General features: G+C 35.4%; 17 protein-coding genes and 4 long non-coding RNA genes across 48 annotated transcripts; 7 read left to right on the top strand and 14 right to left on the bottom strand.

The window, feature by feature from the left end:
- Positions 1-789: 789 nt before the first annotated feature.
- Positions 790-2,501, bottom strand: LOC105322033 (uncharacterized). Of its 2 annotated transcripts, none has more exons than XM_066074719.1 (5): positions 2,348-2,501; positions 1,745-1,950; positions 1,359-1,637; positions 1,053-1,200; positions 790-899 (listed from the first exon to the last, which is right to left on the bottom strand). In XM_066074719.1, the coding sequence occupies exons 2-4, from the start codon at positions 1,941-1,943 to the stop codon at positions 1,100-1,102; spliced, it is 579 nt and encodes a 192-aa protein (XP_065930791.1). In that variant the 5' UTR covers positions 1,944-1,950; positions 2,348-2,501; the 3' UTR covers positions 790-899; positions 1,053-1,099. The 2 variants fall into 2 exon arrangements, with proteins under 2 accessions (XP_065930791.1, XP_011418857.3); XM_011420555.4 differs by having other exon boundaries at positions 1,081-1,200.
- A 2,095-nt stretch (positions 2,502-4,596) lies between these two features.
- LOC105322034 (uncharacterized) lies at positions 4,597-6,073 on the top strand. Its single transcript, XM_011420556.4, has 4 exons — positions 4,597-4,734; positions 5,123-5,549; positions 5,661-5,750; positions 5,979-6,073. The coding sequence occupies exons 2-3, from the start codon at positions 5,123-5,125 to the stop codon at positions 5,720-5,722; spliced, it is 489 nt and encodes a 162-aa protein (XP_011418858.3). The 5' UTR covers positions 4,597-4,734; the 3' UTR covers positions 5,723-5,750; positions 5,979-6,073.
- A 10,645-nt stretch (positions 6,074-16,718) lies between these two features.
- Positions 16,719-17,969, top strand: LOC105342758 (hypothetical protein). Its single transcript, XM_011449785.4, has 2 exons — positions 16,719-17,472; positions 17,725-17,969. Exons 1-2 carry the CDS (start codon positions 16,800-16,802, stop codon positions 17,775-17,777), a joined length of 726 nt encoding a protein of 241 aa, XP_011448087.3. The 5' UTR covers positions 16,719-16,799; the 3' UTR covers positions 17,778-17,969.
- A 3,670-nt stretch (positions 17,970-21,639) lies between these two features.
- Positions 21,640-23,741, bottom strand: LOC105342759 (acetylcholine receptor subunit beta-type unc-29-like). Its single transcript, XM_034447223.2, has one exon. It carries the CDS (start codon positions 23,571-23,573, stop codon positions 22,365-22,367), a length of 1,209 nt encoding a protein of 402 aa, XP_034303114.2. The 5' UTR covers positions 23,574-23,741; the 3' UTR covers positions 21,640-22,364.
- A 6,432-nt stretch (positions 23,742-30,173) lies between these two features.
- On the bottom strand, positions 30,174-31,995 carry LOC136272679 (acetylcholine receptor subunit beta-type unc-29-like). Its single transcript, XM_066074717.1, has one exon. The coding sequence runs from the start codon at positions 31,525-31,527 to the stop codon at positions 30,328-30,330; it is 1,200 nt and encodes a 399-aa protein (XP_065930789.1). The 5' UTR covers positions 31,528-31,995; the 3' UTR covers positions 30,174-30,327.
- A 4,112-nt stretch (positions 31,996-36,107) lies between these two features.
- LOC105342760 (WD repeat-containing protein 38) lies at positions 36,108-42,980 on the top strand. The gene is made up of 8 exons (XM_011449788.4): positions 36,108-36,341; positions 38,602-38,722; positions 39,690-39,806; positions 40,482-40,579; positions 40,974-41,054; positions 41,661-41,792; positions 42,205-42,402; positions 42,682-42,980. Exons 1-8 carry the CDS (start codon positions 36,276-36,278, stop codon positions 42,772-42,774), a joined length of 906 nt encoding a protein of 301 aa, XP_011448090.2. The 5' UTR covers positions 36,108-36,275; the 3' UTR covers positions 42,775-42,980.
- Positions 42,981-45,879: 2,899 nt separating this feature from the next.
- Positions 45,880-52,575, top strand: LOC105342771 (PR domain zinc finger protein 12). Its single transcript, XM_066074716.1, has 5 exons — positions 45,880-46,412; positions 46,933-47,091; positions 47,187-47,280; positions 51,446-51,661; positions 51,761-52,575. Exons 1-5 carry the CDS (start codon positions 46,347-46,349, stop codon positions 51,883-51,885), a joined length of 660 nt encoding a protein of 219 aa, XP_065930788.1. The 5' UTR covers positions 45,880-46,346; the 3' UTR covers positions 51,886-52,575.
- A 7,366-nt stretch (positions 52,576-59,941) lies between these two features.
- On the bottom strand, positions 59,942-61,832 carry LOC105342761 (uncharacterized). Its single transcript, XR_002201209.3, has 5 exons — positions 61,663-61,832; positions 61,476-61,563; positions 61,281-61,395; positions 60,109-60,154; positions 59,942-60,020 (listed from the first exon to the last, which is right to left on the bottom strand). It is a non-coding gene; the product is annotated as an uncharacterized lncRNA (long non-coding RNA).
- Positions 61,833-74,238: 12,406 nt separating this feature from the next.
- On the bottom strand, positions 74,239-317,565 carry LOC105342773 (titin). Its single transcript, XM_066074713.1, has 276 exons — positions 317,427-317,565; positions 311,631-312,613; positions 310,305-310,367; positions 309,831-309,945; positions 308,270-308,360; positions 307,920-308,033; positions 307,378-307,491; positions 306,668-306,848; positions 306,223-306,258; positions 304,921-305,132; positions 304,422-304,544; positions 304,135-304,326; positions 303,837-303,951; positions 303,447-303,688; positions 303,017-303,139; positions 302,606-302,797; positions 302,182-302,369; positions 301,432-301,912; positions 294,917-295,039; positions 292,119-292,310; positions 291,711-291,819; positions 291,117-291,361; positions 290,744-290,863; positions 290,170-290,559; positions 289,929-290,042; positions 289,581-289,703; positions 289,269-289,460; positions 289,005-289,175; positions 288,719-288,898; positions 288,245-288,370; positions 287,705-287,893; positions 287,301-287,477; positions 286,719-286,868; positions 286,388-286,510; positions 286,069-286,260; positions 285,798-285,981; positions 285,531-285,649; positions 285,295-285,419; positions 284,962-285,182; positions 284,369-284,665; positions 283,301-283,455; positions 283,035-283,183; positions 282,534-282,853; positions 282,243-282,430; positions 281,775-282,104; positions 281,329-281,549; positions 280,883-281,211; positions 280,568-280,765; positions 279,159-279,766; positions 278,669-278,930; positions 278,286-278,532; positions 278,028-278,173; positions 277,643-277,932; positions 277,306-277,545; positions 276,853-277,100; positions 276,534-276,735; positions 276,290-276,422; positions 276,036-276,198; positions 275,658-275,912; positions 275,441-275,542; positions 274,481-274,603; positions 273,741-274,226; positions 273,478-273,582; positions 273,312-273,365; positions 272,298-272,924; positions 271,693-271,803; positions 271,497-271,565; positions 270,985-271,188; positions 268,959-270,773; positions 268,356-268,412; positions 267,683-267,918; positions 267,372-267,597; positions 267,101-267,281; positions 266,696-266,999; positions 266,294-266,585; positions 266,021-266,108; positions 265,832-265,864; positions 264,426-264,695; positions 264,129-264,294; positions 263,755-263,895; positions 263,445-263,636; positions 263,156-263,352; positions 262,902-263,031; positions 261,696-262,031; positions 261,292-261,466; positions 260,950-261,167; positions 260,342-260,838; positions 259,503-260,250; positions 259,217-259,412; positions 258,811-259,028; positions 258,299-258,721; positions 254,153-257,734; positions 253,111-253,283; positions 250,934-252,872; positions 239,906-249,889; positions 239,368-239,622; positions 239,089-239,264; positions 238,792-238,957; positions 233,785-234,425; positions 230,638-230,770; positions 228,836-228,904; positions 206,262-206,333; positions 206,096-206,152; positions 205,694-205,999; positions 205,197-205,517; positions 205,056-205,107; positions 204,509-204,589; positions 204,069-204,156; positions 203,656-203,947; positions 203,370-203,499; positions 202,796-202,864; positions 202,613-202,684; positions 202,117-202,188; positions 201,766-201,837; positions 201,602-201,670; positions 201,104-201,492; positions 200,879-200,994; positions 200,639-200,791; positions 198,035-199,699; positions 197,334-197,479; positions 196,969-197,147; positions 196,714-196,861; positions 196,204-196,619; positions 192,448-192,726; positions 189,812-189,903; positions 189,280-189,520; positions 188,827-189,144; positions 188,612-188,731; positions 188,299-188,478; positions 187,919-187,951; positions 187,512-187,609; positions 187,018-187,261; positions 186,465-186,500; positions 186,207-186,239; positions 185,188-185,302; positions 184,658-184,842; positions 184,451-184,565; positions 184,187-184,359; positions 183,938-184,052; positions 183,555-183,784; positions 183,142-183,427; positions 182,854-183,019; positions 182,274-182,733; positions 181,895-182,161; positions 181,503-181,769; positions 181,033-181,299; positions 179,264-179,530; positions 178,806-179,075; positions 178,449-178,718; positions 177,961-178,227; positions 173,807-177,727; positions 173,309-173,575; positions 172,882-173,145; positions 172,477-172,743; positions 171,854-172,120; positions 171,314-171,580; positions 170,944-171,210; positions 170,567-170,836; positions 170,168-170,455; positions 169,762-170,058; positions 169,367-169,669; positions 168,971-169,273; positions 168,573-168,860; positions 168,155-168,442; positions 167,718-168,020; positions 167,304-167,606; positions 166,902-167,204; positions 166,688-166,799; positions 166,410-166,582; positions 165,891-166,178; positions 165,489-165,794; positions 163,002-163,307; positions 162,482-162,778; positions 162,047-162,352; positions 161,634-161,939; positions 161,234-161,536; positions 160,821-161,123; positions 160,368-160,673; positions 159,974-160,276; positions 159,554-159,856; positions 158,532-159,440; positions 158,071-158,376; positions 157,660-157,959; positions 157,243-157,548; positions 156,520-156,825; positions 155,934-156,233; positions 155,536-155,841; positions 155,039-155,344; positions 154,637-154,939; positions 154,222-154,521; positions 153,822-154,127; positions 153,413-153,715; positions 153,001-153,306; positions 152,607-152,912; positions 152,212-152,514; positions 151,793-152,092; positions 151,394-151,699; positions 150,904-151,206; positions 150,501-150,806; positions 150,090-150,395; positions 149,625-149,927; positions 149,060-149,365; positions 148,634-148,936; positions 148,221-148,520; positions 147,813-148,118; positions 147,399-147,704; positions 146,908-147,210; positions 146,514-146,819; positions 146,127-146,429; positions 145,730-146,032; positions 145,287-145,592; positions 144,896-145,201; positions 144,479-144,778; positions 143,966-144,271; positions 143,752-143,863; positions 143,493-143,668; positions 143,080-143,373; positions 142,649-142,972; positions 142,440-142,530; positions 142,139-142,339; positions 141,771-141,912; positions 141,430-141,629; positions 141,158-141,310; positions 140,998-141,043; positions 140,458-140,493; positions 139,696-139,879; positions 139,392-139,509; positions 137,632-137,804; positions 137,483-137,543; positions 137,272-137,390; positions 136,951-137,154; positions 136,714-136,840; positions 136,420-136,592; positions 136,057-136,325; positions 135,572-135,834; positions 135,313-135,488; positions 134,985-135,206; positions 132,117-132,318; positions 131,962-131,999; positions 131,798-131,818; positions 130,733-131,128; positions 130,248-130,388; positions 129,865-129,909; positions 126,886-126,958; positions 126,356-126,485; positions 126,065-126,221; positions 125,916-125,943; positions 125,653-125,800; positions 125,402-125,540; positions 125,190-125,210; positions 124,438-124,494; positions 95,282-95,320; positions 94,209-94,236; positions 93,416-93,632; positions 92,701-92,830; positions 92,411-92,527; positions 92,035-92,232; positions 90,610-90,708; positions 90,183-90,380; positions 89,641-89,751; positions 88,662-88,862; positions 87,780-88,057; positions 87,426-87,601; positions 85,169-87,305; positions 83,359-83,509; positions 82,947-83,192; positions 81,281-81,424; positions 80,653-80,825; positions 79,732-79,891; positions 79,017-79,079; positions 78,148-78,238; positions 77,812-78,015; positions 77,256-77,597; positions 76,936-77,088; positions 76,722-76,848; positions 74,239-75,416 (listed from the first exon to the last, which is right to left on the bottom strand). Exons 2-276 carry the CDS (start codon positions 312,607-312,609, stop codon positions 74,820-74,822), a joined length of 83,466 nt encoding a protein of 27,821 aa, XP_065930785.1. The 5' UTR covers positions 312,610-312,613; positions 317,427-317,565; the 3' UTR covers positions 74,239-74,819.
- On the bottom strand, positions 110,203-114,081 carry LOC105342762 (uncharacterized). The gene is made up of 2 exons (XM_011449789.4): positions 112,812-114,081; positions 110,203-111,780 (listed from the first exon to the last, which is right to left on the bottom strand). The coding sequence occupies exons 1-2, from the start codon at positions 112,933-112,935 to the stop codon at positions 110,642-110,644; spliced, it is 1,263 nt and encodes a 420-aa protein (XP_011448091.3). The 5' UTR covers positions 112,936-114,081; the 3' UTR covers positions 110,203-110,641.
- LOC136272678 (uncharacterized) lies at positions 114,110-125,746 on the top strand. Of its 4 annotated transcripts, XR_010710674.1 has the most exons (5): positions 114,110-114,238; positions 114,635-114,728; positions 124,419-124,519; positions 125,388-125,499; positions 125,606-125,746. It is a non-coding gene; the product is annotated as an uncharacterized lncRNA (long non-coding RNA). The 4 variants fall into 4 exon arrangements; XR_010710675.1 differs by lacking the exon at positions 114,635-114,728 and having other exon boundaries at positions 114,192-114,310; XR_010710673.1 differs by lacking the exons at positions 114,110-114,238; positions 114,635-114,728 and adding an exon at positions 118,005-118,177.
- On the top strand, positions 213,425-215,198 carry LOC136272575 (streptococcal hemagglutinin-like; the record flags this gene model as incomplete). The annotated part of the gene is made up of 2 exons (XM_066074316.1): positions 213,425-215,117; positions 215,182-215,198. Coding segments are annotated over 2 exons (1,710 nt in total), but the record flags the coding sequence as incomplete, so codon positions are not given.
- LOC105342765 (uncharacterized) lies at positions 298,290-321,265 on the top strand. Of its 2 annotated transcripts, none has more exons than XM_066074714.1 (3): positions 298,290-298,342; positions 320,495-320,733; positions 321,074-321,265. In XM_066074714.1, the coding sequence occupies exons 2-3, from the start codon at positions 320,505-320,507 to the stop codon at positions 321,166-321,168; spliced, it is 324 nt and encodes a 107-aa protein (XP_065930786.1). In that variant the 5' UTR covers positions 298,290-298,342; positions 320,495-320,504; the 3' UTR covers positions 321,169-321,265. The 2 variants fall into 2 exon arrangements, with proteins under 2 accessions (XP_065930786.1, XP_019928685.3); XM_020073126.3 differs by lacking the exon at positions 298,290-298,342 and adding an exon at positions 319,995-320,369.
- Positions 321,266-324,776: 3,511 nt separating this feature from the next.
- Positions 324,777-355,563, bottom strand: LOC105331269 (collagen alpha-3(VI) chain). The gene is made up of 21 exons (XM_034447198.2): positions 354,695-355,563; positions 347,588-347,830; positions 345,624-345,773; positions 339,034-339,477; positions 338,779-338,952; positions 338,260-338,688; positions 337,924-338,088; positions 337,288-337,689; positions 337,044-337,205; positions 333,167-333,604; positions 332,718-332,885; positions 332,184-332,603; positions 331,697-331,879; positions 329,997-330,068; positions 329,697-329,861; positions 329,340-329,412; positions 328,830-328,999; positions 328,240-328,425; positions 328,031-328,158; positions 326,849-327,191; positions 324,777-326,302 (listed from the first exon to the last, which is right to left on the bottom strand). The coding sequence occupies exons 1-21, from the start codon at positions 354,762-354,764 to the stop codon at positions 326,187-326,189; spliced, it is 4,701 nt and encodes a 1,566-aa protein (XP_034303089.2). The 5' UTR covers positions 354,765-355,563; the 3' UTR covers positions 324,777-326,186.
- Positions 355,564-355,665: 102 nt separating this feature from the next.
- On the bottom strand, positions 355,666-380,346 carry LOC105342774 (collagen alpha-6(VI) chain). 2 transcript variants are annotated; one of them, XM_034447201.2, is made up of 21 exons: positions 380,118-380,341; positions 377,345-377,581; positions 376,621-376,767; positions 368,843-369,286; positions 368,569-368,742; positions 368,052-368,480; positions 367,728-367,892; positions 367,075-367,476; positions 366,834-366,995; positions 365,938-366,375; positions 365,511-365,678; positions 364,977-365,396; positions 364,646-364,828; positions 364,257-364,328; positions 363,980-364,144; positions 363,822-363,894; positions 363,570-363,739; positions 360,974-361,159; positions 359,180-359,307; positions 358,730-359,072; positions 355,666-357,071 (listed from the first exon to the last, which is right to left on the bottom strand). In XM_034447201.2, exons 1-21 carry the CDS (start codon positions 380,185-380,187, stop codon positions 356,956-356,958), a joined length of 4,692 nt encoding a protein of 1,563 aa, XP_034303092.2. In that variant the 5' UTR covers positions 380,188-380,341; the 3' UTR covers positions 355,666-356,955. The 2 variants fall into 2 exon arrangements, with proteins under 2 accessions (XP_034303092.2, XP_034303093.2); XM_034447202.2 differs by lacking the exon at positions 355,666-357,071 and having other exon boundaries at positions 358,902-359,072; positions 359,180-359,240; positions 380,118-380,346.
- Positions 380,347-383,849: 3,503 nt separating this feature from the next.
- LOC117681677 (collagen alpha-3(VI) chain) lies at positions 383,850-400,097 on the bottom strand. The gene is made up of 21 exons (XM_034447203.2): positions 399,937-400,097; positions 399,114-399,350; positions 398,463-398,609; positions 396,394-396,837; positions 396,001-396,174; positions 395,470-395,898; positions 394,757-394,921; positions 393,915-394,316; positions 393,670-393,831; positions 392,887-393,324; positions 392,483-392,650; positions 391,919-392,338; positions 391,289-391,471; positions 387,110-387,181; positions 386,689-386,853; positions 385,654-385,726; positions 385,391-385,560; positions 384,958-385,143; positions 384,752-384,879; positions 384,324-384,666; positions 383,850-384,200 (listed from the first exon to the last, which is right to left on the bottom strand). Exons 1-21 carry the CDS (start codon positions 400,004-400,006, stop codon positions 384,100-384,102), a joined length of 4,677 nt encoding a protein of 1,558 aa, XP_034303094.2. The 5' UTR covers positions 400,007-400,097; the 3' UTR covers positions 383,850-384,099.
- An 11,481-nt stretch (positions 400,098-411,578) lies between these two features.
- LOC117681679 (collagen alpha-6(VI) chain-like) lies at positions 411,579-466,916 on the bottom strand. Of its 14 annotated transcripts, none has more exons than XM_066074692.1 (14): positions 466,762-466,916; positions 462,110-462,352; positions 461,251-461,400; positions 433,187-433,630; positions 432,932-433,105; positions 432,413-432,841; positions 432,081-432,245; positions 431,446-431,847; positions 431,202-431,363; positions 418,833-418,868; positions 416,742-416,777; positions 414,649-414,684; positions 412,905-412,989; positions 411,579-412,558 (listed from the first exon to the last, which is right to left on the bottom strand). In XM_066074692.1, the coding sequence occupies exons 4-14, from the start codon at positions 433,275-433,277 to the stop codon at positions 412,237-412,239; spliced, it is 1,938 nt and encodes a 645-aa protein (XP_065930764.1). In that variant the 5' UTR covers positions 433,278-433,630; positions 461,251-461,400; positions 462,110-462,352; positions 466,762-466,916; the 3' UTR covers positions 411,579-412,236. The 14 variants fall into 14 exon arrangements, with proteins under 14 accessions (XP_065930764.1, XP_065930767.1, XP_065930768.1 ...); XM_066074695.1 differs by having other exon boundaries at positions 416,742-416,774; XM_066074696.1 differs by having other exon boundaries at positions 418,833-418,865.
- Positions 421,826-428,366, bottom strand: LOC136272677 (uncharacterized). Its single transcript, XR_010710672.1, has 2 exons — positions 427,085-428,366; positions 421,826-422,980 (listed from the first exon to the last, which is right to left on the bottom strand). It is a non-coding gene; the product is annotated as an uncharacterized lncRNA (long non-coding RNA).
- Positions 446,513-456,381, bottom strand: LOC117684789 (uncharacterized). 2 transcript variants are annotated; one of them, XR_010710670.1, is made up of 3 exons: positions 455,983-456,381; positions 451,237-451,406; positions 446,513-447,670 (listed from the first exon to the last, which is right to left on the bottom strand). It is a non-coding gene; the product is annotated as an uncharacterized lncRNA (long non-coding RNA). The 2 variants fall into 2 exon arrangements; XR_010710669.1 differs by lacking the exon at positions 455,983-456,381 and adding an exon at positions 453,991-454,415.
- A 29,465-nt stretch (positions 466,917-496,381) lies between the features above and the next one.
- Positions 496,382-514,049, bottom strand: LOC136272676 (uncharacterized). Of its 5 annotated transcripts, none has more exons than XM_066074709.1 (5): positions 511,716-511,870; positions 511,089-511,236; positions 510,855-511,007; positions 510,447-510,482; positions 496,382-496,605 (listed from the first exon to the last, which is right to left on the bottom strand). In XM_066074709.1, the coding sequence occupies exons 1-5, from the start codon at positions 511,752-511,754 to the stop codon at positions 496,448-496,450; spliced, it is 534 nt and encodes a 177-aa protein (XP_065930781.1). In that variant the 5' UTR covers positions 511,755-511,870; the 3' UTR covers positions 496,382-496,447. The 5 variants fall into 5 exon arrangements, 4 of the variants coding, with proteins under 4 accessions (XP_065930781.1, XP_065930780.1, XP_065930783.1 ...); XM_066074708.1 differs by lacking the exon at positions 496,382-496,605 and adding an exon at positions 509,053-509,522 and having other exon boundaries at positions 511,716-511,857; XM_066074711.1 differs by lacking the exons at positions 496,382-496,605; positions 511,716-511,870 and adding exons at positions 509,074-509,522; positions 513,908-514,049.
- A 4,989-nt stretch (positions 514,050-519,038) lies between these two features.
- On the bottom strand, positions 519,039-535,126 carry LOC105321052 (uncharacterized). 4 transcript variants are annotated; one of them, XM_066074687.1, is made up of 6 exons: positions 534,989-535,126; positions 526,451-526,693; positions 520,728-520,875; positions 520,494-520,646; positions 520,086-520,121; positions 519,039-519,238 (listed from the first exon to the last, which is right to left on the bottom strand). In XM_066074687.1, the coding sequence occupies exons 2-6, from the start codon at positions 526,541-526,543 to the stop codon at positions 519,081-519,083; spliced, it is 588 nt and encodes a 195-aa protein (XP_065930759.1). In that variant the 5' UTR covers positions 526,544-526,693; positions 534,989-535,126; the 3' UTR covers positions 519,039-519,080. The 4 variants fall into 4 exon arrangements, with proteins under 4 accessions (XP_065930759.1, XP_065930760.1, XP_034303106.2 ...); XM_066074688.1 differs by having other exon boundaries at positions 520,494-520,631; positions 534,989-535,100; XM_034447215.2 differs by lacking the exons at positions 526,451-526,693; positions 534,989-535,126 and adding an exon at positions 523,672-523,823.
- Positions 535,127-535,366: the final 240 nt, after the last annotated feature.

Here is a 535,366-nt window from a genome sequence, read left to right as displayed (position 1 = left end):
CAGTACACGCACGAACATTTCTTTGCATTATCATGTGTAATTGTATAGTTTATCGTCAATGGTATCTGTCTAAATAATACCTGTGAGAATGTAAGTAATATTTTATTTTTAGGTTAAGAATCGTGCTCTTGTGATAATTAATCTTGGTTGTTTTGGTTTTGTATAAAATTTTGGCAATAGCAACGTATCGGGCCTTTCCAATTCAAAGTATCTGACGTTTATCAAAAACGTTCAAAAAGCCGGGTTTTTTTTTTTGTTTTTTTTTTTGCCTGATACGTTCGATGATGCTGGGTATATATTTCGGTAGAATACTGATCTACATCTTACCGGGAAAACCACAACTTTACGATAAAAACTTCATGCTTAAAATTCAATAGTGAAACTCTATAGCGCTGCAAAATGAAAAATTTTAACGCATGTATTCCCAACAACATGAAAACAAGTTTGCCAACTGTTTTCCAGTACTTTCAGTACTTTGATTTTTTTTTTTTACATTTTAATGACAACTGTCACAAATGATATGATACATGCAACGAATATTTGATTATTGGTAGTTAGTTTCAAAACGTGTTACGAAATTAGTCTGATGTTTTCGGTTCGAAATCTATATGTATTGTAAAAGTATTTTCAAAGCCTTTGAAGGCAAAAAGAACGAGAAAAATGTGAACTGAACACTTTTCCGACATTTTTGTGAACGTGAATTCTCTCATAACAATTCATGAATGCTGGTATATATAACTCACGTGTTAATAAAAACTGATCAGCCCTCAAAACTCGGCTCGTAACAAATAAAAGGACACTATGGTTTATTGCATCAGTAGTATGTATACAAATAGAAACAAATTTGGGCGGTGACAGAACTTCGATACCTCTCTTTTGCGATGCGCGAAGCAGAAAATCTGGAAACAAAGCAAACGAGATTGTATAAGCAACAGTTTATTGGAACAAAATCATCCTGCAGTATAATTTTACAACTTTACAGATATTATATTTATCATTCGCGTAAATGTATAATAATTAAACACTCTGCAATGAAAGTTGAACGGACTTGCCCCTTAAAAAGTATTTGTGGATTCTAACCCAGACTGAAATTCGACGATCAACCGAGGGCTCCGATGAGACCGAGGCCGGGGAATCCTGACCCCGCGGTAATGAGACCCCCCAGAAGGGGGTTACTGGCAGTGAGCGCTAGTCCGAAGGCTGAAAAAGTAGGGAAAACAGTGATAATTGAATATAGTAATAATGTGGTTAATTTTTCATGTTCGGTTTCTGTAAATTCTAAAAACTGTATACTATATCAGAAACATTAAAGTGGACATTGATGTTAGATAGTGTATTCAACATAGAATGAGCAATACCTCCACCGAGAGTGCTTTGACCACCGGCACCACCGAAGAGTCCCATCTGGTTTTGGTTTTGGACCGAGTTTAACGCAAGCCCAAGACCACCATAGGGAAGTCCACCCCCAAAACCGCCTCCGAATCCACCACCGAATCCGCCCCCGTATCCACCGAACCCGCCCCCGAATCCACCTCCGTATCCCCCTCCAAATCCGCCGAAAGCGTCTACAGGGACAGGGACGGGATAGTCCTGGGCCACGGGATAATAGATAACGGTGGAATAGCCGTTACCTTTACCTGAGAAAGAAAGAAAACAATCTTAATTCCATTTCAATTCTGTACAAATTATTCGTAAGCAAATACGTTAAATGGTTCGCAGATACAGCGAAAACATTGGCAAACACCTTTTCCGTATCCCTTTCCGCCGCTTCCACCATATCCGCTGTATCCGCCACCATATCCGCTGTATCCGCCACCATATCCTCCGTATCCCCCGTATCCGCCGTATCCACCATATCCGCCTCCACCTCCGCTGCCGTATCCACCGGCCAGACTGGCGCCAACGCAGAGCGATACCAACAGAGTTGTCAAAACAGCCTTCATTTTGTTTCTGTGGAAAGACCAAGAATTTCTTATATATATATATATATATATATATATATGCGATAATACGGAAGCTTATTTCAAATCTTTGTGGAAAAGGCACTCCCGTCTTTAAAATAACGCAAGATCCGAAATATCTTAATTAAAAGAGGAACCTAATGTCTAAAAATAATATCTTTTAATTTTTTCTTTACACAAGGCATTTCAAATGTCAGAAAACTCTAATTTTTTATAAAGTATTGAAAATAAAAACGTTTTTCAATAGACAACTAGAACAATTTTCAAATCACTTCAGATTTTAAAAATTTAAAGTTATCATATTTTTTCATGTCAAAAACCGATAATCCGAAGCATAATAATGGACGTCCAATTTATCCAGGGGGAGCAAAATGAAATAAACTCACTACTCTGGGGACTTCTGATGTTCCCGGCTACCTGTGTCCAGAGTGGAGCCCGAACCTCGAAACCCAGAATTTATTTTATACCAGCTGACCAATATTACAAGTGAAGGGGACCACAAAGGGTTGCCTGTAATCAATAAGAATGCATTCAGTTTGTATTATAAGATGACGATGCGGATTTTAAATAAAACATTAAGGACTTTCAAAATAGTAAGGAAGTATTTTTTTAAAATAAATAACAAAAATTATTATAACTTTTTAAAATTTCCCCCTGGTCTCCTTTGTTGTCAGTCTTCGCAATTTGATTGGCTGCGGTAGCTTTTCCCTCCTGACCATGGGTACGCTGTTACCGCATCACATGATGGATTGTCCGTGTAATCACGCTGTATCTCGCAAGCGCAAGAAGTCAGTATACCCATTTCACCTTAGCAAGGTGAATGGATGTACCTCCAAGGTATATTTTGTTACATAGGTAAATCACGTGTAACACCACCATCAAATGCGACCGACTACGCTACTGACCCATCTGGTGTTGCATGTGCACACTGCTCTTTTTGTACATATAATCGATATTGTCTTTTGTTTTATCATTAAACAACCTATAAACTTGTTGAATATATACGTTCCTGAACGTTTATTTTTTCATTAGCATAACAAGACATTTTTGATAGCGTGTTTAAGAGAATTTTCTGCGATGTCCCAATAGTGTTGATGCTTAGTTAGAGTTACTATGGTTGTATAAAATTGCCAGTTACAACAGAAGCAAACAAATATTTACTTTTATCGTAAGAAATGTGAATTGTTTAGACTTTGCCTCTATTTTGGTAAATCTTGAACTCTAGATGTGCATGCATTTTACAAAAGTTGCATAAGGGTCAGATAGAAATTTTTTCTGCCCCCCCCCCTTTAGCCCCTAATGCCAATTAAAGAAAATTTTTAAAAATTATCGGTAAAACAACCTTTTGAACTCCGTATGATTTAAAGATGTATTGCAATATGCCTTGAATGCGGTGGTATCAATAATTTCCTATGAAATATATCATTGAAACCTATAGACGAAACATACTTTAAAAATTCAAAGAAAAAGGTAAGACTATGTTCATCAACCTGAGTTAGGGCGCTTTTAATTTGAGCTCCTTGCATTAAAAATGCACGTTTTGCTATAACGATTTTACAGCAAAGTCATACTTATAATAGAAAAAAGTCGTAAGCGTTTAAAATTGGGGCAGAATGGTTTTGCTATAGTTTTGTTTTTAATTATGTATTTATGTACAATCATCATAAAGCAATTGTCTTTTACAAATTGAAAATTTTTCTTGTAATATTTTGTTTGAAAAAAAAACAAAACAAAAATCATTTTTTTTATCATAACAAATAAAAAACGACACTTCGCTATTTGAATTTTATAATGCACTTTAAAGAAACACAATGTTTCAGACTTTACTTTGATAAGTTACAAGTTTGGTATATTCAATTTAGATTAAAAATTTTCCTACATGAATCTTCTGTTTTAGAATGCATGACTTTAGTGTAGTCATAAACTTTTTGCTTTTTAATTAAATGAAATGCAATGTAGAAAGAAATAGATAAGAGCCCAGAAGGCGAATCAAATACAGCTATTTTGTATAGGTCTACCATACACATTGCTATCAATTTTAACACAATTTTGTACAAAAAATATCGATTCTACCCTTAAACAGATTTTTTCTCATGGTTTCTAAGAGGATATTGGGGAGCTGCATATGTGAAGAAAATGTCGGAATTTATCAAAATAGTGTACAAAAAATGTTTTCGTTGTGAATGAAAAAAGGTATTCGAAGAATAAAAGATTTAATGTCCAGATGTGAACCAACACTTATGGGGTTTTTTTTTTAAGACTGTCAATTTTCATGACTCCCTCTTCTCAATTAGCATCGAATATCCAGGCCGATGGTCGCACTAGATTTTGAAGGACTACACTGATATCATTGTATCATGAGCTGTACAGAGAATAAATACTGAATCACTTATATGATAAGGCATGTTAATCAGCATTATGAAATTATGTGATAGATAAGTACATGTTCTATTTTTTACGTTACGGAAATAAAACTTTTTTTACATTCATGAATACGAGAAAAGCTCCAATCGTGCCGATACGATTCCACAGTCCGCTTCCGAGCGGAACTATGTCTTTGCGCAATTGCATCAGGATCCATCCATCATCTTGCGTTTACAAAGTCAGGTTCGATCACGATATCCGCTACACAAATCTATCACGGGAGTCGTGAATTTGGGCGCTTTACGGGGCATCTTCTGTCTTGTGTAAGGTTAGGTGAGGGCCTGGTATTTAAGCTCTTGGTGGAATTATCGGTACATCCATTTGGGGCGCCGTGGATCAAAACAGCAAGGTATAGCACACAGGTTTTGTGTTCTGGATATATCAGCATTGGGATACTTTCTTTCTGTCTTTGTCCGTTCTGATGTGTAGTTTTGAACAGTTTTATCTCATTTTCATAGTCTATATAAAATATTGTCTAAAGAAATTTTTATTCTTCTCAAATTTAGCTTTTGGATAACTTTAGATACAAATTGAATTAACAGTGTGTTAAAATGGAGTCAAAAATAAACATTTCAAATTTTCCGTTTTTCCCTTTTAATATTGTTCACTTAAATGATTGTGAGAAAATAAAGTTCTCTCTCTCTCTCTCTCTCTCTCTCTCTCTCTCTCTCTCTCTCTCTCTCTCTCTCTCTCTCTCTCTCTCTCTGACATGTACCCGTTGCCTCTCCCTCTAATAGATGCGGATCCTGGTAGCGATCGCCGTTGTGACATTCTTTTCCTGTGCAACTGCCGACAGCTACGGCGGTGGATATAGTGGTGGATATGGAGGCGGATATGGTGGATACTCGGGTGGATCCGGTGGATATGCTGGCATGTATCCCGCTATGAGTGGATACAGCGGATATGGTGGATACAGTGGTTACGGTAGCAGTAGTGGATATGGTACTAGCGGTGGATACGGAAAGGGCAAAGGTCAAGGTGGCGGAGCGCTGTACATTCCTTACAATTACCCTAACCCTGTTCCATACCCAATGCCAGTCGGCGGAGGAGGTGGAGCGGCCGCAGCCACCCTCCCCTCCCTGCCTAGCCCCCTCCCACTCACTCTAGGTCAGGGTATTGGTAGGCAGAGGCAACAAACTCAAAACGGATGGTTAGCTGCTTTGTGTAAGTAAAAAATCATTATTGGGGTTTGATGCGTGAAGTCAGTGCCACACTAGGATATGTTCCTAACATAACTGATTGCTTCTTTTGTAATTGTATTTTCGAATATTTCAGTGGGAGGTCTTCTTTTATACTGGCTTTGGAACAGCAACAACAACAACAGCAACAGCGGATAAATTTGGAAAAACTTTGTCCTTTTTCGCTGTGAGCATAAAATGTGTAGAAATAACAAACCTGATGAATTTGGATAAAGTATCTATAAAATAAAAATAAATATAAAAGTTGTCGATATGTTGAAACAGAATCACAGTCATAATATCAAATTGTAGCAACAAGTAATCTGCGAATTCAATTATCAATGCTTTAAAATGACAGTTATGTTGGATTATGACATTTGTATGACTTTACAGAGCTGTTATTCCTTTTTTGTAGATTGTTCATCACGCAAGCTTGAATTGGTCGCCCAGTGTGTATGTTTCTTTATTGTATCGTTTTTGCATTTGCTATTAAAAGCACCTGTACCCAGACTCGGTCCGTGTTATAGATTTGTTGGATTAATTGCAGTTACTGCTATTACAGACATTCAGTCATTTTGTTCAGGATTTAGTCTCGTTAAATTAAATTCAAGGCATTTGAACAATTCAAATGCATTCAAATTCTAGGGGTTTTTTTAAATTAAAAACATACCAGAACCATCTATTACGGAAGCCCATTTAGGACCTATCAAAAAATATTTTTGAATTTGATATAACGAATTCTTGAATTTGTTAAAACGAATTTAAATCGCTATAACGAATTTTTTAATCCGTTATAACGAATTAAATTTGTAATAACAAATTTTAGGAATTCGTTATAACGAATTTAATCTGTTATAACAAATTCGCTGAATTCGTTATTCACAAATTTTGAAATTTGTTTTAACAAATTAAATTTGAAATAACGAATTCATGAATTCGTTATTTCAAAGTTTTAATTCGTAATTTCGGTTTTTTAAAATCGGTTATAACCTATTTCATCCAATATGTGGTAACAAATTTCATGTTTTGGGGAAGATTAAACGGGGTGGACTTCATTTGTTCCATATCGGCGTACGACAAAATGCGCCGATCAATTTAACAGCGTTAAACAGCGAAATGGTAAATAAAGTAAACTGGCGTAAAAACAAAAGTGGAGGAACATATTGTCACGGCTACTGCTGTAACCATGGTAACAGTTGTAAAAATACCAAAAATTGTTTAGTCAATGCTATTAATCAATGAGCATGCAGATTATTAAATAGTACTTGCAGCCAAGCCAATGTCGAACTTATGTCATAGAATTTATTTATCAGAATTTAATGCAAAACCGCACTGAAATAGATGCAAAAATAATGGCATTACGACTCTTCACAGTGCCTATTTATAAAATTTGTTATTCTAGTCGCCTTTTACCGATGAATACGATATCTTTAAACGCTTGCATGGGCATTATTCATATTTATTTTGGTCGGTGCGTGTTCAAATCCAATAAAGCTTGAAGGGCTTTGATAATATTCAAAGAATGATGCCTTTTTGCTTATATTTATATTATTTCCAATTTCTACACTTCAAACCAACATTTTAAAACCACTGATTTTTTTCATGCATAGAACATGTTATGTATTATTGCGGCAAATACATGTATCGTTTCTCGGTTATGCTGTAGGACACACCCATTTTGTGTCGCTCATTTTTTATGAAATTATTGGGCTATAGGTTTCAAAATTTATTTGTAATGTTATCACAGTAAAGGACACTTGAAAAATATGATATAATGAAATATGATATTTTATATGACAAAGCCAGGCATAATAACCAGGATGTGCGCATGAACCAACTTTCCATCGGGATTGGTAAACGTTTGGGAGGAAATTCGATATCTTCTTGGAGAAACTTCGAACTGATGATAGGTGCTAAAAAAAAACAACAACAAAAAACAATAAAAACAAACCAACAAACAAACAAAAAACCGCGACTTTTATATCATATAGTCATTAAAAATAATAGGAATGTTATGTAACTTTGGTTTACACTTTAAAAAAAATTTAATATTTGCGAAGACAATAAAGGCAATGTTACAGGAAAATGATATACACTTAGCTTCAAACGGTGGGTGGGGGTGGCAGGGAGGGGCCTGTCCCCATGCAGTTGTCCCCCCCCCCTTTCCTAGCATTTTTGGAGCAAGTAAAAAATTGAAAGTGACTGGGAGGAAATAAACAGTGGAATTTAAATTTGTGGTAAACTTAGCATTTCTAAAGCTAACCCAAGGGTCTACGATTTTCGATAAATTGCGCAAATATCAGTTCGAAGTTCCTCCAAACAGCTTTCAAATTTCCTCCCAAACGTGAGGTATAGTACGTCATTTTAAATATTATAACTATATTTTTAAGTGTCCTTTACTGTGATAACCCAGCCCAAAAAATATAAAATATGAGCGACACAAAATGGGCGTGTCCTACAGCATAATCGAAAAGCAGTATTTGCTGCGCTGCGTAATAATACATAGCATGCATATGTGTTATGCATTAAACAACAGAGGTTTTAGAATGTTGTTTTAAAGTGTAGAAATTGGGAATGATATAAATATAAGTATTAAAGTATTAAGGAATCATTCTTTGAATGTTATGAGTTGATTATTTCGGTCACAGCGTGGTAAAATCTATCATAACGCCCTTCGAGCTTTAGTTGATTTGAACACGTCCCGGCCAAAATCATATGAGACTAGTAATACTCAAAGAATGATTCCTTATTCTTAAATCAACTATATTCCAGACCGGTATTTTAATATGACGTAATCTCACGGTTTGGTGATGGAATGAGATGAAAAATGCAGATATATGTTGATGAATCAACATGTCCATTGATTGATAGCATTAATTAAGCAAATTTTTAGAATTATCCGTCGAAACAAACCTGTATATATTGTATTTTTGGTGAAAATGCGTCGGCACATATATAGCAGTTCTTGATTTTTTTGTTTCTATCCATGTAGGAATTCTAGCAAAGCCGATAAAGTAAGGTGTCTTTTGGAATTGTTACATCTGTTACCATGGTTACAGCAGCAGCCGTGACAATACGTCCGTCCACTTTTGTTTTTACGCCAGTTTACTTCGTTTACCATTTCGCTCTGATCAATTGATCGGCGCATTTCGTCGTACGCCGATATATATGGAACAAATGAAGTTCGCCCCGTTTAATCTTTTCCCCAAAACATGAAATTTGTTACCATAAATTGGATTAAATAGATTATAACCGATTTAAAAAAACCGAAATTACGAATTAAAGCTTTGAAATAACGAATTCAAGAATGCGTTATTTCAAATTTAATTTGTTAAAACAGATTTCAAAATTTGAAATAACGAATTCAGCGAATTTGTTATAACAGATTAAATTCGTTATAACGAATTCCTAAAATTTGTTATTACAAATTTAATTCGTTATAACGGATTAAAAAATTCGTTATAACGATTTAAATTCGTTTTAACAAATCCAAGAATTCGTTATATCAAATTCAAAAATATTTTTGATAGGTCCTAAATGGGCTTCCGTAATCTATGAAGTATAGCGTACAATATACAATATATGAATTATTCAATTTAACAAATGCATGTAAAGTTAAATAAGAAAAGCAAAACTAAAACAATAGTCCGGAAAATGCAAGTATTGTCATGTATTTTTTTTATACCCGCACTTTCTAAAGAAAGTTCGGGTATATTGTTGTTACCCTGTTCCGTCCGTCCGTCCGTCCGTCCGTCTGTCACGTTTTACTTTCTCAAACTGCTCTTACATCTTATAAACAGCAAACTCAACTCTTGGAGTTTGATTTGGGGTATCATGTTGTTTTGTTAAAAGGTTTTAAAAATTCTCTGTAAGTCCTGGGGGTCAAATAATTGGTAAAAAATGACGTTTTTTCACAAAAAACCTTCTTCCTCGAACTCCTCCTACATTTTAACAGTAGACAAATCATCTCTTGGAATATGTTTTAGGGTATCCTATAGATGCGCAATAAGGTTTCGGAATTTTCAATTTTGTCCTAGGGGTCATTTAATGGCTGAAAAATGACGGGTTTTTTTTACAAAAAAAACTGGTTTCAAAAACGTAATTATTTTTGGCAGTAGCCAAATGATCTTCTAGAATATGATTGGGGGTGTCATATTGAAGTGTGATCAGGTTCCAGAATTTTTTTTTTATTAAGGGGATCAGTGGGCAACAAAAAATGACGTTTTTTTGCAAAAAAAGTATGGTTCCCAGAACTCCTCTTACAACTTTTGGAGTAGCTACGTCATCTCTTAGGATATAATTTGGGCTGTCCTATACATGTAGATGTGCAATAAGGTTTTAAAAAGTTAAATTTCATCCAGGGAGTCAAATAGTAGCAGAAAATTGACATTTATCACTATAAAAAAAACATAGATCCAAGAGCTCCTCTTATGATTTAATGGATAGACACATCATACCTTGGGATATGATAGGAACTGTACCATAGATGTGCATTACAGTTTTGAAAAATTAAATTTAACCCTGAGGCCCATTGCCTACATACCTTTTGATGCCCTTTAAGGATCAAGAATATATTTGGTTAAGGGGTGGGGATCTCAACCGTTTTCGAGATATTCGTGCACTTCCTGTTCGAGGGGGGGGGGGGGTCATGACCACCCCCGGGGCCCTTGACCTACATACCGTTTGATGCCCCTTGACACAAGAAACAAGAATATATATGGTTTAAGGGTGGGGATTTCAACTGTTTTGAAGATATTAAGGGACTTGCTGTTTGAGGGGGTCAGGACCACCCACAGGGCCCATGACCTACATAACATTTGATGCCCCTTGACATCAGAAACATGAATATATATGGTTTAGGGGTCATGATTATACAGTTTCTTAGATATATGGTAATTTCAAATTCCTGGGGGGTGGGGATGACCTAGATATTGCCGGTAACAGTCAATATATGATTATGAAAACCATATGTTATTATCTTTGTCCGTTTTCAAGTTACCATTCACAATAGAGTCTACGATTCTTCCTACAAGGTTCAATGTTAGACCCCCCCCCCCCTTTTTAAATGATTCAAATTATAAATGTTTATACTCCACATTCAACACAAAGAGCAAGAAAAAATTATATGGTTTAGGGATGAGGATCTCAGATCTCAGAAGTTAACAACATATACAGTGTATCATCATTTCCTATTTCATAAAGGCGGGGGGGGGGGGTGTTAAAGACAACACCTGGGGGTCATTAATGTACTTTACACCATATGATGCATCATAATGACGTTAGAAGATATTTTGTATTTTCCTGTTTCGTGGGGTCAGAACAGTCCCATAAGGTCATGACCTACATTGTATTTGATGCATTATAATACATTAAGAAAGAAATACTCCTTCTTTCCTATTATAACTCATATAAAAATGATAAGTGTCTACACTTCCTTACATGTAATACACAAATTTAATACGAAATTATTTATACAGGGTCAATATGGGGTCAACTCAATAGTGCAAGTCTTACAAATGAAAAAAATAACTTTTGCAATTAAAATGACAGAAACTTTACAAATGCGATAGGATAGGTAACGATGATAAGTTTATTTAAATATTAAAAGAGGATGATACAGTATGCTGTCAAAGGGAGATCACATTTAGAAAGTGAAAGTAGAACTTATGTATGCTGGCATCTCATTATATTGTGCTACTGCTACTACATGTACTATGCTTATCCTATATTGGTCAACATCATAATGATAATCCAATTAAAACACAATATATAATGAATTCCTTTAGCTAATCTTAACTAATCCTTTTCTGCATATGGAAAACATATACATGTACGAGGGTTGTTCGGAAATTATTAAGACATTTTCTCGTATTCTTTTAGTAAAAAAGATAAACTCTTGAAATTTCACCAACACGTAAATTAGGATAGAGATTACCAATGTGAAAAGTTTCTTGTCTATGGCATGAATAGATCATTCCTGGTAAGCTGACCAACGTGCCTTCGTCCAGTGACCCGGCGCAACCGCAAACTTTTCGCAACGTCATTTTAACGCTTCTTATTGCTCCTGTGTTTTAAACACCTTACAAACGAACGGAAATAAGAATTATTCTTTATTTCTCATCTTTTGTTTTTATTTCAAGATGTCATCATTTTTATTTTCTATAATTCTCTTGTTTTTTTAGGGTAAAAATCGAGTCATTTTTACCCGAAAGTCTAATTACTGTGAATGTCTCATGCAGTCATTTTTTTATATATTTTAGAACTGTTGACAACAGTTGGTGTGTTAAAAGTACTTGATAATTAATCATTTTGGCCTAATTCTAGTTTAACAATCAGTGAAAAAAAATGATGAGCTGAGGCTACATTGTCTTGTCATCGTATAGTTTTTAAGAATTGCGTGGCCTTAAAAGGTCTTCTTCTGAGATTTCCACCAGTTTGACGGTTTTAAATGCGCCGCCTTGACGTCAAAATTCAATGTAAAGTCGTTGTCAGATTTCTATTGTATGGTAAATATATGTGTACCATATCAGTATTTCAACTCGAACATCAGTGAAATTTAATTAAAAGTTAGTCGCAAAGAATAGCAAAATGAATAAATTTAAATTGATTTCTTTTATCATTAACTGTAATTCTACGGACACTTATAAAGTAGATGTTTAAGTTGTTAAATCTCCGAGTTTATGGCTGCGCCGGGTACCCCGACCACCGACTTGTTTATCTACCGTCGTAAACAAAATATTAAATATTCTTTTAATATTACTTTGTTTTATTATTTATTGGCGTTTCTTCCGTGTCAATGCCAATTTTCACCAAAATTCGTCAATTAGAAAAGAAGATATTCGAGTTGTCTCAATAATTTCCGAACAACCCTCGTATGTATACACGTGAACCGGCCATCTAATCGAAGAGCTGGGAAAATCTAGTACAACTGTACCCGCTAATGAGACCTGCAGACCTGTGTTGTGTACGTAACTTCAGACAAAGATCAGTTATTTATAACATGCATGTATTTTTATGACCTATTCTTCAAATCCACTTGCACTATTTTATTAGGTAAATAACAGCTTTAAGGTGGTGCAGGACACCTGCATATTGTGATGTATACTTCCTATTGAGATAAACAATAAAGTATATTAAATATTAATTAAATATTTACCCCCCAAATAATGTTACCTAACATTGAAGCGCAGTGGGTTAGAGCGTTTACATGTCTGTAAGAGCATTGGGGTCCAAGGTGTATTTTTAGTAATTTTACTATTGATATAAATGAATTTTCATTAGGGGAGGGGGGGGGGGGGGGGTTGGACCCCTCACTCCCACCCCTTCTCTAAATCTGTGCACACGATGATGTACATGTAGGCACACAGAAGCAAATCTAAAACCGGCAACCGCCACGGGGAGAGGGCATAATTTAATTTCTAATTTTGTTTGTAATAATTATGTAGACCATTATACTTTCTATGACATGAAATGTTAAGATTATTGATTAACTAAAAATTCACTGCAAACAGTTCAACCCCAAATTGCACATAAAGTGCTGCTCATATTATCATATGGGAAAGGATCTCATCCTTCAGTTATGAAAATTATATAATTTTTAAATGTATTACCAGAGCTTGCATGTGGCCTTCATTTTTAATTAAACTGTTACAAAACAGTGCTGTTTAGGGGCAAACAATTGGTGCGGGTATTACTATATAAATAGTGCCTGTTTGGGAGGGTAACAGTTGAAATTGACACCCCGAGAAAACCATTGTCAACCGACGCGAAGCTATTGGTATATTAAGAAAATTTTACTGCTTTTATATAGGAAAAACGTGAATTCTACAGCGAACCGTACGCGCATAATTTTCGCGCATGTAACATTTTTTAATGTTACCCGTTGCCAAGTGCGTTGCTAACGCTGAGGGTAATAGTAAATATTATTAACTGCGTCTTAACCAATCAGATTTCAGTATTTAACATGAAAGTATAACAATGTCTAATGACAGCATCTAGTTTTATTTACTGCCACCCGGTAAATTTAAAATTTACAACATGACAGTATGAGTTTTTCTAAATCAACAATCAGATTTTTTTAGCGATAGTTGGCATGTTTTCAAGAAATAATACAGAATTTAACACTCAACATTTCAAATTATAAGTAAATTCATAAACTAGAGAGAACCTTTCACTTTTGAAAATAATTCTCTATAAACCTCATAAGTGTCACAAAATCATCAGAAGCATTTTTAAAGGACAGAATATCTCTTATCAGAGTATATATGTGTTACATTAAAAGTTTAGACTTTATCAAGTTAAACTTACCTATAACAGTCTAGATAAATTTAACTTGATAAAGTCTAAACTTTTAATGTAACATATGAACCTTATTTATAGGACATATGTACAAATGTAATTGAAAAATAACCATTAAAGTAGAGTTTCAAGCTATGTTTATCTAAAAAAAACTCGGTTTATTTAACAATAAAATGCTTTCTTGGTGATTCATTCGGGATATGAAGGTAGCGACATTGCAGAAAAACAAATACATAACCCCCGGCCCGTTAGCGGGTTATGTAAATTTTTTCTGCAATGATCGCTACCTTCCTAACCCGCATGAATCATCAAAGAAAGCATTTTATTGTTTATATTAACATCTTTTTTAACTAGTTAAATAAATTGATTAGAAAAAGTAAGTAAAATTCATTTAATTACTAATAATATACATAAGTACGTTAGCTAAAAGAAACAGCAAAATCTTCTCATGTGAGACTTTGAGTCTGACATCATCATGATTATTTCGAGCAGTCCGTGATTTTTCTTAGGTCACTGTAGGTTTCGTCCAATCGATAAACAGGGCGTGTAGATTTCAGTCTGGTTGTTTCTATTTAGCTATGAATATAGAGGTAGTACATGTAATACTTGGGAGATGTAAATATAGCATTTTGAACATTACATACATAATGCACAGACAATGCACATGATTCACTTGATGAATGAAAAATGTTGCAGCTGTTCATAGAGTTGCCAGTTCGTAAAACACAGAATCATTTTAAAGCAAACATTTACTACTGAAAGTTCCTTTGAATCAGTATTCTCAGTATAAGTGTGACAAGAATTGAAATCTGATACTTTGATAACCTTCGTTTCAAACAATGTCATTTCCGAAAATATAGCCCAAAAAAAAATCATCATCTTTTTTTTCATATTTTAGAAATTGCACTCAGCCGAATCGGCAAAGATAGTATGCATCTTTTTATATGATGGAAAACTCATTATATCTGCTCTTTGTTTTCCGAGAAAAGTAACTCTGTTGCAAAATGAACGTGAATTTCTGAGATAGAATTTTTGAGAAATTTATTGTGACAGAAGAGGCCCCGCTTCCCTACATGTTACCCATTGTTTATTATTCTCTTGATACACTCTTTGTCTGAGAACACACGAGGCATTCAAATAAATCGTTGTATATCACAAGGTATGTTCCTTTATGAAAATGTACAATAGAACATTATTTTTTAAAAAACGTATTGTGTAGCAGAGGGTTTATGAACCTTGATATTGTAAAAAAACAAAACAAAAAAAAACACCAAAAAAAAAAGAAAAAAAAAAGAAAATGTACTGAGAAAAAGAACGACCTCGACAAATAAGAGCTCAACAAAAAGAAACTGACGTATCATATCAAAGAAAAGAAAAATAGCAATGCAAAAAAGAATAATACTTGAAAATGTTTCCTAGATATTAATTTGCGTTCACAAAATTGCAACCTCAAAGATCTAATGTGTGATAGATGTTTGTGAATCGTTATGTCATGTTAAACCGATAGTACATCGATTGGAACGGAACAGTTCTAAAAACTTAATAACCAAGACAATTGGAACCTTCAAAACACAAAGTGCTAACCGAGTTCAGGTAAAGCCATGATTTTTTTTCATGGTTCACTACCTAAATTCTGTGTACACAAATCATTGTCTTTAAAGACTTGGTACGTCGGCCACTGCATGTGAACTAGATGACATGTTCCGAATAATACAGCATTTGTATTGGTGTGATTATTAAAAAAAATAATAGAAGGTCGGACAAAAGCTAGAAATTAATGAGCATTACGATATCGTGTTCTATGAGTAAACCTTTTACAAATTTAACATTTCTGTGAGGTCTAATGCAATTTTGCATTAAAAGCTGTCAATATTGTTTAATTGATGTCCATTAGAGAACAATTACCTACTCTTTTGCGTTCCTCGGCATAATAAAAATCAAGGTACAAATAATTACTTCATCAATAAAAGTATTTTAAATACAGACAGTTTGCCAAGTGCTGGAACTAATACTACACTATCAGTATTACTGACTTTAATATCATTTACCAATGAGGACGTTTGGCTAAAAGTTTTAGGCGAATTGACTTTAACATACCACGAGAAGGTCTACGCTCTAACTTAATTATAATTCATTCTTTTATTTGATGATGTTGTCTGTGATAGATCTTTACATGTACCCAGAAAACGAAAAAAATACTTGTGCTCTTCATGCAATCATAGTTTACTTGGTAACTCGTGTATAACAGATATTAGTTACTTCTCAAAGGCATTGTAAAAAATAGGCGATTTAAAAAGTTCTATTTCTTAAAAAAATATGCCATTCTTCATATCACTTCTTTCAAAATTATTTTGATTTCCTTTATCTTTTATTTCCGTTATTTTCACTTCTGTAACGTTTAACTATCCTACTTCGCTGTATTGTACCTTTATGTACGAGAGATGTATTCAAGGTTTGAAGTTCTGTCAAAGGCCAAAAAAAATAATTAACCTTTTGGTTGCTATTCATATGTATACCCATTAGTCATCTGACGGTATAGGAAATGACGTAACAACTTCTGCACTCTCATAGAACAACTTCCTGGTTGCGAAACAGCGAGTGGTAACGCGTTCTCTCGCTTACGGTGAGAGTTATAAGTTCGGGTAACGACGCGAGCGTGGATTGCTTACGAAGGTCATCGCTGGCTAATAGAAAGACTCCAGGCCGCTGACGACACTTTGCCGTGGTGAGTCCGACCATCAAGCTGTTTTGTATTGGTCGATGAAGGTGTAAACATGATGACTTTCAGCACTCCATATTTCCCCTTTTCCGCAAATGATTCAGCCATCTTTGTTACATATTCCAGTACAATATAAACCGAAAAGCAACCAAAACTAGAAGTTAAAGACACAACTTTATACTCCGAGTAACTAGTAAATTAGATAGAGAACCAAACAAGATGAAATCCCGTAAATTATATGTTATTCTAGGCCTTACTTTTGCGTATTTTTCTGTTGTACAAACAAATGATTACCAATGGAGTCGAGGCACTAAACAGTACGTGAACCAGAATCAGTACGGAGGTGTCCCCACCGGTCAGGCATACTCACCCCCTGGTGCTTCCTACGGGACAACCTACCCCGGATCCTATTCTAACGGTTATTCGGGAAATGGATACGGATCTACACAGCTGTCCTCCTCAAAAATAGGGGTCGTGTTACCCCAGACATTTGGCTACGGATTTATGGGATATGATATTTATTCACTTCTCGGTAATGGGTTTTACAACATGATGGGGTATGCTCTCCCTCAGATTTACGGACTACAGAGTATTCCTTATCTTCATCCGCACGCGTTGCTGCAAATGCAGTACAGTAACTTGTACGGGTACCAAATACACCAATTCCAGCAGCTGAATGGACACCTGGATGTCTATCAGAGGTACGGTTACCAAAGCCCGTTCGGGGGGTACACCCATCCCTTTGGGGGATACACAAATGGTCTGTGGGGATTCTCCCCGATAGGCGTCCCCATGCCCGGACTTCTAGGCCCTAGAGGAAATCCCATGTTTGGATACAAAGAACCAGGATTTCTTGAGCGTTTAGGATTCCATGGAGTTTCCAAAGACATAGGTAAGTTTTCATTTGACAGATATTGAATTTATTTGTATTTGTTTCAGATCCAGCGAACTGGTATCTTTTCCGTACACTATTTTTAGCTTCTGTATTGTGCTTAATTCCTTGTAAAGAAAAACAGTTTATCAATCTGCGTGTAATCTTCGTTATCTTGCACCATTATGTGTTCATAATAACTATGAATTTATAGGCTACTTATTATGTATAATTAGGTAACTTATTCCTCTTATTTCTTGGTACTTTTTTCAGTGACTGTGTTAGGTGGCGCTGTTCTGTTTGCTGGCCTGTTAAAACTTGGATAAAGTGGAACTTAAATAAGACCTTCCCGCCTATCCGTCTGTCTGTTACCCGTAAGAGAAATCAACAGTGTGTTGGATAATCGACTTTTATGATTGCTTTAATTTTGTAATTATAACAAAAATATTGTACATATGTATATGTATTTTTTTACACTTATGATAGACATTTTATATATCTATAAACATTTATACGAATTGTACCTTTTCACATTCCTTCTTTATTCTAAATGGATTTCAATCTACTTTATTGCGTGGTATTCAATTTGTCTGCACCGCTTGGTGTGTCATAGGACCGACGACATCCAAAAAAAGCATTCACTGCTTAAATGGTTGCATAAAATAACTATAAATGATATACCAAATCACCTTTGGATAAGCCTTAATTAATTGGCATAACCTTATCGTTTAAATAAATGAATAAGGAATTTCTGGCCCTCCATCACTTTTTTGTAAGTAACCCCTGACTGGATTTTATTTCTACCTTGGCCTGAAAAAAAACGGAAATACTACTTGTTATATTCATTCCATGTCTTCCAATTCAACCCCACTACCCTCACTGGGTTCGACAAAGCACACAAGCTTGCTATAGGTGACGAGGTTCGTCGTACTTGAAAAAGTTGATGTGATTAATTTTTGTATAATCATTTAATCACAGAATGATGTAATAAAACATCTTTGATCCATGTAATAATTCGCTAATCTCTAAGTTTAATATTTACCCCGCCTCTCGGGCTAGCTAAATTCTGGTGCTTGACTGAGATTATAATATTTACACCGCCTCTCGGGTTAGCTAAATTCTGGTGCTTGGCTGAGATTAAAATATTTACCCCGCCTCTGGGGCTAGCTAAATTCTGGTGCTTGGCTGAGATTATGATATTTACCCCGCCTCTCGGGCTACCTAAATTCTGGTGCTTGACTGAGATTATAATATTTACCCCGCCTCTCGGGCTAGCTAAATTCTGGTGCTTGGCTGAGATTATAATATTTACCCCGCCTCTCGGGCTACCTTAATTCTGGTGCTTGACTGAGATTATAATATTTACCCCGCCTCTCGGGCTAGCTAAATTCTGGTGCTTGACTGAGATTATAATATTTACCCCGCCTCTCGGGCTACCTAAATTCTGGTGCTTGACTGAGATTATAATATTTACCCCGCCTCTCGGGCTACCTAAATTCTGGTGCTTGGCTGAGATTATAATATTTACCCCGCCTCTCGGGCTAGCTAAATTCTGGTGCTTGACTGAGATTATAATATTTACCCCGCCTCTCGGGCTACCTAAATTCTGGTGCTTGGCTGAGATTATAATATTTACCCCGCCTCTCGGGCTAGCTAAATTCTGGTGCTTGACTGAGATTATAATATTTACCCCGCCTCTCGGGCTACCTAAATTCTGGTGCTTGACTGAGATTATAATATTTACCCCGCCTCTCGGGCTACCTAAATTCTGGTGCTTGGCTGAGATTATAATATTTACCCCGCCTCTCGGGCTAGCTAAATTCTGGTGCTTGACTGAGGCTCTATTGTCAACAAATTAGACATAAGATTTTTTTAATCTTAAGATACGAACTATTTAGATGTAAACTATTATTTAGTAAAGAAAATATCCATATATCTAATCTTATAAATTTGGGTATTTTCCTTAATTCTCAATAGAGCTCTCCTGTTAAAGGAGAGATATACAGTCTTAAAATTTTCATGACATTCGAGCCCTCTTAAAAAAACAAAAAAATGACAAAAACAATTAATGGTATACGTAACAATAGAAATACATAATTTATTATCATTTATTAGGTGGTTTAAAGATCACACAGCATATTTTACTTCTGTACAAAACTACATGTATTATACAACATCACTTTATCATTCTCCCGTGCGCATCTAGTGAAAAAATCTTCATTGTTGACCCGGAAATTCTTCTAATGAATTCAGATGTAAGCAGATCTGGTTATAATGGTTTATGTTTTCCAAACAAATATCATATGAAGTCAATATTGTTGTTAAATTGTTAAAGGACTAAACACATGGAGTGTGATATGACAATTATTCGAGATCGGCACATTTATGGCTGAAATGGTAAAAACGACGTTAAAGGGGAATGGTCACGATTTTGGTCGTTTTTTTTTTATCAGTTATAAATGTTTACAATGCTTCAGCTAGTAAGGCATTTCTATTGGTAAACGAAAATTTGACTTTCACTGTTAGAAGCAAGATACAGAGCTCAGAATTCTTTGTCATGTAAACAAAGCTCTGTTTCCGTATTGAATGTTGAAGTGAAAATTCTAGTTTTAGACCCAAAATTAATGTGATAAACGCTAGGAACTTTTTATATATGCTTAACGAATCAGCTTGAAAAAAAAATGTACTAGAATATTTAACCAGTGTAAACAATAACAGGACAAGAGCCTTGTTTACGTGACAAAGAAATGTGAGCTCTCTATCTTGTTTATATTTCAAGAACTGACACCGAAATTTTACTTAATTATTAGAAATTCATTTCTAAAGCATTATAAACACTAAATATAGAAAATGAAATTTGACTAAAACCGTGACTATCCCCCTTTACTGTAAAACGAACTATATGCTAAAATACGAAACAGACCGATGCAAAACCAACCGTCATTCATTTGTCATGTTGTAAATTTTGAATTTACCGGGTGGCAGTAAATACAAAATTTACAACATGACACACTGAATAAACGCTTTAGATGGCGTGCGAAAAGGTATCAGGAGAATTAGTATCCTGGAGAAAACGTAACACGGAGAAAATGTACCTACGAATTAGGGTGCGTAGGGTAGAAAAAAAACGTACCTTGGAGAAATCTTAACAAGAAATAAAATAGTTAAAAACTGTTCTAATGCAATAAAATAACTTACGCAATAAACAATAAACATATGTATCATTTTTGCTGGTGCATATAATTGTTTGAATAACCACGTACATGAAATAATTGCACAGTACATGGTCATCGGGGGAGGGGGAGATCTATCCTTAAAATCTTGACAAGCCTAAAAAAAAGTTTAATTCGCAAATCATAAAAATCCTGATCCGTTAGGGGAGGGGGAGGAGGAGAATGTGTTACTTATTATCACTGTTGTAATATTTGCGGCGAGTAATGTTCCATATATTTTGCGATTGGTTTGAATGATTGTTAATTACACAGAATATTGAATCTTAATCTTTAAAAAAATCTTTTTGTTTACCCCCCCCCCCCCCCATTCCCCTGGAATCAAATTTCATAAATTTGCTTAGTAAAATTACCGAAAATATGCCTCAGAACCTCCACCCCCACCCCAGCTCTGGCAAACCTAAATATCCGTCGGACCCCTCCATTTAAAAAAATCTGGATCAGCGCATGAAAATGTTCCCTAGCCATAAGTCAAGGGTAAGTTTTCTCTTGGGTACGATTTCTCCTCATACCTCAAAATTTTTGCGAATGTTATTGTCACATAAATTAAAACCACGTGACCCTTTCAGTTTCGCAGTAAAAATCGTGCCTCGTGTTTATAGTCAATTTCCTAGAATCTATAGGTATTTGTAGTCAAATAAAACATTTTGACGTTTATAAATTTTATCCTTTATCTTTATTAATTAGTGGATAAAATGAGTGTTGGGAATAAATGTAACAATAGAAATTATAGGTTTTTCCTGCTAATGCATCCACTTCACATACTTAGTAGCGAACCCCCCCCCCCCCCCCCCCCACACACACACACATAAGAATTTATTTTCGATCCGCGCCTGACCTAGTAATAGTGAAACAGACTATTTTATGCAGAATGTCCCTTGAGAATAACTCAATATACCAAGTTTTTATACAAAACAGACTTCCATTCTTTTTCAAAAAATATCGTATTGCGCACCAAAAGCAACCCAATGTTTATATTTTTAACCACGTGTAGAGTGTTTGAACACGAACGCTAACTCCGTTCTGAATATAATCGTTTAGTTTAAATAACCACTAAATGATGAAATAAGAAATACTTATATCTTATTTGATTTCATGTTTTAACATAAATCAAAGTAGGATATGAAAAGATATGAAATAATCTAGGGGAAGTCTCGTGAACTTTCATTCGAGCACCTCTGAACTTATTAAATACTTAGCAACAATAAAGAAAACATTCCGAACATTCGCAGGGGTGTTAATTCAGTGAATGACTGTTGGTATTGCATCGATGATCGTTTGTTTTGCATCCGTGCCTGTTGATTTTGCAAAATGATATGGATTAAAGCTGGTCTATTTAGTATTTGAGTTCGTTTTTAAAATTTTTGTTCGTTTCGCAATAACTTTCTTTTTTTTTACCCTTTTCGCCGCTCATAGATATTGCAAATATTCAATTCTTTAACGTTAATCGTACTGCAATCATAAAATACCACTCTTGAAGCAAATTATGATTTAAGATCAGTGAAAAAAGGCAATAATTTAGACATATTCTCAAAGTATGTTTGTGTCTTTACATAACACATTCAAACATCCAGTATGAGAGAGAGAGAGAGAAAGAGTTTAGCAGAGGATAACACAATACTCCATTTCTCTCTCTCTTTCTCTCTCTCTCTCTGTCTCTCTCTCTCTATATATATATCATCATCATATGTAAACCATAGCAATGTAAATGCTTATTTGAATAGCAAATACGATCAAAGACAATATAAAGCATACTCGATCGAATGATCTACTTATCTTCCTCCAACACACTTCGTATTTCTCTTTCAAAGAATCATCATCGAGCTCTTTAACTGAATTTTCTTCACTCTTTTTCCTCGGAGGTTTATCTTCTACTTTGGTCAGCTCTTGACATGATATTATTTTCAACCACTTTGGGACAGGTTTGGTTTGTATGAAAAAGTTAGAACTGAGTATAACGGCTAGAGTTTGTATACCCCCGAGAGTAATGTATCCTAGCAACAGGTAACCCAGTATGGAGACGCTGGGCTCGGATGATTCCGGAAGTTTCTCCTGAATAAGAGTCAGAAACACGACGCTCGCCAGTAACATTGTCACGGAAAATCCTATCCTCTCTCCCGACTCGTTCGGAAGTAGGAAAACGAATGACTGTAAAACAGCTACAAACGTCATAGGGACTAACAAACTTGCTACGTAGTAAGTAGATCGACGTTTCATGTAGAGTTCAAAGACTACTTCCACCGGTCCATGGTCGGCGGTACAGTATGCCGCTGTGTTCTCAATCTCCCATAAGCCATTTTCCTCATAATGAATCATACCAATTTTAGAAGTTGGAAAGGTTATATTCAGCCAATTTCTGTCAAACCCGTATGTGCCGAATCTTAGAGAACAAAACTGCTTATCAAAAGGATAATATTTCACGTTGGCATCACATATAACTTCGAAAGACTGCATGATGATCCAAACACACGAACCATCACTAAAAAGGTAGATCTTAACCAAATCACTCCCAAGTCCGTGAGCTTCTTTAAACGGGTTTGAGATTATCATGGTTGGCAACCAGATCTTATTTTGAGAAACCATTGTCTTCTGAATATTTTGGTACATCGCTGGGTTCCAAGATAATCGTTCGTCTCGCCACGTTATCGAAAATACGCCATTTACAGAGAATTTACTCGTGGCCTCCACGAATTCTTTGATGGCCATCAAATAGAATGTCATGGATACGTTGAGTGGAAAGTCCCGGTCATTTCCAGCACGGAGTTCGTTGTTGTAGTTTGTGAACAGATCTTTGTGGAGCTGGTCCTCGTCGGTAATATTGTATGCACAGACAAAATACACTACGTACAAACATAATGCAGTTTTAAAAGAGAAATAAACAGTCCCCATCATGCGGTTTTGATTGCATTTATTCTTTTTCTCTCCAGCATATGTACGTCTCTCCGCTCTGAATGTTAGTTGTCAACAAATATTGAGCGGTCTGTGCACAGGTAATCATCATAAGTGATCGACAATATTAACTTCTACCCTCATTAAGTGTTATCAATAGAATGAAAAGAAATGTGTTAGGTCCGTAGAGATTATAAATAATACAGGGTTGAACTCATATGCACTTTGTATGAATACTTTGTAACATAATCAAGCTGGATTAAAGCACTATTTAAATATTTTCTGCACGGTTCAAATGAAATTCATTCCTAATTAGAACTAATGGAAATCACAAACAATCGGAATTAAGTACACATCAGCGCTTCACTTTTACAATTCAACATTAAAGAACGATAGACGAAAAGACATACCCACAAAATGATTCAGGTGGGAAAAGAGGGGTTACAGTCCATTACAAAGACTGGGGTTCGTCCTAACCTAAATTGTTTTTAGTTAAATTGCTAGTTTTATGTGTATCAGAGGATATTTTAATGTATACGGATGAGAATTTGAAGGCTAGGACATTTTGCTTCGCTCACTGTTTCAGTATTAACTGCATGCTCTCAGCTGATAGACTAGTTCAAATCTCTCTTTAACATATACTTAAATATTGAGTTATTTACATTTAGGGTAACACAAGAAATTAATAATTCAAAATAAAGTCAATCAATTAAAATTATTACATGTATAATTATTCCGAAATTTTTGAATGGCCTTTTTCTGAAATCTTTCATCAAGATTAAGGTGAACTGCATTATCTAAGTTGTATTCAATGGATCGTAAAATGATATGTACATGTATCCCTTCTGATTTATTATACCTGAATTATTTTATTTTGCAAATCTGCAGCTCAGGAATTCATATTGGCAACCCAAACAATTTTTAATTTAAAAAAAATAACGATTCATATAATAGTAAAATGTGAAATTATATTTCAAAAGAGATATTCCATAAATCTATCATGTGTGATGTAACCTTGATTGTTTTTAACCTCTGCATAATAAAAATATTTGGGAGGGGGGGTTCTTTCGATTTTAGATATTTGGATTAATGTAAATCATTTCACTGAAGTTGAAAATGATGTCGGATGAAATCTGAGTTTACCTTCTCAGCATTATTACCAACAGAAAACGATGAGAAAAAAATATGGAATGACTAGATCGATATGTTAAATAAAAGGCCTAAATGGAATGAGAGTACTAATGCACCGGGTGTTGACATCAGCGAAGTGTTAATACCGAGATTGAGCCGAGCAGAAAAACGTAGGGCTTGTGTGATTGGCTGAATTAATTACCGATATATTTACATCTACCAAGTATTATTTCCTCTTTTTCTTACCGAGACTAATAGTTAATTCATTTAAGCATTGAATGCTTATTTTTGGATGTCGTCGGTCCTATGACACACCAAGTGGTGCAGACAAATTGAATACCGTGCGTTAGCGCGGGATGGTAAATTGTTTGCACCGATTGGTGCGGTAAAGGACCGACGACATCCAAAAAAAAGCATCCAATGCTTTTATCTATATTTTCATACTGATGTCTATTTGTATGATATATTTCTTATCGCCGCTATAAAGCCATTATTTACACTCTTAGTCAGGGATATGAAACATACATGGAACAGCTACATCAACATGTTATTCTGTTAGCTTCCAAGACAAAAAATTTAGTGCCAGAATCTTAGTGGAGAAAAATCTTTTTTATTAAGGAGTAGATTTATGATATTGATTGTTTTTCAAAAGTACATATCAAATTGGTCATGTAAGATTGAAAGTTTCATTTAATCTTACAAAAAAAAATATGCTCAAAACACGTGAAGACGTTTATATTTGTGCTCATGGCGCATGAATTAGCAAAGTGCATTCAAAGAAAATTGAACGTCGCAGATTTCCAATGCAAACAAAAGGGGAAATTTACACTGAATGTAAATATAGGTCTACAGAAACAGCCAGACTGAGATCTACACGCCCCGTTTATCGATTGGTCGAAATCGGCTGAAACTGTCAAGAAACTGACAGAACTGAAATTGACACGCCCGCTCTATCGATTGGTCGAAACCTTCAGCTACCTAAGAAAAATCACGGACTGCACGAAATGGTCATGATGATGTCAGACTCAAATAAAAGTCTCACAGGAGACGATTTGGCTGTTTCTTTTAGCTATAATGTACATTAACAGTAATTTAGTGAATTATTAACTTTTCACAATCAATTTATCAATTAGTTACAAGGAAGAGTGTTAATCTAAACAATAAAATGCTTTCTTTGATAATTCATGCGGGTTATGAAGGTAGCGATCATTGCAGAAAAACTTTACATAACCCGGTTGTGCATTTTTTCATATTAAATAATGATTACATTGTATTTTAGAGTAAAATTATCAATGTTTAAATTTGATGATGGAATGAGGAAGTACTGCAGAAAGTAAAGAAATGAGAGGGGTAAGAATAACGGGTGGGTAATATTTTAGAGAATAGGAAGAATTTGCTGCGGATCGCTGTAAATTGTGAACAAGTACAATTTTGAGCTATAAACGCAGCGGGAACATATATATTTCAAGTGATTTTCTGTTAGCGCTTGGAATGAACTTTCAGACATTACCAAGAAAAAAAACTAGCCAGAGGTGTTAAGGATAGCATTGAGTTCTGTGGGAAATGAATTGATACTCTTTTCCCCAATGTTCGTGGCCATTTTTTGAAAGTATTGATCTCCTCTAGAGGAGCTCTATAAGGAGAGAACCAACTGACGAGGAGAGATCCACATTGAAGTCATTGAACTCTACATGGAGAGAACCAACTGACGAGGAGAGATCCACATTGTAGTCATTGAACTCTACATGGAGAGAACCAACTGACGAGGAGAGATCCACATTGTAGTCATTGAACTCTACATGGAGTGAACCAACTGACGAGGGGGAGATCTACATTGTAGTCATTGAACTCTATATGGAGAGAACCAACTGACGAGGGAGGAGATCCACATTGTAGTCATTGAACTCTATATGGAGAGAACCAACTGACGAGGGAGGAGATCCACACTGTAGTCATTGAACTCTACATGGAGAGAACCAACTGACGAGGGGGAGATCCACATTGTAGTCATTGAACTCTTTATGGAGAGAACCAACTGACGAGGGAGGAGATCCACATTGTAGTCATTGAACTCTACATGGAGAGAACCAACTGACGAGGGAGAGATCCACATTGTAGTCATAGAACTCTACATGGAGAGAACCAACTGACGAGGAGAGATCCACATTGTAGTCATTGAACTCTATATGGAGAGAACCAACTGACGAGGGAGAGATCCACATTGTAGTCATAGAACTCTACATGGAGAGAACCAACTGACGAGGGAGAGATCCACATTGTAGTCATTGAACTTTACATGGAGAGAACCAACTGACGAGGGGGAGATCCACATTGTAGTCATTGAACTCTATATGGAGAGAACCAACTGACGAGGGAGGAGATCCACATTGTAGTCATTGAACTCTACATAGAGAGAACCAACTGACGAGGAGAGATCCACATTGTAGTCATTGAACTCTATATGGAGAGAACCAACTGACGAGGGGGAGATCCACATTGTAGTCATTGAACTCTACATGGAGAGAACCAACTGACGAGGGGGAGATCCACATTGTAGTCATTGATCTCTTTATGGAGAGAACCAACTGACGAGGGAGGAGATCCACATTGTAGTCATTGATCTCTTTATGGAGAGAACCAACTGACGAGGGAGGAGATCCACATTGTAGTCATTGAACTCTACATGGAGAGAACCAATTGACGAGGGAGGAGATCCACATTGTAGTCATTATACTCTACATCGTATTTACTCGTCGCCTTCATGACTTCTTTGATGGCCATCAAATATAATGCCATGGATACATTGAATGGAAAGTCCCGGTTGTCCATCGTCAGTTGGAATCAGACTCTCTCGGTGCCGATACATTACAATCTCATGTAAAAGTATACTCCATACAAAGTCCAGATAAAAGTCTAGAAAATTTCAAGCGTGTTGGCTTGTTTGAGGTTTAACGAATCTGGGTTCAACAACAAGAGATAACCTCATGTTTGACCCTGTTAAATGGGCATGGACACAATTTTGGTCAATTCTTATTTTCTGGGGTTTTTTTAGGTTTAGGTCTCACACAGGGAATTTATTTCACTATATGTTACTATATAGCTTTAATTAAGTTAGTTGATTAACTATACTCTCGGCATATACCAGTTATCCATGAAAGAGAATTCATAGATAAATGCTTCAAGAAAAATTTTAGATCAGAAAAATTACGCCTTGTGCGGCTTCTAAGAGAGATAATTGAGAGTAAACATACCTACCCCCAATACACGTGGGTTTCACATGTTGACAAACTGACTCAGCACCATCCAGGAAGTTGCATTATGCGCATCTAAAAAAAATAGTTCCATTGAAATCAGTGTGACAATTCCACTAAAGTAATATTTCTCCTAGTCACTGAGTCCAAAATCAATACTGTAGACCTAAAATAAGGTGCCAAAAAAGGAAGAAAGAAAAGAAATTGTCTCTATATACATGTAAATGGAACTACTATTTTTCTTAACTATGGAACTACAGTTTATTGGATATTTCCTTGCGCAAGACCTTTAGGGATGCATCTCTTATGATCAAATAAAATTGGAGAGTCAGTCGTTCAATTATAAGCAAGATACACGGCTCTTTGTCGTATAAACAAGGCTCGTGTCCTGTTTTTGTTGACAAAGTTTCAATGTAGCGTAAAAAATCTTTCTCAAGCTAATTTGTCCATCTTCATTATACGCATAAATAAGCAGTTCCTAACGTTTTACACATTCATTTTATTTAGGTCTAAAACTGGTATTGCTCCAACAACATTCAAAATGTAAACTAAAGCTTTGTTTACATAGCAAAGTAACTGAAAGAATGACACTCAAAATAAAAATGCTTTACTGAAGCAAATTAACCATTAAAATAGGAAAACTAATTTTGACCAACATCGATCCATTTGTTTGCTTCCATTATGAAACATTCTAATATACATATTGTATAAAGTATAAATTTTCCTTTTTTATCTTTCATGGTAATTCTCTATGAGGCAATTGATAAGAGTATCCCAATGACCCTTTTGTTTCTAACGCCCACCTCTACCCCTACCCCGAATCAACAGCTGTTGATAAACGCAATGGATCAATGACTGGACAGATTTAACAGTTTGTTTTATAAAAAAAGACTAGAGTAACATTGTCAAAATAAGGCTCAATTTTATTCGTATTTTAATCACATTAACATTTAATCAAGCTAACATACTCAGTTTAATTGAATCTTGTTAACTCCTTTAATTAATACATGAAGGTTGGGACCAATCTCCCAAGTGGGATAAAATAGTCTGTATTAGATATACTGGTACTGTACCAGTTATCGGCTAAGACCAGTTATCGGCTAAACTGAGAGTTCGGGTTGATAGCACGCGACAATCCAAGATTTTTTAATTCAGTCGTCTTTTTCGAATAAAGAAAAGTAAGTTTGCTTGAAAACTTTCCTGAATATGTTTTATACATGAACTTAAACGATCATTGTTTACCGCTGATTTTACATCTTTGCACTTTCAGCAGTGGGGGAAGTGACGTAATAAGTTAAAAATAGAATATTACTTCTTTGTGGTACGTTATTATATCCCTTCTTTGATTTGACATATATATTCAATACATTTAACATGTATAAACAAAAGGAATTCACGAATTTCCGAGAGATTCGTAGCGCAATTGAACGCCTGATTGCACAATTATGTATTGAATAGTATACGATTTGGTGTATTACCGTATGATAATAAACGAATTATTTTATGAGTTTTGTTTACAATGTATCATGACCCCGAATACTTTAGTCTGACCTCACAAGGGGCATAATTCAAACTACATTTAGCAGAGTATAAAATCAACATGAACACGGATTTTTTCTATGTTATTATCACGAAGCCGATAACTGGTACAGTAAATCGTAAAAACTCGGCAAATTCGGGGCGTGCTTAAAAGCACAAAACAAGATGTTTTGGGTTCTAAATAATGATATAAACTAACAGATTGATAAATAAGGAGTTCACTTTTTAAAGTATGTCAAGTTTTATAAAAAAAATATCAAGATATAAGGAATTACGAAAAGAAAACGTTAAATTTTAGCCGATAACTGGTACAGTGCCAGTAATATCCCAAATGGGATATAAATTTGAAGTGCAAAAAAAGAGAAATTTTTTATTTTGCAAAATATGAGTCAAATCCGCAGTAGACTGAATGATATGTAACAACCATTGGCCAATTTTATTTTGTAACCCCACTGTTTCAGATACTGATCCCTCAGTACATCCATAACTTCTTGGGGGTCAATCTTACAAACAAAAGTTGCTAACCAAAAGTTGTTGCATTGGTTATGAATTTATGCGGATTGATTATAAATTTCTAAATCAGACATTTAAAATTTGCTCTTCAAATTTTTATCCCATTTAGGGCATTATATCCAATTTCGTAGATTGTTTCTGACCTGTTTAAAGTTATCATGATCCAAAATTTGACTTGCAATGAAACTTTATTTTGATAACAATCAAGACAAAAAAATATCTTTTAACTTAAAACTCAAAAAACGTATACAATGTACATATATGAATAAAGGCTCTGATGCTGTATAAACTCATTCGACTTTGGCGACATCTCCAAAGCCTTGTCAATCACGTACGATAGCAATGAAAATGATAACTTGTACAACATACAAAATTATAGACATTACAAAACAGAATCGGTCAAACTTCATGCCAATTTTCTTCCAACACAACTCGCATTGTTCTTTAAAACCATCTTCCTGTTGCGCAGGGGGGACATCTTTAATACTGTATAATTCAGAACCATCCGTGTCAGTTTGTCTTTCACAACAGAGATGCTGCAGCCATTTTGGGACAGGTTTGGTTTCAATATACAGATTAGAACTAATAATGACTACGAGAGTAACTACACCTCCAAGGGAAATGTATCCTAGTAACAGGTAACCCAGTATGGAGACGCTGGGCTCGGATGATTCCGGAAGTTTCTCCTGAATAAGAGTCAGAAACACGACGCTCGCCAGTAACATTGTCACGGAAAATCCTATCCTCTCTCCCGACTCGTTCGGAAGTAGGAAAACGAATGACTGTAAAACAGCTACAAACGTCATAGGGACTAACAGACTGGCTATGTAATAAGTAGATCGACGTTTCAAGTATATTCCAAATATGATTTCCGCGGCGCCGCGATCGACAGTACTAAATGCCAAGGTGTCCTCGATCTCCCATAAGCCATTTTCCTCATAGTAAATCAAATTGATGTCTGAATTTGGAAACGTTATATTAAGCCAATTCGAGTCAAAAGAGTATGTACCAAATCTGATCGAACAAAACTGCTTATCGAATGGATAGTATTTCACATTGGCGTCACATATAACTTCGAAAGACTGCATGATGACCCAAACACACGAACCATCACTGTACAGAAAAACTTTTACCAAATCACTTCCAAGTCCCTGGGCTTCCTCAAAAGGGTTTGAGGTAACCATGGTTGGCAACCAGATCTTATTTTGAGAAACCATTGTCTTCTGAATATTTTGGTACATCGCTGGGTTCCATGATAATCGTTCGTCTCGCCACGTTATTATAAACACACTATTCACCGAGAATTTACTCGTGGCCTCCACGAATTCTTTGATGGCCATCAAATAGAATGTCATGGATACGTTGAGTGGAAAGTCCCGGTCATTTCCAGCACGGAGTTCGTTATTGTAGTTAGTGAACAGATCTTTGTGGAGCTGGTCCTCGTCGGTAATATTGTATGTATATACATTGTATACCACACACAACAGTAAAAGCGTCCTCAAGGTCAGGTGCAATCTCTCCATGGTTATAAGTGCACGGATTTCAGTCTCGATTCTTTGCTTGAATTTATAAGCACGGGGTGAATAGTAAGCACATCTGATGGCAGTTTACATTATAATAGCCATAATTGAATAATGGTGCCTATATCCGGTGGTTCTCACAGGAGTTCGGCTGATACAGTGCATTTGACCTCAATTTACGAGTTACAGTTCTGACAGAAATCAGTGTTGACAATTTTCTCGGCCCATTATCCTTGGTCAGTGAACCGACCGCTTTTATAAGACATACAATAAATACGTGGAATTTAACAGACAAAGCGGCACATTGTGTCTTCAACTTACAAGACATTCAATACTTTTTAAATGAACATGGTGTATAATATGGCGTTGATTTATCATTAAACGGTATTCAACCGATTTGTCTTGTCTTAAAATGCTTTGCACCCAAAGCCACGTTTCTACGACGACTACATTTATGAATGTAAATTTTCTGCTGGCACTTATTGTTTCTGCTATATTGTAACGGTAACAAATCTACCTAACATTGAATTTTGTGTAGTTCACTCCTTTCACTTTCAACCGGTCAAGTGTTTAGTAACATTAGCTTCAGACATGCCAGCTTGACATATATATTTTTTCTTAAACCTGCAATGTTAAAACAACGTCCAAACTGACAGTAAAAGTCCGTTCTCACAACAAAATTTCTGTGGTAAAACCTCCGACTAAATGTAGAAATTAAAATCAAACTATGCGTGAAATGATTATATCGATGTTAAAATATATATTAAGATTATCGTCAACCGAAATGGACAACTATTAGATGAAAGCTTTTACCCCCTACACCCTCTAACCAGGTTTTCCAAAACCCGTACGTAATGCACAATCATATACCATTTCGAGTGTGAAGCAACAAGCATTATTCGGACAATGATCACATTTACTGAGACAGTCTTGTCTTATTGAATTTTGTAGATTAATTTTCGTAGAGGAGAATTGCACTTGAATTTAACAAGCGTAGGTTTCCACAGATTTCCCACTGAAAGCGAATCAATAGCAATTAACGAAAGATAGTCACACCATATAATCTGTATAATTAGTTCCCTTGTGGTATTAGTTTACTATGGGGTAAACTTCATTACATACAACTGTTGCCCACAACTCCCTACGCCACATCCCCACACGTTACATGTACTTAATACCGTTCAGCCCCTGTACAGCTTATAGAATAGATGTGGCAATTTTCCTATTCCTATAAAACTGGTCGTTAGGAAATGAGGACGTGTGTTTTCTGTTCAAACACCTCTGTCGACAATGAAAAACGCTTCTTATTAGACGGTCAAATTTATGATAATAGAGGGAAAATATTCTGAAAGAGTTAATATCAATCACCCAATATGTAATGATACGGGCCATTTGTTTAAAGTGTTAAATCAAGATTACCACATGGATTTAGCCAAATTTTTACATACAGCCCATAACCTCTGCGTGTGTAAATTTACAGTGTATATAATTTAATGAAAAAAGTGACTTGTGGGTCCAAGGGACCGGGTGCAGTTTAGTTCAATGTTTATTTTGTTTACAGTATTTATAAATTACAATGTTTAGAACGTACGACGTCGTTATAACAAACGATTACTTACTTACTATAGATTAAGGCAGTCATGGTGTCAATCAGATGGTCTTCAGTCAGAAAGACATAGCACTTCATATGATAAAATTGAATACAATGTACATGTACCATTATTATACTTCTGGATGTCAATATGCTTCCTATATATGAGGTTCAAAAAGGTGAAACAGACAGTTGTGTGGTTATTAAGGTAGTACAAAACAGATAAGCTAAAATTTTCCTACTGTTCAATTTTCTGAAATTTTGATATTTTGCTATTTGGAATGAAATCTATTTATGTGTAAGGAGAGTTTTAAATAGATTGAGATTTATGTATATATGACGGAGGTAAAAATTGAAAAAAATCCTAAATGACGTCTTCATGGTTGACCTTTTACTATGATCTTGAAATGTTGGACACTGGTGATGGTTGTGTCCATGGTTATTACACAAGCACACATTTTCAAATAATAGAAGGCAAAATTGTCCAAAAATCAAATAAACATCATTCAAATTAAGGTTTCAAAATTATCAAAATACGCTGTACTGTACAGCAATTTTTTTCTGCCTTGAGTAATATATGGGTATATGATTTATATATTTTTTTAAAGATAATCGTTTAAAGATAACTTCCACATGAAATAAAGCCAATATGTTGCCTATCTGACAAAATGTTTCAAATAATTCATTTCATGGGTGTTACGTATACTACCTTAACTTATTGCAATATAGCAATACCATATCCAGAGTATATAGAAGTTTGCCATCTACCCCTTGGAATGGTACTGTTTGATTCTTTAAAACATTTTTTTCTTCTTTTGAGAGAGTGCCCATTCATATCAAATATAGATGTGTGTTTGTAAATGTCTTCAACTTCTGCAAATACATACTAGTATTAAAACATGGACATATACCAAACACGTAACATCGGGGAAGGGGAAGGGGGTGAAAGACATCGCCCCATTTTCTTTTTGCAGCAAACATTTTTCTTAAATTTACATATAAAAAATTGAATTAACATGGAGTGGGCCATACCCCTTCCATTTTTTTTTCGGAAGCGTGTAAAACATTTGCTCATATGGATTTTAGTTTGAACCCCCCCCCCCCTTCAAAAGAGATGATTCCAAAGAATTAATGGTATTTAATATTGATACACATCCTAGAAACTGTCAAGTGGACTCGAGTTTTCCACTTTAATTTATTTTCCCTTTTTTTAATTTAATTTTTTTTTGGTTAAGATAGAGGTTGGCAGATATTGAAACCCTATTATTCCAAGGGGTGGAAGTTATTGTGTTAACTGTCATACGGTTGCTGAGGATGAACATCATTTTTTTATAAGTACATTAGTAGTGACACGTCTGTTTTTCGCTTCTATTTGATTAACGTGTACTACACTTATAATCGGGAGTATAGTTCTGGAATAACACTCGCTTGATGTGACTATGTCTGCTCTTTCAGCTCTACTGACGTAGATCAGTGACCTATCTGTCGTGGCTGTAATCCAAAATAGAATACTTTAAAATAATTTATACAAGTTTATTCGAAGAAGCGTCGCATGGAAGTGACCGAGGGAGGTCAAATTTCCAGCGAGGACTCTACGCCTTTGGATTACAGTTTATTGACCAATCAAAATTTAGTATTAAAGTTACGGAAATATCAAATGTGAGAAAATTGACCATTTTAGGACTAAGCCTTTCGATGACAAAACACGTGACTTTCAAAGCTAGCCCATCTAATTGCTAAAGTTCAACACAGCTGTACACTGCCGTGGGCTATCCAAAATTTACCTCAAAAAGTAGAAAATACAATAAAATTACATAATTGATTAAGCCTCTATCGGACCAGGCCGGGTATCAAAGGCTGATAAGTAAACAATTTACACACAATACAAAAGAACATCTATTAAGTGGACATGCCAGGGATTACTCAATTTACACCTTTTTACACTTTGTAAAAAAAACTATTTACCAAATAAACAACATCATGTCCAACAGAATTTCTGTCATTTGTTTAACATTTGACATTTGAATGAGTCAAAGAAAACTCAAAGATAAATTAGAAAAAGACAGTAAATAGTTTAACTACTTATATAAATTATATCTTTGCACATTTATTAAATATTTCTGTTGAAAAAAAATAATTAGTTGTATAATATTCATTTCTTAGATATATCTGTCTTTCCACAAATTTAATTTTTAAATAAATTTGTGGAAAGACAGTAGTGTCCTCACTATAAACAAGTACGAAGTGATTATTGTGCTCTTCTTTTTCTTTTTTTTTTATAAAACATGTATATCTTATAAAATTCTTAATCCATCAGGATGCAGGCACATAGCATCGGGGGGGGGGGGGGGGGGGTAGGGGAGGCCTGCCACACCCCCACACTTTTTTTGCGCAAGAAAGATTTTTCTTAAATTTACATACAAAAAATTGAATTAAGATGGAGTTAATTTGCAATCCCCCCCCCCCCTTTACTTTTATCCCCACCACCCACCCCCACGGTTTAGGATTTTCGGGATTTTAGAAAGTAACCCTTTTCCCTTTTTTTTTTTGGCTTGTCAAAATTTTTTGGGTGAGTCTGCCCCCTCCCCCCCCCCCCCCCCCTTTAAAAAAACGATGCTTCGTGCCTGGGATGTAAAGTCAACAAGAATTGTTTGTAATTCATATGTGATGCATTTAACAAAAGAAAATCTACGTTTTGATTTTATAAATATATTTTTTTATACTGTATGTATGACTTGCACCGAATGTGTTTTTTGTCATTAAATTGTATTGAATTTTTTTTTAATCATGCATTACTGAGAGTTTCGTTGCAATAATTTTCTTATTTTGCTACACTTTTTTCTCCAACGAGTACATGCTCTTCATCATATCATTTCGCGATTTACCGGAACTCATTTCTCGTGTGTAAACCATCATAAATCTTATAATAAAATCAATTAAATCACACGGTGAATATTGATCCTTCATATTCAAAGTTCGTTCGGGATCGGTGTACGTTAAATACCGCCACGTTTCCAGCGTAAACATGAATTGGATTTTCAGCGATGTCGATTATCTTTATTGACTTTTATCATGTGTTCCCGTCGTTCTGGTAAATTGTAGTCTCTTAATTCGTGAGAGAGAAAACGGAATGTCGATATAAAGATGAAATTGGGTAAAGATGTTTAAAGGACCTCGAGAATTGAGCCAGGTTGACCTGACGAAATTTGCGGGACACAAAGATGAGGTAAGACTATATAGCAATAGGCTACACTACGAAGAAATGTACTGTACATTAGTAATCCCAGGTGAAAGCGTTGTGGACTGCCCCTCCCCTATAGCATATTCAGCCCTCGAAATAGTCCAGGGAGTGCTTTCTTTTTTGCGCATTAAATTGTTCGCTGTTGTTATAGATAAATCTATATATATATATACATGTATATGTACAAGTATACACTCCAGGTGTCAATGAATTGTTTTTTGTTTTATTTTGTATTCTTTTCTTTAAATGGTGCATAGAATGAGTTGTCACATCAAGATGAAAATGTAATGAATAGCTTCAACTTGTCTGATAATATTCATGTAAAGTTCTATCGTTATTGCCTGGCTTTTTGCCCATAAATCTAACACATCATGTTACCAATGTCTCTGCAAAGTAGGAACTTTCAAATGTCTGTAGAAATTATTTATGTCATAGTAATGGGGAAATAGGTGAAAGTGAAATTATTTTAATTCTAGAGGAAGAAAATTTGTAATATAGAGATCAAATTATATAGACACGTACAAGCTTTCAACACCAGTCACTTCAATTCATATTAAGAAATATTACACGTCATCAGTGATATACATCAGTGTTCAGTTGACTGGTTTTGTTCATATCATGAAACAACACCACAGAGAATAATGCCAGGCATTTTACATTACAGGTCTTATAAGTTAATATTCTCATCTTATCAAGATCCACATAGCATTTAAAGTATCCACCTTATTGCAGCACCTTTCTACCTGCTGTCCTTGGCTTACATTTATCTATTCTCTGTGTACTTTGGTATATCTGATTGAGTATGCATATAGTACATTACCAAAGAAAGCCAAAAGTATGTACACAATGTTCTTGTCCGTCTGGCTTCACAAAGTATCTGCTTTAAATACCACTTCCCCATCCCAACACACGCACACATATGCACCCATGCATGCATGCACACACACATACCGTATGAAAACCTGACAAAATCTACAAACTGATTTTTACGAAAGCTTGAATTCTCATATACCGGTAATTGCATTGTAAATGCAATATATACATTGAAGCAGAGGTTAATAACATTTATACATTATTCACATTCATCAGACAAATTGTTTCTTTGGTTGAAAATGGTTCTTCTGTTTTGGAAATTATTGCCACAAGTCATGCAGTTTAGCTTAATTAATTATTGATCAAGTGTTTGTTTGCTTTAGTAGGGGGATTTGACTTTTGTGTAAATTGATATAACTTGAATTATAGCTAACTACCACTGAAAGGTAGAGATTTGAAGATTTAGTTTCATGAAGATAACTTAAATTGAACTGATTAACAAAAGCTTCATCTTCATGAACTATTTTATTGGCTCTGTAGAACAAAAAAAAAAACATTATGAATTTGATATGAAGGTAAATCATTTCAGCTAGAGTAATGTATGAACATGCAAATATGAAACCACCCCCAGCTCACTGATGATCATTGACCTTTTGACCTATTAAAAAGTTTACCCTAAATTTAATGTTTTTGCTCTTCTGAGGTTCTTGTAAAGAAATATAATTGCAAATCAAAATTATTGAGCATTATTTCATGTTAAAATTGTCATTGAATTTACCATACGATATTCAAAAAATGAGTAAATTTAGAGTTTGCCCTTCAAATTAATTTCAATATTAAGATAAATTCATAAAGCCACTTTATTGTACTGTTTTTGAAAGTCTAGCTCAACAATGTGAAATGTGTGCTTCAATGACATGATCGATTCATCAAATTTTTTTGAAGTGATTAATTATTTTACCTCATATGAATCCTCTTTTGTTTTCCTGCAAAGTGTTTTTAAAAAATTCCAAAATATGAGCAGATGGTGTAGACTTGTAAACAAAAATGATTTTTGTTATTAAATGACCAATTTCAATTCAACTATGTGTTTTAGTCCATCATATTAAAATCAAACAAAGCAGAAACGTTCAGAGAGAAGAGTTGACAAAAATGATTTTATTTTAAATATCTAAATAGAAAATGTTTAATAATTTTTACATTTGAAAGTTCGATTTTAAAAGGAAATCTCACAAGAAGGTATATTTGAACTTTATTAATGTAAAGTACTGGTAAGCAAAATGTTAGTACACGGAACACATCTGAACTAAACATGTTGTTTTGTTATGACCAACAAACTTATCACTAGTTTAACATGTGCCCTTATAACTGAGCTTATAGAAGCAAAATTAATGTACATTTGATGATGAATAACTTTTGCTTTGTTTTACAGGTAAATTGTGTAGCCTTTTCGGTGGATTTTGAGTTTGTGGTGACAGGCAGTGATGACCAACGTGTTCGAGTGTTTAACTGTAAGACAGGGGAGCTGGTGTGTAAGCTTAAAGGACATACAGGTAATTACATGTACAGGTAACATAGCTTAACAAGTAACTGTAAGACAGGGGAGCTGGTGTGTAAGCTTAAAGGACATACAGGTAATTATATGTACAGGTAACATAGCTTAACAAGTAACTGTAAAACAGGGCAGCTGGTGTGTAAGCTTGAAGGATTTTTCAGGTAATTACATGTACAGGTAACATAGCTTAACAAGTAACTGTAAAACAAGGGAGCTGGTGTGTAAGCTTGAAGGATTATTCAGGTAATTACATGCACATGTAACATGATAGCTTAACAAGTAACTGTTAGACAGGGGAACTAGTGGATAAGTTTAAAGGATATACAGGTAATTAAATACACAGTTAACATACAGTACATGTAGCTTAACAAGTGACTGAAAGAAAGGGGTGCTGGTGTGTTAGCTTAAAGGACATACAGGTAATTACATAAACAGGTAACATAGGTTGACAGGTAACTGTATGGCAGGAGAGCTGAGAGCTTAAAGCATCATAGACATACAAGTATCTATAAAAAGATCATGGACATTTTGTGTACATATAAGTTTTAGAATGAATAGCTAACTAAGTACCATAGAGACACAGGTATCAATGCAAGCAATTGGCTAAGTATGATAAACATACCCTATACTATGTATGTTTAGTAATGTAAAGTTAAGTCTCAAGAACACACAGAAATCTAAAAAAAAATGTAAAGCAAAGTATCATAAAGAAAAAGGCATCTATAGAAGTATCACACTTAGACACACAATGTAGATATATGCAGAAATGTATTGATACAGCCCATATTTTCAGAGTGTAATGCATTATAAAGTTGTCTGGTGTTCATCGTCGGATACCCACGGGTGATCGCGTCTTTTAGTGATAAGTAAAAGACGCGATCCCCCGTGGGTATCCGACGATGTCTGGTGTTATACTTAGGGTATGTTCACAGTTTATATGAATTGTTTTTCTTTGGATCCTGAAGGTGCGATAAAGAGTGTGGCAGTCAGTCCAGACAGTAAATACTTTGCCAGTGGCTCCTATGACAAAACTGTGCGGGTATGGAGAACCAGAGATGCAGCCCTAATGCATGAGCTCTCAGGTATTGCTATCTGTAGTTAGGTGTCATAATCTGCTCCAGTTGGTGATCATCAAAGCTGTCATAATCTATTAAGACTTTTAAGGTTTACATGATTAATATAATTAATATTATTGAACAGGGGGATCATATTTTTTTTATTTCTTCTGTTTACCATTTTTATTATATACTTCTGTTGCTAATGGTACTATATTAAAGGGAAAGTGAATCTAAAATGTTGATTGTGCAAGACAACTTCCATGCTTAACTTACTTATGGTTGTATGAACTCAATTGAAATATTTTTACATTGCATATTTTTTTTATTTTATCGATGATTTACTTGATTGGGTGTATCGTACAAGTGATTACATTGCATGATTTGATTATCATCACCTGCGACTTTCATAATTATGTTTACATTACCTGTGATTTCCATTGTTTAGTTTACGTTACCTGTGATTTCCATTGTTAAGTTTACATTACCTGTGATTTTCATTGTTATGTTTACATTACCTGTGATTTCCATTGCTATATTTACTTTACTTGTGATTTAATACATCATTGTTTTTATCATACATGAATTTTGCGATATCATTTATATTTATACCTGTGATATAATTATCATGATACCTGTAAATTTTACAATAATATTTATATCATACCTGTGATTTTCATTGTTATATTTGCGTTGTTGTAGGTCACTCTAAGAGTGTTGAAGTGGTCGTCTTCTCCCCTGATGGCCAGTACTTGGCCTCTGGATCCTGGGACAGGACCGCCATTCTGTGGGACAGGGAGGTAAGTCACAGGGGCAGGGATATCCACAACTGTACAATATTTTGAAACTTAAATCTATATCTCTATAAATTCAAATCAATATCAATTTTAATTGTCCGTAACTTTGATAATTTTTACAGATATAACTTTCTGCACTTCCATAATTATTTATCTGACCAAAAAATTGTGTAGTTGAGATAATATGATTCTCTCTCTCTCTCTCTCTCTCTCTCTCTCTCTCTCTCTCTCTCTCTCTCTCTCTCTCTCTCTCTCTCTCTCTCTCTCTCTCTTAGTTTGGCTTGCATTAGAGGAAAAAATATAATGATAGAAGAGTGAATTAATAAGCTAATTTGGGATGCCAGGATCTACTAGTGTATTGTTTTACATATTTCAATATGTCTCAATTCTTTTGTAGAGAGGCGTACCAGTGAGAATATTTGTGGGGCATGAAGGTCTAGTCCAGTCTATAGCTTTCTCACAGGATGGCCGATGGCTTGTGAGTCAGATTTAGCTTAATTATTCTCATTTAAATCATTTGTTAATTACCGGTATGTTATTCCATAAAATGCTGGTTTTAAACCAGAAATTTTTGTACGTCAGCCTGTGAGACAAGACTCAAAGTCAAGTTTTATTAAATAAGGTAGCAATTCTTACGTATGGTTCTGACATTGTCCATTCTATTGAAATTGTCAAATCTCACATTTAACAGTGAGAGTTATTTCCCTTAGATTTATTGAAGATAGAAAAAATTATCGTCTCAAGTTAATAGTATACAGATAAAAACATGAAGAAGTTCATCTTTTGTTTTTAAAATATTTTATTCGATTGATTTCCCCAGAATTAAAAGATGTAACAAATTTCATTCAGATATCAATGATGTTGGTGCAATTTAAAACCCATTGGCAAGTTATTTATAGATTAATATCACGCACATTGGTATGAAGATTAATCATTCAATTAAAAACAATTACGAGTTTATATTTTAAAAGCCGTATCACCATATCAGATCACATAATGTAATTATTAATACATACAAGAGAATTTCAAATATACCTAGTATATACATTGTATAGCTGTATAACGTTATCACGTTCTCACACAGGCCACTGGGTCCTGGGATTTCACAGTGCGACTCTGGACACTGAACAGTCCGGATGGGGTGGACAAAGTGACCGTGCTGGCGGGACACAGGGGCAATATCCGGTCCGTGGTCTTCTCCAAGGACGGCATGCTGGTACGTCTACTTCCGGGAAGTTGATGGACTCCATAGATCATTGATATCGCAATAAATGCAATTAACATTTAATGGCAAAATACAGAATCTTGCATGAATGGAAAAGTCCTGATAGAACTATTCCTTCCCATTATATCTACTGGCTCCGTCGTCACCAACTTTCCTCAAGTCAATACTCAGCCTCAAGTCTGAGTTTTTACCTCAAGTTTATGCACTTTTCTTTTAAGGATTTGAGTTGAGGATTGAGTTGAGTGATTTGAAAAGTTTGGTGGTGGTGGGGCCTGATGTTCTTAGGGTGAGAACCTAAATCTAGAAAATTGGTAGAACTTGTGTTGAAACCCACTGTAAATTATATATATACAGTCAGTCAGTTTTGTACTAATATATCAAGTCTATTAATGCTCCGTTCCAGGCCTCGGGGTCCTGGGATAAGACTGTCCGTCTTTGGAATCCCCGCAATGGTCAGCCCCTCCACGTGTTGGAGGGCCACGAGGGCTGGGTGCAGGCCCTTGCCTTCTCCCCGGACGGCATCTATGTGGCCAGTGCAGGCGACGACGAGTCTGTCCGGATCTGGGACGTAGCTGAGGGAACCTGCATCAATGTGTTAGAGGTGAGGGGTCGCTTAGTAAGGGTCATAGGGGCTTTATATTTTATCTTATTAAAGAAAGAATTCAATAGATAAGGTATACTGATATGAACTAAATAGGGACAGTTTACAGTGAATAATTCATAAAGAGAGTCATACCGTATAATTAATTATCTATGTTTTTTTCTAAATATGTAACATTACATAGTAAGCCTGTAAAACATTCAATCTTATGATTTTTACATTACAACTGTAGACGTAAATTAGTGAATGTATCACAGTGTTTGACCTATCTTTGTTTAGGGGAGGACTGATGTAGCGCAGCACTGTGCATTCACGGCAGGGGGCGCTCTGATTGCATCGGGAGCCTGGGGAACCTCCATGACTCTGACATGAATATTGTTTATTAATACCCGACATAAACTTGCTGACTTATTGTGCATTTATATACGGCTTTGTTGATCACACGTTTCCTGTTATAATTATTCAGTGTTATGGTGCATGTATCTTCCAGCGCGCTTTTAATTTATTCTAATTTCTTGGCAAATGCTTTATGAATATATATATTTATAATTAAAGAAATAAAGAATGTTCACAAAATACTGATTTGTCTATCGCTCAAAGCTTGTTATTTGCTCTAAATACCTTAGATATGACAAATGAACACTGGGCTAAATGGGTTCTTTTTAAAATTAAAGGAAATATAGATACACGGTCGAGACGGGGGAGAAATTCACGAGTAATTTATACTATCTCCAGGGAGGTGTAAATAAATCCAGAGTGATTCGAAGGCATGTGAAGCAATTTGAAAGTGTAAAGAGGTTTAAAAAGGATTTGAAGTTAAATTATATTTGATGCCTTTCTGTATTACAGAGCTGCCATTTTTTGTTGAAAATTATCATTTAACGACTTTTAGAAATTATCAACAAAATTATCTTTTAAATCTTTGTGGAAATGACTATTTAGAAGCTTTGATTAGAACTTAACATTATTGTCGTCCTGTATATAAATTGGTTTTCTATATTCCATCTTTATTATCGTAAAATTTTACGATTCATTTTCGCCTTGTTTAATAAAAAACAGAGTAAGCATAAAGGCATGTTTGTAAAGCAAATAAAAAAATCTCAAACACAGCTCATTTTGCCTTAAGAAGAAGTATACATAATGAATTTGTTAGAAATCGCAGATTACTAAATATGTATTGTCATTTTTATTGTTGCACAGATTTATTTGCGGGAAAAATGAAATTTTCCCTTTATGATACCGATCGCGTTAATTAAAATAACAAATTGTCCATGTTCGGTAAAGACATAAAGATAACGACGATAAGTTTTCCGTTGTGTTATTTTTAATGACCTCACCACGAGCAGATTTCGTAACCTCTCTGTCTTTATGTATCGGCGACATTGTCCTTTTGGCATCGTCAGACTGGGATATCAATACGCCTTTATTGGTTACGTTATCAGCCGATTGTGGAACAAGATACATACGGGCAATTTGTGTTCCTCGCCGGGACCAGTCGCTCCTTGACAAATCGCTGCGACTGAGATCCGATCTTATCGTTATTCATGCGATTTTCATTCGTTTTTGGCGCATATGGAGATTGGATAATCCCGCATAACGGAATCTGGGGAAGTTCCACTTTGGGGATTCTCTGCTTTCTTTTGAAGTGACTGAATCTGAGAACGGACAATTTAAATAGCGCGAAAACGTATAGTCCTTAATATATGTAGTGTGACAATGATTTTAACAAAAAATATCAAGCCTGGAAATAAAACAACCATTTATTTGGGACTAATTAATAAACGGCAACGGTTTTATTTTCATAATGTGCCCGCATCTTCAAGAAAACTAAACGACCCGCATGGCTGGGCGAAATCTCTCCAACTCGCCTTTTTAGGACATAGAGAGTCGTAATTCTATAGTTTTTGTAAACAATCTATAATTAAAGTTGGGTCTTTTTCTTTTCGGAATTACATCCCGCACCAAGACAAAGAGACATCAATGTGACAGAATAAAACTTTTAATGGAAACTTATTTTCCCTCTTCTGAATCATCGGAACCCATCGGATCTGTTTGATACACTACAATATAGTTTTGTTTACAATATTTGCTCTACTTTACTTCTAGATATCCTTTTTTTTTTAAATTCAATAAAACTATTTTTATGCCACAGAAAATAATATCACAATAAATATTTACGATAAATATTACCTTCAGCTTTATATGATTTTTTTTAAAAATTCAATAAAAAGCCGAGAAGTTGAATTAACTAAGCTCTCCTTCCCTTTCCAGGTCGCAAAGACAATGGATATAAAAATCTATATATTTAACTGACCATATTTTTTTTGGGATGTATTGAAGGCAAGTCATTTAATACTAGTGATTGATGACTTAAAGTATTGAATTTGATGTCAGGCAAAAAGAAACGCATGTTCTTAAATCAAGAACACATGAATTATAAATTTGCAAACATATACATGTAATATAAATATTGAAGGGATGTGAGGCAGTGATTGGAATTTATGAGAAAAAAACTTAAGAAATAAGAACTTCCTGTAGGATACTTTAGTTGTAATGGCGTAATATTGAATAAAATACGTATGATGTTACACGTTTCCAAATAACGATCTGAGTTTCAACAATTTAGAATTCTAAAAGTAAGAACTTTTTATTTTTTTATCTTAAGGACACATAAGACGTTCCTCAATTTTATATAATTTTCCTTGATATATATTATTCCTTATCTATTGACATTTAAACCTGTTACTTTCCAAAAATTCAGTGTACATTACCAGGCTATTTTCGGAGCTAGAATAGTTAGAATTTTCCATAAAATACCATACAAAATGCATTTTAATGCTTATAGATAAAGTCCTATTATATATTTTCAATTGAGCACTTTATATCTTAATTAAAAAAGAACCATATAACATGAAATCATAATTATAGAATTCCGTAGTGGAAATCTTAAAATTGTGGAGATAGGAAAAATCGAAAAAATGGAAGATAGGTCGCGTCTGACCTTAAAAAAAAAGGGAGGGGGGGGGTGTCATGCATATGTGACAACAGATCTTAGCAACTTTAAATTGATCTCCATATACGGGTAGCAGACACCCTCACTGTATAAGATTAATTCTAATCATAGAAACGGGCCCTATAATCCTAAGGAGGGGCGTTTCCCTTACCCTCATTTACATATATTATCACGCGATCGTGGCCAATAAAAAATTAACATTCTACAACTAATTGAAGAAGGAATACTATTTTTTTCCAATAGAGGGGTCTTCATTTGATAGAAGATTTTTTGCAAGTCGCAGAGTTTTGTTTAATACCTGTTTAAAATGACGGAAATATTATTCACAGAAGAAGATTTAAAATTTTATCTGTATGGAAAACAACACAGTGATTATAACTCCAATTGTTCAGCCTTTCGGTCTCCATTAGGTAAGACTTTTTTTTTAGATTAAATGTACATGTAATTTCAAAAAGCTAAGGGAGCGAAAATAATGCTTGCCTTATTTTAGTAAGTTATATTTGTTTGCTTCAGGGGCTAAAACCTTGAAAGGGGTTTCCTTTAAAATCTTAAGTATTTTACAGAAGAAAGTCCATGTACGATTAGTAGTTCATTTTGGACCTGTCACTGTATTTTTGAAATCTCACCAAACGGTAAACAATATGAAAAATTTAGCCACCACATCGATGTCAACCAGAAAACAGATTTAAGAGTCTTCAATTCCAGTTTAGAAAACTTTACTGCGTGCACACGCGATATTCTAACAATTACAGAACTTATGTTTCCTATACCAAGTCTGTCTTAGGTAGGTTGTCGTCAGTTGAGACAAATACTCTGATATTTAGTTTTCATTCTCCTATTAGTTCCGCGCCAGGTCTGTATCCGGAGATCCACTATTCCTGGAGCGTCCCATGGAGTGTTCTCCAAGGTTTGGATCCGCCGTGGGACGGAGATGGGGCCGTATTCCGGGAGAATGTGTGGGGCAAAGGACGTAAAGGAACACAGTAACACTTGGGAGGTAAGGGGTCAGCCTTGTAATGGTAACAAGAGTATGCCTTTTTATCGTCCTTCAAAATTGACAAAAATGAATTACTAATACTAGTATAGCGTTTATAGCTGTAACAAAATATGTATATGCCTATAATTTGATTTGTTCATGTACATGAAGTATAGTATTATTTTGAAAATGCCCTATATTCATATATAATAAGCGATTCATTAAGAAAATAAGATACTAATTCTATACTTTCAATAGAATTTTGACAGTTTCAGACTTCTGTATTAAGTAACTTTTTGTTGATTAGTAATGTAATTTACTTTCAAACCCTTACACGAATATCAAACACTGGTAATTTTTTTTGGCCGCAACTAGTCTACCAAACAAAATATAAGTAAGGCGATCAGATTATCTGTTATACGGTTCACATACCCCCCCCCCCTCCCCAGCACAGAGCACACGTAACTACACCTTCTGAGTTTTGAGTCCTCAACATTAGCTTTCCGAAATCTTCAAATTGTCTGTGCGTTTTTTATCTCAGGTGTTTGACGACCGGGGTGAGGTGATTTACTTTGTGGACGGGGGATCGGACTCCCACCCTACCAGCTGGCTCTCCTGTGTCCAGTGTGCAAGGACTGACAGAGAACAGAATCTAGAGATCACACAGACAAACACACACATATTCTACCGCGCTATTAAGGTACTTTGTGAAGTTCTATTTCATAATTTTTAGTGTATATTTCTCTATTTTTGAAATTGAAAAACTGGATAAATTTTAAAGTATTTCTGTGGCAGGATATTCCTCCCGAGGAAGAGCTGCTGGTATGGTATGGACAGAACAGTGTGTATCACATGGGTCTTCCTCTGACGTCACATAACACAGGTGAAGGTATGCGATTTCTTTACTTTATTCCAAGGGCTGCTCGGAAATTATTGAGACATTCATTCTTATTCCTTTGGAAAAATAAATAAACACTTGAAAATTCACAAGAATGTAAATCAGGATAAAATTTATTAGTGTGAAAATTTTCTGTATAGTCCAAGAAACTATTTTATGATCATTTTATCAAACTTGCCTTCGCCTAGTTTTCGCAACGTCATTTTAACACATTCCTTTTATAGTCCTATATTTTGAAAAAAGTTCCTTACAAGCCAATATAAAACATATAATATTCTTTGTTTTCATTGCTTTTTCTTAATTTTAAATCAAGAAAAAAAGCCTTGAATATTTTTTTTCCATTCTTGATATTTTGTGAAGAAAACTTGAGTTATTGGTACCCGAAAGTAAAATTACTGTGAAACGTCTCTTACAGTCGATCTGTACATATTTAATAACCGGTGACATAAGCTAGTGTATTCTAAGTACTTGTTATCAAGTTTGTATGTTTTAATTGTACATGTAGTTAAATAATCCGTCAAATAACCTTATTAACAAAAGCTTTTGACCCTTTCCATCATAAAGTTTTTGTAAGCAGATAATTGTTATGACTGTAAAGGTGTTCTTCCGATATTCTAACCAATTTGATGTATATAAAATAATACATACCCTTTTCCATATCACAGCCAGCATCAGCCCGAGACTCCAATATCAGCCCGAGGGCCAAAGGTCGAAGTCACGATAAAAAAGCAAACTGGGCATATGTAATTTGATTTCTTTCATTTTCGAATTTAGGTCTTTTATAAGTAATATTATTAGATATTACTTTGTTTAATTATTTGTTGGGGTAATTTTCACTAATGTTCGTCACTTAGAAAAGGAAAAAATACTGGTAGTCTCAAGAATTTCCGAACAACCCTCGTAGCTAATTAGAAACCAATAAATGATAATCGTTACTAAATATATTACTAATGTATAACCTATACACCCCTGCGAATGTTATTGTCATTCAAATTTTAGACCACGTGGTTTTATTTGACCCTTTCAGTTTCGCAGTAAAAATCGTACCTCGTGTATAAAGTCTATTTCACAGTTCATGTATCTAGGTTCTTAATATAGTAGTCAAATATAAAATCTAGAGGTTTATTGATTTTAAACTTTATCTTCATTAATTTGGTGAATAAAATGTGTTCTAGAAAGAAATGTGACTATACAAAAATTAGTTTTTGTCTGCTGTTGCAACAACTAACATGCTTAAAAGAGATCCCTCCTGAGGATTAATTTTCGATCCGCGCCTGACCTAGTAATAACATCAATAGTGAAACAGACTATACCATTTTATGCAGAATGTTCCTTGAAAATGGCTCGGTATTCTAAGTTTTAATGCAAAACAGACTCCCATTATTTTTTTTTAAAACATGGTATTGCACACCACAAGCATCAAACATGGCTATGATTTTATTAAGCAACCCAATGGTTATATTTTCAACCACTCTACACATGTTTGAACACGAACGATAACTCTGTTCTGAATATTATCGTTTAATATAAATAACTGCTAGATGGTAAAATAAGACATAGATCTTGAAAGCTTTTCCCGTTTTAACATAAATCACAGTAGGATATGATATGAAAAACGACCAGTACGTACGTAATTTGAGAATATTATCCGAACACTTATACTTCCGCTCGAAATTTCACAGGAAGTGAACAAATATCGGTGAAGTCTCGTGAACTTTCATTCGAGCACCTCTGGATTTATTACTTACTTAGCAACGATAAAGAAAACATTCCGAACACATTCGCAGGGGTGTATAGTAGTATTGTTTTTGACAAAAGATTATGCATACGTTTTAAAGTATATTACTCTTCATTTTTTGATTTTATTGCGCACATGCTCAATAAATTTAAAATGAGTATGATTAATTTTGATTAGTCCCTTAATGTCCCTTTACTAAATCACCACAGAAAGATTGTTATTTCATTACTAGACTTTGACCTGTGCGTGCACATGTTGACATTGCATATGATATCGGACATTTACGAAATAGACACATCGACACACCGTATTGTTGACATTTACAAAACCAAGCTTTAAGCCTACAATAATCCTATTGATTTCACTACACTCTGCTTAGTTAGAATAATCTAATTGTGTATCGGGACAAGTCTTCACCACAGTTAAAATGCCACCCATATATACCCCCAATGGAACAAAAAATTGCAGAAGAGTCAAATTATTTATAACAAACTATTTTGAGGCTGTAAATACCTATCATCTACGTATTCATCTTAAAATTTAATTCATATTAATGAAGAATACAATACTTTTTAGCAAAATTTTTACTCGCTTCAAATCTACACACCATGTTAACATTCGGAACTCTCGTGATTTTTCATATTAAACGCACTGAGTTAAAGTTATCTCCTGTATTTTCTTTGATGAACAGAATATATAGCAAATTTTCAATGAATCTGAGTTTATCCATGCAAATGTGATATTGTGGAAACATGAACTAAAGAGCATCCCGTGATTTAGCGTGAATGTAATGCGCAAGCGCAAGATTGTAAACTTTTTTAAAAAACCAGATTATTTTCGGATTTTTGAAAGAAATTTTCGTTGATTATTAATTAGCGAAGCTTGATTCAGAAAAAATGAAAACAAATTGGTAATCTTCAAGTACCAATGATGTTTAAACTATATAACACAAAAGACAATTTTTTTCCGATTTCTTGGTATCAAATCCCAATAATTCGAGTCTATTGTTTTAATATAGTAGTATGAATTACACAACATTCACGAAGAAAACCTATTTGAATTCATTGAACAAAAAAATTTTGGGGGGAGTTATTTTTTGCGGAAGGTTTTTGGACAAAAATGAAAGAAATAAATCAATTTTATGAAAATTCAATATATTTATCTTTTGATTATTCATTATATTGTAACGTGTGTCAATCCGAACAGTTATCATTTGTATGTGAACACGTGCCACGTACACTCGGGATTCTGCAAAACACTTTATTTTATAAAATGACCTGTTGTTGTTCAGGCAAAAACAAACTGAATCAAAATATTTATGCTGATTGCTTTAATAAATTTACTTAATCAAGATATTTATTACAATGAGTACACTTAAATCAAATATTAAAATATTAATTTCAAAGTGATTTATCAAAGCCCTTAACTAAGTAATGCTCCCCCTCCCCTTGTTTATCTGAGACCAATGCCCCTTACCACTGGTCTCAGCCGATCTATTCTCTTACCAGTGCTTCCGGACACTAGGCTTTACAAAGGATCCAGGCTACTTTAGTTGTGGTTGTTTTTTCAGTTGATATTCCAAGCTATCTCTGACACTAGTGTACAGGCTTATTCAGTTTTTAGCTATGGTGGTTATTTACTGTAACCAGGCTATAAGGCTTACCCAGCCCAAAGTAGCCTTTCCTTTCCTACGTTATAAGGCTTATTAGGCCTTATTGTCTCAAAAAATCGGCTTATTCAGCTCTTCTACAGACTTCTCTAAACGGCTGCAGAGATCACATCCACTGCTTTTGCCGATTACTACTGCTTTCATAGCATCGGCATAGTCCATCTTTTATTCCAAGGGGAACAGGATTTCACCATGGCAAATCCCTGTACAACCCTATTTTGTTAATTAATTCTGTAAAATATTTGATATTTAAATAGTTGTTTTTTTTAATCAAATTATAACTATTCAAGAACTTGTCTTTTATAAGTCCAAAGGGGTCACGAAAAAAATCATGCTGATTCATATTCAGAATTTTTCGTAGTCTCTCTATTCAGTTCGATCATTGTGCATAATTGAAAACAATATTTGATTAAATAGTTTTGCTTAATTAAATAAACAAGCAAAAAATACCAAACAGACTAATTTTTTTTTATTTTAGGTATTATGTCAAATTAGATGCGTCATAACTCATAGTGATGAATACTGACGCCCTTTTTATTTGTGTTTTTTAAGTATGTCTTGTCTAGATTTCAATGCTATTCTTCTCAAGAAATTTTTGATACAGCAACGTTGAATAGTGAGATACATCAACACACAATATTTTGGACACATATTTTAATATATTGTTCTCTTTTATTTCATTATTAATCAATCATTAATAAGATTTGTGTTTTCTATAAATTATTTATAAAGTGGTTTATTTTTTACAGTCGACAGAAACAAAGTCCCTCTACCTTGTCAACCGAGCGCTGCTGATCACGTGGACAAACTTCGGTGTGTTCTTTGTAGACGTGCTTTTAACTCTCGGAGCAACCTGCGTTCGCACATGCGCATACACACTATGGAAAAACCATTCTCTTGCAAATTTTGCAACAAATGTTTTAGCCAATCATCAACCTTAAGAAATCATGTCCGATTACACACAGGTAGTGACTTGGTGCCTCTTTTTTCATCTTTCTTTTTAATTCATATTTTAGGGGGTTTTTTTATACATTTATCATCACAAAGTATATTTTTTCTACTAGGGGAGCGTCCATACAAGTGTTTTGTTTGCAGAAGTAGTTATTCACAGTTGGCGGGTCTGAGAGCTCATCAGAGGAGTGCGCGACACAAACCAATGGTGACATCCAAACAGACTGGCCACCAGTAGTAATGATAGTGATAGACCTTATAGTTTTGTCTTGTGAACTAAAGGTTGCAGTGTCGTCAATTCGAAGAAAGCTACAACAGCCAACAGTCCAATGTTTTGTTAACCATGTGGATATTAATTAAAAACATTTCTGTTCCATAATACATTGCTCTAGATGTGTACAAGTTATTGTTTTGACTTTTGTTCAAATTATGTGAAATACCACTGGGTGTATCATATGTGGCAAGTCAAGTGATTATTACTGAAAATGGTTGGGGAAAGAATTGGTGTTGTTATTTCTGAATTCGGAATCCTTTGTTGACCTTTATTCATTATTCATTCTTCACCGAGGTCAACATGTTGTTCTGTTGTCTTGGAAGGAAACGATGGTATCTTACAACTAAACTGGCTTATGGAGTGTCAATATACAACATAATCCACAATCTGCATGATCATGCACACTGCTTGACACGGGTTGCAAAATGGTTTTCTAATTTTATTTATGTTGCAGGTCCAAATCTCAGATCGAAACCGAGTCTTGTCAACTTATATTTAGTGTTATCATTGCAGCTTTATACTACCGTTAAAGGGACGTGGACACGATTTATGATAAAAAAAAATGTTTTTATGTTTTATGTATAATATGGTTTACTGGTGCATTTTAAAAGATTGACTAAAATATTGAATGTTAAAGTCAAGTTATAAGTGAGATACCGAGGTGAAAGATGATTGTTATGTAAACAAAGCTCGAGTCTTATAGCTGTTTACAAAAAATATAATGTAGAGAATTACCATTTCCTAGACAAAATGACAAGTAAAAAACAATATAAACTAATTCAATATTTTCATTGATACTATTATCAACAAATTTTAAAGAAAGATACATTTGATTGAAACATACACCAATACCAATACATACACCAATACACTTGTATATATGTAAAAAAAAATGACAATATTCGAGCTTTGCAATTGTTAACAAAACAAAGAATTATGAACTCTGTATTTGCATATAACATGATATTTGACTTTCAAATTTTGACATAGCATTATAAACTGCTATATTTTTCATTAAAAACATTTAAAATTGAAAAATAAAATTGAAAATTTTAAAACAAATCTTGTCTAAGTCCCTTTAATCAAACAATTTTGCGGCCTTGTTCCATGGATTTGACGCCAATAATGATCAGGAATAGGAATTTCATGCAGTTAATGCGCTAAAATGTTCAGTTTAATACATTGGACAATCACATCAAAAATAAAACTCATTTTGAAAAACTATTTTATTTTTTCAAATAAAAACATTCCTTCGCTTGCAGTTGCATCAAAAATGTTTCGGACAGATGCTTAAAAAAATTCAATATTTTTAAAAAATAACACTTTAATGTAAGCATTTAATCAACAAAAACTGAACGTACATGTATATTTTGATCTTGGAAATGATCAATATATATTTTCAGATCGCTTACCTTGGAAGCTGGAAAAGACTGTCAAGCAGTCTTTACCCATCTGTTTATAACTTTGCATACACCCTCTAAACAGTAGATAACAAAACTCGAAAAACTATTTTTTTCATTTTATTTGGAATGGAAAAAATGACAAGGTGTCAAGAACATTATAAGTTCAGAAATATACTGATGGGGGACTCCAAATGGTACACTTAAAATCATATATCAAATCACTCAAATGGTTCAGAAGAATTTTACAATCTACAGATGATCTACTGAATACCCTTTTTGGTGTAATCACAAAAAGTACAGTCTCAAAATTTTTGCAGATGGGATCCGATTACTCAAGAAATCTTTCAAAAAATATTCATAATTTTTATTGGAAAGAATCATTACTGGCATTCAGTGAATACATTGCCATAGTACAAAAATTATCAAATATACAACAGACCCCAGTGTGGTTTAACCCCCAGATAAGAATCAATAGAAAATCAATATTTTTTGAAATACTGAATAAAAAGGGGTTTATTTACATGTGTATATACGTATCTGACTTTTTTAAGATGGAGAGTTCATCCAGGTCAATGATTTCAATGTAAATTTACCATTCACCATTATATTTGGACTTAAAAGAGTCCTTTGTTTATTTTTGAACAATGTTAATGAATGGGATAAAACGTTGCCTATTTTACCAAGATACATTTCTAATCTTATCAAAAGCAACAAAGATGTATATAATGTGTTTATAAGTAACTATAATACATGTACTATTGTCAAACATGAAGAAAAATGGAAAACTTTATTGAAATGTTGGAAAGCAATATAAAATGCACTTTTTAAATTCACAAAACATAATAAGTGCTATGGCTGGAACATAGAATATTTCACCTGATTCTAGGAACAAATATGTATTTATTGTAAAATAACTGACAACAACAAATGTAATTTATGCACAACTGAGTCTGAGTCAATTGAACATTTATTTTTTACTGTAATAAGAGTAAACAACTGTGGATGCAGTTGGAATACTTAATATCAGTCTATTGTCACTTCAATGTCCATTTTTTATTGTGTTAAATCATGTTTGGTTATACAAAAGAACAAAAAATGATATTTTTAATTCATTGATTATGTTAACAAAGAAATACATATTTTACAAATCAAGAAAAAGCTCAAGCCTTTTTATCAGTGAGCTAAAAAAATTTCAATATACAGTAAAACACGGTTATAACGAACACGCTTATAATGAATTGACGCTTACAGCGAAGTGATTTTTATTCCCCGTGACTTTATAACAAGTTGTACACTTGACGTATATAACGAATAACCCTTATAACGAAGTAATATTGCCCATCCCTGGGACTTCGTTATAACCGTGGTTTACTGTATTCATATTAATTGATAGAGAAAAAAGTATATGCTACCTAAATGATGTTAGATAAATTCACTATAAGATAGAGTATGCTTGATAACTTTATTACATCACTTGAATAATTATTGGTTTTTACTTAGTGTCCTTTTTTGTTCAATTTTTCTCCTTAATTTATCATCCGCTGCCGAACACAATGAAAATAATTTCAAACTTATGACTACTAGTGTATGATTTTCTAGACTTTGTACATTTTGAATGTGTGTGTATGTGTGTGTGAGTGAATGAGTGTATATATGTTTGTCTTTGTCTCTTCATGTTTTGTTCAATTATTGATAAAATGTGGAGGGAAAAAAACTTCCTATCTTGAAAACTAAGGGAGGAGTTATTCGTGTATCCCTGTAGTCTTGTGAACTAAAGGTTGCAGTGTCGTCAATTCGAAGAAAGCTACAACAGTCAACAGTTCAATGTTTTGTTAATCACGTGGATATTAACTAAAATATTAATTATACACAATTGTAATAGATGATAAATAACAATGAAATATATTAACAGAAACATGTCAGTTCCATAATACAGTGCTCTAACTGTGTATAAATCATTGTTTTGACTTTTGTTCAAATTATGTGAATAACCTTATTGCAATTCAAGTGATTATTACCGAGAATGGTTGGGGCAAGAATTGGTGTTGTTATTTCTGAATTCGGAGTTCCTTTGTTTACCTTTATTCATTCTTCACCGTGGTCGACAGGTTGTTCTGTTGTCTTGGAAGGAAACGATGATATCTTACTTACAACTAAGGTGGCTTATGGAGAGTCAATATACAACATAATTCACAATTATTTAACAAAATGGAAAATAATTTATATTTCCTGAAGTTAGAAATATTCCTTATGATTATATAATAAACCCAGATAGCAACACATTTTTGCCCAATCTCATAATATGGTTGTATTGTCGCCGTTGGGTTACCTTTGGGCAAACGGCGTTACAACACCAAATATTGATAGTTGGTGATGTATTATGGGACCAATGTCGGGCTAACTGTTGGAATATTATCATAAAAATCTTGTAGTTAGAGTATTTATTGCGGGATTGAAATTGACCCTGAGTTGGCCCAATCTCATGAATCTGGCTAAGCATCATGGGTTAACAACATCCGGGCTACTTTTCGTAATATCGTACCTGCGCCATTTTCCATTTGACAGGAGAGCAATGAGACCGATACCTTGCATATCTCCATCCAGTTTGTAAGTATTTATATATGTTCACTTTGACAAAGCTTAATTACCGTTATAAGGTTAAACGATGTCGTGTACAAATCTGTATAAAGCAGATAATGGGGAATGCAGAAGCCAATTATGTATAGTAAACACTGTCGAGCACATGGTCAACCCAGAAACATAAGTAACATGAATGTTATTTATGTCTCTGGTCAAACATACATGTTTTGAAAACATTGAACTAAAATAAATTTAATTCAATATTCAAACATTTAGGTGCCTTCATTTAAAATTTGTTCAATGTATCGACAAACTATACACAAGCCAGTAGAACGCAAGGAGGGGGGTTTCTGTTACTACAGTAAATTTTCCTTTAGATGCTGCCCCCTACACCTTTTCATATTGTAAGGTCCAACATTTTTTTGGTTTGTCTTTTATTTTTAATTTACTTTTGAAACCGTTGCTACGGGCCTGTATACAGTACAAGATTGTTACTTTGAGTAGAAGTATTAAATTAATATTAAAAAGGGCTTTACAATTCTTTTTTTAAATTAATTCTACATCAGGAGCTATATGTAGATTTGTGTTATTTTTTATGTTTACTACTCATTAGAATATGTATTAGATAATGATAATGCTTATTTTTTCTGTAAAAAAATACTTGAGATTTTAAATTGGTACTAATTTTTACTGGACTATAGGTTCTACATGTGGCTACCACTGGTGGAGATGATACTGCGTGTCAGAAAAATTCTAAAACAACCCATGACAAATTCTTTTGATAAGGATTATATTTAAGGACAGTCACTGAAAGTAAGTTTTATTCAAAAATTAAGGTTATTTACAAATTATTCTAGTATAAACATGTTAAGCAAGAATGATGTAAACTCAATGACTTGTTATTTTATTCTTATTTGAAAGCTTAAACATATATGAGATACTTATGAATTTAATCGTAATGTATGTTTACTCTTTACTGAGGAAAGTAACAAATTATTTAAATACCAAATACTACAATTTTAGAGAGTGTTCGAAGAAACAGAGCAGTTGAGGTTTTTTTCAGTTTTTTTAATGGTAAAGAAAAATAAAAACAAGAAAAACTGTTCTCGGACAATTAAAGGTCTTTTCACGATAATTTTTTCAAATTAGAATATTTCTGTTTTGATGTAATGCTTTACACGCGTTACTTAAGAGAAAATAATGTCAAAACATTTCGTATGCTTTTTTTTACCTTTGTCATTTTAATTGACTAAAGTTAACTTTTCATTTTTAAAGTGTGATGTCTGTACGAAGTTAAAATGTTGTAAGCCTTTTGACGAAATTAAGAGACTTTTTGCAGATGGAATAACTACTTAAAGTCGGATCATTTAGTATTTTAAGGTGGGGGCCGAATGGCTATATTTTGAAATGTCTTAGGAAGTAGGAAGTCCTACTTAATCCTTGAAAAAGTTTTATACCAATCTAAACAATAGAGATATGAAGAATAAAAAAGTTTCAGATTTTTTAATTTCCTAATCTTTGACCTTTATACCATTTTGATATGCCAAGGCAGACGCTTCCATCCCAGATAATCAGGTATATCTGTGATGAATGATTCAAACTTTATTCGTGTTTTTATTGAAATTTAGGAAGTTTCAGGGGCAATTACTGCTAGAAGATGACAGTGGATCCTTTCGATAGGAATATATTTTTGAAGACTCTGAGTGAGCTAAAAACATCGGTAAAAATTTCAAGCATCAATCTCTTATGGTCTTAGAGGAGTAGCGATAACAAGCATTTCAAAACATAAAGAGCAATACCGGTAACTTTGTAAAATTTGGTGTTGTCAAGCAAATTGTCATTTGGTGCCATAACATTTAAATGTCCATTACAAAAATGTTTCAAAATACATTATCTTATGATAAAAACGTTTTTCTCGAGAGAAGAACAGTAACAAAAACTAGAGAAAAGCTCGTTGCAAAGCAACGAATGGGTCTTCCGTCAATGTCGAAAGTAAAGCTAGATGTTCCTGTAAGAAGCAGAGTTCTTAAACCAAGAACAAGTGTTACTTAAAGAAAAAAATTAAAAAAATCGAATAATTCTTGGTACGACTTAACAAAATCCGAATGATTCTGAATACGAATTAACAAAAACCTTCACAATTTCAAGAACGACTTAACAAAAAAAATCCGAACATGTCAAAGTAAGACTTTACAAAAATCGAATTATTTTTGGTACGAGTTAATTTCATTTTGAACTTTACGCTATTTTTTGAAACCAAGAATGCGGAATCAAAATTTCCGGAAAATCGATTTTTAATCCCCAATATCTCTGCAATGCATCGTCCGATTTTAAAACAGATTTCAGATTTGAATTAACCAAGGCAAGTTCTATAAGACTGTTGTATTGGCTCATTTTGTTTAAAAAAATGAAAATTTCCAAAAATTGAAACAACTTCCGGTTTTGAGCAAAATTGATGAATAAAATTTTAACAACCCCCCCCCCCCAGTACACCATAGAATTGATACATCTATCATCAGTAAAGATTTCGAAGCGATATCTTTAAAGTTTATGGAGAAATTCTCCGGACAAAATCACTTTTTTAAAAATTAAAAATGGCCGTCAAATTTGACGTAAATACTGAAACTTTTACATCATTGAGGCACGGTAATCTTACAAAAGCTCTGAAAATTTCATGGAAATCGAATGAAAATTTTTTGAGATATAAAGCCGAGAAGGAGTCAGAAAAAAAATAAAATAATAATTAAAAAAACCCGAAGAAAAACAAGAGGGTCTTCCGTTGGAAACGGAAGACCCTAACTAAAAAACATAGGAGTTCGAAGTTCTAGAGGTCCTTACTAAAGGACTTTCACCTGAAATGATTAATTTGGACCACTAGCTATATTGACTGAGTACTCTTGTGTATGACTGAAAATGCAGAATAGGAAGACTAGAAATTTGTTTGAATTTCAAGTTACTTTTCACAATTTATTAATAAGATATGCGTTGTGCCAGAGACTATATGGCTTTATAACTTCCCTCAATGGAAAGAAGAAAACTTAATTTCAAAATATCTTCGGTTAATAATTCATTTTATTTCACATTTTAATTAAAAGAAAGTTTATGCATTTATTTGCCACTAGGTTTGTTTGAATTTCAAGTTACTTTTCACAATTTTTAAATAAAGTATGCGTTGTCCACGGACTTTGATGTAAAATTCAAGGTGCAATCAATGTGGCAATAATCAAAATTTTGAAAACATTTGGTGAAGTATTTTGAGCTTCTCAAAAATATCTAAATTTATTTGATATAATAGTACGGGAGCAGACTGTTTATTCATGAATATTTTTCTGTATTCATATATAACGTTATTATTGGCAATATTATTAAGATTTCATTATTAGGAGAAGACTACCTTAGTTATTTAGAACTTGTGTCTAATTCATTTGATTTAATCAATAAAATATGTTCAGTTCAATTCAATTCAATTCAAGTATTTTGATTTGATCGCAACTTCAAAATGATATCATGGTTAAGAATATCGGACCATTCATTCCCTCGATACAAACTGTGGTCTTTGTACATTGAATACCTTTATATCATATCCTTATATTTTTAACTATGTATACTTGTATACCAAGTACTTTAGTTCCTGCTGGCTTTGACAGTCTAAATTCCTTAATTTACAAGGAGCTTATTTGTCTTTAATGACGATAGAAAAAGCCTTAATGATATGATCAAGTTTACTTGAAACATGGAAGAAAGTGCAATATCTTCAGGGTCCTTTTTATTTTTCTGTAGCGGTGTAGCAAAACGGACAGCTTCCTTTTTATGCCGCAGGTCGTAATTGATGCTTCAAAACCTTTGTCATTGCACTTGTTTTTGCTGACTTTACCATACCGGTAATCAAACCATTTTGCCTTTTACCTTTACCATGCATTGGACGCCAAAAATGATAATAAAATATAAATATCTATTGTTTTTCAGTTAATTTTAGAGCTAGAATTTTAAATTTTAGAAGTTTTCATTAACTTCATCACAAATAAAGTAAAACACCCTTTGAAGAACTTTTTTATTTTCTCAAATAAAAACATCCTTTTTTCTGGACATTTGCATCAAACCTGTATCTAACAGACGCTAAAAGAAAAGAAAATTTGGATATTAACTACATTAATGAAAGCTTTTATTTAAGAATGAAATCAAAAAGTACATTTCAAATACTTACACATATCGCAACAGATGTTATGGCCTTTCATTTTCAGCAGGTTTGCCTGTTATTAAAACATATATATTGCCATATATATACTGCACATACTTCAAAAAGAATCTCCACCGAATAACACATCTAAACTACTATATTAAAATAATAGACTCGAAATTTTGGGCTTTAATACTGAGAAATCAGAAGAGTACTGTCTATTGTTTTATATACTTTCAACATCATTGGTACTTGAAGATTACCAATTTGCTTTTATTTTATCTCAATCAAGCTTGACTGATTAATAATTGAAGAAAATTCCTTTAACAACTCCGAAAATCATCTGGATTTGTTGGATTTTACAACCTTGCGCATGCGCATTAAATTCATGCTAAATCACGGGACGCTCTTAATTTTATGTTTCCACAATATCACATTTGCATGGATAAACTCAAAAACGATAATAAAATACGTGTAAATTTTCATTGAAAATGCTATATATTCTGTTCATCAAAGGAAATACGGGAGATAACGCTAACTCGGTGCATTTAATATATACAAAAAAATCCCAAGAGTTCCAAAAGTCAATACGGTGTGGTATTTGAAGCGAGGAAAAAACGTTGGTGAAAAAGTGTTGAATTCTTCATTAATATGAATTAATTTTTAAGAAAAAAGGTATTTACAGCCTCAAAATGGTTTGTTATGAATAATTTGACTGTTATTTTCAATGCATCTTAATTAATTTTCTCCAAAATCGTTTCGGAGGCATTTTAACTGTGGTGAAGGCCTGTCCCGAGACACAGTTAGTTTATTCTTACTTATCAGAGTGTAGTAAAATTAATAGCATTATTGTAGGCTTAAAGTTTGGTTATGTAAATGTCAACAATACGATGTGTCGATGTACATGTATCTATTTTGTAAATATCCGATATCATATGCAATGTCATCCCGTGCACACACATATTCATTGTTCTTATTTAAAATAAATTTACTAAATTGTACGGAAAAAGCAATAAGGTAACGCAATTAAAAAAAAATCAAATAATTGCAGAATTATGAAATATTTGCAATGGAACAACTTCCCTTTACAATCACACCCCAGGGCCTTAACTTTCTCTAATTTACCTCGATGAGATATCTATGTCTCGTAAATTACTAGTACATTGTACATGAGTGTTATGTAAGAGGATAAATCTTACCAATAACTCTACAGCAAATGTTTCCTATGCACTCTTCGTTTTTACCACATGATAAGAACATATGACACCGACCATAACCCTCGGGTTTCCCATATAAACACGGCGTCTCGGGCCGCTGTGAAAATAAGAGCGCGTCTTCATTATCCAAACAATTTAAAGAAAAATCAGAGTGAAAAGAAATGTAAGCATACAAACCTGAGCAGCAGCAATCACCAACAGGCTTAAAAAGATGATAAATGTCTTCATGTTTGTTGTTTCCAGTTGCTCGAAAAGAAACGGTGTGCTGTTCAAAAAGAAAATTGGTGAATTTATAGGGTTTTATTTTTTGTTCCAATTGATGCTAGATATAAGATAACAAAAACATAATACTATTGAAATGTACCATAGCTTGTCTTGTGGTATTACGCATGCGCAGATTGAAAAGGGGGTTGGGTCCGCCTCCTGATGATTAACATTTCAGAATAATGAAATTCATATACAGTAGTATGTAACTGAAAATTGTCCCTGCCTCCGGAGAAGAATACTGTCGCCTCATTAGATAAACGCTGCACGTAGCTGCTTCAAATGGCCTAAAATATGAGATAACAAAGATTCGTAAAAAGTTGTGCATGTGATTTGCTCCTAATTCAGTGAACATTTCTATCGTTCAAATTGTGTTCTTTTCTCCCAATATTTCTTTTTTTATTTTTCATCGAAGGAGTTATAGTGATCCTAACAGTTGACATTTCTCAAATATCATTTATATCACTAAACCTTCGTATAACATTACTTTGTGGTTGAACAAGTTTTCATGCATATTCTGATTTCTGAACTTCCCTAAACGGATCTTTCTGGTCTTTACTAATAACTTATTAGTTCATCTCTCTGTAGAATCAGCTATTAGAAAACTATGATTATCTAGGTTTTCTTGTATTTCTTTCCAAATGTAATAGATATATACACGCTAAGACACAGTAAAACTTTTCTTCTTTTAAATGTGCTGTACTTGTGTCAAGTACTTCGTATAATAACGCACTATTTCTTTGGAACGAGAGATTCAATGTGGTCTTCATCGTTTTACTTCATCCGCACAATATATCAAAAATCTTTTTTGATCCCCAAAATTTACTTTATTTGTATTTATCAAAGCACAGGCATTTTTAGCTATTTGTCTCACAATCAATAATTTCTTGGCAAAACATAAAGTATTTTCCGTTACCATTTAACGATGCTGTACCGGAATTTTCCCAAGAACAAAGACCTATTTACATGTACTTGGATTGATCCTTTAAAATATTGAATATTTATGCCTTAATCTTTTCGAAACTTATTTAACACGTGAAATGACATCCCTCAGTAAATTAACGGGTTGGGTACATGTATTGCCTGTGGACTACTCCCACAATGTTTGTTCACAATTAGATCATAGATATAATTTTTTTGCACATTACTAAATTACATAATCACGCTTCATCCTCTAGACAAAGTTCCACGCACGGCAGGAAATTACAAATGCATATCTTAGCGGTTTTTTCAATAACGAATTCAGTTCTCGTTTCTTATATGGTTGGTAAAAAAAAACACCTTATCCTAGCAACAAGAGTTAGTCCAAAATCCCTTTGCGCTTCATACGGGCCATGTATTATATCAAATAATGTTTGGAAAATTGTATAAAATTTTGTAGAATATGTACAATAGAATAATACAGTGCCCGAAACATTACCTTTTATCTTTTTGCATTGACATTTTCACTTATAAATTCTCAAAATCAATATCAAACTAGCAAGCTTGTATCCATTATTATAATAATTTTGTCTTGTGTTTTTTATTTAAATAATAACGCACATTTTCTTAATTAATCAGATGAAATCAATTTACAAGTTTAATACATAAAAACAAAGAAATAAATTAAAACAAAATTAATAAGTATGCTTTCATTAAGTCTTTTAGTCATGTGCATAAAGATTACATTTTCTACAATGATCTTAGCGTGAAAATCAAACTTGTTAGGTTAATGAAATACATTCTTTATCATGTATATTTATCAATAATTTCCACAAATAAATATTGATGTTTATATACATAGATGCGATCAAAAGAGAGAGAGTGTACATTTTTATGGCATTAAGGAGATGGTCGGACTGCTTCAAATACACAAACATTCCAGATACATAATAAGATTGGAACTAAAACGGTGAAGTAAAACTTGATATGATCTCTGTGCATGTTACTCGAGGTAGCTGATATATTATTTTGCATTAATGAAAAAGATCTCCTTTTGTACGAGGGAACAAACATCAGGTAAGGTATCTTTAAATAATAAACGAAGAGACACATTATGTTAGTAAATCATAATATGGTAGGTCAAGGAAGTTTCGTCGAACTACAAGAATTATTCCTTGCGCGAAAAATTCCTTGTTTGACTTCTTTCTTTCTCCCTGATATGTTTACATCCACTGATTTTTCCCCTTTGTTTCTTAAATCAAAGTACTGAGAGTACTGAAAGACGGGGTCTTGAAAGTTTGAATTTGTAATTGTCCTGGATTTCCTCGAATATCCTTCCAAAATTTATGAGTTTGAATTATTTGTTACAATCTATGTTCATTCGGCTTTTTTGCAATTGTCTGATACTTTGTCTAAATTTTACTCTTCATAATTGTAGAAAATTGACACAACGAAATATTATGTAAATTAAGACCCCAAGGAAAATTTTTAACCGGGAAAATCAAACAACTACACCTGTATATCAAAGTAGATAATTTTAATCATTAGATTTATTCAATTTTGTGATCCAAGGGAAAATCCACAAGTCGGACGGTATCCGTAATAAAAGTTTTATGAAAACCCCGAAAACTCTAAAACTGCTGAATTAACAAACAAAATGAACATTTGCATACCGAAAACAAACAGAGGCACCTGACGTTAGAAATATTTTTTTACAATAGGATTCCAAGAACTTTGACAATAAAAAGATTTGTCACGGTCGCCATTTTGATTTTTAAGACCGACTTATCTGACACGATTTTCTTCATTTGCGATTCATGCAAAATTAATAGGTAAAAATAAATCCGTTCGCCACTTACTACTTTTTTGTGTAAACTCGTGCATCACCTACACGAATTACGATACAACCGTTCCTTTCATTAAAAATCATACTCCGAAAATCAGAGACATAAATAACATAGATTGTCAACTCCGCCATTAGCGTGTAATTGTTACGGGACCAACCTTACTTTGAGAACTACAAGTGCAACAGCAATCTTGTATAAGTCATTAAATTTGAACCTGATAGTAAACATGAACATGAACCTGAAAATATTTTAAGCATGTTTTATTTATGAAATATTTACAAAAACTCTTCATTTAGTTTTTAAATCACTTTTTTAAAACTTATTGACTTTTCACATAGTAATGGTAATGCATTACTTTACTCATGTAATGGTAATGTAATGCATTACTTCAAGAAAATTAAGTAATGGTAATGGTAATTTAATGCCCTAATTCATGAAGTAATGGTAAAGTAATGCATTATTTTACAATGTAATTCACCCCAAGCCTGATTCCAATGCATTATTTTACAGTGCAATTCACCCCAAGCCTGATTCCAACTAAGCCGGAAAACATGAACATTAACAGTTAACTTGGTTCTTCAATCGATAAGATTGTATATATTATATGATGTATAAGTCTTCTTAAATGTATAATCTATACAATGCATTGTTTAAAATTTAAATTCAGTTTAATCAACTAAAGAGCCAACGAACGAGAAGGCAAATTCAGACTTGTTTTTATTTTCTTTGTACAAAATTCCTTTAGAGACGAACAGCAGTCATACCGCAAGTAGACTGAAAGCCAATGAAACACCTATTTAATTTGTAAAACATCTGTGTATAACCCGTCCCGATTTTAACTTCGGCTTGCGCATGAAGTTTGGTAGTATTAAGGTGAAAGATTGTCAAAATTAAATTCACAACTTTTAAAAAATTGCACATTGCGTTTGGGAACTTTAATTTCGATTCCACCATCAACCTCTTCTATTAATTAATGAGCTCGTACACCAACTGAATCGTCAACGGCGCTGTGCATTCAGGTACGTAACTCATTCCACATTTGAACTCGAGCAAGAATATTTTGATCAATAAAACTATTTGTTTATTTTCTAAATAGAATTTTGTTTATACACAGAGGACTTAAAAAGATTTAATGCGTGCTTCTATAATACATATTTACTGAACTGCATGAAAACTTTCTGCACCTTTTCTTACGCGTAGACTCAATTCATGTGTTCTACGCGTGCCTTCCGGTATGAGACTTCGGTTGACAGTAAACCAATAGACGGGGTCACGTGAACCCGTCTAAAAATCGATTGTGATTTATATCTTCATAGAAACTTGCAGGGCTGAAATCTACATGATCCAGTACTTACCAGTTTATAGATTGGTCGAAACCCTCAGCAACCAAAACAAAATTACGGACAGCACGAAACTAAGTCACACTCAAATTCCCATACATAGAAGAATAGCAATTTCTTCTAACGTATACTGATGAACCTTACAATAATTTACAAAGTTATTTTACCTACCCTTTTACGATTAATTCATTAGTAAGTTAAAAGACAAGTGTAAATATTAAAATTAAAATGATTTTTTGATGATTTATGCGGGCTATGAAGGTAGCAATCATTGCAGAAAAATTGCGTTACTTGCATTATTTTTTTTTTCTACAATGTTGCTACCTTCATACCCACATGACTCATTAAAGGAAGCATTGTTGCAACCACTATTGAAATAAAACCTCTATTGGAATGAATTATAGTGGTTCGGAATGTATTTCATTAGAAGAAATCCTCTGTAGCCATTATTGAAATAAAACCTGTGGTTGGGGATCCATTCATTATAAGAATTAATTTACAAACACTATTGAAGTACAACTACTGTAAAATTATTTTTCCAATCGTAGTAACTGTTGGGAATAAATTTCTTTATAAATATTACTTTGTAATCATCATTGAAACATATTCGGAAAGAAAGAAATCGTATATATCGTTTCGGCAAAGTATTTTCAAGTGCAAGAAAAACTTAATCAAACGAAGACTTTCAAATAAACAATTTAGGTATTACAGACTAGGATATTATACAGTAATAACCGAGACTATAAATTAATGTACTAATGTCAGGGTTTTAACTGCTATGCAGAAATAAAGTAAAAGAATCTCTCAGATTAACATACATATAGTATTGTTTTTATGTATTTTCTTTACGGAGGAGTATACACTTCAAAATAAGAATAATAACACCAAGGATCAATGCAAATGTCATTAAGAAAGCAATAACCAAAGGGCTGCTCATAAGGAAAATTCCTTTTCTTGCAATTATTATCTACATAATACTTTATGTAAAGTTATATTTTAATTTTTAGAACATTAATCCCCATCTGTTGTGTCGTAAATATCTCTCTCTCTCTATTTTTTGTCATTTTATGTATTTCACTCTGTCATAAAAGCACTTTAAAGAATATCACCAGTTTTTCTTTTTTGTAAAATTACAACATATGCTTTATCGGGAGTAATATGTACATCTTAAAGTGGCACGGATGTTTGTTCCCTCGTACGAAAGGAGATTTTTTTCATTTATGGAAAATAATATATCAGCTACATAGAGTAACATGCATAGAGATCACATCATGTCTTACTTCACTGTTTTAGTTCGAATCTTATTGCTGTATGCATCTGGCATGTTTTTGCATTTGATGCAGTTCCACTATCTCCTTAATGCCCAACAAAATGTACATTCTCCATCTTTTGATCGCATACAGTAGAATTCAATGTATATAAACGTCAATTTTTATTTGCGGTTATTATTCATAAACATACATGATAAAGATTGTATCTCGTAAACCTTAGAAATTTGTCTTTTCACGCTTAGCTCATTATAGAAGATGTATAATCTTTACGCAAATGACTAAAAGACTAAATAAAAGCATACTTCTTAATCTACACAAAATTCTGCAATGACAAATTAATTCTCAGTTTCAGTTTAAATTGATTTCATCTGATTTATTAAGCTTGTTAGTTTAATATTGAATTTAAGAATTCATAAGTGAAAATGTCAATGCAAAACGATAAAAGGTAATGTTTCGGGCACTGAGTTATTCTATTGTATTTATTCACCAAAATTTGATACAATTTTCCAAACATTATTTTATATAATACAGCGCCCGTGTGAAGCACGAAGCGTTTTTGGACCAACCTTTGGTAGGATAAGGGCTGTTTTTTAACCAACTATATAAGAAACGAAAATGAATTCGTTATTGATAAAACCGCTAAGATGTGCATTTGTAATTTCCTGCCGTTGGTGGAATTTTGTCTAGAGATTGAAGTGTGATTATGTAATTTAGTAATGTGCAAAAAATATATATATATCTATGCTCTAATTGTGAACAAACATTGTAAGAGTAGTCCACAGCCAATACATGTACCCAACCATTTAATTTACTGAGAGATGTCATTTCACATGCTAAATAGGTTTCGAAAGATTAAGGTATAAATATTCAATATTTTAAAGGATCAATGTTTTTTATGCAAGTACATGTAAATAGGTCTTTGTTCCTGGGAACAAAATTCTTGTACAGCATCGTTCAATTATAATGGAAGATACTTGATGTTTGCCCAGATGTTTTTGATTGTGAGAAAAATAGCACCAGATGCCTGTGTTGTGTTCAATAAATAGAAATTAAAGTTCATATTTGGAAATCAAACGGGATTTCGGGTTACATTGTGCAGATGAAGTAAAAACGATGAAGACCACATTAAATCTCTCGTTTCAAAGAAATAGTGTGTTATTATACGAAGTTCTTGACACAAGTACAGCACATTTAAAAAAAGAACATTTCTTACCGTGTCTTTATTTTTTACATTTGGAGAGAAATGCAAGAAACCTACATAATTATAGTTTTCTAGAAGCTGATTCAGAGAGATGAACTAATAAGTTATTAATAGTTATTAATAATGACCAGAAAGTTCCGTTAAGGGAAGTTCAGAAATTAGAATATGCATGCTAAGAAAACTTGTTTCAACCACAAAGTAATGTTATACGAATGATTAGTGATATTAATGATATTTGAGAAATGTCAACTGTTAGGATCGCTTTTTAGCTCCTTCGATGAAAAAATAAAACAGACATTTTGGGAGTAAAATGAGATAGGCGGGGTTAAAAAACAACATTTGAACGATAGAATTGCTCACTGAATTAGGAGCAAATCACATGCACACCTTTTTACTAATCTCATATTTTAGCCCATTTGAAGCAGTTACGTTAACGTTTTATTTTAGGAATGGCAATTTACAACCGGTTAACAGGTCACTCTATCGGAACGATCGTGCCCGGATACAAAACATGCAAAGTTGTATATTTAATTGCAATTTCACTGCAAATTGAATTTTTTACAGTGTACTAGGAATTTACAAGACATTGATACCTAATCGAGGTAAATTAGAGACAGTTTTGGTGTGATCATGAAGGGAAGTTGTTCCATTGCTAAGATTTGTAATTCTGCATGTATTGGATTTTTCATGAATTGCGTTATCTTATTGCTACTTCCGTACAAGTTAGTAAAAAAAACTATGAATGTTCATAGAATATCTCTTTTACGAATTTTTTAACATTATGGTTTATGTGTTATTCGGTTGAGAGTCATTTTGAAGTATGTGCAGTATATATAGTAATATTTATGTGTATGTTTTTTAATAACAGGCAAACATTATAAACCTTACAGGAGATGACATATGTTGCGACATGTGTAAGTATTTAGAATGTACTTTTTGATTTCATTCTTGATTAAAAGCTTTTATTAATGTAGTTTATTTCCAAGTTTAATTTTTTTCTTTGAGCGGCTGTCAGATACAGGTTTGATGCAAATGTCCAGAAAAAAAATGTTTTTATTTGAGAAAATAAAATAGTTCTTCAAAGGGTGTTTTACTTTATTTCCGATAAATTAATGAAAACTTCTAAAATTTAAAATTCTAGCGCTTAAACTGAAAGAATTAGATATGTATATTTCTTTATCATTATTGGCGTCCAATGCATGGGAAAGGTCCGCAAAATGGTTTGATTACCGGTATGGTAAAGCTAGCATAAACAAGTGTAATGATAAAGATTTTGAAGCATCAATTACGACCTGCGGCATAAAAAGGACGCTTTAAAGATTTCCTTTTTGCTACACCGCTACAGAAAAATAAAAGGACCCTGAAGATATTACACTGTCTTTGATTTATCAAGTAATCTTAATCGTGTCATAAAGGTTTTCTCTATCGTCATTAAAGACAAAATAGGTCCTTGTAAATTAAGGAATTTAGACTGTTAGAGTTAGCCGGGACTTAAGTACTTGGTATACAAGTATACATAGTTAAAAATAATAAGGATATGATATAAAGGTATTCAATGTACAAAGACCATAGTTTGCATCGAGGGAATGAATGGTCCGATATTCTAAACCACGAATTATTTTGAAGCTGCGATCAAATCAAAATACTTGAATTGAACATATTTTATTGAATAAATTAAATGCATTAGACACATGTTCTGAAAAAACTTAGGTAGTCTTCTCCTAATAATGAACTTTTAAAAATATTGCCAATAATAACGTTATATATGATGGCATGTAAATATAAATGAATGAACAGTTTGTTACAGTACATATATAATACTAATATCACATAATAAATTTAGACATTTTTTTTGAGAAGCTCAAAATACTTCACCAAAAGTTTTCAAAAATGTGATTATTGCCACATTGATTGCAACTTGAATTTTACATCAAAGTCTGTGGACAACGCATATTTTATAGAGAAATTCTGATAGGTAACTTGAAAAACAAACATACCTTGTGGTAAATATTTGCATAAACTTTCTTTTAATTTAATCTATTGTGAAATGAAATGAAGTATTAACAGAAGATATCTTGTCAAAATTAAGTTTTCTTCTTTCCATTGAGGGAAGATTTAAAGCCATATAGTCTATGGCATTTCAGTTATAATCACGTGACTTGGCACAAGATAGCTGATGGAATCAAGGTCCCGGTCTGAAAAATAAATGATTTCAAAAGTGTTTTAATTTCAATAGTGGTTGCAACAAAGCATTTTATTGTTTAATAACCCGTTGCCCGGACGTCGTGTTCGCCTATATTTTGCTTACAGCTGACTCTATTAAGCCGATTTACAACAAGTTAATAAGTTACCTTTCTAGCAGTGCATAGATACACTGAATAACGAAGCCAAGTTGTTATCCAAAGATTTATCATTGAGAAGGATAAGTATGGTACTATGATTGAAAGTTTTACAAGACTGATAAACTTTCCATTTTTCCACTTCGTAATTCCTTTCTGAGCGTAGTGTAATCGGAGATATCTAAAGATACAATTTTACTTAAATTTAAAGATTTTTTGCCACGAAATTTTGAAGTCGATCGAATTTCAATCTCGAAAGGTTGCATATATTTTAGGAATCGTTGTCTTGATTTTCGTTGTTTTCATCGGTAATTCTCATCGTCAAGATTAGGAAAGAGTCTTTATTATGTATAGCTACAAATAATTTCCCCAAAATATTAGAGAAAAAATGACATTTATGTTAAATTCTACAGTATGCGATCAAAAGATGGGGAATTCACATTATAGTGGCATTAATAAGATGGTGTTAGTGATCTGTGAGATACTTACTAAGATTGGAACTAAAACAGTAAGTAAGACATAATACGATCTCTGTGCATGACACTCTATGTAGCTGATGATTATTTTTGCATTAATGAAGAAAGCCTCACGTGTGGTCTCTAAGTTAACGTTGTCTGAAATATTTCATATTAATTTTAACTTGCTAAATAAATCAATTGATAGTTTTCTCGTAAAAACATTTAGGATCTGAACATACTCCTAAAATGCAAAAATCAAACAATATCCACTACATATAGTAATAAATATATAATTCCATTGTATTCGTCTGTCAATTTCGCTCATTTGTTAAAATGCTTTCATATTTAGTAGTGATGTCCGGTCAACTCATTTGATAACCTCTAATCAGCAACAAAATGGGACAATGATCGTGAAGTTTTTAAAACATAATACGAGGTGATCTGATGAACCTTTTAATATGTTATTCTATCGCTGACCATTTCCACTGCTATACACCATTTATATTGTCCTAATTATTGATCTCTAATGTAACCACTACAAAGATACTAAAATCGAATCCTCCCCTTCCCCCACGGATTAGGAAGTCGAGGTTTGTTTATAACAGATATCTTTTTTGAGTCTTGGCAAATGTCAGGGTAGGTCAGCACCATCAGCCCCCCCCCCCCCCCCCACACACACACACACACTTAATCTTGTAATATGTAAAATATGCATGTAATATATGTTTTCGCTGTTTGTGTTATAATGAATATCTATTGAAATATGTTGGTAAAGGCCCGAGTTACTTGTTATTCACACTGTTAGTTGTATATCCTGAAGTTGCTCTGGAAATAAGTACGTCTTCAAGGTGGGTTTTTTTTTATTACAATGTATATATTACCGAAAGTCTTCAACAAGTTAAATTAACATTTGTTTCAATTTACTTTTGAATGTAAGAACTGTATTTAAAATGAACTGTACATGAATTTTGTTATAATCCTTGCCTATCATGTTTGTCTTCATTATCCTCTGACTAAATAAACCAGATACATTCTCCAAAGAGATGTGGTTAAGATTAATTGAATCGAATATTTAAAAAATCACGTTTGGAAATTCATTTTAGCAAAATCGCTGTATATGTTTAATATTGGTAAATATAATGAAGTTAGAACTCTGTGTTTCCATCATAGAAACTTGATATTTGTTTACATATACAATTAAAGTTATTTTTTAAAACGACAGGACATGATGACTTCAGTGAAAAAATTAATAAAGGTAAAAAAGCACCAATAAGTTTGGCTATCGGAGACGATTAATAAGATCATCAAATTCAAAAACGCACCCACTGGTTATTAACATAATTTGAACGAAAGTGAAAACAATACTCTGCAAGCAATATTTTCTTAAATCTATTTTATACTGAAGATTTTGCCACATATTTTCTATATACGATGGTACATCATTGTGTTAAATAATGGTAAATCTACTTAAAATGTGTCATTTTGCCACCAACATATGTATTCGTTGATTGTATTATAATGAATATTTATTGTAATTTGAGGCCCAAATTTTAGTAAAGGCCAAACTTGAGACCTGAGTTGCTTGTTATTCACACTGAGAGTTGTATAACCTGAAGTTGCTCACGAAATAAGTGCGTTTTTCAGTGTTTCTTTTAATTACCATGTATATACTACCGATATTCATACCTGTTTAATTAACGGTCGTTTTATTCGACTTTTGATGATAATAATTAATATAGAAGATACTTAACAAAGTAAAACAAAGTCCATTATTTGATCTGATTGGAGGTTTGACTATGAGAATTGCAAACTGTGTTGCACGAGAACTCTTTAATCCATACTCCAACATATGGTTAGGTGATGCTGAGGAGTCCTGCCTCCTTTGATAAAAATGTTGCTTTATATTATTATTTGTCCCCAGAATCCCGAGTATACAGCAGACGACACAATATACATGTCTAATAGCCACTGTTTCATTTTGCCAGTCATGTTTGTCTTCAGCATCCTCTTTGACTAAATAAACCAAATACACTCTCAAGATGAATTGTTAACAAAGTGGTTGTCTAGATTCATTAAAGGGTATATTTCAATGCCATGAATGAAACAGCAGAATTAAAGATATATCTCTGCAGATGTTTCAACATTGGTAAATATTCAAGAGGTTCAAAGGTGACATTAGAAGTGAAGCACCTCGTAAGAACCAAACGACTTTCCTCACATAAACCTACTGACCGTGGGCCAACTCGCAGAATTGTCCTCGTTTTGATGAATAATTCATGCCTTGTTGCCATTGGCTTCTTTCATGATGAAATATCACCAATCACCTCAGTGTGTATTAGAACTGTTTTCATACAAACATGATGTTCGTTTTCATAGTTAATAAACTTAAAAGAGTCTTGCTGTCTTATTAGTGGATTGTTCATTAAAACAAGAGAAAATTTGATGAGTTGGACAACGTATGTTTTGGTTTCCCCACAATGGGTGTAGCATAGGAAACAACTATTTGGCTCTAAAAACTTCTAATGAATTCCTTTCATCCACCATTAAATTTACAAAAGAACAAGTGAAAAGCTGTCAATGTGACAGCAAACCGGGTTTTCTTTTACCGGTTCATGTATGTGAACTGTATCCATAATCCATGTCAAACCCTATCCAGTGAAATGGAGTACCCTATATGCAATATTTTGGCAAAAAATGACTAAGTTCAAAAGCTGGTATTTTTTCATAAATTATCAGAAATCAAAATCCTAGCAATATGCACACCTCTAATATATGTACAATTGATCTGCAAAAGAACAACTTCCTATCTTGAAAACTGTAGGAGGAGTTATCCGTACAATGAGGGTACCCTATATGCAATATTTTGCCAAAAAATGACTAAGTTCAAAAGCTGGTATTTTTTTCAAAAATTATCAGAAATCAAAATCCTAGCAATATGCACACCTCTGATATATGTACAATTGATCTGCAAAAGAACAACTTCCTATCTTGAGAACTGTAGGAGGAGTTATCCGTACAATGAGGGTACCCTATATGCAATATTTTGCCAAAAAATGACTAAGTTCATAAGCTGGTATTTTTTTCATAAATTATCGGAAATCAAAATCCTAGCAATATGCACACCTCTGATATATGTACAATTGATCTGCATAAGAACAACTTCCTATCTTGAAAACTGTAGGAGGAGTTATCCGTACAATGAGGGTACCCTTTTGGCAGCCGCCCGCCCGCCATTTTCAACATTTTAATAACCGGATTTTTCCGTTGGAAAACCCGGTTGAAAACAACAAAAACACAGGTTTTTTTCTAAAATTTTATTTTAATTTAAAATGTTCAGTACAGTGCATGAACATAAAATAAACATAGTAGTTTTGTACATAAAAAGAGACCCAAATCAGGTTCAGGGAATTTGGACCTTCTCTTTAAGTAGAAAAGAATTATACAGATGTAGAACCACTACCTTGTCAAAATAAATAAACACTGCAATATACAATGCCCTCTCTAACTTCTAAGTCACTTGTCAGGATGGTCTATGCCATGTGTTTGTCCTTAAAGGTTGAGGGTCCGAAAATCGAAAGAATTAGGATTCAAGAGTGACCATCAGCTTGTTACAATGAAGAAAGCTTGCTGGTGGAACATCAGGGTCAAATAATGGCAAGTCTCAAACCCCAAAAGTCATAGATACAGAACAGACACAGGGCACAGAGCCCTTCCCTCATACACTGAGCTAAACATTGTAAATGTAGAATCTAACAGGTTAAGTTAAGCTAGGGATGATTGGCAGTTATGATTAAGTCCTTCCATTGACTGACAGGTCCAATAAGTAAAAAACTTATCAAAGACCTTATTGCACATAGATAAAATTTATTGGTGCTGTCATTTACATTGCACCTGCATCATTAAGAATTAAATCGGCACTACAGGTGATCTCGTGACCACCTGAGGTGGCTTTGCAGGTGTATTCACCTTCATTGCTGCCATCCACGTTCTTAATGATCAGTGAGTATTCACCATTGTCTGATAAAGCATCCATCACAGAATATTTCCCTTCACTTTGAATTGTCTCCTCTTCGTGATACCACTGAACACTAGGTGGCATTGTTTTATTTCCATTGATTCGAACATCAAATCTTGCATTATCACCAACAAAGGCCTCACAGTCAACCATTTCTTTCAGAAAGGCCAGCTGTGGGTCCCTGCCTTCTTTTGGTAGGCCCTCTGTTTGATCAGGGTTCGTTATGTGGGATGGGTTGGCACATGGATTCGGTGGATTAAGCACCAAATTGTTGGATGGCTTGATCTGTCGGAGATCTGATTTGCCCTCGGATCCTATGGACGACGGGCGAGAGGAGGAAAAAGTACTATTGTCAGTTTGTGAGGAAACATCAGAGTCACTCTGTACCGAGCTCTCACTTCCACTGCGGCTTTTCTGAAGCATCGAAATGCGTCCCACTGCTCGAATGGCGTTTCCCATTTTCTATTCACAAAACAAGAATGGAGAAATGCTTTTAATAATTTATATATAAAAATTGCTTTTTATTATATATTTGATATTGGAATTACTTTCTACCATTGATGATAAATGCTGAGTTAAATATAGATTGTACATATTTTTTTCAGAATAAATGAGCTGGTAACCCCTTTTACAGGAGTACCAGTATATAGATCCTGGACCAGAAACATGCAGCATTAACCCATTCACTACAACCAGTGGTGCTTTATCAATACCTTGCATCAGAAATGAACTACGTTAATCAGAAAATTAATCTTAAAATATACATGTACTTGTTTCAAACAAAGAAAATCTTTACGTAAAGTTTACTGGAAAAAATATCACTTTAATAGACTACCAAAACATTTCTTTTAATAACAGTTTGATATAAAGTATGTGATGCAAGGTATAATACAATATGTGCAGTGGCATTCACTAGTGCCTGTATTCCATGTGTAATCTTGTTTCAGATTAATCAACATGCAAGATAAGTAGTAGTAAGAGAGCCAAGTTCAGTTATTGGATAAGTGGACTTGGGACCTGATTATTTTCAAACCACCTTATCTAAATAAAAAAAATAGATCTCAAAATTTAATATGAAGATTGTTTAATATCAAAGTCAAAATATTAAACCTGCAAAAATATGAAAGAAGATTTGATTGATTCTTTATATAAAAAAAAAATTTATTAAATTGCCAATGCCATGCAACAAAGTTGTCTGATCATAAAATATGCTTCTAGCTAGCAAGCTGTGAGGGCACCTGCTGTCAGAGTTATGTCCCTTGTGTTTGAGGACAATCACACAAACATCTACAGCAAACAGAAAGCTACAAAGCTCAATAGGAACTTACACAATGTTTCAATCGTCATATTTAAAACTTCAAATAAAATAAAATGGCAATCCTTAGTTAGAAATACATCATGCCTCAAAGAAATACAACAGAAGATGCATTATTATCAGTTTTACACTTTAAAAGTATCTATTCAGACATTTCATTCTACTATAATTTACAGTAATCAAATGATACAGATGCCAAATGAAACAGAAAATAAACATATAAAAGAATATGTATTGACACACATGACATTTAATTAAAATAAAACAGAAAAAAAAATAAGTTACTAACTGAATGATTGTTTTAACACACTAGCTTTATTGTGTAGAATACAACACCACAGGCGATGCAGAGATAACGGTGCATCACATGTCTGACCAAACACTGAAGCCACTACAACACACAGACAGACAACACCAACAGACAGACACACACACACACACACAGCGCCTACCTGCCATTTACGACGTGCCATGAACTGCTTCAGATTTCTTAGACTTTGTCTTAGTTTCTTGGAACTGTTTCTTTCTGATCTCGCTAACCATGGATGTTCCAAACACTGGTCTATGGTCAATCTTTTCCTACAAGGAAAGTAGAATATCATTAATATTGTAGGATAATTTCTGTGTAAGAATGATAACTCCCATATTTCTGCATGAAGAACTTACTTTTTGTTTAGTTTTATTGTCTTGTTGATAAAATCCTTAGCCAAGTCTGATATCTCGTCAAACGCCTCATCATCAAAATCATAATCACCCCTCGTAACGTTAGACAGTGTTTCAACGTCCGAATCCCCCATAAAGGGAGATAACCCAGACAGCCTACAACACAAAAATCACTTCAGTTCTCTTTTGCTTATTTTTAAATGCTTTAATTTTTTGCTTACATCAAACATTGAATATAAATTTTTACTTTTATCTTAGAAAAAATAATAATGGAAAACTTAGCAGCTGAGAATTCACTATAGCTATTTAAACAAGACACTTACAAGACATAACAAATGACCCCAACACTCCATATATCAGTCGGGAATCCAATCTCCTCGTAGTTCACAACTTCTGGAGCAATAAACTCCGGTGTTCCGAACATCACTCGTAGACTGTCGCCTTCCAAATGACGCCGAGCGAGGCCAAAGTCAATAATTTTGATTAGATTATTGTCTTTGTTGATACATAGAATATTCTCAGGCTTCAGATCCAGGTGTAAAATAGACCTTAAGTGCATGTACTGCAAACCCTGACAAATTTGTCGCATGAAATGTACGCAATCGCTCTCTGTCAACTCTAGGTCCTCGTCAGCCACGCGATCAAAAAGTTCTCCTCCAGCGACACTGAAATAAAATTGGCAACTGTTATTTATCCTTCTCTATAACAATAAATTGAAATTCATAGATTCTGTCAAAGATGAAGAAAATGTCTTTACTGTACTAAGATTAATTTCAGCCTGGTATGACTGACTTGAAACACTGACATTTTGTCAAATTAAGATTTTACCGTTAAATTATTCTGACATTTCTCTGGTGTGTTCTCCGTTGTATTACTTACTATTCCATCACGAGGACAACATTTCTTGCTGTCTCGAAAGCATCCCACAACATCAGAAGTTTGGGGTGTGATAGTAAATTCATTATCTCAACCTCCTGTTTCAAATTTTCCTTCTCTTTTTGAGTGCGGCATTTGACAATCTTGGCTGCAAATGTTTTGCCTGATGTTTTTTCAAAACATTTGTGAACTTTTCCAAATTTTCCCCTGTAAATGAAATTTTTTTAATGTATTATCTTTATATCATTGATCTTACAGTGAAAAGACAAACAATCTGTAGATTTTCCAACTTTTTCACCCCCAATCTTAATTTATCCTTATTAATTATAATCAGCTTACTTTCCAATTGCTTCTTGCAAGTCATAATTCTCCTCAAATTTCCTGTCCTGTTGAAGTGCCACCATTTTAGGTTCAAAGGGCAAATCTTCTTCTATAATAAAATTTCATAACTGTATCATTTTAAGCTCTTATGCACATACTTAAGAAACCCCCAATGCTTAATTACATGCAAAACCTTTTGACAAATTTAATAAAATGAAAGTTAATCTATACTAGTATATAACTGAGGATTAACCAAGTTTCCACACCGATAGGATCCAAGAGTAAATTTACAGTTCTATGAATGCCCATACACCCAATGGAATCAGAAACTGAGCTTTTTGTCAATGTTTGCCCATAAACCCATCTAGGTACATGATCTCTATATAGGATAAAGAATGAGGTTGACCAGAGATATTGTGGAGTATCACAAGTATGGGGTATGTATATATATATGCTGTGTATTGATGTATGTAGATTTATTACATAAGGCAATGTACTAATTATACTGCATAAGTCAAGTTCAAACCAAAAATGCTTAGGTGCTTATAAAGTGTACAACAAAATCATAGATAATGGTCAATTGCGATGATATCAATAAAAAGTAGCCTGTATGTATTTGTGAAAAGAAAGCTTGCATGAATTTACAAAAAGCAGAAAATATTCAATACTATAAATATTGTTTATCCAAAATATTGTTGAACAAAATATTAATGATTATAGTTCTGAACACTGATACAAGTATATACTTTTCTGGCAAAAATAGAATAACATCTACAAGAGAAAAGCACTTAATAGGATGCAGTTAGTATAAAAGAGGAATGGTCATCCAAGATAGACTGTCGTTACACACAGGAGAAAATTGAGCATGCCTGGTTAGAAGCAATTACCTGTGGGGGAGAAAATGGACATACTAGACCCCGTGGGTGAGGTCGGTGACATCACAAAAACATCTGGAAAAAGGTGAGGAGCATGTGCATCATATCAGTCCTCAAATATCTACGTTACAATGATTATTGGAGGACATGAGGTACCCACGGTGGCTAAAACTACACTACAGGAGTAATATAGACCGGGGTACCTCATGATGGGGGAAGTGCAACAGTAATTACGCTTAAATAAAGTCATTAACAGTATATTGTAATAGGAGACTATTGCAAATATCATTAGTCTATATAAAAAAAAAAATCAAAATATTGTACTACATAAAATATATATAAATGTAGAGAGTGGTTGTAATATTTTGGAAATTGAGATTTCTTTTAATAAACTGAGACGAGGGAAAGACAGCTAATCTATCGCATGCATAAAGCTACCTCTGTCTTTTTTTCCTGGCAAAGAATTTTGTTTTGAAACATTTAAGAATTTTATTTACATTTGCAAAAAAAATCATGCTGCTAACTCAGCCAGCTTATCTATTGCTAAAGTTGATCAAAAGGGAGATAACCATGCCAAGCAAACATGATGTGAACATTCAATCAAGCTCACATTGCAGTTTAACTGTACCAAAATCATCATTAAAAATTCTGTAGAAGTTGATAATGTACACAAAAAAAGTGCAATAGATTATACAGTGAAGGGGTGCTCTTTTGTGTAAAAACTCACCATCAGAATCGACAGACAAACGCAGGGATGACCTGCGGTCTTTGGTGACAATGACAGATGATGTTTCGCTTGGATTTCCAAATCCATGCTTGTTTTTGGCAGTCACACGGAAAAAGTACGGTGTGTGTGGAAGTAGGTCAGCTACATGGTACGATGTACTCTGGAAAAAAAAGAAAATAGGTTTTTACAAGCCTTCAGTGATACTCAATATTAGCAGATAAGTGGAAATATGTAACATCTACATAAGAATCAAAGAATTATTAATTCTAAATCATTTGATGCTGTTCACTGACTTTATGTACTTGAACTTAACATACAACAATGCTTTATGACAATTCATAAATCTCCTCTAATTCATCAATAAAACCTGTTACAGGACTTTCAGATTCATGACAGTGGTGTGTACACCATCACAGAATCACAGATGTACGAGCTTCTGAAACAATGAGTGAAAAGTTCCCCGAGAAGACAGAGAGATTAATCTATAGATCTATAACATCTGATGAATCACACCATTTACATAGCCATGCATGCCTATTGTTAATTATTTGCGCTAGAAATTCTCCTTGGATTCTAATCTGTGTCTTTACTGAATTTACAAACAGGTCAGTAGAGATCAGAGTTATTTCCCTTGCAGTGTGACATCTTTACCACATGGCACTTTTCTGTGCAAGCCAACTCTCTCTCTCTCTCTCTCTCTCCCCCCCCCCCCCCCCCCAGGATGAATAAGAATACTTACATGGCACTGTTCAGTGAGGGTCCCCCCCCCATCCCCAGGGGGTGAATATGAATACTTATATGGCACTGTTCAGTGAGGGTCTTCCCCTATCCCCAGGGTGAATACAAATACTTACATGGCACTGTTCAGTGAGGGTCTCCCCCCCCCCCCCCCCCCCCCCACCATCCGGGGTGAATACTTACATGGCACTGTTCGGTGAGGGTCTGCCACACCTCTGTCTCTGCCTCACACATCTCCACCCTGTACCCGGTCACTGGACTCCCCCCATCTGAGGAAGGGCACCCCCAGGACAGGATCACTGAGCGCAGGCTGGTGTCCGAGGCGTAGGGTCGCCCAGGCACCTGTCCGGGCACATCTGTATTCAGAAACATTCAATAGTAAATATCTATACATCACATTTACAATTTCCAAAAAAAAATTATTCACCCTATATTTCATAAATCTGCTGTGTATCTCAATCAATGTTTAAAGTAAATGGGAATTTGCAATTCCTTACTAAAAAAAAAATTCTAAAACTTTTTCAATCAAGCAAATAAAAACTATTAAGAGAAGGACCAAAGCCAATTGATTACTGTAAACGTACAATATTTAGCTTTTTCAATATTTAGCGGATTCCGAATATGAATTTGATTTAGTGCATTTCTGAATGTACCTATTTATCTACTTATATATTTTACATTTGGTGATGAACTTGATTTAGCAGACCCCATTTTCTGCCAGAAACCCTAAATAGAATACACAGCCAAATGTAATACGTTTACAGTACCTCTTCTATGGACAATGATATTTATAGATTTTTTCGACTATTACCGTGTACATTGACGGTGGACATTGCTGTTGCCTGGCCGATGCTGTTCTTCACACTGATCTCGTAGTTCCCGGCATCAGTGACCTTGACCTGAGGGACTGTCAGACGACTGAAATGTTCCGTCGTGCTTATTGATACTGTGTCATCTGGAAAGAATATAAATTACCTTCAAGTTTTAAAACACTGAAGATTCCTAAGATCCAATTTGACTTAGATATAACAGTCCTTGGTCCAATAATAGCAGGAGAGTTCCAATGTTACATAGAGTAATCACAGCCTTTGTGACTTATCTAGTGCTAATAGACTATGGAATTATTCCAACACAGCAAATACACACTTCAACAGCAGTCACACACTAGGATAAAAAAACCCAGGAATATTGGCAGATTTGATAGATCTGTTTTTGTGCTGATGTCCAACAATGGCTGACACCGTTTTAAATATGGGGAAATATTTTAAATATGGGGAAATAGTTTTTGTAACTAGAGTTGCCTACACTGCTTCTGATACACCCATGTAAAATCTTTTGTTACTAAGTGAAAAGTTTATTCTTCTCTCTACAACGTAATTACTTCCCTCCGTTGCAGTGCACTACAGTAACTTTCACAAGTATACTTATTATCCTGTTGCTTTAGAATTCTGTTTTATCTTCAATAAACAAAATCTTGCATCAGAGAAACATTTGTTTTCTAATTGAACAGATGAACAACATCTCCTCTTAATTAAAACTACGTCTTTGAAGGCTGGATTTCTGTAACAACAAAGAGCTCTGTGATGATTTAAAGAATTATCAAGCACTTGCTACATCTTTATGAGTTCTTCACCACACCTATGTGGGGCTTAATTTATTACTAACTGGTCAAAACTCTTAAACATTATTTAAAAATTTTGTTGAACATTTCTGGTAAAGACCCCTAAATTTTAATTACCTGGCTTACGATCGGTTGTCCTTCTCCCGTTTTAACGTGACTTTTATTTTTTTCCCCCTGACTTTCTCAATGTCCCTGTGATTTCTACCACCCAGGTGAGCACACCAATATCAATTAATCACTTGATTTAATAAGCCACGACACAGAACAGCCATCAATAATTCACTCCATACACAATGTGTCAGAATTATCCCAAGGAAAGTGCTGCCATTACTCAAGCCTACATCTTAAGAGTATCTATATTCCCAACTTTCTCAGAGAGTGGAGTGAAATAATCAAAAGAAATTCTTTTTTTCCTTTCTGTGCTGATAACAGTGTATATTTTCCCCTCCACAGCTAGTTCTGCAGATATCACAGTGTCCTTGTGCAGAATCTCTATCTGTTCCCACAGTCTCACCAACCCTCCTCTCCTCGATAACTCTCTCACAGTTTAATAAAACATTAATACTTAGTAAATTCCTCTCAATTACACAGATAACAACCTCAATTACACAGCTCAGATTCCATAAATTGCTCTTCCTCAGAAAAGTCTATTGTTATTGCATCTACAGGTAAATACTTACACATAAACTGCTGAGTGAGGAGGGAAGTCACCCACTGGGTTGTGTTATAAAATGAATACATTCTGCAATGAATGCTCATTGCCTTGATATTTAATTTTGAATTGCCAGTCATATTCTTAAACTTTGAACTAATAGGGCCGGAGTATTTTACCCCTTTGTATTACTCTGCTCCTCACCTGTTTTCAGCAACAAGCCTCCTTTACGCCATTCTATGCTGGGTTTTTCGTCGGATGTGAAGGAGACCTGGATGGTGATTTTCTGCCCAGGGGTGGTGCTGATCTGGGCGGGGTTGATTTCGTGGATGACCGGGGCTTCCAGGGTGTCAGCAAACTCGTCCTCCGTACAAGTACTGTCGTCTTCCGTTGTTTCTTCCTTTTTCATTCCTCCCTCTTCTTCTGACTGGTCTGTCGTGCTCACTAATTCTATCCACACAAAAAATAATAAAAATATGTAGTTTCATTTATGAAAACAGTTTATAAACCATTATCACATTTGTAGCCCCAATGCACACACTATCTGAACCATTCACCACCCCCAGTTACCACTTATGATGTAGTTTTATTATGTGATAATTTTCACCCAATTTACCTTTGACAAACAGATGACAACTAGAGGTCTCGGAGCCTGAACTGTTGCTGGCAGTACACACATACACTCCGTCATCTTCGGGGTAAGCTCCTGCAATGACCAGTCGGGCAATGTGGTCGTCATCGTAGGTCATACGAAAGAACTTGGACGGCTGTAAAACACAATTCCACTTGATGACAGCAGGTCTCAATATAATCCCAGGTTAAGTGTCCGTAAAGGAACGCTGGCTATATTCGCTAATTCAACAATCCAAGTATTTAAAAAATGTCAAAACGTCTACTTCTGTAACTTACTGCCCACAAAAGGGTTCCCTTATTGATTGATTAGACTGAGGAATTGTGAAACACATTAAATTTGAATGCTGTAGCTTATCATTTAACTCTTTAAAACCTAAAACTTTAAAGTGTCAATATATTGTTCACCTAGTTGCGGCATCTAAGAACATATCTATTCCAAAGTCAGTTAATGAGATAACTCCCATCTATTGTTGCAATCCGTCCTGAACTTCACAAGACAGGTCAAAACATCAATATATCCACAAACAAAAACTACACAAAACCTTATCTAAGTCTTGCCACCAAATAAAGACCCTGCAAACAACAGGACTAAAACAGCACCAATAGCCGCAGTCACAGCTTGATTCCAAATGCTCTATTGGTTGTTCTTCTATAATGTTTTCTGTGCACGTTTACTGAAACTAAAGCCCTGGATTTTTTTTATGATTGTACCCTTAAATGCATATGTCACTAGACAAACCAGTAATTTAATAATTTATCCTTCCTGTCGCTTCAGGGGGAAACATAACAGATTAAGAAATTCAATACATGTCTTTGCTTTATAAGGTACATTTAGCAAATACCCATCATGTCAATCTGATATCACAGAACATTAGAAGAAAATTACCAAATCTAAAATTTGAAATGAATTAAACCTCTCTCTCTCTATATATATATATCTTGGGCCACCATTAAAAAATTCTTTGTTCACCCAGAATTTAATTGATCTTTTTTTTTTTTATTTGAAAATTACAAGTTGAAACCATTTTCATTATTCATGTATTACGAAATGATCTGTGAGCAAATAAAAGATGATACCTAGGATGTTAAAAATATCTGAACTGGTCCTTCGGGGAGGGCAATCGAACAGTTTTTAAAGGTGGCCTCGCCAACCCTCAATTTTAATATAAACCAATTTGGATTTCTATTTACTGAATGTTTGTCAGATTTCTCGTTTAATGACATTTACTTGGAATCCAATTACTTAAAGTATATTTGATGATTTAAAAATCCAACAGTGCTTTTTCTGTACAATTGAAGATTCCATTTAATAATTATATCAAGAGCTGACATTACCCATTCAAAATATATTAAGACTTTTTTCACCTCCTTTGTTGAGTTAAATAAGACTTGACAATCTACAAAACTATCTGGTAATTGCCCGGATCAAACGATCAAACCGTTTCATTTTATTCCACCACAGAAACACCATGCAAAACACTTCATGATCATTCAAAACTACACTGCTGGTTTTGTGTTTCGTTTAAATTTCATTTGTCAGTTGCCTGGGAATTGCACAAGAGACTGTTTAACACAACAAGTTCTTCCCTAATATACCCACTTTGACCCAACGTAACGAGGTGACCACTTAAATCACATAAACTGACCTCAGGCAGACATACTTAACATTTAATGGACAAAATTTACAATCCTGTACCTCCATAAATTACATTTATAACGAGAAAATTTATTGTTACATTAAAACAATCTTGCAATCACTCTTATAAAATTCTTTGCAAAATAGCTTGACCTACCTTGATTTGATTGTTGTTCATCATCCACATGATTTCTGGACGAGGCACCCCAGTGACATGGCACTCCATGGTAACAGACTCCCCCTCCTTGACCGATTTGTCCCGCAGCAGACTTGTGAACTGGGGGGCCTGGCGGTGCCTATTTTCCACGTAGCTGACATGCCGTGTAAGAACGTGTCTAAAATCTGTTGTCTTTGGGCTGGACGGAACTCTATTGTCCTTTGTGTCGTACTTACTAAAACTGCTGCTTGATCTTTTCTTCCTTGACAGAATACTTCGAAAATCATCTGAATTATTTTCAGGTGTCTTTACACTGCCATTTTGAGATGAATTTTCACTGTGTTTTACGGTTAAATTTAGGTTAAGTTTACTCAGCGGTGGTCTTGTTTTCTCTTTAGGTTTCGTTGATTCTTGAGCTACATTTTCGACTGTTGATTCGGAGTCTCCATTCAACCCTTCTTTGTCCTGACTGCGCTGTTGCCGCCTTGTTCTCCAGTCACTTAGAATGTCACTACTTTCATTTCCAGTTTTATCCTCGGGAGAATCTTTCAGACCATTGGTATTTCTGTTTTTTCTGTTTGCAAGAACAGTCCTAAAGTCTTCCTCCTGACTGTTCACCACTGCTGGAGAGATGTCTGAACTGGTTTTAAGTTTTTCATGAGATATTATTTTGTCTGCTACCACAGATCTTCCACTGTCAGTCTTGAGACTGTGTGAAGTCTCTTCCTCTTTGTTATCAGCTCTGGTTCTCCCTCCATTGTCCTCCATGACTCTTGTTGTCTCTGGTTCCAATGATATATTATTCTGACCCTCAGGTCTCGCATTACCTGTTTTCACTGGCTCAAATACTGGAATGTTCACAATAATTGTCGAATCTGGTGGAATATAGTCCTTATGAGCTGGCGACTGTCGCCGTTTCTGTCTTCGTTTAGCCAGCAGGTGCTCGATGGTGCCCTCATCAATGACATCACTGAGAACTGAAGGAGGATTGGGTTGTGTATCTACATGTTCTGTTGGGGTACCCCTTTGGACATTTTCTGTGGGTTGGTGGGGCTGTTTATCAACTTTCTCTGTTAGTGTACCCCTTTGGATATTTTCTGTGGGTTGGTGGGGCTGTTTATCTACTTTCTCTGTTAGTGTACCATTTTGGATATTTTCTGTGGGTAGGTGGGACTGTTTATCTTCTCTTTGAGTTGGTATACCCAGTTGGACATTTTCTGTGAGTAGTTGAGGTTGTGGTATATCTACATTCTGTGAAGGCAGAGCGCTGTGGACATTGGCTGTGGGTTGAAGATCTTGGTTGGAGACTTGTTTCATGGTTGGCGAGGTTCTTCGCCTCCGTTGACTAGGGGATATTAGTTGATCTTTTTCCCCTTTATAAGGAGTCCTATCACAATATTTCTGATGAATTAAATTATCGTTTGTTTCCATTTTGGGAGCGTCATATTTGAGTTTTGTTTCACTAGCACTATTTATGGGTGTGTCATTATGCACAGATGGAGACTTGCGGTCAACAAGTCGAGATCTGGTTGGTGTCCTGTTGTGTGTTAAGTTCTCCTGACCACCTTTAGCTATTACAGGCGATTTCTCTCTGATCACTGAATAAGAGTTCTCCTTGTTCATCACAGGTGATGCTTCTTTTGGCAAAGAGTTCCTTTTTCTGTGTAACACAGACCTATAATCAATAGAACTGCTAGAGTTGTCTTTCTTGGCTGGCGGTCCTGAGAAGGAGTTTGACTTTCTCTCGTTCTGTGTTTTCACTTGTTCCTCTCGCGACTTCTTTCTCTGAGACAAAACCTCTCTGAAGTCCGTTCCCAACTCGGGGCCAGCCGAGAGCTTTTTTTCTCCGATTTTGCTGAGATCTGTGTTAGATTTGTGTTTTAACACACTTTTATAGTCAATCTTCTCAGAAGATGCTACTTTAGATTTTAACACTCCACGGAAATCATGAATTTCATGACTTTTTTGTGGTTTTTGTTCAAGTTCTCTTAACTTTTGTAGTCTTTTAAGCTCAGAATCTCCATGGAAACTTGAATTTTGAACTTGTTTTTCTTTATGTTGGGAAACTACAGGAGAACTTGTATTCATTGAAGACCTTTTTTGTTCTTGTTTTTCCACAGCAATCCTTTGCACAGTTCTGAAATTCAGTAGTTAATAAACTATCATTCATTTGTAATCATTCATACTAAGAATGTCAACTCTTCCTCATTAGATCTAACGCTTCACAAATTATTAGATCAACAAATGTATGACGTACTTGTGTTGTGTTGGTAACCTAATTGGGGGATTGCTGGGTAAGTCCGAGTCATTGACAACAAGTCTGGTATCCATGGATATGACCCCTGCTGGGTTGGTCAGCGTACAGGTGTATAATCCACTGTCCTCAGGGGTCACGTTTCGTATTTCCAGGACACACTCTTCTCCATATGTGATCTAAAGGGAGACAAATATATGACTGTACAACATTCTGTATTACAAACCAATATGCAGAAATATGATAAAATGATAAACATACCAAGGAATTTAAGATTCTAAAGTGCATTGTAAAATTGAGAAATGTGAATGATCTATCAGAATAAAATGTTTCAAAGAAAAATAGGATACACTTTACCTTGTGTCTTTCATCATTGTTGATTGTTTTTCCGTTGGTTTCCCACTTAATACTTGGGCTGGGGGACCCAGTTATCCTGCACAGAAATATAGCAGTCCCTCCCGCTTTAACCTCCACTGTGTGTGGCTTCAGTATAAAGTCTGGTTTCTGCTGAGCTTTCTCCGTTACGTATCCAGAGTCAGATCTTAAACTTCTCTCAGACTCGGATTCACAGTTAGCTGGTGGAAAGCTTGATTCGGAGGATGTGTTATATTTCATGCAGGGTTGTGTAAAAATTTCTGTACAAAATTGTCAAAATATGTCTCTATCACAGTTTGTGTATGGTTTTATACCACATAAATTAGAACATAAAATTATAAACAAATCACTCAAACAGAAGAAAAGAAAAAGGAGAGATAAGATAAACATGCATGGAATGTTGTTATTGATAGTTCAAAGAAAAATAAGAAAGAAAGAGAAAAAACAAAAAGAAAGAAAAGAAGGATAAATAGAGTTTAAGTTTAGAATTTTCTGGCTGAGCGGCGTCGGTCAGATTCTGAAAGATATAAGTAAGAAAGACAGAATTAGACCTGCGATCAGGCTGTCAAAGAAATTTAATGTTTTAGATGGCATGTCAAAAGCATTGCATTATGTTAAATTACATCTCATTTTTATAAAATTGCTACATTTTAAAGAAATTTTTCTGTTTAGAAATGTATATCATTAAGTCTAAATCATATTCAGAAATGCTGCTTTTATTGCATGCTCACAAAAAAAAAGAACAAAATTTCAGTAGCAATCAAGCGATCACAAAATGAATAGTTCATGCAATGCTGTGAACATGCGGCACCCCAAGGACATTTCTGTGACAGTGACCTCCATTGCTGGCCTGGGGGTCCCTACCTCGGACATTGAGGAAACAGAACGTATCTGTGTCCCCGCAGTCATTGTACGCCTCACAAACAAACTCCCCCGTGTCCTCTGGTAAGACCTCAGGGATGATCAGGCGATGAGTGTTACCTTCTGACTTCATCTTAAACACTGGGTCTTCAAAACTGATCTCCCTGTCCTTGTGAACCCAGACTATTTCTATAGGAGGGGTGCCTGGAAGGAATATGCTACATGCTCATGCAATTAAGACATTTAATGCTATGCAAAAGACTATACAGGCGGAAAATCATGACAATTAATCAGAACAATTCCACAAACGTCACTCAAAAAATGAGTCAGCATTGCATTACAAACAGAACCAAGCCAAAAATGACTAATTAATTACATTCAATGATAATTAAACCTTAATTACACCCAAAATTTTTAGATGAATCCTTAAATTTTACACAAATGTGCTTACAACAAATAATAAAAATTCGATATTTTCTCATTCAAACCTTGCGTTTGTCTGATGTCCCTTTGTTATATTTATCTCCAGTTAATTCCTATAGTCTTGTAAACAATTAGAAAACACCCAGACCAGGACATTTTAGTTGTATGTCTGAAGAAACTGCAATTAACACCTTCAATTGGTAATTGCACCCCAAGGGCTTTGTCCTCAGGGTTTATAATATGAACCCTATTGTTTTGATATTGGTGTTTTTTACTCAATTTTGTGACAGAACTATTATAAACAGGTTTTTTTTACTTGGCAAGGATAACAATTAGACAGAAGTATTTAACAAGAAATTTAAGCACATGCTTTATAAAAATCATGCTATTAGACTGTTTCAAAGAAATTAATGTACATTTAGGAAAAAAATAAAACTGCAAATAATTTATACTCTTTAACTCCCCCCTTAAAAAACTAACTAAAAACAACTCAACACTTATCAAACACAGCAGGCATTTTCTGCAGACCTTCTGAGGCCTTGTTGCTATGGATACTGACCTTCGACCTTCACCACTAGCTCCACCCGGTCGCCATCATTGGCCTCCATGTCGACCAGTTCCTTGACAAACACGGGGGGTTCCTTGAAATCATCAGTAGCTGAGGAGGGAGCTGTAATAGGGATTAAGAATTGCTTTTAATAACATTTCTAGGTACCCATGTTTTAGAATGGACCATAGAGTGTTCAGGAAGCATAAGGAAAGCACGATTGCTCTATAACTTTCTGAATACCCATGTTTTAATCTGGACCACACAAGCCGATTCAATAATGTAACAACCTGGTTTGGCATTTTCAATCTTATTAAGATTTCGAAGTTTAATATAACAGAATTTAAATTTAAAGAGAGTTCACAACACAGGTATCAATACAAATAGTGTAAGATTGAGTGAACCAAGAACATCCATTTTTTGTACAAGCTAGACCATGAACATCCATTTCTTTAACAAGACCATGAACATCCATATTTTGTACATGACCATGAACATTCATTTTTTGCACATGACCATCGGCTACATTGAGTGAATAGCAAAGTTCTCCTCACCTATCACAGACACATTAGCTTTGATTTGATCTTGGCCTGCCTCATTTTCAGCTACACACTTGTAAGAGTCCGAATCACTTGTCTGCACATTGGGTATTGTCAGTTTCACTTTTGATCCATCGAATTCCATTTTGGTTGTTCGACTTGAGTGAATTTCCACGTTGTTTCTGTACCATTTAATGCTTGGTTTAGGATATCCTGAAAGACAGCAATCAAGTTCTCTTTTTACTTTAAAATTTAAACTCACAAGGATGTTATTATATCTAAATATATTCATTAATCTTTAATCATTTTTTGAAGATACCACAATTTAATCGTCAGTACGCATTTATTAGCTCACATAGGAATTGGAACGTCATATGTGCCACATATTAATTAAAAAGTGAATTTTAAAGCAAACATTGATTTTTTTCTGGGCCTTACTTACCGGTGACAGAGGATTCAAGTGTCAGTTGATCCCCGGGCGCTAGTGTCTGATTGGTCAAAGGAAGAGCAAACTTTGGTGGAATAGATCTAGAGCCAGCCACTGTAAAAGAAAGTAATCATATCACCTATGTGACACAACAAATGACAGAGTATCAAGCTCTTCTCTGTCCCCCTAACAAATCCATGGTGATCTGTACTTTCTTACAGTCTTACAGGTATCTCTAACAGGTGAACACCCAGGTGTACACACCACATGATCAAAATTCTTCACTCAAAGTAAACATCAAATCAATCATTTGAATGCACTTGCAGTGCACATATACATAATAAAAGTGAATTTAGGCACAATGAGTCAAACAAAGCACCTCATTCTGATGCACTGGGTTGTGAATTCCAATTTTCATCCCACAAAATTTTCACAAAACTTGATAACATCACTCATTAATGAAATCAATGATTTCTCCTACCTGTCCTGAACAGTGAGTATTCCAGACAACAAGTTAACAATCAATCATTGATAGGTGATCCTCTATCAGAATCATCTGTACCCTCCACAACTAACACTAACAAACCGTCTATACACCGTGTACAGTGTTCCTAGGATGCTAAAACACTGACACTTACTTGTCCTCAATCCCTGAAGTGTCCTTTTCTCTGTTTAACAGCTACTAAGTTATAATTACAATGCTATTAAAGACCACTTCACCATCAAAGAATATCTTTAGATGACCCAATAAGGACACAGAATATGGTATCCTTCCAACATTGACACAAAAACTACAGGCACAACATAGACCGATTTAAATCCTTCAGCCCGCGTGGATCAATTCTTCTTAATGAATCATAGTTTTTTTTAAAAATGAACATGCAGACGATTCAATATTGACAGTGACACCAACACATCAATAATACATGGATACCTCAAGCTTGTCGGTCTTATGTAGTAGGCCCCAAATTATTACCCTAGATTTAAAGAGCACTTGAGTTGAATGAAATTGCCAACTTATATCCGTCATGAAAACATCCTCCAGTTTTTTCATAGTAAACCAACCAAAGACATAACTATTTTAAAATCTAACATTCGTAAGATAATCAAACCCATTTTGAAGATTTTCTTATAGTATACTTGTTCAACACCAGTCACAATGCCCTATTGTTTAAAACAAGTGAAGTCTTGAAAAGAAAACCTAAAAGTGCATTGCCTGCAAACCTTTCACAACTGTTTTCTTTATCTAATGCATATTCAAATAAACTTTCTAGCTAAATCGCAAGAGCAAATATTGCATTAAATCATAGAAAATATCAGGTATGATGTCATTAAATAAGGATGATCTACATTCATAATAAAAAAAAACCCACATACATGTTGAAGTGCACTAATCTACAAAGCACTCTACTGTGCATATACCCCACTCCTCTCCCTTACCCCTGAAGGACAGCTGAGCCTGGGTCTTGACTTCCCCTCCAGTGTTGGACACTGTGCATTCGTATGTCCCCATTTCTCTCTCTGTGACCTTGTTCAAGGTCAGACGAGCCAAACGACCATCAAATGTTTGCTTGGCAAAGTACCCAGAATTCAGTTTGCGACCATCTTTGTACCATGTTGCATTGGCATCAATTGCATCTATAAGAAAGAGATAGTGTTTTGCTCTACACTTATATAGACATCTTACAGCTTAGCCAAGCATGCTTCAATCTCTCAAGAACAAAAAAATCCACTCTCTAACACTCGAAGATGGTACTGTCGAGAGGTAAAATCTCACTTTTTAATGTCTTAAGTGGCAATATTTTATGACACTTACTGGAGAATTTGCACTCAAGGACCACCGACTTCTGGTCGGGGGTCAGGATCTGGTCAGTGAGAGGGATGGCTATCTCTGGGGCCACAAAGCCCTTCTTAAGCACAGGTTTGGGTTTCACTGTAATACACAGAATAAAACCAATTCAATACAACATGTAGAAAAAAGGCATGATTGTGTTCATAATTTCATTAATATAAAGTTTTCAAGTTTGCTAATCCATGGTAAATGCATTTTATTCTGATGGTTTAATTTGTGCATTGATAGAATTTGTGGAGATGGACATGAATTACCATGGACGTCAAGCTCTGCGGAGGCCTGGGAACTTCCAGTGGCGTTCTGTATGGTACAAGTATACTGGCCTGCATCCTCCGACGTCACATCACAAACCTCCAACCAGTGGATATCTTTATCCTGGTAAATCTGTGTAAAACCACATGTAAAACTGTAATCTTAATGAATCCGAGGCTAGTTGTGGGCTGAAAATCATGCATCTCAAAGAGTCGTGACAAGTGTGTGAAGTATATTGCACTAATGGTTTGATAGAATCAGCATGTACTCTAAATATTGTCGTGTAAGTTTATTCATTCTACTTGTCAACAGGTCATACCGAGCTCTCAAAAAGCTTTGATTTGAATTTCCTGTTCTCTGAAGCTTATATAGGGAATATTTTTGTTGCTACTGATTTTATTACTAAACATAGTTTGAGGAAATCCTCAATTTCTGACACTTGAAAAACTTGGCACACCCATTAAATTCAACACATAAATTGTTAAAATTTAATACCAAAATACCTGTTTAAGATTTCTACTTTTTCAATCCTTAATATTATTCTGCTAGAATTTATTCATGTATTTTACAACACAGATCTCTCTAAATATGGCCTGTATCAGACTCTGGCCGAGTCAAGTGTCTGTGTGTGTATACATTGTGTCTGCTGTCATTGGACAGTACCTTGTGTCTGCTGTCATTGGACAGTGCCTTGTGTCTGCTGTCATTAGACAGTACCTTGTGTTTGCTGTCATTGGACAGCACCATGCCGTTGAAGGTCCAAAGAAGCTTGGTACTGTGTGGACCATCATACGAGGCCTTGAATTTCGCCGTCTGCCCTTCGTCAACAAACTGTCGTCGGGGCTTGGTGATAAACTCTGGGGCTTTGTCGGGTTTTCCAGCCTTACGGTCCAGAGATTTCCTGTCAGCTGACTTTCGATCTCTGACCAGCCTCCTGTTAAACCAAACATATGTCAAATATAAAATCACATCCACAATATTGTTAACTGAGCAGCTCTCTCATATCATAAAATTTTACTGCCATGTAAAATGACACTTTTATCAATAATTTATGAGTTTAAAATGAAGTCCCCCAATTTCTAAATTCATGATAGATTTTAAGAGTCCCTTTAGGGACCCCCTTTCAATCAGACAGGAAAAAGACAGCTTTGATCACGGATGTCACTGATTATTTTCGCTGTACAAAAAATGAGTTACATGGTGATTTCCTCCTTAGGTTTATATACATTTAAAAGTCTTCAAAATATTGACTTTAAAGACCCCTGTATTACTAAACACAGCCACAAGAACAGTTTCTTATATTGTTGACTGACTTTAACGATGACGGAGCAAAGCTTCTATTACACAGAACAATAGAAAACCGACGCACTGTTCTTTGTTATCTTTATAACTAAGGCGTCAATTACATTTTGTTGGATCATAACACCATTTATTTTTTGACCTAACAAAATATTAGTACTAGTATTAGAGCCCCTTCTCCTTTATTTGCATAACGTGACATCATACTTACTTTGAGACTGGATCCACGTGGAACTCATCTGAAAATACACACAGAATGCTTATTTAATTCACCCAAACATAGCAACAGACAAGGATATTTATTGAAATATATTATTTCTTAATGTATGTTATTTGTGTGTTGCTGTTTGAAAAAGACCAAAATGTTTGTGGTCTGTATCTGCTTAAAGGGACTTGGACACGATTTGAGATCAAAAATTTTATTTTTATTTTTTATGCATAAAATGGCTTACTGGTACATTTTAAATGATTGACCAATATATGGAATGTTAAAGTCAAGTTACAAGCGAGATACAGAGGTAAGAATTGAGTGTTATGTAAACAAAGCTCGAGTCTTATAGTTGTTTACAAAAATGTAATGTAGAGAATTACCATTTTTTAGAAAAAATGACATGTCAAAAACAATTTAAACTAATTAAATATCTTCATACATACTATTATCAACAAAAGAAAGATACATTTGATTGAAACTTACACCAATACAACACATATGTAAAAATGACAATATTCGAGCTTTGTTTACAAAACAAAGAAATATGAACTCTGTATCTTGCTTATAACTTAATATTTGACTTTAAAATTTTGACATAGCATTAAAAACTTCTATATTTATCAGTATAAACATTGAAAATGGAAAAATAAAATTTGAAAATTTTAAGTCAAATCGTGTCCAAGTCCCTTTAAGCGCTTAATTTCTAACGAACAAGTTCTGCAAGTTATTTACTGATCATATTGTCAATACATGTATTGACTTCACAACACTTAATGTACTGCATCTGCTAAGGGCGTGCGCTAAAAAAACTGTAACAATAACCCTGTCAAATCTTTACATGTAACGTTGAAATCTGTGATACAGTAAATTATGTTTTGGATACATCATATATTATATACTGACAGAACATTTATAACAAAATGTTCTACAGAGATGTATCATTCTCTGTGGTAACTTATAGGAGAGTTAGATACTAATGAATGTCCTAACAATTGATCAAATGTTACAGAATTATAGGATCTATTTTTGGGATCCGATTACTGGGATCTGGTTCAATAGAAATCTAAACTTACATGTGTGGTCAGCATCAACACTTCGGGCCTGACTTCCACCTGTAAAAGAACAGAAAATACATAAATCAAACAAATATTGAACCAGTTACAAACTCAAAGAAAACATTGACAGTCAAAGTACAAACAACAAAACACACTCAAATCTGACAAAACTTTCTTCAAAGCATAGTTCTTTGGATTGTCCTTTTGATGGAATTGTCGTGGCTGGGAAACACTTCCCATAGAGCACTAAGGAATGCCAAATTACCAGACAAATCAGTGATCAAACATAAACTTTCAATTTTATCACAAAAGTCATCAAGCACTTCATCAAGTACTTAAAATAATGAATGGTAAAAATTAAGTGATACCAATTCATAATCTCCACGGCTTAAACTTAAAATTATTACAATGTCATTATCTGATAAATTTGAGGATCATTTCTTTCATCTCTTTGTTAATATCTTGGCGCTACAACAAAAGTTGACTTTTAAACAATCTCTGCAAAATATTAACCATTCATTGAACCCAAATTGTTAAAAAAAAATCTTGTAGTCAACAGCTGACTAACAGTCCACCTTTACACCCAAATTTTTTATTGATTCAAACCTTAGCTATGTGAACAATCTTTGAGCATAAAGGCCACTAAGAAAAAAGGTTTATATGGGGGTGGAAGGTGTTCTCTTTGTTTGACACTACTCAGACAAATGAACCATTTTTGGTGTTTATTACCCATAATGTTTAACACCTTTTGCTTTGTTTTCACCTGATTTAATCTTTCACACTTTAAATATTCAATAACCTTAATTTCATTACAAGCAGAAACAAGAACAAGCAAGGCTAAAATTATATATAGATTTCTTACCCTTTATATAATTCATTTGTGTATACTATATGTGAATCCAAAAGTTTTTTAATCCTAATATATTATAGATGCATTTCTACATCCCAAACACAACACATATAACTGAGGTCTTTGATAGGTGAAGAGAAGTCTTGACTGCCTCATTAAAGTCATATTTATATAGATTGAAAGAAGAAAATGGGACACTAACAAAAAACGTCTGTCAAATGATGGACTAGGTAATTTATAGGACATTTCTTCCATCTACAAATCTGACTTCTGAGATATTGGACCCAACTTCTAAATTTCAAGGACCAATAACAAGGCTACCGTGTACGAGACAGTAGGGCTTTTCTGAGCATTCATTCCCTACTACCCAAGTCTGTACCCAACACCTGGGGGCTTAGTCTACACTCATCCAAGGACACCAAGTTCAGTGACTCTGAGAGAGGAATTTTAATTTCATTTGGCATTATGTGACATAATACTTTAATTACAGCTCTGCCATTGATGAAGCTACAGAATACAATAAGCCAAACAAGATGGATATGGATGGTAAGGGAAAATCAGCCAAGAGGATACTTAAAATTTTAATAAAATCTCATGGCCAATACAAAATAAAGAAATCATCCAATGAATGCTTATCAAAATTGTAAGTACACTGTGTTTATAGAAACTTGATTTCGCATTGCTACAAACTTTTAGTGTACATAGTATTCTAAAGGAATCCTTGTCATTCTGAAAGTATGGCTGACAAAGTGACAGCTTTATGAATGTGTTTGTTTCAAGTCCGTTCCCTGACTGTTAATTTTCTCATTAAGAACACATTTCACATATGTCCCATGTATTTTCTTTTGTTTTAGAGGCACCCAAATACAATTGAAAATAAAATTAATGTATCATATAATTCTAAATTCTGTCCCTTGGGGTTCACAGAAAGTGTGTGTGAATTAAGATGATAGGAACCATTCCTCGCCTTATTTGACTGTATTACATAAAACTACATCATTAATGCATGACGATTGGAATGTGGCCCGGCGTTGAGAGATGTTATTTCTGTTGATTAGATGATTACATTTCCTTTTGAAATAAATGTGTGGACATAAAAGAAATTTGTGTGATATATAATCTAAAATGTATCTACATTATTTTGATATCTTTAAAAATCTGTGCAATTCAGTCAATTTTATTAATATATTTTTGAGAATATTAGTAAAATAGATCTTCCAAACAGAGGCAAAAAATTAGGTTGGTGATTCACAAGAAACTGTCATGAAATCATCTGTTTACAAACCAGGAGCCCGCCATGGAATTCCCCAGCCTACGAAGAGATTGCACAACTGCCGACAGCACATACTACAGGACACCAGACAAAGAGGGACTACGGCCCTTTACACCCAATTCTACGGCGTTTCAATGAAAGAAACCAGTGATCTCTCAATTATTTTTCACGCCAAATCACAATCACTTTACATATTTCTTACACTTTAATCATTGCTAAACATACAAATCTTTAAATAAACAGGTTAATATTCTGAAGGTTTAAATCGCTTTTGTGTATGAAACATTTCACCAGCACTTGTCCTTTGAAACAATTGGCATTATAACCCAACGGCCAGAAGGACAACCCATTGGGTCTATGTTGAAGTCTCTGGTTTGTTTTGAAGGATTAGTGGCTATTACAAGTCCTTGAGCACACAGGTATTAATGGGGACAGCAATTGACACCCGCTGTCTACCCAAACACTACAGCCATGAGAGTCCATCGTTGACTGTATCTGAGTCGCATGTAAATGACTACCTCTTCTGCGAACTGATCAATCATCCTCAAATGGTTGGTCAAAAACTTCAAATAGGCTTAACTCAAATTGGTGCAGGAATATCTAACTGTATATACTGATATCAATATCTAACTTTGTACATTTTGATATCAATACTGATATATCAGAATAAACTATATGAATCAATTCCTTCTACTGTCAATCAACTTCTAGAGGGAGAACTTATTTATGACTATGTGAATATAATAATTAGTGTATACATCCCTGATTTGAAAGTTCAATTCTCATAATATGTTTATCAGGAAAAGGTTTCTAAGAATGAACTATGCCTAATAATTAAAAAAAAAAATCCTCACACACCCAGTTTGTGCTGGGAAGACTTGAAATAACTAGAGTACAGATGTCAAGATGTCATATAAAGAATATGTGGCATCCTTAAGTACTTCAAGGTGACCCATTTAAAAATGAAATATCATGACATTCCTCTGAAAAAATTCATCACCATACTAGAATATAAACACACCATCAACCACATCATATACTATCATATCAGTCATTTACAGTCACGTTATTAAGAACGAAAAATTCAAATTGGTTTCATAGTCATGCATATGGTCTTAAACATGTACCAGTAAATTAATTTATATAGACCCCCCTCCCCCCTAAACCTACCTGACATAGCCGTATCATCACATGTAACAGACGGTAATGCACACACTTATCAGTGGCGAGTGAGTTATTTTACCTATCCCTCCCCAAACAATGCATGCCATGGAGTGTATAGTCGCTAGGACCTATCGGCCTGCAGCCAAAGGAAGTACCCGTGACATAGAGAGGAATCTGGTGTCCCAGTACATGTATCGTATTGTGTATCGTATTATATATCACTGTCATACTTAACACCCTGCACATAATACTCATTGAAAACAGGTCAACCAGAGACACCTGTCTATGTAACTAGGTATTCAGTTTCAAAATTACCACTTAAGAGATGATGTTTTCTTTGATCCAATAGAAAACAGAGATAGGATTTTGCTAATGACACTGTGTAGAAGGTCAGAATTTAGCATAGAGAGAAAGACTTAACTACATGTATATAGCTGCTTCAGGCAACCTAGAGAAAAGCTCAGGACTATTATAAAACCAACAAGGGATTCTACGCACATCAAAAATATAAGAAGGAAATGATGAGAGTTTATGGCTAGAAAATTGATAACTTGCCTCCATAAAAAAATCATCACACAAGGGGCTTAGACGTGATTTTATGTGCCAGACATAGCCTCTCTCTGATAGGTGACCATATCAGTAACACCTGCTGAGACTATGTCCACTACCTGTAGTTCATACCTTGTCAGACCACAGTACATACATGTTCCATTTTCTTGTCATATTGGCCAATATTAGGTGAACATGCATGCATGTTACCTTGAATTGGAATTTTCTCCTAGAAACATGGACCTTGTTTAAGCATTTCAAGAGAGATAATGGAATGTATTGATATTGACTACTAGGTATTTTAAATTTAAAACATATTGAATAGATCTAATTAGGCAGAATTTGTTTATTTTATGTTTACTTGTTGAAACATCTATTGACCATTTAGCTTACTAAAATTAAGGTTTATTCACTTATATAAATTAACAATATGAAATTTTCTTTCATAACTGACCAACGGTAGGTAATCTTGTGTCAATAATAAATATCGAAAGTCATAAGGTCGTATTTGTTCAGCATCAAGAAATCTGATAAGATATGACCCTACTTCATATCACCCCATGTGTACCTAATGTGTACTGCATGTACCCTAACATTTCTTCTACATAAATCCATCTCCCTATCCGTCAATCCCCAAATTAAAATGCATGTACTCCATGCACACTGTAAACCTGCCATGATCTAGCAATAAATACATGTTTACTTTGTAAATTTGTGTGATATTAATCATGTTTTGAATAACTAATCATTTTTATAAAATTTACAACCATGCAACTCGACAGCAAAATGTATTCAGCAACTGAAACATAATTCCACAGAGAAATATACAATTACTTCCGTAAACTTGATCTATTAGGTGTTAGTTAGATGAACTGCTGCAGTAGTGTGTTTCAGATATTAAGGAAGTGACACCAAAAACCACAGAAATGTGTACTGGTTGTAGATGATCCAATAGGTCACGAAAAGTCCAGGCTGACACCACACCTAGAACCCTACCCCCAGACGTGGATCCAGCCTGACCCCACAGTACTAGTACAGGTCATTCCAGGACAGATCGTCAAGGGTCAGTCAGGACATCACCTCCCCCCCCCCCCCCCCCCCCCCACCAATTTGTTTTCTGACAAGAACAGGGAGACTGGTTTTACATGATAGTGTCAGGAACTGCTGATGATATTTGGGGATCTGAGTACCCTGCTAAACCTACAGAAATGTTCTCATTTCTCTTTAATATGTTTGATTAATGGTCCTACATTAGCCTTTTTGGTGATCTATGATAACAAAGCTTGTATATCTCAGAAACTAATGGTCCACACCAGAGAGAATGTCTCCTTGTACCATTAGGATACATGTCTTTTGTCCCTTACAGCAATTTTTTATCTGCACTATATGTCAATTTAAGTGCCTGGATAAATTTGTAGTCAATTTAAGCTCACAGGAAAATTAAAAAAATATTCCTTATAATAAAGCGAGCATTAGAGCCCATTAATATTTATGCATGCTTAACTCCATGTTGTGAATGTGCATGTCAATTTTCTAAAATTGAAGTTTCTGCTCACGAACTATTTGTGTCCAGGTATGTAAGGACTGCATTGTCTCATGTACCGTCATCATATAGAGGACGGTGATTCACAGAGTCACTTCCTACAGGTCTGTGTCTCAGCCTCTGTCAGTTTGCACCTGATGATACACCTGGTCATGTTACCTGTATTACTATTTGTCAATAAACAAACAACTCTGGTCACAATGCCTCCGACCCCAGTAATCTAGTTCATCAAACTACACCCCCACATCTTTTATAATGTATGGTACTAATTGAAAATCAGATTGTCAATCATCAGATATTAACATATCATTTCATTGTAATATATCTTTAAAACTGTTTTTTTTTTTATCCATTAGAGGATCTTATTTTTTAATAAGATAACAGTCGGGGAATTTAGTGGCAAGTGATTTATTGCAATATGGAGTTTACAATCGCTGGTTAAAAACTTTCTCCTAGTTCAGATCACCTTCAGTTGTTAAATAATGTACACAGTATAAGTATTAAAGACTTACCGTCTAAGTTCACATATATGGAGGAAGTATAGATCCTTTGGGGCTTCATTTTGATTTCATTTTAAATCCATAATCCATAGAAAATAACGGTTTCTGACATATATCACATGCCTTTCTGTGGTAGAAAACCCATTCTATGACATGTTTATTCCAGGACACAGTTTCTTAAAATGAAAAAACTTTTAAAAACACAATCTGGCTGAAGAACAAAAGCCATTGGAATATTACACAGGTTTATTTGGGGCCAGATCAACCGATACACTACAGACCCACAAATCACATTGTGGTAAAATTACTACTGCTCTTCCAAAGAATGACTATACTATCACCATTACACTTAAGAGGGGGCCCACTGAGGGGCATCCACTAAATCATCACGCATTATGCTAATATGTTTTGAGCCAAAGAGAAAAAAATATATTTTTTTGACAAGTGTCTGTCTTGATTCGACGGAGTCCATTAAAAAAAAATTGTTTTGTTTGCTTTATTAAATTAGAGTTTTTTTTCTTTTAGTAAAATAGAATACAACGGAACAAGTTTTGTTTGATATGCATAACTCCTTGGGCTGCACCACTTACAAGGCTTTCTGTGATTTCAATAAGTGCTGCGGGGGAAATGGTTATACACACACCTTGACAGGTGAAGCCATTCTCAGTACCACAGAGTGACAAGAAATCAATCACCTACTGCAAGAAGATATATGGTATCACCAACAAAGGCAGATCTATAATAAATATTTATAGACAAAATATCCGTATCAATCACCATTGATAAAATCAGGTCACTGAGATCGCAGTTGATTTTTATCTAAATCACCTCGTTACTTATATACATTTGCCAGAACTTGTTTACTCATACCATACTTTAAACTCTGAGCTACCTCAATCTTTTTGTGCACCACTTAACAAAAAGGTCTCTTTTACAACTTGATCAAATACACCTCTCATTTATTTTTGCCGAGTGTGAAAATATGCAAAATATTTCACCTGCATTCTTTCCTTCCTTATCTGAAGGCACCTTAAGTTTACTGTACACAGCAAATAACTTTTGCTTACAGGTCAAATATAAAGGTTCCTATTAAGTGACAAAATTACTGCTTTAAAAATGTTTTCTCTAAATATAGTTGAAAAAGGATTTTTTTTTTAAAATGGAGTTGGCTATATTTGAAATTCTCTTAAGGCTTCCAGAGTTGTCTACCCTTAAGATAGAAAGTCTTGGTCGGCTGTTAATTTACAAGGTATACAAGGGTGTTTGAACAGGAGTGGCAGAGGCAGCAGTTGTCACCACAATCATTTAACCAAAAATGATTGAAAAAAATGAATAAAAAAAAATTTGTTTAAAGGAGGAAAATTTTTGGACTGATTAACCTTATTTACACACAAATCATGTGGAAAAAAATAATACCATTAAATTCTTCAGGTAATTTACAGCTGATATCATCTCTTTACTTGCCTCAGACGTACTCTCAAACATGCTACAGTATAACTCGTTTAGTACGAACATGGATATTGCGAATTTACGGATATAGCGAAGTCATCTTGGATCCCCAGCTATGTAAATTTAATGAATTTCTTAGGTCCCAGTGACTTTGTTATAACCGAGTTTTGCTGTATCTGACCTCTGAAAACGAAGCATGTTAAATTCACGTTGAGATCAAGAGTAGCCATATTTCAATGAAAAATCGACTTTGATAAATTTATGTATGTCAATAGATTGACAATTTTACTTATCTAAGTGCTCCAATACAATTTTTCTGTACATAATACTATCAGTCTTTCTTTCTGAACTTTCTCCCCTATAACTTTCACTAATTGTATATTCATATGCATATATATTGCTATATATATATATAAGACACTAGCTAATGATAATTTTTTTTTTTTGAAACTGTAATTTCACTTGCTATTATACATGACATGTTTATATGCAATTGTGAATTAAAAATGTCAACAACAAAAAAATTTAAAAAAAAAAAAAGAGTAGCCATTTTTACAAAAGAATTTCAAAGGAAGGTAAAACGAGGATATCTGTAGTAATATGTCAGAGGATATATTGGGAATCAAATTTTTGTACAGAATGCATTCAGGTATAATATTAATCAGTCCAAAACTAGTGCCATTAAATTGCCGTTTTTTACAATGGAGGCACTGTAGCTCCCAGGTCGTCAATCTGAATTTTTTCCGACCTGGAGCTACAGACCCTGACCTACAGCTATACCTGAACTCAGTGTTGGTTGTACACAGATACTCCAAAACAAGGCAAAGTAGTGGACCATTTATAGTTTCTGGACATGCCAGTTTTATGTTTGCGATTATTGGATATTGACGGAGAGAGAGATGTATACATGTATGACGTGTGGTCCAGGTAGCTTTCATGAAGTCATGTACAGACAAATGCTGTGAGGGTCTCCAAGTATTAATATATAGAACAGATTACTGCAAATCTAGCATAAGTGTACATGCTGCGATATTAGGTGTGCCCTTAATTATGAATAGTTTAGCTGCTTACAGATCAAAAGTATATAAAAGCCAAATGTTAACAATTCAATTTGCACAGAGAGAAAGACAGGCCAAAAGCAAATTCTGCCCTGGATCGTTATCTTCATTAGAGGCATAAACACATCAGCCTACTGTTTTGCTTTCTCTTTAGATTAAGTTAATGGTAAATTAAACCAAATTTACTTAAACACATTTTGAATACATGTGCTATTAATACTACCAAAACACTTTTAATTACAGCTATTGTGAAAGCCATTGACCAAATGCTTAATTAATTAAGGATGTTAGCTAGGTTCTAGTCAGTTCAAGAGATGCCTGGTTGTTAGCATTGGTTGTCATCATTTTATTATATTTTGTAATATAAAAATCAGGTCCTTTTCTTCTAATATTCTAAGAAAAGTTAAAAAGTTGAACTGTAAAGTACCACAAGGCCCCTATTTAGTAGGGTGTGAAGAGGTAATTGTTAAACCACACAATTTTGCGAACTCAAATTAAATTGCCTTTTGCAAGCTTGTGGTTTTACTGAATTCATTGTCCCATATTTTCCCTGAAATACTTATAGACTTTTTAATTCTTTGAAATGACCACTATTGTTTTACATATCATAAATTTTGAGTTACTGGCATTTCGTACATGAAATTTTTGTACAAAGGAATCAAAGGCAACAAATATCGAAATCAGTGTCCTTGGGTGGAATAAAAGAGATGAGTTATCTTTCTTGTTCTGTTTGGCATTTTTTCGGTTGGAGTTGTCTTTCTTGGTACCAGTATTTCATCCTACATATCAATATCAGTAAATCACAGTTAATCCTCCTCTTATATACTTTTTCTCTTTGAACAGGGACATTGAGTCTGGTTCAATAATTATTGATTGCATCATAATCCAATCACCGCATTAAACCCCCATTGTCAAGAACTCCTACATTATGTACCAAAAAAAGAAAACCACAAAATAGTTTCCCAGAACAGATTACCACATTAACACTCCTTATTGCTCATAAGTAATTTCTAGCTTCATTTCATTCAGCCCTGAATTAAATCCCATGTGAAAAAGAGAACCTACAATTCATACTCCATGAATCACCACCGCCTTATAGAGTTCCCCAGAGAAATTCCATCGTCTTACCAGTCCATATTCCTTAATTTGCAAATTGTACAGAACTGTATAATTTTGGAAGATAAATGCTTGGTTTGCATGAGGGAGTAAGAGTACATCTCCCTCCTCCTTTGATTTGTAAGTCTATCACCTGTAAACACAGCTGCTTTACCTGTCAGGGGGGGTCACAAAACATCTGGGGGTCACCACATTTTTTTGTGCAATGAATGAATTCAGCTAGTCCTCGGTGAAAAAGATCCCCATCTCCTATCATGCAGTAGCATTCATGTCCATTCAGGGAGCTTTTCAACTAAAATATCTGTTTCACATTTATGCACATAGGAAGTCTTATTACATTCAATAGGATCAAAAAGGAAAGTAAAGACTTCACTATATCCCATTAGACGATCTTGTTCTGTGAGTTTAGTGAATGCATGACTTCAAGTTGTCCTCATTCATAGTATCAGATTTATAAGGAGGTATGGGGAACTCCATTTTGAGACACACTTTCTTTGGCAATTAAACAAAAATAATTAAAAAATGGATAACTTTATTTTTATTTTTAATACTAGTAACTTCAAATCAAACAGAGGAGAGCATTATTCATATTAATCATATACTGATCTGCAAGTCATAAGTTTGAAAACTGCTGGTGCTTTTCCTTTTCTTACCTTTCAGAGTTTTTAAAATGCATTTTATTGTCGTAAATTAAACAATGTGAAATTTTTACAACACGGATCCACACGGATATGTTAAGATTTTTCTAACCACCTTATATATAATGCCTGAACTTGATTTACTTAGGTAAGCATTTAAGTGCTCATGTACACCAAGCTTAAGAATGTATATAAATAACAACTTAAATGAGTCATTAACCTAATTTAACAATTAACAAACCGTCCATTTGTATAACATATCTACCAAGCTGTGTAATTTCCATTGATCTAAACAGATAGGATGACAGCAGGGTAAGAAAGAAGTCACAGCAAAAGAAAAAGAAAGCTCTGCAGAGGCCAACTTAGGTGAATTAATGAATAAGCAACGATTTGACCACTGATTGGTTCCTCAATAACTGAAAGAAAGACATTTCCAAAAGGTTGATCATAAATTGGAGATCTCTTTACGGCTCATTACGAATTAAAGCAGTCAGCTTGAAAAATACTTTTGCTATTACTCTTCGTTTTATATAGCACTTGTGAAACCTTTAAAACACATGAATTTAAATGGAAAGACATTTTTTCCTAATGAGACACAACCAGGATCAGATATCTGACTTTCCTCTGCCTTCAGTGTATCAGTCTGTGTGTCAGTCTTCCAAGAACTACATTTATTTATACTGATATAAGTAGTAACTAGAACATATATTTACTGGTAAATGCATACTTCAAGGTTAAAAGCCACATGCCATATGAGAGGTCTCCTGTCATTTAGAAAGTATCCCAATATCCAACCCTGCTTAAGCTGGGTAACTGGGACATGCTGTATTTTATCATAAATCTCTGCATTCTGGATAAAGCCACAACATTCTGTTGACTCAAGTGAAGTAAATAAATAGGTTTATCCTTGTTGCATAATCTCAATTTGCGTTCAATAAATAGTAAACTAGACAAATTCAATGATTTGTAATTGCGTTCAATGAACAGTAAACTAGACAAATTCAACAGACAGAGTCATCACAATTCATTTCTGATGGATTAATTTCAATATATCAATCATTTTTATATACATGTTTGTTACGAAATAAGTTTTGACTTTAGAAAAAGATATATCAAGCAATCTAACCATTATGTTCAAAACTCGATCAATGATAACAAATAAGCCATAGGGCTCAAAATGAAATGAATTCAAACAGAAAAGTTAATTGTTTTGTTTTAAAACAATTACGATTGTATATAACTGTAGCTGGAACTCTGTAGCTCTATTGAAATTCACTTCTTCCTTCCTGTATGATTAATCTATGTCTTAATTACAAGAATTAAGGATCCTTGAAAAACAAAAGTAAGATTACAAGGAAATAAAAAATCAAGTAACCTCCTATCATCAAGAATAATTAATGAAATAACAAAATGCATATTTAAAATGCACCAACAAATGACATTAATATATTAAGAATGACAAATTACGGTATTGTGTTCTGACTACTTAGAGATTAGGGAAGCATTAGAACATTCTGACTTCAACGGGTCAACATTGTGAAATTATTTACACCTCAACGAGTTCTCAACGATTCATTCACAACAGGTGAACATGATCACGATGGAAAATTAAGTCAGAATAACGAAGGAAGCATTTATCTTCAGGGGTCTCCGACCCCATACAATAGTGGTCATAAATACACTCTACTCAACAAAGTGACCTTCAAATATTCATGTAATACTTGAAATTTTAATAAATCTTTAGGAAAAAAATTTACAGCTTGTTTTGTATCAGGATGAAGGTTAAACTATCGTGCATGTTTAATACCCAACCTTTAAACGGTAAACGCCATCAAATTGTAACCTTTTTTCTACCCGAAAATAACGGAGTCGTCAACAACAAGTCCCGTTTATCTGTTAATATAGGGGTATGTTTGTTACAGTCAGTGGATTATCTGGGTACCCCCCTGTGGTGAGGACATGTGTTGTGTTTACATGAGGGGAGGGGTGGACAAAAAAGCACACTAATCAATCTGATTCTCCCTAACCGTAGTGTAAAGCGGTCATCCTATGACATGGACACGTGCACCGAGCCACTGACTAGATCAGAGAAGGAAAAGTCTTCAAAATGTGTACTGGTATACATACATTATCAAAAAGGAAGAGGGAAAAAAAACATTACTTAGTTAACAATTGTCAACCCAGTATCACCTGTCAAAAAGTAATTTCACAGTTTATGGTTCATATACTACTAGACACTAATCTACCAGGTGGACCCACAGTCCATAGCATCACCGAATCAAACGTGAGGTTTCTGACCAGTCGCAAACACCTGACCCTGGTTTTATTTCTGGAGCATGTCCCCCTTTAACCTCTTAGAACTGGAAAGTAATCTTTAGCTGTTTTTTCTCCTTTTCTATGCTATTCTGTAGACGCTTCCCCCCTTTTTCTGTGCTATCTGTTTATCTTAAAAACAAATGAAGAGACTACAAGTCTAAGAAGACAATTGTCCCCACTGATTGAATACATATGATTGGTTATAGTAAACACCCTGCAACATTAGCTAGTCTGGCCTATCTATATTCAATAAGATCCCAAGAATCAAGACACAAAAGAGTAACAAATTAATATTAGCATAACAAAATGTGTATATTGGATAATCAATAGTTTTTATGTGATAATGCGCTGGTTATAGCATCCCTGCCTTTTAGCTTCCTGAATACATTTGCATTTCGATTTTGTCATCCCAAAACACTGCACACATTTATAATCAGAGACGCTCATGTCGACATTTTTTCTCACTCTTGTTTTTTTTGTGATCTGTAATTGACATGGATTATGTTTTACGAAGCTGGCGCCTTTTGCCGGTGTTTGGGGTTAAATCCCTCCATTTTTCACACCATCAACATGACAGCCCAATAGCTCAAGTACAGTAACGAGAAAAATTTGGTCTTTACCACCAAAGGCTCTGTATAAACATCCATTCTGTTATAAAACAGCACAATGATATTAATGGTGTAACTTTAAGACATTCAATAGTTCCTACAGGGTGCATTTAACAGTATGCATAACTAATTAATGAAGCATGAATAAAACTTTTATTGCTATCTAATGTAACTCGATTAATTCTATACCAATGGAACATTGTTATTTCTGTTAAACTCAAAATTTATATTGGCAGTCTAGGAATTTTATCAATAGCTTAAACAAAAACATTTGCAGATGGTCCAAGTCCCAGTAAATCCTCTAGTGTATTGTGTATGTTTTTGTTTACACAGACTATTTTCTGCCTTTTCATGCATGTTGGCACACACTATTCATTTGTAGTCATTTTCTCCAGGAATAAACCTGAACCACCTTGCATAAAGAAATGCCAAGGCTTGCTGGCTTTGAACCAATCTTGTGGTTCTTTGAATCAGATTTACGGAATTATTATGATCTTTCTTTGTTTTTATTCTTCTATTAATGACGATGACCTACACCTCCTGCATGGTATGATCACATGAACTGGTAGTTATATTAACCTTTGCTTTGTGCGATTCTCTACATCAGCAGTTTCTGAGAGCATTATACTTTCACTTGTTACTTTTTTTAAAGCATTTTCCTTTTCTAATGGTGCACATTTACCAAACAAATATGCTGCATTATTGAGCAAACAATGTATAGGCATGTTTGAAGACTCATTGTTAATTTATGACGCACTTGCATGATGTAAAACAAATTCCTAAAACTTCACAACACATTTGGTGCACAGCTGTAAAATTCCTGTTTAACTAACAAGTTGTTGATTTTACAATATAAAATTCACAATATAATTTGTCAAGGCTAAAAAAGGTACAAACGCTACAAGGGTATCTTTGTTAATTAGAAGAGTTACCAAATTTCCTTTAATTAAAAATCTGACTGAATTCAGAAACTCATTTTCTGCAAGGTCATATTACATTTAAAATTGTCCAAGTGTACATTAGCCATTAGATCTAATGATTTTCTTTAAAACTGATTAAATCCCCAAACCACAAGAGAGCACCGTAGGCTTTCTATATTTGCTTTGGAGGATGAGTTAGTGAACAGCAGCTGTCCAAATGAGAAATCTGACCCCTCCCCTCCCCCTTGTATTATCAGCCATCTCGGGACCCCTTGTCACAATCTCCAACCTACTGGATTAAACTTTGATAAAGCATTTCCTGTCTCCCTGAGTATAGACCTGTCTGTTGAGACAGAACTGAGATTCTCTCCGTAAATATTGACAGGGGATGTTGATCTTTTGTTGTACTAAACAGAGAAAGGAAATAAATTATCATACCATTATTTCTGTAATGGAAAATGTGATACTTATAGCTTCAGAAATTTACACAACAAACAAAATATTTCCTTTTTATTCAACTACCATGCACAGAGAGAGAGAGAGAGAGAGAGAGAGAGAGAGAGAGAGAGAGAGAGAGAGAGAGAGATTGCAGTCTGTAACACCTGGGAATTTCTGGCCTATTATCTCTAAATATCAGCACAAACAATCCACTGAAATGTGATCTTGTGTGGATTATTATTTTTAGTCATTATCTGATGAAAGTAAAAAGTCTTCCATCATGTTTTAAAAAACAACAGCCAATGGGGACTAACACAGTGCTAAGCAAAGCTTGGCCAAGAAAAAACAACTTATCAAATCCCAAACAGAAATTGCCTGAAGAAAAAACACTTCTGCCCAAACATCCTCAATGCTTTTGTTGAGCAGGTTTATAGAAGCCTAAATATTGAATTGTATTATACTGAAAGGACCCATCTCCAATTTTGCCCAAGGCTTATAGAAAACTAAAGTCATTTTTTCAGTGTTTCACAAGTTTTATAACAATAAATAATTGAACATGTATTAAATAGTCTTTGGTGAGAACATCCAAGCTGTGGTATATTGAACTAAATAAATTGCTTCTCCTTTCTGATTATCAAGACACCTGTATATGTAATATGCAGATTGAAATATGAATGCATCAAAATATGCAGCTATTGTCTTCAATAACATTTTTGAGGATTAAAGTACATGATAAAAACTATGAAGTATAAAATAGATCTGCTGTGATTAAGCCTTGGATTATAAGCACAATGGTTGGAGTCATTTGGCGGAACAAAAGACTAGATAAAATGCTGTCCGAATCTGTCTCTGTCTTTTGTAGTGAACATAGAGCAAAGGATCCTTCTGACACAGTTACCTAAAATTATGCTCGATATACCCGTAAAATATGGGTCAAGAATAGCTGTCTTGATCTACTATACATATGACACAATATCCATTGAAATATTGTGCTCATCTTCTTCTTTAATCGCCTTTTCATAAAGCTTGCCTTTGGAATTGAGAGTGGAGTAATTTCCATTATTATCGGCATTAAGAGTTTTCACTAAGAGATCATTAGAATTCAAGGCATTTCTAAGTGATCGGAAGTCTGGGAGGTTTTTGTTATTTTCAGGTCTGTCTCTCCACACTGGTGATGTGTTTTCTGAGTTTTGATGATTGGGTAGTGGAGATTTCTGATCCGTTACCCAGGCGAGCTTGGTGTCATCTGAGTAAGGGGCAGAGAGAATATCATGAGACTGAGAGTTGTACCTCCAGGTGGGGGGAGGGGTTTTCACTATGAAGAAGTCCGAGTCTTTCTCTCCTTTAGAGTCATTCAGCTCCTCTGGAATTGATGTCATCGAAGCTGCAGAAGATGAGCATTTACAAGAATCATCCTCTGTAGATGCGAGTGAGAATCTCTTCAGTTTTAGAGATGACACTTCATCAGTATCATCAGTGAACACAGAAGATTCTTCAATGGATTTCCTGGACTCCCTATCTTTCAGACTACACACGCTCTCCCGCCGGGATCCTGGCAGTATGCTGGAGGGTAGAGGGGAAGTCCGGCGGACACACTGCACAGGAAGGGAGTGCCGGATGCTACTGTTTCTTTTGAAGGGAATGGTGCCCACTTCACTCATTTCTTCCTCTTTATCAGTCTTCTGTAGAAGATTGGACACACTGTTTTCCACTTTGATGTAATGGCTGTGTCTTCTGGTCAGTCTCACTCCTCTGTCGTCTGCTTCTTTGTCCTCCCTTGCAGTCATCCATCGGTTTTCACTGAGCGTCCTAATCACCTCCGATGGAGCACTCGGTTTACTTTTTCCGTACACATTTTCTGTCCGGACTCTGAACATGTAGTCCGTACCTGGTGCCAGATTTTTCACATCATAAGTGTTCCCCTGACATGAGTTTGTCACCATCTTCCATCGTTTGTCCTGTACACGGCAAACTTCGACCTGATATGCGAGAATGGTACTGGTGGGACACCCGTAGGGAGGTGTCCATTTCAGTGTTACAGAGGACTGGGTTATGTTTTGAGCCGTGGGGCTGCCCTCTGGTGGGTCTGGCCTGCCTAGAAAATAGAAAACAACATTAGCTTCAATGTTAAACAGTAAAGCAAAAATTAGGCTCACAAAAATTAATTATCTTAGAACAGATTAGCTTCATCGTTAAACAGTGTAGCAAAAATTAAGCTCACAAAAAATAATTAGCTACGAACTTCTTTAAAATAGTTCTTCATAAAATTATGGGGTCTTTGTTTATGTATTTGGACTATATTTAAAATGTACATTTTAATTAAGCAACTGAATTAAGAAACCATTAACAACTGAATATTCCAATGTACTTCATTTTCTCTATCATATATATACTTCATTTTCTCTATCATATATATACTGTCTTGGAACTCTTTGTCAATGTAATAGATCAGATTTAAACTCATCTACTCTCATTTTACCTTTGTGATTATGATAAAATTAAAACTGTTTTCTGAGTAATTAGCACCTGAATAATTTTGTAGATTGGACAACATAAGCATGATAAATGTCTAAATTATTTTTACATTAAACTTGTGTAAAATAAAACTGTCATATGGACTACTTAAAATGATGTTACAGATACCAAAATAACGAACAAAACTCATTTCAACTGTTGAAGTGTAGAATACATACAGAATGATTATTGGTGAAGCCATTAATATCTCCTTTTCTTTTAATTAAAAATTAGCAGAAAATGTTTCACACTAAATATTTTAACTAGAATAGACAAGTGTTGCCATTGGTGATAAAGTGGAAAATCACATAAAATAGCAAATAATAAACATTGATTAATTGCTCTTATCCTTTAGGGTAAAGGGGCAGGGGTGGTATCAAACAGGAAAACATTAATTTTACAGATTATTAAACTGTCCAATATGTATATAGGCCTACAGCAAAAACGTAAAAAAATAATAAAAGTCATCAAAGTTAAGCTTTGTACTAATGGCCATTATAAAAAATAACATGTTTGTAAGTATGTCCCTACAGGCTCAATGACTGCGGTGTTAATCTTAGCAATTACTGATAATCTAGTACATATATCACTACACACAGATTATCATCTTACCTTTAGGGTACCGGACTCCATGGTATTGCAGTCTTTGAAAATTAGTACTGCAGTGTTTGGAATTCTTCTCAATATTGTACCGGGGATCCGAGTCCGAATCTATCTGCGAATTGCTAGCACCCATGATCTTGATTTAATTGATTTAACTTTCATAAAGTCACAAGTCTTATTTAAAGTATATCCCTCAAGAGATTTTTCAACGAATATGACAATGTAAATTTTTTTCTCCTGGTATGTTTCCCAATATGTTTGTTAAGTCCATGTTTTCAAGTAGAAAGTTACGAGTTTGGTGACAAGTTTCCTTCCTGCGCGTCAGTGAGCGTTTGTCGTGACAGTAGCAGTAGACACGTGTAGGACCCTCTTTCCTTTCAGCTGTAGCCGCCTCGCGACTCTACGCTCAGCGTTTGATTGACACTATACTACCTCTTTAATGCGGTCCACGGAGGAATTTTAAAGTCCACAACTCACTTCAAAGGAGCGACACACTGCGTTAAACTGTCTCAGTCAATGAACAATTCTATAAGAAATTCCTCTGCCGTGTACACAGAAAATATCAATTAAATGGCCTCAAATCAATGAAAACCGTAACATGAAAACTTTTTACACTCTTATACCATTATTATGGACTTCCGCATGTAAACATTTTTAGTTGTTTCCGTCAAACACTCGGCTCAAACCGAAAGTGTGGGCAAGTCCATGTGCGATTTAAATAGTATATCAATGATTGCACATCAGAGTTTCATATATATACGTAGGTGTGACTATAGATGAGTCAGACATCTAGTGTTAACTAAGTATAACAAATCAGCAGTGGCCTGAAATGTCCTTCTAACTGTAAACAAATCCATCCACATTCTCCACTGGCTAGCCACTTAGGAAATTAATCACTTCTTTTCACAAACTGAAAGTGCTGTTAAAACACAAATCCTCTTTTCCCCGTAGACTTACTCCACACAGCCTAAACTGCAAGTAATCTGATTGTTGGTGCCTCTCACTAATATAACTACTCAGTGCCAAAAAGATAAGGAGAGAGCAGGGGTTCCTTGGAGTCGACCAATGAGAGTTCAGTGTGAGAGAAAGCACCCCAATTCAAACTAACCAGAACACTCACAAACAAATAGCTGCCTATTGACTGCTCGTTTTCACAGCACTGTCCACTATTGTCCTCTATTTGTGAAGACAGCCCAGTACACAGTGGAGGTCAAACCCTGTATTGTTGTCAAATAAAAACACAGGGACTTCAACACTGCCCAAATACCATGTTTACACCTAACTGAAATCCTATAGCCTGAAGATAAATCCAGGCTGTGAATGGACAGGACATGTGCTACCTATCAGCTGGCCCCTCACACTGCGCCACTAGATGCAGGGTCACAGTTACTGCACCCTCTGACCACTAGCTGACCAATGGAAAGCCATCAACATTTGTTAGAGTTTAATTAGGTATTTTTGCACTTTGCCACCAACTACTCACTGATGATATCTTTAACAAATTTTAAGTAAGAAGCCTCGACTTATTAATCAATTTATATTTAATTGCAAACTATCATAGTCTTAAATTGCTCCAAAATAGCTTGTGTAAATCTTAATAGATACTTGAAAGTGTCAGATAGAATTTAGTTAAATAAAGACAACTGAGGATAATTACAACATTAGGAGCCAGTCTTAATTTACTGTATATAAATCTTTAATACCTTAAACCCCTGTGTCATGACAAAAGTTTAAACACTGCTAGAATCTTGTTTTGACTTGACTGATAATGGAAAACACTGTTTTAAAATTGTTGTAATGCCTGAGTGACATCAACAGCAATAACTGTCTAGTTTCAGTGTATGCTAATGGTCAGACAGGAATTCAAAGCAACAAATACACCAAATACCACTCTCTACAGGGACAGGCTGTGCAGAAACATTCAAGGTGTTGTTTTTTTTTTTATTCAAAACATTGACTTGGATCTTTCAAAAATTCAAAAAAAATAATTAATAAAATATTTAACAATGATTTAAAAATAGTTTCACTTTTCTGATCTTCAAGTACATTCCCAGCTTTAAGTAATTATAGGAATTATTTTTTTTTATTTTTTGGGAGTTTCTATTGATTAAACTGCTGGGGTGGGTTTCCTCTTATTCCCCTGGTGTAATTATGAAGGATTTCTTCTGGGGTTGGGGGTATTATCTTGTTTGTTATCTCAGTGAATCCCAGGGAGGATCTAATTAATGCTGGGACATGTCCAGAGAAGCAGCATCAGTGGATGACCAGACAGCCTGCTCTCATTATTGCCTTATCGTTAGCTGAGTATCACCAACTCTGCCAGCTCAGGGGGTGGGTGTGAGGTCTGCAAACCACCTACAAGTTCTGTCCAGACACCTAATTAACATGTTACCTGTTTATTACCTGTACTTCAGCAGTGCAGCTGATTACTTATGTAACGTACGCTGGCTGTTGACTATCAGTAGGACACAGATCTAAATATTATTGCACACTGTATTACATAAGGTGGTGTTTATCTTATCTCAGGTATTTATAACAGGTACTGTCGGTCCACACTTAACTCAGGTCACCTCACCAACAGTTCTGGGAAAACTAACAAAACTATCAAAGTATCAACAGTCTAGTACAAACTAATCCGGGCATCGAAAGCCAACACACTATCTGTAATTGCTATTAAACAATCCCTATCAATCATTATTTGTTATTGGCAATACAGAAATCAGGGAAACATCCATTTCAGCTTTTATATAAAAAAAAAAGTTTGAAAAATACTTTCTGTTGATTTAACAGTTTGACAACTACAAAGTAGCATATACTAAATGATTCCTCTGCTGGTAACAACAAACATTCTCCTATATTCTAATACCAGACATCTTTTAGCCATTTGTAAAAGGAAACAATGTCAAAATTGCTTTTCTCCTAATAATTAAAGGTCAAAAATCTCAATCTATAGTCTAACTATCCCCCCAAGGAATTCTGTAACTCAGAAGCAGTTATTTAATACCACTTATCCCCAGATGTCCCCAGTTTAGGGCCATTACTGCCTCAGTGGATCCACAAATACAGCCACTGATCTAGTGACCACATAGTTAACTAACCCTGCACCATGTAATCAGCTGGCATCAAACTGCAAAACTGTCACTTCAAAGTGAAAGCAGAGCCACGTGCTGGACAGAGGAACCAGGCACCTTATTCCTGATTTACCTGGGCAAGGACAGGTGGCCATAAGAAGCTGTAATAGGCTTCTGATGTAAGGTTGATTCACCCAGACATCTTCAGGTGTTCTACAAATCAGTCAAATCTCCAGACCTTAGCTTTTTTGAAGATAAAAGTGAGATTATCAAGTGTTACAAGTTCTAAGACCTGAGTTAATAGGATCAGCTCACTTAAAGGATAAGCAGAGCTAGATTATCATTGTAAGTAACTGTTCTGTAAACAGCTTCAGACATCTAACATCTGGCAGAGTTGCCAAAATTATGAATCATTCTGTCCAGATCAATTTCATTAAAAATGTAAATTTGCTAAAATTAAGCCATTGTGCTTGCAGTCATGAACATTACAATATAATTTCCAGCACTGTCAGATGGCTGCATCAGAAAACACTTGAAGGGCCATGGGTTATAATGGTCAGAAACTAATTATCCCGACTGAAGCCCGGAGTTGACAGTCGTCCAAATGCTGCACTACTTCCACTCCCCTACAGGCATATTGGTGTCTGATGTGACACCTCGTCCAATAGTGAACAAATTGTCGACTGACTCCAGCCAAAAAATCTGTTAACAGCTTGTGTACAAAGTCTTAGGAAGACAAAAACCAGATTGCACCATAAAACCTTGTGATGGTCCCGTAAAATTGGGGCTAGTCAGCATTTATTGGGTGCTAAATTCACAATGTAGGTGCGCACTGTCTATGGAACAGCAAGAGTCGAGGACCTGATAAACTACTTAATAAAGTAAAATAAATCTCCAAGCATATAAAGGTCCTGATGACGAGGCCCTGGACAAATTTGTTTTGTCACAAACATGGGCTCTGTCTCAGCTCACAGACAAACAAAGGATTAGCTGGGCACAATCGTGTCAGGGCAATAGTAAATTTAAAATGATAAAGTAATTTCATTAACTCCTAATAAGAGGAGATGTCTGCTTGAGGCCTCAGTGACTTCAACAGGAAATTGTCAGATGCCTTCAAAATTACTAGGGCTGAACATACAATGGAGGTGCCGACTTTGCATTCTCTGATAATGAAGTCTGGAGGTGATGATTTTTTCTCTTCTTTGAGCTTATTATGCGATAAAATGATACACTGTATAATTATTTTGCAGATTAAATTCTATGCATTTATTGACAACTAACTAATTATACCACGAAGTCCAGATTTCTTTTCATTGGTTTGTTTACAATGCTCTTTTAGCATATTTTGGAAGTCTAGGTGGAGCTCCATCTAATGAGGCAACTGCTGAGAACTTCAAAGAACCAAGATGCAATATATGTATACATGCACATTCTCATCTCGGGCCCAATTAAATCTTGTTTGTCCAACTCAATACGGAAGTCAGGCAACTTTGTGATTTTAAAATGTCTCAAGTGGTTCCAGCATGATTCACTGCGAGCAAAGCCTGGCATGATTAGTTTATTTCGATTTTATTACTTCAGAAATTTGAAATCCTTGCAATGTGAAAGCCCCAAACTTCTAGACTTATCTCTGATTGGAAGGGCTCTTAAAGTGAAATCCTTCTAAGTCCCTTACATCAAATCCAGGCTGATCCTGGACTTAGTTTTTATTTTGGTGTGTGAACAGTACAAAAACTTTGCCCTGACATTACAAAAGTCAGCAAGTAATTTAATGTTATTGTGAACTCAGCTTTACAAAGGTTAAAAATGTCAATGAAATAGTGCACGTCAGTTTACAAGGTATTATTAACCACAAACTACTGAAAGAGTGGTAGCAAGATTGAGAGAAGGGAGCAGAGAGAAACATGTCAAGGCAACAATAAACGCAACACTATTGTAAGAAATGCAGCACAGAGAGAAAGAGAGAGACAGACAGACAGAAAGCAATAAGCAAAGTTATAGTACAACTAAGAAATAACTGAATTGATGACCATACAACTGAAACTTTTCTAGGCAGACAATTCAAGGGGGGCCCTCAGCACTCTTAGCTCTAACAGGAGTCTAGGTATTCTAGGGTAGCTAACATTCTCTGACATACCATTATCTATACGCAAGATGATTGATCAGAGTTTTCTCACTCTTCAATAGAAATCAAAGCGTCTTAACTATAGGCATAAAACTGGTAGCAGAGAAGTGACATTATTGGTAATAATATGCATTCAGCCCAGGGGGTGGGGGTGTCACGGTGACCCTGTCTGATCTCAGGTAATCTTTACCAGCTCCTTTAAATCTTCTGTCTGTTCTTTTCACATTTCAATCTGATATATTGCATACAAATGTCTGATTTAAATGTTTTACCATTATGTGCATAACAACTTCATTTTGTTGACTTGGAGTAAAGCATTGCTGGCTATATTTGTTTGTGTACAAACACAGAGGGGTCACTGGACTTCTCTAGTGGACCACCAGGGGGGTGGTCAATATTTGTCATGACGTAAGAAACAAACACTGTACATGGTCAGAAAAAGTTGACCTCTTGTACTGGTTCAATGTTATCCCACTCTTCAAGTATAAACTATAATACAATCGGTTTCTACACTCCTCTACTGTTCATAGAACAGATGATAAATAGACTAATCAAAGACTTATATTATCTTAAAAAATTATTGCAATTAGAAAGTAAATGTTTCTTTATATGTCTCAATGATTCAGTCCACATCAAAGACAAGCCCATTTTTTTGGTCAAAGTGACAAATTCCTGGAGAGTTTGTGGATTTCTTTTACTCCCGTAAAAATTAGAGATTGCTCATTCAATGATACTGAGGGATAAATAGATTTAGGGTTTCTTTGCCAGCAATGAACATAAAAATGCATTAACATGACATCTCAGCTCCTTCAGCCAATATAAGACCACATATTTTTTCTACCTTGTTTACTCTGCTCCAGATTCCATTGTCCTTAAGGCCCCCCTGAGAATAAGGGGAATTTAGCATACCTTTAATCACCATTCAACAAGAAAATCAGGTGTTTCGAGAAATCATTTAGTTGCTGTTACAAACAAAAGCCCCTCTTGTCTACTCAAACAGAAGGTACTTAGCAGAAGGCTGTGCAATCAGTAAAACTATAAAGGTTGCTGAATGTTTCAAGTAAAGAAAAACATGAAAAAAATTTACTATGCATAATTCTCAAAACTGATTAACTGCAGAAATGGACGTTTTGCATGATGAGATGCAATATAATCAACTCTTGCTCAAGCTCATTTCATCTCATATGCAGTATTGTATCAACACATGTTTCCTGAACAATGTATTGCTCTTTGATCATCGCTGCCAATTTCCATTTACATTGGCAGCTAACCTATCAATTTCTGCGGTGGGAGAATTTTCACCTGCTCCCCAGGTGTGTAGAAATTGACCATTCAGCAGGTGATTTGGGCCACTTTATCTGTGTAGACTTGTGATTTCTGCCATTCTTTTATTATCCTACAGGAATGGAACCTTTTGAATTGTGCTGCAGTGATAAGATTTGTGTTCTAAAATTCACTACTTTTACCGATTAAAATTGTCAATCAAATTCTTAAATCAATAAAATTTCTTGGCCCATATGGTTGCCTTTGTCAGTGTTATTATGATAACCCTCTATCCATCACAATGCCGTGTTTTACTAAGTCAAGGTGAGTGCCCAACACTAAATGTATTTATGGACCAAGATGAAACAGCGATGAACATGAAGATTTGACTGTTGTGGACAACATCTGGAGGTTGTATTGAATGCCCAGAATATAACAGGACACCAGCTAACACAGCCCTAACACGGAAACTCCCTCAGTTAACATGCAATCAGAGCCGGTGGCCATGCATCTTCAGTCAGCAACAGGTGGGGATACCTGTCACCTGATGAGACCCTGTCCCCCGTGTCAAGCCTCTATCTGATACACGCACACCTTTGCGGGCCTGTTTGTCAATGAACTGCAATACAATACTCCATGTTCACTATCAACTCGCATGCTCATGGTCATGTTAATGAAATTTCTCCTTGTGGTTGTACAATATTCTCATTCATCTCAAGAATGTTCATCAATAATTATTTCTTCATAATGTTCAACCTTACACCCAGAGTTAATGACTAGAAAATTACTGTTGTTGTTGCATTATTAAGCTACGGGTGCATATGCTACTCCACATGGGGAGCTGCATCTAAAGTTAGAACTAGGCATGTTGTTATGGTGGTAATTAAAATGCACAGTCAAACCAGCCAGATTCTATCTCTGGCACCGGGCTGAGGGTTTATCTGGCACTGTAACAGGTCATTATGCTTCAACAGAACTCTCAAATCAAGAGCTAACAGGAAAAACTCTAAGCAACCTGTTCTAGCATCTTAAATATGCTTATCTACACTAATTAAAAAAGGAAGGCAAACAAAACAGATCACCAGAGTATAAATCAAACATTGAAAGTTTATGGTCACACATCAGACGTATTACATCATCCTCTCACACAGACCCAAGTCAAACGGGGTCAAGTGGGGAGATGTAAACTTATAGAAATGTCGCCTCGACCTATCCAAAATTTAAACCAACTTAAAATTCAAATGTCAACAGGGACCCCTGAAACAGCCAGTCTTATATCAACATCAAAGGGACGACCCCTGGTTAATTTTAGAGAGAGACAATTTGAAGAGGATGCCTGTTTCTTTAAGGGTATAAGATACCATCAGACAGAACCAGTGTCTTACCAAGAGTCTTGTCATCTCCATGATTTCACATCAGAAAACCTCTCATTATCATCTTTAAAAGAAGTCCAAACAAAAAGACTACAAAGACAATTAAAGATGTTCCAAGTGAAGGTAGAAATCCGATCTAGAGATTGCAATGTAAGCACCACTTACATCGGGATGAAAGGTCATTACAGGCCACCCAGGGAACAGAGAACCTATCGGTAATAAATCTCGGGGAAAATAGGGCTGTCTGTCTTACATGGGGAGGATGGGGGTCGATGTGGTGAGACTGTGGTGAGACTGTATGTATTAATGAATAAATTTGGATGTCTTACCACACACCTAAACTTAATTAATGCAAGAGAAACCAGAAAGGTCATTTCAAAGACAGCGTCCTTTAATTCGAAAGGGGATCCGATTAAATGGGCAGGGAATTTCCTGGTTACACATCTTGGTGTAAAGTACCTTTCCATTGTTTTGATGACATTGATAGCTGCAGTGTTCATCTCCTAGGCTCACCTGATCAGTCTAAACCAGGTTAATACTTGTGGTTTATTGGGATGACACCTACAGATAGCTTACATTGACTTGATTATTTGACAGGAAATACTCCAGTGATGACTGGTCCCTCCCCGTAGATAGGTCACTAACACTGACCTCCAACAAGGGGATGACGTCCGGGGTATTACTGGGTCACAGATTATGTGTCTAGTGTACTTTCCTCGGGTGGGCTACACCCAAGGTATGGAGAGGTTCTGAAGTCATGAATTCTTGGGCCACTCATTTCCTGGGTATGACCAGGCCTGTGGGATGTGCCCAGGGATCCTGGTTTATCCCTGGGTCAGGGAATAAGTACAGGATGGGAGCAATGCTCACTCAGATAGTACATGGTTTCCTGATGAGCCATTCAATCCCAGTCACCTACATATTACATCATACATGTAGCTTAATAGGAAACATGTGATGATACTGACAATGCTGTGTTACTATTTAAGGTAGACGCAAAAGTTGATATACATGTGCTTATTTTTAGATATGTTTATATATTTAACCGACACTGTCTGTCTGACTAACCCTGCACTTTTGACACTGGCCAGATGGTTCTACAGACCTATTCATTACCAATAATTCCCCTCCCCTTATCACAAGTACATCAGTGCCAATTACCACGTTCAAGTAATTTCTAATTATATCTGAACCAAACTTAAGAGATTTAACAGATCAAACCCCCTCCCTCTGCTTAAATCTGACAAAGACGTTAACAATTTGTGAAATGTCCTAAGATAAAAAGATAGTTGTGCATTTAAAACTATCAACAAGGAAATTACACTAAACAGTGACAAACACACTCTGCGTCATACACTGAAATCCCGGTCCACTCGAGATCTCATAATTCTCCCCATATACCTATCCTATCCACCCAAAACCCAGACAACAAAATAGTTCACAAATCATAAATATTTAAGCCATGGGGAGTCTCATCCAGTTCGATCTTTTCGACAAACAACAATTTATTATCCATTATGTTTTTGTCCCTTATTACCCAGCAAGGGAGTAAAAAACACTAAACAAACTGTATACCAGTAATTATTCCACATATCCTTAGTCTACAGGTTTACGTCAATATTTGAACTTTGAGATTTAAAATTCTTCACAAAATTCAGAGCTCCTCTCTCACATGAAATACATATTCTACATGTTTGAAAAAAATCTGCATTTGTAATGTTTCAAATTTTTCAAATATCATGAGATTATAAAATGGGAATACAAAGTACTTTTAAACATATTTGAGAATGTTTCTCTAGGCCATAGAAAGTGGTTGAGGGTATCAAATGTCACACAATGTATTCAGTTAATCAACCACCCTTATCTTCTTTCATGAAAAAAGATCAAGATTTATGATAAGATAAAATGTTTTGCAGAAATGAATTCAGAAATTAAAAATATGCCACATCAAAAATAAACTGAACTGATATTTTTCTTCATCGAAAAAGATGACAAAATGTCACCACTTTCTTGGTCGTATATCAGGTATGAATTATCAGAAATGCATCAAGGAGAGAAATTTGGCTGCCAAATTATTTTGAGTGGCTTTATTGTGTTTTAATGGAGACTGCGACTAGGAGGCGCTGTTGGATTGCTTCACTATTGCCAAAATATCATAAAAACTAACACACCAAGAATGTGGAGATAATAGCACTGGCAGACCTCTGACCAAAACTCTACAGGGGATGCAAGGCAGGGGACGGAAGGCCCACCCTGTGAAACTGATCCTAGGGTTGTTAGAATAGATATGCTTTTTACATGAAATTTTGATGAGCATAGGACTAATTTCATCATTAAGGTTGCACTTGAAGCCTTGATTCTGAAATTCTGTTAAAAGTAAAACATACCCCGCATTTCACTTAAATCTCCATTGTCTCTATACACTACAGATAAGGTTTCACTCGAAAAACATAAATCTACGGATCCCCGTTTTGAAAAACCATGCCCCATATTGCTACCTTTTGTATTCTAGAATAAATGGTCTTTCTATATAAGACACTGGAGACCCTGCATGTAATTGAAATTCTATCAAACCTTTTACTGCCTTGCCCCCTGGCCCCCCTGGGTTCTTTGTTTCCTACAATCTGACGTGAAATACCCCCAACACAATGCAAGGGAATGGGCTACGATATCCGAATGAACTTGTTCTGTTGATTCTATATTGTCACATGCACATCAAAAAGTGCTGCAATAAGAATACATGGGTTCTCCTATAGAGACATAAACCTGTTGAATGGCTACAGCATGTAGTTTTACATGATTTACAAATCAAGGGGAAAACACAGTCGGGTGTCATCGTGTTAAAATTACAGGAAGTAGATTGCCAGTCTTAATTCAGGTTGGACAGTAGTGCTCCGAAATAAAACTAAAATACACAGGGAAACTGTACTCTTGCTTGTTCCATCTTTCAGCTTGAAAGAGAAAGTTTTCATCAATCTCAGCATGAGTAATTTTTAAGCATTTAAAAGAAAATTTTTTAAACGCATTCCAACATAACAAAATTTCATTACAGATCATTGTGTATAGACATTAATTTCTCCCTCCCATCCTTATTATCATTTTCTGTCCATTTGAACGCATGCTTGCGATTCCATGGTCAGGATCCCCTACTAATCCGACACTAAGCATGTAATTATGCAGAAAGGGAATGAAAACCTGTCCACAATTCTCTGTAAATAGAAACCCATTTAACCCTGATTTATTGACAATGATGTGATTTACTCTTTTCAGCTGGTGAATGGGAAGAATTTTGATAAGGCTTACAGTAACATCTTGACAATGCAGATTGTCAGAACGCTTGTCAAAGAAACTATATATGTGTGTAATGAATGCTAAAAATGGGCCCAATATCAATTCAGTATTAATCATTCAAGGATGCTGTGTCATGTCAGATAATTATAAAGGATAAGAACAGTTTTATATATGCACGTTAAAATTGTCCATTGTTGGTATGACAGTGCATCATTGAAAGATGTTCATCCGTTCTTCACTCAGAGGAAGAACTCACTTAGATCTCTTAGTGCTTCATGGCGAGACTAGCTCACCCTCTATGTAACTTTAAGTTACCCGCCTCCATCAAACAACTTGTAAAGACATTGTGCTGTATTTTGCACACAATGAATATAAAGTGTGCACAAGTTTTTTGGAATAGATAACAAGGCAAATAGAGTTACCTCCCTTATATTATGTACCTGAAAACATAACATGCAGTGTACGATAAATCTAGCTACATCTACTTCTACAGAATACGACAGCCTTCTTACCGCGACTAAGAGAGGAAGCGGAGGAAATGGAAGCGGAATCAATGGAGTACGTGGCATCTAGGAATATAACGAAATTGTCAGGGTAGGGCGGTCAAACAAAAAGGAAAACATTTTTTTTCCAATAAATTTTCTTTTTAACTTCTATAATAAAAGTGTTGAGGTTTACAAAATTGGGTATCAAATATTGACAGTGAACATGAAATTAGAGGAACCTGTAAACTAGACAAGGAAGGCCAGCATCTAATACAATATTTAATATACAAATAGGTAACATTCTCTGTGATATATAGACTAATCAAATAAAATGCTAGAAAATAAATATAAAAATTTACAATATAAAATAACAGGAGGATATGGGACATTTTCTAAAATTAAAATTAATAAACTAAGACTAATTATTGGGATATTTAATCCGCATTGCTAAGAGATTGGTAGGAAACCAGAAATATGTCTGGCTTACATAATAAACTATCACTAAGTCATCCACTAAAATTTTTTTTTTTTCAAATTTAGCTTATTGAGTTGCTTAAGTTTATACTATTAATAATTTGCATAAGATTTATACTACAGTCTTTATTCATATTAAGTACATCTAAAAAGTGTTGTTAAATAGGATGCATTATTCTGGACCACTAAATTTTTATGAGAACATTAAATATATGAGATGATAATGAGTGTATATAAATGACAAATTAGGAACATGATCCTATTTGTTATAGCCTAGTCACTACACATAATGATGTGCCTGTTACCTCTGTGAAAATGACTTCCTTCTGTAACAAAGATTCTCAGTCATCACCGTAATTATATTCCCCAATATCTACCAAAAACGCTTTAGTTTGTAACTGTAACCTAAATTTCTATTAAAACTTGTTTCTAACATAAGATATACTGTGAAACCCCTGTAACAAGTTTGGTTTGGATTTTAGTAGGTTTCTCTGTTTATATAGGGGGTGAAGCCTACCTTCCACCAGAAGCTGACAGGTGCTTGTTATCTCCCCTTCTATGTTGACGGCCTTACAGCTGTAGTGGCCCTCATCCTCGGGGAATACCTCGGTGATGGTCAGTGTGCTCTTGTCTGCAATGTTACTGATCTGGAAGTCCTGAAACACCAACAACTCCTTGCATAAATTTATACTACAGATATCAAATACATTGTTTTCAATAGGTGACAGCCAATTTCAATAAATACATTTGTGAGATTTGACGTGGTACCTGACAATCGAGGATTTCCTCGCCCTCCTTGAACCAGGTGGTGCGTGGTCGGGGGTCCCCACTGATGACACACTCCAGGGTCACCGTGGACCCGTCCTTACAGAACTGGTCCCGCAGTGGCTTCTCAAATCTGGGCTTCCTGTTCACACTGTAAACAACAAAATAATCTCAGTTTATCATTCAAAAGATCATATTTAGAATATTTTTGTAATGCTGGAACTACATGTATTATTTGTTAATCCTAAATATGACAAAAATCTTACCTGGATGAAAGAGGAAGTTTTTCTTTGTCTGAAAACAAAATAAATATTGGTTTGAAAAGCACTTATTTTTCTTATTAATTGAATCAACAATTTTTCTAATCATACTTGGATTCAATCTACTCTTGCACAAAACGAATATTTTTAACTACCTGAAACATGAAGATCAGTGATGGTTTTGACCTCCCCTTCTGGGGTGGTAGCCACACAGGCATACTGGCCAGAGTCGGTTTTCTGAGTGACAGAAATCTCCATTTGCTGGGTTCCATCTGATTCGGAGCTGATCTTTGTGCGGCGGTCATTATACACCTTTAACAGAGATTGTAAACTCAGTGAGGATGCACATATTCATTGAGGAATCCAACCAGTCTTGATTTATAGTATTTTGATGATTATTTGTAGTTAAGAATGCAGCAAAGTTAAGTTTGTTTTTTGACTCCCACCTTCTTTCCGTCCTTCTCCCAGTGTACTCTGTCAATGGCGTCATTGATGATGCAGACAAACTTGACATCCTCTCCAATGTTCACGTTTATTTGTGGTTCAAGTTCTACTATAAACCTTGGGGCAAATTTCCTAGGAAAATGTGGATGAAAATTTTAATAACTGTGATAATTTGCATTTTTGCAACAGTAGGCACTCTACACTAATGTCATCCAAAAAAATGCATCAATTATAGCACTCGCTATCGTAATTTATGTACATAAAAAAATATGTGATAGAATAGTGTCAACTAGTCAAGTATGGGCCCTATTTGAAAAAAAAAATGGCATTTATAAAATACTGATTGAACTGTCCCTGGATTATACTCACATAAAAAAATTATTGTTCCTTTTGTCAAAAAGAGGGGACAGGTCAAGTCAAAGAAGAATCTAGGAATGTTTGTCTTATAGAAAGTGTCATTACGATATTTTGGGCGTTGATAGTTTATTACTAACGAAATAGTAGGTTCGTCGTGTTTATTCCAAATACTCACTTCTGGGTTAGACCTATTCCTGGAAACTGGTCAATGGCTGTAGAATTTCTGACATCGCTATTGTCTTCCGTTTCTATAAACAACAGTTTAAAAATACATGTATATTACATAATCATTATAATCCTGTTAACTTGTCTTCGTAAGTTTGTGACTTATAATGAACTTGTATTGTATTACACATACATTTACAAGGTGCATCGTTATCTTTTCGTTTCCCGCCAATCAAAATTATAAAATCTGTACATGAGAACAACAAATTCCGGATTGAAATTAACTATTACAACCCCCGAGATACTGGATTCTGACTGACACGTTATCATTAATTAGAGGGCCCCGAATATTCCAGGACTGATCCCTGGTATCGGAGGAGGGGGGTCGAGGGCATTACTTACAAGTATCTTTGGACCAGATATAATGTAGTTTTACATGTACCGAAAAAAGAAAAGATTTGGTGAAGGGTGTAAAATATGAGCAATGCAATCGTTTCCAAAGTAACCATGATTATATACCCCTAAACAGCTAAAGAAACTTGAAAAAAAATCTAAAATTTGAAGAATTCGTGTAAGAGAAACAAAAAAACAAAAAACAAATTAAAAACGTGCGTTGTGAAGTACAAATTACACCGGGATTTAATTCAACTGACCTAACGCATACACTATATATGCAAACTATTATGTTGTGTGTACCTTGATAAAAAGTTAACACTGGTTAATGGATGTTGATGTTAGCAAGTTTGATGTAATTCTGGTTTTTACAACTTAATCAACACGAAATAAAAGAATGTTGCACACTTGGTGTGAGGCAGTTACTACATTGAATTTGAACGATGTGTGTAAATACAGATTTTTTGAAAATCTATGCCATATGGTAGTCCTGATTGCAGATAAGTTTACGTCGGTGTTTTTTATAATTTGTTGGTGTGTCTGTGTGTAGTTCTTTTTTAAGTACAAGTCAATGCTAACTACTTCCATTTCTTTTCGAAAGATTTTCAGAAAAATACAGGCAAAAATGTATATACTTCCGTTTTGTGGAAGAGTGTGTGTACAAAAACTATATAGCGTGACAGCTGTTTTGTTACCATATTGTGAATAAGCTTCGCCACCGAGAATGATGCAGAAGGGGGGGGGGGGCAGGCTAATTAACTTCCGTTCTGTACTGAATATTTTGATTCTTCTTACTCAAAATGGCCATAAATTCCAAACTCGATGCTTAATTTCGGTACATTTTTTCCTTCTGATTTACATTTCCAAATGTAATATGGATTTATGTAATTAGAAGCCAACCGACCATAACTTTCTAGCATATAGCATCAGTGCCTTCGACGGTATCGACACTTGGGTCAAGCTGCTTTTGTTTGTGATTATGAAAGTTAAATAAGAAATAAGTAAGAAAGCTGAATAATTAGATCTAATTGTGCACAAATCCAAGGTTGAATTTCTGTTTTGATGACACACTCTAAATGAATTAAGTACATCATATAATTACATGTAAATACTAATTTTACCATATAGATAATTTCCAACAAAGCTTATTCCATACACTTTCCTACATTTTAGAACAGTAAAATGTGCTAACTTGACTTCTCCCTTTCTTCAAGGTTTTTTTTAAATACCTATATTTCCAGTTGTTAAAGGTAAATTGACATCTAGCATAGATCTATATCACCATCACGTACAATGTACGTATAATTTCTGTAAATCGAACTAAATCTTGATCACAGTGTGCAACATTGTGAGTGAATTTTGCATTTACCACATAATCAAAATACTTTGTGCTTTGTTATCTTATAAGCAATTTCCAACATGCAATTAAATTCGTTATCTACTAAAAATATATTTTCTTTATAGTTATAATCTAGTATTCTTTGCATAAGATAAGATACCGGATATTTGGTATACTAAGCTTGTTTGGCATTTATTTCGCAACTCAAGGAAATATAGATTGATGTAAAGTGCATTTGTATATAACCCGAGAATCCTGGTCACGGCACCATAATTACTGACACACGAGTCCCACATTACTCAAGTGTAGCCCACGGAATAATATTGATAATGGTTTAAGAGCGATATGTAAATATGCTTTAGAAGTGTGATTATTATGAATTCACAAATCCTTTCTGTATATAATACATATCTATTATTCCGATGATTTGAACAGTGGATTTACTGACAGCTGAAGGGTTATTATAATACCCATATATTTCATGCATGACAGTGATCACAATCATGTACATGAATGAAGCATTCTGTATATCTACTAACTCCATCATAGAGTACATTCTTAGACACAAAAATATCAGCCACAATCATGCTAATCTAATAGCCATAGACAAACAACACAGAGCTATTTTTTGGTAACTTTATTGATATCTAAAAATACTATGTCAATATAATAGCATAGTAAAATCAGAGTGATTGCACATCATCAAGACTGCTAGAGCAGCATATGTAAAAGACAGAACTAAGCAAACATTCAGAATGGCCTATGAATATCAACATTCTCTTGATGAAAAATGGTTTTTTGGATTATTTATATATAAATCAAAGGTTAATAATTTAGGCAAAAATCAAAGCTTTTTCAAGATTTCTTTTTTTTCTTGAATATTTTGATTTTTGACCAAATTACAAACCATGTTTTGGAAATGTTGGATTAGAATAGATTAGATATGAAATGAACATATTAAACTGAATAAAGATGCAACAACTTCCCATAAAACACAATGAATAAGATAGCTACATTGCTTTAAACCATTGAGCTATGCTATTTACTATTCATCTTGCCAAAGAATTATCTCTTCAATAAATGCCAATCTTTTTGTTCAGATTAATATCCTTCAAACTCCTAAAACATTTATTGTAGATAAAATTCCCTTTCATTTCATAAGAATTGAAATATAGGCAGATGAATATTAGCATCTTTGAACAAAAAGCCATTGACGAGCTTAAATATATGAACATGTCTAAGCTTGAACAAACATACCATGTTTCTCAAGACCAGCTAAAAAATCGTCCATTTCATCTTGAGCTACAAATCAGTACATTTAACAACTGATTATCACAGTGAAATAAAAATGGAATCTAATTGTGAATAAAAATCTTTGTCTGTACAATAACATGCTAATAGAAATAAATTTCTGTGAATAAATAAATAGCAAGTGCCTTCTATAACTTAAATTCAGAATAAATTAACAAAAAAACTAGCTACTTTGAATATAGTAATTAAACAGTAATGATGCAAAACTACAAGCACTATGGACACTGATGTTGGTAGAGTTTCTATGGTTACCATATGCTGTTGATATGACAATACCATGGTAATGATTGTTTAAACACTTCCTGCAATGGCCTCATATTGTGATTTACCTAGAATCTTAACTTTGGCTTGAGTCTCAGCTGAGCCAATGACATTTGTAGCCACACACTTATAAACGCCCGAGTCCGATACCACAGTGTCGTAGATTTCTATGTTGTAAGCACCATCCTCAAAGAACACTTCATAACGATCTAAAACAAGAATATTTTAGAACGTGATTAGAAACAACTGCTTTAATACATAATAAGGTTATTTTAAATCAATACTCATGTACTGTGGGTTTGTTTTAAGTAATAGGCGCCAATGATCCTGCGCAGACCAAGAAATTAATGATTATTTGTGGCCTATTTTCATGGGTAACTTGTCACAATAAGACAGATGACTTCTGTGTACATTAATGGTAAATACACGTTTTTGTGGATGTAAATTCAAGGGCAAGAGATTTTCAGACAATCCACAAGTATTAAGCTACCACCCTAAGAACAAAGATTATTCCACAGAACATTTTATTTTGGACAAAAAAGACAATACTCACCACTATGGCCGATTTCCTTGCCATCTTTGTACCACGTGATTTCTGCCTCTGGCATGGCCTCCACGACAACAGACAACATGGCAATGCTGCCGGTCCTGAACTGTTTGTCTTCGAGCCCCTCGACAAAACGGGGGGAGGACTTGGCCACCTTAGATCGCCCGGCTCTACCTCCCTCTTTGGGTTCAGGAATGGTTGCCATTGGGGGAATACCCATCATGGGAATATCTTTGTAATTGCCTTCGAAGCCTGAGGCCTCCAAAGACTGTTTCACTTGTTTCATTTCAGTTTGTTTTGTTTTGATCAGGGTAATGTCACCTTCTACGTAACAGTCGTACTGAATGTTGAATCCTTCCATCACATCAACAGAGGCGGGCAGGTGCTTGATGAAGAATGGGGCTGAAGGACAGAAAAAAACAGTTAATTAGGTCCACATAATGAATACACATAGCAAATTACTGATATTTTATTTCTAGGTTTTTCTTACAAATTAAATATATCTGAATGCAACTTATTGTAAAAAAAACCATTAATCATAAGATATGATTCTGAAAGATATTGTTTAAATGATGCTACTTTGCCACTTTCAGCAACATATTTTAATATATATATAAACTATTCTACACATGACCCATAGTTTACCGTGTATTGCACTGTATAGCTAATAATCATGCAAGCAACAAATATGATTCATCTGTTTACTTGATGTAACTATGATAGCCTTATAAATACAATCTGAAGCATTGTTCTCTTAGAGCAGACATTATTTCATCAGCATGTTTATGATAATGCATGCACTTCCTTTGTCTAACATTACAATTACCAGTAAATGTATTGACAGCTATACAGAGTGTTGCAGATATAAGCTATTCACTAAACGTATCATCTGCCAAGGTTCTATGAGTAAATACATTGTATACTATACATGTTTTTAAATACAAATGTATACTACACTGATATACATACAGGAATTATTAGAAGACACAAGCTACACTTCTATATACATATCTCTGTTACTATAACTATTTAATATTGTGGTATTAATGTGTGCAAAGAAAATAGATGTACCAAATCCTTTCTCCATATTGTCTGAAAAAGCATAGGAATAGATCATATGACATTGATTGAAGATAAATGACCAGGGAGTGATAGTAAATATGTCCCTGATATGACTGATGGAGCAGAAAAGGTAAGACTTCTGGGGGAGTAAGGGTTATAAATAGAACAATCACCTGCTGCTTTCTGTGCATCTGCTGTTGCCATGTCATCTCTAAACAATAGAAATTAAAACATAAGCTTCATTAAATAAATATCGAGATGAAAAGGGAAATAATTCCTATTTCCTTTAACTTCTAATTTCCTGTAGCATGTGTAAATAAAAACAAACCCTGCTCGTCTTGCTGATTTCTTAGTCACACGGACAATGCATTTAGATTCCACGGTACCCATGGCATTAGAGGCCCTAGCGACGTATTCTCCAGCATCTGAGGACAGAACCTCATTGACCTCCATGGTGTGCATGTTCTGGAAGGCGGTGATCTTGTGTCGGAAGTCATAGGTCAACTCTCGCTCGCTCTTGTACCAAGTCACTGAGAATACGTGATAGAAGATACAAGATAATTCACAAAATGAAAGTAAAAATCTATGTGTTCTATACAAGCAAAGCTCTCAGTTTCTGTTGATTTATCAATACCATTAGGTAGCTCCAAACATAGGTAATCACAGATTACAAAGCTCACCGAGACGAGACATCACCCTTATGAGACTTCACCTTTATGAGACCACCTTTATCATATTAAATGAAAATCATACTTTATGATCTTGGATATTCATGGATTCTGTTTTGACACAATGTCGTATATCATCTGTTAAAAAATTGTATGATAATCATATGTTCATATGTTAATCAATACAATAATATGAAATTAAATATTGCATCCTATCATATTTACAACATATATCATATAATACAATAAAATATCATAATAAACAATGATGAGATATGATATTGTAACGTATGATATGACATTGTATTGTGTTATACGTTATTTTATTTGATCACATAATACAATATCATAATATATAAAACAATATAGTATTATATTACAATATCATATTACATAAAACATCATAATATTGAAACATATGATATTATATTGTAAAATATAGTATGATATTGTATCATTTTTGATACATAATATGATATTGTATCATATGATACAATATAATTTGATATGTATATCATTGTATCATATCAAATGATACAATAGTATGTGATAAAGTAAAATATTATACAATACAATATTATATTATACATTTTGTATCATATGATACAATAATATATTTTACAATATCATACAATACAATTTTATGTGATGTGACAATATATCATATTATAAACCAATATCATATCATACAATATCGTATGATACGATATTATATAATGTAACAGTATCATATTATACAATTTCATGTGATATAGTTCTATATTACAGAAACTAATATCATATTATACAATATCGTATGATACAATATTATAGAATATGCAATATTGTATCATATGATACAATATTATATTTTGCAATATCTTATGTAATATTATCATGTGATAAAATATTATTATTATTAAATTAATAATACAATATAGTATAATACAATATTGTATCATAATATACAATACTATACATAACGATATCATGATACAATATCATAATATAAATTATCAAAAAAATTGATACAATATCATATCGTATCATATAACTTTTTATAATATTACATATGATGTTATATTGTATCATATTAAACAATATTGTTTCATACCATACAATACTATATCATAGGAATCATGTTATATCATTTATCAACAAACACATCTATCTATCAAGCAGGTTTAAGTGAGGTAGGAGATTTCTTTAGCATCCTTGATAATGGAGATCAGGCTCTGCATCTGAAGCAACCTCTGCATTTCATTTATAATATAGTTAAATCAACTATGCAAGCTATCATCTATAAAACATATGACCTGTTCCAAAAATACTAAACCTCATCCAGCATCCGAAACCTATGGCTAAGATTCAGTATTCAAGCCTGTCAGGTGCATCAGTATACATAAGACGCATCTCCATGCAAGTTTGGTTAAGTTCAGACCAGTAATAACTAAGATATCATCATCAGAGGGCACTAGCAATTAAAACTTAACCTGCTCCAGCATCCGCAACCTATGGCTCAAATTCAACATCCATGCCTGTCAGGTGCATCTGTATCATAAGACACATCATCCATTCAAGTTTGGTGAAGTTAGGACCTGTAATAACTAAGATATATTTTTTAGCATCCTTGATAATGGAGATCAAGCTCTGCATCTGAAGCTTCCTCTGTGATTCAATCATATTACAGTTTAGTCAACTATGCAAGTTTGAAATAGTACTATTTAATATCTATTAAACATGTGACCTGTTCCAAAAAACTTAACCATATCCAGCATCTGAACCCTATGGCTCAGACTCAGCATTCAAGCCTGTCAGGTGCATCAGTATCATAAGACGCACCATCCATGGAAGTCTGGTGAAGTTAGGACAAGTAGTAACTAAGATATAATCATCAGAGGGCACCTGCAACAAAAACTTTAACCAGCTCTAAAAACCTTAACCTCCTTCAGCATCTGTAACCTAAAGCTCAGATTCAGCACCCAAGCCTGCCTGGTGCATCAGTATCATAAGACACACCATCCATGCAAGTTTGGTGAAGTACGGACCAGCAGTAACTTAGATATTGCTATCAAAGGGCACCTGCACAAAAACTTTAACCTGCTCCAAAAACCTTAACCTCCTCCAGCATCCGAAACCTATAGCTCAGATTCAGCACTCAAGTCTGTTTGGTGCATCAGTATCATAAGACACACCATCCATGCAAGTTTGGTGAAGTACAGACCAGCAGTAACTTAGATATTGCTATCAAAGGGCACCTGCAACAAAAACTTTAACCTGGTCCAACAACCTTAACCTCCTCCAGCATCTGAAATTTAGGACTCAGATTCAGCATCCAAGTCTTTCAAGTCCATAAGTAGGTCCAGATGCACCATCCATGCAAGTTTGGTGAAGATAGAACAAGTAATAGCTTAGATACAGGACCTGCAACAAAAACTTTAACCAGGTCCGGACGCCGACGCCGACACCGACGCCGACGCCGAGGGTATAGCATAAGCTCCCCCTGACTTCGTCTCGGTGAGCTAAAAATGAATTGTTACAAAACTTACATGACGGTCTGGGCCATCCCTCTACGGTGCAGTCCAGATGGAGCTTGTCTCCCTCATCCAGTTCAATGACCTTGGGGAGGGCAATAGAGAAATGTGGGAGGCGACCGCCAGGGATACCCAGGGGCTTCAGTTTTTCGTATCCTCGCTCTGTTCTCTGGGACCACATTGCTCCCTCTTCCATAGCCTCTGGGCTTTCAGGGGGAGAGGCAGACTTGGACTTTGCTGTACAGAAAAAGAGATGTCACAGTTTAGTAAATCAGTTCAATACTCATGATAAAACTTATAATAACTTAAATATATTAGACTGCAGTTTGTGTAAACCACTGACCTTTCACTCTCAGGTAGGCAGAGCATTTACTGCGGCCGGCCGAATTTTGGGCGATGACACAGTAAAGGCCAGAGTCACTGGTCCTGGCACTGCGAATGATGAGTTCAGCATTACCATCAGAGTCGGATCCCATGTATACTCGTCTGGAGTCTGTCACATTCATGCCATCCTTTTGCCTAAAATAACAACAACAAAAATTCAGTTGAACTGCATTAACTACAATAAAATGATAGCACAGATTTTGTTTCACAAGCGTTACCATTTGAAGTGTGGCATGGGGTTGCCCTTGGCGAGACAAGTGAACACTACTTCATCTCCAGAGGTGACTGAGATGTCTTGTAGAGGGGTCATGAATTTGGGTGATAGATCCAACTCTGGGCTGGCCTCTCGCTCAGTGCCCAGCACGTTAAGATGACCTGAGCATGTGACCTCACCCTCGGAGTTGGTGGCAGTACATGTGTAGGTACCAGCATACTGCTCCGACACAGAGAATATCTCCAGAGTCAGAAGTCCATGCTGATTCTGTATGTATAAAAGGCAACGGTTATTCATCTTTAAAAATCAGTCAGCAAATAACATATTAAACAAGAGTTTGACATCATTTATGATTTGAATTAACTTGTTAGATTGTAGAATAATCATTTATCATTTATTGACAAGTGCAGACAAAAAATTACACAATTTCACTAAGTTTTCAGTTTCATAAAACTTCCAGTTATTTTTACGGATGAGACAGGATCTTACCGAGATGAAGAAATTGGTATTGTTTGTAATGTCCTTGCCGTCCTTCTGCCAGGTAATTCTGGGAGCAGGAAGTCCGGTCACTGAGCACATGAAGCGGACATGGCTGAATTCTGGCACTGTCTTGTCGCGGAGTTTAGCGGTGAAGTTTGGTGCTTCCTCCACCCTGTACTTCATGGTGGGAGCATCCATCAGCTGTGAGGACTCTGAGGCATACAGTGGAGTGGTGTCTGGGCGTGGGAAGGCAAAGTCTGATACCTTGATGCTTGCTCCTGTAAAATTGTAAAAATTACAAAATATTTAATCCAATAAAACAATCTACTGTCATCATAAATACTTAATACTATGCATTTTTAGTCCACTTACTTTGTACTTTGACGTAAGCCTCAGTGGTAGTAGACCCAACAACATTGACGGCGCGACACATGTATCGCCCCGTGTCATCTTGGAAGGCGTCGTGAATGGTCAGTGTGTGTACGTCTTCGTCCATTGTGATTCGGTAGTGACGACCAGGGTACAACAGCTTACGATCCTTGTACCTGTTTAATGGTAAAATTATAATTTTTAAAACAATTCAGTTCTGCATTTCACAATCCATGTTGTTTTGAATACAGCATAACACAATCAGTAGATGTCAGATTAAAATAACAGAACACTTGCCATTCCACTTGTGGGTTGGGTTGTCCTTTGACCTTGCATTCCAATTTGACTGAGCTTCCTTCCTCAATAGTGCTGTCTTCCAGACACTGTATAAATTTGGGCTGAGTGGATCCCTCTGGTATGGTTTCTGTAAATCACAATTATAAGTTGGATGATTATTTTTCATCTATCCTCACATTTAAAAGGACTACAATTACTCCTTCACTACCCTCCACCCCTAACCTCATGTCCCCTTACCAATGACTTTGAGTTCACAGGAGCACCAGGTGTGGCCATATTTGTTGGTGGCCTCACACTTCCAGGTTCCAGCGTCATCTGGATTGACCTCGTGGATGATCAGTCTGTACACGCCCTTGATGTGCTCAAGATCATAGTGTTTGGAGGACTTGATTCGGACGTTGTTATGGAACCATTGAACCTCAGGCTCAGGGCGACAGGTCACTGAAAATCAACACCACATGTTGTAAAGACTCTGAATTCTCTCGTTATAGGACAGGTTTATTCTAACTCTTTCACAATAGTCATTGATGTTACCTGAGCCTACAACACGTGACTCACCTGTGACGGTCAGCTCCACAGTCTCACGGACTTTCTTCACCTGGTCAATCAGGGGCAGCGTAAATCGGGGTGGGACATTGCTGTCCAAAAGTGACGTGTCATAGTCATGTCTGTCCAGTCTGAAAAATAAAAAAATGAAGTTATTCATAACAACAGCTTCTTTGAATTATAGTAAGAGACTTGTACCTAACAATGCATCCAGTACACTTACTTGAGTCTGGGCAATACTTCTGCAGGTTGTTTTTCTCTCTTTCTCTTCTTTCTCCGTAGATCTATAAACACAGTTCATTATGTTATCCATCTCATAAAATTCATTATTTTAGAATGACCTTCATCTTTGATTGTTTGACCTTGACTTACCTTCCACGGAGATCCTGGCAGTGGTGAAGATCTCGCCATGTTCATTGACAGCCTTACATTTGACCTTGCCTGCGTCCTCCACATCAAGCTCGCTGATGAAGAGTGAGGCGAAGTGGTCGTGGTAGGTCATGTGATACTTCCTGCCATGGGTCAGTTCCTCACCCTCCAGGTACCTACAGGTTAAAAACAGTACACATGACCATGTGGGGGTAGTAGAACAGTTAATATACAGTAATTAACACAGCCTTCGGGTACCTATAGGTCAGAAAAGATACATCATGTACATGTATAAATGCAGTAGAAAATAGTCAAAATAAATGCAGTGTACCCCTCAAATGAATAGTGTAGTCATGTGATAGATCTTGTAACAGGTTAAATCTCTCTCAGTACCTTTATTGGCCAAACAAAATAGATGTATATAAAGGTACATGTAGTAGAAAAGTCTGTATAAACACAGAGCACCTGCTGAATGATTGGTGTAATAGTAGAAATATGTTATAAATCAAATGAATAATTAATATAACAATCTACATGGTACATAGCTAAACAAAACTGTTTGCAGGTCTTCAAGAAAACCATTCCTCTGTAAAAAGAATTTACATTCAAAAGGAATTTCTTTCGATAAGCATATCTCTTACACTTCAGCAGGAATTCCAGATTCGACCTCTACGGGGTCATCTGTTCCTGCCAATAACACATTAAATCCAAGAACCACTTTGTCCATCCTCACAGGATGACCACTTCAATCATTTCACAGACATACACCAAAATACACAGCTTAGCACCAAACAGATTCACAGGTACCAGTAAATCCAGAAACCTATACACCGTCTACAGAAACGAATTTCATCCCTCTACGATGTTATGATCATCCTTCTGTTTGAACTGATAACATTTTTTTTCTTTTGCAACAATATTCGGCATAACCTAATCTTTCTCAGCAGGATTACAATACACAAAATAACCTTTATCCCTCTGCCAGGAGCAGACCCAGTGCACCTTGATATGAAATCTGCTCAAGTTATAATAAGATTTTGTCTTATCTTGTGTCAGAGTTTGACATCCATCTCCAGGAGCTGGGCTTCTAATACTCCCGTAAACCCCCTCCCTGAAGTGACGACATACACATGTATTCCTTGCTCAAACGAGAGCACCTGTCTCTGTATCACAACTAGTCAGCTGAGTTTATGACAGCCTATAAACAGTTGGTAAAATGAACAGAAGTGCTGCCTCCACACACAGATTGCTGAGAACAGCAGAGATCTTTTATTTATCAGTTCTGTTCGATAGGAGAAATATTTATGAACTTCTGTATCTTGTGTTTTTGTGAGATATGATGTATGAAGACAGTACTTCAATGAAGAAGGGGCCCTCTTGAGGGAAAAGAGGCCAATGTAGAGATTATTTAGTGAATAATTTACACATTGCATTTGATCTCCATATTATGAAGTCTAGGATATGAGAATGTTCCCTTATCAGTTTGGATCTTTATCAAAGAAGGCTTATGAGATATTAAATCTTATGATAAAATATAACATACAGATATAATATTGCATGTCTTGAATCACTTTGATGATATCTAAAGTACTTTAGCACAAGACAAGGATATTAAGAAATTCTCAGTGCAATGCACTGCAAACCAAATAGAATGTAGATTTCTTTTTTATCTATGAAATGACACTAGTTACTACACCAAATAAGATACTGGTAGAATGTTAATCAACAATTTAAAAGTTTTATGTTGGTGAACTTCTACTGACCAGTGAATGGTGGGGACAGGCTTGCCACTGATCTTACAGGTCAGTTCTACGTGGGACCCCTCGTATCCATGAACATCAGCCAGGGGCTCAACCACCACAGGGGCATGGGGAGGCAACTCTGTAAGATTATAACATCACTGTTAGTCTTTCACATACACAATGTAATACATTGGATGTATTTCTATTTCCTTCACAAAATATTACATTCACACAGTAAACATTTGTATAATATTGTTATTAAATGTAATTAATCTTCATATTAAGAATTTAATCAGTAAAACTTGTGAAATACATGAATACTGACCCAGAACAAGGTGTCTGGACATGACACCATCGTCTCCCTCTCTTCTGAAGATGGCGCCATTTCTGGCCAGGCGGCCCATTGGTAAAATGTCAAGGTCGTCTTCTTTGTGGTGTTTCCTGTCACGGTATTCCTTGTGGTGTGCCCGAGACAGTGGTTTGCCAGTGAGTTTCTTTTCAGCGGTACCCTAATATAGAGGTACTCATTAACATAACAGTAATACATTATTATTAACAAATATTGTAAAAAAATATCACAGACAGGTTCCAATAAAAGAAAACATGCTAAATAAAAAAGAAGTTAGGCAAAAACACCAAAAAAAAAAAATGAAAAATAAATAAAAGCAGAGACAGTTCGGTAACAATAACAGTTTTGTGTCCTCTGGTAAATTAAATATATTAAAACAATAATGAACTGTACCATTTATGCGGAACATTAACTTATCACCATTTATACATTATATGAACGAATCAACATAATTGAGTTAAATGTTATTTAATTATTAAAAGGAAATAAAAACAGAAATTGACATTAAACAATCTAAGTTTCGTGTTTAACAAAAGGAGAAAACTCAAAGTGGCTTTGGATGTAGATATAAATAATATAATATTCAAGACAAATAAAATAATAATATAAAAAGATGTGTATCAAAACATGATCAATAAAGAAAGAAATTAAGTGCAGACACTGAAATAAAATCTGACAAGAAAGGGGAAATAACCCACACTATGATTAAATTCAATGGACATCACCCATGTTACTTACTTTCTCTATTTGAGAGGTCTTCTGTTTTTCTCTTGGCTAAAAGCAAAAGCAGCAGGAAAATAAAGCATTAATGCCTGATGACTACTAAGAAGCAAATACAGGGATTTAAGGCATCCATGAAATTACAACAAATGAATTAATTGGAATACAACCCATGAATCCCTCCAACATCTATTAACTTGTTTAGATTATTTACAACACTGAAGGTCAAATAATTTTGTTTTTTCTCCTTTTTGCAGATTAAGTGTACTGCAGGAAATACACAGGGTTACCAAAATTTTATTTATGAAATATATACTGACAGTTAATATACAGCTAGTTATTTTTAATGGAAATATAATCATAAGTAATAATGTTGTGAATACAGGTAAATGACTTTGCCAATGATACCAAAGCATATAATATGTCTGTATACATCAGTAATACAAATATTTCACTCCAATCATGCAGGATAAGAAACTTAAGCACTGGTCTATATATCTTATAATTTGTATGAACTAGAAGCTGGACCCTCTGCAGCAAATACAATATGGTACTTACATTCAGCCATGGATGATCTAAAGCCTCGAAGATTGTCATTCTTTTACTGAAAGGGAATAAAATCGAAAAGATAGAATAAAAAAATAACAGAAGTTAACAATCCTATCTGAATTCATTTAGACTATTTTATGATTTATGATTAAGAATAATCCTTTGTCACCTTTTGTTAGGAATGAGTAGATTCTTGATGAAGTCTCTGGCCTCGGATGAAATGTTCTGCCAGACTTCATCATCAAAGTCGTAGTCACAGCGGTTAATGTTCACAAAGGTCTCATGATCTGTCTCTCCGGCAAATGGTGAGTATCCACTCAACCTGACAACAAAGATTCCAGATAATACATAACTCATACCATACAAAGTCTATTTAGTATCTTCATTAAGAACATCACAACTTATACAGGAGATTTGTCTATAATGGTGAGAAAAACTTACAACACATAGGTGACGACTCCCAAGGACCACATGTCTGTAGTAAAGGAGACTGGCTCAAAATTGATGATTTCAGGGGCACAGAACTCCGCAGTACCAAACAGGACCTTGACATTCTTGCCCTCCTCCAGTCTCTGGGTCAGACCAAAGTCAATGATCTTGACATCCTTGCTCTCCTTGGTGACACACATCACATTCTCAGGCTGAAAACATCAGTGTCAAAATGTTTTAATCATACAGTAATTTTAATGAATCATTGAAACAGCTGGACTAATAAATTCAGATGAAGATGAACATATGGTAGTATACATGGAATATGTTACTAAGATTGCTTTGGTACTGACCTTGAGGTCAAGGTGAACCAGGTTTTGCTGGTGCATGTGCCTGACCCCCTGACAGATCTGTCTCATGTAGGTGATGCAGTCCTCCTCTGTCAAGTCGTACTCTTGTTCCACAAGCCTGTCAAACAGCTCTCCACCGGTCAATCTATCGACAACACAGACCAGCTCAATACACATTGTCCAGGTCAATTACTTACAATACAATCCCAAATATATATACAGTTATCATTCATAGGCGAAGGTCTGACCATCAGTTACATGTTTTATTAATTTGACTTCAGTCTCATTCTTTTGAACAGTTCAACAATCTTAAGTACCGGTAATAAAATACTAAGAATACAACTTCATAGGTTAAACAATATTAGACTTACAGTTCCAAGATCATGACCATTTCTCCAGCCTGATCGAAGGCTTCGTGCAGCTGTAACAGTTTGGGATGGTGGAGTTCGTTCATCATGTCAATCTCGTGACGGACTGCCTCCTTCTCGTGGGGTTTACAACGGATCATCTTGGCAGCCCAGTTCTTGTTGGTGGCTCTCTCTATGGCTCGATGCACAACTCCAAAAGCACCTCTGTTTTAGGAAATAGTAAACCACATTTATTGAAGAATTGTTACCAGAATATATCAATAACTGAAAAGTCATGCATGTACTAATCTCTGTTATCACTGACCTGCCCAGCTCCTCACAGATGATGTACTTGCTGAGCACGTCTCCCTTGATCTTGTCAATGTTAACATCATTGCCTCTGAAGCTTGCATCATCTGTAGAGAGCAAAAAAATAAGTATATTAACATCATGTGAAAATTGAAGTAAATATTCATGTGCAACTTCATCAACATTTCTGGATCATGTCATTTTCTTAGTTCTGATGTTACTTACAGAGATCATCATAGTCGACATCTGGCACAACCTCTCTGGTTACAACTTTCTCCGATTCCTCTCCGGGTTCGCTGATTCCGATAAAGTTCTCAGCGAACACTCGGAACTTGTGTTCCTTGAATTCCTCCAGACATTCCACAGTGGCGTACGGAGTCTTGGTGGTCAGGGCCCGTCTCCACACTCCTGTCTGTGTGTCAAACTTCTCAATGATGTAACCAGTGACTTCTGAACCACCATCGTCTGCTGGGGGCAGCCATGACAGTTTAACAGAGAATTTAGTGATGCTCTCAATAACTGGTTTGCCTTCAGGAGGTCCTGGACGATCTGGTGAAGAAAATGGATCAATTTGAGGAAACCATTTTTAGGTTGCTTAAGATAATGCTGAAATACTGAGTGTTTGTTTTAATAATGATCAATTTGAAATTGCTTACCAATGACATGTACTGGAATGTTGACCATGTCTGATCCAACAGAATTCTCCACGAAGAACTTGTACACTCCACTGTCTTTCTTCTCCGCATCATGGATGACAAGTGTGGAGTGATGTGGATGGGTCTTGATTTCCACCTTTCTGCGAGAAGTTTCAATGACCTCTCCGTCTACTGACCATGTGATCTTTGGGGCGGGGCGGCCTTTGTAAGGAACGCGGATCATAATAGCGTCACCCTTACAAATCTGTAAACCATCCAGGTATCTCTGGGGCAAGTCTACGATCTTGGCTGGCACTGAAGTACAAAATATGAAAACCAAAATCACCATGCTTCTAAACTGGTGTTAGAAATAGGCAGGATTTGGGATTTAGAAAATTCAGTTTAAGAAGTATCTAGAATAATGAAGTTCTTACCATTGACATCCAGGTTGGCTCTGGTTGACACGGAGCCATAGAAGTTTCGGGCATGGCATTCAATGCTACCGATGTCTTCCTCTGTGACGTTTTTGATGATCAATGTGTATTTTCCACCTTCAGCTTTCTTAATCTCTGTACGTCTGGTATTGAACACCTCACGGTAATTCTTGTACCTGTAATATCCATTTAATTTAAGACCGATTCTTTTTAATCCATTAAATCAAAAAGAAACTTTTGGATCTGAATATTGTCTCACCATGTGATGCTAGGTTTGGGCATGCCCGAGATTTGACATGTGAACTCAGCATCCTGTCCCTCGGTAATTGTCGCTGGTTCAATGTGTTTGATGATCTTGGGACCTTCAGTCACTGTTAAAAGAGAGCATGTCATTAACACATAACTTCAAACTATTAAAACCTTATTTTTGATTGATGTCTATGTAGAGGACTGTCTCTGAATGTTCCACTGACCTATGGCCTCCTTGCAGTAGAAGGGCTCAGTGGCCGGGGAAGGCTCACCAATGCCCTCCTTGTTCTCTGCTCGGACGCGGATCTCATATTTGAGTTCTTCATAAAGGTTTTCAATTTTGTGTTTGGTTGTCTTGATTGGTGTTTTGTTGATTGGCAGCCATGTTCTGCCGGCCAGATCGGCCCTCTCCAGGTAGTAACCAGTGATGGGGGAGCCACCGTCATGCTCAGGTGGCTGCCATGACAGCTCCACAAAGCGTGGACCAATGGCCAAGATTTCTGGTGCATTTGTAGGTGCTGGCGGTTTTTCTGTACAAAGAGATGCCAATATTGAAGCTGATTCCAATGATAAAAGTATTCATGTTTAGAAAATCCTAGAATGTTTAACATTAATTTTGGAAGTAAAATACAGCTATTGTGAGAAAAAGTTAAGAAAAATATCAAAAATAACAATTATTCAACCATTTAAAAGAAAGGAGTAAAATTAATACTGATTTTATATTAGTATTATCATACCTTTTCTTCCCTTCAATTCCACAGGAGATCTTAGTTCTGTGGGTTTGCTTGTACCAGCAGCATTCTCAGCTGTTACCCTGAAGAAGAAGGCATGGCCCTCCTTGAGTCCTTTCAGGTGGTGACTCAGGACCTTGCCAGGAACACGAGCTACACGCTCCCACTCATCACTGTTAGAGAGGCGGCGCTCTATGTTATATCCAGTGATACCCTCAGGTCCACTGGCTGGGGGTTCCCAGGTCAAGGTCAGTGAAGTCTTGGTAATGTCCTTGACATGTAGAGAAGCTGGAGACATTGGGGGCTCTGTAAGGTACATAAAGTCAGCATCAAAGAAGTAAAAGTGAAGGTCACTGACAAGCAAAATAATTAATACATACTTTAAAAAACTATTACAGAAAGACAGAATATGATTGAGAATACCTAGAGCCCTCTTTGGTGCGACAGCTTCTTTGGCTTCTAGTGCAGGGCTCTTGCCATATTTGTTCTCAGCATACACCCTAAAGTAGTAATCCTTGCCCTCATTCAGTCCCAGGACAGTCAAGGTTGTTTCTCCAGACAAAGTCTTGGACACATGGACAAAGCTGTGTCTCAGTCCCTCTTTCTTTTCGATGATGTAGGCAGTAACTCTTGATCCTCCATCCTCTTTGGGTGGCTTCCATTCGATGGTGACAGAGTCTCTAGTGATTTGTGTACATTTGATAGGTCCAGTTGGGGCAGCAGGAGGCCCTAAAGGTTAAGAGTAAGATTAAATTGAAATGTCCCAGGCACAGAGTTGCTTTTTATTCTGAATGACTGCATTTTGTATACATACCAAATTTACTCTTTGGTGTGACAGGTTTGTCTGTTTCCAGAGGAGAACTGACTCCAGCCTCGTTTTCAGCTGCCACACTGAAGAAGTAGTCCATGCCCTCAATCAGGTTATAACAGTCCACACTGAGTGAGCCCGGTGGGAGTCTGGCCACACGGAGCCAGCGTGGGTGTCGGGCTTCACATTTCTCCACAATGTATGATGTAATCTTAGATCCTCCGTCACTCTCTGGGGGCTTCCATGACAGTTTGACTTGATCTTCTGTAATGTCATCAACCTTCAGAGGTCCAACTGGTTTGGATGGTTTCTCTGAAACAAAAACATATACATATGAAAAGAAGATTCATATCTTGAAAAGTCTACGTTGGGTATACAGTACACAGGTTTAAAAGTGTAGGGCATTTGCAATTTTTAAACATTAGTTTTTGAGATAAATGATAAATCACCTGGTGGTTTGCTGGATTTGATGGAAGATTCCAGCTCTACTGCCTCACTGAATCCCTCTGAGTTCTTGGCCTTCACTCTGAATCCATATTCACAGTCGGGCTCTAGGTGTTTGATGGTCGCTGAGTGTTGGTAGCTCTCCAGCTCCTTCACCTTAGTCCAGGAGCCTAGCTTGCCTTTCTTCTGTTCTAGGATGTATTTAGAAATCATTGCTCCACCATCAGACTTGGGTTTCTTCCACTGAAGGGTTACTGAGTCTTTTTCTGTGTAGGCTATTTCAAAGTTCTGGGGTTCAGATGGTTTCTCTGTTAACAGAAATGAATCACAGTGTTAGAAGTGGTCCTTTAAAACACAGCATAAAATGTATTTCATTGCTTATATGACATTAACAAACAGTACCTAGCTTTCTCTGTGGAACCACTGTCTTTTCAATGACTGCTGGCTCACTCAGTCCTTCACAGTTTTCTGCAAAGACTCTGAAGATGTAGCCGCGTCCCTCCAGAAGACTCTCCACAGTGAACCATGTCACGTCTGGTTCCACTCGCTTGATGCGGACCCAGTTCATGCGGCCAGCCTCCCTGCGCTCGACAGGGTAGCCGATGATGTCAGCACCACCAGTTGAAGCAGGGGGAGACCACTCAAGAGTGGCTGAGTCATCTGTCACTTCAGTGATTTCAAAGTCCCTTGGTGCTGATGGAACATCTGTGAAAAGAAAAACTTCTGAATCAGGTTCAGTCATCAACAAAATGCTGAGTACATTGGCACCTTGGTAGGAATTTGACTTACCAACAAGGCTCTTGGCCTTCACAGCATCAATGAGTTCAATGGGTTCACTGACACCGACTTTGTTCTCAGCATAGATTCTGAAGTTGTAGTCATGTCCTTTGATTAGTCCTGTCAGTGTGGTGCTGGTAGCATTAGGTGGAACCTTGGTGGCTCTCTTCCAGCCTCCCCACTGTAGATCCAGTTTGTCCAGGACATAGCTGGTCAGTGGGCTGCCACCATCATCCTTTGGTGGTTGCCAAGACAGAGTGATGGAGTCTTTGGTGATGTCAGCGGCTCGCAGTGGGCCCTGAGGAGCACTTGGGACCTCTGTAATCAATTACAATACATGGTTTAAAAAGCATTTTACTTTATTTCATTACATGACAAAATTTTACTATTGATACACAAAACTCACCAGGAAGTCTGATAGGAACAATTGATTCATCCAACTTGGTGTCTTTTCCTCGACCAACCTCGTTTTCAGCAACCACTCTGAACTGGTATTCTTTGCCCTCTTGGAGGTCAGACAAAGTCTTGGTGGTAGATTTGGGGGACACCTCTGCCAGTGGGGACCAGTCTCCAGTCTCCTCCTTGGCCTCAATGATGTATTTCTTGAGTGGTGCCCCTCCGTCATCCACTGGTGGTTGCCATGTCAGGGTGACGGACTCTGGGGTGATACTGCTGGCTCTGACTCTTCCCGAGGGAGCACCTGGTTTTACTGAACAAAACATTTTTTGTGAGCTGAATTTTTTCTATCGATTGAAAATAATACAATGCTTTTTATTCAAGAAAGACAGGTATAGTCTTATCGAGAACTTAAAGATCTGAAGACTATAATATGAAAACATGCCTATACCATTTTTTAGTTAATTGCCTTATTAAGTATTTCAGTAAGATTGGCCGTACCTGGCACTCTCCTTGGAGTGATCGGTTCCTTTGTTTCAAGGTAAGGTCCTTGTCCCTCAATGTTCTCAGCAGACACTCGGAACAAGTACTCCACGTTTTCTATTAGTTTATCTGTGGTCAGTGTCAGTACATTGGGTCGCGGTGTCTCCACCTGTACCCAGGCTGAGCGGCGTGTGTCGCGGCGTTCCACAATGTACCGCTTGATAGGTTGGCCTCCATCCTCCTTTGGTGCTTTCCAGCTGAGGGTGGCTGAGCTGGCTGTTATGTCGGACACCTTCAGGGGTCCAATGGGGGCAGATGGCACAGCTTCAAAGAATAAAACCATCAATGCAATTTCGTCTTAACTTAAATAATTACTCAGAAAGTATATGTGTTAAAGTTTTTGTTAGTTATCAAAAAATAGGAAGAACTTACTGTAAGGATGTTTCGGCACCAGTGGTTTGTCTGATGTCAATGGCTGAGACAGACCCACTTTGTTCTGGGCCCTGACCTGTATGAAGTATTCAGTGTTTTCAAGCAGATACTGGAGTTTACAGGATTGGGCCTTGGGACCCAGTTTCTCAACTTGGGTGTATGTGGTTTTTCTTGCCTCCCTCTTCTCCACAATATAGTGGGTGATTGAGCTTCCACCATTGTCTTTTGGTGGTTTCCATGACACCACTGCAGTTGTCTTGGTGATCTCTGAGAATTCCAAGGGTCCAGTGGGGGGTGAAGGTACCTCTGCAATTTTTTATTTGTACATGGTGTCAAATCAACAAAGCATTAATGTACTTCAAAACATGTTAGCATCAAAAGCAATCGAAGATCCACACAAAAACATACCTGGTGGCTTGATAGGCGTCACTTCATCTGACATCAATGGTTCACTGCTGCCAACTTGGTTGACAGCACTGACTCTGAAGTGATATCGCTGGTCAGTTATAAGGTCTCTGACCTTGACCTTTGTTGTATAACGGTCACAGGTCATGACTGTCGCCCAGTTCTTTTTGTCAGTGGTTAACTCAATCTTGTAGCTCTGAATTGGTGATCCACCATCACTTCTGCTGGCAGACCATTCCATGGTCAGGCTTGTTGCCAGAACATCAGAGAATTTGATTGGTCCAGTAGGTGTCTCAGGGGCTTCTGTGTCAATAATGAAGCATATACATGAATCATAAAATCACCAAACTTCAAAATTTCATGATTAAATCTTTTTCATATTTTACATTGAAGATTTGTAAAAACAGACTGCGTACCAGGTTCTTTGACAAGTTTGACTGGTTCTGACATTTCCACTGCTGGACTGGTTCCCTCCTCATTGGTGGCAGTCACCTTGAAGTAGTACTCTTTCTCGAGCTGTAATTTCTCCACCACATATTTAGTGACTGGGGCTTTCAATGTGGCCTCCTTGGTGAAGGAGCCATATTTCTTGTCCCTGCGTTCCAGTGTATAGAACTTGATGGGAAGTCCACCATCACTAGATGGTGTCTGCCACTGAATGGTGACAGATGAGCTGGTGATGTTTGTAGCTTGGAGATTTCTTGGTGCAGATGGTGCCTCTGATAAAACAGAATCAACTAAAGTGTGTAAACCTCAGGTCAAAACTCTGAAGATGCAAATACAAATTTGAAATAATAATGGATTGTGTTAAAATTTTCTATCAACATATGATAACAACGTACTGTATGGGCTCTCTGGTTTGAAGCCTTTTCCTGCTTCAAGTGGTTTGGACTGACCCACTTTGTTCTCTGCCAGAACTCTGACAAAGTACTCCTGCCCCTCCTTGAGGCGGGTCAGGTCAAAGGTCAGTTGGTCAGCGGGAACCTTCTCCACGAGGGAAAATGAGGTTTTCCAGCTCTCTCTGATCTCAATAACATAGCTGGTGATGGGGGATCCTCCGTCGGAGGGGCTTGGCTTCCAGGAGATGGAGGCTGAGGTCTTGTTGATGTTGGATACAACCAGTGGGCCCTCTGGGGCAGCAGGCACATCTGTACAAGATTCAAATTATTACATTTTATAAACACTTCAACAAATAAGTCTGGACTTCTCGATAAAACAAATACGAAGGAAAACATTTTGTATACTGTATATATTAGGCAACCCACGGACATTGACCCCCACAAATAAAAATGTTTCCACAGTATTTAACATATAACATAATCAAAATCAACTTATGAATTTTGACAAACTGCCCCCCTCCAAAGAAGAAAAACAATTTTGATTCATTCCACAGCACACTACACCTACCGCTGGGTTTAGCTAGTCGCACTGGCTCCCTTGTCACAGCTTTATCACTTTCTCCAACATCATTTTCAGCTGAGACAGCAAAGAAAAAGTTTTTCTCAAATTCAAGTTTGTCAATGACTGTCTTCGTTATAAAATGTTCCACTGTGGTGACCTTCACCCAATTATCGGTCATCTCCACGCGGCGCCAGATAATGTAGCGGCGGAGCCTGGATCCACCATCAGATTTTGGCTTGCTCCACTCCACAGTGACAGAGTTTTTATCCGTGATTACAACATTGAGTTGCTCTGGTCGTGATGGGGCAGCTGAAAACAATGTCATTATGATTATTAAAAAAGATTTAACAATTCGGTTTGTAAGCGACAACATAAATATTAATTTCAGGTCTAGAAGATTTGAGTTATGGAACAAAAACTGTCTTGAGTTGGATTTACAATAAATTACCACATTTTGTATATATCACTTACTGAGATCTCTCTTTGGTTTAGCTGACTTGTCTGAGGTGAGAGGTGGACTCTGGCCCTCCTCATTGATGGCAAACACCCTGAAGACATACTCATTGTCTGTGGTCAGGTTACTGACAGTGTAGCTGGTGATGTTGGCCTTTACTTCCTCTACTTTGTTCCAGAGAGATCTCCTTGTGTCTCTCATTTCAATCAGGTATTTTGTCAGTTTGGATCCACCATCAGATTTGGGTGGCTTCCAGGAAAGATCAGCAGAGTTCAGGGTCACATTGGAAATCTCTAGTGGTCCCTCTGGTGCACTTGGAGGATCTGTAATATAGTATGAAGTAATACAGTATGAAAATGAATAATTGTTTGACACCTGTACTTAACTCAAATCAATAAGAAATTCTAAGATGTAAGCTGTCCACTTACTGAATGGACTCTTCAGGAGCACCGATGTGTCCATTTCCAGAGGTTCACTGAATCCGGCACTATTCTCTGCAAACACCCTGAAGTAGTACTCTGCATTCTCATTCAGGTTCTGAATGCACAGAGTGGTGATGTCTGGAGTCAGTTTATCCACCTTCTTCCACATGGTCTTCCTGGCTTCTTTGAGCTCCACCACATAGCCTTTGAGTGGTAATCCACCATCACTTTGTGGAGGCTTCCATTCAATGGTGGCTGATGTCTTCTGTATATCACTGACTTTAATTGGTCCAGTGGGTTTGGATGGTGGGCCTGTGAACAAATAATAAAAATGTTATTCAATCAAAGCCATTCTCTTGTATATACCAGTAATTTTTGTAACTTATGGCATGCTTAATGTTAACCTTACCAGTTGGTTTTCCCAGTTTTGTTGGTTGAGAAGTTTCTGCCTTCTCACTTTCACCAATATCATTTTCAGCAGACACTGCAAAGAAGTAGTTCTTTTCAAACTCCAGCTTCTCAATGACTGCCTTGGTTGTGAACTGTTCCACTGATGTGACCTTGACCCATTTGTCTGTCATTTCAATCCTCTGGTAAATGATGAATCTGCGGATTCTTGATCCACCATCAGAGCTTGGTTTCATCCATTCCACAGTGACTGAGTTTTTCTCAATGACTGTCACTCGCACCTTTTCAGGTGGAGATGGAGCACCTACAAAAATTAAGTAACATAAATATAGAGCTAGTTTTCCATACAACAAACATTCATTTTATAAATACATTTATTAATTCTAAGCTTATTACCATTAACATGCCTAAATATCACGAGTGTACAAGAATGAAACAAACAAATAAAATATCATCTTAGTTGTATTTGAATGATTCAGAGTGATACTTACTGAGTTTCTTGGTAGGTTTAGCAGACTTGTCTGAGGTCAAGGGTGGACTTTGACCTTCAGCATTGATTGCAGTCACCCTGAACACATATTCTGTGTCCAGGTTCAGGTTTTCCACGGTGAATTTGGTCACATTAGGTTTGACCTCTTTACACTTGTTCCAGAAGGACCTCCTGACATCCTTCATTTCTATCAGGAAGCCTGTGAGAGGAGATCCACCATCAGACTTGGGAGCTTTCCAGCTCAAATCAGCAGAGTTCAGGGTCACATTGGAAATATCAAGTGGTCCTTCAGGGGCACTTGGAGCCTCTGCAATGTCAAAAAAGAAACATTAACACATGTTCTGGTGCCTTAAGAAACCTAAATAAAATTGTTTTCTCTATTCATACCAGAGCAACTTACTGAATTGACTTGTTGGGGTAATGGTTTCTGATTCCAAAGGCTTAGATTTTCCTAAAGCATTCTCTGCAATGATTCTAACACTGTATTGCTGGTTTTCTTTCAGTCTGGTCAGATCAAAGGTCAGCTGATCAGCTGGCACCTTGCCCACTTGGATGTAAGATTTAAATGAGTCCTTCAACTCAATGATGTAGTGTTTGATTGGTGAGCCTCCATCTGACTTGCTTGGTTTCCATGACACTGTGGCTGAGTTCTTGCTGAGGTTGGACACTTCGACTGGGCCTTCAGGTGAAGATGGGGTGTCTAAAGAGAAACAGTCATTTTACATAGCAAATTCTCACCACTTCTTTAATCAAATGTTTAAATGTGTAAAGGAATACTTAGTCTAACCATGAAACTCAGATTTCATAAAAAAGGCATACCACTTGGTTTTTCTAGTTTTGTAGGTTGGCTTGTTTCTCCTTTGTCACTCTCTCCAATGTCATTCTCAGCAGATACTGCAAAGAAGTAGTTCTTCTCAAATTCCAGTTTGTCCACAATGGTCTGGGTCAGGAATTGTTCCACTGTTGTGACTTTGATCCACTTCTCTGTCATTTCAATCCTCTTGTAGATGATGTAGCGTCTGATTCTTGATCCACCGTCTGAGGATGGTTTGGACCATTCTAAGGTCACATTGTCTTTGTCAGTCTTAGTAACCTTGACTTTTTCTGGTTTAGATGGAGCAGCTAAAAAGATAAAAAACAGTTCTGTTAAGACCCATATTGAAAATGGTTAAAATCAATTCAATTTTATAGGAAAGAATATGTGTTGAACTTACAGAGAGATTTTGTTGGCTTGGCCGTTTTGTCTGAGGTAAGCGGTAGACTCTGTCCCTCCTCATTGATGGCACTGACTCGGAAGGTGTATTCCTTATCAAGAGCCAATTTTTCCACAGTGAATTTAGTAACAGTTGGTTTAGTTTCTCCACATTTGCTCCAGTAAGATTTGCTCTTTTCTTTCATTTCTATCAGGTAGCCAGTTAATTTGGATCCACCATCAGATTTTGGAGGTTTCCATGAGAGGTCAGCTGAGTTCAAGGTCACATTTGAAATGTCAAGGGGACCTTCAGGACTACTTGGTTTTCCTATAAAATTAAAGTTACAAGGTAAAAAAAAATCTTTAAAACTTACCCATGCTCATTACAATTTTTACCTATTGAACTCTGATCTTACCAAATGGACTCTTAATCAAAACAGATGCGTCCATTTCCAGAGGTTCACTGAATCCGGCACTGTTCTCTGCAAACACCCTGAAGTAGTACTCTGCATTCTCATTCAGGTTCTGAATGCACAGAGTGGTGATGTCTGGAGTCAGTTTATCCACCTTCTTCCACATGGTCTTCCTGGCTTCTTTGAGTTCCACCACATAGCCCTTGAGTGGTAATCCACCATCACTTTGTGGAGGCTTCCACTCAATGGTGGCTGATGTCTTCTGTATATCACTGACTGTGATTGGTCCATTGGGTTTGGATGGTGGGCCTTGAATAGTTTCAAATATGTCAAAATCTGCTCTAGCCTCTATTGGATTTTTATTTTTCTTCAAAATCTATCATCAAAAATATATTTTGTTTCTCTATCAACTTACCGGATGGTTTTCCCAGTTTTGTTGGTTGAGAAGTTTCTGCCTTGTCACTTTCACCGATATCATTTTCAGCAGACACTGCAAAGAAGTAGTTCTTTTCAAACTCCAACTTCTCAATGACTGCCTTGGTAGTGAACTGTTCCACTGATGTGACCTTGATCCATTTGTCTGTCATTTCAATCCTCTTGTATATGATATATTTGCGGATTCTAGATCCACCATCTGATGCTGGCTTTGTCCATTCTATTGTTACCGAGTCTTTCTCTGTCTTTGTCACACTAACCTTTTCAGGTGCTGGTGGTACACCTAGTAAAACAGATACCATTAAATATTTTAATATTCTGACACTGAAATAAACAAGAATTATTAAACATTTTAACAGATATCTTTTAAAATAAAAACAATATCTTACTGAGTTTCTTGGTAGGTTTAGCAGACTTGTCTGAGGTCAAGGGTGGACTTTGACCTTCAGCATTGATTGCAGTCACCCTGAATACATATTCTGTGTCCAGGTTCAGGTTTTCCACAGTAAATTTGGTCACATTAGGTTTGACCTCTTTACACTTGTTCCAGAAGGACTTCCTGACATCCTTCATTTCTATCAGGAAGACTGTGAGAGGAGATCCACCATCAGACTTGGGAGCTTTCCAGCTCAAATCAGCAGAGTTCAGGGTCACATTGGAAATATCAAGTGGTCCCTCAGGGGCACTTGGAGCCTCTGTGATGTCAAAAAAGAAACATTAACACATGTTCTGGTGCTTTGTAAGTAAACTATTGAAATTGTTTTCTCTATTCATATCTGAGCTTCTTACTGAATTGACTTGTTGGGGTAATGGTTTCTGATTCCAAAGGCTTAGATTTTCCTACAGCATTCTCTGCAATGATTCTAACACTGTATTGCTGGTTTTCTTTCAGTCTGGTCAGATCAAAGGTCAGCTGATCAGCTGGCACCTTGCCCACTTGGATGTAAGATTTAAATGAGTCCTTCAACTCAATGATGTAGTGTTTGATTGGTGAGCCTCCATCTGACTTGCTTGGTTTCCATGACACTGTGGCTGAGTTCTTGCTGAGGTTGGACACTTCGACTGGGCCTTCAGGTGAAGATGGGGTGTCTAAAGAGAAACAGTCAATTCCTTTATTAGACTATTAACCATAACTTTTAAAATTGTCTGTAAGTATATGTAAAGAAATACTTTTCATGAAAATGAATTTAATTTATTCACATACCACTTGGTTTTTCTAGTTTTGTAGGTTGACTTGTTTCTCCTTTGTCACTCTCTCCAATGTCATTTACGGCAGATACTGCAAAGAAGTAGTTCTTCTCAAATTCCAGTTTGTCCACAATGGTCTGGGTCAGGAATTGTTCCACTGTTGTGACTTTGATCCACTTCTCTGTCATTTCAATCCTCTTGTAGATGATGTAGCGTCTGATTCTTGATCCACCGTCTGAGGATGGTTTGGACCATTCTAAGGTCACATTGTCTTTGTCAGTCTTAGTAACCTTGACTTTTTCTGGTTTAGATGGAGCAGCTAAAATGAAAAGAAAAACCAATTTTATTTACAGTTCTGAATAAGTTAAGCAAATCAGATTAAGTTAAGAAGTGAGAAATTATGTCATTAAGAACGTACAGAGAGATTTTGTTGGCTTGGCTGTTTTGTCTGAGGTAAGAGGTAGACTCTGTCCCTCCTCATTGATGGCACTGACTCTGAAGACATACTCATTGCCCTCAATCAGTTTAGCAACTGTAAAGTTTGTCACATCTGGTTGAATCTTTCCACATTTGCTCCAGAAGGATTTCTTGACATCCTTCATTTCAATGAGATATCCTGTGATTTTTGATCCACCATCAGACTTTGGAGGTTTCCATGACAGCTCTGCTGAGTTCAGAGTCACATTAGCAATGGTGAGGGGGCCCTCTGGTGCACTAGGTTTGTCTGTTGTACAAAGAAACATCAGAATCAGATCTACAGGACATGAAGGTCTAGGGAACGGTTAAACATGCTAACATTGTTAGGGATGACCAGCTTTGATCTGTTATTAGCATACTTCTAAATATGGGACAAAGAATGAAGCTGATTTTACTGTTTAAAACACTGTTTAACAGTTTACTGGTGTCTACACTTACCAAATGGACTCTTTATGAGGACAGTTTTGTCCATTTCCAGAGGTTCACTGAATCCGGCACTGTTCTCTGCAAACACCCTGAAGTAGTACTCTGCATTCTCATTCAGGTTCTGAATGCACAGAGTGGTGATGTCTGGAGTCAGTTTATCCACCTTCTTCCACATGGTCTTCCTGGCTTCTTTGAGCTCCACCACATAGCCTTTGAGTGGTAATCCACCATCACTTTGTGGAGGCTTCCATTCAATGGTGGCTGATGTCTTCTGTATATCACTGACTGTGATTGGTCCAGTGGGTTTGGATGGTTTGCCTATAATTAATATTATTTAAATATGATAAAATCCCCAACTTAACTTCAAAAGGTAAGGCAGCTTGCATACTGATCTACACTGTGAGACCTACCCTTTGCTTTGGTTGGTGTGATGACCTCTGATTCTAATGGCTGGCCTGTTCCCACTTTGTTGATAGCACACACTCTGAACTTGTAGTCTTTTCCTTCCTTCAGATTCTTCGCTGTGTACTCCTTGCTGAATTTATCCAATGTGTCAAGATCTGACCAATCAGCGTTGTCTCGAGAGACCTGGATTTTGTATCCAGTGATTGGATTTCCACCATCATCCTTTGGAGCCTTCCAGGCTAGAGTGACTGAATCTGATCCAAGGTTCTTCACAGAGAGAGGGCCAACTGGCTTCTCGGGTGCAGCTAGATCCAAAGCAAGTTATTTCATTAAACATTGTGTATCTAATATCATCATAGTGTCAGGATGTACCTGGCACTACATGATAAAATTTAAATAACCTTTCAATCAATAAATACAGATGTATTATCGAGTTAGTGGTGTTAGATAAGAAAGAAGACAAATATTCAACAATCACATAATTCTAGAATAGATACATTGCAGCTAAAAATATGATGTTGACAATGATTTATAAACACAAGTTAAATGGAAAGCATTATAAGCATAAGCTACATATAAAGCTGTTAGCACCTGGCTCCCTGCACGGTATCACCCCCTCCACAGACATAAGAGGTTCGCTCGAGCCCTCCTCATTCTCAGCGTACACTCTAAACAAGTACTCATTTCCCTCCACCAGATTCTGTATGCAGTAGCTAGTGATGCCCAATTTTACAGCGTCGACTCTCAACCAGGACGTGAATCGTCGATCACGACGTTCTATCACGTAGGATGTGATTTGGAGACCCCCATCATCCACGGACGCCTTCCATGAGATGGTCACTGATGTCTGAGTTATCTCAGTGATCTTCAGTGGTCCCTCAGGAGTGGATGGTACAGCTAGAAGGTTAGTGGTAGCAGAGACATAGAACAATAAGCCAGCAGTCTGATTACAACGTTAGGTATCAGAAGCCAAAGCTCATTAACTGTACACATGTACTTGAAGCAAGTGATAATTATAATTCAAGTCTGTATCTAAAGACAGTTGGCTTTTAATTGCAATTAATTGTATGTTAAGAAGCAGAGAGGAAAGCCATTTTCAAGAGCAAATTTAGCATGTAATGATCATTTTATTAATTTATTATCACATGTTAAAAGCAACATAAGAAGACAGAGGGTCTTTAATTCAACTAAATGCACTGTATTATGATTTGTGTTAAAGAATAGCAAATTTAACAAAAGACGATGTTAGTCACTGACAATGACACAATATACAGTGATGACAGATTTTAACATTAGTGAGCACAATGTACTTACAGAAAGGACTCTTTGGTGTGACTGAGGTCTCCAACTCCAGGAACTCAGACTGCCCTATCTTGTTCTCAGCACAAACTCTGAAGAAGTACTCCTGACCTTCCTTCAGACGTTTGACCGTGAGTTCACAGACCCCTGGACGAGTCGCGTCCACCTCCACCCAGGAGGATTTCCAGCTCTCCCTTTTCTCCACTCTGTAACCTGTGATTGGAGAGCCTCCATCTGATTGGCTGGGTTTCCAGGTCAAGGTTAACTCTGTCTTTTGGATATCCTTGGCTACAAATGGTTTTTCTGGCATAGATGGTTTTCCTAAAACAAAAATGAAAATTATCAAAAGGTTGAGTGAATACAGGAACAAAGCTTCTGTGATAAAATAGTTTTGAGATGAGTTCATGCATCACAGTTTTTTTCACAGCGTACCTTTTGGTTTGACAGTTTTGACTGGTTTGTCTGCCTCACACATTTTTCCAACTCCTGCCTCATTTTCTGCAGCAATAGCAAAGTTGTATGCTACACCCTCTTTGAGGCCTGAGACAGAGAAGTGGTTGTCAAAGCTCTTGACAGTGGCCACCTCCTGCCAGTCCCCTGGGGTGGTGCATTGGTAGATGTGATATGCCTTGACCTTAGAGCCACCATCTCTGGATGGGGCCTTCCAGTCGAGTTCCACAAAGTCCTCTCCAACCTTTGGTACCTTGATGGATACAGGTGGACCCGGTGGTGCTGAAATATTAGTAATCATTTACATTATCATTAGGACTTCCTGAAACTATTATCAAGGTTTTACAGAACAATGTGATGCATTCTTTAAGTACAAATGTAACAGATATTTACATATATCCTTTGTGATTTTTGTTGCCTCCTGAGTCTGTAGGGGAGAGCCTGCTCCCTCTTTGTTGAGAGCAGTGACTCTGAAGAAGTACTCATTGTCAATGTCTAGATCTGGGACAGTGTATGATGTCTGTGCTGGTTTCAGGTCTGCCACTTTCTTCCAGGCAGTGCGGCGGCTATCACGGACCTCCAGGAGGTACCCGGTCAGGGGCAGGCCACCATCACTCTCAGGCGGCTTCCAAGAAACACTAGCTGTCTTCTCTGTGACATCAGAAACAGATAGAGGTCCAACAGGAGTGGATGGTTTACCTACAAGCAGTAAAACAATTCTCTATAGGACATAATTAGGGGAAAAGATAAAGTCTGACAATATGTTAGATGAAATAATTTTTTTTTGTCCTGCAAAGATTAATAAATTTATTTCTTGACAATCAAAAACAAACAAAGATATAAAGATTTCATACCAAATGGACTCTTTGCTGTAACAGGAGACTCTGACTCCAGGGGTTTACTGGATCCCTTCTTGTTGACTGCGCTCACTCTGAACATGTAATCAGATCCCTCCTGAAGTTTGTCCACTACACAAGATGTCTTGTTAGCAGGTACTTTGGTAACTGGGGCCCATGTGTTTCTCTTAGTGTCGCGTTTCTCAATGACATACTCAGTGAGTGGAGATCCTCCATCACTTTCTGGTGGCTGCCAGGACAGAGTGACAGAATCCTTGCTGATATCTGAGGTTGTTATTGGTCCTAGGGGCTTACTTGGAGCTTCTGCTGGCTTCTTGATGGACACTGGTTTAGACACCAAAGGCTGGCTTGGTCCTACTTTGTTGACAGCAGAAACCCTGAAGGTATAGTCTTTGCCATCTTCTAGATTTTGTGCTTTGTACTTATTTGAGAGTTTGTCCACGGTTCCAAGTTTTTTCCAGTTTTCATTGTCTGTAGAGGCTTCAATAAGGTATTTAGTGATAGGTGAACCTCCATCTTGATCTGCAAGTTTCCAGGTCAGAGCGGCAGAGGATCCAGTCACATCACTGATGTTAAGTGGACCTCTAGGTACACTGGGTGCTTCGACTCCCTTCTGGGGTCTGACTGGTTCTCCCTCCAACGGTGGACTGGTTCCCTCTTCATTTACAGCCATTACTCTGAAGTAGTAGTCATTTCCAACCACCAAGTTCTGAACAGTGTAGCTGGTGATATCTGGGCTGACTTTGTCCACTGGGGCCCAGCTGGTGCGCTTTGTGTCTCTCCTTTCTAGGACATATTCCTTCAGAGGGAGTCCTCCATCTGAGGCAGGAGCTCTCCAGCTGATTGTCACCGACTTGTCAGTCAGATCAGAGAACTGCATTGGACCCTGAGGGGCTGATGGTGCAGCTAGAAAAAACCCATACAAGATTATTTGTATTGCTTCAAGACAACATCTACCAAAAGTATTAAACACAACATAATATTAAATAAGCACTCATTAGTTATCATTTGTTACATACTGTATGGGCTCTTTGGAATGACTCCATCTGAGGTCAGAGGTTCTGATTTTCCCACACTGTTCTCTGCAATGACTCTGAAGAAATACTCCTTTTCTGTCTTGAGTTTCTGTACACAGTAGCTGGTGATGTCTGGGGTCACCTTGGTGACGGAGGTCCAGGATCCATACTTAGAGTCTCTCATCTCAACATAGTAAGTAGTCAGAGGAGATCCACCATCATTCTTGCTTGGTTTCCAAGCTAACACCAAAGAAGTTTTCTGGATGTCTGAGAACTTGATTGGACCAACTGGTGGTGATGGTTTTTCTGAAAGATAACATAGGTACACTTCTAGATTAATGTGTTTCAGATAAAAAAAGGCATACAATTCTCTCAGAGCTTTCCGTAGCTATTATAGTGCTTTAACAGGTCTGGGAGACATACCTGGCTTCTTCCTTGGGATGATGGAGGATTCAGTCTCAGCAGCATCACCAAGACCAGCTTTGTTCTCCGCAACAATGGCAAAGTGGTACTCTTTTCCTGTTTTGAGGTTCTTAGCTGTATACTCTGTATCATAGGGAGTGAGAGTAGCAAGGTCTTTCCATTTATCTGAGCCTTCCTCTCTCACTTTGACTTTGTAAGCTGTAACCTTTGAACCTCCATCTTCTTGAGGTGGTTTCCAGTTCAGTGTTGCACTGTTGCTCTCAACTTTCTTCACTGCTAGATTGCTTGGTGCCTTTGGTGGTGCTACAAAAGATATTTATGTCATTTTGAAAATAGTCAATTTTTTTTAACAAACTTTTTTTTGAAACCAACAACAAAGGTTTATATTGCTCACCAATAGGCTTTTCGGGTCTGACTGTTTCCAAGGATTCAAGAGGTTGACCTTGACCTTCCTCATTGACAGCAATGACCCTAAAGTAATATTCATTTCCAGTCAAGAGTTTGTCAGCTACAAAGAATGTTTTGTCAGCTGACACATCCCCTGCCTTGGACCAGGTGGTCCTCTTGGCGTCCCTGTACTCAATGACATAGTTTGTTACTGGGGCTCCACCGTCCTTAGCTGGAGGTTGCCAGTTCAAAGTCACTGATTCATTTGTTATGTCCGAGAATGTGATTGGTCCAGTTGGTTTTTCCGGTTTATCTATAATATACATACAACATTCAAGTTGACTATTTCAAAAAACATGCATATTATTATCTGGTCATTCAAGAAGATTTTTTTACTTTTCAACATTTACATGCATCATCAAACTTTAATGTCTGATTTTAAATAAGTTCCATTATTTACCAAAGAGACTCTTAGGTTTGATGGTAGCTTCAGTCTCGAGAGACTCTCCATTTCCCAGTTTGTTGATAGGTGTGATTCTGAAGGAGTAATCAGCCCCTTCTGTCAGTCCTGTCACCTGGAACTCTGTCAGTTCAGGCGAGATCTTGTCTACCTTGGTCCATGGTCTACGTCCCTCGCGTTTCTCCACCAGGTATCCAGTGAGGGGGGAACCTCCATCATGAGTCGGGGGCTTCCAGGACAGCTTGGCAGACGTCTTGTTAATGTCGCTGACTTCTATTGGGCCAATTGGTTTTGATGGAGGACCTAATCAGATTGAAGAATAATCATATAACTCAGTTACCCTCATTCAATTACCAAGCTTTGAAATTGTAAAATACATATACAACAATAGAGAGTTCTAGCCTTAAGTTTACCTGGAGGTCTCTTTGGAACAACAGGTGTGTCCAGTTCACAAATTTCTCCCGGTCCTTTCTGGTTTAGTGCGGTTATACAGAAGAAGTACTCCTGGTCTTCCTTGAGTTTGGGGACCTTATATGATGTATCGAAGGCCTTCAGAGTGGCCACCTCCTCCCAGTCTCCATCAGGGCCTCTCTTTTGCTTCACCATGTACCCAGTGACCTTGGAGCCTCCATCTGAGGATGGGGATTTCCAATCAAGTGTGACAAAATCAGGTCCAAGTTTAGATATTTTGAATTGTCTTGGTGAAGATGGGGCATCTAAAGAGAAGCAAACAGGTTATCTTACCAATAAACATACATTTTTTTTACCAAATTAATGCTATAACAAACATGCAAAAATAGGTAATTTTCTTACCAATCTTCTTTTGTGGTTTGACAAGTTCTTTGGTCTCCAGTGGGGAACCTGTTCCCTCTTCATTTATAGCAGACACCCTGAACAAATATTCTGTTCCCTCTCTGAGGTCTTTAGGTGAGTATTTGGTGGTGCTACCATCCACATTGGCCACTTTTGTCCAGTTTCCTCTAGTGCTAGGTTTGGACTCGATTACATAGCCGGTGATTTGAGAACCCCCATCTTTGGTTGGTGGTTTCCATTCCAAGTCAGCTGATGTAGCAGTCAGATTGGACACACTGAGTGGTCCCTCTGGGGCAGATGGCTTGTCTGAAATTATTACAGCAAGCATTTTATTTTCAGATATTCTCATATAAAAACTTTGTTTGTAATTACTAATCTCCATCCTACTACAAGTACCATGAAATAGAGCTTACCAAATGGACTCTTGGGTACAATGGATTTCTCTGTCTCCAGAGGTTCACTGACTCCCTTCTTGTTCTCAGCACGAACTCTGAAGTAATATTCTTTGCCCTCTTCAAGGCGCTTGACGTCGAGCTCTGTGATATTTTTGCTAACTTTTTCTACAGGTGTCCATTTTCCTTTCCTGTTCTCTCTCTTTTCAACAATGTAACCAGTGATTGGACTGCCTCCATCATCTTTGGGAGCTTGCCAGGTCAGTGTGAGAGAATCCTTTCTGATGTTCTTGGGTTCCAGAGGTCCAAATGGTTGAGCTGGAGCATCTGAAAAATTACAGGCAATAACATATATTTCACTATCATAAATATCTCATATTTATCACTTTAGTTAGCGGGCAACTATTACCTAAAAGAGTTTACCTGTTGGTCCCTGAGATGATAATAATAACCCACCTGTTGGTCTCTGGGGTACCACTGCCTCAGACAGAAGTGCCTCTCCATCTCCCAGCTCATTGACTGCTGCCACCCTGAACTTGTATTTGTCTCCACTCTTCAGGCCTGTGACGGTGTATTTGGTGGAGTCGATGTCCTCCACTTGCTTCCATGTCTTTCCATTGTCTTCAGACAGCTCTACCTTGTAGGACTGAATTGGGGCACCTCCATCCTTCTTGGGTGGGGACCATGTCAAAGTCACTGAGTCACCCAAAATGTTGGAGAATTTGATTGGTCCACTGGGTTTTTCTGGTGCAGCTGGTGAAGCAAGATTGAAGTATCCATGTAGATAGTCATCCAATTACATTTAGGTGTAGTTTTAACATTTTCCATATATTAATTTTGTGATTTTATCTGATACAATTAAAATGAAATAATCTTTCAAAATAATGAAATGTCATGTATGCCAAGTTTTAAAAAAACCAGAGAACATGATATTGACCTTCTATGACAAGAAAGAGTAAGTTTGAGTGGTACGTACATGCTGGTTTCCTTGGAACCACATCCTCCTCTGTCTCCAGCGGTTGTCCTTGACCCTCGGCACTAACAGCAGAGACTCTGAACTTGTACTTCTCTCCTTCAATAAGTTTTGGCACAACAAAAGATGTAGTCTTGACATCAAGGTCAGCAACCTTGACCCATGACCTTCGGCGATTGTCATATTTCTCCAGCAGATACCCTGTGACAGCAGTACCACCATCAGATGCGGGTGGTTGCCATGACAATGTCACTGAATCTTCTGTGATGTCCTTGGTAGACAAAGGACCAGTAGGACTTGATGGTTTTTCTTCAAAGTACATGAAAAGTGTATTTTATTAATTAAATGATTGTAATGCTTCCCTTTTTGATTATGATATATTTGTAATATCATATGTGAAAATGATACTTTTAAATATTTAAAAAACACACTATAACACAGTATAATCCATATCTATAATTTACAAGTTGGTCTTAAAATGATCTTAGCTTTCAGATGTTAAATGTAAAAACTTTTCAAGTTGCTCCAGTCGAGTAAACCCATATCATTGTATATATTAATATTTACCAAAAACTGAAATATTGTCTGAAGCTCAAGTTCAATGCTGTGGAAATCTTAAGTCTCTAATGCATATGTTCATGTTCATGTTCAGTGTTCGTGTTCTTTGTTCAGTTGATGATATCCATCAAGATCAATGGGGTAATCATTAGGTAATTATAGATCAATTATCTTTTGACACTGATGACCTTAATGTGTTTGAATAAAAATCACAAAAAGTTCATCAAGTTATTTTGTTTTTGTCCTCATTTGCAGTAATACATCCCTTTAGTTTTAGGCCTTCAAGATTTCTTCATAAAATCCTATCAATTCATCTCATAATCAATGCACGGACAATAAACATTGTTGGTTTTATGGAATAGAATTCTGGCAATTAAAAAGTTCAAAGGAAAATTCATTGGGTATTCATTAGAATATGAGCATAAACATAGACAAATTACAATAAATAATGTTGGACTTTGAAGATAAAATGTTCAGCAATCCTCCAATCCAGATGTGGTTTACTCCAGCAAAACTTTATGAAACCATCTTTAGATAGATTGACAAGTTTTCATGTGTCAACTTCAACTCATGCTGAATTTTTACCAAGAAAGTAGAAAATATAGATTTGGTACATATCTTGGAAGAATAACCATCTTTATTTCTTAGATTTATTTATATTTTACAAAAAATGTTGATTATCATTTCTTTAGCGGCTAGTTTTTTCCTCTAATAAAGCTATAACTTCTTTGATATGTCAAAATTGCCTTATTACAATTTTTGACCAGGTCTTAATATTTCAAGCTTTCAGATGCAAAGAACACACAAATCATGCATAGGTCATGAATTTATTGCTTTTGATAAATGCATTCATATGCAGTACATGTTAGGTAATATTCTATGTTAAAGTTCTACTATCAAAACAAACTCAATGGAATGATATTACATTCAATCAATGCAAAATTAGTAGTACACAAAAATAACAATTCAACATTATTGATTACATGCATGTAAAATGTATATAAAAATATTAAGTACGTTTTAGAAATGACAAATAAATATACAGCTCTGATAAAAACTTATCTCCTCTATGAAAGCTGCCATGAAAACTAAGCTCCTGATAAATACAGTGTATATATGGAAAACAATAAAAATTCTTTCTCTATGGGATTAAAAATATGTATAGATATTAATCAGATAAGTACACAATGCATCAATACAATGATAATTAATTGAATTAACAAAACACTAGACTCTGAAAAATCTCAACAACTAAATATAACTCAGTAACATTTTACTATGATGTGATTTATACTAATTTGATTCATCAACTTCTGTATCTATATAAACACTTGGAATGCTTCAGATAATCTCTCTGCTGTGTTGGCCAAGTCTAGAATTTAATTGCTTTTTGGTATAAACATAATCCTAACATTTAACGATATCACATTGTAGGTAATCTCAGAATGTGTAAAGTAGGAGTGTATTTAAAATCAGAGATTTTTAAAATCACAAACTCAACCTTCACTGATGACTACTATCCTAAGACATGACACAAAACTAAACAAAGCAAACATTTTATGAAGAAAACTAAAAAAACACATCAGGTTATAATTGCACTTCTCAATGGCAGAAAACATGCTGTTTAACTTTAAAATGTATGTCTAACTAAGGATGCATATTTTACTTTTCAAAGCTTTCATAAATTGTCTTTGACATCTCGGTGCATTATCTCTCATGCCATCCAACATTTCAAAACAACTAAAATGATGTAAAACTTAACTTAAGCTGCCAAAATTCAATTTAAACATTTGGTTGTACATGCTGTTATTATTTCAGTCCATAACAAACTGTTAATTGAATCACAACATAGAATTAATCATCAACATGTTAGTTAGAACTTGAGGAAGAAGCCTTGCTCGCTGGTGGGAGAGAACACCTTCTCACACATACCGAACGGACTCTTGGGAATCACTGCTTGTTTGGACTCCAGAGGCTTGGATAAACCAATGTCATTCTCAGCATAGATACGGAAAAAGTATTCTTTTCCTTGGGAGAGTCCTGTAGCCACAATGGAGGTCTTAGATGCATCCACAGTATCCACCTTGCTCCACATGGATCTGCCTTGCTCTCTTCTCTCCACTGTATAGGATTTGATTTTGCTTCCACCATCATCTTTGGGTGGGGCCCAAGAGAGGGTGACACGGTCACGATTAATATCACTGATCTTGATGGGGCCTTCTGGTTGGTCTGGTACATCTGTTATAAGAATAAAGATTAAGAATGAATACACTGATTAATAACTTCAATACACGACAAAAAGATTGAACTAGATAAGGAAGAAATAGTCCTTACCAATTACTTCAACATCAAAGGTTGCTTTGGCTTTTCCAGCCTCATTTTCAGCTGTGATGAAATAGAGGCCATCATCTGCTCTTGTGACCTTCTTGACCTGTAAGGTTGTGAGTGTGTCCTTGGTATCTAGTGTGACACTACCACCTGCTTTCAGGGGTTTCTCGTCCTTGCCCCAGGTGATGGTGGGCTTGGGGAGACCCTTATAGTTGACTGGTATTCTTAGAGATGTTCCGGTGTTCAGTGTTATTACATCCCGGAATTTATTGTCAAATTCAAGCTCTGGTTTGGCTGGAAGAAAAAAAATTGCAAATAGTGTATTTTCTCAATTCCAAGACTGTCCTGATTCAAGCACTCTTAACAATAGGGGTTCAACTTGCCAACTAAATCAAACATTTGTATTTTTTACTTTTATTAGACTCAACAGTTACCTATCTTCAAAAAATATTGTAACCTTTTCAAATGAATATTTTGTAAAAAACTTCTGAAAGTAAGAATCCAAAGCTGGTCCATCTATCCTACCTTGTACATCAAGCTGTCCTGAAGTAGACACAGAGCCGAGATCATTGGATGCCTCCAGGGTGTAGCTGCCTGAGTCCTTCTCCGAGACATCTCGGATAGTCAGTGAGACAGATATCTCATCCTGGCTCATCTCATACTTCTTGCTTGCATCAATTCTGTGACTGTCCTTGCTCCTGTGATGAGATACAAAATTCATATTCATCGAAACAGACCATACTTTGCTTAACTACAATAACAGGCCTGAGATCTGAAATTAATCAAACAGTGTGTTCACTCACCAAGTAACTGATGGCTCTGGTTTCCCACTGATTTGACATTCCATAGTGGCATCTTCACCCAGGAGTACGCTGATGTCAGGGAGTCCCTCCAGTACAGAAGGTGCTTCCCCACCTACAAACAGACAGTCAGCAGTCAGAGAGGAACCTTCAAATAACACAACTCGGACACTGCAGCAATCAAGGTTTAAAATTATCAGTGGCTGGTACTACTTACTGACAGGCTCTCTGACAATGACAGAGGAAGGAGCAGATGGCTTGCTGAGTCCTGCTTTGTTCTCTGCCAGGACCCTGAATTCATACTCCATTCCCTCCGTCAGGTCTTTGACAGTGAATGTCGTGTTGGCCACTGTAATGTTGTGACTTGCTGAGATCCACTTGGAGGCTCTCACTGGTTTGTATTCAATGACATAGTTGAAAACAGGGCTACCACCATCTTTTTCTGGTGGTGTCCAAGTCAGTGTTGTTGTGTCTTTGGTAACATCTGTTATCTGAGGTTTGGCTGGGGCATCTGGCACATCTAAAAACACCAAGGTGAACATATTTATGGAAGAAAACTTCTTCGAATAAATATTATTTCATTTTATTGAAATCTCAAAATGAAGTTTAATGTACATACCATATGGGCTCTTTGTCAGAATAGGTCCTATTGGTTCACATGGTTTTCCGATTCCTGCTGCGTTTTCGGCAGCAACTCTAAACTCATACTCTGACATTTCTATCAGATCAGTAGCTGTGAACACAGTCTCTGTCAGTGTTTGTTTGTGGGCCTTGGTCCACCTAGTGGCGGTGGTTTGGCGGCGCTCCACAATGTAGCCTGTGACTGGGGAACCACCGTCTTGATCTGGGACCTCCCAGGTCAGAGTGACACTGGACTTGTTGACCTCAGTGGGCTGCAGATTTCTGGGAGCTCCTGGTACATCTACAAACAGGAAATTGTAACAAATAGAAACAGGGAACTTTTAGTAAGTGAACTACCAACATGTATTTTATCAGGTTTAATTCTCTCTCTATTATTAAAACATTTGCTCACCATAAGGGCATTTTGCAACTGTTCCTCGGTCAATTTCAGCCGGTTCTCCAGTGCCCATGTCATTCTTAGCTGACACCCTGAAGAAGTATTCGTTGCCCTCAATAAGTTTCTGTACAGCGTAAGTGGTGGTTTCACTGTCTACATTTGCCACTTGGGCCCATGTGTTACGCTTGGCGTCCCTCTTTTCAATAGTGTAACCAATGATTTCAGAACCACCTGTGTTGGTGGGTGGTTGCCATGACAATACGACAGATTCCTTCATGACTTGAATTACCTGGAGGTTGTTGGGTTTGCCAGGTTTGTCTAAAAGGCAGGAAAATAGATTATAATAATTCATTGGAATAATGAAGTCATCTAAAAGACATGGAACATGTATGATAGTTTGTTAAGTGAAGTCATCTTTAAACTTTTCATTAGCTGCTACTTGATATACTTACCTCTGATGGCTACATCAAACTCGGCCTGGGCCTTGCCCACCACATTCTCCGCGGTGATGGAGTACACCCCGGTGTCCTCCAGGCTGGCGTTCTTCACAGTCAGCATACTGAACACGTCTGTGGTCTCAATGCTGATCTTGGGTGATTTCTCAATCACAGAGCCATTCTGTGCCCATTGTACTGTAGGGTTGGGGATTCCACTGATGTTCACTTGTAGGGAGATGGACTGTCCAACCTTTACCAGTTGTTTGGCCTTCAGTTTATTTTCATATTCGAGTTTTGGATGAGCTGAAAAACATACAAATTTTATTGGCAAAATCTTACACAAAAACAACACTTAGGTGAACATTTTAATTTTGAAGTTTTTTTTTAGTAGATCAACTGTTACAATACATCAGGCTTGAACAAGGCTACTTACTGTGGATTGCTAGAGTGGCCTCTGTCTGACACTGACCGAGAGGGTTGATGGCCATACAGCGGTACACACCAGCATCCTGAGGTTCTGTCTCTTGGATGACAAGGGAAGCAACCTTGTCCTCTATATTTATGGTAAACTTCTGGCTTTTCTTGATTTCCTTTGGTCCTTTGAACCATTTGACTTCAGCCACTGGCTCTCCAAAGTCAAGGACACACTTCAGGGTGACTGGTTCAGGCGATACAATGGTGGCTTCACACAGGTTCTCTAGAACCTTTGGAGCAGTTCCAACTAGAATAAAACAAAAGACAATCATTATTAAATCATTTCTACTTACATCATCTACTAGTAATACAATAAGGATAAAATGGTTAATATAATGCTTTGGTAGCAATTCTTACCTAATGGTTTTTCAACCTTGACAGATTTGGAAGGTTCAGAAGCCGGGCCAACACCAGCCTTGTTTTCGGCAGATACCCTGAATTCATACTCAGATCCCTCCTTAAGGTCTGCCACACTAAATGTGGTTTCTGTGACAGGAGAGCTGTTAGCACGGTTCCAGCGGACAGAACCACTGGGACGGTATTCAATGACGTAGTTTGTGATGGGTGCTCCGCCATCCTCTGTTGGTGGTGTCCATTTGAGGTCAGCAGATGTCTTGTCTGTTTTGATGATCTCTGGAGTGCCTGGTGCATTTGGTTTTGCTACAAAAAATATCAACAATATAGTATCTATACATTGCTTAAGTTATAACAGCCATGACAATGAACTTACATGTAACTGGATTAAACACTTACTCCATGGATTAACTGCCTTGATGTTTTGTGATGGTGGGCTAGGCTTGCTTGGGCCAGCTTTGTTTTCAGCAATAACTCTGAACTCATAGGTATTGCCTTCCACCAGGTCAGTGACACTGAATGTTGTCTCTGGGATGAGCTCCTTGGAAATAGGAACCCATCGACCACTGAAGCCTGAAATCCTCTCCAAGCGGTATCCAGTAATTGGAGATCCTCCATCATTGGCTGGTGGTTGCCAGGTAACAGTTGCTGAGGTAGCAGTGATGTCAGACACAACTGGAGCTTCAGGGGCATCTGGTACAACTGTAAATAAAAGTTACATATTTTACTAAAATAACTAATCAGTAGATAATGAATAGCAAACATTGCATCAGATACACTTGTTTTAAACATACCAAAGGGATTTTTGGCTGTAATGGCCTCTTTTGTTTCAGCAGCATCTCCAATGCCAATGTCATTTCTGGCAGCGACTTTGAAGAAGTACTGGTTGCCCTCCAGAAGTTTTGGAATGGTGAAGGTCAGATCTTTGGTAGTTCCCATCTGTTGCCAGGTCCGGCGGTTGAACTCCTTCTTTTCGATGATATACTCCAATATTTCACTGCCGCCATTGTCAGCTGGAGTCTGCCATGTCAGTGTGATAGAGTCTGCTGTCACCTCTGAAGGTGTCAGGTCCTGTGGGGCAGTGGGTTTGTCTACAAATAGAAACATCAAGACAGTTTAATAACTGTCATATGTAAGGATAAAAATTTCAATGTTGAATTTGAGTGGTTAAGGCATGTATCACTTAATGAATATACATACCCAGCACAGTCAGTTTGATGGTGATGGAGACTTTGCCAGCTGAGTTATCCAGGGTCAGAGTGTAGTTTCCTGTGTCTGACCTCTTGACCTTGCCCAGTCTCAGTGTGGTCATGTTGTATATGGTCTCACTCTCTATTCTCTTCTCCTGTGGCAGTGGTTCATTGTTATAGGTCCAGGTTGCTTTAGGTTGTGGATTACCCTTGAATGGAATCTCAAAGGCTGTGGATTGGCCAGCCTTAAGAACCACCTCCTCTTCGAATTGTTTGTCCAAAAATAGTTGTGGAGGCACTGAAGAAAATTAACAATATAGTTAGTTAGCTACACTCATTTCAACAGAGTGGGTCCATAGATTTATAGACAGATCAAGAAACATATATTGCTTATCCACAGAAAAATTACCTTCTACAATGAGTTCTCCCTCTGATTTCTTCCCCCTGGCAACAATGCTGTAGTCACCTTCATCCTCTCCATCCACATCTGTGATGACCAGTTTGTGGACTGTTCCATCCACAACCATCTGGTATTTGTCACTTTCTCCCAAGGGTTTTCCATCTCTGAACCACTTGGCTACCATGTCTGGTTTGGAGAGTTCACATTCGAAGGTCACGGTAGAGGGAATTTCCTTCACTTCAACATCCGAAAGTTTGCGAACAAACTCCACTACTTCTTCTAAAATTTAAAAGTAAAAGAGAGTTGAAATTTTGTTCTTATATAGAGTAAAACCTACTGCATTGTTGAAGAATAACTTAAATGATGAGTACACTTAGAATGCTGACCTTCTACAAAGACCTTGGCTGTTGATGACTTGTCAGCGACCTTGACTGTGTATTCAGCCTTGTCCTCCACCATTGCTGAGGTGATGGTCAGTCTGTATGTGTCCTTGTCAGCAGTGACCTTGATTCTGTTGTCTACAGGCAATGCTTTACCATTCTTCTGCCAGCTGGCCTTCATACCTTCCTTGGACACTACACACTCAAGGACAATGTCTTGACCTTCAGTGACCTCAATGTCCTTCAGGGGTTTGACGAATTCAAGAGGTTTTTCTACATATTTATAAACATCAATTAGAGAAATTATTATTTTACCTCACTCTCAATGACAACAAATGATGAATGCATTAGAGATATAGTAGTTTGGTTCACTGACCTTTCACAGTGACCTTGCAGGTGGTTTCTTTGTCCTCCAGTTTACATTTGTAGGTTCCACTATCAGCTAGGCTGGCATCTAGAATTTCCAGTTTGTGAACATTTTCATCATCAATGACTTTGATGTGTTCTGATGACAAGATTTCCTTGTTGTCTTTGAACCATTTGCCCATGACTCCTGGTTTAGATACCTCACAGCTCAATGTCAGGGGTTCCTTTTCAGGAACCTCTTTCTTTTCGAGTGGTTTGGTGATTTTAAGGGGAGGTTCTATAAGAATACACCATAATATTTTAATTGTTGAGCTTGCACCTTCACAAACAAATTTAAACTGAAGGGAAAATGAATGTCAGATAAAATGAATTGTAATAAAATAAACTGAAAAAAATAGAAAATAGTAAATATTTTGAATGTAAGAAAAGGAAGAAACATGCAGAAAACCATGCAATGGTTAAATAAATAAATCTGTTATAGTTCGTATGGAATACAAAAAAAAACTCCTTGAAATCTACTGGTTGATGTCTACATGTCATCTGCATCTACCTTCGATTTGAAGAGATGCAGTGCACTCAACATCATCAAACTGGATGGTGTAGTCTCCAATGTCATCAGGTCCCACTTTGTCTAGGTACAAATAGTGGTGGGTCCCATCAGATCTAATGTCATAACCATCGCTGACTGTGATTGGTTCTTCATCCTTGTACCACTGAGGTTTGACACCAGGCAAGGAAACTTCACACTCAAACACTGCCGAACCCTTGGCTGGGACAATAATGTCATGCAAGCGTGCAACCAGTTCAACTGGGGACTCTGAGAGCAAGGTAAATGACAATCACATTTAGTAGACATATTAAAACTTAACAGCAAATATATTGATTTTCCCTCTTAACACAAATTTGACACTGGTCAAGTTTATAGAACAAAGGTTAATCTTGATAAAGGTTTCATGTTTCACAAAGGTTTGAGTATTTCACATTTATAAGTACTTTTTGCATGCAAAGACAGATATCTCTTCAAAACAACGTACTTAAACACATGTTAAAGGTTCAACAACATCATTAACAACCATGTCCCTAATACACATCAAGGAACAACTCATTAGTACATTTGGTTCAAACATCATGGATTTTTGATGAAATCAGAATTGATAAATGACAGTGACTTACCATCTACTAGAAGTGTGGCAGAGGACTTCTGTCCCTCCACATCAATGGTGTATTTGCCTTCATCGGTGAGTTTGGCTGTCTCAATGATGAGCTGGTGGACCGTGTCATACACAACAAGCTCGACACGGTCAGAAGACTTGATCTCCTCTCCATCCACATACCAGGTGGCAATCAGATTAGGCTTGCTGACCTCACACTCCAATACGACTTTGGTCTTCTCCATTACCTGAATGTCCTTGAGTGGTTTGATGAATTCCACTGGAGCCTCTGTAACAATAAAGAATACTTTTACATTATATTGTAGCGAACAAATACTGCTTCATTCATTATGGTCTCCTTAGACTAATTTCAAACTTCATCATAAAAAATTTTATGAAACATTTATCATGTGGTTCTGTCATTTACCTTCCACAAAGAGAGGAGCAGAGCTGGAGAGCTCTCCTATCTGTACAGTATATTCTGCTTCATCATCAATCTCCACAGAGGCGATCACCAGACTGTGCATGCCTTCCTTGACACGTATGAAGTCTGACTTTTTGAGGACCACAGGTTGTTTGTCCTTCAACCAAGTGGCAGTCAGACCTGGCTGGTTGACCTCACATTCCAAGGTCACAGTCTGTTCTTCAATGACACGCATTTCTGATAGTTCTCTGATGAATTTCAGGGATTCTGAAAAACAAGTATCAAAACTTCTTCTGCAAATGTATACCAATGTTTTATCAAACAAAGTGAAGGTAATTTTTAACTATACATTAAAACTTCTATTATACAACAGCTTCTGGATGAAAGAACTGCAGGTTAACATTAATTCTGAGGTTTGCCTTGCACATACCCTGCACTTGCAGTGTGGCTTCAGTAGAAACATCACCACACACACAAGAGTATTTGGCAGTATCATCAACAGTGACATCAGTTAGTACAAGTTGTTGGGTGTAACCATCATAAGAAATTTGTGCATGGTTGCTTGGTTGGATTTCAGTGTCATTCTTGAACCATTTACAGGGAATGTCTGGTTTGGAGAGTTCACAAGTTAAGGTAACCATGTCCTTTTCTTTGGCAGTTAGATCAGTGAGAGGTTTGGTAAAGGTAGCAGGTGCTTCTAAAATTATTGATAAAACTTTATTGATTTTTAAATGAAATATCATAAAACATTGGTACAACTCAAAGTACATTTGTAATCACAATTGTCAAGTGCAAAATTCTAGTTAGTTACATTAGAATATTGAATTAGGATACTGGTAAGTAATGTCAGCATTAATTCTGGTAGTATTATACATTTTTACAACATTGAAAGTCTTAAAAGCTGATGAAATTTGAATAGATCACCTACCCTCTACTTGTAGCATGGCTTCAGTAGACACATCGCCACATACACAACAATATCTAGCTGTGTCATCCACAGTGACATCAGTTAGTACAAGTTGCTGTGAGTAACCATCACAGGAGATTTGTGTGTGATCAGTAGGCTTAATTTCAAGGTCATTCTTAAGCCATATGCATGGAATGTTGGGTTGGGAAAGTTCACAGGTCAAGGTTATAGTGTCATTCTCCTTGGCAACAAGGTCAGTAAGGGGTTTTCTGAAGGAGGCAAGGGTTACAGGTATTGGGGACTGGAGTGTAGGGACCTCAGTGGTTTGAGCCTCTTTTGCTGTAAGTTCTATTTCTATGGCTTCCTTCACTGGAGCCTCTGACTGGTCTTCACCAAGTGTAATGGCTGTCTCTGTATCTTCTGGTTTCTGAGTTTCTGGTGATTCAATCATAAAGGATTCAGAGATATCCTCTTCTTTCTTTTCAGTGAGAACAACCTCAGTATCCAAAGATGGAATTTCTGATGAATCCATTTTGACCTCCTCTTTCTCTGAGGCTTGTACGTCTGAGATTGAGATTTCCATTTTAACAGAATCCTCTGGTTTAGTTTCTGATGACTCAATCAATGTCTTCTCCATTTCAACACCCTCATCTTCCACTGTCTCTGTGTCTGGCCCCTGAACCAATGTGACATCAGTCTCTGTGTCCTCTGTCACTTGGATATCTGTTACTGGGGCCATTCCTTCTGCGATTGTTATTTCTAAACTCTCTGATACTGACCCATCTTCTGGTGCTGTTTCTTTAATTGTTGTTTCTGTTTCACTAGCATCAGTCACTGTTATATCTGCAAATGGGGATTTTTCAGTGACAGTTTCATTGGTTTCAGTGATTACTTCCATTTCTGGAGTGATGTTGATCTGTGTTTCAGTCACTTCATTAGTTATGTCTGTCTCAGATACTTTCAGAATTTGGGTGTCTTCAAGAGGAGTTTCTTTTTCTTCAATTTCTGTTTCTTGAGTCATAATTAGTTGATTTTCAATTGGTGTGACCTCTTTTTCACTTGCTACTTCTTTATCCTCTGTACCAATTATGTCTATATCAAATGTTTCAGGGATCTCCTTTTCAGTTGCTTCTGTTTCATGAATTTCTGTCACTGAAAATTCTGTTTCAGATGCTTCAGGGACCTCTTTTTCTACTAACTCTGTCTTTTCAACCTCAAAAGCTAAAATTTGTGACGCTGGTGTTTCAGCTACCTTTTCAGAGGCCTTAGCTTCTTCAACTTTAGTAACGATGATGTCTGTTTCAATTGTTTCAGGAACTTCCTTTTCAGTTGCTTCACTTTCTTCAACCTCAGTTACTGTGACATCTGTTTCAATTATTTCAGGGACTTCCTTTTCAGAAGCCACAGTTTCTTCAACTTCAGTCACTGTGATGTCTGTTTCTTTTGTTTCAGGGACTTCTTTTTCAATAGCCTCAGTTTCTTCAACCTCAGTAACTGAGATGTCTGATTCAATTGTTTCAGGAACTTTCTTTTCACAAGCCTCAGTTTGTTCAGCATTAGTCACTGTGATGTCTGTTTCTGTTGTCTCAGGAACTTCCTTTTCAGTGGCCTCAGTTTCTTCAACATCAGTTACAGTGATGTCTGTCTCTTTTGTCTCAGGGACTTCCTTTTCTGTGGCCTTAGTTTCTTTAACCTCAGTAACTGAGATTTCTGATTCTGTTGTTTTAGGAACGTCCTTTTCAGTAGCCTCAGTTTCTTCAACATCAGTTACCATGATGTCTGTTTCTGTTGTCTCAGGAACTTCCTTTTCAGTGGCCTCAGTTTCTTTAACCTCAGTTAATGTGATTTCTGATTCTGTTGTTTCAGGAACTTCCTTTTCAGTGGCAATGGTTTCTTCAACCTCAGTTACTGCGATTTCTGATTCTGATGTTTCAGGTACTTCCTTTTCCATGGCAACAGTTTCTTCAACCTCAGTAACCATTATGTCTGTTTCTGTTGTTTCAGGAGCTTCCTTCTCAGTGGCCTCAGTTTCTTCAACCTCAGTCACTGTGATATATACTTCGGTGGTCTCGGGTACTTCCTTTTCGGTGGCCTCAGTTTCTTCAACCTCAGTCACTGTGATGTCCACTTCGGTGGTCTCAGGTACTTCCTTTTCAGTGGCCTCAGTTTCTTTGACCTCAGTCACTGTGATGTCTGTCTCTGTTGTCTCGGGTACTTCCTTTTCGGTGGCCTCAGTTTCTTCAACCTCAGTCACTGTGATATCCACTTCGGTGGTCTCGGGTACTTCCTTTTCAGTGATCTCAGTTTCTTCAACCTCAGTCACTGTGATGTCCACTTCAGTGGTCTCAGGTACTTCCTTTTCAGTGGCCTCAGTTTCTTCAACCTCAGTCACTGTTATGTCTGACTCTGTTGTCTCGGGTACTTCCTTTTCGGTGGCCTCAGTTTCTTCAACCTCAGTCACTGTGATATCCCCTTCGGTGGTCTCGGGTACTTCCTTTTCAGTGGCCTCAGTTTCTTCAACCTCAGTCACTGTGATGTCCACTTCGGTGGTCTCAGGTACTTCCTTTTCAGTGGCCTCAGTTTCTTCAACCTCAGTCACTGTGATGTCTGTCTCTGTTGTCTCGGGTACTTCCTTTTCTGTGGCTTCAGTTTCTTTAACCTCAGTAAGTGTGATTTCTGATTCTGTTGTTTCAGGTACTTCCGTTTCCGTTGCCTCAGTTCCTTCAACCTCAGTTACCACGATGTCTGTCTCTGTTGTCTCAGGAACTTCCTTTTCCGTGGCCTCAGTTTCTTCAACATCAGTTACAGTGATGTCTGTTTCTCTTGTCTCAGAAACTTCCTTTTCAATGACCTCAGTTTCTTCAACCTCAGTCACTGTGATGTCCACTGCAGTTGTCTCAGGTACTTCCTTTTCTGTGGCCACGGACTCTTCAACCTCAGTTTCCATGATGTCTGTTTCTGTTGTATCAGGAACTTCCTTTCCATTGGCCTCAGTTTCTTCAACCCCAGTCACTGTTATGTCTGTTTCAATTGTTTCAGGAACTTCCTTTTCAGTGGCCTCAGTTTCTTCAACCTCGGTAACAGTGATTTCTGTTTCAGATGTCTCAGGAACTTCCTTTTCAGTCGCCTCAGTTTCTTTAACCCCAGTTACTGTGATGTCTTTTTCAATTGTTTCGGGAACTTCCTTTTCAATGGCCTCAGTTTCATCAACCTCAGTAACAGTGATTTCTGTTTCAGTTATCTCAGGAAGTTCCTTTTCAGTGGCCTCAGTTTCTTCAACCCCAGTCACTGTTATGTCTGTTTCAATTGTTTCAGGAACTTCCTTTTCAAGGGCTTCAGTTTCCTCAACCTCAGTCACTGCGATTTCTGTTTCTGTTGTTTCAGGGACTTCTTTTTCAATAGCCTCAGTTTCTTCAACCTCAGTCACTGTAATGTCTGTTTCAATTGTCTCAGGAACTTCCTTTTCAGTGGCCTCAGTTTCTTCAACCTCAGTAACTGTGATGTCTGTTTCAGTTGTTGCAATACCTTCTTTATCAGTTGACTGTGTTTCATTAACCTTTGTGGGTTGCAGTTCTTTTTCAGCTGATTCTTTTAGAGTTTCTACTGTTGTTGTCATTGCTGAAACTGGTGATTCTTCCCTTGGGACCTCTGACAATTGTACCTCTACCTCTTCAAATTCTGAAACAGGTACATTATTTTCTGGTTTAACTAGATCAGATATCATTGCTTCTGATTCTAAAGTGTCTTGTGGGGAAACAGTCACAGGAGATTCTAATTCTGGTAATTCTGCCTCTACTGTCTCAGCATCTGTGTTCTCTATTTCTGGTGTCAATGTTAATATGTTTTCTTCCTCTGTGACCTTTTCTCTTGGGATGTCTTTTAAGATTTCTGGTTTTGGGGTTTCAAATTCTGGTAATTCTGTTACTTGGGTCTCTGGGGTTTCTGTTAGGATATATAGGAGGCGGTTAGGAAAGCAAATATTAAGGCAAAGCTGGATTCAGTAGAATTATTGTCATAGTGAACATGCTTGAATAAGGTTATCTGAACAATATAAAGTTATCACAACGAAAGTTGGATAAAAAGTGGAAGTAGTGAAATAGGTTAAATTACCCTAGGTTTACAACAACACCTGTACAACAAGGGGTTAATACCTGACAACATGAGACTGTACATACCTTCCACTAGGAGTGTGGCCTCAGTGGACACATCTCCACACACACAGGTGTATTTAGCTGCATCCTTGATGGTGACATCAGTCAAAATAAGCTGCTGGGTATACCCATCAGAAGAAATCTGAACACCATTACCAGGATGTAGTTCTTTACCATCCTTCAGCCAGGTACAGAATACATTTTGTTTGTCAAGTTTACAGGTCAAGGTGACATTGTCTCCCTCTTTGGCTTTTGTCTCTTCAAGAGGCTGGGTGAATTTGGCTGGTTTCTCTGCAATTCAACAAAAGCAGATTAAATATATTTTTTATTTCTGTCAATATCTACAACAGTGAAATTTAAATCTTATCCTTTGAAAATGAAAAAGAAATATTAGGTTAACCAAACCAACAAGAAACTCAGTTTTTACAAAATTTTCGAATAAAAAAAAAAAACACTTAAAGATGGAAATTTTGCATAAGACAACATTCAATATAAGAAAAGTTGTGTCTGACCTTTGACCTTGATGACAGCTGAGGTCTCTGTGTTGTTGGGTAACAGAAGAGTGTATTCGCCCTCATCCTCTGGAATGGCCTCCATGATCTGGAGCACATGTCTGTAACGCTCACACAGGATTCGGATTCTGTCACTTGGGGTCAGAGGTTTTCGGTTCTTCAGCCAGGTCACAGGGACATCTGGCCTACTCAACTCGCAGCTTAACTCAAACATCTCACCCTCAGTAAAGGTGCCATCACTCAGCTTGTGAGTGAACTCAAGCACCACTTCTGTGAAGAGAAAAAAAAATCATAATTTAAATTCAAAATTATTTGGATCAATGCTTTAGAAGACAAAAAGACTGAATAATTTCCTACCTTCCACATAGAGATTAGTGATGGATTCCAGGTCTCCCACCATCACTGTATATTCAGCATCATCCTCAAGCTCGCAGGAAGGGATACGCAAGATGTGGCGACAGCCATCCATGATGATTTCGTAGCCATCAGCCACTGTGATCTGTTCTCCGTCTTTCAGCCACATGGCGGGTACTCCAGGCTTGTTGACCTCGCAGATCATAGACACAATGTCACCCTCTGCGGCATCATAGCGGTCTCTGAGAGGAACCACCCATACAAGTGGTGACTCTGTAAACAAAGTGGATAATCATGAGGAAAATATTATGAACATTGTTATAATATATATATATATAGGCAAAGTCTTAGTGAACAAGACTGGCATTGGTTGAAAAATATTCCTGTCAATTCAAAATTAATTGTGAAGTTAGTATATTTTCCAAATCAAACTCACTAATATAAGAAAACATAATAATCACCTTCTACAAAGAGTGGAGCTGTGCTCTCTTTGTCTTTGACAGAGATGGTGTACTCTGCACGGTCGTCCAATGTGGCATTTTTCAAGGTTAATTTGTGGACCTTTCCTACAGACTCAATGATGACATCCTCTGATGGAACCAGTTTTTTGCCATCTTTTGTCCAGGTGGGCTTGACCTTGTCTTGGCTGACCTCACAAGTGAAGGTCACGGTATCTCCTTCATTACAGGTGGCCTCTTGTAGTGGTGTGATAAATTCTAGTGGTTTTTCTGTAGGAAAATTAATCTTTAGACTTCACAAGAAGAAAGATGTTTCTATTGGCATGACATAGCTGGCAAACATAAACATGCAAAGCGCCACAATTTTCCCTCACTAATTTTCAAACTCTAATTCAAAATGCCAAGTCAAACAATGATTATCATGCTTTAAATTTTCATTCGTTACCAAAAATCATGACTTTTATGATTTTATCACTGAAAACAGATTTTTAACTCACCCTTGGATTCAATCTTGAGGACATATTTCAGGGTACATGTTGAACTACCATTGAGGCATGGCACATGCTCATTCAGTTTGATGATTATGTTTTATATAACTTTTATGTTAATAAGTAAATTCCTACATCAGTGTATATGAATTTTTCTTGAATAAATATAGTTAGTTCTCATTTCAAAGATGAAGTGAATTCTCCAGATCTTTTCACAGAAGCATGTGTGGATCACATTAGCACAAATAATGAAGAACAAACAAAAGTTACAATACATGCATAAACAAGTCATACTTGCATACAATGTTAATTAATCTACACATATACATTACTGAGTAATAAAAAGACTGTCATTCATATATTTTTGTCAGTGAATTCAATTAAAAAATCTTTCGTTCAATTATGGCTGGCAAGTTTCAAATTTCACAGGTTATCACATCTGGTCTGCATAGTCAATGCATCAAAGTTACAGACCACTCTTAACAACATAATATGAGGTATTGAGATCATCCATAGACAAGGAATATAGTCCTTCATCTTCATTGTCAAAGTCATTGATCAAAAGATTATGAGAATGACCTACAAAGGTCATTCGAAATTTATCACAGTTTCTGATTGGTTCTCCATCCTTGGACCATACACACCGAGTCATTTGTTTGGATAACAGGCATGACAAGGTCACTCTCTCAGTGACCATAGGTGACCTGATTAATTTTAAAGGTGTTAGAATTTCTACTGGTGTGTCTGTAAAAGCAATGACATAATTCAACACACATGCTCTGATTAGTGCTACATAACAACATTAAAACAGTACACAGTATTCCATGGCCAGCAGAACCTAATGCATGCTAAAATCTTCACAGTGATTTTACAATTTCAGTTTCTACCAAAGCAAATGTGACATATTTAGTGCAGCGTTATTTTTTTTTTTTTTAGATCTGAATAACAAATTCCTCTATCAGACCACCTGAGCAGGCTGTGGAGCAGAAAAATAATTTGAAATTCATTAATTTAGTTTCATAATGGCTTTGACAAATCAAAATGCAGCATTTCTCATCACGAAATAACCTACACATGCATGGAATTGCAGGCATTACATTATACAACTTTATATAACTTTAATATTCAATATTGTGTTTCACATTTAATTGTCTGATTAATAAAATATGTACCGTAATTATAAGATATATACAAGTAAATATAGTACAGCATATAGATTTATAATGCATCATAATTTTATAAGGCGTGAACATAGTCAATGATACAACATGCTGGAGGACTTACCGTCAACGTAGAGGGAGGCAGTGTTCTGTAAATCGTCAATTTTGACGGTGTATTCTGCGACATCGTCTTTACTAACGTCTTTGATGACCAGTGTATGACTTGTTCCGATGTCCTGTATCTCATATTTGTCGCTGGGTACAATTTTACTGGTACCTTTGTACCATGTGACTGGGACATTTTCTTTATTCAGTTCACAAGTGAAGTGACATTCTGTTTTTTCTTCAACATGTTGTTCTGACAGTGTGGCTGTGAATTCCACAGGTACTTCTGAAATTAAAAGAAAAGCCAACGTAAAGAACACAGAAAAATTGCTCTTAATATATTTATCTTGTGGAACATTCATATACAAGTAGGCATCATCATGTCAATAGCTATTTTGATGCTATTTCACTATGCCTAATTCTAGTAGATTTGTGACAGTACATAAGTGTAACTGCAAGAATGATATGCTGCATTGTTGATACACCCACCTTCTACAATGAGGTTGGCTGTGGACGTCTTGTCTCCAACCCTAACACTGATCTGACCAGACTGTTGTGGACTGACATCCTTCAGGACTAGTTTATGTTTGGTTCCTTCTTTTAGGATCTCCACAGTGTCAGTGGGGTGGAGTTCCACCTCATTGAGGAACCAGTGGACATCATCAGTGGATATCGTGAGTGTACAATCAAACTCCACTGATGTCTTCTCTTTGGCTTTCTGGTCTTTGAGAGGTAGAACAAAGTCTGCTTTCACATCTGAAAAAGAAGATTTATAGGTGTCATTGAGTAAAAAAAAGAATAAACGTACCAATGTGAATTAAATACAAGATTTTTATGAAAGCATGAACATTCCACAACTCTTAAATACAGAGTAAACTCACCAGCAACAGACAGTTTGGCAATTGTTGATTGGTCTCCAAACTGAGCAGTGACATCACACGAGTCCTTGGGCTGGACATCTCGGATGGTGAGGGTGTGAGTCACGTCCTCTGAGACCACCGAGTATTTGTCAGATTCAGGCAGACTCTGGCTGTCTATCAACCAGGTCACATCCATATCCTCATCGCTGACCTTGCAGGTGAAGGTCACATCACTGTCTTTCTCTGCTACTGTGTCTTCTAATTTCATTGTAAATTCTTTGACTAGTTCTAAAACAATGTGAACGAATAAGGGATGGCCTTCTACATGTTTTAATAAACAGGCTTACAAACAGTTGCTGATTATACATTTAATTATAATCATAATTAAAAAGACACTTACCAGTGACTGTTAATTTGGCAGTGGTTTCTAGCTTAGCATAAGAACAGGAGATGGTTCCCTGATCAGGCATCCTACACTTTGTGATAATCAGTTTGTGAACTGTGCCCTCTGATTTAATGATGTGTTTTGGAGATTGTTCGATTTCTACACCGTTTATCTTCCATGTGACCCTGACCTTGGGGACATTGAATTCACACTCAAACACGGCTTCCTCCGTCTCTGTGACGGTGGTGTCCTTGAGCGGCCTAAGGACCTTCCACTGAGCCTTGGGGATAGTCAGCATTGTTTCTTCTGACTCCTCGAGGACGGCCTCGCGAGTAGCCCTCTGGTAGGAGCCCTTGTCTACCTCATCCTCTCCCTTGCCCTCTGGCTTCTCCTTTTTCTTTGCTGGAACTTCCTCCGTCTCTGGTTTTTCTCTTTTAGCCAGTTCTTGCATTTCCTCTGAAACTTTCTCCAGCATCTACAATGCAAATACAGTAAACTCACAATGCTTTTAGATACTTTATTCATTTAAGGTGTGTCTACTTTTATTTTGAATTTTGAGAATAAATCTTATACTGTTCTTTGCTAAATCTGTTACCTGAGATTGCCTCCTCTTGAATACTAATTCGTATTCGGAAGGTTCCTCGATCGTCTTGGCATCAGGTTTGTACTTCTTCTTCTCCTCTGGTTTTCCTTCTTGTTCCACATGTTTTAGACTTGGCAGAAGGAGTTCTTCTTCAGGAATTTCTTTCTTCTCAATTTCTCTGCAAAGTAATTCATAAGACAACTTAGCTTGAAGTTTCTTGCCAAAACCTGATATCATTTTCACCAAGCAGTAAGATTTTTTTCTTCTTTTACCCATTAAGTACTTATTTTCAGACTTTACCTATGTTTGAGTTTTGCCATCCAGTCCTCAGCCTCTTCAGGTTTGTCTGTCACAATCAGAGTAGCGGGTGCATCAGAGCTGCCATGTTCATTGGTAGCTTTCACTAGGTAGGTTCCAGCATCCTTTCTCTTGATGTCTGTAATCTCCAAAACATGTTCTCCCGTGGTCTCGTCTTGGAAGATCTTGTAACGACCACCATCTTTAAGCTTGTTCCATTTTCCTTTGGACCACTGGATTTCTGGTGTGGGCTCACCTTTAACTTGACAGCGGAATATGGCAGTATTTCCTGTAAAGTTTACAGAAAATAGTTAGTTTTTTAAAACTTCTTGGATTGTAAATTAAAAGAAACCTACGTGTAACACATGTACAACAATAACGCAATATATACCAGTAGTTGTATAAGCAAGACATACCTTCTAAGATGGTGCATTTGATTGGCACTTCAGTGAAGACAGGTGCTTGACCCCTGACCTCTAGTTCTGCCGTTACCAGATCCTCCCCGGCATTACTGACAGCTACAGCCTTCAGGGTACCCTGGAGTTCAGGGGAGGCCTTGTCAATGACCAGTGAGTAGGTACTGTCCCGACGATTGAAGTTGATGTGAATGTCTTCTCCCTCCTCAATCTCTTTGTCATTTATAAACCTGGAGGTGTATTACAGATATGTGAAGTTAATTATGCATCACTTCCTATTCAACAACTCGCACTCAGTACTCTGCCATTCAGCAATTTTGAAAATCAACTGATTTTAATTTGAAATTGATTGTAATATCTAACATTACTGACAAGTTCCCTACCATTTGACCTGTGGGAGGGGCAGACCCTCGACCTTGCACTCAAATGTGACCTGTCCATCCTCAGGGACCAGGGTGTTGGACATCTTCCTGGGCTGGATGGAGGGGCGCCTGGCGGCTGTCAAAGATATCAGTCACTTGTTATCTACTGTTCATCCAAAGGACTTACAACAGAGACTGGTTCATAACAACTACTATCGCTACATCTCCACTCAATGACATAAATATAACAATGTCTGGCACTATACATACGCTGAATTTTGACTCGTCCACTGCAAGAGACGGATCCTGCTGTGTTATGGGCTTTGACAGTGTAGAGGGCAGCATCTGATGGGTTCACAGAGGTCAAAATCATTCTGTAGGTTTTGTCCTCCACCTCAAACTTAATTTGTTCACTTTCTTTAAGTTCCTTGTCACCTTTTGTCCTAAAATACAAAAAAAAGATTATTATACACATCAAGCTAACTACATTCTAAACAATAGCTGTCAATAGAACCATCAGTTTTATTAACTCACCAAGTGACCTGTGGCTTGGGTTTTCCAGAGATCTCCACCTCCAATGTGGCTGAATCTTTCTCCACAACATCCACATTCTCCAGCTTCCTGATGAATTTAGGTGACTCTCTCTTTTCTGTAAATACAAAAATTCACAATATCAATAACTGTTTTAAAACTCTACAAACACCACTACCGGCATAGCTTAAAATCTGTTTGCAATGCTACCTTCTACAATGAGTTTGGCAATTGTGACGGCTTCTCCGGCTTTGTTTTGAGCGATGGCCTTGACCTCTCCAGTGTCCTCGACCTCAGTGTTGTCAATGCTTAGGCTGTAGACAACATCAGCGTAACTCTTCCTGATATCAGTGTGGAAGCGGAGGCCTGCCTCAACCGGTTGACCGTTCAAGTACCTTGAGTAACAATCAGAAAGAAGTGAAATTACTGGGAAAAATTATAAAAGCTCATGTATTCAGTTTGAAAAGCAATCAAAATGTCCATATTGAAAATGAAAATAAAACCAGAGTAATCCCCTTTATGAATTTTGTTTGTCAATCAACTAAAAAACACCAGCTGCATACTATATATGTACATTTCAAAATACCAAAATACCCCCACCCCCTGTGGCTTGTGTACAAACACTCCTGTTCTTTCTGTGTAACCCATATATGCAAAATATAATTATCACTTCTCTGTTTTTCACAATCACTGAAAAGGTAGTCACACTGCTTAAAGGAATGTGAACGTTATTGACGTACCATGTGACTTCAGGCTGGGGAATGCCTTTAGCGGCACACTCAAATTTGACTGGCCTGCCCTCCTTGCATTCTCTGTTGTTGAGTTTGCGTGAGAAAATGGGAGACTCAGCCCGTCCTGTAAAACCCGGTCATTGCATCAATCATCATAAAAATTATTAATATTTACAAGACAAGAAAATTTACAATTTATACAGTACATTAAAAAAGTGATGAGGTGATGAAATAATGACAAACAAATGAACTGAAATAATAAATGATTTGATAATGAAAAGAAATTTATTATAAAAGGGGGAAGAACAAATCATCTATACTATAGATTAAAAAAAACTTTTAAGAAAAAAGGTGCTACAATTCAAAATATGCACATTCATGATTTTTTTCCTTCTAAAGGAATATCTAATTCTGCATAACATGCCGTTACAAACCCTCTATGACCAATTATTATCACCTGTTCTAAACTCACTCATGCAGATCACAACAAAGAAACATACATTGTACATGTGCATTATCAATATGAAAAAAAACAATGCCCTTCAATCGTCACACTGCAAGAGTTGCTGCCCTTAGAAGAGATCAATGCATGCAAAAGATACCCAGTACAGATATGGTATACATTGTACATGTTTATGTATGATATAAGAACCTCCAAATAACAAAGCATGCACATAATCAGCCAGTACAAATTGTATCTGAATACATCACTAGTACACAGGTTTACTCTGGAGAAGTATGGATTGTTTTAGCTCTCAGAGACATTTTAGTAGTCTACAGTTTGGTATTCAAGAACAATACACTGTGATTCAAAAGATACATGGATATCTGATAACGAATCAAGCAGAGGTTTTAATGCTGTACAGAGGTAGATATCACAGTACACATATTGAAGGCAGTAAGCCACTCTGTGTCAAAGCAAAACAGAAAGTGACAATGACAAAATTTCTGCCAGTTTTCTTTTCTCTTTTTTGTGATTTTCAAAGTTTTGTTTTTTATGTACTATAATCAATAAGCCTATAACTTACGGTGAACCGGGGAAAAATACCAAAATGGTTTCTCTGTAACCAGAAAGTTTGTTGATAAGTTATATTAATTCAATACTATGTGATGTCAAATTAATTGTTCTTTTAACTGTTTTGTTAAAAAAGAATCTATTATTTAGAAATATGTATTACATGTAGATAGCCCAGATATAACTGACACATTTATATTTCATTTTGGTCTCTGTTTATTTAGATTTATCAGATTTTTGTTTCTCCAGAAAACTTGTGTGTTTCACTTACTATCAGAGGTGAAATAACAAAACCAGGTGTATTCATCTGAAATAGGGAGGACAAAAAAGTAACAACACTGGTGTTACACAGGGGGAAGTTTTCTCCCTATGCTTTTCTATGATAAAAAATGATGCATTTCTACATAAGAACTGAAGAAATGAAAGTCAGAACAAGTCATTAGATCAAGACAAGAGGAAACAGATCAAATACTAAAACAAATAATGCTTCAAACTTTTCTTGTCCTTTTTTTTATCTTTCAAAATGCAGTCAAAGACTCAATATTCAAATATTTGCATAAAACATTACAAATTTATCTAGTTAAATACATTCTAATGTTAGATAAGCACACAAGGTAACACTTTTGCATTTAATTGTTATAAATTGGAAAATTTTCATAATGCAAACATTTGCTTTATGCAAAACATACATTTCATTACATTCCGAGTATCATGCTTTTTTGCAAAGTGAATAGGTGATGTGATTTAATATGAATTGATAATAATGCTTATATCAGGAAATAAAGTGGTCAACATGAATTAGTAGATGATCAGAATGATCTTACCTTCTACAACGACCTTGGCAGCGATGTCAGTGGTACCAGCAGGGTTTTGGGCCACACATTTGTACTGCCCTTCTAGATCCATGGTCATCTTCTTGATGATCAGAGAGCAAGTGTCATCCTCATACGAGAGCTTGACGTTGGGTGTGACCACCAGCTCCTTGTTGTTACGGTACCATGTGACCTCAGGGCGGGGGGTACCAGTCACTTTAGCCATGAGGGATAGGGGTTTGTCCTCCATGACAGTCTGTCAGGGTGATAATCAATCATTACAAGACCCAATGGAATGCATTTTAATTGTTCTTATTTTCATATTATATTAAGTGAATAAACTCGCACTGGAAATAAAATCATTACAGTGTTCTGTTCATTGTAAAATTCTATTACAGAAATCTCTGATGACAATGTATTATTATAGTCAAGAGAAGAAACACTAAACATGAAATTTTTTAAAATTTGACTGGTTTTCAGTGGGAATGACTAGATAAATTACTTACACAGGCCTCAAAGACCTCGGTGAATTCTGGAGCCTGGGATGAGTCTTGGTGTCTGAGGACCAGGGGGGACTCAGAGAGTCGCTGGTCTCTTCTGATCTCTGTCAACATACAATTAGTACACAGTTAGCACATGGTCCGTCCACAGTTGTTGTGTATACAATATGCACCATATAATAAATATACAGTCAAAACATGACCTGTACACCATCAGTGTATACAAGCATAATACAATCAGTATACACAGTCAATACATAGTATCTGTACTCAGGATGCCCAGAAATAAGTGATATTGACTCCCAAGCCCAAGCCCCAAGCTAAGTTAACCATTTATATGAGATAATGGGTTAATGAAGCTGCCTGGTCTGTTAGAATTTTTCTGGCAATAGTATGTTATGGGCAAAACTTACTGTCAGGATAATAACTGTAGTTATGAATTAAATCTGCAAAATGTCATGTAAAAAACTATGCACAATGGGAAATGAGACTATAATATTAAATGAATAAATTGTACTTTGCAAATATTTTATTCAAAATAAGACCAGAAATGAAACTCAAAACCATAACTCTAAGAAAAGAATAAAATCGAAACTTATAGCCAGACAGGAAACCACAGAATATAGTATCTTAAGGATAAAATGAATGAAAAAGTAGAAAAATAATGGATCTATATTTTGATGTTAGGCAACACAGCAAAAATAATAAATGTATATATGATTATTTGATGATAATGTTATTTCTGACAAAAACTCCACGCATAAACTAGAAGACTACACAATAATATACTCACCATTGACAACCAGTGGAATGTCACAGGTTGCCTCCCCTTCCGAGTTTCTGGCAACACATGTATATACCCCGGCATCTTCTGTCTCTACTGACTTGATCTCAAAACAATAGGTGTCCTCGTACTTCTCAAAGTGGTAAAGTTCAAGGTCGTCTAGGACAACATTGTCCTTCTTCCATTCAACTGTTGAAAATTAAAACAATATTAAATTTAATCATATTGTATAATCATATCAAAAAATATTATCATATTGGTAACATCAATCAAAAAATATTGAAATCACAGTTTTTTTACAGAACACTTTAAGTTCACTGACCCGATGGCTTAGGAGTGCCAAAGGCCTTGACAATGAACTGTGCGAGGTCTTTTTCCCTGGCAACAACCTTCTCTGGAACTTTGATAAATTCTGGAACGGATGGTTTGTCTTCTTTGGGTTCTGAAATCCATTCATAAATGTTATATTTTTTCATGACTTAAGAAATTAAATGAAATTTTCCTCTTAAAAATATTTGGTGTTAATGTGAGACCCACCTTCTACAAAAAGTTCAGCTTTACATCTAGCAGTGCCTGCTGGGTTCTTAGCCTCGGCCATGTACGTCCCATCATGCTCTGGTAGGACATCCACAATAAGTAGGGACGATTCGCCCTTGTCCTCAAATTGAATGGTGAACCTGTTGTCGGTTTTGGAAATCTCCTTGTCGTTTTTGTACCAGAGGATTTCTGGGGTGGGTTTTCCAGTGGCTTTACAGGTGAATTTAGCTTTGTCATGGATACTGGCTTCCAAGGTCTGGATATCCACTACAAACTTAGGAGCCTCCAGCTCTGTAACCTCTTCATGGACAGGCAAAGCTATAAGAAGAAAACAGAAAAAATTTAGTGACTGAATGAATATAATATCAATGATTAATTCTATTTAATTCAACAATTTTCTAAAATTTGCACAAGATTTTATGAATAAGTTGTTGTGTGTTTTAGTTTTCTCACCTTCCACCTGGAGATCGGCTGTACAGCTGACCTTGCCGTGGTCATTCTCTGCCTGTACCAGGTATTCTCCGGCATCCTCTGGGGTGATGTCATAGATCTGTAGATGGTTGACACCTTCCTCTTCAAAGATGACATATTTCCCATCATCCACCAGCTGGCGGCCATTGTAGATCCAGTTCAGATGAGGTTTGGGGGTTCCCACCACCTCACAGGTGAAGTCAGCTAGATCTCCTTCCTCAACCTCAAAGGAGTAAAAATAGCAAATATATAATAACTTCCACTCTCTGCAAAAATGAAAACAAACTCTGTAACATTTGGCTATGTATTCTTAGCATTTTTGGCTGAACTCGGATTTGCTAATTCAAGTACATGGCAAAATGTCGTGATTACATCTGTATAAAAATGTCAGCTAAAGGAAATTCATATATTACTTATTTGTTGAAATACCAGTTTAAGCCAAATATATCAAACACTCAAAATAGTTAATACAATACATTTACATGAGTTTTTCAACAACTGAATTCTCCCCTACCTTCTCGGTCTTGATGCGGAGAACAAATTCGGGAGCCTGTCCTTCTGGTGTGATGACAGCACTGTCTTCTGTTTTGACAACTTTTTCTGATCCTAAAGAATTCAAAATATATCTCAATTAAATTTTAACTCATATTTCCTAAATTTATTCACCTTGTTGATGTGCTCTTTGCAGGAGGCGGTTTAAATGTCAGGAGAAAATTATCAGTGTCAGTTTAAATAAAACCAAGGGCTCATCTTAGACCCTCCGAGTACAAATACTTATGTATTTCACCTGTGAAGTGCAATAATCTCCTGCACATTCTACAGGTAATCTTATCATTGGTATTCAGGACTCAACTTGTAATCTATGAATCTGTATTTGAGTAACTCTTACGTCAAACATATATCTTTAAATTAAACACAATATAATTTCTGAAAACAGTTTCAGTTGCTATGCAGAATCAGGTACAGCCCTTGGCTCTGAGGGTTTAAGGTATTAGTCCTGTGGTTAGCAAGCTTTCACTGAACCTCCCTGCTTATTGTGAAGGGGGATGATTTTAATTACTTGAGTTGATAGATATCTAAACTCTTCCTAATGAACTTGATGAGGTGAGAAGTGGAGATTAGGAAGAAGCACACGGGAGATCTCTATCACATGTTCGGACTAATTTCTGCTGATCAGATTCCATGCTGGCAAGCAATGAAACATGAAATTCGTAGATCTACAGAGTCCATCAAACACCAGCAGCTTCAGTGTCTAGGGAGTTTGTAAAAAATATTACAAAAAAATTTCATTGCATAAAAATTATGTTTTGCACCTTGCCTGAGGTAGAAAAAAATAAATCAGTAATTCTGACTAGCTACCAGGGCCAAAATATACCATACCATATCGAATGTATTCCAAAACTAAATCCTCAATTTTCAAGCTGCTAACAATAAGAATGTACGCTTCTCCCAGTATTGTCATTTTGTTTGATTTTATTGATCAAAACTCAATCCAGCCCATTAAACACCGCAGTGCCAAATGCAAGATCTTGTTAGGGTTGGTGGGGGTGTTCCAACAAATTTACAATTAGTTCGGATTTCACTTCACATCCATGTGCATCATTATGGTAAAGTACAGGAGGTCAATGACCTTGAATCCTCAGGTAAAACGTGAACCACATGAATTATTGCTGGTAATCGGACTGACATAATCAATGTGGACGATCCAGAAAATCATTTCACATGGACCGATAGATTCCTGATCACAAAGTTTACTGTCAACAAGATAACTAATTCAAAGTCAACACTGACATTAGAGAAGTCTGAAAATCTGCAACAAACGTAGAAAAAAATGGATTTTAAAAATTCCTGCTACAGCTTAAACAGCCTTTAACAATACGTTTAAAATTCTTCATCTGAATAAATTACAGGATGCATTTTTAAGTCCTTCAAAAAGATCGAAGTCAAGCTGCTACATATCCAAAGCTATATTAAACAAACATTAAAATACATCCCGATAGATGAACATAGGGTGTGTAAATCTCTCCCAAGATAACCTTTGGTTCGGGAAGGTTGTAACTTCTTCCACTTCTCTTTGGCAAATTCTCAACCAAAACAAATCTATTGTTTACATTCACTTAAAACAGATAGCTGTCAATTTCCTTCAGCAAAGTCTCAATTCTGCTAATCATTCCATTGCTTCTCCATGCTATATGTGAGTGGAATTCTAAATAATTCCTTGTTTTTAAGACTCTAAATCAGTAAGCTTTTCTCTCAGTGGGCAACTTCAAATTCTCCCAGCAAGGGTTGATTTTAAAGTTTGCAGGTATCCTCATGACATAAGAAACAATATGCTTCTGTTGATTATCTCACAAACATGACTGATAATCCAGGGAGCTATAGCCTAATCTATATCGGCCCTCCCAGGCATCTCCACAGGACCAGCTACTTGTTTCAACATTGACTCCATTGATAACAATTCCAGTTTATCTTCCAATGGTCCTTAATATATGCATAGATTTGTAGACACTTTTTTAAAAACATTAATGTTCTGTTTAAAATGTCATTGTCACTGAGGTTTTCATTTCATGTTAAAACAAAGACAGCAGAAGAATTCCCTTTGAAGAACATTCATTCTACTTGTAAAAGTGTACCGGCTTCTATTTCAGAATTTAAAATTCCATACATTTAAAATAGCTTCCACTAATAGTACCATTATTTAGTATAGAGAGCCGTCATCTTAAATAAATATACTGCCGTCTTATTAAACTTGTTCTTACCTTTGATTAATTATATGCTAATGACGTTTTTCAATGTGGCAGTATTTAGAGTGCACTTGGGAAACTTTTTAAATGAGTGACAATGCAAACTTGAGACATTTCTTGATTACAGTGTGTCACTGTGTGAATTGTGTGTTATTTACTGTGAGTATTTGAATAAGAAAACAGCAACTGCTAGTATCTGCTCAATAAAAACTTACTCCAAACAAGACTGTTGGAAAAGAGGCTAAATTCATCTGAAATAACACAAATTCACTCTAATATTTGCAGTCTACAACACTTGAATTGGTATATTGCAAATTAAAAATGAATGAATCATCAAACGGGCCTTCTTTCATATTGAATAACCAATAGGCATGACTGTAAAATCTTTGAAGTAAAAGACACCTACCCTCGACTTTGAGTGGGATGGCTACTGTGTCGCTACCAGCTGGGTTCTCAACCTTTAGGACATAGGTGGCCTCATCGTCAACACTGCATTGTGGGATTTTGAGGATCACTGTGTCATCAAGGACCTCCAGCAGGTGGCGCTGATCAGGCACCACTTCTTTGTCCTCTTTGGTCCAGGAGAGGGTGGGGCGGGGCACACCCTCTACCTTACACACAATGGACACTTCCTCACCCTCCAAGATTGTGATCTTCTCAGGGAAGCTGATTATGCTGGGTGGGGCTACAAAATCGGGAAAAAGAGGGTGCTGAACTGTTTGATTTTAAACATATCAAGCATTCTATAAAATTTATTCAATTTTTTATGTTATTTCATGAATTTAGTTTAAAAAATATAAAAACTTGATGTTCAAAATTAAGAGTTATCAATGTTTAAAATTATGGTAACAATAATCAATGTAAATTTTAAGTTTAAACAATATTTTATTTCAAAATGAAATAGGGACAGCAGGTACAGCCTATTTTTTTCCTCTATTTAATTTAAAATTTATGTTCATAATTACACACAAATTAAAACAAAACAATTAAAAATACTACATTCATTTTTCATATCAAATACACAAGAACAACAATTTGTTTTAACAGATAAATGTTATGCATGCTTACAAATTTAAAAATGTTTTCATGCAAGTTTAAAAAAATACAATTGTAATGAAGGAATAAACGCTCACACAGCAAACACATCAACTGAATCAAGGAAAAGATAACTCGGTCAAACCTAAATACCTAATGCATTAGTCTAGTATTGCCTTCCTTGCATGCATAGAGTAGTAAAAAAACTTAAGGAAAGGAAAGAGTTCCAACACATATGTGCATCAAGATTCTGAGTGGGAGGAATGTGTTTACAAGAACAATGAAGTGAAAAAAAAGGTTTACTCCAAAAACCACATCAATACAGGTAAAAGAAACAAACACCAATTTCATAAATCATAAATCCATGCATTTTACCATCTAGAGCCTCACAACAGCCATAGGGGCTCAGAAAGCATGAAATGTCTCAGTACAAAGAAGCTTTATTATACATACAAAACAAACACGAACAGCTCGTTAATTGATATGTTAAATTAAAAGACTCCAAACAATTGTTCCTATTTGTGTATTTGCTAAATTCTCTTCCTATCTGATCACCTTTGATCTTTTTTTTTTATTGTTTACACAAAGTAAGCTTACAGAGTTGTAACTTTTATTCTTGGTCACTCATTCATTATGTTAAAGCTGTCTACATTCCTCTATCTGGCTAATCCACTATCAGCTGTTTCCATTGTTATGACATCACTGGTAAGTCTTGGACACCCTGACATTGTTTAAATCTCCGGATTATGATCTTTATGGGGTTGACATTCATATAGAGTGAAGCTATATCTCTATACAACAATTGTCTTAATCTCTTCACTCAATCTATTAGCCATTTACTTTCTAGTGGGCGAGTTTTTTGGGAGGCTCTAGAGGGTGACACATACAAATGACTTCACAATTTACGTGATGCATTTGTGACTGCAAGAATTATCAGCAATTTGAAATTAGAGGCTCATTTGCATATCCTAAGGAAAACATTTTGTGCTTGAGTAAATAAAGATAAAATCCAGGTTATTAGCTTTCATCTGAAAGCTCCCCCTCTACCAGAGCCTCAATGTCAAAAGGCCCACTCCTCCAGAGCCTCACAATATTTTTAGAAGTAGGGTCCCCCCTTTTCATGATTCATGGTCCAAATACACCACATACTGTATAGAGTACCTGGTAAATACACATTGTGGCAAGGTGTAATGATTTAGTCACCACCAAGGTGAGCAGACCCTGCATTGTGTTTGCAAATGCAGCCATGAAAAGCTTTCTTTCATTTGATACACAATGTAGTAAGCTTGAAATTGATTTTTTATGGTTTCTCAAAATTTCACTTTATAAAATTGCCCCGAGCAGGAAATGGGAATACAATGGATGGGCCCAGTCTGATAAGAAGAGAATTAATCCTGTCAGCAAACAAGGTATCTTCAGGTAATATAGATCACCTGGAAAATCACAGGGGTGACCCTGACCTTTGACCCCAAAACAATGTAACTGCTGCACCTTGACAATGAGTGTTTGATATCAAAGGAAATAATAGGGCTCAGGATTGATAAAGCCCAAAGAGTAGAATATATGGCTTTTTTAATTCATGTATAAAAAGACCCAAAAGCATACATATTTTTGAAAGGGGTAATTGAATTTGTTTCAATAAAGCCAAAATTTTGTGAAACTCCATCTTTCAAAGGAGACCATTTTTTTTTTATCTGAATTGTTATTAATATCTATATTTTTTCTATTCTATATTAATTTTTTTATTGTGACACTAAATAGGGCTTCAGGACTTCTATTCCCCAGCAGGTGTTACTCAGACATTTAGGGAGGGTCACTGTGATCCAATGTCTGAGAAAAAATAACTAACATGCACTACACAGACATTCAGAATTCTTTATTGTCAATAGCTGTATACGAGATGACATTTCTTTTCATGCAAACACATCAAGAGACATTCACTAACAGCTTCATCAAACAACAGAGGTAGAGAGACTGCATCAAAGGGAACAAACAATGTCACTGTATGCATGCATGTTCATCTTTTGTCCATAAAATAGATCACATTGTAAAAATGTAAGTGATCTACCACTGGAGAAAGTAAATGATGAGGACTCCAGTTATTTTTTGTTCACAGGGCATTCATTCAAGCAGTACACATCGATGAAATCTGAGAAAATCTTGAACTTGTCATGCATGACTGATAATCTATGCAGTTGAATGGGTATTAAACAAAATTTTTAAGTTTCATGAGGATTATAATTTTTTAATGGAATGTCTTCAAAAGTTAAATATTGGAATGTCAGTTTATATATCAATAGAAAAATGAAATACAAGACATTATGCAGTACGTAGTATATCTCTATAAATTCTGTCTCTCAAAATCTTAATGTATATTAACGACTACTATGTCATCAAATTGTGTGGCTATGTCGTACTATGTTTAATTATGGTTAAATGACAGTTAGTTCAACTTGATTACAGTGCAATATTTGGATCAGTGATGATAAATGAAGAAAAATATAATAAAATAATATTTCGATCAATGATGATAAATGAAAAAACAAAATAAAATAAAAATTTCTAAAAAGTTGATTGTTAATATCAAATATGACCTGGTACAATGTAAGCAAATAAATATAGCATGCAGAATACATCTATTAAACAGAAAAAAAAGATTCTTGTTCAACATTTGCAACAACAATTTTCAACTTGCAGGATCCTTCAACAATACAAAATTTCAATGCACATCAAGAGTTGTCTTTCTTTGATGACTGAAGCAATTCGTAAACAAATGGAGACCACTCAGTCAAAAAGCATATCAAAAATCCGCATATATATATCACAAAAGGACAGACAGAAAAATCATGCAGGATTTTTAGCAGACAATGGCAATTTATTGCAAATATGGATGTGAAACACAGTTTGATTCAATGATTTACTGTTAATTCCTATTATACATTTCAAATGATATGTGATTTTTTAAGATAAAAAAAATGATTGAATTGCAACTGGTATATATCACTGGTATGTAAATAATGTGTTTCACCCCCTACATCAAAAGCCATGTTTCAGAGAGATCACATGATGAATCAGATTGCCACGCTAGTTGGTCCACTACATGTAACACCCGGTTATTATAAAATACCTTGTAGTTCGATCTGAGCCGTCGTCTCGCTCTCCCCAGCCAGGTTCTGGGCTCGGCAAGTGTATGTTACTTCAGCATCGTTAAAGCCAGTGTCTTGAATTTCCAGTACAGCAGTTGTTCCGTCGTAACTCATGTGGTATTTGGGACTCTCCTGAATCACAGTTTGGTTGGCCAGCCACACAATGTCTGGGGTGGGTTTACCGATGACCTCACACTCCAGTCGGGCTGTATCGGCGACGGACACAGTCACATTGGTCAGTGGGTGCATGATCACGGGCTTGTCCAGTTGTACCATGACCATCGAGGAGCAGGAGGCCACTCCCTTGTCGTTGGTCAGACTCAGTGTGTATTCTCCTTCGTCCTCCATTTCTGCCTCAGCTATCTCCAAGGATACAATGTCATCCACAAAGTCAACCCTGCAAAACAATGTATTATAAAAAAGTTCTTTAGACTATCAAAGTAGGAAAAAAGTTTGAAGAATCCTTCACTTTCTCTGTACATTGGTTTTACCTATAGCGAGGGCCTGAGACTTCCTCTCCATCCTTCAACCAGGTGACCTTTGGTTTGGGATGACCCCTGACCTGACACTCAAGTACAATTGAAGCACTTGGTTCCACTTCAATGTCCTCAATTCTTGATATGATGGATGGGGCCTCACCTTTAAAGAAGATGGCAATTTTTTTTTAGTAAGTTTAACATGAAGCATTTCAGACCTGAATCTTGGTGAAAATTTTTGACATACTTTACATTCATTGATCCACTTACCAGATGGATTAACAAAGAGCTCCCCTTTGCTGGTGACGGTGCCTGCTTCATTGTTGGCCTTCACTACATACTCGGCATCGTCATCAATGACAACATCTTTGATGATGAGTGAGGCAAAGTTTCCTCGAACTTCTGTGATGAAATGGTCATCTGATTCTATCTCAACACCATCTTTGAACCTGTTTTCAAGAAAAAATGCATCACTTATAGATAAACATGTCAAGACTGGATTTCCATTTTATTTACCTGGAACTATTATTTCTTTTTGTAACTACATGTATATTTCATTAAAATTTGGCCCTCTTTAATGCAAAATGACTATTGTTTACAAGAATATAGATATAAAATATTGATGAGATTCTAACCAGGTAATTTCTGGGAATGGCGTGCCGCTGACTTGTACAATGAAAGTCACGGTGTCATCCTCTGTCACTTCTTGATCCGAGAGTTCCCGCAGGAAGGATGGCATCTCAAGGTCACCTTCCTTCAAGGTCAGGGAAGCCTCAACATCCTGAGAAACATGCATGCAAATTTAAAATATCCCTCAGCATAGTAAAAACAACATAACATTAATATACTGCAGAACAGAAACAAAAACAGGAGGACAAAGTTCAACCCCAAACCAGGACTTATTTTTGGCTAAGTATCATGCATAAATTAATTTTCCATAAGGGTTCACCACAAAAATATCAAACCACCCTCTATCTACAGTAAAAGTTTTCAAATATAGGGTAAGGGACATGCCATATAATCTGAAAACACCTGAAATTCAAGGATACACACGAGTACACACTTATATCGCCTGACATACATAGGGAGGTCATTGGTAGCCTGTGCTGAAGGTCGATATATACACAAAGGTTACGGCAAACAGTGATATAAGCTAAAGCTCCGTGAAGAGGTTTATATATATTTTACATTATAATATGTAGATATGTAGAATACTCACCATGCCCAATAGATTATTGACATTTAAGTACTGTTTGTGTGTGTTTGTTCCCACTGTGTCAATCCTCTAACCACCCTCACATTTTGCCTAAGCTACACATCTATGTTAATGGCCTACCTCTGTAGTTTTGCCTTTGCTGGGTTTTGTTAGTGTCTGCTCTGGGCTCAGCTGTTGTTCCTCCCCTGGATAGCCCTCATTTTCTGATGTCTCAAATGACTCCTCCTCTGGGATGTTCTCCAGTACATAATCTCTACCCATGAATTCATCCTGAGCATCTTCTTCTTCCACAATCTCTTCTTCTTCAAAGCTAGCTTCCTCAAAATCTTCCTCTTCATCCTGCACACCTCTGAACTGACCATGTTTTCGCTCAGCATGGAAGATGTCCTTGGGACTAATCTCAAATTCAGGTGCCAAAGCTTCCTGCTTATACAAGACAGGTTGTTCTGTGTCCTCAAACACCATTTCTCCTGGCTGTTCAGTAGGAGACATTAAAAGTTTGTCAAACGAAAGGTCTACCAGGTCCTTTTGTCCTGGTTTTTCTCTTTCCTCAACACCTTTCTTTGCAGGTAAGTCAGCCTCTGGCTGTTGTCTTTCCTCCAGGGAAACTTGTTGCACAAAATCTGGTTTAGTAAACTCCTCCTCATACTCCTCAATGATTTCACTCTGTGGTTGTTCATCCACAGACTTGTCCAGTGGAGAGAACTTCCTGCGGAGTTTCCTCTCATCATCCTCACTCTCTTCATCCCAGAGACTAACCTTGTCTACCATTGACATAGGCACCTGATCTTTCCCTTCCTCAATCAACCTTTCAAATGCAAAGTCTGGCTTGTCCTCTGAGGGTATGATGATTTCCTCCTCCAAGAGCTGTTCTTCTGGTCTATCTTTATCAGATTTTGAGATCTCCCTTTTTTGAGACTTTGGTGATTCTTTATCACTATCAGTTAATGGTACACCAGTAATATCTACTTCAACTTTTCCTTCATCCTCAGATTCACTTGACACACCTTTTTCATGAATCTCTGAACTTTTAGAAACAATATCTGGCATTGATGGTTTCACAAAACCATCTTCCACGTCCGATTCCTCTGAAGATGAGGATGATGTCTCTGATTTTGATCTAGGTGACACTTCATCTACCAATTTCTGTTGAGGAATTCTCTCTTTGTCTGATTTGTCTTCTTTACTTAGTAATTTCTGTTCTTCATCGGTGGCAAGGCGTTTTTCAGCTGAACTGTCGTCAGAACTAGTGAAATCATCTGGATAGGATTTCTCAGATCCTTCTTTTTCATCAGACGATGAGATTCCCAGTTGAAGAGGTGGGATATCTTCCTTACTGAGAACAGTGAACTCTTCCTCTGCACCTTTATCTGGCAGATCTTCAGCAGTGACAAAAGTGAATGTCTCCTCTGTGCCCTCAGGCACAGTGGAGCTTGGTATGGATGTGAAGTCATCTGATGTTCTATCAGGCCTGCTGGACAACAGGGTTGAGTCCGTGGTGAGTTCAGGGGCAGATGTTGAGGGCAAGGCTGGGACTTCCTCCTCCTCCTCTCCTGTGACGTGCCATGTGGAAGTTTCATCTTCCACAGTCTTGGTCCTCTCTGCTTCCTCATCAGAAGGAAGATAACCTATATCCTCACTTTCTGGGCCAGTTACAGTGACCTCCTCCTTAAACAAATGAGTGTCATATTGAGGGGATTGCAGGTCAATGGGTGTGCTCTCCAATCTCCAAGTATAGACCTTAGTGCCTACATCATAGTCCTTGCTTTGTGCATGCATATGTTGCTGTGAGGTGGTAAACAAACACTAATGAACAATTAAGGCTAAACATGCAGACAGCTGCAAACATAAACACAGAAGGAAAGCAACAGGGATTAGTTGATCCACATTAAACCCATCTACTACAGAAGAAGAAATAGTCTGTTGCTTTCCTTCAACACAAGTGGAATTCTTGGCAATGCAGGCAGATTGAACAAAAAATTATATAAAAGGATTGAATGAAACACATCCATGCCAAAATCATAAAGCTTAAACTCTTAGAAATTTCTCTTCAAACTGTGTTTGAATAAATAACTCCTCAGTCCAAAAATAAGCTCAATAGAAGAAATCTATTCATGCCTTTGTATAAAAATTTAGTAAAAAGTTTAAACTCCTTGCTACAAGTAGTTCAAATTAATAGCTGTTGTAAGTTTGCCATCACCTTATATTTGCAGCCTCTTTTAATGTTTACATCTAGATTATAACAATTCTGATTTTCATAATTTAAGATATGTTAATTTGAATGAATTAGAACAGCTACTTCAAATCTCAGTGCAATATGCTAGCTTTAATTTTGTTAAATTTGTCAACTACAGCCAAAGAAATATAAAGAGAAGCCTTTTGATATCTTAACATAACTATCAGATATAATGGTAATTCACTACATGTTCTGGCCTATTCCGTTTTGTTTAGTAAGTGTAAATTACACTAAGGTATTCTATGTTCTAAGTGCTGAATTCTAATCTGACTTTTGTTTCAATGAAAGAAACACTAATACATTTAAAATTAATTTTAAAAATTCTGGCATAAAAAACAATTTGTATTCTATAAATTCTTATATTGATTTAATACTGTAAATAACAGATTATGTATAGAGAAATATATATTTTAAAACTACTGTACATATACTTTGAAAAGAGAATAATAAGAACAGATATATACTTGTACGGGTAACAATGAACATACCTGTGTATCCTGTGGGTGGTCATCTCCAGGAAGATGGGCAGTGACCTCAGTGTCAGTGCTGATGTCACTGATGTCAAAGGTCGTGTCAGCTTCAAAGGTTGGCACTTCCTGTTGCTCCTTCGCCTCCTTTATGTGTTTTACCTCTTCTCGGGCCTGTGAAAATATGTCGAGCATGTAAGTTTAACTTGTAAAATCTGACCAAATAAAAGTGAGACAGAACTATAAACCTTCTCTATTCACCTTGAATCCCCTGAACATGGACTGTATTTTGACTGCAGCCTCCTGTTTGATAACTTCTTTGCTTTCAATTGTTTCCACTTGTTCTTCCAAAGCCTCCTCTTCCTCCTCAACAAGTTCTGAAATCAGAATGATCCATGTTAGAATTCAAAATATATGTACCAAGACAAAACAATTCTCTTATACAAAGAGACCTAGTCAGCATCTAATTATTAGTTAAGTCTTTACCAGTGATAGTCAACATTGCTGTGCATTCGGCCTGTCCAGCTTCGTTGGAGGCAGTGACTGTGTACACACCAGAGTCCTCGGGGAAAGCTTCGGTCAACAAAAGAGTGACCTCCCCTTCCTCGCCCTGCACCACTTTGTAGATCTCACTGTCTTCCTTGATGACCTCATTGTCATGGTGCCATGTGACCTCTGGAGTAGGTGTGCCTGTTACCTTGACGATAAACTTGACCTCTTCTCCCTCCTGAGCTTTGATGTCATCGATTCTGGTGACAAATTTAGGTGCTACCAGTTCCTTTTCTTGGACCTGTGACACCTGAGGTACCTCTTCTGCTGGTGTGTGGGGGACCTCAATGACAGTCTCCTCTTGGGTGATTTCTTCACTTGAGTCACTATGAAAAAAGATAGCAACACAATCTTAGTATACATAATATTTTTTATCCTTCAATTTAATCTGTCTTCTGGTTCCGAAGAAAGAGTACAGCTTTATGCATTTCTTACCGGTCAGTTTTCAAAACAGATCTGAAATCCAGTTGCTCATGCGGAAATTGTTGGTTGACCTTGGTTTCACTGTGGACATGCAAAAAGTCAATAACATGCATGAATGAATTGAAATGTTAGTTCAATGATGCGTGACATTTAATTTTATAGTACATTGTACTCACACTGTGTCTTGTTTTAGGACCTCTCTAAAATCTAGCTGTTCATAATGAAATTGTTGGTTCACCTTGGTCTCACTGAAAGACATGCAAAACACACAACATGCTGAAAATTCTGTTATCTCTGGGTCAATGAGGATTTGTGAGGGCTGGTTGTTAATCATTATGTAAGATACTAACTCCTTTAACATCTCTAACAAATCAATAAACAAAACAACAGCAGATGAGGAGCCTGCTATCTTGTAAATCATTGATATATATGAATTCTTAGACTAGTCTTTACTTCACTTACATCCATCACCTGACTTATAAACGAGTCACTGACTTACTCATTGTAAGTTTTAATCACTGACTTACACATGGCGAGTTTTAATTGCGTCCCTGAAGTCCAGCTGCTCATGAGCAAACTGTTGGTTCACTTTCGTTTGTCTGTCAGAATACACATACAAGCATGCCGTTAATGACTATACAATAGTCAGGTTAGTAGGCGATAAAGTTTTATAGGAAAAGGGTATATATAAATCTTAAATATGCAATATGTTAATTGTTATGTTTAAAAATATGAATTATATTCATATTCAAGCAAAAACATTTGAGAGTTCATGGTAGAGACAGATAATGTTTTACTTTAACATAAAATGATCTGTTTCGGTAAGCAGCAATTTTTCACCACATAAGCCCTTATCAGTGGGCAACATCAAAATGGAGCTAATGAAAAGAAGTTGATTCAATCTCTTAAATTACAATAATCTTTGAGCAAATTGAAACTAAGGCAAAATCAAAATGGGTGAAATTATTCTGTATAAAGTATGGAAAAGTGAGCCCCAAATGTTATCTCAAAAACTGCACTTACACATGCTCTGACTTGAGAGCATCCCTAAAGTCCAGCTGCTCTGAATGGAACTGTTCATTCACTTTGGTTTTCCTGTTAAGGAACACATGCAATGATTAAGAATTCAACAAGATCTTTCAAGACATTTTAAAACAAAATTTACAGAATAGATCTGTCCCTGCACCAGGTGTTCGATTGACTTACACTTTTGTTTTTAGTGCACTTCTGAAGTCCAGCTGTTCTGACTCAAAAGTCTCATTTGTTTTGGTTTTACTACATGTGACATGCAAAGAAAAACATCCAGGTGTTTATATGAAGAAAGCATGCCAAATACAAGTACAAGCAATAGTAACAAGGAAAAAGGGAAATTCTTGATAGAATATCATTTGGGAAATTTATGGTATATGCTGTATTCTGAATATCATATATTTTGATGTTAATAGGCATTGTTCATTTAATTGATGCTTTTTTATTGGTTGTATGAGAACCATTGTGTACTGCGGTTTCATTATTATTTAGGGGAATCAATTTTCATGGATGTAGAGAAAATTACAGTTTCAAAGATTATGTTAATTTGTGGCTAATGATCCAATCATTGCAACACGTTTTTAAAAATTGCACTTCAATGAACATCTAATTTCATTGGAGACAACTCAAAATTGAAATCCACAAAAATTGGTATTCAACAAAAATTGATGAAACCACAGTAATATTCCGCATAATTTATAGGTCATATCAACTCTGTGAGCTATTGCTCATTTAAGAAACTCAAACTCACACTTTGGATTTTAAGACAGCCCTGAAGTCAAGCTGCTCAGCATCGGGCATGGTGAATGGTTTAGCTGGAGTTTCTTCGGCTACCTCTGGTTTGGGGGCTTCCTTCATCTCCTCTGTGCCCTCAAGTTCCTCTGTATAATAAATTCCAAATTTTATTTTCTGATTCATTTGTATTGTTTTACATTAAATCAACTGAGTCTTATTTCTTAAACATTCTGATACTTTTGTAGGAATATGAACAACTGTAGATGAAAGAAAACCTCAGATTATTTTTGAGGACCACTGACCTTGAAGCACAGTGAGGACAGCTGAACAGGAAACCTCGCCTGCCTCGTTCACAGCCTTCACCGTGTACACACCGGCATCCTCAGGGAAAACCTCAGGCAGGTGAAGGATAACCTCACCCTGCTCACCAGCCATGATCTTGTATATGTCGTCATCTTTGATTGGCTCATTTTCATGGAACCACATGACCTCTGGGGTAGGTTCACCTTTGACCTTGACCGTAAATTTGGCCTCACCACCTTCCTCAGATGTGAGATCCTCAATGGTGACCACAAATTGTGGGGAAGTAACAGTCTGGATACAGAAATATGGAACATTGTAAAAGCCAGTTTTACATCAATTTGGTCAACCAAAACATTGAAACATTCTATTGCTTTGTTTTAATATATTAACATTGTGTTATTTCATTTCTCACCTTTTTCAGAACCTCTCTGAAGTCCACCTGTTCAGTTGTCACAATCTCTTCTGTGGTTTCCTCCTCAGTAACATCTTGTGAGAATTTCCTGTTGACACAGAATTTGACAAATCAACACCACTGAGTATCATGGTTCTGACTGGTTTGGAAAAGCATGCTTCAAACTGATCATGCAAGGAACAACTTCCATGCACAGAAAATAGCAGTAATGCACTAAACATTTTCTCCTTCAGATTTGTTGTACGATGTAATAATATTTCACATTTTTATTCTTAAAATGCTGTATACCACCTGCATTATCTTTTAATACATTTACAAATTTGTTTTTAAAATAATGTTCATTGTCACAATTATTTTGATTTTATTACAATGTACTGTCAAGTGAATATGTGAGCATAAATTTCTGGATTAAAACAGTGGAGCATTTTCCCATGACTTACTTGGACTTAGTTGAGGTTGTTTTTAACATAGTTCTAAAGTCCTTCTGTTCAGGCTGATACTTTATGCCAACCTTAGTCCTCCTGTTCACAACAGCAAGGAAAGAAGATCATGCACAAGTCAAAAGCAAGGATTGAGTTAATGACAGCTATCACAAGTTAGTCAGAAGTTCATATAGATCTTAAGCTTTCTTTTCATTGGACCATTCATAAAAAAATTAACAACAAAATTCATACATCTATTACATATCAACCAAAGAAAAAAAATCTGATTTTGGATTCATGCATGAAGAATCTCCAAAAGCTACAAAATCACACTCGTGTAAAATCAAAATAGCTGTTTTGATAATTTTTTTAACATACAAACATGATCATTTCTAGAATTAATCATCATAATGGCTGAAATGAAGTCAAATCCATCAGAATCCATTTTAAGATATATGGTAACTTAAAGTTAAACCTGAATAATAATTTTGTTAGACTGCTGACTATAGAGGGGTTCATACATCTTGCCCTTGGTACAAAGCTGGCATGGTTATTCATTACTTACACTTCGGTTGTCAAAGAGTCCCTGAAGTCAGTCTTCTGAGGTCCTTCTGGTTCTACAAAACACACAAAATTCAAACCATTGTATATCAAAAATGTCTTTAAAAAACATATGTGCTAACTTTTTTAAATTAGACAGACTTACTTTTGACGAGCAAGGAGACAGAAATACTGGCTTCTCCCTGGTCGTTCTGGGCTAGGACCTTGAATGTCCCAGCATCCTCGGGCTCGATGCTGTTCAGGGTCAGCGTTGTGTGGTAGATGTTGCCTTCTTGGTCTGTGGTGATTGTCACTCTATCTGACGGTGTCATTTCTTCGTTTTCCTTGGACCAGTGAATCTGGGGCTGGGGATTAGCCACCACAGTGGCTTCAAATGTTACAGTTTCACTGAGGGAGGCTGTCTGGAACTTGGGTTTCTGAGTGAAAGCTGGAGCAATGAACTCATCCTCCAGTACTTCATCTGAAGCTAAATAAAATTTCCAACAATTTAAAATCGATCAAAAACAAAAATATCAACCAAAATAGTTCTAGAGACCCCAAATAAAACAGAAAGGACATTTTATAATACTCGCCTGCCAAAAATATAAACCAAAATAGTTTTAAAGACCTCATAGAGAACAGACAGGACATTTCAATTCTCACCTGCCACAAAGAGCTCAGCTGTTGTTTCAGAAGTACCCAGTTCATTCTTTGCCACCACAGTATATCTCCCAGCATCCTCGGGGTACACATCCGGAATAAAGAGAGAGCACAAATTGTCCTCGTCGTAGAATATCTTGAACTCCTCAGAATTAACGATCATTTGATCGTCTCTGTACCATGTGACCGTCGGTTTGGGAACTCCATGGATCTGACACTCCAGACGCGCCTGTCCTCCGTCTGCCGCCTGGATGCTCTTCAGTGGAGCGACAACTTCTGGAGCACATTTCTCCTCCCTTTCTTCCACCACTGAAGAAACAAAAACACCAGGATAACAAATCTATTGCATAATCATCCAAATGGTTGAGCCTTTGAAAGATTTTGAAAGATCAATATGACAATTACCAAATTGGATAGGAGATTCCGGTTTTTCTTCCTCTGAAGTGACTTCCTTATCTTCCTCTGCAATTGCAATTATTTAAGAACTCAGATCAATTAAATCAAAGTTAACATGATAAAGTGTCAATGCATGTACAAAGATAGACAGATAGACGGGCAGAAAGACACTCACCGAATTTCTGCTCTTTCTCTGATAAAGTTTCTTTTAGTGTAAACTCAGTATCAATGTGTTCCACATGTTGATCTACAAAAGGTGTGAAGAATGAATTATAACAAGCTTCCAAACAAATATCTTGTACTGTTTGAACAAGCAAAACAGCATATGGTAAATCACAAAAAGGAAAGTTTTCTATCTAAAAAGTTGCAATCTACAGCTAAGAATAGGAATAGGTATGAACATATACATATATAGTATTTATCTAAAAACTTTCACTCTGAACCTAAATTTAAAACAATTCACAACCGGAGTTTTAGTACAGTAAAAAAAAGTGAACCTGAGAAAGAAAGTAAATAAAAAAGTTATTAAAATAAATTAAAAATGCACGAACAAACTCCCAACCCCAAAATATACCGCAGATTCGGTTTAAAGTAAGAATAAAGTGGGTTTTGGTTTTTTTTTTTTTTATCTTTTATACTGATCTATATTTTTGCTGAATTGCTAAGAAGATTGACTTCTTACAAGTGAAAATGAGTTTTTGTATTTGATTTATACGACATTGATTATTTTGCTAATTTCTTTTAAACTCTTCATTAGAGTTCCCACTTATCAAATTCAGTGCCCTACCAAGACAAAATCAATTAACTTAGAATATGATCAAAACATGAAACGCTTTTTTATATGAACAGCAGTGACACAATTTTAATGGATTTTACAAACACAAAACTTATTTAAGTTGCATTAAATTTTCTTTTTCTTATATACCAGAGCAAAAGATTTGATTGGTGATACATGTGTGCCCACCCTAGTCATTAACCTAACGGTATATATGTAGACCAAAGAAATCAAAACTATCTGAATCTTAAAAAATCCACAATAACTGAATTCCTGGTAGTAATATTTCTCTAAAACAAGAACACAATAGGTTCATTTAAAAAAAGAAACTTACTTTGTTACTTTAAAGTTTGATACTCATTTTCATTACAAATTTATAATAAAATAATAAATTTTAAGAATTTTTTATACCAGGAATACAATACACATGCCATTTCATGCAGAATCAAATATATCTAAAAGACAAAGTTCCAAAAACTCTTCAACATATCAGTATCAGTTTGTGATGAAAAACAGCAATACTGCCTGCTAGAGCTTGTTTTTTAATAGATTATATTAAATGTTCCTATAGATCAAACCATTCTCTGCAAAGAAAATGTAAAGCGCATCTATACCTGTCTTAAGAAAAATAAATAAAGTAGCCATGCTTCACTGCCTTCAGTGACATTCAATTATTGATATTTATAGACAACTTTTAGCATCGTCAAGCTGTCTATAGAAGCTGTAGCCACTGCAAGAGCAGCTTAATACCTTCTCTTCCCTTTTCATAGCTCAGCACTTGAGAACTTGACTTCGATTTGTCAAGAGGCATTTCTTTGTAAACCTCACCTTTAGTTTCTGACACAGGAGTAATATCTGATTCCTCAGATCCTAGTTTGTGTACCATAGACTCTAAATTCATGTCATCACTAGTAATTTTAATTTTAGAAATACTTGATTTTCTAACTGATTCAAATTCAAAAGGAGAACCAATTTCTTTTGAAGTTATTTGATTAACTTCCTCGGTAGTGATTTCAACACCCACTTCCTCTGCTCTCTTCTCAGAGGGAGCAAACTCGGCCACGACTTCCTCCTTCTCCTCCTCAGGCGCTTCTTCCACAACCAGTTCTGCGCTGACATCCTCGGAGGGTTTCTCCTCCGGGATTTCAACCACCATTATAGTTTCGGGTTGCTCTTTAGACACGATTTCAAGGGACACTTCCTCCTTGACCGTCTCCTCAGCAGCCACTGAGATCTGTTCGGCCACTTGTTCTTCGGCCGGAATTTCAACAGTGGGTTTCTCTTCCACTGCCTCCACAGTCTCAGCAGTGCTGATTTCTACACCCACGCTCTCTTTGGGTGCTTCGGCGGTTGTGACTTGTTCAGTGATTTCTGCCTCCGTGATTTCAGCAGCTTCCTCGGTAGTGATTTCAACACCCACTTCCTCTGCTCTCTTCTCAGAGGGAGCAAACTCGGCCACGACTTCCTCCTTCTCCTCCTCAGGCGCTTCTTCCACACCCAGTTCTGCGCTGACATCCTCGGAGGGTTTCTCCTCCGGGATTTCAACCACCATTTCAGTTTCGGGTTGCTCTTTAGACACGATTTCAAGGGACACTTCCTCCTTGACCGTCTCCTCAGCAGCCACTGAGATCTGTTCGGCCACTTGTTCTTCGGCCGGAATTTCAACAGTGGGTTTCTCTTCCACTGCCTCCACAGTCTCAGCAGTGCTGATTTCTACACCCACGCTCTCTTTGGGTGCTTCGGCGGTTGTGACTTGTTCAGTGATTTCTGCCTCCGTGATTTCAGCAGCTTCCTCGGTAGTGATTTCAACACCCACTTCCTCTGCTCTCTTCTCAGAGGGAGCAAACTCGGCCACGACTTCCTCCTTCTCCTCCTCAGGTGCTTCTTCCACACCCAGTTCTGCGCTGACATCCTCGGAGGGTTTCTCCTCCGGGATTTCAACCACCATTTCAGTTTCGGGTTGCTCTTTAGACACGATTTCAAGGGACACTTCCTCCTTGACCGTCTCCTCAGCAGCCACTGAGATCTGTTCGGCCACTTGTTCTTCGGCCGGAATTTCAACAGTGGGTTTCTCTTCCACTGCCTCCACAGTCTCAGCAGTGCTGATTTCTACACCCACGCTCTCTTTGGGTGCTTCGGCGGTTGTGACTTGTTCAGTGATTTCTGCCTCCGTGATTTCAGCAGCTTCCTCGGTAGTGATTTCAACACCCACTTCCTCTGCTCTCTTCTCAGAGGGAGCAAACTCGGCCACGACTTCCTCCTTCTCCTCCTCAGGTGCTTCTTCCACACCCAGTTCTGCGCTGACATCCTCGGAGGGTTTCTCCTCCGGGATTTCAACCACCATTTCAGTTTCGGGTTGCTCTTTAGACACGATTTCAAGGGACACTTCCTCCTTGACCGTCTCCTCAGCAGCCACTGAGATCTGTTCGGCCACTTGTTCTTCGGCCGGAATTTCAACAGTGGGTTTCTCTTCCACTGCCTCCACAGTCTCAGCAGTGCTGATTTCTACACCCACGCTCTCTTTGGGTGCTTCGGCGGTTGTGACTTGTTCAGTGATTTCTGCCTCCGTGATTTCAGCAGCTTCCTCGGTAGTGATTTCAACACCCACTTCCTCTGCTCTCTTCTCAGAGGGAGCAAACTCGGCCACGACTTCCTCCTTCTCCTCCTCAGGTGCTTCTTCCACACCCAGTTCTGCGCTGACATCCTCGGAGGGTTTCTCCTCCTGGATTTCAACCACCATTTCAGTTTCGGGTTGCTCTTTAGACACGATTTCAAGGGACACTTCCTCCTTGACCGTCTCCTCAGCAGCCACTGAGATCTGTTCGGCCACTTGTTCTTCGGCCGGAATTTCAACAGTGGGTTTCTCTTCCACTGCCTCCACAGTCTCAGCAGTGCTGATTTCTACACCCAGGCTCTCTTTGGGTGCTTCGGCGGTTGTGACTTGTTCAGTGATTTCTGCCTCCGTGATTTCAGCAGCTTCCTCGGTAGTGATTTCAACACCCACTTCCTCTGCTCTCTTCTCAGAGGGAGCAAACTCGGCCACGACTTCCTCCTTCTCCTCCTCAGGTGCTTCTTCCACACCCAGTTCTGCGCTGACATCCTCGGAGGGTTTCTCCTCCGGGATTTCAACCACCATTTCAGTTTCGGGTTGCTCTTTAGACACGATTTCAAGGGACACTTCCTCCTTGACCGTCTCCTCAGCAGCCACTGAGATCTGTTCGGCCACTTGTTCTTCGGCCGGAATTTCAACAGTGGGTTTCTCTTCCACTGCCTCCACAGTCTCAGCAGTGCTGATTTCTACACCCAGGCTCTCTTTGGGTGCTTCGGCGGTTGTGACTTGTTCAGTGATTTCTGCCTCCGTGATTTCAGCAGCTTCCTCGGTAGTGATTTCAACACCCACTTCCTCTGCTCTCTTCTCAGAGGGAGCAAACTCGGCCACGACTTCCTCCTTCTCCTCCTCAGGTGCTTCTTCCACACCCAGTTCTGCGCTGACATCCTCGGAGGGTTTCTCCTCCGGGATTTCAACCACCATTTCAGTTTCGGGTTGCTCTTTAGACACGATTTCAAGGGACACTTCCTCCTTGACCGTCTCCTCAGCAGCCACTGAGATCTGTTCGGCCACTTGTTCTTCGGCCGGAATTTCAACAGTGGGTTTCTCTTCCACTGCCTCCACAGTCTCAGCAGTGCTGATTTCTACACCCAGGCTCTCTTTGGGTGCTTCGGCGGTTGTGACTTGTTCAGTGATTTCTGCCTCCGTGATTTCAGCAGCTTCCTCGGTAGTGATTTCAACACCCACTTCCTCTGCTCTCTTCTCAGAGGGAGCAAACTCGGCCACGACTTCCTCCTTCTCCTCCTCAGGTGCTTCTTCCACACCCAGTTCTGCGCTGACATCCTCGGAGGGTTTCTCCTCCGGGATTTCAACCACCATTTCAGTTTCGGGTTGCTCTTTAGACACGATTTCAAGGGACACTTCCTCCTTGACCGTCTCCTCAGCAGCCACTGAGATCTGTTCGGCCACTTGTTCTTCGGCCGGAATTTCAACAGTGGGTTTCTCTTCCACTGCCTCCACAGTCTCAGCAGTGCTGATTTCTACACCCACGCTCTCTTTGGGTGCTTCGGCGGTTGTGACTTGTTCAGTGATTTCTGCCTCCGTGATTTCAGCAGCTTCCTCGGTAGTGATTTCAACACCCACTTCCTCTGCTCTCTTCTCAGAGGGAGCAAACTCGGCCACGACTTCCTCCTTCTCCTCCTCAGGTGCTTCTTCCACACCCAGTTCTGCGCTGACATCCTCGGAGGGTTTCTCCTCCGGGATTTCAACCACCATTTCAGTTTCGGGTTGCTCTTTAGACACGATTTCAAGGGACACTTCCTCCTTGACCGTCTCCTCAGCAGCCACTGAGATCTGTTCGGCCACTTGTTCTTCGGCGGGAATTTCAACAGTGGGTTTCTCTTCCACTGCCTCCACAGTCTCAGCAGTGCTGATTTCTACACCCACGCTCTCTTTGGGTGCTTTGGCGGTTGTGACTTGTTCAGTGATTTCTGCCTCCGTGATTTCAGCAGCTTCCTCGGTAGTGATTTCAACACCCACTTCCTCTGCTCTCTTCTCAGAGGGAGCAAACTCGGCCACGACTTCCTCCTTCTCCTCCTCAGGCGCTTCTTCCACAACCAGTTCTGCGCTGACATCCTCGGAGGGTTTCTCCTCCGGGATTTCAACCACCATTATAGTTTCGGGTTGCTCTTTAGACACGATTTCAAGGGACACTTCCTCCTTGACCGTCTCCTCAGCAGCCACTGAGATCTGTTCGGCCACTTGTTCTTCGGCCGGAATTTCAACAGTGGGTTTCTCTTCCACTGCCTCCACAGTCTCAGCAGTGCTGATTTCTACACCCACGCTCTCTTTGGGTGCTTCGGCGGTTGTGACTTGTTCAGTGATTTCTGCCTCCGTGATTTCAGCAGCTTCCTCGGTAGTGATTTCAACACCCACTTCCTCTGCTCTCTTCTCAGAGGGAGCAAACTCGGCCACGACTTCCTCCTTCTCCTCCTCAGGCGCTTCTTCCACACCCAGTTCTGCGCTGACATCCTCGGAGGGTTTCTCCTCCGGGATTTCAACCACCATTTCAGTTTCGGGTTGCTCTTTAGACACGATTTCAAGGGACACTTCCTCCTTGACCGTCTCCTCAGCAGCCACTGAGATCTGTTCGGCCACTTGTTCTTCGGCCGGAATTTCAACAGTGGGTTTCTCTTCCACTGCCTCCACAGTCTCAGCAGTGCTGATTTCTACACCCACGCTCTCTTTGGGTGCTTCGGCGGTTGTGACTTGTTCAGTGATTTCTGCCTCCGTGATTTCAGCAGCTTCCTCGGTAGTGATTTCAACACCCACTTCCTCTGCTCTCTTCTCAGAGGGAGCAAACTCGGCCACGACTTCCTCCTTCTCCTCCTCAGGTGCTTCTTCCACACCCAGTTCTGCGCTGACATCCTCGGAGGGTTTCTCCTCCGGGATTTCAACCACCATTTCAGTTTCGGGTTGCTCTTTAGACACGATTTCAAGGGACACTTCCTCCTTGACCGTCTCCTCAGCAGCCACTGAGATCTGTTCGGCCACTTGTTCTTCGGCCGGAATTTCAACAGTGGGTTTCTCTTCCACTGCCTCCACAGTCTCAGCAGTGCTGATTTCTACACCCACGCTCTCTTTGGGTGCTTCGGCGGTTGTGACTTGTTCAGTGATTTCTGCCTCCGTGATTTCAGCAGCTTCCTCGGTAGTGATTTCAACACCCACTTCCTCTGCTCTCTTCTCAGAGGGAGCAAACTCGGCCACGACTTCCTCCTTCTCCTCCTCAGGTGCTTCTTCCACACCCAGTTCTGCGCTGACATCCTCGGAGGGTTTCTCCTCCGGGATTTCAACCACCATTTCAGTTTCGGGTTGCTCTTTAGACACGATTTCAAGGGACACTTCCTCCTTGACCGTCTCCTCAGCAGCCACTGAGATCTGTTCGGCCACTTGTTCTTCGGCCGGAATTTCAACAGTGGGTTTCTCTTCCACTGCCTCCACAGTCTCAGCAGTGCTGATTTCTACACCCACGCTCTCTTTGGGTGCTTCGGCGGTTGTGACTTGTTCAGTGATTTCTGCCTCCGTGATTTCAGCAGCTTCCTCGGTAGTGATTTCAACACCCACTTCCTCTGCTCTCTTCTCAGAGGGAGCAAACTCGGCCACGACTTCCTCCTTCTCCTCCTCAGGTGCTTCTTCCACACCCAGTTCTGCGCTGACATCCTCGGAGGGTTTCTCCTCCGGGATTTCAACCACCATTTCAGTTTCGGGTTGCTCTTTAGACACGATTTCAAGGGACACTTCCTCCTTGACCGTCTCCTCAGCAGCCACTGAGATCTGTTCGGCCACTTGTTCTTCGGCCGGAATTTCAACAGTGGGTTTCTCTTCCACTGCCTCCACAGTCTCAGCAGTGCTGATTTCTACACCCACGCTCTCTTTGGGTGCTTTGGCGGTTGTGACTTGTTCAGTGATTTCTGCCTCCGTGATTTCAGCAGCTTCCTCGGTAGTGATTTCAACACCCACTTCCTCTGCTCTCTTCTCAGAGGGAGCAAACTCGGCCACGACTTCCTCCTTCTCCTCCTCAGGCGCTTCTTCCACAACCAGTTCTGCGCTGACATCCTCGGAGGGTTTCTCCTCCGGGATTTCAACCACCATTATAGTTTCGGGTTGCTCTTTAGACACGATTTCAAGGGACACTTCCTCCTTGACCGTCTCCTCAGCAGCCACTGAGATCTGTTCGGCCACTTGTTCTTCGGCCGGAATTTCAACAGTGGGTTTCTCTTCCACTGCCTCCACAGTCTCAGCAGTGCTGATTTCTACACCCACGCTCTCTTTGGGTGCTTCGGCGGTTGTGACTTGTTCAGTGATTTCTGCCTCCGTGATTTCAGCAGCTTCCTCGGTAGTGATTTCAACACCCACTTCCTCTGCTCTCTTCTCAGAGGGAGCAAACTCGGCCACGACTTCCTCCTTCTCCTCCTCAGGCGCTTCTTCCACACCCAGTTCTGCGCTGACATCCTCGGAGGGTTTCTCCTCCGGGATTTCAACCACCATTTCAGTTTCGGGTTGCTCTTTAGACACGATTTCAAGGGACACTTCCTCCTTGACCGTCTCCTCAGCAGCCACTGAGATCTGTTCGGCCACTTGTTCTTCGGCCGGAATTTCAACAGTGGGTTTCTCTTCCACTGCCTCCACAGTCTCAGCAGTGCTGATTTCTACACCCACGCTCTCTTTGGGTGCTTCGGCGGTTGTGACTTGTTCAGTGATTTCTGCCTCCGTGATTTCAGCAGCTTCCTCGGTAGTGATTTCAACACCCACTTCCTCTGCTCTCTTCTCAGAGGGAGCAAACTCGGCCACGACTTCCTCCTTCTCCTCCTCAGGTGCTTCTTCCACACCCAGTTCTGCGCTGACATCCTCGGAGGGTTTCTCCTCCGGGATTTCAACCACCATTTCAGTTTCGGGTTGCTCTTTAGACACGATTTCAAGGGACACTTCCTCCTTGACCGTCTCCTCAGCAGCCACTGAGATCTGTTCGGCCACTTGTTCTTCGGCCGGAATTTCAACAGTGGGTTTCTCTTCCACTGCCTCCACAGTCTCAGCAGTGCTGATTTCTACACCCACGCTCTCTTTGGGTGCTTCGGCGGTTGTGACTTGTTCAGTGATTTCTGCCTCCGTGATTTCAGCAGCTTCCTCGGTAGTGATTTCAACACCCACTTCCTCTGCTCTCTTCTCAGAGGGAGCAAACTCGGCCACGACTTCCTCCTTCTCCTCCTCAGGTGCTTCTTCCACACCCAGTTCTGCGCTGACATCCTCGGAGGGTTTCTCCTCCGGGATTTCAACCACCATTTCAGTTTCGGGTTGCTCTTTAGACACGATTTCAAGGGACACTTCCTCCTTGACCGTCTCCTCAGCAGCCACTGAGATCTGTTCGGCCACTTGTTCTTCGGCCGGAATTTCAACAGTGGGTTTCTCTTCCACTGCCTCCACAGTCTCAGCAGTGCTGATTTCTACACCCAGGCTCTCTTTGGGTGCTTCGGCGGTTGTGACTTGTTCAGTGATTTCTGCCTCCGTGATTTCAGCAGCTTCCTCGGTAGTGATTTCAACACCCACTTCCTCTGCTCTCTTCTCAGAGGGAGCAAACTCGGCCACGACTTCCTCCTTCTCCTCCTCAGGTGCTTCTTCCACACCCAGTTCTGCGCTGACATCCTCGGAGGGTTTCTCCTCCGGGATTTCAACCACCATTTCAGTTTCGGGTTGCTCTTTAGACACGATTTCAAGGGACACTTCCTCCTTGACCGTCTCCTCAGCAGCCACTGAGATCTGTTCGGCCACTTGTTCTTCGGCCGGAATTTCAACAGTGGGTTTCTCTTCCACTGCCTCCACAGTCTCAGCAGTGCTGATTTCTACACCCACGCTCTCTTTGGGTGCTTCGGCGGTTGTGACTTGTTCAGTGATTTCTGCCTCCGTGATTTCAGCAGCTTCCTCGGTAGTGATTTCAACACCCACTTCCTCTGCTCTCTTCTCAGAGGGAGCAAACTCGGCCACGACTTCCTCCTTCTCCTCCTCAGGTGCTTCTTCCACACCCAGTTCTGCGCTGACATCCTCGGAGGGTTTCTCCTCCGGGATTTCAACCACCATTTCAGTTTCGGGTTGCTCTTTAGACACGATTTCAAGGGACACTTCCTCCTTGACCGTCTCCTCAGCAGCCACTGAGATCTGTTCGGCCACTTGTTCTTCGGCGGGAATTTCAACAGTGGGTTTCTCTTCCACTGCCTCCACAGTCTCAGCAGTGCTGATTTCTACACCCACGCTCTCTTTGGGTGCTTTGGCGGTTGTGACTTGTTCAGTGATTTCTGCCTCCGTGATTTCAGCAGCTTCCTCGGTAGTGATTTCAACACCCACTTCCTCTGCTCTCTTCTCAGAGGGAGCAAACTCGGCCACGACTTCCTCCTTCTCCTCCTTAGGTGCTTCTTCCACACCCAGTTCTGTGCTGACATCCTCGGAGGGTTTCTCCTCCGGGATTTCAACCACCATTTCAGTTTCGGGTTGCTCTTTAGACACGATTTCAAGGGACACTTCCTCCTTGACCGTCTCCTCAGCAGCCACTGAGATCTGTTCGGCCACTTGTTCTTCGGCGGGAACTTCAACAGTGGGTTTCTCTTCCACTGCCTCCACAGTCTCAGCAGTGCTGATTTCTACACCCACGCTCTCTTTGGGTGCTTCGGCGGTTGTGACTTGTTCAGTGATTTCTGCCTCCGTGATTTCAGCAGCTTCCTCGGTAGTGATTTCAACACCCACTTCCTCTGCTCTCTTCTCAGAGGGAGCAAACTCGGCCACGACTTCCTCCTTCTCCTCCTCAGGTGCTTCTTCCACACCCAGTTCTGCGCTGACATCCTCGGAGGGTTTCTCCTCCGGGATTTCAACCACCATTTCAGTTTCGGGTTGCTCTTTAGACACGATTTCAAGGGACACTTCCTCCTTGACCGTCTCCTCAGCAGCCACTGAGATCTGTTCGGCCACTTGTTCTTCGGCCAGAATTTCAACAGTGGGTTTCTCTTCCACTGCCTCCACAGTCTCAGCAGTGCTGATTTCTACAGCCACGCTCTCTTTGGGTGCTTCGGCGGTTGTGACTTGTTCAGTGATTTCTGCCTCCGTGATTTCAGCAGCTTCCTCGGTAGTGATTTCAACACCCACTTCCTCTGCTCTCTTCTCAGAGGGAGCAAACTCGGCCACGACTTCCTCCTTCTCCTCCTCAGGTGCTTCTTCCACACCCAGTTCTGCGCTGACATCCTCGTAGGGTTTCTCCTCCGGGATTTCAACCACCATTTCAGTTTCGGGTTGCTCTTTAGACACGATTTCAAGGGACACTTCCTCCTTGACCGTCTCCTCAGCAGCCACTGAGATCTGTTCGGCCACTTGTTCTTCGGCCGGAATTTCAACAGTGGGTTTCTCTTCCACTGCCTCCACAGTCTCAGCAGTGCTGATTTCTACACCCACGCTCTCTTTGGGTGCTTCGGCGGTTGTGACTTGTTCAGTGATTTCTGCCTCCGTGATTTCAGCAGCTTCCTCGGTAGTGATTTCAACACCCACTTCCTCTGCTCTCTTCTCAGAGGGAGCAAACTCGGCAAAGACTTCCTCCTTCTCCTCCTCAGGTGCTTCTTCCACACCCAGTTCTGCGCTGACATCCTCGGAGGGTTTCTCCTCCGGGATTTCAACCACCATTTCAGTTTCGGGTTGCTCTTTAGACACGATTTCAAGGGACACTTCCTCCTTGACCGTCTCCTCAGCAGCCACTGAGATCTGTTCGGCCACTTGTTCTTCGGCCGGAATTTCAACAGTGGGTTTCTCTTCCACTGCCTCCACAGTCTCAGCAGTGCTGATTTCTACACCCACGCTCTCTTTGGGTGCTTCGGCGGTTGTGACTTGTTCAGTGATTTCTGCCTCCGTGATTTCAGCAGCTTCCTCGGTAGTGATTTCAACACCCACTTCCTCTGCTCTCTTCTCAGAGGGAGCAAACTCGGCCACGACTTCCTCCTTCTCCTCCTCAGGTGCTTCTTCCACACCCAGTTCTGCGCTGACATCCTCGGAGGGTTTCTCCTCCGGGATTTCAACCACCATTTCAGTTTCGGGTTGCTCTTTAGACACGATTTCAAGGGACACTTCCTCTTTGACCGTCTCCTCAGCAGCCACTGAGATCTGTTCGGCCACTTGTTCTTCGGCCGGAATTTCAACAGTGGGTTTCTCTTCCACTGCCTCCACAGTCTCAGCAGTGCTGATTTCTACACCCACGCTCTCTTTGGGTGCTTCGGCGGTTGTGACTTGTTCAGTGATTTCTGCCTCCGTGATTTCAGCAGCTTCCTCGGTAGTGATTTCAACACCCACTTCCTCTGCTCTCTTCTCAGAGGGAGCAAACTCGGCAAAGACTTCCTCCTTCTCCTCCTCAGGTGCTTCTTCCACACCCAGTTCTGCGCTGACATCCTCGGAGGGTTTCTCCTCCGGGATTTCAACCACCATTTCAGTTTCGGGTTGCTCTTTAGACACGATTTCAAGGGACACTTCCTCCTTGACCGTCTCCTCAGCAGCCACTGAGATCTGTTCGGCCACTTGTTCTTCGGCCGGAATTTCAACAGTGGGTTTCTCTTCCACTGCCTCCACAGTCTCAGCAGTGCTGACTTCTACACCCACGCTCTCTTTGGGTGCTTCGGCGGTTGTGACTTGTTCAGTGATTTCTGCCTCCGTGATTTCAGCAGCTTCCTCGGTAGTGATTTCAACACCCACTTCCTCTGCTCTCTTCTCAGAGGGAGCAAACTCGGCCACGACTTCCTCCTTCTCCTCCTCAGGTGCTTCTTCCACACCCAGTTCTGCGCTGACATCCTCGGAGGGTTTCTCCTCCGGGATTTCAACCACCATTTCAGTTTCGGGTTGCTCTTTAGACACGATTTCAAGGGACACTTCCTCCTTGACCGTCTCCTCAGCAGCCACTGAGATCTGTTCGGCCACTTGTTCTTCGGCCGGAATTTCAACAGTGGGTTTCTCTTCCACTGCCTCCACAGTCTCAGCAGTGCTGATTTCTACACCCACGCTCTCTTTGGGTGCTTCGGCGGTTGTGACTTGTTCAGTGATTTCTGCCTCCGTGATTTCAGCAGCTTCCTCGGTAGTGATTTCAACACCCACTTCCTCTGCTCTCTTCTCAGAGGGAGCAAACTCGGCCACGACTTCCTCCTTCTCCTCCTCAGGTGCTTCTTCCACACCCAGTTCTGCGCTGACATCCTCGGAGGGTTTCTCCTCCGGGATTTCAACCACCATTTCAGTTTCGGGTTGCTCTTTAGACACGATTTCAAGGGACACTTCCTCCTTGACCGTCTCCTCAGCAGCCACTGAGATCTGTTCGGCCACTTGTTCTTCGGCCGGAATTTCAACAGTGGGTTTCTCTTCCACTGCCTCCACAGTCTCAGCAGTGCTGATTTCTACACCCACGCTCTCTTTGGGTGCTTCGGCGGTTGTGACTTGTTCAGTGATTTCTGCCTCCGTGATTTCAGCAGCTTCCTCGGTAGTGATTTCAACACCCACTTCCTCTGCTCTCTTCTCAGAGGGAGCAAACTCGGCCACGACTTCCTCCTTCTCCTCCTCAGGTGCTTCTTCCACACCCAGTTCTGCGCTGACATCCTCGGAGGGTTTCTCCTCCGGGATTTCAACCACCATTTCAGTTTCGGGTTGCTCTTTAGACACGATTTCAAGGGACACTTCCTCCTTGACCGTCTCCTCAGCAGCCACTGAGATCTGTTCGGCCACTTGTTCTTCGGCCGGAATTTCAACAGTGGGTTTCTCTTCCACTGCCTCCACAGTCTCAGCAGTGCTGATTTCTACACCCACGCTCTCTTTGGGTGCTTCGGCGGTTGTGACTTGTTCAGTGATTTCTGCCTCCGTGATTTCAGCAGCTTCCTCGGTAGTGATTTCAACACCCACTTCCTCTGCTCTCTTCTCAGAGGGAGCAAACTCGGCCACGACTTCCTCCTTCTCCTCCTCAGGTGCTTCTTCCACACCCAGTTCTGCGCTGACATCCTCGGAGGGTTTCTCCTCCGGGATTTCAACCACCATTTCAGTTTCGGGTTGCTCTTTAGACACGATTTCAAGGGACACTTCCTCCTTGACCGTCTCCTCAGCAGCCACTGAGATCTGTTCGGCCACTTGTTCTTCGGCCGGAATTTCAACAGTGGGTTTCTCTTCCACTGCCTCCACAGTCTCAGCAGTGCTGATTTCTACACCCACGCTCTCTTTGGGTGCTTCGGCGGTTGTGACTTGTTCAGTGATTTCTGCCTCCGTGATTTCAGCAGCTTCCTCGGTAGTGATTTCAACACCCACTTCCTCTGCTCTCTTCTCAGAGGGAGCAAACTCGGCCACGACTTCCTCCTTCTCCTCCTCAGGTGCTTCTTCCACACCCAGTTCTGCGCTGACATCCTCGGAGGGTTTCTCCTCCGGGATTTCAACCACCATTTCAGTTTCGGGTTGCTCTTTAGACACGATTTCAAGGGACACTTCCTCCTTGACCGTCTCCTCAGCAGCCACTGAGATCTGTTCGGCCACTTGTTCTTCGGCCGGAATTTCAACAGTGGGTTTCTCTTCCACTGCCTCCACAGTCTCAGCAGTGCTGACTTCTACACCCACGCTCTCTTTGGGTGCTTCGGCGGTTGTGACTTGTTCAGTGATTTCTGCCTCCGTGATTTCAGCAGCTTCCTCGGTAGTGATTTCAACACCCACTTCCTCTGCTCTCTTCTCAGAGGGAGCAAACTCGGCCACGACTTCCTCCTTCTCCTCCTCAGGTGCTTCTTCCACACCCAGTTCTGCGCTGACATCCTCGGAGGGTTTCTCCTCCGGGATTTCAACCACCATTTCAGTTTCGGGTTGCTCTTTAGACACGATTTCAAGGGACACTTCCTCCTTGACCGTCTCCTCAGCAGCCACTGAGATCTGTTCGGCCACTTGTTCTTCGGCCGGAATTTCAACAGTGGGTTTCTCTTCCACTGCCTCCACAGTCTCAGCAGTGCTGATTTCTACACCCACGCTCTCTTTGGGTGCTTCGGCGGTTGTGACTTGTTCAGTGATTTCTGCCTCCGTGATTTCAGCAGCTTCCTCGGTAGTGATTTCAACACCCACTTCCTCTGCTCTCTTCTCAGAGGGAGCAAACTCGGCCACGACTTCCTCCTTCTCCTCCTCAGGTGCTTCTTCCACACCCAGTTCTGCGCTGACATCCTCGGAGGGTTTCTCCTCCGGGATTTCAACCACCATTTCAGTTTCGGGTTGCTCTTTAGACACGATTTCAAGGGACACTTCCTCCTTGACCGTCTCCTCAGCAGCCACTGAGATCTGTTCGGCCACTTGTTCTTCGGCCGGAATTTCAACAGTGGGTTTCTCTTCCACTGCCTCCACAGTCTCAGCAGTGCTGATTTCTACACCCACGCTCTCTTTGGGTGCTTCGGCGGTTGTGACTTGTTCAGTGATTTCTGCCTCCGTGATTTCAGCAGCTTCCTCGGTAGTGATTTCAACACCCACTTCCTCTGCTCTCTTCTCAGAGGGAGCAAACTCGGCCACGACTTCCTCCTTCTCCTCCTCAGGTGCTTCTTCCACACCCAGTTCTGCGCTGACATCCTCGGAGGGTTTCTCCTCCGGGATTTCAACCACCATTTCAGTTTCGGGTTGCTCTTTAGACACGATTTCAAGGGACACTTCCTCCTTGACCGTCTCCTCAGCAGCCACTGAGATCTGTTCGGCCACTTGTTCTTCGGCCGGAATTTCAACAGTGGGTTTCTCTTCCACTGCCTCCACAGTCTCAGCAGTGCTGATTTCTACACCCACGCTCTCTTTGGGTGCTTCGGCGGTTGTGACTTGTTCAGTGATTTCTGCCTCCGTGATTTCAGCAGCTTCCTCGGTAGTGATTTCAACACCCACTTCCTCTGCTCTCTTCTCAGAGGGAGCAAACTCGGCCACGACTTCCTCCTTCTCCTCCTCAGGTGCTTCTTCCACACCCAGTTCTGCGCTGACATCCTCGGAGGGTTTCTCCTCCGGGATTTCAACCACCATTATAGTTTCGGGTTGCTCTTTAGACACGATTTCAAGGGACACTTCCTCCTTGACCGTCTCCTCAGCAGCCACTGAGATCTGTTCGGCCACTTGTTCTTCGGCCGGAATTTCAACAGTGGGTTTCTCTTCCACTGCCTCCACAGTCTCAGCAGTGCTGATTTCTACACCCACGCTCTCTTTGGGTGCTTCGGCGGTTGTGACTTGTTCAGTGATTTCTGCCTCCGTGATTTCAGCAGCTTCCTCGGTAGTGATTTCAACACCCACTTCCTCTGCTCTCTTCTCAGAGGGAGCAAACTCGGCCACGACTTCCTCCTTCTCCTCCTTAGGTGCTTCTTCCACACCCAGTTCTGCGCTGACATCCTCGGAGGGTTTCTCCTCCGGGATTTCAACCACCATTTCAGTTTCGGGTTGCTCTTTAGACACGATTTCAAGGGACACTTCCTCCTTGACCGTCTCCTCAGCAGCCACTGAGATCTGTTCGGCCACTTGTTCTTCGGCCGGAATTTCAACAGTGGGTTTCTCTTCCACTGCCTCCACAGTCTCAGCAGTGCTGATTTCTACACCCACGCTCTCTTTGGGTGCTTCGGCGGTTGTGACTTGTTCAGTGATTTCTGCCTCCGTGATTTCAGCAGCTTCCTCGGTAGTGATTTCAACACCCACTTCCTCTGCTCTCTTCTCAGAGGGAGCAAACTCGGCCACGACTTCCTCCTTCTCCTCCTCAGGTGCTTCTTCCACACCCAGTTCTGCGCTGACATCCTTTGAGGGTTTCTCCTCCGGGATTTCAACCACCATTTCAGTTTCGGGTTGCTCTTTAGACACGATTTCAAGGGACACTTCCTCCTTGACCGTCTCCTCAGCAGCCACTGAGATCTGTTCGGCCACTTGTTCTTCGGCCGGAATTTCAACAGTGGGTTTCTCTTCCACTGCCTCCACAGTCTCAGCAGTGCTGATTTCTACACCCACGCTCTCTTTGGGTGCTTCGGCGGTTGTGACTTGTTCAGTGATTTCTGCCTCCGTGATTTCAGCAGCTTCCTCGGAAGTGATTTCAACACCCACTTCCTCTGCTCTCTTCTCAGAGGGAGCAAACTCGGCCACGACTTCCTCCTTCTCCTCCTCAGGTGCTTCTTCCACACCCAGTTCTGCGCTGACATCCTTTGAGGGTTTCTCCTCCGGGATTTCAACCACCATTTCAGTTTCGGGTTGCTCTTTAGACACGATTTCAAGGGACACTTCCTCCTTGACCGTCTCCTCAGCAGCCACTGAGATCTGTTCGGCCACTTGTTCTTCGGCCGGAATTTCAACAGTGGGTTTCTCTTCCACTGCCTCCACAGTCTCAGCAGTGCTGATTTCTACACCCACGCTCTCTTTGGGTGCTTCGGCGGTTGTGACTTGTTCAGTGATTTCTGCCTCCGTGATTTCAGCAGCTTCCTCGGTAGTGATTTCAACACCCACTTCCTCTGCTCTCTTCTCAGAGGGAGCAAACTCGGCCACGACTTCCTCCTTCTCCTCCTCAGGTGCTTCTTCCACACCCAGTTCTGCGCTGACATCCTCGGAGGGTTTCTCCTCCGGGATTTCAACCACCATTTCAGTTTCGGGTTGCTCTTTAGACACGATTTCAAGGGACACTTCCTCCTTGACCGTCTCCTCAGCAGCCACTGAGATCTGTTCGGCCACTTGTTCTTCGGCCGGAATTTCAACAGTGGGTTTCTCTTCCACTGCCTCCACAGTCTCAGCAGTGCTGATTTCTACAGCCACGCTCTCTTTGGGTGCTTCGGCGGTTGTGACTTGTTCAGTGATTTCTGCCTCCGTGATTTCAGCAGCTTCCTCGGTAGTGATTTCAACACCCACTTCCTCTGCTCTCTTCTCAGAGGGAGCAAACTCGGCCACGACTTCCTCCTTCTCCTCCTCAGGTGCTTCTTCCACACCCAGTTCTGCGCTGACATCCTCGGAGGGTTTCTCCTCCGGGATTTCAACCACCATTTCAGTTTCGGGTTGCTCTTTAGACACGATTTCAAGGGACACTTCCTCCTTGACCGTCTCCTCAGCAGCCACTGAGATCTGTTCGGCCACTTGTTCTTCGGCCGGAATTTCAACAGTGGGTTTCTCTTCCACTGCCTCCACAGTCTCAGCAGTGCTGATTTCTACACCCACGCTCTCTTTGGGTGCTTCCGCGGTTGTGACTTGTTCAGTGATTTCTGCCTCCGTGATTTCAGCAGCTTCCTCGGTAGTGATTTCAACACCCACTTCCTCTGCTCTCTTCTCAGAGGGAGCAAACTCGGCCACGACTTCCTCCTTCTCCTCCTCAGGTGCTTCTTCCACACCCAGTTCTGCGCTGACATCCTCGGAGGGTTTCTCCTCCGGGATTTCAACCACCATTTCAGTTTCGGGTTGCTCTTTAGACACGATTTCAAGGGACACTTCCTCCTTGACCGTCTCCTCAGCAGCCACTGAGATCTGTTCGGCCACTTGTTGTTCGGCCGGAATTTCAACAGTGGGTTTCTCTTCCACTGCCTCCACAGTCTCAGCAGTGCTGATTTCTACACCCACGCTCTCTTTGGGTGCTTCGGCGGTTGTGACTTGTTCAGTGATTTCTGCCTCCGTGATTTCAGCAGCTTCCTCGGTAGTGATTTCAACACCCACTTCCTCTGCTCTCTTCTCAGAGGGAGCAAACTCGGCCACGACTTCCTCCTTCTCCTCCTCAGGTGCTTCTTCCACACCCAGTTCTGCGCTGACATCCTCGGAGGGTTTCTCCTCCGGGATTTCAACCACCATTTCAGTTTCGGGTTGCTCTTTAGACACGATTTCAAGGGACACTTCCTCCTTGACCGTCTCCTCAGCAGCCACTGAGATCTGTTCGGCCACTTGTTCTTCGGCTGGAATTTCAACAATGGGTTTCTCTTCCACTGCCTCCACAGTCTCAGCAGTGCTGACTTCTACACCCACGCTCTCTTTGGGTGCTTCGGAGGTTGTGACTTGTTCAGTGATTTCTGCCTCCGTGATTTCAGCAGCTTCCTCGGTAGTGATTTCAACACCCACTTCCTCTGCTCTCTTCTCAGAGGGAGCAAACTCGGCCACGACTTCCTCCTTCTCCTCCTCAGGTGCTTCTTCCACACCCAGTTCTGCGCTGACATCCTCGGAGGGTTTCTCCTCCGGGATTTCAACCACCATTTCAGTTTCGGGTTGCTCTTTAGACACGATTTCAAGGGACACTTCCTCCTTGACCGTCTCCTCAGCAGCCACTGAGATCTGTTCGGCCACTTGTTCTTCGGCCGGAATTTCAACAGTGGGTTTCTCTTCCACTGCCTCCACAGTCTCAGCAGTGCTGATTTCTACACCCACGCTCTCTTTGGGTGCTTCGGCGGTTGTGACTTGTTCAGTGATTTCTGCCTCCGTGATTTCAGCAGCTTCCTCGGTAGTGATTTCAACACCCACTTCCTCTGCTCTCTTCTCAGAGGGAGCAAACTCGGCCACGACTTCCTCCTTCTCCTCCTCAGGTGCTTCTTCCACACCCAGTTCTGCGCTGACATCCTTTGAGGGTTTCTCCTCCGGGATTTCAACCACCATTTCAGTTTCGGGTTGCTCTTTAGACACGATTTCAAGGGACACATCCTCCTTGACCGTCTCCTCAGCAGCCACTGAGATCTGTTCGGCCACTTGTTGTTCGGCCGGAATTTCAACAGTGGGTTTCTCTTCCACTGCCTCCACAGTCTCAGCAGTGCTGATTTCTACACCCACGCTCTCTTTGGGTGCTTCGGCGGTTGTGACTTGTTCAGTGATTTCTGCCTCCGTGATTTCAGCAGCTTCCTCGGTAGTGATTTCAACACCCACTTCCTCTGCTCTCTTCTCAGAGGGAGGAAACTCGGCCACGACTTCCTCCTTCTCCTCCTCAGGTGCTTCTTCCACACCCAGTTCTGCGCTGACATCCTCGGAGGGTTTCTCCTCCGGGATTTCAACCACCATTTCAGTTTCGGGTTGCTCTTTAGACACGATTTCAAGGGACACTTCCTCCTTGACCGTCTCCTCAGCAGCCACTGAGATCTGTTCGGCCACTTGTTCTTCGGCGGGAATTTCAACAGTGGGTTTCTCTTCCACTGCCTCCACAGTCTCAGCAGTGCTGATTTCTACACCCACGCTCTCTTTGGGTGCTTTGGCGGTTGTGACTTGTTCAGTGATTTCTGCCTCCGTGATTTCAGCAGCTTCCTCGGTAGTGATTTCAACACCCACTTCCTCTGCTCTCTTCTCAGAGGGAGCAAACTCGGCCACGACTTCCTCCTTCTCCTCCTCAGGTGCTTCTTCCACACCCAGTTCTGCGCTGACATCCTCGGAGGGTTTCTCCTCCGGGATTTCAACCACCATTTCAGTTTCGGGTTGCTCTTTAGACACGATTTCAAGGGACACTTCCTCCTTGACCGTCTCCTCAGCAGCCACTGAGATCTGTTCGGCCACTTGTTCTTCGGCTGGAATTTCAACAGTGGGTTTCTCTTCCACTGCCTCCACAGTCTCAGCAGTGCTGACTTCTACACCCACGCTCTCTTTGGGTGCTTCGGAGGTTGTGACTTGTTCAGTGATTTCTGCCTCCGTGATTTCAGCAGCTTCCTCGGTAGTGATTTCAACACCCACTTCCTCTGCTCTCTTCTCAGAGGGAGCAAACTCGGCCACGACTTCCTCCTTCTCCTCCTCAGGTGCTTCTTCCACACCCAGTTCTGCGCTGACATCCTCGGAGGGTTTCTCCTCCGGGATTTCAACCACCATTTCAGTTTCGGGTTGCTCTTTAGACACGATTTCAAGGGACACTTCCTCCTTGACCGTCTCCTCAGCAGCCACTGAGATCTGTTCGGCCACTTGTTCTTCGGCCGGAATTTCAACAGTGGGTTTCTCTTCCACTGCCTCCACAGTCTCAGCAGTGCTGATTTCTACACCCACGCTCTCTTTGGGTGCTTCCGCGGTTGTGACTTGTTCAGTGATTTCTGCCTCCGTGATTTCAGCAGCTTCCTCGGTAGTGATTTCAACACCCACTTCCTCTGCTCTCTTCTCAGAGGGAGCAAACTCGGCCACGACTTCCTCCTTCTCCTCCTCAGGTGCTTCTTCCACACCCAGTTCTGCGCTGACATCCTCGGAGGGTTTCTCCTCCGGGATTTCAACCACCATTTCAGTTTCGGGTTGCTCTTTAGACACGATTTCAAGGGACACTTCCTCCTTGACCGTCTCCTCAGCAGCCACTGAGATCTGTTCAGCCACTTGTTCTTCGGCCGGAATTTCAACAGTGGGTTTCTCTTCCACTGCCTCCACAGTCTCAGCAGTGCTGACTTCTACACCCACGCTCTCTTTGGGTGCTTCGGCGGTTGTGACTTGTTCAGTGATTTCTGCCTCCGTGATTTCAGCAGATTCCTCGGTAGTGATTTCAACATCAACTTCCTGTGCTCTCTTCTCACAGGGAGCAAACTCGGCCACGACTTCCTCCTTCTCCTCCTCAGGTGCTTCTTCCACACCCAGTTCTGCGCTGACATCCTCGGAGGGTTTCTCCTCTGGGATTTCAACCACCATTTCAGTTTCGGGTTGCTCTTTAGACACGATTTCAAGGGACACTTCCTCCTTGACCGTCTCCTCAGCAGCCACTGAGATCTGTTCGGCCACTTGTTCTTCGGCCGGAATTTCAACAGTGGGTTTCTCTTCCACTGCCTCCACAGTCTCAGCAGTGCTGACTTCTACACCCACGCTCTCTTTGGGTGCTTCGGCGGTTGTGACTTGTTCAGTGATTTCTGCCTCCGTGATTTCAGCAGCTTCCTCGGTAGTGATTTCAACACCCACTTCCTCTGCTCTCTTCTCAGAGGGAGCAAACTCGGCCACGACTTCCTCCTTCTCCTCCTCAGGTGCTTCTTCCACACCCAGTTCTGCGCTGACATCCTCGGAGGGTTTCTCCTCCGGGATTTCAACCACCATTTCAGTTTCGGGTTGCTCTTTAGACACGATTTCAAGGGACACATCCTCCTTGACCGTCTCCTCAGCAGCCACTGAGATCTGTTCGGCCACTTGTTCTTCGGCTGGAATTTCAACAATGGGTTTCTCTTCCACTGCCTCCACAGTCTCAGCAGTGCTGACTTCTACACCCAAGCTCTCTTTGGGTGCTTCGGCGGTTGTGACTTGTTTAGTGATTTCTGCCTCCGTGATTTCAGCAGATTCCTCGGTAGTGATTTCAACATCAACTTCCTGTGCTCTCTTCTCACAGGGAGCAAACTCGGCCACGACTTCCTCCTTCTCCTCCTCAGGTGCTTCTTCCACACCCAGTTCTGCGCTGACATCCTCGGAGGGTTTCTCCTCCGGGATTTCAACCACCATTTCAGTTTCGGGTTGCTCTTTAGACACGATTTCAAGGGACACTTCCTCCTTGACCGTCTCCTCAGCAGCCACTGAGATCTGTTCGGCCACTTGTTCTTCGGCTGGAATTTCAACAATGGGTTTCTCTTCCACTGCCTCCACAGTCTCAGCAGTGCTGATTTCTACACCCAAGCTCTCTTTGGGTGCTTCCGCGGTTGTGACTTGTTCAGTTATTTCTGACTCCGTGATTTCAGCAGCTTCCCCGGGAGTCATTTCAACACCCACTTCCTCTTGCTCTTTAGACACGGTATCAAGGGTTGAGGTTTGGATGTTTCTTACCTTAGATTTCTTAAGTTGTCTTTTGTCTTCTATGACGATTTCTTCAGATATTGCAGAGTCTGATAAATTTTTCTCTTCATTATCACATAATATTGGAGTGTCTTCTTCAGACAGTTGAATTTTTTCCTTGTAAGTGACTAGTACCTCTTGAGGAAGAGTTTCCTCAGAGTGGAGAGATAAAGTTTTCCTAACCTCTTCTTTTATAAAATCATCAAGTATATTATCAACCTCACTTAACTGAATATTAGAAAAATCTGAGCTAGTTTGAGATAGAGTGTCAGAAACCTTTGGTGAGATTTGGGGGGAAATGCCTACTGATTCAAAAGGTTTAACTTTCTCTTTATCAGCATCTAAATAAAGGATTGCCAATAAAAAAGAATGAAATCTTCTCCAATGAAGATTTTCAACTGTGTAAAGTGTCTTTACTTGAATTACCTGGGTAAATTTCATATTGATTTCATATCAGTAAAGTTAGGTTTTTTAATATTTTTGTTTAAACTTTTTGAAGAATAGTTCATAAAGACAAAAGAGTCATTTATAATCAGCATTTGAATCCTGTCTGGAACATTTTATGTCCATGCTTTCTTTCCATCATATTTTCTACTTTATAAGGTGTGTTTTTTTGGTTTAAACAGTGTAAAGTTCTATGATACATTGATACACTTTGTATGCAATATCATCGTAAGTATTATAAACCTACCTTGAACTTCCTGTTGCAGTGTTATGTTGAAGTCAGAGGTAATGTCCTGTGGTTTGATTTCAGCCTCTTCTAATAAAACAAAAAGGAAAAAATACATCCAACAATTAGTAAATGCTGTTTAAACACATAAGCTAACTCTTAAAGTTGCAGGAGTCTCTAACTATGCATTTGATTTTTTAAAGTCAAAACAGCAAATCAAGTTAAATGTCATATGAAAAAGGAATTCTTGGTTAGATGGGATTAATATCTCTTCTTGATCATTCATTTCCCTATCTTATTACATGGTATAATGGATATGAATCATTTCCTCTCTTGAAAAGGGCCTTGCTTTTCAATTTAATGATGTAAAAAGCCCTTCTTCAAAGGATGTTTCAAGTCAAGTTTGGTTAACATTGAAAAAAAATTGAAAATTAAAATTAAAATTAAAATTGAATTGGTTTGGGTGAAGTAATAAATGCAAAAAGTTACAGATTACAAGAAAGATTGACAGACAAACATATTACAGGTGATCAGGAAAACTCCCTTGAACCTCAACCTATATATATCTATACTACTACATTAAAATAATAGACTCGAGTTTTTGGTCTTAATACCGATAAATCGGAAGAATACTGTCGTTTGTTTTATATATTTTCAACATTATTGGTACTTGAAGATTACCAATTTGTTTTTATTTTTTCTCAGTTAAGCTTCGCTAATTATTAATCAACAAAAATTCCTCAAAAAATCCCGGAAATCATCTGGATTTTTTGGATTTTACAATCTTGCGCTTGCGCAATACATTTACGCTAACGGGAACTTTAGTTTATGTTTACACAATATCATATTTGCATGAATAAACTCAGAAATGATAATACAAATACGGGTAAATTTTTATTGAAAATTTGCTATATATTCTGTTCATAATTATATATTAACGACTTCTTATGAGAGAAAGTATAAAATACTGTATACATAGTTAGTTGTTATTTTCGCCCTTCTACACTTCCAAACAGTTACGTCCCGTCTTAAATTCGCCCAGACACGCATGTGTACTAAAGGATAAATTGGATCATTGAAATTCGCCCAGTTTTAAATTCGCCCGCTGATAACGAGGACAAAATGGGCAAAAATAAAACAGGGCGAATATTTCCCTGTATACAGTAACAAATATACATTTCCACTAAGTACTTACTTTTGTCTTTGCGATGACAAAGAATATTTGATAACTTGCAAAAAAATTCACATTATATTTCTTAGGAGAGTGCACATAGAATATGTTTTATCGTAACTATGAACAATGTCCTACGGACCCAGTTTTACGATAGAATGCGTTCCATGTATTGTCTCTGTAGCAAAGAAAGTACGTGTACGTTGGTGAAAAAGTGTTGAATGTTATATGGATTCATTCATTTTCTCCAAAATCGTTCCGGAGCGATTCTGCAATTTTCTGCTACATTACGGGTATATGGGAGGCAATCCAACTGTGGTGAGGGCCTTTCCCGAGACACAGATTATTCAGACTAAGGAAAGTGTTGTAAAATTAATAGCATTATTGTATGCTTATAGCATTGTTATGTAAATGTCAATAATACGGTGTGTCGATGTACCCATTTTGTAAATGTCCGATATGCAATGTCAACCCGTGCACGCACGGGTCAAAGTCTAGTATATATATATACTGATTGCACAGACATGCTTTATTTTCACAAATTCAGCAATCTGGCATGTAGAATTTGACTACTGGTTATAATGTAAAAGAACAACACTGGACAAGATATTACATATGGTGGAAATGGTCAGGGATGTGGGTAGCTCTGTACCTGTCATAACCAATTCAGCCATGGTTGCTGCAGACCCCTCAGGGTTGGTGGCTTGACAAACGTATTCCCCTTCATCCTCTTTAACAGTTTTGTCAATAGTCAGTGTGCAAGTCCCATCCGGTGAGCATTCCGTCTACATAATGAATTCAATTAAATCATGATTAATGGTCTCATTAAACCAGTACAACATGTTATAAGACGATAAAAACTCATGATAGAAGTCATTATTAAGAAAATATTCATTAACAATGCACAAAGCTAAATTATTATAACTGGCATGATGTGGAAATAGAGCAAGATTTTACATTAAAATCAAAGGCCGGAACGGCCACAAAGGCGTCGAGCTGACATTTTTTTCTTTTATATAGAATGATACCAATAATTTGAATTTCTGTATTAATAGTCATATCAAATGATATTAGACTTAGAATAGAAAGTATATGAATTATGTTTACTGCTGCTTTAAAAACAAAAATCAGTATATTTTCTTATAAAATAGGTAGTGGTGCTTTTTTAATACAATAACTCATCATAATTGCAAAAATCGAAGAAATTCCAAAGTTCAAAAATAATTTGTTTCTTTCTGCTTCAAACAGTCTTTGAACAACTTTTACAGGTTCATAATTTGAATACATTAACAGTGTGTCCCTAATTATAATAATAAAACCTACATTATTTATTTCAATTCCCGTTTGAAACAAGATTTCCTATGGTATGGTTGTTTACAAACAAATCCACAACACGTGCTATCTAAAATGCTCGACCAAACTAACTGCATTATCGAGTTTATTTTTTGCAACGAAATTACTAGATACGTTTATCGCTTACATTTATTTTGGAGACCGTGCCCGATAACAAATAAATTTACATCTAAAATGTTATTTCTATCGGGCACGGTCTCCATTTGAAATGTAAGCGATAAACTAAAATAATATCTAGTTAATCTTTACACTTAGGCCTGATTGTATTCATCCGCCATTTCTTGATTAAGCAAATTTATTCTTATGCAATGAGTTATCAATCACCAGGGAGGCAAAGTTGGGTTTTTTGTACACAATTTAGTTGAATAAATGGAATAAAAAATTTTGTAATACGTTTAATACTTTTAGGAACTTATTTCTTATGCGCATTTAAAAGGCGGTGCAGCGCGTGAATTTTTGGACGATTGCCAATCCAGACGATCGCTAGAAGGCTGCCGAGCATTAGCTCGACGCCTTAAACAAGAGGCCCAGGGGCCACATCGCTCACCTGAGCAACATTTGCCTTAATTCTGATCAAATTAGCATTACAGTATCAAAATATCTTGACAACGAAGTACAGTAGATCTTGCTAAAAAAAAAAATTGAAAATCTGCCAATTTTTATCCACCTCTTTCTTTTGGTAAATACCAAGCCCCTTTTGTTGTTGTACCTGTAAGATGATTTTTCTCTTTTCCTATATACCCCCCCCCCCACATTTTGTTGCCCCACTTTTCTTTAGGGTATCATGGTTTCATCAAACTTATATCTGCATAACCTGTGCTTTCACACTAAGTACTGAGTTTTGGACCGAAAAACTTTCCCAGAATATTTTTAAAGATTTTCTCTATACATGTATATGTAAAAATTCAAACCGCCATCACGGCCCCGCCCTACCACTAGGGACTGTGATTTTGAATTTACACTACCTGAGGATGCCTCTACACAAGTTAAACTTTTCTGGCCAAAAGGTCTTTAAAAAGAAGATTTTTAAAGATTTTCTCTATATATTCCTATGTAAAACTTTATCCCCCAATTGTGGCCCCACCCTACCCCCAGGGATCATGATTTGAACAAACTTGAATCTACACTACCTGAGGATGCTTACATTTAAATTTGAGCTTTCTGGCCTAATAGTTTTTGATAAGGAGATTTTTAATATATATTCCTATGTAAAAATTGATCCCCCCATTGTGGCCCCGCCCTACCCCCAGGGACTATGATTTGAACAAACTTGAATCTACACTACCTGAGGATGCTTCCATTTTAATTTGATCTTTTCTGGCCTAATTGTTTTTAAGAAGATTTTTAAAGATTTTCTCTATATATTCCTATGTAAAAATTCATCCCCCTATTGTGGCCCCACCCTACCCCCGGAGACCATGATTTGAACAAACTTGAATCTACACTACCTGAGGATGCCTCCACACAAGTTTTAGCTTTTCAGGCCAAATAGTTTTTGAGAAGAAGATTTTTGAAAAATACGAACAAATTTTCAATAATTCTCAATTATCTCCCCTTTAAAGAGGGTGTGGCCCTTCATTTGAACAAACTTGAATCCCCTTCACCTAGTGGTGCTTTGTGCCAAATTTGGTTGAAATCTGCCCAGTGGTTCTTGAGAAAAAGATGAAAATGTGAAAAGTTAACGACAACGACGACGACAACGACAGACAACGGACAAATTGTGATCAGAAAAGCTCACTTGAGCCTTTGGCTCAGGTGAGCTAAAAACACATCTTTCCCTCTATCCCTGAAATTATTGTTAATGCTTAACTGCCAAGCCTCTAACATTAAGGAATCAAGTTCCTTATTCCTTTTTTTGTCATATTCTCACTCTATAAATTTATTTAAATTCAATCCTTCCACTAAAATGTTAGTCTAAGAGTTGCAAGGATATCAGTACATGTATACCCTTTCATAACCGATCATCTAAGCTGAACTATAAATAGCAGGAACTCCTTTTGTCCTACTGAATTTGTGAGGTCAATGACTTTTATATAAATTTTAATTATAAAGGACATAGACTCATAATGAGACCCAATTTATGTCAATTAAAACTTGTGTTATGTGAAGTGAAAACATTATTAAAAGAGTTAAAAATTAACTTGAAATATTTTAAAGCCGTTATTCATTTTCTTTCTTTCCTGTAGGGAAAGGGTAGGGAAAGGGTTTGATATTAAATGAAAAGCTGAAATAAAGCTAAATGTTAATTGAATATAATTCATTTAACTAATAACTCTAAAAACTCATATTCATCGCTCATTTACATGTATACTGAAAAATTACAGAGTTAGTTAATAAAAGAAATAGTTCCAACCATTTAGTACGAACTTTTAAATGTGATTCTACAACTCAGAAAACCTGTGTTATTGAAAGATCTATGGAAATGAAATGAATGCGATTTGTTTACCTGGTATGTTGCAGAGTCTTCTATTACAGCATCATCCAACAACCAAACAATGTCTGGTTTTGGGATTCCAGACACAACACACCGGAATTGGACAGGTTGTCCCTCTTGTACAACCAATTTTTCCAGCGTTGTAGTAAAAACAGGTGCTTCCCCTTTGGGAATTTCAGGTGCAGCTTCATCCTCTACAACTTCTTCCACGTCTTCTTCCTGCAGTACGGTGTGTGATACAGGTAGTTCCTCCTCGGGCCTCAGCAGTTCCTCCACAGCAATCACCTCCTCCACCGGCTTCTCTTCCTCAAGATCCTTGCTGATCAACTCCTCAGTCTCCTTGGCAACGACCTCAGAGACCTCTGGAACTGCTGCCTTGAGAGGAACTTCTGTCTTTTCAGGACGAGCTGACTCGGTCTGAACTGTGAATTCTAGCGGAGTGGTCTCAGCAGACTCCGCTGTCACAATCTCGAAAGAAACTTCCTCCGTCTCAGAAGTGACGACGTCACTTCCTCTGGTTTCAATTGTTGAGATTTCAGATTTCTCAGGGACCACTTTTTCTGTGGTCTGTGTATCTAGACCCTCCAGTAAGTCAGGGGTTTCCTGAACCTCTGCTAATGGCTGAGCTTCCTCTTCTCCTTTTGGAAGCTCTTCTGTTCCAATGAAAAAAGGAAAAACAGTTATATTCAACATCAAACATTTGGAAAAATAAATAAGTCAGCTATATGCCGAAAGAATAAAAATCCAGTTTAACAGTCATACTTGATTAGCAAAGATTTAATTTCCTTTTCATTAAAATAAATTAAAAGATTCTGATTTGTAATTCAACTGTTTTTCAATATTGCACTCATTTAGTGCACAGAATAAAAAATCAGATAACATCTTATTTTTTTCGACTTATTTTTGTGAAATTTATGCAATTCAAACAAATGAACTTGTTTCCCTGATAGATTTATTATCAGACATAGATTTCCTTAAATCTCAAAGAAATGTTAATCTTCTCACTATCCTCAGCTGCATTTATTTAACTCAATATTCTCCCTATGTTCTGTGATGTGTATCAGTAATATTAACAAATCCATTTGAAAACAGATAAACAAATATAACTCTATTCTTGTGACAAAAAAAACATCCTTCCTGTAAAAAGTACTTTGCTATTTAAGCTTCATCTCTCAGTTTAAACAATTGTTTGAATATTTAAACCAATGACACCTCATTCAAGCCATCAATCAAATTCTTTGATGACATTGGCTTAAATAAGTCATATCTTATGAAGTTTAGAAATACCAAAGTACATCTGACAGCTCAAAGGATTTATAAATTCCTTGGTTCATTCAAAATTAAACCTGTCCGGTCCAGAGAATTCTGACATGCCAACACTGCAGTAATGATCGTTCAGTCAACTCCTGAGGCATGCAAGGGTGAACTCTTCTACAAAACTCAACACATGCATTAGAACAAAATAAAGAATCCAGGAATAGGCATGTACATATTGATATAGCCAATGGGGATCTTGAAATTGTTCAATTTTTTTAAAGAATATATAAGAATGGGGGGGGGGGGGGATACAACAATTCCTTGATTCCTGGATTCTTGTTATAAATCATTGTAGCATGACAGTTACAGAATGTAGTGTTTGTTAAAAGTAACAGTTAAAATATCAAGTCCATCTAAATAAATGCAAACATATTCAATGCGACCGAGGATAATACGCGATACACAAAATTAATATACATTTATCAAAATAGTCCAGACTGAAAAAAAAATCAAGTCTATGATTTAGAGGATCACTTATGACTAATGTATACCTTAGAAAATTGTTTAAAAAAAATAAATATGCGGGCAGGTAAAAACAACAAACAGGCAACAAGTATTAATGATAAAAAATAGTTTCTGTAATGCAGGTGAGCGTATTCTATTTCAGTAAAAATATTTTAACAGTTTTATAGGTTTTTTTGTGCATATTCTACAATTACGAAGAGATAGAGACAACAACAGAACTTATAGATGAATTTTTCAGACCTGGATAATCCAAGTCACACTGGACAACAGTGACTATAGTTTGAGACAGGTGTGTGGAGATTCTGGATCATGCAGAAAGCGACCACAAAGTACAACATAGCCAGACAAACGGACATGCACAAGAAATTAGACGAGACAGCTGCTTTCAATGAAATCTTTTTATTTGGTCCTTCACAGGTAGAATCTGTCGGACTATGATTACAATTATTGGACTATAGTAACAATTTCAATCACAAATTTTGAATCTGTGCTTCCTATGTCAGCTTAATGCATTATCCAGAATCTATAGCCATCTAAACAGATAACTGCTTTTTTTGAAATATACATTCTAAAATGTGTGCTTATCAAATAAGCTCACCTGCATTGTGAACCACAAATGTTTTAAAAGCAAGGTCCTTTTTAGATGTTTGATTAAGTCCCTGAGTGACTCCTGAGGGTAAAAATAAATCCTACTTCTTTTATTTAGACTGGTTTGCTGCATTCACCAGGCATTATTTCTTCATTGAACTTGCTTGTAAAACAGTTGTTTACAAAAAATAAATTTTAAATGCACAAACAAAATAAAACAAGGGGAAAATAACATAATTGTTTATATTCATATAATAAAAGCTGACCATGCAAAATATTAGATTGTAATATTCATAATCTTTGAACCTAACTGCTAATAAAATTTTAAAACTTCATGATTATTAATGCATACATAGTTGTTTTCATATAATATATATGTGCAACAATTATTGTGGATCAAAACGAAAGAAAAAGACAAAAGAAGAAACAGCTACCAAAACTGTAAATCCAATTTACAACTTTCCAAATTAAGAAAATAAAAAATAATATCAAAAGCAGCAAATTCATGCTTTCATCTTCAGGTAAAAAGGGTGGGAAACCTAAAACTGGCAAAGTTTCTGCGGGACAGGTGACATGATCTTGAAATAAATCATCTGATTGGTCAGTTTCACTCTCAGCATCAAATTGAGACTCTATAAGGGAAACATAATTTTCCAACGTTTCGTACACATATAATTTTCAAAGATTACTTCAACAAGCTTAAGCCTTGATTTTCTCTTTAAAATTTTCATTTCAAAGTGACAATGTTTGGATTTAAATAATATATCTTATATAATTCACATTTTTTTACTTGTAAGTTATACTTTTGTTTGGCATTTGATATAACTCATGAAAGACACAAAGGACAATACACATCACTACATCTATCACAAAATCTTGGAATGCTTACTATGTGTGCATCTACTGTGTGTATTTCTATTTGATCTAGACTACTGGAGTAAATTTGTCCAATCAAGGCCACTAAGAGTGTAATCTAACCAACCAGACGATCAAGGGAAACAAAGACTTATGTAACTGTTTCAATTTTTGATAATCTACCAACAAAGAACCAAATCTTAAAATTTTAGCTTTCCTTACTTGTCTGTAAATGGCTGACAAATTTGGTTGTCCTATCATACACAAGTACATCTCGAAAGTTTACAACCAACTACAACCATTTCAGATAAAAGTCAGGCTTAGCTCTCTAGTTGATATGTTTATGAGATCAAAAGGTTTAACAAAGAGCTGCAGGTCATCTAAAACAATCTAGTTTGGGAAACATCCCATTATAAGATAAACAGTCAATAAAACTAAGCAGTGGTCACTGTTTGCGATTTGTCCGAACTTTTTTCCAGTGCATTTCGACATATACTTCAAGTTTGTAGACTTCTTCATGCAGTAAGACACAAGCACCAGCATTCGACTCTAGACAAACGGAACAGAGTAAAATTGGGTTATCTTAAATTCAAATGAAATAATGAAATAAATACTAGTAAAATTTGAAATGACTCACACACTTAACATCATAGCATTTGGAAAATGTTATAGTATTTTTCAATATGAAAAGCTGAAAAGTAAAATTTCAAAAAGCAAATAGCCAAAAAATTAATTAGAAAGGAATTTTCGTAGTTGTTTTAAAACTTGAGTGAATTATTTAAGTGCATGCACAGAAACAGATGTATTACATGTTCACTTTAAACAGAGAAACAGTAATGCAATGAACGACTTGGTTGGGATTGAAAAATAAAGCCACATTGTCAAAAAAATCACCACGATTAAAATATTAGAGAGCACACCCCTTTATAGTTCTACATTCCTTCACACCATGCATGAAAAGAAAAACCAACTAAGATTTTTCAAAATTATTTTTATTTGAAAGATATCAACTTAAATACAAAAAAGCTCCCAATCAAATAAAAAGGGTATACAAACAGAAATTCCTGTCTGAAACCATATAACCTTAGCTCTCACCACAAAATGCACCAATTTAAATACTTTCTCTTTCTGATTTTAATATCACAGACAAGAATGATCCAAAAAGAGATCATTATTCATGTAAAATTCATTTATCCCTGTCATGGAAAAAGGGCAATCAGATGACAAAAAAAGTTGTGACAATGTGGCTTTAGGTCTTCATTACAAACATTACGGTCATTCATTGCAGCAATTTCTCATTGAAAGTAATGAGCCAAGATGTGTTTCCATTGGTTTTAAATTGAAATATCTGATGATTAACTTCTACATAACAAGTCAAAGCAAGCTAGCTACTACAGTGTAGATCTAATGAAGAAAAGCAACTAAAGCAGGTTCCATGAAAATCTGACAAAGTATCAGCAAGACAGGTCTAGGAATGGAAGGTAGAAACAAGTTTATCTGCATCGAGAACTCACTCAGAGAATTTCAAGTGCAAGTGAGGTCAGATTCTCAAAAACTGCATTAAAAATTTGGATTAGCAAAACATTCACAGGATTAAACATCAGTTATGTGAAGTAACTTAGTTGAAAAAAGTAAACATTCCATTAAATCAATGATTCATATCACGTTAACAAATTTGAGAATTTATCGCCTGTGGAAATTTGCTAAATCCAAAACTACTCAATCTAATTTGTGTGAGTGTGGAACAAAGCAACTCTAGGAGTGCACGTTGCCATAGCAACTGGTGAATCTTACTTTCCACGAAAAGTTCGGTAACTGTACTGATGGCACCATAGCTAGTAACGGCCTCACACTTGTACTCAGCCTCATCCTCAAGGAACACATTGTGGATCGTCAGGCGGCACACTCCGTGTTCAAACTCAGTGACAAAGTGCTCGTCAGGGGTTATAGGCTCTTCATCCTTAAATATATCAATAATCTAGTTATCAATATTGATGTTTATACAACAACCTAACTTTCTAGTCTGAAAATATCTTGAGAGGAAATGTATGCAAAATAGGCCACACTAGCAATTCTGGTCAATGGTTTTACCTGGTACCAGGTAACAACAGGTGTTTCCTTCCCAGTCACCTCACACTCAATTGTAACGGATGATCCCTCAGTAGCTTCGAACTGTCGATGGAGGGTCTTTGTGAAACGGGGAGCTTCACTTACTCCCTTATCTTCTTTTACTGTAATGTCTACCGTTTCCTCTGTTTTTATTGTTTCTACAACAAAACATTTTAAAATAATTACACAGTCTTCTAGATGCATGTAAATTTAAGACTGCAAATAAGTTTTTAACATGGCACAAAAGATTGGAATTCATACCAGGTTTTGGGGTACTCTCTAGTGTGATCTCAAGTGCTGATTTATCGCTGCTGACAATTTCCTCCTGTTTTGTCAACACAATTTCAGTTGCACTAATCTCTGGAGCTTCTGTTATGTCCATTTCAATGGAAATACCCTGAGGTTGCTCTGCAACATTGATATCGGTTTGACTGACTTCATCGGGTTTGGAAAACTCCACTGATATTCCACTCTCTTTTCGTTTGGGGCGTTCTCTTTGCTTTCCTTCATCTATGCCTAACAATTGTAAAAAAAACTCAGTAAATATGGAAAATTGCCTTTGTTTTAGAACTACACAAACACTACAGTAGAAGTGATGTGTTTTGGTAAAGTGGAGGATAAGATAAATGTGCATGGTTGGAAAAAACACACAAACACACTTTCAACCATTTAAATATGTAATGCAAAGTATCTGAAAGACAAAAAATAAGAAAAGATGACCAGCAAGTGAGACAAAAAGTGTGACACATTTAAAAAAAATTGATTGCTATTAATTTTTTTAAGTGTATGTAATACTTACCTTGAACTGTGATGTAGCAGGAAGTTTGGGACATACCAGTTGAGTTCTCTATCACAACCTTGTACTCTCCCTCATCTTCTGGTAAAACATCATGGATAAGCAATGTTGTTGAGTTATTTTCAACAATGATTTCTATCTCTTCTGAACTTGTAATTTCTGATTCATCCAAGAACCATCTTACTATTACTTCTGCCATTTGTTCGAATTCAACTTTCAGAGACAAAGAAGAACCTTCCTTTACAGTCACATCTTCAAGCTTGCTTATAAATCTTGGCAAAGGACCTTCAACAGTTTGAATGAATTTCTTATCAGTGACATCAACTTCAAGGTTAATTTCAGATACTTCATCCACTGGTTTCTGTGAGTCAATTTCTGGTGATTCTCTAGCTGTTTCTTCATTGATAACATCTACAGTTTTAGTTTGTTCTTCATCTGGCACTTCTTGCTCAAATATCTCTTCCTTTTCAACCAGTTTTAGTTGTTTACTTTCAATTGTCTTTTCATCCTCTGTTATTTCAGACACAATTGTTGGAGCCTCTGAAGTTGTTTCCTGCAAATCCTGTGGAAAGTCTTGGAGAGTTCCTTCAGAAACTTCCGTGGGTTGATTGAGTTCTTTCACTGCATCAAGGAAAATTTGTTCAACAAAGTTTTCTGCTAGTTTCTTAATTTCATTCATATCAGATTTTTCTAGAATCTCATCTGACAGAACCTCCTCTTCAAAATCAGACTTTGATGGAACTTGTGGTACAACTTCAATCTTTTCTTTTGTTTCTTGTTCTTGTTTTTCAATTATTTCTTCATCCTTGTACTCATCAAGAGGAGCAGTGACATCTTCAGAAATCGTTTCTTCATGTGTGCTTACTTCACTTTCTACAGATTCTTTTAAAATTGGAGTGACAGATGAATCATCTGCTTTCTGCTCCTTTGCTTCAGACATCTCGCTGACAATGAGTTCCAATTCAGCAAGGTCTTTTGTTAATTCCTCTGCAATGGACTTACTTTCTGCTGGAGCCTCAACTGTCTGTTCTACAGTAGTATCTTTAACAGAAGATTCCACAACAGAAACTGGACTTTCTTGTTCTTCCTCAATAGTTATGTCACAAGGAACTGTTTCTTTAGATATAGCAATTTCTAACTCTCTTTTTTCCATGGCATCTTCTGCACAAGAAGGTGTCTCTTCATCAATAAGCTCAGATTCAACAAGTTCCAATTTTTCCTGAGTAGTAGAAACAAATGATTCCTTCCCCTTACTTGCAATTACATTTTCTGAAACCTTATCTTCGATTTCTTCAAGAACTTTGCCTTCCTGTCTCTCCTTATCAGTGTCCAACAAATCGAATGGAACATTAACCTCAGAAACTGACGTTTCAAGTTCTGGTTTCATTGTTTCACCAATTAGTTTGTCAACAGGAGTTTGAATCAGCATTTGAGAATCTTCCATTTCCAATTTTTCTTCTGATGGAATTACCAAAGATTCCTTTCTAGTGATATCAGTGGTTTCATCCAATTCATCTGCTGTGATTGTCATCTGGGCTTCACTTATTTGTTCATCTGTTGCTTTTGATAATGTATCGTATGGTACAGCAACTTCAGACACTGGCATTTCCTGGCTTAGTTTTTCAGTTTCAGTATTTGTGTGTTCTTTAACACTTTCTAAAACAGTTTCTATATCACTTTCAGGAACTACCTCTTCAACATCAATGGTACGACTCTCTTTTGAAGCCTCCTCTGATGGTTTTTCTGTAACCACTTTTTCAGTGTCTTCTTTTGCTGTTAGAGAAGTTTCCTCCTCTTTTATCTCTGTGGTGTCACAAGGTACTGTTACTTCATTTATGGATGCATCAACACTGGACTTAATAGTATCAACAGCCAATTCAGAAATAGATTCCTCTTCAATAATAGGTTTGCTGTCATCTAGGTAAAGGTTTTCTTTCATTGGAATTACTTTAGCTTCTTCCTCACTTGTTTTCTTGATCTTAGATTGAACAGACTCAACTATTTTTTCTTCTGATGTAAATGTTGCCTCTCTTTCTTGCAACATTTCTACTGTTTCAAGAGAAGAATCAGAAACAGGCAATTTAATGCTAGGTAATGTCACATCAGCTTCAACTTGGGATGTAAGTTTTTCGTCAATCTTTTCAGAGTCTTCAAGTGTAATAATTTCTTCATCTGTAGGAGCTTGGAATTCCTCTTTTTTGTTTTCCAAAACACGTTCTTTAACTTCTTTTTCTTCTGCTTCCTTGGCAACTTCATTACACTCTTCTGTAGCAATACTATCTGTTGATTCAAGAGAAACACTCAATTCTGTAATTGGAGTATCTAAATTGTGTTTTTCTTGTTGCAATGTTGCCACAGATGCAATTCTTTCTTCTATGTCTCCTGAAATTGTTTCTTCTGCTGATTCTTTTATTGTTATGACTTTCGATTTCTCCTGTATTTCTTGCAAAGGCCTTTCTTGAATCTCCTGTTCTGTTCTCTCCTCAGGTTTAATTGCGTCATGTTTAGATTCAATTTCACCAACTGTCTCACATGAAACAATCACTTCAGAAACAGTTGTCTCTGCATGCTTTTCAATCATATTTTGATCTGTTTTTGAGTATGTCTCACCTTTCAAAGTACTCAGTTCTGTTGATTCAATAGTTTCTTCACTATGTTGTACAAAGCTTTGTTGCTTATCAAAATCAGCTGTGTTTTCTTCAATTGTTTTTTGTAGAAGTTCATCAGCAATCTCTGTTGGTTCCTCTGGTTTTGTTTCTAAAGTGTCAAATGAAACTTTCATTTCAGCCTCAGTAGTTTCAAGAGATGTGTCCTGTAATGTTGAGGTAGCTGTTGTGATAAGAGAAGCATCAATAGCTTTAGCATCCTCAAGATTTTCAAAGTCTTCGGCTAAATTGCTTTCGGTAGTTTTTTCTTTGTCTTCTGCCACTGTTTCTAGGTTATGTTTTTGTACCATCTCTTCAGTTGTTTGTTTTTCTGCCATTTCAATTTCTAACAAACCTGAATGATCAAATTTCTCTGAAACTTCATCTTCTGATATGATAGCTTCTGTTTCTATTGGAATCTCTTTGACATGTTTTTCTTTAACATCATTCACTTCCATTTCTTCTGCAATAGTAGAAATTTGGTCTTCAGTTACTTCGTCAACTATGTCACAGGGAATGTTAAGCTCTGAAACTGGTATTTCTTGCATAGGTTTGACAATTTCTACATTTGCAGTTGAGGTAGTTTCTTTTCCTAAATCTTCAGGCATAAGTGAATCAGGTGTGATTTGCATGGATTTGACATGTGACTCATCTTTGCTACTTTCTGATGTTTTTTCATCTTCATGTGTCCCAACAAATGATTCTTGAGCAGTCAAATGTTCTTCTTCTATCATTTCATATGTGTCTAAGTCAGCAGTTATTTCTAAAACTGGAGTTACAAGTTTTTGTTCCACCTTGTCAGCAATTGCTGTAATTTCTGTCTCTGCATCAGTGATTTCTACCGTTTCAAGTGTTTCTTCATTCTTAATTGGAACAGACTGCATTTCTTTCTTGTCATCTGCTGTGACATTTTCTTCAGAGATCTTTATTTCATTACTTGGTGCAATGTCTTCTTGTTTGATTTCCTTGATCACATCCACTGAATCACATGGTAAGCTTATTTCTGAAATTGGCATTTCAGTGGCTTCGGTAGCATCTGTTAATTGTTCTGCCATTTTTACTTCACCACTTTCTTCCTTATTTTGAACAGAATCAAATGGGAGATTTTCTTCAAAAAGCGGGGTTTCAATGTTCTGTTGAACTGTGGATACCACTGTTGTCTCCTCATCATATTGAGGTAAAACTTCAGCCAGATTTTCAGGAATCACACTGCTTCCAGAAACATGTGTGGGTTTGCTTTCTTGAACATCAGATTCCAGTACATCTTGTGGGGCTTCTTCAGATGTTATTTTTGATATTTCAGTTTCTTGCATCAATACAGTTTTGATGACATCTTTTGAAAAATTTTCAGCAAATGTCTGGATTGTAATACTGTCAAGAGTATCAACTGATTCCATGATATCGATTTTAGACTCAATAGTTTGAGTGGAAGTTTCAGCATTCATTACTATTTGCTCTTCTGGATTAGTTTCTACAAGTTCTTCTACTTTCTCTTCTTCAACTTCCCATGACTCCTCTTCATAAGTTTCCTCTCTACTTTTCAAAACTAGCTCTGTGATTTCCATTTCCTGTTTACCAATTGATGCTACACTTTTAACATCAGGCATGACCTCAGCTTTAGATTCTTTGGGTAAGATTTGAGTAATGTCTTCTACTTCAAGCTCGGACACTTCAGTCTCATTTGGATAAGAAACACTTTCTTTTTGCTGTGAAACAAGTACCTTATCAGATGGGACGGGAGCTTTGTCTTCTCTAACGACATCTTTGATTTCTTCCTTCACCTCTTTAACACCTTCTTCAATAGGTTTTTCTACAAAGTGTTCTGATGTAATAGACTCCTGTTTTTCTTTTACTGAAACTGGCATTATTGATTCTTGTTGTTCATATGAAATGGCTGTTGTTTCTTCAGAACTAAATTTCATATCTTCAGGTGTTTCAGCTAACAGCAGCTGTTCATCACTATTCAAAGTGGGTGACTTGTAAGAGACCTCTCCTGAGGGAATGTTATCTACAGATGAAATTTCAAGACTATCTTCAAGTGCTGGTTTTATTTCTCCAGCAGAAATTTCATCAAATATTTCTTCATTTGTAAACGTCTTTTTCTTCTCATTCAATGCAAGTGTTTCATATGTTTGTTCATTGACATCTTGCATAGGAGCTTGAACTTCAATATCCAACTCAATATCTTTAATGTTTTCTTCCTCTAGTTCAGTTGTACTTTCTTTTGTGTCAAAAATAAGTTTTTCAGTGGTGGAAAGTTCTTCTTTGTTCTCTGGTAGAATTTTGATATCAGGTTTGTTAGCATCTATTTCTGTTAATCGTTCAACTGTTTCAAATCCTTCATCAGAGGGTTGAATTGCAACTTGTGAAACTTCAATATGTGTACAAACTTTTTCTGGTATTTCTTGAACTGCCTCTTTTTCTTCTGAAATTAACTCCTCATTTGGAGCAAACATTTCTGAAACAAACAAATTCTGGTCAGAAATACTAGTCTCTTTAATTTGCTGTCTTTCTTCAATTACCTCCACAACTAAAGGAGCTTCAATTTCTTTTTCAGTAGTTTCTGCCTTTTCTAGAGTAATTTGAAGAATATCATCAACTGATGTTTCTATTGATGGTTTTTCAGGCAATATTTCAACAGTCTCTTTGTAAGTCTCTGTTGATGGTACATCTTCCTCTTGGTCTTCTTGTTCCTCTATTATTTCTTCTGTGTCAACAACCTCTTGCACTACAGTTGTTTCAAGTCTTGAAACTTCTGTTTCATCTTTGGGAATTGAAATGTCAATATCTAAAGACACTTGACTTGTTTCAGGCTGGATTACAATATCTTTTGTGGTTGTTTCTGTAGTTAAAGATTCATCTTCCTTTGGTAAAATCTCCATTGTTTCAGCAAAGACAACATCTGCAGATTTGGTGTCTGTTGATGAGTCCAATGTCTTTTCCTCTGTTCCCTCTTTTGTGATAGTAATGGTGTCAACAGAACTTATCTCTTGTGGTTTTTTGTCAATTGTTTCTCTTTCCTCTGTAATGATTTCTTCTTCTGGAGCAGGAACCTCAACATTTGATGTTTCTTCCTCAGTTTTCTCAAGAGGAATTTCTAAGGCTGTTTCTTGAGTAACATCGTCAACAGTATGACTCTCAGGCAGTATTTCTACTGTCTGTTTGAAAGTCTCTGTTGATGGTACATCTTCCTCTTGGTCTTCGTGTTCCTCTATTATTTCTTCTGTGTCAACAACCTCTTGTACTACAGTTGTTTCAAGTCTTGAAACCTCTGTTTCACTTTTGGGAATTGAAATGTCAATATCTAGGGACACCTGACTTGATTCAGGTAGGATATCAATACTTTTTGTGGTTGTTTTTGTTTTTAAAGATTCATCTTCCTTTGGTAAAATCTCCATTGTTTCAGCATAGACAACATCTAAAGCAGGAACCTCAACATTTGATGTTTCTTCCTCAGTTTTCTCAAGAGGAATTTCTAAGGCTGTTTCTTGAGTAACATCGTCAACAGGATGACTCTCAGGCAGTATTTCTACTGTCTGTTTGAAAGTCTCTGTTGATGGTACATCTTCCTCTTGGTCTACTTGTTCCTCTATTATTTCTTCTGTGTCAACAACCTCTTGTACTACAGTTGTTTCAAGTCTTGAAACCTCTGTTTCACTTTTGGGGATTGAAATGTCAATATCTAGGGACACTGGACTTGATTCAGGTAGGATATCAATACTTTTTTTAGTTGTTTCTGTAGTTGAAGATTCATCTTCCTTTGGTAAAATCTTCATTGTTTCAGCAAAGACAACATCTGCAGATTTGGTGTCTGTTGATGAGTCCAATGTCTTTTCCTCTGTTCCCTCTTTTGCTATATCAATGGTGTCAACAGAACTTATCTCTTGTGGTTTTTTGTCAATTGTTTCTCTTTCCTCTGTAATGATTTCTTCTTCTGGAGCAGGAATCTCAACATTTGATGTTTCTTCCTCAGTTTTCTCAAGAGGAATTACTAAGGCTGTTTCTTGAGTAACATCGTCAACAGGATGACTCTCAGGCAGTATTTCTACTGCCTGTTTGAAAGTCTCTGTTGATGGTACATCTTCCTCTTTGTCTACCTGGTCCTCTATTATTTCTTCTGTGTCAACAACCTCTTGTACAACAGTTGTTTCATGTCTTGAAACTTCTGTTTCACTTTTGGGAATTGCAATGTCAATATCTAAGGACACTGGACTTGATTCAGGTAGGATATCAATACTTTTTGTAGTTGTTTCTGTAGTTAAAGATTCATCTTCCTTTGGTAAAATCTCCATTGTTTCTGCAAAGACAACATCTGCAGATTTGGTGTTTGTTGATGAGTCTAATGTCTTTTCCTCTGTTCCCTCTTTTGTGATAGTAATGGTGTCAACAGAACTTATCTCTTGTGGTTTTTTGTCAATTGTTTCTCTTTCCTCTATAATGATTTCTTCTTCTGGAGCAGGAACCTCAACATTTGATGTTTCTTCCTCAGTTTTCTCAAGAGAAATAACTAAGGCTGTTTTTTGAGTAACATCGTCAACAGGATGACTCTCAGGCAGTATTTCTACTGTCTGTTTGAAAGTCTCTGTCGATGGTACATCTTCCTCTTTGTCTTCTTGGTCCTCTATTATTTCTTCTGTGTCAACAACCTCTTGTACTACAGTTGTTCCAAGTTTTGAAACTTCTGTTTCATCTTTGGGAATTGAAATGTCAATATCTAAGGACACTGGACTTGATTCAGGCTGGATTACAATACGTTTTGTGTTTTTTTCTGATTCATCTTCCTTTGGTAAAATCTCCATTGTTTCAGCAAAATCAACATCTGCAGATTTGGTGTCTGTTGATGAGTCCAATGTCTTTTCCTCTGTTCCCTCTTTTGCTATATCAGAGGTGGCAACAGAACTTATCTCTTGTGGTTTTTTGTCAATTGTTTCTCTTTCCTCTGTAATGATTTCTTTTTCTGGAGCAGGAACCTCAACATTTGATGTTTCTTCCTCAGTTTTCTCAAGAGAAATTTCTAAGGCTGTTTCTTGGGTAACATCGTCAACAGGATGACTCTCAGGCAGTATTTCTACTGTCTGTTTGAAAGTCTCTGTTGATGGTACATCTTCCTCTTGGTCTTCTTGTTCCTCTATTATTTCTTCTGTGTCAACAACCTCTTGTACTACAGTTGTTTCAAGTCTTGAAACTTCTGTTTCACTTTTGGGAATTGAAATGTCAATATCTAGGGACACTGGACTTGATTCAGGTAGGATATCAATACTTTTTGTAGTTGTTTCTGTAGTTAAAGATTCATCTTCCTTTGGTAAAATCTCCATTGTTTCAGCAAAGACAACATCTGCAGATTTGGTGTTTGTTGATGAGTCCAATGTCTTTTCCTCTGTTCCCTCTTTTGTGATAGTAATGGTGTCAACAGAACTTATCTCTTGTGGTTTTTTGTCAATTGTTTCTCTTTCCTCTGTAATGATTTCTTCTTCTGGAGCAGGAACCTCAACATTTGATGTTTCTTCCTCAGTTTTCTCAAGAGGAATTTCTTGAGTAATATCATCAACAGAATGACTCTCAGGCAGTATTTCTACTGTCTGTTTGAAAGTCTCTGTTGATGGTACATCTTCCTCTTTGTCTACTTGTTCCTCTATTATTTCTTCTGTATCAACAACCTCTTGTACTACAGTTGTTTCAAGTCTTGAAACTTCTGTTTCATTTTTGGGAATTGAAATGTCAATATCTAAGGACACTGGACTTGATTCAGGCTGGATTACAATACTTTTTGTGGTTGTTTCTGTAGTTAAAGATTCATCTTCCTTTGGTAAAATCTCCATTGTTTCAGCAAAGACAACATCTGCAGATTTGGTGTCTGTTGATGAGTCCAATGTCTTTTCCTTTGTTCCCTCTTCTGCCATAGCAATGGTGTCAACAGAACTTATCTCTTGTGGTTTTTTGTCAATTGTTTCTCTTTTCTCTATAATGATTTCCTCTTCTGGAGCAGGAACCTCAACATTTGATGTTTCTTCCTCAGTTTTCTCAAGAGGAATTTCTAAGGCTGTTTCTTGAGTAACATCGTCAACAGTACGACACTCAGGCAGTATTTCTACTGTCTGTTTGAAAGTCTCTGTTGATGGTACATCTTCCTCTTGGTCTTCTTGTTCCTCTATTATTTCTTCTGTGTGAACAACCTCTTCTACTACAGTTGTTTCAAGTCTTGAAACCTCTGTTTCACTTTTGGGGATTGAAATGTCAATATCTAAGGACACTGGACTTGATTCAGGTAGGATATCAATACTTTTTGTAGTTATTTCTGTAGTTAAAGATTCATCTTCCTTTGGTAAAATCTCCATTGTTTCAGCAAAGACAACATCTGCAGATTTGGTGTCTGTTGATGATTCTAATGTCTTTTCCTCTGTTTCCTCTTTTGCACTATCAATGGTGTCAACAGAACTTATCTCTTGTGGTTTTTTGTCAATTGTTTCTCTTTTCTCTGTAATGATTTCTTTTTCTGGAGCAGGAACCTCAACATTTGATGTTTCTTCCTCAGTTTTCTCAAGAGGAATTACTAAGGCTGTTTCTTGAGTAACATCGTCAACAGGATGACTCTCAGGCAGTATTTCTACTGTCTGTTTGAAAGTCTCTGTTGATGGTACATCTTCCTCTTGGTCTTCTTGTTCCTCTATTATTTCTTCTGTGTCAACAACCTCTTGTACTACAGTTGTTCCAAGTTTTGAAACTTCTGTTTCATCTTTGGGAATTGAAATGTCAATATCTAAGGACACTGGACTTGATTCAGGCTGGATTACAATACTTTTTGTGTTTTTTTCTGATTCATCTTCCTTTGGTAAAATCTCCATTGTTTCAGCAAAGACAATATCTGCAGATTTGGTGTCTGTTGATGAGTCCAATGTCTTTTCCTCTGTTTCCTCTTTTGCCATATCAATGGTGTCAACAGAACTTATCTCTTGTGGTTTTTTGTCAATTGTTTCTCTTTCCTCTGTAATGATTTCTTCTTCTGGAGCAGAAACTTCTACATTTGATGTTTCTTTGTTCTTCTCATGAGGAATTTCTTCATGAATTACTTCTTGTTGTGATTTAATCTCAGAAGACATTTCTTTATACCAATCCTCTTCTTCAGGGAAAGGTTCCTCTCCTGATGAAATTTCCTCTACTTGAGATTCTTCTTCAGTTGTGGAGTATTCATCCATGCAAGTTTCACAGACTTCAACTGTTTCCCTGAATGTCACTTTCTTCTCATCTCTTGGTGCTGGGATTTCTTTCTCCAAATCTTTTACTGGGTAAGCTTCTCTAGCAGATTCATCATCAGAGGGAACAGCACTTGATGGTGCACTCAATGCTAAAAAGGGAGAGAGGTCACAATGCAAGGGAAAGGAGCAAAGTGGATATTGGAAAGGAATAGATTGTAAAACCATGACTATCCAACTTATGTATATATTAGCAATTTATATTTTCAATTACATTTTACTTTAAATTGTAGTGCATAGTAGCTTGTAAATACAGTTCAGTTACAGTAAAACTCGTTTAGTGTGAACACAGATATAGCAAAATATTGGATATAGCGAAGTTTTATGGAGTCCCCAGCAATTTTCTAAACAAAGCCTTGCAAAAATTTTGTGGTTATAATGTATCTCAGTCAAAACATCTTACAGATATAGCAAACTAATTTTGAGCCTCGTACAGGTGAATAATGACCAAATTTCAAACTTTTATTACAGATTTCTTTATAGTTTAAAATGTTTGAACTACCATCTGACATAACAGTTTTACTGATTTCCCAATAAATTCTTCAATTAACAAACTGAATAATATAGGTTTCAAAACAATGCAAATTTATTTAAAGCGTCAATTAGCAAAATTTGTAGTCTGATGGAAGAAAACATGTATAAAGCAAATTCACTATACTTTTAATTAAGAATTCATTATACAGACATAACGATTTGCAGAAATAACATATACTTATCATTAAAAATTTGTTATACAGACATAACAAATTGCGGGAATAACAAAGTAAATTCATTGGTCTGATGACTTCTCTACAACCGAGTTTTACTGTATATAAATATATCATTCCCTTTAATCATTGGTATATGTATTCAAACCGAATTTAATTAAATTCTGAATTCTACTGGTTGAAAATTCAAATGAGAGAGTGGAAATTTCAGGAAGGATATTTTGTGCTAAGACAAGACAAATTTCTATAAAAAAGGAGAAAAAGGAGCAAAACCTGTGCATGGTCATGGAAAACTAGTAAAAACTGCAACAAGTTTCTTAAAAATATATAAACACATCATGAGACGACCAATAAGAACTTTCTTTTTTTACCTTTCAGAAATTACAGTAAATTTTTATAAAGAATACTGAAAGTAAATATAATACTTACGAAGAACAGTCAGGTATGCTGTAGACTTAGTTTTCCCTTCCTTATTTATGCATTCGACCCAATATTCACCCTCATCCTCTGGAAAGACCTGATGAATAACTAGGACACTTCTATTGTGTTCAACAATAATATTGATGTCATCTGATGGGACAATCTCCTCTCCATCTAGGTACCATTTAACAATTATTTCTGCAGATCCTGTGAATGTCACTTCCAATCTCAGTGTTGTGTTTTCCATGACAGTCACATCTGTCAAAGGCAGCAAAAATCTTGGTGCTTCATGTTCTGTTGAGGACACAAAAATCGGTGTTTCTTGTCCTTCAACAGGAGTGACTGTAATAGTAATTTCCTCTTTAGTTGTATCAGTTGGTTTTCTATAGGTGGATACTTCTTTCTTTTCAGCTATGCTAAGATCAAATTCCATCTCAGTACTAGCCAGCTCCTTCTTTTCCGGAATTTCAAGCTCTGAAACTTCAGGTTTAATTTCTTTTTCAGAAATCTCAGTAGTTGTGAACGGAAGAATGTCTTTTCTTACAGTCTCGAGTTGAAATTGGGTATCAGTGCCCTCAGTTTGATCAGTTATAATTGGCGCTACTTCTTCAATAGTCAAATCAGAAACGTCATCAGTAATAGGCTTAGTCTGGGATTCTGTAGTTTCTTTTGTAAGCTCTTCAGTTTTAGACTGTACTTCAGTTACAGAGGTGTCTTTTCTTTCTGGAGATTTAATTTCTGAAACTTCAAGTAATTCTTCTCTCTCCTTGATTTCATCAGTCTTAACAGGTATTCCCACTGTTCCAGTTATTTGCAATTCCACAGGAACCTCAGTATCTTTAGTTTGTTGTTGTGATACAGGGGCAACTTCTTCAATAGTTAATTCAGAAATATCTTCCACAATAGGTTTTGCCTGTGTTTCTGTTGATCCTTTTAGAATCTGTTCCATCTCAGGTTGAACCTCTGATACAGCTGTTTGCTTGGTATCTGGTATTTCAATTTCAGACACTTCTAGTTTTCCTTCTTGTTCAATGATTTCATCTGTCTGTACAGTTGTAATATCTTTCCCAGTTGTTTGTAATTCAATCGGGACTTCTGAATCTATTGTCTGTTCTGGTGCAACTGAGGGTACCTCTTCAATGGGTGTTTCAGTTACATCTTCTGATGTAGGTTTAGCCTCGTATTCTGTAGATTCTTTAGAAATCTGTTCAGTTTCAACATGTACTTCAGTTACAACTGTTTCCTTGCTTTCTGGGATATCAATTTCTGACACTTCAGGTTTTTCACTTATTTCCATGACTTCATCAGTTTTCATAGTCTGGATTTCTTTCCCTGATATTATTAGTTCAGAGGATATTTCAACTGGCTTTGTAGTTTGTTCAATTGGTAATTCAACCTCAGATGTCATTAATAAAGATGTTTTATCTGACATTTCTTCTGTTTTGGATACTGAGGGTAGTTTTTGATCAAATACTGATTGTTGTAACTCAATGTCTTCAACAACAGCTTTGTCAGCTTCATCATCTGGGAGTTTCTGGATTTCAGCTGCCTGACTTTCAGAAATTTGCAAATCTGTTGTACTTTCAACAGGTGTTTCTTCTGCTAGTGTTACCTTTTCATGTTCAACAGTTTTCTCATCTGTTTTCTCAGGTGCCTTGCAAACAATTTCTGACAGTTCACTTTTATCAACTTGCAAATCAGACTGCAAGGCTAGGGATTGCTCAGCTTCAGATATTTGAGACTTAATGTTATCCTCAGGAATATCACTTGAGGATAGAGATTTCTTTGCAACATCTGGAATTTCGGTTGTTTTCGTTTCCAGTAAAGCTTCTGTGGTTGGTTTAGATTCAAATTCAGTAGAAAGAATCTCAGGTTTTTGAAGATTCCTTTCAATTTCAGAGGACTGGACAAATTCAGTTTCAGTTGGAGTAAGCTCTCCTGTATCCTCCTAAAAAATCATAAATATTGATTTGAAATTTGCAACTAGTCGAAGTTTACATATCCATTGATAAATACATACAGGGCATCACTATTTTTGTGTTCAAATGCATCAAATTATTGTTTTATTTTCAATCATCTCTGTTATTGTTGCATTATCATAAAACAATAAGACTATTATCAAAAAAATATTAACAGAAGTCCATAGAGCATATAAAACTATTGTATAACATTTTTTATGCATTTACCTCATCAATATCTATTTCCATGTTTTGTTGCATTTTTCTCATTTCCTCCAGAATTTCCTTTGGCAATGTTGACATTTCTGAGTCGGACTCGGTGAGAGGTCTCGGTGAGGCAGTGTCCACTGATGACATCACAGAGTCGGAAGCTTCCTCTGTATCTGGGACATACTCATAAGCTACAACACAAAGTTTAATTCATTTAAAATGGTTGAAGCAAATGTTTTTCTCTGAAGCTTCAAAAACTTTGTGCAACACATTATATATCAGACCTGATCACCCTCTTCAATCTTTTTCAGAATTCTTATTTTAAGGTACCTCACTACACCTAGACTTATACTTTTTAAGACACTACGTCACAAGATGGCAATTTAAACGTTTTGTCAAACTGGTTTTATCTTTCGATTGGGTTGTATAACATTGTAGCTCAGTGGTTAAAGTATTGGGCTTCTGAACCGCAGATCATGAGTTCGAATCCGCCTGGAGCTTTTGTTCATGTTTACTGAATTTAATTTTTGAAAATGTAATTTTTCATTCAAAATTGCACATTTTTTTGCATATTGGACTAAAATACTTCTCATCCATTATGATATCAATCTTAATTAAGTGATTTTCTGCTGATTTGAGAAAATATTTCAAGGTGTAGTGAGCCAACTTAATTTAACTGTAAAACTGAGATAGCCATATAGAAAACTAAAAGGTTTCCATAAAAACAATGTTTAGAAAATGGCCATAAATCACATGGTTAATAGAACTTTAACATTTTCATATCAATAAACCAGGCATAGCCTGAATTCAGATTGAAAATGTTTTGGATATTTTTTACTTGGTGGTAATCAGAATTGCAAGACACTTATATTCTGATATGCAAAAGTCCACAATATAAGTAATATACACAGCAATTGGTAAGAGTAAACAGGTCTGTAAAATGAAATTAAACTTTTCTTAAACATACACACATCTAAAGCAGACAAAGATGATGCATGCATATGCAGAGAGTTTGAGGTATGATATATGAACACAGTGCCACACAGAGGCAATGTCTTACCTTCTACCTCCAAAAATCCTCTTGTTATTGCCTTTCCATAAGGATTTAATGCCTCACATCGATATTCCCCAGCATCCTGAGGAAATACTTCAACAATTAACAAAGTACAAGCTCCACTTTCTAGGTCATAAGTTAGTTTAAAATCTTGAGTCTCTGCTAGCTGTTTGTCATCGTGATACCAAGATATTTCTGGCATTGGCTCGCCTGTGACCTCACACCTAAACTTAGCCTCCTCTCCATCCATGACCTTCAGAGATGTAAGACCCCATGTAAACATAGGTGCACTGTGTCCCTCTGGAATTTCTACATCAAATATTTCCCTTGTTGTCAAACTTTCTTTAAGAGTACTTTGTTCCTCAGTCACTATTATCTTTTTGTCACTCTCAGGCATTTTCAAAGTCAATTTGACTTCCTTTTGTGGTTGTTCTTGTATTTCAAGAGTAACCTCTTCCATCTGAGTTTCTGGTGCATCAAAAAATATTTCCTCTGTGACCGTTTCTGTTCTAGAGCTGGTGGTTTCTTTTGTCTCAACATCCATTGGAGGTGCCTCTTCTGCATGTATTTCAATTGTCATTTCAGCATCTTGAGATGGTTGTACCTTTAGTTCAGGTGTTTCCATTTCTGTTTCAGGAACCTTGAAAGTAAAAGATTCCATGATATTTTCAACATCTGTTGTATTGTTCGTTTCATTTAATACTCCTGCTTCCTCCAGTGGTTCCTCTGTCAACTGAAATGTGATTTCTTCAGTCTGCTGTTCTTCAGATTCAGGAACTTGAAATGTGAAAGAATCAGATATCGTTTCTGTTCTTAACTCTGTTCCCATTTCTCCAATACTTCCCTCTACTTCCTTTTGCTCAGGTAGCTCATATGACATTTCTTCCATGTGTGTTGTTTCAGATTCTGGAACTTGAAATGTAAAGGATTCTTTAATTGTCTCCACAGTGGTAGTTGAACTATCATCTGGAGTGCTATACTGTTCGTCTTGTCCAATCTGAAAAGTCATTTCAAGTTCTTCTGATGGCTGTTCACCAATTTGGAATGTGATTTCCTCAGATTGAACTGAATCTGGTACTGCCTGATCCCTAGAGTCTACTTCATCACGTTGATCAAGCATGAAAGTCTGTGTCATTTCTGGTACTTGTCTTTCTTGAAGTTCAAAGGAATACTCAGCCCCTTCCTGTGGTTGATTTTCAACTGCAATGGTAAATTCATCTCTTGATGTATCAATACTGACGGGAAGCTCAAGTGCTTTCTCTTGTATTTGAGATTCATTGTCAGTTTCAAGTTTTATTGTCATTTCAGAGGATTCAGTGGGTTGACTTTTGATTTCAAATGAAACTTGATCTGTATAAGTGTCAGACACATCTGGAATTTCCAAGTCTTCCTGTTCTATTTTTGTTATTTTTTCTGTTAGAGATGTATCCTCTTGTTCAGGGGCAGATATTTCTGTACTGAGCTGAAAAGTAACTTCCTGTGGTTGACTTGGCTGTTCCTGGGTAATCTGCAATGTGACTTCATCTTTGTATGTATCTGAAACCTCTGGAAGAGTAACTTCCTCTTCAACAGTTTTTGAGATTTGTTCTGTGAATGTTGTCTCTGATGTTGTTGGTGCTGTTTGCTCTGAGTCTATCTGAATTGTCATTTCTACAGACTCTGGTGGTCTGGGGTGAACATCTATGACGATCTCCTCAGTTTCTATTTGTTCAGTTTCAGGTACTTCTATAACTTCTTTTGTCTCTTTAGTGACCTGTTCAGAGTACATAGTTGTTTCTGTTTCAGGTACTGTTTCATGATCTGGTACCTGAATAGTCAATTCTACAGCTTCAGATGGCTTTTCTTCAGTTTCATAAGTCACTTTCTCAATGTGTGTTTCTTCAGTTTGAGGAACTTCAAAAGTAAAAGATTCTTCAACAGACTCAACAGTCTCTTGTGTCTTTTGATCTGAGGTTTCTGTGATCGTTCTTTCATTCAACTGAATAGTAACTGAAGTATCCTCTTGTGGTTTTTCTTTTGATTCCACAACGACCTCTTTAGGATGCATTTCTGATATTTCTGGTAAAACCACTGTTTCTTTTTCAGTAGTTTTAATTGATTCAACATCAGTTATCTCTTGCTGAATCGGCAGTTGTTTATCTGGTTGTTGAAACTGAATATTTATTTGCATTTCTTCCATTGGTTTTCCTTGGAGATCAAGTGTGACTTCATCTTTGAAGGTTTCCTGAGATTCTGGTAGTTGAATGCTAGTTTCTTCAGTTACAGTTTCTGTAACTTTTTCAACAGATTTCACTTCACTTACTTCTGGTATTCTATCAGATATATCAATATCAATTTCAATACCTTCTTCTTCCTCTGGCTCTTTTACAATTTCTATTGTGCCTCGTTCTGAAATATGAATTTCATCATCTGGTGCTTGTGTTTCAGATTCTAGAATCTTTACAGTCCTTTCTGTTGGATATTCTGATACATCGTCACTCATAGCTGTATCAGTTTGAAATGTGAATGTCATTTCTGTTTCATCAGTAACCTGAGGAGTATAATCAACAGATATTTCTTCTGTCTTACTATCTTCAGGTTGAGAAGTCTCTGAGACCTGTGCGTCATCAATAACCATGGTAAAAGACGCATCTGTTTCATCCGTTTTATATTCAGTCTCTTTTACTGGAGTTTCCTCAACAACTTCAGACTCTGACACTTCAGATGGGACCTTTTCCTCCTTGTCAACCTTTTCAATAGTAGGTCTGACCTCTTCAATCTGTTCTTCAGCTGGCCGTGGCAGATCTCTCATTTCTAAGTCATCAACAGACTGTTCCTGCAAAGGAATGACATATTCGGTCTGCTTTGGTTTCTGTTTCATGAAAGTCTCTTTGATTTCTACTTCCATTTTTTGAACAGATTGTCGTCTCTCTTCCACTGTTGTTTTTAAAGTTTCAGTTTTGGTTGTTTCCTGTGTTGGCAAAACAACATGAAATTCTACCTCCTGGGGACCTTCATCTTGAATGATTTCTATGGTCTCAGTGTGTCTCTCTGTAGGGGATTCTCTTAACTCTGTCACTTTACGTTCCTCAGTAACAAGCTGGTGGCTGGTGGTAAGTACCTCAGATGTATCCTGTTCTGGCAATTTTAATTTGAACTCCATAGGTCCATAGGCTTCCTCTTTCTTCATGATTACAGTAGTTTTGTGTATTCCATCTCCCTCCTTGATTTCAGGATACACCTCAGGCTCTTTCTTAAGATCAGAGATGACCTGTGTATATGTAGTGGTCTCAGTGACCGCGGAAGTAGAGGTGGGAGCAATGGTTCGTGGAACTCCAAGTTGGATCTCTACTTGCACTGGGCCTTGTGGCTCTTTCTCCTGTTGAATCGGGATAATTTCAAATGGTTGAGAGACCTTTGGTTTATGGTCTACCTCAATCATCTCACTATATTTAGTTGTTTCAGTGATTTCTGGTATCTCCTCATCTGGAATTTCCTCAATTTTCATGTGTGATCTATGAATTTCATGTATAGGTTCAGGCTGAGTCATTTTTTGGACTTCAATGTGTGTTCTTGTGAATTCTTTTGTGGGGATATCTTCCAGGGATGCTGAAAAGAAGGATGGGAGTGTCAGGATAGTGAATATGCTGCAAGCTTGAAAGTGAAATAGTGCTTATCAGTGCTGGAGGATATTCCAGGTGTAGAGTGATGAAAAAATTGTGGAGGATTTTAATTAGGTTTTGTTTTGTTTTGGTTTAATTTTGGAATTTTTCTTTTTCTGGTGCAGAATGAACATTTTTCCCCCATATTGATTTTAAATTGAATTTCCAAAATCTAAATTATTTTGTACTGCATTAAGAACTGAGAGAACTTTCATATTTAATTGCAACTTTTCATCTCCTTTTGTGAAAATTGTTTGAATTGATATGTAGTAAGTGTGTCATACTAGAAATGCATGAAAAATCACACAGAAGGTGTGCAAAAGAAACTTGCTAGGCTATTTATGCATGAAGGAAGACTTGCATACAAATAATGGAAGAAAAGATATCTAAATTTCTTAAATTTCTACTTAGAAATATGATGTCTATATAAAGTAAAAGAAAAAGACTAATAAACTAGTATTTGGTAAATTCTACAGTAAAATCTCAATCTCCAAACAAAATGGATACTTACACACAACATTAAGTCTGCAGGTGGTAATGGTTTCTCCATACTTGTTCTTTGCTGTACATGTGTATTCACCCTGGTCTTCTGGGAACACCTCTACAATAACAAGTGTGCTCTCTCCTCTACTGAAATCTATTGTTATCTGGAAGTCTGCGCTGTTCATGATTTCTTTGCCTTCATGATACCAACGAATGCGGGGTGCAGGGAATCCTCGGAACCTGACCCTCAGTTCAATACGCTCTCCATCACGGATGGTGACAGGCTGTAGTAGCTCAGTGAACTCGGGGGGTACAATTTTGTCCTCTGGCAACTCATCTTCACTGGCACTGGGAGCAGTCTCATCCTCAGATATGGCATACTTCGGAATGGTCGTGTCTCTTACTCTTTCTGGTTTTTCTTCTGGGATTTCAAACTCCACTCTTCTAGTCGCTAAAACATTATGAAAATGACTTTTGTACTTTTCATCTTACTATGAGTGTAGTAAATTCAAAACAGCCTTTATATGCTTGGTTACTTACGTATGATATTGAGCTTGGTCTTGCATGTGACCACTCCTCTTTCATTTTCCGCTACACAAATGTACTCTGCATCATCCTCTGGACGAAGATGATCAATGATCAGCTTAGTAATATTTCTCTCTGGAACAATCATTGTCCTGTTGTCTGGGACGATTTGAACCTCATTCTTGTACCATGTGACCTTTGGTTGTGGTTCTCCGGCAACAACTACCTCAAGTCTGCACAGAAGCAAGAAAAGAATTGTTAAAGATATACAAGTCATTTATCTCAATAATTATTAGGTTTACTAACAGAAGACTGTGAGTACAATTTTTCCTATTCACCAAATGAAAACTTATTCATTCATGATTATTTTAACTTTTTTATTTCCTTTTCTGTCTGAGCTACAGACTTGAGCTGTACTTACGTGGTGCTGCCTCCTTCCTTTGCTGTTACTTCATTCTCCAGTGGTTTGACAAATTGAGGTGGGATGTCAAGTGTAGTTTTGTACTGTTCCTGTGTTTCCAACACTGAGGAGTCAGTCACGTCCTGTGTCAGAGTGAAAGTCTCTGTAATAGAGGTGTCTGTCTGTGTCCTTCTCTCAACCTCCTCATCTGGCATTGCTACAAAGTCAGAAAAAAATAGATACCAGACACATTAACATACCATATATATAAGTTTTATACAAATGTTTTTTAATAAAAAGCACTTACTGTCCACAACAAGACTGGCTGATGTTGTGGCATCACCAAACATGTTCTCTGCTGTGCAGGCATATTCTCCTGCATCTTCAGGGAAGACCTCTGGTATCTTAAGTGTGGAGATTCCAGTGTTCTCATCATAGCTGATTTGAAAGTCAGTGCTTGGCATCACTTCTTGTCCATCTTTGTACCACCTAACTACAGGTAAGGGGTTTCCTACAACACGGCAAGTCATAGTTACCTCCTCCCCATCAGGAAGAATTTGTGGTTGAAGGGCCTCCACAAACTCAGGTGGTGCTTCTTCTGTGGTTTCTGGAACAAGAACTGTTTCAAACTGGACTGCCACATCTGGTTTCTTTTTTGGTGGCTCCTCTCCAGGAACTGAATCCTGTTTGCCAAGTCTTTCATCAATTGGTTTTTCATCTGGTAACTTGATTTTCTTTGTTACAATTTCTGGTACCACTGACTCCTCACTAATTTCTGGCTGAGTGTCTTCTGGAGCTGGAGCTCTGGTATCAGGAACCAGAGTGATGACTTCTCTTTCTGGGGATTCCTCTGGTACCTTTTCTTCCACAAGTGGTTTAGGTTTAGGTCTGTCAATGACCTTGGGTTTGACCTCTTGTTCAAGGACCTCCTCTTGGATCTCATCAATTGGTTCCTCCTGAGGCTGTGGAACTCCACTGGTCATGTACACTACTTCAGGAGATGGAGATCTTGGAGCTTCTTGTTGTAAGGGTACAACCTTTGGCCTCTCAATTACCTGAAATCAATTGTTTGAAGTTAAATACCTGATTTGATTCTTCAAAATATTCCTTTCAATAAAACTAAGTCAGATAAATTATAGTAAATACCTGTGGTACAAGGTTTTCCTCTGTGACCTCCATTCCCTCTTGAGGTAGCTGCATTGTGAACTCCACTTCTGTCTGATCCATTTCCATGGGGGTCTCTTCATAAACCTCTTCATCCACTACCCCAGAGTCAAGTACACTGAGGTACATTCTGGTGCTGGCCTCTCCAGCTGGGTTATGGGCCACACACACATACTCTCCCTCATCTTCTGGGAACACCTCAACAATAAGTAGTGTGATCTCCCCAGTGTCTGGATTGTATGTAATCACATACTCTTCATCATGGTCGATGTTCTTTCCATTGTGGAAGAAGGAAATTTGAGGTGGTGGTTTTCCAGCAACTTTGCATGGAACATTAAGTTCTTCTCCATCTACAACCTCGATGCTCTGTAGGGGTTCAGTAAAGCGTGGAGGCTGCAGAGAGGTTGAGGGGGATGGCTGCACATAGGCAGTGTCCTCTGGACGCTGAGGTACAGGGGGCATCTGTTCAGTTGCTGGCTCTGAGAAGGAATTCAAAAATTAGTTACAATTCATATTTTTTTAAGGTGTTAGATCACTTTTTTCCAAAGATGCGTTAAATTATCAGCTTTGATGACTGTTGCAGATCATACCTTGTACATAGAGAGTGGTGCTGGACACAACCTCTCCTAGCTCTGAGACAGCCCTGCATGTGTATTCTCCAACATCTTCTGGTCCTACTTCAATAATCAGCAGGACAGATTTGCCGTCTTCATACAGGACCTCATAGTGAGGAGAAGGATGGACTTCCATGCCATTGATGAACCAGGTCACCAGAGGGGGAGGGTATGCATCCAGTTTACATTCAAGTCTAAAAAAGAAGCAAAGGATCTGTTTAACATGTCATATAACATTTGTTTTTTAGACGAGCTTGTATCTACATGTACATATGAAGATCAGCTCACACACAAATGCAGACTTGGAGATTGTCGTACCTTGCTATTCCCCGTTCTCTGACGTAGATCTCGGGTTCCAGAGGTTCCTTGAACACTGGCTTGACTAGTTGAGATACAGTGTGTTCCTCTCTGGTGATAGTTGTCGTTGTCTGTGTTACTGTCATTGTTTGTTGTTTAGTGTCTGAGATAGGAAGGGACACAACCTTCTCTTTGTCTGCGAATCAGGAGATGATCAGATGATTAAATTTTGCAAATAAACTTTTATAAACTAAAAGGTGGAAGTGAATGAGAAATACTGGACATTATTTGACAGTTAAAACTTGCATAACGGGACTTTAATTATAACAATCTTGATACACAACTCTTTCTGTGCTGTGCCCTTTCCCAATCAAATTACGAATGACATAGATGTATATAACAACACAAAACACCTGATGACCTACCTGGGATGGTGAGAGTGGTGCGACAGGTAATCTCGCCCATCTCATTCTGTACCCTCAGGGTATACTCGCCCTCATCCTCAGGCTGGACTTGTTTGATGACCAGTATAAGAGTGTCCTTATCCTGATCGATCTCTCGACGGTCGGATGGGACGATCTCCTTCCCACTGAAGTACCAGTTGTACTTGGGGGGAGGGTAAGCCGAGACCTGAGCCTCGAGGCGAACATCTTCCCCTGGCTTCATGTCTTTGACGGGTGACAAAGCTTTGATAAATTCAGGTGGATTTGTCCGAATTGTGGTAATGTATTTCTCTTCCAAAAGTCTAGCTTCCTCAGAATCTAGAACATAAAAGTTATATATTTCATCTCTATTTCTTGCAGGCATATATCCTATAATCAGAACTAGCAGACCTGGGACAAGTTTTCTCCTACCTTGAACTGCTCCATCAAGTTATCTCTCTGAAGGAATTTCCCACCATGCAACTGATACTTATTCTTCATGCACAGACCTATACTAAACTGAAAACAAACTGCTTGCACATTGCACTTAGTCAGTCAAAACATTGTTAGTAATCATCAAACAGTTTGTCTGGTTTTCTTCATAAAAAGTCTTTCAAAGGGATGTTTAAGAAAAAAATGCAAGAAAAGTAATGGTATATAATGCATATGGTTGTTTTACAAACATGCTGGACAATAAGATTTCAGTCTTAAAAAACAGTCTTATACACTTTCAAATAACATACTAAAACAGAAAAAAATGTTCTGAAAAGAATAATAATTGTATTATTTGATGCAAAAGTAACTGTCATGCTTAAATTACTTAATTCTAATGAGAAACAAACCGAAATAAGGTTTCCTCAAGAAACATTATTTTTGTTTGTGATCCAAGCAATAATGCAAAAACATTTCAGAGAATAAATACACATCACTATTAGACAAGTTGACGTTGACTCCTTGCATGCCTCGGAAGTGAATCTGAAAAAACACACAGCATTTCCACATAAAATAATCATCATGCCAATAGTAGATTTCTTTACAGATAGAATTTAACAGTATTTCATTGATGAGCTCAAGATATATCATGCCAACAAGATTCTCATATCTTTAGTAACACTTACCTCCACCACCATGCATGGTCTCTGGTCCTGGCTCTCTTACCTTTACACATAGTCTCCCATGCAGCAGAAGGATGGGCGGAACTACACTTACCTTGAACATAGAGTTCAGCAGAACACTCAGTGGTGCCCGAGATGTTCTTGATTCTGCATGTGATGAGTCCACTGTCTTCTGGGAAAGCTTGTTTGATGGTCAAGATGGTGGATGTTGGATTCACCTCAATCTGCCAATGAAATAAAGCCACTTTCATAATAATCTGTCTTAAAAATGAAGTAAACTTGGTCTAATATCAGCCCTTTTTTCCCTGCTGTGTAACAACACATCATTTTTATCCATTCAAAACATACCTGGTAGTTCTTTGAGTTGTGAATGACTTGGAGACCATTCCTCAGCCAGGTGATCTCAGGTGGTGGAACCCCAGAGAATCTGGCCTCGAATTGAGCTGTGCTTCCCTCCACCACTAGTGTGTTGGTGATGGGCTGGTTGAAACTTGGTGGCTGAGTTCTTGACTCGATAGAGGGAGCTTCAGCATCACTTTCAAGTCCTACAACATCAGATAATATTTATATGTATATTAAACTATGGGTATTCTTTATTCAAAGCAAATAAAATAGAGCATTGAGAAAGTTCACTGACCTTGAACTTTGAGTAGAGAGCCGCATGTGGTTTCACCGGCTTTGTTTCGGGCCACACAGCGGTAGTTGCCACTGTCTTCAGGGAAGGCCTCCAGGATACTCAGGCTGTGAGTGCCATCGGGTGACGACTCCATTCTGAAGTACTTGGAAGGCTTGATCAGTTGGTTGTTTCTGTACCAACTCACGATGGGAGCTACAATAGCAAGAGATTCAGTTGGAGAGCGATCGGCCTATATAAATTCTTTATTGCTGGCTCTATTGAACTTTTTACTTTCCCCATCATTTCTCACATCTTAATAATCTGAGCATACCTGGTGATCCCTTGATTTTACAGGTGAATGTGGCAGGTTCTCCTTCATCCACAATCAGATTCTGAGGTTCTGAGGTGACAGTTGGGGCCTCATCTGGGATCTCAGTAAGTGGTTCCATAGGCTCAGGAGACTTCACTGGGACTGCATTGATACAAAAAAATTATCATAGGTGCTCCAAGGGTAACAAATAGCTTTACTGAATGGTTGTTTCTGATCAACGGTTTTGTCAAAAGAAATTATAGTACTTATTTTTTTTAACCAAATACTTTCCTAAACGCAGCACCTTTCAAGACATAATGGCCATACTTCATAGGTTTTATTCAAACAAACAACCCAGATACAAATACACTCAAACAACACTCATGTTGACTTACTTTCTACATTGAGCTTGGCCGTGCAGGTTGCCTTGCCCACAGTGTTGAGGGCCACACAGTCGTACTGGCCAACATCCTCGGGCTGGGCCTCGTAGATGAGGAGTGTGTAGTTATCCTCCTCCTCTATGAACTTCCAGCGAGGCGATTCCTCCAGAGGCTTACCATCCTAGTAATACAACACACCTTAAATCTCGTTCATGTTTCACAATCCCAAAAAATAAGCAATGATTTCAATTGAAGCTTAGAGGATCAGACTCCAGTTTATTAAGTTTAATTAGAATCCATTCTTGTTCTCACCTTTCTCCACTGGACAGTAGGTTTGGGTCGGCCCGTCACTTGACAGTCGAATGTTGCTGGTTCTCCTATCACGGTGTTGATGTCATGAATCAGGTTGCGGAACTCCGGTGAGTTGACTCTCTCGGTAGTGTCCTCTTCCTCCACCACTGTCAGCTTGGCCTTACACTGGACGGTGCCGTACATGTTGTAGGCCTTCACCATGAACATGCCGGTATCCTCGGGAAAGACCTCTGGGATGTGTAGAGAGCTGGTGGACTCTGTCGTATTGATCTGACAACCAGAACACAGTACAGTCAGCAAAGTGTTCACTATTTCAAAGGTCTAAAGAAATCTCTCTGCAGTAAACATGGATACAGCAAACATGCTTATAAAGAATTCACCCTTACTGTGAAGTCAGTTTCATTTCCATATTTTTAAAACATTCAGTAATAAATTATTATTTAGCAAACCAAAATTGTTTGTCTTCAGTCTGGCATTTCTCTGTAAGCAAGTTTTATTGTATGTGGTGAAATTTGTGAAAATAATTTTTATATATCATAAAAGCCAAACCACACGTGGGAGTGCACAGTTAACCTAATATCAAAAATAATCTTCTGGTGGTTTGATATTTGAGATATACTGGCTGAAGTTATGAGTCAAAGCATGCCAGATATAATGATTGCATATTGAACATCTAGAGTAGTAGATAAATAGTGTACACCTATGTAGGTACATTGTGTACAGTGGTAGATATATAGTGTACACTTCAGGAATAAGTACAATGGTACACCTGTTGTGTGTAACACAATAAACTGTGCTACCTGGTTATGTGCATTGTATATTTAAATCAATCTATTACACTTACTTACATCAACATAAAATTTACATCAGTAGTAATGCATTTGTAAACTTTGATAAAAGCTTAATAATACAACAAGTGGTCCTTTTCTTTACACATTATTCATATTTTCTGTCACTATGACCAAATAAAGGAAATCTTTCAATAATACAAGTACTGAGGTACATGATGAAAATAAAATTGTTTTCTTGAGTAACTTTTTTAATCTCTTCTTTATCCAATTGTTTTCAAGTACTTAATTACATTCAAGAAGCTTTCCAGGTAATAAAGGGCAAAATGCTACAATATGATTGGACAGTTGTTGCATTCTGAGGGAATATTTTCTACTTATACTCACTTTGAACTGTGAAAGCAAAAGAAAAGAATTTGAATTCAAAAATTAATTACTAATAAATAAGTCTATATAGTTATACAAAGTTACATCTACAGATATATTGGAACTTAGTAGATTATTAAGATAATGCCGGTTGATGTTTTTTTGGGGTTTTTTTTTTTATGATTAAAGATATGAGTAAAGCAATGGAATAAAATGATGCTGAAATATTTCAGGTAACCCCCTATCAATTACCTCAGGAGAAAAGTTAGGAAATAACAAATAAGCCTACAACAAGATTAGGAACTATGAATGTTTATGAAATGAATTCATCGGCTAAAAACATGAGCAAAATGAAATGAAAATGTCCAATACTCAAAAGTCATCATGAGTTACTCAATTTTCGGTTGAGAGGACCATGTGGGACAGAAGCCAAGCCTTTACCTGGAAATCATGTGATGGGTGGATCTCAAAGTTGTCTCTGTACCAGGAGATGATGGGTGGCGGGTAACCTTTGAACTGAACCTCAATCCTGAATCAGAAATAACAAGCTCTAAAGGTATGTTTCAAAGCAGACACAATTTTTGTTAATTTCAAAAACTGTTCGTAAGTTATAAATAGCTTATTCTTGATGAACTCTTTTTTCTGTGATCAAATATAAACTAAATAAGCTAAGTAATGGTCTAACATAATAACGATCTTGAGGTAGGGACTTACGTGATTGGTGTTCCTTCAGTGACACGGAGAGGTCGGATGGGTTTGATAAACACTGGTGGTTCGCGTCTCTCCAGCACGATCTGAGTCTCTGAGATATTGCTTTCCTCGGTTGGAACAGACTGCTCCGGAATGACTGGAACCATTCGAGCCTTCTGGATCTCCATCTGGATCTCTGGTCTGTCTGGTCGGACCACACGAGCGGGCTGATCTGGTTTGGGGTGAGACATGAATTTGGAGTCAGCTTTCATGTACATTTCTTTCTCATGTTTCATCTTGATTCTTGTTTCATGTGCTGTAATGAAATGGTTTAGGCATTATAAAGGAAAAAAAATATAATCTAAAAGAACATTAAGTCTTCTGAAAACATAATGTTAAATATTAGTAGCTTCTGATTTTTTTTACCTCTTTCAATCTGTTTGAGTTCATAGTCAGCAGATTTGGGAATCTCAAATGGACGTTTGAATTCCACATTCTTGAGTTCGATCTTGCGTTTGCGATCAAGCTCAATCTCGAGCTCTCCTTTGGGAGCTTGTCTGAGCTGTGAGCGCCAGTCCTCCTTGGGTAGGACATTAAGGACTGTGCTGGCCTCTGCTTCACCCTCTGTGTTCTTAGCCACTACTCTGATCTGACCGCTGTCATATTCCCGTACTCGGGGAATGTCCATGTAGTTCATCATGCCATCATATCGGATCTTGAATCTGCTACTCTGAAAACCAAAAACAATTCAATTAATAAAACTGCATTAAAGTCTGTTCTGTTCAGAAAAGACATACCTCAATGAATTTGACAATTGTACAGGGTACTTACAGTCATGATCATGGTTCCATTGACCCACCAAGTGACACGGGGTCGTGGGTAGCCACTGACTTTAACCATAAACTTGGCTGGTTCTCCCTCTGCAACTTCAACTGGTTCTGGTTTCATGTCAATTGAAGGTGGATATTTCACTTTAGGTTCTTCCATTTCTCTTTCATCCAGATGAGCAGGTCTGTAGAAGTCAAAGAATTGAATAGTTTGAACTTTATTTCTCCAGATGAATGAATTAGCGTGAGAGATGAATGAATCTGATATGCTTTACCTTCTCCAGTTTTCTTCCATTTCCTGGAGACGTAGAGCCCCCTCTCCTGGTAGCTGGGTTTCGGCAATGATAGACTGCTGGCCTCTACATTTAATGGTTGCCTGAGTGACATCTGTACCATGAGCATTGGTGGCTCGGCATTCATACACCCCCGAGTCCTCTGGGTAGGTGTACAAAATGTCCAGTGTCACAAAGCCAAACTCAAACATCGGCTTAAACCGGTGACCTAAGCAGAGGGATAAGTATTTCACTTTACCAAATCAAAGAATATTACTATTTAAAAGTCTTTGTAAATTGTTGACAATATTTACCATGATGCAGGGGCTGGTTGTCCTTGTACCATTCCACTTTCATGGTGGGGTCACCGTACGGCATCAGTTTACACTCAAAGTGGGCCGAGTCGTTCTCCTTGAGTGTGGTCAAGTTCTTGATATGTGTCCTAAATTTGGGAGGTCGTTTCTTGTCCTTGTGGTAAAGGTCCTCCTCAGCTGGGGCCTGTCCCTCTCTGCGAATGAATTCACGCACAGCTGATTCTCGATATAGGTCCCTGTAAAATAAGTAAGGCATGTTGTTATAAACTTCCAATTCCTTCTCTATATGGTTTAGACCTCATCTAATTGAAAGTTTATTTATCAATACACTCTTTTTTATACTTGAACTGATGATAATAAAATAATGACAATGACTAAAATCATTCCAGAAATTAAATATAACAGGGAATTGCACTTAAGTTTAAATAAGTGGATAAAAATCTGAAAATGAAAACATCAGGTACTCCATAGGAAAGGATAATACTGGAGGATTCAACAGAGATTTTCCTCAGAAGTAATGTTGGATGACAGGTCATAATTTAGCATTGGATTCAGAATTTTTGTCTCAAGTAAAATGACTGGGATCGACACATATGTACTTCAAAAACACTGGAAAAACAGGGGCAGACAACTGTTGACAAGGTCACTCATTCATGCATACAATTTCTCTCACTTTTTCTCTTCCTTTGGCATGGCTAATACATCCAAAGGTGCTGAATACAATAATGGTCTGCGAAAAAATGTGATCAACAAATGTCATCAACAATTTTCAGTAAAACCTGCTAATTCTTTATTTTTAAACATATAAATAACACTCAAACATGCATACAAATTTTATTTAAAGTATTTCATAATAAACATGAAAGGCATGCTTTAAATAAAAATTGCAATGCAATTGAAAAAAAACTAGGTAAAACAGAGATTTGTGTTGGAGTCAATGAAATAAAAGACTTTCAGAGTTGAGATGTAAACTTCAATAAAATTGTCAAAGAATCCCAACAGCAACAAAAACAAATTTGCAGAAGCAATTTTGATGCCAGCAAGCATCATTTTCAGCAACTAAAGCAGAACCTGAACTATCAGGAGCTATAAAAGAACAGCAGAAATATTTCATCAAACTTTGCCAGATAAAACAGCCTGCAAAAAATCAACAACATTATTTCACACTCTGAAGCATCAACAACTTATTAAGAACATAAATGGCCATGAAGAACATAAGCTGCCAAAAGCTTTTTGAGCTGAAATAAACACTCCAAAACATCCCACACGCGCTAACCTGAGTTCTTCCTCTCGTTTTTCAATGTCAGAGGCTACTTTAGGGATAATGCTGTGATCTGGGGCCCAATGGGTTACATCTTCAGAATCAGTGTCAACAATCTGTGGTTTAGGAGGCTCAGGGGCTCGTATTGGCTCCCATGAGTCTACCAACTCAGACTGTAATTTCAAAGGCTCTATATCAATCACCAGTCTCTTGGGTGCTTCACTAGGTTTCTTTTTACGAATCTTTGGCCCAACATAAGCCCAGCTTGGAGCTTCTGAATCAGACTCTGTGAAGATTGAGTCAGACTCTGACCTGTACTTTATTTTAGGTCCTTCATCAGATTGTGGTCTGTGCTTAATTTTGGGTCCTTCATCAGATGAAAATGTGACCCTTTGTTCTTTCTTCTTGTGTTCCACCCTCTTCATTTTGGGTGATAACTTTGGTTTAGATATCTCTGGTTTCTGAGGCTTCATCTGAAGAGTAACCTCTGATTTCTTGGGTTGTGTTGGTTTCTTCGGTTTGGGTGGTGGCGCAGGCGCTTTTGATGTTGTGTCCAAAGTCAAAGATGTGACTGACAGCTTATCATCAGGAAAATAAACTGTTTTCTCAACAGGTGGTGTCTTCTGTATGGACGTTGGTGGTTTCACAGAAGAAAATCCAGGAGGTTTCTCTAGGAATTTAAAAGTTTCCTGGAATGTTTGAGCATGGGTTGGAGATGATACAGCTTTGTAAAATTCAACTTTTGCATGAGGTTTCCCACCATCCTCTGGTTTGGATACTTTTGGTTTTGGAGGCACGGAAGGTGGATATCTTTTTGCAAGAGTTTTTTGTTTCTTCAACTGGGCAATCTCTGATGGTTTCAGATTGGCTTCTTCCTCAATCTCAACATCCAAAGAACCTGGTCCTCTCTGGAAAAATTTGGCTTCAGCTGACACAAAGTCAGGCTGTTGGGCAGCAGGTACTTTCTCACTGATTCCCGTTTCAAACTTTTTTGAAACATTTTTTGTTGTTATTTTGGATACAGTCATTTGTTGAGGCTTTTCTGGACTAACATCAATAGGCTTCTGTACCATTGGCTTAAATTCCACTGATCTGTAGCCAGGCTTCTCTGAAGGAGAAACCTTTCCTGCCACTTCAGTCTGAAATTTTTTAGATACTTGACTGTAAGTTGTTCTAGTAACCCCAGCTGGTTCCAGACCAGACTGGTCTACCCCAAGATCTACATCGACTGGAGCTGGCTGACCTGGCTGAAACTGAGTTGATATAAAGCTTGGTTGCTGACTCTGTGGCCTTTCATCTGTAATCTTGGTTTGAAACTGCTTGGATACCTGGGTTGAGGTTTTCTTGGTGAGTTCAGATGGCTCTAAACCATACACTCCCAAATCAACCTCAAGTGGCTGTGGTTTTGCAGGTTGTTCTACTTCAGCTCTGCCAGATTGTTGATCTTGGAATACCCTTCTTTCAGTTTCAGTAAAGCGTTGTGCTGACATTTGACTTACAGTTTGTTGTACAAACTGAACACCACTCACTGTCTTCTGATCAACCTGGATATCATACGGGCCTTGAATGAATTGACTCTCTGAGACAACGAAACCTTGTTGTCTAAAGTCAGTCTCATCTTCAGGTTTTTTCGGCCCAAATTTCTTATATCTGGCTATTTCTGAAGGTTTTAGATTAGATTCCTGAACATCAATTTCCATTTCTACAGGTTTCCTCTGAAAGAATTTGGCCTCAGCACTGACAAAATCTGAACCTGGTTCAGGCAAGACAGTAGTATCCAATTTAGAAGTGGTGGGTTTAGAGAGAGGTTTAGGTTTGCTTTCTGGTTTACTATAAGAATTAAAGACAGTGAAAGTCAGGACAAACATTGTACAACATTGAGGTGGTTAAAATACATACAAGCATATATAGAGACAAAATAACTCAATAAATGAAATATAAAAGCATTAAATTGTTATCAACTATGGTTATATCTACAATATCTACATAAACAATAGATTTGGTAGGGAGGGCTTGAACACAGCATGCTGATGGTCCACACCTTGGCTTGAATACTCCTGGCGCTTTCACTTTCATGTTCTGTGGCAGGGTTGGTGGAGCCTGCCTCTCTGGAGCTGCTTTAGGTACAATCTGTGGCGCATAAGTTGGTGCAATCGGTGCTGGTTTAAATGTCTCCTTTGGTGGTGAAGGTGTTTTCTGTTTTTTGGCCTTCTTGCGCTCCCTTGGTGAGGGAGGTTTTACAGACCTACGTTAAGTGTTAATTCAATGTTTAAACATATATATATTCCTACAGTTATCACAGTTTTATACGTTAGAGCTATTTTTGTCTATCATTAACATTGCAAAGTGCTGCACAGTGTAAAATCGTGAGTTAAGTGTGAGTAAATTCACTGTTCTTACTTTGTTATAAACAATACTAGCAGAACCTGTGAGACTTAAGAGTTACTGGAAATATATTAAGCTTATGTTAAAATAATGAGATTATCCATTAAATTTGTTGAACATGATGCAAATCTGAGAGTCCTCTAAGTTGGTCATGCTGCAGTAAATCACCTGTATTGCTGATGTTTCATTTGTTGAGTAAGAGAAATCTCTGGTTCTCTAATAGGTCGTTCTAGTCGGCTGTAACATAAAACAGATTGAAATGCTTCACTGAAATCTTTAATCTGGTTTCATTTTCTCATTTTTATTTTCATGCATGCTTTCTCTCAGCATATTTCCCAGCATGCATCACTCATCATGCCTTTACCTGTCCGGTTCATCTTCAGTGGAGTATCCCACAAGTCTCAGTGTTGCTGCCTCCGTATCAGAGACATAATGAATTTCCTGTACAGGTCCTACCTCTCGTATCTCATAGTGACTGCAAACAGCCATGTCACAAAGTTAAAAACAAGTCCTTAATAAGTCCATTTTGATTTCTTTTCACATTGAATACTCTCATAATCATTCATCAATTATCAAAATTTAATATCTTTTCACAAATTTTTCTTAATACCGGTAGATATAAATTCTGATACTTGTCGGAGAACTCAAACAACCTATATCACAAACTCTTCCAAATTCAAGAAAAACATGCAGACTAAATATAAATGTCATGCAAAAATCTGTTTTTTTATACTGAACAAAAAATGAACAAGTTTCATAGTTCAAGCTCATTAAAGAAAGAGATAAGTGATATATAGGAAGAAGGGAAAGGACAGGGCTTGGAGATACATGTATAAGGATCTCATTTCCATGGTGGGTGTATTTTAGGATGGGGGATAAATCAAGAGGTTGGGAAAAATCAAAACTTGACCAGCAAAGTTTGGGAAAGGAGTCACTCAGAAATCAACTTCATTTCACTCAGTAACACACCTTTCAGGGGCCGACTCAAAGCCTGATATAGTGATATCTATCTCCTGCTTCTCTAAAACTGGACTGGGTGGTTTAATGGTCACATGTTTCTTGGTGGTTACTTTTGACTTTGTAGTCATCCTTATTTTCATAGGTGGTGCTGGTGGTGGGGAGGGTGCCACCTTTGATACAAAATTAGTCAGTGAGGGGGACATCCCCTTTAGTGACCTTGCAGGTGAAGGTGATGATGAGGCCCTTGAGGGGGGCCTCCAGATTGAGAGTGGAGCTGGTGAGGCCAGTCTTGGGATAAACCTAACTGGAGATGGTGACACAGACCTCATGGGAGAAGGAGATGCTGACATCTCCCTAAGAGGCCTCACAGGTGACTGTGAGGGGCTCCTTTGCTGCCACATAGGGGCAGGAGATGCCACTTTGGGTATAATTCTTACAGGGGACGGAGACACCCCTTTCTGGGGCCTCACTGGTGATGGAGATGTACTCCTTGGTTGCCAAACTGGGGCAGAAACATGTGAAATCACACGCACTGGAGAGGGTGAGGCCATTCTCGGGGCCTGCGTTGGGTAGGGAGAAGCCTCTTTTGAAGGCTTTGGGGGTACTGATGGTGGCACTTTACGAGCTGGAGATGCTCTGAAATAAATAACAATGGCTGCTTAAGTCATGCTATATGATGGCTAAATTAACATCACAATACAGTAGACAAACTCTGCTTTTAATATATGAAGTATGTGTACACTATCAATACATCACTGCTATTTGACACTTATTTGCTCATAATTCATCCTATCATGCTTAAACACTCTGTATTCATCTCTACATTTTTTTTTTCATGCTTAAATAGTCTTCCTCATTTCAAAGCTGAAAAACAACATCCTGGGCAAATATTTGACGAATATTTACTGTGCCGTATAAGAGCATCATGCCATGGCAGAATTACACTAATCATCAGCATATTCTACATAATTGCTTAGCTATACACTGTATACAATAGTTATCATTCCAAATAAAAATATAGACCTTTCATCCTCCTCTGGTCTAAATGGAGGTGTAGCTCTCTCTAGAGGCTCTCGTCTGCTCAGAAAAATAACACGCAACATTATAGCAGACATTTCAATGAACTATATGAATTGCCTGCATTATAAGGACTAAGACACTGTCATGCATCTTGTTCATGCAGACAAACCTTGGTGTATCCATTTCATCTTCTGACACCAAGCGAAGGTATCCAGTCTCTGTGTCGGACGCATAGCTGATCTGCTGCACAAATCCCTCACTCTGAATATCGTAACTGTGTAACAGAAAAACATACTGATATTCACTCTCAGTTTATCAACTTCTTGGCATGCAAATTGGTTTCTCTTAATGCAATGTTTGCATGCAGAAAAATCATCCCTCCTGATGGTGAAAAACTGTCAGACATGCAACTTGATAGAGCACACTTCATACCCTGGGGGAGAGGGCGGCTTGACTCGAGTCTTGTCGGATATCTGCACTTTCTTCTTGGATTGTACTTTAGGTGCCATGGATGGTAAAGGCACAGGGGCTGCTACAGGGGCTGCCACAGGAGCAACATGCATAGGCTGTTCCTGGGGTGGAGCCACTGGTCTGGGAGCCTCCTTGGGTGCTGGGGTGTGTTTGTAAGTGGACACCTCAGTCTTGGGTCTCATTTCCAGTGGTGGTGCTACTGGTTTATAAGCCTGAGTAGCCGGTTGTGCTGGCTTTGTTGGCTTTTTGTGCTTGGTCTGTCTGGCTTGTGGGATGTCTTCCCCTTGTTCAAACCTTGCCTTGGCCTCAGACACAGATTTGGGGAGAACCTCCTCCTCCACTTCCATTGGTTGTTCCTGTGTGGGCTCCAGCACAGGCTGGACAACAGGTGCTTGTGGTGTGATCGTCTTCTTTGATGTTGCTTGGTCAATAGGTCTTTGTCCAAGTCTAGGGTAGTATAGACATATTGATCTTTATCTTTTAAATTTTTTTTTCAAGTTTAAAAAAAAAATCATTTCTGAAGAATTCACATTTCACTAATATGAAAAAAAATTTGTCTGTTACAGTATTAATTGCTTTTTCTTTTAACTGCTGTTATTTTAAAATCCACACACATGCATATATTAAATTCAAACTTCAAATTGAAACACGGTTATGAAACAAATTCTGCAGTCTTGCAAAAACTAAGGTATTGGTCTAACCTTCTTCGTTTTGGTATAGGGGAGGATTCAACAGAGGTTGAGACAGGGGTGGGAGGAGGGACCCTAGGGGTGCCCTGAGTCTTAGGCACATCCTCTGGGGATTCTGGTCCATATGGCTTGTAACTAATCAAGTAATTCAAAGCTAGTATAATATACTTCCATGATCATAAAAGTTTTATTCTAGCATTAAATAATTTCTTAGATAAACTCACTTATTTAATGGTAATACCTACACTAGTTAATTAATCAGTAGATCTCACTAATCAAATTGTAATTCTTACATTAATCAATTGATCAATAAAACTCACTAATTAAATTGTAATTTTGATATTAACATTTTGCCATTTATAAAATGATTGTCAAACACATGTAACTTATTAATAACTAAAATTACAATTTAAAATAAATTATTTTTCATGCCCACAAAATTTACATGTACTTTCAAGCCTAATTACCAGTCTATCTTAAGACAAGCCAATTATTTACAACATAGGTACTAAATTACTTAAATATTTTCTCATCCTTGAAATTCATAATTACTAACTATATTTTGCCAAGGATTTGAATAGACTAATTGGTTGGTTATTTTCATATCATAAGACATGCTTTTAATTCCGAAAAGATGACGTGTTCAACTGTTATGCAAAATTGTTCTCTTAATAAAGCATTAATTGCATCCATACACCCCCCCCCCAAAAATAAAATAGTGCAAACATTGTTTACATGAAAAAAAACCCAGTACAATAAGAAATAAAATGTTTTTATAATCACAATTCAAAACAAGGTAAAGGAAAAACATGCTAAATTTATCTGTAACACACTTCCTTCATTCACTTTTTTACTGACACTGATTTACTAGCGTGGTCATAACCATGCCAAAGGGAGACAAACATGTCAAAGGAAAAAACATATCAAAGGGAGACAAACATGTCAAAGGGGAGACAACCATGCTCTATTAACCTGGAGATGTCCTCCTCCTTCACTAGTCTCAGAATTCCACTCTCACGCTCAGTTGAGTACGAGATCTGCTGAACCAGACCTTCTGGTTGGATCTCATAGTGACTAGAAAAGGGTAAAAAGTTCTTATCAGGGACACTGCTTAATTCGGCGATATAAAAAGTACACAACAACCAGATCCTCTGGGATCCACCCATCTATGTATTGACAATGTACTTACGGTGGTGAATCTGTCCTGGAGACCCATGGCTCTGTCTGAGGTACAGTGGGTGGAGAAGGTACTTTTCTGGGAGCTTTGGATATGCTGATCTTTTTCTTTGGTGGTTCCACTTTCTTTGGCTGGGTCTGTACATTCAGCTTAGCTCGTGTGGAGGCAGTTCCAGCCACATTAGCTGCAGAGCACTGGAACCATGCACCATCTGACACATGAGCAGCAGGGATGGTGAGGGTGGATCTACCCCCCTCTGTTTGGATCCTGAGTAACAAAAACAGATATTACAAAATATTGCCTGTGTTGAACACCCCATGCACATCGTGCAGATAATTTGCTACAACAAATACTAGGTTTTAAAAAGCTTTCATTAAGTATGAAACTTACTGGTATGGACCAGCATTGGTAAGCATTTTGCCATCCTTCTGCCAGCTGATCATGGGGACAGGTACCCCGGTAACCTGGCAAGTCAAGGTCACTGGTTGACCTTCATTCACAGTGAAGTTCTGCATTCTCTCCACAAATTTAGGAGGCTGCATTTGCTCTTTTTCTGAAAATTCACAATTCCAGGATCAGTAAGTGAGAAAAAATCAACTATAGTTCAGCATTATAATCATGAGACATAAAGACTATAGACCTACCCATGACCTTGAGAGTGACAGTGAAGGTGTTTTCTCCAGCCTTGTTCTTGGCCACACATTTGTATGTACCAGAGTCATATCGAGAAGCTCCTAAAATGATCAGGGAGTTGACTCCATCTTCATTCACCACAATCTATCAAAATAAATAAACATAGCACCAATGAATATTTGAAAGTTATTTTTCTCTGTAAATTGCTAAAATATCTAATTAGTTTCTTTTAGCACTGCCAAACATAATACAGACCTTGTGATGATCATCATTGTGAACTGGGTGTCCATTGAGGAACCACGAGAGTTCAGGAACTGGTCGGCCAGACACCAGAGTGTCCAGACGGACAGTGTTCCCCTCGTGAACCTCTCTGTCCTCGGGGGTCTTCTTAAAGACCGGGCGAGACAGGGCCTCAAGAATGCCTCCCTCATCCTCTGGAGCTTGATCTTTCTTGCCTCTGTTAATTCATGAATTAAACTTGTAAGTGGCACAAAGACTTTTTTATTTGGTGTAACACGTCTAATTTTTTTTGGGTATTGATATCTTAACCTTCTAAGCATGAGCCTGTACTTACTTGTTGAGTATTTTGTCTAAGGTTTCGGGTGCCACAAAAGATGTGGCATCAATGTTTCCAAGTCTGTCTACATAGAGTTTGCTGGAGCAGGTGTCCTTTCCAAGGTTGTTGACAGCTAGGACTGTGTAATGTCCAGCATCCTCTGGAAGAGCCATGCGGATACGCAGGGTGCAGTAACCGTCCTTTGTGAATTTCATCTCATATCGACTTGATCTCTTAATTCTGTGTCCATTTAAGTACCATGCAACCTGAACAGAAACAAGCAAGAACAACCTTGTGAAAACTTCTTATTATAAAAGGAACAAATCTTTTTTTTTTTAAATTCCTTACAAACAAAACAGAGAATTGACTTTAAGATAAACAAGCATGAAAATTCATTACTCAATATTTAGCAATATAAAAAGAAAGTGCATCAAAGAATTAGAACATTCATAATGAACTCCTTCAACAAACCTTTGGTCTTGGCCTTCCAGAGATTCTGCAGACAAAGGTAGCATCTGATCCCTCCATGAGGCGGAAGTCCTTGAGCCTCTGGGTGATCTGAGGTGGGCTCGGCTGAGCCACTGGTGAGCGGTCTAATTCAGACTCATACTCGGACTGAGATGTCTCTGTCTCACTGGAGAATTTGACTCTACCATCTTTAATGTAATTTTGTTGTTTTAGTTTTTCCTCGAAACCAGCAGGTTGGAAGTCCTGTAAGAAAATATCACAAGACATTATAGAAATGCCTATAAAGAGGATTGAAAAAGACCCAGCAAGACTACCCAACAAAATTCTAGAGTTAACATACAGCTGTTGAGGTGACTGGTCTTTCCTCTGGTTCCTGAGATCTCCTGTATTCTAAGTTACTCTCCAGGATTCTCTCAGATCTGGAGGTGACGAATCCCTTGTCAGTCCGGTGTGGTGCTTCCCCTTGACTGAACTGCTCAGTCAAAGCTGCCCAAGAAGGCTGCGGCGTCTCTTTCTGTTGCCATGGTTTTTTGGTTGGTGGTTCTGTTCTCTGTTGCCATGGTTTTTGTTGCCATGTTGGTGGTTGTGTCTTTGGTAGCTCAGGTGCAGGAGGAGGTGAAGGTGGCTTCACTAAAAGTAAACATCATATTGTTTACACTCTAAGGATGTCATTATAGTCTAATGATACTATTGATGTAATGCTTAAAAATCTGAAGAAATTTTACCTTCTGCAGGAAGAAGAACAGCTGTGGAGTTAGTCTCTCCTGCAAAATTAATGGCTGTACATGTGTAGTCTCCTGCATCATCAGGTTTACAGTTAGAGATGACAAGAGAACAGCGGCCATTAAATTCATCAATGCTAATTCTGTGTCTGCAAGAAAAACCAAAATCATTTTAAAATGAAAATAAATTTTACACAAAAATGTTGTAGAATATTTCAAGATAGATCAAGCTTTGCTTCTGACAGAGGCAAACCATTTTACCTAGCATCATTGCGGATGGGGAATCCGCGCTTTCTCCAAGTGATTTCTGGGAATGGTTTACCAGAAATGCGGCACTCAAAGATGGCATTAGTTCCCTCTACCAGTCTGAAGTCGTGGGGCGATTCAAGGAACACTGGTGGCTGGGGCTCCACTGGGGAGGGTACTTTCTCCTCCTCCATCGGTACATGGCTGGCCACATCGGGGCGCTCATCAACCAGCATCTGTTCATACTGGGATGGGGATGGTGCTGAAATAAAATAAATTTCCACTCATACATACTGTATGTTTTTTATGTAAATGGAGAGTTAGACTTTTACAAAATATTAATTACAACATCTACTTCTGCAACATCAGATTAATTAAGAACAATTCCAATGGCTTACCAATTACTCTCAGCATAGCCTCTGTGGAATCTGATCCATCTGCGTTTGTGGCCACACACTTGTACACACCAGTGTCTTCTGGAAAGACCTCGGCTACTGATAGCCGTGATGTGTTGTTCTCAAATGTGATTTGGTAGTCGGGGGAGTTCCTGATGATTAGCCCCTCCCTGTACCACTTAATGATGGGCTCTGGTCCTTTGTACTCTACACGTACCTCTAGGACCAACCTCTGTCCCTCCTTGATTGTCTTGTCCTGTAGTCTCTGTACAAACAACAGATTTCGGTCATAAAAAATTCTATTTTATTCCCTGTTGTCTACATTGAAGGCTTTTTTCCCACATTCTTAGTCTTTAATTTTACAGGAAAATAGAGTCAAACTGTCATGATGTTATTTCAATAACAGTTCTATCAATAGAAACCTAATTACCATTTGTATAACAAACTTCATTTCAGAAAGATGTACAATAAATGAACAATGTGTTATACAAACCTTGGTAAATTTGGGGGGTTGTTTGTGGGATACAGCTGGTTTAAAGGACACTTCAGACACCTGCTTAGGTGGAGCCGTCTCTTCTGGTTTCTGAAACAACCTATATCTCTGTTCAAACATTGGAAGTTCTTTATCCCCTGCTACCTCCATTTCCACTTGCTCTGTGAATTTCTGGGGCTCTGCAGGGCTGCGAGTCTTTGGTGCTACGTCTTTCTTCATGAAGTCTGAAGGCCGCTGAAGCTTTGGAGAGGCAGTTGGCTCTCCGTACGGCATTTGTGTTGCTGGTTTCTGCACCGGAGTGATGGTTTCCTCCATGGGTGCTTGGATTCTAAGCTCTGCTTGGCACTGGGATTTGCCAGCAGGATTTTCGGCAGTGACTGAGAATTTGCCGGCATCTTCATAGAACACTTCTGGTATGTAGAGAGAGTGGATATCTCCCTCCTGTATAATCTCAAAGTCTCTGGAACTGGTCAGTTTGGTTCCATCCTTGTACCATGTGATCTCGGGAGGGGGCTGTCCTGACACCTTGATGGTGAAGCGGACAGGGTTGCCCTCACCAACATCCTGGCTCTTGAGTTTCTGAGTGAATGACGGTGGTAAAACAGAGGCTGTAGTAGAAGAATAAAATAAATAAAACACTGGTTTAAATATCTCTTGAGAGCAAATTAACAATAATCAGTTCAAATCAATCTAAAAAAACAATTCCTTAAAACCTCCTGTAAATTTGGGACATTGTAAGAACAGTTTAAGTAATCCCTTTTTCACTGAACCAGCTGGTTCTCTTTTCCTAGCTCTAACGTATGTGTGTACACACTTCACTTCCTGTAGTGTAATCCCAGTGTGACCTTTACCTAATTCATGGTGGTTCCAGATCTGAATAAGCTGGTGCGCCAGCAGCCCTTTGTATCTCCTACTCATGAAAGGACTTTTACTGGACATCCTCACCCTGAGTCAATATTCCCAGGGTCCACGGAATGACCCCTTCATACTTATCTCCCCCACACCCTAACACAGTCAAAAACACACTACTAGTCGAAATATTGTCACCTAAAAAAAGTCCTCTCCAAAGGAAGTGTGAACATTGGGATTATCAGATTATTGTTTTAGGTTTTAATCTTTAAATATAAACAAAGGTAGTGGTCAATAATAATTTAAAGGGAATTAAAGTTAAATTAAAGGGAATTAAAGTTAATCCTTTTGCAGTGCAGTCTTACGTGAGTGCATACAGTCAGATAGGTCTAGTTTGTAACCACTGGCCCTAAGGTCACTTCTAAGGTAAATCAGGCTTATATACCAGTCCCTTAATAATTGTAAATGCAAGTATTGATTTGTTCACAATGTACAATGAAAACTCAAAAGATGAATATCTTGCACCCTCAGTAAGCACCCTCAGTAAGACGAATACCGACCTTTGATTACAAGCTCTGCTGAGCTGCTGGCAGAACCAGCAACATTCTTTGCTGTACAGGTGAACTTTCCAGCATCCTCTTCAAACACTTCTGGAATAGTCAGACTCACACGGCCATCTTTGTAGGAAATTTCAAAATCAGCTTGGTCTGTTAATTCTCTGTTTTCTCTGAACCATTTAATAGAGGGTTCTGGTTTGCCTGGAAAAAATGAATACAAATATTGAGTTTGAAATAATCATTTAATTACCTTTCCATGCTTTATGAAAGTATCATCCTCTAAGATATAAATTTTTATGAAAATCTTTGTGAACTTACCAGTTACAACTCCATCAAATGTAACCTTTGACCCTTCCATGGCTTGAATGTTTTTGAGGGCCTGGGCAAACTTTGGTGGTACTGGCACTGAGATGGTGAGGTCCACTGGTTGATACTTTGGCTGCAGGTCAGTGGTGATTGTGGTGGCATAGTGCTCCTGAGCAGTGAGCTGTGGCACCTGTGGTTTGACGTCGGTGATAATGGTGGTGGCATGCTGCTCTGAGGATGGGATGTAGGCCTGTTGTTCTCTCTGAGCGGTCATGATGGTGCGACTCAACCTGGTTTCCCTGGAGGTCACAGTTTCTGTATGAGAAACTCGTCTGCTGGTGCTGAAAGTCAAAAAAGAATGCTCAGAAACCACACAACTTAGGATAATTAATCTGTTCTCTTCATGAAAGGTCCAAATCCTATTTCCCCTCTCTGATATGGTCAGAAAGGCCACTTACTATTCAGTAGATCCAAATATCCTGGTTTTGGGAGCTGGCTCCTCATCCACATTGAGGACAGCAGAACACGTGGCTTTGCCTGATGGGTTTTCTGCTGTGATGGAGAATCGACCAGCATCCTCATCAAACACCTCTGGGATGTGTAAGCGGTGGGTGTTTCCATCCATAGTGATCTGATAGTCCCTGGAGACTACAGGCTGTCCATTGAAGAACCAGGTCACCTGGAAAAGTCAGTAATCATAAGTACATGTAATAGATATGAATAGATAGATAACCAACAGCCAATTATTATGCAAAATATTTCTAATTATTTCATAAAATGAAGTGCAAATATTATTCTAAAATCTCTTTGGAAAAGGACAATTTACAAAATACATGCAATATTTCTATTACAAATATATATCAAAAACCATTTTCCTTGGTCAACTTGGACAAAAATAAGCTACCTTTGGCTTGGGGGCTCCAGTGATGCTGCATTCCAGTGTGACAGCATCTCCAGCATTGACACTCAGGTCCTGGAAGAGTCTCTGGAACTCGGGCGGGGAGTGCTCCACCTCCTCACGACCGACCTTGACCTTCATCTCCCTGGTTTCCACCACACGTTTCATTCTCATGACTTCCTCTTGTTCCATGGGCTCTGACACAGTTTTCACAGTTAGTTTACAGTAACACTTGGCTTCTCCGGCCAGGTTAATGGCCCTTACCATGTAGGTGCCACTGTCTTCCTCAAAGGCTTCAGGAATTGTCAAGTTGTGAACATCAGCAAAGGCTGTGATCTGTAATCAGAAAACATAAGTTTGCCTTAGTCTGTGCAACTGTTTTACTAAACAGTGTTTATAAGATGTAAGGAATATACATGCAACTATTTTATGGACTTTTGGATTGATTTATTGTAAATACAGAGAGAGCCTTACCTCGTAGTCTGGGCTGTTGTCTATGGGTTTGTTGTCCTTGTACCACTTGGCCTCCGGTATCGGATGTCCTGTGATTCTACACTGTAGGCAGACTCGGTGTCCTGATTGGACGCTGAAGTCCCGCAGTGGCTGAGAGAATCGTGGGGATGTCATCTCTCCAATGGAAGCATCACTCAACTCGCTCAATGCTGCAAAAATACACAAATTACCCCATATACGTATACAGAAATGTATGGTTTTTTCTCTTAATGTAAATATAATGGAAACTCTACTAATATTGAAATCACTTACGTTCAACATGCAGTTTACAGAGACTTTCAGCTTGGCCGTGGATATTGTTGGCAACGATTCGGTAGGTTCCGGAATCCTCCAGATAGGCCTCCCTGATACACAGTGTGCAGCGGTCACCTTCAAACAGCAGCTGGATGTCCTTGGACTCCTTAACAGGCTTGTCGTTCTTGTACCAGATGACCTCTGGTTCGGGGTGACCCACCAGGATGCAATCCAAACGCACTCGTGATCCCTCCATGGCCTCTTTGGCTGGGGATAGGTGCTGGATGAAGCTGGGTGGAACTGCCTCAATTTCTGTAGAGGCCAGTGAAGCTGACTCTCTGTTAAAAAGAAAGAATTCACTCTTGATATTTAACTTCAGATCTATATAATTGCAAAAAAGTATCTCCCATGCAGTGTAGATGACTGAATTTTGCAAAAAAAATTAAAAATGTCTGATTTTCTAAAAGAAATATTTTACTCTCAAAACCAAATATTTTCTTTGAATGATGGATAACTTACGTGGTGCTAGAGTAGAAGCTCTCCACTGTGACCTGACAGGATCGTCGGATCTCTCCAGCCGCATTCTGTAGCACCACTGTGTATGTCCCTGAATCTTCAGGGAAAGCCTCCTTAATCTCCAGTGTGCATCGATTAATATCAATTGTTATCTATAAAAAAAATATCGATTAAAATTAGTAAATCCTTTCATATTGAATGAAATTATAATTTATTCAGGTATATTAGAGTTACAAAAATTTATTTGAAATAACAAACTAATTGCTTACCTTGTAAACAGCTGATGGTACAATTCTGTTTTGACCTCTGAACCAGGTGACATCAGGGGTTGGTGACCCTGTGAAGTTGACCTCAAGTCTGACCCCTTTGCCTTCTGGGATACTGGTATCCTCTGTCATTTTGTGTATTATTGGCTTCTCCATGGCTGTAAAGCATCAAGAAATAATTCCTCACTAATATACTGGTTTTTCTTTAATTAGAGAATATGTCCTTTCATCAAGTAAAACACATGATTCTTCATCTCATTTTTTTCACTAAAAATTTCATTAAATTCACTATCTTATCAAGTCAAAAACTGATATAAATCCATGCAAAAATCCATTGCTCTCAATCTGAAAGTCTCTGTAATCTGCCGAGCTCAACAGATCACTGCTCTAACTGCAGAAGGAATCACACACATCTGCCTATTCTGGCTCAGTGCCAGGGCATTGCAGAACAATGAAAAGACCATGCAAAGCAACTCAAGGTAGACACAGTTGTGTCAATGGCAAAAACAAGTTCTACTAATAAGTAAAAGCTGGGATCTTCTAAAGCTCAGATCATCGCTCCTGTCATGCCTCCATGCAAGAATTCGAGGAGCTGACATTTCTAACTCAAACACACTATGGAAGATGCATTATCAAGGGAAACCATTCCAAGTGTTCATGTTCTGTATAATTCAGAAAGGATGCCACACACTACCATTGTCAAACTCAGTGATAGACACTTGCAGAGCTACAAACGGGAATCACTCAAGCTTTAATACAATGGATAAAACAGATTGACATGGTATCATTTTACAGCAGGGGCACTACAAATTCTAAATTGTAACTCATCAGATTCAAAGACAAGGTTCAATGTTTTTCCACTGGCCATAAAATCATGCATTACGTTGTGGAAGTTTATAATTTATTCATCTTTATGGATAAAACATCAACTTATGGAACCCACCCAACCCCTTGATATTTTTGATATGTTATTTCTACCCATGCCATGCATGAACCACAAATTAGGCAGAATACACAACATTAAAACATTCTGGGGACCAGGCTCAAGCCTATAAGTGAACGTTTCCTTACGGACGACAGTGATCCGTGCGGATGATGCCGCCTCCCCTCCCGGATTGTTGGCACGGCAAGTGTACCGAGCACTGTGATGGCGCGCAGCCTGTCGGATTTTGAGGCAACAAGTGCCGTTAATTTTTGTGATAATGTACTCAGGTGAGCTATCTATGCTCTGGTCATCGCGGTACCAAGAAATGGTAGGGGAGGGAATCCCGGTCACATGGCATTCCATGGATAGCGGGGAACTTTCCAAAACATCAACAGACTTGAGATTTTTTGTAAAGTCTGGGGGCAAAATTTGCTGGTGTGTTTCTGAAATAGGTATTATTTCAATTTGCTGGTTAATAGCTAAAACAAAGGATAGCATATTTTTATTCCTATTCTACAAAAATGAAAGAACAAGAATATTCTGTATATCAATGTTAAGCTAAAAGAATTTTATTTTCTATTGTTTACTGAAGCTCCATATTTATTGGCTCAGGCCATCAGTTGCCCAGTTAATTAATTCACTACAGTTAATCTAGCGCACTGCTTAGTTATATGTATCATATATATAATATTTAATACAATATGAACAAATGACCGATACCAGCTACATCTATACTGACCTCTGACATGTAAGTAAGCGGACGATTCTGCGGTGCCTGCTTCATTGGTCAGACGCACTGTGTATCTGGCGGTATCCTCAGAGAAAGTTTCCTCAATTGTAAGGGTCGCGACCCCACGGTCATAGCGGGTCTCGTAGTCTGGACTGTTCAGAGGTAGGTTATCTTTGTACCACATTACCTCAGGCGTAGTGGCTGAGTCAACGTGGCATTCTAGAGTCACTCTGCAATACCACAGTGTGTTGTCATTTATAGTTATACAAATAATGCATTCTTAGTACAACAGTAAGACATCTTAATCATTACATTAAAGAGGGTGAAGAGAAATGAACTCACTTTTCTCCCTCCATAACTTCGGCATCTGTGATTGGCTTGATGATTCTAGGAGGTTGGGCTTTGGGCATTGAGGCAGTGACAATCACTTCCATGGGCTGAATTTCCTCAGCTACAGGTTGTCCCTCCTTTACAAAATATCATATTGAAGAGACATTAGTACAACATTGACCATTAAACAACTGTAACTTAACTTGAACATCTGTAACATGATATCAAGCTTTTACTTATTCCCATACCTCTCTGTCTTTCAGCTGGGCTTTGACTTGTGCAATGTGATTTTCGGTTTGCTGGAATGATTGCATCAATTCCTGATTTTGTACAAATAAGTTATGTAAACGACTAGGTCCCTCTTCACCTGAAAGACACAAAATAAATTATATCACCGGATACAATTTAACAGAAAATCATGTTTTTTTTATCATTTCTGTGATTTAACATGATCTGATACTCTTACAACTTAATCATATCATAATCCTATTAGTTCTGATACCCTCTAGACTTACCATATAATTCTATGACTAGTTCTGACATCCTTTGCAGTCTGGATTCCTGCATTGGACGTCCATTTTCGATGAATTTATCTAAAGTAGACACAAGGCGCTCAGCATCTGTAGAAGAGCGGCACTGGTTCATGTGTCTATGAACATCATTCAACAATGTGTTTCCTTCTTTAATCCATGTTTCGGACTGAAATCAAAATTAATAGTTAGTAATGATACTCATGCAGTTGTTGACTATTCATATCGTTTTTCTATTGTGACCTTGTACACTGACCTCTTCATAAAGGTTAAAGTACTCCACCGAGCACTCTAGCAGCTGACGGTAGTTTCGGACACTAGTGTGGAAGGTCGTCCATTTTGTCTTCAGTAGGTCAAGTTCACGATCAATGTGAACTGCATCGTCATGGCGCTCCTGGACCATCAGCTCAGCTGTGCTCGAGAAGTTCTGAATTTTCTTTTCAATTAACTAAAAACAGTATGGACATTATATGAATTTATAAATATTATTTTTATTTCTTAAGACGAGCACATTAAAATTTTTACGATTTTAAATCCATGAAATCTGAAATAATTCATCAACATTTTTTTTTTACCTCAACAGTCATTTCGAACTGTTTGAAGGCTTGCGAGTTCATTCTTGCTGCTGGCAATGAGTTGCCATAGCTACCTCGCCTTGCCTGTAAATGTTGATGTAGCTCATCGATTTCTGAATGGATCTGAAAATTAGAAAGTATAAAGAAACATGAAATAAATGACCATATGTATAACAAAGTAAAGCATTTAGTACGCTTCAAGCTCAAAAATAAATTGCAAAATGGATTATATAAGATTAAACAGTTTAAGTTAGGTTCTGATTGGAGACTTTTGAATATTAGTTCGTGGTTGCACAAATGGTCCATCGACTGGACAGCTGTATTAAGGTACCTGTCTGAGGTCGTAGTTGAACTGACAGATCTGTAGATTCTGCTTCAGGCGTTTCTCCTGTTCTTCCCATGCCTGGTTCCATCTCTGTTTATATTCTGCCGTCACCTTCAGCACGCGTTCAACATCGTCCTGGGCGGCAGCTTCTGCGTCCTGTGATCAGCAATAATAAACAATAAGCCAATAGGTAGTATATGTATATTATATCTTAATTGAACATGATTTTCACATAATTATTGTCAGCTAGATTTTAGTGACTCCATATACTGGCTTTTCTCTGTGCTTTAGTAAATGCTGTGTTGGATACAAGGTTTGATATGAAAGCAAAGTGTAATGAAATATTCATAATAATATATCCATGTAATTAAGTTATGCAAATCGGAAGGGTTTAAGCTGTGATTAGGTATCTCCTATACCTCTTCTTCTTTCAGGAGATGTTGGACATATCTATTGACCATTGCTAGAGACCTCTAAGAAAAGATGTTTCATGACATGCATTTAATTTTTCAACATTCTCTCTACATTACAACTTATAAAGCACAGTACATTAAATATCTCCGATTTGACATTGATGCAGATTGTTACCGTTTGTCGGACGCGCACGACGATTTTCTCGCCTTCGTCGGCAGTGTAGTTGATCAGGCTGGAGACTTCCTGCTTCTTACGCTTGTGTTCCTCTAGCAGACTCTCCGCCTGCGAAAGTTCTGACGGTAGGTCAGATTCCATGTATTCTTTCTCTGTCCTCTCAATCAGCCGGTCAAGCTACAAAACAAGGCAGGGGTTACTCAACCGTCCATATGAATATCAGAGCATTGAACATAAGACAGCCACCCATTGACTCTTACACATATCATAAACAGATTTACTTGGTTTCACATGCATAGGGAAAACTGTTTTTGTAAAAAAAAATTTTAAAAAATACAATGGACTTGAAAAAACATCTCTTCAATGTTAACAAACCATCACATTTATGACAGGTGCAGCCTTACCTGGTCGAGGTTTCTAAAGAACTGTATTGTCATTTTGAGCAGTATCTGATACTCATGGATTCGGGCTGTGAAGCGCTGGCGGACCTTGATCAGCTCGTTAATGATCTGGTCCTTCTGTCCCTTGGTGTTGCCTTTCAGGGACAGTAACTCTGCAGTGCTCAGGTGGCGCTCAATCTCTTCCTGAGCTCTCTGTTACAGAAACACAAAAATCACATGGTTATCAAGAATTTGTTTAAAAATTACTAATTCATGTATCTTACTTTATTTGTTAATTCATGATATACAGAGCAGCTTTCCAATAGAATGGAAAAAAAATAAAGTTATTTTTGTCTGCCTTGAAAAACCTGATTTATAATTGTTCATTTTTTGTCATTTACGACCCTGTTTACCTTATAGAGAGGCGTAAAAATATCCACTTTTTTCTGCATTTCTTCCACATTTTGTGCACTGGTACCCAAGTACCCAGCCAAATTTGGATAGAAAAATTCGCGTTCTATCTTCATAACCCAGTCAATAGTCTAAAAATAAAATAGAACCAACCTTAAACATGGGAGTGAACTCCTCTAGCTGGCTCTGATAGCGGTTTGCGGTGTCCACCGAGCTACCCAAATCCCCCGCAATCACCGGGAAAAAGTCGTTCTCAATTTTCATGACCATATCAATTGTCTGCAAAACATACACATACTCACAAGTGCCTGACTAATTTAACAGCAGTTATTGTGGGAAATATAACTTTTTTGAAAATTGCATGACAGTAGATCTTGTAGAAAATTGAGAACAAGTCTTTCCCCTGTTTTCCTTTGGAAAACATGACAACAAAAGGATTTGGCATGCAATTTTCAAAAAACTTCACTTCTCTTAGATTACAGATACATTTAAGAAAATAATACAGCAACAATATCATTCAAAATTTTTTGTCAAACTGTAAATAATATATCTTAAATGTTAATATCAAAATACATGAAAAGCCTGTTAAAGTATATGTGACAATATCTACTGGGCATGCTCACTGACCTTTCTGGCATCCTGGATAAATTGATGCCACTGAGTTTTAAACTGGCGACTTGAGTTGACATGAGTTGTCCATGACTCGTAAGTCGTGCTGAGTATGGTCATCCTCTCTGTGTATTCTGATACAATGATCTCCACAGTGTTGGTGGAGCTCCTAATGTCAATGGTCGAGTCATCCTGAATCTGAAGAACATATTCTACATAATAAAATACTGAGAATTTCAATATTAAATTGATTATTTTGTTTATATTTTAAAGATTTTGTCAACGCATCAGCCAAACTACATACGGTGGATGAACTTTGTAGGAAGTCCTGTCCGCGGTCACGCAGCTGGTTGTATGTGTCTGTGACCTTGGTCCACAGTTCCTCCGTGTGTCTTACTGCATCTTCTGTCAAGTCTTGTAAGTTCTCTGTTTCTGATTTGATGATATGTTCCAACCCATTCATGTTGTTGGCAAGCTAAACAAAAAAAAATGTGTATTCAACTGCATGCTTTTGATTGTCAAATTTCTAGTTAAAAAGTCAGCAACAAATTTCGAAGTCTTCCTTTACCTGTTGCACGAGCTTGTGAAAAGTGACATATACGATGGAGATTTGAATGCGGACTTGCACAGTGCGGTGCAGACGCTGGATCTGCTTACACAGGCTGTCGACCTTGTGGGCGGCGGATTGGGCCTCCTGGTCCCCTGACTTGACCAGGTTTACCCCCGCCTCCGACAAACTCTCCACATCCGCATTCTTGTCCTGAAAGGAGGTCAAATAAGTAAATTGATCAAGGAGAGATGAAATAAAAATCAAATGACTCTGCAAGGTGTTTCTGAATAATCATTACTTAAGTATCTTTAAACCAGAAGTAAATCTTACTCGAATGTCTTGTTCCAATTGTTCATGTATTTCTAGGAAGTCCTCTGCATTGGTAAGGCTGGTTCCCATTGAGTTGTGCCTGGCCAGGGTGGCCTGACAAATCTTTGTTAACCATGTGTGAACCTAAAACAGACAACAAAACCATTTTGTTTTAACAAATTAATGTATTAAGTCCATTCAATATTTTGGATGGCAATGCCTCTGAACTTAATGGGTTTCTTTAACTTCAAGCATTAAATGCATGCCTATTCATCTGTATAATTTATTCTTGTGTAGTTAAAATAAGTTGTATTTAACATACTTTTGTGTGTTTTACATTGAATATCAGAAAATTCAGGCAACACTTACTTCTGTGTATTTCTCTTGGAATATTAGATAAGTCTGGCTCCGTTCCCAGGCCTCGGCTCGCCGAGCCTTACACAGGGACTCGAGTTCCATGCTGCGGTCTTGCAGTTGAGTCATCTACAAAATTATGAAATACTTCGTCAGTAAAATGTACACCACAAAATACATTTATCATAATGTCAAATTAGCTAAGTGCCTTGCATTTAAAAGATCATTATCGTTGATGGTGAAAAATTATGCTTACCTTGCGTCTGACGCCATCAGCCCCAGGGTCGTCCCTACTGACCCTTTCAAGTAGGATACGACCCTCACGGAGGGCTGGAGTGGAGGATTCCACGATGACGTTAGACAACTGAGCATGACGGTCTGCAAGCTCCGCGCTGTTACGTGGGAGGTCCATGGTGTTAAGCTGGACCTCGATCTGGTCGAGTGTTGTTAGAGCTTTTTCAACTAAATCGAAAAAGGATAGAGCCATCGAAATGTTCTTTCTCTTGGTGTCCAGGCGGACCATGAAGTTTTCACATTCATGGTCCACTGTCTGTAGTCTTTGTCTTACGCCCTCGGCATCCAAGTTCGTACGGCGGAGAAGTTGATCCGCTTTTCGGACCAGCCGCAGAACATTCTCTTGGACTTGCTGCAAGAACATGAATGTAATTCCTTAAAATTTCTAAATCCTTCAAGCAAAATAGAAGAATTTTCATCATCCTGAACTCATGTATAAAAATAAAACTTTTGATTGATACATTGATTCTCAACAAGAAAAGCTGTCTAAGGTTTCGAATTATTTTTCTTTTACCATGCATTCATTGTTGACTTACCCGTGCTTGGGCTTCAAATCTGTGATGTTCTTCTTGTATGAGTTGGGAGTGATGGTACGAGTCTCCCAGATCAGTCCTGTGTAGGTAGGCGGATCCTGTCGTTCTATACCAGTCAAGAACCTGCACACAAAAATTACAATTGTATAAAGCCAAGTAAGGCATAGAATAGCAAACATGTTATTTTAGGTCTTAAGCTAAATCTATTTCAATTTCATTTTAAGTCATACATTGCAGGGCACAAACAGAAGTGATATTAACTAATTATACCATAGCTGATGTTTGTTTACAGTGAACCAATCAGAGACTTGTATTTTCTTGCTATGAACCAATCACAGACTGATATCTGCTTACTATGAACAAATCAGAGACTGACCTTGTTGGTTTCCTGGTCGAGCTGGCACAATTGTAGGCACTGCTCTAGACGGATCCTGCGCTGTTCCCATATTTCTTCGAGTCGTCGTCTTCGGTCTTGTAGTAGTTCCAGTAGGTGTTCGATACCGTAGCACGCTGCTGTTGTGGCGTGTCGGTTCTGAAGGTCCGCATGCATACCCATTTCACGAATACGCTCCAAAAGCGAATGACCTTGTTGCAAGGTTGCTTGGGATGATTCAAGTATGCCTGAATAAAAATTAATACAAGGTTCTTTAAAGTACACAATGATTTTCATTTAAAAAATTGTCATCTAATGACATGAAACTAAAATCTGATCTGGCCTGTAGATTTTTAATTTTTGAGTATGTTCCCAATCCTCGAATCCATACTCTTTACTTCTAAATTGTACTTATACTCAAATTTCATGAATGAAAAAGGGTGGAATTCAGATAAAAAGTATGTGTTTGGAACAGAGAATAAAAGTTTGGGCATGGAGTTGATGCTCACAAAGCTTTATAACCTCCAGGCCTGTATATTACTGGTGAGGCCTGTTTGAGCCTGTCCCTGTGTTTTGAGATTCGGCCCCAGTACTCACTCTTTTTGATGTCCTGGTGCTGCTGAAGCAGGTGTCGGGCGGTGTTTACGTCCTGAGTCGGCAACATGCTGGTGAATTTACCCTGAGCTTGCTCCATCTTGGCAGCAAACTAAAAATACAAACAATATCAGCAATGGAATTAGATCACCAAAATCTGGCAAAGTTCAATTTTTAGCAAAGTTCAAGTTTTAGTTTTGATGCACAAAGTAATCATTGTCTAAATATTAAAAAAGTAAACTTTAAAAATTAAATATATTTCTTTTTACAAATACTTTTTTAGATCTTTTTAACTTTTTACAAATAGACTTTCAGGGATGGTTTTGTTTCTATATATTTTTTAATTCATAATTTGGATAATCACCCCATACAATTCTGACTACATAATGTTGATGGACAAAAGCTACTCACATCTTGAGCACTCTGGTGGAATCCGATGCTCAAGTCCAGCAGCATTGAGCGGTGTTCGAGTTTCAGGTTGAGTTCTCTCCAGGCTTCATTCAGTGTCTCTGCCATCGCCGCGTACACGTCCGCTTGGGAGCGGTTTTCCACAGCATAGGCATCAGCACTAGCCAGGATGTTTTTTATTTCGTCCTCTTTGCTCTACAAAACAAATACAAAACTTTATAACAAAATAAAAAAATCAAATCATTACATACTGATCATGAAGTGTTACTGGTAAACATATGACCAATGCTCATGATCACTCAAGAACAAGACCACCCATTGGCACTCAAGAACATGTGAAGAGGAATAACAGGTCTCAGTGTAAAGTACATCTTTTTGAAGATTTATAATAAATGCAATCAATTCAGTCCAAGTTACACATTTAATTAAAGCTGCTTGGTCCAATTTTATATCAAATTTTATCTTCGCTTTAAAATGATGGTTTTGTTTTGTATGTGTTTGCTGGCAATAATAGGCATTGCAGTAGATTTTATGGTCAATTAGGCCATATTTCAATAGGAAAATGATGCACAAAATTTGTTAACAAAACAAACTTTAGATAAAAGGGTACTGCGTTATTTCATTCCTTGTTCACACCCGACGTTGAGGCGGGTGTTATTGTATAAGGACTTTGACATTTGCTATAAATAAAGGAAATAAGATTACAAAAATGTTTCACAAAATCAAAAATAAACCTTTGTACATTTTTTTTAATAACTTTTCTGAAGTTACAGTTGATGCTTAATATGCGAGTTGAATAAACCCTATCAATCGGGATATAAAACCAATACTAACTCTCTTTTTCATAACAAGCCCAAAATACATTTGCCTTGTTTTTTTGTGTTCGCATACAGAATTTTTTTATTTACTCTTAATATTTCTATCATTGAAAGGAGGCCAAAAAATTTTTTAATACTACGAAAGCCAAAAAAATGGACCAAGCAGCTTTAATTAACTTGAGTTAATTTGTATTTTATGGTGTCTTTAATTAGAAAAAGTAGACCAATGTTTCTACTGCCTCCCTTAAGTCAGAGATAAGAAAGCCCCAGTGAAAATGTTTTAACTGCATGCACATTGATACTTTTACAACATCCTATTTTTGTTTTACGAGATTTTTTTTGGATTACATGAGGTAAGATATATAACATGAACTCTTTCATATGTAGTTGTGTTATTGAATTCAATATATCTTTTGAAATCAAACTTTATTCTTTCTTATTAACAGTTATATCTGGCAAATATCTTTCTTCTTGGATAATAGCCATTTTTCATTTTCTGCAATCAGACCAACTTTAATGGTTCCCTGCTCGGGTTTAAGTCAGTTACATAATAGTTTTCAAAGAAGAATGTAAAGATCAAGAATTGAGGAACATCTTGAGAGTTTTACCTAAAACATATCTATTAAGATAAACAGTGAATCAATCAGACAGATTGGTTTGGCAGACTGGTCTTTGACAGCTATTTATACATTCACTGCACCCCTGCGTGTTTGGTGAGTTGCCATAGAAACATTTATATCTGATGAGGCACCATGTTACCAATAGCGGGTCTTAGCTGGCACATCCTTATCACTCCCAGAACCAGAATAAAATTCCTCCTTAATGCCAGCACAACTTCCTTTTTACATACAGATATTCGGAAATCTTTATAGAGAATAATTTTAGCCCAAAGGATGCATTTTATGTCAAAGAATCTAGATTTTACTAAAAATTATATAACTCTATAAGCCCAAACTATTTCAAAGTTTAAAACAACCGATCTTTTTATTTTGATTTTGATACATAAGCATTGATTGGGGGTGAAATTAATGTGTCCATAGATTAGCGGACAAATTAATGGTGGTGTGATACAGATGTGTACATGGTGTGCTTCAGTCAGCTGATAGAACTGACAGCCGGTATGTAACATGCTGTGATCTCTACCACTTGAGAACATCATTACAGATTCACAGAAATTGGAAACACATGTGTTGTTGGATCTTCTTGATTCACAGATTCTCTGGAACTCATTCACCGGCAGCTGCTAAAGGCCTGCCCATGATAACTCAGAAATCACAGGGAGTTATTCTTGATTTTAATGCTTCCCTAACATTATTGATACATGTATCATCTTACCGATTTCTTCTTCCAAAAAAAATTATGTACTTTACTATCTAACTAATTTCATAACTTGTTTCCTGTTTCTAATTATTATACTATAGTCTATAAAGCCACAACTTAGTGCCAGATCCATACCCCCCAAATACTATAATATTGTATAGGGTTACATAATGAAAACAAATCTATAAGAAATCTACATAAGAGTTCTACAAAATGCTCTAACCTCTATAAACTCTTTATAAAGTTGGTGATCGTCAATAGATCCCTATTTCATTTTGATTTTGTCAGAGTTATACGATCTGGACTTACCTTGAGTTTAGCAACACTGATGATATCTGACCAACTTAAAATGACTTGAACATACCTTTAACTAAGTGAGATTTTTTTTAAGTAATACAACTTGGAATGTGTCATGAGCATCTATTTATGTTAATTTTGTCCAAATTACATGACTTGCCTTGAGTTAAGTGAATGTTTCAATGTGTTTTGTTTGAGTTTTTGACTTGCCTTGAGCTTAGCAAGCATTTATTTGTGTTTTTGTTTGAGTTTATGACTTGCCTTGAGCTTAGCGAGCATTTCATTGTGTTTTTGATTGAGTTTATGACTTGCACCCTTGAGCTTAGCGAGCATTTCATTGTGTTTTTTTTTTAGTTTATGACTTGCCTTGAGTTTAGCGAGCATTTCATTGTGTTCTTGTCTCAGCTGCAGGGCTTCCTCCAGGGTAGATCCCACATCTGTCAGGTCGGGCTCCATCTGATGGACTCGAACTCGAATCCATTCTGCTCCCTGTCAAACCAAGACAATAGTGCTTGTTTAAAGAATGAGTTGACATCTTCAGTGACTTAGAGGAAGTAATTGCTTATAAAAGACAATCAAAATTATGTTTTATCAATCTTCAATACATCCAACTGGTCTTTTTTTTAATCTTTGAAAAATATCTTTTTCATGTGAAGGTAGGTCTAGCTCCGAGAACTTGAAATAATGCTGTGATACACTAAAGAATCATGTAACCCTTTTTTCAGATATTTTATATATATATTGTACTTAATTTAATGTGAATACAGGTTTACAATACACAGATACATATGCATAGGTAGAACATTGGTAGAACATAATCTCTATAAATTTTGAAACCAAGTATATAGTTCCCTCAATAAATGCTATACATGTATCTCATTTATCACAAACTGCAGAACTGGAGATCATTATGGTCATACAGTATTGTGACACTGTACTGGGACCTGCCAGGATGTGATGTTCATCCTCTCCTGATTATGACATCACCATCAGATAAGGAGGGGATATACTATATACAATGAGGCATCAGTACCATATGTAAATAACCTAGATGCCCCAATCTTCTGGAGAGGTTATTTGGGAACTAATTTTTAGAACTATGAAATACCAAACTCTGGTTACTCATATATCAAGATATGTCATTACTTTAGACAATCTGGATGGAATTGAAGGAAAAGGGAAGAATAAGGGTTTATTGTATATGTTATCAGAGTGAAGATCTAGGTTTTCCTTAAATTAAGAAAACTGAAAATCAAATAAACAAAATAAAAAAAAATTAATTAACTTCAGTAAAAATTAAAGTCTTTATCAAATAGCTAAAACATTTAATCCAAACTGATCAAAATACATATTTTTGCAAGAAAATTTAATATGAGTCACTGAGTTTCCATAATTTGTCACTGAAATTTTATAAGTGATTGTATAATACATCATTTTATCATATCAATTTTATATGCTGTCATCAGTTTCATCCACTATCTTCTAATATATTACTCCCCTCTGTGACTTCATTCAAAAAGTACAATATTCCTTTTATTATCATCTTTTTCTTTAAAAACACAGCCTTTTTTTTTTTTTGTTGGAGCATGTCTGCTTGAAAATAGATACTTGGAACCTAAAGACACACCCAAATTTCAATAATTGACCAATTCATTCAGATGTGATAGCGTTTGACCTTGAACTTTACCCATAAACAGTAAACTAAAGTGAATCACAGTGTGAAAGACTTGGTGAAAACATTTAAGAGCTAATATTTGTAAATCAGATGATTTCAGATCTTCCTAGCCAGCCTGATAAACATTGATAAAGCTCGGCAGTGCTTTATATATCTGGTTTGGCAGCTGAGATAAGCTGCTGCTGCTGTATATACCAATGTATACAGCTCCAGTCTCAGACAGCGAGATAAAGCGAGATGAGGCATTCTACAGGAATGCTTCCAACCTTGGCTCCTCGCCACCATCTTGTATCCTAACCATCCCAGCAACACATCAGTCAGGCCTCAAAAGCTTGATGGATATTACTTTTTATTTTACGCAATATCTCTCAAATTCCATCCAATTCTAGAACTTACATATTCTTTTATTTCATTTCAATTCAAAACTTACATGGTTTCTGAATGTTGATTTGTTTTGGACTCATGAGAGTTCATGTATTATAAGGCTAGTTAAAAAGCTATATAAGTTTTGCCACACTCCTGATTTTGGAACTCTTATGGCTGTCCCAAGTTATGATCTTGTTTAGATGTACTGGTAAACCTTTGAGAGTCTTTCAATACTTTATAACGAGTGAAAACAGGAAATATCATTGCATAACCTCTATATCCACACAAGGGCCTCACTTCAAATTACATATACTGCTTCCATTCAAACTGTGTTTAGCTTCCTATTAAGGACTTTAAAAAAATATCGAGTAAATTCACTGAATATTCATCTGTATCACTAAATTTAAAATAGTTAATACCTTATATAAAAATTTCTCAATTTATCAAGAAGAAAATTCATTTCAAAGCAAAATTTCATTCAAATAAACAAAATTTACTCCATCCTGCCCTGGCTTGAACTTTTATCATATTCATGAAAGTACAATTATTTGTTGGTGGCAATTCTAAACTCTTTGGACATTTCATATTATTCAAAACATGCACATATACACTAAAGTAGTTTGATCTTGATAGAATTCTGTTCAGCAGTAGTTATACTATCCAGGCTTTTGGATGCCTGATCAACACCATAATAAAGGAACAAAAGTGTACACATTATGGTGGCTTGATCATTTCCTCACAGAATAGCCATCAAAAGAGGCCACACCCTAGCCAGTTTAAAGATGCAGACAGAAACATTTGAGGTTATAATTACGGGTCTGGTGTGAGGGTATGAATACATTAGTGAAGGTCAAATACACAGGTACATTAATTAACAGCTGTACCTGACCAGGTAATTGGAAGGTAAAATTTAAATACACTAGCTGTATCTTAGATTCCCTTCTAATTCTTTTTAAACCATTCATTGCTTTCCAAATTAATAGAACTAATTTCAATGAATCAACATTTTACATATATTGTACTGATTAAGAACAACCCCCCACCTTTCTGAATCCCCATAATAAAAACTCCTTGCAACAAAGTTTTCACTATCATTGATGCAATCTTAACTTTCGCTCCAGATACTATAAATTCTTTACTTACTCGTAATATTGCGAGAATGACTTTGGAGCGCCCTGACTGGACAGCCACTGTACTGATAGTCGTAGTTGATGGGGGTAATTCCGAAAGATCGGTTATATCTGACATTTTGGTTTGGTCAATGAATGATAAAAGCACATGTGTTGCAAAAAGCAGCAAATCTGGGCTTCTTTAGAACACTGTATCCGAATGCTTGTATCTTTTTTTAGGCATTACACAACAATAGGCATGCATGCAGAAGACTGGAATGGCTCTGTTACACTTCACAGTCTCTGCTCTTCTCAACCTCTTCTAGAGAATACCTACCGCTATATACAATTGCCTACTGGGTCAGTTTATCTTCTGCCTCTACGAGGGGGGAGCAGCTTATAACTACTTTAAATCAACTCTCAACAACACTGTGTTATAATCTATATCATTTGCAAGAAAACTTATACCATGACTTTTTAGTTAGAAATCAGTATTTTTATGAAATTGACTTTCTTCAATAAGATGCTACACTTCACACACACATATGACCCCTGTTCTGAATAGTGGCTCTTCCCAGGGGGTCACATGACATTCCATCCTCCGAATATGGTAGGTGGCTCCTGATGTAAACACAGCTTGAGGTAAGCAGTGGGCTATCTGTCTGTGTAGACTTATGTAATACCTTATCTCCCAACTCTCTTCCCATCCTGCCAGTATATCATATCTAGCACTGTTATAAACTGGATCTAATTGACCAAACTGTTTCATTAATTTGGTGACTTATATATATATATATATATATATATATATATATATATATATATATATATATATATATATATATATATATATATATATATATACTGGAATAACTTATGTACATACATGCAATGAAAATAATGAGCAAAGAAATTTAAAAACTGAATATTGAATATTATTGGCAAAAGAACAAATAGAATATTTCTGAAAAAAAAGTCTGTGCCAAACTTCATGATATAAACTCATTTTAAGACACAGCATCCGAACAAAAATAGCTAGGTGCTGAAATCTCAGACATCAGAAGTCAAGATAACTGTTTGATTTTCTGAAAACCAAACTTCTGTATATCTCTGAAGAAATCTGGGGGAAAATATCTTTAAAAAATCGTGTTTTGGTTTTACATTCAGCCTCTTTAAAATTAATGAAAGTGCTTCTAAAATCGATGACTCACAATGATTCTGTTCTGTATATGAGCTTCTGTATGCTTCAAGAACTATGATATAATTCTACATTTTTATGAAACAATAATAGAAGCATTAGATGCTATGCTCCAAGATCTTTTATGAATGTGGCAGAAGCCAAAGATAAGAAATATATCTTATACATGTATCAACTTTTCTACAAAATATCACAACAAAACTTTAAACACATTTAGAACTGTTGAATCATTGGGGCCAGATTTGAATCATATCATATGATATTTTACTCGACTCTTCGAAACAGATATAATGCATTTCATTTCAAATTATACATATTGCAGAACACCAAAGTTTTAAAACAAAATATAAAGGATTCCTCTGTTTTATCATCAGGTGTTGGTCTATCCACACTTATCTTATAATTAACTATGATACTTGTGTGGTCTTTAGAAGCATATGTTACATTGGTATTATTGTTAGCAATGAGTGATAAAAAGCAAATTACATGCCGGCAGTTCTATTGCTAATTTAGAACAAGACAACGTTCACAAAGAAAGGGGCAAAACTGACTAGACATGCATGAGCTCTATAAAACTTTCTCAGCTGACTGTTCGAACATTATTCTTTCCATGTGTGTGTGGAAAAATCATGAGACAAAACAACATCCCCACCCCTCATGTCCTGTCTCAGATTTCTTCTATGTTTACTACATAAAGGACAGAGTGCTTTAACTGTATGAAGTCAAACTTGCCATAGCAAAGCACTGATTTTAAAAAACTTCTTGTCATATGCAAGAATTTTTCACATTGTACCTGCATTAAGCTACTCTATGGCTGACATGGGCATTACTGTCTTTACCATCCTACAGTGGTTTGATACCTGAGTTAAATGATTTTATAACTACTTTCCATTAGTAAACTTATAAAATGCTTAGAATTTGACATCCCCACTCCAAATGAAAACCCCAAGAGATGTTTGAATTATTTAATGAAAAAGTATTGACAGTGTATGGTTTTTTGTTAAATAGAAATGTATTTAAATTATATTTTATTTTTTAAATGAAAAATTTTGACACCAGAAATAAAACCAAGATCCAGAATACAATTCCCTGCATAAGAGATGATTCTGCTGTTTGTGATATTTTTAGCATTTCCTTTCATAATTGGTGACTAAATAGAGGTTTGACTGTACATGTAAAATGAAAAAAGTGCCTCTGCCCCAAAATATTAAACTAACGAGCAAATACAAAGCCATACTCTAAATCATGAAACTGAAACCACTGTTTCTGGTACAGAACATTCTCCTGTAGAGCTTTGCCTACAGAAGTGTACAGTACGCTGTACACAGGTTATCTTGTAATTTCTGGTAGTGCATCAGAGGGAGGCTAGACATTTACTGCTGATGTACTGTTATATCAGGGATCCTGGCAGCCTGGTAAAGGATTTGCTCCTCTGCCAGAATCTTCTGCGACACTTGTTGATTTATCACACAGGCTCCCCCCTCCTCCATCATAGACAGATACCCAGTGCTCAGCTTGTGTATAACTCGCTAACAAGACATTGCCCCCTGTCAATAATTATCTGTTTACATATTTTATCAATTATTGTAATTGATTATAATAATATGATTATTATGACCCTTAAGTTCATAGAGACTCATGATGCATGTATTTTTAAACATACCAGTCAAAGAAAGTTAAAGCCCATAAATACATGTAATCTAAGAAAGATACAAGTAATAAAACCCATCTATTCAGATAAGATGATCCCACACCAATAATCATTTTGGAATTTCTATCCAAACCTACCGGTAATTAACAGACAAAAGTGAGCGTATGCCACTTTTATAAAATCATAATGAAGGTGATCATCACAGAATATAATACTAAATCTTATATAATCTTCATTCATTGATTCAAAATAAGGTTCAGAAAACAAATGATAATTTCAAATGTCTATTTCAATAGCAACATGTCAAAGATATGCCACAAATTGTTCATGTCAATTGTGAGAACCCTTTTGAGTATTAAAATGTTCTTTCATTTTCATCATGAATTCTTGTGCAGACAAAATCTACAGTTTCAGACATAGATAGTTATATTGGAATACTCTTTCCAATCCAAATGCTCCAGACTAAAGTTACTCAGGATCATCTGACAATTATCTTGCATGCTATTTTGTTTACTGTTATGTACAGCATAAAGCCAACACAGAGAAAACTTCTGTAGTTTAAGAAACATTAAGTACAATATTATATCACACTGTTCGCTATGCCTTTATCTTCTCTCACCATCAAGTGAAACAAAATACATGCATCTCAGATGTATATTGCATAAGATTGAAATGCTGCTACAGGAATGCAGCTTCTGATGGTAGTCATGTTTAATTGGGGGTTAGATAAGCCTCAATACTGAAATAACAAAATACCTCTCTAACAATGAATAGGCATGAGTGTGAAGGTCCTTGAAGTTCTAACTTATTAGATCATTAAGGTAGAAGTGATGGTTCCTGATCATAGATTTCCAAAGTTCCTATTGCAATACTATTCCTTACCTCTTCCAGTTGTTGTTTGAGACTTTCTGGAGATGAGGGCCTGTAGTTCCTGGGCAGACTCTGGGTCATGCCAGCATTCACTGGTCGACTGGATGCTCTGGTCACCAGTCCTTCTCTGACAGGGGGTCTAACATTGTGATGGAGGGATCCTGACCTCTCTGGAGGTTTTGGCTTCTCCCTGGTCCTGACCGCCCTCTCTGGGGCTCTGGGTGGACCCCCAAGGTCTGAGGTTGACCGTCTCTGTCGTTTTTGGGATGGCTGGGATTTATTTCTATTCGTGTCATATCCCGAGAATGTCTTTGTTCTGGTTGGTTGGCGTTTTCGAGATTCCCCGTATTGCACTGATGCTGGTGGCATCTTCGTCTTCTCCATCTCTGACCAGAAGCGGTTCAGGTCCAGCAGCTTTTGTTCCATTTTGCTGAGTTTACTGCTGATGACTTCCACTGCCTCATGGTCATCCAAACTTACTGTCTTCTCTCTCCTGTAAAATAACAATACTGTAATCTTCCTAACTTTTCCTATTCATATGCATGTAGTGAGTATAAATTGTCCTCATCATTGATCAATACAAATTGTCCAATGGAATAGATATCACCAGTAGTTGTACATGTATATTATTGCAATTTTTGTCAAAGTGAAATGTACAAACAGAATTCAACAGACATTTAAAACCAGGTAGAATTTCATTAACATTCATGGTGTGTAACATTCCTCAACATCTTACAGTGTTCTTATAACACTGGGCCCTACCCCTCAGTCAGAATGATGGGCATGGCCAGCCTCTCTAGCAGGGCCCGACCCATGTGGTCAGTCTCCTGGTGGTCCCTATCCACTTGACCTTTAACTGGGGTGTACTGTCTCAGGACTTCAGGGACGGTGGCTTCCCCAGACATGGTCCAAGATATAGGGATCAGGAGGTCGTCCACTCGGTCCAAGATCTACAAAATCAATCAGGATCATTAGCTCATCTAATGACAGGGCTTAATCCTTATTCAAAAGTATCTGGATAGTTACTATGCATACATGCAGTTCTTTGAATGTCAAATATGGTGAATAATCATTCTAAATAAATGAATTCAAAGAGGAGCTACAGTTTTGATTAACCATTCTTGTGAGGAAACTTGTGAGGAATTTTGATATTCTACATTAAATGATTGATGAACGCAATACATACCTTGTCAGCTGAGGCCAAGAACATGGCTGACACAGTTAGTCTGTTGGCCCGTTCATTGGTCCCCTGTGAGAACCGTTTCCATGCCTCCTCCAGGCGGTAGGACCTCTCGTTGTTAGGGGCCAGGTTGTATCTCAGTGACCGACGGAGAACCAGTCCAGCCTGGAGCAACTGCTTGCCATACTCGTACGTACCCTGAACCAACCAAATAACATGTAAACAGCCTGACCATTGACTAGACGCTAAATCAACGTAAAACAATATATTGTTGCTCCTTGAGAAAAAAAACATATCTGCATTAACAATAATTAATTTTTATCATATCTCTATTAAGAGTGTGTTTGTTGTGACATTAAATTTGTTTTTCAAAAAAATTAAAATTGTCACAAATAAACTCTGTCGGTTGATCCTTACGGCAGCAGTGGTCTCAAATTTCTTGTGTTCCATCTGTAGATTCTCAGCCTCCTCCTGGGTGCTGCCCATCTTAGTGTGAGTGGCCGCCATCACATCACACAGCTCCAGGATCCAGTTGATGGCCTACAACACCCACACAGGGACCAATGAAGCTCATGTACTGGGGGGATTAATCTTTGCATAACAGGGTAATCAAAGTTAAGAGTTTGTTCATCATTTAGAAGTTGTATATTAAACCTATTTTAAGAACATCAATCATATCTTCTTCAATTTTGTTTAAGTTACAGATAAGATACCATTGTTGTTCACTCATACAGTTTCTAGTTTATATTTTGAATTGGTTTAGTTATGGTTCAAGTTATATCCTATTTGTGTATTAACGATCATTCCCGATGACATGACTTCTATAGCCTATGGTTCCTCTATGTACCTGATCAGCATCTCTTTCACACGTGCGTAGTTGAAGAATCTGCTGTAGTTTTAGTTTGCGAACGTCGGACAGTTCGTCGCAGCGTAACTTCCTCTCCTGGAGGTCTTCCAGTCGTTTCTGGATGTGTTTAATCTGGGAGGAATAGTCGGGTGTGATGTCTTTACCCATGGCATTTTTTACCGGGCGAGACATTTCATCCAGAAGGCTTTGTCCATCATTTAAAGTCTGGTATGCTAATGTGTCTGGAGATGAAAAGTAACAAAATTTACTTTGGTATACTGGTACTTTCACAAACAAACACAGAGATTTCAAAAACCTTATATATCATCTGCAGTTGTATCTTATATTTGGACACATTCTCTGGTCACATTATTGTAGAAATAATAGTACCTAAATTTTCACACTTGTCAATGAGGTTCTGAATGGCTGCCTCAGCAGACGGAACATCCTCAGCCTCAATCTCACTACACAACATCTCCAGGAGATCATCAAGCTTCACCGAGAACTGGAAAAGAACATTCCTACATGTAAACCAATGTCTTTTGCAAGCAAACATCCAAGAGGTTTTATAAGTTACAACATTTCTTGCAACAAAAACGAGCAAAAATATCATTTTATTTTCCATTTTACTTGAGAGTGTTCCATAAATAATCTACAGTATAATAACTTCCATCGGATTTAAACTGACCTCCTCTGCAAGCCTGTGAAATCGAACAGAGGTGATCAGTAGAGTGCGACGACGATCCAGTCGACTGGCGAAGCTTCGACAGACCGTGTCCATGTAGTCCCGAGTAGACTTGATGTCCACAGTCGCTGTGTGCTCCTCATTAATCAGCTCCTCAGCAGTGTGCCTCAACTCTGCGTACTGTCCATACGTGTCCTAAAATATATTTAAAATAACAGCTTAAAGCTTAACTGTTGTCTCCAATAATGTACAGTAAAAAAAAGTCAGAATAAAGTAAACCAGAAACCTACAGTGCATTTGATTTCCATTTCCTCATGTCTTTTCCTCAGCTCCTCAGCAGCAAGGTAAGAATCGCCTATTCCAACTTGTGAGGCCAGTAATTTCTCTCCTGGTCCTAGTATCCATGACACCACCTACCAAATCCAAAACTCATACATCATTCTGACCTTGTATAATTTGTATAACATGTATTTTTCATTAAATTGACAGTTCATTTTTCCGAAACTTGAAAGTACACTTTAAACATTGTGAGAGTCAAATGCCATATATAAACTGAGGTATAATATATAATATTTGGTAAAAGAGCTATGAATTCCTTGTTTTTAAACCATTCAGACATTGACAGCACTTTCACTTTGATTAGGAGTGGACTTTATACCTGTTTAGCATTTGAAACCTAGACGTAATCAGTAGATATTTACAGTATTTCCATTATGACTGGGGACTAAGGACTTAAAGTTTCAATGTTTGACCATTAAGAAATGATTGTACTTTCACTATGACACTTACGTGTTTGACGTTCCTCTGAAAATCCTCATACTGCAGGTTAAGGCTGAGCGAGCGGTCGCGGTCCTCCAGCAGGTTCTGTAACTTGTCCACGCGGTTCTCCAGGTACGTGATCAGCCGCTTGACCTGCTTCTGTTCCTCCAAGTTGTCCAGTGTACTGGCCGTGTCCTCCTCAGAGTTCCCAGGGAGCTTCAGCCGGGTCAAAAGGTCATGACCTACAAAACGAAGCATGGTCCATTTATCAAAGCGCCATAAGAAAACTCCAAAAGTATATGATAAACAAATCTTTCATTTGAGACTTCGCAGAATTCAAAATTAAAAGCTGTTAATTTGATCTCCTATACTATACCAACTAAAACCTGGTTGAACAACATGTAAGAAATCCAGCATGCTCAAATTACATTCAAATGAGTAAAATTTATATGGATAAATAGATGATAAGGCACTTACTATACTTCAATTTTCTCTTGATTATCATTCAGAAAAAATCTTACCTAATTTTTTTACCATTAAGAAAACAATTATCTTAATTATTTTCATAAGCAATCCTTCAAAAATATATCTTTATACAAATACAGTTCATGTAGTGAAAAGAAGTTTCACTGAATTTCAATGAATTGAAAAAAAAATAAGTTCATAATCCAACAGAAAGAAAAAATTTGAAAATTAAATTCATGCAAGTTGTATATACATGTAATCTGAACCAAATTTGATTAACAGAATATCACCAAACTCTGCTACTTACATGAACATTCTCCAAAATCAAAACAAAAATTCTACAAATGGTTCCATATTATATATAAAAGAATGAGTACATGTATATCTTGGTTGAAATAATATCCCTATAAATGAGGCTCATTTGTTCCTGGAATGTTCTTGAGGCTTTGCCCACATAAAGATCAGAATAAGGACCATCAGACCCTAAGGTAGCCCAATGATAGCAATTTGATCATAAAATGAAAAGCAATTTTCAACAAGTTTAATCTTAGTTTACTTTGAGTATTGCAATCTAGTTCAGTTCCTTTACTTTTATTTATCAATTCGACTCATCCTGAGAGAATGAGCTGAATGCTTTTTTCTTTCTTTTTTCAATTCTTGATTAGTTGGTTTCATGAATTTTAATGGGCATTTTTATGCAACTATAAATCATATGACACAAATGCTTGTAAGAAAACCATCCCACCCATTCTCAGACTACATTGAATGGTTCATTACATCTGACTATTACATAAATATAAACATTAACAATAAAAAAAAAGTAATATTAGAGATAAAATTAGTGCTACACAATCTTCGCATACAAACCATGTTTTTCCAATTTTGGAATGGGGACAAATTGGTCTGAAAATTACAAAACTCAGTAAAATGGGGTCAAAAGGAGTTTTAAAACTCATCAAGGAAGACAATGGAAGATTTTACAAAGTAAAATTTAAGTGCATAATTTTTTTTTTACAGTTCTGATAAATAAGAGATAGTTTATCATCATTTAGTTAATCTTGTGTAACTGCATCTCATTGTTTGTGGATGAAAGGATGTTCAATGATTTATGAAAGAGAAGATTACTGCCAAAAACTAAATTCAGAACATGAACTCTTACACAATTGTGTATATCAAATGTTTATCAGTGTACTGGAACTTGCAACACGAATTTCATTCCACAGACAGTTGTGATTATTAATGGTAAGAACTTAGTAAGTTGTTAGAACCATTGGTACATATAATAGGGAATATATAAGGAACCCTGTCGTACCGTCACGGATGACTTGGTTAGGGACACTCATGATGGACTCCTGGAAGAAGCGGTGTTGTCGGAGGGACTCAAGGGGGCTGGTCAGGGTCTCCCGCTGGGAGTACACCTGGTGGATCTGAGTCTCCGAGTCGTCCAGGTGGGAGGAGGCCGCGCGAGACTCACGGATAAACTTCTCCAGGTCCTAAAACACAGTGGTCAACATCTCACAATAATCTTAAATATCTCAATGTTCTAAACTCACAATAATCTTGCTTATCTCAAAGGTCTAAACTCACAATAATCTTGCTTATCTCAATGGTCTAAACTCACAATAATTTTGCTTATCTCAATGGTCTAAACTCACAATAATCTTGCTTATCTCAAATGGTCTAAACTCACAACAATCTTGCATATCTCAATGGTCTAAACTCACAACAATCTCACTTATCTCATTGTTTTTTTTTACTGGCAAGAATCACGCTTATCTCCACTTAAATCAATTTTCTAAACTAGTTTATAATATATTATGACACTTTTGAGAATATAATAAAACTGACATCAAAGAATGAATTCATTATAAGAATGTTCACAATAACAATGTCTTACAGTGTACTCATGTCTAAAGACTATGATAGAAAAACTACAAACACCTTAACATTCCTCTCAATCACTGCATAAGTAAGAAGATTTATAAAGATCATAGTGATCGGTTTTGCTTTAATGAAACCTACAATTCTGTTTTGGAGCCACTCAGGATGGTGGTACCATAGTAACCCTCCGTAGCTATGGGTCAACTGGTTCTTGTCCACGTAAGTGTGGAGACGCTGGAGATTCACAAACTGAGGCTGAAAGATAAAAGAAGTGACACTGAACTCACAGGTTTCTATTTCGTTTTATATTAAATATGTAAATCATAACAATACATCTTAATCATTATCAGGCTTTAAACAATTGTAACAGTACAATAGGGTTTGTGTAAATTCTGTATAGGTTGAGCCTTGTGTAGACTTTGTGGAAAGCCTACTTATTTACAATACATAAAAGTTAAGTATATGAGGCTTATAGATGATCGGAGTCTTTTTGTGGCCGGTACCCTCAGGTTTGGGTTGTTATGCAATAGTATAGTGTGTGTAAGCTGTATTTGTGGCCTGTACCTTAGGTTTGGATTAATAGAATGTTATACTGTGTGTAAGTTGTATTTGTGGTCTGTATGATCAGGTTTGGGTTGTTGTACAGTGTTATACAATGTGTAAGTTGTATTTGTGGCCTGTACCTCTAGGTTTGGGTTGTTTCGGTCCCTCCTAAAGCTGCTACTACTGGAGCGCCTATCCATCTGCTGGTCAGCCTTCAGCACCAGAACCTGCTTCATGTAATCGCCGAGGGATTGCTGAAAACATCAGTTTTTGTTATGAACTGCCTGTTGTTTCAAGGACATTGCTTAAAAGGCAATTCCCATTGCCTGCATGATTCTCTAACATTATTATATCAAAAAACGCATCAATTAACCCGTCTCTCAATTCTTTTAGTAAGTATAGCTGATCAATTAAATTGTGTTTTATGCCTCTTAAAAAAATTGAGGTTTATGGATGTTGCTGAGTTTATATCAGGCAGTGGGTGAGTTACTTTGAGACATCCCAGCACGGTCACAAGGTTCTGCCACGATCCATCCCTACTGTCCACAATGGCCGTGAATCCCCGCCTCTTGGATTCCTCACTGAAAAATTAAGTACCACTGACAATGATTTAAATTAACATAAGAACTCGCAGTACAAGAGTTCTGCCGGTGAACCAATTATGATTTTTTATGACTGTAATGCTAAAATTTCAAAATACATTATTATCACCACTCAATATGTGAAAAGGGAGTTAACTCTGATATCTTGTCTATGTATTGATAATTGATTTATGCAGGTGCTCATAATTGAGAATAAAAATGAGAGGGTGTTTAGAAAATGACATAAAGCTGTCTCTCTTACTTTCCCTATAATTTGACTGGGATTTTACAATCTCTGATTTGATGGAGTGATCAGAATCATGCCCTGTGGTTACTTGTTTACATTCATAGAGTTAAACCTAACAGTTCATAATTCACAGACAAAGATCTAACCCTGGTCCCGGTATTGTGTAGGATTACCTATATGTAACATCACTAGACCTCATGTGTTTGTAGATGGCTGGTTTCAGTAAACATGAATGCCATCTGACCTTATCTGAACAGAATTCAAGTTGTTTCACTAGAAGTTGAAAAGCTCTAGGTCCTTATGATTTTTGTAAACAAATATTGACTTTTTCAAGTAGGAGTGCCAGCTTGCCTGTTTTATAACCTGGTTGTGTGTACTGACAATGGCAGGAGTAAAAGACCACAAACCCACCTGGTCAGCTGGGTCAATATTCACTCCACACTGACTGCCTTTTATCACAAAGAACTTTATTTTCAAATAACCCTGAGACTCTACAAACAAATCTTTAGTTAAAATCAATTGTTCTTCACTATAGGCAATTTTTACATTGCCTTAGTACATTTTTTCCATACTGCACTTCTGCATTTTACCAATTTACTTTGAGCACGATTTCAACAATTAGGGGTTCCTAACAGTAGGAGGTGATTCAAGCCTAATTAACTTGTTCTTTTTGCATAATGCATGACCATTTAATACTTCAACAAGAGGGCCGGGTTGCTTTCCAAACATTTGATTCATAAGGGAGAGGTACTTCGAGCCTAAGTATTTTTGCTCTCTGCATAATGACCAGTACTCATGCAGCCCATCACAAACTAATCCCTCACACACCCATTAAATTTTTTGTTTCTTGTCGTCAAATGTTACTTTAACAATGGGCATTTCTTGAAAAATAGGAGCATGACTTGTGGTATGCAAAATGTTTTCTTTTATAATACTGGCATATTGCATTATGGTATAACTTTTGACTGATGAATTTGATATGGTGTTTCATGGTAATTTACCCGTGTTAAATGTTGTTTTGATATTGACACTTTATAAAATAAATAAATTACCTTGATACAATTATTTACCTGTGTATCTGTTACATGCATTTTGCATCAAGTATCAACTAAGGGGTTTTCATTCGCTATTATCAAACCCAGTACATCAATAAATATCTATTTTTATTTTTGTGATGTATTTTGTAGTTATTTGTAGTTATACCTGTATTCTGTGATTTTTACCTGGGTATCTGTAACAGGTACTTGAGACAGATGGTGATGTCGTGGGAGTTGAAGTCTGGGTTGTCCGGTTGAGGGGGGAAGGTGAGCACTGGTCCTCCCTGTCTGTCCCTGCCCCCTACAATCAGAGGTCAACCTCGTCATATTATATCAGCTCATATACAGTACAAGCTTTTTTTCTATATTGAAGTACATGTGTATTTACATTAACTGATAAGATATTGTTAATGTTTTTATCATAGAGGCCAACATGTTCTGAAATTATATACTTTGTACATGTATGTTGTCAAATACCTTTAGTTAGATATTATACACTGTAATATATAAGGATAATATCTGTATGTTTAATACCGGTATTTAAAACAATATCAATAACCAGCTTCCATTATGTAATTGTGCACTCACTAATCAGCCAATAACTACACATGACTGACCCGGTACTGAAATTACAGGGCTTCATAAAGACAATGACTTTACCTGTCAGGTAAACAATTTCTTTTTTGAGGATTTCAATGATGTGGGAGGCCTCTGTTCCCCGAGCTGCCATAAAATAGAAATAAACAATCATCAAAGATACTCTAACTTTCTTGTGATACGGCATCTTCTATTTGCATCAACTATTTTTTCTTCTAAAACACACTAGCTTATATGAAATGTGATGTAGTATAGATTGGCATAATATTTATGACACCATTTTGATATTTTTTTTATTCTGAGGCATATGGATGTATAGGAAAAAAGCAAAACATAATGAGCTTTAGTCAATTTAAAGCTGAATATTGTGCTCAAACTCATTAAGTTATAGGTTTCATAATTAGTTACTGCTCCTTAAATACTGACATACGTCTCCCTGATATTGTATGAAAAATTGGTTGGAGTTTTAAATGACTTGGCATTTCTAGGTCACATCAATGTTTTGTTAAATTCCTCACTCTTAATAAGATTATCTATCGTATACAACAGAAAGAATTAAGTTGGTAAATTGTCAAGTGGACAAGATTTACTATGAATTATTAAAATAACTGTAACAGCTGTACAACACAAGACCTACATGTATATATACACTAGATATACAGTCAGTACTTATATAAGACCTGTATACACTAAATACACAAAGACATTCTGGATTATACAAGAGTTGTTGGACTACATGGTGAAATCCTAGTTTGATTTGTATTGCCTTATTTTAAAATCTTTCCAACAGGTCAAATGTGTTCTATTTTTGTCTAAGTTGGACAAGGACCAATGCATCTATAATTTCAATGAGTAAATCTGTACCTATTATTTTCTAATGGGCATATGTAGTACGTACATGTACACATATTCTAAGAATTCCTGGTTTGTTTTTATTTTACTGCTACATATCTCATCCTCACCTGAGTTGAAGATTTAACTTCACTCAACATACTCTAAACAAAATATTCAAAATCTGCCTGATAAAATAATTTGTCATGCATTGATCTGTGATAGTCATAGATACATGTCCAAGAAATCCGACTTTTGGTGTCATATGATATATCCATATAATACCGGTAAGTCAAAGATGCCTACCCATACTCCCTAGGCTGAGTTATTCTTACTTATAAATAATTTGAATAAGGAATTTATCTTGTCTTGTATATACTTATCATACATTTTGTATTTTATTTAATGCTTTTTACCTCAGTTTGTCACAGACTGAGTTTACACTGGTATACAGTGTATATAGACACACTATACTTTATAATCACTATATTTAGTATGCGAGCCCCTCCCATTCCATTAAGTTGGATGATAGCTGTTTTCATAATCAAAGTCCCCTACCTTCTGGTATAGGGTGGGCCCCGCTCCCTGAGCTAGCCAGGGACATCTGACTGTGAGCGCTCTGTTGGGTACGAACACTGCGCTGAGCATGCGAGTACTCGCTGCCTTTACGTGACATTTGTGGGGTGGTATGAGGAGGGCTTTTGGCATCTTTCCTGGAGGGATAAGGTGAGGTCTGAGACCTCAATGACCGCCTTGAGTCATGAGTGGAGAATCCATTCTGCTGTGAGGCGTACTGAGGATTTTGATGAGAGGCTGTGATTTGTTCTGGCTCTCTTTGGTAAGGTGGGGGAGCCTCACTCTCATGACGAGAGAAGGACTGATTTGGAGGGTACTTAGGGGATGTTGATTGTGGGCTAGCTTCTTCAGGATACATTGCCCTTTGACCTTGGGGTGAGGATGGGGATGGTTGATTCTGAGCATAGTTTTGTACTTTAGGTCTAAGACCAGACACAGATTTTGTACTTTCACTCCGAACTAGTTTCCACTGTTGTTCAAGGCTCAGGTTCTGTAAACTAACTGGTCGAGAAAGGTTAGACCCTTCTGAATTCCTGGGTCTGATTGGTTGATACTGTGGCTTTTGATTGGTTGGTGATAGATTCTGTTGGCTGCTGTATTGGGGTTCATTGTCAGCTCTGAATGGTCGATATTCTGGCTTACTGGATTGTTCCTGCGGTCTGATTGGCTGATATGCTGGTTTAGGAGATATCTGCTGGCTACCATAGTGCCGTCTGTCAGATTCGTGATGTGAGAGATTTGGCTGGGAGACATATTTCTTTGGATTCTGTGAGTGAGTCTGTCCTGTCATATGTCCCAGGATCTGGGACTGACTATGGGGATCATTGCGAGCTGATTGGTTGAGATTGGCAGGCTGGAGCCGATGATGTGAGGCGAACGTATCATGACCCTGAGGACCATGCAGTGAATGGTGGCTTCCCTGGCGGGACAGGTTGGGGGCTACACCACCCTGGTACGCCATCACTCTACAATGAAACAAAAAGTAGTTTATACTTTATATTACAGTGTTTAGATTATACTTCACTATCCACTAATCGTCCAAATAATAAATGTTATTAAAATTTATTTATTTACATGTATTATATATGATATATTTCATGAATAGTATACATTAATTCTTGAATACACAATTTGCATGTTGCTTTTTCAACAAGGAGTTTTGAATATGAAAGCTATTTTCATTTGATGTTTGACATGGTGAGTCACTTATTAGCATTTACTCTACGCATTTCCATAAAGCACTGAGTACTATGCTTGTGTCCTCCTTACACGTAGGACAGAATATTTGCATCAAATTTAATACAGACTATTGTCACCTCTGAATGACAAGACAGCTTTAAAAGAAAAATCCTTCACAAGTCTTACATGTTTGGATTGTCAGTATTTTAAACAGAGCCTGGGAAGTTTAATAGTTTTAAGGCCGAGTAAGTAGAACAGAAGTAATGTTCCAATGACGATGAAACATTTAACCATGGGAAACTCAAGCCACGACCCTCATGGGTAGACGTTTGTCACTGGGGATCTTTCCACTAAAGACCACCATTTAAATTTCCATCTCCATAGACCGGTCTGTCATTCTATTCATCAGGTAGTTGTAAGGCCACGATAACGAATCTTTCCCTAAAGTATTTTATCAAGATTAAACTGATAATATTTTTGTATGTAAGAGGAGATCCACAGCACAGTGACCTAAGATTTAATGTCCCTTGGTAGATTTGTTTTGTAAACAAAGATGACTACATTGATCGAAACATCATGCATATACGCATATAATTTTTTAAAATTTATGCTAGCATGTACAGTAGGTAAATGTATGAAGATGGTTATGGAATGCCCAGTGACCATAAGAGATTAACCAATGAACACTTCCATCTTAAAAAAACATCAGCTGAAAAACTATAATAATTTTAATGAAAAACAAACTTGAATCAGGCTGATATCTCTCTCTCTCTCTCTCTCTCTCTCTCTCTCTCTCTCTCTCTCTCTCTCTCTCTCTCTCTCTCTCTCTCTCTCTCTTAGCAGTAATGTCCCAATATCAGTCATTTTAAAGTAACTACAAAAGATCTCTCCTTTTAACATGTCATTAACATTCCATGTACTACCCTAGCTCTTTTCACCTCTCAGCTGATAATTGTTGAAATTGCTGAAAACTTAATATTCCACAGACCTTGAACAATTGAGGACAACATATTAAGTTGTCAAAAAAGCTGTAAATATTTAAACCCTGTACACACACACACAAAAGCCATCACAGCCCAAAATAACAATATTAGTTCATATCTACCTTTGATTCATTCCCCCCCCCCCCCACAACTTTGTGCAATATATAAGGAGGAAGGCAATATAACATTTTGAGAAACTTGTAATATAAGTTGTGTAACATGAGGCGACTATAGATTATTTTTATCATTTTTCAGTTCGAGTACCTTCTACATCTATTTCGTATGTCAGAAGTAACAAACCTCGCCTCAAGGACAGAGGGACACTTGATCCTGGTACATACAATACAAATTTCTGCAGGGATAAACACAATGACACAAATAAGGCACTCATATTTGGGCATGCATTTATTTATTTTATTTTTATAACCTTTACCATGTTTACAGTCTACATTTTCACTAGATAAATATAATTATCAGCTATGTTTATGGACTTTAATTCATCATTCCATACTCAATACAGAGAGATACATGAATCATTCTCAATCATTTTTTCAGCCTACCTATTAACAGCATTCAGATGTTATTTATTTTGTAAAGGTATATTATATTTGTGACAATATACACTTGTTCAGGTGTCAATAAATGATGCATAAGGGGGTATATACTTCATATGACATGACATTTTCATGAAAACAAACCTTATTCAATGTAAACTGGTCTTTTTCACACAGTTAATAATTAAATAAAATAGCATCGATTTAATACTGCGGTTCTGATGCCAAATTGATCATTAGCTAGATCACCAGTAGACAAAGTGTTAGCGATTCCAGTACTGGTCTGTAATTATACACCCCAGAATGACATAGGATGGACACATTCCTGGGGACAATGAGGGTAAATATCCTCCAAACCAACATCTCCCTGCCTCATCAATGTTTAACAGACCCTTACCATCTACCATTTCAATCACTCTCAGGGCTCAAATTCAAGGCAAAATACACCTTGTGAGATACCTGGATAATATTTATACCTTGAGTAATATGGTCTCCTGTTCATTATCATATGCCTAGATGATGACTTAGATTAATACCTGGATTAATTATTATATATTATGTGAGGGTTCAAGCATGCTTAACACCGTGAAAGTCTGATATCTTCTTGTTGATCTGCTGAACTCATTACCCAATGCAATGGCTGTTTAGTTGATTTTACCCCAAGGCAAACACTGGGTCAATGAAGACAACTTGTTTCTCCTTATTTGCCTATTCTCTTATTATTTGCCTATTCTCTTTTGAGAAGTGGACAGGCATAGCCTACATCATGGATGTAGGCTATGCCTGTCCACTTCTCAAAAGAGAATACTTATTTGCCCAACTCTGATTATGTAATATTGGCAAATACTACTGACATATATGAACTAGGTGGATCTTAAATAAAGCACTGCCTACATTTTTATTGTTTCTCATTACCTGAGAACTCTGAACCTATCATTTTGTGTTTACTCAAACAGAGGATTGCAGTGAATGCATGCAACCCTCCACTATTAATTGCTCTTGCATAACTGTACATTATAGCTATATAAACACAGGTATGATAGATACACTTATTGGTCACCTGGTGTAGGTGACATAGGTGTGATAAGTTGGCTGTATATATACACACTTCAAACAAACAGATCTGTGTAACGACACCTCAAACCCTGTTAAAACTGAACAAGTATACAGCCATTTTACAAACATACCTAGAACAACCCACGATCAACAACCCCTAATGCTATTGTAGTCTGAAGCTGAAAAGGCTCAAGCCCTCATAATAAACTGGCCAAAAACCCTTGTATGACGTAATGTTTACGATCGAAACAATTGTTTTATTTCATCAATGGGAGATCCGATTCATAAACAGTAAACCCATGCAGTAATCCCCCTTGAATGAATAGACACACCAATGCTCTTTGATTCTGGTCCAAGTAATATTGTTTTGGGATGACAATAAGAATTGTGTAATGTTTATCTTTTAATTCAGTGCTGGATCAACAAATAGCATGACTGGAATGTGAATACAGGAGAGACATTTAAAAACCATCACTTGTCTACAGAATATTTATGTTGCTTATTGATGTATTTTTACTTTATTGATAGAACAAACTCAGCAGCTTTAATTGCTAGTGCTTTTACATAATACCAGTGCTACTGGATAAAGCTAGATGTATTTTGATGATTCATTACTATTTATGCTTTGCTGGGTTTATTTTTTATATTTTCCCCACAAACATTTATTATGATTTAAGCTAAGAAGTATTTGTTTAAGTTTAACTGAATGCTACATGCAGTTTAATGGTAAAAACAAAATGATATATTCTGCATAATTATAAAGCTTGAAGAAAAAAAGTATTCAAATATGAATTCCATTGTCAGAGTGACATTTTACTTATATCCATAAAAATTCACTGATATGTATTGGTGACCATTTATACCATTGAAGTTCTAAACTAAGAGCTTTTTTAAAGTGTTTCCAGAGATTTCCTTTGATAATTTGCAATGAAGAGATCAAGCATTAGTAGTTTAGTGAGGTACCCCCTTAATGTCATGAAGTCAGTGCAACTCAAAGAACTGAACATCTCAATGACTGGGAAATAAGTCAGATTAACTTATAAACTCCTACTCATAAAAGCCCTGCACCTAGGTTCTTTTGAAAAGTTTAGCAATGATTTTATTGATCTGAACAGTTTAAAAGTTAAAGGTTCCACATTCCAGGTGATTTGTTTCAATTTTATTTATCTTGAGACAGGTAGCTGCTAACAATGGCCAGCAATGTAAAGTCTACACAGCCATTCTACAGGGAAGACTAGCTGAGTTTAAATAGTCCCTAGACTTGCCTCGGTGTGTCCTGACCGAATTCACACACACATAACCCAAGACTAATTATCTCTCAAACAATATCATACCGCATTCTTCAGAACAATAATGCTTTCTAGCACACATAACTTAAAATATTTTTAGAGTTGTTCATGTATTTTTAAAAGGACAGAAGTAAAGTTAAAATCAAATGAAATTAAAAATCAAAAATAAGAAAGAGTGAAAATATAGTTTTCCCTGCCTAATACCAATGGTTGAAATCATGACACTAAAATAATATCATTGATTGTAAGATTCTTAAGATTCAAACAGCTTGTAATTAAGATTCTTGTGGAGTTACAGATTTAATACTCAAACTGTTCCTACTAAGTCCTGTCCTTTTCCTACAAGGAATCTAGATTAGAATCAGGAATACACGGCGAGATAGAATGGAATGCGACGGCTGTCAACACCAGGTGTGAATAATGGCCCACTTACCTGATACAGACTATAGAATCACGGACACCGACAGGTACCCAGTACCTGTACACTTAATACAACTTCGTAATCACAGAGACACACAATAAAGGTTTCCGAGTCCTATACTTATATTTTCTGTAATATGAAAATTGATCTTACCCTGACGCATCGAATATACCCCAGTTGTTGACAAAATTCCTCTTTAGCCCAAAGAGGGCCGAGAACTTATTACCAGTTCCATTTAGTCGTGTAGAGCCTTTTCTGCATAATATACTGGTGAGTCAAAAGTCTTCAGAACTTACCTATGAAAATATACTCCAAACTACTCCATTGCATACACAAAATCAAGTTAATTCCGTGATTCCATGTATCGAAAGGTTCACAAACTTTTCTGTCTTTTTTCTCAAACAGCTCTGTGACAGAGACCGGGCTTCAATCGCTCAGGTGACACCGATTTACAGGTGAATAGACCATGACGAGTTTTCTACCTTTTCAAATACCAAAAGTATTTGTGGCATGGTGCGGGTTTTTTTTCCATAAATAATTTATTCAGTTTGCAGTTAGAATTACTAAGACAAATTATTGGCTTAGATTAAATTACTATAAGCATAATTTTTTTCTTCATGTAATTTAAAAATTATAAATTTTCTTAAGTGGAATTTTCTATAAAATATTAAAATAATAGCACGAAGTACATCAAGTATTAAATTAAAATCATAATGTTTTGCATTTAATCACTATGATAATTTCAATGTTGTAATCTACACGCAAAATTATTTGTTCAATATTCCAAAAGCGCCGATAAACGAATTTCAAAGAAATCTCAATGATGCAAATATGCAATGTGATGCAAATATGCAATGTGCTGAACGAAAAAAAGCTCAAAGGAAGTTAATAATAATTATTAAGTTAATAATAATTTCCTGAACGATTAACAAAAATGTGTAGGGGAGGGGTATATGTTTAATATATATGCAAAAAGGGGGTAAACTGAAAGAAGCCCCTCTTGAATGATAAGGAGAGAAGAACTGGACTGAAAACGAATTTTGTTTGTTTGCTTGTTTTTTTAGGGTTCTTTTTTTTGGGGGGGGGGGGGGAGAATTACCTAAATAAAGGCTTTACTTTTTCTTCTTTTTTGTTTGTTTGTTTGTTTATTATCAAATATAGAAACAAACAATTTTGGCTTATAATTTACAAACATTTGTATTAAATGTATTTGATTTGAACTAAACATGTTAAATTGTATTCACTTAATATTTCAAGAAAAGTTTGTTTTACTGCGCTGGAGAACACTGAACACATTGCATTCCTCGATGTATACACATTCGTGTTCTGGTTGTGAGATGACACATGAGACAATGTAAAGCCTTTATAATAAAAACTACAAGTTCATTTATTCTTTTACAGAATATCTGCATGTCAAAGTGAGTTTGAGTTTAAAAAAAACAACCCAAAATGGCAGAACCATTGTTACCGTTTATTGAAACACACATTTCATTCCCGAATAATTTTGCACATGTTCGTGCATGCACATATACATATTTTTTTTTTTCGGAAACCAATGGATTCACACCCGCTGCATAGAGAAGATACTCTAAAAGAGTAGAGTTTGGATCGGAAACCCTCGTCTTGTGAAAATGATGTATATCGTGGGGTACTTTCCGGTGTCCAAGCATAAACAAATCTTTGCATTATATTTTACTTACACCGTTCAGACTTGCGAAGCATCCTTTTTTAATGTCCTAGCCCGTATTTATTTAATAACAGATCTAAGATGTTTCTACATGTACTAGTAATCTTCACCGCTTTTCAAACTTTTAGAAACGATAGTGAATTGAATGAGAGGTCCATACAGAATAACCAAAAATAAAAGACAAATAAAAAATTCAGCATCTTAAAGGTAATAATCAACTAAGTTAATTAGATTTTACTAACAATGATTTATTCTAGAATGCATGGTTGAACATGCAGTAATGCATTGATGTGCCTGTTGAAACTTATCTACGTGTTACATCTAGTCAAATGAAAATCTGCTTATCAAAAATATGCCAAGGATCGAAGCTGAAACGTGCATGTAGTTGTTGGTAAAGTTGTAGAGATACAGCGATACATCTGTCCTACTGATCGTGAAGCCCCACGATACGCGTACCGTATCGTCACAAGCTAATCGTGATACACAGCGACTTTATCGTGATACATGATGTATCGTAGAAACACATCATACCCATCGTGTCGCGAGGTAGCGGCCGAAACTCAAGCCAACAACACAAACTGTTGGAGCTTCGTTAATCTCTCTGTCTATTGATCACTTGTACACTATTTTAGAGTTCGGTCGGTGTGAGCGGTTATCGTGTTCAGTGAAAAATGTTGTTCATACCAGAGACATATATAACAGTTAGTTTAACAGTTAGTAAATTCGTCCCTGTTCATACTCCCGACCTCCTTTAGTATTTCTTTTGAAAAACTTTGAAAAAAAAATAATTGAGAAGAGTTAGTTTTATATACATGAATAAGCAAAAGAGCTATAAATAGTTTATTTACATGTATATGAAAGAAGCAGTAGGTATGCAATGAACGTGTCGCCTGATTCATAATGTAAGACACGGGACATTGTTTATAAACACACCCCGAATTAATCAATATGGTAATTACATCCGGAGGAATACCAACCCATAAATTTATGAAGACATGTAAACAAATCGGTGTACGCCAATTACAAATATTTTCGAAAACAATGTCACTTAAACTTTTATTGAGTGTTGTTTCTTTACTTTTTTTTTTAATTATCATTATTATTTTTTTTTAAATAAAAAATATTTAGATTACTCTGAGACTCATATTACTACAGATAAAAAATAGTAAAAAAAACAAAAACAAAAAACGAGAGTTTGATAGAATATAAGATAAATTAAACAAATCTGTCGATAAAATAAATATCAAACAAAAAATAAGATATTGTCTTGAAATCTGATGCATTCCGGTATGGTACATGTTACAAACACGGTGGACGGAGTGAACTTTTGGGGTGAGTGTGTCACTACCCTGGGAGTCCCGGATCTGAGGTGTATTGACCCCCCGGGGGAACCCCTGGGTCCTCAGTGGTTAGAAGTCTCAACCGAAGTCCGTGATTGGGTGGCTACGTCACAGACAAAGAAAATAATAATACTATATAAGACATCTCGTGGATCTATTGAAACACAAAGGTTTACAACGACCAAAGGACCAGATTTACACCGTATATCAAGGTAAGATTAATGCTAGTCCTTTTCATACATTTTTTTTTATAAATGAAACTAAGAATTCTTAAAAATGAACACTTGCTTTTCTGCCAAAATTGGCAACTTGATCAAATTCACTCTTTCTTGCACAGAAAAAACACAATGGCATCTCTCAGTTTTCCCACTGTCTGTCTGCTTGTCCTCGCTGGATGTGCTGCTTACGTCACAGCCAATGGATACGGCCAGTCGGCCTACAGCTATGCCAGGCCACAGATATACGCCCCCGCCCGGCCCTCCTTTGGATACGCTGGTACCGGAGTCGGAGGTGGACTCTCAGGGGGCCTGGGACTTAACAGTGACCTCGGTGGGATACTCCCAATCCTTCTCATCTGTAAGCTCGCGGCTTAAACTAATCATAATTAATAGATTCATCTTTTAAAACACTAAACAAAGCTTGTATGGCCACTAACAGCAGCTACGAAGGCCATTCATCAAAGTACTGAACATACTGTAAATTACTATCAGTACTCTGATTTCCTTATTGGCTTATTGGGTGTTACCATCTACGGGCTTAGTGACTTCTGCAAGCGACTGCTAACGTCACGCAGTCTTGTCATCTCAATACAATGACATGATAACACTAGTATTATAAATCAGATTTGGTAAGTGTTTTGTTCATGCTTTAGCTGTAGTTCGCTGGTTTGTCTTTAACTGTTGTCTCTGTTGTTTAGTTTTAGTCCTGGGGTTGGCAGCACCTGCTCTGATCGGTTCTCTACAGTCCGTTAGAGACGGAACCAATGACGTCCTCAGATCTAGGTCACTCTGAAGCACGGGTCGCAGGATTATTCATTATGTGCCAATGTACTAGCATATTTGTGCCAATAGTTTTATTGTTTTATTTACGATTAAAACGTCAAATTTTAGTATGACCTGGGGTTTTTTTTCTTTACAAAAATAGGATATTCCTATTTATACCATGAAAGGGGCATATGCTGTGAAAGTGACGACATCCATTTTTTTTGTCTGTAACTTGCGTAAGAAATTATATTAATGACCACTGAATCCGAGTTGAGTTCTTATAACAAACTTAATGAAAAAAGGAACAATTATGGCTTACGAACCAATTATTCTAACAATTCAGAAATTGATGTATACAAATGCACTTGCGTTCTTTGAGGGCAAATACTTGTGCATATACAAGGCATATGAATGTGCTTAAAATAATCTAGTTCTGAAATATCTGCTCCTGCTAATCTCTTTAAAGTAATTTATTGTCAGAAAAGCCACAAAAAATACAACATGATAGAGTACTAGTATATACATGTTTTAATGTTTTACATGAATTATATACCTACATTTGTTTTTAAGTCAGCATAGGACATTTTTACTTAGCAATGATATTCAATTGAATAATTTAATATTCTATATCGCAAGCGTCACGATGACTTAGATAAGTTTAATAATTTTGCCTTTTTATTTAAGCTTTGATTTCTTTAGTTCCCTCTAAGAAAATATAGATGACGAGTCTTGTCTAAATATCCTAATAAATTGTGGGTAGATTATGCCAATCATCATTTTTGATTCCTCGGGCTTATAAATTACAAAACAAAACAATCAAACAAACAAACAAACGAAGTAAAAGGCATATGTGCAACGACATTCGCCCTTAAAGACCGAGAAAATAAGCACCGCCTTCAAATTTACCTGGTCAGTGTAACCCTGTCAATCAACTGAATGGAGGCCCCAGATTGGGTGTTACAAAATGATTGACATTCGTTTACTCGTCCTGTGTATACCATGTCTAGCGCTCGCGACGATCGCGCAATTAACTTTTGTCTTTTGATGCATAAAGACCTTGTCACAGAATTACAGAATCGACTCTTTTACAATTGATATTTTTGAATGTTTGTACCATGTTGTTATGAATATATCGCGTTTAATGGAAAGGCTTAAACACTGTGCCGGATAATTATGCTACTGCAAAGGTGGCATTTTTGCACCCGCTTAATATGCAGTTTTGGAATAAGCTAAATACAATGTATACGAAATGATAGACCAATCACCATTGTCTAGAGAGTATATAACCACTTTTGTTTTAAGCGTGTTTCACATGACAGGGGATCTCAGGTATGCAGAATAGAATATGTTTTAATTAGCGATTTATATATTGTTATGCTTATCGACTAGCTTTCAATTGGAGTTTAGGTTAATGAAAATAAGATCAAAAATGAAAAATAAGTGAAATCGTATTTTTAATATACATGTACCAATATATATTATTATACTTTCATGTTAAATACTGAAATCTGATTGGTTTAGAAGCAGTTGGTAATCCGTTCTATTACCCTCAGCGTTAGCAACACACTTGGCAACGGGTAACACAACGAATTGTTACATGCGCGTAAATTATGCGCGTACGGTTCGCCGTATAATTCACTTCATTTCTATATAAAAACAGTAAAATTTTCTTTAAAAATAAGACGTTAAGTATAATAAAATAAATAGTGCCTGCTTGGGAGGGTAACTGTTGGAATTGATACCCCTCGAAAACCATTGTCAACCTCCGCTTCGCATCGCTTGACAATGGGTTTCTCGGGGTGCCAATTTCAATAGGTATTCTCCCAAACAGGCACTATTTATATAATGTACGTCATCAATATAAAAAAGAGGGCACATATATTAGCCCTGTTGTATACAGCACTGACAGTATCACTAGAAGACATATACTGTATATGTATAAATACATTTTAAGCTTTTTGTTTACATATATATAGGTTACCCGCAAACCATTGAAAATCTTGAAATACATTGGTAATAACACATAAGATGCCTTTGTGAATATCAATTCATACTCTATCAACAGCTATGGACATACTGCAAAAAAGTCCTCAAAATTAACCAAGTATTGTCATGTTGTAAATTTTGTATTTACTGACACCCGGTAAATTCAAAATTTACAACATGACAGTATCACGATAGGATAAATTTGTAAAGACAGCAACAAACTACATTTGTATCAAAGTTTCCAATGTTCATTTTGGTTAATGTTATGCTATAAGACAAATTATGATGAGTGTGTCAGTCGAACCGAGACCCCGGATCTGAAGTGTATCTACCCACTTGGGGAAGTTTCAAACCTTCGTGACATCAGTGGTTCATCGCAAGCCTCGAATTGGAAAGTGACGTCACGGTCAAAGATACACACTGCATAACACAGACTTTTGTTTGGTCCTTTCAGTTAGAGGTCTCTACAACCAGAGTATAATGGTGATATTTCTATTATTATAAAAAAGAATTAGATTGATTTCATGTAAAAATTGTAGATAGAATAAGAATTTAAAGAATTGTTTTTCTAAAAATAGTACGATACAATCCCTGTATTTAATCTCGTTACATGGTATGCATTTTCTTTTAATTGAAAGAGTTATCTTTTTGAAATAATACAAAGTAAACATAATGGATCTCCTTTGCATGTGTACGATCTGTCTGCTTGTCTTTGCTGGTTGTGCTGATTACGTCACAGCCAATGGATACGGCGGCGCCCTGTCCGCCTACAGCTATGCCAGACCACAGGTCTATGACGCTATGGCCAATTGCAAGCTCTCTCTAGGATACTTGAGTTAGTTGAGTAGTAGGCTAATAGGTGGACTATTCAGCGGATTCCAGGTAGACAATGGTGTAACTCAACAGGTAGACAATGGTGTAACTCAACAGGTAGACAATGGTGTAACTCAACTTTTTTGCTCAGTTCCTTGCTATAGTTCTTGATAAAACTATGTAAGTACAAAATTAAATCTGATTCATAGATGAATCTGGTCTTTTGCATTATGTGAAACATGAATAACAGAAACTACCCTTAAATACTAAAAGGTAACACTATTTTTAATTCTTGCAAGATGGTCAGAAAACCTTAAAGGCCGAGGTCATAGTATCTAATACTAAGCCGGGCACAGCAGATGAAAATCATTTTTGTGAAAGCAAATTCTTATTTTTATTCGAGACAAATACTTTTATTTTGAAAAAATTCAATATAAATAAAAAATAACACAAAGCAATTCAATGCAAATAACGACTGCATTATATATATATATATATATATATATATATATATATATATATATATATATATATATATATATATATATATATATATATATATTTATATATATATATATATATATATATATATATATATATATATATATATATATATATATATATATATATCCCAAAAGTATATTTTTCTCAGTGTCCGGTGAAAATATAATAAAAGAAAAAAGCAAAAAAAAAAACCAAAAAAGCAACACTAACTGCAAAACATCAGAAAACTAAAAAAAATATAACTGCAATTAGTGTTGCTTTATATATATATATATATATATATATATATATATATATATATATATATATATATATATATATATATATATATATATATAAAACTAGGTTCATGTATGAGTAAAACCGCTTAAAAATTTGCATAAAAAGAACAATTGATTCGAGATGTAATTCAAAACATTTGTAATTACGCATTGATTTTATTGGTTTTTTCCCCCAACAACAATATATTTACCTGTTTCGAACATTTAGCAATATATCACAGATTCATGATAGACTCCAACAAAGCAATATGTCATAGACTTAAACATTAGTAATATCTCACAGACTCAGGCATTTAGCAATATGTCATAGACTCAAACATTTAGCAATATCTCACAGACTCAGGCATTTAGCAATATGTCATAGACTCAAACATTTAGCAATATCTCACAGACTCAGACATTTAGCAACATGTCATTAACTTAAACATTAAGCAATATCTTACAGACTCAAACATTTGGCAATTTCTCACAGACTCAGGCATTTAGCAATATGTCATAGACTCAAACATTTAGCAATATCTCACAGACTCAGGCATTTAGCAATATGTCATAGACTCAAACATTTAGCAATATCTCACAGACTCAGACATTTAGCAATATCTCACAGACTCAAACATTTAGCAATATTTAAGCAATAACGTACAGACTCAAACATTTAGGAAGATTTCATATACTCAAACATTTAGTTACATGTCATAGATTCAAACATTTAGCATTATCTCACAGACTCAGACATATAGAAATATGACACAGACTCATTTCATCATTTACGTCACTTCTGTTCAAATTTGGCGGTCATTTTTAATTTTTAAAAAAGTAATTTTGTCCGGAAGAAATCTCCATAAACTTTAAAGATATCGCTTTGAAATTTTTACTGATGATAGATGTATCAATTCTATAATGTACTGGGGGGTTTAAAATTTTATTCATCAATTTTGCTCAAAACCGGAAGTAGTTCCAATTATTGATATTCACGAGGGATTTCTGTCGTTGAATATGTACAGATTTTTTTATAAACTATTGTGTATTAATAAAAATCATATTTTGGATTATTTTAACACAAAGCAAATTAATAAAACTTTTAATTTACTTGTACCACGCGCAATTATATCTATAATCATCAACTAAATTGTCAAACAAAAACCAGAGAGTAAAATATATGTTATTGAACATTTTATGTAAATGGAGGGACAGTACATAATATTAACTTTGGCACTATCATGTCATGACATATTTAATTAGTATTTACCATATCTATCTGGTTAGACTTTTAATAAGATAAAAGCAGTTCAATTATATATTTCATAGAAATATAGACAAAAGTGTAACACAACTCACACGATGTCAATGTATACATTTGCTAAATATGAAATAAGAAAATAATCAATATAAACAAAAATGAGAGAAGAATCTGAATACCGATGGTTCAAATTAAGCTGTATATTAAGAGGTGGAAAGTAATTTATTTTTTCTTCAATTCTTCTGGTACAAACATAGTTTGGATGAGCACAACACACGCCATCAATGCCATGAGGAAAATAGGCACACACGATATTCCTATTGAGAGCATGAACCACCCTGAAAACAGATATCAGCAGGATGTGTAAAGAGCGAATTATAAAAGATATTTTACGAGCTGAACACACAAGATGTCATTTATTCATAAAATAACATCTTCAAAGAGCTTTTAGATTTGATAGTGTTACCTTTTAGATTTTGTTATTCAGTGAGATTTGATAAAGCTGTTGGTAATATGTCATGCCATCAAATTTGCATATGAAACAATATTTTGAAAGTTTCTTTTGTTTGCAAATATACACAGATGTAACTATAATGTTTATAAAAACCTACAGATATACACAATTCACTTGGATTCCACTGTATTATGAATTACAAAGATATATCTACATGTATATCTATTAGATTATTAATCATCTTTTGATGGACTTAAACTGTAGGATAAGTAAAAATTTGATTTCTTTGAAATGTATCAATTTCAGTGCTTACTTGAAATGCAAAACATGTCTCATTTTGATGTCTGATCTAAATTGGTTCATAAAATTTGAATGTCAAATAGTATATAAATTGTTTAGATAATCAAACTATACCTGTTGGAACGCTTACCTGGTGGCTCATACGTTGTTGTTTTGTTGGGTTTCTTGATGTTGACAATAAGTACCCCGGTAGATTTGTCTTCGTCGTCATCACAACATAACTTTACGATGTAAGAATTATATTGTCTGTAAGAAAATGCAGGTGATTCGCTGGCCATGATGGAGTAATTGACACGGATTCCTGTGTCATTGCCGAAAACCACAAAATTGTTCGTCTTCGGTAACGTACTCTCTAATGAACAGCAAACGCTATCCCCGCTGGGATCTTCAACAATTGTTGTGTACAATTTTGCATCTCCCTCAGTTTCCTCGGTTATGGAGATAACGTTTGGCATACCAAGGACTTCAGGGGGCTTGAATAAAAAATCACCCAAAAAGTTACGAACAATATCAGTTCATACTCCTACAGTTGTCATATTGTAAATTTTGTATTTATTAACAAATACAAAAGACGCGCATAGGCCCTAATGGTCACCAGGTTATAATAAAAGACTTGATCGAAAGAAAGGACATTCGATGATAAGGATCACTTGTATATAACAAAAAAAAAATTGACCTATAGGACCGATATTGGTGTCTGTCTTTACAGAAAGCATATCGATTTCCCTCTTCTTGATTTTAGGCCACACACAGTAAACTCTAAGGTTTTAGTTCTCATAATGTATAGTGACCAAGAGCGTTTTACTGCAAAAATGATTTTTTAGCCAACCTTGAAGGTTAATTTTAGAATTATAAGCACAATATGCTAGGTGTCTAAATGAAAATTTGAAAAAATCTACAGTAGAAATTATCAAATGTACTTCGATTTTTATAAGTTATTTACTCCAGGAAAAAGTTCTTATCTATAGGCCAATATACAAATGATCCTTTTGAACTAACAGAAGAAAATAAGTTGCATAAAACAGGAGTTTTATATACGAGTGGTGATCGAAAATCAGCAAAATACTAGTGGTTATCTGATGATAACTTTATCATTTTATTTTACTCAACAATCGTATAAAAGTATGGCATGAAGGCAAGTTTAAAGTCCATTGGTAAGGTGAAAAGAGCAACTTCGTAATTATATTAATTCATAAAACAGCTGTTTCAAGGTAAACAAAAAAAAAATAATCAAACGTTACATGTCTGCTGAAAATGTTTCAACATACTTTCATGCGCATGCTAATATCAACAAGAGAATCTTAAAGCTTACCATATTCTGTGTTTGAATAGAAACTGTCGCCGTTGCAGTGGTATTACAAGAATCTTTAGCCCTGACAAGGAAGGCATAGTCACTCTTCACTTTGGCTTTCAGGAATCTTTTAGCCACTGTTATTTGGCCTGAAGAAAACGATATCCCTCAATTTCAAATCAACATATAACAAAAAAAGAAGAAATGGATATTTTGAATAAGATCAATACCCGATGTTTCGTCCACCGTGAAATATTCCATAGAATTTGAATATGAGGAGTGTTGCAAGACGGTATAATTAACGACTTCAGCGTAGTCTGCACCGTCTGGCTCCAGTAACGTCACAAAAGATCCGACAGGTAAGTGGTCAGGTATCTTTGCGCTGATTGTCGATGTAGAAAATGATATTGCTGTATCTGGAATATGAAAAACACGGAAACAGTTGTAAAATTTCAAATAACAGAGAGGAAATTGGAAAGAAATGCGTTTTTTCAAAGTGTTCGAGTAAAAACAATACAGGAATTAAGAGTATCATCTCTAAATTTATTCAAAATTAAATTTCTTTTCGTTAAAACTTTCCTCACTACAATTGATGTGCATTGAAATAATTATAATTGAAAACCCTGATTAGGGGAATACTAAAATAAAAATTATATAGACAAATCCTATCATAAAGTTTTGCTGCAAGAAAAATAGTAAGAGAATATACATAGTTCATATCTAGATTAAAGTACAATTTTTTTTTATTAGAAAATATACATTAAACACAGTTGCACCGCCATATAGGTTCTCAAAGCCTTTGACTGATCATAAATCTTACTGTCTTCTAGGCATGCTTTAATAGCATATGCAGTTCCATTGATCGACGTGCCCGAGTTTTTCCAATCGAACTCCTCTCCGATTTGAACATTGTTTGGTGTCACTTTGTATCCCTCCGCACATGGTCCTAAACATGGCCCACTTGTAACTAAATTATCTCCCTTGCTCCGCCTGGGTGTATTTGAAAGACAACAATTTTATAATTCTCTAAAAAAAACGTTGTTCACAATTAAATCATACGATTTTATTTTTTGATATATTCTTGTTTATAAAAGAATAAATTTAACAAGGCAATTAACGAGGTGCATAATAAAATTTACTTACATAGAAATAGAAAATCCGAAATATAAATTAAAAATCTACAAGAATTGTATCAATTGAGGGGTTGCTACATGAGGGAAGTTCCACATTTACTGCTTGACTCTTTCCCTCTTATTTTTGTTTGAATATATTTTTTTTTTCACAAAACGTGATCATAAGTCTTTTCCGATTAATAAAAAGCTAAACGTACCACCCGATCAGATCACCATCTAGAACAGCAATCCTCTCGTACTCAACCACCGTGTATGTTGTAGTATTTTTACCTGTGCAGGTAATTGACAATGCTTAATTCATGCTTCATTACAATATATTGGATCTTTCATGCATAAAGTCTTGTCAAACTTCTGATTTTCTATGCTTGGATACTAGGTACGAAGTAAAGAATTACTTTGTCTAAGTGTGATTCACAAATATATTCAGGTTTAACTTATCAATAACATTTTTAGAGCAGCTACTTTTGTATATCCAAATATAGACTTATTTAAAATAGGAATTTCATTTTAATTCAAAGAACTGATTTGATATTAAGGAACACATAACAATGTACCTGAAACATAGATAGTGTTGTAAGCCACCAGTTTATAATTACTACCACTTGGCCTCCAGACCATGAAGTCAATGTATCCAGATTTCCAATGGGAGAATTCCCATGAAGTGATGCGTGAACAACTTGTTATGGTATACACAAAATCAGTCATCAAGTACATCATATCTACAAAACCAAAGAACACGATAAATTTTGACGGACTTAAAATTGAAAATTAGGCGATAAGGTTTAGTTCAATGGAAAAATATTCTTGAAACAAAATTTTTTTGTTAAGAGTTATAAGAAAATAAATCGACATACTTTGTCCGCCGTCTTTTCCTTCTGTAAGGTCTTCCGGGTAAAGATAGATGAGACTGTTTAAGCAAGGAGCAGCTAAACAAATATCAAAAGAGTGCAATTTAATTTAACTTGAAAATTCAGATGGATTGGGTAACAGGCAGCTTACATAAACCCTCTCAAAATTACAATGTCAAGCAGTAATCTATAGAATATATTACTGATTGATATACTATCAATATTAAATATGTAAACAAGACAAGGGATAGTTGAATATAAATCATAATCTTGAATTCTACCATACATAAATTGAAAGATAATTTGTTGGTCAACTTATATGCACGTTTACAAACCCACCACCCTTATTCATACTTAAAGACATACAAACATTACAATATAGTTCTCATGACTCATCCCACTTGGGAAGAACAGTAATTAAAAAGAGTACTTATTAGTAAGTAAACATATTATAACTAAATATGTTTAAGAAGTGTGTTTTTAGGTAATGAAAAACGCTTAGAAGCTCTAATATAACTGTGAACATAAGTTATAAAAATACAAATTGAATATAAGTTGCATGAAAAATTCAAAACTATATAAGTCAGAACTATCAAAAATATAATTGATATGAAAAATGTACAATAATGTCGTTTTACAAATTGCTTAAAAAGTTCACCTCCTTATTAAGTGTATCTTACACAATCGAGAAAAAAATGAATATTTTATTCAGATTCAGTTTGAGCATCGGCTCGATTCAAAATCCTAAATAAGTGAACATTTAAATTACTAGCTTTAAAAGTAACCGACAGAAAGGAGGCAGTTAATGGTTTCAGTCAATTTATTAAACAGATAAATAAAGCATTGACCACAAGATGCAGCCGATACACGCTGGATTGACCGACGATGTTGAAAATTAAATACTGCCTAATTTTACTTAGTATGAACGGTTACTTATATCAAATAGAAAATTAGATTTATTGGATAATGAAAATGAGAAAGACCAATCAAATTAGAGAACCAATGAAAAACGAAAGACTTTACTCAGCCAACTCAATCCAGTTGCGCAGTGTAATTGGCGGTTATTTAAAATTTTAGACTGTGTTTAACAAAACGGATAATGAAATAGATAAAACTAATAAATACATATAGAAATACATTTGATACTATAACATACTCCCCCGGAAATTTTTTAATCTGTCCTCAGATTATAAATATATCATTTTGACAAATAATAAATACATATAGAAATACATTTGATACTATCACAAAAATAATTGACATAAAAAAATATTTTCGTACCTATTGCCAAAACTAAACCGTTTGTAAGATTTTGGTATATTTTATTTTTTTACGCTTTGACTTAAGAATTGATAAGTTTAGTGAATTGCTAATTTCTGCATGAAGATTATTTCAATACTTAAATGTTAGCGAAATAAAGCTATTGTAATAAGAAGAACATAATGGCAGACAGTATAAATTACACCTAAGGTTATATGTATGTTTCGTTGGAGAATATAGTTAAAGATGAATCTAAGAAGTATTGTGGTGTTAACCATTAATCATTTTGTAGAATAGTAAATAATTAAAAAGGTGTGCATCTGTGTAGATATTTGATAAACGAAAACGAGTCTTCCTAGCTGTAATCATAATTAAGCAACTGCGTTTTTTAGTAATAAAGACTAAACTATTTTTATATTTAATTACTTTTTACCACAGCAACTTACAGACATCAGCGAACATGAGAGAACCGTCAGTTGTCGTCACTGGTTGTGGCACAGGACATTTCGTAATGGCTGCGATGACGTCAGACTCGATGGCGGATAAATTCGCATAAGAAGATGCATAAAAATATCGACTATTATCCCCCGCTGTTCTTCTATACTCTTTTTCATAACCACTGTTTATATCTACAATGACAGAACGATCTATCGTTAAAAATCAATTCTTGCTAAAACGTTTACAACTTAAAAAACAGAAATATAAATAAGATATTATCAATTGATATTGATTTAAATGTTCAATTCAAACATCATGATACTTATTAACATCAAATTATCATACCAATAGCAATTCAAGAACAATCTATTTTAAAAATTAAATGCTCTTTGAAGCTTATGAAACAAAGAGAGACAATAAAGTGCCTACATATACATTTATTTTAAATGTTTAATTTAAAGCAGCATGATACTTAATAACATAAAATTATTGTACCGATAGCAAACACTGTGCTGGGCCATCCTTTCATAATATATTCCGCCTGGATAGAGGCACCACTTCTTACTCCGTCTATGGCGAACACGTAATAATTAGCAGCGCTCGCACGGTCTCCATTAGCTGCTGTAAAGAAGTTATCTTTGGTGTGAATCAAAGCTTTGTCGATCATGTTTCTTTTGCCTGTACCTTCCGGTAATTTCAGAATCTGGTAGCTGATATCTGTAGGTGTCATGTAGGTATCTAGGGCGATTGTTGTGTACGCATCTGTGTCGTACGTAACGACTCCAATACGTATAGTGCTACTTGATACATCCAACTGTAGTGCTATGTTGGAGAAGAAACTTTTCAGGAACACGTAGTTCTCATGGGAAGACGTTTCTGTTTTTTCCATGATAAAAACGATATCAAGTTGGCAACCTGAAATTTAAATTTTATAGGCCTGACGTGATACAATTTTTGTAACAAATATTTCTGTTGACCCAATGTGAAATTCGTTTACAGAAGATAAACTTCTGGACTTTCGTAGCTTACTTGGAGAGACTAAACTAGCCGGGGTGACCGAGTCTGGACACTGAGTGATATTGGGAACGACCACATCGTTGATACATTGAAGAACAGAAAAGTTGACGGCCTTCAGGTATTTGTCGTCATCCACAGTATCAAGAAATTCAGAGTCATCACTCGAGGAAATGTTTACACCTAAATCAAAGTCGTTTTTAGAGGTATAAATTAACGCTACTTTAGAATGATCTCTTTTCATTATTCTTAAGAAAGTATATCCATTTTATAAATGATGCTTAAAACATACTTGTCTTTGAAGCAGTACACATGTAATAATAAATGAAAAATGTTGTTCAAATGTAATTAGGCGTTATTGTGATTCTTAAATGAAGTTTCTGAAAATATTGCCGATAGCATTCTACAAGTAAATTCAATTGAATTTCTTTTCGACTTGTTCGTTTAGGAAATAAACATCTTACCGACAATGAATATATTACTGGAGGCTATAGATCTAATTGCCGATCCAAATGCAGCAGCTTTATTTCCGGCAGACGGTCCACCAGTTAGAAGAATGTAGTAGTTGGCGGCGTTAGAACGGTCCCCATTACCTGTGGTAAAGAATTCCATCTGAATATATTTCAGGGCTCTATCCACGTAACGGCTGCTCCTGTTGTAGGCATTATTTCCCTGGTTAATGTTAGTGATTCCCATAATGACTCCATTGGCTGTAGAGTACTGGTTCAACGGGAAAGCAGTGGTGGCCCCATCAGCGTAAGTCACAACCCCTATCTTAATTGCAGTGTCTCCAATGGTCATACGGGACACCAAACTCACAAAAAAGCTTTTCATGTCGTTAAATTCCGTAGCACTTAGTTCATCTGTATCCTCCATGATGAAAACAATGTCTAATGGACAGTCTATGAAAAATAAAATCGATGCTTTTTATTCCAGGAATTATGGCAATGAAATCTGTAAAATATTATTTTATAAATAAGCTGTTTGATTTAAGTTAATTGAATGCAAATGTTTTAAGATTTCTGATAAATCTCGTTAATCCTCTTTGGTAATACTAACTTGTTCTCATATCGACTTGCTAAGGATATTTTTTGTTTTTTTTTTCTCTCGGACTGAAAATTGTCTGAAATTCGCACTTTCATAGGTTTAAACAAGCATGATATTTTAGCCAAAAACTATCATTGAGGAAATTAAAATATCCAAATTTTTCAGCTTTAAAATTTAAACATTTTTTTAAACCTAAAGAACGTAAAATAGCCTAAAAATGGCCACGACAACCAAAACCCTGTTAAATTGGACGAGATAAAATGTAAGATTTACAGTACCGATCAGACCCAATCTAACAGAGAGTAAACCCGAACTAAACCCTGGGTTTACTTTCTGGGTTTACTTCGGGTTTACTAGAGTGGACCCAGAGTAAACCCAAAGTAAACCCAGAGTGGACACAGAGTAAACCCAAAGTAAACCCAGAGTGGACACAGAGTAAACCCAAAGTAAACCCAGAGTGGACACAGAGAGTAAACCCAGTCAGAAGTATATCCCTGAAAGCAGACGCCAACTGTGTATTCGGAATATACAAAGGGTAGGAATTACAGGCAGTAGGATGGTAAGATAAAGTACGAGTCTGCTTCACACCTCAGTGCATACAGTTGACCTCAAATGGAATTTCAAAGTAAACCCAAAGTAAACCCAGGGTAAACCCCGAGTGTACCCAAATTTTCAAAAAGTAAACCCAAAGTAAACCCAAAGAAAACCCCAAGTAAACCCAAAAAGTAAACCCGGGGTGTTAGGTTGGGTCTGATCGGTACTGTACATCGATTTTTGGGAGTTGATTTTAATCAACTCTCCTATGCAGTTACTCTTGAAAACCGAAAGTGAAACAGTGTTTGGACATAAGCACAAATCATTACCGCGGACAAGACTTAGGTCTTGAATGTATGCTGAACCATTGTTTTTCGAAGAAACATATTACGAATACCTTGAAAATAGTCAGATTTTAAATAGTACGAACAATTTGGATATTTTTTGTAGTGGAATGTATTCCTACGCCATAGTATGCATCCATACGCTCGTCTCCGTAAATCATAGTCTCTCTTGCTTGTCGGAGATTAACGGAGACAGCCGATCATCTTGTTTAACGAGACAAGAGTTTGATAATGCTTAGATCCATACAATTTTCAGAAATATTTCGATTACTCATACATAATTTGATGGAATTAATTCTAACTTTAAATATTACACAACATGAATTGTATGGGGTTTTATCGATTTTTTTGTCGGAAGTCCGAGAATTTATATTATAAAAATGTGTGTAATTTAAACACAGATTAAAAACTACTTGCCATACAAAATAACATATCATTGATTTTATAGTTAATTATGAAAGATAAAATCAGCTCCTGTTAGTACTACAGTAGTTTGATTCAAGAGCGCCCCTTCTTGTGAAATAAAAATTTTGATAGTACTTGGGAAAACAAAACACTTATTAAAGCTGACATGAATTCCGATAGAGCATTTAGGTTGCACGGACTTCTCAATGCATGAACTACACATTGTAGTGAAATGTTTGTAAAAAAATAAAGGAAACTACAATCAATAAAACACAAAATATATTTAATCTTTGCAAGAAAATCCAGATATCCGTATTATTTTGCACAGATAGTACTGCCTTACTTCGCATGGGCATGGAACACGTGCGTCGTTCATACAGGGTACATAACGTCTGTATCTTTTTATAGACCCCGGCGGCACTACATCCAACACAGTAGATAAATGATAAGAAATCAAACAAGTATTCCTTTTAAAGGAAGGATCGGCAATAATGATATATTGATAGCTAGAAGGAATCAACATGATCAGTTTGATGTAAAATAATTAAAAAAGTGCTGTATTTTTTAAAAATATAGAATGTTTTGAATCTGCACACCATAATTTCATCATTATAAACCGTCAACAAATTTGATTTTGAAATAAATTTGGGGAAAGCCGTTCGTACACTCCTTGTCTAGTTTTGTATTTTTAACGTAATTATTAAATGTTAATGTATCTTCTTCTTCAGAATACTGAGTAGGGCTCTTCGAAGAGCATTAACACGTATACAAAGAAAGAGTTGTATTAAAATAATTTAATGCGACTGAAAGACATCGAATGCCATCTAAACTTGCTATTGAGGTCGCATTATAACGTAACCTTGTTTATAAATCAAGCCGTCTTCCTAGCTACTATTATGCAAAATCAATAGATCGAGGTCAGTTCATGGAGCATCTTCTTATGATTGAAATCAGTTCATCGAGGTCAACTGTATTACTGAATGAATCTTTCGATCGAAATTCTTACGCGTGAGACAAAATGTGCATTCTTGAATTAACAGGTCGAACTGTATTTTATGTATGTTTGCATGTCTTAAGGTAAATGAATTGAAATAAAACTGAGTAAAATGTTATATAAATACTAAACCAAACTTCAAGTTTTTATAAGAACTACTTATGCAAGCGGAATGCGTGCGCACGTGGAAGCATTTGCCGGATGCCTCATATGGACACAACAGTGATCGGCCGAAGCCGATCACAAAAAGTAACAACATAACTTCGTGTCCCTCGGTTTTACAAAACACTCCGTTTCTATCCAGGCGGCCATTGATATTGCTGGATCCTGCCACAGTCTGTGGTTTGCGCATGTGAGATGTCATACACAGGAAATCGTTCTACAATTAACGAGGGTTTTTGAAATATGTGTACCTGGACTTCAGTCTGTTTTTGTCGTTGTTTGGATATTCCTTACCAGTACAGTGTTAGCAATATCATTTTTTTCTAAACGCTTATCGACAAGTCGATTCGTTCGTAACAATTTCGCGTGAATGAAATACATTAATGCGATGAAGCATGAATAGTGCTATCGGCCGTTTATCGATGTAGCGATGAGGAGAAAAATAACAATCGACAACGAATATAGCGGAAGTCGGAGATAAAGAGAAATAATGCGTATTTATGAATTCATGTCAGCTAAAAGTTTGCTATTCACTAACTACGAAAATTATTTGGGATCATTAATCTTAGACAACATATATTCGTTGAATTTTAGTTTCAAACAGATTTTAGTGAATTCTTTCCTGCAAATTCCAGGTTTTCAGAATAAAATATTTCTAATGAAAAAATAAAAGCAATGAAAATCTAAACTTTTGGCATCTTGCCTTCTTCAAAATTGTAGTGCGAACGGTCTGCAGAAAAACACACGGATATATAATCGAGTAAATCAATTAAAGTTTTTCATTTTTTCGTCCGCGGGCCAAAAGATGTAACATTTACACCTTTTTTTCAATTTGAAAAGACAAGTGAAATCTACCTGGGATGGTTATGTTTACGCTCTCGCACGATGTGATTTTTTGAAGGATGTCATTTTTAATGTTAATCAGATTCTCGTAAGAATCAACATTTGTGTATTTGGTGTAGTCTCCACATGTATCAACGGCCTTCTGGTATTCGGTTTGGTACTGGTTACCAATATCTGCAAATCATAAAAACATATCAACATCAATGTGATTTCTATTCAATGCAAACGCAGTTTTCACAGATAACGAAATACTTACGAATTGAAAAGATGTAGTTGCTCCCACTACTCCTTATGTCCTTTGCTACAGCTTCCGGATAACTTTCGAATGGTCCGACAATAATCACGTAGTAGTTACTGGCATCCGTACGATCTCCCCCAGTGGAGGTAAACACATTGTCCCGGGCTTCTATCAACCCTTTGTCTACCAAATGATCGGTATGATTCGTCTCTGAAATCTTTTCTATGTCATCTCGAACAGATTCAGAGGAAGTATGAGAGTTTAGTCTAAATACAGTTGACGCACCAGAATCAAATAAAACCATACCGACTTTAATGCCAGTACTTGAAATAGTTATGTTGTCCATTAACTCCGCTAGGAATCTTTTTGTGTATCGTAAGTTGTATCTTTCTACGATGAACACAATATCCAGTTCACATTCTAAAAAAATTCCAGACATATCAACACTGTTATAAAATATCTTTTTTTTAAACTACAACTAATTCAATCGTAAAAAAAATATCGTAATTAATAACATAACATATAGAATACTGGCGTATATTTTCATATCTTTGAAGGATATTATTTATAAGAATATCTAGCATATCAATACAATGATATTGTATGAAATATTTCATCTTTTTGTTGACTGCTATTAGTTTTCACATGACTTACCAACTGTCATAGGCTCAAAGGTTATATCGGGACAAACAGCGATTTTCTGAAGAATGTTGTTGAATTTGGTATACAAATCATCTGGAGAACTAACTTCAAAGTGTCTGCTATCGTCACCAGCGATTGCTTTTAAATCGGTGATTAATGAAGCAGACGGAGAAATACCTGTGATAATGGATATACATGACATATTTTGATTAACTTTTAGTTCTTCAATTTGGTTTTAAATAAACATTTAATATCTAATAAGGAATTTCTATTTTCTCATAGAACAATAATTGACAGGTTTTTTTTTTTGCATTTTTTTGCCCAAAATGAAATGGATTTCGTATTTACCAACGGTAAAGAGTTGATTTCTTAGGTTCATTCTGATTTGATCAGCCACTGTGGCACCTGTCTGTGAAGAATATGTTTTCGCAATCACGACGAAATATCTGAAAGCTGTGAATCTGTTTCCTTTGGATAATGTGAAAAAGTCGTAAAATCCAACTCGCAGAGCTTCAGCCAGGTTTACGGTAGATGCGGCGTTTGATATTGGTATTGATGTAATGGAGCTATCCAGTGTCGAAGCGGAGTAGTAGTCATCGAGGTCGATGTTTAGGTCCACAGTATCGTCATATGTAATGACTCCAGCTAAAATATTACTTGTAGAAATTTGTAGACTTCCCGCCAAATCGCCAATAGCTGTCATTAATGCTGAATGAATCGAGGAAGTATAGGCCGAAGCTTCAACGATGAACACTATGTCGATTTTGCATGTCGAAACTAAAATAAACCATGTTGTTAGTATTTTTGGTGCTTAAATACATAATGTTACTTCATCCGCAGAATTGCAAAAATGTCATATTTTCATACCAGAGCAGACAAGTGGATACCCAGACAGAATTCCGCCAAATCCACATGTACGTTGTGTGTTTCCTGCGACCTGTTTGTATCCAGAGTTACAAGCGTAGTAACTCCTTCCGTTGCAGGATGTGTCATCTGTGGTAATGCTGACATCGGAATTAGTAACGTGTTTGCATGCAACATCTGTCCAAACAAAAGAAGAACACTTGTGAAACACGTTTATTTTCATCAACATACATATATGTCTTATTGAAAAAAAATTACCATTTGGGAATCTCCATTCGCCTGTGGAGCCCCATCCTGACCTAATCCAGATAAAATTGACGGCGTATGGAGTCGAATGATAGCAACTCATGAGAACATTACTCCCTGGATTACTCCCTGTTCCGAAACGGATATAATTTCCAATCCAAGAAATCCAAAATTCGTCGAAATATGTTTGGCTAAAAACAGATCCACTATAAGAAACACATGTCCCAGAATCAATTTGGAATCTTATTTCAGATTTAGTGTTAGCCCACCCTCCGATTATGAATTCGTAATGGGTACCGCTAGTTACGCTGTCTACACTACCCAACGCGATATGAAGATCATTGTTTGCCCTTCCTCTAAAGGCAACGGACGTTCTTCCTGTGGCCACGAAACAGTCGGTGGTCAGACTATAGTACACCTTGTTATCGGGGGTACTTCTGCTGATTTCTGACGAAGCTGAAAACAAAAAGAGACGGGTAACATTTCATCAATTACCGATAATATTGACAAACATCTACTCGATAGTAATTCTTTTTTATCTTTAAAAGTCATGAACTCTTCAGAGGTGTAATATAGGTATTGGAAATTATTTTTTCATTTCAAAGGATTATTCTGTAATGGGACAATCATTCGGCTTAACTGATTTTTAGTTTCTTTAAACATTGACAGATATTTTTGTACAAAAATTAAAGGGAGATATTCTAGTCTAGTCCAAATTTCTAAAAAGAGCTCTAGAAATACGTTTTAACGGCAAATAATTATTATTGGGTCCAGCGTAAGTTTTTATCATAATTAAAGTATGCCGAGTCTGAAAAAATATGCTGGCCTTTATGAAAATGATATTAAGTAGGTCAAAATGGCGATTCAAAATGGCGGACAACCAATCTTCAAATTTTTCTCTTAAAGTCTCTTCAATGGGAAAAAATAATGACAAACACTAATAAATTGATCCAAAATAGTATTTCATCATATCCAATGTGTGCAAGTCTTACAAATTATGCTTGCTTTCCACAAATGTGGTTAATTAGGTCAAAGTGGCGATTTAAAATGGTGGATAACAAAATTTTGTTAATTCGTCTTATATTTCTGAAATGGACATAAAGCGTGAGACAAACAATAAATATTCAGTTCAGCTAAGTTTTTAATCATAACTTTGGTGTGGATAGTCAGGAATAATATGCCATTTTCACGAAAATGTCGTAAATTATCTAAAAAAAAATGGCAATTCATAACTGTGGACATCCAGATTTTATATTTTTTCCCTTTAGTTTCTTAAAACGGAAAAAAAACATGAGACCAACAAGTTTAATTTGGTCCAGCAAAGTTTATCAATATAACTAAGACATGCTGAGTCTTAAGAAATATGCTAACTATGACGGAAATTCCGTAAAATAGGTCAAAATGGCGATTTAAAATGGCCTACAGCCATGTTTCATCACTTTCTATTTTAGTTATTTAAGAAGAAACAAAGCTTTAAAATAATTATAGTCCGGTTCAACAAAAAGTTTTTATTCATGATTAGGGTATACTAAGTTTGACGATATGTGCTTACTTTTACAAAAATGGAGTTATTTGGGTCAACATTGCTTTTCAAAATGGCCGACAGCCAGAATTCATAATTCTCCTTTAAGGTGGCTCTATACACCACTTTTTGATGACGCAGTACGCAAAAAAGTAAATCTGGAATCATGCAATTCCGGTACTGGCTGATTTAAACCGGGGCGAATTGTGTGGGGACCGCTCTTTTGAAAAACGTGCAAATGAATAAAATTGAAATTCATAATTGGAAAATTCATTACTTTCAAGTAATGTGGTATGTGACACCTTCACGTTGTGTCGTATTATTTATCGAAATAAACAATAAAATCAAGAATAATTTTGTAAACAGTTTCTTTCCCATCATCGGCATATTACAGCGTAGCGCAGTGGTTTCATGGATTCCCTAAATACCTGTAGGTCATCAGTTCGAATCCCGATGAGGCTGATAATTTTTTTAACTTTCCAAAATTTTCTAAAACTTATTTTTTGGTTGAATACTGTGAGAGAAAATTCGAAACCTGTGAAAGTATTTCAATTATAATATAGTTTAATCCACATTAATATCGACAGATGTTCATTACCACCTTAAGGGGATGGAAGAGTGGCTTTGAATTTCTCTTAGGTTGGGTTACATAAATCCTATTAGTTTATTTTCCTCTTTATTTATATGACTTAGTTTTGCATTAAAGCAAATATATTCACTTATATAGGCGTATAATGAAATATGTATGTAATTATAATCCCTACATGATATTTAGGAAATTTTCTTCAACTCAGAAATGAACAGTCCCCAATGTGTTTGGGCCTTGGGAATTAGGAACGATAACTCTTACCTGAGGAACTTTCATACCAAATAAAATTTAAAATATTTTTTGTGTTTATTTGCAATGACTTTCATTTAATTTTTTATGTCGCATTTATTAAGATACATTTTCTTATAACATCAAGCAGCTTTTTTTAGATGATTTGTGAACAGAGTAAGACAATTTGTAAAATTATGTTTTGAGAAAATACTAAAAAGAATTGCAATAATAACATTTTTCAATGTTAAGAAGTGTTATATTTTTTTTAGGTGTCTGAAGAAAATATCAATCATATGACCAAAAAATTTCTCTCAATTTGTTCATAGTTAACGTTTTAAAAATTATTTTACGAAAACACGAAAAAACATTAAAAAATTCCTTTAAAATACCTATAGTATCCCTATCATCATTTTAATATGTGATAAGTATATGTTTTGTGGTCTTCTATTGAAAATTGGAATAAACTGTGGGTGTATAGAGCCACCTTAAAGCCTTTTACAGGGATGAAACGTGTAAGTATTACATTATACAAATTTGCTCATGAAAATTAGATTGGACTTTATCGAAGAAAAAGAACAGTTCCATATTTTACTAAAAATCAATTTTTTCCGTTTTGTCTTAATTATTAAGGCGTATACCGGTATCTTATTTAAACATTCTGTGTTCATGCTTTTCAATATCCGTCTTGTCCCTAAACCTTTCTGTTTTTTTTAAAAAAAAAAATTATACTCTATGTGCCGATTTCTTCGACCAGTATGTTCGTGAAATACAACAAATGCTTACAAAGCAAAGTTTGAGAGAGGAGAAATATTTCTGCACTATAAAACTAGTGTTTTTAGAGTTTAAAGACATCGATGTCATAAGCTTATATGATAACAGAGATACAATCAGGTACTTAGGAACAGTGTACGACATGAAGAACTATTCTAGTATATGTCTGTCTCTTCCTTTAATACCTTTCCAGCAAATAAATCTAATGACTATATCATCATATACACTGGAAAAACACGTGATTCAAAATCAGCCGAGATCAACATATCGTCCAACTTTATATATAGTAATAAGTATGCGCAATATGTTGTGGGCAACTCAAAGAATTTTACTCTTTTTAATTTGCAAGGGACAATTTATATATTATATAAGGAATCAAGCTGTCTATGTCTTTGTTAAGGATAAAAGAACCTCTTGCAAAATTGTTCACATGTGTTTGTCCAAATGTGCTGAGGAAAGTATTGATAGCAAATTGTATCCATATTCAGAGGAAAAGTTGAGGCCTTTTTATGCTAGACCATGCCAGTGTTAATTTGCTACATATCCTCACAACTAAGTTTGCTGATGAATGTCTGAACCTCTTTAAAGCCGATAAACAAATCTGTCAATTTTGTTGAAGAGAAAATGTTCCCCTTTGATAGAACTTTGAATAAGCACTTGGTTCATTTCATTCACTGATATGGTTTGACACAACTTCTTATTTCTACAGCATATCGAGAAAATCGACATAATAAGTGAACAGAAACAAGTATGAAAAGGGGAATTAACTGTCCAGAAAATCAAAGATTTCGAGAAGCTCTTTAGTTATATGGATAACCAAGACACATTGCCCACTGACACGGTTTAAATTGCTTTCTTCCTAAAATCAAAGCCCGGGAGTATGTCCCAACTTAGGATTTGCCTTACGTTGCTTATGGAACAAACACACACCAAGGTAATGATAGGGGGACAGGCATATATAAGCTTGCCCATATTACCATGCCTAGCCGAGATGGGATAAAAAAAATTTAAGTGATGGTTGTTTGTTGCTCGAACTAGTGACCTAAAGATCTTATACCTAAAGCTTTCTTAGATATGATAGCTTAATGATAGGGGGACAGGCATATATAAGCATGCCCATATTACCATGCCTAGCCGAGATGGGATAAAAAAAAATTAAGTGATGGTTGTTTGTTGCTCGAACTAATGACCTTAAGATCTTATTCCTAAAGCTTTCTTAGATATGATAGCTTGCAACTGCCCCACAGGTTGCAGAACCTTTATGTGTAAATGTAAACGTGCCTACTTTCCGGGTAAATACATTTGCAAATTTCAAATCACAATCTTATCATTAAAAAGAGATTGTATAAATAACATAATTATATACTGTAGCTTAATAAGGGAAAACAGAAAAAACATTTCCAAATAAAAAGCTTGTGGAGTTTTTTCTATCAATACAAGTGTTCAAATTTGATTGTCAGTTACATCATTAGTATTGAAATTATGATATTCAAACATTTTTCCCATTTAAGAGGCCTTTAGTAGTCTATATAGAGATAAATGAAATTTGGCTTCTAGTATACACAATTTGAATTTGAAAGGCTTTTGACAAAATTAACGTCATTTTCATGAAGACCAACACATTTCATCAAACTTGGCACAACCTTATTATGATAAATATGTTTGCTAGACCAATTTGTGAGTTTATATTGTTATTTTTTTCCATTAAAGAGACTGCGAAACGAAAAATGATGAAATCTGGCTGTCCACCATTTTTAATCTTTATCGCGATCAACATATTTTGTTGGACTCAGCACACCTTAGTTATGATAAAATGCTATGCTGAACCAATTTATAATCGTTTGTTACCTCAATTTTTAAGACTGAAGAGAATTATGGAATTTGCCTATCGACCATTTTGACCGCCATGTTGACCTAATTAGCGCCATTTTTGTCATAGCAAACACATTTTTCATACTAAGCACGCCTTAATTTTAATTAATATGCAAAACTAACTTTGCTGGACTGAATTATTATTGTTTTTCCTAGTTTAAATATTTTAAGGAAAAAAATTATAAAATCTGGGTATCTGCCATTTTGAATCGCCATGTTGACCTTATTAACGCTTTTTGGGGAAGGCCAGCAATTTATTTTTAAACTTAGCATACTTAAGATATGATGAAATACTAAGCTGGATCATTTCATTATTGTTTGTCAATAATGAAAAGACTTTAAGAAAAAAATATAAAATTTGGTTGTCAGCCATTTTGAATCGCAATTTTGAACTACTTAACTCCATTTTCATGAAGGCCAGCATATTGTTTTGGAATCAGCACACTTTAATTATGTTTAAAAACCATGCTGGACCAAATAATGATTATTTGCCGTTAAACGTTTTTTTCCGACAAAATCGGACTAGACTATTCATTTTAAAGGAATCATTGGAATGTGACATCAGTTGCCAGCATTAAATGACTTTACGGGATGCCAAAAGTACAACATGCATTTAATAATTAGGGTGCTTCGATACAAAATACTGACGAATGTAAAAAAAAGAAATCATGATTTGAATTATTATGTTATTGTTAAATGTTTAAGTCTGAAGTTAAATACATTAACAAAATGTTTATTACTTATAAAACTATTCATTAAAGGGTTTCATGAATCTGTCACTGCATAGTTAACAGAAATGGGATGCGGTTTGTATACAAATAGTGAAGTTTGTCGGATGCAACAAACGGGCATAACTGTGATCGGCAGAAGCCGATTAGAAAAAGAATTTGATTAGAATTCTTTTACACCTACGGATTGAAGGAATTAAAACAAATGGCTCGAGGTCGGGCTATAAACTATTTCATATGTTCAATAAATGTATTTTTTTATTTGATTAAATTTGATCAACCGCTAAGAAAATTTAACAATCATGAGTATATTGTATATAAATATATTCTTTGTTTAATTCCATGAAAATGCCTTTGGTTATATCTTTCTTAAAGCAGTTTTGACAAATATGCAAAGTACAGGTTTGCAGTTACGTGTAAGATAAAAATACATGAAATGAACAAAACATTTATTTCCCATAAACCATTTACATCAACTGTATCAATATCATATAGACCTGACACTATTAGCATTAATTTCTCTTATGTGTAGAAAATCTACATTATTAATTGTGTGTTTATCGTTTTTCTTGAGCATTACTTAAATCTCCAAAATAAAAGTCATGTTGAACAAACTTTAATAGAATCAGGGAAATAAGTTGATAGAGCTAATTTAAGAATTTGCTTCGTTAAATTCCATTTAAAACTTTTTTTCCTGATTTGGGGGGAGGAGATGGTGGATTTGTATGAAAACATATTTTTCAAATGTATTTTCTTAATTTAAACCAATTGTTAGCAATTGTTGAAAAAGAAAAAACCTATAGATAAGTTCATGTGAATTACACTTTGAACACCAAATTGAAACTTTTACAATGACAATTAATTCGTATCAACTAGCCAGACTACTTACAGTAACATCCAAGTCTTTTACAAGCGATATAATCCGCTGGGGCTGATCCACACCCTCCAATCGGTTTGACACAGCTTCTGTACCGGACAAGGTTGTGGGTGGTACAGTCTCCAGGACAAGAGGACCAAGATCCCCAGCTTCCCCAAATTGCTAAAAAAATTACAAGCATGCGATAAAAAAAACAAAGTTTTCCTTTTATACCAAACGTTTAATTAAACTGTAAAAATGTATTTTAAGGGAAAATAAAGCGGAAAGGAAAAATTGATATAATGGCATAGTCATTCCAAGTTTAAAAAAGGGTTTAACAGAAATAACATTTTGAAACTCTTTAATACGTGAACAAACTTGTCTTTTTAGTACAAATAGACAGGTTGACATTTCATGTAAATAATTTTACCATCAGATTGTTAACTTTAAAAAATACATTCTTTAGCGTTGCTAAGTATGAAATAAATCAAGAGGTGCTCGAATGAAACTTCCCCGAGATTTGTTCGGTTCCTGTGAAATTTCGAGCGCAATTATAAATAGTAATGTAAATACTGGTCGTTTTACATATCTTATCCTACTTTGATTTCTGGTAAAGCATGAAAATCTATTAACAGATATGTCTTATATCATCATCTAGCGGTTATTTGAATTTAACGATATTATTCAGATATATTATATAATAAACGATAAATGATAATATTCAGAACAGAGTTATCGTTCATGTTCAACCACTCTACGCGTGGCTGAAAATAAAAACATTGGGTTGCTTAATACAATCATAGCCATGTTTGATTCTTTTGGTGTGCAAAACCATGCCTTTTAAAAAAAGAACGGGTGCCCATTACGTACACCCATAAAAAATTGTCGTTATTCAATCGTTCATTAAAAAGTCTCGGGGAGAGTGTTTCTAACATATGATTTCCTTTTATTTTTTTTTACCATGAAAGGTCAACTTCTGTCCAAAATATAAAGTAAATTGACCGGATAGTCTATATGTTTGCCGTGTTAAAAGTTTGATCGTATGTCCAAATCACTCCCGACATTTTATATTGGATTATATAAGAAAATGGGCATTTTCATTTTCAATTTCATAAAAAGTACAAACATACGATTTTCTTTCAATTTTCAGTGATGGAAGGATAACTAACGTTTAAGTTTGAAACGAAATTGACCGGATAGTTTTTATGCTATCCGCCCTCATAGTTTGCCCCAATAAACTTGTCGTGCCAGCCATTTTACATATAGAATTGTATTGAATAAAAGGATGTTTACAAATCAAATTTAATTTTATTTGTAATAGATTAAAATACCTTATTTCCACTCACACAGAACATGAAAGAATCGCGCATATGTTTTATTTTGCAAATTATACTTTTAATTTTAATTATTGACGCTGCAATAAAAATGCACGACTTTTTTTTGGTCAATTGTCAACTGACGTCATCATATAGCGTTGATTCCGACGTGAATAGACCGCTTCTGCGGTATTGCTCTCTTGCAGGGCAAATTGATATACTTTGCCGAAGTTTTAGTTGGTAGATAATTAAATGACGTAATGACGTACTTGAAACAATTGATGCTGCTTCATCTTTCACGAAACTATGTCATTTTGCCCTGTAAAAGAGCAGTACCGCATTTACCGCAAAAGGGTCTATAACGTCGATTTTGAAGAAGCAGCTAAACGATTGAAATACTTCTGAGCGCTATGCTTCCAATTCATTTTACTAAAAATGATTTTTATAAAAGTTTTTCTAAAAATAAAAACGTTACATGATAACCTGTATATTTGAACATTTCACTTTGCATTTGCGTTTCACAACAGTAATGCGCATAATTTTAATCCGCGACCGACCTTAAATACAATGTTGTCGAAATTGTCAAAAACCTTTTGTTTACGTTTTCAATTAACTTTTTAAAGAAAATCTGATTAGTCAAGATGGAAAAATTCATTAAAATATAGCTTGATAAAAACTTACACCTGCAGTAATAAGTCCAGGCAAGAGTTTTTGTTGTTCCGGAACATGGGTTAGTATCTAGCCATGAGTTTTGCGCTTGTATGGTGCAATAATAGTTGTAGTTACAGTTTGTTCGAATCTTGGAGGTGACAGTTGATCCACTATACCAACAGTAATATCTTCCGTAAGTGATGTCGATGTATTCTGACGAAGAGCAGGAAATAGAGCGTGTATCTCCCTGGGTCAGGGTATAGGAGATACTCTCTGAAAAAGGAGCAAACAGTCTGAAACATTTCAATTGAAAAATGGTTATGCTTTAATAGGAGTGATTTTAACAAAAAAGAATCTCATTTTCAATCATTCAATCATACGTTAAGACAATACAACGCCTAGATACAAAAAGAATCTTATTTTCAATAATTCAATCATACGTTAAGACAATGCAACGTCTAGATGGACTCTTCTTATATCCATTAAAAAGTTGCTTGAGATTCTGATTGACAACATCTATGTAGTTTTTGGAACTCAAGTCTTCCAACAATCTATTGGAATTCCCATGGGTACCAATCGTGCACCAATGTAAGCAGACCTATTTTTGTATTCTAATGAAGCAGAATTTATTCAAAAACTTGTGCGTGAAAAACAATAAATAACCCGCTGTGGCCTTCAACTCAACATTCTGGTATATCGACGACGTATTTTCAATTAACAATTGTTATTAGTATTCTTACGTCGACTCGATATATCCCAGTGAACTTGAAATAAAAGATACCACTGAGTCTGTGTCATCTGTTTCATTTTTGGATCTTTTACTTGAAATGGACATTGATGGTAACCTAAAAACAAAACTTTATGATAAACGCGATTACTTCAATTTTTCTCCTGTCAACTTTCCTTACTTATGTAGCAATATACCTTCACCACCCGCATATGGTATTTTTGTCTCTCAGTTAATTCGATACGCAAGGGCATGCTCTTCGTTTCCAAGGCAAGGCAAGCTACATGTACTAACAAACAATTTGATAAAAGAGGACTATCAACAGTCTCGTTTGAAGTCATCTTATGTTTTCTTGCAAGTTCTATGGTCGATACAACGACCTTGTCAGCAAATACAATCTTCCACTGGGTCGCATGCTGACCGGCATTTTTTTATACTTATAGTTAGCCCATAATTAATCACCTAATGTCTCCGAACTTTTCCGGGTTTTTTCGATTACGACAAAGAACGCACAGCGGGCTTGACTTGTTAGCAGGGGATGCTCGCTCCTCCATGGCATCTCATCCTACCTGTAATTTTTGTTGAGGTCCGTGTTTACCTCTTTTCTTGTTTTGTATTTATCCTTTGAACTTTTGATTTTGAAGATTTTTTTTATAATTTATTCACAAATTATGCATGTACAATCATAACATAAAAAAAATGAATGAAATTGGAAACTCGTCACCATAGCAATCGTCTAAAATGCTTATTGATATATCAATTCATCTTGGTATACTATTGATTGTTCGTTTTTATGAATTGTGGGATATTTTTGTCTAAAGTTAACTTTCTTGAGTCTTTTTTGATCGTGTCTTTTAGAAAGAGAACTCTAATGAAGTTTTATCATGAGCTTAATTATATCAATTATATCACACGTGTGATGAATTACGTGTCAAAATTGTATAAAGTATTAAAATCATAAACCATCATGGAAAAAATAAATATATCACCATGCTGCACATTTCCTCGATTTTACTCGAGATTTTAATTTTGTAGGTATATGAAGATCAAATGGATAGAGATAACAAAAAAAATCTGCTACCGACAGACCTTTTGTTCTAAATTGTTCGCTTACACTACGGTTTCTTCCGTTTTCATGATCTTGATAATGAGCACACGGCGGGTGCGACCGGTCAGCGGGGGGTGCTTACTCCTCCTAGGCACCTTTGTTTTTTAAAAAGGGTCGTGTTGCTCAGCTTTAAGGATTTTTAAGATGATTAACAATTTAAATTTGTTATTGTCATTTTCCGTTAGACCTGATCCCACCTCTATCTTTTTAGAGGTCTTTGTTGCTCAGCTTTAAATTAGTATTTCGCTTTGTTTTTTGAGGTGGATGATTAGTTTGTTTTTTTATTATCATTTTCATTAGACCCTCTCTATTGTTATAATAAAAACTACAAAAGCACTATAATTTTGTATTTTTTGTTCGCATTCATAACTTAAATTGACAAAAGTCATAAATATGACTCTTAATTGATCCAACAAAATTAGTTGATAAAACAACACGGTTAAGAATGATTAAACATGCATTCCCATTTCCTTTACAGAACTGCTCTGTTAACCACATGATTATTGCACCATGAGATATTTAACAATGTGTTAAGATTAAGTGAAGATACGGACACAAATCTACAATAGAGACAGCCACCGCTCTAAAATGTATCGGATACGTAGGATTAAATACACTTCGACAATGAGCATCTATATCTTTAAATCTTAATCGTTTAAACTGTCGACCTCAATATACTTGTAACACTAAATGATAGATTAACAACTTTGAAGTACAGTTAATAAAACATAATATAATAAAATGTTGTCTAATAACAGAGAGCTCATGACATATTTAAAATAAACCACAAGGAAAAAACTGTTTATAAAGGAAAATCTTGATGTAGAAAAATTCATCGTCGTAAGAAAATAATTTTAAGGTCTAATATATATAAAATAAATCTATCAATTTAATTAGCGTTAATAAAGTAGTTAAGGGAATTCTGTCATTTTTACGATAAGGAAATTATTTATGGGTTATTTATGGGTTTCCCAGACCAAATCCTCTTCCTCACAAAAAGCATGGAAAGTGTGATTTTTGTATGGTACACGAATCGGTAATAATGGGGAGGGAAATTTTGTTATCCAAATAAAGCATCAATCTATGCATGACTACATGTAAACTCACTTTTACATTCTAGTACAATAATCCGCCAAGATATTTTTGAAAAATGTTGAAATGAATATGATATTACTTTTCTTGTCGATACTCATAGTTCCCAGAAGTCGAACAATGTTGGGCCAAAGAGTGGGGCTATGAAGCAATGTTTAACTCCTACTTGAGCAGTAGCAGGGGTGTTGCTATTATGTTGATTTTTTTTTTCAATTTGCGGTAAAACATTAGAATTTTTTGGATTTGGTCAATCATTTATTCATTGGTTTGCTACAATATACACGGATATATCATCTGCAGTCTTAAATAATGTTTTACTGATATTTTAAAGATTAGCAGAGAAGGTCGCCAAGGGAACCACTTTCACCTTTCATTTTTATTTTAACGGTGGAACTCCTCAGCGCTCAACTTACGTGGGTTAAAAAATACTTGGATCCACAATGTAAATCCTCATGGAAAATTTTAATAGCGGATAAACTCGAAAAGTGAGGATACTCAAATATATATAAACTTCGTAAAAAAGGCTTGTCGACTGCCATACAAGATTTTAGCAATTTTTTGGCAAAGCGTTATGCACGCGTGGAGCGAAATTATGCAGCATCCTACCACAGCCCCATCAGAAATTCTACGCCAACCACTATGGCACAATAATGAAATATCAGTTAATAAGCAACGTGTTTGTAAATCTTATTGCATCAATAAGGGGATATTCTTTATCAATGATCTTATCGATGACGGCGGTAATTTTCTTTCATTCGAAAACTTTCAAGAAAATGTCAATGTTCATACTAATTTTTGAACCTATAATGGGTTAATATCAGCCATCCCAAAACATTAGAAAGATTTGATAAAGAATGCCTCGAGAGAAGAAATATTTGATGTCAATTATGAAAAATTAAAAAAGGCGCAAAAGGCATCAAAACTTTTTTACACTATATTTTTATCATCTGTCGCCGAAACCCCTGTAAACGTAAAACACAAATGGGAAGAGAGAATGTCCATAGAAATTGTAGAAAACGAATGGGAACAATATTTGACGATTCCTCATAATGTCACAATGTACACATAATTAATAAGTTTTCAATTCCAAATTTCACGTAGAATTCTGTGCACTAACTCTCGTTTATTTATATTCAAAATATTAGAACTGAAATGTGTTCATTTTGCCATGAAACTAAGGAGTAAATAAGTCATCTTTTTATGGTTGTCTGCATGCACGAAACAATTGAATTACAATACAGGAAAAACTAAAGAACTTGTGCGATATTATTGTATGTTTTAATGAACAAACAGTCATACAGTAGAACACGGTTATAGTGAAAACACTTATAATGAATTGACGCTTACAGCGAAGTGAATTTCATTCCGCATGACTTCATTACATGTTGTAAACTTGACGGATATAACGAATTACGCTTACAACGAAGTATAATTGCCCGTCCCTGTGACTTCGTTATAAGCTTGTTTTACTGTATTTGGATGCAATCATGTCATTCCTGTATTATATAGAGCACTTAATCTATTGATATTGTTAGCAAAAAGGTTTATTTATATTAACAGATGTCAGTATATTTTACCTTCTACAAAATCACTGTTTGAATACATTAAATGTTTTAGATATGTTGATATCTACTCTTCCCATTCATTGAACAAAAATATTAGTTACTCGACTTTCCAATTTCATTCATTTTTTCATGTGTACGATTGTACATGCATGGTTTGTGAATAAATCATTAAAAAAAATCTTCAAAATCAAAAGTTCAAAGGATAAATACAAAACAAGAACAGAGGTAAACACGGACCTCAACAAAAATTACAGGTAGGATGAGATGCCATGGAGGAGCGAGCATCCCCTGCTAACAAGTCAAACCCGCTGTGCGCTCTTTGTTTTAATCGAAAAAACCCGGAAAAGTTCGGAGAGGTCAGGTGATTAATTTTGACGAACTATAAGTATCAAAAATGTCAGTCAGCATGCGACCCACTGGAGGATTGTATTTGCCGGCAAGGTTGTTGTATCGACCATAGAACTTACGAAAGAATTTCTTAAATCGAGACTATTGATTGTCCTGTTTTATCAACTTGTTTGTCAGTAGCTTGCCTTCGAAATTGTTAATACGTAGAGCATGTCCTTGCGTATCAAATTAAATGAGAGACAAAATCTCCATATGGAGGTGGTGGAGATATACTGTTACCTAAGTAAGGAAAGTTAACTAGAGAAAAATGAAGTCATCACGTTCATCATTAAGTTTTGTTGTTATGTTACCATCAGTGTCCTTTTACAGTCAAATTTCAAAATATGAAAACAGATGACGCAGAATCAGTGGTATCTTTTACTTTAAGTTTACTGGGATATATCAAGTCTTCATTAATATTGAAATAACAATTTGTAATTAATAATACGTCGTCAATATACCTGAATGTTGAGTTAAGGGCCACAGCGAGTGATCTATTTTTTTTCAAGTTTTTGAATAAAATTTGCTTCATATGAATAAAAAGGTTTGTTAACAAAGGGGTGTAATGGGAGTTTTAACATAATGTTGGAAGAGCCAATTTCCCAAAATTACATAATGTTGTCTATCAGAAACTCAAGCATCTTTTTATACCCCCTTCATAGTACCTGTAAGTACAATCCAAATGGTTTTTAACAAAACAGTAAAAGTGAGTAAATATACGTGATACAATTTTTTTATTATTAAAAAAGCAGCTGTCATGATGTCAAAAACAGCGTGGGGAATGGTTGTATAAAGTGTAGAAAAGTCGTACGTTTTGATGCTATTAATTTTGGTAAAATTTTGGGATTTCAAATACCCGGTATTCTAAAAGTTCCTTTGAATTCTTAAGTATCCACATCTAATTCACACCGCCTCTGGAATATACTGTTAAAGTTTCTCCTTATTATTCAATCATTAAAAACATTTTTAAAATTGACCATCTTCAAGAAAACTATATGTGAAGTATTCAAATTCCTACGCTAGTTGCCTCCTCTGTCCTTTTTTACAAAAATATAAGTCATTCTTCGATGGACAATTATTTTATATTAATAAATGTAAATATAACTTTCATGATTAGTGTACATTATTTAAGAAATGAACTCAATGTCTACCCAAGTTATACTCGTATAACCTGGGTTGGGGCAATTTACGCTTTATAATCCGCGAAGCGGATTATAAAAAAGCGTAAATTGCTCCAACCCAGGTTATACGAGTATAACTTGGGTAGATATTGAGTTCATTCCTTATAATTTAATTTTCTGGAATTTGCTGTACAAATTGACTCCGTTTAACTTTTAAAAATGATATAAATCTGTTCAAAATTCAAACGTAACGTCAAGTGAATTAGTACGTTGGTGCATTGTGACGTGTCTTGTGACGTGCAAACCAGGTTATACAAATTTAACTAAATTTTTCCAATCAAATGCCGCGTTACAACCAGAATTAAATTATTTATCACACAATCTATTAATTATTTATTGTGTGTCTGTGTGTATGTGTGTGTGTGTTTAAAATGATGTAATGGTTATGCAACACTTACACTATATATCTGATTGCATTCGTGTAGACTCTGATTAGTACAGATGTGTGCAGTGTTTGCTAGTGACGCAAGATTTATGTCAGTATTTGCTAGGAAATGAAGAACTGTATACATGTACACTAGTTTCTTCAGAGCTAAGAGACAGGTTAGCGCAGTGAAAATTCAAGTTATTCCATTACCGAATATCTTTGATATATGGTAACCCATATCTATTCTATTAATAGTGAGCTGAGGAATTTAGCTGTATAATTAGAAAATAAAATTTTTTTTTAACAAAACTTAAGATAATCAACGATAGGAACTAGTATTACCTAAAGAAGTGTTTTATCAGAGAATTTAGAAAATGTATTTTTATCTCTCATCAATGTTTTGTATTCCCGTCATTAAAATCGTTGCTTTTTTAAATCAATGACAAAATGACATTTATTATATTGATATTAAATTTTTTTTAAAAATCCAGTTTTGAACTACAGTTTTAATAATAATCTGAAAAAAATAACTACATTTTAAGATAATATAAATGAATGTTCATGAATGTTTAAGCCTTTTTGCTTTTAAAATTATCAAATTATGTTTGCGGAAAAAAAGATAATAAAGACACAAAAGGGTGATTTTACACTTTTTAAGGATTTCACTAAGCTAACTTCTTTTTTCACAAAAAGTAAAATGTAAAACTCACCCACTGTTTGAATGATGATCACACATAGGAATGCCTTCATTAAACCTAAGAAAATATACATTCTTCCCATCTTTAAAATAGATGCATTGTGTTCCTGTCTTTAAAATTATTGCCTGTTTCGTAGACTACAAATGTGTTCTCGAATAATAAATTGGTCAAAAATGTAAAACACAATTACGCAAACCCAGGGTTAAATAGACCTCGACTCTGTATGAAAAATATCTATTATCTTACTTCAAAGCCAATCTCTTGGTACTTGGGTACTTGCGAAACAAGGGAACAAGATTCGGCAAGCGCAATTTATAAAACTCAGCTGGAGGGCAATGTCTGTAATGCAGTGACTTATTTAACATGGCCCAAGCACACTGGTAGTTGACCGTCTGTAGCGATGTGCATTTTAAGACCTTTAACTATTCGCCATTTATAGTACAGATAATTAAAACGGTCCTTTAAAAGTGATATGATCGCAATATTTTTAATGCTACCTTTACAGCACATTATCAAAATCATCTCAGAGTCTTGATTACCAAATTGGATACATTTCGTTTAACTAAATCTGTCATTAGTTGTAAATGAAACATAGATGTAGGATATTATTTCTCGTTAGAAACTTTTACACATTGCTGTGTCATATAAAAGTAAATTAAAAAAAAAAGAACTAACGTTTGTGAGATAGTTTGTGAATGTACTTATATTCAAGCCATAATTTATGTACCAGGCATAAATAATTTTGATAATTTCTCAGTTCATGTTTAAACTGTAACCGAATTCCAAATTTAAGCATATTGGTTGCATGCACCATTTGTTCCAGATGATCAACTTAGATAACATTCTTATTAGGGATTATATCTAACACATAATTAATCAAGAACGCTCTGATTTTTTAATATATCTGAGATATACTACAAATTGCAATTGTCAAATCGACGGCTTTTAGCTAATCAGTTTCATATGTTTAAATGATTGTCAGGTTTCAATAAGGAAAATTTTATTAGAATAGAGCAATTTCAGTATGATATAAAATTATACATATATAAAACGCATGTACTTTTTTGTTGCATCTATTATACACATAATGTACACTTTGAGATACAAAAAATAAATTTATGGTGATTGATACATTTGGATCTTGAAATAATGACGAAAATAAAAATCGTATTTATTTGTTCTGTATACAACATTGTGCCTGATAATTAAGCCAGTACGAAGGTGCCATTTTTCACCCGTTTAAGATGTTTAAAAATCCATATATATCAAATAATAGACCATTGTCTTTAAGGTATATAACCACTTTAATTTTGATTGTGTTCCACCTGACATGCGATATATTTGCCTTTAAAAATTAATATCCACAAGGAAAATAATGATAGTTTTCCTACAGGAAATATTGAAAATTTCTAAAAATCCTACAGAAATCCTATGTAATTTTTTTCCTGTAGAAATTTTTTTTAAAGGTAAATATCCTACCTGACTTGTAACATACATTAATAACAAAGGTGGTTAAAAACTCTATAAGCAATGGTCTATCATATTACAAATTTCAAATTTTCTATACATGCAGCTTAGACGGTTGCGAAAATGTCACCTTGACACTGGCATAATTATTCGGCACAGTGTCAGTAACATTCATCTATAATTTACCAGCACAGTTTTAATACTTTCAAATATAAGGACGAATTGAAAACAAATTCTATAAAAAATAGTCATACCATGAAGCTACAGTCAGCATACAAATTTAAGCACATAAATGATTGCTCTAAAATAACTAATTACGCAGGCAAAAGCAAAACACATTTACAAAGTTTTTGTTTCATGAAATAATACGGGAGAGTAGGAAAAAAAGTAGCCGACGAATATAGATCATGTATTTTTTCATGATGTTTACTATAATGATGGCAACGGTTCATAAGAAATCAAAAAAATCACACGAACGGAAACAAAAGTTATATTTACATTATTACATAATATACATAAATGATCAATACAAAATTGTATATTCAAAATTTCTTCAGAGTTCACATTTTAAACAGATCATATTGCTTGTTATTTTTCACCAATATAAATCTATTTTATATATCATCCCGCTTAAGCAAAATTGCAATCATGTAGAATTAACCAATTTCTTCAAGAAATACATAATACAGGAAAATACTACATTACTTTATATAAAATTCAATTTTGTTTACCAACTTTTATTTACAAAACATAAAAAATCTCTTGTCATACAGCTGTATTCCAAAGTTCAAAGTTATAACAATATCTTATTTTTTCTTCAATTCTTCTGGTACAAACATAGTTTGTACAAGCACAACACATGCCATAAATGCCATAAGGAAAATAGGGGCTAATGATATTCCTATTGAGACCATGAACCATCCTGAAAAAAGAAACCAACACAAAGGTTAAAGGGTCATGATTTAAAATATATTTCGAGCTTTATTTACCGTCATTAAATCACAAAGTGTTGTCTCAAAAGAACTTCCATGTATTGGTTATTCTTTCAGTAAATTTGGTTGGTTGAAATGCGGGTTATCATAATTTTATATAAAATCATCATTCATGATTTAAAAACAAAACAACAATTGTTACTAACACGCTGAGAGAATTGCATAAGCAATACACGTCCCATACTGGTAACTCTTTTTATTGATAATGCCAAAATATCGAGACCCCTTATATTAAATATCCCCCATCACAAACGTAGAGATTTTAAGAAACATTTGACTTATTTTCTATTTTTTTTCACTTTCTAGTTTAATTATTATATTTGACGTATTATACCTTAATAAGAAATAAAAAGAACAGAGGAAAGTCCAACTTTACGTTGATGTCGAAATTAAAGTTGGAAAATTACTCTTTACTTTATCTTGTGTAATTTTGCTAAGTCCATTGAGTATTCGCTGGTAGAGTTTTGTGAAAACAATGCATTGATATGCACAATATCATTACTTAATACCGCCTTCTGTCCCCTGATTCAATCCAAACAATAAGCCGATTTATCTAACGTTTTCCTGTATTTTCTTCTTTTTTTTTTAAAAAGAATTTGATATTTGACTTGTCAGGATTATCCAAACTGGAGATTTGCCGTCTCCAACTGGAGACGGTATTTTTGGCTCAATTACAGATATTTAGGGGTTGAATCAACTCACAACTAATTAACAAGTGAAAAGCTGTCAATGTGACAGCAAACCGGGTTTTGTTTTATGTAAACTGTATCCATAATCCATGTCAACCCCGAATTGATATACACTATCTACCGTATCCAGTGAAATGGAGTACATTATATGCAATATTTTGCCAAAAGATGACTAAGTTCAAAAGAATTTTTTTTCATAAATTATCAGAAATTAAAATCCTAGCAATATGCACACCTCTGATATATGTACATTTGATCATTTGATCTGCAAAAGAACAACTTCCTATCTTGAAAACTGTAAAAAGAGTTATCTGTACAATGAGGGTACCCTATATGCAATATTTTGCCAAAAATGATAATGTTCAAAAGCTGGTATTTTTTTAAATATAAATTATCAGAAATAAAAATCGTAATGATATGCACACCTCTGATATATTTACAAATAATGTGCTAAAGAACAACTTCCTATCTTGAAAACTGTAGGAGAAGTTATAGGTACACTGAGGGTACCTTTTTGGCAGCTGCCTGCCCGCTGGAAAACCCAGTTAATAAAACGATGATATTAATCCCATCAACACCCCATCAACAGATTATTGAACATAGTCTATTGAACTTTTAAGATTTTTTTTCGATTTCTTGCATTTTTGAATCTCGCGAAAAAATTAGGTCAAAACACTTTTGTTTGTCAATATCATTAACAAAATGTGCAGCAAAAGTATGTTTTAAGGTGTATTATTGAGTTTTCTTCGATCAAAGTCGATAAAAAAAAGGAAAACGTCAGGTAATTCGGGCTTACCGACAAATTAAACTGGCTATCTATTATTTATAACCTAAACCCGATAACAAGCTCTAAACTTTTCAATTATCATTCACCAGATTAGATTTAAAGACAAACTCACCCGGCGGCTCATACGTTGTTGTTTTGTTTGGTTTCTTGATGTTAACAATAAGTACTCCTGTAGATTTGTCTTCGTCGTCGTCACAACATAACTTTACGATGTAAGAATTATATTGTCTGTAAGAAAACGCAGGTGCGTCGCTGGCCATGATGGAATAGTTGACACGGAAACCTGTGTCATTGCCGAAAACCACGAAATTGTTAGTCTTGGGTAACGTACTCTCTAATGAACAACAAACGCTATCCCCTCTTGGATCTTCCACAATTGTTGTATACAATACTATATCTCCCTCGGTTTCCTCGGTTATGGAGATTATATTTGGCATACCAAGGACTTCAGGGGGCTAGCATTAAAAGAATTAAAGCAAAAAATTCAGAAGAAATTGAAAGTGTAATGCTTTTAGCACATAGACACGATATGAAAACTGAAATGAAAATCTCAAAAGCTTACCATATTCTGTGTTTGAATAGAAATTGTCGCTGTTGCAGTGGTATTGCAAGAATCTTTAGCCCTGATAAGGAAAGCATAATCACTTTTCACTTTGGCTTTCACAAACCTTTTAGCCACTGTAATTTGGCCTAAAGAAATAGAAATTGATGATTTACAAATATTCTTGATGTTATCCTACAACATAGATCAGAATACAAAACAAGAGTCCTAAACAGATACAAACTATCTGGACAATGTACTAATAGTACATGTAGATCCTGTATAAATAAAATCCATTTTCCCCCTGAATATTCTTATGTTTAAAATCATTAGTCCCCTTTCTAACAGGATGATTTTATAGTCATATCACATGTTGAGTATTGCAGTTCTCAAAAAGATCCTTAACAATTGTTTATGTATGGGATGTAAACCTACATCAAACTCTGAACCTTCTTGTGAGGCCGAAGAATTGTCCTGGGGTGAAAGTATTAACAATTATAAAGAATCATTTGGCTGATTAGTTTCTGAGAAGAAGATTTTTAAAGATTTACTCTACATATTCCTATGTAAAACTTTGACCCTTCTATTGTGGCCCCACCCTACTCCCGAGGGTGTCATTATTTTCCCAACTGTGAATCTACACTACCTGAAAATGCTTCCACACAAGTTTCAGCTTTCTTGGCTGATTAGTTTCTGAGAAGAAGATTTTTAAAGATTTACTCTTAGTTTTCCTATGTAAAACGTCGATAATACCCCCCCCCCATTTTCTTACCCCCGGGGGTCATGATTTTCATAAATTTGAATCTACACTACCTGAGGATGCTTCCACACAAGTTTCAGTTTTCCTGGCTGATTATTTTCTGAGAAGATTTTTAAAGATTTACTCTATATATTTCTATGTAAAACTTCCTTCCCCCCTATTGTGGCCCCAGCCTACCCCTGGGGGTCATGATTTTCACAACTTTGATTCTACACTACATGAGGATGCTTTCACACAAATTTCAGCTTTCCTGGATGATACGTTTCCGAGAAAAAGATTTTTAAAGATTAACTCTATATATTCCTATATTAAAATTCGATTCCCCATTGTGGGCCCAGCCTACCCTCGGGGGTCATGATTTTCACAACTTTGATTCTACACTACCTGAGGATGCTTCCACACAAGTTGCAACTTTCCTGGCTTATTAGTATTTGAGAAGATTTTTAAAGATTAACCCTATATATTCCTATGTAAAACTTCGATTCCCAATTGTTGCTCCACCCTACCGATTTTCACATCTTTGAATCTAAAGTACCTGAGGATGTTTCCACACAAGTTGCAGCTTTCCTGGCTAATTAGTGTTTGAGAAGAAGATTCTTAAAGATTTACTGTATATATTCCTATGTAAAACTTCGCCCCCCCCCCCCCATTGTGGCCCCAGCCTACCTCCGGGGGTCATGATTTTAACAACTTTGAATCTACACTACATGAGGATGCTTCCACACAAATTGCAGCTTTCCTGGCTTAATTGTTCTTGAGAAGAAGATGTTTGAAAATTTCTCAAAATTTTTCATTAATTTCTAATTATCTCCCCTTGAAAAAGGGCATGACCCTTAATTTTCACAACTTTGAAACCCTTTGCCTAAGGATGATTTGTGCCAAGTTTAGTTGAAATTGGCCCAGTAGTTCTTGAGAAGATGTTGAAAATGTGAAAAGTTTACGGACAGACGGACGGACGGACAGACGGACGACAGGCGAAATGTGATCAGAAAAGCTCACTTGAGCTTTCAGCTCAGATGAGCTAAAAATTCAAAATTCTAAACAAAAGAAAATACCTGATGTTTCTCCAACATTAAAATATTCCATAGAATTTGGATACGACGAGAGTTGCAAGACGGTATAATTTACGACTTCAGCGTAGTCTGCGCCGTCTGGCTCAAGTAACGTAACAAAAGATCCAACAGGTAAGTGGTCAGGTATCTTAGCGCTGAGTGTCGTTGTGGGGAAAGATATAGCTTCATCTACAAATTAATTAGCCTATTTACATGAACATTAATTTGAATACACATACCGTATTACAGGTATTTTCTGCGGTTTAGACCCTAAAAGGTATAAAACTATATTCTGCGATTCCAATTTTTGCGATAACATTACACCGAAAAAATATAATTTAAGGGGGCATGGTCACGATTTTGGTCATATTCTATTTTTCTGTTTTCATTATTTACAATGCTTTAAAATGCATTTCTAATGATCAAGTGAATTTTGAGAGCCAGTCGGTGGGTTACAAGCACGATACAGGGATCAACATTCTTTATCATGTAAACAAGGCATGTGCCCTGTTTTTGTTACATAGGTTCAATATACAAGTAAATTTTTTTTTCAAACTGATTTTTCTATCTTTTTATTCATCCTAAGCATTAATTAACAGTTCCTAACGTTGAACAAATTCATTTTAGGTCTAAAACTGGAGTTTTTAGTTCAATGTTCAAAATGTAAACAAAAGGTTAACATAGCAAAGAATTTTAAGCTCTGCAACTTGCTTATAAATCAATAAATGACACTCAGATTTTAGTTGCCTGTTAAAAATGCCTTACTGAAGCATTGTAAACATGAAAATCGGAAGAGAAATTTTTTTTGACCAAAAATCGCTTTAAACATAGTAAGTAATAGAAATTGTATCAAAAGTTGAATCCTTACTATCCGCGATACCGTGTATAATAAGGGCGATTATTCCCATTAATTAACCAGCCACCTTTGACTCTACCGCAGTAAATGTCGCGTAGTCAATGTTTATCTAACAATATCCAGTTAAATACGCATTTGTCTCATGTTTTATTCCTCAAAATGGTGCACGAATATTTTACAAATTTTATCCATTCTTCTGATCTGTAATCAAATAACACATATCGGACCGATACACATTGCATAGATACACACATATATATAATAAGCTCAAACATTGCAATAACTCTCAAACTGACATATACCTGCCCATAGCGAATGATATAGATATGATATAGATATGAGATATATATATATATATATATATATATATATATATATATATATATATATATATATATATATATATGATAGTGTGCTAAGAAAATAAAAAAATCCCTTTCATATACTAACATTACTTCAATCGGGAAGTGAAAGTGTCAAAAAAAAACTTAGAATAATATTTTGCAGGGTTCTAAGTGTATGTTATACATAATCCGTAATTTAGGGTTGTCACGAGGGTTGCAATTTCTCTGCCTTTCTCCTTCGTCAAAGGGCTATCTTGCAGTCAAATTCAAAACGTTAATATTCTATTACTTGTATTTTTTATTGAGACAAGTTTTTAAATTACCGATAGATTAAGAGATAAAAAAAATAAGCCTCTTATTACATGTTGGAAAATTTGTACTTAATAATGAAATGTGAAAAATATGTTTTTCAAAAATAGCGCCAATAAAATTAAGAATCAAATAGAGCAAAGGGAGGTAGCCAATGCAATAGGTGTGGATTTTACAGCACGCTATAAATTAAATAACATAAATGTTTTGAATTATGGAAGACTCCTCTATGCAGAACATGAGGGTGCTTAAGAAATTAGAAAGGAGAGTGAAAATAAAGCGGTTCAAAGGATGGGCACGTTTATGAAAGTTTTGACACTTGAAAATACTCGTATGGCAGTAAAAGATTCATGTGCAGTATATCCAGAAAATGGCGTTTCTGTCAATCAATTTATTATGTAAAATTATAATGCTTTATTTAAGACACCCTTATTTACTTTTGTACATTATAATTTGAAAATGAAATTAAAAAGGATTTTTTTCCCTTCAAAAACTCTTTTAAATATTATTCCTTTGATAAAGAAATTTGAAATTAAGAAGAAATTTTGATTGTAGATATAAGATATGAATGCCATTATTTGTTTTGTTTCAGATTCTATAAAATCCAATTTTTTCTCCTTTTTTATGATGATCAAGATCCTAGTTCAAATTGTGAATTTGAAACAACAGGTGTTCATCTAGCTAGATCTAGTTACCATATAGGTAATTTTATTGTATTGTGTAAGAAATGAGCTAACTATCCCCTTTAAAAAATTGCCAATTACTGTAACCCATACTTTTGAACTTCAAAAATCATTTTCACAATTAAATATTTTTTTACTCAATTTATATTATGAATAAGGCTTGTTCCATTAAAAGTTTTATTAGTGAAAGGTTAAAATACGAATTCTTATCAAAGAACATCAATAACTGACTGTTACAAAACTAGCTTAATGGGTTTACTGAATACAATTCAATACACATACAAATGTTCCCACCTAGGCTAAACCTTTGAAGACAACTGTTCGTCTTATTGTAAAATTCTTGAAAAAATAATGATTTGCAGTTCGGGTATCGATATTATACAAATACTTATTAATAATAGACTCACTGTCTTCTAGGCATGCTTTAATAGCATATGCAGTTCCATTTATCGACGTGCCCGAGTTTGTCCAATCGAACTCCTCTCCAATTTGAACATTGTTTGGTGACGCCTTGTATCCCTCCGCACATGGCCCTAAACACGGTCCACTTGTAACTAAGTTATCTCCCTTGCTTCGCCTGGTAAAAGAACAAATTTGAGGTAAAGTTACGAAAAGGCAGCAAACAAGTCATTCACAATTTTTAAGACTTCAGTTCTTACCATCCTATGAGGTCACCTTGAAGAACGGCGATCCTCTCGTACTCAACCACAGTGTATGTTGTGGTATTTTTACCTATGTAAATGTAACCATTCAACATTATTTAACAATATCTATAAGACTTTATCATTCATTAAATTCATTAAAATAAACAACGTACCTGAAACATAGATAGTGTTGTAAGCCACCAGTTTATAATTACTACCACTTGGCCTCCAGACCATGAAGTCAATGTATCCAGATTTCCAATGGGAGAATTCCCATGAAGTGATGCGTGAACAACTTGTTATGGTATACACAAAATCAGTCATCAAGTACATCGTATCTGAAAAAGCAAAAGCATCTAACGTAAGAGGAAATATATAGGTTAAAATGGAATGTATTTTTGAAAAGAAATATAATCTATGAAGAGTAGGATGTTATATAGTTCGTCATACTTAGTCCGCCATCTTTTTCTTCTGTTAGGTCCTCCGGATAAAGATAAATGAGACTGTTCAAGCAGGGGGCAGCTTCACAAACATTAAAAAGGTAATAAATAAAATGGATAGTTCCTCACTATATATAAGGTATTTTTAATAGGTAAAAAATTAAAATAATTACAAATATTTGTAGCTTTATCACATTTTCCCCCTTTAATTCAAATACTTCTGTGTATAAAAACATTAAAAATCTGTTCCTATTATATTTCCTATTCCTATTATTATTGCATTTTGGCATGCATTTAGATATTTGTAGATTTTAGACTTTATAATATCTATTTGGGTTATAAGAACTTCAACTTTTTAAAAAAAATTTCAGTAGTTTTCGTTAACGCCATCGAACTTACAAACATCAGCGAACATGAGAGAACCGTCAGTTGTCGTCACTGGTTGTGGCACAGGACATTTCGTAATGGCTGCTATGACGTCAGACTCGATGGCGGATAAATTCGCATAAGAAGATGCATAAAAATATCGACTATTATCCCCCGCTGTTCTTCTATACTCTTTTTCATAACCACTGCTTATATCTATAATTCAAGAACGATCTGTTTTAAAAATTAAATTCTCCTTGAAGCTTGTTAAAACAAAGATAGTAAATAAAGTGCCTATATGTACATTAATTTTAAATGTTCAATCCAAAGCAGCATAATACTTAATAACATAAAATTATGGTACCAATAGCAAACACAGTGCTGGGCCATCCTTTCATAATATATTCCGCCTGGATAGAGGCGCCACTTCTTACTCCGTCTATGGCGAACACATAATAATTAGCAGCGCTCGCACGGTCTCCATTAACTGCTGTAAAGAAGTTATTTTTGGTGTGAACCAATGCGGTGTCGATCATGTTCCTTTTGCCTGTACCTTCCGGTAATTTCAGAATCTGGTAGCTGATATCTGTAGGTGTCATGTACGCGTCCAGGGCGATTGTTGTGTATGCATCTGTGTCGTACGTAACGACTCCAATACGTATAGTGCTACTGGATACATCCAACTGTAGTGCTATGTTGGAGAAGAAACTTTTCAGGAACACGTAGTTCTCATGGGAGGACGTTTCTGTCCTTTCCATGATAAAAACGATATCAAGTTGGCAACCTGAAATTACAATTTTTTAGGCCTGACGTGATACAATTTTTGTAACAAATATTTCTGTTGACCCAATGTGAAATTCGTTCACAGAAGATAAACTCCTGGACTTTCGTAGCTTACTTGGAGAGACTAAACTAGCCGGGGTGACCGAGTCTGGACACTGAGTGATATTGGGAACGACCACATCGTTGATACATTGAAGCACAGAAAAGTTGACGGCCTTCAGGTATTTGTCGTCATCCACAGTATCAAGAAATTCAGAGTCATCACTCGAGGAAATGTTTACACCTAAATCAAAGTAGTTTTCAAAAACGTGCGTTAATGCTTAATTCTCTTGAGAGATCATCAGAACCTAAGTATTTCCTGAATAATACTTAGTTTAGACGTGTCTTGAACCTTATTAAAGAAAACTGTTCGGTTATTATATGTATGCATTTAAAGCAAGTTCTAATCAATAACCAAACGGAAAATGTTGTCAATATTATTCTAAAAGTAAAATCAATTCAATAGATTTGACTTGTTCAATTTAAAGCAAAAGCATGCTTACCAACGATGAAGAGATTACTGGAGGCTATGGATCTGATCGCTGATCCAAATGCAGCAGCTTTATTTCCAGCAGAAGGTCCATGAGTCAGAAGAATGTAGTAGTTGGCGGCGTTTGAACGGTCCCCATTCCCTGTGGTAAAGAATTCCATCTGGATATATTTCAGGGCTCTATCCACGTAACGGCTGCTCCTGTTGTAGGCATTACTTCCCTGGTTAATGTTAGTGATTCCCATAATGACTCCATTGGCTGTAGAGTACTGGTTCAGCGGGAAAGCAGTGGTGGCCCCATCAGCGTAAGACACCACCCCTACCTTAATTGCCGAGTCTCCGATGACCATACGGGACACCAAACTCACGAAAAAGCTTTTCATGTCGTTAAATTCCGTAGCACTTAGTTCATCTGTATCCTCCATGATGAAAACAATGTCTAATGGGCAATCTGTAATTTTTTTTAATTTACGGAGTAATTGTAATAAAATATCATTAATACATTTAATGATTTATCTTGTTTAAAGATTTTGAAAAATAAAGCAAAAAATCCTGTTTTATGTTACCTATTTATTTAAATGTTTACTTGTTATGGACATATGTTATAAAAAATAATAGACAACGATTGGCGGATTTAAATTTACCAACATATGTTGTTGACTTTCAGTTTAAGATTTTGTTGATTTTCGTTGATTTGTTACTGAAATGTCAAGAGGGTTTTCTGAATAAATCATTTATAATGAAAAATATACACAATGAAAAAAGAAACTTTTGTCATTTTGACTTCTGTAAACTGCTGTTTATCGTCTACAAAAATAGCCCAAATTTGTTCGTAGCGTAATATTATTCAGTCAGAAGAGATTTACAAAATACACAAATATAAAATTTGAATGAAAAAGTGAAACGTACCAGGAATGGTTATGTTTACGCTTTCACATGATGTGATTTTTTGAAGGATATCGTTTTTAATGTTAATCAGGTTTTCGTAAGAATCCACATTAGTGTACTTGGTGTAGTCTCCACAGGTATCCACGGCCTTCTGATATTCGGTCTGGTATTGATTTCCGATATCTGCAGATAATGAAAATATAAAAAAAACTTTAAAATCCTGTTGATTTAATACAACTTTTACATATCACAAAATACTTACGAATAGAAAAGATGTAATTGCTCCCACTACTCCTTATGTCCTTTGCTACAGCTTCTGGATAACTTTCGAATGGTCCAACAATAATCACGTAGTAATTACTGGCATCGGCACGATCACCTCTAGCGGCCGTAAACACATTGTCCCGGGCTTCTATCAACCCTTTGTCTACCAAATGGTCGGTATGATTTGTCTCCGAGATCGATTCAATGGCACTTCGAACAGATTCAGAGGAAGTATAAGAGTCAAGTCTAAATACAGTTGACGCCCCAGAATCAAATAAAACCATACCGACTTTAATGCCAGTACTTGAAATAGTTATATTCTCCAGCAACTCCGCCAGAAATCTTTTGGTGTATCGTAAGTTGTATCTCTCTACTATAAATACGATATCAAGCTCACACTCTGAAACATAAATAAAAATACAGTATTGCATTATAGTTTGAAAATGTTACCTTTTCATTTATATAAATGATGGTAACTGTCATGAATATTTATTGTTAATGATAGACAAAACATAGAATTATTATATCGTCTATTCAAATATCATCTATTCACAATATCTTGTATTTTACGCACTTGCTACTGTATAAAACACCACTTTTTTGATTTTTTTTAGATGAATTTAACTAGTATAGGGCAACAAAAAGACCCACCAGCCGTCAATGGCTCAAATGTCATATCAGAACAAACGGCGATTTTCTGAAAAATATTGTTGAACTTAGGATACAATTCATCCGTAGAACTAACTTCAAAATGTCTGCTATCGTCACCCGCAATTGCTTTTAGGTCCGTGATTAAAGAGGCTGATGGAGAAATTCCTATAATTGACAAATTGTGACTTTTTGAAATCAGAATATATATTCTAAATAAATTCAATAAATAAATTTAAATTAATAAATTCAAATATATTTCTGAAGACATTCCCTTAATCAAAACACAAATGAATGCACAAAACAGAAAAATAAATTGATATTTACCAATCGTAAAAAGCTGATTTTTTAGGTTCATTCTGATTTGATCGGCCACTGTGACACCTGTCTGTGAAGAATAAGTTTTTGCAATCACAACAAAGTGTCTGAAAGCTGTGAATCTATTTCCTTTGGATAATGTGAAGAAGTCGTAAAATCCTACTCGCAGAGCTTCAGCCAGGTTTACGGTAGATGCAGCGTTTGATATTGGTATTGATGTAATGGAGCTATCCAGTGTCGAAGCGGAGTAGTAGTCATTGAGTTCGATGTTTAGGTCCACAATATCGTCATATGTAATGACTCCAGCTAAAATATTACTTGTTGAAATTTGTAGACTTCCCGCCAAATCGCCAATAGCTGTCATTAATGCTGAATGAATCGATGAAGTATCGGCCGAAGCTTCAACGATGAACACTATGTCAATTTTACATGTCGAAACTAGAAAAAATAATCAAAGTGTTAGTATTAATTTGTGCTTGAATCATAATGTCACTTTTTTCACAGAATTACATAATTATTCTAATACCAGAGCACACAAGAGGATATCCAGACAGAATTCCACCAAATCCACATGTACGTTGTGTGTTTCCTGCGACCTGTTTGTATCCCGTATTGCAAGCATAGTAACTTCTCCCGTTGCATGATGTGTCATCTGTGGTAATGCTGACATCGGAATTAGTAACATGTTTGCAAGCAACATCTGGACCAAACGAAAAAAATGAAACACTTGTGATACGCATTTATTTTCATCAAAATATATCTTGATGAGAAAACCATATGATTTTGTGAATTTATATTACCATTTGGAAATCTCCATTCCCCTGAGGAACCCCATCCTGTCTCTATCCAAATAAAATTGACGTCGTATGGAGTTGAATGATAGCAACTCATGCGAATATTACTTCCAGGAGTACTCCCTGTGCCAAAACGGATTTCATTTCCAATCCAAGAAATCCAAAACTCGTCAAAATATGTTTGGGTTAGAACAGAGCCACTATAAGAATCACAAACAGTAGAACTGATTCCGTATCTTATTTCGGATCGGCTGTTGGCCCAACCTCCGATAATGAATTCATAATGGGTACCACTAGTTATGCTATCTTCACTCGCCAAGGCGATATGAAGATCATTGTTTGCTCTTGCTCTGAAGGCGACGGACGTCCGTCCTGTGGCGACGAAACAGTCGGTGGTCAGACTATAGTACACCAGGTTATTTGGGGTGTTTCTACTGATATCCGACGATGCTGAGGAAAATGAGAAGTCAAGTGATATAATGTTCAGATAACTTTCAATTTTGATTTAAAAATGACATTTTTTTTTTTACATAATGTAAGGGTACTTACGATAAAGGTAGGACTTAAAAAATGGAAATGATAACAGACCAAATTACCAAGAGGGAATAAAGGAACTATTTGTGTAGTTCAAATTTATAATTATAGTTCATTTAAAGAATTCTTTTAAAATCATGTCCATTTGCGATACTTTAAAAGAGATAAAAACTTCAGATTGATGGATAACATTGCGAAAAACGTGTACTTCATTGAAATTTATACGAGTCGTATTAACGATTTCTATCCAATCGATTTAAACCATAAAATATGTATTGGTTTACTTGATGACATTGTCAATAATAACAAGGCGTTGACACAGTCTATAACCTGTAATATAATTTTATTTCCTTGTTTTCCTACAAAACAAAGACTGGAAGCTCCTGCTAGCGTTCATTTGTTTTTGCAATTAAACGATTATTTGGATAGAAAGAGGGTATGAATATTTTCCTTGTATAAAGTATTTAATAAGCGTTTCTTCTAATAGCAATATTTTTTTCATTATCAGAAGAATGAGTTATGATGGATATTGTCTGTACATGGTTTTTTTGGCGAATTAAAAAACCTAAGGATTTTTCATGAGGAGGGAATTGACGAGTGTTAATTTTGATGAATACTAAAATTCAAATAAATTACGTCAACACTAAAAGCTTTTAGTTTGTTTTCGGCCAATTTAAAGATACAGAGAAAATACACGTATTATACAATTGCAAACATTTTTTAACTAGGTGACCATATTGGCCCTTTTCAGGGAGTGCTGAATGTAAGAATTAAAGTAGATGGCCCCATGGACTTCATAACCATGCAGGCAGTTTAGATTATCCCTACTGTGGAAGAAGAGATGAAATTCTAAAATTAAATACATTTTCGCCATATGACCATATTGGTCTCGTACAAAGGTCTGGACCTCTGAACCAAAGACTATGCATTTCAGAAGTTAGGCGGAGTACATGCATAGTTATGCATTTCAGAAGTTAGGCGAAAGGCTTCATGGATATCTTAATCATGCATTCAGTTTATCTACCACTACTGTGAAAGTTCAGAAAAAGACTTAATACGTTATTACTATATGGCCATATAGCATATGGCGCTGCCTGAGGGCCTGAACCTTGGACCCAGGGGTCATAAATTTCAAAAGGCAGGTAAAGGATTTTATTGATAGGTAAATAAATATGAGAGTAGAAAAAAAAAGATTTTCTAAATATTAATACATTTTTCTTCATGGCTATATTTGCCCAAATTCTGTAATGCAAGGGTCTTGAGTTTTACAAACAAATCTGAAAGAGAGTTTTATAAAAATTATTATCATGCTTTCAGTTTTTCTCTTTATATTGGAGTATACGTAGAGGGGAGGATTAAAAAAAAGATTCATTACTGTTAGCATAAATGTTCACTATGTGACAACACTTGTCTCGCCCTAGGATCCTAACTCCTGACCCAGCCGGTGCTATGAATTTTAAAATTTTAGTAAGGGGCTTTATGCAGTTTTCCCGTATGTGCGTAAACAGAGCTTTTTTTTTGCATATTTGGTCCCGCCCATGATTCACTGCGGTGATAAGAATTTTTTTTAAAGAACTGGGTACGGTAAACAGTAAAATTGGCCCTGTTTTCAAAATTAATGAAATTTTATGTGAAATATTTGGAGAATTAACCGGTTTCAAAACAGTTTGATTTTTTAAAATATCTTGTACGGTTTCCATATAATAGTTATCTAAACATAACATTGTTTATAGCTATTCAGTTAACCAATAACGTCATGACGTCATTAAATGTATTGATAACGTTTTTCAAATAATAATTACAGAAAGGATGTGCTGGTATATAATGTAAATAAAGACATATTTTATACATTATTTATTTGCCTTTTGCAGTAAGAAATTATTTATGTTTCATGCTATATAAATTTATACATCATCATCATCAAATAGTTTGCATTCTCTCACCAGAGGTCGTGTTACGCAAGTTTCGCTCGCATCCCCGTCAACGCCCAATGTAAAAGATTAATGTACAAACTGAGACGATATGCAAAATGTATTTAAAATCAATGTAGTTTATTTTTTTTTTTATCTAAAAGCATGATAATAAACAAATCAATTTAAATGTTTAATGCATGTGAACACCTTTCTTACAAAGTTACTGTAAGAGCTTTTTAGCCAAGGTAAAAATTAAAAACTGCCTGGTTACATAATTAAGAGAGCAATTTTTGACCGCTCCCGATGATGCACTGGTTTAATATAAATCAGCAGCAGTGTCAACTCCTATAATCTTCAAAACTTGCCCACAATGTCTTCGCCGTTTCTTGTCCTCTCTTTAAGATGATAAGACAGGAAAATGAAAACAGCAATACCATGTGCTTGCCATCCTTGTTTTGAGCATGTGACATACTATTTCTCCAGTGTTGACAGAAGTGTAAGCTGTTCAAATTATATCTTTCCAAAAAGCTTGCTCGACTAAACAAAATAATTCAAGGGCAACCATATCTAATGACATGGATTTTAATTTTCGCTGTTGTTCATAAATTCATAAACGGAACTTGCAGATTTAGTGGAAAATTCAGTCTTTTTCTTCGATCTATAGCTTGAGCATGTACGTGTCTATTATTTGATATATATATTTTTTCAAATTATTTTGAAATGTACATGTATCAAATAATTGCATGTAAGCTTGAGAGATAAAGCAGTTAAATTGTATTAGTTATATTAAGATGGAAAACCAAATGCCTTTTTTTCATTTCCAACCATATGATTAGGAAAATAAGGTTTTTGTTTTTCAAATATTTATAAAGCTGCTAAGAGCTTTATTCTCTTGATCCCGTCCACTAATCGGCACGCAAAAATTATCAATTCATGTGAAGTTATCGCTCGAAGTCCTGGTTTTAAAATTACCTAACACTCAAAGGATGAGATCTCCGATGCTTTGAATAAACCCATTGGGATGGGGCCAAATGATTTTTTATTTACATTTGTTTTGTAACAACTATCTATACTACTATATTAAAATAATAGACTCGAATTTTTGGGCTTAAATATCGAGAAATCGGAAGCGTACTGTGATTTGTTTTATATATTTCAACATCATTTGTACCTGAAGATTACCAATTTGTTTTTATTTTTTCTCAATCAAGCTTCGCTTATTAATAATCAACGAAAATTCCTAACAAAAATCCGGAACTCAACTTAACTTTTTACAATCCCGAGAGTTCCGAATGTCAATATGGTGTGTAAATATTGAAGGGAGTAAAAAACGTTGATGAAAAAGTGTTGAATTCGAATAATTTTTTTTAGATGAAAGTATAAGAAAGTAATGCAGCTTCATTAATTTTCTCCAAAATCGTTTCGAAGCGATTCTGCAATTTTTTGCTAAATTACGGGTATACGGGAAGCTTAGCTTTAAGTGTGGCGAAGGCCTGTCTCGAAACACAGTTAAATTATTCTAACTATTAAGCAGAGTGTAGTGAAATTAATAGCATATTTTTAGGCTTAAAGCTGGGTTATGTAACTTTCAACAATATGGTGTGTCGATGTATCTATATGATAAATATCCGATATCATATGCAATGTCAACCCGTGCACGCACGGGTCAAAGTCTAGTATATATTATACTTTAGATTGAATGTTTTAGAAGAAATTTATCGAAGAAACACTATGCACACTTGATTACTAATTGATTAAAGTACTTTTAGTAAGACACGCGAATTATATCTTTTCAAGATGAATGAAATCGATCAATTGATCAAAAATCGGGACACACGCCAGTTCGGCGATTAAATTCCTCCAGTAAATATTCCAGCAACATGAATATATATTTGACAATGTTTTAATCTGAACTTTTATTGTTTGTCAATAATGATAACCCAACACCAATTATTACATACATTCTACTGTAATAGATAGTTTAGATGGATGAAGAAATAATTAACGCAAGTATTAATAAGACACCCATGAACGATGTAAAAAAGTATTTAATGTATTTTTTATAATTAAATTTGTCATTTAAAAAACTAAACAGCTTGATCATCATTAGTTTTGAATCCCTACATTCCTACGCAAAATGTATTTTTTTTTTATAATACTGTAGAATTGAATTTTACCTTGTAATACTTTCTTCAGCCAAGTTTCAGAAACTGGTGTGGTGGTTTTGTGTGTATTTATTTATGTGTATTTATTTATCTATATGTGTCCATCCTTTATTCATTATTCCCCTATTTGTGTTTACTTGTCGTGTGGAGTTTTTTCCTCTTTGATAATCACCCGTCCGGGTCTATAGTACCCTGCCAGGATTTGTTGTTTTTTAAGTACTTTGAATATTATGAGATGATACTTTTGGTCGGGTAATCAAATTTAATAAAGCCCGAGGGGCTTTATGATAGATTTAATCACGACTCGACCGTAATTATCACCTGATGATATTCAAAGAATGATTTCTTTTTAATTATATTTATATAATTTTCAGGTTTTGTATGATTAAAATTTAAAATTTAAATATAAATAGGCAAACCCCGCTTGCGCCCCAATTATACGTCCTTTGACTTAAACTGGACTGTATAGTACAAAATCACAGTTTTCAAACTGAAAAATGTAAATATTATATTATATATACGCGACTAACCCCTAGACAGTCCCGTTACAGAGATTAATGACATCCATGTACTAGTAAATATATAGGAATATGATCACTATTACTTTTTCTTGTGAAAATAGTTTTTAAGTTTGATTTTAAAATTACTTCAACAGGATCGGCAAACGCTCAGTGTCTGATTTACTTATATATTAATTATAACTTTGTACAAATTACAATGTATATAGATCTACACAAATACCGAGTCTTGAATCTGAGTTCTGATTCGATAATAAAACTGTTTTGAAATTCTTTAAAAACGTATCTGTACAACCTCTCTTTTCTCTCTCTCTCTCTCTCTCTCTCTCTCTCTCTCTCTCTCTCTCTCTCTCTCTCTCTCTCTCTGTGTTTCTCTGTCTGTCTCTCTCTCAGCTTCTTTATGACGTCATTTGTTTACACTTGCTACGTCATTTATGTAGAGTACAAAGGCACACAGATTACTTCATATTCATTTAAGAATAGCAAATTATAAGAAATGTTTAGGTTTTTCAAATGGTATGTCTTCTTATATCCAGCATAAAATCAATATTGTATAGTTGTTTTTATTACACAACAACGTTGACCATTTTATCTGCAATTTACGGTATGTAATTGTGAGTAATTCAAATATACTGTGTTTAATGACTAATATACTAATTAAAATACTCCAATTTCTCCATGGAACCGTTTTAGTTTTCTTTAATTTAAGTCTATTATCAACAGAAGTCGATTATTACATTTAAGTATTTATGAAGGCTTGGTCATAATCAAGAAACTCATCTTACGTCTTAGCTGACCAATGAAATCATCCATTTTTTTGGTCATCTTAGTTGTTACAATCTATGTTAATTCGGTTTTTTTGCAATTGTCTGATACTTTGTCTAGATTTTACTCAATCCCGCCTTCATAATTGTAGAAAATTGACACAACGGTATATTGTGTAAAATAAGACCCCATGGAAAATTTTTAAAAAGTAATACTTACCAGGAAAATCAAACAACTATATCAAAGTAGATAATTATAATCATTAGATTTATTCAATTTTGTGATCCAAGGGAGAATCCACAAGACAACAGGCTAGTGTATCCGTAATAAAAGTTTTATGAAAACCCCGAAAACTCTAAAACTGCTGAATTAACAAACAAAGTGAACATTTGTATAACGATAACAAACACAGGCACCTGACGTTAGAAATATTTTTTTTACAATAAGATTCCATGAACTTTGACAATAAAAAGATTTGTCACGGTCGCCATTTTGATTTTTTAGACCGACTTATCTGACACGATTTTTTTCATTTGTGATTCATGCAAAATTAATAGGTAAAAATAAATCCGTTCGCCACTTACTACTTTTTTGTGTAAACTCGTGCATCACCTACACGAATTACGATACAACCGTTCCTTTCATTAAAAATCATACTCCGATATTCAGAGACATAAATAACAGAGATTGTTAACTACGCTATCAGCGTGTAAATGTTATGGGACCAACCTTACTTTGAGAACTTCAAGTGCGGCAGCAATCTTGTATAAGTCATTAAACTTGAACCTGATAGTGAATATGAACATATACATGCATGAACCTGTAAATAATTTTAGCATGTTTTATTATGAAATATTTACAAAAACTATTTATTTAGTTTTTAAATAACTTTTTAAAAACTTATTGACTTTTCACAAAGTAATGGTAATGCATTACTTTACTCATGTAATGGTAATGTAATGCATTACTTCAAGAGAATTAAGTAATGGTAATGGTAATTTAATGCATTATTTTACAATGTAATTCACCCCAAGCCTGATTCCAACTAAGCCGGAAAAAATGAACATTAACATTTAACTTGGTTCTCCAATCGATAAGATTGTATATATGATATGATGTATAAGTCTTCCAAAATGTATAATCTATTATAGATTTTGCTAACAATGCATTGTTTAAAATTAAAATTCAGTTTAATCAACTTAAGAGCCAACGAACGAGAAGGCAAATTCAGACTTGTTTTTATTTTCTTTGTACAAAATTCATTTAGAGACGAACAGCAGTCATTCCGCAAATAGACTGGAATCCCAATCGTATAACCCGTCCCGATTTTAACTTCAGCTTGCGCATGAACCTCTTCTATTGATTATTGAGCTCGTACACCAACTGAATCGTCAACGGCACCGTACATTCAGTTACGTAACTCATTCCACATTTGAACCCGAGCAATAATATTTTGATCAATAAAACTATTTGTTTATTTTCTAAATAGAATTTTGTTTATACACAGAGGACTTAAAAATATTTTGCATGTTTCTATAATTCATATTTACTGAAATGCATGAAAACTTTCTGCACTATTTTCTTACGCGTAGACTCAATTCATGTGTTTTACGCGTGCCTTCCGGTTTGAGTCTTAAATGGCAACAATATTGTCTAGTAGTTTAAAAGGAAACGTTAGAAATTAATTGTAAACGGAGGGACAACGCAGGTTTGACGAAGCACCACTGATTTATGATCATCTATATGAAAATAGCATATCTTACTCATTGGACAGTCCCTATACTTTATTTCCATTGTGTTAAATATATCATAAATAGCAACTAACACAACGATTTAGAAGTGACACTTTTTCAAAATAAACTTTGTCAACTTCATTGAAATAAACTCACAGTAGCACCCCAATCTTTTACAAGGTATGTACTCTGTTGGGGCTGATCCGCATGAAATAGGCTTTTGACATGGTCTGTTCCGGTATTGGTTGTGAGTGGTACAGTCTACGGGACAGTTGGACCAAGAAATCCATTCTCCCCAAATTGCTGAAAAATTTGTAAATACAATTCTTACTATATCTCCTCACCTTGTTAAAGTGATGGTAATGGAAGTTTTACAATTATTCCTTATTTCATATATATTGGCAGTATTAAGTTTCATTTAGATACCAATAATAACATTTTTTCAATAGAACATATATTGATAAGAAACTACAACATTCGTTCATTGCACGATGTGGTTTTGGTATTGTACAACGGTACTGTTCTCTGAAGGTGTAGATGCAAGTTGCAAGGTAATCAGGAAATGTTTCAGTGCAGTTCATTTAACAACTTTCTACAACACTCAAACTTTGGATAACTCTTTGTATTCGTGTATTTAGACACTAAAGTTCCCTTAGTTTTGGAAAAAAATATTACAAAAACTAATACAGAGAATACGGGAAAAGGAAGAATTTAGTTGCAGTTTTGGAAGTGGAGTTAGATTTACAAAATCAGATTTTATGATTGCAAATGTTTTCAAAAGTCAAATTTTATATTCCGGAGAAGACTGGGATTCTATATTTTGTTCTTATCAATATCAGTAGACTCATTGTCCAAATTTGGTATCTATATCAACTCTGACCTGAGCAAGTAGATGTCCAGTAAAGAGTTTTCCAAATTCCAACACAAGGATTGATTCCAGTCCAGGAGTTGTCTGCGACTATGGTACATTGGGTATTGTAGTTACAATTGGAATTCATTCTGGTTGTGACGGTTGCTGTACCATTGTGGCAGTACCATCGTCCGTAAGTAATAGTCATGAACTGCCCAGATAGACAGGATCTGGTGGAAGAGCTTGGTTGTGAGAGGTAATAGCTTCCTGAAATAAATGTGAAAAAAGACAGCTTGTCATGAGTAATTTACATAATTATCGCTAAGGTCAATCGCAACATGTTGGCGAAATTGTATTAGATCACTTTAATCTGAAGCCGTGGTTATTTAAACTTTCTGAATGCAAGATTTAAAGTGTTTTAATAGAAAGATTTACTAACATGATTGAAAAGGTGAATATAAATGTATTTTTATAATAATACATGTATTGTATCAATGAATGTATGAGTTCTTTTTTTCGCATATTCGATTCAATTTTTAAAATGAGTATTTTTGGATATTAAATGTGTATTTCTCTTAAGCAGTAGCTTTTGAAAATATCGGCATATCACATTTACGTGACTGTCATTTCCAAAAATAATTTTTTATCATAAAAGTTGAAACGTTTACCTAATTGTCTTTGACATGTTTTACAAGTTAATCAAACTTTGGTATATATTAAAGTCTTGGCTTTAAGATGGAATCTTTGAACTAGAACAACCTTTTTTTCAGTTTTCCTAAAATAAATACAAAATACAAATATATATGTAGAATAATAAAGAACTTATAGTGGTCTTTAAAATGTAAATGCCCATTTGAAAATATATTTGATTGACCTATAAAATAATATATTAAGTTGCAATAACATGGCTCAAAATTCTCCCAAAAACATAATGTGGTCGTTTTTAAAGCAAGATAGATATAGCAATATAGAAATAAGAAAATTAAATAATCACTGTGAAATCATAATTTCATGATGAAATCTACCAGTCATTTGTAATTAACTGTTGGCAGAAAATATAGTCAACAATGGCGTTAGGCAGTCGTATGACATTTCAAATCTCCCAATGCTATTTACCATTTATAATGTATTGAAAAAATTTTGTAATCTATCTTTCAACTTCAAGGTTATTAATTGTATGTCGAACATTTAAACCAAAATATAGACATCACATACTAAATTGATTGACAAGATTATCATGATATCGATTGTTTTTTATTTATGCAACTATATGCACTAGTACTTCGGAACATGGCCTTATCGCATAAACTGTCGTCTCTTCAATTTAGGAGTGCATAAAACCTATGATAACTGGAAAAAATGCCCACTGACTGGTCGAAATGACGTATCTCCTTTTGTTTGTCGATATTATTTGTTTTAATCAATTAAATAAGGATATTTAATGGAAAAAAATATATTATGTAAGTTAGGTATCAACAAGACCATCTCCGAAGACTTTATTTCATGTCAAATATATTAAACTAAATATGAAATTTCAAATTCATAAATGATTACTAAATACTAAAATAAACCTTTATATGTATGTAGATACATATTTTTTTAATTCCTCCTAATTCGAATACTAATAGAACACTTGATATTTACTTTTGAAAGCATATTCCTTTAGTAAAAACAAATAAATTCGTTCTTTGTTTGAAGCGCTTACTCTTAATGATTTTAACAACGTTTAAATATTTCTGTTGTAACTTGCTCATAACAATGCAAAATAAAATCACATAACAAATAATAAAAGTATTAAATAACAATTTTGATATTTCTTTTTTTATATTGTATTGCAAACTAATGCGGATGATACACCATCTCATAATTTATAAAGATGGTAAAAAACTGATAAAAACACACGATTAAAAAACCCCCACAGTGATAATGAATAATTTGCATCGTAGATTTTCAAAGATGAATTAAATTTTTGCAGATCCATGAATTCATGAACTGACAACGCTTCATATATATTTCTAGCGTCGTAGTTAACAACTAAATTAATCTACAAAATAAAATTAATTCCATCAAATTTTGTTTACGATATGCATGGATTTTCTATATATACATTCGGATCATTTCAGATCATCTTTTATCATGAACCGTGATGGTTGTAGGTAGATTTTTTCTAATAAGAAAAATATTGAGTTCAGTAAACATTTGTCTTTGAAATGTAATATTGATTTTTTCCAGTGAAATATCGATTAAAATCAGAGAACATTTTTGCAAACGGGAAACAATGCCTATTTATGAATCTCTTGTTAAGATTTAGAAACTTGAAAGACCAAGACAATACAATTACAAGCAACGAGACTTTCCAAAACTAAATACATTAACATGTTGTGCACAATTTGACTAATGACGAAACTTGCTCAAGAAATTAATAATACGCGAATTCGATGTGATCGACTCTCAGCATTCAATGATTAAATAAAAAAGTATTAACAATTTTAACAGCAAATTAATGATATACTTATTATTCTCTTTTCAAAAGGTACTATTGTATTATGTTGTAAGTATTGTAAGACATCCCATGTAGTTGGAGATAACGAAGTTTGGCTGTATTAGATATTGATTTCAAAATAGGATAACACTATTAAACAAAAGATAAATCCCACATTTCTTCTTCGTCAAAATTTTTTTTAAAAAAATGAAAAGTAACGATACATGTTTAAATCATTGATAATGTAATCAGTGTTTTTACATGAAGTTAAAGCAAAAAGAAATTGATAAGTATAAATAATTTGGTAAAAATTATACTCACCAACGAGTTGAACGAATATCCCACATAGTAAAACTTTGTAGAAGCAGGAGAAAACGTCGGACTTCTCCATGACTAACACGTTTTTTGTACAACCGTCGTTAAAATTATGCGACAATCGAAGAATAATCAATCCATTCAGATTTACTAAGATAGGAACGTTTCTTGTGGAAGTTGATCACCAAGTTAAAGCATTTAAAACCCAACTACAAGGTTAAAAAATTACACTGAATGTTGCATCATGGGCAATATCTTTGCATGTTCATTATCAAAATCACCGGTGCATGCATATGACCGTTAGAATTTTCTGTTAAATCGTAGACAACGGTTCTCTCTTTTTATCTTAACACAGGCTTAAACCAAAATCCAATGAAAGTTTTTATGATTATGTACGTCTTTTTGTGCTCACGATAATTTGCATATTTCGTATAAAATAAGGAATTTATTGGATTTAGGGAAACAAATTCAATGTTAATTAACAAAATCAACTAAACTAAACAGCTCTTATAACACAATTGTAAACTATTTGTTGTCAAGGTATCTGAAAGATTTCAATTTTATTATATCATTGGCTATGACAAAATCTAAAATTAGCAGTTGTGTGCAGAGAAAACAAACTTAGTTTGCTTAAAATATATATAACAGCGTATATTAAACTAAAAACATAGGTAATCACAGATTACAAAGCTCACCGAGACGAGACATCACCCTTATGAGACATCACCTTTATGACACCATCTTTATCATATTTTATGATCTTGGATATTCATGGATTCTGTTTTGACACAATATCATATATCATCTGTTAAAAAATTGTATGATAATCATATGTTCATATGTTATTCAATACAATAATATCAAATTAAATATTGCATCCTATCATGTTCATAATATAAATAATATAATACAATAAAAAACTGTAATAAACAATGATGAGAAATGATATTGTAACGTATGTTATGACATTGTATTGTGTTATACGTTATTGTATTTGATCACATAATACGATATCATAATATAAAATATAATATAGTATTTAATTACAATATCATATTACATAATACATCATACCATTGAAACATATAATATTATATTGTATAATATAGTATGATATTGTATGATACTCTATCACTTTTGATACATAATACGATATTGTATCATATGACACAATATAATTTGATACAACATTAAATCATATCAAATGATAAAATATTATGTGAGTAATTAAAATATAATATAATAGTATATTATATTATATATGCTGTATCATATGATGCAATAATATATATTTCAATATCATATAATACAATTTCATGGCATATGATAATACATCCTATTTATAAACCAATATCATATTATACAATATTGTATGATATGATATTATATAATATTACAATATCGTACAATATAATTTCATGTGATATAATTCTTTATTACATAAAACAATATCATATTATACAATATCGTATGATACAATATTAAAGAATATACAATATTGTATCATAGGATACAATATTGTATTTTGCAATATCTTATGGAATAGTATCATGTGATAAAATAACAAAAATAATACAATATAATATTATACAATATTGTATCATAATATACAATACTATACATAACAATATCATGATACAATTTCATATGATAAAATATCAAAAAAATTGATACAATATCACATCGTATCATATAACTTTTTATAAAATAACATATAATATAATATTGTATCATATTAAACAATATTGATACATAACATACAATACTATATCATATGAATCATGTTATATCATTTATCAACAAACAAATCTATCTATATAGCAGGTTTGAGTGAGGTAGGAGATTTCTTTAGCATCTTTAATAATTGAGATCAGGCTCTGCATCTGAAGCAACCTCTGCGTTTCATTTATTATAAGGTTAAATCAAATATGCAAGCTATCATCTATAAAACATGTGACCTATTCCAAAAAACAAAACCTCATCCAGCATCCGAAACCTATGGCTCAGATTCAGCATTCAAGCCTGTCAGGTGCATCAGTATTATAAGACGCATCATCCATGCAAGTTTGGGGAAGTTCGGACCAGTAATAACTAAGATATCATCATTAGAGGGCACTAGCAATTAACACTTAAACTTCATCCAGCATCCGCAACCTATGGCTCAGATTCATCATCCATGCCTGTCAGGTGCATCTTTATCGTAAGACACACCATCCATTCAAGTTTCGTGATGTTAGGACCTGTAATAACTAAGATATATTTTTTAGCATCCTTGATAATGAAGATCAAGCTCTGCATCTGAAGCTACCTCTGCAATTCACTCATATTACAGTTTAATCAATTATGCAAGTTTGAAATAGTACTATTATCTATTAAAAATGTGACCTGTTCCAAAAAACTTAACCTTATCCAGCATCCGAAACCTATGGCTCAGACTCAGCATTCAAGCCTGTCAGGTGCATCAGTATCATAAGATGCACCATCCATGGAAGTCTGGTAAAGTAAAGACAAGTAATAACTAAGATATAATCATCAGAGGGCACCTGTTTCAAAAACTTTAAGCAGCTCTTAAAACCTTAACCTCCTCCAGCATCCAAAACCTATGGCTCAGATTCAGTATTCAAGCCTGTCAGGTGCATCAGTATCATAAGACAAACCATTCACGCAAGTTAGCACTAGGAGTAGCTAAGATATAATCATTAAAGGGCACCTGCTCAAAAAACTTTAAACAGCTCTAAAAACCTTGACCTCCTCCAGCATCCAAAACCTTTGGCTCAGATTCAGCATTCAAGCTTGTCAGGTGCATCAGTATCATAAGACGCACAATCCATACAAGTTTGGTGAAATTAGGACTAGTAGTAACTAAGATATAATCATCAGAGGGCACCTGCAACAAAAACTTTAACCAGCTCCAAAAACCTTAACCTCCTCCAACATCCGAAACCTATAGCTCAGATTCAGCACTTAAGCCTGCCTAGTGCATCAGTATTATAAGACACACCATCAATGCAAGTTTGGTGAAGTACGGACCAGCAGTAACTTAGATTTTGCTATCAAAGGACACCTGCAACAAAAACTTTAACCTGCTCCAAAAACCTTAACCTCCTCCAGCATCCGAAACCTATAGCTCAGATTCAGCACTCAAGCATGTCTGGTGCATCAGTATTATAAGACACACCATCCATGCAAGTTTGGTGAAGTATGGACCAGCAATAACTTAGATATTGCTATCAAAGGGCACCTGCAACACAAACTTTAACCTGCTCCAACAACCTTAACCTCCTCCAGCATCTGAAATTTAGGACTGAGATCCGGCATCCAAGTCTTTCAAGTCCATTAGTAGGTCCAGATGCATCATCCATGCAAGTTTGGTGAAGAAAGGACAAGTAATAGCTTAGATACAGGACCTGCAACAAAAACATTAACGAGGTCCTGACGCTGACGCCGACGCCGACGCCGGGGGTATAGCATAAGCTCCCCTTGACTTCGTCTCGGTGAGCTAAAAACCCTAAAAAGAATATGTTTAAAAGACATTCATAAATGCTGACTTCAAAATAATACAATACAAATATGAGGTTTAACCTCAATTGGCGTCGAAAAAACACAGAAAGTGTAAGTGAATTCAAAATACCAAAAGCCTTCATCCCGAAACACACACTTATATATATATATATATATATATATATATATATATATATATATATATATATATATATATATATATATATATATATAACTAGTAAAGATGTTGTTTGACATATCAATATCTATGCATAGTTAATTATTCATATATAATATACTAATACTATATAAAGTAACATACGTTTAAAATCAATGAAAGTATCACATTGGTGTAACATCATAGCATACATACAACGTTTCAAAAAATAGTTAACTGCCAAATTACATTTAAAACATGATGGTTTAAGATTTCTTAAACAAATAAGGCAGTAATGAAGTAACAATAGCAGAATAAACACAATATTTATCAATCTAGTACAAACATTGTGTGTATGAGCACAAGGCACGCACTAGCCGCCATAATAAATATAGGCGTACAGGAAACGGCCACTGACAGAAGAAACCAATCTAATAAAAGAAAAAAAATATGTAAAAGTACTCTATTTTATCAATTTATTGCTAATTTAGATACATACTAAGAACAATAAAAAATTGAATATTTTTAGAAACAAATATTGTGAGAAGACTTACGTGGTGGTTCATAAGATGTTGTTTTGTTTGGTTTCTTGATGTTGACAATAAGTACCCCTGTAGATTTGTCTTCGTCGTCGTCACAACATAACTTTACGATGTAAGAATTATATTGTCTGTAAGAAAATGCAGGTGCATCGCTGGCCATGATGGAATAATTGACACGGATTCCTGTGTCATTGCCGAAAACCACAAAATTGTTAGTCTTGGGTAACGTACTCTCTAATGAACAACAAACGCTATCCCCGCTGGGATCTTCCACAATTGTTGTATACAATACTGTATCTCCCTCAGTTTCCTCTGTTATGGAAATGATATTGGGCATACCAAGAACCTCGGGGGGCTTATAATAAAAATGAAGAATATATTCTAAATATAACTTGCTTAATATTTAAATTTATAAACAAGATAAATAACACCAAGCTTACCATATTCTGTGTTTGGATAGAAACTGTTGCCGTTGCAGTTGTATTGCAGGAATCTTTGGCTATGACAAGGAAGGCATAATCACTCAAAACTTTTGCTTTCATCATCCTTTTAGCCACTGTTATTTGGCCTGAATTAAAAAATCAATCAATTATAATCATTACAATACAAAAGAAGAGACAAAAACCTTCTTTTCATAGATAAATACCTGTTGTCTCGCCAACAGCGAAATATTCCATAGAATTTGTATAAGATTGGTATTGCGTGGCGGTATAATTAACGACTTCAGCGTAGTCTGCGCCGTTTGGCTCCAGTAACGTAACAAAAGATCCGACAGGTAAGTGGTCAGGTATCTTAGCGCTGAGTGTCGATGTGGGGAATGATATTGCGGTATCTGAAATAAGAATAACGTTGACCCTACCATTGATACAATTATAAACATGATTATGATTATCATGGCAGTGCTCTATCAATTAAAAGCAAATGCAATCAACAACAATTAAAAAACCTAAAAGCGGGGACCATAATGATAATAAATAATGAGAGAAACATAAATTGCATTTGATTCATATTTTAAAAAAGGATAAGTGTATAAAATATTGTTTTGTAATCATTTTATCATATGATTAATTTTAACGCACTGTCCTCAAGGCATGCTTTGATAGCATATGCAGTTCCATTGATCGACGTGCCCGAGTTTGTCCAATCGAACTCCTCTCCAATTTGAACATTGTTTGGTGACGCTTTGTATCCCTCCGCACATGGCCCTAAACATGGTCCACTTGTAACTAAATTATCTCCCTTGCTCCGCCTGGTATTAAATCACATTTGATAAACGACAATGTCACAGAAAGAGTTAAACAAAGAATTCTTATTTAAATTGTATTTAAATAAATGGTCTTACCAGCCAATGACGTCACCTTGAAGAACAGCAATCCTCTCGTACTCAACCACCGTGTATGTTGTGGTATTTTTACCTGTTAAATTAGTTGCTGAATCTTAGCTGATTCAAAGTGATATAGATAGATAGATAGATAGATAGATAGATAGATAGATAGATAGATAGATAGATAGATAGATAGATAGAAAGATAGATATATTAGGGATGTCAACGAGTACCCGGTTAACCGGGTACTCGATCGAACATCCGAGTATTGAATACTAAAATCGGTACTCGGTTACTCGGATGTATATTTTTTAATATTTCTAAGTTGATTTAATAATGCATTAAAACGTCGGTTTTAAAACTTAAAATGTCCATTGCACTTGTACATACAGTAATTAGGATTTCCTACGCCTCTAAATATGCTAAATAACCTTTATCGCCTGTGGCAGTGTTTATATAGTAATTATCGTGACCAAGCACCTGTTACCTAGCTTTTCTCACCTTTGGCTGTCTTCTACCCTTATTTTTGGCTTACTTTATTGACTTGTTTTCACTGAACATCGTTTATATAGTCTATTATATAAATTAGATAGCACACAGTAGAGAAATTGAACAGACCTAAAATGCCGCCACCGACTTCAAAGGTCGGGGGGGGGGGGAGGGAGGACGACAAAATTTGTCAATTCTCCAAGAAGCTGTAAATTCTCGGGAAAAGAGACAGATGATATTACACGTGCGATTGTTGATATGGTTGTGTTTGATTACATGCCGTTACAAATGGTCGAAGGCAAAGGCTTTAAAAAACTGATGTCCATCGTTGCACCAAACTACAACATACCGTCAATGTACTTGTTCATATTTATTTACACTTTTACCGAGTACCCGGGTACTCGATCGGAAAAACGTCCGAGTAACCGAGTACTAAAAATTGACCGATTTGACATCCCTATATATATATATTTATTTATCAAATATAAGTTGTTTTAACGTTGTAAAAAACTTGAGACAAATTTTCTACTGTAGGACACCACTCAACACTTACAAAACACCTACCTGAAACATAGATAGTGTTGTAAGCCACCAGTTTATAATTACTACCACTTGGTCTCCAGACCATGAAGTCAATGTATCCAGATTTCCAATGGGAGAATTCCCAAGAAGTGATGCGTGAACAACTTGTTATGGTATACACAAAATCAGTCATCAAGTACATCGTATCTAAAAGGAGAACAATATATTGATCAAAACGTTATGATATAATCGCCTGATCATTCATTTCAATCCATGTATTGAATTTATCAATTCTTTTTCCTTTTCTTCTCGATAGAATATTGTTGGGTTTTTTTTCCAAAAATCTATTTGATGATTCACTAAAATGAAAATATCGTGTCTTAAATTAAAAGAAGAAATGATGTTTTCGATAATTTTTTTTCTACGTAAAATAGAAAGTTCAGTTTAACGTAATATAAAAAACCTTGGCCTCCGTCCTTTCCCTCCGTTAAGTCCTCAGGATATAGATAAATCAAGCTATTCAAACAAGGAGCAGCTATATGAATATAAAATGTATATTTAAATTCATCAGTGCAAGAGACAATCGATTTAAATTTGATTTTGATGAAAATTGATGGTAGAGACATACATTATGGTTTTTAAAGCTACTTGGTCCGATTTTATATAAAATTTTGGGTACGCTTTTGGACAATGGTTATGCTAAGTATGTGTATAATAATAGACAGTTCAGTAATTTTCCTGGTCAATTACACCAAATTTCAATGAAAAAAATTATGTACAGATTTTGTGAACAAAACAAGCGGCAAAAAAGGGAATCGCGTTATTTCGCCTCATGTTAAAATTCACCCATGACGTAGAGACCGGTATGGTTGTATTACGAATTCGACATCGCTATAAATAAAGGTCATAATGTTCAGGTAAATTTAAAAGAAGAGACCCTTGGGCCACATCGCTCACCTGAACAACAATAGGCATGATACAAATCAGCTTAATGGAGTCATAATACAAACTATCTGGACAATGTAGTATAATACAGGTAGATCCTGTATAAATAAAAATCAACTTGATATTATTATGTTTATGATCATTAATCCCTTTTCTAACAGGATGATTTTATAGTAATATCACATGTTGAGCATTGCAGCTCTAAAAAAGATCCTAAACATTTGTTTATTTATGGGATATAAACCTATATTAAAATCTGAACCTCTTTAGGAATCATGATTTTTACAACTTTGAACTTACTTTACCTGAGGATGCTTCCACACAAGTTTCAGTTTCCTGGCTTATAAGCTTCTGAAAAGACGATTTTTAAAGATCTACTCTATACATTCCTTTGTAGACATTAGATCTCCAATCGTGGCCCCACTCTTCCCTTGGGGGTAATGATTTTCACAACTTTAAATATTCACTACCTGAGAATGCTTCCACACAAGTTTCAGCTTTCCTGGCTAATGAGTTTCTGTGAAGAAAATTTTTAAAGATTTACTCTGTATATTCCTATGTAATAATTCGACCCACCCCCATGGGTAATGATTTTCACAACCTTTGAATCTACACTACCTGAGGATGCTTTCACATAAGTTTCAGTTTTCCTGGCCTAACGGTTTTTGAGAAGAAAATTTTAAAGATTTACTCTATATATTCCTATGTATAAATTCGATCTCCCATTTTGGCCCGACCCTACCCCAGGAGGTCCGGATTTTCACAACTTTTAATCTACAATTTCTGAGAAATCTTCCACATGGGAGTCAGCTTTCCTGGCCAAAAGGTTTCTGAGAAGAATATTTTTAAAGATTTCTCTATATATTCCGATGTAAAAAGTCGAATCACCATTGTGACCCCATCCTACCCCCCAAGGGTCATGATTTTCGCAACAATGAATTTAAACTACCTGAGAATGCTTCCACATAAGTTTCAGCTTTCCTGGCTTGTGAGTTTCTGTGACGAAATTTTTTAAAGATTAACTCTATATATTCCTATGTAAAAATTCGACCCACCCCCATTGTAGCCCCACCCTAACCTCGGGAGTCATGATTTCCACAACTTTGAATCTACACTACCTTAAGATAATTCCTCAGAAGTTTCGGCTTTTCTGGCCAAATAGGTCTTGAGAAAAAGATTTTTGTGGATTTACTCTATATATTCCTATGTTAAAAATCGTCCCTCTATTGAAGCCTCACTCCCCCCCCCCAAAGGTAATGATTTTCACAACTTTTGAATCTACATTACCTTAGGGTCATGATTTTCACAACATTGAGTCTACATTTCCTAAGAATGCATCATTAGAAGTTTCGGCTTTTCTGGTCAAATAGTTCCTGAGAGGAACATTTTTAAGATTTACTCTATATATTCCTATGTTAAAAATCGCCCCTTCATTGTAGCCCTACTCTAACCCCCCCCCCCCCCCCCAAGGGTAATGATTTTCACAACTTTTGAATCTACATAACCTTAGGATGCTTTCACATAAGTTTCAGCTTTCCTGGCTAAATGGTTCTTGTGAAGAAGATTTTTAAAGACTACTCTATATATTCCTATGTTAAAAATCGTCCCTCCATCATTGAAGCCCTACTCAACCCCCCCCCCCCCCCCCTGGGTAATGCTTTTCACAACTTTGGAATCTACATAACATTAGGATGCTTTCACATAAGTTTCAGCTTTCCTGGCTAAATGGTTCTTGTGGAGAAGATTTTTAAAGATTTACTCTATATATTCCTATGTTAAAAATCGACCCTCCCCATTGTGCCCTCCCAGCCCCCCCCCCCCCAAGGGTCATGATTTTCACAACTTTGAATCTACACTACCTGAGGATGCTTTCACATAACTTTCAGTTTTCCTGGCCTAACGGTTTTTGAGAAGAAAATTTTAAAGATTTACTCTATATATTCCTATGTATAAATTCGATCTCCCATTATGGCCCGACCCTACCCCACGAGGTCCGGATTTTCACAACCTTTTAATCTACATTTCCTGACTGAGAAATCTTCCACATGAGAGTCAGCTTTCCGGGCCTAAAGGTTTCTGAGAAGAATATTTTTAAAGATTACTCTATATATTCCGATGTAAAAAGTCGAACCCCCATTGTGACCCCATCCTACCCCCATAGGGTCATGATTTTCGCAACAATGAATTTAAACTACCTGAGAATGCTTCCACATAAGTTTCAGCTTTCCTGGCTAAATGGTTCTTGTGAAGAAGATTTTTAAAGATTTACTCTATATATTCCTATGTTAAAAATCAACCCTCCCCAGTATGGCCAAACCCTACCCCCCCCCCCCCCAAAGGTCATGATTTTCACAACTTTTGAATCTACACTACCTGAGGATGCTTTCACATAAGCTTCAGCTTTTCTGGCCAAATAGTTCTTGAGAAGAAGATTTTTAAAGATTTACTCTATATATTTCTATGTATAAATTCGACCTCCCATTATGGCCCGACCCTATCCCCGGAGGTTCGGATTTTCACAACTTTAATTCTACATTACCTGAGAAATCTTCCACATGAGTATCAGCTTTCCTGGCCTAACGGTTTCTGAGAAGAATATTTTTTTAAGATTACTCTTTATATACCTATGTAAAAAGTCGAACCCCCATTGTGGCCCCATCCTACCCCCCAAGGGTCATGATTTTCACAAGTTTGAATCTACACTACCTGAGGATGCTTCCACATAAGTGTCAGCTTTCCTGGCCTAACGGTTTTTGAAAATTTGTATTAGTTCCTAATTATCTCCCCTTGTAAGAGGGTGTGGTCCCTAATTTCAACAACTTTGAATCCCCATAGGCTAAGGATGCTTTGTGCCACGTGAAATTGGCTCAGTGGTTCTTGAGAAGATGTTGAAAATGTGAAAAGTTTACAGACGGACGACAGGCAAAATGTGATCAGAAAAGCTCACTTGCGCTTTCAGCTCAGGTAAGCTAAAATGTGTACATTTTATTCGGTAGTATTTTTTTTTGCTAACAGTTTTCTTTGTTTACAATCGATGCATAACATGCGGGTTGAATAAACCCAATCATCCGGGGGACGAAACCAAACAGTTCCCTTTTCTAAACATTCCCGTGATGCATTTTGGTTTATTTTTTCGTTTGGCCCCAAAAAAATTTTATTTACTTTAAAAATTTTTCTAACTTTGAGAAGAGACCAATTCTGCTGGTGTAAATAAAAGAAAGTTTATAACTTTCTTAGATAATTGGTTTGTATGGAAAATTATTTGATACTGTAAAAACTAAAAAATCGGACCAAGCAACTTTAAATAATATACAAGATTATATATTGAGATTTTGTAATTCACTGTTTTCAAGAAAAATACGTTTTCGTCAATGGTGCAGTATCTGCTAATTTTCGAAAATTAAATGTCTATAACAGTCAGACTTCGATATCTCAGACAAGATGGGACTGGTTAAAATCTTTGAGATATCAGAGTATTTGAAATATAAAGGGTATAATACTTAAAAATAAGTGGTTGGGACTTACAAATCACTTCGACCTATCCATTGTATTTGAGATATCAGTGTTCGAGATATCAAAGTTCAACTGTAATTAAAAACCCACGGTATAGCATTAAGGATTTGGGTTTTTTTTGAGTGAAAAAAATTTAGACGTAGTTAAAATAATTAACTAACTGTTACACATGAAAAAAACTTACAGACATCGGCGAACATGAGTGAACCGTCAGTAGTGGTCACCGGTTGTGAAACAGGACATTTCGTAATGGCTGCTATGACGTCAGACTCGATGGCGGATAAGTTTGCATAAGAAGATGCATAAAAATATCGACTATTATCTCCCGCTGTTCTTCTATACTCTTTTTCATAACCACTGTTGATATCTACAAAATTATATTAAATTTTTGAGAAAACCATATACAATGAAAAAGAAAATTCATTTTATTTTCTACAAAGAAATTAACTGATTTGGGTTATTATATATTTGGTATAGAATACATTTTTAGGTATTGGCACTCCACTTTATAATCACCCTTTATTTCACTTTTCCTCACACACTTTATTACACCTTTCCGAAAATCTTATTCTTTTTTAACTGCATATCTGCAGTCGAGTCTATGACGTTATTATCAAAGGAAATTAGTAATATATTTAAACGTCAAAAATACGTGCAGTTTTGAGATCGGAAAAAAATAAATGTCATTTTTTTCACATGAAAAATTAGCTTTCTAAATTCAAATATATAATAAAAACAAATTTAGATATGAATTATTCTCTGTTTATTGCATGGTTTTGTCTCTCTTAAGTTTCAATTTATTTTAGCTTCTAACCAATAGCAAACACTGTGCTGGGCCATCCTTTCATAATATATTCCGCCTGGATAGAGGCACCACTTCTTACACCGTCTATGGCGAACACATAATAATTAGCAGCGCTCGCACGGTCTCCATTGGCTGCTATAAAGAAGTTATTTTTGGTGTGAACCAAAGCGTTGTCTATTAGGTATCTCTTGTCTGTGCCTTCAGGTAATGCCAGAATTTGGTCGCTGATTTCTGAAGGCGTCATGTACGCGTCCAGGGCGATTGTTGTGTACGCATCTGTGTTGTACGTAACGACTCCAATACGTATAGTGCTACTGGATACATCCATTTTTCGCGCTATATTTGAGAAAAAACTTTTCAAGAAGACATAATTTTCGTTTGAAGAAGATTCTGAAGTTTCCATAATAAACACAATATCCAGCTGGCAACCTGAAACAATAGTAAAAATGGATTATCGTAATTCATATGATGATAAAGCGTTATTTTCTTTTTGAATCCTTTGTCGTGAACTTTTAATCATAGTTTTGTCTGAAATTTACAATAAAATATGGAGACTAGAATTAACTGACATACTTGGTGTGACTAAACTAGTTGGAGTGACGGAGTCCAGACACTGTGTGATATTTGGAACGACTACATCGTTGATACATTGAAGCACAGAAAAGTTTTCAGCCTTCAGAAATTTGTCGCCATCAACCATATCAAGGATTGCAGAGTCTTGACTTGTGGAAATGTTAACACCTTAAATGATAAATTTGTTATGTGTGGCTATTGGATGATATACTGATTTTTCAAAGGGTTATCACAATGCTCAAAAAATGACAATTTACATGACATATATAAGTACTTGTACTTATATACACACGGACTGAATGATTTTTATTAAAATACATTAATACACGAAAACTAAAAATAAATTTCAAAGTTATCAAAAACTAAAGGAACTTAACAATTAATTAACGTTATCCAAAATTTACCAACAATGAAGAGATCACTGGAAGCTATAGATCTAATTGCCGATCCAAATGCAGCAGCTTTGTTTCCAGCAGAAGGTCCACCAGTCAGAAGAATATAGTAGTTGGCGGCGTTAGAACGGTCCCCATTACCTGTGGTAAAGAATTCCATCTGGATATATTTCAGGGCTTTATCCACGTAACGGCTGCTCCTGTTGTAGGCATTACTTCCCTGGTTAATGTTAGTGATTCCCATAATGACTCCATTGGCTGTAGAGTACTGGTTCAACGGGAAAGCAGTGGTGGCCCCATCAGCGTAAGTCACCACGCCCACTCTTATAGCCGTGTCTCCAATGATCATACGAGACACCAAACTTACGAAAAAGCTTTTCATGTCGTTAAAATCTGTGGCACTTAGTTCGTCTGTATCTTCCATGATGAATGCTATGTCTATTAGACAATCTGTAACATTGAATGTGTTAATAGCCTGTTTTCAAACGATCAGATTACTTTAGAACTGTTTTAACTCTATATCAGGGTAACAATTACCTCCAAGATACAGAATTAATAAACGGTACTACAGGTTTTTTTTAAAATAAAACAGTGAACTTTGACAGAACAAATATCAGAGAGAGAGAGAGAGAGAGAGAGAGAGAGAGAGAGAGAGTGAGAGAGAGAGAGAGAGAGAAAGGGGTTTCAAAAGTGCTTAATATCTAAAGACAATTATTTTTTTATATTTTTAGTATTTCATCAATATATTGAAAATTCAGAATATTAAACACTATAAATCAGATAAGGGGCACTTACCAGGATTTGTAATGTTCACACTCTCACATGATGTGATTTTCTGGAGAATATCATTTTTAATGGTAATTAAGTTTTCATATGAATCCACGTTTGCATATTTGGTGTAGTCTCCACATGAATCAACTGCTTTTTGGTATTCAGTAATATACTGGTTACCTATATCTGGAAAAAAAAGGGATAGAAAGAATTTTTTTGTTTTGTTTCTTTTTACTTTTTGCACGCACGATGGTATTACAAAACCTTACGAATGGCAAAGACGTAGTTGCTTCCACTACTCCTAATGTCCTTTGCTACAGCTTCTGGATAACTTTCAAATGGTCCCACAATAAACACGTAGTAATTACTTGCATCCGTTCGATCTCCCCCAGTGGAGGTAAAAACATTGTCCCGGGCTTCTATTAACCCTTTGTCTACCAAATGGTCTGCCTGATTCGTCTCTGAGATCGATTCAATGGCCCTTCGAACAGATTCAGAGGAAGTGTAAGTGTTTAGGTTAAACACTGTTGACGCACCTGAATCAAACAAGACCATACCGACTCTGATTCCATTACTTGATACAGTGATATTGTCCATTAACTCCGCCAGAAATCTCTTTGTGTATCTCAAATTGTATCTCTCGACGATAAACACAATATCCAGCTCACAATCTTCAAGAAAAAAATTAAAACTTTAATGACACTAAAATAAACAACGATATTGAAGTAAATTAAAATCAGTTAACCACAGATTGGTGCACTATACGTCTATACATCAGGACGTGTGGAGTGTGCTGAGTTTCATGTATCTACATTTAACATACATCATTATTTGAGACAAGCAAAAATACACTAATGACATGTATCATCTAAGAATTTTTAGAATTATTGGATCTTTAAGGTAATTGGATTAATCTGTTAAGTTGTTTTAAGTTTATCTAAATATATAGTGAATTCATTTTTTTAATTAACAGCAATCTTTTAATTCATATAGATTGAAATACGTTTAGTGCCACCATTATCAAATAACTATCAACAAATTAGATGAAGACGGACTTGTTTATGAAATATGGTTTCTTGTTAAACATAAACCGACGATAGAAGTAACTCACCAACTGTTAATTGTTCAAAAGATATTTCAGGGCAAACAGCAATATTCTGTAGAAGAGTGTTGAACTGGGGATACAAATCGTCTATAGAACTAACTTGGAGGTATCTGCTGTCATCACCTGCTATCGCCTTCAAATCGGTTATCAACGATGTAGAGGGAGATATTCCTGTGTTAATTTCAACATGTTAAGTTATACTCTATATTTTTATCGGTCAAGGTGTTGATATTATAGTTTTTGTGAAAATACCTGCCAAAATCACCCCCCCCCCCCAAAAAAAAAAAATGAAATAAAATAAATTAAAAAATATTTAGAATTACTTTGTTTTAACAAATCGATACAAAATTAACGCAAATCTGCAAACAGCATCCTATATCTGAAAAACGCTTTCCTCTAAAAGTTATAAAATTCATTTGGTCAAACTTAACAATAACTATTTCTCTAAATTTTACTTTTCTAAACAGAAATTTAATAAAAGAGAAAATTTTTATTTTCAAAAAAATTCCTGAATTTCTTTTGTCCGCAAAACTCCCGGGAAATAACAAAGGATTTCAAGAAATCGAGGTAAAATGGGTTGTTAGTAACAAATGCTGTTTAGAATAAATCTACAAAAAAAACCTAGATACTTTATGGTTTCCATAACAAAGGGAATGAACTGAAAATTGTATTTGTTGTATACGCTTAATAAAAAAAAACGGCATTAGTCTAATATTTACCAACGGTAAAGAGTTGATTTTTTAGGTTAATTCTGATTTGATCAGCCACTGTGGCACCTGTCTGTGAAGAATACGTTTTCGCAATGACAACAAAATGTCTGAAAGCTGTGAATCTGTTTCCTTTGGATAGAGTGAAGAAGTCGTAAAATCCAACTCGTAGAGCTTCAGCCAGGTTTACGGTAGATGCGGTGCTTGGTATTGATATGGATGAAATGGAACTATTTAGAGACGATGCGGAGTAGTGGTCATTTAATTGAATGTTCAAGTCTACATAGTCGTCATAAGTTATGACTCCAGTTAAAACATTATTGGACGAGATTTGCAGACTTCCGACCAAATTGCCAATTGCTGCCATTAATGAAGAATGCATCGAGGAAGTATAGACCGAAGCTTCTATGATGAAAAGCATGTCAATTTTGCATGTTGAAACTGAAAAGAATCAATCGCAAAATTCAATGCCAAAGTAAAGTTGATGTATGCATTAATCACATTTTGACAGAAAATCGAGACTAGTTAAGCAATGTATTATACCTGAGCAGACAAGTGGATACCCTGAGAGAATTTTACCAAATCCACAGGTGCGTTGTGTGTTTCCTGCAGTCTGTTTGTATCCGGAGTTACAGGCGTAGACACTTACACCGTTACACGATGTGTCGTCGGTGGTAAGACTAACATGGGAGTTCATGACATGTTGGCAGGCGACATCTGACATCATAAAAGGAAACCAATAGATAACTTACTATGTGTTATGTGTTTTATAATTCAAAAATGCTAAATATATTTGTCGTATGAATACTTACATAATCTCAAATACTGACGTATAATATGAATAGCTGAATTATCTGAATTTGTAATTTGGCGGTTTAAGGGGTTTGTAACTCCTAACAAGCCATGACAAATCAAGTGTCTATGACGTTTAAATACCGTTTATAAATCTCCATTCCCCGGAGGAACCATATCCTGTCATGATCCAAATAAAGTTGACTGTGTATGGTGTTGAGTGAGGACAAGTCATGAAAGTTTCACTCCCAATAGAACTTCCGGTACCGACACGGACAGAACCCCCGGTCCAAGATACCCAGAATTCATCGAAAAAAGATTCGCTCAGGGGACTTCCATTGTAATTGACACATTCAGTTCCTCCTATTGCGAACCTGATGAGAGATTTGCTGTTAGTGAAACCTCCGATTACAATTTCATAATGAGTTCCACTCGTTGAGCTATCTTCACTTCCAAGAGCCAAAGATATATCATGTTTTGCGCGAGCTCGGAACGTGATGTTGGTTCTATCCATGGCAACGAGACAGTCGGTCGTCAAACTATAATACACAACGTCATTTGGTGTTGCTCTGCTAATTTCAGAAGATGCTGAAAGTTTTAAATATAAAAATATATTGATTAACTGTTTTCATTTCTTTCAGTGACATATTTGCGAACCATTCTAATCTCGTCATTAGACTTTCAATAACAATAAACTGCATTTCTTTTATTAAATTTATATATGACACCAAAATACATGCTTATCTTTGCTATCCTCAATAAATCAAATGTCCGAATAGACATTTGTATTGCATATGAAATTAAAAACCCGCCATTTACAAATATATATGACACAATGAAATATTGGGAAAATTTATATGTGTGAGAGAGAGAGAGAGAGAGAGAGAGAGAGAGAGAGAGAGATGATTTAAGGTAACATTGTACAGGTATTTTTAACCACTGTGCATTAATTTTTCAGTACCGATAATATCAAATCAAAGTAGTGAAGAACTGACGGGAGTTGATTTTATCGATTATCATTTATTTTAAAATCAACTTATCTTGATGGCAATTTGGTTTTTAGTCTGTATTTGAATTACGCACTTTTTTATAATATGAATTTTAGACTTTTCCGACAAGAATTTCTAGAAACTCCATATGAATCATGTTGTGTAATATTTTAAGATAGATTTCAAACTATGAATTAGTAATCGAAGCAGTTCTAAAAATTGTATGGATCCAAGCACTATTGATATCGAACTGTAGTCTCGTTCAACCAGACGCTCGGCTGTCTCCGTTAATTGACGACAAGCAAGAGAGCCTCTCTGCTTGTCAGAGATTTACGGAGACTGCCGAGCGTTTGGTTGAACGAGGCTTTATGAAATTCTGGCGTAAGAATACAAGAAACTATAAAAATATCTAAATTGTTTGTATTATATAAAATCTTATTATTTACAAAGTGTTAATTGATAAGTTTCCTTGAAAAACAATGCTTCAGCATACATTACATCGATTTTTTCTATTATTTTCAAGAACTAAGTATTGTCAGCGGTGATGATTTGTGCTTAGGTCCAAACACTGCTTCACTTTCGGTTTGCCAGAGTAACTGCATAGGAGAGTTGATTAAAATCAACTCCCAAAAACCAATGCGTGATTTATAACTCAATATCATACAAGAACAACATAATCTCCTAAAAAAACCCATAGCAAAATAGCAAAGAGAATGTCCTCAATAATGTTAAAACACAACAAAAAACAAAGCATTTAGTGTAAAGAATTTAATCTATCCAAGGACGATTAAATTCAAAAGAAAAACTCGAGGACGATTTATAATCAGAAGATCGCGTCATAATGAAGTAACACATTCAAGCCCATCGAATTGATTAGTCCTTCTGTTTTAATGAGGGATCGTTGATTAAAGTCACGAAGTATTTCACGGTTTGTCACGCTTTTGATCTGACATTGTCATGATTTTTCCGACCCTAGCACCTGGACTTCCTCGACCCGACCCACCATATGTCTATTTGAGGCTCAATAAATAACCTGGGTTTACAGTTCTAAATAAATGCCATTTTCAAAACTAAATTGTTTATTATAATTTTGTTTGTTTGTTTAACATTATCTCTACAGTACAAAAAATCTATCTAAAAAAAAAAACATCTGAAACTACCTGTGCATCTCTCGAAAAAAATATTCCATTTATAAAAAATTACATTACTGACGCATAAACTTACAATAACAACCAAGTCTTTTACAAGAGATGTAGTCGGTCGGGGCTGCTCCACATGAAATAGGCTTGAGGCATGGTCTCGTCCTCTCAAGGTTGTGGGTGGTGCAATCACCGGGACAGTCGGACCACGCTCCCCATTCTCCCCATATTGCTGTATAATTTGTTTATTGAAAGCATTCATTACATATATGTTTGAAAAACTGTGTTTATATGCTTCAAATCCTTTTAAGTTCATACCTCTGGATCTAAAGTCTGCTCTGATAAAAGTGTAATACGTAGAAATAAATTAAAAAATTGTAACATAATTAGTTAATATCTTGATAAGTATAAACTACAGTTGCTCTGCTGTCATATTTAGCATAATCCATAAAACTTTCTCTATTGCTAGATTATCAAACATTATTAATTTCTATTATAAAAAATACGAAATGCATATATTCTTAAAAAATCTACTTCTTTATTATAAAAATACCATTATTCTATAGATATAAAACACCAATATATGCAGCGATCCCGCATCAGACATCGTAGAATTAAATAATGGGAAAGTGTCGTCGATGACACGATATACCAAAATCAAACTGAAATAGACGAGTTGGTTTCTTTTACATGATGAAATAAAAGCAGCTGTACGATATTAAACGATCGGACCTACCTCTACAAGCATCCGTCCACTCGAGGGTCTTGGTGATCCCCACACAGGGGTTCCCCCCGAGCCAGTTGTTCTGTGCCTGAATGGTACAGGCAGAGTTGTAGTTACAGTTGGTGTTCATTATGTCAGTAACTGATGCCGACCCATTAGAACAATAGTACCTCCCGTAAGTGATGTCTAGATACTGACCATTGTCACAGGACCTGTACTCCGTATTGAACTGTCTAAGGGTGAGGCTCTCTGAAACGGACGGAGGGGTATCAGCAACAGATTGGTCGGTTTTTTAGTTCATAATGCAACATTCAAACTTTTCAGTATTAGAACTGCGTAAATGACAAAACCGAGTAATATGTCCTTCTTAGTTGATAGAAATGACCGACTTAAGCTAAGTGTCATAATGAAAGACGTAAAATTGTTTTTCCTCGGTCAGCCAAATTCTTTTTTCCAGAGTTTTTCATCAATCTCAAGGGAATAATCGTGTAAAACATAATAATTAGAACTTTTGTATATCTATAAATTAGACTTGCCATTGAGTTGATAACATAAAGTGTGATAGCACAATGCATTTCATTGTAAAAACAAATTACGAAGATTTTATAATTAGTTTTGAATAAACAGCTTGACTTAAATATAAATCATTCATGGATTCTTTTTCAATGATGAAATTAATATAGAACTCTGTATTTAATAATCAAATTAATTTTGACCCAGTAGTGACATTTCTCACTATATATATATATATATATATATATATATATATATATATATATATATATATATATATATATATATATATATATATATATATATATAAATCTTCACTCACCAATGTTCTGAACCAGCAACACATAAACAAAAGCCTTTATAAAGCAGTAAGAGACATATTTTTTCTCCATCTGTAGCGTTCCGTATTCCCTTCGTCTTTAATTATTTTGATGTATAGGAAATAGATTTATCTAAGATGTAGATAATTCGTAAACGGTTCGGAGATGTTGATCACAACAGGCATTTAAATCCAAACCTAAAATTAGATGACGTGGCATTTTGGTGGCTTATATAATCAACAATACTTTTTTTTTAAAATTACCGCTAAATAAAAGATTTATCTTTGTTGAATAATAAATTAAAGAAAAATTGCTGTAGACAGAAGAACGTTTCTTTCGACGCAACGTTAACATCACTCGTTGGTATTTAGCTTCAATAATTTATTAAATGATATAACAAAGCAGGAGTGCAAAATCTAGTAGGTGTATGACTGGTAAAATGTATACTATTTCACAAACAGATTGAAATGTCGCACTACAAACCCATCATGTATATCATTCCATTCATAATTCCATTCACACTTGAGATTTTAACAGGTCTTTTTCGAAAATGAAAAAAATGAATGATATTATACTAATCTTCAATTAATAAAAATAAAAATAAAATCGATGAGATTCTTAGATATTAAATCGATAAAATAAAGATAAGATGGTCAAGTACTGGGCATGTTTATCATATTTTCAAAAATATTTCAAATTTCATATACATAATTAAAACTTACATCATCTTTTTAAAAAAGATATACATGCTCGTAAAAACCCTAATCGGCCTTTAAGAACATATTTTTGACTATTTTTCACAAAAAGGTAAAGGTTAGCCTTTGTAAACAAAACGAATAACCATTATATGAAATTGATCTTACTTTGTTCCTTTTTTTGTTGTTGATAACTCATCTCTCATATTTTTCTCTCAAAATTTCAAAACAAAATGGGTGAAACAAACTGATAAGGATATTTTAGCGGGAGGTGAATCACTAGATATAGTTTCTCAACGAATTGTATCCAATTATATGTAGTAATCGTTTGCCTTGTTTGTAATTTTTGAACTGTATATTTTTCTTCCCGCTTTCAGATTGATTTGTAATTCTTATAACATGTCAAGTTGGTACGTCGCACCTAAATGTCACGCAGTACTTTGGCACGGTCAACACGATGAGTCCCAGATTGGGTAAAATGGGTGTGGGCCTGTCTATCTCTGGAGTTAAAGGACCGCTAACACAATACAGTCTCTGATTTTTCATTAAGATCGGAACATGTCGCTTAATCTCTTTATTTAGACGCGTTAAGTCTAAACATCAAGGCACGATTAAATATCGTAAACAAATCCAAACAAAGGTTATTTAATCGTCGTGTTCATTCAACTTCAAAAGTTTTGTAGGTTATGTACCAGACATATAAGCAAGAACGGTACTTATGAAAAAAACCCGGCACCCAGTACATCACGAGTTTTTCTTATAAGTGGCATATATATTTGTTTTTAAATACATTTAAAATAAAAAAAAAATGAAAATTTAGCATGCAAACATATCTATTGTTTTGTTTTCAGGAATTGGAGATAATGAAGCAAAACCAAATGGAGAAAATTTTACACAAGTTTTTGAAATAGCCCGGAAATAGACTCCTATTCACGCTATATATAGCTTTAATTTAAGAACCATTGCAATCTATCTGGGGAAATCGATTTTGACGTCTCCATTTTTTGGACGGAGAAATAGACAAGATAATGAACAAATATTTCATAATGTATCCGTTATCATCTGGGTAACTATGTTGTATGCAAACCAAAATCCTCGTAGTCTTTCTACCAGACAAAATAGAAGTGATGTTTCAAACAAACTTCTCGGTAGCTCTATATTCTGGCTGATCTCTGTAATCTGGACACCATTGTAGTTTTTTGAATTTCGTAATAAGGCCCAAGAAGCGTCCAGATAGAACGGCATGCAGTCGACCAATATGATCTTACATGTAGTTACACCATAGTAAGATTTGATGTTAAATTCTCTTGACAACAGCTCAAGCAAAACGTAGGTTATCCCTTTGAAAATGAAAAATGTAGTAATATCTGTTAATTACTGAACTTCACCTGAGATACTTTAAACTCAAAATCAAACAAGGGTGCTGTTAAGCGGAGCATTCTCTCGCGACATGAATTATTGTAGAAGAGAATGCATTATGTAGGAAAATAAATGTGTCAGATCAGAATAAATATGACACAAGTATTCATGTTCTCAAACTCAATTTCAAAATTCATAATATCTCTTTTGTCCCAATTCTCAAGCCTAATTTGTGGCGAATAAATTGGGGGTGGGGGGGGGGGGGTGTTACATCTACGTTGTTGTACAGTTTCCTATTCCTATTCCTAACAGAAACTCAACACATAATTATGTTTAAAGTTTAATAATTTAGTAACAGTCATTATTATTTAAGCACAAATAAAGATAAATTCATACATAAACTGTTGGTTTCATTTACATGTAAACTTTGTACCTTCTTATCAGCTACTTAATTAAAAACAAAAACTCACCCCAAACAACTGACAGTTAAACGTTGGAAAGAGAAATGTCCAATACTTGCATGTCAAGAACCAGCCAAGGTTGTCGGAATTGTTTTTGACATAACAAAAATTGGAATAGCGCATAGCTATTTTCAAGATGTTATTCTGAGTACCGCTTGCAATACATGTAGTATAAATTTAGGTGTTGTCCACCAGATATATTCTGTTTGTATCTTCTGAGTTTTTTGAAATACAAAACTTGATTTCTGTAAGCTATATGTACGCGTCAATTGTGAATGCTGTGTATTTGTATCTCTAAGGTCTTCCGCTTCCGAGCGGGAGACCTTACTATTATTCTGAAAAATTTTCAGATTTCTTATTATTTTTTTCTTTTAACGCCACCTTTGATCCTTAATATCTCGCTCGTTTGTTAAACGATTGTTTGAAATTTTCAGGACTGATTACATGCCGCGCGATGTTTTCGTTTCATATTTTGCTTGATTAAAATTTCCATCCGGTTTTGAATTATTCCCCCTTTAGTAAAATTTATCGACTTCTTTTCCTGACCCCCCCCCCACACACACCTCGGCAAAATTCAAATTTCTTTAAATTCCATGTATATTGTAAAATTACCAAAAATATGCCCGGGACATCACCTGATAAACTCAAATAACCGTCAGATCCTCAACCCCTGGAAAAATTTCGGATCCGAGCATTCTCCCCTCTCCTAGGAAATCAAAACTTTTCCTCAAAACCCCCAGCAAAATTTCCAAAATCTCCGTATATATTTTAAAAGATTCATTGGCGCTTGCCGCGTTCGATAAAAAATGCGTGTGAAATGTTCGGTCTATTTACCTTCATACGGGGCATACTGTCACGACAGCCGTCGTGTGTCTAACCAGTCAAGCAATGAGAACAACAATAAGTATTTACAATCTTTATCTATATATATAAAATCAATAAATTTACAAATATACACATTCACACACACACACACACACACAAAATATTAACCAAAAAAAAATGTTTTCTAATATCTGATTCGTCAATTTCCTATGGTGGTATATTGGACAGCAGTGTCCCTCCTGTGTTCCTCCAATGTGTCCTCCTTCGGTACCACGTCCTAAGATGACCGCAGCTAGGTTAAGGACGTCCATGGATTACCGTATGAAATAACTACACTAAAAACGGACTTTATTCCAGACAAAGTATACAAACTCATCCAAATATGGCAATGATAAAGTTTATACATCATTATGTTACTACCGATCTCCCCTACATTTTTCACCGGAACACAGCCACCGCATCAGCTGTTTATCACGTGATACGCTATAAATAGAGCAGCTACATATGACTTCATTTATTGCAAAAGTTCGACGATATACGAATAAAATATTAAATTGTTGTTAATATCACGTAAAAGAAAATTAATTGCTTAATCTAAAAAGTGCTGGGAGCAACTATAGCAGTACCAGCAACATGCTTAACTTTAGCATTGATCGTTCAAGTTTAATAAAAATTTTCGATAACCGAGTTAATTCACGTGTCAAAAAAATGTTTCCTTTCAAGCAACAACTTGCTCCCAGCACTTTTTACAATCACTGGTATTTGATGAAAATAAAAAAGTTAAACACAATCCTTAAAATTGACGGGATATCGTTGAACTTTTGCAATTTTAGACAGATGTATATGATTTTATGCAAATTAGCCGATGTTCAAACGCACTGATGATCAGGATCAAGGGCAGATAATCTGGCGTTGTGAAGCGCGGAAAATTTAAAGATTTACATTGTTAATCGTTGGTTATTCCTTACCTGCACATTTCATTAACCTTTTAAACCTTTCAATTCGTAAAATACACAGGAATATTACCAATTTATTATTTTTTGTTCAGTTTAAACTGAATAGAGTGATAGATTCCTCAATGCACCAGAACAGAATCAGATAACCCCATGCGCGGATCTAAGGTCTGGGGTGGGTGCTGGTTTTCTATAAATGTCTTCCTTATAATTTTAGACTAATTAAAGTGTATATATAACAGGCTAAAGAAAAAAAAATAAGAAGCCAGATCCACGCGTACGTAGGATCGTTTTTGAAGGGGGGGGGGGCCAGACTCATCCAAAAAACCTTGACAAGCAAAGAAAAAAAATCAATATTTCTTTACATACTCTCAAAACAGTTGGGGGCCAACTCCATGCATATTAATTTCTTATATGTAAATTAAAAAAAAAAAAAATTCGGCAATAAAAAGCGGGGGGGGGGGGGGAACCCCCCTCCCCCAATCTTATGCTACGTACCTGCTTCAATCTACCCCTGTTTATTAAATATGTAATTTGATATTGTTATCAAGTGTGTCCATGCGCGGATCTAGAGGAGGGGTAAGAGGAGTCCCAACCCCCCTGGAAAATGAAAATTTATTAAATTTACATATGTCTAGTAAAATCATCGCAAATATGCCTCGGACACGACCATCCCCCCCCCCACACACCCCCCCGGCGGCAATCACAATTTCATCCTTCAGACACCCCCACCCCCCCTGGAATTTTTTTTGGATCCGCGCATGGTGTCTCTGCCACGATATAAGTTAATCTTGCTTATAACTATAAAAGTATCTCTACCATAAAATCAGAATATTTTTTTCATCATATTAAGATACAGAATTCTTTTAAAGACACACTGAACCTCATATTTGTCAAGATTTTCATAAATAATTGTATATAAAAAAATAGTGCATATGATATCAAATGAATTATACAAAATAAAGGCATCAATTTATACTTTTATTGAAAAGCAAAATATCAAAACTCACAATTGTAATTTTTTTAAACAGCTTTAATTTTGTTTTTAATAATGTCTTCACACATTCAAAATACACCAAAGCATGATGATGAGCACCTTTTTATCCATCATGTTTATGCATTATCAGGTTATTTTTTTTATTAAATAGTCTGTAGAACACAGGGAATATGTGGGTAGGGAAGACAGGGTAACCTCAAGAGTTGAAACCACAAGAATCGACCTGCAAAACCCATGTCGCCAGGTGGTAGCAGAAGTCCATGTTGGGCTGAAATGAAAATTTAAAAAAATCAATTAGCTGGGGGAACATATGCATAGCAAATACATGAATATTTGTTACCAAAAAAATACACTGACCATGCAGTGTCATATGTATGAAAACATGCGCGGATCTAGAAGGGAGGAAGATTTTACATTGTAAAACTATCGCAAATATGCCTCAGACCACATGAAAAAAAACAATTACCCTTCGGACCTCCTCCCCCCCTCCCCCTCCTGGAAAAAAATTTCTGGATCTATGCATATGACAAGATGGCAGTACAAAAACCAAACCAAATAGCTTAGGTCTAAACTATTAACACATATCAAATTGAGAGAGAGAGAGAGAGAGAGAGAGAGAGAGAGAGAGAGAGAGAGAGAGAGAGTGCTTTACTCAAAGCGTGATACATGTAGTAAATATTTAATTTCTTTTGATATACAGTACTATATATCTCTTCTCGAAATAATCTTTGACATTATAATTCCATTAGTTTCATTTTTTTTTCTATCAATGAATTGTCCATAATGTCACACATAAGCTGATGTATCTGAGCACAGTAACAATTAATCCAACATACACATGTATTTGTTATCTCAAAATTGTTTGTACACAATGTACATGTACATGTGCTATGCATGAACACTTTACCGAGAAGTGAATCAATATGTATTTACATAAAGATAAACCATAACTCAAAACAAATAACAATGATTCTGTAAAAAAAAATCCAGAAAAGACTGTATTATGAATATCAGGAAATATAAATACCCAAAAATTCTGACCTTAGGGTAATATATATATTAAGTTCTTTTCAATTTAAAAATTTAAAATCTTCTTTTAAGAAAATACATAAATGAATTCTAGAATAGCATATAAGTTTAAGAAAGTGAGCGCATTAGATTGTAAGTTTGCAGGAATCCTCGACACGAATCAATTGGGATTTAAATGTCAGTCTATAACCTCGAAAGGCTATGTACAGGTTTTAACAAAAATATATTTTTTGAGAGTCGAAGTACACGGCTATTCCGGTTATTAAAAAACTCACAAAGCTTTCAAAATATGGCAATGAGAGGTAAACCGATAACTAGTTGGAAATGTTTTAATGAAGTTATATTGTGTATATCCTAAAAAACTAGTAATAAGAAAAGATTTTTTTTATAGTGTTCATACAGCAGATCTAGAAATCAATAACAACAAATTAAAATATACCGGTATATTATAAATCAACATCATGTTATAATAACAAACATTTAAAACAAAAAAGTTTAATTTTTTTTTTTAAAAAGACCACCAGTTGGATTTGAACCCAAAACACTGAATGTATGTATTCACTAAATCCAGGACGAAACCACTGAGCCATGCGAGACTTGTCAATATATGCTCTATAAAGTACTGTTTGAAACAACACTGTCATATCAATGGACTTTGTTTTTTATCCTTCAAAAAATAATTTAAAAAAGTACATAATAAGTCATCTCTGGGTCATCTCTCCATCTTTTTTTAAAAAGCGACATTTTCAATGTTGAAATATGTTATCTTTACACGTTTCAAATTTGTGGAGAGAAGACCCAGAGACAACAAAATCATTTAAAAACAGTTGTAAATAAGTATGATTTTGCATGAATTGCAATGTGTTGCTATATTTGGACCCATATTATAATAAAACCTTTTGCATTTCAAATATTTTTCCACTCATTCCACATCCAACAGAAACCAAATAACGGTTATAATTCGAAAAATATTCAAAATTAATTGATGAAATTTTCACTCTCCTTGTGCACCCAGATTCCTGCCGAATCTACATCTTAAGCGCCCACATTCTTTACATTGGTTAATTTTTAAAAAAAAGTCTGCTATTGAGGAAATGTATATGTTATTGTATGCATATACATGTGGATAAGGTAGTGAATAATAATAACAAACCAGGTCAGTTTAAAGCTTGTGCCCCTCGAATATTATTTAGCCACTATGCAACCTGGTCTCAAGCGGCCGAGTCTGACCACCACATATGTTAGATTTTACTGGTTGGGGTTTATTATCAGATTATTATGAAGCATAACTGCACATATTTAACACATCAAATATATCAATCATATATTTTTAATGCAGCACATACAAATTGAATATGTAGTACAAATCTTTCTGAACATTTGAATTCATAAATGAAGCTGTGGATGGCAATATGATACAGTATTGTTTAAAATAAAGTAAAGAAATCATGATGCATACATGCACTTGATGATTACATCATTCTACACTTGTGTACCATGGGACCCCACATGTTTATACAGTGTATGCTAGCCTACATGTATTATGGTGTGTATATACAATAGTTCAATACAAACCGGAACTAAGACACACATGTACATACAGTATGTATATATAGCATAATAACAAATAAGAATTCAAAACAGTTTTACAGATATCTACTGAAAACTATACCAGCAAAATGAATTATATCATCTAAGATCCAAAAATTTACTGAAGTGCAAAACATAATCACCATGCAAACATGCATATGCACTTTGTAGGCCCTAATGAATTCTATAATTGTATACCCTGGGAACCCCACCTATTTCAAGTGCAATGTTTACAGTGTCTGGTGTGTAGTTCAATACACAAAATAATAGCCTAATAAGAAATAATAATTCAAAACAGCGATGATGTGCAAAACAACACGTGTGTAACGTACATGTACACTGCATGGACTGAAAAGAGCAAATGATTTGAAAAGAAAAGGTCAACACTACCTATTCTGTATTAAAACATACCTTTATTATCTCTCAAACGATGGTTGAGCTGCATTTTCCACTCTCGGCGTCTTGCAGGCCATGCATCTTATGAAAATGTTGACACACCGCTGTCAGCTGTTCGCAACCAAAACAAGGCGAGTAAAAGCGCTGTGTTGACGCGGATGGTAAGCAAACGACAATGTAATTTTAAGAAATAAACACCTTCAGTCACATATTTTCGATACAATATTCTTTAAAATAAAATTCAAAATGATTATTTAAAGCAGTCAATCGATAAATTTTTGCAGCGATCGCTTTACTATATCGAAAGTAGGAAAAAGATGAAAACATGAATAATGGGCGGAGCTAACGTCATGAAATGTCACGTGATATTCATGAGGTGAAATCTATGGGAGGCCTTAACCTAGCTGCGACGGCTTCCGTCCACCGGCTTCCAGCGTAGTAAGTGAATACTCGAAGGAGGTTACACGGGTGGTAAGATGTTCAATACCGGAACACTGGTGACTATGGCCGAATCATCACTGGGACATTGCTGGAGCCTTGCTGGAACCTTTTAATTATATATAAATAACAATATTTTCAATTAAACGTTACACTGTCACAATATACTTATTTACCTAATTACCGTAACTGCATGCCATACAATCACCCGAACAATACTCGCTCTACAAAACCGTTAAGTGTATCAGACCCCTTAACGTTTCAAACACTGTCACAGTTAAGCGTATAAGACCTCTTAACATGCAATATAGTTAAGTGTATAAGACCCCTTACCATCACAAAACAGTCAATGTATGACCAATAACGCCGTATAAGACTACGAAATATAAACTCACAAATAAACTAGCAAACCACGCTTGTCACACAAACGCACCATAACTCTACGGTAAATAAACAAGTATGTAAAACGTTAACACGAAAATACTATCGAATACGTATTAGAACAGTTACCTAAAGTCTTAAATATTACAAACAAGACTAAAGTATAAGGAAAAACGAACTTACCCCTAATGGAGATGGTTACCGTAAAAAATACGTTTAGCTATATAAGAAAAGATATCAGAAACGAAGATTGCGCTTGATTTGAAAAAGAAAAAGCAATATTTATAATTCAGCAAGACACAACTACCGTTTCTTTGAAAAATAATAAAAAGAGAATTAGAATATATGCAAACAAACTCAATGAGGTTGTTTTAAAAACCAGAAAAAAACTAGTAACAACTGTATTTCTAAAATTTCAAGGTAATTCCTGAATGTCCGAAAACTCTGAATAGTAACCTTGTATCTGCATAAAACAGGGATAAACTCATGTCTTATAAAAAACTAAATTAAATGTATATTTAAAAAAAGATTTAAACAGGTGTTTTATAAAATGCAAGCCTTCAGTGAATGCAAATACATTGTATCACCCAGGGTTGACCTCAACTTCAAAACAAACATCAGTTGCAGACAAAGGTGTTCATTAATCTTCATATGACAGATAGAGATAAGCCTCTAAATTTTCTGCAGCAGGCAAGATAATTCATCCCAGGGGATTAATTGTTCTGCTTTCTCATCCTTTTCTTCTAAATTTACAATAAGATTTTTTTTCAGAAATGACAGAATGGGGTTATTATCTGATAACCTGTTAAAATTAACAGCATAAAGGCTGAAAAAAATAAAATAATTAAAAAATAAAATAGTGAAAAAGGATATCTTAATATATATCTTGATTTTAGAATTCAATAAAATTATCATAAATCAATGTGTACGGTATTTTAACCAAAATAAAGTATGAATATTATATATTTTAAATCCATATTTCAAAGAATGTACACAATACTACACATCATTCAGAATTGACCTTAACTTCAAAACAAAGTTCATTTGCAGACACAGGCAGTGCAGTAATTAATCTCAATGTGACAAATAAAGATGAAGCTTAGGATTTTCTTCCTGTGGAAGGTTAATTAATCCCAAAGGACAAATATTGCACAGCCTTCCAAGTATACAATGGTAACATTCTCAGCAGTTATCTCTCTTTGCCCATTCATTATTATGCATAGTTAAGGAATCTACCCCACCACCCCAGCTCCAAACCAGAAGACATAGAGAACCAAACTTAGCATCAAAATATGTATTTTTGCCTACTAAACTACCATACCAAATTTGAACTTGATTGGGCAACCATGAAAAAAGTTATTAGAAAAAAACAGAAAATTTGTGGACGGAAGAGTGACAGACGGACGGACAGAAGGACGGACGGACAGAGTGATTACTATAGGGCACCCGCAAATCCTTGCGGGGCCCTAATTAATCTTTTAAACTCCATTTTGTCTGTTTGGCAGTGTACAACATCCTACCGTAGAATGTTATTGTTCTTCAAATTAGGATTGTGTGGTTCTATCTAAAGTAATTTTCAGTTTCAAAGTTAACTATGCCGATGGAAAGAACCTTGTAGTTATAGTCTATTTTCAAAATTAGAAACATTTGTGTTTAAAGTTAGAAAAACAATGTTAGAAAAATTTCCCTCTGTTAAGTCATGTGGGTAATCATATATAATTCAAGTAACAAGTGAACAAATGTTAGACATGCATCGATGCAGATGTTTGACAAATTAAACAATTTTTCTTTTTTTAATCGGGTTTATCATTTGTAAAATAGTTAAAAATATGCCAGTATAGGGATGTATATAAAATAAAGTCAAGAATGTAAATCCTAATGTAACCCTTTCTGATAAAATTCTAATGTATTCATAAGTCAAGAATACTTTTTTTTGTTTCTTCACGCAGAACGCTCAAGCACTGCTTAATAAAATTGATAATAATTGTTTTCAATTGATGAGGTAAAAATACTTTATCTTATATAATGTAGGTGACCTGTTATGCTTACAGACATCGGCGTACATGAGAGAACCATCAGTGGTCACTGATTTTGGAAAAGGACATTTCGTGATGGATGCTATGACGTCAGACTCATAAAAAAAAATAACGACCATGATCTTTTGCTGTATATCTTTACTCTTTCAAATATTCACTATTAATATTATATATAAATCATTATTTCTATACTATGTATTATTAATTCAATAACATAAATTAATTAAAAAAAATATGCACGCAAAAACATATATTTCTAATATATTTTGCGAGTTTTTCGCACTCAAATGAAATATTTAAATATTGAAATGTGAAATAAAAACCTAAATATATACCAAATATTGTGTTTGGCCAGACCTTTGTATTTTTAATTAGTAATATGTTTTATTAATCAAAGACTTGCATATTACATTAAAGACGTTGTTTACTCAGGGTTTTAGTTCTCAAATCCGGATTGTTAAAAGTTAAATTTTATGAGTAAAACTTGTTTTAAATACAAAAAATATTTATGAAATGAATTATTATTGACATAACAATATTTGTATTTACTTGATTATGGAATTAGGCTCTGACAAAGTTTGACGTTTAGCAAAACAGAGGAAATTCGGACTAAATTTTTCAGATTTTGTTTTCCACTGAAATATTGTTGGTAGAACTATAATATTTAAAATTAAGATTTTATTTGTTAGTTAACATAATTTAGCTTATTTTCCGTTGGTTTTATATATCTTTTTCTTTTCAAAAATCGTATGGTACACACTTCAAAAATATTGAAAAATGCTTAAAAATGATAGAGACACCTTATCTCAAATTTTGATCTTTGATCAGATACAAAAACTAAAAACTAATTATAATAACCTATGGATATAGCATATATAAGTTGATGTGAACATGTGAGGAAAACATTTTCATTAGCAAATGACCATTCCAGCACGCTATGTCTACAATGTCATGTTATTTCCATCATACATGTGGTCTCTATCTATCGCTGTGTGCAATACTTTAGGTATTTTAGCAATATGATCGAAAACTATCAAGTTGATTTTCAAAAGAATGAAAGATAAAAAAATCATACACACTTATACATATTAAATAAAGGGTAACTGCTGAGAGTTTGGTTTTTCTCCTTGATTGGTTTATTTTTATTGCATTCCGCTTGGTATATTGGTGGTCTGGGTATTCTGTATTGTATCTAGTGCGGTATATGGATGGTCTGGAGTAAGCCTTGCTCGGTCTATCTCCAGCTGTTGTTTTATCGTATGCGGTTCTGTGTATTGGTTATCTGATTTGGAAGCAAATTGACCTGTCACCGTTGATATGTCCGCCTGTACTGAATCCAGCTCGATGTATTGGTGAGCCTCAGTGAGGTCCAGTTCTGTGTAGTGGTCTTCACTCTTATTTGGTATTGGAGCTCTATGTTCTTCATAAACACTTCTGTTCACTTGTTGTTGACAAAGATGCCGTCTTTAATTAAAATTAAAAATAATTTGTTTCATGCTATTTAATGTTTGATAATATGGTGAGGTATGTGAAGACTAGTACATTTTTCATTTACTAGTACCAAAAACTTCTTATTAGTTTTTAAATCGGTGTAAATGTAATAACTTAAAATAGTTTGATTATACTCATATTAGTAAATATTTAGTGGTTTAATTTAACTTTAAAGCTTATTCAAAAGGGAAGAGTTGTATTTTCATTACGTATCTAAAATCCAATTTACCACATTTAAGGGTACTAGGTATAATTATGCATACATTAGACTGTTAGTAGTAAAAAATAAAACCGTTTAGTATCTTGATAACGCAATTACCTCTTCCCTAGAATGATGGCAAAAATAATGACAACTATTAACACTGCGCCTCCAGACAAAATAGGAACCAGGAAAGGAGATTGCTCTTGATTTAAAAAAAAAATATTTATTACAACAAGGCACATCTAACTTTTCTTTGAAAAAAATAAAATAAAGATGCCTCATTACATATTTAAATAATTTCTCAAACCAGCAGAAAATTACTTTATAATTATAGATAAAGTGATGCATAAGAAGTATATTACATAAATAGGCGAAAAATAAATGCAACTACGGATAAAATCATTTACAAAAATGAAGTTCAGTACTCATCAACAAAAGCCCCGGGCGGATTCGAACTCATGATCTGCAGTTCATAACCCGATACTTTAACCATTAAGACATGATATCTGACCAAATTCATTAATAAAAACATTTTAACAAAATATTTAAATCGCCATCTCTTGCCGTAGAATCTTAAAAAGACTCGATGGTCGTAGCCAATTAAAGACTCTAATGACCTACTTTAAAAGGAGAGTTATATAAAATATCTTTAAATATGAAGGTAAAACTTTACTTTACAACAGATTGTAGCTACACAAACTAAAAGTACTCTGGGCTAGCTCACAAACGATACCCCCGTAAGAAAAACATCATAACTCAAATATTTTCTGTAATAGAAAATGATGGATGCTATCTATTCAACCGTCCATGTTCTATCGAAAACAACTTCTCTATTTTTTAAAAAAGTTAAGGCTAATATGAGTACACAAATCCATTTCTCTTCTTTAAATTCCATTTTATTTCAACTTAACTGTTAATGCATGAGGACATATGCATCCTTATGATAAAAAACAGGACTGGAATCAAACGATAATCTACATTTCAAGCAGCCATTATCAGTTTTGAATTTTTTGTATACCGAGCCCGAATTGTTTTCAATTTTTTTTTCCATACAATTTAAAGAAAAAGATAAAATGCACCAGAACAGGCTTTATTCAAAGGAACGGGTATGATAATCTAATAGTTAAGATTATGTGATTTAAGTTAAGTAAGATTTGTGTCAAATTTTACCATCCATTCAATGTTCATGACACGTACAGACTTGAAATTAGTATTTTTATAAACAATGACCTTAAACCTGCCCAACTGACCATGGGTCAAGGTCATGTCAAACTTCAGATCATAAGCAATCTTTGGTGAAAAAAGAACTTCCAATGTTTCTACATAAAAAAGATATAAACTAGACACAAATTTTCACTTTTCCTGTTAGTAATCTTGACCTTGCCCGAATGACCTTGGGTCAAGGTCAACACACATCATGTCATAAGCAATCTTTGTGTGAAGTAGAAACTTCCAATGTTTCTCTATTTGAGAGATATGGACTGGACGAAATTTTGCATTTTTCCTGCCAGTGACATTGCCCAAGTGACCCTGGGTCAAGGTCATGACACACCCTCAGGTCATAAGGAATATATGTGTGAAGTAGGAATTCGAATGTTTCTCCACTAGAAAGACATGGACCGGACACGAATTTTTCACAGACAGACAGATGGACAGATAGACAAGGTGATTCCTATACACCCCACCCAAACTTCGTTTGAGGGGGGTATAAATATATCTTTTAAAATTATGTAGTTCTGATGGTTAATTTGTTGAGCATCCGGCCTACAGATGTAGTGAGGTACTTTAATGGGGTAATTCTATAAACCCAACAAACTTATTGACCATTTTATTATTATTTGGTACTGACAATGATACGTACCATCTTCTGCACGAGTGTTATTGGTCCCAGATTCTACTATAGAAGGAAAAAGAAAACTATATATTTATTTAAAGTACATCATTACATTGATACAGTTTGTTACAACTCACATTAATTGCGAACGAAGCGAGCTCTACTGGCAAGACATGTGTGAAAAGAAAATTCGGACTAGTTCCACATTGATTTTTAGAGAAAAAAAAACGGGGGGGGGGGGACCTATGTCTGTAATTTTTTATGTAAGTTTTAAAAAATGTCTGCTGCAAGAAAAGAGGAAATAAACGTCAATGAACATATTGTTAAAATCTTATTTATTCAACAAAATTGTGTCTGAGATAAATTTTACCAATAAATAATTTTTTTTCATAAATTAGAAATAATAATGAAAAAAATATGTTTTATTTTATTTTGCATTCAAAATCATTTGCGTTATGTTGCTACTTTTATTTTTATTGATTTATGATAATTCATTTTTTGATCACACGCTGCGCTCGCCCCAACGGTCGCACTGTAAAACATATTATAGGCATAATTTGAGAAGAAATAAAACTAATATGAATCTACGGGTTTTTTTTCAATTCCAAAGGTATATAAGGTTTGGGACATAAAGAGTTTCAATTTTTTTTCGTTTATAACACATTCATTCCTCATAGAACTACCTAGAGGTACTTTGAGAATTTTACATACTCATGCTCTTGATATGGGGTACACATTTGTATTGATTTATCATTATTCATCATTTGATCACATGCTGCGTTCGCCCCAACGGTCGCAACGTAAAACATATTATATTAACACCTACAAACAAAGTATTGAAAGTACTGATAGTTGGAGGCATAATTTAGGAAGAAAAAAAACTAATATCAATCTACTTTTTTATATCTTTAAATATGAAGGTAAAACTTTACTTTACAACAGATTGTAGCTACACAAACTAAAAGTACTCTGGGCTAGCTCACAAACGATACCCCCGTAAGAAAAACATCATAACTCAAATATTTTCTGTAATAGAAAATGATGGATGCTATCTATTCAACCGTCCATGTTCTATCGAAAACAACTTCTCTATTTTTTAAAAAAGTTAAGGCTAATATGAGTACACAAATCCATTTCTCTTCTTTAAATTCCATTTTATTTCAACTTAACTGTTAATGCATGAGGACATATGCATCCTTATGATAAAAAACAGGACTGGAATCAAACGATAATCTACATTTCAAGCAGCCATTATCAGTTTTGAATTTTTTGTATACCGAGCCCGAATTGTTTTCAATTTTTTTTTCCATACAATTTAAAGAAAAAGATAAAATGCACCAGAACAGGCTTTATTCAAAGGAACGGGTATGATAATCTAATAGTTAAGATTATGTGATTTAAGTTAAGTAAGATTTGTGTCAAATTTTACCATCCATTCAATGTTCATGACACGTACAGACTTGAAATTAGTATTTATATAAACAATGACCTTAAACCTGCCCAACTGACCATGGGTCAAGGTCATGTCAAACTTCAGATCATAAGCAATCTTTGGTGAAAAAAGAACTTCCAATGTTTCTACATAAAAAAGATATAAACTAGACACAAATTTTCACTTTTCCTGTTAGTAATCTTGACCTTGCCCGAATGACCTTGGGTCAAGGTCAACACACATCATGTCATAAGCAATCTTTGTGTGAAGTAGAAACTTCCAATGTTTCTCTATTTGAGAGATATGGACTGGACGAAATTTTGCATTTTTCCTGCCAGTGACATTGCCCAAGTGACCCTGGGTCAAGGTCATGACACACCCTCAGGTCATAAGGAATATATGTGTGAAGTAGGAATTCGAATGTTTCTCCACTAGAAAGACATGGACCGGACACGAATTTTTCACAGACAGACAGATGGACAGATAGACAAGGTGATTCCTATACACCCCACCCAAACTTCGTTTGAGGGGGGTATAAATATATCTTTTAAAATTATGTAGTTCTGATGGTTAATTTGTTGAGCATCCGGCCTACAGATGTAGTGAGGTACTTTAATGGGGTAATTCTATAAACCCAACAAACTTATTGACCATTTTATTATTATTTGGTACTGACAATGATACGTACCATCTTCTGCACGAGTGTTATTGGTCCCAGATTCTACTATAGAAGGAAAAAGAAAACTATATATTTATTTAAAGTACATCATTACATTGATACAGTTTGTTACAACTCACATTAATTGCGAACGAAGCGAGCTCTACTGGCAAGACATGTGTGAAAAGAAAATTCGGACTAGTTCCACATTGATTTTTAGAGAAAAAAAAACGGGGGGGGGGACCTATGTCTGTAATTTTTTATGTAAGTTTTAAAAAATGTCTGCTGCAAGAAAAGAGGAAATAAACGTCAATGAACATATTGTTAAAATCTTATTTATTCAACAAAATTGTGTCTGAGATAAATTTTACCAATAAATAATTTTTTTTCATAAATTAGAAATAATAATGAAAAAAATATGTTTTATTTCATTTTGCATTCAAAATCATTTGCGTTATGTTGCTACTTTTATTTTTATTGATTTATGATAATTCATTTTTTGATCACATGCTGCGCTCGCCCCAACGGTCGCACTGTAAAACATATTATAGGCATAATTTGAGAAGAAATAAAACTAATATGAATCTACGGGTTTTTTTTCAATTCCAAAGGTATATAAGGTTTGGGACATAAAGAGTTTCAATTTTTTTTCGTTTATAACACATTCATTCCTCATAGAACTACCTAGAGGTACTTTGAGAATTTTACATACTCATGCTCTTGATATGGGGTACACATTTGTATTGATTTATCATTATTCATCATTTGATCACATGCTGCGTTCGCCCCAACGGTCGCAACGTAAAACATATTATATTAACACCTACAAACACAGTATTGAAAGTACTGATAGTTGGAGGCATAATTTAGGAAGAAAAAAAACTAATATCAATCTACTTTTTTATATCTTTAAATATGAAGGTAAAACTTTACTTTACAACAGATTGTAGCTACACAAACTAAAAGTACTCTGGGCTAGCTCACAAACGATACCCCCGTAAGAAAAACATCATAACTCAAATATTTTCTGTAATAGAAAATGATGGATGCTATCTATTCAACCGTCCATGTTCTATCGAAAACAACTTCTCTATTTTTTAAAAAAGTTAAGGCTAATATGAGTACACAAATCCATTTCTCTTCTTTAAATTCCATTTTATTTCAACTTAACTGTTAATGCATGAGGACATATGCATCCTTATGATAAAAAACAGGACTGGAATTAAACGATAATCTACATTTCAAGCAGCCATTATCAGTTTTGAATTTTTTGTATACCGAGCCCGAATTGTTTTCAATTTTTTTTTCCATACAATTTAAAGAAAAAGATAAAATGCACCAGAACAGGCTTTATTCAAAGGAACGGGTATTATAATCTTATAGTTAAGATTATGTGATTTAAGTTAAGTAAGATTTGTGTCAAATTTTACCATCCATTCAATGTTCATGACACGTACAGACTTGAAATTAGTATTTTTATAAACAATGACCTTAAACCTGCCCAACTGACCATGGGTCAAGGTCATGTCAAACTTCAGATCATAAGCAATCTTTGGTGAAAAAAGAACTTCCAATGTTTCTACATAAAAAAGATATAAACTAGACACAAATTTTCACTTTTCCTGTTAGTAATCTTGACCTTGCCCGAATGACCTTGGGTCAAGGTCAACACACATCATGTCATAAGCAATCTTTGTGTGAAGTAGAAACTTCCAATGTTTCTCTATTTGAGAGATATGGACTGGACGAAATTTTGCATTTTTCCTGCCAGTGACATTGCCCAAGTGACCCTGGGTCAAGGTCATGACACACCCTCAGGTCATAAGGAATATATGTGTGAAGTAGGAATTCGAATGTTTCTCCACTAGAAAGACATGGACCGGACACGAATTTTTCACAGACAGACAGATGGACAGATAGACAAGGTGATTCCTATACACCCCACCCAAACTTCGTTTGAGGGGGGTATAAATATATCTTTTAAAATTATGTAGTTCTGATGGTTAATTTGTTGAGCATCCGGCCTACAGATGTAGTGAGGTACTTTAATGGGGTAATTCTATAAACCCAACAAACTTATTGACCATTTTATTATTATTTGGTACTGACAATGATACGTACCATCTTCTGCACGAGTGTTATTGGTCCCAGATTCTACTATAGAAGGAAAAAGAAAACTATATATTTATTTAAAGTACATCAATACATTGATACAGTTTGTTACAACTCACATTAATTGCGAACGAAGCGAGCTCTACTGGCAAGACATGTGTGAAAAGAAAATTCGGACTAGTTCCACATTGATTCAACGGATTTTTTTGGCGTCAGTTACTCAGACCAGTTATGCTCTGTTTTTATCGAACCAGCAGTTCCTTGTAAATATGGTTTTGCATTTCACACTCTCTCGTGAACATGATGAAAATAGAAAAAAGACTATGTATATGCATTGTAAAAATACTGCTGACTAAGACTAACGGAGTTATCGTCCTTTCGAGTGACTTCACAATGGATTTACACATTGATCAGACAGTAAATTTCGACCCACAATGCAGTTCCAAAAATGACGTTCTCACCTTAAATTCTCGCGAGAATCAAAGTGAAACTTTTGAGAAACAGAGGAAATGTGTAATTCCAAAAACATCATGCTTTTTAAGTACATCAAACAGTATATTTCGCGTATTTTATTTTTCAGGGTAGTTTTTAAAGAAACATACGACACTTGAGCGACGCAAACTTTGACAAAATAATAAGGGGAAATTACTCTAACTAGTTATTGTAAAATTGCAGAAATATAAATACCAAAATCTTCTCAAAATCATGCAGAGCTAACGAATGGGGACATTTCTTTAGAGATAGGAAACAGTTGTAACTTGCTCTCATTAGGATGAATGCTTATATTTATTTTATTCACTATATTTACGCTAATTTCCTGGAACGTTTTTTGAAAAGGGACGTGGCAGCCTCACTCAAAAATCTTTACAAGCAAAAACAAAACAAATTCTCAAAATCAGAAAAATTCTCATCCGGGGTGAGGAATTGGAATATGTAATATGCCTTTTATCTTAAGCTGCTCAATGGTATCTTTATTTCTACTTCCATTTCATGCTCCCGTGAGGGGGGGGGGGTGCGACATTCTCTTCATATGATCTGCAAGGTTTTTTTTATACGTAAATTAAAAAAAAAACGGGGGGGGGGGGACCTATGTCTGTAATTTTTTATGTAAGTTTTAAAAAATGTCTGCTGCAAGAAAAGAGGAAATAAACTTCAATGAACATATTGTTAAAATCTTATTTATTCAACAAAATTGTGTCTGAGATAAATTTTACCAATAAATAATTTTTTTTCATAAATTAGAAATAATAATGAAAAAAAATATGTTTTATTTTATTTTGCATTCAAAATCATTTGCGTTATGTTGCTACTTTTATTTTTATTGATTTATGATAATTCATTTTTTGATCACATGCTGCGCTCGCCCCAACGGTCGCACTGTAAAACATATTATAGGCATAATTTGAGAAGAAATAAAACTAATATGAATCTACGGTTTTTTTTTCAATTCCAAAGGTATATAAGGTTTGGGACATAAAGAGTTTCAATTTTTTTTCGTTTATAACACATTCATTCCTCATAGAACTACCTAGAGGTACTTTGAGAATTTTACATACTCATGCTCTTGATATGGGGTACACATTTGTATTGATTTATCATTATTCATTATTTGATCACATGCTGCGTTCGCCCCAACGGTCGCAACGTAAAACATATTATATTTACACCTACAAACAAAGTATTGAAAGTACTGATAGTTGGAAGCATAATTTAGGAAGAGAAAAAACTAATATCAATCTACTTTTTTTCAAATCCAAAGGTATATAAGGTTTGGGGCATAAAGAGTTGTTAAATTTTTTTTCTATTTTTCGTTGATAGCACATTCATTAAAATTACAACTACCTAGATACGCCGTATTCTTTACATTTACATAACCAAGCTTTAAGCCTACAATAATGTTATTAATTTCACTACACTCTGCTTAGCAAGAATAAGGTAACTGTGTCTCGGGACAGGCCTTCACAACAGTTAAAATGCCTCCTAAATACCCGTAATGTAGCAAAAAATTGCAGAATCGCTCCGAAACGATTTTTGAAGAAAATTAATGAACCCGCATCGAAAATAACAGTCAAATCATTAATAACAAATCATTTTGAGGCTGTAAATACCTTAAATTTAAGTTAAATTAATGAAGAATTTAACAATTTGTCACCAACATTTTTTACCCGCTTCGAATTTACACACCATGGTGACATTCAGAACTTTCGGGATTTTTCATATCAAATGCACTGAGTTAAAGATATCTCCCATTTGTCCTTTGATTAACAGAGTATATACAGATTTTCATTGAAAAATTGCCACGTATTTGCAATATCGTTTCTGTGAGAGTTTATCTATGCATATGTGATATTGTGGAAACATAAACTAAAGAGCATCCCATGATTTAGCATAAATGTAATGCGCATGTGCAAAATTGTAAAATCCAAAAAAAGGAATTTTCATTGATTATTAATAACCAAACCCTGATTGAGAAAAAATGAATAAATTGGTAATCTTCAAGTATCAATAATGTTTAAAATATATAAAACAAACTATATTGCACATATACTGGTGTACACCTTCAAATGTACATGAGGTATACACAAGTTGTTTAAATATCCTAGCTGTGAGATTTGACAGGCATTGTACGCTCTCCTCCTTTTCTTACCAGAGCTGCGTTCAAGATCGTACAAGCTAGCCTAGCCGCTCAGTCGTACATATCTAGGTCTATTGAACGGACTGGCAAGTTAGTCGCTAGGTCTCAGATTTGAAGATGAAAATATTCAACTAAAGACAAATTACATCGACATAATTTTTAAATTTCAAGCGGAAATATACATGTTAAGATTCATTATAACATAAAATTAGGGGAAAACAATTTCTTATGCTAGTTACAAAAAGAAATCAAAGTACTGAAGTACTGACGGGAGTTGATTTTATCGATTATTATTTATTTAAAAATCAATTTATCTTGCATGGCAATTAGTTTCTAGTTTGTATTTGAATTACGCAATTTTTTAAAATATGAATTTTTAGACTTTTCCGACAAGAATTTCGAGAAACCCCATATGAATCATGTTGTGTAATATTTAAAGATAGATTTCAACTACTAGTATGTATTAGTTATCGAAACAATTCTAAAAATTGTATGGATCCAAGCACTATTGATATCGAACTCTAGTCACGTTTAACTAGACGCTCGGCTGTCTCCGTTAATATCCGACAAGCAAGAGAGCCCCCTCTATGCTTGTCGCAGATTTACGGAGACAGCCGAGCGTCTGGTTGAACGAGACTATATTAACTCTGGCGTAGGAATACATGAGACTACAAACATATCTAAATTGTTCGTAGAATATAAAATTTGACTATTTTCAAAATGTTTATAGATAAGTTTCCTTGAAAAACAATGCTTCAGCATACATTACATCGAATTTGTTGTCTATTATTTTAAGAACTTAGTCTTGTCAGCGGTGATGATTTGTGCTTAGGTCCAAACACTGTTTCACTTTCGGTTTGCCAGAGTAACTGCATAGGAGAGTTGATTAAAATCAACTCCCAAAAACAAAATAAAAAAATTAAAACTGGAGAAGAAATAATGGAAATCGAGCAAAACTTAACTCAAAACACAATTGCCGAACTTAATGATAAACAGAATGAACTAGAGCAAATAAGGAGTGGTATATTAAAAGGACAATGTATAAGATCCAGAGCTAAATGGATTGAAGAAAGAAAAAAGCCCATCAAGTGTTTTTTGAGTCTAGAATCCAGAACCTTTATTAGCAAACAAATTCCAAGAATACAAAAAGATGACGTGTCAATTATTACTCACCAATTCAAAATTCTAAATGAAATTAAAATGTTTTATGAAAATCTTTACAGAAAAAGAGAAACTATATATACAGAGGATTTTCGATCAAAATTAAACAAATTCAATGTAACAAAGTTAACAAAAGAAGAATCTGATACTTTAGAGGGTTCATTAAATAATACTGAAGTGTATAATTTTCTGAAAAAAAAATAAGGAATGACAAAAGTCCCGGCCCAGATGGTTTCACCTGTAAATTCTTTAAGACTTTGGTGTTTTGTGACTAAAACTATTAATAATTCTTATGAAATAGGTCAAGTCTCAGACCATAATAAATTTGGTTTAATTACTTGTATACCAAAAGCAGGGAAACCTATGAAAGCCGAGAAGGATCATTCGAGATTCGAGATTCGAAATACGAGATTCGAAATACGAGATTCGAGATTCGAAATTCGAGATTCAATATCTAAATTAACCAATCAAATCAAGAATTTGAAAATATGTATCCTAGCGACATCAAACTGTTCTAAATAAAAATCATACGTACATGCTCTTATTTAAGAAATGAACTCAATGTCTACCCAAGTTATACTCGTTTAACCTGGGTTGGGGCAATTTACGCTTTATAATCCGCGAAGCGGATTATAAAAAAGCGTAAATTGCTCCAACCCAGGTTATACGAGTATAACTTGGGTAGATATTGAGTTCATTCCTTATAATTTAATTTTCTGGAATTTGCTGTACAAATTGAGTCCGTTTTACTTTTAAAAATGATATAAATCTGTTCAAAATTCAAACGTAACGTCAAGTGAATTATTACGTTGGTGCATTGTGACGTGTCTTGTGACGTGCAAACCAGGTTATACAAATTTAACTAAATTTTTCTATCCAATCAAATGCCGCGTTACAACCATAATTAAATTATATACAAATAAATGCTATGTTCACTTCTCCCTACCTAACTAAATAATTATTTGTATTTACTTTTACACAGAATATCTAAGTAGACTAGTAATAATGCAGTATGCTTCGCGGATCTAAGTGATTTTGTTTGCCCTGGTGCATTTCCACCTGATGCGTTTGAACCCTAAGGTATTTCACCACCAGTAATAGTTTAAAACCCGGGTTTATTCACCCCTTTTGTGTAAAAATGCGGTTATGGTAGAGAACTTCATAAGCGTAGCTAATTTTTTCTGTAGGGGGTCCTAGGCCAATTTTAAAAAAATTTACTATGTAAATTTAATAAGCTCCAATTTTCCCGAGGAGGGGGTCCAGATCCCCTGACCCCCTCCTTTCTAGATCCCCGCATGAAGATTAGTACATGTATCTAAATAATCTAAATATAAATAATCTGTCCTGTTTCACTAATAAATATAAGCATTACTTATCGTTTTTATGTATGCATACAGTGATACACTAGTACTATGATTATAAACAAATCATTGAGATATTATCACATCATACGGAATGATTAATAAATACAATTTTTTTCCTTTTCCTCAGTAAACAACTTATTATGAGTCTTACTTTTGGAATTGTTTTCAATATAGAAGGATACCTACTCTCTACAATTAAAGGTAGGGATAATAGGGTGCCAATTTGTTCACATTGCCGATTTCTTGTGCAGAGAACAGTAAAACCTTTTATTTGATTGTGCATGAATATTTCAAATTTATTGTTGTACATATATTTAAGAAATGAACTCAATGTCTACCCAAGTTATACTCGTATAACCTGGGTTGGGGCAATTTACGCTTTATAATCCGCGAAGCGGATTATAAAAAAGCGTAAATTGCTCCAACCCAGGTTATACGAGTATAACTTGGGTAGATATTGAGTTCATTCCTTATAATTTAATTTTCTGGAATTTGCTGTACAAATTGAGTCCGTTTTACTTTTAAAAATGATATAAATCTGTTCAAAATTCAAACGTAACGTCAAGTGAATTAGTACGTTGGTGCATTGTGACGTGTCTTGTGACGTTCAAACCAGGTTATACAAATTTAACTAAATTTTTCTATCCAATCAAATGCCGCGTTACAACCAGAATTAAATTATTTTGTTATAATTCATTCATTGATATATCAACAAGAAAGAATAAAAGCATATGTTTCACAGCCAAGTTAAGTTTCTCTGTAGTTTCCTACCCCCTACCCCCACCGCACCAAAATTGACAATAATTACATATAAGTCACACAAATGTTTACTTTTTTTGTAAGTAAATCTCTAAAGATGTAAATAAGCACTGCAAACAAAGATGTGTGTATTTAATATACTACTACATTACACTTAGCCAGATAAAATGTAATCAGGATGAAGCTACAAGGGGTGAGTGGTGCAAATTTACCAATTTGTCGCCATACACACAGAACACCAAATAAAAAAACTGTGAGTGGTGTGTGGAATGCATAAAAGATGGCGGCAAATTATCTCAAATAATCAGTGCAAAACCCCACAAATAGGCTGTTATTTGTTACATATCCTGCAAAAACATTGATAAAAAATGTTATCGTCCCATAACATAGCCGATTAAGTTAATGTGTACATATGGTCAACGTACATGTATTTCTAATATACAAGAAGACGGACGAATCAGGCGGGGATCCAGAAAATTAAATTTCAAAAATGATCGGTTAAATTACATTAAATGCTTTGAAAATTGTTTTAAACTATCGCACGGGTCAAAATGCGTGATAGAAGCTATGTACAGTGTAATTGGAAACTTCATTTTATATCAATATGTAGTATTACCTATTATAACAAATGAGAGTATAGCACAACTGCCACAAGCAATACATCCTTTACCGGCACCACCTCCCTCCCCTTAAAAAATGAAACAATTGCCGTTTTATTTGCTAAAATGTGTGTGGTTCAAGATTTTTCTAAAGGACATACCCGATTAGAATTGAAAAAGAGTCGAACGTTTAAAACTAATTTTGTCAAAATTTTTAGATTCATTTGGTTATATTTTGGTCCATTTGGGTAAATATATGCACCAGCGCAGCTCTAATTTATATATAATCCGGCCATAAATTCAAAATATTTTCAAAAATTAATAGCTTTAAATCCAGTGGATGAAAGAAAAGGAAAGCAAGTCGAACTCGATGAGTGCTAATACCTGTGTTGAATGAATGGTACAGTAGGATATGCGCAAAAAAGTCCCGTCTACTCTTTCCTACCCTATAATTATTGGAATATTAAATCCGATTATAAGAGTCAAATTAAAAATCAAGTACGGATATGTACCTGTTTATCAAAAGTAAAACTACTCATAATTTATCTACAGTGCATCGTTATGGAGCTACACAGAAAGTTTTATATTAATTTGCCGAGCCAAAGAAAACAAAGTGGGGACAGAATAACTGACAAATTAATTAGGACTATATAGCCCCCCCCCCCCTCTCTTGAAATGTATATACTGAAAACAGATTATTGGCGTACAACATCTGCACACAATTTAAAGAAAATTTCATGTTTTTTTTATCATTTTCGCTAGCTAATGTAAGACATCAAAAATACCCCAAACCCCCTCACGGAAAAGGAAATGCTAGGTGATTAGAGAGAGAGAGAGAGAGAGAGAGAGAGAGAGAGAGAGAGAGAGAGAGAGAGAGAGAGAGAGTCGATGTAAATCACAGGTGCGCTAACACCGTTAAAATTAAAGCATGCTAGTTGGTCTGCCCTACCCTAGCTACCTCCTCTCTTTTCTCGTTTTAGAGGCTTAATTATTGTCTATATATGCTTGTAACAAATCAAATCAATTTCAAATTCTAAATCAAACTGAATTTGACACTACAAAACTCTCTCTGTGTCTGTCTGTCTGTCTCTCTCTCTCTCTCTCTCTCTCTCTCTCTCTCTCTCTCTCTCTCTCTCTCTCTCTCTCTCTCATATCGACAATGGCATTGCCATACCCTACAATACACTATTCTTATCTGGATTTTTGTCTTTGAGGTTGTAAATCATTATATCTTCTATGGTTTAAAACTTTATCATTACCTATATTTTGACATGTCGATTATTTCATTGAGTTTCGTTTCATAGCTAAAACATTTAGATTAAACAGATCTTTCTTCGCGAGCCGATTTTTACATAGTTGGGGCGAATACACTTCGGGTTAAAATTGTTCGGGGGAGGGGGGGGGATACATACAGGGCAAACAGAACCACTTAGATTCGCAAAGCCAACAGTGTTATTTCCAATTTAATGGTTTATACTGTGTGGGATTAATTCATCAATATTAATTTAACCATTTTATAACCACTATATAAGAGCTATTAAGACATTTATTTGTAGGAAAGAGCATGTACGAATGATCTTTATTTAGAACAGTTTGATGTTGCTAGGATACAGGTTTCAGATCCATGATTTGATTGGTTAATTTAGATATTGAATCTCGAATTTCGAATCTCGAATCTCGTATTTCGAATCTCGTATTTCGAATCTCGAATCTCGAATGATCCTTCTCGGCTTTCGTAGAAACCTAACCAGCATATGAAAAATTGGCGCCCTATTACCCTATTTAATGTTGTCTATAAAATAGGATATATAGCAGAACGTATTAAAGTACACTTAGATAAACTAAGAAATAGAGACCAAAATGGGTTCATTAAAGGAAGATTTATTGGAGAAAATATAAGACTAATCTATGACATTATACAATATACAGATCATAAATAAATACCTGGACTGTTAATGGATATAGATTTTGAAACGTCTTTTGACACAATTTCCTTAGAATTCATTAATCAAACATTAGATGTTTTCAACTTTGGTTATAAGCAAAAAAAAAAAGAAAAAAGAAATAAGGATTAACACATTTTATAAAGGAAAAAAGTCATGTGTTTTACAGAACGGACTTAGCTCAGATTACATATAGCCTCAAAGGGGCTGCAGACAAGAAGATCCTATATCGCCCTATTTCTTTCTCCTCTGTGCAGAAATTCTTGGAATAATAATTCGAAATAATAAAGACATAAAAAGTATTGAAATTGGAAATGTAGAATATAAGCTGTCCCAATATGCAGACGTTACATCCCTTATTTCTGATGGCTCTCCCCTTACACTTGATGGCATTCTAAGAGAATTAGACTTCTTTGAAAACATATCGGGTCTTAAAATTAATTTCCAAAAAACAAAAATGGTATGGATAGGCGAGATGCTTTTCACCATACCCGATGGAAGCTAGACTGGAATAACACAACATTTGACCGTCTCGGATTCAAATTTTCAATTAATCGTGAAGAAATGTCCGAATTAAATTATGCTCATAAATTATCAGAAATCAATAAAATAATGAATTAATGGACACATAGAAGACTAACACCAATAGGGAGACTTAAAATAATAAAATCATTAATTATACCAAAATTAAATCACTTAATATTAGGTCTACCAAATCCAGATCAAACGATAAAAAAAAATTGATTTTTACCACTTTTTATGGGGATGCAACATGCATAAAATAAAGTAATCCACTTTAATACAAGATTATAAATATGGAGGGCTAAAAATGATTGATTACCCAGCGTTTATCATTGCGCTAAAATCCAGCTTGATGAAAAGATTAATTAATTCCAATGCAAAATGGGTAAAACGTTTAGAAACAACCTTAGAAATTGAAATATCAGATTTATGGAAAAGAGCATTAGATTTTACTTTTGAAATGATTAGAAAAATACCAAATTTATATTGGGAAAAAGTGTTACTAAGCTGGGCAAAGGTAATAAAATCAACAAGTAAGCAAACTGAAAAACAATTTAATAATGAACTTTTATGGGACAACCCAAACTTTTTGATAGGATATTCCTCAGTATTTAAAAAAAATATTTTAGAGTAGAGTTTACTTTAATTAGTGATCTGTTTGACTGTAATGGAAATTTTTTTAGCTTAGAAATATTAAATGACATAAAAGTGAATACAAATTTCGATTGAATATGCAGGTTTAAAAAAACCAATAATAAAAACACATAGACAATACATATATGAGCAAAGAACATGGACCTAAACATTCAAACTCTATTTATCTTTTTCATAGGGATACAAAAGGATGTAAGCAAATGTATAACACGTTAATTGAAAATAAAAGAGAACCGATAACATCCTTGAAGAAAACTTCACCGATTTAGAATGGAATAGAATCTACTGTCTTTGCTTTAAAGCGGTTCAAGAAAGTAAACCCAACTGGCTCAAATATAAAATTTTACATAGAATTATACCTACAAATTATTATCTGCACAAGTTGAAATTAATTGATTCTCCCTTATGTAGCTTCTGTAAGACAAATATTGAAACAATCAATCATCTCTTTTATAAATGTTTTTATGTAAAAGGACTGTGATGTTGAGGAATGGTTTTTAAATGAATTTGATATTTCCATAGTTTTTGATACAAAATCTGTTTTATTTGGTAGATTTCTAAAACCAAGCATCTATAAACTGTACAATTTAATATCAATGGTTATTAAATGGTATATTTTTGCAACCAAATACAAAACCCATACCTAAGTTTTGAATAAGTAAAACAAATAATAAAAATCAGGATTCTGCTTGAAAAATATATGTTATTGAAAAACTGTAGATACTTAGATTTTGAAAACCACTAGCAAACAATTTGTGAGAAACTATAACAAGTTTTATGACATTAATTTTAGTCTGTTTTGCAAAAAAAACACATGTTTTTAGAATATATGGATAATTCATTTTATTTAGATTTATAATAAGATATTACAATAAAATTCATTATAACTTAAAGAATGAACAAAATATCACTAAATTAATAGACTTCATGTTTGTTACAAAGTAGTTACTAAGGTGGTCATCTTGATTTTTAGCATAAATATTTTGGCTACGGATATCTACGCAGCGGCTAGACTTGCTTACCGTTCAACTACGTAGCCCTTCATAGCAGGTACGATCTTGAACGCAGCCTAGAGGTCGTGCTTCGGAAGCGTCTATCCATCAATACTAAAATCGCGCATAAAAGAAATGAATTGACTCGTTTTATTTATTGAACATTTTTCAAATCTTATTTTCTATGTATACCCTAAAGAAGTTCTCGGTGAATATATTTAATCTTTGCGTAAAAGGATAGACCAAATAGTGTCGCCCGAGTTATAAACTTATGATAACAATGAGCCGGTTCGTTATTTGGACTCGCCTTAGGAACAGTGGTATGGCAATTATATGTATAATTAGTAGCATGTGCACATGCTATGAACTATACTTAATGCTTTTAATAGTCACTTTAATATACAATCCTGAGTAATGGAAAGCTTTATTTCAGTAAATGTTAGAGGTTTAAATACAGACGAGAAAAGGAAAAAAATATATTCATGGCTTTTTGAAAAGAAAATAGACGTTGCACTTCTGCAAGTAACACATTCTGTTAAAAAATATGAATGTATATACAACACTGGTTGAAAGGGAAAACCTTTTCATGCAAATGGTGATTCAGTATTTAGTAGAGGTGTAACTATTATTTTTTGAGAAAATCTTGGTATTAAAGTCATGAACTTTAAAAAGTCATTAGATGGAAGAAAAATGTTGTTGAACGTTAAGATAAATGGTGAATATTTCTCCACCATAAATGTTTACGACCCTTACGTATTAAGCACCAGTCAATTTTTTTTTTTACAAAATTAAAATCCATTATAGAAAAATTGCTTAAATGACAACTTAATTCTTTGTGGGGACTTTAATTGTCAAATTAATGATATAAGTGATAAAATTTACTCGTTTTTAAAAAATATCATGAACAAATTCAACTTAATTGACTTTTGGAAAAGTGAGTTCTCCAAGTTGAATGGTCTATCATGGTGTGATGTACTATTAAATGAAAATAAGTATCGTAAATTTGGTGAATAAATAATCAGGAAAATTCCTGGCACTCATTCTAAAGAAAATCGATTGTCTGAAAATAGGTTTTCAAATTTTCACCTGAACTTATCATGTGGAAAAAGTGGCCCAGGCTACTGGAAGTTAAATGTGTCAAATATAGAAAACAATAAATATAAAAAGAAGTTTCATAAAATCATTGATAATTAAGATAATTCCACGAACCCAATAAACAAATGGGAATGCATTAAACGTAAGATAAAAAAAAAATTCTATTAACCTTTCGAAATATCAACAGAGATTAATTAAGAAACGGAAAAAGGAAAATAAAAGAGACATTGAAAATATAGAAACTAGTAAAACTGAGAAATTCGATCATAAAAAACTTAAACAGGTACAAGCAGAATTAAATTCCATTTAAAAAAAGCAATCAAGAGTAGCACATATTAGATCCTAAGCAAAATGGGTAGAAAATGGCAAAAAAAAAACTCCAAAAAACCCCCCACATCATATTGAACACTATGTCAATTTTACAAGTCGAAACTAAAACAAATCATGCTGCTAGTATAGAGTTGGTATTTAGGTTTACAACGTCCCTAGAACATAGAGGCTATTGCATCTTACCTGAGCAGACCAGTGGATACCCAGATAGGATACCACCATATAATCGAGTGAATCAATTAAAGTTTTTCATTTTTTCGTCCGCGGGCCAAAAGATGTAACATTAACACCTTTTTTCAATTTGAAAAGACGAGTGAAATCTACCTGGGATGGTTATGTTTACGCTCTCGCATGTTGTGATTTTTTGAAGGATGTCATTTTTAATGTTAATCAGATTCTCGTAAGAATCAACATTTGTGTATTTGGTGTAGTCTCCACATGTATCAACGGCCTTCTGGTATTCGGTTTGGTACTGGTTACCAATATCTGCACATAATAAAAACATATCAACATCAATATGATTTCTATTCAATGCAAACGCAGTTTTCACAGATAACGAAATACTTACGAATTGAAAAGATGTAATTGCTCCCACTACTCCTTATGTCCTTTGCTACAGCTTCCGGATAACTTTCGAAAGGTCCGACAATAATCACGTAGTAGTTACTGGCATCTGTCCGATCACCTCTAGCGGCCGTAAACACATTGTCCCGGGCTTCTATCAACCCTTTGTCTACCAAATGGTCGGTATGATTCGTCTCTGAAATCTTTTCTATGTCATCTCGAACAGATTCAGAGGAAGTATGAGAGTTTAGTCTAAATACAGTTGACGCACCAGAATCAAATAAAACCATACCGACTTTAATGCCAGTACTTGAAATAGTTATGTTGTCCATTAACTCCGCTAGGAATCTTTTTGTGTATCGTAAGTTGTATCTTTCTACGATGAACACAATATCCAGTTCACATTCTAAAAAAATTCCAGACATATCAACACTGTTATAAAATATCTTTTTTTTAAACTACAACTAATTCAATCGTAAAAAAATATTGTAATTAATAACATAACATATAGAATACTGGCGTATATTTTCATATCTTTGAAGGATATTATTTATAAGAATATCTAGCATATCAATACAATGATATTGTATGAAATATTTCGTCTTTTTGTGGACTGCTATTAGTTTTCACATGACTTACCAACTGTCATAGGCTCAATGATTATATCGGGACAAACAGCGATTTTCTGAAAAATGTTGTTGAATTTGGTATACAAATCATCTGGAGAACTAACTTCAAAGTGTCTGCTATCGTCACCAGCTATTGCTTTTAAATCGGTGATTAATGAAGCAGACGGAGAAATACCTGTGATAATGGATATACATGACATATTTTGATAAACTTTTAGTTCTTCAATTTGGTTTTAAATAAACATTTAATATCTAATAAGGAATTTCTATTTTCTCATAGAACAATAATTGACAGTTTTTTTTGCATTTTTTTGCCCAAAATGAAATGGATTTCGTATTTACCAACGGTAAAGAGTTGATTTCTTAGGTTCATTCTGATTTGATCAGCCACTGTGGCACCTGTCTGTGAAGAATATGTTTTCGCAATCACGACGAAATGTCTGAAAGCTGTGAATCTGTTTCCTTTGGATAATGTGAAAAAGTCGTAAAATCCAACTCGCAGAGCTTCAGCCAGGTTTACGGCAGAGGCAGCGTTTGATATTGGTATTGATGTAATGGAGCTATCCAGTGTCGAAGCGGAGTAGTAGTCATCGAGGTCGATGTTTAGGTCCACAGTATCGTCATATATAATGACTCCAGCTAAAATATTACTTGTTGAAATTTGTAGACTTCCCGCCAAATCGCCAATAGCTGCCATTAATGCTGAATGAATCGAGGAAGTATAGGCCGAAGCTTCAACGATGAGCACTATGTCGATTTTGCATGTCGAAACTAAAATAAACCATGTTGTTAGTATTTTTGGTGCTTAAATACATAATGTTACTTCATCCGCAGAATTGCAAAAATGTCATATTTTCATACCAGAGCAGACAAGTGGATACCCAGACAGAATTCCGCCAAATCCACATGTACGTTGTGTGTTTCCTGCGACCTGTTTGTATCCAGAGTTACAAGCGTAGTAACTCCTTCCGTTGCAGGATGTGTCATCTGTGGTAATGCTGACATCGGAATTAGTAACGTGTTTGCATGCAACATCTGTCCAAACAAAAGAACAACACTTGTGAAACACGTTTATTTTCATCAACATACACGTATGTCTAATTGAAAAAAAATTACCATTTGGGAATCTCCATTCGCCTGTGGAGCCCCATCCTGACCTAATCCAGATAAAATTGACGGCGTATGGAGTCGAATGAAAGCAACTCATGAGAACATTACTCCCTGGATTACTCCCTGTTCCGAAACGGATATAATTTCCAATCCAAGAAATCCAAAATTCGTCGAAATATGTTTGGCTAAAAACAGATCCACTATAAGAAACTCATGTCCCAGAATCAATTTGGAATCTTATTTCAGATCGGGTGTTAGCCCACCCTCCGATTATGAATTCGTAATGGGTACCGCTGGTTACGCTGTCTACACTACCCAACGCGATATGAAGATCATTGTTTGCTCTTGCTCTAAAGGCGACGGACGTTCTACCTGTGGCCACGAAACAGTCGGTGGTCAGACTATAGTACACCTGGTCATCGGGGGTAGTTCTGCTGATCTCCGACGATGCTGAAAAAATAACAGACGCACTTTGGTTATGATATGCTTAATAGAAACAAAGGAGCAATTATATTAAAGAGTGGATAAAATAATGTTTAAAAAGTTGATTCTTGTTTGTTACTTAACTAAGTTGACACCTTCTGGACAGGTACATTGGTATCTAGTCGCAAAACTGATATACTTAATATCATGAGTATAAGACCTTTTTTTTTACCTGACAGATATTTTGTCTCATGTCTATTACGTCTTTGTGAAAGGTATACTTTATATTTAACAAAATACTGAAAGTACTGAAAAGTAAAAAGCCTGGGAAAAGTGTTTAAAAATTTACCAAATGTCGTGTAAAATATTTGTGAAGATTTATATGCGTATTTATATATTCTATAACGAAGCCATACCCGAATTTGCTCATTTCCTATTTTTGAGTAAGTGCATTTACAAACAATCCGATTCAAATTGATAAAATCATTTAAGGTTCCTCGACACACCAAAATTTTATTTTATGGATCGATAGAGAATCTTTTTTGAAACATGATTCCACAAAACAGAGATCAATATCGGCTTTCAGTTATTTTATACGAATTTTTTTGTATTTTTTCAGTGAAATAGGAAAAACTGTTTTGCAGACAAACAGAATATCTTAGAGCTTAAAACTTGTTGTCAATTAATGTGTAATATAATTATACATAAATTCATGCCGAAGATCGTTTGGTCAAGTGTTTAATTTTTTAATTAAAAAAATATTTCTGAAAAACAAAATTTTAATTCTTTGATATCTTTTTAATCTATGGATAGAATTTTAAAAATAACATACAGTCACATTAACTATTTACCAAACAATGATATTTTACAAAGAAATTGAAATGAAAATGCGAAATTTTAGAAAAATTGCTATTTATCAAATTTGAACCGATCCCGATTGAAAAAAATCTGATCCCGATCAGAATTATTTTAAAATTGAAATTTTACAAATAAACTGCAGTTTTTTTCTAAGTAATTGGTATAAATTATAAAGTTAGTAAATGTCGAAACCATTTTACAGCTAAACAACCTGAAATTTTTGCAAAATTCTGATTCATTCTAACTTTATGTGATTTCGTTCGGGATCAGTTTAATTACAATCGGGATCGATTCGATTTTAAAATTTTCCATTTTTTCTTTAATTTCACTATTTGGTTTCAATTTCTTGTTGAAATATGATTGTACAGCAATTGTTAAATGCTAGTAACAGTTTATCTGCAGTTTTTATCCATAGATTTAAAAAAATATCTACAATCCTTTTTTTCATTTTCATAAATATTTTTTTTTACAAAAATATTTCAAAGTTTATCTGGCCGTTTTTGATATGTATTTATAGATAATTGTATTGTGCATTAATTGATAACAAATTTTTAGCTCTAATATATCTTGTTCGCAGCTAAAACGATGTTTCCGGTTTCTATCAAAAAATACCAAAAAAATGATATAAAATAATCAGAGGCCGATATAGGTGTCATTTTTGTATAATCATTTCTCAAAAATGATTCTTCATCGATCCATCAAATAATGCATTGGTGTGTCGAGCCACCTTAACAGATACATGTATATGTAATCTGTTAGAGGCATATGTGCCGTTTGAAATGAAAATTTTAAAAGAAAGAAAAGTTTGCGTTTTTTTTTTTATCAAGCTACAAAAGTTATACACTTTCTGCAAATTATGCAGTTTAAATCAAACGCATGTTAAAGTATTACATGTATATATAAATTCTAATTAATCTATTGACTGCCTGGGTCGGCCAGTAAACGTCCAACTTATTCATAAGCATGTGATGCGATAAGATAATTTTAGAACGTACACAAGATGTCGATGTGCAAACATGGTCTGTCAGATGGCAGAGGAATAACGCGTTCGCAGAGAAAAGAAAGAAAGAAACAGTTTGACAGAAAACGTTGCAAGATGAAAATCTATGTTAGAGATTACTTTGAGCTGTGGACACGTGTTAGAAACTTAATGTTTAACTACGGGCTTGTTGGTATCTTGCTATGGTAGGTGGGCACACAGCGGTGTGTTTTCTTTGTTTAATAATATAGGAAAAGAAACATTTGTGTATGGTACGATATCAAACTGTCTGAATATGATAAAACTTTCATAGGTATCACTCAAATACTTAAAATTGGTAAATTGAACATATATGTTTTGAGGTGAGGGATCCCAGAAGGGGTACATTTGACGTTAAATTTCATAATTATATATATGCATGTTGTCAAATGTATGAAAATAAAGAGCTTCTATCGATTGTCATCGACACCGATAGGCAACCATCCTCATCGAGTTCAGATGACAATATCTGATACTTTTTCTTTTAACAGCACACAACCAGTTTATATTAATAAAAACACTGTAAAAAAAACAGTCACATTTTTAAATTGTATTTGTTATATTAAGATGAAAAAATCAACCTAAAGGCATTTTGATTACTTCCAACCATAGGGAATAGGGGAAAAAAAATTCAAACTCAAAGAACTGTTTTTTTTAAAAGTATGTGGAGGCAGCTTCTACCAAAAACATTTTGAAAAGCAATCAAAAAAGGGTGAATTCCCCAGATCATGAAATTCAATTAGAATTATTTACTTTCAGTTTCATTTATTACATGTGTCTGCTGCAAATAAAGGTGGGGGAGGCACCCCCCCCCCCCCCCCCGATCCTTTGTGCCTGTGGTGTGTAGACGGTGTGCTCTGGAGTATTTTCACGATCCTAATTTGCACTCGTCAACTAATCAACGCGCAAAAGTTTATGAGACATATAATGGCGTAAAATCCTGCTTTACCGACCCGATGGTTTGAATGAACTAATCCATTGACATTGATCCATGGGGAGGGAGTACAATGAATTTTTTGACATTTTTTTTAACAACTACATATATTATACTTTGGATCGAATGTTTTGGAAGAAATATATCGAATTAACACACACACACACACACACACAAAAACACACACACACACACACACACACACACACACACACACACACACACACACACACACACACACACACACACACACACACACACACACACACACACACACACACACACACACACACACACACACACACACACACACACACACACACACACACACACACACACACACACACACACACACACACACACACACACACACACACACACACACACACACACACACACACACACACACACACACACACACACACACACACACACACACACACACACACATACGTGTAAGCGGTGCCAATCCAACACCTGCATTCCCCACCCTCCAAATGGACACTATCATTTGTACTCACTCAAATTAAAAACGAAAAACACCATTGAACTCATTTTTGTTTCAGGATTGTTATTATCGGTTGCTATTTCTTCTATTTTTACTTTTCTTTACCTTGACTTGGCGCCTGCTAAATAAACACTAGATTTACACATCCAATTGAACACCTCTTAAACACACGTTCAAGTGAACATCTTTTATACACACTTTCAATACAACTCCACAAATCCATACACACCCATTCAATTGAACACCCCATTAAAACTCGTCCAAAATCTCTATATCACATATATTCCAGAGTATTGCATTAAAATGAACTTTATTTATTTTACAACAATTGATAAACAATTTATATCATTATCTGTTGGCACGGATGTAAGCATGAGTGGATAATTGACGTGGGAGGAAGCCGGAGTGCCCAGAGAAAACCCACATGTCCAAGCGGGCGACCGCCATACCCTTTCACGTCCAAACACTGTCGATCATGGGGATCGAACTCAGGTCGCAGCGGTGATAAGCAAGTGCATTGTCAACTGCGCTTCTTGGAAAGTCAAATATTGCATTAACAACATTAAGAGCTGACTATATGTATGTGTACTCGTTCATGCTCCCTACATACATGTAGTCTTAGAAAATGTATTTGTTTTTCATTAGCAACATCTGTATATAAACATTTGTCTCTTTTCACAAAGAATTTGATACATGATAGAATTCACTTTCATTTACTATATTATGTAACTTTTTAAAAACATTTGCAAATTAATATCTCAATTTAAATATCAATGATAACATTAAACAAATGTATCAACCTAATATGGAAAAATAAAGAAAATGAATAGAACATTGATGGCCATTCCGTATACCTGTAAAGCCCCTAAAAAATTAAACCTTCAAAATTAAAGCCCCTTTCACAGTTGGCGCACGAGCTGAAGCGACAAAATATTCAAGCGACCCAAAAAATAGATATAGTTAGCCAAACTAATCGCATATGAAAAAGTACTCTATGAAATACGAACGATTCGGAGCGACCGTTGAGCGATATAAATACATCGAATCTTGCGATATATCTTGCGTCTATATGCAAGTGTTGTACAATGAAAGGGAGTGTTGTAAGAATTAGTAAATTAGACACATCGTAAAAATTCTTCATTTCAAGTCAAATCCGGTTAACCCAAGCCCCCCCCCCCCCCCAGGTCTTCGACTAAATAATTCGCCGCCCCAATACGAAGTACCTTACAACGCTCTCTCTCTCTCTCTCTCTCTCTCTCTCTCTCTCTCTCTCTCTCTCTCTCTCTCTCTCTTGTACAAATACTTTATATATGTTAAGTACTTCTAAATGTAGCATGCGGTAATATTGCCAGTGTTTAAAATCGTGTATTTCAATTTTTATTGATCATTGATTGTCTTGTCTCTGATACGAAGTCCATGATATAAAGTACTGTGTATGATATACGATGTATTGTCTCCTTTGTGTATAAGTACAGAACACATTCTTTTGTTTTTCTGGGATCAAGAAAAACCTCGGAAATAACAGACAAGGCTTAGACAATACACGCGACAGAGTGACCGCGGCGAGGTGTGAATATTGGCCACCTGTGTATATGTCTTGTAGTATCAAAATAAACAGCTGCAAACGGCGGGGAATTACGGTTCACCGGAATTACACCGTAAAACAAAGGAGTTTGAGATTTTATGTAAATATAAAAAGTGATTTCGCCCGGGTCTACATGGAAATCAAATCATAGTAAAGGATATGAATTTTGAACAAGGACTACATTTATAAAGTGATCGCTCAAAATCGGGATTTAGGAAATATGTATTGTAATAGCGATCAAAATCAGTTCATTCCATATTTTATTCGGGTTTGTAAATGAAGTTCTATTTCGTTTTCCCTACCTACGAGAGAGAGAGAGAGAGAGAGAGAGAGAGAGAGAGAGAGAGAGTTATTTTTAACACCTCACACCATTTTACTGTCTAAGCATTAAAATAGTTTACCGATCTATTTTTCCCCCATACTGTACAAGAATATGTTAAATATGATATATATCAAAATACATCTACGCTGTCTTGTTTCAAATTAGAAATACCGGTAATTGAACCTATGAATGCTCTTTAGTCAATTATGTTCTGTTAGGGCGACTAAAATAGTTAATAAAATGAATAAAAATGGACACGATTTTTTATTTTAAAAACATTACATTTTACGGCCGACTACTATTTCATTTCGGAAGAATACTTTAAATGTAAGCGGCTTTTTTAAATTTTTAAAGGATAAATTTACTAGTATTTAATTAAAACATGAGGTCCCTTGCTTTTGGCATGTTAACCAGTATACAATGTACATAGAATTAGTACAGAATACATACTCATCCTTTCTGTTTACAATTAATTAAAGATGCTTTTTAAATGAGAAAGTCTGATCATATGCAATTGCATCATTTAAAAAAAAATTATACCAAACGAATGCAATGTTACTAATGTTTATATTTATTTTTAACTATGATTACGCCAATTGTTGAATAATGAAGGATTTTTTAAATTTTCGTATTAAGTGCCGACCTCAGGGTTTCTCAGGGTTTTCTCAGTACCCTCAGTGCCGACCTCAGGGTCTCTCAGCTCTTCCTCAGTACCCTCAGTGCCTACCTCAGGGTCTCTCAGGGTTACAGCAGTATTCTCAGTGCCGACCTCAGGGTCTCTCAGGGTTTTCTCAGTGCCACTCAGGGTTTCCTCAGGGTTTTTTTTATAGTCTCAGGGTTTTTTCATTACAGTAATGATATATTGATGTAATGTAATACAAAATATTCCTATGTTGACTTTGACTTGAGTGAATTGTGAACAAAGTTACACTTTCAAATGGGCATCACTTTTACATACGTTCAACTGAACACTATTCATTTGCAGTGTAATTAAAATGCTTCTGACTATTATGATTATAAGGATAATCCATTCAGATTTTCAAATTAGACTAGGAATCGTGTACCGACTTAACCATACTCATTGCATGTGAATATAATGCAAAATTCCCAATTAACTTTGGGAAAATGACAAAATAAATTTACACTTCCAAATGAGCACCTCTTTTACACACGTTCAACTGATCACCTCACACACAGTCCTCAGGTACACGCTCACAACTGAACACTTCAACATCAAACCTATTCATCATCAATGAAATCATTGAAATTGCATAACATATATTATATAGCTAAATAATCCACTGCTTTAAGCTCCACACAAACTCATAAGATGCCCGAAAATATTCGTTTTATATGCAAACACATGTAACCATGTGAACAGATTAATATCGCTGCCTCATTACATATGGGAATGAGTTATTCCTCAAAAAGATTATTGACATATGTTTGTTTTTGTCATGTATGGTTTTTTTTTCATTTGATAGATGTATCATCCAATATTGAATATCTTTAAAACAAAATATTAAGAACATTTCGCTACTTTTATCAAATGAAGTTTGTTGCCTTGAAAAAGATAAAGCAAATCCTGATTAGTTGATTCAGATAGAATTTAAAGATACTGGGGAGAGATACTAAACTCGCTACTTTAATTGAACGAATTAACGTAACAAAACATTTCCCTACCATTATAATATTTCATTTTAAATATCGATGATATTACTAAACAATTGTATCAATCAAATATAAAACTAAAGATGTATAAAACCAATCATCGATGGCCGTGTCGTAGACATGTGCAGTCCCTAAAACATTTTACTTGCCCATTTGAGCTGTGAGCAGCAGTGAACAAACTTTAAACTTACGATGAGCACACAATTCTTAAACGATGAACGGAATTTGATGAGCGGTTGGTAAACGGTGACCGAAGGCAGACTGTGAACTAAGCGCAAATGTACATGTAAGCGCAAAGTGAACCTCTAACGCACAGTGAATAAAACAAGATGAGTGATTTGTTCATAATAATTCGGGAATTATTTCCAGATTACAATTATTTATCAAGAAAACAGATAAAACTTAAGTTTCGTTTTGTTTTATTTACGGAATTAAACGAGAAAATGTGTTTTTGAGTTAATAAATGAAATTCGGCTAACCCAAATTTATCCATTCGAATGTTCATATAGACTGCGTCGTTCGCAGATTGATTTTCTTAAGTTGGAAAAGGATATTCGAGGCATATTGATGTAATGCAAAATTTAATACAAACTGTGTCTATTTTGACTCAGACTTGAGTGAATTGTGAACAAAGTTACACTTTCAAATGGGCATCACTTTTATGCACGTTCAACTGAACACCATTCATTTGCAGTGTAATAAAAATACTTCTGACTTCAATAATAATCAGGATTAATTGTTCAAATTAGACTGGGTATCGTGTACCGACTTAACCATACTCATTGCATGTGAATATAATGCAAAGTTCCCAATTAACTTTGGGAAAATGACAAAATAAATTTACACTTCCAAATGAGCACCTCTTTTACACACGTTCAACTGATCACCTCACACACAGTCCTCAGGTACACGCTCACAACTGAACACTTCAACATCAAACCTATTCATCATCAATGAAATCATTGAAATTGCATGACAGAAATTATATAGCTAAATAATCCACTGCTTTAAGCTCCACACAAACTCATAAGATGCCTGAAAATATTCGTTTTATATGCAAACACATGTAACCATGTGAACAAATAAATATCGCTGCCTCATTACATATATTACATATGAGAATGCGTCAGTATTCTCTCCAATAAATCATTGACAATTTTTGTTTGCCACACTTGCTTTTCATTTGATAGATGTATCATCCAATATTGAATATCTTTAAAACAAAATAATAAGAACATTTCGCTACTTGCTACTTTTATCAAATGATGTTTGTTGCTTTAAGAAAAAATGAAGCAATTATTGATTACTAATAGATGATAGATACATGGGATTTGAAGATATTGGGGAGCAAAACTAAACTCGCTACTTTCATTGAACGAATTAACGTTCCAAAATATTTCCCTACCATTATAATATTTCATTTTAAATATCGATGATATTTTATTAAACAAATGTATCAATCAAATATGAAACGATAGATGCTCAGTTTTGAACCAAATATCGAAGGCCGTTCCGTAAATAAACATTTAATGAGCTTGTACTTGCCCATTTGAGCTGTAAGCAGTATTGAACAAACTTTAAACTTACAGTGAGCACACAATGTTTAAACGCTTAACTGAATTTAATGAGCGGTTGGTAAACGGTAACGAAGGCAGACCGTGAACTAAGCGCAAACGCACGGCAAAGTAATCCTTTATTGCACAGAGAATGCAAGATAAGCGAAATTGTTCAAAATAATTCGGGTATTATTCTAAGACTGCAATAAAACAAGAAAAGAGATAAAACATTGTGTTGTGTTTTGTTTTATTTACGGAATTAAACAAGAATATGGGTTTTGGATTTTAATGAAAAAAAATCGGCCATATCCAGGTTTATCCAATCGATTGCTCATTTTAGACTGTGAGTCGTTTTCAGATTTTCTCACGTTATAAAAAGCATATCTAAGACATATGAATATAATGCAAATACAAAATGTTTCTATTTTGACTTTGACTTGGGTAAATTATGAAAAAAGCACCACGTTTACACACGTTCAACCAAACATCGTTTAAATGCATGCAATCTTATTAAAAAGCCTTTGATTTAAGTAATAATCTGGATTATCTATTTCATTGTCTATACCAGACTGTGAATTGTTTACCGGTACATGCAAAATCTAAATATTCCAAGTTGTTTTGGGTAAATTATGAGACAAATTACCACTTCCAAATGAGCACCTCTTTTACACACTTTCAATTGAACACTAATAACCCACAATTCCAGTACAAGACATATTTTGAAATATCTCACGCTAAAAAACAATATCGATGATTAACCTAAACAATTGTTTGAATCCACTTTGTGTTACGAACCAAAGAGCAATGCATCTACCACGGTGGCGTCGTAAGCAAATTGAAAGGAGGATAGACCTATACAAAAATCTTGACAAGCAAACAAAATGGTCTTTGGTTCTGGTTAGGTATAACTTTGCAAAAATATGGTTGGGGGGAGCCCTCTCCCCAGCCCCTCCCTCGGTGTCCTGACGCCTATGTACCGTATACATCCCGTGAAATGTTCCACGTTCCCACTTGCACTTTGAGCAAACGGTGAGTATCGATGAGCGAATGCAGAGCGATCGGTGACCGATGACTGAACAGAATATGAAAAGCGTTGATAATGAATGGCGATTGAATGCAGACTCTGAACTGAGCGCATGCGCGGATCCAGAAATTTTTTCCAGGTAGGGGGGGGGGGGTCCGAATTGAAACTTGGGAGCTACACTACTCATCAAGCCAAAAAAAAAAAACTAAAAAGAAACTTATTCCCAAAATCATGAAATTCCTAATCTGTAGGAGGGGTGGAGGCGTAGTATACCTAGACACCCCCCCCCCCCCGGCCCCCTCTAGATCCGCGCATGGAGCGCAATCGCAAGTGCAAAGTGAACCGTGAACGCATATTGAATTGAAGATGACAGGTTTGTACCGACTATTTCGGAATCGGAAGTTATCCCCATCTTGTATATTGACAATAATACATGTTAAAGCTTTTGGGGTTGTCTTCATTCATTTGCATATTTTAGCAAAAATATGAGCTTTAGATTTAATGAATAAAATTTCGGTCATACTATTGTCAGGTACATGAACATCCATCTGACTGCGCAAATTTCGAAAATAAAGTTACACTTTCAAATGAGCCTTCTTTTACACACGTTCAATTAAACACCATTAACACAATCATCAATTCAATTTCTCAAACCCACACACAACTTAAAACTTCAATAACAAATCGTTTAACGATCTCTGATTTATGAACAACTCAAAGATTCGATAATTTTCCATACCGTTAAAGACCTCTTGAAACATTGTTGGAATACGGTGAAGGGCGAACTGAGCGCAAACGCAAGCGCAAACTTAAATGCGAATATTTGAAAGAATTATCAGTTCGTTGATATTCTTGTTTTACAGTATCTTATTCACTGTAGGTAATGTGTTCGCCTTATTTCCATACCTTCTTAAGATATCAAACCTTTTTATATTGATTAAGAAACGTGCTATCATTATTAGAATAAATACCATAGCGTCGGGGAAATTAGCCGCAAATATAGGCATAAAAATTAAAACAGAGTTAATAAAATTACACGCTTTCCTGGTCTAAATAATTTTCCTTATTGTAATTCTTAATTATGCAAAATACATGTATTGACTGACTTGACTTATTGACTTATTCCTGTTCGCTCCTTGGGGAGCATAGGGCCGCAGATGTAATACATGTATTGGTCGGGGTCAATTTCCGCCAGTGCATGCAATTATCGCTTTTTATGTCCAATGTAAGTTTCATAGGTTAGAATAAACAATGAAGTATATGTAAATATATTAGGAACAATTTAATGTAACATGTAACAACGAAAAAAATTCCCAATTTTTTTGGTATAAATACAATAGTCCAGTTCTGTGTACCTGTGTTCACAGGCGTGGTTGACAGTCGGTACCTTTACAAAAGCATGAGGAAATGACTTGTACGGGCTACCAGCTTTTTTATTCAATCCACGACGATGTTATTTTTGTAGTACATTAACGACATTTTACTTATTAAAATATACATGTATTTCAACACCAGGTGTATGTGAGCGCAATTAAAGCAAAGAGCACAAAAAGCGGAAGTTGAACGCGCTTGAGCGCACGGCAAATAATTCGCACGATGAGCGAATTGTGAGCTAAATCAAACATATGAGAGTAATTGCGTTTTAAGGATTGTAATTCAAACGGAGTTGATTATTTACATTGATACACTTATTATTTGATTTCTTCGATATTTTCCGTATGTATTAAGCACGAGTGTTATAAGGATTAAGCAGAATTTTTAAAGCATTGAACAACAACGTTTATAAGAAATAACACAAATAAATTAGATTTGCTTCAATTTTCCAGTGGCGTCGGAAACAAATTGAAAGGGGGACTTTACTTTTCATCAGAAGCAAAAATATTTACGGGAAACTTAACACACAGTGTAATAAGAACTTGATACATGTATATCATGTATATCATGATCATCAATATCTTGTTTCAAAATATCATGAAGTATCGTTATTTTATTTCAAATTAAATGTGATACTCAGCCTTTAAAAAAACATCGTAAGAGTAAAACCCGTTAAATCATGTTGTTATTGTTTTCAATTTGACTTCAACGGCTACATAAACACCCCAAATATGCTAGTCTTTTACACACGTTCAACTGATCATCTATACATTCTCTCAACCACACACTAATTTGCATAAGCAAAATAAAAAGCTGATGCGATCCCCACTCGTAAAATAACTGTTGAACGCTAGATTAACACGTCGAAAGAAAATCGCAAAGATGCATACGCATTCCAAATTTGGTCAGATAAGTTATACAGAGGAATTAAATCCGTCTTTTGATGAAATCATACCAGTGTTAATGCGGTTGTGTTTGATGTCTCGTCTGGTCATTTGACAGAGTACACCACCAGGATACATTGTATATACATGTACATGTATGTATGTATGTATGTATGTATGATATACCTTGAAAACCTAGAAAACTAAAAAAAAAATTGCATGTAATCTTTACTTTTATAAAAAGATCATGTGGAAGATAATTGATACCTCTTGGAACCGATAAACATGTACATGTAAGGGCCCATTAATATTGCTTATTAAAATTCCTAGTTCAATTTAATTTTAAAAATAGTCCGTCCTCATTATGAAATTCCATCAACATACAAGAGCTGAAACATATACACCTACTTAATATTTAACAGGACATATTCAGACAGGATAATGCTCCAAACAATATGCAACCTTGATACATGTACTGCCGATTTGTTTCAGAGGTTGTGATATTTACCGCTACATGTGCCCCCTTCACTGGATATGTACATGTACGTTTGAGACCTACACATAAGGAACGCAATGCTAGTGGCATATACATTGCATATGAATCCAACAGTAATATCGCTTGAAATATTGAACCATCAAATCAAATATTGAATTTTGAGATTTAAAAAAAATGTCCGTTTTACATGTAGGATTCAATTCCTGCTGTAGAATGTCTTTTGAAAAAATTATGTTTGCGATATATCGAGAACCTTCTATTTTTTATATCCTATAAGAGAGGAGATACAAACTATTTTTCAATGCGAAATGTTGAATCCCCTTTGATTTTTAATTCTTAACGAAAAGAGTCTACGATATTAAGTATTTTCACCCCCTCTATTCCGTTCTGGGTTTTTTTGCGATAAAAGGAAGCTTGAATTTTTTATAAATTTGCTTCGTGTCATCTCTCAGTCTCTCACATCAAATCTGTCCTATACTATAGTCCATGTGAACTCAGAGAGTTTATCGTTAATCCACTAGTATCTTTTTGCAAAACATTAGTAAACTATTTGATTAGTGCCTCCTTCTTTTTTTCAAATGCTTCCATGTACACCTCTCAACCTTTGCTTTGTATCCAGGACCACAGAGCAAACTACCTCCTATATATACACATGTATAGCAATAACAAAGATAGCAAGTATCATTTACATTTATTGAATCAATTGGTACATGTATATGAATTAATATTCGATCATGAACAAAAATAATTACAGAGGGGTGGTAGTCTGTAGGGTAAGTGTAAAATGCAAACTTATTAACGTAGAATAGTTATGTGCATATAGGCACTGACCCCCCCCCCCCCCCCTTCCGCTCAAGAAAATGAAATGGGATATACCGTATACATTTTTCTAGTACATAATTATGTAACGATACCCCACCTGTCAAAATATGCTGCAGTTTACAAAATGAATTAATACAACAGATTTTATGGTGCTTGAAATTATCAGCAAATGCACAAACATATACAAAATGCAATTGTATTTGTACATGTACATGGATGAGTACAAGTAAATCAGTGCACACAGAAACCCATCTACGGTATATATAATTCAAACAATATTGTTACTAGGTGTTTGTATTATGGCCCCAGGAGACTAATATATATATATATATATATATATATATATATATATATATATATATATATATATATATATATATATATATATATATATATATATAAGTAAAAGGAGTCAAAGAAAAAAAATCTGTTCATATGCCCTTTATGACAATAACTGTAAACAAAGAATGAAAAAATCATCTTTATGATACAGTGTACCATACACATGCTTTCAAGATCCAACCTAGATAAAGCAATACAGAATACCTATACACATATCAATTCTGATTATATCAATGTCATTACATCAGCTATATATGTATACTTTATTAAAAAAAGTCATATACATGTATTTATACATGTACATGCATATGCATTAAGAACAACTGAGATGAATTGAATATATCTAAACACTGTAATTTTTCCTTTACTATAGGATCATAAAATTCTAAACTGTCTGACTTATACTTGTTAAATAATGCTAAAATAGTATACTAGTTTATATTTGGCTATTGTGTTGACAAAGCTAATCAATCAAGTGTGTAAATTCAATCAGATTTAATATGTCTTCCCAGTCATCAAGAAGTCTTGTAAATTTTCTTCATAAAGATAATTTTAGTAATTAGGTAGGAGTCCTATACATGTACATGTAGCTTGGTGCTGACCCTGGACTGTGGCAAAACTGAGACAGTGGGCCACTGCTGCCTACCAACATTGTTGCTTAGAAAACCGGTACCTAGAACATAAAAAAATTACAAAAATCAATATTATAATCAATCAGTATTTCACAAACATATTGCATTATTTTACATGCATTTAATAGTTCTTAAAATGTTATTTTTATGTACTAAGTGGTACATGTACATGAAAGACAGTACACTTAAATTTGCTTTATAACATGTTATATATATACAAGTAAATATAAGACTATATGTATATACCAAGCTGCATACAAATCAGTACAGAACTGCCAGCCTCTTTCATAAAAAAAGCTGTACACTTGTACATGTAGTATTTACTCTACATCCGATGTAAATCAAGACTTAAGGTGGTATGGGACACTTTCATGTTGTGATGTACTTTTTATATAGTTTTTTCCCAAATTGCCACCTAACAGCATAGCGTAGTGGGCGGTTAGATGGTTAACTTTTTTAAAACATATATTTTGGTTAAATATCATAAAATTTGAAAATTCTAAACCGGTGAAAGTATTATAATTATATACTTTTAATACTGACAGATGTCCAATAACACCGTAAGGTGGTATGGGACACCTCCTTTAATCTGGCATATTTCTGATCAAAATGAACAATAAATTAAGTAAGATTCTTCCCCCCCGAAATTGTTATCTAACAGCATAGTGCAATTAGTTAGAGCATTAACTACTAACCTGTAAGTCATGAGTTCAAATCTTTCTGTGGCTTTTAAATTTTAAACATTTCCAAAATTTTAAAAAATTGTTTTCTGGTTAAATATTGTGAAATATTATTTATCATAAGGTTGTCATAAATTTTGTTGTGAATGAATAAGAATGCAGAGGCTATAGTTGACTGCTGTGGATTGTATGATACACTTTTTGTGCATTTCTACATGTGAAATCAATAAAAATCATGCATAATAAATATTGATAATATCATCAGTATCAACAACAGCGTCTGTGTAAAGGAAATCAGTGGTTTTATTATTGTCACAATATATTTCACTTAATAATGTATGATTCTATTATAAGTTTGTAACTATTAATACATTAAATCCATGAGAACTATCAAAAGGAATGCAGATCGTGACGTTTAAAAGTTAACTATGACATCATATCGTATGAAGTACATACAAGTGACTTCAGGTACGTAGCTCGCAGGTTTACTGCTTGTGAGAAAGCCTTCCCTAAAAATTTGTCTGCATGATCCATTGGTTTCATAATTTTTAATTTCTAAAATTTATCTAAGATTTGCCTGCATGGTTATAATGTTTCAAACACAGTGTCCGTGATAAAATCAAGCAATGTCATTTCAATGAAATATATAGTAAATTGCATATCTTAAACAGAAAACACATTTCAGAACTACGATTCAAACTTTTAAACGGTTTAGACAAACTTAATTTTTCTCAACCCAACAACAGAAGAGATAATGTTGAATCAATTCATAAACAATAATCAATATGTGTTCTCGGCCAATTTTTTGCAAAACAACTTCAAAGATTGAAAAGATTTCGCAAAACCCTATATTATCATCATAACGTAAGCCCGAAGTCATCATTTTCTTACGTCCGAGAACCAAAAAATAAAAATGAGTTGATTGACAAGACTAGCTTATTTACTCATCATCAGAACATATAAATACTAATTGGACATTACTATGATTTTATTGAATGCACATATGCAATTATATATGATGTAAGGTTGTGAAGAGAAGAACAAATCAACAATGGCTATTTTTCTTTTCATAATACTCCGAGTCAATAAATGCAAAATTAATTACCATACAACTCTTGTCATAATCAGTTTGTAATCGCATACATTAATTAGCTAAAGCCAAATAAATTTTAATAGAACCTCTAGTTAGATCAGTGGTTGAAAATACAGAAGTTATACTTGTAAAAGAAGCGAAGCTTATGCATACGATTCAATTTATTTTCTTGTCTATAAAATATGATTTTAAATAGAAGAGTTATACCTTATTAAACAAAATGTAACAATGTATGTCACCTCTTTAAATTGTTAGCATGTGATAATTATAAATGTTTATATGAACTACATGAAAGCTTTTTGAGATATTTCCTTTTATGTTTTTAAGGATCATTTGTCATTTAAAAAAAAAATGTATGGGTTTGCTATGACCGATTGATGGTCAACACTTTACGTTAAATTCTATTGTGACATCAGCAAACCCGAGAGCTACGTTAAATCCGGAAGCCTTAACATACCTGCGTTTATAGTCCCCTATCTGTTTTTGTACATGTCAGTCATATTCTCTCTCTCTCTCTCTCTCTCTCTCTCTCTCTCTCTCTTGGGAATTATGTTAGGAAGCAGCATTTCAAATTTTGGACAATATGTGGATTTCATAGCATTGATAATTAAACATACATGTACATACACAACTGATGTTAAACCAAGCTGTTCTGTGATTGGTTGAGCATTTAAGCTGATAACAATTTTTTATTTTAACAGGTTGTTTTCTTCTGTCAAATACTTATATTATACATGCAATGCTTATAGTTTGATTGCTCAAAATCATCAATTTATCATCAATCATTCAATAAATAATCACATTATAAAAAAGGTGCATGTGTTTATCAAAATTCAGCTTTGTATATTTTGCTAATACAGTTAAACTTCTGTATGTCAAACACTGATATTTCAAATACAATGGATATGTCGAAGTAATTTTTAAGTCCCAACCACTTTTTGAAGTATTTCACCCTCGATATCTCAAATACTCGGATATCTAGAACTATCTAAACAGTCCCATCTAGTTTGAGATAACGAAGTTTGACTGTTACAGTAATTAAATTTAATGCATTAATGTGATTAATTTTAAGAATAATTTAACAAAATGACATGTTTATTATTTTACTCTGAAAAGCTATTTTATCCATTTATGCATATTCCCTATCTTACTTTATTATCAATCTATTTTTTCCTCTCACTTCCAATTCAAATTGTTTTGAAAAAAAAATCAATGTTGGGGACAGGTAGTGTACAAAAGATTGCCACATTTTAAATGAGTTTGAAAAAAAAATTATAGTTAAGATTAGTTTTGATTTTTAATTATTTTATATAAATACCAAATCTTAGAGTTCTTTTAAAATTTACAAAAGTACATGTCATAGCAAACAAAACTTGCAGGGTTCACTTGGGTGCACTCAAATAAGGCTGATCTAGCTGATAAAAATTAACAAGTACTTTATTAAAGTTTTTTTTTTTTTGGGGGGGGGGGGCATCAAAAATATGAAAACTAATTAAAATGTTGCATGCTGAGTAATTCAAAATTCCTTAATCAGTCTGTTTGTAATTGAAATGCTAGATATAGGTAACTGGTTGAAAATTACTTTCAAAGTGTTTACATAAACCTGCTATACAAATTGAAATGCTTTGAAGCTCTCTGATTGGAAGCTAAAGAGAGAGAGAGAGAGAGAGAGAGAGAGAGAGAGAGAGAGGGGGGGGAGCCATTAATGGACAGACAGACATACAAACTGAGAGAGTAAGACTACATATTGCTTTACCGGTACTTACATATAATATATGTCTATTAATACTCTAATTAAAACTTTGTTTTAATCTATTTCTGGAAATTGACTTACCAGCTCAAGATAGGTTTAGTCCATTGATACACATATTCGCTTCTGTCCAGACTCTTAATTTTTATTCTGCATTAGACCTCTGGAGATAAATCCCATGAAAATCTCTATTCTTTGTCCAAGTATGTGGGTATTAAGATCCATCTTTGGGCAAATATCACATACTGATGAATCTGTTCAAATAAATAAATGGATACATGTCAACATTGAAACTTTTTCCCTTACCATTTAATTAAATTTTTAAAAAAATAATTAAATTAAAACAGATTTTTTGTGTAATTCCTATTTCAAACATATTTGAAACATTAACTTCAAAATAAATGTGTAAGTAATTAACTTATATTGAAGTATTTTTCAGAATGTCTTATTTTGTAGTACCGGGTATATGTTATACAGATTTTGAGGGTAGAATTCTAAAAATGTAAAATGCAGGTAAAGGTAATAAATGATTTATATGTCTTAGGGATGTTCATTTTACTCGGTTGGCTTAGTTGATTCATTGGAGCAATTAAGTCGAGCAATGGTTAAGTACTCGTATATTTATTTGAAACTGTGTGGGCTCTTTTCAAATCAAATAATGCTACTTATATAATAAGTAGACTCCGGCTCGTGCACTATCTATCAAACCCTGATTACTCTTTAGGCAAAGTATATACATGCACAACACAATACTTATATTGTTATTATTATGCCGACTGTTAAATGTACTGACGTGCTTTGCTATAAGTAGCTGTGACGTTTGAGTGTTGACTAGTCCCTAAAAATAATCACCGGAAAAGTAAGCGTTTGTTTTTTCAAATTAATCAATTGATTTGATTGTTTATTTAATCAACAAGTTGTTGTACAATTAATGTTTATTTAATCAACAAGTTGTTGTACAATTAAAAGTCAACAAAGGTTAATATGTTCTTTTCAAGAAATGAGAGCAGTTGACCTTAGTAAAAAAACTCGAAATGTTTAGCAGACGAAATCTCATTGAATTTTTTTCTTATACATTCATTATCAAGCGTCATCTAAAAAAGCGTTTTTGGGATCCCTATGTAGAATTTCTTTGACAAATGTTCAATCAATTTGTTCAAAAGTTTATCAGAAACTTTAACTATAAAATTACTGTCAATAATGAAGTGTTTTTAGAAAGATTAACAATTTTAATTGCTTGATGTCAGTCGTATATATCTACGTTTTATATATATAGACACCGTCCATTCATTATCGGCTAATATAGCGTGGCGGTGATGCGTTGGACTTCAAGCTGGAATGATTGCAGCGTTGTGTTTCGAAATCTGCTGTCGCGCTTGAAAGTTTTTCATTGAAAACATTTGTCGTGCTATGGAACGCCATAATGCACCTAAAGTTTAATGCTATAAGGCAGCGATGGCGTTCAATACCGTACTCTATTTTGGAATAGTATGTTGACGCTGTATAAATCTTTTGTATACTAAGCGAAAATAAATGTCATATATATATAGCGACAAACTGACAGGAGGCGTAATATATGTCACATACAGTAACACCATGTAATAAACTCAAAAGCATTAATTATAAAAACTCTGCTTATTCGCAGATTCGCATCGGATGCATGATTTCAAATAAGTTGAAAAGTTATTGTTATGAAAATATTCATTAGCAAATGTCATAGCTCTTTATACCTTTTTCTAAATCTGATGCTTACACATAATTGAGGTCTGTCCATATCATCTTAGGCAAATCAAATGTTACCTGTTTCATGTTATGTCATTGTCCCATGCCAATCAAAGATTATAATTATTAAAAAAACAAATGCCTTGAGATGACATCTTCTCAAGTCAAGGATTTGTGATCCACTCTACTCCTTTTCACAAGGCAATGGTTTATCATAAATCCTTGGCTTGCGAAGATGTGAGATGAATATATTGATATGAATAATACATTAATTATACTAAAATGATTATACAATTATCTAATCCAATGCATAACTGATTTGGAGTGCTCCTTATTCTACTAGTACTGACTGATTTTATTTGACTGGAAGAGGGAAGATATTTGTTATGCTACGACATACTGGTATGTCAGTGACACTGCATGTTTAGATTTATTTCTCTGATATCGGCAAATACATGTATACTGGCGTGCAACCAGTTCTCATCGAGTATCATTTCTTGCCATTACATTGTGATGTCCTTTATCAACATATAAAATCATATACGAAAAATAACATCACAATGTACTGGCAAGAACTGGTTGCACGTCAGTAGAGTTTTTAAAAAATTTCACAAGTTATTTCTGTAAAGATAGTGAAAAGTATTATTTATTTATTTATTTATCAATTATATGTAAAGATGCATGAAATTATTTCCTAAATGTCCTAAAAGGTACATGTAAAATATATCACAACTTATAGGATCAGGATGAAAAATACTGAGCAGTATCTGCGACAGTGCTTGTTTTAATAATCAACAAAAGATGCATCTTTCCACAGATTGGATTTTCAAGAACACCTGCGTGTATAAACAAACTATTAACTGAATAAATTAAAGACTAAATTACATTGAATTATCGGGCCTAGCATGATTTACACGTATATTAAACATACAAAAGTAGCATCTTGTCAACATGGTCAAGATTACATAAGAATTATATCCTTTGAGTTCCACAACAAAGTGACAGCTTGTGGAGAAAATTCGAACAATTAACAATAACAGCTGTAGGCAATTTTGTCAACGTGTTGTACATTTATAAACACGAACGACCACCTTATAATAGGAATCATGTACTCACCACTGAAAAACAACTGTCTCAGACTCTTAATTTGATATATAATCTCCGAACACATGACTTCCTTCGAAAATATAGGTTTTACGGTGTCTTGACCAATGGCTGATTCGCCCCGGGTCATTTTGTCCTAACTATTTTGATGTATACTTACTTGTACATTATCGCGGTGGTATCAGTTTCGTGATGTGATTTATTCATATACGCTCAGAATTTCGTTTTACATCTTACCTTTTTCTAAGAGTGCATGGAAGAATTGTACATGTACACAGAGGCATAATATTATGTTAGTTATGTCTCTATTCAGAGCGAATATGATATTTATTCCATAAAATTAAACACTAGATGAGGAAAATAGCTTCTGTTCTCATATTTTGCAATTTTAGTGCTGTTTAGAAGTAAAGTTGAGATAAAACTTGGTATATTGTTACACAACATTGCATTTGATGTTTATAATTTATATACATGTACAAGTACAATGTATATGTGTATATATATCTATTTAAATTTTTTGTTCCGTTTTAAATTTTGTTTGATTTACAAAGTAAACTTGTAGTCAAACAACAAGAAAGTAAAACTTAGTATGACATGTCCAGATGTAGTTAATTACATGTAAATCTGGCATGTATGTACATGTGTTAGCATATATATCTCTATGAATAAACCTACACATATCAATTTGACCGTGTTTACTATAACTTTGTTCTAGAGCTTCTTTAAAATTTTGTTTTTATATTAAAGCAATACAGCTTCTGCCTTCTTAAAAAATATGATTAATGAAATGCTAAAATTTAAATTCTTATCATTATTTGTGTTTTAACAACAACAACTTCAGCCCCACCCCACTCCCAAAAAAAAAATACTATTTACTATATGAACTACATTATTCAAAGATAAAGCTGATGAATTGTTATGAATGACGTGGAGATACATGTACAAATTTGGTGTTACATGTTTCCACAGCATGTATATGATTTATAATCAGCGAGACTTAGAGTCAGAGTGAGTGAATCCATTGCTTCAAAATGATTATATTAAATAACAACATTGTCTTGTTTGTATCTGTCTCATGTTTATATCATTGTTTATTTTTCATATTCTATAATTGTCTGATCTTTGAACACGTTCACCAAAACTTCTTTTGACCAATAAACAAGCACATTGTATTGTAACAAAAATAGTTAGTAGCAAATTCACAAGGGACGAAAGCACCCGTTACCTATTTTGAAAGTACTCTATCGATTTTCATCCATTGTTTAAAAAAATATCTACATTGCTCATTTTCTTCAAGAACTAGACATATAGTAAAGCGGTGTTCATAAAAGAAAACACAAATGCAAAATAGAATAATTATTACATTACTTCAATAGAATGGTTTTGCTGTATAGTCTGACCAGGCAAAATCACCGTACACTTACACTTTATATTGAAGCATAGTTTTACGAGAATAATCCTGTAACTCATTGTTAAAACATACCTAGTATATATTTTCCTAATTTAATTTTTTCTCCTTACTTTCAGACCGTAGAAAGTTTCCATTGGAAACCGAAGAAGTTAATCATATGAATATAAACAAATGAGTCTAGATCTAGTGTTATACATGTATTTATATATATATTTTTATCTTTCGCCTTGGTCTTATATAATCCCCATTTTTTTCAATGTTTATATATCTAAATGTAGATAATTATTAACATCGTCTAAATAAACAAACACGATATAATGAAAGCACATTATCGATATTACAATATAAGTAAAGTCGTTGTTTTAAGCAAGTGGGAATAAATGATGAAGATTTTAGTACAAAAGTTATCTATTATAAATGTTTTACAATGTAAATATTTTGTTAATAGATAGAATCTATCCAGCTCGTAGTTTAGAAAAGGAAATGCATTCGTGATTTGTTGTTAAAACGACTTTAGAAGCGATACACGTGTATCATTAATTGATTTCTTAAAGCCATCATTCGAAACTAAATCATAGAATTCAAAAACTTACCTTTAAACAGCACTGTGACATCAAATATTCAAGGAAGAGGTCACTTGTAAGTCACAACATATTTCACTTCCGCCATTATAAACAACATCCGATATGACATTTGCGCATGCGCAGATTTTTCTGTGTAAAGGGGGAAAATGGAGCATAAAATTTCACACACACTGTGTAAAAAAAATTAGGAAATTGGTGTCAAAGAAACACTCATATTTTTTTTATTTTTTCTGATGAAATTTAGTGAGAGGAACACGAAAATGACGTTATTTCAACTGAACACCTGAGTTCGGGTGTCCATTTGATTTTCAGGTGATAAGTTGATTGGTGTGTAAACTTGGTATTCGGCCAACTTCACAGGGCTTACAAACACACACACACACACACACACACACACACACACACACACACACACACACACACACACACACACACACACACACACACACACACACACACACACACACACACACACACACACACACACACACACACACACACACACACACACACACACACACACACACAGTAATTGTTTAGTATTCATTAAGTAAGATGACGCGAGTAATGTACCCTTTTCAAGATGAATGAAATCGCCAAGTTGATCGACAATCGGGTCACACCCCGCTTCGGCTAGATTAATATATTCATGTCTGTATTTTTTCCATCCAAACGGATGATTCTTTGGTATTGATGATAATCCAACACCAATTATTACTTACATTGTACCGTAATATACAATATGTAACAACTTGCGATGACCTCCCCCCCCCCCTTTCAAATATCCACCGTTTAAATATGGCTAATGTATTTTCAAATCAGAATTACAAACGTGCATGGTGAACATCCTTTTAATTGAAAACTCTTGCTCGCTGTTGTTATTACATTCCATATAACACTTTCATCAATTGTGAATGTAAATGCTAACACCGGGTAATCTTTTAATGAAAAATCTTGAAATTACTTCCTCCCGTTGTCTGCACTATTCCAGAATTCTTTGTTGAGCTGAGAAAATTACGGCGATCTGTTTTCAATTACTTTGAATTATTAAATTTTGGTTTGTTTCTTCATAAAACAAAACAAATATTGACTGGGGTTGAGGGCAACATTGATTATATTAGCCCTCTTGGGCCGAAAATATTGCCCTCCGCTTCGCGTCGGGCAATATTTCGTCCCTCGGGGGCTTATATAATCAATGTTGCCCTCAACCCCAGTCAATATTTGTATAATATCAAACAATCTTTGCAACTTGCCATTTTTCATTCAGATAAAACTGTTATTTAATTATTTTGTTACATAATTATAGTATCTAATGTATTCAATTTTGAGGCACTATTACAAATCGTTTGTTCTTTTTCAACTATGCTACTTATATTTACCGTGACACTATCCTTTTTATCTTGATATTGAAACACTCTTTTTGCAGTTTTTGATCCAATGTAATATATGGAAATAAAATACTACTAGACTTTGACCCTTGCGTGCACGGGTTGATATTGCATGTAATATTGGACATTTACGAAATTGATACATCGAGTCACACACCGTATTGTTGACATATTCATAACAAAGCTATCAGCCTACATTAATGCTAATAAAGTCACTACACTCTCCTTAGTAAAATAACCGTCTCGAAAAAGGCCCTTACCACAGTTAGAATGCCTCCCATATACCCGTAATGTAGCAGGATATTGTAGAATCGCTTCGAAACGATTTTGGAGAATATTAATGAAGTTGCATTGAAGATAACAGTCAAAATAATCATAGAAACCTTTTTGTGACTGTAAATACATTTCATCCAAAAATTTAATCCATATAATGAAAGAATTCACAACACTTTTTCGCCAACGTACACATATTTTCTTTGCTACAGAGACAATACACGGAACGCAGACTATCATTAAACCGGGTCCGTAAGACATTTATCATTTTAACAATAAAACATTCTATCTTCACTCTCCTAAGGAATATAATGTGAATATTTTGCATGGAATCAAATAATTTAACTTAAGTACAGATACTAAGTTGATGTGTATATTTTTTATTTTATAATTTTTCCCATAAGAAATCATAAATATACTAGCGGAAAAAAGAAACTGTGCATTATAAAATTTAGTATAATTTTTCTATATATATTGTTTGTATTTATAAAATTTAAACGATCGATAATGGTAATGTTTTTGACAATATCGGATGGTAACCGTCCGGGTGCACGGACTTTTTCATGGTTAGTGAGCACCTGTTGTTTATTGAAGAATTTGTACGCACGAGTTTTACGGGCCAATACTGTTTGGAATAAGAACTGTAAAGGATTTGTTTAAATTTCATCAATGCGCGTAGAGCATTGATGAAAAAGTTTTCCGGTCAATTTTTTCTTTGATACGTCGATCAATAAAAAAATTATTATCTTCATTTCTTATCATTTAATAAAACATTTTCAAATAAAAAAATGTGAAGTGTCATTGATCAAAAATGTAAATAATGTAAATGAAGCGGTGCGTATGAATACAAAACAACAACAGCAATAATATTCAAAATGGATGCACCTTCAGCTGATGCAGAGCTAATGAGCTGAATTTAATGGATTTAACACAAATAGTGAGTTAAAATCTGAACCAGCTGAATTGAAAACGAAAGGAAAATACATGCGATAGCTTGTGATATTATTCACTGTGCAGAAAAACTCGTAATAAAACTAGTTTTCATGTGAGATCGCTGGAATTTGCAACTGGAAATAACCATCTAAGGAAAGGCGACCGAGGACGAAAATAGCTGATATGTCGACAAAGAATAGTATGTATAAGCGACTTTTGTAAACGTTGTGGTAACTAGATAGCCAGTGATGTACTTAAATGGTATATCTGCAGCTTGGAATGCGCCGAAGGAGTTGATGCATTACTCATAGCTTTTCTTTACGACGCTTATTCTGATGATCGATCATGTACGTGTGTAAATTTAAAAATTATCGTTACCAAATTCGAACAGCAGTGTTACTGTGAAAGTTTATAGGCCTATATGTTCGTTAAAATATTCCTGGAAAAGAAACAGCCAGCCTCCCTGTAAATGTTGATTGATCTCAAGCAGACGAAATCGTGAGAAGACGCTTAATTTTTTATTTCGTGAATCATATAATGTGTTTTGTTATATTTGAAGGTTAAACTTTCAAGTTTTTATATTCACAAGGTTGCATTTTATTTGCTGACAAAAAATCAGACACAACTTTACTTTTTGTTGACAGTGTTTATCTTGGAAATTCCCGTTCTATAAATAGTGTTAGATCAGAACAGTTCAGTTGAGAAAAGTAGATCCGGCAAAAAGTTTATTGATGCAGGTATCAAAGAAATTTTTCAACCAATCAGAAGCGCCGATATCTCATCAAACGAATAAATATTAAATGATTTGTTAAGGAAATTACTTTAGTTTCAACAAAATTTACCCTTATGTCATGTCAACGAAAACCAACGTAATAGTGCTGTTGGGATGCTTCAAGCTGGAATGGCACAAAATATTGTAGCAAGACACTTTGGAGTTCATCGGAACACCATCCAGTCATTATGGAGACGTTTTCAACAATCAGGATCGACCGCGCTCTGGGCGACCTTGTGTGACGTCACATCAACAGGACAACCACATTAGACTTGTGCATCTGAGAAATCGTTTCCAGGTAGCAAGTTTGACTGCCCGTAGCATTCCAGGGCTTCGACCAATTAGTCCAAGCACTGTGCGTAATCGTCTGCGCGAGCAAAACATCAGACCAAGACGTCCAGCGGTGCCCCCAGTACTGCTTCAACATCATCGTATCGCCAGACGAGCGTGGTGCACCGACATCTGCGATTCAGAATACAGGACTGGGCCAATATTCTGTTCACTGATGAATCCAGATTTCATTTGGATAGCAGTGACGGCCGTTGTAGTGTGTATCGTCGCGTTGGGGCGCGTTACCAGGACGCTTGTGTTGTGCAACGTCCGCAATTTCGTGGAGGTAGCGTTATGGTGTGGGGTGGAATATCAGCACGTGGAAGGACCCCTCTACAAATTGTCAATGGAAATCTCACCGCCGTACGCTATCGAGATGAAATTATTCAGCGTCATGTGTAACCCTTCATACAGAGACATCAAAATCACATCACTCTGCAGCAATACAACGCAAGGCCACACGTTGCACGTGTAGTCAGGGACTTGTTTGTTCAACAGAATGTCGATGTCTTGCCTTGGCCATCTATTTCCCCCGATTTGTCGCCGATCGAGCACGTCTGGGATGAAATGGAAAGACGTTTACGCCGTTTACCAAATCAGCCAGTGACATTGGCTGATTTAGGCCAGGCTTTAACACACATCTGGAACAACATCCATCAAGCATTTCTGAACACTTTAGTGGCATCAATGAGGCGTCGCTGTCAAGCATGCGTGAACGCAAATGGTGGTCACACGCGTTATTAATTTTGTTAATTCAATTTCAAATAACAGTGACTTTCGAGTGTGCTGAAATTGACGTTATTCGACGTTGACAAAAATGTGTTATGAGATGTTGTTACGAATACATGTGTTAACAGTATTACAAAAAATAAAATGTTTTCATTGTAAATTTTAAATGTTTTTTCATATATCAAATAATGCAGTTTCTTTTTTCAGCTAGTATATATATAAAAAGAATACATAGCAAATTTCCAATGAAAAATGTACACTTATTTGTATTATTGTTTCTGAGTTTGTTCATTCAAATATGATATTGTTGAAACATAAATTACAGATCTCGTTAGCATGAGCGTAATGGACACGCGCAAGATTGTAAAATCCAAAATTTCCAGTTGATTCCCGGGGTTTTTTGAGGAGTTTTCGTTGATAATTAATTAGCGAAGCTTAGTTGAGAAAAAATAAAAACAAATTAGTAATCTTCAAGTACCAATGATGTTTAAAATATAAAAGAAAAGACAATACTCTTCCGATTTATTGCTATTAAAGCCCAAAAATTTGAGTCTTTTTTTTTTTAATTTAGTAGTATAGATGGATAAATTTAGTAGTATAGATGGAATCATTTTTGTTCGTGGATGTCAGTGATTGTGGGTAGCCATATTTTCGCTGGTTCGTCGGGATGTAATTTCGTTGGTAGAAAGTTTGGGATAGTATTAATAAAAATTAAACAAATGCTTGAATATACGCTCGTAGCGATGTACATGTAAATTCGTAGGCAAGGGTTACCCGAGAAAGCCACAAAAAGTTGTCCCTCACGAACAAAAATGATTCCACAATGTTTTTTTTTTTTTATTTTAAACTCACAGTAACATCCGAGTCTTTTACAAGCGATATAATCCGCTGGGGCTGATCCACACCCTCCATTCGGTTTGACACAGCTTCTGTATCGGACGAGGTTGTGGGTGGTACAGTTTCCGGGGCAAGCGGCCCATGATCCCCAGCTTCCCCAAATTGCTGAAAATATAAAAACCATGCGATGAAAAGCATTGTTTTTTTTCATACCAAACGTTTAATTAAACTGTAAAAAAATTTTAAAAAGAAAAATGGATAATTGTATTATCATTCCAAGTAAAAATGTAAGACTTATCAGAAATAACATTTAGGAACTCTTTAATACGTTTAATAACTTGTCTTCTTAGTAAAAATAGAAAGGTTGACATTTATTGTAAATAATTTTACCATCAGATTATTAACTGCTAAATTAGGAAATGTTTTTCATGCGATTATCAGTTTTACCCTGATCGGATTTTAATCAGTGTACTAAAACTATTTAAATGATAAATGCTTTCTACATAATTTTCATGAAGGTGAAAATCAAAGGGAGAGTAAATTTTCATTCATCACTTACAGTTAAATTCCTGTAGATAATTTATGCTTAAAAATGAACCCTTTCTAAGATCAAATATATGCTAAGAATATTGACATGGTTTACCCTATGATAAGTAATTGCCCGTCAGATTTATTTTTCACTCAGATATCAAATAATTACATCCAACACGTACAACCATTCAATACAATTATTATTTAATCGTTTGTTAAATTAACTATTGTCTAAATTGCACAAAACTTTTGTTTACGTTTTAACTAACTTTTTAAAGACAATCTGATTTGGAACGATGGAAAAGTTTATTTAAATATTGATAATTGCATAATTAAAACTAACATCTGCAGTAATAAGTCCAGGCAAGAGTTTTTGTTGTTCCGGAACATGGGTTAACATCTAGCCATGAGTTTTGCGCTCTTATGGTGCAGGCATAGTTGTAGTTACAGTTTGTTCGAATGTTGGAGGTGACAGTTGATCCACTATACGAACAGTAATATCTTCCGTATGTGATGTCGATGTACTGTGAAGAGGAGCAGGAAATAGAGCGTGTATCTGGCTGGGTCAGGGTATAGGAGATACTCTCTGAAAAAGGAGCAAACAGTCTGAAACATTTCAATTAAAAAATGGTTTTGTTTTAATTAGAGTGATTTTAATAAAAAGAATCTTGTTTTCAAAAATTCAATCATACGTCAAGACAATGCAACGTCTAGATACAAAAAGAATCTTATTTTCAATAATCCAATCATACGTTAAGACAATGCAATGTCTAGATACAAAAAGAATTTAATTTTCAATAATTCAATCATACGTTAAGACAATGCAACGTCTAGATACAAAAAAAAAATTCTTATTTTAAATAATTCAATCATACGTTAAGACAATGCAACGCCTATACACAAAAAGAATCTTATTTTCAATAATTCAATCATATGTTAAGACAATGCAACGCCTAGATACAAAAAATCTTATTTTCAATAATTCAATCATACGTTAAGACAATGCAACGTCTAGATACAAAAAATCTTATTTTCAATAATTCAATCATACGTTAAGACAATGCAACGCCTAGATACAAAAAGAATCTTATTTTCAATAATTCAATCATACGTTAAGACAATGCAACGCCTAGATACAAAAAGAATCTTATTTTCAATAATTCAATCATACGATAAGACAATTCAACGCCTAGATACAAAATGAATCTTATTTTCAATAATTCAATCATACGTTAAGACAATGCAACGCCTAGATGGGCTCTTCTTATATCCCTTAAAAAGATGCTTGTGTTTCTATTGGAATTCCCATAGTTACCAATCGTGCACCAATGTAAGCAGACCTATTTTTGTATTCTAATGAAGCAGAGTTTACTAAAAAATTTGTACGTGAAAAACAATAAATTACTCGCTGTGGCCTTCAACTCAACATTCAAGTATATCGTTGACGTATTTTCAATTAACAATTGTTATTTCTATTCTTACGTCGACTCGATATATCCCAGTGAACTTGAAATAAAAGATACCACTGAGTCTGCGTCATCTGTTTCATATTTGGATATTTTACTTGAAATGGACATTGATGGTAACCTAACAACAAAACTTTATGATAAACGCGATTTTTTCAATTTTTCTCTTGTCAACTTTCCTTAGCAATATACCTTCACCACCCGCATATGGTATTTTTGTCTCTCAGTTAATTCGATACGCAAGGGCATGCTCTTCGTATGAACAGTTTTCAAGGCAAGGCAAGCTACTGACAAACAATTTGATAAAACAGGACTATCAAGAGTCTCGTTTGAGGTCATCTTATGTTTTCTTGCAAGTTCTGTGGTAGATACAATGACCTTGTCAGCAAATACAATCTTCCACTGGGTCGCATGCTGACTGACATTTTTGATACTTATAGTTAGTCCATAATTAATCACCTAATGTCTCCGAACTTTTCCTGGGTTTTTTTCGATTACGACAAAGAGGGCACAGTGGTTTTGACTTGTTAGCAGGGGATGCTCGCCCCTCCATGGCATCTCATCCTACCTGTAATTTTTGTTGAGGTCCGTGTTTACCTCTGTTCTTGTTTTGTAATTATCCTTTGAGCTTTTGATTTTGAATTGTTTTTTATAATTTATTCACAAACTATGCATGTGCAATCGTCACATAAACAAGAGGCACATGGGCCACATCGCTCACACGAGGAACAATAGGCATGATAAAATCAGCTTAATGGAGTCATAATACAAACTATCTGGACAATGTACAATAATACATGTAGATCCTGTATAAATGAAATCCATTCCTCCCCCTGGATATTCTTAAGTTTATAATCATTAGTCCCTTTTCCAACAGGATGATTTTATAGTCATATCACATGTTGAAGATTGCAGTTCTCAAAAAGATCCTTAACAATTGTTTATATATGGGATATAAAGCTACATCAAACTCTGAACCTTCTTGTGAGGCCGAGGAATTGTCCTGGAGCAAAACTCTTAAGAATTATAAAAAAATCATCTGGCTGATTAGTTTCTGAGAAGAACATTTTAAAGATTTACTCTATTTATTCCAATCTAAAACTTTAACACCCCCCCCCCCCAATGTGGCCCCACCCTACCCCTGAGTGTCATGATTTTCACAAATTTGAATCTAAACTACCTGAGGATACTTCCACACAAGTTTCAGCTTTCCTGGCTGATTAGTTTCTGAGAGGAAGATGTTTAAAGATTTACTCTATATATTCCTATGTAAAACTTCGACCCCCCCCCCATTGTGGCCCCATCCTACCCCCGGGGATTATGATTTTAACAAATTTGAATCTACAATACCTGAGTATGCTTCCATTCAAATTGCAGCTTTCCTGGCTGATTATTTTATGGGAAGAAGATTTTTAAATATTTACACTATATATTCCTATGTAAAACTTCGACCCCCATTGTGGCCCCACCCTACCCCTGAGGGTCATGATTTTCACAACTTTGAATCTACACTATCTGAGAATGCTTTCACACAAGTTTCAGCTTTATGGTTCTTGAGAAAAAATTTTTTGAAAATTTCTCAAAATTTTTCATTAATTTCTAATTATCTCCCCTTGAAAAAAGGACTGACCATTAATTTTCACAACTTTGAATTCCCTATGCCTAAGGATAATTTGTGCCAAGTTTGGTTGAAATTGGCCCATTAGTTCTTGAGAAGATGTTGAAAATGTGAAAAGTTTACGGACAGACGGACGGACGGACGACTGACAAAATGTGATCAGAAAAGCTCACTTGAGCTTTCAGCTGATTATTTTATGGGAAGAAGATTTTTAAATATTTACACTATATATTCCTATGTAAAACTTCGACCCCCATTGTGGCCCCACCCTACCCCTGAGGGTCATGATTTTCACAACTTTGAATCTACACTATCTAAGAATGCTTACACACAAGTTTCAGCTTTATGGTTCTTTAGAAATTTTTTTTTGAAAATTTCTCAATTTTTTTTATTAATTTCTAATTATCTCTCCTTGAAAAAAGGACTGACCATTAATTTTCACAACTTTGAATTCCCTATGCCTAAGGATAATTTGTGCCAAGTTTGGTTGAAATTGGCCCATTAGTTCTTGAGAAGATGTTGAAAATGTGAAAAGTTTACGGACAGACGGACGGACGGACGACAGACAAAATGTGATCAGAAAAGCTCACTTGAGCTTTCAGCTCAGGTGAGCTAAAAAATGAATGAAATTGGAAACTCAAGTAACTAATATTTTTGAGATGATCCGCCAACTATCCTTGACCTCATTTTCTTTTCGTATGTTCAATGAATGGAAATAGTAGATGTCAACATATCCACAACTTGTAATGTATTCAAACAAGGTTTTTGTAGAAGGTAACATATACTGACATCTGTTAATATAAATAAACCTTTTTGCTAACAATATCAATAGATTAAGCGCTCTATATAATACAGGAATGGCATGGTTACATCCAAATATTACTGCTTGTTTATTTAAACATACATTAATATCGCACAAGTTCTTTAGCTTTTCCTGTATTGTAATTCAAATGTTTCGTGCATGCAGACAACCAAAAAAAAGATGACTTATTGACTCCTAAGTTTCATGGCAAAATGAACACATTTCAGTATCTAATATTTTGAATATAAATAATCGAGTAAGTGAATAAGTGTAGAGTTAGTGCACAAATTGTACGTAAAATTTGGAATTGAAAACTTATTAATTATGTGTTCATTGTGACATTATGAGGAATTGTAAAATATTGTTCCCATTCGTTTTCTACAATATCTATAGACATGATAATTCATTTTATTGAAACTTTTTTAGTTTAGAACAATTTTTTTTTTTTTTTATAATTTATTTTTTTGTTTTCATTTTCACAATCATATATGATTTCATAAAGAAGGTAATATATATAAGAATTTTTTTTGGCATTCTCACTTTCACACTCTTTCTCTCTCTTACATACTACCTTCTCTTCAAGAGCAAACATAACGGATATATATATATAAACGCACATATACAAATATAAATAGTACAGTTGTTTACCATGTTTAAAAATTATATCTCAAATATGTTTTTCCAATTTACCCAGAGTTTATTAAATTTTGTAATCTTGTAATTAGAACAAGTTTTACTAATGACTTTGAACATTGTACCAATCCAAATTTGATAACTCAAACCCTGAGTAAACAACATCCTTAAGGTGCTACTAAACATGCATAGTTTGACAAGCATGTACATTCTCTCAAAATTGACGATTAATAGATAAAATCTAATCTAATGACCTCCAGATTTTATCATAAATAGCACCATTACAACTTCATGACCCTATTCGTAATTTAAAATATCTAATGTTTTAAAATTCTAATGTATTTAAAACATTTGAGACGTTAAGAAGAACTAGTTGGTTATTGTTTTAATCATACGCTTTCTATTGATACATTTTATTTCGAAAAGCCATGTATGAAGATCAAATCAAACAAACCCCAAACAATTTATCAACTTACCGGCTTGATGGGCAAAAATTATGAATGCAACATTAACACAAATCAAAATCTTTAACTCCATTTGTTCATTTAACAGTGTGCAAAACGAAACAAGAATGTCGAAACGCAATGAACACCTTGGACAAAGGAACAAAAACCAAATCGGAGTCTTCCGATCTCATTGTTACACTAGTTACACATCGTCAATTATATCTTTTGATCAGTCGCCATGATAGTTCATGGTAGTACATCGAGTTATTTTAGACCTTTAAGTGTTTAAATAAAAAAAAAAAAATATATATATATATATATATATATATATATATATATATATATATATATATATATATATATATATATCATAGGCGTCGGAACCGGGAGGGGGGGGGCTACCTCTTTTTTTGCAAAGCTATACCTAACCATTAGAAACATAGCATGATAGAGGGTTCACACCCCCCCCCACTTTTTCTCGCAGGAAAGATTATTGATCCTAAATTTACCTTGAAAGACTGAGAAGTTGGATTAAGAAGCATACTAGCCCCCCCCCCCCCCCCCCGATTAGGAATTTCATGATTTTGGAGGAAAAAAATTATGGGTATGTTTTATTTTTTAGTATAGGTATACTACCCCCCTTCCCCCCCCCCCCCCCCCCCCCCACGGATTAGGATTTCGATGATTTTGGGAACAACTTTTTTCTCAATATTACTGAGGATTAGTCTAGCCCCCCCCCCCCCCCCCCCTTTCAATTTGGTTCCGACGCCGGTGTATATTATGTTACCAGTACATGAGAAATGAATGGACTCTTAAATAAATACATGCAAATTGTTAACATTCTTTTTCAATCAACATATTTTGATTGACACTGGCTCAAAATGAACAATATGACCACTCAATCAAACTATTTATGCACCGTGGCATTTAAATCGTGAATATCAAATCTTTGCTTTAATTATCAAATGCATCTACTTAGTAGCTGTTTAGACAAGTAAATAATATATCTGCAACAATAAGGTATTTGGTCTGATGAATTTGACATTTTTAGAACGAATACCTGACTAGAATAAAGGATATACATGCAGGTCTTTCTACGAACAAACAGGATGATATTGGTTCAACGAGACTAGAGTTCATTATTGCTTGGATTCATACAATTTTTGAAATATTTTGATTACTGATACATAGTTTGATGGGATCATTTCTATTTTTAAGAATTCATATTATAAAAATGTGCGTAATTCAAATACAGATTATATTTCTTGCCAAGCACAATAACATATCGTTGATTTCAAAATAAATCAAAGTACTGAAGTACTGACGGGAGTTGATTTTATCGATTATCACTTATTTGAAAATCAATTTATCGTGCGTGGCAATTAGTTTCTAGTTTCTATTTGAATTACCCACTTTTTTATAATATGAATTTTTAGACGTTTCCGACAAGAATTTCGAGGAACCCCCTCTCTGCTTGTCGCAGATTTACGGAGACAGCCGTGAGCGTCTGGTTGAACGAGACTATATTAACTCTGGCGTAGGAATACATGAGACTACAAAAATATCTAAAAAAATATCTAAAATTTGACTATTTTCAAAGTGTTAATAAATAAATTTCCTTGAAAAACAATGCTTCAGCATTTTTTTCTATTACATGTATTTTCAAGAACTTAGTCTTGTCAGCGGTGATGATTTGTGCTTTTCCAGAGTAACTGCATAGGAGAGTTGATTAAAATATTACGGGGCGCTCTCTCCCGTTCGGGACTAATACTGGACCAACCTTGAGCTTATTCTCTTGTTGTTGGACTCAGCCTCAGGAAACCTCCAACAACCCAAAACGCGTTTAAGTTTTTAGACTTTTATATAGACTTTACATGAAACATACTTTTACGTGGGTTTTGTATGCAGTAGGTTTTTGATAAATTTCACAATAATTACTTATTAGTTAAAATTCAATTATAGCTTACGGACATCACACGTTTTGAAATACCATAGGTATAAGCAGTTACTCTGGTGCAGGCGATTTGAAGTTTTTTTGCAACATGTTTTAATTCATGAGTATAGATATGGTATGAAAAAGGACCTCAAGCCTTTAAAATATAACTGTTCAAGGATCAAAGTATTTTTTTTAGATTTTTACTATCTACAAGCGTATAATTTGATACTTTTCCAAAATTTTAAAAAGCTGTCTTCTCTGGAATAAGACTTTGAATAATGTGATAAGTTAATTAAAGAAAAGACGCCAAAAATTAAAATCTGAACCATAAATAACAATATATTACAAAAGGTATTAAACAGCATGTCCTACAAACCAGCTTGTTTAAAATATCTTAAAAAGGTTATAAACATTCTCTTTGGTGACAAGGAGAAAGTATTTCGTTATTTTTATTCAATGACAGAGATTATTAATCATTACAAACAACAACAAAACCCCCTATACCAAAAAGATTAAATTTGCAGAAGTGTAAAATTATACAATAACATCTTAAATATTACGGTCACTAAGTTATTACAATTATATCATTTATTTAATGCCTTTATTATTCCGAGTGACCTCTACATAGCATATAAGTAAAGCACATGAAAATGAAAACGTTCAAACTGCATTAAGACATTAATGAAAAAGTATTTATTCTTGTAAAAGTCCAACAAACAATAATGTATACGTATGACTACATGTAAATCAAATTTTGGCATAATTTGCCTTCTTTAACTTAAGATTTTAATTTTTTGGATTGTCTGAGGTTTTAGCCAAAAGTTGTAGATAATAGAAATATTATTTTTTCATTTCACACAAACTTCACACCATAATTGTAAAATACAAAGTATAATAGACGTAAAGCCTAAAATGACTCTTTTTCTTATAATATTATTCTACGACTTTTTATCCTTTTATGTAAAGTTCAATTTGTAAACCTTCTTAAAGTTTTATGAAAGCGAATCATGCGTAAGTACAATCAGTAAAAAGAAACATAACACAATTTTTACATTGGAATATATTGAGAAAAATCTTTAAATTGTTCGCCTGTAAAATAAATCAGCCAATAAAGTTGTAATGCACATCGGCGAGGGTGTGGTCGAATTATTAAATAGAAATTAATCTTCTTAAAAATCGACATATATTCTGAAATTTTGTATTTTGTTGTAAATGCCAATAAGTAACAGTATCTTAGGTCTTATAATGCCAAGTTATTTCTGAAATAAATATAGAATGGGCTTGGGTCGATACCAACCGCTCGGGCTGATACCAGGGACGAGATCAAAACAACAGTGTGATGTTGTTTATATCATATATCTAAAATCAAAGACTTTTATTCAATTCAAATTCCGAATAAGGAATATAATTTACAAACCTCGTTCGTTTTTATTCCTTTTTATGTGCGTTAGGAACTGAAAGAGTTGTTGGACTTTGTTGACAAACCATCGTTGTTTGAAATACAGTAGGAGTCTGTCGTCTGAGATGAAGCACTATCTTCTTGAATTCAAAATTATCAAGAGAGAAACTTCCAACCTACGCCATCGTTAATTAAAGAAAAGACGCCAAAAATTAAAATCTGAACCATATATAACAATATATTACAAAAGGTATTAAACAGCATGTTCTACAAACCAGCTTGTTTAAAATATCTTAAAAAGGTTAAAAACATTCTCTTTGGTGACAAGGAGAAAGTATTTCGTTATTTTTATTCAATGACAGAGATTATTAATCATTACAAACAACAACAAAACCCCCCATACCAAAAAGATTAAATTTGCAGAAGTGTAAAATTATACAATAACATCTTAAATATTACGGTCACTAAGTTATTACAATTATATCATTTATTTAATACCTTTATTATTCCGAGTGACCTCTACATAGCATATAAGTAAAGCACATGAAAATGAAAACGTTTAAACTGCATTAAGACATTAATGAAAAAGTATTTATTCTTGTAAAAGTCCAACAAACAATAATGTATACGTATGACTACATGTAAATCAAATTTTGGCATAATTTGCCTTCTTTAACTTAAGATTTTAATTTTTTGGATTGTCTGAGGTTTTAGCCAAAAGTTGTAGATAATAGAAATATTATTTTTTCATTTCACACAAACTTCACACCATAATTGTAAAATACAAAGTATAATAGACGTAAAGCCTAAAATGACTCTTTTTCTTATAATATTATTCTACGACTTTTTATCCTTTTATGTAAAGTTCAATTTGTAAACCTTCTTAAAGTTTTATGAAAGCGAATCATGCGTAAGTACAATCAGTAAAAAGAAACATAACACAATTTTTACATTGGAATATATTGAGAAAAATCTTTAAATTGTTCGCCTGTAAAATAAATCAGCCAATAAAGTTGTAATGCACATCGGCGAGGGTGTGGTCGAATTATTAAATAGAAATTAATCTTCTTAAAAATCGACATATATTCTGAAATTTTGTATTTTGTTGTAAATGCCAATAAGTAACAGTATCTTAGGTCTTATAATGCCAAGTTATTTCTGAAATAAATATAGAATGGGCTTGGGTCGATACCAACCGCTCGGGCTGATACCAGGGACGAGATCAAAACAACAGTGTGATGTTGTTTATATCATATATCTAAAATCAAAGACTTTTATTCAATTCAAATTCCGAATAAGGAATATAATTTACAAACCTCGTTCGTTTTTATTCCTTTTTATGTGCGTTAGGAACTGAAAGAGTTGTTGGACTTTGTTGACAAACCATCGTTGTTTGAAATACAGTAGGAGTCTGTCGTCTGAGATGAAGCACTATCTTCTAGAATTCAAAATTATCGAGAGAGAAACTTCCAACCTACGCCATCGTAATGAGTCAAATTCTTTCACTGGGGTTTCGTAAGTTTCCCGTCAGATTCCATTTATAAAAATCCATACTGTTATAGCAAGTTGTTTGAGAACGTTTATATGCGCATCCATTAACCATCCATTAACCACTTAATTTTTACTCTGGTTTTCTAAGATTTTTAGCAATAAATAAAAATATTCAGACGTGTAAGGTGATGCTTTGTATTATCTATTTGTTATTCTATCGTTATATCACAAACTGGTCTTAATTTAAAGCAAAGATATTTGGGATTAGCGATTTTAAATTTGAGGGCAATACACTCCCTTAACGATGGGCTGAGACAGAGAAATATCAGCCCTGAGGGCGATACAGCCCTAGCTTTTGGTTGCTGTCTCACCTAGCCCAAAACACGTTTATCAGGGCTGATACACTACTAGGTATATGATATTAATAAAAACTAGCTTTTTAACTACGTACAAGCTCAGAAAACAGCATTGGGTTTGTCTTGAAGGCCTGAGAAGATACAATTACTCCAAAACAGTACCAATGGTTCAACTGATCTTTTATTTTTTTTAACCTCAAAATTGAAAGTATTTATATTGAATACAGAATGATTAAAGCACAGTTAATGAGTTATGTCATTGCCAATCTGTATCCCACTCTAAATTCACCATTTTGAATTGAGACCCCCCACACCACCCAAAACACATTTCCAGTGCCTTCCTATTGATAATGAATCGTTTCAAAGAATTAAACCAATGATTTAATTAGATATCTTATTTTGTATTTTAAGATGGCTAGCTACAGCGCTAGCTTACCAATACAAGTTTACTGTAGATCTAAAGTAAAGTTTATTTTTTTTGGTGATCTGCTTGATCTTTTTAAGGAGATTCCTTTGTTAACATTCTTTAACAGATATAAGTGTGAAAACGAATTCTGTTGAACATTTATAATCTAAACAAAATATAATTTAATTTTTGTGTGTTCCTTAAACCATGAAAAATATTGTTGTTAGACTATAGTACTAGATCTATCTGCAAGAGTCGCACTTCTGTAATTATACTGATTGGGACTAGATACAAACTATTCGAAGTTTTTTTTCCTTTTAACAGCATCGATATATATATAGATATAGATATAGATATATATATATATATATATATATATATATAAAGCACTGAATAGAATCAACAACACTAGGCATCTTTAAGGTGTCGGATCTAATGTATAGATACTAAGCCAGTAAACTGAATATATAAAGCACTAAAAATGGCGAACGACACGAACAATAGAAATTGTCAAATTTTCGGGACAACCCGTCCCTTCTTCAGGACCAAAAAATAAATTACATAAGTAAAAAACAAAGAAAACAAAATCTAAAGCTACTACTAAACTACTTAAGAAACTATGAAAAAGAACAGCTACATTATACACATCATTTGATCACATTCTTAAAGGTGTTGATACTGTCGCCGATCGCTATAAAGTAATCAATCGATCAATCAATAAGAATGTGATCAAATGATGTGTATAATGTAGCTGTTCTTAACGCATACGAACAAAATTCTTGGTATCTTTTCAGGATTTGAAATTTCAATACACGAAAAAAAATTCTCTTAGACGTGTCCATTTTACTTAGAGAAATAAGCTAGACACAATAAAAAATACTTTTGTAATGAAAGTTAAAACTTATATATAAAAATTTCTTATTACAGTATAATAGGAGTGTTTTCCTATCCTGTGCAACGTATAAAAAGTTAACCCTCGTTGTCATTCCACCAGACGAAGTAGAGGGACATTTTAACACAACTTATTTAGCTGATATAAGTAATAACAAATGTTATAACATTTTAATTTAAAATTATTTCTCATGTAAAATTTCATACCTCAAAGTAGCCCCAAACTACCCCCGAAGATGGTGCTTTTGACACGTTCTAAATATGCTTCCGCACGAGATAGAGCTATTCTATGTATATATGACATTTTGAGAAAGATGTTTAAAGTTTTTTTTGTATATTTCTATGCAAACATTTAACCACAAATGGCCCATCCAACCTACGGGGATCATGATTTGAACAATCTTGAATTTTCACTACCTAAAGTTGTATCTTTCTTGCTTTGAAGAAGAAAACTTACAATAATCCTTAATCATTTCCTCTGGATAGAAGGCATGGCTATTTATTTTAACAACCTTAAATTCCCGTAACCTAATAATCCTTTGTACAAAATTTAGTTAAGGTGGAATAACACATCGTCACAAAATGGCTGAACTCTGATCGAAACGACATTTCGTTATATTAAAAGGATTTTATCGACGGCAACATGTACCTTCCTTCATAGCTGGGTGTTTAAAGTGTTGGGCTTGTGATCCGTACATCCCGAGTTCGAATCCATTGGGGGCTTTTGCTGTTACTTACTGGATTGATTTTTTTTTTTAGATATTTTAAGATATTCATTTTTTATCCCCAAACTGCAAATTTTTCGCTTATTTGGCATATGTACGATTTATTTATCATAATGTCTTTCATAATAAAATAATTAACTGTTAATTCGAGTGACTTTTTCCAGGTGTGTTATTCCACCTTAAAATTGGCTTAGTGGTTCCAAAGCAGAAGTCAACAAGGGCACCGCTAAGCGGAGCATCCCCTCGCGACATGAGTCATTGTAGGGGGAAATGCATTATTAAGGAAAATACATGTAAATTTATCAGATCAAAATAAATGTGACGCAAGTATTTCTTAAAACCACTTTGAATTCATAATAACTATCTTATCCTAATCCCCAAGCTTTGTGGTGTATAAATTGAGGGAGGGGGTTAGCATTTACGTGGTTGTAAAGTTTTCCTATTCCTTGCAGAAACTCAACATATATGCTTTAAAGTTTAATAATTTAGATTAATTAAGTGACATTCATTTCATAAACGATCCATATACATTATAAAACGTAGCTGAAGAATTAGCGATCGGTTGTGTCTGCTCTGATGGATAATTCTAGTTGCTTGTCGTATGTCAACCCATAGTTGTAGATATACAGCTCTTATTAATATGAAGAAATTTTCACGCGATAAATGTGCGATATCTGTCAAAGTTTTGGACTAGTTCTATTGTAAGTTAAACGGGAAAATATGACCGAAAGTCGACTGCTTGTTTCGATGTAAATCGGATGTCTTTAATCTCTTGTCCGCTTCAACTTTAAACTATGGACAAACTTCTACCCCCCCCCCCCCCCCCCACAATACTACAAACTGTTTGCTTTTACGGGCCGCCAGGAGGCAGTCCGTTATTTGATACACATTTAAATATTGTAACTGCGTTTCTGCGGGATAGTTTTTTTTAATTAATTAATAGTATGCTCATTTTTATCAATTGAAAGTAAATGTGCATGTAGAAATGAAAAGTTGGTCATAGACTGTCGTGTTAGACGCATTTTTATCGGGACTATAATATATTCGGAAAATTTCGGAGTTTTTCATTGTATCGGGATCTGTATACGGGACATACTAAAGACCTGAAATACTAAAGACCTGAATGACATGAACTGTTATATAAATGATGTATTTGAGTTCTTATATGCTGCGTCAAATGAAATGACTTTGTGTGTGAATTTATTGTATTGCCACATGTGCTTTGTGGTCGAAAATTATCATGAAATGACATCCAAATCATTTTTTACGCAAAAATATGAAAAAAACTGAAAATTTGTATGGACCAGAAAATTTGAGCTAACCTGATTTATTTTTAATTCTTTTGAAATAACAATGATTATCTTCATAATCTGTAGTTTAGATAAGATTTAGAATTCCATTTAGGAAAAAAATATCGAAGTCTATTCTTAATAATAATAGTAAAATGTTAAAATTCAAAACGAGTTGCTGAAAATATAGTAATTAGAATCAAAATCTATAATTAAAATTAGTACAACCAACTCGTTATTTTCTTTGTGGTGTGTTTTTGATGTAAATAATAGTATATTTTTGCGGCCCATTTGACGCATGCGTCAATATGATTTCTTGTTTTACCTTTACTACTAGTACATGTAGATTAAAATCTAAAAAAATGTCAAGTTGGATTTGAACTGCATACAGTATTGATTTGCTTCAAGTCCTACATAAAATTACCGATAATGTCTATTGTCAAGTCGTACATAAAATTCAACAAGTTGCGCGAGGGGATAAAAAAGTGAAAATTTTACAGACGGTCGGACAGACAAACAGACTGACAGACACACAAACATTCGAGCGACAGACAAAAATTGATCAGAAAAGTTCACCTGAGTTTTAAAGTATTGCGAGTTTAAAACTCAGGTGAAACTACATCACCTTAAGATGCTTCCACACAAGCTATAACTTTTCTTGCAAACTGGTTTTTACAGAGGAAGGTTTCTAAATTTTTCTGAGCATATTTCTTTGTTAAAGTTCAACCTCCAATGTGGCCCAACCCTACTCCCATGGATCATAATTTGAACAAATTTGATTCAACACTATCTGAGAATGCTTCCACAAGATAGGTAAAGTTAGCTACTATTAACTGGCTACTAGTAACTGGCTACGAGAACTAAGAAAAGCTAGTTACTAGTAACTGGCTACGAGATTAAATAAAAGTTGGCTACTAGTAACTGGCTAAGAGAAGTAGGAAAAGCTAGCTACTAGTAACAGGCTACGAGATGAAAGAAACTTGGCTTCTAGTTACTTCTTACTGTCAATGTAAGAACACATACCAAGGATTTCTATTTGTGTTCTTAAGATGTACATTGCACTATATCACTGCCAATTGTCAATAATATAGATTGTGCAATGTATATATAGATTGAAGATATATGTCAGACATGCTAATATCAACATTCTGTCAAGTCATCCACATTACACTACGATACAATTGCTCAGATATCTCTCTTTATGTAGTCAGCTACTTGTGCATTTCGTTACAAATATCTTTATTTTTTGTCTGTTTTGTAAATATATCTCAAGTAGCTGTACATATAGATTAAAGATATATGCCAGACATGCTGATATCAACATTCTGTCAAGTCATCCACATAATATTATGGCACAATTACTCAGATATCTCTCTTTATGTAGTCAGCTACTTGTGCATTTCGTTACAAATATCTTTATTTTTTTTCTGTTTTGTCTATATATCTCAAGTAGCTGAATATATAGATCGAAGATATATGCCGGAATGCTACTATCAACATTCTGTCAAGTCATCCACATAATATTACAACACAATTACTCAGATATCTCTCTTTATGTAATCAGCTACTTGTGCATTTCGTTACAAATATCTTTATCTTTTTGCTGTTTTGTCTATATATCTCAAGTAGCTGTACATATATATTGAAGACATTTGCCAGACATGCTACTACCAACATTCTGTCAAGTCATCCACAAAATATTACGATACAATTACTCAGATATCTCTCTTTATATAGTCAGCTACTTGTGCATTTCGTTACAAATATCTTTATTTTTGTCTGTTTTGTCTATATATCTCAAGTAGCTGTACATATAGATTAAAGATATATGCCAGACATGCTGATATCAACATTCTGTCAAGTCATCCACATAATATTACGGCACAATTACTCAAATATCTCTTTTTATGTAGTCAGCTACTTGTGCATTTTGTTACAAATATCTTTATCTTTTTGCTGTTTTGTCTATATATCTCAGGTAGCTGTACATATATATTGAAGATATACGCCAGACATGCTACTACCAACATTCTGTCAAGTCTTCCACATAATATTACGATACAATTTCTCAGATATCTCTTTTTATGTAGTCAGCTACTTGTGCATTTTGTTACAAATATCTTTATTTTTTGTCTGTTTTGTCTATATATCTCAAGTAGCTGAATATATAGATTGAAGATATATGCCGGAATGCTAATATCAACATTCTGTCAAGTCATCCACATAATATTACAACACAATTACTCAGATATCTCTCTTTATGTAGTCAGCTACTTGTGCATTTTGTTACAAATATCTTTGTCTTTTTGCTGTTTTGTCTATATATCTCAAGTAGCTGTACATATATATTGAAGATATATGCCAGACATGCTACTACCAACATTCTGTCAAGTCATCCACATAATATTACGACACAATTTCTCAGATATCTCTGTTTATGTAGTCAGCTACTTGCGCATTTCGTTACAAATATCTTTATTTTTTGTCTGTTTTGTAAATATATCTCAAGTAGCTGTACATATAGATTAAAGATATATGCCAGACATGCTGATATCAACATTTTGTCAAGTCATCCACATAATATTACGGCACAATTACTCAGATATCTCTTTTTATGTAGTCAGCTACTTGTGCATTTTGTTACAAATATCTTTATTTTTTGTCTGTTTTGTCTATATATCTCAAGTAGCTGAATATATAGATTGAAGATATATGCCGGAATGCTAATATCAACATTCTGTCAAGTCATCCACATAATATTACAACACAATTACTCAGATATCTCTCTTTATGTAGTCAGCTACTTGTGCATTTTGTTACAAATATCTTTATCTTTTTGCTGTTTTGTCTATATATCTCAAGTAGCTGTACATATATATTGAAGATATATGCCAGACATGCTAATACCAACATTCCGTCAAGTCATCCACATAATATTACGATACAATTTCTCAGATATCTCTCTTTATGTAGTCAGCTACTTGTGCATTTCGTTACAAATATCTTTATTTTTTGTCTGTTTTGTCTATATATCTCAAGTAGCTGTACATATAGATTAAAGATATATGCCAGACATGCTGGTATCAACATTCTGTCAAGTCATCCACATAATATACGGCACAATTACTCAGATATCTCTCTTTATGTAGTCAGCTACTTGTGCATTTTGTTACAAATATCTTTATTTTTTGTCTGTTTTGTCTATATATCTCAAGTAGCTGAATATATAGATTGAAGATATATGCCGGAATGCTAATATCAACATTCTGTCAAGTCATCCACATAATATTACAACACAATTACTCAGATATCTCTCTTTATGTAGTCAGCTACTTGTGCATTTTGTTACAAATATCTTTATCTTTTTGCTGTTTTGTCTATATATCTCAAGTAGCTGTACATATATATTGAAGATATATGCCAGACATGCTACTACCAACATTCTGTCAAGTCATCCACATAATATTACGATACAATTACTCAGATATCCCTCTTTATATAGTCAGCTACTTGTGCATTTTGTTACAAATATCATTATTTTTTGGCGGTTTTATTAATATATCTTTAGAAGCTGAATATATAGATTGAAGACATTTGCCAGACATGGTAATACCAACATTCTGTCAAGTCATCCACATAATATTACGGCACAATTTCTCAGATATCTCTCTTTATGTAGTCAGCTACTTGTGCATTTCGTTACAAATATCTTTATTTTTTGTCTGTTTTGTCTATATATCTCAAGTAGCTGTACATATATATTGAAGATATATGCCAGACATGCTACTACCAACATTCTGTCAAGTCATCCACATAATATTACGATACAATTTCTCAGATATCTCTTTTTATGTAGTCAGCTACTTGTGCATTTTGTTACAAATATCTTTATTTTTTGTCTGTTTTGTCTATATATCTCAAGTAGCTGAATATATAGATTGAAGATATATGCCGGAATGCTAATATCAACATTCTGTCAAGTCATCCACATAATATTACAACACAATTACTCAGATATCTCTCTTTATGTAGTCAGCTACTTGTGCATTTTGTTACAAATATCTTTATCTTTTTGCTGTTTTGTCTATATATCTCAGGTAGCTGTACATATATATTGAAGATATATGCCAGACATGCTACTACCAACATTCTGTCAAGTCATCCACATAATATTACGATACAATTTCTCAGATATCTCTTTTTATGTAGTCAGCTACTTGCGCATTTCGTTACAAATATCTTTATTTTTTGTCTGTTTTGTAAATATATCTCAAGTAGCTGTACATATAGATTAAAGATATATGCCAGACATGCTGGTATCAACATTCTGTCAAGTCATCCACATAATATTACGGCACAATTACTCAGATATCTCTCTTTATGTAGTCAGCTACTTGTGCATTTTGTTACAAATATCTTTATTTTTTGTCTGTTTTGTCTATATATATCAAGTAGCTGAATATATAGATTGAAGATATATGCCGGAATGCTAATATCAACATTCTGTCAAGTCATCCACATAATATTACAACACAATTACTCAGATATCTCTCTTTATGTAGTCAGCTACTTGTGCATTTTGTTACAAATATCTTTATCTTTTTGCTGTTTTGTCTATATATCTCAAGTAGCTGTACATATATATTGAAGATATATGCCAGACATGCTAATACCAACATTCTGTCAAGTCATCCACATAATATTACGATACAATTACTCAGATATCCCTCTTTATATAGTCAGCTACTTGTGCATTTTGTTACAAATATCATTATTTTTTGGCGGTTTTATTAATATATCTTTAGAAGCTGAATATATAGATTGAAGAAATTTGCCAGACATGGTAATACCAACATTCTGTCAAGTCATCCACATAATATTACGATACAGTTACTCAGATATCTCTCTTTATATTGTCAGCTACTTGTGCATTTTGTTACAAATATCTTTATCTTTTTGCTGTTTTGTCTATATATCTCAGGTAGCTGTACATATATATTGAAGATATATGCCAGACATGCTACTACCAACATTCTGTCAAGTCATCCACATAATATTACGATACAATTTCTCAGATATCTCTTTTTATGTAGTCAGCTACTTGTGCATTTTGTTACAAATATCTTTATTTTTTGTCTGTTTTGTCTATATATCTCAAGTAGCTGAATATATAGATTGAAGATATATGCCGGAATGCTAATATCAACATTCTGTCAAGTCATCCACATAATATTACAACACAATTACTCAGATATCTCTCTGTATGTAGTCAGCTACTTGTGCATTTTGTTACAAATATCTTTATCTTTTTGCTGTTTTGTCTATATATCTCAGGTAGCTGTACATATATATTGAAGATATATGCCAGACATGCTACTACCAACATTCTGTCAAGTCATCCACATAATATTACGATACAATTTCTCAGATATCTCTTTTTATGTAGTCAGCTACTTGCGCATTTCGTTACAAATATCTTTATTTTTTGTCTGTTTTGTAAATATATCTCAAGTAGCTGTACATATAGATTAAAGATATATGCCAGACATGCTGGTATCAACATTCTGTCAAGTCATCCACATAATATTACGGCACAATTACTCAGATATCTCTCTTTATATAGTCAGCTACTTGTGCATTTCGTTACAAATATCTTTATTTTTGTCTGTTTTGTCTATATATCTCAAGTAGCTGAATATATAGATTGAAGATATATGCCGGAATGCTAATATCAACATTCTGTCAAGTCATCCACATAATATTACGACACAATTACTCAGATAACCCTCTTTATGTAGTCAGCTACTTGTGCATTTCGTTACAAATATCTTTATTTTTTGTCTGTTTTGTCTATATATCTCAAGTAGCTGTACATATAGATTAAAGATATATGCCAGACATGCTGATATCAACATTCTGTCAAGTCATCCACATAATATTACGGCACAATTACTCAGATATCTCTTTTTATGTAGTCAGCTACTTGTGCATTTTGTTACAAATATCTTTATTTTTTGTCTGTTTTGTCTATATATCTCAAGTAGCTGAATATATAGATTGAAGATATATGCCGGAATGCTAATATCAACATTCTGTCAAGTCATCCACATAATATTACAACACAATTACTCAGATATCTCTCTTTATGTAGTCAGCTACTTGTGCATTTTGTTACAAATATCTTTATCTTTTTGCTGTTTTGTCTATATATCTCAAGTAGCTGTACATATATATTGAAGATATATGCCAGACATGCTAATACCAACATTCCGTCAAGTCATCCACATAATATTACGATACAATTTCTCAGATATCTCTCTTTATGTTGTCAGCTACTTGTGCATTTCGTTACAAATATCTTTATTTTTTGTCTGTTTTGTCTATATATCTCAAGTAGCTGTACATATAGATTAAAGATATATGCCAGACATGCTGGTATCAACATTCTGTCAAGTCATCCACATAATATACGGCACAATTACTCAGATATCTCTCTTTATGTAGTCAGCTACTTGTGCATTTTGTTACAAATATCTTTATTTTTTGTCTGTTTTGTCTATATATCTCAAGTAGCTGAATATATAGATTGAAGATATATGTCGGAATGCTAATATCAACATTCTGTCAAGTCATCCACATTATATTACAACACAATTACTCAGATATCTCTCTTTATGTAGTCAGCTACTTGTGCATTTTGTTACAAATATCTTTATCTTTTTGCTGTTTTGTCTATATATCTCAAGTAGCTGTACATATATATTGAAGATATATGCCAGACATGCTAATACCAACATTCTGTCAAGTCATCCACATAATATTACGATACAATTACTCAGATATCCCTCTTTATATAGTCAGCTACTTGTGCATTTTGTTACAAATATCATTATTTTTTGGCAGTTTTATTAATATATCTTTAGAAGCTGAATATATAGATTGAAGACATTTGCCAGACATGGTAATACCAACATTCTGTCAAGTCATCCACAAAATATTACGATACAGTTACTCAGATATCTCTCTTTATATTGTCAGCTACTCGTGCATTTTGTTACAAATATCTTTATTTTTTGTCTGTTTTGTCTATATATCTCAAGTAGCTGAATATATATATATTGAAGATATATGCCGGAATGCTAATTTCAAAATTCTGTCAAGTCATCCACATAATATTACGGCACAATTACTCAGATATCTCTCTTTATGTAGTCAGCTACTTGTGCAGTTCGTTACAAATATCTTTATTTTTTGTTGGTTTTGTCAATATATCTCAAGTACCTGTATATCTAAATGGACGATATATGCCAGACGTGCTATTATCAACATTTCTTCAAGTCATCCACATAATATTACGACATAATATCTCAGATATCTCTCTTGATGTAGTCCGCTACTTGTGCATTTTGTTACAAATATCCTCATTTTTTGGCGGTTTTGTCAATATATCTCAAGTAGCTGTATATTTAAATTGAAGATATATGCCATACTTGCTAAATTAACATTCCTTCAAGTCATCCAAATAATATTACGACACGGGTACTCAGATATCTCTTTTTATGTAGTCAGCTACTTGTGCATTTTGTTACAAATATCTTTATTTCTCCCCATACGTTTTTCGTGTGCACTTAAAAAGATGAAGTGAATGAAAGAAAATTACCAGTGAAATTTAAATTATGAGTAAATTTTGCCCCACCCCCTCCCCCATCCCCTTACAGATAAGATTTTTACAATTTACAATTGATGAATTTAATTTTTTTTGTTTGTTCTTCAATATTTAAATTAAAAACTAGATATCTTTAATCTTTAATCTTTATGTACAGAAACTTGAGTAACATGGAAAGTGTTAAAAATGAAGATATTTGTAAAGAAATGCAGTAGTAGCTGACGAGATTATGAGTGATATCTGAGTAGTTGTGCCGTAATATCATGTGGATGACCTAATAGAATGTTGAAATAAGCAAGACTGGTTAATATGAGCAGTCTATACATAAAGCTACTTGGAAAATGTTGACAAAATCCTAAAAAAAAAGGAATATTTTTAACAAAATGTTTTAGAAGCTGATGAGATTTAAAGGGATATCTAAGTAATTGTGTCATAATATCATGTTGGTGACCTTATAGAATGTTTAAATCAACCACACTATTAGATATCTTCATTTTTTTACACAGCTACTTGAGGTTTATCAACTAAACTGTTGAAAATGGAAGTTTTTATAACAAAATGCACTTGTAGCTGATGAGATTGAGAAAGATATATAAGTAATTATGTCGTAATATCATGTGAATGTCCTAATATAATATTAAAATGAACATGACTTGTATATATCAGCATTCTATATACAGCTACTTGAGATATATTGACAAAACCGCCAAAAAATAAAGATATTTGTAACAAAATGCTCAAGTAGCTGACCACATAAAGGGAAATATCTGAGTAAGTGTGTCGTAATATTATGTGGATGACTTGAAGCAATGTTGATAATACAACGTCTGGCATATATCTTCAGTTTAAATATACAGCTACTTGCAATATATTGACAAAACCGTCAAAATATAAGGATATTTGTAACAAAATGCGCAAGAAGCTGACCACATAAAGAGCGATATCTGAGTAATTGTGTCGTAATATTATGTGGATGACTTGACAGAATGTTTATAATAGCATATCTGGCACATATCTTCAATCTAAATATACAGCTACTTGCAATATATTGACAAAACCGTAAAAAAATAACAATATTTGTAACAAAATGCACAAGTAGCTGACTACATAAAGAGAGATATCTGAGTAATTGTGTCGTAATATTATGTAGATGACTTGAAGGAATGTTGATAATAGCATGTCTGGCATATATCTTCGGTTTAAATATACAGCTACTTGAGATATATTGACAAAACCGCCAAAATATGAGGATATTTGTAACAAAACGCGCAAGTAGCTGACCACATAAAGAGCGATATCTGAGTAATTATGTCGTAATATTATGTGGATGACTTGAAGCATTGTTGATAATAGCATGTCTGGCATATATATTCAGTTTAAATATACAGCTACTTGAGATATATTGACAAAACCGCCAAAATATGAGGATATTTGTCACAAAATGCGCAAGTAGCTGACCAAATAAAGAACTATACCTGAGTAATTATGTCGTAATATTATGTGGATGACTTGAAGCAATGTTCATAATAGCATATCTGGCACATATCTTCAGTTTAAATATACAGCTACTTGCAATATATTGACAAAACCGTAAAAAAAATAACGATATTTGTAACAAAATGCACAAGTAGCTGACTACATAAAGAGAGATATCTGAGTAATTGTGTCGTAATATTATGTAGATGACTTGAAGGAATGTTGATAATAGCATGTGTGGCATATATCTTCAGTTTAAATATACAGCTACTTGCAATATATTGACAAAACCGTCAAAATATAAGGATATTTGTCACAAAATGCGCAAGTAGCTGACCACATTAAGAGCGATATCTGAGTAATTGTGTCGTAATATTATTGGGATGACTTGAAGCATTGTTGGTAATACAATGTCTGGCATATATCTTCAGTTTAAATATACAGCTACTTGCAATATATTGACAAAAGCGTCAAAATATAAGGATATTTGTAACAAAATGTGCAAGTAGCTGACCAAATAAAGAGCGATATCTGAGTAATTGTGTCGTAATATTATGTGGATGACTTGAAGGAATGTTGATAATAGCATATCTGGCACATATCTTCAATCTAAATATACAGCTACTTTCAATATATTGAGAAAACCGTAAAAAAATAACGATATTTGTAACAAAATGCACAAGTAGCTTACTACATATAGAGAGATATCTGAGTAATTCTGTCGTAATATTATGTAGATGACTTGACAGAATGTTGATAATAGCATGTCTGGCATATATCTTCGGTTTAAATATACAGCTACTTGAGATATATTGACAAAACCGCCAAAATATGAGGATATTTGTAACAAAATGCGCAAGTAGCTGACCACATAAAGAGCGATATCTGAGTAATTATGTCGTAATATTATGTAGATGACTTAAAGGAATGTTGATAATAGCATATCTGGCACATATCTTCAATCTAAATATACAGCTACTTGCAATATATTGACAAAACCGTCAAAATATGAGGATATTTGTCCCAAAATGCACAAGTAGCTGACCACATAAAGAGCGATATCTGAGTAATTGTGTCGTAATATTATGTGGATGACTTGAAGGAATGTTGATAATAGCATATATGGCATATATCTTCAGTTTAAATATACAGCTACTTGCAATATATTGACAAAACCGTAAAAAAATAACAATATTTGTAACAAAATGCACAAGTAGCTGACTACATAAAGAGAGATATCTGAGTAATTGTGTCGTAATATTATGTAGATGACTTGAAGGAATGTTGATAATAGCATGTCTGGCATATATCTTCCGTTTAAATATACAGCTACTTGAGATATATTGACAAAACCGCCAAAATATGAGGATATTTGTAACAAAACGAGCAAGTAGCTGACCACATAAAGAGCGATATCTGAGTAATTATGTCGTAATATTATGTAGATGACTTAAAGGAATGTTGATAATAGCATATCTGGCACATATCTTCAATCTAAATATACAGCTACTTGCAATATATTGACAAAACCGTCAAAATATGAGGATATTTGTCCCAAAATGCACAAGTAGCTGACCACATAAAGAGCGATATCTGAGTAATTATGTCGTAATATTACGTGGATGACTTGAAGGACTGTTGATAATAGCATGTGTGGCATATATCTTCAGTTTAAATATACAGCTACTTGCAATATATTGACAAATCCGTCAAAATATGAGGATATTTGTCACAAAATGCACAAGTAGCTGACCACAAAAAGAGCGATATCTGAGTAATAATGTCGTAATATTATGTGGATGACTTGAAGGAATGTTGATAATAGCATATCTGGCATATATCTTCAGTTTAAATATACAGCTACTTGCAATATATTGACAACCCCGCCACAAAATAAGATATTTGTAACAAAATTTCACAAATAGCTGACTACATAAAGAGAGATATCTAAGTAATTGTGTCGTAATATTATGTGGATGACTTGAAGGAATGTTGATAATAGCATGTGTGGCATATATCTTCAGTTTAAATATACAGCTACTTGCAATATATTGACCAAACCGTCAAAATATGAAGATATTTGTAACAAAATGTGCAAGTAGCTGACCACATAAAGAGCGATATCTGAGTAATAGTAATTATGTCGTAATATTTTGTGGATGACTTGAAGGAATGTTGATAATAGCATGTGTGGCATATATCTTCAGTTTAAATATACAGCTACTTGCAATATATTGACAAAACCGTCAAAATATAAAGATATTTGTAACAAAATGCGCAAGTAGCTGACCACATAAAGAGCGATATCTGAGTAATTATGTCGCAATATTATGTAGATGACTTGAAAGAATGTTGATAATAGCATATCTGGCACATATCTTCAATCTAAATATACAGCTACTTGCAATATATTGACAAAACCGTAAAAAAAATAACGATATTTGTAACAAAATGCACAAGTAGCTTACTACATATAGAGAGATATCTGAGTAATTCTGTCGTAATATTATGTAGATGACTTGACGGAATGTTGATAATAGCATGTCTGGCATATATCATCAGTTTAAATATACAGCTACTTGAGATATATTGACAAAACCGTCAAAATATGAAGATATTTGTCACAAAATGCGCAAGTAGCTGACCACATAAAGAGCGATATCTGAGTAATTATGTCGTAATATTATGTAGATGACTTAAAGGAATGTTGATAATAGCATATCTGGCACATATCTTCAATCTAAATATACAGCTACTTGCAATATATTGACAAAACCGTCAAAATATGAGGATATTTGTCCCAAAATGCACAAGTAGCTGACCACATAAAGAGCGATATCTGAGTAATTGTGTCGTAATATTATGTGGATGACTTGAAGGAATGTTGATAATAGCATATATGGCATATATCTTCAGTTTAAATATACAGCTACTTGCAATATATTGACAAAACCGTAAAAAAATAACAATATTTGTAAGAAAATGCACAAGTAGCTGACTACATAAAGAGAGATATCTGAGTAATTGTGTCGTAATATTATGTAGATGACTTGAAGGAATGTTGATAATAGCATGTCTGGCATATATCTTCGGTTTAAATATACAGCTACTTGAGATATATTGACAAAACCGCCAAAATATGAGGATATTTGTAACAAAACGCGCAAGTAGCTGACCACATAAAGAGCGATATCTGAGTAATTATGTCGTAATATTATGTGGATCACTTGAAGCATTGTTGATAATACAATGTCTGGCATATTTCTTCAGTTTAAATATACAGCTACTTGCAATATATTGACAAAACCGTCAAAATATAAGGATATTTGTAACAAAATTGCAAGTAGCTGACCAAATAAAGAGCGATATCTGAGTAATTGTGTCGTAATATTATGTGGATGACTTGAAGGAATGTTGATAATAGCATATCTGGCACATATCTTCAATCTAAATATACAGCTACTTGCAATATATTGAGAAAACCGTAAAAAAATAACGATATTTGTAACAAAATGCAAAAGTAGCTTACTACATATAGAGAGATATCTGAGTAATTCTGTCGTAATATTATGTAGTTGACTTGAAGGAATGTTGATAATAGCATGTCTGGCATATATATTCAGTTTAAATATACAGCTACTTGAGATATATTGACAAAACCGCCAAAATATGAGGATATTTGTCACAAAATGCGAAAGTAGCTGACCAAATAAAGAGCTATACCTGAGTAATTATGTCGTAATATTATGTGGATGACTTGAAGCAATGTTGATAATAGCATATCTGGCACATATCTTCAATTTAAATATACAGCTACTTGCAATATATTGACAAAACCGTAAAAAAAAATAACGATATTTGTAACAAAATGCACAAGTAGCTGACTACATAAAGAGAGATATCTGAGTAATTGTGTCGTAATATTATGTAGATGACTTGAAGGAATGTTGATAATAGCATGTCTGGCATATATCTTCAGTTTAAATATACATCTACTTGAGATATATTGACAAAACCGTCAAAATATAAAGATATTTGTAACAAAATGCACAAGTAGCTGACCACATAAAGAGCGATATCTGAGTAATTATATCGTAATATTATGTGGATGACTTGAAGGAATATTGATAATAGCATATCCGGCACATATCCTCAATCTTAACATACAGCTACTTGCAATATATTGACAAAAACCATAAAAAATAACGATATTTGTAACAAAATGCACAAGTAGCTGACCACATAAAGAGCGATATCTGAGTAATTATGTCGTAATATTATGTAGATGACTTGAAGGAATGTTGATAATAGCATATCTGGCACATATCTTCAGTTTAAATATACAGCTACTTGCAATATATTGACAAAACCGTCAAAATATGAGGATATTTGTCCCAAAATGCACAAGTAGCTGACCACATAAAGAGCGATATCTGAGTAATTGTGTCGTAATATTATGTGGATGACTTGAAGGAATGTTGATAATAGCATATATGGCATATATCTTCAGTTTAAATATACAGCTACTTGCAATATATTGACAAAACCGTAAAAAAATAACAATATTTGTAAGAAAATGCACAAGTAGCTGACTACATAAAGAGAGATATCTGAGTAATTGTGTCGTAATATTATGTAGATGACTTGAAGGAATGTTGATAATAGCATGTCTGGCATATATCTTCGGTTTAAATATACAGCTACTTGAGATATATTGACAAAACCGCCAAAATATGAGGATATTTGTAACAAAACGCGCAAGTAGCTGACCACATAAAGAGCGATATCTGAGTAATTATGTCGTAATATTATGTGGATCACTTGAAGCATTGTTGATAATACAATGTCTGGCATATTTCTTCAGTTTAAATATACAGCTACTTGCAATATATTGACAAAACCGTCAAAATATAAGGATATTTGTAACAAAATTGCAAGTAGCTGACCAAATAAAGAGCGATATCTGAGTAATTGTGTCGTAATATTATGTGGATGACTTGAAGGAATGTTGATAATAGCATATCTGGCACATATCTTCAATCTAAATATACAGCTACTTGCAATATATTGAGAAAACCGTAAAAAAATAACGATATTTGTAACAAAATGCAAAAGTAGCTTACTACATATAGAGAGATATCTGAGTAATTCTGTCGTAATATTATGTAGTTGACTTGAAGGAATGTTGATAATAGCATGTCTGGCATATATATTCAGTTTAAATATACAGCTACTTGAGATATATTGACAAAACCGCCAAAATATGAGGATATTTGTCACAAAATGCGAAAGTAGCTGACCAAATAAAGAGCTATACCTGAGTAATTATGTCGTAATATTATGTGGATGACTTGAAGCAATGTTGATAATAGCATATCTGGCACATATCTTCAATTTAAATATACAGCTACTTGCAATATATTGACAAAACCGTAAAAAAAAATAACGATATTTGTAACAAAATGCACAAGTAGCTGACTACATAAAGAGAGATATCTGAGTAATTGTGTCGTAATATTATGTAGATGACTTGAAGGAATGTTGATAATAGCATGTCTGGCATATATCTTCAGTTTAAATATACATCTACTTGAGATATATTGACAAAACCGTCAAAATATAAAGATATTTGTAACAAAATGCACAAGTAGCTGACCACATAAAGAGCGATATCTGAGTAATTATATCGTAATATTATGTGGATGACTTGAAGGAATATTGATAATAGCATATCCGGCACATATCCTCAATCTTAATATACAGCTACTTGCAATATATTGACAAAAACCGTAAAAAAATAACGATATTTGTAACAAAATGCACAAGTAGCTGACTACATAAAGAGAGATATCTGAGTAATTGTGTCGTAATATTATGTAGATGACTTGAAGGAATGTTGATAATAGCATGTGTGGCATATATCTTCAGTTTAAATATACAGCTACTTGCAATATATTGACAAAACCGTCAAAATATAAGGATATTTGTCACAAAATGCGCAAGTAGCTGACCACATTAAGAGCGATATCTGAGTAATTGTGTCGTAATATTATTGGGATGACTTGAAGCATTGTTGATAATACAATGTCTGGCATATATCTTCAGTTTAAATATACAGCTACTTGCAATATATTGACAAAAGCGTCAAAATATAAGGATATTTGTAACAAAATGTGCAAGTAGCTGACCAAATAAAGAGCGATATCTGAGTAATTGTGTCGTAATATTATGTGGATGACTTGAAGGAATGTTGATAATAGCATATCTGGCACATATCTTCAATCAAATATACAGATACTTGCAATATATTGAGAAAACGTTAAAAAATAACGATATTTGTAACAAAATGCACAAGTAGCTTACTACATATAGAAAGATATCTGAGTAATTGTGTCGTAATATTATGTAGATGACTTGACGGAATGTTGATAATAGCATGTCTGGCATATATCTTCAGTTTAAATATACAGCTACTTGCAATATATTAACAACCCCGCCAAAAAATAAAGATATTTGTAACAAAATGCACAAGTAGCTGATTACATAAAGAGAGATATCTGAGTAATTGTGTCGTAATATTAAGTGGATGACTTGAATAAATGTTGATAATAACATGTCTGGCATATTTCTTTAATTTAAATATACAGCTACTTGAGATATATTGACATCCCCGCCACAAAATAAAGATATTTGTAACAAAATTTCACAAATAGCTGACTACATAAAGAGAGATATCTGAGTAATTGTGTCGTAATATTATGTGGATGACTTGAAGGAATGTTGATAATAGCATGTGTGGCATATATCTTCAGTTTAAATATACAGCTACTTGCAATATATTGACAAAACCGTCAAAATATGAAGATATTTGTAACAAAATGTGCAAGTAGCTGACCACATAAAGAGCGATATCTGAGTAATTATGTCGTAATATTATGTGGATGACTTGAAGGAATGTTGATAATAGCATGTGTGGCATATATCTTCAGTTTAAATATACAGCTACTTGCAATATATTGACAAAACCGTCAAAATATAAAGATATTTGTAACAAAATGCGCAAGTAGCTGACCACATAAAGAGCGATATCTGAGTAATTATGTCGTAATATTATGTAGATGACTTGAAAGAATGTTGATAATAGCATATCTGGCACATATCTTCAATCTAAATATACAGCTACTTGCAATATATTGACAAAACCGTAAAAAAAATAACGATATTTGTAAGAAAATGCACAAGTAGCTTACTACATATAGAGACATATCTGAGTAATTCTGTCGTAATATTATGTAGATGACTTGACGGAATGTTGATAATAGCATGTCTGGCATATATCATCAGTTTAAATATACAGCTACTTGAGATATATTGACAAAACCGTCAAAATATGAAGATATTTGTCACAAAATGCGCAAGTAGCTGACCACATAAAGAGCGATATCTGAGTAATTATGTCGTAATATTATGTAGATGACTTGAAGGAATGTTGATAATAGCATATCTGGCACATATCTTCAATCTAAATATACAGCTACTTGCAATATATTGACAAAACCGTAAAAAAATAAAGATATTTGTAACAAAATGCACTAGTAGCTGACTACATAAAGAGAGATATCTGAGGAATTATGTCGTAATATTATGTAGATGACTTGAAGGAATGTTGATAATAGCATGTCTGGCATATATATTCAATTTAAATATACAGCTACTTGAGATATATTGACAAAACCGCTAAAAAACAGACAAAAAATAAAGATATTTGTAACGAAATTCAGAAGTAGCTGACTACATACAGAGGGATATCTGAGTAATCGTGTCGTAATATTATGTAGATGACTTGACATAATGTTGATATTAGCAAGTCTGGCATATATCTTCAATTTATATATACAGCTACTTGCAATATATTGACAAAACCGTAAAAAAATAACAATATTTGTAACAAAATGCACAAGTAGCTGACTACATAAAGAGAGATATCTGAGTAATTGTGTCGTAATATTATGTAGATGACTTGAAGGAATGTTGATAATAGCATGTCTGGCATATATCTTCGGTTTAAATATACAGCTACTTGAGATATATTGACAAAACCGCCAAAATATGAGGATATTTGTAACAAAACGCGCAAGTAGCTGACCACATAAAGAGCGATATCTGAGTAATTATGTCGTAAAATTATGTGGATCACTTGAAGCATTGTTGATAATACAATGTCTGGCATATATCTTCAGTTTAAATATACAGCTACTTGCAATATATTGACAAAACCGTCAAAATATAAGGATATTTGTAACAAAATTGCAAGTAGCTGACCAAATAAAGAGCGATATCTGAGTAGTTGTGTCGTAATATTATGTGGATGACTTGAAGGAATGTTGATAATAGCATATCTGGCACATATCTTCAATCTAAATATACAGCTACTTGCAATATATTGAGAAAACCGTAAAAAAATAACGATATTTGTAACAAAATGCAAAAGTAGCTTACTACATATAGAGAGATATCTGAGTAATTCTGTCGTAATATTATGTAGTTGACTTGAAGGAATGTTGATAATAGCATGTCTGGCATATATATTCAGTTTAAATATACAGCTACTTGAGATATATTGACAAAACCGCCAAAATATGAGGATATTTGTCACAAAATGCGAAAGTAGCTGACCAAATAAAGAGCTATACCTGAGTAATTATGTCGTAATATTATGTGGATGACTTGAAGCAATGTTGATAATAGCATATCTGGCACATATCTTCAATTTAAATATACAGCTACTTGCAATATATTGACAAAACCGTAAAAAAAAATAACGATATTTGTAACAAAATGCACAAGTAGCTGACTACATAAAGAGAGATATCTGAGTAATTGTGTCGTAATATTATGTAGATGACTTGAAGGAATGTTGATAATAGCATGTCTGGCATATATCTTCAGTTTAAATATACATCTACTTGAGATATATTGACAAAACCGTCAAAATATAAAGATATTTGTAACAAAATGCACAAGTAGCTGACCACATAAAGAGCGATATCTGAGTAATTATATCGTAATATTATGTGGATGACTTGAAGGAATATTGATAATAGCATATCCGGCACATATCCTCAATCTTAATATACAGCTACTTGCAATATATTGACAAAAACCGTAAAAAAATAACGATATTTGTAACAAAATGCACAAGTAGCTGACTACATAAAGAGAGATATCTGAGTAATTGTGTCGTAATATTATGTAGATGACTTGAAGGAATGTTGATAATAGCATGTGTGGCATATATCTTCAGTTTAAATATACAGCTACTTGCAATATATTGACAAAACCGTCAAAATATAAGGATATTTGTCACAAAATGCGCAAGTAGCTGACCACATTAAGAGCGATATCTGAGTAATTGTGTCGTAATATTATTGGGATGACTTGAAGCATTGTTGATAATACAATGTCTGGCATATATCTTCAGTTTAAATATACAGCTACTTGCAATATATTGACAAAAGCGTCAAAATATAAGGATATTTGTAACAAAATGTGCAAGTAGCTGACCAAATAAAGAGCGATATCTGAGTAATTGTGTCGTAATATTATGTGGATGACTTGAAGGAATGTTGATAATAGCATATCTGGCACATATCTTCAATCAAATATACAGATACTTGCAATATATTGAGAAAACGTTAAAAAATAACGATATTTGTAACAAAATGCACAAGTAGCTTACTACATATAGAGAGATATCTGAGTAATTGTGTCGTAATATTATGTAGATGACTTGACGGAATGTTGATAATAGCATGTCTGGCATATATCTTCAGTTTAAATATACAGCTACTTGCAATATATTGACAACCCCGCCAAAAAATAAAGATATTTGTAACAAAATGCACAAGTAGCTGATTACATAAAGAGAGATATCTGAGTAATTGTGTCGTAATATTAAGTGGATGACTTGAATAAATGTTGATAATAACATGTCTGGCATATTTCTTTAATTTAAATATACAGCTACTTGAGATATATTGACAACCCCGCCACAAAATAAAGATATTTGTAACAAAATTTCACAAATAGCTGACTACATAAAGAGAGATATCTGAGTAATTGTGTCGTAATATTATGTGGATGACTTGAAGGAATGTTGATAATAGCATGTGTGGCATATATCTTCAGTTTAAATATACAGCTACTTGCAATATATTGACAAAACCGTCAAAATATGAAGATATTTGTAACAAAATGTGCAAGTAGCTGACCACATAAAGAGCGATATCTGAGTAATTATGTCGTAATATTATGTGGATGACTTGAAGGAATGTTGATAATAGCATGTGTGGCATATATCTTCAGTTTAAATATACAGCTACTTGCAATATATTGACAAAACCGTCAAAATATAAAGATATTTGTAACAAAATGCGCAAGTAGCTGACCACATAAAGAGCGATATCTGAGTAATTATGTCGTAATATTATGTAGATGACTTGAAAGAATGTTGATAATAGCATATCTGGCACATATCTTCAATCTAAATATACAGCTACTTGCAATATATTGACAAAACCGTAAAAAAAATAACGATATTTGTAAGAAAATGCACAAGTAGCTTACTACATATAGAGACATATCTGAGTAATTCTGTCGTAATATTATGTAGATGACTTGACGGAATGTTGATAATAGCATGTCTGGCATATATCATCAGTTTAAATATACAGCTACTTGAGATATATTGACAAAACCGTCAAAATATGAAGATATTTGTCACAAAATGCGCAAGTAGCTGACCACATAAAGAGCGATATCTGAGTAATTATGTCGTAATATTATGTAGATGACTTGAAGGAATGTTGATAATAGCATATCTGGCACATATCTTCAATCTAAATATACAGCTACTTGCAATATATTGACAAAACCGTAAAAAAATAAAGATATTTGTAACAAAATGCACTAGTAGCTGACTACATAAAGAGATATATCTGAGGAATTATGTCGTAATATTATGTAGATGACTTGAAGGAATGTTGATAATAGCATGTCTGGCATATATATTCAATTTAAATATACAGCTACTTGAGATATATTGACAAAACCGCTAAAAAACAGACAAAAAATAAAGATATTTGTAACGAAATTCAGAAGTAGCTGACTACATACAGAGGGATATCTGAGTAATCGTGTCGTAATATTATGTAGATGACTTGACATAATGTTGATATTAGCAAGTCTGGCATATATCTTCAATTTATATATACAGCTACTTGAGATATATTGACAATTGACAGTGATATAGTGCAATGTACATCTTAAGAACACAAATAAAAATCCTAGGTATGTGTTCTCACATGGACAGTAAGAAGTAACTAGAAGCCAAGTTTCTTTTATCTCGAAGCCAGTTACTAGTAGCCAGTTACGAGTAGCCAACCTTGATTTTATCTCGTAGCCAGTTACTAGTAGCTAGGTTTTCTTACTTCTCGTAGCCAGTTACTAGTAGCCAGTTACTAGTAGCTAACTTTACCTATCTGCTTCCACACAGGTTTTAGTTTTTCTGCACGACCGAATGGATTTTGAAAAGAAGATTTTTGAAAAATGCCGACAAATTGTCAATTATTCCTAATTATTTTCCCTTGGAAGAGAGAATGACCCTTTTAACAAACTTGAGTCTCCTTTACTGAATGATTCTTTTGGCAAGGTTTAGTTAAGATCGGCCAAGTGGTTCTAGAGGAGTATCGAAAATAAATAAAGTCAGTTTTTTATCATCGGGTCTGAATGAATGGATCCTACAATAATTTTTGCTTTTTCTCTGCCGTGTCCATCCAATAGGATTATATTAATAAACCAGGACTACTTTACATGTATCTAAAGCTGGCAACCAGAAGAATACAGGATATGTTATACCCGCTTGTAGGTAATGTCGATTTGAAGGTCATTTAGTATGTACAATATATGTCTTCCAAACAGATATAACTGCTAGAGTTAAAAAGTTTGGCCAACAAAACAATAGGCATGGACCAATGATCGTAAAGGTTTCTTATCTATGATCGTTGATCTTCTTTATTTAGATTAATCATCATAAATACAAACTCCATTCATAAAAACACAATCTACTGAGTCTTTGCATCCAGTTTCGTCCTCAAACTTATTCAAACATGCGATGCAACTATTCGCGCTAGGTCCTCCAAAAACCTCTTCACAAACCCCTTGGTTGGTAGTTTTGCAAACTAAAACAAATTTCAAAAAGAGTAAGAACTTTTTTTTTTTATAATTTATTTGCAAGAACAAACAAAGTATACAATAACTTCAAGCACAGAATTCTAATAAGCTATCTACAAGACAGCACATTGTCTTAAATAAGATACTATGATTATTATTTTTGTCATCTAATTTTATATTGCTTATGAAAAAAATACTTTAAAGAGTATTTAGAGTTGTATAGATTCCACAGATAATGTTTCAGTGTATTACACACACACACACACACACACACACACACACACACACACACATATATATATATATATATATATATATATATATATATATATATATATATATATATATATATATATATATATATATATACAATTAGCATTGATTCATAAAGCAAGTAAAAAAAAAGGTGTACAAATAAGGCTAAATTAGCAATGTATAGAGATTTAAATAAATGTACAAGTAGTATCTTGTCTAACCCGGTAGACAACATTATCAATTACATAGTCTCTGGGTGTAGAGATACATAGGCAGACTCTATGTATCCATGGTATATAACAGTTTACTATATTACAATTGTTCACTGTTTTTGTCTATATAATTATGATATAAAAATCATGGACAAAAAGAGTTTGCTGTCCTAATGAGGAGGTTCTACCTTGTTTTACAGTCCATATCCTCCCTTATATGACAGCTCTACTGGAAGACAGGTCTCTTCTCAGTAGTTTTAGAATATTTTACACTATGATAATAAGACATATCACATCATCTTTGACAGATTTTCAAAAACCTTGCACTCAGCATTTGCATTTAAAAAACGTAAAACTGAGGCATAAAAACAAGTGGATTTTTTAACATGATTATATATGATACATTCAGTTTCATTCATAGAATCCAATCTACAAAGCATTTTTTGTTTGTAAATTCTATAAGCTACATAAGTGATAAGTAAATTTAGAGATTTAGTTTTATCGCTTTTTTCATAGAAGAAACCAACAACAATATGTTTCCATTGTATTTTGAATGACAATAAACTACTAACAGTATTCCATATGTTTTTAACATTGTTACATTCAAAAAGCAAATGTTTTATATTTTCTATTTGTTTACAGTGTACACATTGATTTGATATATCTTTTTTCCATTTACCCACATATACATTATTATACAAATATTGACTGGGGTTGAGGGCAACATTGATTATATTAGCCCCCGAGGGACAAAGTATTGCCCGACGCGAAGCGGAGGGCAATATTTTCGTCCCAAGGGGGCTAATATAATCAATGTTGCCCTAAAACACAGTCAACATTTGTTTTGTTATATGAAGAAACAAACCAAAATTTATGAAAGTAATCGAAAACTGATCGCCGTAATTTTCTCAGCTCAACAAAGAATTCACGAATTCAATTTTGTCGAAATATCCTCTGCATCAAACGGTCACTGGTGATATTCCGCCGACCGTAAGAATTAACATACAGATGTTCTACCTGATTTTACTTCACAGTAATTCGCCAATCCTTATATCCGTTATGAAAGCAAACCGTCGCATTGCGCGTCCGTTATTTACTTGCCTTGACTGACTCTCTATTATGACGTCACCTTGTTTTGGAGTTGCAAAGAATTATTTACGTCATCGTTTACGAATGCACAAATCAGAGGCGAATATTTGAAATAGAGGGAATGTTCTCTAGATATTATTCCTAGCCGGTCAATATCAAAAAAATATTGACCGGTCAATATTTTTCGGACGAGCTAATATTACAATTATTGACTATTCGTCTATATAGAGTTATATAGTGAGAAAATACTACTGAATATAACAATACATAATATATTATTTAAAAGCTTGTAACTGAATTCAGCTACATGTTTATCTTTTATATCTTTAATCTTGCATTCATAAATATTTTTCCAACTCTTCTCATCGTATATTTCAAATTCTTTACGCAGTATTAATTGAAAAGATGGCTTACAAAACTTTTTTTCAATGAGATTTTTATAGAAAAAATTACTAGATTTACCAGTCAAGTTGTAATATCCCAGAGGGAAGTTGAAACTCATTACGCTTTGTATGTTGATAAAGTTTACATTGCTGAATGAGTAAAGTCTTCCAATTGATTTAGTTATTTGAAAAAGAATTTTGTATTCACATAACCAGTTAGATTTATTAATAATATTTGCATAATGTTCTAATCGTCTGAAGTTACCCTCGTCGTCAAACAAGTCTTTAATGTATAGTATTCCTGATTTAATCCAGTTTTCGAAGAAAACAGAGTTTCCCTTATATACTAAATTACAATTATTCCATATTGGTTGTTGTAAAATATCATCAGGTGATCTTTTTTCAAAGTGCAGTTCACGTTTACATTCATTAAAACAACAAAATATTTCTTTGTAGAATAGGGGTAATTTTATGCTATCCAAGGTCTCTGTTTTAGTAGTGGAGCACTTTAAAAGAATGTGTTTATCGATATTAAGTTTTTTACACTGGTTACTAAGAATATCAAATAGAATGCCTTTTGAGTTAAGTAATCTTGGAATCCACGCTGCTTTTAATGATTTTAACTTGCAATCTATGTCTACTATAGATAATCCACCTTTTGCTATGTCTCCAATTAAAGTATTTCGTTTGATTCTTTCCGTTTTTTCCCAAATGAAGTTAAAAATCAATCTCTGTATTCTTTTAATAAAATTGCTATCAGGAAGACAAAGTATTGACGAAGTATATACAAGTTTTGAAATAGCTAGAGTCCGAATAATACATGCTTTTCCAAAGAGTGTTAATTTTCTTCGTTTCCAGGATTCAAATAGTTTTTCCATGTCATGATAAATTCTCATCCAATTTTTATTATAGCATTCTTCCTTATCATGGCCTACATAAATACCTAGACATTTAATTGCTTTATTTGTTACTTTGATTCCATGAAGCTCTTCAAATTCGTTTTTCATATCTCCTAATAATATGCATTCAGTTTAATTAGTATTAATTTTTGACCCAGCACATTCACAGAATGCTTTAATAATATCTAAAGTATTCTTCATTGAGATTTCGTCATTCAAAGCCACTGTTAAATCATCTGCATGTTGTATACTTTTAATTTCATAGTTATTTATTTTAATGCCATTTATGTTTTGATGATTTTTAATCTTAGTCGCCAATATTTCTGCAACAAAAAGAAATAAGAGAGCTGATAAAGGACATCCTTGTCTTATTCCTCTTGTCATTGAACATGATTTTGAAAGCCAGCCGTTGTTTTTCATTTTAAAAATAGGGTTTGTATACAAAATGTTTGCCCATGTAATAAAACTTTTTCCGATATTTTTTTAAAGTTTTAAAAAGAAAATTCCATTCAACCGAATCAAATGCTTTTTCAAAATCTAAAAATAACAGAATTCCCCCCACGTTTTCTGATTCGCAAAATTCAAATATATCTAATATAAGCCGGGCATTTTCTCCAATGTATCTTCCTTTTATATATGCAGTTTGGTTATCATTGATTGTGTCTTTTAGGATCTTCTGTAGTCTTTTTGCAAAAACAAAAGCTATGATTTTGTAATCAGTATTTGTTAGACTAATTGGACGATAATTTTTTAAAGAATTATTTTCTCCTTTCTTAAACTCTAACGATATTACTGATTGCCGCTGTGTGTATGTCATCATTTTATTTTCATATATATTTTTTTAAGAGCATCGTAGAAATAAGGGCCAATTACATTCCAAAAATATTGATATAATTCACTTGGTAATCCATCAGATTTATCGTGTTTCATACTATTGACAGCTTCCGTACATTCCTCGAACGTCGGAAATTTATCTAGCATACGTTTATTATCCTCACTTATTACTGGTACATTGATTTCAGATAAGTAGTTATCAATTATTTTATTAGGGTCTTCCGTTTCGAACGGAAGACCCTCTTGTTATTCTACGGTTTCTTTTTCTTTATTAGGGTTTTCCGTTTTCAACGGAAAACCCTTCTGTTATTCTACGGTTTCTTTTTCTTTATTAGGGTCTTCCGTTTTCAACGGAAGACCCTCTTGTTATTCTTCGGTTTCTTTTTAGGGTCTTCCGTTTTCAACGGAAGACCCTCTTGTTATTCTTCGGTTTCTTTTTATTATTATACTTTTTCTTTTTTTTTCTGACTCCTTCTCGGCTTTATAACTCAAAAAGTTTCCAACCGATTTTAATGAAACTTTCAGAAATAATGTGACACTATTATTCCTCAAAGATGTTAAAGTTTTCTTGACAACGTAACTTCCGTTTTTACGTTACGTCATTTTTAAAATTTTCAAAAAGTCATTTTGTCCGCGGCGTTTCTCAAAAACGCTTTAAGATAGAGACTTGAAATTTTCAATGGTTATGATTTGGTCGATTTACCTCTGTAATAAGGCTCGAAATGAAAATCTGTCACTTCCGGTCGAAACCGGAAGTGAAACAAATTTTTCGAAAAAATGAATTTTCTGATCAAATCAAAAACGAATATGTGTTTTGTAGAGCTTATTAAGCTGAATCTAACACTGAAAGCCGTTTTAAAATCGGACGATGCATTACAAAGATATCGGGGTTTAAAAATTGATTTTTCCGGAAATTTTGATTCCGCGTCCTTGGTTTAAAAAATAGCATAATGTTCATAGTAAAGTTAACTCGTACGAAAAATAATTGTTAAGTCGTACTTAAACACATTCGGATTTTTTTTGTTAAGTCGTTCTTAAAATTAAAAAGGTTTCTGTTAATTCGTACTTAAAATCATTCGGATTTTGTTAAGTCGTACCAGGAATAATTCGATTTTTTTTCAATTTTTTTATTTTAGTTACTCTTGTTTTTGGTTTAAGAGCACGCTTCTTACAGGAGCTTCCAGCTTTACTTCCGGTATTAACGGAAGACCCACTCGTTGCTTTGCAACGAGCTTTGCTCTAGTTATTATTATAATTTTTCTTTTTTTTTCTGACTCCTTTTCGGCTTCATAACTCAAAAAGTTTTTAACTTTTTTTATGAAACTCTCAGAGATAATGTGAAATTATAATGCCTCAAAGATGTTAAAGTTTCTATAGCAACGTCACTTCCGTTTTTACGTTACGTCATTTTTAAAAATTTCAAAAAGTCATTTTGTCCGCGGCTTTTTTCAAACACGCTTCAAGATAGAAAGTTGAAAATTTTCGAGCTTATATATTGATCGTTTTGCCTCTGTAATAAGGCTGAAAATGAAAATCCGTCATTTCCGGTCGAAACCGGAAGTGAATCAAATTTTTCGAAATTTTGAATTTTTTTATCAAATAAAAAACATATATGTATTGTGTAAAGCCTAATAAGCTGAATCTAACACTGAAAACTGTTTTTAAATCGGATGATGCATTACAGAGATATTGGGGGTTAAAAATTGATTTTTCCGGAAATTTTGATTCCACGTTCTTGGTTTAAAAAATAGCATAAAGTTAAAAGTTAAATTAACTCGTACCAAAAATAATTGTTAAGTCGTACTTGAACACATTTGGATTTTTTTTGTTAAGTCGTTCTTGAAATCGAAAAGGTTTTTGTTAATTCGTACTTAAAATCATTTGGGTTTTCTTAAGTCGTACCAGGAATAATTCGATTTTTTTCATCTTTTTATTTTAGTTACTCTTGTTATTGGTTTAACGAGGCCGAGTACAGAACAAGTACGCACGCTTTCGCGCAGCATTTCATTTGTATTGTGACGTCATCTTTTTGCTTTGTTGACGCCATGGCGGGATAGTTTCAACTGCAGATATTCAGCGAAATTTGTTGAAAATAGCTCGTTTGATGTGTAAAATTGATATTATATTGTGGAATAAACATAAATGTCTCGAAGTATAAGCTATATTTGGGCTTGGGTCGAAAACGTGAAGAGGGTTCAGCAAGCCTAACCCTTTGTCATGTTCTCTTAACCCGCCTAAATATCGCTTACTTCATTTATTTCAAGACATTAACCATGTATTTTATATTAATTATCCTTAAAATGTGATGTTATATATTTATTTATTACTTAAATATGTCTTAATGTTTTAATAATACAATAAAGATCACCATTTCCGTCATTATCAAATAAAAAATAGCCATTATCTGACAAACTGGGAAATTGGGCGTACAAAAAATAACTTTGATAAAACCCCTGGAACAAACCAGGAGGTTTTTTTTATTTGACAATTTGATTCCTTTTAGCAATAACTTTAATATGTAGAACAGAAAAAGAAATCCCTAGGGCAGAAGTTTAAAAAATGTGCAAATTTGGTACATTTCAAGCAAAATCCTATAGGATCCTATGTTAAAAATTAACAAACTTTGAGATGACCCCTTAAACAAACGGTGTGGTAAATGTCTTATTTTTTTATTTTAAAATAATAATTATATCAGTAGAAATTCTTGTAAAATATTTCATTCAAAAATTTAAGGCAGAAAAAATTAGACCCGGCCTCGTTAAGAGCTCTGCTTCTTAATGAAACTTCCAGCTTTACTTCCGATATTAACGGAAGACCCACTCGTTGCTTTGCAACGGGCTTTGCTCTAGTTATTATACTTTTTTTTTCTTTTTCTGACTTTTTTGGAGCGTTATTTCTCAGAAACAATTCAACCGATTTACACCAAATTTTTAGGAGTTATAAAGCATCAATGTCGCTACTGATTATTAAAATTTCAAATGATTACGTCACTTCCGGTTTCAGATATGGACGATTTTGTAAATCTTTAAGGGTCATTTTGTCCACGCATCTCATCCAAAACTAATCAAGATAGAAGCTGGAAATTTTCAGGGATTGTAGATGAATGCATGTAGATGTACCCCCATGCTTCCAATTATGAAAATTGCTCAAGGCCTCGAAGCTCGCCTGAACCTGAAAATTAGCACCAAATTTTTTCACGAAATTTTCGCACATTTTCTGTAATATCTTTTGATGTATAAATATTTTGTTAACACATGTAATGCAAAAGTTGTTTAATTTTGCAAGACCTTTAATTTGATATCATGAAAGAGGGGCTGGCCCCTCAAATTAGGGGCTCTAAAGTCTTCTTACAATAACTCTTTACTAAACGATATTTTGTTATTAATTATAGAAGCAAAAATGTGTACTGTACATCTGTTTATCTATTCAGTATCATACCTTAGTCATATGTTACGTAATTAGGGGTTTCAAGGGGCCAGAAGTTGAAAAATTTGATCATTCATATCAGAAAAAGGAAAAATATTTTGAATAGCACTGTAGAACAAATGTTGTTTAAAATAATGTTCTCAACAATACGAATACTAAAATGTTGTTGTTGGTGGCCCCGGTAAGGAGTTTAAGGGTCGGCCCCTAAAACACATTTATACAGATATCTTGAGAAAGGTTAACAATTCCTAAACACTTGTTGAACAAAATATGTTTATATTTGCAAGACCTTTAATTTGATATCAAGAAAAAGGGGCTGGCCCCTCATATTAGGGGCCAGGGGCTCTAAAGTCTTTTTATAATAACTCTTTACTGAAAAATATTTTGTTATTATTTTTAGAAGCAAAAATGCTCATTGTTCAGCTGTTTATCTATACAGTATCATAACTAAGTCATATGTTACGTAATTTGGGGTTTCAAGGGGCCAGAAGTTGAAAAAATTGATCATTAATATCTGAAAAAGGAGAAATATTTTGAAAAGCAAAGTAGAACAAAAGTTGTTCAAAATAATGTTCTTAACAAAATGATACCAAAAATGTTGTTGTTAGTGGCCCCGATAAGGGGTTAAAGGGTCAACCCCTAAAACACAGTTGTTTAGATATCTCGATAACGTTTTACAATTTGTGAACACTTGTAGAACAAAACATGTTTAAATTAGAGAGACCTTTTATTTGATATCAAGAAAAAGGGGCTGACCCCTCAAATAAGGGGCCAGAAGAGCTATTAAGTCTTTTTATAATAACTCTTTTCTCACAAATAATTTGATATTAATCATAAAGCAACAAAGAAGCTTTTTTATGCTTAATTTTAAACTGAAATCCGTTTTAAAATCGGACGCTGCATTACAGTAAAATTGGGATTTAAAAATTAAGTTTTCCGGAATGTTTAATTCCACGTTCTTGGTTAAGAAAATAGCGTTATGTTCAAAATAAAATTAACTCGTACCAAAAAAAATTGTTAAGTCGTACTTGAACACATTCGGATTTTTTGTTAAGTCGTTCTTGAAATCAGAAAGGTTTTTGTTAATTCGTACTTAAAATGATTCGGATTTTGTTAAGTCTTTCAAGGAATTATTCGATTTTTTCATCTTTTTATTATCGTTACCCTTGTTATTGGTTTAAGAGCTCTGCTTCTTACAGGAACTTCCAGCTTTACTTCCGACATTAACGGAAGACCCACTCGTTGCTCTGCAACGAGCTTTGCTCTAGTTATTCTTTTTTTTTCTTTTTCTGACTTTTTTGGAGCGCTATTTCTCAAAAACTATCCATCCGATTCGCACAAAATTTCCAGGACGGATAGAGCATGATCGGCGCTACATATTATAAATTTTTCAATCGATGACGTCACTTCCGGTTTCAGATATTGACGATTTTGTAAATTTTTAAGGATCATTTTGTCCACGCATCTACTCCAAAACTAATCAAGATAGAAGCTGGAAATTTTCAGGGATTGTAGATGAATGTATGTAGATGTACCCCCATGCTTCCAATGATGAAAATTTGTAAAGGCCTCAAAGCTCGGCTGAACCTGAAAATTGGCACCAAATTTTTTCACGAAAATTTTACACATTTTCTGTGATATCTTTTGATGTATAAATAATTTGTTATAACATGTAACGCAAAAGTTGTTACAAATTACACGGGCTTTCGTTTAATATCAAGAAAAAGGGACTGGCTCCTCAAATTAGGGGCCAAGAGGGCTGTAAAACCTTCTTACAATAACTCTTTACTGAATAATAATTTGCTATTAATTATAGAAGCAACAATGTTCATTGTTGGGCTGTTTATCTTTACAGTACCATACTTAAGTCATATGTTACGTAATTAGGGGTTTCAAGGGGCCAGAATTCAAAACTTTGATCATTGACATCTGAAAAAGGAGAAATATTTTTAAAAGCAACGTAGAACAAAAGTTGTTCAAAATAATGTTCTGAACAATATGATACCATAAATTTTGTTTTTAGTGCCCCCGGTAAAGAGTTAAAGGGTCGGCCCCTAAGATACAGTTGTTTAGATATCTCGATAACGGTTAACCATTTGTGAACATTTGTAGAACAAAGTATGTTTATATTAGCGAGACCTTTTATTTGATATCAAGAAAAAGGGGCTGACCCCTCAAATTAGGGGCTAGAAGGGCTATTAAGTCTTTAATAATAACTCTTTTCTGACCAATAATCTGATATAAATCATAAAGCAACAAAGGAGCTTTTATTAAGCTTAATTTAAAGCTGAAATTCGTTTTAAAATCGGACGATGCATTACAAAAATATTGTGATTTAAAAATTGCGTTTTCAGGAAATTTTAATTCCACGTTTTTGGTTACAAAAAATAGTGTTCTGTTAAAAGTTAAATTAACTCGTACCTAGAATAATACGGTAATTGTTAATTCGTACTTGAATTCGGGACTTTTTTTTATTAAATCGTTCTAGAAATTGTAAAGGTTTTTGTTAATTCGTTCTTGAAATCATTCAGACATTGTTAAGTCGTACTAAGAATTAATCGATTTTTTAAAAGTATTTTTTGAATTTTCTTTGTAGTTGGTTTTAGAACTCTGCTTCTTACAGGAACTTCTATCTTTACTCTCGACACCACCGGAAGACCCACTCGTTGCTTTGCAACGAGCTTTGCTCTAGTTATTCTTTTTTTCTTTTTCTGACTTTTTTGGAGCGTTATTTCTCAAAAACTACCCACCCGATTTGCACAAAATTTTTAGGAGTGATAGAACATCATTGTCGCTACAAATTATTAAATTTTTGCATGATGACGTCACTTCCGGTTTCAGATATAGATGATTTTGTAAGTTTTTAAGGGTCATTTTGTCCACGCATCTCCTCCGAAACTAAACAAGATAGAAGCTGGAAATTTTCAGGGGTTGTAGATGAATGTCTGTAGATGTACCCCCATGCTTCCAATTATGAAAATTGCTCAAGGCCTCGAAGCTCGCCTGAACCTGAAAATTAGCACAAAATTTTTCCACGAAATTTTTGCACATTTTCTGTAATACCTTTCGATGTGCACATAATTTGTTAAAACATGTAATGCAAAAGTTGTTTCAATTATCACGAGCTTGCCTTTGATATCGAGAAAAAGGGGCTGACCTCTCAAATTAGGGGCCAAGGGGGCTCTAAAGTCTTCTTACAATAACTCTTTACTGAACAATAATTTGTTATTAATAATATAAGCAAAAATGTTCATTGTACAGCTTTTTATCTATACAGTATCATACTTAAGTCATCTGATACGTAATTAGGGGTTTCAAAGGGCCAAAAGTTCAAAACTTTGATCATTAATATCTGAAAAAGGAGAAATATTTTTAAAAGCATTGTAGAACAAACGTTGCTTAAAATGGTGTTCTTGTCAATAAGCTACCTTAAATGCTTTTGTTTATGACCCCATTTAGGAGTTAAAGGGTCGGCCCCTAAAACACATTCGTACAGATATCTCAAGAACGGTTAACATTTCATGAACACTTGTTGAACAAAATATGTTTAAATTTGCAAAACCTTAAATTTGATATCAAGAAAAAGGGGCTGGCCTCTCAAATTAGGGGCCAAAAGGGCTCTAATGTCTTTTAGCAATAACTCTTTACTGAACAATATTTTGTTATTAATTATAGAAGCAAAACTGTTCATTGTACAGCTGTTCATCTATACAGTACCATACCGAAGTCATATATTACGTAATTTGGGGTTTCAAGGGGCCAGAACTCAAAACTATGATCATTAATATCTGAAAAATTAGAAATGTTTTAAAAAGCAATGTAGAACAAAAGTTGTTCAAAATAATGTTCTGAACAATATTAAACCAAAAGTTTTGTTGTTAGTGGCCCCGGTAAGGGGTTAAAGGGTCGGCCCCTAAAACACATTTGTACAGATATCTCGAGAACGGTTTACAATTCATGAACACTTGTAGAAGAAAATGTTTGTATTAGCGAGACCTTTTATTTGATATCAAGAAAAAGGGGCTGGCCCCACAAATTAGGGTGTACAAGGGCTTCTTAGTCTTTTTATGATAACTCTTTTCTGACCAATAATTTGATATTTATTATAATGCAACAAAGCAGCTTTTATTAAGCTTAATTAAAAACTGAAATCCGTTTTAAAATCAGACGATGCATTACAGAGGTATCGGAGTGTAAAAGTTGATTTTTCCGGAAATTTTGTTTCCGCGTCCTTGGTTTAAAAAATAGCGTAATGTTTATAGTAAAATTAACTCGTACCAAAAATAATTGTTAAGTCGTACTAAAACACATTCGGATTTTTTTGTTAAGTCGTTCTTGAAATCAATTAGCTTTTTGTTAAATCGTACTTAAAATCATTCGGGTTTTTAGTAGGTCGTACCAGGAATAATTCGATTTTTTCATCTTTTTATTTTAGTTACTCATGTTATTGGTTTAAGAGCTCTGCTTCTTACAGGAACTTCCAGCTTTACTTCCGACATTAACGGAAGACCCAGTCGTTGCTTTGCAACGAGCTTTGCTCTAGTTATCAATGTTTTTACTTGCGTATAAGCTCAGGTAAAATTTAAACATTTCCCCCATAATTGAATTGGTATTATGAATTTTTTTATTGTTTGAAGTCAAAAGTTCCGTTATTACGTTTGATGATTGATGTTGCTTTTCTAAATTTAGAAAATATGATGTGTTTTTTTCGCCATTTTCTACCCATTTTGCTTAGATCTACTAGTTTTACTAGTTTCTACATTTTCAATTTCTTTCTCAATTTCCTTTTTCCGTTTCTTAATTGATCTCTGTTGATATTTCGAAAAATTAATAGAAAATTCTTTTATCTTACGTTTAATACATTCCCATTTGTCGACTGGGTTCAAGGAGTTATCTAAATTATCAATGATTTTATGAATCTCCTTTTTATATTTATCGTTTTCTATATTTGACACATTTAACTTCCAGTAGCCTGGGCCTCTTTTTTCACATGATAAGTTCAGGTGAAATTTTAAAAACCTATGGTCAGACATGCGATTTCCTTTAGAATGAGTGCCAGGAATTTTCCTGATTATTAATCCACCAAATTTACGATATATATTTTCATTTAATAGTACATAATCTATCCTACTTTTAGGGTTGTTTTCTGCATCACACCATGTTAGACCATTCAACTCGGGGAATTCACTTTTCCAAAAGTCAATTAAGTTGAATTTATTCATGATATTTTTCAAAACGTGTAAACTTTTATCACTTGTATCATTAATTTGACAATTAAAGTCTCCACAAAGAATTATGTTGTCATTTAAGCAATTTTTTTCTATAAAAGATTTTAATTTTGTAAAGAAAATTTATCACCGGGTCTGAATGAATGGATCTTTGTATCCTACAATAATCATTGCTTTTTCTCTGCCGTGTCCATCCAATAGGATTATATTAATAAACCAGGACTACTTTACATGTATCTAAAGCTGGCAACCAGAAGAATACAGGATATGTTATACCCGCTTGTAGGTAATGTCGATTTGAAGGTCATTTAGTATGTACAATATATGTCTTCCAAACAGGTAAAACTGCTAGAGTTAAAAAGTTTGGCCAACAAAACAATAGGCATGGACCAATGATCGTAAAGGTTTCTTATCTATGATCGTTGATCTTCTTTACTTAGATTAATCATCAAAAATACAAACTCCATTCATAAAAACACATTCTACTGAGCCGTTGCATCCAGTTTCGTCCTCAAACTTATTCAAACATGCGGTGCAACTATTCGCGCTAGGTCCTCCAAAAGCCCTTTCACAAATCCCTTGGTTGGTAGTTTTGCAAACTAAAACAAATTTCAAAAAGAGTAAGAACTTAAAATATGAGATGCTTATGTGACTTATTGGGATATATATATATATATATATATATATATATATATATATATATATATATATATATATATATATATATATATATATATATATATATATATATATATATATATACACAATGTATATATACATATATATATATAAAGTACAGGGAATTTCACTTTTGTTGGAGCTCCACCTCCAGCCCGACCAAGGCTTGAACTAATTCGACTAGTTGTACTGCAGTGTGTTTCGCGGGTATAGGTGATTTTTTTTTAGGCCAATAATTTTACTCTGCGAATTAAGCTTGAGATTAATGTTCTCGAGGAAGGGGTGTCCAGACCCCTATCCCTCCTTCCCTGTAGATTTAAATGTTTATACTGTGTGAGGTTAATCCATCAATGTTAATTAAAATAATATATAGCTTTTACAATCGCAATTTCTCGGGTATTTCCGGCAGGCTCGGAAAAATACCACGAATGTTTTAATACTACCAGCTGTTAGAAGTCTATACATACATGTAATGGAGTCACTTCCCATCAAATTAAATATCGGCTAGACAGCCTCGTAATTCTCTTTTGTGGTATATCTCAGGGTATATTATAAGGTTTAATGAAGTCAAACTCATATCCCAAAAATCGTAAAACATGTTTATATGTTTATATTTATATCAAGTTTCATGAAAAAGGGAGTTGCCGTGGACGCGTATAAATATGATACATTCGAGGTGTTTTTCATAGCCTGCGTGAGAGGCCCAAAAAGTTGCGATAGATAGCCACTATATAAGAGCTATTAAGACATCTATTTTGTAGGTTAGAATCTGTACGAATGAACAGTATTTAAAACAAAAACGACTGATTTAAAAAAAAAAATCATTCATGATTTAGTATACATACTGGAGAATGCATCCTCCTGCACTTCACTTTCTAAAGCTGAAGAAAAATCAACTACAGCATGTAATATTCCACATAACATTTTAGAGAAATATAATTATACAATTTTATGAAATACTAGTACATGTATATAAAACATAATTTCACCAATATCTTTTAAGTTTTCATTTCCTCACTGCAATCAAAATCAAATGCATTTAGATACATTCTTTTAATAGCTATAAAGTTTATCCTTTTTATCCTCTTTTAAAATCATAAATATTATTTCTCTTCATATGGGATCGAATATACATGTATGATTCTCAATTTAATGTATTAATTAATTAATGCAAAATGGTAATTAAGAAATAAGGATATAAAATACTTTTGATATCAAAGCTGTAGTAAAATGAACACATAACCAATATAAACCTTTTTTTTCTTCTTCACATTTTTGTCTTTCAGCAGCAAGAACAACATCACAAGTTGTCTCTGGTTCTTGAGGTTGATCCTTGCAATTGCAATTTTTGGAGTTTTCACGGTCAGACATTGCTGCCAAAGCGGCGCTTGCTGTTAAGTACAGATCTAACAAGTTAATTTTTTTTACTTAAAAATCTATTTATGTCATTTGTATTTCAAGGGAATAAAAACCAAACCAAATATAACCTGCGAGTGCCGCTATGCCGATTGACCCAGCTGCTATAATGGTACCGGATATCAAACCGGATTGCGCCGGTTGAGGGGGCACAGCCTGCATACAGCAAACTCCAAACAACACTGTCCAAACAAAAAGTCCTCTTGTGATTGTCTGCATCTAATTTTTAAAGATAAATACCATTGCTTCTTAAATCATGAAAAATTATCAAAGATTACTGACTCACAAAGAATAGCTCTGCTTGTTGGTAACTATACATCACATATATTACATTTTTACAGTAATTCATTTTTTGTGTTTCATAAGATGACTCAAAGAAGAAACTATGAGTACAAGTCGAACATTTAAGCGTAGACATAGAGGACTATCCATGTATCTGTCCGTCACAATAAGGTATAACAAGCAAAAGTAAATAGTTCACAATAAAAGATGTGTTATTACAGTACTGAATGCAAGCATTCTAAGAATATTGTATTTAAGCAATACACGTACACTACCGGTTACCTAATTGTTAAATGTAGACCGTCTTATGTGGTAAACAATCGGTGAAAGATGTCCAAGGACGGTCATGATACAACACAAGAATTATGCGAACTAATTATGCTCACAAGTAATACAGTATATCTGGAAATAGTTACCTTAGATACATTTTTAGCAAATTTGCGCGTGCTCTGCATTTGCAATTCTTTCCTCTAAAAATTAATTAACAATAAAAAAGGTAAATTTTTCGAAGGCTGGTCTCCATCCTTACTATATAGACAGGTGTCCGTAAGTAGTAGTCATTAAAATACATGTTTATATAACCAGGTAACTACCCTTAGCTATAACCAGCGTGTGGAGAAGGGCTTCACTCACAATCGGTATTTGGATTGACTGGCAGGCTCGATTGTGTCTATCTTGAATATACATGTGTACTGTAGGGCTGTATCAATATATCGATATGTACCGGTATACGCCTGTCAAGCGGTATTCGATACACAGTTTTGACGATATACCGATATAAAATCGGGTTTGAAAGCGCTTTTAAAGGTCGGGGTCGAAGTTTCCAATTTAGAAATGGCTTCCTTTCTGGAGCATGAATAGAATCTATTTTAAAGAACAAGCTTACAGAAAATCACTGAACGTTATGTATGCTTTGAAAAAAGACTGATCAGACAATTAATATAATAGTTTAAACAAGTTTGATTGTTTATTACTTCACCGTATACTAAAACACGGCTGCCAGGGAAAACATGACTGCCGAGAGAATCTATACATGCTATACGCCTGCCGTTACCTGATTGATAATTTTTATTTTTTGAAATTTAATTTTACGTAACCTAACTTATCATCATAGGAATATAAAGTTGACTTCATAATAATTAGTTAGCACAAAATTAGGAATAATGTTCAATGTTGGTCAAGTTAGATACTTGTTGTATAGAATTCATACGCCTACCGAGGAAATCTATATGCCTGCCGTTTATTTGATTGATAATTTAATTTTTGGATATTATTTTAGTCTATATATATATATGAAATGTTAAACGGGAAACGATTTTGAGGTGGAATAACACACCTGGAAAAAGTCACTCAAATTAACTGTAAATTATTTGATTATGTAAGATATAATGATAAATTAAATATACATATATCAAATAAGCGAAAAATTTGCAAATTGGGGATAAAAAATGAATATCTAAAAAAATCAATTCAGTAAGTAGCAACAAAAGCCCTTGCGGGATTCGAACTCGGTATGTACGGACCACAAGCCCGACACTTTTTCATGAATAACTGAGTAACTACTCCCTGATCATTTTTTTTTTCAATAAACAGTATGACAATGATCAGTTCATATATAGTTTATCATGTAAGTCAGTACATATGTCCCTGATAATATTTAACTATTATATAAACTGATTCTTTTTTCTATTACTTTCATTGACTCAAACAAGACAGACTGAGTGTTTGTTTGGTTATTTTATTTCAAAAATCCAATATAAGATCTGTAATTTTGGTTTATTATTATGATAGTACTTTATTCTTGAAAATGCTAAACTATATAATATGATTCCTGGGAAATTAGAGGCGGCGGTAAACGATATCCGAAGGTTACCTAACATTGTGCATGTCAATATGTGTGACATTAGATATTTGAGTGGGGTTTTCCCCCCAGATTTACGGTACCCCCGCTCTTATGTTAATATATGCTCTCATGTAAAAAAATTTTCACGTCAATCCAATGATATGGCATTTGAAAACAAACAGTATGCAACAATTTCAAGCTTTTTGCGAACAGTACGTAGTTGCTAACAAAACTGTAACAGAAATTACGAAAAGACAGACAGATTCACGCTCACGATTTTTTCTTCATCAATTTTAACAAATTTCAAAACTTCGTCTCTATTCTCTAATAATGTAAGTTTTAAAATCTTGTTAAAAATCTTAAAACCTTTACCAAAACAGGCATGGCAATCAAAGTTGAGAAATAATGATTGACAGACAGACAAAAAGACGACAATAAAGAATATAACCTTCTCCGGTTTAATGGTAGAAACTAATAATAAGAAGATATTGCTTAAAGTCTGTTTGGGAAATCCAAAAATCCAATGTCAGCGTTGTCTAAATGCTTTAAAACCTGTAGGACATTGGGGAAAAAACGAATCGACTAAGACGCTGAGATTTTTGGAGAAATAATTTTAATCCAAAAATACAACAGTCAATTATAAAGAAAAAAAAATTGTAAGCACAAAGACAACAATACCAAGTAAGAAAACATTTTGTAATTTAAAAAAAAATGCTTCAACACAACTGAATTGTTTTCAATGATTAGTTATGAAAGGAACATTACCTGCATTTCGCTACCCGTTTTGAGATTGAACACTGTACATACATTACCCTGACGTGTTCCTGCGGGGTTTTATATGCTCTACACGGAAATAACATTCTACGCACCACTGTACATCGTCTCTCTATTGGTGGGTACATGAACAAATTACACATAAACACATCTTATCTCCTCTCAGTGGATGAACTGAATAAAAAACAACCTATTTCTGATAAGTAAAAAAAAGTTTGTACCTTACTTGTCCTATATGTAAAACCATTTTAACAAGACTTTGGTTTTTGGTAGGGCGTAACTGTCTATTTCTTGCATCAAAACAAGTTAAAAATGCCGCTTGCAGCAAGTGATATATGCATAGATTGAATATTCGAAGCCCAAACACTAGACAAATCTTGTTGATTTCAAGGAGCTCTGGCTGAGTGGTCAGCAACAAAATAGACAGGCCTACGTCACATTGCTGTTTACCACAACTACACAAAGTCCAAGCTTTTGTTAAAATATTTCTATTTCATACGTTTTCGTAGGCTTCAGCAATTAAGTAATTTTAATATATATAAAAAATAAACCCTTTTTTACATGTAAATAGTTCTGCAATTAAAGTACATGTAATACCATTGTATTCTTTAATTGATCAGAACTTAAAGTAAAATGAATATCTTCTGAATATTTTTATTGGAGTCCATAATTCTGACAAACTTCTGAAGAAGACGGATACCGTAATATAAAGCTGGTCGCTGTCGTGATTATGTATCAACATTTTTTGTTATGTTACGACACGTTTCATGTCCCACAATTCGGTGACAGTTGTTTTTCATATGTTCATCTATACAGTACCATACCTAAGTCATAAATTATGTAATTAGGGGTTTCAAGGGGCCATTATTTAATATTTTGATCGTTAATATCTGAAAAAGGATAAATATTTTGAAAAGCAATGTAGAACAAAAGTGGTTAAAAATAATGTTTTTAACAATATGATACCAAACATTTTGTTGCTAATGGCCCCGGTAAGGGGTTAAAGGGTCGGCCCCTAAAATACAGTTGTTTAGATATCTCGAAAACGGTTGACAATTCATGAACACTTTTAGAACAAAATATGTTTATATTAGCGAGACCTTTTATTTGAAATCAAGAAAAAGGGGCTGACCCTTCAAATTAAGGGCCTGAAGGGCTACTAAGTCTTTTCATAATAACTCTTTTCTGATCAATAATTTGATATAAATCATAAAGCAACAAAGGAGCTTTAATTAAGCTTAATTTAAACTGAAATCCGTTTTAAAATCGGACGATGCCTTACAGAGATATTGGAATTTAAAAAAAAAAAGAGTTTTCCGGAAATGTTGATTTCACGTTCTTGGTTAAAGAAATAGTTTTGTGTTCAAAGATAAATTAACTCGTACCTAAAATAATTCGGAAATTGATAATTCGTACTTAAACACAATCGAATTATTTTTGTTAAGTCGTTCTTGAAATTGGAAAGGTTTTTGTTAAGTCGTACTTAAAATAATTTGTATTTTGTTAAGTCGTACCAGGACTTATTCGATTTTTTTCATCTTTTTATTTTAGCTTTTCTTGCTATTGGTATAAGAGCTCTGCTTCTTACAGGAACTTACAGCTTTACTTCCAACATAAACGGAAGACCCACTCGTTGCTTTGCAACGAGCTTTGCTCTAGTTCTTATTATTCTTTTTTTCTTTCTTTTTCTGACTTTTTTGGAGCGCTATTTCTCAAAAACAACCCAACTGATTTGCACGAAATTTTTAGGAGTGATAGAACATCATCGTCGCTACATATTATTAAATTTTTGCATGATGACGTCACTTCCGGTTTCAGATATAGATGATTTTGTAAGTTTTTAAGGGTCATTTTGTCCACGAATCTCCTCCGAAACTAAACAAGATAGAAGCTGGAAATTTTCAGGGGTTGTAGATGCATGTCTGTAGATGTACCCCCATGCTTCCAATTATGAAAATTGCTCAAGGCCTCGAAGCTCGCCTGAACCTGAAAATTAGCACAAAATTTTTCCACGAAATTTTTGCACATTTTCTGTAATACCTTTCGATGTGCACATAATTTGTTAAAACATGTAATGCAAAAGTTGTTTCAATTATCACGAGCTTGCCGTTGATATCGAGAAAAAGGGGCTGACCTCTCAAATTAGGGGCCAAGGGGGCTCTAAAGTCTTCTTACAATAACTCTTTACTGAACAATAATTTGTTATTAATAATATAAGCAAAAATGTTCATTGTACAGCTGTTTATCTATACAGTATCATACTTAAGTCATCTGTTACGTAATTAGGGGTTTCAAGGGGCCAAAAGTTCAAAACTTTGATCATTAATATCTGAAAAAGGAGAAATATTTTTAAAAGCATTGTAGAACAAAAGTTGCTTAAAATGGTGTTCTTGTCAATAAGCTACCTTAAATGCTTTTGTTTATGACCCCATTCAGGAGTTAAAGGGTCGGCCCCTAAAACACATTCGTACAGATATCTCAAGAACGGTTAACATTTCATGAACACTTGTTGAACAAAATATGTTTAAATTTGCAAACCCTTAAATTTGATATCAAGAAAAAGGGGCTGGCCTCTCAAATTAGGGGCCAAAAGGGCTCTAATGTCTTTTAACAATAACTCTTTACTGAACAATATTTTGTTATAAATTATAGAAGCAAAAATGTTCATTGTACAGCTGTTCATCTATACAGTACCATACCTAAGTCATCTGTTACGTAATTAGGGGTTTCAAGGGGCCAAAAGTTCAAAACTTTGATCATTAATATCTGAAAAAGGAGAAATATTTTTAAAAGCATTGTAGAACAAAAGTTGCTTAAAATGGTGTTCTTGTCAATAAGCTACCTTAAATGCTTTTGTTTATGACCCCATTCAGGAGTTAAAGGGTCGGCCCCTAAAACACATTCGTACAGATATCTCAAGAACGGTTAACATTTCATGAACACTTGTTGAACAAAATATGTTTAAATTTGCAAAACCTTAAATTTGATATCAAGAAAAAGGGGCTGGCCTCTCAAATTAGGGGCCAAAAGGGCTCTAATGTCTTTTAACAATAACTCTTTACTGAACAATATTTTGTTATAAATTATAGAAGCAAAAATGTTCATTGTACAGCTGTTCATCTATACAGTACCATACCTAAGTCATCTGTTACGTAATTAGGGGTTTCAAGGGGCCAGAACTCAAAACTATGATCATTAATATCTGAAAAATTAGAAATGTTTTAAAAAGCAATGTAGAACAAAAGTTGTTCAAAATAATGTTCTGAACAATATTTAACCAAAAGTTTTGTTGTTAGTGGCCCCGGTAAGGGGTTAAAGGGTGGGCCCCTAAAACACATTTGTACAGATATCTCGAGAACGGTTTACAATTCATGAACACTTGTAGAAGAAAATGTTTGTATTAGCGAGACCTTTTATTTGATATCAAGAAAAAGGGGCTGGCCCCACAAATTAGGGTGTACAAGGGCTTCTAAGTCTTTTTATGATAACTCTTTTCTGACCAATAATTTGATATTTATTATAATGCAACAAAGCAGCTTTTATTAAGCTTAATTAAAAACTGAAATCCGTTTTAAAATCAGACGATGCATTACAGAGGTATCGGAGTGTAAAAGTTGATTTTTCCGGAAATTTTGTTTTCGCGTCCTTGGTTTAAAAAATAGCGTTAAGTTTATAGTAAAATTAACTCGTACCAAAAATAATTGTTAAGTCGTACTCAAACACATTCGGATTTTTTTGTTAAGTCGTTCTTGAAATCAATTAGGTTTTTGTTAAATCGTACTTAAAAGCATTCGGGTTTTTAGTAGGTCGTACCAGGAATAATTCGATTTTTTCATCTTTTTATTTTAGTTACTCTTGTTATTGGTTTAAGAGCTCTGCTTCTTACAGGAACTTCCAGCTTTGCTTCCGACATTAACGGAAGACCCAGTCGTTGCTTTGCAACGAGCTTTGCTCTAGTTATCAATGTTTTTACTTGCGTATAAGCTCTGGTAAAATTTAAACATTTCCCCCATATATGAATTGGTATTATGAATTTTTTCATTGTTTGAAGTCAAAAGTTCCGTTATTACGTTTGATGATTGATGTTGCTTTTCTAAATTTAGAAAATATGATGTGTTTTTTTCGCCATTTTCTACCCATTTTGCTTAGATCTAATATGTGCACCTTTAGATTGTTTATCATAAATAGAATCTAATTCTGCTTCTAACTGTTTAAGCTTTTTATAATCGAATTCCTCAGTTTTACTAGTTTCTATATTTTCAATTTCTTTCTCAATTTCCTTTTTCCGTTTCTTAATTGATCTCTGTTGATATTTCGAAAAATTAATAGAAAATTCTTTTATCTTACGTTTAATACATTCCCATTTGTCGACTGGGTTCAAGGAGTTATCTAAATTATCAATGATTTTATGAATCTCCTTTTTATATTTATCGTTTTCTATATTTGACACATTTAACTTCCAGTAGCCTGGGCCTCTTTTTTCAAATGATAAGTTCAGGTGAAATTTTAAAAACCTATGGTCAGACATGCGATTTCCTTTAGAATGAGTGCCAGGAATTTTCCTGATTATTAATCCACCAAATTTACGATATATATTTTCATTTAATAGTACATAATCTATCCTACTTTTAGGGTTGTTTTCTGCATCACACCATGTTAAACCATTCAACTCGGGGAATTCACTTTTCCAAAAGTCAATTAAGTTGAATTTGTTCATGATATTTTTCAAAACGTGTAAACTTTTATCACTTGTATCATTAATTTGACAATTAAAGTCTCCACAAAGAATTATGTTGTCATTTAAGCAATTTTTTTCTATAAAAGATTTTAATTTTGTAAAGAAAATTTATCACCGGGTCTGAATGAATGGATCTTTGTATCCTACAATAATCATTGCTTTTTCTCTGCCGTGTCCATCCAATAGGATTATATTAATAAACCAGGACTACTTTACATGTATCTAAAGCTGGCAACCAGAAGAATACAGGATATGTTATACCCGCTTGTAGGTAATGTCGATTTGAAGGTCATTTAGTATGTACAATATATGTCTTCCAAACAGGTAAAACTGCTAGAGTTAAAAAGTTTGGCCAACAAAACAATAGGCATGGACCAATGATCGTAAAGGTTTCTTATCTATGATCGTTGATCTTCTTTATTTAGATTAATCATCAAAAATACAAACTCCATTCATAAAAACACATTCTACTGAGCCGTTGCATCCAGTTTCGTCCTCAAACTTATTCAAACATGCGGTGCAACTATTCGCGCTAGGTCCTCCAAAAACCTCTTCACAAATCTCTTGGTTGGTAGTTTTGCAAACTAAAACAAATTTCAAAAAGAGTAAGAACTTAAAATATGAGATGCTTATGTGACTTATTGGGATATATATATATATATATATATATATACAATGTATATATACATATATATATATAAAGCACAGGGAATTTCACTTTTGTTGGAGCTCCACCTCCGCCCCGACCAAGGCTTGAACTAATTCGACTAGTAGTACTGCAGTGTGTTTCGCGGGTATAGGTGATTTTTTTTAGGCCAATATTTTTACTATGCGAATTAAGCTTGAAATTAATGTTCTCGAGGAGGGGGTGTCCAGACCCCTATCCCTCCTTCCCTGTAGATTTAAATGTTTATACTGTGTGAGGTTAATCCATCAATGTTAATTAAAATAATATATAGCTTTTACAATTGCAATTTCTCGGGTATTTCCGGCAGGCTCGGAAAAATACCACGAATGTTTTAATACTACCAGCTGTTAGAAGTCTATACATACATGTAATGGAGTCACTTCCCATCAAATTAAATATCGGCTAGACAGCCTCGTAATTCTCTTTTGTGGTATATCTCAGGGTATATTATAAGGTTTAATGAAGTCAAACTCATATCCCAAAAATCGTAAAACATGTTTATATGTTTATATTTATATCAAGTTTCATGAAAAAGGGAGTTGCTGTGGACGCGTATAAATATGATACATTCGAGGTGTTTTTCATAGCCTGCGTGAGAGGCCCAAAAAGTTGCGATAGATAACCACTATATAAGAGCTATTAAGACATCTATTTTGTAGGTTAGAATCTGTACGAATGAACAGTATTTAAAACAAAAACGACTGATTTAAAAAAAAAAATCATTCATGATTTAGTATACATACTGGAGAATGCATCCTCCTGCACTTCACTTTCTAAAGCTGAAGAAAAATCAACTACAGCATGTAATATTCCACATAACATTTTAGGGAAATATAATTATACAATTTTATGAAATACTAGTACATGTATGTAAAACATAATTTCACCAATATCTTTTAAGTTTTCATTTCCTCACTGCAATCAAAATCAAATGCATATAGATACATTCTTTTAATAGCTATAAAGTTTATCCTTTTTATCCTCTTTTAAAATCATAAATATTATTTCTCTTCATATGGGATCGAATATACATGTATGATTCTCAATTTAATGTATTAATTAATTAATGCAAAATGGTAATTAAGAAATAAGGATATAAAATACTTTTGATATCAAAGCTGTAGTAAAATGAACACATAACCAATATAAACCTTTCTTTTCTTCTTCACATTTTTGTCTTTCAGCAGCAAGAACAACATCACAAGTTGTCTCTGGTTCTTGAGGTTGATCCTTGCAATTGCAATTTTTGGAGTTTTCACGGTCAGACATTGCTGCCAAAGCGGCGCTTGCTGTTAAGTACAGATCTAACAAGTTAATTTTTTTTACTTAAAAATCTATTTATGTCATTTGTATTTCAAGGGAATAAAAACCAAACCAAATATAACCTGCGAGTGCCGCTATGCCGATTGACCCAGCTGCTATAATGGTACCGGATATCAAACCGGATTGCGCCGGTTGAGGGGGCACAGCCTGCATACAGCAAACTCCAAACAACACTGTCCAAACAAAAAGTCCTCTTGTGATTGTCTGCATCTAATTTTTAAAGATAAATACCATTGCTTCTTAAATCATGAAAAATTATCAAAGATTACTGACTCACAAAGAATAGCTCTGCTTGTTGGTAACTATACATCACATATATTACATTTTTACAGTAATTCATTTTTTGTGTTTCATAAGATGACTCAAAGAAGAAACAATAAGTACAAGTCGAACATTTAAGCGTAGACATAGAGGACTATCCATGTATCTGTCCGTCACAATAAGGTATAACAAGCAAAAGTAAATAGTTCACAATAAAAGATGTGTTATTACAGTACTGAATGCAAGCATTCTAAGAATACTGTATTTAAGCAATACACGTACACTACCGGTTACCTAATTGTTAAATGTAGACCGTCTTATGTGGTAAACAATCGGTGAAAGATGTCCAAGGACGGTCATGATACAACACAAGAATTATGCGAACTAATTATGCTCACAAGTAATACAGTATATCTGGAAATAGTTACCTTAGATACAATTTTTAGCAAATTTGCGCGTGCTCTGCATTCGCAATTCTTTCCTCTAAAACTTAATTAACAATAAAAAAGGTAAATTTTTCGAAGGCTGGTCTCCATCCTTACTATATAGACAGGTGTCCGTAAGTAGTAGTCATTAAAATACATGTTTATATAACCAGGTAATTACCCTTAGCTATAACCAGCGTGTGGAGAAGGGCTTCACTCACAATCGGTATTTGGATTGACTGGCAGGCTCGATTGTGTCTATCTTGAATATACATGTGTACTGTAGGGCTGTATCAATATATCGATATGTACCGGTATACGCCTGTCAAGCGGTATTCGATACACAGTTTTGACGATATACCGATATAAAATCGGGTTTGAAAGCGCTTTTAAAGGTCGGGGTCGAAGTTTCCAATTTAGAAATGGCTTCCTTTCTGGAGCATGAATAGAATCTATTTTAAAGAACAAGCTTACAAAAAATCACTGAACGTTATGTATGCTTTGAAAAAAGACTGATCAGACAATTAATATAATAGTTTAAACAAGTTTGATTGTTTATTACTTCACCGTATACTAAAACACGGCTGCCAGGGAAAACATGACTGCCGAGAGAATCTATACATGCTATACGCCTGCCGTTACCTGATTGATAATTTTTATTTTTTGAAATTACATTTTACGTAACCTAACTTATCATCATAGGAATATAAAGTTGACTTCATAATAATAAGTTAGCACAAAATTAGGAATAATGTTCAATGTTGGTCAAGTTAGATACTTGTTGTATAGAATTCATACGCCTACCGAGGAAATCTATATGCCTGCCGTTTATTTGATTGATAATTTAATTTTTGGATATTTTTTAGTCTATATTTTTATATATATATATATATATATATATATATATATATATATATATATATATATATATATATATATATATATATATATATATATATATATATATATATATATATATATATATATATATATTTATATATATATATATATATGAAATGTTAAACAGGAAACGATTTTGAGGTGGAATAGCACACCTGGAAAAAGTCACTCAAATTAACTGTAAATTATTTGATTATGTAAGATATAATGATAAATTAAATATACATATATCAAATAAAATTTGCAAATTGGGGATAAAAAATGAATATCTAAAAAATCAATTCAGTAAGTAGCAACAAAAGCCCTTGCGGGATTCGAACTCGGTATGTACGGACCACAAGCCCGACATTTTTTCATGAATAACTGAGTAACTACTCCCTGATCATTTTTTTTTTCAATAAACAGTATGACAATGATCAGTTCATATATAGTTTATCATGTAAGTCAGTACATATGTCCCTGATAATATTTAACTATTATATAAACTGATTCTTTTTTCTATTACTTTCATTGACTCAAACAAGACAGACTGAGTGTTTGTTTGGTTATTTTATTTCAAAAATCCAATATAAGATCTGTAATTTTGGTTTATCATTATGATAGTACTTTATTCTTGAAAATGCTAAACTATATAATATGATTCCTGGGAAATTAGAGGCGGCGGTAAACGATATCCGAAGGTTACCTAACATTGTGCATGTCAATATGTGTGACATTAGATATTTGAGTGGGGTTTTCCCCCCAGATTTACGGTACCCCCGCTCTTATGTTAATATATGCTCTCATGTAAATTTTTTTTCACGTCAATCCAATGATATGGCATTTGAAAACAAACAGTATGCAACAATTTCAAGCTTTTTGCGAACAGTACGTAGTTGCTAACAAAACTGTAACAGAAATTACGAAAAGACAGACAGATTCACGCTCACGATTTTTTCTTCATCAATTTTAACAAATTTCAAAACTTCGTCTCTATTCTCTAATAATGTAAGTTTTAAAATCTTGTTAAAAATCTTAAAACCTTTACCAAAACAGGCATGGCAATCAAAGTTGAGAAATAATGATTGACAGACAGACAAAAAGACGACAATAAAGAATATAACCTTCTCCGGTTTAATGGTAGAAACTAATAATAAGAAGATATTGCTTAAAGTCTGTTTGGGAAATCCAAAAACCAATGTCAGCGTTGTCTAAATGCTTTAAAACCTGTAGGACATTGGGGAAAAAAACGAATCGACTAAGACGCTGAGATTTTTGGAGAAATAATTTTAATCCAAACATACAACAGTCAATTATAAAGAAAAAAAAATTGTAAGCACAAAGACAACAATACCAAGTAAGAAAACATTTTGTAATTTAAAAAAAAATGCTTCAACACAACTGAATTGTTTTCAATGATTGGTTATGAAAGGAACATTACCTGCATTTCGCTACCCGTTTTGAGATTGAACACTGTACATTACCCTGACGTGTTCCTGCGGGGTTTTATATGCTCTACACGGAAATAACATTCTACGCACCACTGTACATCGTCTCTCTATTGGTGGGTACATGAACAAATTAAACATAAACACATCTTATCTCCTCTCAGTGGATGAACTGAATAAAAAACAACCTATTTCTGATAAGTAAAAAAAAAATGTGTACCTTACTTGTCCTATATGTAAAACCATTTTAACAAGACTTTGGTTTTTGGTAGGGCGTAATTATCTATTTCTTGCATCAAAACAAGTTAAAAATGCCGCTTGCAGCAAGTGATATATGCATAGATTGAATATTCTAAGCCCAAACACTAGACAAATCTTGTTGATTTCAAGGAGCTCTGGCTGAGTGGTCAGCAACAAAATAGACAGGCCTACGTCACATTGCTGTTTACCACAACTACACAAAGTCCAAGCTTTTGTTAAAATATTTCTATTTCATACGTTTTCGTAGGCTTCAGCAATTAAGTAATTTTAATATATATAAAAAATAAACCCTTTTTTACATGTAAATAGTTCTGCAATTAAAGTACATGTAATACCATTGTATTCTTTAATTGATCAGAACTTAAAGTAAAATGAATATCTTCTGAATATTTTTATTGCAGTCCATAATTCTGACAAACTTCTGAAGAAGACGGATACCGTAATATATAGCTGGTCGCTGTCGTGATTATGTATCAACATTTTATGTTATCTTACGACACGTTTCATGCCCCACAATTCGGTGACAGTTGTTTTTCATAAACGTCAACAAGTGACTCAATAAAAGGTACATATGAACTCGCCAAAAGATATCTTACTATAGTGGTTCACCGAGTTTAAACTGTGTATGGTACTTGTATAGATACCCCCGAAACAACATCTCTCATTGAATAGTGATGAACTCACAAATAGGAAACTAATTAACAACAGTGGTTCGCTAGTGCACGCCGTGTGCTCAATAGATACCCACAAATTAAAACATCATCATCTGTCTCACAGTTGCCATAGGACAGGACTACCTCCCCCCCCCCCCCATCCATCCTCCAATCCAAGTATCTAGATCCCCGGGACTTTACTCCTTTTTACCATTAAATTATCCATTTATGACATTTTTATAGACTTACTTATACAATAATTGCACAAAATTACTTAAAACAAACATTTTTTTAAAATCAGATTTACGTGCTCAGTGTACATTTTATTATGACAGATAGAAATGCGCAAGTATATCGTATTACAATATATTAATGGTCTACACTTGTCTACACGAAATATGCAGTCGGCATGGACAATACAGGGTCCAGTCTCCAACTGATAACCAATCATTATTAGCAAAAGCGTACACGAGTTAATACACAGAGTTATTCTTTACAACCATAACAAATATAGAATTGGAAGGATTACTCAAGACTTATTAACAGTGGACTTTGTGATATGAGCCTTATTACTGAAAAAAATCCTCAATACATGAACGTTTTCAGCATCTTAATGCTAGCCCACGAAGGGTCAAAATCGGCCTGATAAAATACCCAAAATAATTAAATTTAAGTTTTGGTTTCTGCATCATGGATTGTCTAGGTATTATACATTTAATTGGCGAGAAACTTTTGAGGTTTTGTGTAGGTATACATGAACCAAAGAACCACCGCCCTAACTTTCATGACAATCCAGAATTTTCTCAAAATAATTACTTTTTTGGAATAAAAGTCTCAGATTTCACATAGAGAACAGTTAAAGGGACTTGGACACGATTTGACTTAAAATTTTCAAATTTCATTTTTCCATTTTCAATTATTATACTGATGAATATATAAGGTTATAATGCTATGCCAAAATTTGAAAGTCAAATATCAAGTTTTAAGCAAGATACAGAGTTCATAATTCTTTGTTTTGTAAACAAAGCTCGAATATTGTCATTTTTTACATAGGTGTTGTATTGGTTTTAAGTTTCAATCAAATGTATCTTTCTTTTGGTGATAATAGTATTTATGTGCATATTGAATTGGTTTAAATGGTTTTTTACATGTTATTTTGCATAAGAAATAGAATTTCTCTACTTTACATTTTTAAAAACTATAAGACTCTAGCTTTGTTCACATAACAACCAATTCTTACCTCTGTATCTCGCTTGTAACTTGATTTTAACATTCAATATTTTGGTCAATCATTAAAAATGCGCAAGTTAACTATTTTATACATAAAAAATAAAAATAAAATTTTTGATCTTAAATCGTGTCCAAGCCCCTTTAAAGTTTATAAATATTTTTTATCAATAAGCAAAAATATTAAAGTACATTTAAATATCTTTTGATTAAAACTATTAAAGATTTTTAAAGGTTTCTTTAAAAAAATAAAATAAATAAATGTGAATACATTTCATAATCGAACAAGATAATATATCAAAATGTGTGTGTGTGTGTGTGTGTGTGTGTGTGTGTGTGTGTGTGTGTGTGTGTGTGTGTGTTTTATTATTTTTTATTTAAGTTACTTTATTTAGAACAAACTCATAAATGTAATCGTGTTCAATTCAGTTTAAACTATTAAACATCCCAAACATCTGGTTTACTCAGAAAACTGTTTAAAAAGTTCTTTGAATGAAAAACATCAACCCCCCATTTATCCTTTTTCTTTCATTCTCGATCGACAGTAAAACTTCTATATCTTTTATTTGTATTTTTACTGCTTTACAAAGATATTATTATTTAATCAAACAAAAACATTAAGCAAACTTACAATTGCATGCATCACTCCATTCAAAATATTTAGTCGATCCAGGACATGGGTCACTTCCAAGCCAAGAGGTCGTGGCGTAAAGAGTACACGCATTATTGTAATTGCATTTGGAATTCACTGTAGCTGTCACAGTTACAGATTTTAAAGAAGTCTTACAATACCATGTTGCATTCTTGATCTGGAGATAATACCCGGATGAACAAGATTTTGTGTAAGATAATCCTTCAGAGATCGTAAAACAGGCTGAAGTAAACAAAACATAGTAAATTAGACAATACCTTCCCTGACAAACACAATCACACTATGCTACCTTTCTTTATACTCGTATTTTCACGTATGCTGTGATTGGTTACAACATTGTCTTGACTCATTGGAAAGATATTGTTGTGACTGGAAGTTAGAATTTAATACACAAAAACAAATGCTATGGAATTTAGAAGTAAGAACCTTAAAATTTTTTAGTTGTAAAACAATGAGGTATAAAGATGATGTTATTGCTTTTGTTGATGAATATAAATATTTGGATGTTGTACTAAACGATAATGGTAAATTGAAATAGGCATGTGAAGATTTAGCAGGTAGAGCAAGGAAAGCATATTCTATAATCAAATCAAAGCTACCAAAGAATCACAGTCTTTCAGGAAAGGTTCAATATAAGATTTATGAATCATGCATTATGCCAATTTTGACTTATGCCTCAGAAATTTGGATAAGTGGTTTTCGAAATATAACAAAAGATTTTGACAAAACTCCATTTGAAACAAAATCTAAATTTTATCTTGAAAGGCAGTTTAGGGGATCATAATAATGCTTCTAATTTAGCAGTTAGAATAGAGTTTGGTGGACTTCCAATTATTTTCAGAATATATAAATTATTTTATTATACCTTCATGTTAAATACTGAAATCTGATTGGTTTAGACGCAGTTGATAATCCGTTCTATTACCCTCAGCGTAAGCAACACACTTAGCAACGGGTAACACAACGAATTGTTACATGCGCGTAAACTATGCGCGTACGGTTCGCCAAAGAATTCGCGTCATTCATATATAAAAGTAGTAAAGTTTTCTTTAAAATTAAGACATTCAGTATAATAAAATAAATAGTGCCTGTTTAGGAGGCAAAGAGTTGAAATTGACACCCCTCGAAAACCATTGTCAACCTCCGCTTCGCGTCGGTTGACAATAGTTTCCTCGTGGTGTCAATTGCAACTCTTACCCTCCTAAACAGGCACTATTTATATAATACATATATTATTTAAGAGTTCATAAAATTGTTTCAGATCAAGAGAACTCAAAGCTTTTAAAACATGCATATTTAAAGGATGAAAAACTTGCAGGAAACGGACGACATGTTAGCAAAACTCTATATACGATGAATCCTTGATGATATTATTGGTTCACATACTAATAAAGTATCTATAAATAATTTTGAATATAATTCTACAGCCAATTAATAAGTACACAAAATCTAAACAAGCTTGAAATTCAACCATACTTAAATTTTTCCATTTCCAAGAAAATTCGTTCCTTATTACTCAATTAAGAATATAAGTGCACTCAAATTACAGATAGAGGTTGGCGGGTATTGTAACCCTATTATTCCAAGGGACAAAAGATATTGTATAAATTGTGGCACTGTTGTTGAAGTTGAATATCATATTTATTTGTATGTCCTCTTTATATACGATTAGGAAGTGAATATTGTTCACTTTTTAATAACACATGTATATCTTATAATATTCTTAACCCAGCAGATGTTAAATCAAAAAGAAATATTTGTAACTTCATACGTGATGCATTTAACATAAGAAAATCTATGTACTAATTATATTTGTATACTGTATGTATGACTTGCGCCACATGTGGTTTTTGTCATTAGAAAATCTTAAAAGTTATAGTCTTTTTATACCATTGAAAAGTGATATGAGATTGAAATAAATAAATCTGAATCATTAAAAAGTGTATATACGCTGTTTTGTTAATCGGTAGTCAGACCGGCATAACGACGACCTCGGTGACTCTAGGGTTGTTCAGAGCATTTATCGACCATTAACTAATGATAAATGAACTGTTCGGAGTATTCTTGACCCACTCAATGGTGGTTCTTGAACTCATAGTCTATAACCGTGACAGTTTGATTTTTATCACTGCATGTAGATTATAATAAATTACAGAAACTCCAAAAATACAAAGTTTTTGCTTGCTCCTTGCACATAAATATTTCATCAAACAACGTTTGATATATGTTTCTTGTGTACTAGGAAATGGTTTTATCCTGTCAACACGTAATGTAATCTGAATTTAGAAATCTACTTTTACTTTCAATACACTATCCTGAAATGGCAAAACATGAGAGTGAAGTAAACTATAACTAATGAAGAACTTTGATCAAGTTCCGAGGTCATTAAAGTTAAACGAGATCACTATTATTATCACTCTCACTTTAACAATGGGAGTGTCTGGTAGAAAAGTGAGACTGATATCAAAAGTGAGATCGTTATGACCCCGAGACCAGAATTTTTTATTTAAACATTGTTTTAGTTTCTTCAGAATATAACAGTTTCTGTAATATGTTTTACGGTGCGACCGTTGGGGCGAGCACAGCATGTGATCAAACAATGAATTATAATAAATCAATAAAAATAGAATTAACAACGTAAAATTTGCATGCAAAAAATAAAACATATTTTTCAGTAAATTTTCATTATTCATAGTTTATAAGATTTGTTATAATTTATTTATTTATAATAGAACAGTAGTTTAATCTCAGATACAATGTTGTTGAATGATAAAGATTTTAATATACAAATATTCATTGCACTGTATCTCCTCTTTTAAAGTGATTATCATATTGAAAGAACATGGTGCCCCCCCTCCCGCATGTAATAAATTGAAATGAAAATAAAGAAACCATTGAACTGCTAAACTGCTAAAGAGGTGAAGGGTTAGAATTTTCATTATTTTTTTCTTTTTGCTCGCAAATTTTTTTGGGTGAGGCTGCCATCCACCCCCCCCCCCTTTAAAAAAAAAGCAATGCTACGTGTACGTTTCAGGAAATTACCGTAATTATAGTGAATAAAATAAATGTGAGCATTCATCCAAATGAGTGCAATTTACAACTGTTTCCTGTATCTGAAGAAATGTCCTTATTCTTCAGCTGTTCTTTAGCTTAGTCTTTGCAAGATTTTGAGAGGATTTCATTTTAGCAGATTTATAATAACTTCAGTTAGAGTAATTTCCCCTTATCAGTGCTTATTGTGACGTCAAAGCTGGCGTTGGTTAAGTGTCGCCTGACTCTTTAAAACTCCCCTGAGAAATAAAAGAACGCGAAGTATACTGTTTTATTTACTTAAAAAGCATGATGTTCTTTAAATTACACATATGATTCTCAAAAGTTTTACTTTAATTCTCGCGAGAACGTGAGGTTGGAAACCATTGGTACTATGAATTGTTTGTCAAAATTTACTGACGCCGAAAAAATCTATCGGATCAATGTGTAAACCTTTGTGACGTCACTCGATTATTTTTGATTGAGAGTGTACTGAGGTGAACTTTAGAGGTAGCTCTGGATGTATGTCGTATATACATCGTTATTGTTTTTATTGTCTTGCTGATTCTCGTGAGAGTGTGAAGTGATAAAAAGTGCAATGATTACAGGGAACTACTGGGACGATTAAAACAATGCATTACTGGTCCGATTTACTGACGCCAAAAAATCCGTTGAATGAATGTGCAACTAGTCCGAATTTTCTATCCACACATGCCTCGCTTCGCTCCGGCGAGCTGCGCTCGCTAATATCATAAAAACTGTGTGACCGTTGGACCGAGCGCAGATTCCACACAGTACTAGTGCAGTTTGATTTTTATAGAACAACATTTATTTGAAACGAACACAGTATAGGATCCGTCTGTGGGGCCTACTCAAATCATTATAGCCAAAGTTTAACTAAACGTCGCGTGCACAGTCTACATTATGATGTCATGTTTCAGACCTAAGACGTACACTTTTGTCTTCGGAAATAGCCGAGGAGAGTTACGTTATTCCGAACTTTTTTTTTTTAATTTCTTCTTTCATTGTTTATCAACTTATTTCATATAAATGCCGCGGTAATAAAATCAAATACTATCGCATAGCCCCCTAACTCCGTCACTACCCTAACTCCGTCACTTTCGGGAAACTCTTCGCCGTTTGAAATCAAGTACGATTATGACGTCATTTTTTACATGTCAAAAATCTTCAATCAAATGTCAACAATTTGCAACGGTTAAATTTAAGAATATGTCAAAAAATAACAGAACTAAACCTTGTTCATTTTATGCACCATTAATTGTGTGAAATCAGCTAAAACTTTTTCACGGGTGCACTAAAATATCGATATTTCTGACATGCAGGCCCATTCGATCATTTACGGTGGTCAGCCATTTTAAGAGAGGTTAAGATGAAACATTTCACATGTAATACATTTTTGATTAAGGTAATTAATACATTTTTTTCAGACCGCAATAGCCTTTATGCACTACTCTTGATGATAACGTCAAATCGCTCATGCCGATACTTTTGCCTTATACAGGGTACATTGACATATCCGGTATATCGCTATTTAGAATGCGCTACATTTCTAAAAATGTAATAAATAAATATAAGTAATATATTAATTAATGATATAAAATATTTGAAATATATAAGGACATAAATCAAACAGCATCCATAAATTCTGAAAAGGACATTGTGATTGTTGTTACATATTTTTTATTCTGACGATCATTTCATTTCGATGAAATTAAATACAATTTAAATTGTATGCACCATTTTTACTTATTATAACTTGGCCTAGATACAAATTGAGTTTTAACTAAATTGTTAATGAGTCTTCATTCCCTGCCATATCATAGAGCATGTGGGTGACGGAGTTAGGTTCATAAGTTATGATAGCACGTGTGATAAACGTCGTATTCAGAGGGCTTATTTAAATAAAAATAAAAGTATTTTTGTTAATAATTTTATAAATTATATTGTTTCAGATTATGTTTAGTGATTGCAAATGATAAAAACCACAAAAAATAATTTACAGAGAAACGCGGGAGGTTTTCTGCTTATGGTGACGGAGTTTGGGTACTCGGGGATATATTTAGTAGGCCTATCTATAAAAGATTAGTTCCTTGATTTTATTAATGTTTTTATTTTCCATCTGATAATTTGATAAGACATACATAGAACTAGTCGTATTTCTTGTTACCTTCTATTGAAACACTGGAACATTTTATTCGAGTTTAGGGGCAATAGACATCGATAAGTACCAGTCAATAAATGATCGAACTAACTTTTTAAAAACAAAATGACTGCCAATATGGCGGGGCCCAGGGCTTAAAGAATTTTTTTTGGCCTTAATATCCCTGATTCAACTTTTATTTTTCACTGATTTTCTTAAATATACGTGTAACCATTAATCCTCGCTTCGCCCGCTTCTCGCTGCGCTCGGTATAAATAACTGTATATTTTTACTGATAACGCACATTAAATAACTTTAGTCAAATCTGAAAGAAACTAAACAATAGAGGACCTGACATCTTTGATTCTTCTCTCGGAATAGAAATACTAACTGAATTTCATCTAATTTCTAACCATTTAATAACTTGAACTAGAATGAAAATAGATTTTTTCTTTATTCTTTAATGAACAAGCAGTGATTATTTGATAAAATTGGAAATTCTCTGACATTTTCAAATGATTCTGCCAAAGTCATCTAAAAAGAGAACAATTTCTATATTGTTAGATCTTCAATACTTAACCGGAACCCTTAAGCACTTTGTTTATACGTACGGGGCTTTGGACAAACCAAATGCAAGGACTGTTAATCAAAAACATTCCCCTCTTCTATGAAACCAAAGAATTGTTTAATATTCCTTACAAATATTTATGTGGTGTAAACCGAATTTAAGATCAAATTTAATATTTTTTCTCAAAATATTGAAAAACCAGATTGTGGTCCTTTGTGTTCGTTTGTGTTTGCTTGTGATCCCTTTCATCGAGTGTTCAATGCTTTCTGAATCAAAAGCAAATCTCTGTAAAACTGACTTATTATTTTTCAAAACAACTCCTCGGTGGGTAATTGCAGTAGGAATGTTATATCCAGTTTTGATCAATTTTAAGATATCTCAAAATGTCTTTTCCCAAATATCATAATGATTTGGTAAACTATTTTTTTACGCCTGTGCATGATTGATCCAGTTATTCAATTATCTGTTGAACTTGCAGAGTTGAAGGGACATCTAGTCTGGAAGCACATGTTGCAGACATCGTTGGGTTGTGAGGTACGTCCACTACCTGATCAAAAGGACTGATGCACTACTAATATTGATCTGCTGCGTGCTGGTTTGTTGTAGAGCAAGTTCAGACAACTAAGTAGCAGAACCGGTAGCAGCAAAGGGCATGGGTTTAAAGTACGATTGGAAGCGTCTGTTTACTACCCATAAGGGCTCTGTTATTGGCGCTTCTGATCTTTTTCTCATTGTGCGAGTCATCAGCAATATCATTACATTGGTATTCCTGTACTGTTTTCCACCCTGCAGAGGACCCAGGTGCCATCCTGATAAAGGTGTGTCCAGTTTTAAGTTTATTTTTTATTCTTTTGACAACATTCGTATTGTTATTCGACAAATTTTTAAATTTGTCATGTTTATCTAATATTTAAACAAATATTGTACCTTATTCCCCTCGACGTTAGTTTTCAAGCTATATTGTCCTTGAGGTTCAAACAAAGTTGTTCTGCTGAGGATTTTTCAACCTCTTGTAACTTGTCTATTAATTGTTGAAACTGTGTAGAAATAACTGTAAAAAAAGCTGCTAAACTACGTCAGCCAAGGCGAATGCGTTAGCCGTCTTCTGGACTGCAGGCCTAGTTGCAGTATTTCATCCAGTAAGATATTGTCCTCGTGGTCTTGATTGACCATATGTAAATAATACGAAACGCCTGACTACACTGAGAGAGAACCTTCGACTTAAAACTTAATTCTTTACGAAATTGTGCCAACCTGATGAAAATACCTTTAGAAAAGGTTTTCTCTATATATAATAGACATTCAAATTAATAGTTTTTATAAGACACACCAGGTAAACGAAAGTTCGTTCGAAACATGTGTTGTGTTATATTCAGTTAATACATATACTGATTATGTATGTCCAGCGTTTCTATTTCCGTAACTCTTTGGTTTTATATTCGTAAAAGTCCATTCGTTTTAATGTAACTACATACATTCAAAATAACTTTTAAAAAAAGTCAAACTATCAAATGACAAGTCCTTAACTTATAAACATACTGAAATAACTAAAGATCTAGCTTGATACGATTTTTGAATTTTTTGTTTTATTCAAGTACTATCGAGTTAAATTTCAAGGACAGAAAACAACAATATACTGCAAGACTTAGCTAATATCATGCTTTCATTGAATAATTGAATTATTCTTTTGTAAAATGATTTTAAAATATGACAGATAAGCATTTGGTTTTTTTTATTGTGTCAATTAGAAGATATTATGTCTATAATTGAAATCAAAGCTTTCTTGTTTGAATTTGAGATCCTGAAATGTCCAGTTGGACTTACCCTAGTCAACACCACCGGCAAGATTATTTCAAATTTATTTGCAAGGCGGTTTATGTACACTGAAATGGTGTCGAACTCTCCCAATCATTTTTAACATTTCTTGTATAAATAAAAGCTTTCATTCAATAAATCAATTTTAAATTTGAAAAAAAAGAACAACATATTTTGCCATAAAACAACTTCCATAGGGTTTTACTCTTGTCAATTTCCTTAGATAAAAGGAAGGGATGTTTCAAGACGGAAATCGTACACTTTCATCCGTATATCGATTTCATCTGTTGTTAATGATAAAACATATACGTACATATGAAAATGAAAATCAACAAAATGACAGACTATACATAGGGAAATATTTATTAAATTGCTGTAAATAGCCAGAAAATAAGGGTTATTTTACGTGAATATAAAAAATAACTGTGACAAGGTAACAGTGTTTCGGGATATTACCATAGAGCTATTCGAGTGTTATCCTTTCATCGAAATGTTTCGAAATATGAAAAAGTCTTAAGAAATCTCAATTAAAAAAACAAAATACGTGATTTATCTTAGAATTGTTATTAATACAAATTAACGACATTTTTTAACTAATCGAAAACTATCGATCTGCGTATAGATATATATATATTAACTTAAATTTTCAAACGTATTTCAAACGTTTTTTGTAAGCATTTGAGATTAAGTTGCATGAATTTTTTCAGGATCGACAAAACCTATGGAGAGCACAAATTCTGTTCTCATATAATGAAAAATATTTAACTTCTTTTTGACTTTCTGATTAACAGTTACAAAAATGGATGTATTTTACGTTCTGTGAATGATTAAGTAAACGGATACGACAACAGATGTTAATATAACCAAAAGGGGGTTTCATACACGTAGAATATTAAAAAATGAGAATGAAACAAAATGGAAGTAAACACAAAAAACTACTTACCAGCTTTGTGCACCAAAACTATTAAAACAGTGAGTGCAACATTTGAACAATCTAAACGTAAAAACGCCATTTCGTTCAATTAGAATATTCAGTCTGTTGAAAAACGATGAAGTAATCTGGCTAACGAAACAATTACTAGTTCAAGTGAGTCAGCAAATATCTTCCGTGTTGAAATATAACAACGTCTATAAAGTTAATGATATCTCTTTGAACCACCAAGATTAAAAAATAACAAAACAACAGGCCAATGGGCCACATCGCTCACCTAAGGAACAAAAGGTATGATAAAATCAGCTTAATGGAGTCATAATACAAACTGTCTGGACAATGTACAATAATACATGTAGATCCTGTATAAATAAAATTCATTTCCCCCCT

This window comes from Magallana gigas, chromosome 2, assembly GCF_963853765.1.
Source record: "Magallana gigas chromosome 2, xbMagGiga1.1, whole genome shotgun sequence".
Lineage (NCBI taxonomy): Eukaryota > Metazoa > Mollusca > Bivalvia > Ostreida > Ostreidae > Magallana > Magallana gigas.
This window is presented reverse-complemented; position numbering and strand designations above follow the sequence as displayed.

Bases quoted from the DNA above. Each gene is read 5' to 3' on its own strand.
- LOC105322033 (XM_066074719.1), bottom strand. From the start codon at position 1,943: ATGAAGGCTGTTTTGACAACTCTGTTGGTATCGCTCTGCGTTGGCGCC. The intron at 1,638-1,744 runs GTGTTTGCCAAT...TTTCTTTCTCAG, and splicing joins CGGAAAGGGATACGGAAAAG to GTAAAGGTAACGGCTATTCC. The intron at 1,201-1,358 runs GTATTGCTCATT...CTACTTTTTCAG, and splicing joins TCAAAGCACTCTCGGTGGAG to CCTTCGGACTAGCGCTCACT.
- LOC105322034 (XM_011420556.4), top strand. From the start codon at position 5,123: ATGCGGATCCTGGTAGCGATCGCCGTTGTGACATTCTTTTCCTGTGCA. The intron at 5,550-5,660 runs GTAAGTAAAAAA...CGAATATTTCAG, and splicing joins CGGATGGTTAGCTGCTTTGT to TGGGAGGTCTTCTTTTATAC.
- LOC105342758 (XM_011449785.4), top strand. From the start codon at position 16,800: ATGAAATCCCGTAAATTATATGTTATTCTAGGCCTTACTTTTGCGTAT. The intron at 17,473-17,724 runs GTAAGTTTTCAT...TACTTTTTTCAG, and splicing joins TGGAGTTTCCAAAGACATAG to TGACTGTGTTAGGTGGCGCT.
- LOC105342759 (XM_034447223.2), bottom strand. From the start codon at position 23,573: ATGATGGGGACTGTTTATTTCTCTTTTAAAACTGCATTATGTTTGTAC.
- LOC136272679 (XM_066074717.1), bottom strand. From the start codon at position 31,527: ATGGAGAGATTGCACCTGACCTTGAGGACGCTTTTACTGTTGTGTGTG.
- LOC105342760 (XM_011449788.4), top strand. From the start codon at position 36,276: ATGTTTAAAGGACCTCGAGAATTGAGCCAGGTTGACCTGACGAAATTT. The intron at 36,342-38,601 runs GTAAGACTATAT...TTTGTTTTACAG, and splicing joins TTGCGGGACACAAAGATGAG to GTAAATTGTGTAGCCTTTTC. The intron at 39,807-40,481 runs GTATTGCTATCT...GCGTTGTTGTAG, and splicing joins CCTAATGCATGAGCTCTCAG to GTCACTCTAAGAGTGTTGAA.
- LOC105342771 (XM_066074716.1), top strand. From the start codon at position 46,347: ATGGGGCCGTATTCCGGGAGAATGTGTGGGGCAAAGGACGTAAAGGAA. The intron at 46,413-46,932 runs GTAAGGGGTCAG...TTTTTATCTCAG, and splicing joins AACACAGTAACACTTGGGAG to GTGTTTGACGACCGGGGTGA. The intron at 47,092-47,186 runs GTACTTTGTGAA...TTTCTGTGGCAG, and splicing joins TATTCTACCGCGCTATTAAG to GATATTCCTCCCGAGGAAGA.
- LOC105342762 (XM_011449789.4), bottom strand. From the start codon at position 112,935: ATGGGTGCTAGCAATTCGCAGATAGATTCGGACTCGGATCCCCGGTAC. The intron at 111,781-112,811 runs GTAAGATGATAA...TCTATTTTCTAG, and splicing joins TGGAGTCCGGTACCCTAAAG to GCAGGCCAGACCCACCAGAG.
- LOC105342773 (XM_066074713.1), bottom strand. From the start codon at position 312,609: ATGGCGTACCAGGGTGGTGTAGCCCCCAACCTGTCCCGCCAGGGAAGC. The intron at 205,108-205,196 runs GTAAGTCTGTCT...TGTGTTTTGTAG, and splicing joins TGTCTCCTTGCTCGTCAAAA to AACCAGAAGGACCTCAGAAG. The intron at 160,277-160,367 runs GTGAGCAATATA...TATCTTTTGTAG, and splicing joins CAGACCCGAAAAGCCTATTG to CACCACCAAAGGCACCAAGC.
- LOC105342765 (XM_020073126.3), top strand. From the start codon at position 320,095: ATGCATTCCGGTATGGTACATGTTACAAACACGGTGGACGGAGTGAAC. The intron at 320,370-320,494 runs GTAAGATTAATG...TTTCTTGCACAG, and splicing joins GATTTACACCGTATATCAAG to AAAAAACACAATGGCATCTC. The intron at 320,734-321,073 runs GTAAGCTCGCGG...TCTGTTGTTTAG, and splicing joins ACTCCCAATCCTTCTCATCT to TTTTAGTCCTGGGGTTGGCA.
- LOC105331269 (XM_034447198.2), bottom strand. From the start codon at position 354,764: ATGGGAAGAATGTATATTTTCTTAGGTTTAATGAAGGCATTCCTATGT. The intron at 338,689-338,778 runs GTATGAAAATAT...GGTTTATTTTAG, and splicing joins GTATCCACTTGTCTGCTCTG to TTTCGACATGCAAAATCGAC. The intron at 331,880-332,183 runs GTACAATAATTT...CTGTCATTGTAG, and splicing joins CAGCACAGTGTTTGCTATCG to ATATAAACAGTGGTTATGAA.
- LOC105342774 (XM_034447201.2), bottom strand. From the start codon at position 380,187: ATGGAGAAGTCCGACGTTTTCTCCTGCTTCTACAAAGTTTTACTATGT. The intron at 366,376-366,833 runs GTACGTTTCACT...AAAAAATTACAG, and splicing joins CGTAAACATAACCATTCCTG to ATTGCCCATTAGACATTGTT. The intron at 364,145-364,256 runs GTATGACGAACT...TTGCTTTTTCAG, and splicing joins AGAAAAAGATGGCGGACTAA to ATACGATGTACTTGATGACT.
- LOC117681677 (XM_034447203.2), bottom strand. From the start codon at position 400,006: ATGGAGAAAAAATATGTCTCTTACTGCTTTATAAAGGCTTTTGTTTAT. The intron at 394,317-394,756 runs GTGAGTTACTTC...TTTTTCTTGAAG, and splicing joins TTTTGAACAATTAACAGTTG to ATTGTGAGCTGGATATTGTG. The intron at 385,561-385,653 runs GTAAGACCATTT...ATTTAATACCAG, and splicing joins CAAGGTGACGTCATTGGCTG to GCGGAGCAAGGGAGATAATT.
- LOC117681679 (XM_066074692.1), bottom strand. From the start codon at position 433,277: ATGAGTTGCTTTCATTCGACTCCATACGCCGTCAATTTTATCTGGATT. The intron at 432,246-432,412 runs GTAAATACGAAA...CCATTATCACAG, and splicing joins AAATCAACTCTTTACCGTTG to GTATTTCTCCGTCTGCTTCA. The intron at 412,559-412,904 runs GTAATTGCGTTA...TTTTAATTAAAG, and splicing joins GCCATCATTCTAGGGAAGAG to ACGGCATCTTTGTCAACAAC.
- LOC136272676 (XM_066074709.1), bottom strand. From the start codon at position 511,754: ATGCAGAGCACGCGCAAATTTGCTAAAAATGTATCTAAG. The intron at 511,237-511,715 runs GTAACTATTTCC...TTTAAAAATTAG, and splicing joins TTGCTAAAAATGTATCTAAG to ATGCAGACAATCACAAGAGG. The intron at 511,008-511,088 runs GTTATATTTGGT...TTAACTTGTTAG, and splicing joins CGGCATAGCGGCACTCGCAG to ATCTGTACTTAACAGCAAGC.
- LOC105321052 (XM_066074687.1), bottom strand. From the start codon at position 526,543: ATGCGTGTACTCTTTACGCCACGACCTCTTGGCTTGGAAGTGACCCAT. The intron at 520,876-526,450 runs GTAAGTTTGCTT...TTTAAAAATTAG, and splicing joins ATGGAGTGATGCATGCAATT to ATGCAGACAATCACAAGAGG. The intron at 519,239-520,085 runs GTATGTATACTA...AATTTGTTTTAG, and splicing joins GCAGGAGGATGCATTCTCCA to TTTGCAAAACTACCAACCAA.